The 493,702-nt window shown below is 30.9% G+C and overlaps 15 protein-coding genes and 3 long non-coding RNA genes across 28 annotated transcripts; 7 read left to right on the top strand and 11 right to left on the bottom strand.

The window, feature by feature from the left end:
- Positions 1-31,313: 31,313 nt before the first annotated feature.
- On the bottom strand, positions 31,314-35,626 carry LOC142240134 (uncharacterized). Its single transcript, XM_075311845.1, has 2 exons — positions 35,509-35,626; positions 31,314-32,008 (listed from the first exon to the last, which is right to left on the bottom strand). The coding sequence occupies exon 2, from the start codon at positions 31,671-31,673 to the stop codon at positions 31,314-31,316; it is 360 nt and encodes a 119-aa protein (XP_075167960.1). The 5' UTR covers positions 31,674-32,008; positions 35,509-35,626.
- Positions 35,422-127,104, top strand: tor (tyrosine protein kinase receptor torso). Of its 2 annotated transcripts, none has more exons than XM_075311121.1 (17): positions 35,422-35,537; positions 36,443-36,690; positions 43,649-44,026; positions 53,012-53,249; positions 57,432-57,511; positions 81,136-81,304; positions 89,942-90,108; positions 90,236-90,371; positions 94,845-94,984; positions 95,790-96,063; positions 96,262-96,433; positions 100,073-101,225; positions 105,987-106,081; positions 111,096-111,215; positions 119,567-119,704; positions 120,593-120,808; positions 126,499-127,104. In XM_075311121.1, exons 2-17 carry the CDS (start codon positions 36,472-36,474, stop codon positions 126,548-126,550), a joined length of 3,747 nt encoding a protein of 1,248 aa, XP_075167236.1. In that variant the 5' UTR covers positions 35,422-35,537; positions 36,443-36,471; the 3' UTR covers positions 126,551-127,104. The 2 variants fall into 2 exon arrangements, with proteins under 2 accessions (XP_075167236.1, XP_075167235.1); XM_075311120.1 differs by having other exon boundaries at positions 35,425-35,537; positions 36,002-36,690.
- LOC142239338 (uncharacterized) lies at positions 62,699-63,984 on the bottom strand. Its single transcript, XM_075311122.1, has 2 exons — positions 63,830-63,984; positions 62,699-63,741 (listed from the first exon to the last, which is right to left on the bottom strand). Exons 1-2 carry the CDS (start codon positions 63,842-63,844, stop codon positions 62,797-62,799), a joined length of 960 nt encoding a protein of 319 aa, XP_075167237.1. The 5' UTR covers positions 63,845-63,984; the 3' UTR covers positions 62,699-62,796.
- On the bottom strand, positions 116,076-116,441 carry LOC142239339 (uncharacterized). The gene is made up of 2 exons (XR_012722997.1): positions 116,333-116,441; positions 116,076-116,270 (listed from the first exon to the last, which is right to left on the bottom strand). It is a non-coding gene; the product is annotated as an uncharacterized LOC142239339 (long non-coding RNA).
- A 10,481-nt stretch (positions 127,105-137,585) lies between the features above and the next one.
- Positions 137,586-145,007, bottom strand: Coq9 (ubiquinone biosynthesis protein COQ9, mitochondrial). Its single transcript, XM_075311119.1, has 4 exons — positions 144,852-145,007; positions 138,447-139,195; positions 138,167-138,376; positions 137,586-137,900 (listed from the first exon to the last, which is right to left on the bottom strand). Exons 1-4 carry the CDS (start codon positions 144,910-144,912, stop codon positions 137,862-137,864), a joined length of 1,059 nt encoding a protein of 352 aa, XP_075167234.1. The 5' UTR covers positions 144,913-145,007; the 3' UTR covers positions 137,586-137,861.
- On the bottom strand, positions 142,489-144,685 carry LOC142239334 (glomulin). The gene is made up of 2 exons (XM_075311118.1): positions 144,580-144,685; positions 142,489-144,517 (listed from the first exon to the last, which is right to left on the bottom strand). The coding sequence occupies exon 2, from the start codon at positions 144,470-144,472 to the stop codon at positions 142,532-142,534; it is 1,941 nt and encodes a 646-aa protein (XP_075167233.1). The 5' UTR covers positions 144,473-144,517; positions 144,580-144,685; the 3' UTR covers positions 142,489-142,531.
- Positions 145,008-145,973: 966 nt separating the features above from the next.
- Positions 145,974-146,463, top strand: LOC142241868 (uncharacterized). Its single transcript, XR_012723849.1, has 2 exons — positions 145,974-146,208; positions 146,266-146,463. It is a non-coding gene; the product is annotated as an uncharacterized LOC142241868 (long non-coding RNA).
- Positions 146,464-147,829: 1,366 nt separating this feature from the next.
- On the top strand, positions 147,830-329,447 carry LRR (capping protein regulator and myosin 1 linker 1 leucine rich repeat protein). Of its 9 annotated transcripts, none has more exons than XM_075313190.1 (24): positions 147,830-147,982; positions 148,271-149,240; positions 213,460-213,557; positions 231,060-231,110; positions 231,346-231,474; positions 231,607-231,690; positions 267,004-267,230; positions 267,290-267,451; positions 270,964-271,061; positions 275,881-276,068; positions 276,131-276,208; positions 276,608-276,789; positions 281,416-281,567; positions 281,641-281,892; positions 281,954-282,695; positions 297,630-297,792; positions 306,594-306,665; positions 307,337-307,357; positions 312,820-313,810; positions 313,883-313,942; positions 316,295-316,351; positions 320,106-320,557; positions 327,193-327,390; positions 328,818-329,447. In XM_075313190.1, exons 2-23 carry the CDS (start codon positions 149,204-149,206, stop codon positions 327,280-327,282), a joined length of 4,386 nt encoding a protein of 1,461 aa, XP_075169305.1. In that variant the 5' UTR covers positions 147,830-147,982; positions 148,271-149,203; the 3' UTR covers positions 327,283-327,390; positions 328,818-329,447. The 9 variants fall into 9 exon arrangements, with proteins under 9 accessions (XP_075169305.1, XP_075169306.1, XP_075169309.1 ...); XM_075313191.1 differs by having other exon boundaries at positions 147,856-147,881; XM_075313192.1 differs by lacking the exons at positions 147,830-147,982; positions 148,271-149,240 and adding an exon at positions 174,754-175,077 and having other exon boundaries at positions 312,820-313,186; positions 313,250-313,810.
- Positions 329,448-333,010: 3,563 nt separating this feature from the next.
- On the bottom strand, positions 333,011-333,496 carry LOC142241731 (uncharacterized). Its single transcript, XR_012723783.1, has 2 exons — positions 333,268-333,496; positions 333,011-333,205 (listed from the first exon to the last, which is right to left on the bottom strand). It is a non-coding gene; the product is annotated as an uncharacterized LOC142241731 (long non-coding RNA).
- A 4,383-nt stretch (positions 333,497-337,879) lies between these two features.
- Positions 337,880-338,862, top strand: U2A (small nuclear ribonucleoprotein polypeptide A'-like U2A). Its single transcript, XM_075309980.1, has one exon. It carries the CDS (start codon positions 337,968-337,970, stop codon positions 338,751-338,753), a length of 786 nt encoding a protein of 261 aa, XP_075166095.1. The 5' UTR covers positions 337,880-337,967; the 3' UTR covers positions 338,754-338,862.
- A 7-nt stretch (positions 338,863-338,869) lies between these two features.
- Positions 338,870-341,303, bottom strand: LOC142238366 (GEL complex subunit OPTI). Its single transcript, XM_075309981.1, has 3 exons — positions 341,068-341,303; positions 340,210-340,313; positions 338,870-339,414 (listed from the first exon to the last, which is right to left on the bottom strand). Exons 1-3 carry the CDS (start codon positions 341,179-341,181, stop codon positions 339,219-339,221), a joined length of 414 nt encoding a protein of 137 aa, XP_075166096.1. The 5' UTR covers positions 341,182-341,303; the 3' UTR covers positions 338,870-339,218.
- Positions 341,304-342,285: 982 nt separating this feature from the next.
- Hyccin (PI4KA lipid kinase complex subunit hyccin) lies at positions 342,286-348,075 on the top strand. The gene is made up of 2 exons (XM_075308728.1): positions 342,286-343,186; positions 343,951-348,075. The coding sequence occupies exons 1-2, from the start codon at positions 342,510-342,512 to the stop codon at positions 345,056-345,058; spliced, it is 1,785 nt and encodes a 594-aa protein (XP_075164843.1). The 5' UTR covers positions 342,286-342,509; the 3' UTR covers positions 345,059-348,075.
- LOC142237419 (tRNA N(3)-cytidine methyltransferase METTL6) lies at positions 347,911-349,066 on the bottom strand. The gene is made up of 2 exons (XM_075308729.1): positions 348,894-349,066; positions 347,911-348,830 (listed from the first exon to the last, which is right to left on the bottom strand). The coding sequence occupies exons 1-2, from the start codon at positions 349,029-349,031 to the stop codon at positions 348,111-348,113; spliced, it is 858 nt and encodes a 285-aa protein (XP_075164844.1). The 5' UTR covers positions 349,032-349,066; the 3' UTR covers positions 347,911-348,110.
- Positions 349,067-350,715: 1,649 nt separating this feature from the next.
- LOC142238718 (focadhesin) lies at positions 350,716-372,180 on the top strand. Of its 2 annotated transcripts, none has more exons than XM_075310428.1 (7): positions 350,716-350,756; positions 351,417-351,706; positions 366,002-366,220; positions 366,307-367,330; positions 367,396-367,610; positions 370,035-371,769; positions 371,830-372,180. In XM_075310428.1, the coding sequence occupies exons 2-7, from the start codon at positions 351,432-351,434 to the stop codon at positions 371,977-371,979; spliced, it is 3,618 nt and encodes a 1,205-aa protein (XP_075166543.1). In that variant the 5' UTR covers positions 350,716-350,756; positions 351,417-351,431; the 3' UTR covers positions 371,980-372,180. The 2 variants fall into 2 exon arrangements, with proteins under 2 accessions (XP_075166543.1, XP_075166544.1); XM_075310429.1 differs by lacking the exon at positions 350,716-350,756 and adding an exon at positions 350,908-351,052.
- A 3,856-nt stretch (positions 372,181-376,036) lies between these two features.
- On the bottom strand, positions 376,037-376,766 carry LOC142241046 (uncharacterized). The gene has a single exon (XM_075312791.1). The coding sequence runs from the start codon at positions 376,655-376,657 to the stop codon at positions 376,238-376,240; it is 420 nt and encodes a 139-aa protein (XP_075168906.1). The 5' UTR covers positions 376,658-376,766; the 3' UTR covers positions 376,037-376,237.
- Positions 376,767-417,785: 41,019 nt separating this feature from the next.
- On the top strand, positions 417,786-418,153 carry LOC142239067 (uncharacterized). The gene has a single exon (XM_075310833.1). It carries the CDS (start codon positions 417,843-417,845, stop codon positions 418,077-418,079), a length of 237 nt encoding a protein of 78 aa, XP_075166948.1. The 5' UTR covers positions 417,786-417,842; the 3' UTR covers positions 418,080-418,153.
- Positions 418,154-422,455: 4,302 nt separating this feature from the next.
- Positions 422,456-422,967, bottom strand: LOC142238469 (uncharacterized). Its single transcript, XM_075310120.1, has one exon. The coding sequence runs from the start codon at positions 422,883-422,885 to the stop codon at positions 422,559-422,561; it is 327 nt and encodes a 108-aa protein (XP_075166235.1). The 5' UTR covers positions 422,886-422,967; the 3' UTR covers positions 422,456-422,558.
- Positions 422,968-439,890: 16,923 nt separating this feature from the next.
- LOC142240506 (uncharacterized) lies at positions 439,891-440,520 on the bottom strand. The gene has a single exon (XM_075312202.1). It carries the CDS (start codon positions 440,369-440,371, stop codon positions 439,961-439,963), a length of 411 nt encoding a protein of 136 aa, XP_075168317.1. The 5' UTR covers positions 440,372-440,520; the 3' UTR covers positions 439,891-439,960.
- Between the last annotated feature and the right edge of the window lie 53,182 nt (positions 440,521-493,702).

Here is a 493,702-nt window from a genome sequence, read left to right as displayed (position 1 = left end):
CATAGAAATAGAAAAGTCCATCAAATTGACCAATTGGACAAGACTTTATGAACAAATTTAAATTAGAAACACGAGTTTTTAGCCATTCTTGGTTCAGACATGCTATATGTAATGCACTGAAAAAAAAAAATATTGTGTGAGCCCAAAGATTTCATGTCCTTAAAATACGAATGGTAATTTTGCTTAGCATAGCAGACTCATTTCTCTGATATAAAGATTTTTTCCTTGTCCAAAAGTCGATAAACTTTTCAATGAAGTCGTTTTGTCCTTATAGCTAAGTGATCTTTTAATTAACTGAGATTTTGGATATTTGGATTACATATGAAAAACTTTCCAATGTGGGCGAAATTAAATCGTTTTTATGGGAAAGTGTAGTTTTTATACCCTGTGTCACAGTGCATATGTTTGCAACACCCAGGAGGAGACGAGCCAGACAGATGGTGTCTTTAGCAATAATGCTCAGGGAGTGTCCCTGAGTCGATTTAGCCAAGTCCGTCTGTCCGTCCGTCCATCTGTCTGCGAACATAAAGGGTGGTTAAAATTTCAAGGGCCGATGTTGATTTTGAATAAAACACCAACTATTTATTATTGTCATTTTATTTTATTATGATATATTGGTATTACTCAATTATGTATGGAACAAAATATCGGCCAAATGGGCGCCGCGACCTCGGTGGAACACCTTCATCCGATGGTCCAAATTTTCGATGACGCTGAGGCATAATGGAGGTTCTATGCCGTTAATGTGCCGAATTATCGCATCCTTTAGCTCTTGAATTGTTGCTGGCTTATCGACGTACACCTTTTCTTTCAAATAACCCCAAAGAAAAAGTCCAACGGTGTCAAATCACATGATCTTGGCGGCCAATTGGCATCGCCATTACGTGAGATAACACGGCCATTGAATTTGTTGTGCAAAAGAGCCATTGTTTCGTTAGCTGTGTGGCAAGTGGCACCGTCCTGCTGAAACCACATATCGTCCACATCCATATCTTCCAATTCGGGCCATAAAAAGTTCGTTATCATCTCACGATAGCGAACACCATTCACAGTAACTGCCTGACCGGCCTCATTTTGGAAAAAATACGGCCCGATGATACCGCCAGCCCATAAACCGCACCAAACAGTCACTCTTTGTGGGTGCATTGGTTTTTCGACAATCACTCTTGGATTCTCATTCGCCCAAATGCGGCAATTCTGTTTATTGACGAATCCACTGAGGTAAAAATGTGCCTCATCACTGAAGATGATTTTCTTCGAAAATTGATCATCCACTGTTGCCATTTTTTGGAACCATTTAACACGTTGTTGGATTGTGTATCTCTCCATGGTTCAAATTGAGTAAGTCTGAAATAGAGAAATGTCAAATAAAATTCGGAAAAAAACTTGGCGTTTAGGTGTGGTTCACATTCAACATCGGCCCTTACAATTTAACCACCCTTTATTTTTTGATCAAAGTCCAGGTCGCAGTTTTAGTCCAATCGACTTCAAATTAGGCACAAGTTTCTGTTTTGGGTCAGAATAGAACCCTATTGATTTTGGGAGAAATCGGTTCAGATTTAGATATAGCTCCCATATATATATTTCGCCCGATATGGACTTATATGGAGCCACCGTGGTGCAATGGTTAGCATGCCCGCCTTGCATACACAAGGTCGTGGGTTCGATTCCTGCTACGACCGAACACCAAAAAGTTTTTCAGCGGTGGATTATTCCATCTCAGTAATGCTGGTGACATTTCTGAGGGTTTCAAAGCTTCTCTAAGTGGTTTCACTGCAATGTGGAACGCCGTTCGGACTCGGCTATAAAAAGGAGCTCCCGTGTCATTGAGCTTAACATGGAATCGGGCTGCACTCAGTGATAAGAGAGTAGTTCACCACTGTGGTATCTCAATGGACTGAATAGTCTAAGTGAGCGTGATACATCGGGCTGCCACATAACCTAACCTAACCTATATGGCCCCAGAAGCCAGAGTTTTAGCCCAATTTTGGTTGAAATTTTGCACTAGGCGTACAATTAGTAGTATAGTCAAGTGTGTTAAATTTTATTGAAATCGGTTCATATTTAGATATAGCTCCCATATATAGCTCCCATATATATGTTTTTCTGATTTCGACAAAAATAGTCATAATACCAACATTTTCCTTGTAAATTCGCCACTGCTAAGTCGACAACTTGTAAAAATGACTCTAATTTTCCAAAACTTCTAATAAATATATACCGAGTGATAAATCATAAATACAATTTTGCGAAGTTTCCTTAAAATTGCTTCCGATTTAAATGTTTCCCATATTTATACCCTTCACCACTACTGTGGTACAGGGTATAATAAGTTTGTGCATTTGTATGTAACGCCAAGAAGGAAAAGTCTGAGACCCATCGTTTAGTATACCGATCGTCTTAGAATTAAATTCTGAGTCGATTTAGCGATTTCCGTCTGTCTGTCTGTCCGTCTGTCTGTCTGTTGATGTATTTTTGTGTGCAAAGTACAGCTCGCAGTTTTAGTCCGATTGTCCTAAAATTTGGTATAGGGTCCTGTTTCGGCTCAAAGACGATCCCTATTGATTTTGGAAAAAATCGGTTCAGATTTAGATATAGCTGCCATATATATTTTTCACCGATCTGGTCATAATTGGCGTGTATATCAACCGATCTTCCTCAAATTCCGTACATCCGAATATTTTATCGGTCTCGAAAAACTTGCAAAATATCAGCCAAATCGGTTCAGATTTAGATATAGCTTCCATATATAGCTTTCGCCCGATTTACACTCATTTGCCCACAGAGGCCAATTTTTAACTCCGATTTAGTTGAAATTTTGCACAGGAAGTAGAATTAGCATTGTAGCTATGGGTGTCAAATTTGGTTGAAATCGGTTCAGATTTAGATATAGCTCCCATATATAGCTTTCGCCCGATTTACACTCAAATGACCACAGAGGCCAATTTTTTGCTCCGATTTAGTTGAAATTTTGCACAGGGAGTATAATTAGCATTGTAGCTATGCGTGCCAAATTTGGTTGAAATCGGTTCAGATTTAGATATAGCTTTCGCCCGATTTACACTCATATGACCACAGAGGCCAATTTTTAACTCTGATTTAGTTGAAATTTTGCACAGGGAGTAGAATTAGCATTGTAGCTATGCGTGCCAAATTTGGTTGAAATCGGTTCAGATTTAGATATATCTCCCATTTATAGCTTTCGCCCGATTTACACTCATATGACCACAGAGGCCAATTTTTAACTCCGATTTAGTTGAAATTTTGCACAGGGAGTAGAATTAGCTATGCATGCCAAATTTGGTTGACATCGGTTCAGATTTGGACATATCTCCCATATATAGCTTTCGCCCGATTTACATTCATATGACCACAGAGGCCAATTTTTTGCTCCGATTTAGTTGAAATTTTGCACAGGGAGTAGAATTAGCATTGTAGCTATGCGTGCCAAATTTTGTTGAAATCGGTTCAGAGTTAGATATATCTCCCATATATAGCTTTCGCCAGATTTACACTCATATGACCACAGAGGCCAATTTTTAACTCCGATTTAGTTGAAATTTTGCACAGGGAGTAGAATTAGCATTGTAACTATGCGTGCCAAATTTGGTTGAAATCGGTTCAGATTTAGATATAGCTCCCATATATATGTTTTTCTGATTTCGACAAAAATGGTCAAAATACCAACATTTTCCTTGTAAAATCGCCACTGCTTAGTCGAAAAGTTGTAAAAATGACTCTAATTTTCCTAAACTTCTAATACATATATATCGAGCGATAAATCATAAATAAACTTTTGCGAAGTTTCCTTAAAATTGCTTCAGAATTAAATGTTTCCCATATTTATACCCTTCACCACTACTGTGGTACAGGGTATAATAAGTTTGTGCATTTGTATGTAACGCCAAGAAGGAGTAATCATAGACCAACCTTTTAGTATACGGATCGGCTTAGAATTAAATTCTGAGTCGATTTAGCGATGTCCGTCTGTCTGTCTGTCCGTCTGTCTGTCCGTCTGTCTGTCCGTCTGTCTGTCTGTCTGTCTGTCTGTCTGTTGATGTATTTTTGTGTGCAAAGTACAGCTCGCAGTTTTAGTCCGATTGTCCTAAAATTTGGTACAGGGTCCTGTTTCGGCTCAAAGACGATCCCTATTGATTTTGGAAAAAATCGGTTCAGATTTAGATATAGCTGCCATATATATTTTTCACCGATCTGGTCATAATTGGCGTGTATATCAACCGATCTTCCTCAAATTCCGTACATCCGAATATTTTATGAGTCTCGAAAAACTTGCAAAATATCAGCAAAATCGGTTCAGATTTAGATATAGCTCCCATATATAGCTTTCGCCCGATTTACACTCATATGACCACAGAGGCCAATTTTTAACTCCGATTTAGTTGAAATTTTGCACAGGGAGTAGAATTAGCATTGTAGCCATGTGTGCCAAATTTGGTTGAAATCGGTTCAGATTTAGATATATCTCCCATATATAGCTTTCGCCCGATTTACACTCATATGACCACAGAGGCCAATTTTTAACTCCGATTTAGTTGAAATTTTGCACAGGGAGTAGAATTAGCATTGTAGCTATGCGTGCCAAATTTGGTTGAAATCGGTTCAGATTTATATATATCTCCCATATATAGTTTTCGCCCGATTTACACTCATATGTCCACAGAGCCAATTTTTAACTCCGATTTAGTTGAAATTTTGCACAGGGAGGAGAATAAGCATTGTTGCTATGCGTGCCAAATTTGGTTGAAATCGGTTCAGATTTAGATATAGCTCCCATATATATGTTTTTCTGATTTCGACAAAAATGGTCAAAATACCAACATTTTCCTTGTAAAATCGCCACTGCTTAGTCGAAAGGTTGTAAAAATGACTCTAATTTTCCTAAACTTCTAATACATATATATCGAGCGATAAATCATAAATAAACTTTTGCGAAGTTTCCTTAAAATTGCTTCAGATTTAAACGTTTCCCATATTTTTTTACTAACATTGTGTTCCACCCTAGTGCATTAGCCGACTTAAAGTTTGAGTCTATAGATTTTGTAGAATTCTATCAAATTCTTCCAGATCGAGTGATATTTAAATTTATGTATTTGGGACAAACCTTTATATATAGCCCCCAACACATTTGACGGATGGGATATGGTATCGAAAATTTAGATCTACAAAGTGGTGCAGGGTATAATATAGTCGGCCCCGCCCGACTTTAGACTTTCCTTACTGGTTTTTTTACTAAAATTGTGTTCCACCATAGTGCATTAGCCAAATTAAATTTTGAGTCTATACACGCAAAAAAATAATTCTTTCCTCCCAAACGAAATTTTAGACAAACAAAGTTCGTTTCTCATTTGCTTTTCGCTGTAAGGAAGTGTATTTGGAAGAAAAGTATATACTTTTTGTGAAAAACGTTTATTCTTTTCCAGGATGTAAAAACAATTTCATAAAGACTAGCTCAAAAAAAAAAAAAACATTATTTTCTTGCTAATTGCATTGTCCCTCACATCTTTCTCACATCAACGAGGATTTTTAGTTCTTAACACCTTTTCCTGTAATACCAACAATGTAGAAGAAATTATACGATTTTATAAATTTTTAAAATTTTTTTTACCTTTCGCCTGGACGGAGAATCGAACAGCGGACCATGCACATTGTAAGCCAACACACTAACCACTGAGCTATGTACCTGTTATGGTCATCAATAGATAAATATCCATATAAGTTATATTTATATAGCATAGCTTGCGGCGCCCACGAACCGAATAAACAAAGTTTATTTAACAGAAACAAACATTTAGTTTGGCGCCGTGGAGCAGTGGTAGCTACGTCCGACTCTCATGCCAAGGGTCGTGGGTTCGATCCCTGCTTCGGCCAAAGTTTTTTTTTTTTTTGCTTTTGTTTTTTTACATATATTCCAGATATATTCGGAAGATTCCGAAAAAATGTTCAACATTACATTGTAGTATATTAAATTTTGAACTGTAAAATGTGTCTTATTAAAGACCTAAAGTCATAAAAGAACAGTGTTTGATATAAACGAAATGGACTGTGTTGTTATTTCAAAAATAACTTTTTTTATTGAAAAAATAAAAATTTTGTAACAAACGAATTTTTTTGGTGATAAAAGTTTAAAATTTTCGAAGCAATTCAAAAAACTCTAACAAAAGAAAAACGTTTTCGGTACACGTTTTCCAAACGTTTTTTTTCTTTGCGTGTAGATTTTGTAAAAGATTTTTGAGTCTATAGATTTTGTGTCTATAGATTTTTTTTTCTGTCCAGATCGAGTGATATTTAAATGTATGTATTTGGGACAAACCTTTATATATAGCCCCCAACACGTTTGACGAATGTGATATGGTATCGAAAATTTTGATCTACTAAGTGGTGTAGGGTATAATATAGTCGGCCCCGCCCGACTTTAGACCTTCCTTACTTGTTTTGTACTAACATTGTGTTCCACCCCAGTGCATTAGGCGACTTAAATGTTAAGTCTATAGATTTTGTAGAAGTCTATCAAATTCAGTCCAGATCGAGTCAGATTTAAATGTATGTATTTGGGACAAACCTTTATATATAGCACCCAACACATTTGACGCATTTGATATGGTATCGAAAATTTAGATCTACAAAGTGGTGCAGGGCCCCGCCCGACTTTAGACTTTCCTTACTTGTTTCATATGGTATTTTCAACTGTTCGCGAATAAATTCAAGAAAACTTACTTGGATTCAAAGATTTTAAGATTCCCTTAAGGATTTTGCTTTCGATTCCGATCCAAAGATCTATTAAATAACGACTTTTTTAGGAAGTTCTCAAAAAAAAGTTTACTTGGATCCAAAGATTTTGACCTTCCTAAGGATTTTGGTATTGATTCCGAGCCAAAGATGTGGCTTCTTTGAAATAAAGAATTTTTTTAGCGACCTATCTGGCTTTAAGTCTAGGATCAATAAAATTAAAATTAAGATACAGATCTTATTTATTAAATGTTCATTCTATTTTCGCGGTTTTTTAATAAAGTTACTCACATACAAACAAATGCCAGTTTAAAAATCCAAATTATAACGGATACTTCAAAGTAAAAAATATTTTATTAATTCCAAAAAAAAACTTTAAATCAAAGACGCTAAATCCTCAAAATAAGTCTTAGCCTATATTTGAAGCTTTTTTTATCTTAAATCTAAAGTTTCAATATTTCAGTTAATTTAAGGACAATTTCTTTAAATCAAAAATGTGTTTCTTTACTTTAAGGAAAATTAGCCTTAGTTCATAGACATGCGACTTTAACGAAGGGACGCAAATTTACAAAATTTGTATCCTAAATTTAGTGAAAAAAATTGTTGAAGCAAAGATTATAAACTTTATTTTAATTAAAATTTCATTATTTTAAAGGAATTTGTCCTTAATATTTTGTAAATTTCGCTTCCTAAAATTTAGGTTGCGTAATCTTTAATATCACTTAAATATTTTTTTCAGTGTAGCTTTAAACCAATCGAAATTTCAAATTGCTTTTTGTACGATGTAATAACAAATATATTCAAATACAAGGTTAGTTATAGCCTCGTTATCTCATGTGTCAGCAGCATTACTGAGAAAATAATTTACCACTGAAAAACTGTTTTGTGTTCGTTCGAAAATCGAATTGACTCCCAAAACTCTTTGTAATCGGGTAAGCTTTTTCAGTTTATAGTTTGGTTTCATCCAATGTTTATTAGTTCACCTGACATCTATAATCGTTTTACAAAATTGTTCCAATTGTAGGAAGTCCATTAACTCAGCAGTCCTTATGGCATTGCCGATTTTTCGAAAATGTTCATCATACATTGGCTCAAATCTATCCTCTTAAGGCATTTGTTTGTATATGTGCCCTAGATACTGCTATTGCCACATGCAATTCAAAGTCATTTTAAGTTCATGATGATATTCAGTATTGGCATTCAATTCACCGGCGAAAAGGATTTTGTCAGCATCTCATTATAGTTGGATGTGCACAAGGAATGATACATTCCGATAAAAGCATAAGCAAATATCAAAAATGAAACATATCGTAGATGGTATTTTTGATGCAGTGTGCTAACTTTAACAAAGGTAAATATGACATAATTTGAAGATGCTTTTGAATTCATAAAAGCTCTTTAAATGCACCCAGAGAAGGAATATGATCACCTCAAACATGTTTTAAGAGCAAAATGTTATTTTTGGGTGGTGATCATGTAACATGGTTTTCGCAAACATGTTATTTTCTCGGAAATTATGTATCTGATTTCGGCAAGCAGGTTATATTTGACGAGAAAATAACATTTTAGTGACAAACATGTTACATGGTCACCATACAAAAATAACATTTTGCTCATGTTTGAGGTGATCATATTCCTTCTCTGCGTGTGCTTAGCATAAAATGTTATGCTATAGCATAGAAAGTTATCGGAGAAGCTTTGGAACACCCAAATATGTCGCTCGCATTTCAAACGAGAATAAACCCCGCTAATGTGTTACAGGGTATAATAAGTTTGTACGTTTGCACACTGAAAAAACAAGCATGTCTGGACCCAAAGATTTCGTCTTTCCACGAATGAGTTAAATATTGATTCCGAGCCAAAGAAACGGGGAATGGAAGTAAGGACACAATTCTCTTTTAAATTTGAGTTTTGCGTACTTGATTCTAGAAAACAAATTTTAATTTATTCGTTTTTTTCAGATTTTTTCCTCATGTGCAATCAAAGTTATTTACAAACGTGTTAGTGACAACTTCAATTTCCAAATTCAGACTCGATTTCAAGTAGAAATAATGATATGTTTGAAGTAGGAAAGCGTTTAGAAGTGTTGATTAGTCCCATTAGCCCCATATAAACCGATCCCCAGATTTGCCCTCCGGAGCCTCTTGGAGGAGCAAAATTCATCCGATCCATTTGGTACGTGGTGTTAGTATATGGTCCCTAACAGCCATGCAAAAATTTGTCCATATCGGTTCATAATTATATACAGCCCCCATATAAATCGATCCCTTGGAGGAGAAAAATTCATCCGATTCGGTTAAAATTTGGTACATTACGCTAGTATATGACCGCTAACAACCATGCCAAAATTGGTCCATATCGGTCTATAGTTCTATATAGCCGATCCCCAATCACGCAAAAATTGGTCCATATAGCCAAAAATAATCTAACAAAATTTTATTACTATAGAAAATTTATTATTACTATAGAAAATTTATTACTATAGAAAATTTTGTTAAAATTTTAATTCTATAGGAAATTTTGTCAAGATTTTATTTCTATAGAAAGTTTTATTTCTATAGAAAATTTTGTCAAATATTTTTTCTATAGAAAATTTTTCAAAATTTTAATTCTATAGAATTTTTTTCAAAATTTTATTTCTATAGAAAATTTTGTCAAAATTTTATTTCTATATAAAATTTTGTCAAAATTTTATTTCTACAGAAAATTTTATTTCTATTTTATTTCTATAGAAAATTTTGTCAAAATTTTATTTCTACAGAAAATTTTATTTCTATTTTATTTCTATAGAAAATTTTGTCAAAATTTTAATTCTATAGAAAATTTTGTCAAAATTTTAATTCTATAGAAAATTTTGTCAAAATTTTAATTCTATAGAAAATTTTGTCAAGATTTTATTTCTATAGAAAGTTTTATTTCTATATAAAATTTTGTCAAAATTCTATTTCTATAGAAAATTTTGTCAAAATTTTAATTCTATAGAAAAGTTTGTCAAGATTTTATTTCTATATAAAATTTTATTTCTAAAGAAAATTTTGTAAAAATTTGTTTTCTATAGAAAATTTTTCAAAATTTTAATTCTATAGAAATTTTTGTCAAAATTTTATTTCTATAGAAATTTTTTCAAAATTTTATTTCTATTTTATTTCTATATAAAATTTTGTCAAAATTTTATTTGTATAGAAAATTTAATTTCTATTTTATTTCTATATAAAGTTTTGTTAAAATTTTATTTCTTTAAAAAATTTTGATAAAATTTTATTTCTACAGAAAATTTTGTCAAAATTTTATTTCTATAGAAAATTGTATTTCTATTTTATCTCTATAGAACATTTTGTCAAAATTTTATTTCTATAGAAGGTTTTATTTCTATAGAAAATTTTGTCAACATTTTTTTTCTATAGAAAATTTTTCAAAATTTTAATTCTATAGAATTTTTTTCAAAATTTTATTTCTATAGAAAATTTTGTCAAAATTTTATTTCTATATAAAATTTTGTCAAAATTTTATTTCTACAGAAAATTTTATTTCTATAGAAAATTTTGTCAAAATTTTAATTCTATAGAAAATTTTGTCAAAATTTTAATTCTATAGAGAATTTTGTCAAAATTTTAATTCTATAGAAAATTTTGTCAAGATTTTATTTCTATAGAAAGTTTTATTTCTATATAAAATTTTGTCAAAATTTTAATTCTATAGAAAATTTTGTCAAGATTTTATTTCTATGGAAAATTTTATTTCTAAAGAACATTTTGTGAAAATTTGTTTTCTATGGAAAATTTTTCAAAATTTTAATTCTATAGAAATTTTTGTCAAAATTTTATTTCTATTTTATTTCTATATAAAATTTTGTCAAAATTTTATTTCTATAGAAAATTATATTTCTTTAAAAAATTTTGATAAAATTTTATTTCTACAGAAAATTTTGTCAAAATTTTATTTCTATACAAAATTGTATTTCTATTTTATCTCTATAGAAAATTTTGTCAAAATTTTATTTCTATAGAAAATTTTGTCAAAATTTTATTTCTATAGAAAATTTTGTCAAAATTTTATTTCTATAGAAAATTTTGTCAAAATTTTATTTCTATAGAAAATTTTGTCAAAATTTTATTTCTATAGAAAATTTTGTCAAAATTTTATTTCTATAGAAAATTTTGTCAAAATGTTATTTCTATAGAAAATTGTATTTCTATTTTATCTCTATAGAAAATTTTGTCAAAATTTTATTTCTATAGAAAATTTTGTCAAAATTTTATCTCTATTGAAAATTTTGTCAATTATTTCTACAGAAAATTTTATTTCTATTTTATTTCTATAGAAAATTTTGTCAAAATTTTATTTCTACAGAAAATTTTATTTCTATTTTATTTCTATAGAAAATTTTGTCAAAATTTTATTTCTAAAGAAAATTTTGTCAAAATTTTATTTCTATAGAAAATTTTGTCAAAATTTTATTTCTATAGAAAATTTTGTCAAAATTTTATTTTGTCAAAATTTTATTTCTATATAAAATTTTGTATTTCTATTTTATCTCTATTTCTATTTTATCTCTATAGAAAATTTTGTCAAAATTTTATTTCTATAGAAAATTTTGTCAAAATTCTATTTTTTCAAAATTTTATTTCTATAGAAAATTTTATTTCTATAGAAAATTTTGTCAAAATTTTATTTCGATAGAAAATTTTGTCAAAATTTTATTTCGATAGAAAATTTTGTTAAAATTTTATTTCGATAGAAAATTTTGTTAAAATTTTATTTCGATAGAAAATTTTGTTAAAATTTTATTTCTATAGAAAATTTTGTCAAAATTTTATTTCGATAGAAAATTTTGTCAAAATTTTATGTCGATAGAAAATTTTGTCAAAATTTTATTTCTATAGAAAATTTTGTCAAAATTTTATTTCGATAGAAAATTTTGTCAAAATTTTATTTCGATAGAAAATTTTGTTAAAATTTTATTTCGATAGAAAATTTTGTTAAAATTTTATTTCGTTTTGTTGGTTTTGTTCTTTAAGCATTGTTGTTGTTTTTGTTATTTCAGCTTAAAACCATGCATTGACTAATCTACAAGTGTAGCTTAACCAACAGAGGAAAAGAATGTTTGTCAAATTTATTTGGGCAAAGCCCTATAGACTGCAAGATGGTTGGATGGACGCACGTTTCGGAATTACCACATTCCTCATCAGCATCCTCTACTTGCAGCTAAATTATCAACCAATTATCAGAATGATGAGGAATGTGCTAATTCCGAAACGTGCGTCCATCCAACGATCGTGCAGTGAATTATATACGTATTTAATCGGCTTTGTTTTGTTTAATATATACCCCGTATGGACAGACTAACATACAATTTAGAAGACGGTGTTAAGAAGTTTTAAGATACCTTGCCACCGGCAAGTGTTACCGCAACCCAAGTAATTCAATTGTGGATGACAGTCTGTAGTAGAAGTTTCTACGCAATCCATGGTGGAGGGTACATACGGCCGTATTTTTTTGGTTTTAATTGATACTACCATTTCTGTGATTGAAGACATTTCAATTAAAAAATTAATTGGATCAATTAATTTCGTAATTGAATTAGATTTTTTTTTGTGTGTAAACTGACTTACGGCCATTTTCATGTACCTCCCTTAGGCTTTAACTGTCAGTTAGCAGAATGTAAATTCCAAATATCTTCTTCCCGGTTAACTTTAACTGAAAAATCTTCGGCAGTTAAGTTCCTTACTGGCATATGGAATATATAGGCAAGATGACAGCTATTTCAATAGTACGGTTTGAAAGTTCGTTAGTTAACGAAACACTAATGGAGCTTCATGAAAATGGGGGTTAGTCTTACGAATTTGATTAAAAAGTTTATTGACCTAATGTTTATAGTTCGATTAAAAATTTAATTGTATCAATTATTTTTTTTTTTTGAGCCGCCTACTTTGTCTGATATCAACTCAGATTAAGCGTTTGTCTCATCCTATTTGTACTTAAATGACCCCAGGCGAAAAATTTCCACTAATGGTCTTTTACGGGTAAAATAAAAATTCTATAGAAATGTTCCAAATTTTGTCCAAATCCAAATCTTTTATATGTATGTAGTTCCCAACAAATTCGAAGGACTTCAAATGGTACAACAAATTTTGGTCTTACATTTGGTTAAGAGTATAATATAGTCGGCCCCAGCCGTCTTTAGAATTTACTTACTTGTTTTAATTTTACCGTTATTTTTTAAATTATTAATTTCGAAGATATTGCAAACCAATTTCTAACTAAGACTTATTCCACTTTTCTGATATTCAACTTTGAAGTAATTATTGTAACTTCCTAACTAATCCATCAAATACATAACAACCTGTTGGTTGAAATGTATTGGCCATTTCTACTGTTGATATTGGCCTTGAAACAAATCAAATAAAGTGTTTACCAATGCTATATGGTGGTAAATCGATGTGGTATTCTAGGAATGTTGCATCTTGTTGAGCTTATGCTAGTGATATTGAGGATTGATGGTCCGAGTAAGTCATCCATGTGGAAAATAGGGCTTTTTATTTTGCGTATTAAATATAGTAGATTTCATTTAAATCATGCACAGTTGTGTGTAAACCAGTAGCAGTACTATTTTTTGATCATATAATTCAGTTTTATTTAATTTAACTTATATTAGTTTAGTATATTTAAATTTATTATAGGTTTTCTTTTTTTTAGAGAAAGAGAAATATGTAGTGACGAGGTAATAAAGTGTATATTTAGAATACGTAAACAAACTTTATAACCATGGACCCGGACAGGTTCGGGGTCATTGAGCTATATGGTACTCGTATTAAAGCTCGAGTACATTACGAATTCAAGGAAGAGAGTTTTATGGTCCCTAGTCATTGAGCTTAACATGGAATCGGGCAGCACTCAGTGATAAGAGAGAAGTTCACCACTGTGGTATCACAATGGACTGAATAGCCCAGCAAAAAAAGGATCGCCAAAAAAGTAATGAAAATGTTCTTTTTGGATCCGGAAGTGGTGCAAAATTGACGCAGAAGCGATGCATTTAACATGGGCTTGTCATAGGACGGGAGCCCTCCATTTCAACAGCCGTTGCACTGAATTTGCATCACTTCTTTAGGTGTGATCCGAATTCAATGTTTTGGATGTAAATTAAAAAATTCTGTGATATTTTGTCAAATAAATATTTTTTTATAATTTTTAATGGATTCTCACGCTTGTCGGAAATGTTTGACCTCAAATATTTTCAAAAATTCAAAATTTTTCCAGATTGGATTTAGCATTTTTGTCGACAAAATTTAAATGATTTGTACCATTTTATGAATTCTTACTCTGTTTTTAACCTATTTGAAACAAAAAAAAGTTAAAATTACCCATTAAAAGTATGAAAAAACCAAGTTATAAAAAATTGAATTAAAAGAACTTCCTGGGGAGTTAAAATAAAGAACATCATTGGGAGTGCATCTTCCCGAAGTGCTTTTAAAGTTGTGCCTTTGGAAGAACTTCCAAATTTTTTTGCTGGGAGTCTAAATGAGCCTGAAACATCGGACTGCCACCTAACCTAACCTAATATACCCCCCATCCTATGGTGGAGGGTATAAAAATCGCGCCGATATCTCGAAAACTAGTCGTTTTTGGGCAAATATTTCAATAACTTAATATTTTCTTTTCCTGAGTGGACAACGACCGGTGAACCGTCTCCGAAGCGTGGAAAGACTCAAAAGTCCGCTGGCAAAGCAATGGCCTCTGTTTTTTGGGATGCGCATGGAATAATTTTTATCGATTATCTTGAGAAGGGAAAAACCATCAACAGTGACTATTATATGGCGTTATTGGAGCGTTTGAAGGTCGAAATCGCGGCAAAACGGCCCCATATGAAGAAGAAAAAAGTGTTGTTCCACCAAGACAACGCACCGTGCCACAAGTCATTGAGAACGATGTCAAAAATTCATGAATTGGGCTTCGAATTGCTTCCCCACCCACCGTATTCTCCAGATCTGGCCTCGAGCGACTTTTTCTTGTTCTCAGACCTCAAAAGGATGCTCGCAGGGAAAAAATTTGGCTGCAATGAAGAGGTGAAACCGAAGGAGTACTACCAAAATGGTATCAAAAAATTGGAAGGTCGTTATAATCGTTGTATCGCTCTTGAAGGGAACTATGTTGAATAATAAAAACGAATTTTGACAAAAAAATTTGTTTTTCTTTGTTAGACCGGGGACGTATCAGCCAACCTGCTAATACCCTGTTCCACAGTGTGGCGCAGAGTATAAAAGTAGAAAGGAAAACACCGATTTTCAAGTGTCGATATCTCGAGAACTAGGGTTTCCCGACAATTTTTTTATTTTTACATTTTCTCTTTGAAATGTAATGTAAAAAGTAGAAAAATAAAGTAGATTTGTTCCACGAAAAGTTTACTTCGACTTTTGTGAAAAAAACGTTGATTAGTCGAAAACGCCGATTTTCCACCTTTTTGTTTCTTACTGCTATTATTTTTATGACGATTGTTTCCATGCTTAATAAGAGATAAGCATTACCTACACAATCAAATAAACGAACTGTAAATGGGGTGTCTGTGTTTGTTCCCAGAATGTCTTGGATTTGATGCCAGTTGATCAGGACCCATGTTATTGCCACAATTCCTAGATTTCATTGGTTGTAATAGGTCTCCTCGAGTACTAGTAAAGATTACATAGTGAAAAAAATAATAACAAACAGCATTAAAGCACTTTGCTCAAATTATGACATAAGTACATGAAAATTTGTATTTTTGATATTATTTTAAATTTTACAATATATTTTGAAAATTTATAATCGATATATAAATCCAGTCAGTAAAATGAAAATATACTGTCAGCATTTCTCTCATCGCTACCATAGACTCTTAAGTGAAACTATAAACTGTAATAGAAACTGTACCGAGAAAAATTAAAAGTATTTCGCCATCACTACACAGAAAAAAATTTCAAGATTATAATTGAGTTTTCAAAAATATTCAATTAAAAATTGAATTGGTTCAACAAATTTTGTAATTGAAACAAAAATCAATCAAAAAAAAATTTAATAGTATCAATTAGTTTTTTAATTGGATTAATTAATTTTTTAATTGAGACTATCATTTCTGTGATTGAAGACATTCCAATTAAAAATTAATTGGATCAATTAATTTTAGATTTTTTGGAAATGCCAAAAATAAACAGATTCTTATAAATTTATAAATTTACACTGAAAATGTACACTTGCTAAGAGGTGACTTTTTATGTATTTTGATCTGTTGAATTCGAAATGAAGGTTAAAAATTTTTTATGGAACAGTTTTTAATATATCCCGTTATTTTTAGTTTTTTGCCCTTTTTTTACTAAACAAATCATATCTCGAGCAAGAAATGTCCGATTATATCGTTGTTGGTACTTGAATGCAAGGTATTGAGATGACGAAACTTGTATAATTGGATCTGTGAGAAGTTAAGTGGTTCAAAATATATCGATGAAAATAGAGCAAATTTTTACAATGTCCACCAGAGCTCCTGTGGATTGGGACGCTTACAAGAAGAATCTGAGAGGATACAAGCGAGAACTGAGAAAGGCTCAGCATAACTCTTGGAATGATTACTGTAGCAGCATTGAGAATACGTCCGAGGCTTCCAGACTACGGAAGGTGCTAGCATCCACGAACTCCGCTCCAGGTTTCATTAAAACATCGGAGGGCAATTGGACAACGTCCAGTGAGGATACGCTGGAGGTACTATTGGACACACATTTTCCCGGAAATCAGACGGTTGAACCATGTACTGGCGGTGCCACAGTGGCTCAGCGGTCGTTTCCTATCGAGGAAATTGTATCGGAATCTAGAATAAAATGGGCGTTAAATAGCTTTGGATCATTCAAATCCCCCGGACCTGATGGAATTACTCCGGCGGAGTTACAAGCGGTAGCTGACAGAATTATCCCCTGGTTGTCGGCGATATATATATAGGATGTATCAACTTAGATATTCCAGGAAAGTGGAGGGAATCAAAAGTCGTTTTCATACCTAAAGCGGGAAAAGCCTCTCACTCGCGAAGGATTTCCGAGCAATCAGCTTATCATCATTCCTACTTAAGACTCTGGAGAGGATGATAGATATTTAGAACTAGCGTCGATTCAAGTTTGCTCTCGAAACGACAACATGCATACTCGAAGGGCAGGTCTACTGAGACCGCATTACATGAACTAGTCAGTTTTATTGAAAGCTCACTATCTGTCAAAGAATACACAATCGTGGCGTTTCTAGACATCGAAGGGGCGTTCAATAACGTCCATCCGAGCTCGATATTAAGTGGACTGACAACTCTGAATGTTGATCCAGGTATACTTAGGCTGTTAGACGAACTTCTAAGGAAGAGACGCATTTCAGCCACACAAACATACAAAGGTATGTGAACAGAAGCACTCCACAAGGAGGTGTTCTATCACCTCTTCTTTGGAAGAGGTGATAGAACTTTGTTGCTATAAACGACCTTCTGGCAGATGATGTGGCGCTAGCAGTCAGGGGAAAATTCCCATCAACAGTTAGAGATATTATACAGAGAGCCCTCCGGATGACTGAGAAATGGGCGCAAGATAATGGTCTTGGGGTAAATCCTGCAAAGACAGAACTAGTCATGTACTGCAAGGATCGCAAAACTCCCACGGTTAGGCCCATTTCCTTAGGGGGTATTGAAATTCCCTTTAGTGAGTGTGCAAAATACCTTGGCGTTATTTTTGACACGAAGCTGAACTTTAAGCTTAACATTGAAGAAAGGGCGAGGAAAGCAACGGCAGCTTTATACTCGTGCAAAAAGGCAATAGGGAAAAAGTGGGGACTAAAACCAAAGATTGTGCATTGGCTATACACGGCAGTGGTTAGACCTATAATGCTATATGGTGTTGTAGTCTGGTGGTCGGGACTTCACCAGCCGACAAGTTTAGACAAAGTTCAGCGTATGGCGTGCTTGTGTATCTCAGGTGCATTCAGCAAGACAGGAACAAATTCCCTTAATGTCATACTGCATCTATTGCCTTTAAACATTTTGGCCAAACAGTCAGCTGCAACAACGGCTGTGCGGTTGCGCGAGCTATCGCTGTGGTCGGAAAAAAGTTACGGTCACAGTTCGGTCCTCAAAATAATGCCAGATGTGCCTAACGTAGTGGATTACACTTTGGCGAGACCACTTTTCGACAAAAAGTTTGAGACTCTAATTCCCAACAGTGAGGCGTTGTGTACACGGACCCCGGGGAATAAAAGCTATATAGATTTCTACACTGATGGCTCCAAATTGGATGGCCAAGTGAGTTTTGGAGTATATTCTAAAGATCTGGAACTTCGAATAGCGAAAAGATTACCTGATCACTGTAGTGTTTTTCAGGCTGAAATATTAGCAATAAGAGAAGTGGTGAATTGGCTGAGAAGTAATGCTCCACGCAATATTGGCATTAATATATACTCAGACAGTCAACCTGCAATAAAATCCTTGGACCCTGTGTTCCTCAACTCGAAAACGGCCATCGACTGCCGCAAATCTCTCAATGAGATGGCTGAGCAGCACAATATTCACCTAATATGGGTGCCTGGCCACAGGGACATACCGGGGAACTGCGAAGCAGATGAGCTAGCAAGGCTAGGAACTACCTTACATATTCCAGGGGAACTAGAATCTGTTGGTGTGCCTCTGGTTATCTGCAAGCTCATACTGCGTGAGAAGGCTGTTATGATGGCAAATGTTCGATGGGAGTATTGCAAGGGTTGTAACGACACCAAGAAAATATGGCCCCATTTAAACTTAAACCGCACACTAGATATGCTAGTGTTCTCGAGACGCCAGATATCACACCTGATATCTGCTATAACGGGTCGCTGCCTGATAGGCGATTTTGCACAAACTATTGGTGCAAAGTTAATGACTATTGTATGAGGTGTCATGATGCGGAGGAAAAGGAATCAATAAAACACCTCTTGTGTGAGTGTCCTGCATTTTGTGTAAGGCGTAAGCAAATTTTAGGGGCATATAGCTTCAGATTACTGGCGGACCTGGAAAACGTTAACTTAAGCAGTCTGCTAATGTTTTTGGAACAATCTGGTTGGTTCAACAGAAGAAAATAATAGAGAAGGTTCAGCGGTTAAAACTAGAAGTGCCCATATGTAATAGATACTTTTAGTTAATGTGGTATCACAATGGACTGAATAGTCTAAGTTAGCCTGAATCTTAATCGGGCTGCCACTCTAACCTAACCTTTACAATGACTCTTTGCCGCCAGAAAAGTTTAAACCATAAAAAGGAAAATATTTCTCATCACGTTCGTAAAGATGATACTTTAACGTACGAAATAAGACCAACTAGAAGAAACTCGACCATAAAAATGACAAAGTTATAAGCAATTGAGTGAATAGATCGGATGTCAAATCATACAAATATGAGCCACAAAAATGCGTTATTGTGTGGCCGAGTGAGGACGCATATTTAACGAGATAAGGCCAAAATAAATTTTTTCATATAGAAATTTCAAATTTTCGAGGATTTTCATCGGAATTTGGATTTTTCACCGGTGGTCACGATTTAACCACCTTTTCGCTCTAGAGCGCATATTTAAGGAGAACAGGTTGGCTGATAAGTCCCAGGTCTAGCAAAGAAAAACACATTTTTTTGTCAAAATTCGTTTTTATTATTCAACATAGTTCCCTTCAAGAGCGATACAACGATTATAACGACCTTCCAATTTTTTGATACCATTTTGGTAGTACTCCTTCGGTTTTGCCTCAAAATAGGCCTCAGTTTCGGCGATCACCTCTTCATTGCAGCCAAATTTTTTCCCTGCGAACATCCTTTTGAGGTCTGAGAACAAGAAAAAGTCGCTGGGGGCCAGATCTGGAGAATACGGTGGGTGGGGTAGCAATTCGAAGCCCAATTCATGAATTTTTGCCATCGTTCTCAATGAATTGTGGCACGGTGCGTTGTCTTGGTGGAATAACACTTTTTTTCTTCTTCATATGGGGCCGTTTTGCCGCGATTTCGACCTTCAAACGCTCTAATAACGCCATATAATAGTCACTATTGATGGTTTTTCCCTTCTCAAGATAATCGATAAAAATTATTCCATGCGCATCCCAAAAAAAAGAGGCCATTACTTTGCCAGCGGACTTTTGAGTCTTTCCACGCTTCGGTTCACCGGTCGCTGTCCACTCAGCCGACTGTCGATTGAACTCAGGAGTGTGGTGATGGAGCCATGTTTCATCCATTGTCACATATTGACGGAAAAACTCGGGTTTATTACGAGTTAACAGCTGCAAACACCGCTCAGAATCATCAATAGGTTGTTGTTTTTGGTCAAATGTGAGCTCGCGCGGCACCCATTTTGCACAGAGCATATCCAAATATTGATGAATGATATGACCAACACGTTCCTTTGATATATTTAAGGCCTCTGCTATCTCGATCAACTTCATTTTACGGTGATTCAAAATCGTTTTGTGGATTTTTTCGATGTTTTCGTCGGTAACCACCTCTTTCGGGCGTCCACTGCGTTCACAGTTTTCCGTGCTCATTTCACCACGCTTGAATTTTGCATACCAATCAATTATTGTTGATTTCCCTGGGGCAGAGTCCGGAAACTCATTATCAAACCAAGTTTTTGCTTCCACCGTATTTTTCCCCTTTAGAAGACAGTATTTTATCAAAACACGAAATTCCTTTTTTTCCATTGTTTTCACAATAACAAAAGTTGCTTCACAAAAGACGCTCTATCTCACAAAATAATTGACTTACGTCAAATTTTGACACGAATAATTTGAAGGTTGGTACCATATAAAAATAATATGCATTTAATACTAGCGACGACAGCCAACCTGTTATGGCCAAAATAAAATTTTCACATAAAAATGTTCGTTTTTTGAGGATTTTCATCGAAATTTTGATTTTTTGGGGGCGGTCACGAATTAATCCTGTTTTTCGGTCTATGCACATGCACATAGTAAAGTGACTCTAAAGGCCCTTTAATTTGATAACTTAACGTGGTACAATTTCTATTGACGGAGCTTTTCCGATGAAATTTAAATATCATATACATACGACCGTTTTCGTGGTGATTCTAAGTAGTGTCGTGGTGGAAATTTTAAAAATGTTGACAGGGTGTTTTTGCACATTTGATTAGAAATTACACCCAGAGAGGAATATGATCACCCCAAACTTGTTTCAAGAGCAAAATTTTATTTTTCGGCGTTGAACATGAACATGTTTGTAGCAATCATGTTTATTTCTCGTAAATTATGTATCAGATTTCGGCAACCATGTGTATGTTCGTCGAGGAAACAACATTTTTGCGATAAAAATGTTCCATGCTCACTGTCCAAAAATAACATTTTGCTCTTAAAACCTGTTTGAGATGATCATATTCCTTCTCGGGGTGTAGGAAATACAATTTTATATACGCGCAGGAAGAAATATGATCACCCCAAACATGTTTCGAGAGTAAAATGTTATTTTTGGACGGTGAACATGGAAAATTTCTGTTGCAAAATTGTTGTTCTTTCAGCAAACATATACATGGATGCCAAAATCAGATACATAATTATTAAGAAAATAACATGGTTGCGACAAACAAGTTTCATGTTCACCGTTCAAAAATAGCATTTTGTTATTGAAACATGTTTGGGGTGATCATATTCCTTCTCGGGGTGTATAAATCTCGAATTTATATAGACAAAGGCCATTGCATTTCCTTAAAATTTAGGCAACATAATTTTTTTCATGCATACAATAAAATATTTCCAATAAAAATAATAAAAAAACGAAACTAATGAAAAAGTTAATTATTGCATCAGTGTAATTAATATATATATAAAAATAATTCCTAAATCGTTTTCTCGATAAGAGCACTAATCATAAAAACAAGCCATCCCATATTCCCTTATTTTTCATCTTCCTCCTCAAACTTCAAATTAAAGTATTTCTAAATACTACATAAATTACATAACAACATGTCGATTGAAACGTGTGGAGCAGTTTCGCCTATATAGCAAATGGTTACATTGACATAGAAACAATTTTGCCATTGTATTTTGTAAACATACATGATTTCTAGGAATCTTGCATCCTGTTAAGCTTATGTCAGTAATATTGAGGTTTAATGGTCTGGCCAATGTATTTTTCTGAGAAATATTCGCAGATTGTTCATGAACTATTTTGCGTACAAAATCCATCATTAATTAATTGCGTTGGATTATGTTTTAGTGCACAGTTGCGGTTACACTAGGGCTGTCATCCGGGATTTTTTATTTTGAATTCCGGGATTTTTCGGGATCCCGAAAAACTAATTCCAATTAGTTAAATTTGTGGCATTCTAGCATTCCCAGCAAAAAAAGAGCTTCCAAAAAAAGTAGTTTGGATCCCCAATCTGTGATCCGGAAGTAGTGCAAACTTGGATCGTCTCCAATTAATTTTACATGGGCTTGTCATAGGACGGAAGTACTCCCTTTTTGGATCCTTTGCATTGCTTTAGAAGTTGTGCTCTGGAAGTTAATTTGAATGAAGAAATTTATAAAGCGAAAAAAAACTTTTTTTTTTCAGCCAATTTCACTTTTTTTCATCCATATGTTTTATTACACTATTATTTTCCTATTATCTAATTTTTACAATTTGAAAAACTTTTTCGCTCCGACCAGGGATTGAACCTGGGTTTACTGGCACCATAACATAACGCCTTAGCACACTCAGCCACAAACGCCATTGAACATAAAGCGTCGAAAGGTCAATTCAAATGTTTGTGATATGATCGTAATACGACACCATGGAATAACATTCTAATTGCTTCTCGAGATGTTCTTTATTAGTATGAACGAAGAAATAAGAAACGCAGGTTCAAATCTCACCAGCGGCAATTTTTTATCAAATATTTTTCTAAAAAAATATTTTTTTTTTGTTATGCATCGTTTTTATTTTTTATTTTCGGCATATATTTTCGTATAAATATATTTTTCCATTAAAAATCAACAAAAAAATTAAAAATTCTCGTAATTTGCAAAACGTTCTCAAAAGAACTTCTATGGAAGCGAAAAAGTCAAATGGCACAGGTTCAAATCCCAGCGGGGATGAAATTTATTTTTTATTTTTATTATTTTTTTACTTTTTTATTTATTTTCGTTTTTTTTTAATTTTTTTATTAGTTTTCTATTATTTTGTAAAATTGAATTGTCCAAAATTTGCACATAAAATAGCCTGATTGCGTTCTTTCTAATACTTGTCCATAAGGACTGCGTCGGAAGTAGAAAAAAATCATTGGGGGATCCCAAGATGCGCTTTAGAAGAAATGTTTGTGGACTTGTCCAAAAGGACTGCATCGGAAGTTGGAAAAACTCGATGGGGGATTTTGGGATGGGCTTTAAAAGAAATGTTTGTGGAATAACTTCCAATTTTTTTTGCTGGGTTGTTTATTAATAAATTGAAGTCTTCATTCAGTGCAAACGGTGCTTAGATAGTAAATAAACATTTATGGTACACCTTGAGTAAGAATTTATTATACATAAGGTATGCTATAACAAGTATATATGGCCGTAAGTTCGGCCAGGCCGAATCTTATGTACCATCCACCATGGATTTCCTAGAAACTTCTACGAAAGACTTATCCACAATCGAATTACTTGGGTTCTGGTATCTTAAATCGTTTTCTAAATTGAGAGTTAGTCCATACGTGGTATATATTAGACAAAAAAGGTATAAGTCCCCGGTCTAACAAAGAAAAACACATTTTTTTTGTCAAAATTCGTTTTTATTATTCAACATATTTAGTTCCCTTCAAGAGCGATACAACGATTATAACGACCTTCCTATTTTTTGATACCATTTTGGTAGTACTCCTTCGGTTTTGCCTCAAAATAGGCCTCAGTTTCGGCGATCACTTCTTCATTGCAGCCAAATTTTTTCCCTGCGAGCATCCTTTTGAGGTCTGAGAACAAGAAAAATTCGCTGGGGGCCAGATCTGGAGAATACGGTGGGTGGGGAAGCAATTCGAAGCCCAATTCATGAATTTTTGCCATCGTTGTCAATGACTTATGGCACGGTGCGTTGTCTTGGTGGAACAACACTTTTTTCTTCTTCCTATGGGGCCGTTTTGCCGCGATTTCGACCTTCAAACGCTCCAATAACGCCATATAATAGTCACTGTTGATGGTTTTTCCCTTCTCAAGATAATCGATAAAAATTATTCCATGCGCATCCCAAAAAACAGAGGCCATTACTTTGCCAGCGGACTTTTGAGTCTTTCCACGCTTCGGAGACGGTTCACCGGTCGCTGTCCACTCAGCCGACTGTCGATTGGACTCAGGAGTGTAGTGATGGAGCCATGTTTCATCCATTGTCACATATCGACGGAAAAACTCGGGTGTATTACGAGTTACCAGCTGCAACCACCACTCAGAATCATCAACACGTTGTTGTTTTTGGTCAAATGTGAGCTCGCGCGGCACCCATTTTGCACAGAGCATATCCAAATATTGATGAATGATATGACCAACACGTTCCTTTGATATCTTTAAGGCCTCTGCTGTCTCGATCAATTTCATTTTACGGTCATTCAAAATCATTTTGTGCAATTTTGTTGATGTTTTCTTCGGTAACCACCTCTTTGGGGCGTCCACTGCGTTCACCGTCCTCCGTGCTCATTTCACCACGCTTGAATTTTGCATACCAATCAATTATTGTTGATTTCCCTGGGGCAGAGTCCGGAAACTCATTACCAAGCCAAGTTTTTGCTTCCACCGTATTTTTTCCCTTCAGAAAACAGTATTTTATCAAAACACGAAATTCCTTTTTTTTCATTTTTTTTCACAATAACAAAAGTTACTTCACAAAAGACGCTCTATCTCACAAACTAAATGACTTCAAATTTTGACACGAATCATTTGAAGGTTGGTACGATATAAAAATAATATGCATTTAATACTAGTGACGCCATCTATGTGTCAGACCGGGGACTTATCAGCCAACCATTTAGGTAAGTCTACAAATAATTACGAATCGATATGGACTTTTGCACGGTACTTAGGGAGCCAGAATTGAAATATGGGGGTCGCTTATATGGGAGCTATATACAATTATGAACTTGATATGGACCAATTTTTGTGTGATTGGGGATCGATTTATCTGAGGGCTATATATAACTATAGACCGATATGGACCTAGTTAGGCATGGTTGTTAACGGCCATATACAAGCACAATGTACAAAATTTCAAATGACTGGGATGAAATTTGCTCCTCCAAGAGGCTCCAAAACCAAATCTCGGGATCGGTTTATATGGGGGCTATATATAATTATGGACTGATATGAACCAATTCCTGCATGGTTGTTGGATACCATATACAAACATCACGTACCAAATTTCAACCGAATCAGATGAATTTTGCTCTTCCAAGGGGCTCCGGAGGTCAAATCTGGGGATCGGTTTATATGGGGGCTATATATAATTATGGACCGATGTCGACCAATTTTCGCATGGGTGTTTGAGGCCGTATATTAACACCACGTACCAAATATCAACTGAATAGGAAGAATTTTGGTCTTCCAAGAGGCTCCGGAGGTCAAATCTGGTGATCGGTTTATATGGGAGCTATATATAATTATGGACCGATGTGGACCAATTATTGCATGGTCATTAGAGACCATATACTAACACCATGTACCATATACTAACATCACGTACCATATTTCAACCGAATCGGATGAATTTTGCTCTTCCAAGGGGCTCCGGAGGTCAAATCTGGGGATCGGTTTATATGGGGGCTATATATAATTATGGACCGATGTGGACCAATTATTGCATGGTCATTAGAGACCATATACTAACACCATGTACCAAATTTCAGCAGGATCGGATGAAATTTGCTTCTCTTTGAGGCTCCGAAAGCCAAATCTGGGGATCGGCTTATATGGGGGCTATATATAATTATGAACCGATGTGGACCAATTTTTGCATGGTTATTAATTGGTTCAGCTGGATCGGATGAAATTTGCTTCTCTTAGAGGCTCCGCAAGCTAAATTTGGGGGTCCTATTTTCAATACCATCCGACCTACATCAATAACAACTACTTGTGCCAAGTTTCAAGTCGATAGCTGGTTTCGTTCGGAAGTTAGCGTGATTTAAACAAACGGACGGACATGCTCAGATCGACTCAGAATTTCACCACGACCTAGAATATATATACTTTATGAGGTCTTAGAGCAATATTTCGATGTGTTACAAACGGAATGACAAAGTTATTATACCCCCATCCTATGGTGGAGGGTATAAAAAGCATAATTTGATCAAAAATTGAAGTAAACGATAAGGTCCTCCTTTGAACAATGAGTGAAACAATGAATGAAATGGATTTCGTGTCACATAAAATAAAAACCAATGATAAAAGGTCTGTCGACAATATGAGAAAATCGTGTTTATCTGATAAAAATTTGGATGCTTTCATAATTTTAAGAAGTTACTTAAAACGATGAAATACAGAAGGATTAAATTTACAAAATTATGCCTAAACTAATCAAAATCCTATATGTATTTTGAAATCCTGAATCTCGGGATTTATAAAACTCGATCCCGAATGACAGCCCTAGGTTACACTAATAGTGGTAGATGGGATTCGCCCTAAGTACTAATGTTGGATTATTGACATAACATATACAGACTCGAAAACGTGCACTTTATTTTTTTTTTATAAAAACTATTTATTGACTACAATAATATGAATGTAGAAAAAAATATGAATTACAAATAAAAGTAATGAAATTCAATAGTATTATGTTGCGAGAAAAATTTTAGTTCGATGGCAACTCTACAATATAATTGAGCACAAAGAATGAAAACGCAAGAGGACGAAAATTTCTCTTCTGCGAAGAAAACAAATTTTAACCGTATAGATGTCGCACAATGCCTGCAGCTTTGGTATTACCGACGTTGCAGTTGAAGCGCTGTTTTGATAGGCCGAAGCTAATGTACCCTTCACCATGGATTGCGTAGAAACTTCTACTGAAGCCGATGGCTTATCTTACAATTTCCTAACACCGTAATATATACCACATAGTCCATACGTGGTATATATTAAACTAAAAATGGTCGATTAAATACGTATATAATTAAGTTTAAAGTTTCTATAGAAATAAAATTTTGACAACATTTTCTGTAGAAGTAAAATTTTGACAAAATTTGCTATAGAAATAAAATTTGGAAAAAAAACTTCTATAGAAATAAAATTTTGACAAAATTATCTATAGAAATAACATTTTGACAATATTTTCTATAAAAATAAAATTTTGGTAGATTATTTTTGGCTCGAGTGGCAACCAAGATTATGAACCGATATGGACAAATTTTTGTGTGATTGGGGATCAGCTATATATAACTATAGACCTATATGGACCAATTTTGGCATGGTTATTAGCGGCCTTATACTAACACCACGTTGCAAATTTCAACCGGATCGGATGAATTTTGCTCCTTCAAGAAGCTCCGGAAATCAAATCTGGGGAACGATTTATATGGGGGCTCTATATATAGTTATGGACCGATATGGACCAATTCTTGCGTGTTTGTTATAGACCACATTCTAACACCATGTTCCAAATTTCAACCGGATCGGATGAATTTTGCTCCTCCAAGAGGCTCCGGAGGACAAATCTGGGGATCGATTTATATGTTCCGGATTTATATGGGGGCTATATATAATTATGGGTCGATGTGGACCAATTTTTGCATAGTCATTAGAGAACATATACCAACACCATGTACCAAATTTCAGCCGGATCAGATGAAATTTGCTTCGCTTAGAGCAATCGCAAGCCAAATTTGGGGGTCCGTTTATATGGGGCTATACGTAAAAGTGGGCCGATATGGACCAATTTTTGCATGGTTGTTAGAAACCATATACTAACACCATGTACCAAATTTTAGCCGGATCAGATGAAATTTGCTTCTCTTAGAGCAATCGCAAGCCAAATTTGGGGGTCCGTTTATATGGGGGCTATCCGTAAAAGTGGACCGATATGGACCAATTTTTGCACAGTTGTTAGAGACCATATACTAACACCATGTACCAAATTTCAGCCGGATCAGATGAAATTTGCTTCTCTTAGAGCAATCGCAAGCCAAATTTCGGGGTCCGTTTATATGGGGGCTATACGTAAAAGTGGACCGATATGGACCAATTTTTGCATGGTTGTTAGAGACCATATACCAACACCATGTACCAAATTTCAACCGGATCGGATGAAATTTGCTTCTCTTAGAGCAATCGCAAGCCAAATTTGGGGGTCCGCTTATATGGGGGCTATACGTAAAAGTGGACCGATATGGCCCATTTGCAATAACATCCGACCTACATCAATAACAACTACTTGTGCCAAGTTTCAAGTCGATAGCTTGTTTCGTTCGGAAGTTAGCGTGATTTCAACAGACGGACGGACGGACGGACGGACATGCTCAGATCGACTCAGAATTTCACCACGATCCAGAATATATATACTTTATGGGGTCTTAGAGCAATATTTCGATGTGTTACAAACGGAATGACAAAGTTAATATACCCCCCATGCTATGGTGGAGGGTATAAAAAGAACATTTTTACTACACAGTAGGTTGTAAATCCTATTTTCCTTACGTTTCGTAAAACAGAGAGTTGAACTAGGTGACGCCGACGCAAAAAACTGCATGATATTAGATAATTTTTCCTCATGACTGCCACCTACTGACGCAGTCTCGCTTCAATGTTTCGTTCTCTTGTATTTCCTCCTCTCTGTCATTAACTTGGGTAGTTTTACCATTATGCCGTTTTTGTAGCATATTAGCCACTTTTCTCACGCTATGCCATTTTCTGCATACATCCTTCATAGCGTTATATTTTTTGTGAATTTTTTTATCTGCAAATAACAATAGTTTTTTTTCTGTGCTTTAATAAGATTATAAACCACGCCTAATGGTATGATAAATTCAAGCTGAAACGAAATTAAATTGTTAATAACCATTTATTTATAATTTTTTCCATGTCAATTGATTCTGAGTCAATTGAATTTAAACAAATATATGTATATAAACACATGCGTTCTATTCTTCTAAAAAAAAATGAATTGAATTTTTTTATCCAAGAATTTTTTCTTCGTTGGCTATTCTTCTTCATGTTTCATTTCGTTCTATATTATTTTTCACATTTCATATTTATGTTATTTTCATTTTATATGCATAATAATAAATCAGGTAAAAAAAAGGAGTCGTAGCAGATATATGTGGTAATTTGTATTTGCCATCTAAGTAGAGCACAGATATGTAAGGGCACATATTTTAAAAACCAAAAGCTATGAAATGATGTCTACATCTACACAATGGTAGTTCTTTGAACAATATATAAATCATTGAATTTGAAGTGTAAAATTGTATGCAAAAAAATCATAATAATTTTGTATAAATTAGCTATATACACGCAAAGAAAAAAAAAACATTTGGAAAACGTGTACCGAAAACGTTTTTCTTTTGTTAGAGTTTTTTGAATTACTTCGAAAATTTTAAACTTTTATCACCAAAAAAAATCGTTTTTTACAAAATTTTTATTTTTTCAATAAAAAAAGTTATTTTTGAAACAATAACACAGTCCATTTCTTTTATATCAAACACTGTTCTTTTCTGACTTTAGGTCTTTAATAAGACACATTTTACAATTCAAAATTTAATATAGTACAATGTAATGTTGAACATTTTTTCGGAATCTTCCGAACATATCTGGAATATATGTAAAAAAAAAAAACAAAAACAAAACAAAAACTTTAGTCGAAGCAGGGATCGAACCCACGACCCTTGGCATGCAAGTCGGACGTAGCAACCACTGCACCACGGTGCCAAACTAAATGTTTGTTTCTGTGAAATAAACTTTGTTTATTCGGTTCGTGGGCGCCGCAAGCTATGCTATATAAATATAACTTATATGGATAATTATCTATTGATGACCATAACAGGTACATAGCTCAGTGGTTAGTGTGTTGGCTTACAAAGTGCATGGTCCGCGGTTCGATTCTCCGTCCAGGCGAAAGGTAAAAAAATTTTAAAAATTTATAAAATCGTATAATTTCTTCTACATTGTTGGTATTACAGGAAAAGGTGTTAAGAACTAAAAACACTCGTTGATGTGAGAAAGATGTGAGGGAAAATGCAATTAGCAAGAAAACAATGTTTGTTTTTTAGTTTGTTTTTATGAAATTGTTTTTACATCCTGGAAAAGAATAAACGTTTATCACAAAAAGTATATACTTTTCTTCCAAATAAACTTCCTTACAGCGAAAAGCAAATGAGAAACGAACTTTGTTTGTCTAAAATTTCGTTTGGGAGGAAAGAATTATTTTTTTGCGTGTACATATAATTTATTTTATATGAAACCTAATGCAATTTATTTTAATTTTAATTTAATTTAGAGAAAATTATTCTAATTCAATATATAAATTAAATTAATCTTATGAATATTTTCACGAAAAAAAAGTGTAATTTATAATTACTCAGGTATAAAAAAATATATATTTATTTCTAGTATAAAATATAAAATAACGTGATTTGAAGATTTTAATATGTATGTTAATGACAAAATATATTTAGAGAATTAAATGTTCTTAAATGCAAAAATTTAGGTGTAGTAAAAATTAATCAATTATTTTGGCGTGACCTTTTAATACTATAATTAAACGCAGAGAAGAAATATGATAACCTCTAACATGTTTCTAGAGCATAATGTTATTTTAGGTTAGGCGCATATTTCACATATAATGATGATTGCTATTGATCGATAATGGAATAGAGTGTGGAATTTCCGAACATCTATGAAACTTAGAAAGATTCATACGTGTTATTTGGGCCACTGTATCTGCATAACCTTCCAACCACCGGTATACATCGTATATAATTTTTTGTTCATACATTTACATTATTCTTCATGCATATGCGATCAGTTCGAAAACAAAGAAATAAACTAAAAAGAAGGGTAGCTGCGATCGTCTAAGTCGAAATATAGATACCCATCCGTACACATAATTCCAATTGCAAAACTAAACAAAAAAGGATCTTAATTAATTAAATAAAATAAAATTTTTAATATATATTTTTTGTACCACTAAGGCGTTAGGATCCGGTCTGCGTGTCTACACGCAAACAACAATTTTTCAGATTCTTCAATCACAAATTTAATTGATTCAATTAATTTTTTAATTGAAATGTCTTCAATCACGAAAATGAAAGTATCAATCACAGTTGTAATTGAGCATCAAAAAATATTTGATTAAAAAATTAATTGATTTCATTAGGAAATTTTAATGAGTTTTTTAATTGATTCAATTAAATTTTTAATTAATGTTGATTGAAAAATTCAATTAATATTTTATTTAAAACCGAAACGGTTTGTAATCGCTATACTATATTTCAATCACTTTCTGTAACTAAAGGGTGGTTAAAATTTCAAGGGCCGATGTTGATTTTGAATAAAACACAAACTATTTAGGAAATTATTGTAATTTTATTTTATTATGATATATTGGTATCACTCAATTATGTATGGAATCAAATATCGGCCAAATGGGCGCCGCGACCTCGGTGGCACACCTTCATTCGATGGTCCAAATTTTCGATGACGCTGAGGCATAATGGAGGTTCTATGCCGTTAATGTGCCGAATTATCTCATCCTTTAGCTCTTGAATTGTTGCTGGCTTATCGACGTACACCTTTTCTTTCAAATAACCCCAAAGAAAAAAGTCCAACGGTGTCAAATCACATGATCTTGGCGGCCAATTGACATCGCCATTACGTGAGATAACACGGCCATTGAATTTGTTGTGCAAAAGAGCCATTGTTTCGTTAGCTGTGTGGCGTCCTGCTGAAACCACATATCGTCCACATCCACATCTTCCAATTCGGGCCATAAAAAGTTCGTTATCATCTCACGATAGCGAATACCATTCACAGTAACTGCCTGACCGGCCTCATTTTGGAAAAAAATACGGCCCGATGATGCCGCCAGCCCATAAACCGCACCAAACAGTCACTCTTTGTGGGTGCATTGGTTTTTCGACAATCACTCTTGGATTCTCATTCGCCAAAATGCGGCAATTCTGTTTATTGACGAATCCACTGAGGTGAAAATGTGCTTCATCACTGAAGATGATTTTCTTCGAAAATTGATCATCCACTGTTGCCATTTCTTGGAACCATTCTCATTCTGCCCATTCACGACGTCCATGGTTCAAATTGAGTAAGTCTGAAATAGAGAAATGTCAAATAAAATTCGGAAAAAACTTGGCGTTTAGGTGTGGTTCACATTCAACATTGGCCCTTACAATTTAACCACCCTTTATTTTTAATCCTTTTTAGTATGATTCAAAAATTTATAATTTAAAAAAAAAATTAATTAAGAATTTAAAAAAAAAATATCCATAGTTTTTTAACTGTCTTACTCTTCCGAGTTTGATTAAAAAGTTAATGTATCAATTAATTTTTGAATTGAAAATTTAAAAAATTTCAATCATTGACTTAATTGACTTAATGTTTCGAGTTTGATTAAAATATTAATAGTATCAATTATTTTTTTAATTGAAAAAGTTTTCAACTTCAATCAACTTTTTAATTGGGAATATTTTGGTGATATTTTTCTGTGATACTAGGTTAGGTTAGATGGCAGCCCGATGTATCAGGCTCACTTAACATAGACTATTCAGTCCATTGTGATACCACATTGGTGAACTTCTCTCTTATCATGTTAAGCTCAATGACAAGGGACCTCCTTTTTATAGCCGAGTACGAACGGCGTTCCACTTTGAAGTGAAACCACTTAGAGAAGCTTTGAAAGCCTCAGAAATGTCAGGTGGGATAATCCACCGCTGACAAACTTTTCAGTGTTCGGTCGAAGCAGGACTCGCACCCACGACCTTGTGTATGCAAGGCGGGCATGCTAACCATTGCACCACTAGAAATGCTGCCTCTACAACCCACTCGGTATCACTTCTTATGTGGAATAAGCTCAAAAACCCACAAAGTGAACAATGTGACAATGGTATTACTGCCAATCTGTGCCAATATCTACATTAATTCTGCGAATGAGGGTCAGGGTTGGCCTGTCACAAACTGTGACTTTTGCGACATACATTTCCGACGGTATAATACGTATGTCGCAAAAGTCGTAAACCTACTGTAGAAAACCAAATTTTGAATAGAAGAAATCCTGAACATTTTTTAATTTAGTTTGACAGCATTCGCTGTGAGTTTCTGCAGAAATTTGTGAAAGTTTTCCCATGGTCAAGCCTATTTTCTTAGGTGGTATCGAAATTCCCGTTGGTGAGTGTGCAAAATACCTTGGGGTTATATTGGACAGGAGACTGAACTTGAAAGCTAAGAAAGGACGAGAAAATCCACGGTTACCTTGTACTCGTGCAAAAGGCAATAGGGAAAATGTGCACGCAAAAAAATAATTCTTTCCTCCCAAACGAAATTTTAGACAAACAAAGTTCGTTTCTCATTTGCTTTCCGCTGTAAGGAAGTGTATTTGAAAGAAAAGTATATACTTTTTGTGATAAACGTTTATTCTTTTCCAGGATGTAAAAACAATTTCATAAAGACAAACTAAAAAAAAAAACATTGCTTTCTTGCTAATTTCATTTTCCCTCACATCTTTTTCACGTCCACGAGGTTTTTTAGTTCTTAACACCTTTTCCTGTAATACCAACAATGTAGAAGAAATTATACGATTTTATAAAGTTTTACAATTTTTTACCTTTCGCCTGGACGGAGAATCAAACCGCGGACCATGCACTTTGCAAGCCAACACACTAACCACTGAGCTATGTACCTGTTATGGTCATCAATAGATAAATATCCATATAAGTTATATTTATATAGCATAGCTTGCGGCGCCCACGAACCGAATAAACAAAGTTTATTTAACAGAAACAAACATTTAGTTTGGCACCGTGGAGCAGTGGTTGCTACGTCCGACTTGCATGTCAAGGGTCGTGGGTTCGATCCCTGCTTCGACCAAAGTTTTTTTTGTTTTACATATATTCTAGATATGTTCGGAAGATTCCGAAAAAAATGTTCAACATTACATTGTAGTATATTAAATTTTGAACTGTAAAATGTGTCTTATTAAAGGCCTAAAGTCAGAAAAGAACAGTGTTTGATATAAACGAAATGGACTGTGTTGTTGTTTCAAAAATAACTTTTTTTATTGAAAAAATAAAAATTTTGTAACAAACGAATTTTTTTGGTGATAAAAGTTTACAATTTTAGCTGATAGCCTTTGTAGCTAATGCTATTTCTTTTTTTCTTTATACTTGCCTTATATTTATATAAGCTAAGATAAATTTAATAAATAAATAAATAAGTTTACAATTTTCGAAGCAATACAAAAAACTCTAACAAAAGAAAAACGTTTTCGGTACAGGTTTTCCAAACGTTTTTTTTCTTTGCGTGTGGGGACTAAAACCGAAAATTGTGAACATTCCTAAGAATTTAAACTTCTTCGCACATACCATCGTCTTGGATATCATCGCATTCGCTGCCTAGCTGACGCGACTAAAGTATTTTCAGTTTGCGACTTTTGTTACTTTTTCTACATTTACGACGCGTATGTGACGTTTACGACGTTTACAACTTTGCGACAGTCGCAAACCTAAAAAAGTTTGATATAGACCATCTCTGATGAGGGTTTGAATACAATAAAATCCAGTATCACAAAATAGTTCATTATTTCTTTAAATTTTACTACAAATGCCCTCAACTTGAACTTCGTATGGCACGAAAGACATTCTTGCAATTTTGAACTCCAAAATTTCCCTTCAAAGTACAAAATTTTCTTTAACAAGTGAAAAAAATAATTATGTCTAATAAATTGTCTTGAATTTGTCGAAAAATATTTACTTATTTTTGTTAATTTTACTGATATCGGCATGATGTCAGCGTTTGTAATACTGTTTAGTTAAAATTTGCTAAAAATAATCTAAATTTTTTACATAAACTGTTTTTTCAGTGGATACTTTTAAAAGACTATTCACGCTATAAAACAAATTTGAATTTAGTCATATTTTTGCTTTTTTCTTCTTGCGCTTTCAAAGTGGTTTAAAAACCATTTACTACAACTTAAATGTCCAAACTCCAAGTAGAAATTATACTATATTTCAAGTAATAAACATATTCAAAATAAAGTATTGAACAATATCGCCTATTTTTGTACGCTTTGTAGCTTTGTTAGATACAAACTCTAAAGAGGATTTCATCAGTTTTGAAGATTTTTCTGAAGATTATTAAGACCAAGTTGGCTTTAGTTCAACAAAATTTTGTTTTCATGAAAAAATATCCATTTTCAAGTCGATTGATTCACTTAACTATAGGGACAACATGACTTCATTGAAAAGTTTATCGACTTTTGGTCAAGAAAATGCCTCTTCTGTGCTAAGCAAAATTTACATTCGTTCTTTAAGGACAAGAAATTTTTGGTCTCTCTGCAATAGGTTTTCAGTGCATTGTTTAATGTGTTACAAATTGAACAGCAAGTTTTGTATACCAACTTTTCTATGGTGAATTTTATTAAAAAAAGAGTGTTTTAATTCGTTATTCTTGTATTGACACTTTGTGCGTTTCGCGATCGAAAAAATTTTGGCCTCAATAGAAAATCGGACGCCAAAGTGATAACAACAAAGATCCAATTCGAATCATAGCTTTTGTACGGCGGAACAAATTGAATTTTAAATTAAAAGAATATTTTACCATTAACAGCAACAAACATTCAGGAGAAGGTTAACAATAAATAATTGTGTGTGCGACATATTGATAAAGAGCACAAAATTATGATTAAAAATTATGACTATATACATATAGATTAAGATTTAAAATGAATTGAAATTAAAGTGAATACCAGTGGCAAACATAAAACACAGGGAATGTCACTCTCACCAAAGATATAACTGTAGAGTTTCTACACTCTATCCCTATGTGCTCTCATTGACCATCTTATACTTGGTTGTGTGTTATTGGTTTTATAATGACGATGATGATGACAATTAGTATGATAATCTTTAGAGACATAGAGAGTTTATTCTCAGTAAATGTAATTTATTAAAGGTTCGAGTCTGTGTGGGAGAATAACGTGGAAATGTGTGGGGGTGTGTATGTTGATATGTCCAGCTAATTCAAAATGAAAAGAACAAAAACAAAAACTTTATAAAATACGCTTACTTTTTTGTTTTTTTTTTACATTCAGTAACGATATGCAGAAAAAGTAAATACATATATTGATGTATACTTCAAGACAAACAAAAAAGAATGTGCCCTCTCCATAAATACCAGAGAGAGAGAGAGAGTGTGAGGAAATTACAGAAAACTAATTAGATGTTAATTAGGCATAAAATAAAATGGCATCGAGGGCCACAGAATAAGAAATGAGACTACAAAAACAAAATAAAAAAAATGTGTGCAAAAGTGAAGTGATAAAAAAAGAATAAAACAAATTCCAAAAGAGAAAATAATGTCGTCGTACACAAAATAAAATTTAAAAAAGAAGAGAAGTCAACGAAAATTAAAATTATTAAAAATATTTTTAATAAATATGTATATTTAATTGAAATAAATAAGTGTAACAAATGTGTATGCCAAAATATTTACCTTAAACCATTATTAACGTACCCCCCTTCGGTCGGTCTAGCTTAATCTAGAGTGATTGCTTACGCTACCATGTTGCTGTTATACTATACCAAGACTATAGTTTTCCTCTTTGGTCTAACATCATTAAATTTCTCTAAAGATTTGGTAGAACAATTGCATAAATATGATTATCAATATTTACCCCAAGAGGTATGCATTGCTCGTTGTTTGGGCCGTAGTTCAACACCAACGTGCACCACTAAAACACCGATGTCAGTGATAAACGATGGACAGGCGACCAACAAGACGGTAAGTGATATCAGTATTACGAGTACTTATAAGATCTTTTATTGGATTTTAAAAATTAGTGATCCATTTATAAAGGGCGATGTTAGTTTTAGACCACAAAACGTAAACATTTTCAAGGATTACGGTAGGGCAATGCCAATGCAAAAGGATAATCAAGGAGTTCGAGGAATAGGGAAGAGTAGGCATCATATGGGTGCCTCAATATGCCGGAATAAGGGAAAAAAATAAACTACTTCATACCTTAAACCCCCTACCGAATTAGTAACCATAAGCATTTGTGGGGTATTATTGAAATAGGTTTGGGAAATAAACCGTATTTCCTTATTTATTTCCTTATTTATCTCAATCTGATCAGATATGTTTATTATTAAGAGCTATATCTGATGTTACACCTACAGAGTTAATAGTAGGCCATTAATATTGAGTTCATTATTAAAGAGGAAATCGCTCAATTAGTGTCACTAATGTGAAATCGTGCAATATATTTTTGTAAGAAATATTTGCAAGTGTGAATAAGATATTGAAGATAGCATTGTGCCAACTTTGAGTCTAAAATTAAACCGATTTTAATGATATTTAGCAGGTTTAGTTAATACCACAGAAGGATACCTTGTGCTAAATTTGAGTAAGATCGGTTTAAAAATAAGGGTTTGATGTTCACAATTGAGAAAATCGGGCGATACATGGGATCTATATCTAAATCTGAACCGATTTCGATTAAAATTTACACAATTGATGGGTGGTGAATTAGATTACGTTTTGCCAAATTGGACGTCAATTGGTTAGTAATCTGACCCCATTTATCAAAATCTGGCGATACATATTTATGGGAGCTATATCTGAATTTGATTCGATTTTTTCCAAATTCAATGGCGTTCGTCCCTGTGCCAAATAAACGTCATATACCAATATACCGGAATCCTGCGAAAAAAACAAATACATGGACAGACGGACGGACGGACACCAATGGCTAGATCGACTAAGGAGGTGATTCTGAATCGATCGGTATATATTTCAATATTTCTAGTAGGCACATTTGTTGGCAGTTCAAAATTATTATACCACTATTTGGTTTAGGGTATAAACATATATATGATCACCTCGAACATGTTGCAAGAACATAATGTTATTTTTGTATGGGGAACCATCTTTATCTTTTTCCTTATTCTCTCTTTGACATTTCGGTACATATACGAGGGCAGTTCGGAAACTTCTTAGCCTAGCACAAAAAGCGCGGTATAAACAGAAAAAAGTTAAGTGTTTTGGAAACTTGCATCTCTATTATAAACACATGTTAAATTTTGTTTCGATCTGGCAACTCCTTCATATAGAAACAGGTATTCAAAAAAACACGCATCCGCAATTTTTTTACAATGCAAACATTAGAAATGTGTGCTGTCAAGCTTGTTTGGATCGTTTTAAGTGAAATAAAATGGATTTTAAGTGTCGTTTCATAACTGTTGATGAGACATGGATCCACCACTATACTCCAGAGAACAATCCAAACAATGGACTGAAGCTGGAGGAAGTGCCCCAAAGAAGGCAAAAACAATTCAATCGGCTGGTAAGTTTATGGCAACGGTTTTTTGGGACGTCAAAGGTATTTTATTGATTGACTCTCTGCAAAAGGGTAAAACAATAAATTCAGAGTACTATTGCAACCTTTTGGATCAATTAAATGTACAAATTCGAGAAAAACGTCCTGGCTTACAACAAAAAAAGTAATTTTTCATCAAGACAACGCACCAGCGCACAAGAGTGTTTTAACAATGGCTAAAATCAACGAATTAAAGTACGAGTTGCTTGACCACTCACCTTATTCTCCTGATTTAGCTCCCAGTGACTTTTACTTGTTCCCTAATCTAAAAAATTTAGTGACTTTTACTTGTTCCCTAATTTTACCAAAAAACTACAAGAAATCTTATTTTGCAAAATTGTATTTCTATGGAAAATTTTGTAAAATTTTATTTCTATAGAATTTATTCCTATAGAAAATTCTCTCAAAAATTTATTTCTATAGAAAATTTTGTCAAAATTCTAATTCTATAGAATTTTCTCCAGATATTATTTCTAAAAAAAATTTATTTCTATAGAAATGCAATTTTAAGAAAACTGATAATTTCCTAATAATTTTATTTTTAGAGAAAATTTTGTCAAAATTTGGTTTCTTTAGAAAATATTGTCAAAATTTTATTTCTATAGCACATTTTGTCTAAATTTTATTTCTATAGAAAATTTTGTCAAAATTTTATTTCTATAGAAAATTTTGTCAAAATTTTATTTCTATTAAAAATTTTGTCAAAATTTTATTTCTATAGAAAATTTAGTCAAAATTTTATTTCTATGGAAAATTTTTTAAAATTTTATTTCTATAGAATTTATTCCTATAGAAAGTTCTCTCAAAATTTTATTTCTATAGAAATGCAATTTTAAGAAAATTGATAATTTCCTAATAATTTTATGTTTAGAGAAAATTTTGTAAAAATTTGGTTTCTTTAGAAAATATTGTCAAAATTTTATTTCTATAGAAAATTTTGTCTAAATTTTATTTCTATAGGAAATTTTGTCAAAATTTTATTTCTATAGAAAATTTTGTCAAAATTTTTTTTCTATAGAAAATTTTGTCAAAATTTTATTTCTATAGAAAATTCTGTCAAACCTTTATTTCTATAGAATATTTCATCACAATTTTCTGTGGAAAATTTTGTCAAAATTTTATTTCTATAGAAAATTTTGTCAAACTTTTATTTCTATAGAAAATTTTGTCAAACTTTTATTTCTATTGAAAATTTTGTCAAAATTTTATTTCTATAGAAAATTTTGTCAAAATTTTATTTCTATAGAAAATTTTGTCAAACTTTTATTTCTATTGAAAATTTTATCAAAATTTTATTTCTATAGAAAATTTTTTCAAAATTTTATTTCTATAGAAAATTTTTTTCAAAATTGTATTTCAATAGAACATTTTGTCAAAATGTTGTTTTTATAGAAAATGTTCTCAAAATTTTATTTCTATAGAAAATTTTGTCAAACTTTTATTTCTATTGAAAATTTTGTCAAAATTTTATTTCTATAGAAAATTTTGTCAAAATTTTATTTCTATAGAAAATTTTGTCAAAATTTTATTTCTATTGAAAATTTTGTCAAAATTTTATTTCTATAGAAAATTTTGTCAAAATTTTATTTCTATAGAAATTTTTTTCAATATTTATTTTTTCTGTAGAAAATTTTGTCAAAATTTTATTTCTGTAGAAAATTTTGTCAAAATTGTATTTCAATAGAACATTTTGTCAAAATGTTGTTTTTATAGAAAATGTTCTCAAGATTTTATTTCTATAGAAAATTTTGTCAAAATTTTATAAATATAAATATATAAATAAAATTTTCTTAAAATTTGATTTCTATAGAAAATTTTGTAATCATTTTATTTCTGTAGAAAATTTTCGAAAGATTTTATTTCTATTGAAAAATTTGTCAAAATTTTATTTCTATAAAAAATCTGCGAAAACATAAAGAATTCTACCAATCTACAAAACAAAAAAAATCTAAAAATTTTTGTAGAATTCTACAAATTGTGGCAACCGTGCCTGTAACACAAACTGGTCAACACTTTTTCCTAGAAACGGAATTGTCCTTAAATAGATTTTTACGTGGGCTTCCAACTTTATGTACATGCATTTAAGTTATTCAGAATCTAAGAAATGTTGATAGAACACAGAGCAGAGATTGATGCCTTGAAAATATCACTATGCTTACATCACTTGTTTTACCCATTTGTAATTTCGATTCTATTTTGAAAACCTTTAGGAATTCATTCAGTTGCAATAGTAGTTAAATATATACAGCAATGAAGGTGTATGCAACATGTACAGATATGTCCTCGTTATATTTATAAACATATTTCATCACAAATTTTAAGCACCCTGCTTATGTGTAAACATTTTTCCAAGAATTATGGCAAATAAAAGGGTACTGATGCATTAAAGCTAATTGCATATTTACCCTTGGAATGACACATTTTGTGAAAAATTGAATTTGAAATTAAAAATATAATTAAACTGATATCAATTTGAGATAAATTCAGGGAAAAAAAACTTGTCTGAATCCAAAGATTTTATATTTGCACTAATGACTTTATGTAACTCAGGCGCATTCAGTAAGACAGGGACAGATTTCATGCATTATTCTCCTGTTGCTGAGGCTTTAGACATATTGGCCAAACAGTCAGCTGCAACAACAGCTGTAGGGTTGCGTAGGCGTGAGATCACTGTGGTCGAAAAAAGGCACGGTCACATTTCGGTCCTCAAAATAATGCCAGATGTGCCAAACGTAGTGGATTACACTCTCGAGAAGCCCTTTTTCAACAAGAAGTATGAAACTCTAATTCCCAGCAGTGAGACGTGGTGCACACACAGACCCCGGGGAATAAATGTTATGTAGATGTTTAGGACTATATTATAAAGACCTGGAACTTAAAATAGCAGCATAGGCGCATATAACTTGAGATTACTGGCGGACCTGGAAATGTTAACTTAAAAAGTCTGCTAATATTTTTGGAGCAATCAGTTTGGTTCAACAGAAAAATGCAATCGGGTGGGTTGAGCAGTAAAAAAAAGTGTCTATATGTAATAGGTATTTTTGTAAATAATTTGGTAACACAATGGACTGAGTAGTCTAAATAAGCCTGAAATAAATAGCACCGCCACTTCAATCTAATCTATCCTAATGATTTTTGTATTGACTCCAAGCCAAAGAAGCGAAATTTGCACTAAAGATGTTTTAGTCCCTTTTAAATTTGAATTTGTAATTTATTCGGTTTTCTGTTTTCGTCATTTTAGGAATATTCATTTTGAAGATTTGTTCTTATTTTTTTCGGACAAATCGACCTCAGTTCAATAAAACGTCCCTTTATGTAAAGATACTCATATAGTCAAAATCCAATATTTAACTCTAAATACAAAATGCCTTCATTAAAAAGATTATCGACGTAGACATTGCGTCTTCTATGCTAACCAAAACTCGCATTCGTACGGTACTCGAGACAATATTTTTTAGTGTAAATAAAATGAATAAAAATCCTTGGAACAAAAGTCATTGGAATAAGCATTCACATATCGTTGTGGTACAAATGTAATAACTAATTTTCAATACTCCACATCCCAACCACTGTTGCCACAGTTGGTATAATTCTACCAAATATGGTAGATATTTTACTGCTTGGTAGATTGGTAGAATTTTTGAAGTTTTGGTAGAATTTTCAAAATATATACCTGCAGCTAAGTGGTACTTCAAAATTTTCGATAGAAATAAAATTTTGACAAATTTTTTTATGGAAATAAAATTTTGACAAAATTTTTTATGGAAATAAAATATTAACAAAATTTTCTACAGAAATAAAATTTTGACAAAATTTTCTATAGAAATAAAATTTTGATAAAATTTTGTATAGAAATAAAATTTTGACAAAATTTTATATAGAAATAAAATTTTGACAGAATTTTCTATAGAAATAAAATGTTGACAAAATTTTCTGTAGAAAAAAATATTTTGACAAAATTTTCTATAGAAATAAAATTTTGACAGAATTTTCTATAGAAATAAAATGTTGACAAAATTTTCTGTAGAAATAAAATTTTGACAAAATTTTCTATAGAAATAAAATTTTGACAAATTTTCTATAGAAATAAATTTTTGACAAATTTTCTATAGAAATAAAATTTTGACAAAATTTTCTATAGAAATAAAATTTTGACAAAATTTTCTATAGAAATAAAATTTTGACAAATATTTCTATAGAAATAAAATGTTGACAAAATTTTCTATAGAAATAAAATTTAAAATTTTCTATAAAAATAAAATGTTGACAAACTTTTCTACAGAAAAAAATTTTGACAAAATTTTCTATATAAATAAAATGTTGACAGAATTTTCTATAGAAATAAAATTTTGACAACACTTTCTATAGAAATAAAATATTGACAAATTTTTCTATAGAAATAAAATTGTGACAAAATTTTCTATAGAAATAAAATTTTGACAAAATTTTCTATAGAAATAAAATTTTGACAAAATTTTCTATAGTAATAAAATTTTGACAAAATTTTCTATAGAAATAAAATTTTGACAAAATTTTCTATAGAAATAAAATTTTGACAAACTTTTCTATAAAAATAAAATTTTGACAAAATTTTCTATAGAAATAAAATTTTGACAAAATTTTCTATAGAAATAAAATTTTGACAAAAATTTCTATAGAAATAAAATTTTGACAAATTTTGACAAAATTTTCTATAGAAATAAAATTTTGAGAAAAATTTCTATAGAAATAAAATTTTGACAAAATTTTCTATAGAAATAAAATTTTGACAAAATTTTCTATAGAAATAAAATTTTGACAAATATTTCTATAGAAATAAAATTTTGACAAAATTTTTTTGGAAATAAAATTTTGAAAAATTTTTTTATGGAAATGAAATATTGACAAAATTTTCTGCAGAAATAAAATATTTACAAAATTTTCTATAGAAATAAAATTTTGATAAAATTTTGTATAGAAATAAAATTTTGACAAAATTTTCTATAGAAATAAAATTTTGAAAAAATTTTCTATAGCAATAAAATTTTGAGAAAATTTTCTATAGAAATAAAATTTTGAAAAAATTTTCTATAGAAATAAAATTTTGACAAAATTTTCTATAGAAATAACATTTTCTATAGAAATGACAACATATTCTAAAGAAATAAAGTTTTGACAAAATTTTCTATAAAAATAAAATTTTGGAAAATGTTCTATAGTTTTATGAAAAACTTCAAAATAAGAATTTTTAAATTTGGTAGATTTTTGGTAAAATTTTCTTCCACTTGTGATAGATTATTTTTGGCATTGGGTCACTGTACCGCAATTTTTTATACCCCTCCCCCCACATGTTTGCTAATAGATTTTTTTTATCTTTTTCAGCGCCTGGAATTCTGCGTAGATTATTGCTCCAAACCAAATGCATTTCAAGAATGTAATCAAACTGGTGGTGCGACCACAGTAAAACGTGTCCACGAGAACTACAGTCTCACTTTAATCTGTCGTGATGAAAGTAGCTTGAATTTTAGAATAAATTTGCATATATCACCTTCATACCACAAATACAATAGAACGTATCCAACGGATATGACGACAACGCCCAGAAGTTCACTGGTCTCAGTGGCGACTACATCAAATAAAACTCCATCAACAAACGAAACAATTTCTGACTATGCTAGTGATGACGATGAAAAGGATACTGTACTGTTTGTGATTAAAGTACACTTGTCCAATGAAACGGAAAAGTTCATGGTATATTTGGTGAGTACTCAAAAAATCGGGGTTGTGTGGAGATTTTTGCACATTTTATATTTATAAAAATTTTGAAGAAGCTAATTCAGTAATTCATTCCAAATTCAGGCCTTGTTTTAGACAATATAGTCGAGGGCACATTGGCTGACTTGAGCAATTTATGAATTGCAGCATTATTTCGGGAAGTACCACAATAAAGCCATGACAAACGGGCACGATAACCATTTTACCCTGCAGGATCTCTTTTATAAGCAAAATGGAAAAAGTCTTCACCAAATTCAAAAAGTACATTTAGGCTTAAAAAAAGTATTTTTATCGAAGTTGATTTAGTACAATTTGAAGAATGTTATTTATATTCCCTGATTCCGGCCTCAGTTAGAGCCCAGCGCTTTTCTGAACCGTGTCCAACATCTGTGGGCTTTCTTAGTCCTCTCTTTGATGTGGCTCTTTCAATTCAGTTTTCCGCTAAGGTTACTCCTAAGTACTATGTATGTTACTTATCACACGCTGATGGTTGGAATTTAACATTTCAGTTTTTACTAAAAATTAATAGGTATCTTTTTTTACTAAAAATCATATTAGAGGAGAAAATTGGTATAAACTTTATACCTTTTTCGTTGAGTTTTTCATTTCTTTCATCCTAGGCACATTTCAAACTGAAATCAAAAATTATTCGAAAAGCATTAATGAAATGGTTTGTGTATTTCCTGTCTGATGGTCATAGCCCACAAACAAATTTGGCATGTATACAAACATCCGGTCAAAAGATTGATTTACACATACGATGACAAAAATACGAAGTATATATTTCGGAATTAATTAATATTTATCCTATGTATTAAAAAACAAAAACAAAATCAATGGAGCAACATTAAAATGTAGGCGATGCATGTATGCGAGTGATGGACGTTGAAGGACGTACGTACAAAGGCAAAAAAAACAAAGAAGCTCGTCACGAGTACGGTCATTGCGACATTGGAGAAATTCTCACACACATACTGTGATTTCCGGGAAATGGTGAAATATGGTGAAAAACTAACTTTTTTATACAATTACCAATATCAATTAAACAAATCTATGGATATTTAATTTTTATTTCAAGGACAATTTAATTTTCTATATCAACAGCGATTTTCAGCTATGAGCTTTTTTATTAGAAGTATTTTATATAGGTTGATTAAATAATTAAATTATTCATACTTAATTTGACATGTGTCGTCCACTACAAATATATTTACAAAAATATTTACTAACATTAGTAAAATCGTGATGGGGATCCGAAGTAACAGGTTGGCTGATAAGTCCCCGGTCTAACAAAGAAAAACACATTTTTTTGTCAAAATTCGTTTTTATTATTCAACATAGTTCCCTGCAAGAGCGATACAACGATTATAACGACCTTCCAATTTTTTGATGCCATTTTGGCCTCAGTTTCGGCGATCACCTCTTCATTGCAGCCAAATTTTTTCCTTTTGAGGTCTGAGAACAAGAAAAAGTCGCTGGGGGCCAGATCTGGAGAATACGGTGGGTGGGGAAGCAATTCGAAGCCCAATTCATGAATTTTTGCCAATGACTTGTTCTCAATGACTTGTGGCACGGTGCGTTGTCTTGGTGGAACAACACTTTTTATACCCTTCACCACTACTGTGGTACAGGGTATAATAAGTTTGTGCATTTGTATGTAACGCCAAGAAGGAGTAATCATAGACAACCTTTTAGTATACGGATCGGCTTAGAATTAAATTCTGAGTCGATTTAGCGATGTCCGTCTGTCTGTCTGTCCGTCTGTCTGTCTGTCTGTTGATGTATTTTTGTGTGCAAAGTACAGCTCGCAGTTTTAGTCCGATTGTCCTAAAATTTGGTATAGGCTCCTGTTTCGGCTCAGAGACGATCCCTATTGATTTTGGAAAAAATCGGTTCAGATTTAGATATAGCTGCCATATATATTTTTCACCGATCTGGTCATAATTGGCGTGTATATCAACTGATCTTCCTCAAATTCCGTACATTCGAATATTTTAACAGTCTCGAAAAACTTGCAAAATATCAGCCAAATCGGTTCAGATTTAGATATAGCTCCCATATATAGCTTTCGCCCGATTTACACTCATTTGCCCACAGAGGCCAATTTTTTGCTCCGATTTAGTTGAAATATTGCACAGAGAGTAGAATTAGCATTATAGCTATGCGTGTCAAATTTGGTTGAAATCGGTTCAGATTTAGATATAGCTCCCATATATAGCTTTCGCCCGATTTACACTCAAATGACCACAGAGGCCAACTTTTTGCTCCGAATTAGTTGAAATTTTGCACAGGAAGTAGAATTAGCATTGTAGCTATGTGTGCCAAATTTGGTTGAAATCGGTTCAGATTTAGATATAGCTCCCATATATAGCTTTCGCCCGATTTACACTCATACGACCACAGAGGCCAATTTTTTGCTACGATTTAATTGAAATTTTGCACAGGGAGTAGAATTAGCATTGTAGCTATGCGTGCCAAATTTGGTTGAAATCGGTTCAGATTTAGATATATCCCCCATATAGCTTTCGCCCGATTTACACTCATATGACCACAGAGGCCAATTTTTAACTCCGATTTAGTTGAAATTTTGCACAGGGAGTAGAATTAGCATTGTAGCTATGCGTGCCAAATTTGGTTGACATCGGTTCAGATTTAGATATAGCTCCCATATATATATGTTATTCTGATTTCGACAAAAATGGTCAAAATACCAACATTTTCCTTGTTAAATCGGCACTGCTTAGTCGAAAAGTTGTAAAAATGACTCTAATTTTCCTAAATTTCTAATACATATATATCGAGCGATAAATCATAAATAAACTTTTGCGAAGTTTCCTTAAAATTGCTTCAGATTTAAATGTTTCCCATATTTTTTTTTACTAAAATTGTGTTCCACCCTAGTGCATTAGCCAACTTAAATTTTGAGTCTATAGATTTTGTAAAAGTCTATCAAATTCTGTCCAAATCGAGTGATATTTAAATGTATGTATTTGGGACAAACCTTTATATATAGCACCCATCACATTTGACGGATGTAATATGGTATCGAAAATTTAGATCTACAAAGTGGTGCAGGGTATAATATAGTCGGCCCCGCCCGACTTTAGACTTTCCTTAGGTTAGGTTAAAGTGGCAGCCCGATTAAGATTCAGGCTCACTTAGACTATTCAGTCCATTGTGTGAGACTTTCCTTACTTGTTTCTTCTTCATATGGGGCCGCGATTTCGACCTTCAAACGCTCCAATAACGCCATATAATAGTCACTGTTGACGATTTTTCCCTTCTTAAGATAATCGATACTTTTCCAGCGGACTTTTGAGTCTTTTCCAGCGGACTTTTGAGTCTTTCCACGCTTTGGAGACGGTTCACCGGTCGCTGTACACTCAGCCGACTGTCGATTGGACTCAGGAGTGTAGTGATGGAGCCATGTTTCATCCATTGTCACATATCGACGGAAAACCTCGGGTGTATTACGAGTTAACAGCTGCAAACACCGCTCAAAATCATCAACACGTTGTTGTTTTTTGGTCAAATGTGAGCTCGCGCGGCACCCATTTTGCACAGAGCTTCCGCATATCCAAATATTGATGAATGATATGACCAACACGTTCCTTTGATATCTTTAAGGCCTCTGCTATCTCGATCAACTTCATTTTACGGTCATTCAAAATCATTTTGTGGATTTTTTGATGTTTTCGTCGGTAACCACCTCTTTCGGGCGTCCACTGCGTTCACCGTCCTCCGTGCTCTTTTCACCACGCTTGAATTTTGCATACCAATCAATTATTGTTGATTTCCCTGGGGCAGAGTCCGGAAACTCATTACCAAGCCAAGTTTTTGCTTCCACCGTATTTTTTCCCTTCAGAAAACAGTATTTTATCAAAACACGAAATTCCTTTTTTTCCATTTTTTTCACAATAACAAAAGTTGCTTCACAAAAGACGCTCTATCTCATAAACTAATTGACTTAAAGACGTCAAATTTTGACACGAATCATTTGAAGGTTGGTACTATATAAAAATAATATGCATTTAATACTAGCGACGCTATCTATGTGCCAAACCGGGGACTTATCAGCCAACCTGTTATCTGAGCTTCATGGTACAAATGAAAACATCGGGTTAGGTTAGGTTGAAGTGACAGCCCGATTTATTTCAGTATCTCTTAGACTATTCAGTCCACTTCTAGTTTTTTTTGTTTATCCGTTGAGCCTAACCGATTATTTTTTTCTGTCGAACCAACATAATTGTGACAAAAACATTATCAGACAGGTCCGCCATTAATCTATATTTATATGCACAGATGTTTTTGAAGATTTTGCAAAATATTCTTCTCCAGCTACGAGGTGCTTCATAAATTTTCTATAGAAATAAAATTTTGACAAAATTGTCTATAGAAATAAAATTTTGACAAAATTTACTATAGCAATAAATTTTTGACAAAATTTTCTATAGAAATAAAATTTTTACAAAATTTTCTATAGAAATAAAATTTTTACAAAATTTTCTATAGAAATAAAATTTTGACAAAATTTTCTATAGAAATAAAATTTTGACAAATATAGAAATAAAATTTTGACAAAATTTTCTATAGAAATAACATTTTGACAAAATGTTCTATAGAAATAACATTTTGACAAAATGTCCTATAGAAATAAAATTTTGACAAAATTTTTTATAGAAATAAAATTTTGACAAAATGTTCTATAGAAATAAAATTTTGACAAAATTTTCTATAGAAATAAAATTTTGACAACATTTTCTATACACGCTCACAAAAAATCGCTTCTGTAACATATACTCCCAAACATATTTTGCTTCAAGCATATATATTTTTGGGTATTGCCCAAACATTTATATTTTTGATCACTTCCAATATATAATATGTTTGAAAGCATATTGGTCTAAACAATATACATATGTTTGGGTAGTCTAAGTTCCAAACATTTTGTATTTTTGCATCCAAATTCAATAATGTTGTCTTCCAAAAAACAATATGTTATTATGTGAACATATAATATGTTTGGAAGCATTTTGCACCCAAAAATATTATATGCTTAAAAAAATTCTCCCAAACAATATTGTGCTCAAAATTTTATTTATTTATTTATATATTTACAATCATAATGAATTATGAAAATAAACAGGTAATATAGGTGCTAACAACATAGGTTTTCGACCTGAATGCTCAAAATTTTGTTTCTGCCCAATTGTATATTCCCCCACATCTTTCTCACTTCCACGAGATTTTTTAGTTCTTAGCACCTTTTTCTGTAATACAAACATTGTAGAAGAAATTATTCAATTGTATGATTTTTTTAAATTTAAATTTTACCTTTTGTCGGACGGGGATTCGAACAGCGGACCACACAGTTTGTAAGGATCAAAGAAGTAGCTGATCAATTGCCCAAGGTAAAATAAAATGTTAATTTTGTAATAACAAGCAACAACCACCAACTTAATTCAATATCGCTCCCTGTTAAATAGCGCTCCAAGCTACTCAACACATATATGTTTATAGGCTATTTCTAAATTAATATATGTTTGCATCCAAGCATATTATATTTACAAACATTTTATGTCCCAAACATAATATGTTCTAACATATTAACATATATGTCCCAAACATGTTATGCTAGTTTATGAACATTATATGCTTGCACTCAAAAATATTGTGTTTAAAAATTTGTGTTCCAAACATATAATGTTTATAGCCAAACATATGAAAAACAGTCTTTTTCATCCGTGTAGAAATAAAATTTTGACAAAATTTTCTAAAGAAATAACATTTTGACCAAATGTTCTATAGAAATAAAATTTTGATAAAATTTTCTTTATAAAAATATAATTTTGACAAATTTTTCTATAGAAATAAAATTTTGAAAAATTTTCCTCTGGAAATAAAATTTTGTCAAATTTTTCTGTGGAAATAAAATGTTGAAAAAATTTTCCCTGGAAATAAAATTTTGACAAAATCTTCTATAAAAATAAAATTTTGACAAAATTTTCTATAGAAATTAAATTTTGACAAAATTTTCTATAGAAATAAAATGTTGACAAAATTTTCTGTGGTAATAAAATTTTGACAAATTTTTTTATAGAAATAAAATTTTGACAAAGTTTTTTCTCTGGAAATAAAATTTTGACAAATTTTTCTGTGAAAATAAAATTTTGACAAATGTTTCTAAAGAAACAAAATTTTGACAAAATATTCTATAGAAATAAAATTTTGACAAAATTTTCTATAGAAATAAAATGTTGACAAAATTTTCTATAGAAATAAAATGTTGATAAAATTTTCTATAGAAATAAAATGTTGACAAATTTTTCTATAGAAATAAAATATTGACAAATTTTTTTCTCTGGAAATAAAATTTTGACAAAATTTTCTGTGGAAATAAAATTTTGACAAATGTTTCTATAGAAACAAAATTTTGACAAAATATTCTATAGAAATAAAATTTTGACAAAATTTTCTAAAGAAACAAAATTTTGAAAAAATTTTCTATAGAAATGAAAATTTGAAAAAAATTTCTATAGAAATGAAATTTTGACAAAATTTTCTATAGAAATAAAATTTTGACAAAATTTTCTATAGAAATAAAATTATGACAAAATTTTCTATAAAAATAAAATTTTGACAAAATTTTTATAGAAATAAAATGTTGACAAAATTTTCTATAGAAATAAAATGTTGAAAAAATTTTCTATAGAAATAAAATGTTGATAAAATTTTCTATAGAAATAAAATGTTGACAAATTTTTCTATAGAAATAAAATATTGACAATTTTTTTCTCTGGAAATAAAATTTTGACAAATTTTTCTGTGGAAATAAAATTTTGACAAATGTTTCTATAGAAACAAAATTTTGACAAAATATTCTATAGAAATAAAATTTTGACAAAATTTTCTATAGAAATAAAATATTGGCAAAATTTTCTATAGAAACAAAATTTTGAAAAAATTTCTGTAGAAATAAAATTTTTAAAAAATTTCTATAGAAAAAAAAATTTATTCTGATTATTAATTTTGTTCGGCTTGAGGTCATAGAAACAATCGATTATTGATTTGTTTTAATATTTATTTCCAATATTTCGGTTAGTGCCACTAACCATCTTCTGGGATTTTGTATGTGAGTTCGTGTGATGCTGTTCGTTCTGCAAGTCACCGTACACTTTTGATAAATTTTTCTAGAAATAAAGTTTTGAAAAAATTTTCAAAAAAAAAAATTCTAAGAAGTAAAATTTTGACAAAATTTTCTATTGAAATAAAATTTTGCCAAAATTTTCTATAGAAATAAAATTTTGACAAAATTTTCTATAGAAACAAAATTTTGAAAAATTTTTCTATAGAAATAACATTTTGACAACATTTTCTATAGAAATAAAATATTGACAAAATTTTCTATAGAAATAAAATTTTGAAAAAATTTTCTATAGAAATAAAATTTGAAAAAATTTCTAGAGAAACAAAATTTTGAAAAAAATTTTCTATAGAAATAAAATTTAAAAAAAAATTATATAGAAATTTTAGAAAATTTAGATTATTTGTAGAAAATTTTAACTAAACATTATTACAAACGCTGACATCACGCCGAAATAAGTAAATGTTTTTCGACAAATTCAAGAACATCTATTAGACATAATTAATTTTTTTCACTTGTTAAAGAAAATTTTGTAGTTTGAAGGAAAAATTGGAGTTCAAAATTGCAAGAATGTCTTTAGTGCCATACGAAGTTCAAGATGGACGCATTTGTAGTAAAATTTAAAAATTTAAAGAAATAATGAACATTTTGTGAGAAGTTCGAATGTAGTACATCTTTATGATTCATTTGTGTATAATTTTTTTCCCGTTTTTTAGTTCATTTAACTAACCTACGCAAAAAATTATTAGAGTAAAGGAAACTTTCTCCAAACATAATAATTCAATGAACTAAAATAAAGTTAAATTGGCTTTGGTGAAATAGGGCGTTTTTGAGTGTAGAAATATTTTTTTTTAATTTTATTTATTTATATTTCATTCCTATAGAAATAAAATTTTGACAAAATGTTCTATAGGAATAAAATTTTGCAATAATTTTCTATAGAAATAAAATTGTGACAAAATTTTCTATAGAAATAAAATATAGACAAAATTTTCTATAAAAATAAAATTTTCTATACAAATAAAATGTTGCCAAAAGTTAGAAATAAAATTTTGACAACATTTTCTATTGAAATAAAATTTTAACAAAATTTTCTATAAAAATAAAATGTAGACAAAATTTTCTATAGGAATAAAATTTTGCAAAATAAGATCTTGTGTTTGGTAGTTTTTTGGTAAAATTTTCCACTAATTTTGGTAGATTATTTTGGCAACCATGGGTGGTGACCAAACTTAAGGCCGTATATACTTTTTTCTATGTAGGATTTAAAATTTTTATTTGTCGCATGAGTTATTTCCTTTGTTGTTGACATTGATAGAGTCAATCAACCGATTGTAATTTTCAATCAAGTCACTAAACTAAAAATTAATTCATTAAATGTCTACTTGGTGTTCATAGAGCTTGCATCCAAAATGTTATTCGCATTAATTATTTTTACATGCCAAATTCCTCCTCTCCATATTCTTTTTATTAATTAGGTTGGATTACATTGTCCTCGATGATAGAGTAATGACATTTTACTTTGGTATAAAAAATTATTTATGCTTTGGATGGTATGCTAATAAATATTATCTCTATGTGTGGTCACGGCCTGGTCCTTTTTTTATGACTATTTCAAAGGGACAAACATTGAAAGAGTTGCTAGGGGTGTGAAGATCATTGTAGAAAATCAATATTAAAATTAGTTAAACTTTGGCATTGAAAGCGACATTAGAAAATTATTTATCATTTGATGACACTTACATTTCAATTTAAAGAAATAATTTTAAATATAATATATGTATATACCTACATAAATTCCATTCCCGTTATTTATTCTCTTACAGTCGGATGATAGCTTTTTCACCATTACGGAGCTTTCACCCAATTCCACTTACAATATTTCTGCCATGGCTGTACATTCATCAAATAAATATTCTGTAATTGCCCTAGAGGAACAATTCCAGACGCTTAGACGTTCTTATATACCAGGAAATATAACAGATATTAAAGTCTCGGATTTTCTTGAGGACAAAGAAAACAAAATGCACTTGTCAGCAGTACTAACATGGAAACCACCACCAGGTAATAACTATGTATTTTTTCCTGATAAATCGTTAGCATATTTTTATAATAAATTACATTTATTATTATGTACATTGTAATATGTTAAGTTAGGTTGGTTTGAAAAGAAAAGGAAAGTCAGTTCTTCCTCGAGGAGGCGAAGACTCCTCAAATATTCGTCCTAGAGCGGAAAGGATATTAATTCGTGACCACCCCAAAAAAGATCAAAACTTCGATGAAAATTCTCGATATATGAAAATTTTTTATACGAGAACTTTTTTTGGCCAGATCTCCTTAAAAAATGCGGAAAGGAAGGTTAATTCGTGACAACCCCCAAAAAGATTAAAAACCCAAAAATTCGAAATTTATATATGAAAAACTTGTTTTGGCCATATTCAAGGAGAGAATATGCGTCCTAGAGCGAAATGGGCATTAATGTTTCGTGACCACCCCAAAAAATTAAAAATTCCTGAAAAAAATTAAATTTTTATATGAAAAACTTATTTTAGTCATATTCGTCCTAGAGCGAAAAGGACCATAATTCGTGACCACCCCCAAAAAATTAAAAATTCTAGAAAATTTGAATTTTTTATATGAAAAACTTGTTTTTGTCATATCTCCTTGAATATGTGTCCTAGAGCGAAAAGGACCTTAATTAGTAACCACCTCCAAAAACTTAAAATCCTCGAAAAATTCAGACTTTTATATGAAAAACTTGTTTTTGTCATATCTCCTTGAATATGCGTCCTAGAGCGAAAAGGACCATAATTCGTGACCACTAAATAATCAAAATTTTTATATGAAAAAATTATTTTGCCCATATCTCCTTGAATAGGTGTCCTAGAGCGAAAAGAACCTTAATTAGTAACCACCTTCAAAAAAACAAAAATCCTCGAAAAATTGAACTTTTTATATAGAAAACTTTTTTTGGTCATATCTCCTTGAATACGCGTCCTAGAGCGAAAAGGACCATAATTCATGTGCACCCCGGAAAAATCAAAATTTCTATAGAAATCCTCGAAAAAAAATTAAATTTTTATATGAAAAACTTATTTTGGCCATATCTCCTTAAATATGCATTCTAGAACAAAAAGGGCCTTAATTCGTAACCACCCTCAAAATATTAAAAATCCTCGAAAAAGTTAAAATTTTTTTATGAAAATCTTATTTTGGCCATATATCCTTGAATATGCGTCCTAGAGTGAAGAAGACCTTAATTCGTTAAAACCCCCAAAAAAATCAAAAACTCTCAAAAAATCAAAATTTTTTTAAAAATCCTCGAAAAATTTAAATTTTTATACGAAAAAATTATTTCGGTCATATCTCCTTGAATATGCGTCCTAAAGCGAAAAGGGCCTTAATTCGTGACCACCACTAAATAATCAAAATTTTTTATATGAAACAATTGTTTTTTCCATATCTCCTTGAATATGCGTCCTAGAGCGAAAAAGACCATACGTGCATGTGCACCCCGGAAAATCAAAATTTCGATTGAAATCCTCGAAAAATTGAATTTTTTATATGAAAAACTTATTTTGGTCATATCTCCTTGAATATGCGCCATAGAGCGAAAAGGACCATAGTTCGTGACCACTAAATAATCAAAATTTTTATATGAAAAAAATATTTTGTCCATATCTCCTTGAATAGGTGTCCTAGAGCGAAAAGGACCTTAATTAGTAACCACCTTGAAAAAAACATATCTCCTTGAATATGTGTCCTAGAGCGAAAAGGACCATAATTCATGTGCACCCCGAAAAAATCAAAATTTCGATAGAAATCCTCGAAAAATTTAAATTTTTATAAAAAAAAATTATTTTGGTCATATCTCCTTGAATATGCGTCCTAGAATCAAAAGGACCTTAATTCGTTACAATCCCCAAAAAATCAAAATTTTTATATGAAACAATTGTTTTGTCCATATCTCCTTGAATATGCGTCATAGAGTGAAAAGGACCTTAATTCGTTACAATCCCCAAAAAATCAAAATTTTTATATGAAAAATTTTTTTTTGTCCATATCTCCTTGAAGAAGCGTCCTAGAGCGAAAAGGACTATAATTCATGTGCACCCCGGAAAATCAAAATTTCGATAGAAATCGTCGAAAAATTGAAATTTTTATATGAAAAAAATATCTTGGACGTATCTCGTTAAATATGCGTTCTAGAGCGAAAAGGACCTTAATTCGTGACCATCCCTAGATAATCAAAATTTCGATGAAAAATCCTGATTTTTTTTTTTATATGTAAAACGTGTTTTGCCCATATCTCCTTGAATATGCGTCCTTGAGCGAAAAGGACCATAATTCATGTGCACCCCGGAAAAATCAAAAATTCGATAGAAATCCTCGAAAAAAAATTAAATTTTTATATGAAAAACTAATTTTGGCCATATCTCCTTAAATATGCATTCTAGAACAAAAAGGGCCTTAATTCGTAACCACCCTCAAATCCTCGAAAAATTTAAAATTTTTTTATGAAAATCTTTTTTTGGTCATATATCCTTGAATATGCGTCCTAGAGTGAAGAGGATCTTAATTCGTTACAACCCCCAAAAAATCAAAAACACTCAAAAATCAAAAATTTTTTAAAAATCCTCGAAAAATTTAAATTTTTATACAAAAAAATTATTTTGGTCATATCTGCTTGAATATGCGTCCTAAAAGGAAAAGCCCTTAATTCGTAATCACCTCCAAAAATTAAAAAATCCTCGCAAAATTTAAATGTTTATATGAACAACTTATTGTGGTCATATCTCCTTGAATATGCGTCCTAGAGAGAAAAGGGCCTTAATTCGTGACCAACCCAAAATAATCAAAATTTCGATGAAAATCTTCAAAAAATCGATATGCGTCCTAGAGCAAAAAGCGTCACCTTCAAAAAATCAATAATCTCCAAAAAAAATTTTATTTTATTTATGAAAAACTTGTTTTGGTCATATCTTCTTAAATATGCGTCCTATAGGACCTAAAAGAACCATAATTCGTGAGTACCCCTAAAAAAATTAAAAATTCTCAAAAAGATGAAATTTTTATATGAAAAAAATATCCTGGAATATGCGTCCTAGAGCGAAAAGAACCTTAATTAGTAACCACACCAAAAAAATCCTCGAAAAATTTAAATTTTTATATGAAAAACATATTTTGGTCATATCTCCTTGAATATGCGTCCTAAAAGGAAAAGCCCTTAATTCGTGACTACCTCCAAAAATTAAAAATCCTCGCAAAATTTAAATGTTTATATGAAAAACTTATTGTGGTCATATCTCCTTGAATATGCGTCCTAGAGAGAAAAGGGCCTTAATTCGTGACTAACACAAAATAATCAAAATTTCGATGAAAATCTTCAAAAAATTGATATGCGTCCTAGAGCAAAAAGCGTCACCTTCCAAAAATCAAAAATCTCCAAAAAAATAAATTTTATATATGAAAAACTTGTTTTGGTCATATCTTCTTAAATATGCGTCCTAGAGGACCTAAACAAACCATAATTCGTGAGCAACCCCAAAAAATAAAAAATGCAAAAAAAATGAAATTTTTATACGAAAAACTTATTCGTAACCACACCAAAAAAAATCCTCGAAAAATTGAAATTTTTATGGACGTATCTCCTTAAATAGGCGTCCTAGAGCGAAAAGGACCTTAATTCATGACCGCCCTCAAAAAATCAAAATTTCGATGAAAATCCTCAAAAATCCATATGCCTCCTAGAGCGAAAAGTGTCACATTCAAAAAATCAAAAATCTCTAAAAATTTTTTTATATGAAACATTTGTTTGGAGATATGGTCAATATCTTCATAAATATGCGTCTTCATAAATATATTTTGGCCATATCTCCTTAAATATGCATTCTAGAGCAAAAAGGACCTTAATTCTTACCTAAAAAATAAAAATTTCGATTTCCTCAAAAAACTAATTTTTATATGAGAAACTTTCAGGAAGGTGGACTTTATTATCATATTTTTCAGTATATATCTGGTGTGGGGAGAAGACTCAATTTGTGTATTATATGCTAATTTCTAAGAAAGAAAGCACATGAGGATTTTGAACAAAAAAGCCTTATGATGCACTTCCTTGATGAAGGATCTATGAGATTCAATCTAACCGAAATATTTACTGTCTTGTACCTTCTATAGTTGAGCATAAAAAAATCTCGTTATCACACTTTTTTATTTTACCAATAATTTTTCCGTTTTGTTTTTCAGATATGACATGTCATTATGACATTATTTGCTTTTCACCCGAAAGTGAGGAATATGATTTGCAACCTTTGGAAATACGCAATGTAAGTAGCATATGCATATGTCATCTATACACGCATATACGTGCACGATCATTTTTTTTTTTAGATTTCACAGAAATAAAATGTTCTTCATTTTATTATTTTATGAACTCTAATTTTGTTTGTTTTAAATATGAACAACAAGTTGCCCCTGGAAGCAGGCAAAATTGCATTTGCATTTAAAATATATATTTGGTCTATGCATACATGGTTACCAAAAACACTCCCTGAAGGACACTTCTCTGTTATCGATGATTGCATCCCGGGGCACGTTTGACAGAGTACATCGAAAGAAATAAACACACAGAAGGAATATGAACACAACAAACGTGTTATATGTTTCCAGCAGAGACAATATACTTTAGAAGATAGGAAATTGGCTTGCGTAATACCAAATGTTGCATTGACGACGCTAGGTCCATACATGTTTGTAATTTCTTTTATTTGCATTTTTTTAATAAACAACTTATTTTTTTTAAATTTAACAATGTTAAATATTAAGCAATAAATTAAAAATTATAATTATATGGTTAAATTGTAAGGGCCGATGTTGAATGTGAACCACACCTAAACGCCAATTTTTTTCCGAATTTTATTTGACATTTCTCTATTTCAGACTTACTCATTTTGAACCATGGAGAGATACACAATCCAACAACGTGTTAAATGGTTCCAAAAAATGGCAACAGTGGATGATAAATTTTCGAAGAAAATCATCTTCAGTGATGAGGCACATTTTCACCTCAGTGGATTCGTCAATAAACAGAATTGCCGCATTTGGGCGAATGAGAATCCAACAGTCATTGTCGAAAAACCAATGCACCCACAAAGAGTGACTGTTTGGTGCGGTTTATGGGCTGGCGGCATCATCGGGCCGTATTTTTTCCAAAATGAGGCCGGTCAGGCAGTTACTGTGAATGGTGTTCGCTATCGTGAGATGATAACGAACTTTTTATGGCCCGAATTGGAAGATATGGATGTGGACGATATGTGGTTTCAGCAGGACAAAATTCAATGGCCGTGTTATCTCACGTAATGGCGATGTCAATTGGCCGCCAAGATCATGTGATTTGACACCGTTGGACTTTTTTCTTTGGGGTTATTTGAAAGAAAAGGTGTACGTCGATAAGCCAGCAACAATTCAAGAGCTAAAGGATGAGATAATTCGGCACATTAACGGCATAGAACCTCCATTATGCCTCAGCGTCATCGAAAATTTGGACCATCGGATGAAGGTATGCCACCGAGGTCGCGGCGCCCATTTGGCCGATATTTTGTTCCATACATAATTGAGTAGTACCAATATATCATAATAAAATAAAATTACAATAATTTCCTAAATAGTTTGTGTTTTATTCAAAATCAACATCGGCCCTTGAAATTTTAACCACCCTTTATTTTCCCGTTTGTTCCAAGATATTTCCAACTCTTAATTTCTTTTTATTTTCATTTTAATGTGTCGAACCAAACGCAGTAGACAATTTCCCATCTTCCTAAGTATATTGTCTTTGGTTTCCAGTCCAAGAATAACATTTTGCTCTTGACACTTGTTTGAAGTGATTATATTTCCACTCTGTGTGATACTACACTCAAAACTAGTATATACAGCCGAAAGTTCGGACGGGCCCACACCCATGAATCAAATGTTATAGTTTCTCCCGTCGTAATCTAAAATACCTCGTGTAAGCGTCCAAGAAAACGATAAAAATCTAAATTATATAGATTTTTACACACATGGCTCGAATGAGTACCAGAAGTAAAATCTGGAAAATTTACTTTTAGTTTGCAGCAATTTGGATTTGTCTAACGCCTCAAGAAGAAATCGGAAGGTCGCTCTACATGGAGGCTTGGTCAAAAAACTGGACCGATAAAAACTGAATTCGACACAGGTCTTTGCAAATCGGATAAAAGTTGGAGTTTCTACAAGCCTAAGAAGTCAAATCGATAGATCGTTTAATATGGAGGCTATAACAAACCATACGCACTGATGCGCACCACATTCGGTACAAGTAGTTGTGGTTCCTCTAGATTTCAATTTTCAGGGAAATCGGATAAAAACTACGATTTCTAGAAGCCCAAAAAGTCAACTCGGGTGAAGGTCTATATATACCATAGACCGAGACACGCTGTGGTCCTAAAAAACCTCTATAATTTCCAATTTCAAGCAAAGTGGATAAAAACTGCGGTATGTCGAAGCCCATGAAGTCAAATCGGGAGATTGGGGGCTATATCAAAACCTGCACCGATACACACTATGTTCAGCACATCTATTGACAAACCTTAAATACTTCTAGATATCAATTTTCATGAAAATATAATTAAAATTGCGGCTTCTAGAAGCCCAAGATGTCAAATCGGGATATCGGTTGTTGTAACAGTTTTTAATGTAGTTTCATCCATTTTGTTCTATGCTTGTGTAGTTCAGCTGGTAGCCAGATCAAGGAACTCTGCGACAAGGATGGGGTGTGTCCAGAGTGATCTGGTACTGAGACGGGTAGGCTTAGCTGGGCAAGCAAAAATGTGACGAGTGTCATGTGGCCCTTGATTACAGATGGGACACACGTCAGCTACGCTGTTATCAATCACCGATAAGTATGAATTGAGGCGGCTGCACTTGCCTGATTTTAGTTGGGCCAAAACTACCCTGGTCTGCCGCGGTGCTATGGGCGGCGGTCGGAGTCCGAGAACAGGATTAACCTTGTAGCTTCTCACCGCTTCAGCTACAGTATCCTCATGAATTCTGTTCAGACCTGTCCGGTATGCTGCCTGATCTAGAGGCTCTCTTTTGTAACGCTGGATCTCAGGCTGTAGAAGGTGAAGATCAACCCTTACATTCCTGGGTGGAGGTTGTCTATCCACAAGATGGTGATTCGGATGACAACTTCTATGGCAACCCAAGAGGTACTGCTTTGACAACATGTAATTGTGTCGACGCACTGGGATGATCTTGATCTCCGCATAAAGGTGATCCAGGGATGTACTGCGGAGACATACTGTTGCGGTTCTAAGGGCAGTGTTCTGTATGTTATTCCACTATGTATCGCTCGTTTGAGGTGTCCACACTGGCGCTGTATAGTTTACCACTGACCGGCAAATTGACTTATATGTAGTTAGGTTAGGTTAGGTGGCTGCCCGATGTATCAGGTTCACTTAGACTATTCAGTCCATTGTGATACCACATTGGCGAACTTCTCTCTTATCACTGAGTGCTGCCCGATTCCATGTTAAGCTCAATGACAAGGGACCTCCTTTTTATAGCCGAGTCCGAACGGCGTTCCACATTGCAGTGAAACCACTTAGAGAAGCTTTGAAACCCTCAGAAATGTCACCAGCATTACTGAGGTGGGATAATCCACCGCTGAAAAACTTTTTGGTGTTCGGTCGAAGCAGGAATCGAACCCACGACCTTGTGTATGCAAGGCGGGCACGCTAACCATTGCACCACGGTGGCTTATATGTAGTTAACAAGGTTTCTTTGTCCGCACCCCAAATGCGGCCGGCAAGCGACTGGAGGACCTTGTTTCTACCGCGGAGCTTATCACAAATTGCAGTGGCATGGGCGGACGACTTAAAAAGGCTGTTGAATGTGACTTCGAGAATCTTGGGGTAATTTGTTGTCGGAATTGTTTCGCCATCGACTCTGACATTCAACTGCCTGCGTACGTGTTGGGATATCGGTATATATGGGGGGGATGAACCAAAATATGGACCGATATACACCATATTCGGTCTATAAGGGCGCTATACCAAAATATGGACCGATACTCGTCATATTCGGTCTATAAGGGGGCTATACCAAAATATGGACCGATACACACCATAGTCGGTCTATAAGGGGGCTATACCAAAATATGGACCGATACACGCCATATTCGGCACACCATATTCGTTCTATAAGGGGGCTATATCAAAATATGGACCGATACTCGTCATATTCGGTCTATAAGGGGGCTATACCAAAATATGGACCGATACACACCATAGTCGGTCTATAAGGGGGCTATACCAAAATATGGACCGATACACGCCATATTCGGCACACCTACTTTCAATTTTCCGAAAAATCGGATAAAATTTGCAGCTTCTGGAAGCCCAAGAAGTCAAATCTTGGACGGAACAGTCTATATGGGGGCTATAACAAAACTTATACCATATTCGGAACACTTATCACTAGCGATCTTAAAATACTTCTAGATGTCCAATTTCAGACAAATCGTATAAAAATTACGATTTGTAAAAGGCCAAGACCACAAATCGGGAGGTTGGTTTATGTGGGGCTATTTCAACACCTGGACATATATGTCAACCTCAAACTTAACAGTGACGTGGAAGGCCAGTATGGGAGCTACTGGGTACACTGGGTGCGCGAGCACACCTCCCACCCATCCAGGCACGGACAATTCGATATATTTAGATTCCGGACGGACTAAATGGAATGACCGACTTAGCGTCTACAATACTTGACGGAATTGTCGAATTGTCCGAACCTGGACGGTTGGGAGGTGTGCTCCCGCGACATTATTGAAGGCTGTAGCATGATTACAAAAGGCAGACGGACATAGTTATATCGACTTAGAATTACACCCAGGTCAAGAATATAGACATTGTATAGTTGGAAATCGATATTTCGATGTGTTACAAACGGAACGACAAACTTATTGTACCACCATCACCATTCTATGGTGGTGGGTATAAAAAGATTACTTGGATCCATGGATATATACCGTCCAGAGCCAATGATGTGAATTCTTCAAATTAAAGACATTTTGTATGAAGATATATAGCTATAAATTCGTTCCTCTTTTTGCCATTCCCTTCTCTTTTTATCCATTTCTCTTCTCTTTTTGGCATAAGTTAAAAAGTCCTCAAATTTAAAAAATAAAAAAAATTACCAAAGATGCAAAATCCTCAAAATAAATCTTAGCCTGTATTTTAAGCTTTTTTTTTATTGTTAACCCAAAGATTTAATACCTCAATTAATTAAAAGATTATTTCTTAAAAATTAAAAATTTCCATTGCTTTAAGGAAGGAAGGTTTGTCTTATTTCAAAGACAAATTCATATGGACCATTGTCCACGTTAGAGTCCCTAAAACTGTTAGTTTTTAATCTAATCTTACAATTATCAAAGATTTTCTACAATACTCGTAGATTAAAATCCATGGTTGACCGCATGAACAAACTCGACTCGGTTTTTTAAGGTTTTACAAATTTTTATTTTTACACCTATTATCAATTTCGATTGTCATTTCTATCACATCACAGCAGATATGTCATGGGAATTAAGACTTTAGTAGCCGTGTTTCTTATACCCACCACCACCATAGCCGCCACCACCACCGCCTCCATAGCCGCCACCACCTCCACCACCGCTTCCGTAGCCACCGCCGCCACCTGAGCCGAATCCACTGCCACCGCCACCGCCACTACCAAAACCTTTACCGGCACCACCACCACCACCACTAAGGCCATGACCACCAGATCCCAAAGAATTAGAACCAGATCCGCCAAAACCGGAGCTACTGCTGGAAAAACTGCTGTGGCTATCGGAACCAGAACCAAATCCAGCACCAGTACCGCGACCACCACCACCACCAAGACCGCTACCGTGACCGCCGCCAAGACCACTGCCAAGACCGCTACCTTGACCGCCGCCAAGACCACTGCCAAGACCACTGCCGTGACCACCAAGTCCACCACTATGACCACCGCTACCGCCTGATCCAAAGCCTCCAGAACCTCCACCAAAGCCTGAACCTGAACCTCCACCAAAACCACTGCCGCCTCCGTGGCCACCACCTAAACCGCTGCCGGAACCTCCATGACCACCACTTAAGCCACTTCCAGAACCTCCGAAGCCACCATGGCCACCACCTAAGCCGCTGCCGGAACCTCCATGGCCGCCACTTAAGCCACCTCCAGAACCTCCAAAGCCACCGTGGCCACCGCCCAAACCTGAGCCGGAACCGGATCCAAAACCACTTCCGCCGCCAGTACCTTTACCAAAGCCTCCACTAAGACCAGATCCAAAATCGCCACTGCCTCCATGGCCTCCTAAGCTGGGGCCACCACCTAGTCCAGAGCCAAATCCTCCACCATGACCACCGCCACCGCCGCCACCTCCTCCTCCGCCACCACCACCGCCACCTCCATATCCACCTCCGTCATGTTTACTACCCCCATAGGGTAAACCATTGACAGCACAATTTATGACTGTCAAGGCGACAATAGTCACCTACAATAGAAAGAGGAATTACCATCCATAAATCCTGTGTTACATGGAAATATTCGATTCCATTTGTCACCAAGTAATTAGGACTCACCAGCATTTTATTCATATTTTCCAAGTAACGAGTGTGTTAAGCGTTTACAACTCGTTTCCCTTTTACACTTAAGCACTCACTTTCTAGTACTGCTCATGCAATGTAATGATGCTCCGGCTTTTATATGCTCGTCAAGAACTTTTGATCTCGGTTTATACATGTGGCACACACGTTCAATAGAAATCCCCCCAATTGCCCTTTTACATTTTGCTTTTGTCGAAGACGTCTGACTATGAAATGCTGACCGAGACATTTCTGAATGTTTCTGATAGTAAAATAAATCGCTGATTAAATTTCATTGTTGTATGCCATCATTTCTATTAGCTACAAAGAATCTATTTCACAAATGACTGAGAGAGTCTATGGGTTGTACGTTAATTAAATCGTTCCTCATGTGGAAAATTTGTAGTATTCCAGGATGTGGGTAATACCCCAAGGATATATGCATGTGTGCTAAGGAAAACTGATGAAAGTAAAAATGAAATATTTCTAAATTTCTTATGCACTTATGTGTGGTGAACATATTGCGAGCGCAAAATAAAGATACGGGATTTTTTCAAAGTTTTGAGAATATATTAAAAAAAAAAAAAAAATAATAATAATAATAGACTGACTGATCAATGGAAGTATTATCCATCACTAACCACTATTTTTTGTTTTTGGCAACATACGAATATTGCGACGAAAAAACGACTCGTGTATTAACTCAATACTACCCCAATCTACCCCATTTTTGGCTTCCTCAAAAGGACGAAAATGCTAATCATCCAAGATGGAGCAAGGTTTGGGCTCTACAGCTGCCCAAATTTAAATCACATATGAGAAAAAAAGTCAGACGTTGTTCAGTTGCTCAGACTGGACATCTTCGTCCTTGTCCAGTGTGAGCAAGAAAGTCTGATCCAACATCGTCTCCATAAACTGTATAAATTTCAAAAGTAATGAAGCTTAAAATTTCACCGCCCCAATACTATACTATATATGGTATGACGCAGTGTTATTGGTACACCGAAAAAAGTGAACTGTTTTATAGGAAGAATGAACTTCCTCGTGCGAAAATTCAACTAAATTATATTCCGCATTTTGTGATTTCCATAAAGCGTCGTCAAAACCAAGAAATTTTAATGTAATGTCATTTTAACCTTGCAGTAGTTCATTCTTACTATTTTTTTTGGGAATCGGACGAAAATTTTCTTTTGCTTTAGTTCATATCGAACTTATGTGTACGATCATTGAACTTTATATCCACGTTTAGTTCATAAAATATTTGAGATATACTGAAAAAAGTACGATTTCATTAATCTGTGGAAAATTTCGAAGAGAACAATAAAATTTAACAACAAAGAAATAATTTTTTTGCAAACAAAAAATAAGTTAAATTTAGCTTTAGTGTAACTACTGATTTTTTTCTGTGTAGCACCGCAGGTAAACGTCTCCAACGCCATCTATTGAACATTATTAGGGTTTAGTTAAAATTTCTTCAAATAAAGGGTGATTCTTTTGAGGTTAGGATTTTCATGCATTAGTATTTGACAGATCACGTGGGATTTCAGACATGGTGTCAAAGAGAAAGATGCTCAGTATGCTTTGACATTTCATCATGAATAGACTTACTAACGAGCAACGCTTGCAAATCGTTGAATTTTATTACCAAAATCAGTGTTCGGTTCGAAATGTGTTTCGCGCTTTACGTCCGATTTACATAATCGACCAAGTGAGCAAACAATTAATGCGATTGTGACCAAGTTTCGCACTCAGTTTACTTTATTGGACATTAAACCAACCACACGAATGCGTACAGTGCGTACAGAAGAGAATATTGCGTCTGTTTCTGAGAGTGTTGCTGAAGACCGTGAAATGTCGATTCGTCGCCGTTCGCAGCAATTGGGTTTGTGTTATTCGACCACATGGAAGATTTTACGCAAAGATCTTGGTGTAAAACCGTATAAAATACAGCTCGTGCAAGAACTGAAGCCGAACGATCTGCCACAACGTCGAATTTTCAGTGAATGGGCCCTAGAAAAGTTGGCAGAAAATCCGCTTTTTTATCGACAAATTTTGTTCAGCGATGAGGCTCATTTCTGGTTGAATGGCTACGTAAATAAGCAAAATTGCCGCATTTGGAGTGAAGAGCAACCAGAAGCCGTTCAAGAACTGCCCATGCATCCCGAAAAATGCACTGTTTGGTGTGGTTTGTACGCTGGTGGAATCATTGGACCGTATTTTTTCAAAGATGCTGTTGGACGCAACGTTACGGTGAATGGCGATCGCTATCGTTCGATGCTAACAAACTTTTTGTTGCCAAAAATGGAAGAACTGAACTTGGTTGACATGTGGTTTCAACAAGATGGCGCTACATGCCACACAGCTCGCGATTCTATGGCCATTTTGAGGGAAAACTTCGGAGAACAATTCATCTCAAGAAATGGACCGGTAAGTTGGCCACCAAGATCATGCGATTTGACGCCTTTAGACTATTTTTTGTGGGGCTACGTCAAGTCTAAAGTCTACAGAAATAAGCCAGCAACTATTCCAGCTTTGGAAGACAACATTTCCGAAGAAATTCGGGCTATTCCGGCCGAAATGCTCGAAAAAGTTGCCCAAAATTGGACTTTCCGAATGGACCACCTAAGACGCAGCCGCCGTCAACATTTAAATGAAATTATCTTCAAAAAGTAAATGTCATGGACCAATCTAACGTTTCAAATAAAGAACCGATGAGATTTTGCAAATTTTATGCGTTTTTTTTTTTAAAAAAGTTATCAAGCTCTTAACAAATCAAGCTCTTAACAAAAGAGAAGAAATTTAGTAGAAAATTGCATTTTTGGATTTCTCCTTAAAATATTCACTCATTATGTCTAAAAATTAATTTTATTTATCATGCCAATTTTTATACCCACCACCATAAAGGGTGATACGGTCAAAATTTGGTCAATATAAACTTGACGTATTTCTTTCAATTTTGCATTTAAAAACCCTGAACACCCCTCATTTTGAAGGTGTGTGTGTGTAGAATGTTGCTCCTATTTTGATTTTGGAATTCACTCTTCAGTTGTCAAAATGCCGTCCAAGCAAGGAGAGCAGCGTATCAAAAATTTGCTCGCGCATCGCGAAAATCCGAGCTACTCGCACGCAAAGCTGGCAAAATCGCTAAAAGTTGTCAAATCAACCGTTATAAATGTAATTAAAGTGTTTGGGGAACGTTTGTCGACAGCCAGGAAGTCTGGATCGGGGGGAAATCGAAAACCGCAAGCCGCTGAGACGACAAAGAGAGTTGCGGGTAGTTTCAAGCGAAACCCTAACCTCTCTCTCCGAGATGCCGCAAATAAGCTGGGTGTATCGTCTACAACCGTGCATCGAGCCAAAACACGAGCCGGACTATCGACTTACAAGAAGGTAGTGACTCCAAATCGCGATGATAAACAAAATACGACGGCCAAAGCGCGATCCCGGAGGCTGTACACGACGATGCTGACGAAGTTTGACGGCGTGGTAATGGACGACGAAACCTACGTTAAAGCCGACTACAAGCAGCTTCCGGGACAGGAGTTTTATACGGCAAAAGGAAGGGGAAAGGTAGCAGATATTTTCAAGCACATAAAACTGTCAAAGTTCGCAAAGAAATATCTGGTTTGGCAAGCCATCTGTACCTCTGGCTTGAAAAGCTGCATTTTCATAGCTTCCGGGACTGTCAACCAAGAAATTTACGTGAAAGAGTGTTTGAATAAACGTCTGCTGCCTTTCCTGAAGAAACACGGTTGTTCCGTACTGTTTTGGCCGGATTTGGCATCTTGCCATTACGGTAAAAAGGCCATGGAGTGGTACGCCGCCAACAACGTGCAGGTGGTTGAGAAATACTGGGCTATTATCAAGCGGAACCTAAAGAAGACCAAAAAAACTGTTAAGGACGAGCAGCAGTTCAAGGCAAACTGGCTTTCTGCGGCGAAGAAGGTGGACAAGGTGGTTGTACAAAATCTGATGGCAGGTGTCAAGCGTGAGGCCCGGCAATTCGGATTTGGAAAAGCGAAAGCCTAACTGAATATTTTTCCTGAATTTTATACTAATTGAACTTGAAAAAGAAATTTAATTTGATTTTTCAAATAAACGATTTCACCGATTTACACGCGTTTTCCCTTGACCAAATTTTGACCGTATCACCCTTTAGAATGGTGATGGGGGTATAATAAGTTTGTCATTCCGTTTGTAACACATCATCATCCTGAAATTTGGCACAGATTCGTTTTTTGTTTGCAGGCAGGTCAAGTTCGAAGATAAGCTATATCGGTCCAAGTTTTGATATTGTCCCCATATAAACCGACCTACCGATTGGGGGTCTTGAGCTTATAAAAACCGTAGTTTTTATCCAATTTGCATGAAAATGAAAATCTAGAGGTATTTTAAGACCATCAAAATGTCTGCTGAAAATGGTACCTATCGGTCCATGTTTTGGTATAGCCCCCATATAGACCGATCTCCCGATTTTACTTCTTGGGCATCTAGAAACTGTATTTTCCATCCGATTAGCCTGAAATTGAAAATCTAGAGGTATTTTATGACCAGAAAGAGGTGTGTCGAAAATGGTCCGTATCGGTCCATGTTTTGGTATAGCCCCATATAGACCGATTTACCGATTTTACTTCTTGGGCGTCTAGAAAATGTATTAACAATCCGATTTGCCTGGAATTGGAAATCTGGAGGTATTTTGGGACCCTAAAAAGATGTGTCGAAAATGGTCCTATCGGTCCATGTTTTGGTATAGCCACATGTAGACCGATCTCCAGATTTTACTTCTTGAGCGTTTAGAAACTGTATTTACTATCCGATTTGCCTGAAATTTGATATCTACACTCAGAAAAGTGAATGTCGTAACTACAAGTAAATTCCATAATATTGAGTAGTTCAAAATTTTATTCAAAGATAGTTAAATTTAACTATTGATGAACAAAATTCACTCAGTGGAAGTAAATTGAACTTACGGCCATTACCAGCAGAATGGTTAAGAACTCCCAATGAGTTCGTAAATAGACTGAAGAAAATATAATAATAGGGAATAAGTATTTTCTCGAACGTACGAAGAAGTTTCGCAGCGTTACTGAACTTTTACTGTGCAATATTACGATGTCTAGTTGGACACAAAATTTCCATTTTTACTATAAATAAACTAACGATGAATGTCAATTCAAACTACCGTTAAGTTAATCTATTTCTAGGCAATAGTTCGGCTCCGAAACATGTGCTCGTGTGGTGTTTCTAAAAATAGACACCGTTGACTGTATGTGTTAATGAATACATGCAGCAAAGCAAGAAAAGAATAAACAAAGTCACATTTGGTTGTTGATGAGTATAGGAGATAAGTAGACCAGTATATAGTGTGTTTAGTTAGAAAACTGATGGTACGCGGTTCGACCCTCCGTCCGGACAAAAGGTAACATTTTATAAAATGATAAAAATAAAATCTAATAAATGATTCTAAAGGATTTGTACTACAGAAGAGTAAGTGGTTTGTACTAAATACAATATGACATTTAAAAATGGGGATCCTCCCCCTTGAGGTCTCCTTGCTCCAAGTCACCAGGTGGTCTAGGAAATCCAGAATATTAATTTTTTTCGTTTTTAAAAAATGTATTATTTAGTTAATTTTTTACTTCTGAACAGTTAAATTTGAACTTGACAAAAGTTAAAACAAATTATTAACCTATAGGAAAATGTTGAACTTACTGTGGGTACATGCTTCTTTAGCGATATACGAAGTTCAATATTAATCCTGGTTAGTTAAAAATAACTCGCTAATGGGTTCATTCTTCTCTGAGTGTAGAGGTATTTGAGCACCATTAAGAGGTGTGTCGAAAATTGTGAGTATTGGTCGATGTTTTGGTATAGCCTCCATATAGACCTACCTCCCGAATTTATTTCTTGGGCTGCTAGAATCTGTAGTTTTTATCCACTTTGCCTGAAATTGGAAACCTAGAAGTATTTTAGGATCACAAATATGTCAGCCGAATGTGGCGGGGTATCGAGCCCCTATATAGACCGATCTCCCGATTTACCTCATTGGGCTTCTAGAAACCGTAGTTTTGATCCAATTTGCCCGAAAATGTAAATATACTGGTATATTAGGCCCTAAAAAATCTGTATCGCATTTTTTTTTTACCGGTGCATTTAGTAAGACATCGATATAGACCGATTTCACTTCTTGAGGGTATAGCAGGCGCACTGATCATAAAAATTGCATGAAATTTAAAGTAAATGTTCCAGATTTTACTCCTCGTAATCATTTAAATAATGGCGGCAAAAATCTACAAATATTCGTTGGAAAGGTCTCGGGCTCCGAGAGGTTTATAACAAAGAAAATTCAAGAAAAGTTTCAACGGAAAAGCGGGAATATCTTTTTTATATACAGCGCCATCTCTGATACAACTCCAACGCACGAACCGATTTCCACGATTTTGCATTCGTTGGAAATATCTCGGGCTCTGTGAGGTTTATAGCAAGGAAAATTCAAGAAAGGTTTCAACTTCAACGGAAAAGCGGGAAATCTTTTTTTACATACAGCGCACATTACAAAACTTTGCTTTTGTTATAAAATAATTTTATTTTGTCACATAAAAAATGTTCAGAGTACGTATAGGGTAATAATTTGGTGAAAATAGGTAACGTAGCACTAACGGAGCTTCATGAAAATGGGGGTAAGACTCATTTTAAGGATCTTCCATCTTTATTTTAAAGAGTTTTTGAAAAGAAACATTTTTACATTGAAGTACCTGTTATTATTTGGATTTTTAGACTGATATTTATTTCCACATGAATATCTTTGTTAACGTCTATATTTTAAAGAAGCGACCTCTTTGGCTCGAATCAATACCAAAATTAAAATTTTATTAACTTCATTACTATGATTTGTTGGCCTATTTTGCAAGATTAATTTTAACATATTTTTATGGAGGCTATTTGAACTTTTGCGCAGGCGAATACATCCCCATTCGTATTTGTTTTCCTATTACAGTTTTACAATTAAAACAGTAGCCTCATTAACTAACGTTTATTTTTGCTGACAATTGTAGATTTGAAATTCTAGTCCTCATCAGGTAATTCTAATTATTTTGATTATTATTTTTTTTAATGGACTTAATGTACCAGACAATCACAATGTTAAAAGGCCAAACAAATGCAGCCACTTTCATTTTTCTATTTACCTAGCATGTGATGCCAACATCAATAGTGAAATTTCCTAATCTCTTCATTTGCTACGTTGTTCATTTTTGTTCGACATTCATTAAATAGACAAAATTCCATAGAATGGGATGTTTATTTACTATTTGAATTTACATCCCTTCTACAAACAAATGCAGAAAGGTCAAATGTTCTAAATGTGTAGATTATTTCTTCTTTGGCGCATATGCATTTTAGAAAACGTGTGTGCTAAATAATTATATTAAATCAACTTAATTAATTTCATATATTTTTAATTAATTTACTTTAAATTAACCTGATTAAATTTAAATAATTATAATTTAAATAATTATAAAATATTGATTTCCGACTATATAAAGTATAATTATGTCTATAGAAAGTTATGTCAAAATTTTATTTCTATATAAAATTTTGTCAAAACTTTATTACTATAGAACATTTTGTCAAAATTTTATTTTTAAGAAAATTTTGTCAAATTTTACTTCCATAGACAATTTTGTCAAAATTCAATTTCTATTGACAATTTTGTCAAAATTTTATTTCTATAGACAATTTTATTCCTATAGAAAATTTTGTCAAATTTTATTTCCATAGACAATTTTGTCAAAATTTTATATCTATAGAAAATTTTGTCAAAATTTTATTTCTGTAGAAAATTTTGTCAAAATTTTATATTCGGTAGAAAATTTAATCAAAATTTTATTTCTACAGAAAATGTTGTTTAAGTTTTATTTCTATAGAAAAATTTGTCAAAATTTTATTTCTTTAGAAAATTTTGTCAAAATTTTATTTCTACAGAAAATTTTGTCAAAATTTTATTTCTATAGAAAATTTTGTCAAAATTTTATTTCTATAGAAAATTTTGCCAAAATTTTATTTCTATTGAAAATTTTGCCAAAATTTTATTTCTATACAAAATTTTGTCAAAATTTTATTTCTATAGAAAATTTTGTCAAAATTTTATTTCTATAGAAAATTTTGTCAAAATTTTATTTCTATAGAAAATTTTGTCAAAATTTTATTTCTATAGAAAAATTTGTTTAAAATTTTTTTTCTATAGACAATTTTGTCAAAATTTTATTTCTATAGAAGATTTTGTCAAATTTTATTTCCATAGACAATTTTGTCAAGATTTTATATCTATAGAAAATTTTGTCAAAATTTTATTTCTATAAAAAATTTTGTCAAAATTTTATTTCTATAGGAAGTAATGTCAAAATTCTATTGCTATAGAAAGTTTTGTTAAAATTTTATTTTTATAGAAAATTTTGTCAAAAATTTTATTTCTATAGAAAATTTTGTCCAAATTTTATTTCTATAGACAATTTTGTTAAAATTTTATTTCTATAGACAATTTTGTCAAAATTTTATTTATATAGAAAACTTTGTCAAAATTTTATTTCTATAGAAAAATTTGTTTAAAATTTTATTTCTATAGAAAATTTTGTCAAAATTTTATTTCTATAGAAAATTTTGTCAAAATTCTTTGCAATAGAAAATTTCCTTAAAATTCTATTGCTATAGAAAATTTCGTTAAAATTTTATTTCTATAGATAATTTTGATAAAATGTTATGGCTATAGAAAATGTTGTCAAAATTTTATTTCTATAGAAAATTTTGTCCAAATTTTATTTCTATAGAAAATTTTGTCAAAATTTAATTTCTATAGGAAATTTTGTTAAAATTCTATTTCTATAGAAAATTTGCCAAAATTTTATTTCTATAGACAATTTTGTTAAAATTTTATTTCTATAGACAATTTTGTCAAAATTTTATTTCTATAGAAGATTTTGTCAAATTTTATTTCCATAGACAATTTTGTCAAAATTTTATATCTATAGAAAATTTTGTCAAAATTTTATTTCTATAAAAAATTTTGTCAAAATTTTATTTCTATAGGAAGTAATGTCAAAATTCTATTGCTATAGAAAATTTTGTTAAAATTTTATTTTTATAGAAAATTTTGTCAAAATTTTATTTCTATAGAAAATTTTGTCAAAATTCTTTGCTATAGAAAATTTCCTTAAAATTCTATTGCTATAGAAAATTTCGTTAAAATTTTATTTCTATAGATAATTTTGATAAAATGTTATTGCTATAGAAAATTTTGTCAAAATTTAATTTCTATAGGAAATTTTGTTAAAATTCTATTTCTATAGAAAATTTGCCAAAATTTTATTTCTATAGACAATTTTGTTAAAATTTTATTTCTATAGACAATTTTGTCAAAATTTTATTTCTATAGAATTTTTTATCAAATTTTATTTCCATAGACAATTTTGTCAAAATTTTATATCTATAGAAAATTTTGTCAAAATTTTATTTCTATAAAAAATTTTGTCAAAATTTTATTTCTATAGGAAGTAATGTCAAAATTCTATTGCTATAGAAAATTTTGTTAAAATTTTATTTTTATAGAAAATTTTGTCAAAAATTTTATTTCTATAGAAAATTTTGTTAAAATTCTATTTCTATAGAAAATTTTGTCAAAATTTTATTTCTATAGAAAATTTTGTCAAAATTTTATTTCTATAGAAAAATTTGTCAAAATTTTATTTCTATAGAAAATTTTGTCAAAATTTTATTTCTATAGAAAACTGTGTCAAAATTTTATTTCTATAGACAATTTTTTCAAAATTTTATTTCTATAGAAGATTTTGTCAAATTTTATTTCCATAGACAATTTTGTCAAAATTTTATATCTATAGAAAATTTTGTCAAAATTTTATTTCTATAAAAAATTTTGTCAAAATTTTATTTCTATAGGAAGTAATGTCAAAATTCTATTGCTATAGAAAATTTTGTCAAAAATTTTATTTCTATAGAAAATTTTGTTAAAATTCTATTTCTATAGAAAATTTTGTCCAAATTTTATTTCTATAGACAATTTTGTTAAAATTTTATTTCTATAGACAATTTTGTCAAAATTTTATTTCTATAGAAAACTTTGTCAAAATTTTATTTCTATAGAAAAATTTGTTTAAAATTTTATTTCTATAGAAAATTTTGTCAAAATTTTATTTCTGTAGAAAATTTTGTCAAAATTTTATTTCTATAGAAAATTTTGTCAAAATTCTATTGCAATAGAAAATTTCCTTAAAATTCTATTGCTATAGAAAATTTCGTTAAAATTTTATTTATATAGATAATTTTGATAAAATGTTATTGCTATAGAAAATTTTGTCAAAATTTTATTTCTATAGAAAATTTTGTCCAAATTTTATTTCTATAGAAAATTTTGTCAAAATTTTATTTCTATAGGAAATTTTGTTAAAATTCTATTTCTATAGAAAAATTTGCCAAATTTTTATTTCTATAGACAATTTTGTTAAAATTTTATTTCTATAGACAATTTTGTCAAAATTTTATTTCTATAGAAGATTTTGTCAAATTTTATTTCCATAGACAATTTGTCAAAATTTTATATCTATAGAAAATTTTTTCAAAATTTTATTTCTATAAAAAATTTTGTCAAAATTTTATTTCTATAGGAAGTTATGTCAAAATTCTATTGCTATAGAAAATTTTGTTAAAATTTTATTTTTATAGAAAATTTTGTCAAAAATTTTATTTCTATAGAAAATTTTGTTAAAATTCTATTTCTATAGAAAATTTTTTCCAAACTTTATTTCTATAGACAATTTTGTCAAAATTTTATTTCTATAGAAAACTTTGTCAAAATTGTATTTCTATAGAAAAATTTGTTTAAAATTTTATTTCTATAGAAAATTTTGCCAAAATTTTATTTCTATAGAAAATTGTGGCAAAATTTTATTTCTATAGAAAATTTTGTTAAAATTTAATTTTTATAGAAACTTTTGTTAAAATTTTATTTTGTCAAAATTCTATTTCTATAGAAAATTTTATTTCTATAGAAACTTTTGCCAAAATTTTATTTCTATAGAAAATTTCGTCAAAATTTTATTTCTGTAGGAAATTTTGTCAAAATTTTATTTCGATCGAAAACTATGTAAAAATTTTATTTCTATGGAATTTACCAAACAATTAGTTAAAAAATTACCATCAAATGTACAAAAGAAGAAATAAACCTTTTGAAAACATTGTTGTTTAATTTATATCACAATTTAATCTCGTTCATTTCTTTGCTTTTAATGTATTTGAATTTAATATAATTTAATTTTGTTTTGCATTTTGAACTACTGTATCTCTTTGGAAGCATGCTGCACGATTGGATTAAATTATTAAATATTAATTAAAACTAATTGGTACAGTTCTAATTGAAACGTGCCAACATATTTTAAGATTGTCGTTTTGTAATAATCTGCTATTAAAGTTAAACAGTACACCCTCAATCAATGCAAAAACTATTCTTTGTAAGCTAAACATACATTTACAGTTGCAATTTATTATTGGGTGCTCAAATTAGTAATGTGAAAACCCTAAAACGGGAGGTCCTACCCCATGTGCTGTATAGCCCTGACATTGCTCCTTCTGATTATGACTTATAACTGATCAGCATTTTCTTTTTTATGAGTAAGCCAAAAATTGGGATAATTCGCGGATTGAGTCAAAATATGAGTGGGGTTTTCACCATGGTATCCATATGTTGCGATGGACAATACTTCAGTCTGTTACAATTTTTTGTTCGGAATAAATTCTCATATATTTGAAAAAAATCCCGCATATTTAATTTGCGCTCCCAATAATAAAACCTTTGGGCTAAATGTTTCTTTCTATTCTCATAGGTTAACCTATGTACAGAGTATATGAAATAAATAACTTAATTAGACAATGAATTCCCAGTAATACAGACGTCAATCAAACAAAGTCTCTATGTAGTAACTCATAAATACTATTTGTGATTGCCTACTGGAATTCTTCAATACACCGATAGATACTGTAAATCAATCACTTTTCAATAATTGGATGGAATTACATTTTTGTTCTGAGCATATTGCCACTGGAAAATACAAGCGGATGTACTAACTTTCCAAACTTTAATCGGATTTCCATGAAAAATAGTAGTAGCTATTTTATTTATAAGGAAATGTCGTAAACATCCAATAAACGTTAAAATAAATAAATAACTTAATAGAAAAAGAAATGGAAAATAGTACTTTCAAAGTACGTCAGCAAAATGTAAATTAATCAGTTAAATAGAATATCATTTCAAACAATTTTGAAAAATGTCGACTGTTCCATATGTGATATTGATTTAAAGCAATCAATTTATTTGAATCTCATTCTTTTGGAAAAAAATAAAGCTTTCTAGGGAACGTACCGTAAACCATTCTGAAAGGTAGACAGGTCTCAAAATATGACAATTTTTGTGAGGCTCTTGCTACACTCATAAAAAGTGAACCCTCCAGGTCACTAAATTCAATTTGATTGTATTTTAGTTAATGGAGATTATTACAGTAATCCCTCGATTTACGTCGTGATTGGTTCCGGAATTTGACGACGTTAATCGAAACGACGTAAACCGAATTAAAAACTGCTCATACTTACTCCTAAGTCCATTTATGTATGTATGTGCATGTACATAATAAAACAAACTTCTAAAATAAAGGTAATTCGGTAATTCATTCATTCATTTCATTCAGAGCTCTCCACCAAAACTAATTTCAAATATCATCAACTTACACTCATATTCTTTTGTGAATGCTAATTCTCGTCTTACATTGGGCTACATGGCAAAAGTGAACATTTAGAGTTTTCCATTCCAGAGGTTTATATTGCAGATCATACCTATTTACCTTTTTCAATTCACATGAAAGTCACAGAGACCTCTAATTTTATTTTTTACGTGAGGCAATAAAAAGAATTGCAGTTGATTGAGCCGATGTGTGAGTGCTCGCATTCTAGCAGTGAAGAATAATCCGTCTTCGACGTTTGTTTTTCCTGATTTCTTAGAAGACAACTGGCAAACAAATGGTTGTGTACCACTCAGAATAGACCGTTCTGCGTTGTTCTAGTGGTACGATTGCGATGTGTCCAGTTTTTCGTTTGCTTGGAAGTGCTTTGTTCGCGAGCAACCTCCATACAATATGCTGTTGTTTACATTCGGGCTCATACACGAAAATCCATGGTTCATCACTTCTCACGATGTCATAGACGTTTCTCGAAGCGATCGTATTTTTGGAGCATTTCTCTACCAATCGAAACGAATATTTTTGAGCGATTGACAAATTACGGGGGATCCAACGTGAATAAATGTTTTTGACGGTCAAATGTACATGCAATTTTGAATGTATGCTGCTCCCAGTAATGTCTAAGATTGTCCCAAACTCACGATAGGTCTTGCATCATATCAGGCGCACAGCATCAACGGTTTCCGGAACAATTTCGGTAAAAATTTCAGAAAAAAATGTTACGATGTCATCATCGTTGATAGTTACTTTACTTATGGAAGGCGTTCCTGATAAAGTGGGCAAAAAAAATCGACGACGTAAATCGAATGGCGACGTAAATCGAAGTTTAATGGAACAAAAAATTTGACGACGTAAATCGAAACAACGTAAACCGAGACGACGTAAATCGAGGGATTACTGTATTCTTCGTTCTTCTTCGTCCAAATTAATTACTTTACTATTACAATTTTAATACGAACTTGTTGCACATTAAGATTAACGATTTGATTGATTATGAACCCCGCAAAGAAAAGCGTCGCCAAAAAAGTAGTGAAATGTTCTCGTGAATCTAGAATTGGTGCAGAAGCGATGAATTTAACATGGGCTTGTCATAGGACGGATGTCCACCATTTCAACAGCCGATGCACTGAATTTGCATTACTTTTTAACGTGTGATCCGAAATTAGTGTTTTCGAAAAAAATGTGATATTTTGCCACATAAATAGTTTTAAAGATATGATTTAGGATTTCTAATGCATTTTTTTTTTCAAAAATACGCAATTTTGCATTTTTTCGACAAAATTTAAATAATTTGTCCCATTTTATTAATTCTTACTCTTTTTTTAACCTATTTGAAACCAAAAAAGTTAAAATTACCCATTAAAAAATATGGGTAAAAAAGCGAGTTATAAAAGAATTTCCTGTGCAGTTAAAATAAGGAACATCATTGGGAAGACATTTTTGGTAGTATTTTTAAAGTAGCGTCTTTAGAAGAACTTCCAAATCTTCTATAGACATAAAATTTGACAAAATGTTCTATATAACTAAACTGTTGACAAAATTTTTTATAGACATAAAATTTGAAAAAAAAACTTTCTATATAACTGAACTGTTGACAAAATTTTTTATAGAAATAAAATGTTAACAAAATATTGTATAGAAATAAAATTTTGACAACATTTTCTATGAAAATTTGGACAAAATTTTCCAAAGAAATAAAATTTTGACAACATTTTCTGCAAAAATAAAATTTTGACAAAATTTTCTATGGAAATAAAATTTTGACAAAATTTTCTATGGAAATAAAATTTGGACAAAATTTTCTAAAGAAATAAAATTTTGACAAAATTTTCTGTAAAAATAAAATTTTCACAAAATTTTCTATGGAAATAAAATTTTGACAAAATTTTCTATGGAAATAAAAATTTGACAACATTTTCTGTAAAAATACAATTTTAACAAAATTTTCTATAGAAATACAATTTTGATAAAATTTTCTATGGAAATAAAATGTTGACAAAATTTTCTAAAGAAATACAATTTTGACAATATTTTCTATAAATATAAAAATTTGATAAAATTTTCTAAAGAAATACAATTTTGACAACATTTTCTGTAAAACTAAAATTTTGACAAAATTTTCTATCGAAATAAAAGCTACTCTTGTAGTTTAGTCAATGTATGGTTTTAAGCTGAAATAAAAAAACAACAACAATGCGAAATAAAATTTGGACAAAATTTTCTATGGAAATAAAATTTTGACATTTTCTGTAAAAATAAAATTTTGACAAAATTTTCTAAAGAAATAAAATTTTGACAAAAATTTCAGTAAAATAAAATTTTGACAAAATTTTCTATGGAAATAAAATTTTGACAAAATTTTTTGAAAAAATACAATTTTAACAAAATTTTCTATAGAAATACAATCTTGATAAAATTTTCTATGGAAATAAAATTTTGACAAAATTTTCTAAAGAAATAAAATTTTGACAAAATTTTCTACGGAAATAAAAATTTGACAAAATTTTCTATAGAAATAAAATTTGGACAAAATTTTCTGTAAAAATAAAATTTTGACAAAATTTTCTATGGAAATAAAATTTTGACAAAATTTTCTATGGAAATAAAAATTTGACAACATTTTGTATAGAAATACAATTTTGACAACATTTTCTATAAATATAAAAATTTGATAAAATTTTGTAAAGAAATACAATTTTGACAACATTTTCTGTAAAAATAAAATTTTGACAAAATTTTCTATAGAAATAAAATTTGGACAAAATTTTCTAAAGAAATAAAATTTTGACATTTTCTGTAAAAATAAAATTTTTCTATGGAAATAAAAATTTGACAACATTTTCTATAGAAATACAATTTTGACAACATTTTCTATAAATATAAAAATTTGACAACATTTGCTATAGAAATACAATTTTGAAAAAATTTTCTATAGAAATAAAATTTTAACAAAATTTTCTATGGAAATAAAATTTTGACAACAGTTTTTGTAAAAATAAAATTTTGACAACAGTTTTTGTAAATAAAATTTTTACAAAATTTTCTATGGAAATAAAATTTTGACAAAATTTTCTATAGAAATAAAATTTGGACAAAATTTTCTAAAGAAATAAAATGTTGACAGCATTTTTTGTAAAAATAAAATTTTGACAAAATTTTCTATACAAATAAAATTTTGACAAAATTTTCGATATAAATAAAAATTTTACAACATTTTCTGTAAAAATACAATTTTGACAAAATTTTCTATAGAATTAAAATTTTGGCAAAATTTTTTATAGAAATAAAATTTTAACAAAATTTTCTATAGAAATAAAATTTTCTAAAAAAATTAAATTTTGATAAAATTTTCTATAGAAATAAAATTTTGACAAAGATTTCTATAGAAATAAAATTTTGATAAATTTTTCTATAGAAATAAAATTTTGACAACATTTTCTATAGAAATAAAATTTTGACAAAATTTTCTATATAAATAAATTTTGACAAAATTTCTTATAGAAATAAAATGTTGACAACATTTTCTATAGAAATAAAATGTTGACAACATTTTCGATAGAAATAAGATGTTGACAAAATTTTGTATAGAAATAAAATTGTGTTTAAAAAAACGACTTGATATACATATTTTTTACACCGGAACATATGATGAATATACTTTTTTATCCGTGTAGAAATGGCAAAGTCAGAAATCTTTATGCAAATATTTTATAAATTGATAAAAAGAGTAAGTTTGTATCAATATCCTGTGTAGGTTTGTTCTTGTTTCCGTTTCGATTTCTCCTTTATAGTCGACATTCGTAAAGAATGAAAATGAAGTGCATATAATTTATGAACATCAAGACGACTATTGCTTAGTGATGCCAGAAGGCTCCAAATGTATTTGAACAAAATTCATTTCAAATGGAATAGACCAAAGAAACAATTAAATTAACTTTAAACTACATTTTTACCTAACCTAAATAGATTGAAGAAGATTGAAGATTTGCAAATAAAATCTCCTTACTATCTCTATATTTCATATTTCATTTTCTCAAATATTAAAATGCCTTCACTTTGCAACAAACTATGGAATTTCACTCCAACCTTGAAGTTAAGGAAAAGAATATTTCACGTCATTTGCATTTCTGGATAGTTCACAGTCCTTTGTTGTTTGTATGAAATGTAATATTAAAATACTCAGAAATGTTACAAGCAATAATAATAGAATGAAAAATATCACCAAAATATTTCCAATTAAATTTGATTGAAGCTTAAACACGTTGTTCGAGTCGAAAATTAATTAATGCAATTAATTCACCGATGAAAAATAGTCTTGGTTTGCAATTGAACTCGATCACACTATGACAGGGTGCTAACTATTATGCTACAATGGCACCTTTGTTGTCGATGAAAGCATTATCGCCATTAAAACAGAAAGCATAAGAAAATCTATTGAATTCTTTAAATTTTATTCAAGCTAATTTAAATATAAATAATTTAATTTGAAACTAATTTCCTTTACAGCCTCGCCAACTATACAAATATCAATTGGAAAATTTAACATTCTCATCGGTCTACAAGGTGGGCATACGTGCTCGTAACTCGAAAAATATGAAAGAAAGTGATCTCTTTTGGAAAACATTTCGGGCGCCATCTTGCGTCGAATGGCATAATTATAATTTCAGCATATGTGGTAAGTTTGAATATATTATATTGAAATGTACTACAATCATGAAATACTCCAATGTGTACCTACTACATTCTCATTGGACACGAAATCTCTACAAATCTCAAGTGTTTAGACAAAATATGAAGATTTAGATCAATTGCGGATTTAACAGCTGTTTCTCGTGGAGAATTTCGGCCAAAATCCTCGTTAGGAGGATTTTGTGCCTAGCATGAACGTAGCATAAGACAAATAATACAATTTCAATTGACACTTGTTATTATTAAAGGAAGATTGAATTTACGATGAAATTCTTTGAAAATAAAATATATAGAAACATTAATCGTATTATGGCATGATTTCTTCTTACGAGTACTTGTTTTCATCTTTCTCTATGACCGTGAATTTAATAGACAAGAAGTAGTTATCCACATCCAAACAAATTTGTTAGTACACTGTAAACAGTGTTGACCTAATATGAATGATTATGCAATCTAAATTTTTGTGATTTTGGATTTAAGCTACCAGCAGGGTATTTAGGAGAGTTAAGCACCCAATGATTCATTTAGATGAGTTGAGCTCCCAGCAGGATATTTAGAGGAGTTACGCTTCCAGTAGTGTATTAAGCGGCGTCAAGTTCACAGTAGGCTAATGAGAGGAGTTAAGCTTTCGTGGGTGACATAGAGGAGTTGAGCTCCCAGGAGGCAATTGAGAGGAGTTAAGTTCCCAATAGTGTATGTAGTGGAATTAAACTCCCAATAGAAACAATAAGAAAGGGTAACTACCGAGGTCTGGGTTGGTAGACTATTTGAGTTGGTGTATGACAGCTGTAGTATCAGGTCCTCGTCCTATTCCCTATCCTATTCAATCCATAAATAGATGATTTAAGCTCCAGCAGGGTAGAAGAGTTAAAATTTTATAAGAGTTAAGTTTCCAGTAGTATATTAAGCGGTTAGTTATGCTCACAGTAGGCTAATGAGAGGAGTTAAGAGTCCCGCGGGTGATAATGAGGAGTTAAGCTACCAGTAAAGTATTTAGTGGAGTTAAAATCCGATGAAGGGAGTTAAGTTTCCTGTGGGTGGTATAGAGGAGTTAAACTCCCAGGAGTGTATTAAGCTGAGCTAAGCATAGAGGAGGGTGACATAGAGGAATTCAGCACCCGATACTGTATTTAGCGGAGTGAAGCTCCCAGTAGGCTATTGAGAGGAGTTAAGTTCCCAATAGTGTTGTTAGACTATTTGAGTTAGTGTGTGGCAGCTGTACTATCAGGTCCTCGTCCTATTCCCTGTCCCATCCAATCCATAAATAGAGGATTTAAGCTCCCATCAGTGTATTTAGAAGAGTTAAGCTCCCAGTGACTCATTTAGATGAGTTGAGCTCCCAGCAGGATATTCTCAGGAGTTAAGCTCCCGGTAGTGTATTAAGCGCAGTTAAGTATACAGTAGGCTAATGAGAGGAGTAAAGCTTCCCATGGGTGATATAGAGTAGTTAGCTCCCAGTAGGCTATTGAGAGGAGGTAAGCACTCAGGTCCTCGTCCTATTCTCTATCCCATCCAATCCATGAATAGAGAATTAAGCTCCCAGAGAAGGTAAGCACTCAGGTCCTCGTCCTATTATCTATCCCATCCAATCCAAAAATAGAGGATTTAAGCTCCCAGGTATTAAGCTCCCAGTGATTCATTTAGAAGAGTTAAGCTCCCAGCAGGATATTTAGAGTAGTTGAGCTCACAGTAGTATAATGAGAGCAGTTAACCTTCCGTGGGAGTTAAACTCACAATAATGTATTTAGCGGAGTTAAACTTCAAGATGTTATTGAGGAGAGTTGAGCTTCCCGTGGGTTATATAGAGGAGTTAAACTCCCAGTAGTATTTTAAGCGAAGCTAAGCACTCCGTGGCTGACATAGAGGAGTTGAGCTCCCAGTAATTTATTTAGCGGAGTTAAGCTCCCAATAGGCTATTGAGAGGAGTTAAGTTCCCAATAGTGTATGTAGTTGAGCTAAACTCCCATAGAAACAATAAGAAAGTGTAACAACCGCGGTCTGGGTTGTTAGACTATTTGAGTTGGTGTGTGGCGACTGTAGTATCAGGTCCTCGTCCTATTCCCTGTCCTATCCAATCCATAAATAGAGGACTTAAGCTCCCAGCAGGGTATTTAGAAGAGTTAAGCTCCCAGTGATTCATTTAGATGAGTTGAGCTCCCAGCAGGATATTTAGAGGAGTTAAGCTTCCAGTAGTGTATTAAGCTGAGTCAAGCTCACAGTAATGAGAGGAGTTAAGCTTCCCGTGGGTGACATAGAGGAGTTGAGCTCCCAGTAGGCTATTGAGAAGAGTTAAGTTCCCAATAGTGTATGTATGTTAGTGGAGCTAAACTCCCATAGAAACAATAAGAAAGTGTAACTACCGCGGTCTGGGTTGTTAGACTATTTGAGTTGGTGTGTGGCGACTGTAGTATCAGGTCCTCGTCCTATTCCCTGTCCTATCCAATCCATAAATAGAGGACTTAAGCTCCCAGCAGGGTATTTAGAAGAGTTAAGTTCCCAGTGATTTATTTAGATGAGTTGAGCTTCCAGCAGAATATTTAGAGAAGTTAAGCTCCCAGTGGTGTATTAAGCGGAGTTAAGCTCACAGTAGGCTAATGAGAGGAGTTAAGCTCACAGTGGGCTAATGAGTGGAGTTAAGCTTTCCGTGGGTGATATTAAGCTCCCAGTAATGTATTTAGCGGGGTTAAACTCCCAGAGACTATTGAAGGGGGTTAAGCTTCCTGTGGCTGATATAGAGTAGTAGGAATTGGGCATTTAGCGGAGTTAAACGCCCTTTAGGCTATTGAGAGGAATTAAGTTCCCAATAATGTGATGTGGAGTTAAGCTTCCATACACTCAAAAAAAGTGAACTCTATATTTCACTAAAGCCAATTTAACTATATTTTAGTTCATACAATTATTATGTTTGGAGAAGGTTCCCTTTAACAGGTTGGCTGATAAGTCCCCGGTCTGACACATAGATGGCGTCGCTAGTATTAAATGCATATTATTTTTATATAGTACCAACCTTCAAATGATTCGTGTCAAAATTTGACGTCTGTAAGTCGATTAGTTTGTGAGATAGAGCGTCTTTTGTGAAGCAACTTTTGTTATTGTGAAAAAAATGGAAAAAAAGGAATTTCGTGTTTTGATAAAATACTGTTTTCTAAAGGGAAAAAATACGGTGGAAGCAAACACTTGGGTTGATAATGAGTTTCCGGACCCTGCCCCAGGGAAATCAACAATAATTGATTGGTATGCTAAATTCAAGCGTGGTGAAATGAGCACGGAGGACTGTGAACGCAGTGGACGCCCGAAAGAGGTTCTTACCGACGAAAACATCAAAAAAATCCACAAAATGATTTTGAATGACCGTAAAATGAAGTTAATCGAGATAGAAGAGGCCTTAAAGATATCAAAGGAACGTGTTGGTCATATCATTCATCAATATTTGGATATGCGGAAGCTCTGTGCAAAATGGATGCCGCGCGAGCTCACATTTGACCAGAAACAACAACGTGTTGATGATTTTGAGCGGTGTTTGCAGCTGTTAACTTGTAATACACCCGAGTTTTTCCGTCGATATGTGACAATGGATGAAACATGGCTCCATCACTACACTCCTGAGTCCAATCGACTGAGTCGGCTGAGTGGACAGCGACCGGTGAACCGTCTCCGAAGTGTGGAAAGACTCAAAAGTCCGCTGGCAAAGTAATGGCCTCTGTTTTTTGGGATGCGCATGGAATAATTTTTATCGATTATCTTGAGAAGGGAAAAACCATCAACAGTGACTATTATATGGCGTTATTGGAGCGTTTGAAGGTCGAAATCGCGGCAACACGGCCCCATATGAAGAAAAAAAAGTGTTGTTCCACCAAGACAACGCACCGTGCCACAAGTCATTGAGAGTGATGGCAAAAATTCATGAATTGGGCTTCGAATTGCTTCCCCACCCACCGTATTCTCCAGATCTGGCCCCCAACGACTTTTTCTTGTTCTCAGACCTCAAAAGGATGCTCGCAGGGAAAAAATTTGGCTGCAATGAAGAGGTGATCGCCGAAACTGAGGCCTATTTTGAGGCAAAACCGAAGGAGTACTACCAAAATGGTATCAAAAAATTGGAAGGTCGTTGTAATTAGAGGTGTGCACGTGACACGAAATTGTCGTGACTCACGAACATTTTCGTGATTCGTGCGTGAGTCGTGAGTCACGCTCATGGCAACGGCGTGAGTGTGCGTGAGCGTGATTAACATACCAAAATGTCGTGCGTGAGCGTGAGTCACGAAAATATTATCTTCGTGAGTGTCCGTGAGTAAAGATTTACGCTCACGAAAATAATCCCGCTCACCAACATAAAACGCTTAAGACTTAAATTCATTTACAATTTTAGTGACACCTGGGATGTTAAGAGTGTAATAACGCTCTCGATTTTAATAATGCTCATGTTTTCAGACACGTCGCTAAGGTAAATTACTCAAAAAATTGTTCGTGAGTCACGACATTTTTCGTGAGTCACGACATTTTTCGTGAGTCACGACATTTTCGTGCGTGAGTGTGCGTGAGTACACATTTTCTTTTCGTGAGTGTGCGTGAGCGTGAGTCCCACCAAACACTATCGTGCGTGAGTGTGCGTGAGTAAGATTTTTCCGTCGTGAGTGTGCGTGAGCGTTAGTAAAATACTAGAGGTGTGCACGTGAGTAGTATTTTACTCACGCTCACGCACACTCACGACGGAAAAATCTTACTCACGCACACTCACGCACGATAGTGTTTGGTGGGACTCACGCTCACGCACACTCACGAAAAGAAAATGTGTACTCACGCACACTCACGCACGAAAATGTCGTGACTCACGAAAAATGTCGTGACTCACGAAAAATGTCGTGACTCACGAACAATTTTTTGAGTAATTTACCTTAGCGACGTGTCTGAAAACATGAGCATTATTAAAATCGAGAGCGTTATTACACTCTTAACATCCCAGGTGTCACTAAAATTGTAAATGAATTTAAGTCTTAAGCGTTTTATGTTGGTGAGCGGGATTATTTTCGTGAGCGTAAATCTTTACTCACGGACACTCACGAAGATAATATTTTCGTGACTCACGCTCACGCACGACATTTTGGTATGTTAATCACGCTCACGCACACTCACGCCGTTGCCATGAGCGTGACTCACGACTCACGCACGAATCACGAAAATGTTCGTGAGTCACGACAATTTCGTGTCACGTGCACACCTCTATAAAATACTACTCACGTGCACACCTCTAGTTGTAATCGTTGTATCGCTCTTGAAGGGAACTATGTTGAATAATAAAAACGAATTTTGACAAACAAAATGTATGTAAATTTAAATTTTATGTAAATTATACACAAATTAAGCATGAAGATTTACTAAATTCGTATAAAGACGTTCTTGCAATTTTGAACTCCATTTTTTCCTTCAAACTACAAAATTTTCTTTAACAAGTGAAAAAAATTATTTATGTCTAATAAATTTTCTTGAATTTCTCGAAAAATATTTTCTTATTTTTGTGATATCGGCGTGATGCCAGCGCTTGTAATACTGTTTAAAATTTTCTAAAATTAATCAATAGTTTTCTTCTTGGTGGGTTCGCCGTTTTTTCAGTGTAGTAGCGATAGGAAAGTGCAGTTAACATACTACGGTCTGGATTGGTAGACCATTAGACTATTTGTCATGAATTCGGCATAATTTGCTCTTTAAGAAAATACTATATAACAAAATAAAACTTCGATTGTCTAAAATTTCGTTTAGGAAGAAAATATTTTTTCTTCCAAAATAGCTTCTACAAAATGTCTTTAATGAAGACGCATCTTTAGCTCCGAATCAATGCCAAACTCCTCAATAGAAGGTCAAAGTCTTTGGATACAAGAACATATTTTTTTTCACGTATTCACAAATCTTGTTTTCGTTTAATACTGGATACCAAAGCCGTGACGGACTAAACCAAAATAGAGACTAATTTTGGCTCGTGCTTAAAACAATCACAGAAAACATGTGAAATCTTACATTTTTAATGTAGGAGGTACTAAAATAGTAATAAATATTTACTGATGTGCTTATTTATGGCACTTTAGAACTTTTAAATTCATGTTATCATAGACCAAGGAAGGTATAGACAACGAAAGTGAATTCACAGCGCTGTAGTTTGTCTGCACACCGTAGATGGCTATTTTTCGTCTGCAAATGAGTGATTTTTTAATTTGGCTTTATTTGTGTTTTCTTTCCTTTGTTTTTTTGAGGAAACACCAAATACTGAAAAAGCATATAAAATTCTATCCATCCACACCTTTTTCGTAATACAAATAGGCTGATCTGTACGGTAATTCTCGTTTTCCAAAAAGAAATTGAGTCACTTGACTGCGCAATTGAGTGGAATGACTGTGCACTGCAAATAAACAAAACCATGGTGAATTATCAAGGTATGTCTCTATTTTAATTGGTCTATGATGTTATTCGATAATCTAATCACAATAAATTGCTATTGTGAATCGAGAAAAAGTTACTTTATCAAAATGCAATCTGGCAACATCGATGCGATTTGCACTGATGAGATGTACTGGATAGAAAATCAATGCAACGATGTTCTTGATAGCTCAAACATCGAGTTCTCGAAGAAAACAGGCCTAATATAACACCATACCATACCGATTGACATTTTTCTATGACTGTATCAGAAAATCTTGTAGTTAAAAAACAATCCACTACAATATTCTGTAATGATAAAAGAAAGTGAATTAAATTTTATTTTACCAGAGTCATTGGGGGTTTACTTTAACTATGCTGTGCTTTTATTTCATTACGTTCTTTGACAGACTTCTATACACACCACAGTTAAAAAAAATTGTGATGGGAAATAAAGCACAGTGGGGGATAATTTTTTATGAGGGTACTCTATTTTTTAATTTCCTTGTATTGCGTTGCAATTCCGATCTAAACCACCACACAATATTGTTAATCTTGAAAACTAGAAATGTATGACCACCAATGTGTCTGTCTACTTTAATTACATCGGGGCCATTAAATAGATCCAGCAAAAACTCTCATTACCAAATAACCTTGAAGAACCTTGTTTATTTTTGCAAGGACATGTCCTATGAGGAAAGTACTTCTCTAAAGCATTACAAAGAGCTAAATTGTGGACGCGACATGAGCAAAAAATTTGATTCGGAGAAATAACAGGTTGGCTGATAAGTCCCCGGTCTAACAAAGAGAAACACATTTTTGTTGTTGTCAAAATTCGTTTTTATTATTCAACATAGTTCCCTTCAAGAACGATACAACGATTATAACGACTTCCGATTTTTTGATACCATTTTGATAGTACTCCTTCGGTTTTACCTCAAAATAGGCCTCAGTTTCGGCGATCACCTCTTCATTGTAGCCAAATTTTTCCCTGCGAGCATCCTTTTGAGGTCTGAGAACAAGAAAAAGGCGCTGGGGCCAGATCTGGAGAATACGGTGGGTGGGGAAGCAATTCGAAGCCAAATTCATGAATTTTTGCCATCGTTCTCAATGACTTGTGGCACGGTGCGTTGTCTTGGTGGAACAACACTTTTTTCTTCTTTATATGGGGCCGTTTTGCCGCGATTTCGACCTTCAAACGCTCCAATAACGCCATATAATAGTCACTGTTGATGGTTTTTCCCTTCTCAAGATAATCGATAAAAATTATTCAATGCGCATGCCAAAAACAGAGGCCATTACTTTGCGGACTTTTGAGTCTTTCCACGCTTCGGAGACGGTTCACCGGTCGCTGTCCACTCAGCCGACTGTCGATTGGACTCAGGAGTGTAGTGATGGAGCCATGTTTCATCCATTGTCACATATCGACGAAAAAACTCGGGGTGTATTACGAGTTAACAGCTGCAAACACCGCTCAGAATCATCAACACGTTGTTGTTTTTGGTCAAATGTGAGCTCGCTCGGTACCCATTTTGCACAGAGCTTCCGCATATCCAAATATTGATGAATGATATGACCAATACGTTCCTTTGATATCTTTATGGCCTCTGCTACCTCGATCAAATTTATTTTACGGTCATTCAAAATCATTTTGTGGATTTTTTGATGTTTTCATCGGTAACCACCTCTTTCGGGCGTCCACTGCGTTCACCGTCCTCTGTGCTCATTTCACCACGCTTGAATTTTGCATACCAATAAATTATTGTTGATTTCCCCTGGGGCAGAGTCCGGAAACTCATTATCAAGCCAAGTTTTTGCTTCCACCGTATTTTTTCCCTTCAGAAAACAGTATTTTATCAAAACACGAAATTCCTTTTTTACCATTTTTTTCACAATAACAAAAGTTGCTTCACAAAAGACGCTCTATCTCATAAACTAATTGACTTACAGACGTCACATTTTGACACGAATCATTTGAAGGTTGGTACTATATAAAAATAATATGCATTTAATACTAGCGACTCCATCTATGTGTCAGACCGGGGACTTATCAGCCAACCTGTTATCACGATTTTTTAAAATGCTACCAGTATTATTATAACGATTTATGTTGCAATACATAAATGGTTTGTTTACCCTGCGTATATTGTTTACAGAATTATTCTATAATTCAATTTAGTAATAAATTTTTAATGTTTTCTTTTTTGATTTTCAGCACCAGAAGCTCCACAAAATTTAAAGGTTGATCAAATCATTCTGGAGCGGAATTTATATGCGCTCAATGTCAGTTGGGATGCACCCACATATCTTCCCGATAATTATACATTATTTACAACGGATCTCTCACCATCGGGTAAAAGGAAATATTTCAATATTTCAAAGGTAAGATTTTTAATTTTTCAAAATGAATTAAAATTTATCGTATTAATTTTGACTAAAAAATTGACAAGAGTAATAATGAAAGAGTATTTGTAAAAATTCTACCTACTGTTCTTTCTTTTTACCGTAGGATATACACAATTTTTACATAGACCGCATTGTAATTTACGGAGTATGGTTTGAAGTGGGCTTGATAGCAACATCAATGGGTGGAAGTACAACGACTCGGGTAACTGAAGTAACAAAAACAGTTGTCGACATTCCAGGTGAGTGAGCTGAGAAAATAATTCCTGTCACAAAAATTTCCAGTTAAATAATTTCTAGTTATTAAAATAACTGAAAAGACAATCTTTGATAGATAGGGGTGTAAAAAGTGAAACCTAAGAATATATTAACAAAGTTCGTGTACCAATTGTGACAACTATCACAATGGCAGTTGTCACAATTGGTATAATTTCTACCTAAAATGGTTGTTATTACAAAATATTCCAATCCTCCAATGAAGAGGTAATCTTCTATAATACCTATTTTTGACGAATTACAAATCAGAGAAATGGAGATGATATAGATTATTATGTGCGTGAAGATAAATTGTAAATAACAATTTAAGCGTTAGTTACTGAGTTGCAATATCCTAATTCACTGTGATTCTAAATTTAAGCTGTGTTTTGTTTTAATTTTTATTTTAATTTTATATTCAAATTGTCCATTCAAAATTTATGTTTAAATCTGTGATACAATATTAGTATTTAAATGTAAATTTTGAGAAAATAATTTTGTAAGTTGAAATGTTTAGTAATTGTTTAATTAAAAAAGTGTAATCGATCATTTTTTTTTATTTTGCAAATAGACGAAATCCCACACAACAAGTATTGACGAAACGTTAGGATAAAAATGTACATCAATGAATCTAGATCCAATTAGCTAAATAAAACATAAAAGAAACAGAAACTATTGACCAAGCAAACAATTAAACATAACTAAAGCAGAAACCAGACAGATTTAGCCGCGCACCTAATGGGTTAATCGAGTTATCGACCATAAAATGGCTTTTGACCAGTAATCAATTAACTATGTCGAAAAATGTGGTACCGTTAAAAAGGCAAAAAAGCGCACTTTCAGTAGTAGAAGAGGTCACATAGAACAAACACATAACAGGTTGGCTGATAAGTCCCCGGTCTAACCAAGAAAAATACATATTTTTGTCAAAATTCGTTTTTATTATTCAACATAGTTCCCTTCAAGAGCGATACAACGATTATAACGACTTTCCAATTTTTTGATACCATTTTGGTAGTACTCCTTCGGTTTTGCCTCAAAATAGGCCTCAGTTTCGGTGATCACCTCTTCATTGCAGCCAAATTTTTTCCCTGCGAGCATCCTTTTGAGGTCTGAGAACAGGAAAAAGTCGCTGGGGCCAGATCTGGAGAATACGGAGGGTGGGGAAGCAATTCGAAGCCCAATTCATGAATTTTTGCCATCGTTATCAATGACTTGTGGCACGGTGCGTTGTCTTGGTGGAACAACACTTTTTTAAACCCACCACCATAGAATGGTGACGGGGTATAATAAGTTTGTCATTCCGTTTGTAACACATCGAAATATTGATTTCCGACTATATATGTATATATATTCTTGATCAGGGAGAAATTCTAAGACGATATAACGATGTCCGTCTGTCCGTCTGTCTGTCTGGCTGTCTGTCTGGCTGTCTGTCTGTTGTAATCACGCTACAGTCTTCAATAATGAAGCAATCGTGCTGAAATTTTGCACAAACTCGTCTTTTGTCTGCAGGCAGGTCAAGTTCGAAGATGGGCTATATCGGTCCAGGTTTTGATATAGTCCCCATATAAACCGACCTCCCGATTTGGGGTCTTGGGCTTATAGAAATCGTAGTTTTTATCCAATTTGCCTGAAATTTGAAATCTAGAGGTATTTTATGACCATAAAGAGGTGTGCCAAAAATGGTGAGTATCGGTCCATGTTTTGGTATACCCCCCATATAGACCGATCTCCCGATTTTACTTCGTGGGCTTATAGAAACCGCAGTTTTTATTCAATTTACCTGAAATTGGAAATCTAGAGGTATTGTAGGACCACAAATACGTGTGCCAAAAATTGTGAGTATCGGTCCATGTTTTGGTATGGTCCTCATATAAAACGACCTCCCGATTTGGGGTCTTGGGCTTATAGAAACCGTAGTTTTTATCCAATTTGTCTGAAATTGGAAATCTAGAGGTGTTTTGGAACCATAAAGAGGTGTGCCGAAAATGGTGAGTATCGGTCCATATTTTGGTATAGCCCACATATAGACCGATTTCCCGATTTTACTTCTTGGGCTTCTAGAATCCGAAGTTTTTATCCTATTTGCCTCAAATTGGAAATCTAGAGGTATTTTCGGGTCATAAAGAGGTGTGCCGAAAACGGTGAGTATCGGTCCATATTTTAGTATAGCCCCCATAAGAACGATCTCCCGATTTAACTCCTTGGGTTTCTAGAAACCGTAGTTTTTATCTGATTTGCCTGAAATTGTAAATATTCTAGTATTTTAGGCTCACAAAAACGTGTATCGGATTAATCCATTTGGTAATGCCTCCATATAGACCGACTTCACTTCTTAAGGGTGTAGAAGGCGCACTGATCTTGAAAATTGCTTGAAAGTCAATGTTAAATTTCCAGATTTTACTTCTACAGATTTAAGATTTCAAATCAATAACGTCTTGATTTATAATTTTCTTGCACACTTATAAGAGATGTTAATGATTCCTCTAAAACTCAAACAAAAATGGTTCTTATAAATCCAGAATCTGATATAGTCCTCATAGGTGAAATCTTTAAATTTATCTTCGGGAAGTGTCCCCAAGTCCTCAAGCCCTCCTGAAATTTCAAAGGAAACCCTAATATTTGGTTCATGGTGGTGGGTATTTAAGATTCGGCCCGGCCGAACTTACTGCTGTATATACTTGTTCTTCTTCATATGGGGCCGTTTTGCCGCGATTTCGACCTTCAAACGCTCCAATAATAGTCACAGTTGATGGTTTTTCCCTTCTTAAAATAATCGATAAAAATGCGCATCCCAAAAAACTGAGGCCATTACTTTGCCAGCGGACTTTTGAGTCTTTCCCCGCTTCGGAGACGGTTCACCGGTCGCTGTCCACTCAGCCGTCTGTCGATTGGACAGTCTCGGGTTATTACAAGTAAACAGCTGCAAACACCGCTCAGAATCACCAACACGTTGTTGTTTTTGGTCAAATGTGAGCTCGCACGGCACCCATTGTGCACAGAGCTTCCGCATATCCAAATATTGATGAATGATATGACCAACACGTTCCTTTGATATCTTTAAGGCCTCTGCTATCTCGATTAACTTCATTTTGCGGTCATTCAAAATTATTTTGTGGATTTTTTTGATGTTTTCGTCGGTAACCACCTCTTTCGGGCGTCCACTGCGTTCACCGTCCTCCGTGCTCATTTCACCACGCTTGAATTTTGCATACCAATCAATTATTGTTGATTTCCCTGGGGCAGAGTCCGGAAACTCATTATCAAGCCAAGTTTTTGCTTCCACCGTATTTTTTCCCTTCAGAAAACAGTATTTTATCAAAACACAAAAATCCTTTTTTTTCATTTTCATTAATACTAGCGACGCCATCTATGTATCAGACCGGGGACTTATCAGCCAACCTGTTATGGTAGAATAATCTTGATGAATTTGGGATCAATTTCATCACAGCTAACCGAGTTGGATTTAATTGACATACAGCTGTTGTAAACTTCAACTTGTGTTACAGTTTTAAAACCAAATTCAGACTCAAAATTATTGTTTGTATTCGACATTATCTCTTGATCAGCGTGAGTCATCAAGGGACTAACAAATTGTGCATTCAGAGTATCCAGATTTATGTTAACATAGATTGCACAGTGACCCCATTTTATAAGAATCAAAGTTTCATTTGTGCGGCTTTATTTGCACAATATTATAATTGGTACTGTATTTTTGATCCTTATGTACCGAAAGTGCGCTCCTTGCGGTAATTTTGTGGGCATTAAAAAAATATTGTCGAATCAAAGACATTTTTACTTGAAACATAGCATAATTTCTAATTGAAGCCGAGTATGAATTTGAAAATTTAAGTTCTCGTTAAGACATTTTTAAAGGACTTTGATAGCACATGAAGAAAAAAACTGAAAAATAGAATAAATTAAAATTTGCTTCCCAGTATCATGTGCTTAAAACAAAAATTTTAAAGAGAATTGTGTCTTAAAAGTATCCTTACTTCAATTCTCCGCTTTTTTGGCAGGGAATCAATACCAACATCATTAGTGCAAAGACAAAATCTTTGAAACCGGACATACTTTTTTCAATTTAATTGAAATGATGAAGGGACAAAAAATTTTCCCTAACTTTAACATCGATTAAAATCGTTACTTATGATCCAAAATCCTAATATGACATCCTAACTGCCAATTTAATCTCAAATCAATTTTATTGAGTTTCCTCATTAATATTCAAGTAAATATTACAAAACTACAGTTGATTTCACTATGAGTGATGCGGGCTTATAACAACAACAAAAAATGTATATGCATGTATTTTTGTTAGTTTTTTCATCCACTTGTTATTGCAAATCCTTTTGCATATTGCAAAATACGAAACAGTGCTCTATTCTATTATAGTTGACCATGATATTTTTTGAATGTCATTTTTTGTTTTGGGTTTTTCGCTTTTTTTATTTTAGAAAAAAATCCCTTTGTAAAAGTGATTGCTGCCATTCTAGCACCAATATTTTGCGTTGTCATTTTATCCATGACGATTTTCATGATATACCATCGAAGAGCCAAATTGAAACGTTATCAGGAACGTTGCAAATATTTTGAGGTAAGTTCGTTTAAAATTAACAATATATTTCCAGCATATATGTGCGTCGCAAACTAGTGGATTATATACCAGATTTGCTCTTAGGTGTTACACCCAAAGAAATTTGTTAGTACACACAAAAAAAAATTTTTCTGATTCAATCACCAAATTAATTGATCCAATTAATTTTTTAATTGAAATGTCTTCAATCACTAAAATGATAGTATCAATCACAGTTTTAATTGGGCATAGAAAAAATTCTTGATTAAAAAATTAATTGATTTTTCAGAAAAATTCAATTAATTTTTTAATTGATTCAATTAAAAATTTAATTGATGTTGATTAATTAAAAAAGGTAACTATTTTTAATTACTTTCTGAATTGGCTTAGAGTTTTTATTTGGATTAACAAATGATTGTTTGAAATACATTTTTAATTAAAAATTAAAAAAAAAGTTAATTGTATCAATTAATTTTTTAATTAAAAATTTTAAAATTTCCAATCATTGACTTAATTAACTTAATGTTTCTATCATGATTAAAAAGTTAATTGTATCAATTAATTTATTAATTGAAAAAATTTCAACTTCAATTAACTTTTTAATTGGAAATATTTTGTTGATATTTTTTTCTGTGTAGACACAACAGAAAAAATCTACTAAACCAGCAGAAAGTGAAATAATAATGTTGTCTGCTATTTTTAATCTCAATACCATACTTTTATTTTTAAACATCTTTTTTCTGATAAATTCAATTTTTTCAATTATATTTTAAAATTTACAAAAAATAATTTTTCCTCATTTTCCCATATATCTTCATTCAATCAGGAATTGGAAAAGAAAGCTCCCACCGATCCCAAGGAAAATTTTGTTTTTATGCACAGTTTAAGTGTCAGTGAAAAGAAACTCTCACAAGCTGGAGATACCTTTAGCTATCCAATGGAGTATGACCAACGTGATAATGATGATATGGAAATTAATAGGAATCAATTAACATTATATGAGGTCTTGGGTGAAGGAGCATTTGGTTTGGTGAAACGTGGCATATATCAGGACAATAAATTGGGCAAATCCTATGAAGTGGCTGTTAAAATGCTTAAAGGTAAGTGGAGGATGTTTTGCTCTTTGTATGTTGTATGTCAATGGATTTTTAGGTCTTTTCTATTTCCGGGAAGATTTTATCTTTATCATAAGCTAACGGTAGCTTTCATCTATTTTTAAATAATTTGATTTTATATTATAAAAAAAAAATGGTTTAATATTTTTCTTTCTCTTTTTTATTGTTCTTGTTTTCTTACAGATAATCCCAATGGCGATGAAATTCGTTCTTTCCGACGTGAAATAGAAGTTATGAAGTCGGTGGAAAAACATCCCAATATTGTGGGCATTATAGGTCATTGTACGCGCTCAAGTGATACTATGATGTTATTAACCGAATATTGTAGTTTGGGAAATTTATTGGATTTTTTAAGGTAAGCTATGAAAATTGTACGAATGAGTACAGAAAAATGGTTTTTGTCATATATTCCACTTGATTTAAAAATTAAATCAAATTAAAACAAAAAATTAAGAAACTTAAATGATCAAATGATCAAATGAAAACCAATGAAATAAAATTAAATTAAGTTAATCTAATTTAAAAACAAGTTCTCTAATAATTAATTTTTACACTATTTCAGGTTTTAAATAAAAAAGTTATATATAAAAAATAATAAACAACAAGTATATACGGCCGTAAGTTCGGCCAGGCCGAATCTTAAATACCCTCCACCATGGATTGCGTAGAAACTTCTACGAAAGACTGTCATCCACAAATTTCAACTCACTCGGATGAAATTTGCTCCTCCAAGAGGCTCCAAAACCAAATCTCGGGATCGGTTTATACGGGGGCTATAAATGATTATGGAATGATATAAACAACTTTTGGCATGGTTGTTAAATATCATATACTACCACCACATACCAAATTTCAACCAGATCGGATGAATTTTGCTTCTCCAAAAGGCACCGGAGGTCAAATCTGGCGATCGGTTTATATGGGAGCTATATATAATTATGGACTGATAGGAACCAATTCCTGCATGGTTGTTGGATACCATATACTAACATCACGTACCAAATTTCAACCGAATGGGAAGAATTTTGCTCTTCCAAGGTGCTCCGGAGGTCAAATCTGGGGATCGGTTTATATGGGGCCTATATATAATTATGGACCGATATCGACCAATTTTTGCATGGGTGTTTGAGGCCATATATTAACATCACGTACCAAATTTCAACTGAATCAGATGAATTTTGGTCTTCCAAGAGGCTCCGGAGGTCAAATCTGGTGATCGGTTTATATGGGGGCTATATATAATTATGGACCGATATGGACCAATTTTTGCATGGTTGTTAGAGACCATATACTAACACCATGTACCGAATTTCAGCCGGATCGGATGAAATTTGCTTCTCTTAGAGGCTCCGCAAGCCAAATCGGGGGATCGGTTTATATGGGGGCTATATATAATTATGGACCGATGTGAACCAATTTTTGTATGGTTGTTATAGATCATATACTAACACCATGTACCAAAATTCAGCCGGATCGGATGAAATTTGCTTCTCTTAGAGGCCTCGCAAGCCAAATTTGGGGGTCCGTTTATATGGGGCCTATACGTAAAAGTGGACCGATATGACCCATTTGCAATACCATCAATAACACCTACATTAATAACAACTACTTGTGCCAAGTTTTAAGTCGATAGCTTGTTTCGTTCGGAAGTTAGCGTGATTTCAACAGACGGACGGACGGACATGCTCAGATCGACTCAGAATTTCACCACGACCCAGAATATATATACTTTATGGGGTCTTAGAGCAATATTTCGATGTGTTACAAACGGAATGACAAAGTTAATATACCCCCATCCTATGGTGGAGGGTATAATAAAGAAAAAATCTTAGGCGCCAGATCATTCCCATTTTAACCACGCTGTAGTTCATTCTTACTATTTTTGAGAAGTGTACGAAAAACTTCTTCTGTTTTAGTAAGAATTGAACTAGGTTAGGTTAGATTAGGTGGCAGCCCGATGTATCAGGCTCACTTAGACTATTCAGTCCATTGTGATACCACATTGGTGAACTTCTCTCTTATCACTGAGTGCTGCCCGATTCCATGTTAAGCTCAATGACAAGGTATCTCCTTTTCCGAGTCCGAACGGCGTTCCACATTGCAGTGAAACCACTTAGAGAAGCTTTGAAACCCTTAGAAATGTCACCAGCATTACTGAGGTGGGATAATCACCCGCTGAAAAACTTTTTGGTGTTCGGTCGTAGCAGAGGCTCCGAAAGCCAAATTTGGGGATCGGTTTATATGTTAGGTTAGGTGGCAGCCCGATGTATCAGGCTCACTTAGACTATTCTGTCCATTGTGATACCACATTGGTAAACTTCTCTCTTATCACTGAGTGCTGCCCGATTCCATTTTAAGCTCAATGACAAGGGACCTCCTTTTTATAGCCGAGTCCGAACGGCGTTCCACATTGCAGTGAAACCACTTAGAAAAGCTTTGAAACCCTCAGAAATGTCACCAGCACCGCTGAAAAACTTTTTGTGTTCGGTCGGAGCAGGAATGGAACCCACGACCTTGTGTATGCAAGGCGGGCATGCTAACAATTACACCACTGTGGCAATTGAACTAATTTGTATGCCATTTAGTTTAGAAAAAATCGTTGGGCTGGGGAAAATTTCTTACTAAATTTATATATAACTATGAACCGATATGGACCAATTTTTGCGTGATTAGTACCAAATTTTAGCAGAATCATGGTTTTTGGACGCCATATACAAACACAACATACCGAATTTCAACCGAATCGGATGAAATTTAATCCTCCAAGAGGCTGCCAAAAACAAATCTGGGTATCGGTTTATAATAAGGGCTATATACAATTATGGGCCGATATGGGCCAATTATTGCATGGTTGTTTGTGGCCGTATACTACTACAACTTACAAAATTTCAACCGAATCGAATGAAATTTGCTCCTTCAAGTTATGGTAAAATAAATTAAACTAAATTAAACTAACTTCAATTGCATTTAAATATAACTTGTAATAAATTAAATTAAATGTAATAGAAGAATATAACATAATTGTTTAGTTAAATTATATTTCATATTTAATAAAATATTAAAAAAAATAATAGTTAATAAAAAAAAAAATAAAAATAATGATATTAAACTAAATTAATTGTATTTAAAATTAAAATTAAAAAAAAATACAACAAGTTCTCCAATAATTATTTTTTACACTATTTTAGATTTTAAATAAAAAAAATTTATATAAAAAAATAATAAACAAAAATATTTGAATTTTATACAAATTATTTCTACATTAAAACGCACTTGTACCATCATCATACGATGGTCTTTCGTTTTCGAAAAAAAAATCTTTTTTTTATTTTTGCGTATACACCCTCAAAAACAATCGCCTCTGTAACATATACTCCCAAACATATTCTGTTTCAAGCATTATCATTATCAGAATTTATTCAAACAAGAAATGGTGTGTACTGTAAACATATTATATTTCACCCTAAGCATATATTTTTAAGGTCCCAATAGTTAATTCATTTAGTTATAAATCGGTTCAAAAAATTTTTAATGCTCTTCAATATTATATTATTTTTTCTTGGGCGGAAAATCTCGACATACTCATAGCTCAACTGAATTTGTTTTGATGCCACATTATATGCTTACACTTAAAAATAATGTGGGCTAACAATTTGAGTTCCAAACATATAAGTTTTACACCGAAACGAAGACGAAAAACAGTCTTCCATTGTTACTTACAGCATAATCTCTCGGTCTCTATTTCTAAACACATATATGTTTATAGGCAATTTCTAAATTAATATATGTTTGCATTCACACATTAACATATATGTTGCAAACATGTTATGCTAGTATATGAACATTATATGCTTGCACTTCAAAATAATGTGCTAAAAATTTGAATTCCAAACATATAGTTTTTGCAACGAAACATATGAAAAACAGTCTTTTTCTTCCGTGCACATGTTCATTTAATTGATTGTCTGTTGTTTTTTTACTTCCGTTTCCACAGAGACGAATGGCGATTCTTGCATGAAATACAAAGGCGACGAAATTCAATTTCCTCAAAAATATTTGAAGTCGAACTACCTCGCATTGTAGGAAAAAGTGCCCAAGATGACTTTGAATGTAAAATTCTACTCATGGAAGATGAATTGCCATTGTCCCCACCGCCGCCTCCTCCTCCTCCTCCTCCTACTATTGGTTCTGATGGCGCTGATACCCCAGTGAGAACCATAAATGAAGACAACAATGAAAAACATTTAAGCAAAACCATGGAAACGTTTAAGAATATCGTGAACAACAGCAACAACAGCAATGACCACAAGGCCCTTCTCAAAGAGCTAATATTCGAAGGCAACACCATCAGTCAGAGTGCCATTGAAAAGTTCAAAAGAAAATATAATGAACTAAATCAATCAGTCCTCCATGAAAATAAAATCAATGACAATGGAGTATCCTCTAATCCTCTGAATCAGAGTATAGAAAATATTGGTAGCAATATTGGAGACAATATTCCTGTTGCTAACACTACCATTCCAACATCTCTTTCTTTACCTTCGTCGATAAAGAAACCCATGGATATGTCCCACAAGCCAAAGGTAGTGTCATTTTCTCCATTACCTCTAGAATCACCAGCCACCGAAAACAAATCCTATGGCTATCAAGGATGTTGTACGAATTCTTGCAAATGCAATGTTGATGTTATTACAAATATTAATGCCCTGGATGCCAACAAGGAGCAAGAGGAATTAACTCGTCTATTATCGAAACGACAGGAACCCTTAATAGTTGGGGAACCAAGCCAAAATCATACCATAATCTCTATTAAAAATTGTGATTGTAGCCATCATAGACAGTCAAGACAAAGCGTACATCATATATCGCCGATGGACAGAGAAATCTCGACAGATGAAAAAATCCAGCATAAAAGCGTTGTAGAAAATGCTGCTTATTTCAAAATATTTAATAGCAAAACAGATGAAAACTCAGCTAGAACAAAATCACCATTATCATTCTCATCACTACCGGTGCCATCATCTTCACCAGCATCATCATCATCAGTTTCGATATCGACATTTAACGAGAACGCATTACTAATGCCAAGAGTTCCTTTAACCGCAGGTGATTTACTCGATATTGCTCGACAAGTTGCCATAGGCATGGTAGGTATCCTGAACAACAGACTTCCTATATAGAGTGAATACATTTAGGGGACATGAAAATAGGCCTTCTTGATTAACAGGCCTTATTACATTAAAAAAGAAATAAATTTGATGTCAAAGAAATATAGAAAATTTTATGTAAATGCAGTGAAACCCCTTTAGTTAAGAGTAAAATTTTCGTGAAACTTTTTCTATATTATCACATTAAAATTTAAATCTCATAAGTGGACACCTCCAAAGTGGGGCAAAATTTAAGCGACTATGGGTATCCTCATCACAGAATTTCCACTTTATTCCTTAATTTTTACCATAAAATTACTATTAATAAATATAGTAACATACACATAAAAAAAACTATCACCAAAATATTTTCAATTAAAAATTTGATTTAACTTTAACCCTCTAATCCTCTTAACCGTAATCAATAAAAAAAAAATAACTGAAACAATTAAGAAAATGACTGAAAATGTTTATATTTTTAATTAAATTATTAATTATCCCAATTAAAATATCAACTAAATAAAAAAATACAACTATAATATAAATATAAATAATTATATTTTCACAAAAATCCAAAGGAAAATCTTTAAATTAAACCAATTAAAAAATTAATTGAAAGTGCTGATTAAGCACTGCTGAAGAAATCAATTAACTATTTTATCAACTGTATTTTTATTTCTATACACACAAAACATTTTTTTCAGTTTCAATCACTAAATTAATTGATCCAATTAATTTTTTCATTGAAATGTCTTCAATCATGAATTTTTAATCGCTGTAGTATATTTCAATGAGTTTCTATAACTATTTGTAATAATTTTTAGTTTGATTTAAATATTCATAGTTTCAATTTCTTTTAATTAAGATTTTAAAAAAATATCCAGAATTAAGTTAAGAATGAGTTTTTTAATTGATTCAATTCAATTTTTAATTAATTGATTGAAAAATTCAATTAATTTTTTTATTTAAAACCGAAACGGTTTGTAATCGCTATACTATATTTCAATCACTTTCTGTTTTTAATTTTTAATCCTTTTTAGTATGATTCAAAAAATTTATAATTTCAAAAAAAAATTAATTAAGAATTTAAAAAAAAAATATCCATAATTTTTTAACTGTCTTACTCTTCCGAGTTTGATTAAAAAGTTAATTGTATCAATTAATTTTTTAATTGAAAATTTAAAAATGCCAATCATTGACTTAATTGACTAATGGTTAATAGTATCAATTAATTTTTTAATTGAAAAAGTTTTCAACTTCAATCAACTTTTTAATTGTGAATATTTTGATGATATTTTTTTCTGTGTACGGAAAAAAACTATCATAAAACTATATAAACTATATATTTCCAATTAAAAAATTGTATGAAGTTGAAAACGTAATTAATTAAAAAAATTATAAATCAACTTTTTAATCAAAAATAAAGTCAAAACAAAATATTGAAAATTTTACAATAAATGTTTATAACAAAATACACAGAAAAAAATTTCACAAAATGTTTTCCAATTAAAGTCGTAATTGAGTTTTAAACAATATGCAATTAAAAATGTAATTGATTCAACAAATTTTTTAATTGAAACAAAAATTAATCACAAACATTAATAGTATCAATTATTTTTATACCCTCCACCATAGGATGGGGGTATATTAACTTTGTCATTCCGTTTGTAACACATCGAAATATTGCTCTAAGACCCCATAAAGTATATATATTCTGGGTCGTGGTGAAATTCTGAGTCGATCTAAGCATGTCCGTCCGTCCGTCCGTCTGTCCGTCTGTCCGTCTGTCCGGCTGTCCGTCCGTCTGTGGAAATCACGCTAACTTCCGAACGAAACTAGCTATCGACTTGAAACTTGGCACAAGTAGTTGTTATTGATGTAGGTCGGATGGTATTGAAAATGGGCCATATCGGCCCACGTTTACGTATAGCCCCCATATAAACCGATCCCCAAATTTGGCTTGCGGAGCCTTCCGGAGCAGCAAAATTCATCCGATCCGGTTGAAATTTGGTACGTGGTCTAAGTATACGGTCTCTAACAACCATGCAAAAATTGGTCCATATCGGTCCATAATTATATATAGCCCCCATATAAACCGATCCCCAGATTTGACCTCCGGAGCCTCTTGGAGGGGCAAAATTCATCCGATCCGGTTGAAATTTGGTACCTGATGTTAGTATACGGTCTCTAACAACCATGCAAAAATTGGTCCATATCGGTCCATAAATATATATAGCTCCCATATAAACCGATCCCCAGATTTGACCTCCGGAGCCTCTTGGAGGAGCAAACTTCATCCTACCCGATTGAAATTTGGTACGTGGTGTTAGTATATGGTCTCTAACAACCATGCAAAAACTGGTCCATATCGGTCCATAATTATATATAGCTCCCATATAAACCGATCCCCAGATTTGGCCTCCGGAGCCTCTTGGAGGGGCAAAATTCATCCGATCCGTTTGAAATTGGGTACCTGATGTTAGTATACGGTCTCTAACAAGCATGCAAAAATTGGTCCATATCGGTCTATAATTATATATAGCTCCCATATAAACCGATCCCCAGATTTGACCTCCGGAGCCTCTTGGAGGAGCAAAAGTCATCCGATGCGGTTGAAATTTGGTACATTTCGTTAGTATATGGCCTCTAACAGCCATGTAAAAATTGTCAAATTTTATTACTATAGAAAGTTTTGTCAAAATTTCATTTCTATAGAAAGTTTTGTAAAAAGTTTATTTCTATAGCAATGTTTGCCAACATTTTATTTCCATAGAAAATTTTGTCAAAATTTTATTTCTATAGAAAATTTTGTAAAAAATTTATTTCTGTAGAAAATTTTGTCAACATTTTATTTCTATAGAACATTTTGTCAACATTTTATTTCTATAGAAAATTTTGTCAACATTTTATTTCTATAGAAAATTTTGTCAAAATTTTATTGCTATAGAAAATTTTGTCAACATTTTACTTCCATAGAAAATTTTGTCAACATTTTATTTCTATAGAAAATTTTGTCAAGTTTTTATTTCTATAGAAAATTTTGTCAAAATTTTATTTCTATAGAAAATTTTGTCAAACTGAATTATATACGTATTTAATCGGCTTTTTTTTGTTTAATATATACCCCTTATGGACTAACTTACAATTTAGAAGACAGTGTTAAAAAGTTTTACGATACCTTGCCATCGGCAAGTGTTATCGCAACCCAAGTAATTCGATTGTGGATGACAGCCTTTAGTAGAAGTTCCTACGCAATCCATGGTGGAGGGTACATAAGTTTCGGCCTGGCCGAACTTACGGCCGTATATACTTGTTTTAATTGACTTTCAATTAGTTTTTTAATTAATACTATCGTTTCTGTGATTGAAGACATTTCAATTAAAAAATTAATTGGACCAATTAATTTCGTGATTGTATCAGAAAATTTTTTTTTGTGTGTACACAAAAAAAAAACATCACCAAAATATTTCCAATTAAAAAGGTTGATTGAAGTTGAAAATTTTTGCAATTAATAAATTAATTGATACAATTAATTTTTTAATCAAGATAGTCAATGATTGAAAATTTCCAAATTTTCAATTAAAAAATTAATTGATAAAATTAATTTTTTTTTTAATTTTTAATTAAAAAAATATTTTAAAAAATAAATTGTTAATCAAACTAAAAACACTAAATCAATTCAGAAATTAATTGAAAATAGTTTAATTTTTTAATTAAAAAATTAATTGAGTTTTGCTATCAATATCAATTCAATTTTTAATTGAATCATTTTAAAAATTAATTGAAATTTGATAATGAAATCAATTAATTTTTTAATCAAGTATTTTTTTATGCCCAATAAAAACTATGATTGATAGTATCATTTTCGTTATTGAAGACATTTCAATTAAAAAATTAATTGGATCAATTAATTTCGTGATTGAATCAGAAAAATTTTTGTGTTTAACATTAATTGAGTTTTTCGGACCAAAATCAATTAAATTTTTAATTGTATCAATTAAAAAATTAATTGAAAGTGCCCAATTTTTTTAATCAAGCATATTTTTTATTTCTAATTAATTGTGAGATCGATACTATTTTCGTGGAGAAGTTTTAATAAAAAAATTAATTGGATCTATTAATTTCGTGACTGAATCAAAAAAAATGATTTTTCTGTGTTGTTTTATCAATCGATACTATCATTTTCGTAAAGTTGAAAATGTAATTATATAAAACATTAATTGATACAATTAACTTTTTAATAAAACTAAAAATGAAGGCAATTAAAAAAATGAATAACAATTTTTACAATGAATTTTTATAACTGATCAATTAAAAAATTACTTGAGTTTTTCGACCATAATCAATTAAATTTTTAATTGTACCAACTAAAAAATTAATTGAATGTGCTGAATAAATCAATTAATTTTTTAATTAAGTATACTTTTTATTTCCAATTAATTCTGTGATCGATACTATCACTTTCGCGAAGAAGTTTCAATTAATTAATTAATTGGATCAATTAATTTCGTGATTGAATCAGAAAAAAAGTTTTTTTTGTTGTGTTAAAATGTTAAATTAAATAATTTTAATTTACTATTTAATTAAATTTATTTTGACTTAATACAAAAAAAAAATCAATTTACTTGATTATTCCGCTGGCCTATTTGATTTTTCCCCTAAACTAAATCACACCCACTGCCAAATCAAACTTTCATAAGAGAAATTTGATTGATTTCCGAGAAATTTAATCTCCATTGAATTCTTTCGTTTTATTTTCAGGATTTTCTAGCAAAAAACAAAGTCGTACACCGTGATCTAGCCGCCCGCAATGTTTTAGTTGCTCCAGATAGAACAGTGAAAATTGCTGACTTTGGGTAAATATCAAATTAATTGCACTTCTAAAGTTTCTTTCGCTGTGCACATGTTCAAGGATTTTATAAGCACTTGAGCTTTAATTTCTTTAAATGTATCTCAGCTACACTGACCAATATTAGAATAGGAAATTTTTAAATTCTAATATATACATGCGATTCATACCAATTGTTAATTTTTTTGTTACAAATTTTTTAAAATGGTCCGGCCAAGAGAAGCGTGACATAGTTCCCATATATAAAGTCGTGAAAAATGAAATTTTCAGACATTTTGGATATTTCTGGACACAATGAAACGTTTTGTTATTATTAATTAATTTTCTAGTTAATATCAAAATATTACATACTATTAATGAAGATTTTCAATGTCTTAATGAAAAACTTTCGTTAAGTCAAAGAAAAAAAAAATCGTTGGGTCGCAATTAATGAAATTTTTATTGTGTAAAGTGAAAACGTGGTGTATGAGTCTGCTGTTCCACTTCTTCAGTACGCGACGGAATACCGTGACGGCTAGCGACATGTCGCCAAATTGAAATCTATTCTAATTCCATGGCGGAAAATGGTATAGTGTTACTATCGCTTAACAACTTTTTTAACTCACTACTAGGCATTGTTGTTGCCTAGCCACGTAGACATTCTTTTATCTTCAAAAAACTCAACAAATAACAACATATATTACATGTTTTTATTCAAGTCCATCATGTTGAAATATGGAAGAAACATCTATATTGACACAAAAATAATTTGTCAAAATTTTATTTCTATAGAAAATTATTGTTAACATTTTATTTATATAGGAAATTTTGTCATAATTTTATTTTTATAGAAAATTTTGTCAAAATTTTATTTCTATTGCAAATTTTGTCAACATTTTATTTCCATAGAAAATTATTGTTAACATTTTATTTATATAGGAAATTTTATTACTATAGACTATTTTGTCAAAATTTTATTTCTATAGAACATTTTTTCCACATTTTACTTTTATAGAAAATTTTATTTCTATATAAAATTTTGTAAAAAAAAAAATATTTCAAATGAAAATTTTTTCCACATTTTACTTATTTTTTTTTTATTTTTTCCACATTTTTCTTATATAGAAAATTTTTTCAAAATTTTATTTCTATAGAAAATTTTTTCAAAATTTTATTTCTATAAAAAATTTTGTCAAAATTTTATTTCTATAGAAAATTTTGATCAAAATTTTATTTCCATAGAAAATTATTGTTAACATTTTATTTATATAGGAAATTTTGTCAAAATTTTATTTATATAGAAACTTTTATCAAAATTTACTTATATAGAAAATTTTATATAGAAATTTTTTTATATAGAAATTTTTATTTATATAGGAAATTTTATCAAAATTTTATTTCTATAGAAATTTATGTCAAAATTTTATTTCTATAAAAAAGTTGGTCAACATTTTATTTTAAATGATAATTTTGTCAAAATTTTATTTATATAGAAAAAGTTTTGTCAAAATTTTATTTCTATAGAAAATTTTGTAAAAATTTTATTTCAAATGAAAATTTTATTTCTACAGAAAATTTTGTCAAAATTTTATTACTATAGAAAATTTTGTCAACATTTTATTACTATAGAAATTTTTGTCAAAATTTTATTTCTATAGAAAATTTTTTTCCACATTTTACTTCTGTAGAAAATTTTGCCAAAATTTTATTTCTATAAAAAATGTTGTTAAAATTTTATTTCTATAAAAAATGTTGACAAAATTTTATTTCTATAGAAAATATTGTCACAATTTTATTTCTATTGAAAATTTTGTCAACATTTTATTTCTATAGAAAATTTTGTAAAAATTTTATTTCAAATGAGAATTTTATTTCTATAGAAAATTTTGTCAAAATTTTATTTCTATAGAAAATTTTGTCAAAATTTTATTTCTATAGAAAATTTTGTCAAAATTTTATTTCTATAGAAAATTTTGTCAAAATTTTATTTCTATACAATATTTTGTAAAAATTTTATTTCAAATGAAAATTTTATTTCTATAGAAAATTTTGTCAAAATTTTATTACTATAGAAAAGTTTGTCAAAATTTTATTTCTATAGAAAATTTTGTCAAAATTTTATTTCTATAGAAAATTTTGTCAACATTTTATTTCTATAGAAAATTTTGTCAAAATTTTATTTCTATAGAAAATTTTGTCAAAATTTTATTTCTATTGCAAATTTCGTCAAAATTTTATTTCCATAGAAAATTATTGTTAACATTTTATTCATATAGGAAATTTTCTCAAAATTTTATTTACATAGAAACTTTTGTCAAAATTTACTTCTATAGAAAATTTTATCAAAATATTATTTCTATAGAAATTTATGTCAAAATTTTATTTCTATAGAAATTTATGTCAAAATTTTATTTCAAATGATAATTTTGTCAAAATTTTATTTATATAGAAAATGTTGTCAAAATTTGATTTCTATTGAAGTTTTTGTCAAAATTTTATTTCTATAGAAAATTTTGTAAAAATTTTATTTCAAATGAAAATTTTATTTCTACAAAAAATGTTGTCAAAATTTTATTACTATAGAAAATTTTGTCAAAATTTTATTCCTATAGAAAAATTTGTCAAAATTTTATTTCTATAGAAAATTTTGTCAAAATTTTATTTTTATAGAAAATTTTGTCAAAATTTTATTTCTATAGAACATTTTTTCCACATTTTACATCTATAGAAAATTTTGTCAAAAATTTATTTCTATATAAAAATTTTGTCAAAATTTTATTTCTATAGAAAATTTTGTCAAAATTTTATTTCTATAGAAAATTTTGTCATAATTTTATTTCTATAGAAAATTTTGTCAAAATTTACTTATATAGAAAATTTTATCAAAATTTTATTTCTATAGAAATTTATGTCAAAATTTTATTTCTATAAAAAATTTGGTAAAAATTTTATTTCTATAAAAAATTTGGTAAAAATTTTATTTTTATAAAAAATTTGGTCACAATTTTATTTCAAATGATAATTTTGTCAAAATTTTATTTATATAGAAAATGTCAAAATTTGATTTTTATTGAAATTTTTGTCAAAATTTTGTTTATATAGAAAATTTTGTAAAAATTTTATATCAAATAAAAATTTTATATCTACATAAAATTTTATCAAAATTTTATTTCTACATAAAATTTTGTCAAAATTTTATTACTATAGAAAATTTTGTCAAAATTTTATTTCTATAGAAAATTTTGTCAAAATTTTATTTTTATAGAAAATTTTGTCAAAATTTTATTTCTATAAAAAATTATTGTTAACATTTTATTTATATAGGAAATTTTGTCAAAATTTTATTTATATAGAAACTTTTGTCAAAATTTACTTATATAGAAAATTTTATCAAAATTTTATTTCTATAAAAAATTTGTTCAAAATTTTATTTCAAATGATAATTTTGTCAAAATTTTATATATATATATAGAAAATGTTGTCCAAATTTTATTTCGATTGCAAATTTATCAACATTTTATTTCTATTGCAAATTTCGTCAAAATTTTATTTCAATAAAAAAAACGGTCAAGATTTTATTTCTATGGAAAATCTTGTCAAAATGTACTTATATAGAAAATTTTATCAAAACTTTATTTCTATAGGAAATTATATCAAAATTGTATTTCTATAGAACATTTTGTCAGATTTTTATTTCTATACAAAATTTTGTCAAAATTTTATTTCTCTTTATTATTCTATTATTCGTATAGAAAATTATTGTTAACATTTTATTTATATAGGAAATTATCTCAAAATTTTATTTCTATAGAAACTTTTTTCAAAATTTACTTATATAGAAAATTTTATTTCTATAGAACATTTTGTCAGTTTTTTATTTCTATACAAAATTTTGTCAAAATTTTATTTCTTGTATGCATTTTTTTGTTTGTATGAATTTATTTCGGCATAAGCCGGCTATCATAAACCTTTTTTCGGAGGGTTATTCTGAATTTATTCTGATAATTGGTTGATAGTTTTGCTGCAAGTAGAGGATGCTGATGGGGAATGTGGTAATTCCGAAACGTTGGATGGACGCACGTTTCGGAATTACCACATTGCAGCCTGTAGGGATTTGTCCAAATAAATTTGACAAACATTATTTTCTTCTGTTGGTTAAGCTGTATAATATAATGTATAATAGACCTTTATTGGCTTCCTTTGTATTGATGACTGAATAAATAAATAAATAAGCTACTCCTGTAGTTTAGTCAACACAATGGTTTTAAAGCTGACATCAAAACAACAAATATCTATAGAAAATTTAGTCAAAATTTTATTTCTATAATCGATTAACCAATGTCGGTCTAAGACCACGGTTGCCACTCGAGCCAAAAAATAATCGACCAAATTTTGGAGAAAATTTTACCAAAAAAACTACTAAACAAAAAATTTTATTTTGTTATTATTTCCATAGAAAAAAAATTAAAATAGAAAATTTTGTCTAAATTTTATTTATATTAAAAATTATGTCAAAATTTTATTTATATAGAAAATGTTGTTAAAATTTTATTTTTATTGAAAATTTTGTCAACATTTTATTTATATAGAAAATTTTGTCAAAATTTGATTTCAAATGAAAATTTTGTCAAAATTTTATTTCTATAAAAATTTGCTAAGTACCTCTTAGTTGTAGAGAATATTTTGCAAAATCTACCAAAACATCAACAATTCACCAATCTACCAAAAAGTAAAAAATCTAAAATTTTTCTACCAATTGTGGCAACCGTGTCTATGACACCTTAAATAAAAGGTCGCCTATTCAACAGACAGACACGGATGAACATGGCTAGATCGACTCAGATTTTCACTCAGACCAAGATTTCTATGACTTGTATCCAATCATATATTTGTAAAATATAAAATTTTTCTTGAATATCAATATAACACATTTTATTGGAAATCCCTTCAGCTTTTAATTGAACTGATTTTGACGAACGTATAAGACTGACTTTTAAATTTCCTAATTTATAAGTATTTTTTTTTTTATCTATTCCCTTTAGACTCAGCCGAGACATTTACCAGGAAAATATTTACAAAAAGACAGGTAATGGAAAGTTACCCATTAAATGGCTGGCATTGGAATCATTAACCCATCAAGTCTATACCACCCAAAGTGATGTGTAAGTACCATGACCACATATATAAAATATAAGAATAAGCTCTTGTCTCTTGAAAATACCCAACGGATTATGAAATACCATTATCACAGTAAACACTTTCGATTATAAAAAATTCTTGGAATCAATAAATCCATGCGTAGAAAATTTTTATTAGTATTTTATTTATATTTATTTGATATAGGATTCGAAGAGTATCATTTTCGTAGAATGAAAACAGAAAATCATTTTCTATCATCCCAGCGAATACACTGCAAAAGTATTGAATGATAATGCAAACTAAATGTTGCTATATGCAATTTACATAATATTAAGGAAATTTTCTTTAAAATAAAATAAATTTTATTTAAAAGAAAATTCATAATCTTTGCTTTAAGAATTGTTTTCTTTAATTTTAGGACATGAATCTATGAAATTTACTTCCTTCCTTTAAAGTCGTATGTCTATGAAATAAGGAAAATTTCCCTTAAATTAAAGAAAGAACTGTCTAAAATATCTTTATCCTTAAATTAACTGAGATATTGAATCTTTAGTTTAAAGATAACAAGTATATACGGTCGTAAGTTCATCCAGGTCGAATCTTATGTACCCTCCAGACTGTCATCCACAATCGAATTACTTGCGTTGTGGTAATACTTACCGTTGCAAGGTGTCTTAAAACTTTTCAACATCTTGTTCTAAATTGTAAGTTAATCCATACGAGGTATGTATTAGACAAAAAAGGGCGATTAAATATGTATATAAGTCAGTTCTTGATTAGACTATATATATATATAGTCTATAAATAATTACGAACCGATATGAACTGTTGCGTGGTAATTAGAGAGCCAGAAGTGAAATATGGGGATCGCTTAATATGGGGGCTTTATACAATTGTGAATCGATATTGACCAATTTTTGTGTGATTGGGTCGATATGAACCATGTTTGGTCCTCCAAGAGGCTCCACAAGCAAAATCTGGAGATCGGTTTATATGGGAACTATATACAATTATGAACTGATATGGACCACTTTTTGTTTGATTGGGGGTCGGTTTATCTGGGGGCTATATATAACTATAGACCGATTTGAAAGAATTTTGGCATGGTTGTTAGCGGCCATATCCTTGCACAACGTACCAAATTTCAACCGAATCGGATGAAATTTACTCCTCCAAGAGACTCCGGAGGTCAAATCTGGGGATCGGTTTATATGGGGGCTACATATAATTATATTTATCTGGGGGGGGCTATATATAACTATAGACCAATTTGAAACAATTTTGGTATGGTTGTTAGCGGCCATATCCTTGCACAACGTACCAAATTTCAACCGAATCGGATGAAATTTACTCCTCCAAGAGGCTCCGGAGGTCTAATCTGGGGATCGATTTATATGGGAGCTATATATAATTATGGAACGATATGGACTAATTTTTGCATATAACATTTCAACTGAATCGGATGATATTTGCTCCTGCCAGAGGCTCCGGAGGTAAAATTTGAGGATCCGTTTATATGGATCGATATGAAGCAATTTTTGCATGCTTGTTAGAGACCATATACCTACTTATACCAAGTAACAAATTTCAACCGGATCGTATGAAATTTGCTCCTCCCAGAGGCTCCGGTGGTCAAATCTGGGGATCGGTTTATATGGGGGCTATATATAATTATGGACCGATTTTGACCAATTTTTGCACGGATATTAGAGGCCATATATAAATACCACGTATCAAATTTCAACCGTATCGGATGAAATTTGCTCCTCCCAGAGGCTCTGGTGGTCACATCTGGGGATCGGTTTATATGGAGGCTATATATAATTATGGACCGAATTGGACCAATTTTTGCACGGATGTTAGAGGCCATATATAAATACCACGTACCGAATTTAAACCGGATCGGATGAAATTTGCTCCTCCAAGAGGCTCCGGTGGTCAAATCTGGGAATCGGTTTATATGGGGCTATATATAACATACTTATGGACCGATTTGGACCAATTTTTACATGGGTGTTACAGGCCATATATAAACACCACGTACCGAATTTAAACCGGATCGGATGAAATTTGCTCCTCCAAGAGGCTCCGGTGGTCAAATCTGGGGATCGGTTTATATGGGGGCTATATATAATTATGGACCGATTTGGACCAATTTTTACATGGGTGTTACAGGCCATATATAAACACCACGTACCGAATTTCAACCGGATCGGATGAAATTTGCCTCTCGAAGAGGTTCCGCAAGCAAAATCTGGGGATCGGTTTATATGGGGGCTATATATAATTATGTACCGATTTGGACCAATTTTTGCGTGAATAGTAGAGACCATATACTAACACAACGTACCAAATATTAACCTGATCGGATGAAATTTGCATCTCCTAGAGCCTCCGCAAAAATAACTACTTGTGCCAAGTTTCAAGTCGATAGCTTGTTTCGTTCGTTAGTTAGCGTGATTTCCACAGACGGATGGACCTGATAGATGGACGGACATCGCTAGATCGACTCAGAATTTCACCACGACCCAGAATATATATACTTTATGGGGTCTTAGTCCAATATTTCGATGTGTTTCAAACGGAATGACAAAGTTAATATACCCCCATTTTATGGTGGGTGGACGGTATAAAAGAAGATTATAAATTTTCTTTCATTTAAAATTTTATTATTTAAAAAAAATACGTCCTTAATATTGTGTAAATTGCGTGTCCTACAACTAAGGTTACATAATCATTCATATTAGGTCAATGTTTTTTTTTTTGCAGTGTATGAGCCAAACTTTTCCTATGATGTTAAAACAATATGGTATAATTTCGATACTATTTTAAACTTTTTACTCCCTAGTTGCTCTCAGCATTTCGCCCATGTTAAAGCTCCAAATTCTCATTTGATTATGGAAAATTCTATTTACGCAAATAACCTTCAGTGTTCGGATACAGTTGACATAACTTTTCATTTAAATACAATTGAATATTTGCATTGTTGATATTTATATTTGATATTATGAAACTAAATAATAAAATTTATTTGTTTTCAATCACCATATTACGAGTATAATGCTATACGCAATGAGATTTGTAGTAGATCAGTAGATGTTAAACCTTTTGAAATCGTTAGAAGTTTATTGCCTACACCCAAAGAAATATATTCAATTCTACCGTACCCAAAATCGCCTCCTGAGCACGATTACCAAATTAGGAGATTTTCCCCAAACATGGGATTTTTTCAAGGTTTTTGAGATATTCTTATTTTGGAGATCTGGAAATTTGGCAGCGTATAAAATGTAGGATTAAGGACATTCAATAAAATAGTACAGCACCATGTGAATATAGCACTTTTTTTGGAGAAAAAGAATCACCACACAGAAAAAAAGTGTCTTGTAAATTTAAGGACCATTTTAACTTCCACATAGTTCAACAAATTTACTGTAATATAGTTCATTTTTCGTAACCACAACGAAAATTAACTTAGCTAAAGGAAAACTTATAAAAATTCAGTAAATGTTTTTTAGTTCACTAACTACGAAATGGGAAGGATTTTTCCTTAAATGAATTTCCAACACAGTAGTTAATGCATCGTTGATTCTATTATAAAAATACATGGGCAATATAAAAATCTTACTACGAAATGTGGACAATTTACTAAGAAAAAATTTTGTTTGGAAAAAAAATTATGTAGTAAAAATTAACTTAACGACATTACCGATTCGTATGATGGCTACCTACAGATTATTTCCCTTTTTATTATAAGTTGGAGTGTTTTTCCTCACATTGAAAATTTTAGATAAAGTAGAATAAAAAGTAGTTAATATAATCCTTGACGGGTGTATATCATTTTTTATAGATTCCTCATAAATTTGGTATATATTTTACGTTAACTTATAGATAGAATTCCAACTTCTGGAAAATGAAGTGAGAAGATATTATTGAAATCATTGCATCATGTGAGGGAGTTTTTAGAGACATTTTGTGTATATCTCGTATGGTTGTTTGTGTTTGTTATTGCGTCATTTATGCTGTTGTTGGTTGTTTTGATTCTAGAGACAATGGAATGTTCCTTTGTGTGTTGTTGGTATCTTTTGTGGTGCGAGTTGTTTTCTAGCAATAGCGAGATCAGAAATAGATCGTGTGTGTGTGGAGTTGTTTTTCTTTACGGCAGGTATGTATCCTTTATGACTATTTGTGTCTTTGAGTTTTATTGCTGCATTCAGTTCTGTTGATGTATTTATGAAGTGCACACGTGGATTTAATTTTGCAAAATTGTACATGCGGTATTGGTGTTTATTAATGAAAATGCATTTATTTCGAAATATTTTAGAAACTGAGAAGTGAATGATGTGATGTTAACATAGAGAAATCAAAAACGTTTTTTATTGATAAAAAAAAAAAAAACCAAAATATACAGCATGAGTGGTAGTAGGATGATCTATATTTATTCTACATCTGGATCACAGGTTGGAGATGCAACCAGTTTTTTGAATCTATATTTTTTTTTGTTACAGCAATTCCTACACCCAGAAAAAAGTTACCCCTTCTTTAAGTTAAAATGAACTCATTGTGAAGAAAGTTGAACTTCGTATAGCGCCAAAGACATTTTTATTTGTTTGAACGATGTGATTTTCGTGGAAATTAGGAATAATGCATTCCATATATTAGTTAACATTTTCCTATATTTATATACCACTATACTACAGAATGAAAAAATTTAACTAATTTGAATTCATATATGGAATGATTTTATTGAAATGTTTTCATTCATTTCGACAAATCTTACACATTTGTGGTAAAACTTTTACTTCATAATTAGAACTGCTTACCTTCGTTTTTAAATACAATTTTATTTATTTCTATAAGCAATTTTATCTTCAATAAAAGACATGTTTTATTAATATATTGAATATATTTATTAAGAATCAACAGCATCGAATCTCTTTGAAATATTAGTTTATTATTCCACTATTTCCAATTCCGTGTGATATTATCAACTGTAAAACTCACTTTTTCTTCTTCTTGTACTTTTCACTTTTAATAAGTTGCTGCCTAACGATTTTGTCCTCCTTTTACAATTTCAATACCTACAAATATAAAAAATCATAAAACATTTTTGTTGCAAAAGGTTAGCGTCACTGAATATTACCTGATAATTGAAGATTCCAAAATGAAGACAAATGAAAGGGTTGTTATTCTGCTGGTGTTTTCTTTCTTTATACACTATCACGAACATTGATAGATTTATTTAAAAAAACGAAAATTTTTCTCACTAATTTAAAATAACAAATATTTTATATATTTTATTTGTTATTTATTATATTATTTTACCATATTATTTTTTAACAATCTCTCCGTATACCAAAACAACGCGATTCCAACTAAAAAAACAACCGACGCGCAAATCGATTACAGGTAGACAATAGAAATTTAGGAAAATTTCCTATATTCTAACAAGTGTGTTTCCTTAAGTTTTGAAAGGATTGCATACTTCTTAGTACGAATGAACTAAAATATTTTTCTATGCCAAGTGTTGTTCGTATGTATGAAAAACTTTCTATTATAAAGGAAGTCGCAATTATCATTTTATAAGAAATTTTACTAATTTTGAGGAAACTTGGTTTTAGTTCGGTTTTTGTTTATTTTTACGAATGCTTTGTTATCGGTGAATAAAATTTTCTTTTTCAGTAGTAAATTCTTATACCCAGCGAAGAAAATAGTATGAGTAAAATTCCATGCCTTATTCTAGTTAATGAACTATTCCTAACTGCTTACAGTTTAGGATTTTTTTACTGAAACGAGTAAATTTTATTATTTTTCACAAAAATTTACCTTAATGGAAATAAAATGGATAAACTATATTGATGAAATTTTTTTCCTTTAGTTTCGAAGGCACTTTTTTCTGGGTGTACAGGTGAGTGAGTACTAAGTTCGAGTTTAGCCGCTAAAATTAAAAATAAATCACTAAGAAAAGTATGAAATTATACGTCTTCGATACAAATTTAAATATAACTTGATGGAGAATAGCCCAGACCAATTTTTTTTTATAAAGATTATTTTTTATAATGGATTATTAAAGAAAACTTATCATGAAAATTGCGATTTTAGCCGCTAAACTCGAACTTAATATCCACTTTAAATACTAAATGCTATACTGACAAGTGGAAATTATGTCTAATTTTCTAATATTTTTTTATTTCAAATATATGCAGAGAATAATTTCAAAAACGTCCCATTAGTCTATGGATATGATTCCAATAATGTACCTACTGGATGGATTTTTCAATGTGGTAAGTTTTTCTATAAACGGTATTTTGTCCGTTTTTAATAAAACCAAAATTTCAATTTATTACAAATAATTATTTTCAATGTCAGGTAGACAGGTATTGCAATGGTAATTTTTTGAATATTCTTACTGTTTAATGCTAATTTAATGATATCCTTATTGGCTCTAGGAAATACTCTTGTAAGTTAAAAATCAATATGAACGATAGAATTTGATATTTTTCTTATATTTTGTATAACTTTGCAATTTCAGATGCTTATAACACAAAACCGCCCAACAAAAGTTAGCCAAAATCGATGAAATTGGACAACAATTCAATGAATATAGCAACTTGTGCCACATATATCTTTCATACGGATAGAAAACATGGAAATTTAAATTAATTAGTTTAGTCCTAATAACATAGAATATTACTCTTATGAAGAAGCATGAACTACCGACAAGTAACTGCATCCAACGTACGAATAAAAATATTTCCTTTATTGTATATCATAAGCCAAAGTTTTGTGTAATATAATAATAATTTTTTGAAATAAAATACTGGTGGTTATAGAAAATTGACTTGTTTTGTACGAAAATTTTCTTAGTTGTATACAGGCTTGTTGTACCTTCGATTTCTCAATTTCTCTACTTTTTTGAAAATTGTACTGACAAACAGTTTATTTCAAACCAATTTCTTAATACAGGTTGCCCAAAAAATTGTTCATTTTTCCGGATAGCAGGAATATTTTGAATAAATTTAAGTATATTCTTCCCACAGCATAGAAATAATGAACTAAAATAGGATGCAATACATGAACTAATTTATAAGAAAATCATGAAGTTATCTAGAGGAAAAAAATCTTTGGCGCCAAATCATGGTCATTCTTACTATGGGTTAGTTCATTTTTCATAAGAAATAGTAAACTTTTTTTTCGGTGCATTAGATAAATGTTGCCTTTATCGCATTTTGGAGATTTCTCTAAAAAAATATGTTATTAAAAATTTGTATTATTTTCCAACATTAACAAATTTTTTTATGAGTTTATTATGTGCTAAATTCTAACCACTTAATATCCCAGCAAAAAAAGAGCTTCCAAAGTCTGGATCCCCAAGATCGCTGGTTTAAGACTCACTAACGGCAATTTTTATACCCACCACCATAGAATGGTGACGGGGGTATAATAAGTTTGTCATTCCGTTTGTAACACATCGAAATATCGATTTCCGACTATATAAAGTATACATATATTCTTGATCAGGGAGAAATTCTAAGACGATATAAGCATGTCCGTCTGTCTGTTGTAATCACGCTACAGCCTTCGATAATGGCGTCCTGAAATTTGGCACAGATTCGTCTTTTGTTTGCAAGCAGGTCAAGTTCGAAGATTGGCTATATCGGTCCAAGTTTTGATATAGTCCCCATATAAACCGACCTCCCGATTTGGGGTCTTGGCCTTATAAAAACTGTAGTTTTTATCCAATTTGCCTGAAATTGGAAATCTATAGGTATTTTAGGACCATCAAAGAGTGTACCGAAAATGGTGCCTATTGGTCCATGTTTTGGTATAGCCCCCATATGGACCGATTTTCCGATTTTGCCTCTTGGGCGTCTAGAAAGTGTATTTTCTATCCGACTTGCCTCCCGATTTTACTTATTGGGCTTCTAGAATCCGTAGTTTTAATCCAATTTACCTGAAATTTGAAATCTACAGGTAGTCTAGAACCTTAAAGACGTATGCCGTCTGGTTCATGTTTTGATATAGCCACCATATAGACCGATCTCCCGATTTTATTTCTTGGTCTTCTAGAATCTGTAATTTTTTCCCAATTTGCCTCAAATCGGAAATCTAGAGGTATTCTAGGACCTTAAGGAGGTGTGCCGAAAATGGTGAGTATCGGTCCATGTTTTGATATAGACCCCATATAGACCGATCTCCCGATTTTACTTCTTGGGCTTCTAGAATCCGTAGTTTTTATCCAATTTGCCTTAAAATTGAAATCTAGAGGTATTCTAGGACCATATCGAAAATGGTGATTAACAACTTCCATTTTTTTGCTGGGATATCATTGAAAGTAAATATCCATTACTCATTTACAAACGTTCATATTTTTTAGATGGTCTTATGGCATATTGCTTTATGAAATTATAACTTTGGGAGCCACACCATATCCCTCAATACCAACGAATCGTTTACTACATTTACTCAAAACTGGCTATCGCATGGAGAAACCAAAAAATTGTGGTCCGGAGTTGTAAGTATTCATACGATAATCATAATTAAAATTTTTCCAAATATAGATTGGTATGTAAACATAATCATAGTGATAGTGATGTTGCAGAAGATACAAAAATTGTAAGGCATTGATGCCTAGCCACGTGGATACAATGTTTACTATTAAAAATTAAAATTATTAAATTAAAAAAATAAAAAGTTATTATTAAATTATGCTATATTTACATCCAATATGCTCCAAAACACGAAAAGAGGAAAGTTTATTGTATTTGTTTGTCACGGACAAATGTATCGCCTATCGCTAAGGTTATGTTTACAAACTTAAGTCACCAGTTCATATATATGTTACACTTGCACAAAATATTATTAGTAATACTTACATAAAATTTAATTTAAATTTAAGTTAAATAACTAAGTTTAAGTTTAACTTTAGATTAGATTAAATTTAAATACATTATCTTTTTTAGTAAATAAATTTAATTTAAATTACATTAAATGAAGGTATATTAAATTATTTTAGAATGACAAAAAAACATTTTAAATTAAATGAAATAAAAATTATTAAACAAATAGTGGAGAAATGTGGGGAGAATATGAAATAAAAGAGTTTTATTTCAAAACTAAGTTAGGCCTAAATAGCTAAAATTAAATAATAATATTTTTTTTATTATTTTTAGCGAAAAATGTTGCAACGTTTGTAATTGTTTGTTTGACATTTAATTTTAATTAAGCAAGTCCCAAGACTAACTTAATCTAATCAATTTAATTTTTTTTTTATTTAATTTTAATATTCTTTATAAACATAGCCTAAGCAAATTCATGGTCACCCTCAAACAAAAGAGATTTTGCTCATAGCCATGTTAAAACAATATTGATATTCTCTAATGTGAATATGTTTAACTTTCAGTTATGATTTAATGAGCTCCTGCTGGTATAGTACACCAAGTGAAAGACCAACTTTCAATGAAATCATAAAAAAGTTAAATGAAATGCAGCTTCAGCTACAGACAAGTGCACAATCATCAATGCATTCACCGCAGGAAACTCAAAACTCAAACGATCAAAAGGATAACAATTGTGGGAGAGATGAGATAGAAAATGATTTGTGTAAACAGGAAGAAAGGTAGGTAAAAATCTCGTTACTATAATGTTATTTAAATCTATATTTTTAAACCAACGTAGATGCAATGTCACTTTTTATACCCATCATCACAAGATGTGGGTGTTATAGGATTGTTTTATATAGGAGAGAGGAAACAGAAAATGTAGTTACCATGCAAGAAAGTTTCCGTTAAGAAACTATTGAGATTGCAATAAATCCACGGTTGCCAAAGGAATTTTATTTCTATAGAAAATATTGTAAAAATTTTATTACTATAGAAAATTTTGTCAAAATTTTATTTATATAGAAAATTTAGTCAAAATTTTATGTCTATAGAAAATTTTGTCTAAATTCTATTACTATAGAAAATTTTATCAAAATTTTATTTATATAGAAAATTTTGTCAAAAATTTTTTTTCTAAAGAAAATTTTGTCAAAATTTTATTTCTATAGAAAATTGTGTCAACATTTTATTTCGATAGAAAATTTTGTCAAAATTTTCTTTAGAAGTAAAATTTTGGTAAAATGTTCTATAGAAATAAAAATTTTGTCAAAACTTTAATTCTATAGAAAATTTTGTCAAAATTTTATATCTATAGAAAATTTTGTCAAAATTTTACATCTATAGAAAATTTTGTCAAAATTCTATTACTATAGAAAATGTTGTCAAAATTCTATTACTATAGAAAATTTTATTTATATAGAAAATTTTGTCAAAATTTTTTTTTCTATAGAAAATTTTGTCAATTTTTTTTTTTATAGAAAATTTTATCAAAATTTTAATTCTATAGAAAATTTTGTGAAAATTTTATTTTTATAGAAAATGTCAAAATTTTATTTCTATAGAAAATTTTGTCAAAATTTTATTTCTACAGAAAAATTTGTCAAAATTTTATTTCTATAGAAAAATTTTCAAAATTTTGTTTCTATAGAAAAATTTGTCAACATGTTATTTCTATAGAAAATTTTGTCAACATTTTATTTCTATAAAAAAATTGTCAAAATGTTATTTCTATAGAAAATTTTGTCAAAATTTTATTTCCATAGAACATATTGTCAAAATTCTATTTCATTAGAAAATTTTGTCAAAATTCTATTTCATTAGAAAATTTTGTCAAAATTCTATTTCATTAGAAAATTTTGTCAAAATTCTATTTCTATAGAAAATTTTGTCAAAATTTTATTTCTATAAAAAATTTAGTCAACATGTTATTTCTATAGAAAATTTTGTCAAAATTTTATTTCTATAGAAAATTTTGTCAAAATTTTATTTCTATAGAAAATATTGTCAAAATTCTATTTCATTAGAAAATTTTGTCGAAATTCTATTTCTATAGAAAATTTTGTCAAAATTCTATTTCTGTAGAAAATTTTGTCAAAATTTTATTTCTCTAGAAAATTTTGTCAACATGTTATTTCTATAGAAAATTTTGTCAAAATTTTATTTCAATAGAAAATTTTGTCAACATTTTATTTCTATAGAAAATTTTGTCAAATGTTATTTCTATAAAAAATTTATTTCTATAGAAAATTTTGTCAAAATTTTATTTCTATAGAAAATTTTGTCAAAATTTTATTTCTATAGAAAATATTGTCAAAATTCTATTTCTATAGAAAATTTTGTCAACATGTTATTTCTGTAGAAAATTTTGTCAAAATTCTATTTCTATAGAAAATTTAGTCAACATGTTATTTTTATAGAAAATTTTGTAAAAATTCTATTTCTATAGAAAATTTTGTCAAAATTTTATTTCTATAGAAAATTGTGGCAACATTTTATTTCGATAGAAAATTTTGTCAAAATTTTCTTTAGAAGTAAAATTTTGGTAAAATGTTCTATAGAAATAAAAATTTTGTCAAAACTTTAATTCTATAGAAAATTTTGTCAAAATTTTATATCTATAGAAAATTTTGTCAAAATTCTATTACTATAGAAAATTTTGTCAAAATTCTATTACTATAGAAAATTTTATTTATATAGAAAATTTTGTCAAAATTTTTTTTCTATAGAAAATTTTGTCAATTTTTTTTTTTATAGAAAATTGTATCAAAATTTTAATTCTATAGAAAATTTTGTGAAAATTTTATTTCTATAGAAAATGTTGTCAAAATTTTATTTCTATAGAAAATTTTGTCAAAATTTTATTTCTACAGAAAATTTTTTATTTCTATAGAAAAATTTGTCAAAATTTTATTTCTATAGAAAAATTTTCAAAATTTTGTTTCTATAGAAAAATTTGTCAACATGTTATTTCTATAGAAAATTTTGTCAACATTTTATTTCTATAAAAAAATTGTCAAAATGTTATTTCTATAGAAAATTTTGTCAAAATTTTATTTCTATAGAACATATTGTCAAAATTCTATTTCATTAGAAAATTTTGTCAAAATTCTATTTCATTAGAAAATTTTGTCAAAATTCTATTTCTATAGAAAATTTTGTCAAAATTTTATTTCATTTGTTTTGTTTTGTTATTGTTGGTTTTGTTCTTTAAGCAACAAAATTTTATTTCTATAAAAAATTTAGTCAACATGTTATTTCTATAGAAAATTTTGTCAAAATTTTATTTCTATAGAAAATTTTGTCAAAATTTTATTTCTATAGAAAATATTGTCAAAATTCTATTTCATTAGAAAATTTTGTCGAAATTCTATTTATATAGAAAATTTTGTCAAAATTTTATTTCTCTAGAAAATTTTGTCAAAATTCTGTTCCTATAGTAAATTTTGTCAAAATTTTATTTCTATAGAAAATTTTGTCAAAATTTTATTTCTATAGAAAATATTGTCAAAATTCTATTTCTATAGAAAATTTTGTCAACATGTTATTTCTGTAGAAAATTTTGTCAAAATTCTATTTCTATAGAAAATTTAGTCAACATGTTATTTCTATAGAAAATTTTGTCAAAATTTTATTTCAATAGAAAATTTTGTCAAAATTTTATTTCTATAGAAAATTTTGTCAAATGTTATTTCTATAAAAAATTTATTTCTATAGAAAATTTTGTCAAAATTTTATTTCTATAGAAAATTTTGTCAAAATTCTGTTCCTATAGTAAATTTTGTCAAAATTTTATTTCTATAGAAAATTTTGTCAAAATTTTATTTCTATAGAAAATATTGTCAAAATTCTATTTCTATAGAAAATTTTGTCAACATGTTATTTCTGTAGAAAATTTTGTCAAAATTCTATTTCTATAGAAAATTTAGTCAACATGTTATTTTTATAGAAAATTTTGTCAAAATTCTATTTCTATAGAAAATTTTGTCAAAATTCTGTTTCTATAGTAAATTTTGTCAAAATTTTATTTCTATAGAAAATTTTGTCAAAATTTTATTTCCATAAAAAATTGTCTAAATTCTATTTCTATAGAAAATTTTGTCAACATGTTATTTCTATAGAAAATTTTGTCAACATGTTATTTCTATAGAAAATTTTGTCAAAATTCTATTTCTATAGAAAATGTAGTCAACATGTTATTTTTATAGAAAATTTTGTCAAAATTCTATTTCTATAGAAAATTTTGTCAACATGTTATTTTGACAAAATTTTATTTCTATAGAATATTTTGTCAAAATTTTAATTCTATATGAAATTTTGTCAAAATTGTATTTCTATATAAAATTTTGTCAAAATTCTATTTCATTAGAAAATTTTGTCAAAATTCTATTTCTATAGAAAATTTTGTCAAAATTCTATTTCTGTAGAAAATTTTGTCACAATTTTATTTCTATAGAAAATTTTGTCAACATGTTATTTCTATAGAAAATTTTGTCAAAATTTTATTTCTATAGAAAATTTTGTCAAAATTGTATTTCTATAGAAAATTTTGTCAACATGTTATTTCTATAAAAAATTTATTTCTATAGAAAATTTTGTCAAAATTTTATTTCTATAGAAAATTTTGTCAAAATTTTATTTCTATAGAAAATTTTGTCAAAATTCTGTTTCTATAGTAAATTTTGTCAAAATTTTATTTCTATAGAAAATATTGTCAAAATTCTATTTCTATAGAAAATTTTGTCAACATTTTATTTCCATAAAAAAATTGTCTAAATTCTATTTCTATAAAAAATTTTGTCAAAATTCTATTTCTATAGAAAATTTTGTCAACATGTTATTTCTATAGAAAATTTTGTCAAAATTCTATTTCTATAGAAAATTTAGTCAACATGTTATTTTTATAGAAAATTTTGTCAAAATTCTATTTCTATAGAAAATTTTGTCAACATGTTATTTTGATAAAATTTTATTTCTATAGAATATTTTGTCAAAATTTTAATTCTATATGAAATTTTGTCAAAATTCTATTTCTATATAAAATTTTGTCAAAATTTTATTTCTGTAGAAAATTGTGTCAACATTTCATTTCTATAGAAAATTTTGTCAAAATTTTATTTCTATAGAAAAATTTGTCAAAAATTTATTTCTATAGAATATTTTGTTAAAATGTTATTTCTATATAAAATTTTGTCAAAATTGTATTTCTATAGAAAATTTTGTCAAAATTGTATTTCTTTAGAAAATTTTGTCAAAATTTTATTTCTATAGAAAATTTTTTCAAAATCATATTTCTATAGAAAATTTTGTCAATTTTTTTTTCTATTGAAAATTTTGTCAAAATTTTATTTCTATAGAAAATTTTGTCAAAATTTTAATTCTATAGAAAGTTTTATAAAAATTTTATTTCTATAAAAAATTATATAATAAAAAAACATTTAATATATAAAAGAAAATTTATTTATTTATTACGTGCTAATATAATTGCCATTTTTTTCGTAATGCCCACATAGAGAAAATAAATATTCTTCATATAGAAAATTTATCGCATGTGATAAATTGTATATAAGAAACCTTTACAACTTATTTCATGTGATCACATTTTTATGTAGATGCAATGACAATAGGTACACTGAATAAAATATTTACGTGATATTAAATATTACGCAACCTAAATTTTAGGATGCGCACTTTACAAACTATTAAGAACAATTTTTTTTTGAAATAATGAAATTTAAATTAAAATAAAGTTTATATTCTTTGCTTCCAAAAATTTTGTTATTAAATTTAGAATATCCTTACGTTTGAATAAAGGCATTTGCATTTTCCTTACAGTAAAGATACACATTTTTGATTTAAGCAAATCATCCTTTTATAAAATCGTCGATTTAAAATAAAATGCTTAAAATATAGGCTAAGACTTTTTTTGAGGATCTTTGGTTATTTTTTTTTAATTAACGGACACTTCAATGTAGTTTATAAATCTTTGGATTTATAAACTGGCATTTGTTTGTACGTGAATAGCTTTATTAATTTACCGTGAAAAAAGAATGAAACTTTGATAAATGAGATGCTGAATCCTAGATTTAAGTCCAGATAGGTCCTAGATTTAAGTCCAGATAGGTCGCTAAAAAAATGTCTTTATTTAAAAAAAGCCGCATCTTTGGCTCGGAATCAATAATAAAATCCTTAAGGGAAGGTCAAAAGCAAACTTTATTTAGTTTAGATGGAACTACAAATTTTCATTTGTATCTTTATACAAGATTTTAAATTGAATTTATTAAAGTATAATTTAAAAATCTAAAGCGAACTTTGTTTACTATCAATTTATATATCGTTTCTTTCCCAGTTTCCTAATTTAAAAGATACTAAAGTCTTGCTTAGAAATTCTGTTTAGAAATTCCAATAATATTTCTGTTTTAAATTACAGTCCCATGCAACAAATATGCTGTGATGATTCATCGTACCTAAAACCTTTGTAAATAAAGATGAAAGGAAATTCCTAAACTGTTTGGAGCATAAGGAATCCCCCTCATTTTAAGGACAACAACGTGTGCGGGCAACAACAAGATGTTCAAAGAAGAAGTTATGACAAGGATGGGTAGTGGTGTGATAGTAAATACTTCAACTATGAAAACAAAAATATATATCTTCAATGGCAGACGTCGTTATTGTTATGTCTTTCCATTTGCCGTTTTCTCGTTTACGACAAAACCATAGTGGACAATATATCTATAGATCAACTATACACAACAAATATATATAGCAATAAGGAAATTTTTCATATCGATGTATTGTAAGTGTATGTATGTCCTGTTTTTGTATGTCCTTGTACTTAGCAATTATAATGTCCTTTAAAGGAAGCACATTATGAGTTTTACATGAGTGTATGTGTGTGTGTCCCTGTATGTTTTTAAATGGAGCAAATAGCCTTAAGTCTTGAAAAGATTTTATGAAAATGTTAAATGTGATTTCTATACATTATTTTATATTTTAATAATGTAAATAAAACTCTACACATATAAATACACATATATATATTACCTATTTTATTTTAATATTTTTTATATTTAATTTTAATGTTAAGCGGTTTATTCTATGTAAAGACTCTACTAAAAAGAATGTCCTAAATAAACAAATGTCATAAACCACAAAAATAGAATTTCATACGACCAGGACGTTTTAACAAATGATATTTTTTTCAATGACTTGATCCACATGCCAGTTTAATAATGTATGTATGTGGAATAGCGTGGCCAGACGCCTATCTATACTCTATAATGGATTTCAATCGCTGCTGAAGAAAATCTTTAAAAATTCTCCACAGAAAACAATATTACAAAACAAGTATATACAGCACTAAGTTCGGCCGGGCCGAATCTTAAATACCCACCACCATGAACCAAATATTAGGGTTTCCTTTGAAATTTCAGGAGGGCTTGAGGACTTGAGGACACTTCCCGAAGATAAATTTAAAGATTTCACCTATGAGGACTATATCAGACTCTGGATTTATAAAAACCGTTTTTGTTTGAGTTTTAGAGGAATCATTACCATCTCTTGTAAGTGTGCAAGAAAATTATAAAATAACGTCTTGATTTGAAATCTTAAATCTGTAGAAGTAAAATCTGGAAATTTTACATTGAGTTTCAAGCAATTTTCATGATCAGTGCGCCTTCTACACCCTCACGAAGTGAAGTCGGTCTATATGGAGGCATTACCAAATGGACCGATAAAAACTTAATACGATACACGTTTTTGTGAGCCTAAAATACCAGAATATTTACAATTTCAGGCAAATCAGATAAAAAGTACGATTTCTAGAAACCCAAGGAGTTAAATCGGGAGATCGTTCATTTGGGGGCTATACTAAAATATGGACCGATACTCACCGTTTTCGGCACACCTCTTTATGACCCGAAAATACCTCTAGATTTCCAATTTCAGGCAAATAGGATAAAAACTTCGGATACTAGAAGCCCAAGAAGTAAAATCGGGAAATCGGTCTATATGGGGGCTATACCAAAATATGGACCGATACTCACCATTTTCGGCACACCTCTTTATGGTCCTCAAATACCTCTAGATTTCCAATTTCAGACAAATTGGATGAAATCTACGGTTTTTATAAGCCCAAGACCCCAAATCGGGAGGTCGTTTTATATGGGGACCATACCAAAACATGGACCGATACTCACAATTTTTGGCACACGTATTTGTGGTCCTACAATACCTCTAGATTTCCAATTTCAGGTAAATTGAATAAAAACTGCGGTTTCTATAAGCCCAAGAAGTAAAATCGGGAGATCGGTCTATATGGGAGCTATACCAAAACATTGACCGATACTCATCATTTTTGGCACACCTCTTTATGGTCATAAAATACCTCTAGATTTCAAATTTCAGGCAAATTGGATAAAAACTACGATTTCTATAAGCCCAAGACTCCAAATCGGGAGGTCGGTTTATATGGGGACTATATCAAAACCTGGACCGATATAGCCCATCTTCGAACTTGACCTGCCTGCAGACAAAGGACGAGTTTGTGCAAAATTTTAGCACGATTGCTTCATTATTGAAGACTGTAGCGTGATTACAACAGACAGACAGACAGACAGACAGACAGACGGACATCGTTATATCGTCTTAGAATTTCTCCCTGATCAAGAATGACAAACTTATTATACCCCCGTCACCATTCTATGGTGGTGGGTATAAAAAATCAAATCAAAAAATTTGACTGAAGTTTAAAACTTAATTAACTAAAAAAATTTTATTTAATTTTAGTTTATTTTTAAAATTTTGTAAGAAATTTTCCCCTGCCCAACGATTTTTTCTTTATTCCAAGTATGTCTTAAAAATTTTATGAACTAAATGACAGTAAAATTTCAAAGACAAACAAATTAGTTCAATACTAACTAAAACAGAAGAAGTTTTTCGTACACTTCTCAAAAATAGTAAGAATGAACAACAGCGTGGTTAAAATGGGAATGATCTGGCGCCTAAGATTTTTTCTTTATTTTTAGTTCGATTTTGGTTTTCGAGAAAAATGCGTTTCGTTAATGGTAATTAAAAATCCAAAAATGTCAAAATTTGAAATACAATTTAGTTCAATTTTCGCACTAAATAGTTCATTTTCCCATAATGTAGTTTACTTTTTTTTTGTGATATAAAAATAAATTAAACAAGTATATACGGCCGTAAGTTCGGACAGGCCGAAGCTTATGTACCCTCCACCATGGATATCGTAGAAACTTCTACTGAAGACTGTCATCCACAATCGAATTACTTGAGTTGCGGTAACACTTGCCTATGGCAAGGTATCTTAAAACGGCCTAACACCATAATATATACATAGTCCATACGTGGTATATATTAAACTAAAAGAGGCCGATTAAATACGTATATAATTAAGTTTAAAGTTTCTATAGAAATAAAATTTTGACAACATTTTCTATAGAAATAAAATTTGGAAAAAATTTTCTATAGAAATAAAATGTTGACAAAATTTTCTATAGAAATAACATTTGACAATGTTTTCTATAAAAAATAAAATTTTGGTTGGTTATTTTTGGCTCGAGTGGCAACCATGATGAACCGATATGGACCAATTTTTGTGTGATTGTAGATCGGCTATATATAACTATAGACCAATATGGACTAAAATTGGCATGGTTATTGGCGGCCTTATACTAACACCACGTTGCAAATTTCAACCGGATCGGATGAATTTTGTTCCTCCAAGAGGCTCCGGAGATCAAATCTGGGGAACGGTTTATATGGGGGCTATATATAATTATGGACCGATATGTACCAATTTTGGCATGGTTGTTAGGGACAATATGCTAACACCACGTACCAAATTTCAACCGGATCGGATGAATTTTGCTCCTCTAAGAGGCTCCGGAGGTCAAATCTGGGGATCGGCTTATGTGGGGGCTATATATAATTATGGACCGATATGTACCAATTTTAGCATGGTTGTTAGGGACAATATGCTAACACCACGTACCAAATTTCAATCGGATCGGATGATTTTTGCTCCTCTAAGAGGCTCCAGAGGTCAAATCTGGGGAACGGTTTATATGGGGGCTATATATAAGTATGGTCCGATGTGGACCAATTTTTGCATGGTCATTAGAGAACATATACCAACACCATGTACCAAACTTCAGCCGGATCGGATGAAATTTGCTTCTCTTAGAGGCTCCGCAAGCCAAATGGGGGGATCGGTTTATATTGGGGCTATATATAATTATGGACCGATGTGGACCAATGTTTGCATGGTTGTTAGAGACCATATACCAACACCATGTACCAATTTTCAGCCGGATCGGATGAAATTTGCTTCTCTTAGAGCAATGCCAAGCCAAATTTGGGGGTCCGTTTATGTGGGTGCTATACGTAACAGTAGACCGATATGGACCAATTTTTGCATGGTTGTTAGATACCATATACTAACACCATGTACTAAATTTCAGCCGGATCGGATGAAATTTGCTTCTCTTAGAGACCTCGCAAGCCAAATTTGGGGGTCCGTTTATATGGGGGCTATACGTAAAAGTGGACCGATATGGCCCATTTGCAATACCATCCGACCTACATCAATAACAACTACTTGTGCAAAGTTTCAAGTCGATAGCTTGTTTCGTTCGGAAGTTAGCGTGATTTCAACAGACGGACGGACGGACGGACATGCTCAGATCGACTCAGAATTTCACCACGACCCAGAATATATATACTTTATGGGGTCTTAGAGCAATATTTCGATGTTAATATACCCCCATTCTATGGTGGAGGGTATAAAAATTCAAACAAACCATTGAAACAAATATATACGACCTTAAGTTCGGATCTTAAATACCCACCAGCATGATTGAAACATAATACAGTCAAACTTTTCTACAGTGAACGTCTATACAATGAAGCTCTCTCTATAATGAACAAATTTCAAAAACTCTGGTTTTTCCTTCCCATTTTTTGTATTTTGAAATAATTTCAGTATAATGAATTTTCTACATAATGAAGTAATTTTCTGATACCGTCCAGATTCATTATGGAGAACTTCGACTCTAGTTTCTTTTGAAAACTCTTCGTCGTAGCGGGTTACTTGAAAATATACAGATTTTTGAGGGGGATTTGTGATAGATACTCTCCCAAGCAAACACATATATCCAAAACATGGACCGATCCGCCACACCTATTTACGAACTAAAATACCTCTAGATTCCCACATTCGCCAGAATTCCCAGAAGTCAAATCGGGAGATCGTGCTGTATGGGGGCATGGACCGGTTCACACTATATTCTTCACACCTATTTAATGACCATAAGCGTAGGAAGGCCTCTGGGGAGGGGGCTTAGACCCCCCAGAAAAAATTTAGCCCCCCCCAGAATTTGAAAACCTATTTACGATTTTACATTTTTATAAAAATTAAACAAGTATATACAACCGCACAAAGTTCCGCTAAAGACTTTCATGCACAATCGAATTACTTGGGTTGTGGTAGCAGTTGCCGATGGCAATGTTTGAAGTCTGGTATTTATGAAATAGAGCTGTGATTGAACTTATGGTTTAGTTGAATAACTAACAGCCTGTTTCTGTATGTCGAACGAGTTCAATCGATCGACTGAAATGCATGTTTTTTGGTTATAAATTCAGCTGTTTGTTTCCATTTTAGTCGATCCACAGAGCTCATTCGACATACATAAACAGGCTGTAAAGCTCCTTTATTATATTGTTTAGTCTGGTTTAGTCATCTTAATTAAAAAATAGTAATTGGTATTAAAACTATGCTTTCATAAATTAATATCTTAATAATGCTGCAAAAAAGCGTCGCCAAAAAAGAAGTGACAATTTTCTTTTTGGGTCCGGAAGTGGTGCAAAATTGGCGGAATGTAATAGGAACTCGTCATAGAACGAATGTCCACCGTTTCAACAGCCGTTGCAATAAATTTGCATCACTTCTTACGGTGTGATCCATATCGTTGTGTGATATTTTCCAAAATAAATAATTTTTATTTATTCGTTTTTTATTTGATTTTTGGTCGAACTTTTGTTAGAATTATATAAATATTTATAAAGACCTCGAGCTTCAAGAAACATTAATTTATAATAATTTTTATATTTTTTTTATGATTTTTAATGCATTCTAACGCTTGTTTGAATATTTTCAAAAATTATCGATTTTTCTATAATGGATTAGCATTTTTGTGGCAAAATTTGAATAATTTTTACCATTTTATTTATTCTTACTCTTTTTTTAAACTATTTGAAAAAAGAAAACAAAAATTACGCATTAAAATATGAAAAAACTGAAGTAAAAAACTTCCTGTGTAGTTAATATAATTAACTTCTTTGTGAGGACATTTTTGGAAGTGCTTTTAAAGTTGTGCCTTTAAAACAAATCCCAATTTTTTTGCTGGGAAAAGTGTGGAACTACTTTTAGTTGCTTTATTATGTATTATTTTGATGTCTATTTTTGTATTCTTTTTTATGAAATAAAACAATAATTGAACCTATAAGTTCAGTCTATAAATTTTTAACTAGGGGGGCTATAGCCCCCCCTAGGAAAATTGTCTAGCTACGCTAATGTTAATGACCCAATTTTAAATTTTGAATTACAGACAAATCGGATAAACATTCAAATGTCCAGAACCCTAAGAAGTCAAATCGGAAGGTCGGGCTATATGGGGGCTATACCAACATATGGACCGATTCACACCATATGCGGAATACTAATGTGTGGATCTAAAATACCTTTTGATTTCAAATTTCAGGCAAATCAGATAAAAATTGCTGTGTCTAAAAGTCCAAGGAGTCAAATCGGAAAATCGGATTAAAAGGGAACTATACCGAAAAATTGAGCAATACACACAATATTCGGCACACTTGTCTATGGACCTAAAATACCTCTAGATCTTAAATTTCAGGCAAATCAGGCAAAATAAAAATTGGGATATCCAAAAAAAAATTGTGGTCCCAGATGTCAAATTTGGAGATCGGGCTTTACGGGGCATGGACCGGTTCACAGCATATTCGCCACATCTATTTACTGACCCAAAATACCTATAAATTTTGAATTACAAGCAAATCGGATAAAAATTGGTATGTCCAGAACCCCTAGAAGTCAAATAGGAAGATCGGGCTATATAGGGGCTATACCGAAACATGGACCGGCTCACACCATAATCGCCACGCCTATTTACTGACCCAAAATACCTCTAATTTCGTATTTCGGGCAAATCGGATAATAATTGGGATGTCCAGAACCCCAACAAAGCATCGGGAAATCAGGCTATATGGGCGCTATATCGAAATAGGTATCTTCGGCACACTTGAATATGGACCTAAAATACCTCTTGATTTCAAATTTCTGGCAAATCGGATAAAAATTGCGGTGTCTTAGAAGTCCAAGAAGTCAAATCGGAAGATCGGGCTATATGGGGGCTATACCGAAACATGGACCGATTCACACCATATGCGAAATACTAATGTGTGGGCCTAAAATATACCTTAATTTCAAATTTCAGGCTGATCGAATAAAAATCGCCCTGTCCAAAAGTCCAAGATGTTAAATCGGGCTATGTGGGTTCTATACCAAAACTTGGACATATTCACACACACACTTGTATATGGTGCTATAATAAAGGGTGATTTGTTAAGAGCTTGATAACTTTTTAAAAAAAAAAAAACGCATAAAATTTGCAAAATCTCATCGGTTCTTTATTTGAAACGTTAGATTGGTCCATGACATTTACTTTTTGAAGATAATTTCATTTAAATGTTGACCGCGGCTGCGTCTTAGGTGGTCCATTCGGAAAGTCCAATTTTGGGCAACTTTTTCGAGCATTTCGGCCGGAATAGCCCGAATTTCTTCGGGAATGTTGTCTTCCAAAGCTGGAATAGTTGCTGGCTTATTTCTGTAGACTTTAGACTTGACGTAGCCCCACAAAAAATAGTCTAAAGGCGTCAAATCGCATGATCTTGGTGGCCAACTTACCGGTCCATTTCTTGAGATGAATTGTTCTCCGAAGTTTTCCCTCAAAATGGCCATAGAATCGCGAGCTGTGTGGCATGTAGCGCCATCTTGTTGAAACCACATGTCAACCAAGTTCAGTTCTTCCATTTTTGGCAACAAAAAGTTTGTTAGCATCGAACGATAGCGATCGCCATTCACCGTAACGTTGCGTCCAACAGCATCTTTGAAAAAATACGGTCCAATGATTCCACCAGCGTACAAACCACACCAAACAGTGCATTTTTCGGGATGCATGGGCAGTTCTTGAACGGCTTCTGGTTGCTCTTCACTCCAAATGCGGCAATTTTGCTTATTTACGTAGCCATTCAACCAGAAATGAGCCTCATCGCTGAACAAAATTTGTCGATAAAAAAGCGGATTTTCTGCCACTGATTTTGGTAATAAAATTCAATGATTTGCAAGCGTTGCTCGTTAGTAAGTCTATTCATGATGAAATGTCAAAGCATACTGAGCATCTTTCTCTTTGACACCATGTCTGAAATCCCACGTGATCTGTCAAATACTAATGAATGAAAATCCTAACCTCAAAAGAATCACCCTTTACCTCTAGACTTACAATTTCAGGCAAATCGGATAAAAATGACTGTGTCTATATGCTCAAGACCCAAAATCGGGTGGTCTGTTTATAAGAGGGCTATATCATAAACATGGACCGATATAGCCCATCTTCGAATTTGACCTGCTTGCAAACAAAGAAAGCATCTGCGCTAAATTTCAGCACGATTGGGTCCTTATTGAAGGCTGTAGCGTGAATACGACAGACAGTCGGACATAGTTATCAAGAATATCTACGTTATATAGTCAGAAAACAATTAAGTTTAGGTTAGGTGGCAGCCCGATATATCAGGCTCACTTAGTCCATTGTGATACCACATTGGTGAACTTCTCTCTCATCACTGAGTGCTGTCCGATTCCATGTTAAGCTCAATGACAAGGGACCTCCTTTTATAGCCGAGTCCGAACGACGTTCCACATTGCAGTGAAATCACTTAGAGAAGCTTTGAAAAAATTTCACCAGCATTACTGAGGTGGGATAATCCACCGCTGAAAAACTATTTGGTGTTCGGTCGAAGCAGGAATCGAACCCACGACCTTGTGTATGCAAGGCGGGCGATATTTCCACTCGAGCCAAAAATAATCTACCAAAAACTTCAAAAAAAAAATTGTCGAAATTTTACTTGTATAGAAAATGTTGTCAAAATTTTATTTTTATGGAAAATTTTCTCAAAATTTCATTACTATAGACAATGCTCTCAAAATTTTATTACTATAGACAATTTTCTCAAAATTTTATTACTATAGAAAATTTTCTCAAAATTTTATATCTATAGGAAATTTTCTCAAAATTTTATTTAGCAAATTTTCTCAAAATTTTATTTCTATAGAAAATTTTGTCAACGTTTTTTTCTATAGAATTTTGTCAAAATTTTATTTCTATAGAAAATTTTGTGGAAATTTTATTTCTATAAAAAATTTTGTGGAAATTTTATTTCTATAGAAAATTTTGTGGAAATTTTATTTCTATAGAAAATTTTGTCAAAATTTTATTTCTATAGAAAATTTTGTCAAAATTTTATTTCTGTAGAAAATTTTGTCAAAAACAGTAAAAAATCTACCATTTTTGGTAGAAGTCTACCAACTTTATATATATTTCAGCGGGTCGGATTTCCCTATGGATGTATGAAGGATGTGGGGTTAAGATATAAGAATAACCAGCGAATCCTTAGTCTAAGCAAGTTTGTCTATGCTTATAAAATGGGAAAGTGACGCAAGCACCAGGAAGAGTCTGATCTCGGTTCTATGCAGTTGTGGTCAACGATTACGAATTATATTATAATCTCCTGTAATTAAGATCCTGGTAGCATGGTAGGAAGGATTTCCCTTATCATACGAAATAGGGCAGCTCTCAGTTACAAAATAGAATCACAATGGACTGAATAGTTTAAATGAGCCTGAAATAAAGGGCCGCCACTACCCTAACCTAACTATATTACTAAAGGGTGTTGAATGTGAACCACACCTAAACGCCAAGTTTTTTTCCGAATTTTATTTGACATTTCTCTATTTCAGACTTCAATTTGAACGATGGACGTCGTGAATGGGCAGAATGGTTCCAAGAAATGGCAACAGTGGATGATCAATTTTCGAAGAAAATCATCTTCAGTGATGAGGCACATTTTCACCTCAGTGGATTCGTCAATAAACAGAATTGCCGCATTTGGGCAAATGAGAATCCAAGAGTGATTGTCGAAAAAACAATGCGCCCACAAAGAGTGACTGTTTGGTGCGGTTTATGGGCTGGCGGCATCATCGGGCCGTATTTTTCCAAAATGAGGCCGGTCTGGCAGTTACTGTGAATGGTGTTCGCTATCGTGAGATGATAACGAACTTTTTATGGCCCGAATTGGAAGATATGGATGTGGACGATATGTGGTTTCAGCAGGACGGTGCCACATGCCACACAGCTAACGAAACAATTGCTCTTTTGCGCAACAAATTCAATGGCCGTGTTATCTCACGTAATGGCGATGTCAATTGGCCGCCAAGATCATGTGATTTGACACCGTTGGATATTTGTCTTTGGGTTCTTTGAAAGAAAAGGTGTACGTCGATAAGTCAGCAACAATTCAAGAGCTAAAGGATGAGATAATTCGGCACATTAACGGCATAGAACCTCCATTATGCCTCAGCGTCATCGAAAATTTGGACCATCGGATGAAGGTGGCGCCCATTTGGCCGATATTTTGTTCCATACATAATTGAGTAATACCAATATATCATAATAAAATAAAATTACAATAATTTCCTAAATAGTTTGTGTTTTATTCAAAATCAACATCGGCCCTTGAAATTTTAACCACCCTTTCCATGCTAAGCTCAATGACAAGGGACCTCCTTTTTATAGCCGAGTCCGAACGGCGTTCCACATTGCAGTGAAACCACTTAGAGAAGCTTTGAAACCCTCAGAAATGTCACCAGCATTACTGAGGTGGGATAATCCACCGCTGCAAAACTAGACTATAACTATATTACTAGCAAAAAGAAATAAATTGAGAAATTTCGTGGGAAAACATCTTCGACAAAGAGAAACACACAACAAAGTCCATCCAAGAGTGGTTACATCATAACGCCAGTATTTCAATATAATTTTCCTACTACTAGTTCTTTGTTACTTCACAAAGGCCTCAGCTTCATCTTCAGGATGTTAATCATGGCGTTCGGAGAATAATATGACTATAAAATTACTGCGATGACACAACAAGGGTAAAAAGTAACCCGTGCTCTGTTTGAAAAAGCTAGATTTTTTCCATTGCAATTGTTTGGGTTTCTTTGCCAACCTACAGGATGCTGTAGCAAATGCGGACACAATTCGGAAGCTTTACAAAGACAATTCGATGTATTGGTGGACTTTGGATTGAAATGATGATGCCACGTTTCATCGCCATTTCACATATCGATTACAAAAACCCTAAATATATATTTAATTTTTTATTTACATATTCAAAAATAACAATATTAAAGAACATTATTTCACAGAAAGATATTTTTACTTATTTGTTAAATGAAAACAAGGCAAAAATACTAAAAATAAAAGTTCGGATTTGTTTTTTTAGTGGGAGCGGTAGAAGAAAATGATAGGAGTACACCGTTAGCAAGTGTAAGGAACTAGAATAGGTAAAAAAATACATATTGTAATTTCAGTGGGAAAGAGTAAGTGTCTGCGACCATTTGTACGTTTAAAAATATGCCACCTATGGTTTGTCATAATTTAAACCCAATATATTTCGTGCCTGAAAAAAAAACAAAAACATACAATTATTATATTATCACACATTTATGTAAAAACAGACATATCCTACGAAAATTCCATTAGAGACAAAAGGATAATTCTTTCATATCAATAATCACATTTTTTTCAATTTGTCCCTGAATTAATATGTCTTAAAATCTAATTCCCCTAACTATTGAGACGAAAAAAGTATTTGAGAGACTTAATTTCCCTTAGCCCTTTTAGAATTTTCGTGGTAATATCATCGTATTATTTTTAAAAACTCACTGTAATAAAAGTGGATGTAAATGACTTTCTGACTTCTGTCGTAATTCCTTCCATTTTCATAAAGGTACTTTGCAAATGTACGGCATCGTCCATCCGATTTAGTAGAAACTCCCATGTTTTACTGTGGTCAGGCGAATTATCTTGTAACATATATAATTCGGTCATTTTTACTATACCAGCCAAACCTACACGCCTAGTATACCAACCAATCTGAAAAATGAATGAAAAGGACTATGAAATTGATTTGAAAAAGAAATGGCATCTTTAAAAAAATACTCACGTCTACTGATCGGTCGCCAGAATAGTAGCATATATCATCCACTAATGTTAAAAGCTGAGCCAAACTCGTAGGAGCATGTTGTGGCATAGACATTAAGGCTACCGCTTGAGGCCATTGACCTTTGTAAGGGATTGTCATTTCGGTTCGCAGACGAACAAATCGCACTAGAAATTCCAAAGGATTTGAGATTTCCTTCGTGCCATTCTCAGTTTCTTTTTGTAGGAGTTTCAATAGCTCATCGTTGCATTTACCATTAAAGTAGGAAACCAAATCAAAACCCCCATGGGGAAACATACCATGGACCACACTGGGGTAGCCAGCATCTTCGGCACCTTGTAAAATAGCATTGCGTGTCCAACCTAATGTGGGCACATGCTGCAATGAAGCCTCTAAAATTTTCACTCGCACAGCTTCAGCTTTGGCATTTCTTTCATTTGTTTCTTTTTGACTTTTGGTCTTTTCTTGCTCTTCGAATTCCGCCTCACGTTTTTCTTCTCTTGCTCTGAATTCCTCTAAAGATTCTGTTGTGGATTTAGTACAAAAATTTCGCTGACTTATTGAGTGGTGATTTGTTGGGGTAACTTTGAAAGATCTTTGAAAACTAGAGTAGTTTGTACTTCCATTAATAAAAGCCTCAGAATTCCAATTTTGTTGATTTCGATCAAGATGATCCCCGTTATAAGGGTATTTCACAGCTATCAATGGTGTGGTTGTATTGCTGCGATAAGCAATCTGGCATAAATTTGCACCTGAAAATGGGAGAGAAGGTTGAAAATGAATTTTTTTACGATGGATGTTTTGAATTTTTGTTTAAAACTTAAGTCATTTATGAAGCTCTACTCTGTTCTTGACAATTGCATCATTTTATTAATATGAAATTGAACAATTTCGACATCTGCAATACCTTAAAAAATTTTGTCAACATTTTTTTTATAGAAAATTTTCTCAAAAAAAATTAAATTGTGAGAAAATTTTCTATAGAAAATGTTGTCAAAATTTTATTTCTATAGAAAATTTTGTCATATTTCATTTCTATTGAAATTTTTGTAAAATTTTTATTTCTATAGAAAATTTTGTACATTTTTTTCTATAGAAAATTTTGTCAACATTTTATTTCTATAGAAAATTTTGTCAAAATTTTATTTCTATAGAAAAATTTTATTTCTATAGAAAATTTTGTCAAAAATTTATTTCTATATAAATTTTTGTGAAAATTTTATTTCTATAGAAATTTTTTGTGAAAATTTTATTTCTATAGAATTTTTTTGTGAAAATTTTATTTCTATAGAAATTTTTTGTGAAAATGTTGTTTCTATGGAAAATTTTGTCAACATTTTATTTCTATAGAAAATTTTGTCAAAATTTTATTTCTATAGAAAATGTTGTCAAAATTTTATTTCTATAGAAAATTTTGTCATATTTCATTTCTATTGAAATTTTTGTAAAATTTTTATTTCTATAGAAAATTTTGTACATTTTTTTCTATAGAAAATTTTCTCAAAATTTTATTTCTATAGAAAATTTTATCAAAATTTTATTTCTATAGAAAATTTTTTCAAAATTTTATTTCTATAGAAAATTTTGTCAAAATTTTATTTCTATAGAAAATTTTGTCAAAATTTTATTTCTATAGAAAATTTTGTCAAAATTTTATTTCTATAGAAAATTTTGTCAAAATTTTATTTCTATAGAAAATTTTGTCAAAATTTTATTTCTATAGAAAATTTTGTCAAAATTTTATTTATAAAGAAAATTTTGTCAAAATTTTATTTCTATAGAAAATTTTGTCAAAATTTTATTTCTATAGAAAATTCTGTCAAAATTTTATTTCTATTGGAAATTTTGTCAACATTTTATTTCTATAGAAAATTTTGTTCAAAATTTTATTTCTATTGAAAATTTCGTTAAAATTTTAGTTCTATAGAAAAATTTTAATTTTGACAAAATTTTCTATTGAAATATATTCTATAGAAAATTTTATTTCTATAGAAAATTTTGTCAAAATTTTATTTCTATAGAAATTTTTTGTGAAAATGTTGTTTCTATGGAAAATTTTGTCAAAACTTTATTTCTATAGAAAATTTGGCAAAATTTTATTTCTATAGAAAATTTTGTCAAAATATTATTTCTATAGAAAATTTTGTCAAAATTTTATTTCTATAGAAAATTTTGTCAAAATATTATTTCTATAGAAAATTTTGTCAAAATTTTATTTCAGCTTAAAACCATACATTGATTAAACTACAAGAGTAGCTTAACCAACAGAGGAAAAGAATGTTTGTCAAATTTATTTGGGCAAAGCCCTATAGACTGCAAGATGGTTGGATGGACGCACGTTTCGGAATTACCACATTCCTCATCAGCATCCTCTACTTGCAGCAAAACTATCAACCAATTATCAGAATAAATTCAGGCAGTTTATGAAACCCAACAAAAACCACACTTGAACCCTCCGAAAAAAGGTTTTACATTGATAGCCGGCTTATGCCGAAATAAATTCGAAACAAACATATCTCTTTTCCTATGCCACTGTCAAATCATCGATTTGAATTCACATGGCTGGGTTTATTTTGAGCGTGCCTCCTCTTCTTTTTCCATCTGTTTTGTTTTGTTATTGTTGGTTTTGTTCTTTAAGCATTGTTGTTGTTTTTTATTTCAGCTTAAAACCATACATTGATTAAACTACAAGAGTAGCTTAACCAAGTAGAGGATGCTGATGAGGAATGTGGTAATTCCGAAACGTGCGTCCATCCAACCATCTTGCAGTCTATAGGGCTTTGCCCAAATAAATTTGACAAACATTCTTTTCCTCTGTTGGTTAAGCTACTCTTGTAGTTTAATCAATGTATGGTTTTAAGCTGAAATAAAAACAACAACAATGCTTAAAGAAAAAAACCAACAATAACAAAACAAAACAGATGGAAAAAGAAGAGGAGGCACGCTCAAAATAAACCCAGCCATGTGAATTCAAATCGATGATTTGACAGTGGCATAGGAAAAGAGATATGTTTGTTTCGAATTTATTTCGGCATAAGCCGGCTATCAATGTAAAACCTTTTTTCGGAGGGTTCAAGTGTGGTTTTTGTTGGGTTTCATAAACTGCCTGAATTTATTCTGATAATTGGTTGATAGTTTTGCTGCAAGTAGAGGATGCTGATGAGGAATGTGGTAATTCCGAAACGTGCGTCCATCCAACCATCTTGCAGTCTATAGGGCTTTGCCCAAATAAATTTGACAAACATTCTTTTCCTCTGTTGGTTAAGCTACTCTTGTAGTTTAATCAATGTATGGTTTTAAGCTGAAATAAAAAACAACAACAATGCTTAAAGAACAAAACCAACAATAACAAAACAAAAAAAATTTTATTTCTATAGAAAATTTTCTCAAAATTTTATTTCTATAGAAAATTTTGGCAAAATTTTATTTCTATAGAAAATTTTGTCAAAATATTATTTCTATAGAAAATTTGTTGGTAAAGAATATTTTCAAAATCTACCAAAACATCAAGAATTCAACCAATCTACCAAATAGTTTTACCATTTTTGGTAGAATTCTACCAACTGTGTCAACCCTGTTTGTGTGGCGTTGACGAGCCTTGTTGATACGTCCAACAAGGCCCGTTATGACCATAATATTGGTGTGCCCACGGTTTCAAAGCCGCTTGCAAAGATAATTAATGAGCCAACATCGGCGGTTATAGTTTCCCATACTATAACTTAAGATAGAAAATTACTGCGGATAGCGGCAAATTGGGACATTTTTGTCGTGTGTGAAAATTTTTGGAGATATATCATCCAGAAAAATATGACCAAAAAGTTGATTGAACTTGAAAACGTAAGCAATTAACTTTTTAATCAAATTAAAAAATAAAGTCCGTTAAGACAATCAAGGATTAAGCCCCTTTTCGGCTGTCATTAAGACAAATGTCGTGTAAATATCGGTAATGCGAAATAAGTAGAACTTAGTGTCAGCTGTAGTTTAAAAACTGATATAGAGTACTGAAAAAAGAAACATTAAATAATAGATAACCAAACACACTCTATTTTTTTGTATAAAAAATTAACATTTATTGTTTTGATCAACATTTAGATTGTTGGAGATTCTATTTTTGTGGAATCATCACTTTTCGGTGTATTATCAAAGCATTCAGAGACACGACCCAAAAGGCTTCGTATAAAATCAAATGTACAAAGGCTTTGATTTAACAAGTCGATTTTCTTATTTCGATCTAATTGCAAATCCAGACCAAGACCATTGCCAGATCCATTGCCATCATTTCCTATGGCAATATCTAACATTTTCAATTGTTCCATATCCAATGCATCACGTCCTTCTTGCACCTTCTTCATTTCTGCCTTGTAGTGTGCCTCGGAAAGATCTAAAGCATTGCGCAATGGTGTCATATATTGATTCTCAATATCTTGTACAAATGACCAAAATCCAGTTAGATTTTCTTTATCTTTAAGAGCAAAATATCGTAGAGCATTTAAGGAGGATATAATCTTATCGGAATTATCGATGAGATCGGTCTCCACACCTTGGGGTAGTTTACAAATAGTTTGTAAAACAATAGAGCGAAAATCTTGTCCAGAAAAGGTCTTGGGCAATTCGCTGGTGGTTGTTTTTAAGGCTTCAGCCACTAGATCTTTGTACATGGTTGCCAAGTAACCGCATATGCCATGATGATTAACTGTTGCTATGAGATTTTTCAATATCAAATATTTGCCTTCATCATCAAATGCCAATACATACTGCCGGAGTACTTTGAGGCCATGTTGACGCAAATGGGTTTGTGATGAAAATACCACCAATTGACACAGGGTTTTGCAAAACGATTTGTGAATATCCAAATCTAGATCGGAACTAGGTATTTGGCGATGACCCAAGTTTGTAAGTAATTTTTCCACCAATCCTAAGGCCTTGCCATGTAAGGCTGGATGATTTTGGATTAAAAGCTCTTGGGCCAAATATATGCCCATTTCACAAACATACATTGGATTATAGACCTGAGGTATTTGCTTAGCACAAATACCTTCCACTATAACCAGATAGTAGTATATGGCTAAACAATCCAATGGTATTTTATCATCGATTAAGAACACATTGGCGCAGTTGTTCTCATGAATACCAGTATCATCATCGAGCTTACGCTTCCATCTGGCCCTTGTCTCCACAAACGAGAGCAGGAAGAAAGGGTCTACTAAACACTTCGTAATACCCTCTGCCAAAGATCGAGCACATTGCATGCTATAGGTATTGGTTTTCTTTTCATCTGGCCTAAGATCATCATAGCTCAAATCTAAAAGAGCAAACGGTTTGCCTAGTACATCCACAAGGAAACAGCACATTATGTTCCTTCTATTTGCCGCTTTACATGAACGAAATATCTCTTTGTCTGTTTTTGAACAAATGTCTTCTATCAATGGATCATAGAAAAGACCCAATGTGATGTAATGCATTAATATGCTCTGAATTTCTTCATCTTGTTCCAGCAAAAGTTTTTGTTTCTCATCGTAGCCAGCATAGAGATATGGAGGTTCTGGTATCATAGCCATACGTGTCCATATTGAGTCCAGGGCCCATTCCAAGGACATAGACTTTCGATCTCCTATGCGTAGCAGAACAACTTGCATGGCTCTCAAGGCTGAGGTAAATACGCTTTCACATTCATTATCTTCCATTAGTTCCAGCATTTCCATTAACATTTCCTCTGGTGGCCCATGAGTAGCCATGGTCTTGAGTAATTCCTCAGCACAAAAAAACAGAGGAGCATCATTTTTGTAGTGTTCATCAGTCAAGTATTCCTTGCATACGTCATTGTATAAATCGATAGAAATTTCTCGCAACAAGGCCACATTTCGAGGTGCCTCACTGGCGCTTGTAAATAGTAAAGCAACCCCTTCGAATTGGCGTTCTTTAATCAGCTGTTTTACCAAAGCCTTTAAATTTTCACCATTGTCTACCGGCTTCCCATCATCGTCTATAATTTCCGGCAGTAATTTTGGTTTCTTCTTGTCATCTTCCATTGTGTGGTAAATTTTCGTATGGAACTATATCAATATTTACCAAAACTGAAGAAAATGATTATGAGAAATCCAATAAAACAATGCTTTTAGAAAATAATTTCGTTTACCTCTGAACTACCACAATGTGTCAAATGAATATCCATAATATCCATCAACAATCGAAAAAGAGAATTCTCTATTGATTTTCTCTTAAAGAACCACAAATGTCAAATTACTCTTTTAATAATGCAACAAAACTATTGCACAACAACAACACCCACAAATTTTACAAAAACTTTCGTAACAAGAATCAAATCCACCGACCATCACTGTACTCAATTATGGTGAAATTCAATAGTAGTTTTTAAACTTGTATAGTGTCCTTCTTTCAAATACTCACTTTTATTGTTTAACAACTTCTGTAGCTTAATCACTCTATTTAAAGCGCAAAAATTTGCCATATTTTCACATAAAAATACCACACACTACCTAAAACGTCTATGCACTTTGGTAAATAAGAACTAACGAGCGAGTCTTAATTTTTATAAACTAAGAGAGCAACAGTTTAGTTTAAAGAGAACAATTTGAGAAACAGTGTTGCATTTTTTATATGACATCTTGACGGCTAGTTACCCTAAAGAAAATGCGTGTTTATTGATGATTATTGGGACGTTTAGACAAAGTATTTTCTGTATAGAATTTTTGTGGTGTCGCATGCAGTGGGTACTGTGTTCGATTTTCGAGTTGAAAATAACTTTATGTTCGCGATTACTTTTCCTTAAATAATCAAAATTGTAAATGAAAACAAACATAACCTTCTAAAATCTTGCAGAAATCTCAAACAAGAAATCGTGCATCAATTGACTTTGCACTTCTGAGAATCACCCAACGTGGAAAACAGTCGTATACGATATCCAAAGCTGGTCGCAAAATGACGTCACCATTGAGAAGTTTTCGCATGAGTTTACTTACTAGGTGCCTTTTTAGATACATTTAAAACGGCGCCAACAAGAGCACCTTAAAACTATGAGAAAAAGTGATAGAAGATAGCATATAAAAAGATAGTCGTTAAAGAGTCATTGCAGTCAAGTAAAATACGATTGTTTAGATGTATATTAATTTAACAAAAATTTATAAATTATTCAAGATATAACATTTATACGAATAAACACAATAACATAATGGCTTAAAAAGGAATTGTATCTAGTATTGTTATTTTTATGCGCTTTACAGATTATCAGTTATTCCGGACGGAATGTCGGTGTTTGTAAAGAATCTTACAGTGTGTCGGATCGATACGACTTGTCAGCGATGACTAAATAATCGGTAAATGTGTTATCGATCCCATGGTTTGGTTAGGTTAGGTTAAAGTGGCAGCAAGATTAAATTTCAGGCTCACTTAGACTATTCAGTCCATTGTGATACCACATTTAACTAAAAGTACCTATTACATATGGGCACTTCTAGTCTTAACCACTGAACCTTCTCTATTATTTACTTTTGTGGAACCAACCAGATTCCCTGCCAGCATTTCAAAGTTCCATTTCAACCTCATCGTTACCACAGACTCGTAAATGTCACTTCAACCATCATGAAAAGGTACATCAAAAAGTACATGCAAGTAATTTGCCATCCCTACTGTTAAAAAAGCCATTTTTTTGTGAAACGCCAAGCGCAACCAGCTTGTTATATTTTAATTAAATAAAAACGAAAATAAAGTTCTGAAAACATAGATTATACGCTTAAAATTGTGAAAGGTATATTGGTGAACAATTTGGTGATTTTCCAAATGGAATAAAGTGATTGTTTTTCAGATATTTTACAGACACGCTGCCTCCATGGAATAAAAACACTGGTTGATAGACGCAGCAACATGTAACTCGCTACTTGTAACTCAACATCATCATTAATGCCAAAAATTATGTTAAATGTAATGTGATAGTGGTATAAATGTTATATTTTTAAGAATTTGTAAATGTTTAATCAAATTAATAAATATCTAAACAAACGTGTTTTACTCGACCACAATGATTCTTTTACAACTATCTTAAAATGCACTTTTTCTGATTGTTTGGAGGGTCCCTTATTGGCGTCGTTCTAAATTGATCTATAAAGGCACCTAATAATTGCACTCATGCGAAACATTTTTGTAGTAACTTGGCGTGGTACAACTTCTCAATAGTGACGGCGCTTTTCCGACGAGTTTTTGATGTCGTATATGATTGTTTTCGACGTAGTGGGGATTCTCAAAAGAGTCCCCAAATTCAAAAAATGTTGGCAGGGTTGCTCCAAAAACATTAACGATCCCATAAACATGCAGCAGTATCGATTATACCTTCGGGCTTAACTTATAAGTGTGTAAATATAACCATAGCGATAGGCGGTAGGCGAACACTTATTTACGTGTATTTTTTATGGGAAGCCCAAAATCCGCGACGGAATACCGTGACGGCTAGCGGCGTGTCGCTAAATTAAAACTTATTCTAACTCTTTGGCGAAAACTGGTATAGTGTTGCCATCGCTTATCAATTTTTTTAACTCACCACTAGGAATTGCTGTTGCCTGGACACGTGTAGATTATTTTTTCTTGAAATAACTCAACAAATAACAAGCCATTGTATGTTTTTATTCAACTTCATTGTTTAATATTGTCAAAGCGTGCTGTATTGACAACAAAAACGCTAGGAAACGTGAAAAAGGGAATTATTCGCCGTCAAGCTTATTGTATTTGCCGTTGCGGCAAAAATGTTTCGCCTACCGCCTATCGCTATGGTTATATTTACACACTAATGTGCACAATATATGGGATATGTTCGACACGAGCACTGTCGTCCGGAATAACTGATAGTATGTAAAGCGCATTAATCGATGCAGTATGATAGGACAAGTATCTCAACAATTATCACTTTAATCCTGTTTGAATGTCAACAATGTTCACCAAATCACCTGCCAATTCCAAGCGAAATAACTATGTTAACATCAGTGATCTTTTGGTTTTCCTCAAATAATTTATAAGAAGCTATTTACTTTTGGTGTTTCATGAAATATAAAAATGGCTCTTCTAACAATAACAATGGCAAAAATACATTTCCATCACTTTGTCGACTGTTATACAAAAAAGAGTCGATGGCAGCGATGGAGATGAAATCGAACTGCCATATTACTTTCCAGCTGTGAAGCATTAACTTAGTACCGGACGTAAACGAACATTGCTATTATTTTCCCTTACAATCTTTCATCTAAACATCCCTAGTACAATCGATTTTCGATAAAATATGAAATCGATGCATGACTTCGATATGTTTATATTCGATGACCGTGATTATATTCTCAATAGCTCTCTTAAAGTAATCATTTAAAATTTGATATTTGGTCGGTTCGCACGTTTGTATCGGAGAGTGACAACAACAAATAAAAAACATAAACAAATGTAAATTTAAATAATAAATTTGCAATTATCTTCATTTGGATATTTAAAGCAAAATAAATTAATAAATAGTACTTTTAGATGCTGAATAGAAACTCAAGCGGGTAGTTAAAATAAATGCAATTGCAAAAAGTGCAGTGAATTTGGGAGTTGCTTTTTTCTACTTTGCGAAAATATAAAAACAACAAAATTGTGTGAAAATCCGTGAATTTTGTGAAGATTATAAGTGAATACTTTGGTTGTATTTAATAAATGATGCTTTAAAATATAAATCAAGAAATCGTAGTGTTTTATTGGTGAAAATAGCCTTACTTTTTTATTTCAATTGGAGAAAATAATTATCTTCTTACTTTTTTGCTTTACCTCCTTTTTTGTATATTCTTAACTCTCAGTTTTCTAGCGCGGAAGAGAGTGAGAGCATGAACTGTGCAGTGCTTTTAATTGTTTAGTAGGGGGTGGATTTATGTTTACGGGGAAATTACTTCAAAGGGGAACGGAGAGAAAAACGGAGTCGACATAAGTGAAACAAAGCAGCTAAGAAAAAAAAACAAAAAATAGTGAATTGAAATATGAAATTTTCAAGTATATAAGCGTGTTGTGTCTTCGGCAGAAATATTTCCCAAAAAGAAAAATGAGAATGCCATAGAACTTTGCCAGCCCCAGTGAAATGGTCCACAAACAAAAATTGGGGCATTACGACTACGATTCATGAAATCTAAAGGAAGTCGGGTGAAGTGAAAACCGAAAAACCAACCTTCGAAACGCGGATACAAGCAAAAAAATACACAAAAATATCTCGTTTGCTGCAGCCAAATCGGGCGGCGGCTGCATTTGGACAATTTGAACAGTTCGTGTGTGCAAGTGGGCTTTTGTCTTATTGGACTTCGAAAAACGTGAAGAATAATTCACCCATACACAGGTTCCAATCCAACAATCTTTGATTCATCTTTAACGGGTCACAACACAACCAACAAATCCTGTTTTGTAACCTTAAAATTTTTTGTTAAGAAAATAAAGCCGAAACACACAGCCAAATATAAACGGGCCAAATAAAACTTAGCATCATCACCACTCCAACACCAAATGGACATTATAGGTGGACAACGAAGACTAATACGACGACGAAGACGACATCAGCTACAACGAAATTTAAACTAAAGTAAAACAGTATCAACCAACACAAACAAACGGAGCATACGAACATCATCAATACAACAATCATCCTACCTACCATCAATAGTCTTTAAAGAGGAGCAAGAAAGCTCTGCCAGCAGCCAACAACTTTCGCCTTGAAAAGAAATTTATTTGCAAAAAACGGCTCCAACATGTCGACACGTTCTCAGCTAACGAAGGATTTAAATGGTGAGTTCAGATTTTGGAATCATTGAAACGTTTCCATTTTACATGTAAGAGGACAAACCCTTTGTGGAAATTCCTTAGTTTTATAAAGCAATAAAGTAGCAAATCTTGGAAAATATTTCAGACATTCCTAATATGCGTGTATGCTGCCCAGAAATCAGAACGTTTTTTTTATGGCTCCATTCATTGTAAAAATATTAGTTTGGGGAGAGATGTTTACATGACTAGGGTTGCCATGGTTATTGAGTATTTGCAAAGAGGCATTATGTTCGATTTTCGCAACCACTCTCAATTAAAAGTGTAAAAATATACATGAAGACAGTATATTTTTAGGAAATTTATTTATTAAAAAAAGAAACTGGGAAAACATTCTAGTTTTCGGATCGAAACCGACCATAGTTATTTACTGATTTATTAAAGATATATTAAATTATAAGGATGAGCTGAATAAAAACTAGCTAGCAACATATTATGAATAAGAAATAACGAACGTAGGTCTCACCAGCGGTTAATTAAAACAACATATTTTTGTGTTGTTTATATTTTTTTTTCAAATATTCGTTTCTATTTTGTAATTTTCGGCAAATATTTTCGTAGGAATATAATTGTTCCATTTTAACTCAACAGAACATTGAAAATTCTTGTAATTTGCAAAATCTTCCCAAAAGAATTTTCATGGAAGCGAAAAAGTTAACTCCCCGCGGGGTAAAATTTTTAACGTTATTTTCATTGTTTTGTTTTTAGTGTTTTAGTGATTGTCAATTTTTTCTTGCGACATATAATTGCCCAAAATTTTAATGACTGTTCCAAAATACTTTAATCGGAAGTGGGAACAATTTGTGAAGGATCCCGGGATGTCCTAAAAAGAAATGCTTTGTGGAACAACATACATTTTTTTGCTGGGTACCTTTATATTGGTTATTTTTTGTTTTACGCAAAAGTCTATTTCACCATAAAAAGCCGTTTTCTGCATTGAAATATTCGAGTTTTAAATTAATTATTTTAAACCCGGTCATATTACCCAATCATATTGTGTTAATGTAGATTTTGTCAAAATTTATCAGGATTATGTTTGCTTTCATTAATATATTTAACTTCATACTTTATAAAAGATTCTGAAAGTAAAGTGATTTTCTATGAAAACACAAAATTTTACATCTACACACAAACAATTTTTTCTGATTCAATCACGAAATTTATTCATCCAATTTTTTTTGTTTGAAATAAATATTTCATTTAAAAACAAACAAAAAATCCTGAATTTTGTCAAAATTTTATTTTTATAGAAAATTTTGCTAAAATTTTGTTTCAAGAGAAAAATTCGCTTCCCTTCGCCAAAGTGGTGGTATGCGTTTGAAGTAAGGCCACTTTTCTTCAAATAAAAAAAAAAAAAGAATTTGCTATTTTTAAATTTTTTAAAGAAATAATATTTAAATAAACTGAAAATAGGCTAAGGCTCATTTTGAAAGTATGGCATCTTTGGGTTATTTATTTTATTGAGAAAACATATTTTACATCAAAGACTGTCATCTACACTCAAAAAAGTGAACCTCTATTTCACTAAAGCAAATTTAACTTTATTTTAGTTCATGGAATTATTATGTTTGGAGAAAGTTTAATTAAATTAACTAACGAGAAATATATGCACTGAAGCACAAAGATTTACTAAATTCGTATTTCTCACAAAATAGTTCATTATTTAAATTTGTAAGTTTTACTACAAATACGCCCACCTTGAATTTCGTATGACACTAAAGAAATTCTTCCCAAAATTTTTCCTTCAAACTACAAAATTTACTTTGACAAGGAAAAAAAAAGAATTATGTCTAATAAATTTTACATCTACACACAAACATTTTTTTCTGATTTAATCACGAAATTTATTGATCCAATTATTTTTTTGTTTGAAATAAATATTGAATTAAAAAACAAAAAAAATCCTTAATTTTTAACAACTCGGTAGACTTGGTAGAGTAAAAATTAAAAGTTAATTGTATCAATTAATTTAAAAATATTCAATCATTGACTTAAATAACTTAATGTTTCTATCTTGAGTAAGAAGTTAATTGTATCATTTAATTTATTAAATGATTTTTTTCAACTTTTTAATTGGGAATATTTTGGTGATATTTTTTTCTGTTTAGCGAAGTTGTTTTTTTAGCTAGGTACAATTTTAGCAATCTATGTATTTTTGAGCATTTATTTTGGCGTTTCTTGAACTTCGTGCAGAATTTTAAAACACATTTTATCAATTATAAATTAGTTTATTTAATATAGCTAATTATTTATAAAAAATAATTTAAATAACATATGTTTTTAGTCGAAGAAAAGTTTCATAATAATTCATATAACTTCCATTGAAATATATCACATTTTTTTATAAATATATTATATAAATATTTCATTTTACATTCCTTCGGAACATGTAATTCTGAGCCATTCCGACCAAATAATTACATATGAACAGTCTCATTTATAATTATAAGCAATTTAATATATAATTTAAATGTGATGCAAAAATTATGTACAAGAAAATTTACAACAAGTAATTATGATAATATATTTAGATATGGTTTCAATCAAAGATTATAGATTTGAGGAAGATGGGAGATTGGCTTGCGTCATACCAAAATTTGCATTTACCAGATTAGTTTAATACATGTTTGTAATCTTTTAGTCGTTTTTAGTTTTTATTTTTTAAATGAAAAATGTAATTTTCTTAATGAAACAATGTTAAATTTTAAGCAACAAAAAAATACATTTTCCCCTTTATGGAAATTTATTTCGTGCTCTTAATTTCTTTTTATTTGCATTTTAATGCGCGTTTGGTTCGAGTATTAAACTAATGTGGTAAATGTTTTGATGTGCTCAGTAGCCAATCTCCCATCTTCCTCTTCTATAATCTTTGGTTTCAATTACCCGCTTTATTTGTGTAAACATTTGTTTTTTAACTTGGCAACCCTAAAGTGGACCTTTGATTTGAGTAATAGATATATGTCGTTCGCCTTGAATTTGCTGTATGTATGCTGCTGAGCTAACTCTCTTTGTTTGTTGTGTGCTCTGTTTCCTGCTTCTTCTTGTGTAAAATCTTTCGTCGTCTCCTCACCACATCCACCCACCTTTTAAGGTCTGGCTAAACGTCAGGTTTGCTGGATAGTCCTTATCATTCTTTGTTGTTGTCAACGTTGTCGTTTAATCCTTGTGTATCCCCATTTACTCACTCAATCGCCTTTTGACATTGCGTTTCGCATAATTGTCCTCTCCGGCATAATGGCGTTGTTGTTATTTTTACTCGACCTCTCTCATAAAATGCATTTTATTCTGTTTATGTTGTGACTGTTGTTAATATCCTACATTATCTACCACTATGCGAGAGGCAAATATTCTCTGCTAAAAATGACATCAGAATGAAACTATGCTGTTATTGTTGTTGTTATTACCTTTAGTAGGAAAAAAAAGAATTATTTTTTTTTGGCATTGTTACAACATTTTGGCCTTGTGTTTGTCCAATAATATCTGATGTCCTGCTTAATGCAAAAAACTTGCTATTCGACTATCCAAATCCCACCCACTTTTAAATCAACACACCCAGCCTATCCCTTAGGACCAGGGCTATGGAATTTGTCACTGTGTTGCCACTGCAATTAATCGTGAAGTTTAATTAGTGTGACAAATACTAAGCATGTGTAACAAAAAACATTTAACATGGTTAAGGTCATTGAACTTGGAAGTGGTAAATTTGGAGTTTTTTGACAACTTGTTATGTGAATTGTCTGTTAAAAACTTTTCTCTATTCCACATTGAATCTTTGTTATAGAATATATATTTTTAGAATAAAGTTAATATAAATGTTAATTCTTCTAATGATCGTTTATGTTTATTTATTTATTGTCCCTTTATCTATATTTTTTATAGGTGGTTGGAATTTTCCTTTTTTCACATAACAAAAAATACCCCATTACTTTGTAAGATTGTAATGTGAAGTTAATTTTTAAATTCTTATGACATAATAATCAAAAATATTGAATCGATTAGTGGCACTTTTTTTTTAAATATATGCTGGTCCTTCATTTCAATTTCTCCATCGACTAGACATCTCAATCTCCTCCATTGACAGCCATTTGTTACTAAATACCGGCATACTTTTCCACTTATAAAAAAAATTGTAATAAAAAATTGTGTGCAGTCATTACGGTGGAACCTGACGTTTTCATTCTTTCATATCCAAATAAAATCAGCTGCATTTGTTTTGTCGGCAGCATTAGCACTTAATAAGAGATAACAGAAAGCATATGCACAAGAAGCTAGTGCGTCTTTATAAGATATAACAGGAACCATAAGCAGAAGAAGCTATTGTGTCCATAAATTAGAAAGTAATGTATGACAGGAGGGTGAAGACTGCCATTGATGGTGATGGCTAAGTCCCAACAGATATAGATTTATTTGTGATTTCGTTTCGTTTTTTGGAAATTTATAAAGCTAAATAATGGATATGTCATAAATTTAATGATAACTTAAAATACTACGTATGCGTAACATTGTGGAAAAACTAAAACATATAGCACAAGTTGAGAATCAATGTAATCTGATTGGATTACGGACTTAGAGGGAATTTTTATTATTATTGTATAATCCTAGTTCCATATATCATAGCCTATAGATATTTAAAAATAAATATTTCATTTAATATTTTTATTAAATTATTATAAATAAAGGGTGATTCTTTTGAGGTTAGGATTTTCATGCATTAGTATTTGACAGATCACGTGGGATTTCAGACATGGTGTCAAAGAGAAAGATGCTCAGTATGCTTTGACATTTCATCATGAATAGACTTACTAACGAGCCACAACGTCGAATTTTCAGTGAATGGGCCCTAGAAAAGTTGGCAGAAAATCCGCTTTTTTATCGACAAATTTTGTTCAGCGATGAGGCTCATTTCTGGTTGAATGGCTACGTAAATAAGCAAAATTGCCGCATTTGGAGTGAAGAGCAACCAGAAGCCGTTCAAGAACTGCCCATGCATCCCGAAAAATGCACTGTTTGGTGTGGTTTGTACGCTGGTGGAATCATTGGACCGTATTTTTTCAAAGATGCTGTTGGACGCAACGTTACGGTGAATGGCGATCGCTATCGTTCGATGCTAACAAACTTTTTGTTGCCAAAAATGGAAGAACTGAACTTGGTTGACATGTGGTTTCAACAAGATGGCGCTACATGCCACACAGCTCGCGATTCTATGGCCATTTTGAGGGAAAACTTCGGAGAACAATTCATCTCAAGAAATGGACCGGTAAGTTGGCCACCAAGATCATGCGATTTGACGCCTTTAGACTATTTTTTGTGGGGCTACGTCAAGTCTAAAGTCTACAGAAATAAGCCAGCAACTATTCCAGCTTTGGAAGACAACATTTCCGAAGAAATTCGGGCTATTCCGGCCGAAATGCTCGAAAAAGTTGCCCAAAATTGGACTTTCCGAATGGACCACCTAAGACGCAGCCGCGGTCAACATTTAAATGAAATTATCTTCAAAAAGTAAATGTCATGGACCAATCTAACGTTTCAAATAAAGAACCGATGAGATTTTGCAAATTTTATGCGTTTTTTTTTAAAAAAAAGTTATCAAGCTCTTAACAAATCACCCTTTATAATAAAGCTTTCAATGCACAAGATTTAGCGATTCAACGATTAACATTCTCAAAATAGTATATGCCCATATGCCGACATTCGGAATCGCAAAATTTTCGTTTGGCCATAATTTCTTAACCCTAACACTTTTAAACTTAAACCTTGGTAATATAGTTATCTTTAATGTAAAGTTCAAATAAAAATTGTACTGGAGGCTGAGGGTATCTCTATTTTTTCGTTAGAAAAAAAAAACAAATTCTTGTGATTGGCGATTTCACACATTCCTCTGGGACAAAATTTTTGGAAAACAAGATTCCCCCTTATTATGAAATATTTTCTTTAACTGCAAATATAACCGAATTTATGACGACCATTGCAAAAATATTCCACAATCTTTAACATTTTCTTTTAAAGAGCATTTTTAAGAGTCAAAAGAAAACTTCGTTTGTCTAAAATTTCGATCCTCAGAAAAGTAAACTCTTTCTTTCTGTGTATGTTTTCCACTTATCTTATTATGGAAAAAAGTTAAATGTGCTAATGGAGATAGTAAATATTATTTCTACTTTAATTAGAAATAATAAGTTTTCTTGAGAGTTCTATCTATTAAGTTTGGAAAATGTATTATACAAAAATACCTTCCTCTCAAACAAAATTTTAAACCGTTTGGAAGTTTCTTTTCGCGGTAAAATAATTTGGATGAGTGTTGATGTAATTATTTTTTTTTTTTTAATTTTCTGGCTTTTTCTATAGTAACAAATGTTGACACAATTTTCTATAGAAATAAAATCTTAACAAATTTTTCTATAGAAATAAAAATTTGACAAAATTTTTCTAAAGAAATAAAATATTCTATATAGACAAAATATTAGCAAATTTTTATATAAAAATATCGCTATAGTAATCAGCACATAGAAATAAAATTTTAACAAAATAAAATTTAGAAATTTTGATAAAAATTTCTTTAGCAAATAAACGTTGCCAATTTTTTTGTAGAAATAAAATTTTGACAAAATTTTCTATAGAATAAAATTTTGACAAAATTTTCTATAGAATAAAATTTTGACAAAATTTTCTATAGAATAAAATTTTGACAAAATTTTCTATAGAATAAAATTTTGACAAAATTTTCTATAGAAATAAAATCTTGACAAAATTTTCTATAGAAATAAAATTTTGACAAAATTTTCTATAGAAATAAAATTTGACAAACTTTTCTAAAGAAATAAAATTTTGACAAAATTTTCTATAGAAATAAAATTTTGATAAAATTTTCTATAGAAATAAAATTTTGACAACATAAATAAAATGTTGACAAAATTTTATATGGAAATAAACTTTTGACAAATTCTTCATAGAAATAAAATTTTGCCAAAATTTTCTATAGAAATACAATTTTAACAAAATACAATTTTGATAAAATTTTTTTTGACAAAATTTTCCATAGAAATTAAATTTTTGACAAAATTTTCTATAGAAATAAAATTTTGACAAAATGTTCTATAGAAATAACACTTTGACAAAATTTTTTATAGAAATAAAATTTTGACAAAAATTTCTATAGAAATAAAATTTTTACAAACATTTCTATAGAAATAAAATTTTGACAACATTTTCTATAGAAATAAAATTTTGACAAAATTTTGTATAGAAATAAAATGTTGACAAAATTTTTTATAGAAATAAACTTTTGACAAATTCTCTATAGAAATAAAATTTTGACAAAATTTTCTACAGAAATACAATTTTAACAAAATAAAATTTTGATAAAAATTTCGTTAGCAATAAAATTTTGACAAAATTTTCTATAGAAATTAATTTTTTGACAAAATTTTTTATATAAATTAAATTTTTGACAAAATTTTCTATAGAAATTTAATTGTTGACAAAATTTTCTATAGAAATAAAATTTCTTTAGAAACAGAATTTGATATTCTTTTAAAATTTTTCCTATAAAAATAAAATTTTGACTAATTTTCTATATAGCCAATAACTTTAAATTTTTTAAATTTTTGTTTTAAGCCATACTATCAAATTCTTTACTTTCTAATGTTGCTCCAAACTAAAAGTGTTTAAAACTTCGACACATTAACAAATCAAGGGACATTCACACACTCAAATAAATTGCCGCTATTAGGACTGATCAAAAAATAATAAAAAGAAAATCTAAAATAAAAAATAAAACATTTCTTTTGAAGAAATATTTTTTTGGCATAAGAGCCACAAAAATTTGATCAAACACTGCAAAATAAGGTTTTTTATTTGGTAAATTTTTTCTTCAAATTTTGGTATATTACTTTTGGCTCGAGTGGCAACCGTGTTTTATAGGCCAGTGTGTACACTGAAAAGAAAGCATACTCGGTTCCAAAGGTTTTGTGTTTACTTTAAAAAATTTGGTATTGATTCCGAGCCAAAGAAGCGGAGAATACAAGTAAGGATACTTTTAAGACACAATTCTCTTTTAAATTTAGGTTTTGTGTACTTGCTTCTAGGAAGCAAATTTTAATTTTTCGCTTTCTCAGCTTTTTTTCTTTATATGCTATCAAAGTCCTTTAAAAACGAGTTAACGGCAACTTTATTTTCCAAATTAGGACTCGACTTCCAGTAGAAATTATGCTATGTTTGAAGTAAAAAACTTCTTTAAAATAAAGTTTTGAAAAACATGTCCTATATTTGAACGATTTTTTGCTTTGTAGTCAAGATGCAAAAAGACAACAAATTTAAAGACAATTTCATTAAATTTAAAGAATTTTTCTGAATTATTAAAGTCAAGTTGACCTAAGCCTATAAATTTTTTCTTTCATGTTAAGATACCCATTTTTAAGTCAAATCACTTAAATATAAGGACAATACGACTTCATTGAAAAGTTTATCGACTTTTGGACAAGGAAAATAACTTTATTTTAGAGAAATGCGTCTTCTATGCTAAGCAACATTTGTAATCGTATTTTAAAGACATGAAATCTTTGACCTCACGACAATATTTTTTTCAGTGTAATGCGTACGCAAGCATATTTAAAGAAACTTCGTTCAAGAAAACTAACAACTTTTGTTGCAGTCATCTGATTCTCCGTTTCTTACAAATAATGCAATTTTTTAATATATTTCAAATAATTTCGTACAATTTCGTGGCGTCATATTAGAGGCGTTCGCACAATCGTTCTTAAGAAAAACTAACTCTCCACTTAAAAATTAAAAATGCAAAACTCCACACTGCAAAACTCTTCATTCTTATATACCTTCATTAAAATATACCTTTAGAACACTATTATGGTAATATATATAGTTTAGTGCGATAATTTATGACAATTTTCTACTTTTAATTTTAGAACAACTCATAAGACTATAGTCACTATAGCAAGCTTCGAAAATTTTTCCAAATAAAATTTTATTTGAATTTAAAGAAATTTTCAATTAAAAATTCAATTGATTTTTTTCTTAATTAAAACAATAATAAAATAATTTTTAATTGGCGTTTTTGAATGAAGAATTTTCATTTAAGAATCAATGAATTTTGCGATTGCAAATAAAAAATATTTTTTGTGTATCAAAATTCTATTTGACAATACTGGCACTATTTGCACTAATGCCATGTTCTTGTTAAAACGCCAGTGCAACGATAGATAGCTGGATAGAATAATATTGCAAATATTTTATGTCTCTTGATAAATTCGTTAAAAATAATAATTCTAGTTTTTATAGAAATATCGTTTTTATTAAATATTTGTTTTTTAATTTCTCATAAAAATTAGGTCGATATTTTCGTTATATAGAAAATGTTTAACAATTTTTTACTTCACGTATTACCACTGTGGTATCACAATCGACTGAATAGTCTACACACAGAAAAAAATGTCACGCAAATTTTTCCAATTAAAATCTTAATTGAGTTTTAAAAAATATTCAATTAAAAATTTAATTGATTCAACAAATTTTTTAATTGAAACAAAAATCAATCACACAAATTAATAGTATCAATTAATTTTTTAATTGGATCAATTCATTTTTTAATTGACTGTCAATTAATTTTTTAATTGATACTACCATTTCTGTGATTGAAGAAATTTCAATTAAAAAATTAATTGGATCAATTAATTTCGTGATTGAATCAAAAAAAAAATTTGTGTGCACACAAAGAAAATTTTATTAAAATTGAGCCAACGAAAATTGTTCATTGATACAACGAAACATTTCCAATAAGGCAATGAAAATGTTCATTAATACCACGAAATATTTCCATGAAAAAATTCGTTATAATAACGAAAAATTTCGTTTTATCAATGAATTTGTTTCATTGGCTCAATTTTAATGACACATTTCATTAATATACGAAAAATTTTCTACCAGTGTAGGTGAGCTCGAAACAATCGTCTGCCACTATAGCTAATCTATTCTGACATATTAACCAAATCAATCATACTATCACATCTTAGACATCTTCTTCGTGCTGCAAGCGTGGTCACATCATATCAAGCGTAAGATACAATTATGGCCACATCAACGAACCTTAAGTGTTCCTTCCTTTTTGTCCACTATTTCCTTCCCTTGCCAATGGCCCTAGCATGTCAAGAATCATTTGTTTGTTAGCTGATGTAAGGGAAAATAAATCCGTATATGAAAATTCGTTTCAGCGCCACCTATATGTGAAAAAATGAGTTATATACGAATAAAAATTTTTTTTTTGCGATATAATCCTCCGTAGAAATTGGCATAAATTGGCCAAACGGGAAGAGATAGAAAAGCCAAATTTTAACCAAAGATAAACTGAAACGATAGCTTTCGATTGGAATGAAAACCTTTTGCCAGAAATCTTCCGAATCGGAGTAATGTTGCATATACGAAACAGAGAGAAAAGTGACCACTGTGGCCAAATGGAAAAAGATGGGGTTCCAGATTTATATGTGAAATATAGATATTTTAGTGCTCTATCCGATGGTAAAAACGGATATTGCGAAATGTGTTTGGGAGTCTCAATATATGGCTTGGAAAAAAGTGGACGCACTGCTCCTGGAGAGAAAAGTGACCACTGTGGCCAAATGGAAAAAGATGGGGTTCCAGATTTATATGTGAAAGATAGATATTTTAGTGCTCTATCCGATGGTAAAAATGGATATTGCGAAATGTGTTTGGGAGTCTCAATATATGGCTTGGAAAAAAGTGGACGCACTTCACCTCAAGAGAAAAGTGACCACTGTGGCCAAATGGAAAAAGATGGGGTTCCAGATTTATATGTGAAAGATAGATATTTTAGTGCTATATCCGATGGTAAAAACGGATACAGCTAAATGTGTTTGGGAGTCTCAATATATGGCTTGGAAAAAAGTGGACGCACTGCTCCTGGAGAGAAAAGTGACCACTGTGGCCAAATGGAAAAAGATGGGGTTCCAGATTTATATGTGAAAGATAGATCTTTCAGTGCTCTATCCGATGGTAAAAACGGATATTGCGAAATGTGTTTGGGAGTCTCAATATATGGCTTGGAAAAAAGTGGACGCACTGCTCCTGGAGAGAAAAGTGACCACTGTGGCCAAATGGAAAAAGATGGGGTTCCAGATTTATATGTGAAAGATAGATATTTTAGTGCTCTATCCGATGGTAAAAACGGATACAGCTAAATGTGTTTGGGAGTCTCAATATATGGCTTGGAAAAAAGTGGACGCACTGCTCCTGGAGAGAAAAGTGACCACTGTGGCCAAATGGAAAAAGATGGGGTTCCAGATTTATATGTGAAAGATAGATCTTTCAGTGCTCTATCCGATGGTAAAAACGGATATTGCGAAATGTGTTTGGGAGTCTCAATATATGGCTTGGAAAAAAGTGGACGCACTGCTCCTGGAGAGAAAAGTGACCACTGTGGCCAAATGGAAAAAGATGGGGTTCCAGATTTATATGTGAAAGATAGATATTTTAGTGCTCTATCCGATGGTAAAAACGGATATTGCGAAATGTGTTTGGGAGTCTCAATATATGGCTTGGAAAAAAGTGGACGCACTGCTCCTGGAGAGAAAAGTGACCACTGTGGCCAAATGGAAAAAGATGGGGTTCCAGATTTATATGTGAAAGATAGATATTTTAGTGCTCTATCCGATGGTAAAAACGGATATTGCGAAATGTGTTTGGGAGTCTCAATATATGGCTTGGAAAAAAGTGGACGCACTGCTCCTGGAGAGAAAAGTGACCACTGTGGCCAAATGGAAAAAGATGGGGTTCCAGATTTATATGTGAAAGATAGATATTTTAGTGCTCTATCCGATGGTAAAAACGGATACAGCTAAATGTGTTTGGGAGTCTCAATATATGGCTTGGAAAAAAGTGGACGCACTGCTCCTGGAGAGAAAAGTGACCACTGTGGCCAAATGGAAAAAGATGGGGTTCCAGATTTATATGTGAAAGATAGATCTTTCAGTGCTCTATCCGATGGTAAAAACGGATATTGCGAAATGTGTTTGGGAGTCTCAATATATGGCTTGGAAAAAAGTGGACGCACTGCTCCTGGAGAGAAAAGTGACCACTGTGGCCAAATGGAAAAAGATGGGGTTCCAGATTTATATGTGAAAGATAGATATTTTAGTGCTCTATCCGATGGTAAAAACGGATATTGCGAAATGTGTTTGGGAGTCTCAATATATGGCTTGGAAAAAAGTGGACGCACTGCTCCTGGAGAGAAAAGTGACCACTGTGGCCAAATGGAAAAAGATGGGGTTCCAGATTTATATGTGAAAGATAGATATTTTAGTGCTCTATCCGATGGTAAAAACGGATACAGCTAAATGTGTTTGGGAGTCTCAATATATGGCTTGGAAAAAAGTGGACGCACTGCTCCTGGAGAGAAAAGTGACCACTGTGGCCAAATGGAAAAAGATGGGGTTCCAGATTTATATGTGAAAGATAGATATTTTAGTGCTCTATCCGATGGTAAAAACGGATATTGCGAAATGTGTTTGGGAGTCTCAATATATGGCTTGGAAAAAAGTGGACGTACTTCACCTCAAGAGAAAAGTGACCACTGTGGCCAAATGGAAAAAGATGGGGTTCCAGATTTATATGTGAAAGATAGATCTTTTAGTGCTCTATCCGGTGGTAAAAACGGATACAGCTAAATGTGTTTGGGAGTCTCAATATATGGCTTGGAAAAAAGTGGACGCACTGCTCCTGGAGAGAAAAGTGACCACTGTGGCCAAATGGAAAAAGATGGGGTTCCAGATTTACATGTGAAAGATAGATATTTTAGTGCTCTATCCGATGGTAAAAACGGATATTGCGAAATGTGTTTGGGAGTCTCAATATATGGCTTGGAAAAAAGTGGACGCACTTCACCTCAAGAGAAAAGTGACCACTGTGGCCAAATGGAAAAAGATGGGGTTCCAGATTTATATGTGAAAGATAGATCTTTCAGTGCTCTATCCGATGGTAAAAACGGATATTGCGAAATGTGTTTGGGAGTCTCAATATATGGCTTGGAAAAAGTGGACGCACTTCACCTCAAGAGAAAAGTGACCACTGTGGCCAAATGGAAAAAGATGGGGTTCCAGATTTATATGTGAAAGATAGATATTTTAGTGCTCTATCCGATGGTAAAAACGGATACAGCTAAATGTGTTTGGGAGTCACAATATATGGCTTTGAATAACGGTTTATATGGGGGCTATATATAATTATGATATGATACTGAACTGATATGATGGTTGGAGACCACATGATGATGGTTGGAGACCACACACTAATTTCACGTACTAAATTTTAACCGTATCTGAAATTTGGTGTTTCACAAGACTGCGGAAATCAAATCTGGGGATCGGTTTATATAAGGGCTATACCTAAATGTGGTCAGATATGGCCCATTTGCAATACCATCCGGCCTACATGAATAACAACTACTTACGCCAAGTTCCAAGTCGATAACTTGTTTTGTTCAGAAGTTAGTGTGATTTCACCATACGGAGATAGGTAGATCGACCGCACATTTCACGACGACCTAGAATATATAGACTTTATAGGGTCTGAAACCAATATTTCGATTTGTTAAAACCGGAATAACGAAGTAATGGCGAAAGGTATAAAAACACAAATTATTTGAATTACTTGATTTCTTCGGAACTGGTTAATTAATATTCTATTTGAATTAAAAATTTTACTAATTTTGGTCGAAATATTCTAGACCTCGCTGTACGTGGCAGATACGTTAAGTTTTAAGTTTTTAATTGAGGAAATTATTTGTTTTTTGTTCCAATTTTAATTTATTTATAATTAATTGTCGGTTAGATGAATTAATATTCTTATAATCTTACAAAAGTTTAAATTTTTCATAAATTTGCGAATTTAATTATAGTTTGATTTTTCTATAGATTTGCGTCAAAATTTTATTAAAAAATATGTAGTACGCTGAAAAAAATATTTGCGATTTTAATTATAGTTTGACTTTTCTTTAGATTTACGTCAAAGTTTTATTAAAAAATGTGTAGTACACTGAAAAATATATTTACGTGATATTAAAGGTTACGCAACCTAAATTTTAGGATACGAAATTTACAAAATATTAAGGACAAATTTCTTTAAAATAATGAAATTTTAATTAAAAGTTTATAATATTTGCTTCAAAAATTTTTTCATTAAATTAACTGAAATATTGAAACTTTAGGTTTAAGGTAAAAACGCTTCAAATATAGGCTAAGACTTATTTTGAGGATTTAACGTCTTTGGTTTAAAGTTTTTGGATTTACAATTTGGATTTTTTAACTGGCATTTGTTTGTACATGAGTACTATTATTAATAAACCACGAAAAGAAAATGAAAAATTTGATAAATGAAATTTCTTTATTTTAAAGAAACCGCATCTTTGGCTCGAAATCAATAACAAAATACTTAAGGGAAGGTCAAAATCTTTGGATCCAAGTAATCTTTTTTTTGAGTGTATGTATTTTTATTTCCGAGAAGAATTTTGTTTATTGAATTAAAGTGTTAAAAAACATTCACTCATTTTGTTTACAATATTTTTGAATTTTATTAAAAAGTTAATTTTTTAAATGATTGCGTTTTCAATTTAAAATATTTTAGTGATATTTCTGTGAATGGAACCCCATCTTTTCTATTTTTCTCTATGAGCAGTGCCCCCATTTTTTTCCAACCCATATATTGAGGCTCTCAAACACATTTCACAATATCCTTTTTTACCATCGGATAGAGCACTAAAAGATCTATCTTTCACATATAAATCTGGAACCCCATCTTTTTCCATTTGGCCACAGTGGTCACTTTTCTCTCCAGGAGCAGTGTGTCCACTTTTTTCCAAGCCATATATTGAGACTCCCAAACACATTTCGCAATATCCGTTTTTACCATCGGATAGAGCACTAAAAGATCTATCTTTCACATATAAATCTGGAACCCCATCTTTTTCCATTTGGCCACAGTGGTCACTTTTCTCTCCAGGAGCAGTGCGTCCACTTTTTTCCAAGCCATATATTGAGACTCCCAAACACATTTAGCTGTATCCGTTTTTACCACCGGATAGAGCACTAAAAGATCTATCTTTCACATATAAATCTGGAACCCCATCTTTTTCCATTTGGCCACAGTGGTCACTTTTCTCTCCAGGAGCAGTGCGTCCACTTTTTTCCAAGCCATATATTGAGACTCCCAAACACATTTAGCTGTATCCGTTTTTACCATCGGATAGAGCACTAAAAGGTCTATCTTTCACATATAAATCTGGAACCCCATCTTTTTCCATTTGGCCACAGTGGTCACTTTTCTCTTGAGGTGAAGTGCGTCCACTTTTTTCCAAGCCATATATTGAGACTCCCAAACACATTTCGCAATATCCGTTTTTACCATCGGATAGAGCACTGAAAGATCTATCTTTCACATATAAATCTGGAACCCCATCTTTTTCCATTTGGCCACAGTGGTCACTTTTCTCTCCAGGAGCAGTGCGTCCACTTTTTTCCAAGCCATATATTGAGACTCCCAAACACATTTAGCTGTATCCGTTTTTACCACCGGATAGAGCACTAAAAGATCTATCTTTCACATATAAATCTGGAACCCCATCTTTTTCCATTTGGCCACAGTGGTCACTTTTCTCTCCAGGAGCAGTGCGTCCACTTTTTTCCAAGCCATATATTGAGACTCCCAAACACATTTAGCTGTATCCGTTTTTACCATCGGATAGAGCACTGAAAGATCTATCTTTCACATATAAATCTGGAACCCCATCTTTTTCCATTTGGCCACAGTGGTCACTTTTCTCTCCAGGAGCAGTGCGTCCACTTTTTTCCAAGCCATATATTGAGACTCCCAAACACATTTCGCAATATCCGTTTTTACCATCGGATAGAGCACTAAAATATCTATCTTTCACATATAAATCTGGAACCCCATCTTTTTCCATTTGGCCACAGTGGTCACTTTTCTCTCCAGGAGCAGTGCGTCCACTTTTTTCCAAGCCATATATTGAGACTCCCAAACACATTTCGCAATATCCGTTTTTACCATCGGATAGAGCACTAAAATATCTATATTTCACATATAAATCTGGAACCCCATCTTTTTCCATTTGGCCACAGTGGTCACTTTTCTCTCTGTTTCGTATATGCAACATTACTCCGATTCGGAAGATTTCTGGCAAAAGGTTTTCATTCCAATCGAAAGCTATCGTTTCAGTTTATCTTTGGTTAAAATTTGGCTTTTCTATCTCTTCCCGTTTGGCCAATTTATGCCAATTTCTACGGAGGATTATATCGCAAAAAAAAAATTTATTCGTATATAACTCATTTTTTCACATATAGGTGGCGCTGAAACGAATTTTCATATACGGATTTATTTTCCCTTACATTGTTAGCTGTTATTAATGTTGTCGTTGTTGGAGCGAATTGTCTGCCCCCACCAAAAACAAAAAGTAGGCGTTCCAAAACAAAAGCAAATGTAAACATTTACAGAAGTGAATAACATCTGGGTGTTACATTAAACATCACTAGGAACACTGCCACTGCTATCGTCATCATGTTGGTGGTGTTGTTTGTGGTGCTATAGCCATCACATTGATGCTCATTGAAAGCGGAAAAATGTTATCAGAGCGCCAACCAAGAACCTTCTTTGGCGTTGCAACTCATCTAGAATGTGATGTCAAGATTTTCTAACCGACATCTATTGCTGCATAGGAAGACAAAAGGGTAAAGTCTACAGCATAATAACAACAAACATACCTTTCTTCCTCCTTATCATCACTTTTCTTTCTTTTACGATTTCCTCTTAATGAAGGTGCCACAGCGATTCCCCTACAGTGGCTTTGGAAACGTAGGTGTCCGTTTATGGAAACACTAAGAAAAAAAATCAGAAAAAAAGAGATGTGGCATTGCAGGGTAACTCTTTTAGGGTTACATTGCATCACAGATTACTCTGATAATGACTCTGACTGGATAATGATAATGACTATGGCGATGACGATGACGATGTTGAGATGAGGCCATGACTGCCGTCACCGTTTCATCGTTGCATCGTCGTTGAACTCAATTTAAATAATAATTTCCGCTCCAAAGGATAATTAAATGATGACGAAGACAGCAGAACAACGATTGTAATGGTGGAAGGAAAATAACATTGCGTGTCGTTAACACCTTCGTCTCTATTCCTAAGTGAATTGAACAACAAAAGGCGACTAAATTCTTAGAAATTTTTCAGTACAACATTTAAATGCTGTACTGAAAAATGTCTTCCACAAAAAATGAAATTTTTGAGTTAATTGCCTTTGAATTAATAAAAAAAATCCATCTATTTCTAACAAAAAAATGTACAGTGAAACCTCTCAAACTTGGACATACTGAAAACCGGACGCCTCCCAAATGTGGACAGTTGTCTTAGGTTAGGGTAGGTTAGGTGGCAACCCGATGTATCAGGCTCACTTAGACTATTCAGTCCATTATGATACCACATTGGTGAACTTCTCTCTTATCACTGAGTGCTGCCCGATTCCATGTTAGGCTCAATGACAAGGGACCTCCTTTTTATAGCCGAGTCCGAACGGCGTTCCACATTGCAGTGAAACCACTTAGAGAAGCTTTGAAACCCCCAGAAATGTCACCAGCATTACTGAGGTGGGATAATCCACCGCCGAACATTTTTTGGTGTTCGGTCGAAGCAGGAATCGAACCCACGACCTTGTGTATGCAAGGCGGGCATGCTAACCATTGCACCACGGTGGCTCCCGACAGTTGTCTTGGGACTTTTGCTATATGTACTAACGCATTAAAATTAACCTCTCATAACTGGACACCTCCCAAATGTGGACAAAATTTAGGCGATCGTTGCTGTCCACCATTCTGAAACCTCTGAAAGGTGGACTGTATATCAATAAACCTCTCAAACTTGGACACATTGAAAAGCTAATTAATACCTCGCAAAAGTGTATAATTTTCGAGAAACATTTGCTATATTTTCACACAAAAATTAACCTTTACAGGGATCCAAAGATGTTGACCTTCCTTTAAGGATTTTGGTTCTGATTCCGAGCCAAAGACGCCGCTTCCTTAAAATAAATATATGTTTTTTATGGAGCTATCTGGATTTAAATCTAGGCTCTATAAAAGTTATAGATATAATTTATAGAAATTTCATTCTCATTTGCGATGTATTAACAAAGCTATAAAAAGGCGGTCCCTTAACGGGCAGCACTCAGTGATAAGAGAGAGAAGTTCACCAATGTATATCACAATGGACTGAATAGTCTAAGTGAGCCTGATACATCGGGCTGCCACCTAACCTAATCTACACAATGGACTGAATAGTCTAAGTGAGCCTGAATCTTAATCGGGCTGCCACTTTAACCTAACCTAATCTAATCTAAAGATAATTTAGTAAAAAAATTTAAAATCATAATAAATTATGAATTTAATATTTTTACAAAATTTTTCCTGGTTACTCAAACCACTGTGCATTGAGTGTAGTGCAGGTATTTCCCTCCTTTTCGAAATTTTTGTCCAATTAAAAAGCAAACACGAAATGAGTGCCATCAACTGAGTGTTCCTGTGGTTCAACTGCTATAATATCGTCTAAAAGGTATTCCCCGCCATTATCGATTCCCCTATACTCATTCTTATCATCAACAATTTTTTGTGGGAAGATGTATCTGTTGGCTCCAAGTTTATGTGTGAGCACACACCAGAGGTTCCATTGAAAAGAAATGCAAACATACATATAAATATTTTTTTATTATTTAGTATTATTATTTTATGGAATGTTTTATTTAATTAGAAAAACCATAAAAAATGCCCTAGGTGGTAAAAGCAGTTAATAAAGTGTTTGGCTCAACCACCTCATCTATTTTTTTTTTATTTTATTACTTACTACTATTGGCTTTACAGCTGGGTCGGACCAATACGTCGTTACCATTAATTTTTTAAGCAAAACGCTCTTCGCTTTACTGTTATCAAGAAACGTAAAATGTTTTGTTTTTTTTTTTCATTTTCTCCCATATTTTGTTCATTTCAGCTGATAAAGCTAAATAGAAAAATTGAGAAGGAAAAATAAACATTGAAATGAATATTGACAATTGGAGTATAAAAAATGGGTTTATAGCAACTTGTTGGGCACCTTTCCCTACTTAAAGAAATGGAAATGAAAGCGAAAATATAAACAAAAATGTTGTTAGAAAAATTTTGTCGAAATCTTGCTTCTGCAGAAAATTTCGTCAAAATATAATTTTTATCGAAAAGTTATTTTTGAAGTTTTGTTTTCACAAAAAAAAAAAACATAGAATTTTATGTTATTTTCGTTGAAAAATTCGTCGAAATTTTAATTTCTTTTTTTTTGGAAATTTTCACAAAGTGGCACAGGGTATAAAAACATTTGCAAAACACTGTAAATAAAATATAGCCTTGTTCAGTACTAACTGAATAAATGATGACCATTTCACACAAAAAATCTCTAAATTTTTTTTCATGTACATTTGATGAGATTCAACTTTTCTTATGTATTTTGATCTGCTGAATTCGATTTTTATACCCACCACCATAAAATGGTGATGGGGGTATAATAAGTTTGTCATTCCGTTTGTAACACATCGAAATATCGATTTCCGACTATATAAAGTATATATATTCTTGATCAGGGAGAAATTCTAAGACGATATAACGATGTCCGTCTGTCTGTCTGTCTGTTGTAATCACGCTACAGTCTTCAATAATGAAGCAATCGTGCTGAAATTTTGCACAAACTCGTCTTTTGTCTGCAGGCAGGTCATGTTCGAAGATGGGCTATATCGGTCCAGGTTTTGATATAGTCCCCATATAAACCGACCTCCCGATTTGGGGTCTTGGGCTTATAGAAATCGTAGTTTTTATCCAATATGCCTGAAATTTGACATCTAGAAGTATTTTATGACCATAAGGAGGTGTGCCAAAAATGGTGAGTATCGGTCCATATTTTGGTATAGCCCCCCATATAGACCGATCTTCCGATTTTACTTCTTGGGCTTATAGAAACCGCAGTTTTTATCCAATTTACCTGAAATTGGAAATCGAGAGGTACTTTAGAACCGTAAAGATGTGTGCCAAAAATTGTGAGCATCGGTCCATGTTTTGGTATGGTCCCCATATAAACCGACCTCCCGATTTGGGGTCTTGGGCTTATAGAAATCGTAGTTTTTATCCAATTTGCCTGAAATTTGAAATCTAGAGGTGTTTTATGACCATAAAGAGGTGTGCCAAAAATGGTGAGTATCGGTCCATGTTTTGGTATAGCCCCGATATAGGCCGATCTCCCGATTTTACTTCTTGGGCTTAAGAAACCGCAGTTTTTATTCAATTTACCTGAAATTGTAAATATTCTGGTATTTTAGGCTCACAAAAACGTGTATCGGATTAAATTTTTATCGGTCCATTTGGTAATGCCTCCATATAGACCGACTTCACTTCTTGAGGGCGCACTGATCATGAAAATTGCTTGAAACTCAATGTAAAATTTCCAGATTTTACTTCTCGGGTGAAAATCTGCAGATTTAAGATTTAAAATCAAGACGTTATTTTATAATTTTCTTGCACACTTACAAGAGATGTTAATGATTCCTCTAAAACTCAAACAAAAATGGTTCTTATAAATCCAAAATCTGATATAGTCCTCATAGGTGAAATCTTTAAATGTATCTTCGGGAAGTGCCCTCAAGTCCTCAAGCCCTCCTGAAATTTCAAAGGAAACCCTAATATTTGGTTCATGGTGGTGGGTATTTAAGATTCGGCCCGGCCGAACTTACTGCTGTATATACTTGTATTTTAATTTTTTTGTTTTATGGAACAGTTTTTAGTTATTTTTAGTTGTTCGCTCTTTTTTCACTAAACTAATTTTATCTCGAGTTAGAAATATCCGATTATATCGTTGTTGATACTTAAATGAAAGGTATTGAAATGACGAATAATCGTGTGTAATTGGATTTGTGTTACTTTTCGGCCGTTTTTCTTCTAGTTGGTCTTATTACATATGATAGAGAATCATCTATACAACCATGAAGAGAAAAAAATTTTGTTTTCTATGGTTTGTACCTTTCCGGTGTAAAAGGGTTAGGTTAGGTTAGGTTATGGAGGATGACACGAATCCGAACTAGCGGATTTGTGTCCACTTAGACCATAGTTGGTTCATTGTGGTTCCTCAAACTTCTTTCCATCTTTCTCCTTGTGTCTGCCCTCTTCCGGCCGGAATGAGTCCATTTTATATTAATGTATCCTTCGGATGCGCCTAGGTCCTCCACCCGAAGCCTTGATGAAGACGAGAATATTCCTCAGGCTGCATTCTCGCAAGTCGGTCATAGTCTGAAAGAAATAAGTGCCCAGTATCTTGTTTCTTCTGAAAGGTATTGAAATGACGAATAATCGTGTGTAATTGGATCTGTGTTATTTTTCTGTCGTTTTTCTTCTAGTTGGTGTTATTAGAGAATCATCTACACAACCACGAAGAAAAAAAAAATTATTTTCCATTGTTTGTACCTTTCCGGTGTAAAAGGGTTAGGTTAGGTTATGGAGGATGACACGAATCCGAACTAGCGGATTTGTGTCCACTTAGACCATAGTTGGTCCATTGCGGTTCCTCAAACTTCTTTCCATCTTTCTCCTTGTGTCTGCCCTCTTCCGGCCGGAATGAGTCCATTTTATAATAATGTATCCTTCGGACGCGCCTAGGTCCTCCACTCCGAAGCCTTGATGAAGACGAGAATATTCCTCAGGCTGCATTCTCGCAAGTCGGTCATTATCTGAAAGAAATAAGAGCCCAGTATCTTGTTTCTTCTGCAAGATAGTACTGGGTACTGGCACAGGAAGTGAAAAGAATCTTCCGTAGCCTCGGGGTCCAGACACCACCTACAAATATCATCATTCGCTAGACCGATCCTTACCATGTGTTTTCCCAAAGTGTTGTGTCCCGTTATGATGCCTATCATAGATTTCACATCCTCTCTCTGCAATGACATCAAGACTTCAGAGTTCCTACTATTATTCTCGTCCCATATCAGTTTGGTTTGTTCACAGCCAATAGAAGAAGCCCATCGTCTCTTCCATAAATCTTCATATTTGCTATTGATCCTGTAAATAAACAAAGAGAGCGCAGGAAAAACGTCCGAAATGATGTTATCCGTACCACCTGCGCCTTCCTTAGCCAGTATGCCATAATTTCCAGATACCCAGCACAGAGTTACATTATGCTGTTCAGTGAGAACCGTAAGCTCTCTACGACAGCGGCTGACCACCTTCGACCTTATGTTCGTATTGCTCAGGGCCTCTATAGCTGCCTGACTATCGATGAAAATGCTGTTATCACATCTAAATAACGACCCCATAGATAGAAGTTTCGCAGCTTTTACAATAGCAAATATCTCGGCCTGAAAAATGCTGCATTGTTCGTCCAACTTAAAGGACTCCTTAAGTTACAACTCCTTGCAGTATATTCCGCTGCCTGTACCCTCGGCCATTTTTGAGCCGTCAAATTTCCAAAGTGTATCCTATTTTCGTCCCAGTCCACTACGCTCGGGATAATTGATTCCACAGCGGCTGACCACCTTCGACCTTATGTTCGTATTGCTCGGGGCCTTTATAGCTGCCTGACTATCGATGCAAATGCTGTTATCGCATCTAAATAACGGCATCATCGATAGAAGTTCCGCAGCCTTTGCAATAGCAAATATCTCGGCCTGAAAAATGCTGCATTGTTCGTCCAACTTAAAGGACTCCTTAAGTTCCAACTCCTTGCAGTATATTCCGCTGCCTGTACCGTCAGTATAGATGTTGAGATTTCCAAAGTGTATCCTATTTTCGTCCCAGTCCTCTACGTTCGGGATAATTGATTCCAGGTGGCTCTCAAACATATGCCGTGACGCCATAACAGGTTGGCTGATAAGTCCCCGGTCTGACACATAGATGGCGTCGCTAGTATTAAATGCATATTATTTTTATATAATACCAACCTTCAAATGATTCGTGTCAAAATTTGACGTCTGTAAGTCAATTAGTTTGTGAGATAGAGCGTCTTTTGTGAAGCAACTTTTGTTATTGTGAAAAAAATGGAAAAAAGGGAATTTCGTGTTTTGATAAAATACTGTTTTCTGAAGGGAAAAAATACGGTGAAAGCAAAAACTTGGCTTGATTATGAGTTTCCGGACTCTGCCCCAGGGAAATCAACAATAATTGATTGGTATGCAAAATTCAAGCGTGGTGAAATTAGCACGGAGGACGGTGAACGCAATGGACGCCCAAAAGAGGTGGTTACCGACGAAAACATCAAAAAAATCCATAAAATGATTTTGAATGACCGTAAAATGAAGTTGATCGAGATAGCAGAGGACTTAAAAATATCAAAGGAACGTGTTGGTCATATCATTCATCAATATTTGGATATGCGGAAGCTCTGTGCAAAATGGGTGCCGCGCGAGCTCACATTTGACTAAAAACAACAACGTGTTGATGATTCTGAGCGGTGTTTGCAGCTGTTAACTCGTAATAGACACGAGTTTTTCCATCGATATGTGACAATGGATGAAACATGGCTCCATCACTACACTTCTGAGCCCAATCGACAGTCGACTGAGTGGACAGCGACCGGTGAACCGTCTCCGAAGCGTGGAAAGACTCAAAAGTCCGCTGGCAAAGTAATGGCCTCTGTTTTTTGGGATGCGCATGGAATAGTTTTTATCGATTATCTTGAGAAGGGAAAAACCATCAACAATGACTATTATATAGCGTTATTGGAGCTTTTGAAGGTCGAAATCGCGGCAAAACGGCCCCATATGAAGAAGAAAAAAGTGTTGTTCCACCAAGACAACGCACCGTGCCACAAGTCATTGAGAACGATGGCAAAAATTCATGAATTGGGCTTCGAATTGCTTCCCAACCCACCGTATTCTCCAGATCTGGCCCCAGCGTCTTTTTCTTGTTCTCAGACCTCAAAAGGATGCTCGCTGGGAAAAAATTTGGCTGCAATGAAGAGGTGATCGCCGAAACTAAGGACTATTTTGAGGCAAAACCGAAGGAGTACTACCAAAATGGTATAACAAAATTGGAAGGTCTTTATAATCGTTTTATCGCTCTTGAAGGGAACTATGTTGAATAATAAAAACGAATTTTGACAAAAAAAATGGGTTTTTCTTTGTTAGACCGGGGGCTTATCAGCCAACCTGTTATAGTCCGTTCCCATATGTCGTCCGGCATACACTATCAGTTCAGTGTGTCTGTAGCCCGTGCTCTCCAATGAGTCCAGGCCCTTCAGTCTGATCAGTATGATCTCCGCGGTCCTCCTAATATGCAGGTCAAGTGGACATATCCCCATCAATACCTACAGTGCGGCTGTGGACGTTGTCCTCATCGCCCCGGTCATGTAGATAAGGGCCGTTCTATTTATCCTGTGTAAAAGGGTCACTGTAAAACATGATTTTTTTTTGAAAAATTGCCCCTTTTGCATCGATAGTTTTTGAACCACTTAACTTATCACAGATCACGATTATTCGTCATCTCAATGCCCTTCATTTCAGTACCAACAATAATCGGACATTTCCAGATATAAATTGTTTAGTGAAAAAGAGCGAAAAACTAAAAATAACGGGGTATGTCAAAAACTGTTCCATAAAAAATTTTTTAGCATTTTTCTTTCAAATTCAACAGATCAAAATACATAAAAGTCGCCTCTCATCAAATGTACTTTTTCAGTGTAAACTAGTGTTATTATTTTATTTGCAGTAAAAAAATAAGGAAATTTAAACCATACTCAAGTACCACCGTGGTGCAATGGTTAGAATGCCCACCTTGCATACACAGGGTCGTGGTTTCAAACCCAGTTTCGACCAAACACCAAAAAGTTTTCCGGCAGTGGATTATACCACCTCAGTAATGCTGGTGACATTTCTGAGGGGTTCGAAGCTTCTCTAAGAGGTTTCACTGCAATGTGGAACTCCGTTCGGACTCGGCTATAAAAAGGAGGTCCCTTGTCATTGAGCTTAGCATAGAATCGGGCAGCACTGTAGTATCACAATGGACTGAATAGTCTTGGTGAGCCTGAAATACCGGGCTGCCACTATACCTAACCTAACCTAACCGAACCAAAATCGAGTACTGAAATTCATTAAATCGACTAATTTTTTTTTTTTTGAATAAATTAAATAGCGATTGATATCATCATCTCCTTGATTGGAGCAGTTTCAATTACATATTAAATGTATCAATTAAGTGTACATTTCCGTCATGCTACCCTCATTTTATGACGTAGGGTGTCATATACGCACACAACAAAAATATTCATTGGAATACTATCAACACCACCATTGAACAAACTCTGAGTATTGAGACTACGATCACCCCAATTAGTCACTCATTGCAGCGTATCTTGCAAACACTTGTGGCTTCAAGACAAGCCAGCCGATTTCTCTCTATATTGTGCGTGTATCTTAATATCGAAGAAAGATTAATGAGAAAAACATTCTCAATCTGTCCATTTACCATCACAATCGTGCGAGCTTGATCCGTGAGTGTCGGTGTGTGGGTGCATGCAAACGAATTGACACAGAAAAATATTAAAATCAAAACAAAATTTAAAAAATAAATAAAATTAACACATTTTTCATATAAAGAGGGAATAAATATAGGAACTTCCCCAAAAATGTATACCAAAGAGTTGATGAATCACATCAGTGATTATTTGAAACGCATTATTGAATTACAAGTGTTGGACACAACCAAAACCAAAGATCGAGGTAATTCATTCATAAATCTTGAAATATTCAATGGACGTTTTTGTAGTTGTGACTTCTCCAATAACATTATCATTCATACTCTCTTTATCATGGTCATTGAGGCTATGACGGTTATGGTGTTTTTATCTACTGACATATGTATGTTACTTTTTGCTTATTCGTATTGTTGAAAATTCGAAATGTTGTTCCATTTATCTTTTTAAGTCGCCAACTTGAGAAATGGACGGAAATTCTCGTCAAAACGAAAATGTTGACAAACAGTTCTATTTTGTAGTTAGGAAATTTGTTTTAAGACCAAACTTAACTTACATAATGAGTTGTTGGGGATTTCTATATATTCCGAGTTTTGTGACCCTAAACACTTTATGATTACACTCAAACAAAAAAAATAGTTTAGTTGGATCCAAAGATTTTGACCTTCCCTTAACGATTTTGGTATTGATTCCGAGCGATACATGCGGATTCTTTAAAATAAGCTATCTAGCTTTAAATCTGTTAAAAAAAAATATTTTTTGTGTTCAATCATGAAATTAGTTGATGCAATTAATTTTTTATTAAAAGTTCTTTAATCACAAATATTATAGTATCAATCACTTACGTCAACCAAAAGCTATTTGATCCAAATAAAAAATTAATTGATTGACTATAAACATTTAATTAAACTGTTAATTAATTTAAAAAACTGTTTAATCAATTAAAATTTTAATTGAATATTCTAAAATTCAATTAAAATTTTATTTGAAACAAGTAAGGAAAGTCTAAAGTCGGGCGGGGCCGACTATATTATACCCTGCACCACTTTGTAGATCTAAATTTTCGATACCATATCACATCCGTCAAATGTGTTGGGTGCTATATATAAGGGTTTGTCCCAAATACATACATTTAAATATCACTCGATTTGGACAGAATTTGATAGATTTTACAAAATCTATAGACTCAAAATTTAAGTTGGCTAATGCACTATGGGAAACATTTAAATCTGAATCAATTTTAAGGAAACTTCGCAAAAGTTTATTTACGATTTATCGCTCGATATATATGTATTAGAAGTTTAGGAAAATTAGAGTAATTTTTACAACTTTTCGAGTAAGCAGTGGCGATTTAACAAGGAAAATTTTGGTATTTTGACCATTTTTGTCGAAATCAGAGCTATATCTAAATCTGAACCGATTTCAATTAAATTTGGCACACATGACCATATTACTAATTGTACTCCTAGTGCAAAATTTCAACCAAATTGGGCCAAAACTCTGGCTTCTGGGGCAATATAAGTCCATATCGGGCGAAAACTATATATGGAAGCTGTATCTAAATCTGAACCGATTTCAATCAAATTTGGCACACATGACTATACTAACAATTGTACTCCTTGTGCAAAATTTCAAGTTAATCAGGATAAAACTCTGGCTTCTGTGTTCATATAAGTGCATATCGGGCGAAAGATATATATGGGAGCTATATCTAAATCTGAATCGATTTTAACCAAATTTGGCACGCATAGCTACAATGCTAAATCTACTCCCTGTGCAAAATTTCAACCAAATTGGGCCAAAACTCTGGCTTTTAGGGCCATCTTAGTCCATATCGGGCGAAAGATATATATGGGAGCTATATCTAAATCTGAACCGATTTCAATCAAATTTTGCACACTTGACTATACGACTAAGTGTTTGCACAAAATTTCAAGCAAATCGGTATAAAACTCTGGCTGCTGGGTCCATATTAGTGCATATCGGGCGAAAGATATATATGGGAGCTATATCTAAATCTGAACCGATTTCTTCCAAAATCAATAGGGTTATATTCTGACCCAAATTAGGAACATGTGCCAAATTTGAAGGCGATTGGACTTAAATAGACTTTGATCACAAAAATGTGTTCACAGACAGACGGACGGACGGACAGACGGACATGGTTATATCGACTCAGGAACCCACCCTGAGCATTATTGCCAAAGACACCATGTGTCTATCTCGTCTCCTTCTGGGTGTTACAAACATATGCACTAACTTATAATACCCTGTTCCACAGTGTGGCGCAGGATATAAAAATGTGGTCATATTTTATTGTATAAATTTGGTAAAATTAAAATTATAATACATTTTTAATCGACTTCCCATTCTTTTTTGCCTGCACTCAAAAAATAGTGAAACCACCAGGAAAGAAAATTTTGGTTACTTTAAGAAAATTGTAACTAAATTGTATTACAAACACCGATTTCACAATAATAAATATCATTATTATATTTGTTCACTTCTAAAAGAAAATTTCGTAGTTTGAAGTAGAGGTGTGCTGATAAGTCCCCGGTCTAACAAAGAAAAACCCATTTTTTTTGTCAAAATTCGTTTTTATTATTCAACATAGTTCCCTTCAAGAGCGATACAACGATTTTTTGATACCATTTTGGTAGTACTCCTTCGGTTTTGCCTCAAAATAGGCCTCAGTTTCGGCGATCACCTCTTCATTGCAGCCAAATTTTTTCCCTGCGAGCATCCTTTTGAGGTCTGAGAACAAGAAAAATTCGCTGGGGCCAGATCTGGAGAATACGGTGGGTGGGGAAGCAATTCGAAGCCCAATTCATGAATTTTTGCCATCGTTCTCAATGACTTGTGGCACGGTGCGTTGTCTTGGTGGAACAACACTTTTTTCTTCTTCATATGGCGCCGTTTTGCTGCGATTTCGACCTTCAAACGCTCCAATAACGCCATATAATAGTCATTGTTGATGGATGGATAGAGGCCATTACTTTGCCAGCGGACTTTTGAGTCTTTCCACGCTTCGGAGACGGTTCACCGGTCGCTGTCCACTCAGCCGACTGTCGATTGGACTCAGGAGTGTAGTGATGGAGCCATATTTCATCCATTGTCACATGTCGACGGAAAAACTTGGGTGTATTACGAGTTAACAGCTGCAAACACCGCTCAGAATCATCAACACGTTGTTGTGTTTGGTCAAATGTGAGCTCGCGCGGCACCCATTTTGCACAGAGCTTCCGCATATCCAAATATTGATGAATGATATGACCAACACGTTCCTTTGATATCTTTAAGGCCTCTCCTATCTCGATCAACTTCATTTTATGGTCATTCAAAATCATTTTGTGCATTTTTTTGATGTTTTCGTCGGTAACCACCTCTTTCGGGCGTCCACTGCGTTCACCGTCCTCCGTGCTCATTTCACCACGCTTGAATTTTGCATACCAATCAATTATTGTTGATTTCTCTGGGGTAGAGTCCGGAAACTCATTATCAAGCCAAGTTTTTTCCCTTTAGAAAACAAAACACGAAATTCCTTTTTTTCAATTTTTTCACAATAACAAAAGTTGCTTCACAAAAGACGCTCTGTCTCACAAACTAATCGACTTACAGACGTCAAATTTGGACACGAATCATATGAAGGTTCCCCCAGAGAAGGAATATGATCACCTCAAACATGTTTTAAGAGCAAAATGTTATTTTTGTATGGTTACCATGTAACATGGTTTTCGCAGCCATGTTATTTTCTCGGAAATCATGTATCTGATTTCGGCAAGCAGGTTATATTTGACGTGAAAGTAACATTTTAGTGACAAACATGTTACATGGTCACCATACAAAAATAACATTTTGCTCTTGAAACATGTTTGAGGTGATCATATTCCTTCTCTGCGTGTTGGTACTATATAAAAATAATATGCATTTAATACTAGCGACGCCATCTATGTGTCAGACCGGGGACTTATCAGCCAACCTGTTAGTAAATCGCACATTTTCTGGGGCATCGAGATGTGGTTACTTAAAAATTTGACTGTTGTTGAAATATAGCAAACCAAATGATACTTTTTGCATATCAAATGAAATGAAATTTTCAATTGAAACTGCGTAGATCGTATTCGCCACTGACAACGAATTTTAGTTTTGTTTCAGGGGGAACTATTCGAATTCCAGTATACTCCCTCATGTTCCGATAATCGCAATCGGAAATTGCAAGCAAACTCCTGTGCACTTCAACCCATTTGGTTCAAACTCGCTATGGAAGAGAAAATGAGTGCAAAGTTGTAGATTTAAAGCACATGGAGTACTTTTCTTCAGCACATGTTTTTTTAAATATTTGCTTCCATTTTCAACATACTCTATGATATTTACACACTTTAAAATATTCCATTTTTATCGAAAAAAATATATATATTTATTTACATGTTCGCAATCAGCCACACCTTTGTGAGTAGGATCTTGGCGGCCATACTAATAGGGGTAAATATTTCACAACACTACAAACGTATTTGGTGCGTTCAAATGTAAGGAATTTGCCTTCATTTATCAGTCCAGTAGATAGCACTGGTTGGTGGTACTTAATCGATTAAATAGATAGTCAATGTATTGCAGTAGTTGTGAAATATTTTCAAGAAATTCTATAGAAATATGTTACAGAGTATTTTTGCCCATTTTGTATATATGTTCATATACATTTGTTATTTTTTTTTATTTTGTTAAAACTTTGCAAAAAAAAATTTACAAAATTTTTACAAGCATTGAATATTATTCTTAAAGATAAGAAACATTTTTGTAGTATAGACAATTCTATTCGAAAAACTGAATAATACTAATTTTAATTTAATAATAATTTACAGCTAAAAAAACTTCCTAAAAACGTTTTTCTTTTAAAGAATCTGCAATTTTGGGAAAGTCAAAATCTATGGATTCAAGTAAACCTTATTTTGGTCAATTGACTGTAACCACCATCACATTTCATCAGCATACACAGAAAAAAATAATTCTAATTAAAAAGTTGATTAAAGTTAAAATTTTTTTTTTCAATTAATAAATTAATTGGTACATTAAACTTTTTAATCAACATATGTTAGAAACATTAAGTTAATTAAGTCGATGATTGATTATTTTTAAAATGTAAATTAAAAAATTAAATGATATTATTAACTTTTTAATCAAACTCGGAAGACTAAGGCTATGGTCACACTAGGCAAACATTTGACCAAAATGGTAATTATTGGACTAAAATGGCAAATATTTGACCAAAATGGTTTTCAAACATTTTTCCAGAACCATTTTCCAAATATCTGGATACGGTTTTTGGAAAATAATCCTACAACGATGTTAGATGTTAGATATGTGGCGACGGATTTTTGTCAAATATTTGCCCAGTGTGACCATAGCATAAGTCAGTTAAAACAAGTAAAGTCGGGCGGGGCCGACTAGATTATACCCTTCACCACTATGTATACCAAAATGTTTGATACCATCTTAACACCTTAAAATTTGTTGGGAGCTATATAAAGGTTTATATTCTCATATACAAATATTTAAATATGAAGCGATTTGAACAATTTTTTTTTTAAACTTTTACAAAATCTCTAGACTCAAAATTTAAATTGGTTAACGACCGTGACGGACCACAGTGTTAGTAAAAAAATATTGCAAATATTTAAATTTCATAAAATTTCTCAAGCCTGCATTTATGATTTATCGTTTGATACATACGAATTAGAGTATAGGTAAATTTGAATCACTTTTGCGAGTTTTCGTCGTAGCAATGACGATTTTACAAGGAAATGTCACCAGCATTACTGAGGTGGGATAATCCACCCCTGAAAAACTTTTTTGTGTTCGGTCGTAGCAGGAATCGAACCCACGACCTTGTGTATGCAAGGAGGGCATGCTAACCATTGCACCACGGTGGCTCCCATGTAGTAGTAAAAAATGTTAATTCCTTCCTTGTGCAGAATTTTAAGTAAATCGGAGACCTATGTTGACCTACTGTGGTCATATGACTGTAAATCGGACGACAGATATAATTGGGAGCTATATCTAAATCTGAACCGATTTCAACCAAATTCAATATGCATTTTTATAATTTTAGTTCTACTCCCTGTGCAAAATTTTACGTAACTCGGGGTAAAACTTTGGCCTCTTGGGTCATAGGAGTTTAAATCGGGCGAAAGCTATATATGGGAGCTATGTATATCTAAATCTGAACCGATTTCTACCAAATACGCTCCTCATATTAATGATGTTAATTCTACTCCCTGTGCAATTTCACGTAAATCGGAACAAAATATTGGCCTCTGCAAAATTTACGGAACAAAAAATGGGGCCTCTGCAAAATTTACCAGACTCACAAAACATTCGATTATACGAAATTAGCAGGAGATCGGTTGATAAATGCGTCATTTATTACCACATCGGTTATAAATATATATGGCACTATTTCAGCAGGATTGTAAGGGAGAGAGGCAGTACCAACTGCTTACAAAACAACCGAATCAGCGCTGATTTCTGTGGGCGATGTGCCGATTTAGAGCAGCTTCTACATAGCGCTGATATAATTGCTCATTTTAATAGACTGCCTACTTTATTGTACACCAGAAAGCGCAACTAAACTCTTACTGCTGAAGTATTTTTTGCTGGGTTCTAAATCTGAACAGATTTTTCCAAAATCAATAGGGATCGTCTTTGAGCCGAAAAAAGACCATGTGCCAAATTTGAGGACGATAGGACATAAGCTGCGAGCTGTACTTTCCAGACAAAAATACATAAACAGACAGATAGACGGATGGACATAGCTAATTCGAAATTTATATCGCAATTTTTAAGAAAGTACAAAAAAGGTATTTTTTGAGCGAAAAAGAACTTTTCACTAAATTTTAACAAAAATTCCGTTAGAAGATTATTGTCAAGAGCATCTTTAGACTGAATTTTAAAGAAAATAAAATTTTGTTTGTCAACTCCTCAGTTTTAAATATTTGTTTAGTTTTATATCAATTCATGCTATTTCATAAATTTTCTGTAGATAAATAAAAATAATTTTTTGACAAAATTTTCTACTGAAATAAAATTTTGACAAAACTTTCTATAGATATAAAATGTTGATAAAGTTTTATATAGAAATAAAATTTTGACAAAATTTTCAACAGAAATAAAAGTTTGACAAAATATTCTATAGAAATAAAATGTTGACAAAATTTTCAGCAGAATTAAAATTTTCAAAAAATTTTCTATAAAAATAAAATTTTGACAAAATTTTCAATAAAATGTAAATATTGACAACATTTTCATCAGAAATAAAATTTTGACAAAATTTTCTATAGAAATAAAATTTTGACAAAATTTTCTATAGAAAAAACATTTTGACAAAATTTTCGGTAGATATAAAATGTTAACAAAAAATAAAATAAAATTTTGACAAAATTTTCCAAAAGAAAAAAATTGACAAAATTTTCGCAGAAATAAAATTTTGACAACATTTTTACAAAATAATATTTTTTTGTAGTTTTTGGTAAGATTTTCAACAAATGTTGGTAGATTATTTTTGTCTCATGTTTCGACGGTGACTGTAATGGTTCCGATTATTTTAGTACACGATCGAAAACTTCTTATCTAGGAAGTATTCTTGTGGAAGCGTAATGTAGAATCACAAGCTTTTTTCGACTAAAACAGTAATGAAATTCAATAAAATTGTGTTTTTGACTATGACTTTTCCAAAAATCGAGTTTTGCAATCAACATCAATTAAGTTTTTAATTGAATCAATTAAGTTTTTAATTGAATCAATTAAAAACTTAATTGAAATTTGGTAATGAAATCAATTAATTTTTTAATCAAGAATTTTTTCTATGCCCAATTAAAACTGTGATTGATACTATCATTTTCGTGATTGAAGACATTTCAATTAAAAAATTAATTGGATCAATTAATTTCGTGATTGAATCAGAAAAAAATTTTTTGTGTGTGTGATTGATACATTTTATATAAAAAAATTAACTGAATCATCTAATTTCGTAATTGAATCAGAAAAAGAATGTTCGTGTCTAGGCTCTTTTAGGGATCTATAGTACAAACTAATAATCGATTTTTCGACATTTCGATTATTGACTTTTAATAAAAATCAATTTTCGATTATTTTTACCAATGAAAATTCGAATATTCGATTTTTCATAATCGATTTTCATGGAAATAATGATTCTAAAAAATATTCGATTTTATGAAATCTATTTGTCTTTTTGTGAGAATTATTAACAATATTTGGTAAGAAAAGCAAAAAATGTGTGTTCCAGTCAAACATGTTAATTTTTAAATTTGTTTAAAAATTAAAATGTTCAATATAAAATTTTTAACATGTGCCAATCATTAATTTTTATTTCCCCAAATAATTACACTATAAATTCAAGGAAATTGAAAACACAAAGATTCATTTCCACCAATTTGATATTTTATTTAATAAAATCAGAATTTTTATTTTTCTAGTTCAAAATTTAAACTAAATTTTTGGTGGTCAAAATTAAAAATTAGTTGAAAATCTAAAATCGATTTTGCGATTATTTTTAGCTTAATAATCGATTTCGACTTTTTTAGATTTTCATGCCAAAATTCGAATAATCGATTAATCGATTTTCGACTTATAGATCCCTAGGCTCTTTATGAATTTCTATCAATTGCAAAAAATATATATAAAATAGGTAAAATGAATAAATATGGTTTCCAACATCAAAGAAGAATTCCATGCATCCATTGAAACTTAATCGAGAAAAAATAATAAAATTTGTCTTCTCAAGTACTTGGATTCTTCAATGTATAATTCTCGGTCCATATTATGGAGGGCAATGATGATGATGATGATGACGATGCCGTTGTTATTATTTTCTTTTATGATTCTATTTGAGGGTATTATTACATACGGAGAATGGATGGAAAAATAGGTGGATACTGTGTTCGTTCTCCATTCATTCAAGCAGCTCCGGGACAGACCATTTAGTCAATATTCAACAAAAGGGGGAGAAACAGTTAAGAGGCCATAAACACTAAACCCTATTGCCGCCGCCACATTGCCAGAAAGAAACCAATCGAACAAAGCACACGAACAGACCACAATATAAGTAAAAGTGAGTATTGTGTGTGTGTATGTGGTGAGTGTGCCAAATACTTTTACATTCTACTCGGTCACTTGGTTTATCTAACACTAGAACTGGGTTAAATTCAAATCAATTCAAATAGAAAATAACATCAAATATCAAAAAATTAGAAAAAAAAGAAATAAACGGTCTACAAAAAAAAAAAAACAAAAAACAACAAAACACTGGAGAGGAGGTACCCTATGAAAACTAAAGAATACTGATAGAGGAATTCCACACTACATAAACACTGGTATTTATATTTCCAATTTTTGGGGGAGGGGAAGAAACAACAAATGATGATTCCCATGCATGATGATGATGACAATGATCAACGAGGTGAAAAATATCTCTTCGTTGTGAAGTTCTATAACAATAAAAGAGATCTAGATTTCAAACATTTGTTTGTTTATAATTGGAAACATAATGACACTTGGTCATAAAAATTTTACTTTACTGATTGATTGATTGATTGATTTTATTTCCAAAAGTTTCATAAAAATTAACAATTGACGTTGAAATATCTTTCATTTAAACAATGTATTGATGAAGCCAATTTTGTGTTAAGGATCTCTTTTATAATCCATTTCCATATTGTTTGCATTTTTCTTTTCTAAATATTTTTAATGCTTAATAAAATTTAAATATGTGAGAAAAAGAAGAAAGAAGGGAAAAACGATTGCGAACAAAATTGTACTAAAAGCAAAAGTCCTCAATCAAAATACTTGGGTTGATATAGCGAGGTGTTTTAAAACTTCTTAGAATTGTATTTTTATGCCACTGCTATTATCGATATTATTACGGATTTCACATAGAACGAAACTCCGAAACCTTTTAAAGTACTTAACAGGTTGGCTGATAAGTCCCCGGTCTAACAAAGAAAAAACACGGTTTTTTGTCAAAATTCGTTTTTATTATTCAACATAGTTCCCTTCAAGAGCGATACAACGATTAATGGGTGATACGGTCAAAATTTGGTCAATATAAACTTGAATTATTTCTTTCAATTTTGCATTTAAAAAACCTGAACACCCCTCAATTTGAAGGTGTGTGTGTGTGTAGAATGTTGCTCCTATTTTGATTTTGGAATTCACTCTCAGTTGTCAAAATGCCGTCCAAGCAAAAAGAGCAGCGTATCAAAATTTTGCTCGCGCATCGCGAAAATCCGAGCTACTCACACGCAAAGCTGGCAAAATCGCTAAAAGTTGCCAAATCAATCGTTACAAATGTAATTAAAGTGTTTGGGGAACGTTTGTCGACAGCCAGGAAGTCTGGATCGGGGGGAAATCGAAAACCGGAAGCCGCTAAGACGACAAAGAGAGTTGCCGGTAGTTTTAAGCGAAACCCTAACCTCTCTCCGAGATGCCGCAAATAAGCTGGGTGTATCGTCTACAACCGTGCATCGAGCCAAAAAACGAGCCGGACTATCGGTCTTCAAGAAGGTAGTGACTCCAAATCGCGATGATAAACAAAATACGACAGCCAAAGCGCGATCCCGGAGGCTGTACACGACGTTGCTGACGAAGTTTGACTGCGTGGTAATGGACGACGAATCCTACGTCAAAGCCGACTACAAGCAGGTTCCGGGACAGGAGTTTTATACGGCAAAAGGAAGGGGAAAGGTAGCAGATATTTTCAAGCACATAAAACTGTCAAAGTTCTCAAAGAAATATCTGGTTTGGCAAGCCATCTGTACCTGTGGCTTGAAAAGCAGCATTTTCATAGCTTCCGGGACTGTCAACCAAGAAATTTACGTGAAAGAGTGTTTGAATAAACGTCTGCTGCCTTTCCTGAAGAAACACGGTTGTTCCGTACTGTTTTGGCCGGATTTGGCATCTTGCCATTACGGTAAAAAGGTCATGGAGTGGTACGCCGCCAACAACGTGCAGGTGGTTCCCAAGGACAAGAACCCTCCCAACACGCCAGAGCTCCGCCCAATTGAGAAATACTGGGCTATTGTCAAGCGGAACCTAAAGAAGACCAAAAAAACTGCTAAGGACGAGCAGCAGTTCAAGGCAAACTGGCTTCCTGCGGCGAAGAAGGTGGACAAGGTGGCTGTACAAAATCTGATGGCAGGTGTCAAGCGTGAGGCCCGGCAATTCGGATTTGGAAAAGCGAAAGCCTAACTGAATATTTTTCCTGAATTTTATACTAATTGAACTTGAAAAAGAAATTTAATTTGATTTTTTAAATAAACGATTTCACCGATTTACACGCGTTTTCCCTTGACCAAATTTTGACCGTATCACCCTTTATAACGACCTTCCAATTTTTTGATACCATTTTGGTAGTACTCCTTCGGTTTTGCCTCAAAATAGGCCTCAGTTTCGGCGATCACCTCTTCATTGCAGCCAAATTTTTTCCCTGCGAGCATCCTTTTAAGGTCTGAGAACAAAAAAAAGTCGCTGGGGGCCAGATCTGGGGAATACGGTGGGTGGGGAAACAATTCATGAATTTTTGCCATCGTTCTCAATGACTTGTGGCACGGTGCGTTGTCTTGGTGGAACAATACTTTTTTCTTCTTCATATGGGATCGTTTTGCCGCGATTTCGACCTTCAAACGCTCCAATAACGCCATATAATAGTCACTGTTGATGGTTTTTCCCTTCTCAAGATAATCGATACAAATTATTCCATGCGCATCCCAAAAAACAGAGGCCATTACTTTGCCAGCGGGCTTTTGAGTGTTTCCACGCTTCGGAGAGGGGTTCACCGGTCGCTGTCCACTCAGCCGACTGTCGGTTGGACTCGGGAGTGTAGTGATGGAGCCATGTTTCATCCACTATCACATATAGACGGAAAAACTCGGGTGTATTACGAGTTAACAGCTGCAAACACCGCTCAGAATCATCAACGCGTTGTTGTTTTTGGTCAAATGTGAGCTCGCGCGGCACCCATTTTGCACAGAGCTTCCGCATATCCAAATATTGATGAATGATATGACCAACACGTTCCTTTGATATCTTTAAGGCCTCGATCAACTTCATTTTACAGTTATTCAAAATCATTTTGTGGATTTTTCTGATGTTTTCGTCGGTAACCACCTCTTTCGGTCGTCCACTGCGTTCACAGTCCTCCGTGCTCATTTCACCACTTTTGAATTTTGCATACCAATCAATTATTGTTGATTTCCCTGGGGCAGAGTCCGGAAACTCATTATCAAGCCAAGTTTTTGCTTCCATCGTATTTTTTCCCTTCAGAAAACAGTATTTTATCAAAACACGAAATTCCGTTTTTTTCATTTTTTTTACAATAACAAAATTTGCTTCACAAAAGACGCTCTATCTCACAAACTAATTGACATACAGACGTCACATTTTGACACGAATCATTTGAAGGTTGGTAATATATAAAAAATAATATGCATTTAATACTGGCGACGCCATCTATGTGTCAGACCGGGAACTTATCAGCCAACCTGTTATGCTGACCATATCTAATAATGTGTTCATATAGTCATATGGGAGCCACCGTGGTGCAATGATTAGCATGCCCGCCTTGCATACACAAGGTCGTGGGTTCGATTCCTGCTACAAGCGAACACCAAAAAGTTTTTCTGCGGTGGATTATCCCACCTCAGTAATGCTGGTGACATTTCTGAGGGTTTCAAAGCTTCTCTAAGTGGTTTCACTCGAATGTGGAACGCCGTTCGGACTCGGCTATAAAAAGGAGGTCCCTTGTCATTGACCTTAACATCGGGCAGCACTCAGTGATAAGAGAGAAGTTCACCACTGTGGTATCACAATGGACTGAATAGTCTAAGTGAGCCTGATACATCGGGCTGTCACATAATCTAAACCTTTATATGGTCCATTTTTAAATTTTGTTCTTGACGCAGAGATGAAAAATCATATTTTTAAATATAAAACTATAATAAGTTTTTTTTTTACATTCATTTATAAATTGGTTATTTAAACTGATATGTAGGTATCTGTTCGCTATGTTAATATGTATCCAAAAAGAAAATTCGATTAAAGAGATCTGTATCATAATTTCCATGAACCTAGATGTAAAAATGGGTTGCTTCCTCACCAATCGCTTTATTTAAAAAAAGGCCACGTTGAATCTTTGTATTCATGTAAAACTTTTTTAAGTGAATTGAAATATAATAGCACCATGAATTTCTAAAGTACTTTTCAATTTCAACTAATACAGAGATTATTAATATCTAGCACTTAAAACATTTGTACAGTAACACCCCTAATTTATTCTCTATTCATATCTATTGCCGCCTTCACTTAAATGCTTTACAATTGGCATATTTATATTTACACTTCAACAATCTGTTGTTAATTGCAAAATCTTTCCAAAACAATTATATTCATCAGGCAATTCTCATTAAATACACCTTTAAAAGTACGGAACTGTAAACAACTATCATTAAACAAAAAACAACAACGCGTTACAAATACTTTTATGACCCAAATTTGCCAACATTTTTTCTTTTAAATTTGGCAAGTGAGAAAAATGTTCAAACAAAACAAAAACGTAAAGATGTTGAGTAAACATTGTAAGTAAAGTTGTTACTAAAAAGGTGGGCTGGTTATATTTAGGCTCGTATTCCATATTCTTGAGTACAACAGAAAAACATACTGACTAGTTTGACTACATGGTAGTCCAATGTTTTACGCGTTTATTTTCTCCGTTTTAATGGTATAGAATAGTTGATGAAAGAGAAAACGCAATGACAAGAACGTCGACATGCAACTAGGCATAAGAGAATTACTGCAAATTTATAAACTTCATAAGTGCATTGGCGAATGTTCAGTAAAAGTGGTAACTAATTGTGCATACAGACACAATGAAAAAAATTTTCTATAGAAATTTTATGAAAAATTTCCTATAGAATTTTTATGAAATAAAATTATTGATGAAATAAGTTATATAAATTTTAGGAAAAAAATGTTCTTATAGAAATGTTATGAAAACTTCTTATTGTATTTTGAAAAATTTCCTAAAGAAATTTTATGAAAAATCTATAGAAATTTTATTAAAAAATCCCTATAGAAATTTTATGAAAAATGTACTATATAAATTTTATGAAAAGTTTCTTATACCCAGCAAAAAAATTTGGAAGTTCTTCTAAAGACACAACTTTAAAAACGCTTCCGAAAATGTCCTCCCAAAGATGTTCTTTATTTTAACTGCACAGGAAGTTCATTTGAGTCAATTTTTTATAACTCGCTATTTTCACATTTTTAATGGGAAATTTAAAGTTTTATTGTTTCAAATGGGTTAAAAACAGATTAAAAATTAATAAAATAGTGCAGATTATTTAAATTTTGCCGAAAAAAATGTTAAATCCTTTAATAATAATGCAATAATAATGCATTAAAAATCATAAAAAAATTTAAAAATTATTTATTCGTCAAAATATCACAAAATTTCTTAATTCACATCCAAATCACTGGATTCGCACCACACCTTAAGAAGTGATGCAAATTCAGTGCAACGGCTGTTGAAATGGTGGATTTTCGTCCTATGACCAACCCATGTTAAAATCATCGCTTCTGCGTCAATTTTTCACCACTTCCGGATCCAAGAAGAACATTTTCACTACTTTTATGGCGACGCTTTTTTTGCTGGGTAGTAATGTGATGAAAAATTTCTTATTGTAATTTTACGAAAAAAAAAATACTATTGAAATTTTATGAAAAATTTCCTATAGAAATTTGATAAAAATTTCTTATACAAATTTTATGGAAAATTTCATATAGAAATTTGATGGAAAATTTCCTATAGAAATTTGATGGAAAATTTTCTATAGAAATTTTATGAAAAATTTCCTATAGAAATTTTATGAAAAATTTCCTTTAGAAATTTTATGCAGAATTTTCTATAGCAATTTTATTAGAAATTTGATAAAAATTTCTTATAGAAATTTTGTGAAAAATTTCATATAGAAATTTGATGGAAAATTTTCTATAGAAATTTTATGAAAAATTTCTTATAGAAATTTTATGAAAAATATCCTTTAGAAATTTAATGAAAAAATTTCTTGGAAATTTTCTGAAAATTTTCCTATAGAATTTTATGTACAATTTGCCATAGAAATTTTATGAAAAATTTCCTATAGAAATTTTATGAAAAATTTTCTATAGAAATTTTATGAAAAATTTTCTATAGAAATTTTATGAAAAATTTTCTATAGTAATTTTATGAAAAATTTTCTATAGAAATTTTATGAAAAATTATCTATAGAATATTGATTAAAAATTTCTATAGAAAATTTATGAAAAAATTTCTAAAGATTTTTATGAAAAATTTCCTTTAGAAAATTTCATATAGAAATTTGATGGACAATTTCCTAAAGAAATTTGATGGAAAATTTTCTATAGAAATTTTATGAAAAATTTCCTATAGAAACTTTATGAAAAATTTCCTTTAGAAATTTTATGAAGTAATTTTCTATAGCAATTTTATTAGAAATTTGATTAGAAATTTGATTTTATTAGAAAAATTTCCTATAGAAATTTTATGAAAAATTTTCTATAGACATTTTATGAAAATTTTCCCATATAAATTTTATGAAAATTTTTGTATAGAAATTCTTTTGTATAAAAATGTATAAAAATTTTTCTATAGAAATCTTATGAAAAAATTCCTATAAAAATTGTATGAAAATTGACTATAGAAATGTTATGTAAAATTTCCTTTTTTTACAAAAAAAAAAAAACCTATAGAAATTTTATGTAAAATTTCCTTTAAAAAAAAACAAATCCTATAGAAATTTTATAAAAAATTTCCTATAGAAATTTTATGAAAAATTTCCTATAGAAATTTTATAAAAAAATATTCATATAGATATTTTATAAAAAAATTCCTATAGAAATTTTATAAAAAAAATCCTATAGAAATTTGGGAAAAATCAAGAAAAAAAATATGAAAACTTTCTCATAGAAATTGTATGAAAAATTTCCTTTAGAAATTTTATGAAAAAATTTCTTGGAAATTTTCTGAAAATTTTCCTATAGAATTTTATGTACAATTTCCTATAGAAATTTTTTTGTAAAATTTGCCATAGAAATTTTATGAAAAATTTCCTATAGAAATTTTATGAAAAATTTCCTATAGAAATTTTATGAAAAATTTCCTATAGAAATTTTATGAAAAATTTCCTATAGAAATTTTATGAAAAATTATCTATAGAATATTGATGAAAAATTTCTATAGAAAATTTATGAAAAAATTTCTAAACAATTTTATGAAAAATTTCCTTTAGAAAGTTTATGAAAAATTTCCTTTAGAAATTTCTATGAAAAATTTCCTTTAGAAATTTTATGAAAAATTTCCTTTAGAAATTTTATGAAAAAATTTCTTGGAAATTTTCCTATAGAATTTTATGTACAATTTCCTATAGAAATTTTATGTAAAATTTGCCATAGAAATTTTATGAAAATTTTTCTATAGAAATTTTATGAAAAATTATCTATAGAATATTGATGAAAAGTTTCTATAGAAAATTTATGAAAAAAATTCTAAAGAATTTTATGAAAAATTTCCTTCAGAAATTTTATGAAAAATTTCCTTTAGAAATTTTATGAAAAATTTCCTTTAGAAATTTTTATGAAAAATTTCCTTTAGAAATTTTTATGAATAATTTCCTTTAGAAATTTTATGAAAAATTTCCTTTTGAAATTTTATGAAAAAATTTCTTGGGAATTTTCTTAAAATTTTCCTATAGAATTTTATGTACAATTTCCTATAGAAGTTTTATGTAAAATTTGCCATAGAAATTTTATGAAAAATTTTCTATAGACATTTTATGCAAATTTTCCCATATTTTTTGTATTGAAATTACAAATTCTGTATGAAAATGTATAAAAATTTTTCTATAGAAATCTTATGAAAAAATTCGTATAGAAATTGTATGAAAATTGACTATAGAAATGTTATGAAAAATTTCCTATAAAATTTTATAAAATATTTCCTACAGATATTTTACAAAAAAAAAATACTATAGAAATTTTATAAAAAATTTCCTATAGAAATTTTATAAAAAAAATTTCCTATAGGTATTTTACAAAAAAAATCTTATAGAAATTTTATAAAAAAAATCCTATAGAAATTTTGGAAAAAAAATCATGAAAAAAAATTATGAAAACTTTCTCATAGAAATTTCATGAAAAAGTTCCCATAGAAATTTTAGGAAAAATTTTATAAAATTTTTTCTATAGAAATTTTATGAAAAATTTTCCTATAGAATTTTTACGAAAAAATAACTATAGAAATGTTATGAAAAATTTCCTATTGAAATTCTATGAAAAATTGTCTATGGAAATTTTATGAAAAAATCCTATATAATTTCTGAAATTTGTTGAAATTTCTCCATATTTTCATTTCTAATTTCTTTAAAAATATTTTTTCAATCTTACTAATTTCCATTTCTTATTATTTTTCTTTTCAGGTAAAAAATGATTTGGTGTAGCCAATGTTTCTCCAATGCTTTATTAACAGATAAGAACTTTCTTTTCTTAGAGATACACATTTTGTTTTTTCCTAGTGTATAACATTTGCAGATATCAAAGTATAAACCCATATATGAGTTGTTTTTTTTTATTGGCAATAGTTTTTCTTACTATCTGTTTGCTATGTATGCCACAATTTATGGTGTCTATTAAATCGAGCACTGCCTGGTTGTTACTTTACTTTTTTGCCTAAGCTCTCTGTTGCTGGCATGAAAAACAAGTTGTTCAACAATTTTCCTTTTCGGTGACAACTTCATTCCAAAAAACAATAAGGCAGCAAAAAATGTGTGTGGTGAAATTGTGTCACAAATCTAAGTCAACGACAAAATCATAAGCGCCACAGTCTAAATACAAAAGAGCTTATTTGTACCGCCAACCACTTGAACCACAGAATCAAAATTAGCAGAAATGAATGTACCTATTGTAGGAGCAATATAAGCTAGAAGACCACAGTTTACCAAACAAGTGGTTTATTAATGAACGTGCTATTCACACCATTATCATCACCGCCATTACCTACCTATTGGTTATATTTTAATTGGTTGTGTTAAAATTTATTTCCACAGTGAGAAGTTAATTAAACTATTTTGGGTTATTGGTTAGGTCTAGTTGCACACTGTCACTTTAGGCCCACAAGAAGTCGAAATATATTAACTCTGTAGGCTATTGTGGTCATATTTCCTTTGCGATTATGCCAAAAAATAAATATTTTTGCTATGGGAGAATTTCATAATTTGATGAATTGTAAGATATAAAAAATGAAGAATTAAAAGAATGTTTAAAATTTAAGCTAGACGGTCTTTCAAGATTTATCATAATCTTCTTTACTAGTTATTTTTTGTTGAATGGTTTCAAATTATTCAAAAAATTCCCATATTTCAATTCAGTACTGAATTCCGAAAAATTGTCTTGCTGCGCATACTAGTCACTATAATTTTTTCCCAACAATGAACCACGCTCAATTCTTGTATACATTAAGAAAAACCACGCAAGCAATAATCATAATAAAATAATTGATAAATAATTTTATGAATAAACAACCATGTTCTATGTTTAGAGTAATTTGAGGTCAAATTATGCGAATGAATGGATAATGCATTGTTAGCATTTAGTTTTTCCCCGTTTTGTATTTCGCATTCAATTCCATGAATAGAACAGTTAGACACAAAAGTATGTATACACAAAATATTTTTTTTTTTTTTTTTTGAGAAAAAGTTTTATTGAAATTTTTGTCAATTTTATTTCTATAGAAATTTTTTGTCAAAATTTTAAATTTGCAAATTTTGTCACAATTTTATTTCTATAGAAAATTTTGTCAAAATTTTATTTCTATAGAAAATTTTGTCAAAATTTTATTTCTATAGAAAATTTTGTCAAAATTTTATTTCTATAGAAAATTTTGTCAAAATTTTATTTCTATAGAAAATTTTGTCAAAATTTTATTTCTTTCGAAAAATTTGTCAAAATTTTATTTCTATGGAAAATTTTGGCGAAATTTTATTTCCCTTGAAAATTTTGTCAAAATTTTATTTCTATAGAAAATTTTGTCGAAATTTTATTTCTTTCGAAAATTTTGTCAAAATTTTATTTCTATAGAAAATTTTGTCGAAATTTTATTTCTTTCGAAAATTTTGTCGAAATTTTATTTCTTTCGAAAATTTTGTCAAAATTTTATTTCTTTTGAAAGTTTCGTCAAAATTTTATTGCTATAAAAAATTTTGTCAAAATTTTATTTCTATAGAAAATTTTTTTAAAGTTTATTTCTAAAGAAAATTTTGTCAAAATTTTATTTCTTTCGAAAATTTTGTCACAATTTTATTTCTATAGAAATTTTTATCAAAATTTAATTTCTGTTGAAATTTTTGTCAAAACTTTATTTCTTTAGAAAATTTTGTCAAAATTTTATTTCTATAAAACATTTAATTATATAGAAAATTTTGTCAAAATTTTATTTCAAGAGAATATTTGTCAAAATATTAATTCTATAGAAAATTTCGTCAAAATATTATTTCTATAGAAAATTTAGTCAAAATTTTATTTCTATAGAAAATTTTGTCAAAATTTCGTCACAATTTTATTTCTATAGAAAATTTTGTCAAAATTTTAGTTCTAAAGAAAATGTTGTCAAAGTTTTATTTCTATAGAAAATGTTGTCAACATTTTATTGCTATAGAAAATTTTGTCAAAATTTTATTTCTAAAGAAAATGTCAAAGTTTTATTTCTATAGAAAATTTTGTCAACATTTCATTTCTACAGAAAATTTCATAAAAGTTTATTTTGTATAGAAAATTTTGTTGAAATTTCTATAGAAAATTTTGTCAAAATTTTATTTATATAAAAAATTTTGTTAGAAAATTTTGTCAAAATTTTATTTCTATAAAAAATTTTGTCAAAATTTTATTACTATAGAAAATTTTGTCAAAATTTCATTTCTATAGAAAATTTTGTCAAAATTTTATTTCTATAGAAAATGGTGTCAAAATTTTATTTCTATAGAAAATTTTGTCAAAATTTTATTCTATAGAAAATTTTGTCAAAATTTTATACTTATATAATTTATATCTATATAATCTATATAATTTACTCAAAATTATATGGTTTTATTGGGTTTGTTCTAAATTGATGGGATTATAATATCTGTGATGTATTATGGCCATATTTCCATTATTAGGTTTGATCAAATAATGCATACCATAGTTTCATCTAGATTTTCAAAACATTTGTTTTCATTTATATTTTTAGTTGTTTAGAAAAACGTAACTGGGGAAATAATTGTTAAATCTAAACATAGCGCCAATTTATGTACCCGTATATTAGAAATTATTGTCATTTTCGTTAAGTAAGTTGTTCATACTTAAGTCTTTAAATGTTTTTATTGAATTCTAACAGAATAAAAATAAAACACATCAGCTGACTACAATTCTCTCTCTCACCGTCTTTTATACTGGTTACATAGTTTTCATTGTTTGCTCATACATCACACAAACTTTGTTGTAAAAACCAAGATATAACATTAAATGAGCAACAAGAAATTATAACGTAGAACAACGCCAACAACAACAACAATCAACGCAAGCTTTTGCGTGATTCACAAGGCTGATGTGGTGGCTATTGATATTGGACGCTTCAAATGAAATTGAATAAATAAACAGACAAAATTACTTCGCCCTCCTTCGAAACAAAATGTGGGTGGGGGCTGAGAAGAACAAAGGAGAGGACTTTCAATAAATGCTTTAGCATTATATGGCGCATTCTCATGCGAACGAGTCAGATACGATATGAATGAAAATAAAATAAAATATGTGAAATATGAGTTGGGCAGTTAAATTCTATATTACAAGGAAACTTAAGTGATGAATCAAAGCCAATTGGGGAGGTAGAGTGCTACTAGACAGACAGACGAGCATATGAAGGATTGAATATCGAAACTGTATAGTTGATGTGACATTCCCGTGTTTCTATTCAAAATGGATTAATTCCTATGGATAACCAAATTCCTTGGGAGGCTAAGTAACGGGAATAAAAAACGTTGTGAATAGAAAAAAAAAAACAATACACAACGACCTGCTTAACCATAATTCAGTATTTCATTATTACTGTAAAGCTTTTCTAAAAAGTGGCACAAAAAGTGACATTTGCAATAAAAGGTGGAACACAAAAAAAGTGAAATTCTTCGTCATGAAGGAAAAATACGAATAAGGAACTTTATTTATATTCGTTTTTTTATAAATCCAACAATTATTTTATTTCCACTTTATCGAAAATCGCTCCTTGAAATTAGGGTGTATACTTGGAGTTAACTTGTTTACACACCATAGACAATTTTCTTTGCATACTTTATGGCGGCACATTTCTCCACTTGAAAAGGCTGTTATATGAGTAGGAAAAATTACTCACACACAGAAAACAAAATTCACGAAAATTTCTCCAATTAAAATCTTAATAGAGTTTTAAAAAATATTCAATTAAAAATTTAATTGATTCAACAATTTGTTTAATTGAAATAAAAATCAATCACACAAATTAGTAGTATCAATTAATTTTTTAATTGGATCAATTAATTATTTAATTGACTGTCAATTACTTTTTTAATTGATACTATTATTTCTGTGATTGAAGACATTTCAATTAAAAAAATTAATTGGATCAATTAAATCAGTATAAAAGAAATTAATTGATAAGTGGCATAACAAGACATGGCAAAAACATAAAAAGGCGGCAAGTTTGATTATTGCTTGATCCTAACATTGATTATGAAAAAAAGCTGACAGAGCTGTCATCCGATAGATGTTGCTCTTTATTTTGGTTGAGGTTTATGAACTTGCTCTCTCTCTATCTCTTTTTCTCTCTTATATCCTACCCACATTCGAGCACAATGAACTTTTCCTTTAAATTCCAAAACAAACTCAAGCAAAAACCACAACTTTTAATACCATTTTCAAAATGGCTAAACATAGAAAAGGAAACATAATTGAATTGTCACAACTTCCAATGGAAATGATGATGATGATGACGATGATGTTGTTGTAATCCTTTACTATAAAAAGCAACAAATTGTAGAAGATTAACATGATTGTATTGTAAGTTTACATGGTTAGTACCATAGGAAACTTACTAGTCATTGATTATGGTGGTTTTTCAATTCCTTTTGGCATCCTTATCAAAGGAAACCAACAGAATAAACATAGGAAAGTGCAGGGGGGGGGGAAGGAAAAGAAACTTTTTTTGTATCGGATCTTACTATCAAATGGAATAACTCTGTGACACACGGCTGCCTGCAAATAATATGTGCTCGAATATGACCCAATTTTATGCACAGACATTTGCTTAGTGCAAACATCACCAATGACAGAACATCCAGCAGCCCCCACCTACTACCCTGAGTTCACACGCACACAAAGCTTGACACACCGGTACAAAAGAAATGACAAACCCGACAATCCTGAGAAATCCCATATCCGGGCATTACAATGCAATATCCGAACGACAAAGTACTTGCAAAACGCCAGAGTAGAATGAACTCTAACATTGTCTGTCCCATAGAATGACGATAGTTTTCCCATGTACCCTCCCGATTGGCAGAAAGTGGGGAAGGTAGGAAGAATATGAGCCCAAATGGGATGTAAGGGACATAGTATGCTTGTTACGCGAGTGTATGGAACACTTGTCATGTTTGAAAATTTGTTAAACTTGTAGATATACATACGACATACTGACAAAGTAAATCATAGTTGTAAAACAATTGTTGCAAATAAATGTATTCTACATTTGTTTTATGTTTTATCTAAATATGTATATGAGCATATGGAGTTTTTTTTTTTTTTGAAAAAGTCATTGGAATCTTAAAATGATATGTGTGCCAATGACACCAGTGACTTTAGCAAGTTCTGCTACTATATTCCCGAAGGATTTAAAATCTATACAAATAGATAAAATCGTAATCATATTCGTATACTCAGCATGACTGAGTACATGTTCAGGTCCAACATACAACACATTCAGAACCATCATATTCGCCCAGTGGACATGGAGATATTAGAGGGAATGTTATACTATTGAAGTAACAATTGTAACTATTGTAGCTTTTGATCGAATGGATATATTGGTTTTAAAATTAAAAGCATCCACTAATTTGGCATATTAAAATCCTTCTCCAGGTATTCAATGTGAAGACCAAGCCTTCTGGATCCAATCACCCCGGAAAATCTTTGTTTTCTTCGATGCATGTCTTTTAGACCGTTTTTATTGTTTCGGCTGTTACGTGGTCCAGGGGATCCATAATTTGTCAACTGTCTGGAAACGACAGAAAAATAGCAGAGAAAACAAGTATATACAGCAGTAAATTCGGCCGGGCCGAATCTTAAATACCCACCACCATGAATCAAATATAATAGTTTACTTTGAAAACTCATCGTCGTAGCGGGTTACTTGATAATATATACACACAAAAAAATTTTTTTCTGATTCAACCATGAAATTAATTGATCCAATTAATTTTTTAATTGAAATGTCTTCAATCATAGAAATGATAGTATCAATTAAAAAATTAATTGACAGTCAATTAAAAAATTAATTGATACTATTAATTTGTATGATTGATTTTTATTTCAATTAAACAATTTGTTGATTCAATTAAATTTTTAATTGAATATTTTTTAAAACTCAATTAAGATTTTAATTGGAAAAATTTTCGTCAAATTTTTTTCTGTGTAGCATTTTAGGGGGTATGATGTCAAATCTTCTCCCAAGCAAATCAGTTCAACCAGTACGCTTCCCGAAGAAAAAAAATAAAGATTCTACCTATGAAGACCAGCTCAGATTCTGGATTTATGAGAACCAGTTTTGTTTGAGTTTTAGAGAAATCATAAACATATCGTGTATATGATGAAATAACGCCTTGATTTGAAGTCCTAAAACTAAATTCGGGAGTTAGGTCTATATGGGGCCTATACCAAAACATCACCACCTCTTTATGTTCCTCAAATACCTCTAGAATTCCACTTTCAGACGAATTGGTGAAAACTACGGATTCTAGAAGCCCAAGAACTAAAGTCGGGAGATCGGTCTATATGGGGGCTATACCAAAATATGGACCAATAGGCACCATTTGCGACAAACCTATTTGTGATCTTAAAATACCTGTAGAAATATATAAAAATATGGTCTATGAGGGTTATACCAAAAAATGTTCCGATACACCTCAATTTCGGCACACATATTTGGGGTCCCAACATACCTCTAGATTTCCAATTTCAGGCAAATCGGGTAATAAATACAGTTGATAGAAGCCAAAGTGCCAAATTTCAGGACGATAGCGCAATTATTGAAGGCTGTAGGGTGATTACAACAACAGACGGACATGCTTATATCGTCTTCGAATTTCTCCCTGATCAAGAATATATATACTTTATATAGTCGGAAGTCGATATTTCGATGTGTTACACACGGAATGACAAACTTATTACACCCCCATCACCATTCTATGGTGGTGGGTATAAAAATCATAACCTCTAAATGGATTAGACCCTTTTAGAGGTTAATATTCTGAAAAAAACGTGGTGCGTCGACAGCATTCTCATGCCAAAAAATTTGTGGCAGGCCGGATCGCAATGGACACGGAGAGAAGGAATAAGATAACATTTTGCTCTAGCAGATAAACACGGAGAGAAGGAATAAGATAACATTTTGCTCTAGCAGATAATCATACTACTTCCTTGGATGCAGGTAATAAAAACTAGCGTAACAATTAAAGTTCACTACTATAAAAGCATGGATGATGAAACCTACTTTGAGCACCTGCCGCTCATATACTTCTCGAGCTCATTCGAGTAATCGGGGTGAAAATCTACGTAATTTCAAATCATATGAAACACGTTATTCTATCAGTTTTAAAATCTATGTTTAAAATTCCTCTAAATCTCAAACAAAAATGATTTTTATTAATCCAGAAAAATCCAGTCTTCATATGAGCATCTACACCCTCAAAAAAATCGCTTCTGTAACATATACCCCAAACACATTTTGCTTGAAACATATATTTTTTCCGGATTGGTCCAAACAAAATATTGTTTGTATTGTTCAAACATATTATGTTTCACCTTAGGGCATACACTTGTAGAAAAAAATTTTAATGACATTTTCTTTGTGTGGATATATTTTTAAGACGCCAATTGGTTACTTCCATTATTTTACTCTTTCTAAACACATATATGTTTATAGGCTATTTCTTAATTAATATATGTTTGCATCTAAGCATATTATATTTACATATATTTTATGTCACAAACATAATATGTTATAACATATTAACATATATGTTCCAAACATGTTATGCTAGTTTATGAACATTATGTGCTTGCACTTAAAAATATTGTGTTAAAAAATTTGAGTTCCAAACATATAATTTTTACACCCAAACATATGAAAAACAGTCTTCTTCGTCCGTGTATAAATTTGATTCGGGAAGCGTACCTATTGAATTTATGTGAGTAAGAATCTATGGTGAGTATTTATGATTCGGCTCGGCCGTATATACTTGTTCAATCTTCTTCCTTACATATAGTATGTCATAGGATTTATCTTCCTCATTTTATAGATATGAGTATTTATCCATCAATACATTGACTAATGTCAAACAAAAAACTTTTGTTTTGATAGTATGACAAAATAATAGCCAATTGCACATTTACATGATATTTGTGACTTGTATGTGGGTATTAAATCACTATATGTGTGCGTATATGAGAGAACCAGAGTTTGGTTGAATCTCACATAGACAATAGAATATAGCATAGACAATAGAATAACATATACACAGATGATCCACTTGTCTCTCTAAAAAAATATGTCATTTCCAAGCATTAATTTTCGTGCATTTGCTTTTGTGTTGTTCGTAAAGAGCAATGCTGCTCAAAATTAAATTTCGTATTTTCGCGGTTTTCACAATTCAATTCACAATTTTTTGTTCAAATATGAACTTTTAATATATTAATTTATTTATAAATCCTCTGGTGCATCATAGACGTTCTAATTTTGTGTAATATTTGCAAACTACAAAAAGGAAAACGAAAGAGAATGTAAGTGTGCTCTTATTTTCTTCTTTTATTCTTAATCTTCGGAACTATAAAATATCGTTTGACACATATGAACCATCTATATAATATAGGGTCTATGGAATTTCAATGCTCCTGTAACTAACACACACTCATGCATTGATATTCCTTCATTTAAGGTGGGTTAAAATGTAAACAAAAGACAACTAACACACATATAAAACGTAACTCCCCACAATGGCAAGTGAGAGACTGAGGAGGATTGGGTTAATACCCCACATCGCTCTCACATACGAGTACAATAGTAAAAAATGTACGCCAGAAAAAATAGCAAACATACCACAAAATTTACAACTGTGACTCACATATATTTGTCGAATTGTAGATGTTTCGAGGAATTACAGAGTATAAAATCCTTAAAGCAAAAAAAAAAGTGTGACATAAATACAAGGATTATTTTCAATGCAATGGGAATAATAGTAGGAAGAATGTTAATATGACGTTTTATGCTTTCTGCTGATCTAATCTCTCTTGAGGCGTTTTGGCACTAGCTCACTCACTCACCCATTTATTCATTCGTTCATTCACTTGGGTATTACTGTCCAAAGCTTTTGTTTAAAGAGTTTCATTATATATTTTTTAAAATTGCATATGAAAATATTTATTATACCCTCCACCATAGGATGGGGGGTATATTAACTTTGTCATTCCGTTTGTAACACATCGAAATATTGATCTAAGACCCCATAAAGTATATATATTCTGGGTCGTGGTGAAATATACATATACACCGATCCCGAGATTTGGTTTTGGAGCCTCTTGGAGGAGCAAATTTCATCCGAGTGAGTTGAAATTTGTGGATGACAGTCTTTCGTAGAAGTTTCTACGCAATCCACGGTGGAGGGTACATAAGATTCGGCCTGGCCGAACTTACGGCCGTATATACTTGTTTTTTGTTTCATTAAACTAAAAAAAGGCGTTTTCTATGGTTTCGTAAGCTTTACTATGTGATAGTAGTAGAGAGATACGCGTTAAATCTCGGTAACAATTTGTTGGACATTTTGGGTGACTCGCATTTGTGTGGAAGCTATATCAAAATCTGAACCGATTTTTACTAACGTGTAATTCTGAGTAAAATTCTGAGTAAAAAGTTTCCGTATGCCCATTAGTGTCCCATACAAAAATTGAAGACAATTCAAACTTTAATGTAAAACACTGATTATCTAAACGAAATCAGGAAATCTTAAATTTTATATACGGAGAGAACAAATATAATAACATGGGTGCAACATGTTGCCCATCCTAAGATAACACTATGCTGTAGAAACATTTTTGAGGTGATCATATTCCTTCTATATAAACTATTTCAGATACAACAGGGTGACATATGATTGAAACAATTGCGTTTTTCAGTTAATGACTCACAATTTATACACAACACAAGACTGATTTTTCCCAAGGGCATCAAATGATTTTTAAAGGAAATATTTTGAAAGATATCGTTCTGGAGGTAAAGTTTGCACAAATTTATATAAATACCAATATCTTCTATTTGGCTTTCGATCCTTGGTCCAAACGAACTTTTTCTTTTTTCATTTCAAACCACACATTACCGATAAAAATAATCTACGCTGTTGCAGTTTTGACCTACTACTCTACTTGTCAGTCATTCCTCATGACATGTATTTGGAACCCTTGCGGTTGCTTGCCAATGATTATATCTGCTATTATCCCCTACCTTACCTACCGACTGATTGAAAGACTGACAGATTGGTTAAATAAATATTTATGCGTAAATACGTTTGAGTTTAAAAACGATTTACTTTGCGTACATTCATTGTTTGCAAACAAATTTACAGCGTATAATTTTTTTTTTTTTAATTTACAACAATCATTTTTAGTAGAAGGGTCCTACATACTACGATCGTGACTGATGCCTTTTGTTAATAATTTAGTATAAATAAAATTGTAATATCAAGCAGCGGGATGGCACATTCCCCAAAGCACATCAACCGCTATTATACTTACTGTGCATAAATAAAGACTTATAGACAAAGCAGGCGGGGTGTAAGGCATGTGTGCTTGCATGCATGGTTTGCATTATGTCATTATTAATTAATTATAGCTAAATAAATTATTTTAACAACAACACCATACCACAATTTCAACTATATATCCGTTGGGTTTATATGTTGTAGCACTTGCTCCATAAAAAAACCCCTATCGTTTGTGTTGATGGGGATGGCGGCGAACTCTCCCCCAATTTCCAGTGAACTCTTTAGACAAACATCAGCAATGATGGTGATGATGATTTGGTTTATATGGATTGCGATGAGTGGACTGTGTGCCCAGACCAGTCCGTCATTCACTACTTATTGGGTCTGTAAATGGCGTTGAAAATGATATGTGCGTGTTTGAACTGCCAAAGCTTTCACTTCAAATACTGTGGGCAAGATTTCCATAATTTAAGGATTTGAGATTTAAAAAATAAATAAATTTTTTTTATAGGAAGTTTCGTTGAAATTTTATTTCTATGGAAAATTTCCTCGAAATTTCATTGCCATGAACATTTTTTCGAACATTTATTTCTATTGAAAATTTCATCGAAAATTTATTTCTATAAAAAATTTCCTGGACATTTTTTTTCTATGGAAAATTTTATCAAAATTTTACATGTATAGAAAATTTTGTCGAAATTTTATTTCTATAGAAAATTTCCTGGACATTTTTTTTCTATGGAAAATTTTATATCTATAGAAAATTTTGTCAACATTTTATTTCTGTTGAAAATTTCATCGAAATTTTATTTCTATAGAAAATTTCGTTGAAATTTTATTTCTATAGAAAATTTCATCAAAATTTTATATCTATGGAAAATTTCATCGAAATTTTATTTTTGTAGAAAATTTCCTCAAAATTTTATTTCTATAGAAAATTTCCTCGAAATTTTGTTTCTATGGAAAATTTAATCGAAAGTCTATTCCTATGGAAATTTTTATCAATATTTTATTTATATCGAAAATTTTTTCGAAATTTTATTTCTATATACTTTTTTCTGTGTATAGAAAATTTCCTCGAAAAATTTTATTTCTATAGAAAATTTCATTGATATTTTTTCTATGGAAGTTTTTATCAAAATTTTATATCTGTAGAAAATTTTGTCAAAATTTTATTTCTATAGCAAATTTCGTTGAAATTTCATTTCTATAGAAAATTTCGTTGAAATTTTATTTCTATGGAAAATTTTATCAAAATTTTATTTATACAGAAAATTTCTTCGAAATTTTATTTTTATAGAAAATGTAATCGAAAGTCTTTCTATGGAAATTTTTATCATATAAATTTCCTCAAAATTTTATTTCTATAGAAAATTTCCTCAAAATGTTATTTCTATAGAAAATTTCCTCAAAATTTTATTTCTATAGAAAATTTCCTCAAAATTTTATTTCCATAGAAAATTCTCTCGATATGTTATTTCTATAGAAAATTTAATCGAAAGTCTATTCCTATGGTAATTTTTATCAAAATTTTATTTATATCGAAAATTTCCTCGAAATTTTATTTCTATATACTTTTTTCTGCGTATAGAAAATTTCCTCGAAATTTTATTTCTATAGAAAATTTGCTCAAAATTTTATTTGTATAGAAATTTTTATCGATATTTTTTCTATGGAAGATTTTATCAAAATTTTATATCTGTACAAAATTTTGTCAAAAATTTGTTTCTATAGAAAATTTCATCAACATTTTATTTTTATAGAAAATTTCTTCAAAATTTTATTTCTATAGAAAATTTCCTCGAAATTTTATTTTTATAGAAAATTTACTCGAAATTTAATCAAAATTTTATTTCTATAGAAAATTTCCTCAAAATTCTATTTCTATATAAAATTTTTTAAAAATTTTATTTTTATAGAAAATTTTATTAGTTTTTTATCAAAATTTTATTTTTATCGAAAATTTCTACGATATTTTGTTTCTAATGAAAATTTCTTCGAATTTTTATTTTCATAGAAAATTTAATCGAAATTCTATTTCTATGAAAATTTTTATCAAACTTTTATTTCTATAGAAAATTTCCTCAAAATTTAATTTCTTCAGAAAATGTTCTCGAAATTTTATTTCTTTAAAAAAATGCATCGAAATATTATATCTATAGAAAGTTTCATCGAAAATCTATTTCTATGGAAAATTTCGTCAAAATTTAATTTTCATAGATAATTTGCTCGAAATATTATTTCTATAGCAAATTTATCGAAATTTTATTTCTATGGAAATATTCATCAAAATTTTATTTCTATAGAAAATTTCCTCAAAATTTTATTTCTATATAAAAATTTCTCGAATTTTTATTTCTGTAGAAAATTTCTTCAAAATTTTATTTTTATAGAAAATTTCATGAAAATTTTATCGAAAGTTTTTTATCAAAATTTTATTTTTATTTATACTTATACTTTTTTCTGTGTATAGAAAATTTCCTCGACATTTTATTTCTATAGAAAATTTACTCAAAATTTTATTTCTATAGAAAATTTCCTCGATATTTTTTCTATGGAAGATTTTATCAAAATTTTATATCTGTAGAAAATTTTGTCAAAATTTTATTTCTGTAGAAATTTTCCTCAAAATTTTATTTCTATAGAAAATTTCCTCAAAATTTTATTTCTATAGAAAATTTCCTCAAAATTTTATTTCTATAGAAAATTTCCTCGAAATTTTATTTTTATAGAAAATGTAATCGAAAGTCTATTCCTATGGAAATTTTTATCAATATTTTATTTTTATCGAAAATTTCCTCGAAATTTTATTTCTATATGCTTTTTTCTGTGCATAGAAAATTTGCTCGAAATTATATTTCTATAGAAAATTTCCTCAGAATTTTATTTCCATAGAAAATTTCCTCAAAATTTTATTTCTATAGAAAAATTCCTCAAAATTTTATTTCTATAGAAAATTTCCTCGAAATTTTATTTTTATAGAAAATTTAATCGAAAGTCTATTTCTATGGAAATTTTTATCAAAATTTTATTTCTATAGAAAATTTCCTCAAAATTTTATTTCCATAGAAAATTTCATCAAAATTTTATTTCTATAGAAAATTTCCTCAACATTTTATTTCTATAGAAAAATTTCTCGAATTTTTATTTTTATAGAAAATTTCTTCGAAATTTTATTTTTATAGAAATTTTCATCAAATTTTTATTTTTATAGAAAATTTTATCGAAAGTCTATTTCTATGGATTTTTTTTATCAAAATTTTATTTTTATCGAAAATTTCCTCGATATTTTATTTCTAATGAAAATTTCTTTGAAATTTTATTTTCATAGAAAATTTAATCGAAATTCTATTTTTATGAAAATTTTTATCAAAATTTTATTTCTATAGAAAATTTCCTCAAAATTTAATTTCTTTACAAAATTTTCTCGAAATTTTATTTCTATAGAAAATTTCCTCGAAATTTTATTTTTATAGAAAATTTACTCGAAATTTAATCAAAATTTTATTTCTATAGAAAATTTCCTCAAAATTCTATTTCTATATAAAATTTCTTAGAAATTTTATTTTTATAGAAAATTTTATTAGTTTTTTATCAAAATTTTATTTTTATCGAAAATTTCTTCGATATTTTGTTTCTAATGAAAATTTCTTCGAATTTTTATTTTCATAGAAAATTTAATCGAAATTCTATTTCTATGAAAATTTTTATCAAAATTTTATTTCTATAGAAAATTTCCTCAAAATTTAATTTCTTTACAAAATTTTCTCGAAATTTTATTTCTATAAAAAATTTCATCGAAATTTTATTTCTATAGAAAATTTCATCAAAAGTCTATTTCTATGGAAAATTTCGTCAACATTTAATTTTCAAAGATAATTTGCTCGAAATTTTATTTCTATAGAAAATTTATCGAAATTTTATTTCTATAGAAAATTTCATCGGAAGTCTATTTCTGTGGAAAATTTCGTCAAAATTTAATTTTCATAGATAATTTGCTCGAAATTTTATTTCTATAGAAAATTTATCGAAATTTTATTTCTATGGAAATATTCATCAAAATTTTATTTCTATTTCCTCAAAATTTTATTTCTATATAAAATTTTCTCGAATTTTTATTTCTGTAGAAAATTTCTTCAAAATTTTATTTTTATAGAAAATTTCATGAAAATTTTATCGAAAGTTTTTATCAAAATTTTATTTTTATCGAAAATTTCCTCGATATTTTATTTCTAATTAAAATTTCTTCAAAATTTTGTTTTCATAGAAAATTTAATCGAAATTCTTTTTCTATCAAAATTTTTATCAAAATTTTATTTCTATACAAAATTTTCTCGAAATTTTATTTCTATAAAAAATTTCATCGAAATTTTATTTCTATGGAAAATTTCATCGAAAGTCTATTTCTATGAAAAATTTCATCAAAATTTAATTTTCATAGATAATTTGCTCGAAATTTTATTTCTATAGAAAATTTATCGAAATTTTATTTCTATGGAAAAATTCATCGAAATTTAATTTCTATAGAAAATTTCGTCGACATTTTATTTTTATAGAAAATTTGACCAATTTTTTTTTTTAAGTTTTATAGAAATTTTATTTCTATACAAAATTTCGTTGATTTTTTTTTTTTTTTTTTTGCAATTTTCTATTTGATTTTTTTTTAATAATCAAAACTGCTCCACTGTACCATTTTGCGGTGGTGATGGCATGGTGTCAGCTGCTGGTTTGCCATACATACCAACAACACTTAACATAATAATTTAGATGTGAGGTTAATATGAATTTAATTTTCTATATGTTTAGTTAGCTCAGTATCTAGGTTTGCAGTTGTCTGTTTGTTGTTTTCGTTTTTGTGTTGAATATTTTGCATTTGTTTATTCACTTGTTTTGTTGCTGTCGTAATATTGTTGTAAATGAATTGGATTCGTCAGTGATTGTGTGATTTTGGTTTCCGGTAATATCATATGGACTAATAAATATTTTGTTACTACTACCGGTGTTAATAATTAGTGTAAATAAAACTTTAATGAAATTGTATACCATCGAATAGTTTTGCTATTGGAGAGATTGTAGGGAGAATAATAAAAAGGGAAAATTCATTAGGAGTTTGCATTATGTTTTGTACTATTGAAGACTTTTTACAATTGACAAAGTTTTTTGAACTTGGAATTTGAATCTTATATGTTTGAGACTAGTTTTATTAATGCATATAAAAATAAAGAAATATTGGAGAAATGTTATCCTACTTCACTTTCAGTCTAAGAACATTTTGCTTTAAATTCGCGTTACGTTTAAATGTTCACCCCGTTTTTTTTATACTTTTGTTAATTCATATGAGAATTAGCATTTCTAAGCATCTAATGCCAACAGAAAAAAATGTATGGCCTTCATATTGAAAAGGTATTTTGTTTGCATCTCACGTACCTCAAATATTCGTGAGGAAAAATTTCATTTAGATGACATTTTGTGGTAGAAGGATTGAAATTGGGTTTACGTATTTGTATTGAATTCGTGAATATTTGAATAAAAATTTTGAACACCCTCTCTTCCTAGATCTGGCCTTTTGGGCTTTTGGCTTCCATTCAATTTTGTTATGTACGATGATGTTGTAAGGGTAGGGGATATTGATTATTTGACACAGAGGTGTCAATGTACTCCTTGACTTGTTGTATCGTATCGTCGTCTCCTACAATGTCTGGCTATGTGAAATATTTTGGAAAATCATTGAAATCAATTTGAATGTAGGACATTGTATTTGAGCATTATACAATACAAATAATGTGTTTTTGTATTTTTTTTTTACTTAACTCTGAAGCAAATTTTCCCCCGTATTACTCGAAGACGACAACAATCGCTCATATCGATGACATAAGGAATGTCATTTGCTCGATACACAACTGTGACAATAGCAACGTTAGCAGTTTATAGCGAAATTCCTCTTTTCTTCAAATATGAATGTATTATGAATATGAAATTCTATTCATATTGTTTGGATGTACTAAAGTTGTTTTTCTTTTTTTCCCTTCAATTTCATATTCCTTAGAATTCATTTGATTTTATTAGTGTTTGATTTAAGCGGAAAGCTACACGTAGAGAATACATGATATTAGAATTTTTTTATTCGTACGAGATTTTTTAAATTAATAATTTTAATTTTTTTATTCGTACGAGATTTTTCAAAATTCATCAATTTTAAATTAATAGGAAAATATTTATTTTATTATGGAAGGGCAACTTTTTAACTTAATCAACGTCAAGTGAAGTTTCGAAGGAATAAGAATGCAACAATGACAAAATCTATAGAATTGCAATATACACGTCAAATGGACAAGACTTATCTCTGATATAGATATACACGGACGAAAAAGACTGTTTTTCATATGTTTGGGTGTAAAAATTATATGTTTGGAACTCACATTTTTTAACACAATATTTTTAAGTGCAAGCATATAATGTTCATAAACTAGCATAACATGTTTGGGATATATATGTTAATATGTTAGAACATATTATGTTTGGTACATAAAATGTTTGTAAATATAATATGTTTAAATGCAAACATATATTAATTTGGAAATAGCCTATAAACATATAGAGAGACCTAGAGGGTATGCCGCAAGTAAAATAAAGGAAGTAACCAATTGGCGCCTTAACAATATATCCACACAAAGAAAATTTCATAAAAATTTTTTACTACCAGTGTTTGGCCTAAGGTAAAACATAATATGTTTGAACAATATGAACAATATTTTGTTTGCACCAATCCCGAAAATATATATGCTTGCAAAATGTGTTTGGGGTATATGTTACAGAAGCGATTTTTTTTGACGGTGTACATATATAACACTGATGTTATCTGGCCTCGGATAATTTCGAAGTACTTGATAGTAGAGGTGTGCACGTGACACGAAATTTTCGTGACTCACGCGTGAGCCGTGAGTCATGCTGGCGGCAACGGCGTGAGTGTGCGTGAGCGTGATTAACCAACCAAATGTTGTGCGTGAGCGTGAGTCACGAAAATAATATCTTCGTGAGTGTGCGTGAGATATTCGGAAAAACACGCTCACGAAAATAATCCCGCTGACGAACATAAAATGCTTACGATTTGAATTCATTTATAATTTTAGTGACATCCTAGGTGGTAAGATTTTTATAACGCAAACGATTTTAACCATACTCATGTTTTCAGTCAGGTTCTAAAGGTAAATCACTCATAAAATTATTCGTGAGTCACGAGGTTTTTCGTGAGTCACGACATTTTTTGTGTGTCACGATATTTTTCGTGAGTCACGACATTTAAAAGATTTCCGTGCGTGAGTAAAAATTTTCTTTTCGTGAGCGTGCGTGAGCGTGAGTCCTACCAAAAAATATCTTGCGTGAATAAGATTTCTCCGTCGTGAGCAAAATATTACTCACGTGCACAACTCTACTTGATAGTCCATATTGCCTCTACGTAGAGACGATTCATCGATGACGCGCACCACACATTTTTCAGGTGTACACGATAGTGCGCAGAAAGATCGGAATTAGATTAGGACATGTATGCGAAAGAGATGAGCAAAATTCGATGAAAAAATTACGGTTGACGAACAGCACTGGAACGCCATCATAAAGTAGTGCTAAGTCAGAAGAAGGTGAAATGAAATTACCGTACTAAGAAGCTATGGTCTGAATATATACATGACAGATGGAACCCCTACATGGGATGCACCTAGAATTAATGTGACAACGGGGACGAGGTGGAACAAAACTCCAAGACCGATAAGGATAGGATTGTTAAACCGATATTATAGATATATATCTTGTTAGATGTCAGATGTTACAATGGTTAGCATGCCCGCCTTGTAATCAATGTGTCATAGGATTAGGTTAGGTATAGTGGCAGCCCGATATTTCAGGCTCAGTTACTGAGCTGAACTTATCTCTGCCCGATTCTGAACTTCTCTCTGCCCGATAGCAAGTGACCTTATTTTTATCGCCGTGCCCGAACGGCGTTCCACATTGCGGTGAAACCACCGCACCGTGAGAAGCTTTAAAACGCTCAGAAATGTCACCACCATTGTTGAGAGGAGATAATCTACCGCTGAAAAAATTTGTTTGGACGAAACTGAGATTGAACCCGTGACCGGTTGTATGCCAGGCTGCTTTCCCGCCCATGGAACCGCGACACACTGGTTTTTTGGAAATAATTCTGCCACTTTTGAACGAACAAAGACATCAAAGTGTTTTTTTTTTGTGTGAAAGCTGAGGTGTTTTCCTCTAAGTTTGCAAGGAGCCACCGTGGTGCAATGGTTAGCATGCCCGCCTTGCATACACAAGGTCGTGGGTTCGATTCCTGCTTCGACCGAACACCAAAATGTTTTTCAGCGGTGAATTATCCCACCTCAGTAATGCTGGTGACATTTCTGAGGGTTTCAAAGCTTCTCTAAGTGGTTTCACTGCAATGTGGAACGCCGTTCGGACTCGGCTATAAAAAGCAGGTCCCTTGTCATTGAGCTTAACATAGAATAGGGCAGCACTCAGTGATAAGAGAGAAGTTCACCAATGTGGTATCACAATGGACTGAATAGTCTAAGTGAGCCTGAAACATCGGGCTGCCACCTAACCTAACCTAACCTTGTGGGTCCACGGGCTGACTTGTAGGCGTTGTCAAATCTGCAATTATGAGCAGATTTTGATGTTTTTTCTTTGCTGGATAATACTAATACTAATACTAATACTAATACTAATACTAATACTAATACTAATACTAATACTAATACTAATACTAATACTAATACTAATACTAATACTAATACTAATACTAATACTAATACTAATACTAATACTAATACTAATACTAATACTAATACTAATACTAATACTAATACTAATACTAATACTAATACTAATACTAATACTAATACTAATACTAATACTAATACTAATACTAATACTAATACTAATACTAATACTAATACTAATACTAATACTAATACTAATACTAATACTAATACTAATACTAATACTAATACTAATACTAATACTAATACTAATACTAATACTAATACTAATACTAATACTAATACTAATACTAATACTAATACTAATACTAATACTAATACTAATACTAATACTAATACTAATACTAATACTAATACTAATACTAATACTAATACTAATACTAATACTAATACTAATACTAATACTAATACTAATACTAATACTAATACTAATACTAATACTAATACTAATACTAATACTAATACTAATACTAATACTAATACTAATACTAATACTAATACTAATACTAATACTAATACTAATACTAATACTAATACTAATACTAATACTAATACTAATACTAATACTAATACTAATACTAATACTAATACTAATACTAATACTAATACTAATACTAATACTAATACTAATACTAATACTAATACTAATACTAATACTAATACTAATACTAATACTAATACTAATACTAATACTAATACTAATACTAATACTAATACTAATACTAATACTAATACTAATACTAATACTAATACTAATACTAATACTAATACTAATTAATATTAATATTAATATTAATATTAATATTAATATTAATATTAATACTAATACTAATAATATGCTTAAATAAATAAAATTAATAATCAAAAAAAAATTAATTGAAATTTTATTTCTATATAAAATTTCGTCGAAATTTTATTTCTATAATACCAATATCTTTGTTACTACACAGAAAAAAATTTCACGAATTTTTTCCCAATTAATGTCTTAAATGAGTTTAACAAAAATTAATTAAACATTTAATTGATTCAACAAATTGAAATTGAAACAAAAATCAATCACAAAAATTAATAGTATCAATTAATTTTTTAATTGGATCAATTAATTTTTTAATTGTGTTTGAAGACATTTCAATTAAAAATTAATTGGATCAATTAATTTTGCGATTGAAGACAAAAAATATTTTTTTGTGTGTATAGAATACCTTTTTGCCCCATGTATTCTATTTGCAAATATATCCAGTGTTCCAATTTATTGTTATTGCATTATCCATTGCCAACATCATCAGTAGCGAGCAGCGGCAGCATTCTCGAGAAAGAAATCCAAGTATCCACATCATCTGCCATTTTCGTCGTCGCCGTCATACACCTCTTCTCAAGCATGGTTTCCTTGCCATCTGGCAATAATGAAAATGAGGCTATTGTTGCTGGCGGCAAACACTGTATCGGATGTTATTCATTTAAATATGTTTATGGAAGAATATTTTTTAAACTACTATATATTTTCGAGAGGTTCTTCGCTTTTCATATCTAATTGAGATTTTATGTCACAATGTGTACAGCAAACACACCATTTGTTGATACATCTCGTCTTAGTCAAAAATTGTTTTTTATATTAAGGATGTTTTTTTTTTTTCATTTGTGCTATTATTATACATCTTTCATTGTTGATTCTCATTTTTTTATCTTTTTCAGAGAGCGTCAAATCCATATTGGGTCGTCATACAAAAATATTGGTAAAATACATGGTCAAATTGGAGACAAAAAATGATAAAACAGAAAATCGTGTTTTGGTAAGTTTATGAAATGAAATTTATACATGAGAAATTTGATGTATTGGTTGGTCCAAGATGTCTAATTAGAAATTCAAACTAGCACTTTAAATTCCAATTAAAAATAGTAATTCGATTTTAAATTTCCAAATTTAAATTTAATTTTACTAGTAATTTATTAAAAGCACACCGAGATGATACAATTTGAAAACAATCTAAGTTTAGTATTTTTATTCATTAATAAAAATTGGTTGATTCTATTTAAAATGTACTCGTTGTCGCCATTGTCACCTCAATTAAATCAATCCTAAATTGTTTTTTTTTTTTATTTATCTCTCCATTTGTGATGACCCTTTTTTCGTCTTCTCTCAAATGCGTTAGCTTTACCCATTGGAAATAAACTTTTTGCACTTAATTAAAATAAGAACATTAAATAGATGATGAGTAACTTTTGGCATTGTTAATTAAATTTTGTTAACTTTTAATGGCAACCCATGAATCACAGACATGCACAATGCTAAACGTCATCGACAACATCATAAGACTGGATGTAATGTTGGGCTAACAACGCTACATACATATGTCTAAACATACGTAAATATATTTGAATTTTGAACAATAAGATATTTATGAATATACGACAATTTAATCTTATTTGCAATGAATAAACAATGAAATAAAGTCTCACTCAAGGGGAGAAAAGAAATTTCATTCAAGCCCGTTTATTCATCTGCTCTCTGCCTAGTCAAATATTATTCCCGATTACATGAGAACATAGTCGTAGCATTTCATGGAAAACTCTTTCATATACAATAGACGACATTAAGATATAGAGGGCAATTGTGTAGTAGACATTTAGCTATGGGAAATATCATTTCAGACAATAGCAAAGAAAGTTTCCTTCCGAATGTATTCCTTAAAAGATGATGTTTAGACAAGAGGCCTGTTTCATAGAATCTGCCTCCTATTATTTCTCTTCATTTTATTTCCTTATCAAAACTTCAGTTTGAGAACAATATAAAACTGCAAAACGTTTCTCAGGATATAGTTTTAAGTTTGTTTCAATAGCTGTAGAAATCATTGAGAACTAGATGACAACAGACAAAGTTGTATCCTGTAACCGGAAGGAATGGTGTCTATCATTATGAAACTATGCTGTTATTATAAGTGATAACTTTAACTCTTAATAGGATTTGTGATTGTCATTTTAAGTTAGATAAATCTAAAATGAAAGGATTTTATTCGATTTTTTTAATATACACATAAAACTTAAAGTTAAGAGAATATCCAGAATTTTATCCAGTGGACTATGTCATTCAGTTAAAAACCACAATATATCGCCATCGAAAACATATCCAAACACAAAAATGTGGAATCATAATCAAACGATTGTAGCCACAGGCACAGAAAAAATATTTCCGCAGTCATTTAGAGCATCTAATGGTCATATTTCAATCTTCGCGAAATTAGTTTTCTGGTCGCGAAAAATTTATGGGGACAATAATCAATTAAATGGTCCTCAAATTTGGCAAACATGGTGTATTAATTAAATTGATAAAATTCGAAACCATGTTCGAGAAAATCATATACCTGATTTTTGTGATTTTGTTGCACATCCATTGCATTCAAAAATAAAGTTAATCGTGATGGAAGCACGGTTGCCACAGTTGGTAGAATTCTACAAAAAATAGTAGATGTTTGCTGTTTGTTTTGACAAAATTCTCTATAGAAATAAAATTTTGACAAAATTTTCTATAGAAATAAAATGTTGAAAAAATTTTCTATAGAAATAAAATTTTAACAAAATTTTCTATAGAAATAAAATGTTGACAAAATTTTCTATAGAAATAAAATGTTGACAAAATTTTCTATAGAAATAACATTTTGACAAAATTTTCTATAGATATAAAATTTTGAAAAAATTTTCTATAGAAATACAATTTTGACAAAATTTTCTATAGAAATACAATTTTGACAAAATTTTCTATAGAAATAAAATGTTGACAAAATTATCTATAGAAATAAAATTTTGACAAAATTTTCTATAGAAATAAAATTTTGACAAAATTTTCTATAGAAATAAAATTTTGAAAAAATTTTCTATGGAAATAAAATTTTGTCACATTCCTCATAAGCATCCTCTACTTGCAGCAAAACTATCAACCAATTATCAGAATAAATTCAGGCAGTTAAACCCAACAATGAACCACACTTGAACCTTCCGAAAAAAGGTTTTGCATGATAGCCAAGCCGAAATAAATTCGTACAAACATATCTCTTTTCCTTTCCTAAAGAAATAAAATTTTGTCAAAATTTTCTATAGAAATAAAATTTTGACAAAATTTTTTTAAATAAATAAAATTTTGACAAAATTTTCTATAGAAAAAAAATTTTGACAAAATTTTCTATAGGAATAAAATTTTGACAAAATTTTCTATAGAAATAAAATTTTGACAAAATTCTTTATAGAAATAATATTTTGACAAAATTTTCTATAGATAGAAAATTTTGACAACATTTTGTATAGAAATAAAATGTTGACAAAATTTTCTATAGAAATAAAATTTTGACAAAATTTTCTATAGATATAAAATTTTGACAAAATTTTCTATAGAAATAAAATTTTAACAAAATTTTCTATAGAAATAAAATTTTGACAAAATTTTCTGTAGAAATGAAATTTTGCCAAATTTTCTATAGAAATAAAATTTTGACAAAATTTTCTATAGAAATAAAATTTTGCCAAATTTTCCATAGAAATAAAATTTTGACAAAATTTTCTATGGAAATAAAATGTTTTGTTTTGTTCTTTAAGCATTGTTGTTGTTTTTTGATTTTAGCTTAAAACCATTCATTGACTAAACTACAAGTGTAGCTTCACCAACAGAGGAAAATAATGTTTGACAAATTTATTTGAGCAAAGCCCTATAGACTGCAAGATGGTTGGATGGACGCACATTTCGGAATTACCACATTCCTCATAAGCATCCTCTACTTGCAGCACAAGTATCAACCAATTATCAGAATAAATTCAGCCAGTTAAACCCATGAACCACTCTTGAACCTTCCGAAAAAAGGTTTTGCATGATAGCCGGCTTATGCCGAAATAAATTCGTTCAAACATATCTCTTTTCCTTTCCTAAAGAAATAATATTTGGACAAAATTTTCTATAGATATAAAATTTTGACAAAATTTTCTATAGAAATAAAATTTTGACAAAATTTTCTATAGAAATAAAATGTTGACAAAATTTTCTATAGAAATAAAATGTTGACAAAGAAATAACATGTTGAAAACATTTTCTATATACGTACAATTTTTAAAAAAAATTCTGTAGAAATAAAATTTTGACAAAATTTTCTATAGAAATAAAATTTTGACAAACTTTTCTATAGAAATAAAATTTTGACAAAATTTTCTATAGAAATAAAATTTTGACAAAATTTTCTATAGAAATAAAATTTTGACAAAATTTTCTATGGAAATAAAATTTTGACAAAATTTTCTATAGAAATAAAATTTTGACAATTTTTTTTTTTTTAAAGAAATAATATTTTGACAAATTTTTGTTAAAGAAATAATATTTTGACAAAATTTTCTATAGACATAAAATGTTGACAACATTTTCTATAGAAATAAAATTTTGACAAAATTTTCTATAGATATAAAATTTTGACGAATTTTTCTATAGAAATAAAATTTTGACAAAATTTTCTAAAGAAATAAAATTTTGACAAAATTTTCTAAGGAAATAAAATGTTGACAAAATTTTCTATAGAAATAAAATTTTGACAAAATTTTCTATAGAAATAAAATTTTGACAAACTTTTCTATAGAAATAAAATTTTGACAAAATTTTCTATAGAAATAAAATTTTGACAAAATTTTCTATAGAAATAATATTTTGACAAATTTTTGTTAAGGAAATAATCTTTTGACAAAATTTTCTATAGAAATAACATTTTGACAAAATTTTCTATAGAAATAAAATTTTGAAAAAATTTTCTAAAGAAGTAAATTTGAGAAAAATTTCAATAGAAAAAAAATTTGAGAAAATTTTATATAGAAATAAACTTACGACAAAATTTTCTATAGAAAGAAATTTTGACAAAATTTTCTATAGAAATAACATTTTGACAAAATTTTCTATAGAAATAACATTTTGACAAAATTTTCTATAGAAATAAAATTTTGACAAAATTTTCTATTGAAATAAAATTTTGACAAAATTTTTTATAGAAATAAAATTTTGGCAAAATTTTCTATAGAAATAAAATTTTGAAAAAATTTTCTAAATACAATTTTGACAAAATTTTCTATAGAAATAAAATTTTGACGAAATTTTCTATAGACATAAAATTTTGACAAAATTTTCTAAAGTAATACAATTTTGACAAAATTTTATATAGAAATAATAAAATTTGATTATTTCTATATAATTTTATATTAAATTTTATTTGAATTCCGTGGATGGAATTCAAGCCTGAGTGCTTTATATTTGGCTGGAAAACCACAAGTAGCTATAGCTAGACTCCTTCAGCATTTAATTGCAAATAAATGGTTTGTTTCTCGTACCAGTTGCCTTGATACTGGAAGCGTTGCAACACAGAAGAGAAATGATCCGAAAAGTAAAGGCCCGATTTTATCGAAATCCAATACGCTGTAGTATAAAACTTGCTCGTGAGCTGAACATATCTCTAGAGCGAATGCAAGACATATTGAAAAATGAGGTTGGCCTAAAGTTGGCCAAAAGAGAGCCACACCCAGAGAAGGAATATGATCACCTCAAACATGTTTTAAGAGCAAAATGTTATTTTTGGGTGGTGACCATGTAATCATGGTTTTCGCAACCATGTTATTTTCTCGGAAATCATGTATCTGATTTCGGCAAGCAGAAAATAACATTTTTGTGACAAACATGTTACATGGTCACCATACAAAAATAACATTTTGCTCTTGAAACATGTTTGAGGTGATCATATTCCTTCTCTGCGTGCAGCGTGGTGCAATGGTTAGCATAGCCGCCTCGATACACAGTGTCGAGGGTTCAACCTATTTTTTAGGAGGTTCATTGTCAAGGAGTGTATCTTAAAATCGGGCAACACTTATTTATATGATAGAAGATCAGTATCATAATGGACTGAATAGTCTAGGTGAGTCTAAAAATATCAGGCTGGCACTACGTATACCTCAACCCTGCACAAAAATTAGACTAGAAACAGCTAAGAAGTTCCCTAGCTTTCGCGAGATTGACCAGTTTTTAAATTTTATTTTATTTTCCAATGAGAAGCCATCGGTTTTATTTGCCAAAGATGTCAGCTGAATATATACACCATCGATTGGCCACCAGAGTGGGCCTATGGTTGCTCGTATTCATCAACCCAGGGGGTCAAAATAAATGCCGAATATTATCGGGAATTGCCCGAAAGACAGTATTGAAGCACTGGACGGACAAACATTTCGGCCACAGACTACGGACATTCCAACCGGACTCATTACCATCGTACTCAGCACGCGTCGACCTAGAATGACCTAAAAAGGAGGATCCTCGATTCATTTTCAACCGCACAAAATCTCGATCCGTTGGACTCTTATTTCGTAGGCAATATAGGGTCAATTGCAATTCATGACATTAATTGACCCAATTAGGTTTTTAATTGAAATTGCTCCAATCACAAAAGTATCAATCACAGAATTAATGGGGAATAAAAAAAATACTTGATTAAAAAATTAATTGATTAATTTAATTAATTCGGCACTTATTGGTTTAATTAAAATTTTAATCGATTTTGTTTGGAAAAACTCAATTAATTTTTTAATTGAAACTAAGTATTTTCCTGTGTTAAAATTCCGGACCAAGGCAAACTATTACCATTGAAAACTCTGCCTTTCTTTTAACATTTAAAACATGAGAAAATGACAAAGCATTTTTGGATTTTTAAAAGCCTTTAAAAGAATATTCATATGCTGGCTTGGAAATTATTTGTTATGAAGAAAATGCTGATTGAAATAGTTGATGTAAAGATTCTCTATTCCCAATGCAATTAGTTGTCAGTGAAGAATAATAAAATCAAATAGAGATTGGTTAAACTTCGTCCATTATTTCACATTCGCACATTATGAATTTCATGTTTAATTGAATAAAAACATTGGAATAAATGGTAAACCAACATTAAAACAAAAACACCATCATCTACTGTTCTTCTGCATCAAGTGTTATCAAAGAGAAATGTACTCATCATCCTCATCGTTCAGTATGAAGCTTATCAAACGTTTTTGTCTGGTGTTGTTGATTGCAAACTCATGCAAGACAATCCACCACTGGTGAAGAATGAATCACTTCCATGATTGAGCATTAAATTGCATTTTGCACGCCACTAGTTAGTTAGATATCCGAACAATAGGGAGTGGGCTTTTTGTTGAAGCACCATTGTCTTCTTCCGAAATGCAGTGTTAAAAACCTAATAGAGCGTATAGTATTTCTTAGCGTTTTCCCAGATGAAAGTTCTGCAATGACTAAATGTGAATGAAAAGCGAAATTAGGCATTTCTGTTAGGGATTACAGAACTCTGTTAAGAGTTTTACAATAATATATGTTATTAACAGAATTAAAATGGTTAAGATAATTTTAAAACTACTACGAATCGCAAATATAGTAAAAATTCCGAAATCTACTTTTCGCGATTTTTAAGTGCAAATTAGTAAATCACTTGTTGTACTTACTTTACAGAACTCTGTTAGCGGTTTTATGGTAATCTGTTAACAACACATTTGGAGAGTTTACAAAATTGAACCACCACATTTACATAAAATAATTCAATTTTATTGTTTTACTGATGGCAATCCACTATGCATTGTTGAAAAAGCGATGAGCTGTTGTATAAATATTTGCTTTAAAATGCTATCTATGGTTTGATTGAAAGCGATAACATGAAAACATTTCATAATCTTAATTAAATAAAAAATATGCCAGTTACACATCAGTGATTTCAATACATTTTTTTGGCCATAGTCATACATATTTGATGTACAACAGCATAAAAATATGTGCCACTATGGAATTACAATATTAAGAAAATAAATACAGTAAAACCTCTCAAACATGGGCACTCTGAAAACCAGAAACTTCCCAAATGTTGGCAAAATGTAGGAAGATTTCACTGTAAAAAATGCCATGCCATGAAAAATCCTTAAATTTTTGATTATCGTATTTTTGACCAAATTCGATTTTTGCTACATTTTCTCTCCACTGTGTCACAAAATTAAAGTAACCGCCCCACAAAATGTTGCACTCATTATGCTAATTTGTTTGGTAATTACCAAATCAAGTATTAAATTCTCTAATCTCCAAAAACAAACATACAAACAAACAAGCTGCCAATGATAATTATGTGTGGAAACGACAAATAGCAAACAACAAATACTTGGAGAGGTTCATTTTCCTTCTATTGTGAAAGGGATATAACCAAAGGATTTACCCATGCAATGAAGAAGAAGGTACCTTAACTGTCTATCTACCGGTATTACACAGCTACAATACAAAGGACTTAAAAAATAAGTCAGGTGTTAAATGACAACTCGGCTGTTACCATTCCAGTGGCTATTTTCATAAGTGATATCCGTATTAGAGAAGAGCGAGTGAGAAAAATTTAATTTACGTGAACGGTTGAAAATTTATACTCACGCTCATTCATGTAAGGTAAACTTTCCCTTAGGAATGAATGAACCATACTGAAGTTCTCCAATGAATTCTTTACTTTCACGACAGGGTTGATAAAGTTGACACTTTTGCACTTATTTTGGTAGAGGAAGTAGCGTGGTACACCCATGACAGAATTCGATTCAGAACCAGGGTTGTGGATTTTAGCCAGTCTAGCGTGGAGTATCAGTTGTTCAACCATCACGAATTCGGTACTTCTACTACATTCTCCTATCAAACAACATCATTCGCACACTTTCACGACAGGATTGATAAAATTTGGCACTTTTGTACTTATTTTGGTACTTTTTGAGTGGAGGAAGTGGCGTGGTACACCCATGACAAAATTCGATTCAAAATCAAGGCTGTGAATTTGAGCCAGTCTAGCGTGGAGTATCAGTTGTTCAAGCATCAAAAATTCGGTTCTACTATTTATTGACTGAAAGGAGAATAGAGGGAATCATAAATTCGCTACGTGCAGTATTATTTGAGGAAAATCCCATACCACATTTTAGGATAAACCCATGCCCATGTCATCTTTATAAAGAAATGTTTACGCCGGTCGGCATGGCAACCATTTTATAAAGTTCGTTCTCTTTCATAACATGCAATTTTAAGCTTGTATGTGTATTGTTTTAGATAAAGTACATTTTGGTGTAGAAAATAACTTTCTCTGAGCTTATTTAGTACCATTTAAACTATGCTATTTATCATCCCTGATTCACGAACAATTTCACACTCAGAAATTGCACTGAGGCCTCGGTTGTTACTCGAGCCAAAAATAATTTACCAAAATTTTGATTAAATTTTACCAAAAAAAAACTTCCAAACAAGAAATCTTATTTTGCAAATATTTTTTTAAAGAAAATTTTATCAAAATGTTATTTCTATAGAAAACGTTGTCCAAAATTTATTTCTATAGAAAATTTTCTCAACATTTTATTTTTATAGAAAATTTTGTAAAAATTTTATTTCTAAAGAACCTTTTGTAAAAAATTCATTTCTATAAACAAAATTTGTAAAATTTTTATTTCTATAGAAAAGTTTGTCAAAATTTTATTTCTATAGAAAATTTTGTCAAAATATTATTTCTTTAAAAATTTTTGTCAAAATTTTATTGCTATAGAAAATTTTGTCAATATTTTATTTCTATAAAAAATTTTGTCAAAATTTTATTTCTATAGAAAATTTTGTCAAAATTTTATTTCTATAGAAATTTTTTTCAAAATTTTGTTTCTATAGAAAATTTTTTCAAAATTTAATTTCTATAGAAAACTTTTTAAAAATGTTGTTTCTATAGAATATTTTTTAAAAATGTTGTTTCTATAGAATATTTTTTAAAAATTTTGTTTTTTATAGAATATTTTCTCAAATTTTACTTCTATTGCAAATTTTGATCAAACTTTACTTCTATAGAAAATTTTGTAAAAATTTTGTTTCTATAGAAAATTTTCTCAAATTTTTGTTTCTATAGAAAATTTTCTCAAAATTTTATTTCTATAGAAATTTTTCTCAAAATTTTATTTCTATAGAAAATTTTCTCAAAATTTTATTTCTATAGAAAATTTTCTCAAAATTTTATATCTATAGAAAATTTTCTCAAAATTTTATTTCTGTCGAAAATTTAGTCAAAATTTTATTTTTATGTCAAAATTTTATTTCTACAGAAAATTTCGTCAAAATTTTATTTCTATAGAAAATTTTGTCAAAATTTTATTTCTATAGAAAATTTTGTCAAAATTTTATTTCTATAGAAAATTTTCTCAAAATTTTGTTTCTATAGAAAATTTTCGCAAAATTTTGTTTCTATAGAAAATTTTCTCAAAAGTTTATTTCTATAGATAATTTTCTCAAAATTTAATTTCTATAGAAAATTTTGTCAAAATTTTCTTTTCCTCTGTTGGTTAAGCTACACTTGTAGTTTAGTCAATGTATGGTTTTAAGCTGCAATAAAAACAACAACAAAATTTTATTTCTATAGAAAATTTTGTCAAAATTTTATTTCTATAGAAAATTTTGTCAAAATTTTGTTTCTATAGAAAATTTTTTTTCAAAATTTAATTTCTATACTTTAAAAACTTTTTAAAAATTTTGTTTCTATAGAAATTTTGTCAAAATTTTATTTCTATATAAAATTTTGATCAAAGTTTACTTCTATAGAAAATTTTGATCAAATTTTACTTCTATAGAAAATTTTGTAAAAATTTTGTTTTAATAGAAAATTTTGTCAAAATTTTATTTCTATAGAAAATTTTCTCAAAATTGTATTTCTATAGAAAATTTTCTCAAAATTGTATTTCTATAGAAATTTTCTCAAAATTTTATTTCTATACAAAATTTTCTCAAAATTTTATTTCTATAGAAAATTTTCTTAAAATTTTATTTCTATAGAAATTTTTGTCAAAATTTTATTTCTATAGAAAATTTTCTCAAAATTTTGTTTCAATAGAAATTTTTCTCAAAATTTTATTTCTATAGAAAATTTTCTCAAAATTTTGTTTCTATAAAAAATTTTCTCAAAATTTTGTTTCAATAGAAAATTTTCTCAAAATTTTATTTCTATATGAAATTTTTCTCAACATTTTATTTCTATAGAAAATTTAGTCAAAATTTTTTTCTAGAGAAGTTTTCCCAAAATTGTATTTCTATAGAAAATTTTGGCAACATTTTATTATATATATAGAAAATTTTGTCAAATTTTATTTCTATAGAAAATTTCGTCAAAATTTTATTTCTATAGAAAATTTTGTCAAAATTTTATTTCTATAGAAAATTTTGTCAAAATTTTATTTCTGTAGAAAATTTTGTCAAAATTTTATTTCTATAGAAAATTTTGTCAAAATTTTATTTCTATAGAAAATTTTGTCAAAATTGTATTTCTATAGAAAATTTTTTCAAAATTTAGTTTCTATAGACAATTTTTTCAAAATTTAATTTCTATAGAAAACTTTTTAAAAATTTTGTTTCTATAGAAATTTTGTCAAAATTTTATTTCTATAGAAATTTTGTCAAAATTTTATTTCTATAGAAAATTTTTTCAAAATTTTGTTTCTATAGAAAATTTTTTCAAAATTTAATTTCTATAGAAAACTTTTTAAAAATTTTGTTTCTATAGAAATTTTCTCAAAATTTTATTTCTATATAAAATTTTGATCAAATTTTACTTCTATAGAAAATTTTGTAAAAAGTTTGTTTTAATAGAAAATTTTCTCAAAATTTTATTTCTATAGAAATTTTTCTGAAAATTTTATTTCTATAGAAAATTTTCTCAAAATTTTATTTTTATAGAAAATTTTATTTCTATGGAAAATTTTGTCAAAATTTTATTTCTATAGAAAATTTTGTCAAAATTTTATTTCTATAGAAAATTTTGTCAAAATTTTGTTTCTATAGCAAATTTTCTCAAAATTTTGTTTCTATAGAAAATTTTCTCAAAATTTTATTTCTATAGAAAATTTTCTCAAAATTTTATTTCTATAGAAAATTTTCTAAAAATTTAATTTCTATAGAAAATTTTTTCAAAATTTTGTTTCTATAGAAAATTTTTTCAAAATTTAATTTCTATAGAAAACTTTTTAAAAATTTTGTTTCTATAGAAATTTTATCAAAATTTTATTTCTATATAAAATTTTGATCAAATTTTACTTCTATAGAAAATTTTGTAAAAATTTTGTTTTAATAGAAAATTTTCTCAAAATATTATTTCTATAGAAATTTTTCTGAAAATTTTATTTCTATAGAAAATTTTCTCAAAATTTTATTTTTATAGAAAATTTTATTTCTATAGAAAATTTTGTCAAAATTTTATTGCTATAGAAAATTTTGTCAAAATTTTATTTCTATAGAAATTTTTGTGAAAATTTTATTTCTATAAAAAATTTTCTCAAAATTTTGTTTCTATAGCAAATTTTTCTCAAAAATTTGTTTCTATAGAAAATTTTCTCAAAATTTTATTTCTATAGAAAATTTTCTCAAAATTTTATTTCTATAGAAAATTTTCTCAAAATTTTATTTCTATAGAAAATTTTCTCAAAATGTTATTTCTATAGAAAATTTTCTCAACATTTTGTTTCTATAGAATATTTTCTCAAAATTTTATTTCTATATAAAATTTGTTTTCTATATAAAATTTATTTTGCAAAATCTGCCAAAACGTATACCCAACAGTAAAAACGAGCAGTGTTGGCGTTTTTCCCCAAATCACGAATCTTTTCTCCCCCAATAAACCCAAAAATTGAACCGAAATTCCCCAATAAAAATCACCGTTACATTTTGACCAATTCTTAAAATTAATGTTTGATGAAAGTTAAAAATCTTTTGAATCTATTCAGAATATGGTGTCTTAGACGACTTTTTTGCTTTTCCCTATATCCCCAACACAAATATTTTATCTCCATTCGCGGAAAAATCCCGATGCTTATGAATGGTATTAACTCTCGCCTACGAACTCTCACTGAAAAATTCTCTCTCATTAATACATACTCTCTCACGAAAAATATCACTCTCAGAACGAATAAAATTCTCAATTTCGGAATTTCTGAATAAAAATGGTTATTTTAATGCTGAGCCCGATCATTTTGTTTTAATACAAAAATACTCAAAAAATAATTTAAATTTTTTTCGCTCTATTATGTGATTGATTTCTGATATGATTCGTGTGTACTGTACGTTATTTTTTTTTTTTTTGGAGCAATGAAAGTTTAGCATCACGCTCCCATCTCTAAGCTATATTTTTAAACTGTATCAAAAAAATTCGAGTATTTTTGCATGCCATCCACCCATGAATGGGAGAGAAAGCTACACGAAGAAACATACAAAACTATCACATTACCAACAACAATTGGCTTAATTAAATTTTATTTAACTTCTAGTTTTACATCAACAAATGACTTCGTGGGGTGTAGACACCTTAAAGACAAGAAGACATTTAGCCTTTCTCTCAGGAGGATGAGCGGAGCATAATAGTGGAGTGTCCTTTGAATTGTGCCCCCAGAAAATATTCAGCAAGCATAGAACAGAAACAATAGTCATTGTAAGGATGCATTTAACAGCGAATAAAATTATACAATAAAAAAATGGGGAGGTGCAACATGATTCCTTCCGGAAATACAAATGTGAATATAATGAAGTCGAAGGACTTCAACAGGCATACATTTATAATGGAATGGAATGGACCATTCAACTTTAATACAATTTAAAACTAACGAAATAAGAGAAACAGGCGTAATTTAATATCAAAAGACTATTAATAGATAATTTGCATTTCAGTGAAATATGGGCAAAATTTAATTTTCATAGAAAATTTCTTCAAAACTTAATTGCTTAAATATCAATTCAAATTCCAAACTACGCAGAAATGAAATATATTTGTCTTCAATCACGAAATTACTTGATCCAATTAATTTACCAAATCTCGGGATCGGTTTATATGGGGGCTATATATGATTATGGACTGATATGGACCACTTTTGGCATGGCTGTTAAATATCATCTACTACCACTCCAAATTTCAACCAGATCGGATGAATTTTGCTTCTTCAAAAAGCACCGGAGGTCAAATCTGGGGATCGGTTTATATGGGAGCTATATATAATTATGGAATGATATGAACCAATTCCTGCATGGTTGTTGGATACCGTAACATATACCATATAACATATACCAAATTGCAACCGAATCGGATGAATTTTGCTCTTTCTAGGGGCTCCGGAGGTCAAATCTGGGGATCGGTTTATATGGGGCTATATATAATTATGGACCACTTTCGACCAATTTTTGCATGGGTGTTTGAGGCCATATATTAACACACCGTACCAAATTTCAACTGAATCAGATGAATTTTGGTCATCCAAGAGGCTCCGAAGGTCAAATCTGGTGATCGGTTTATATGGGGGCTATATATAATTATGGACCGATGTGGACCATATTTTGCATGGTCATTAGAGACCATATACTAACACCATGTACCAAATTTCAGCCGGATAGGATGAAATTTGCTTCTCTTAGAGGCTCCGCAAGCCAAATCGGGGGATCGGTTTATATGGGGGCTATATGTAATTATGAACCGATGTGGACCAATTTTTGCATGGTTGTTAGATACCATATACTAACACCATGTACCAAATTTCAGCTGGATCGGATGAAAATTGCTTCTCTTAGAGTCCCCGCAAGCCAAATTTGGGGGTCCGTTTATATGGGGGCTATACGTAAAAGTGGACCGATATGGCCCATTTGCAATACCTTCCGACCTACATCAATAACAACTACTTGTGCCAAGTTTCAAGTCGATAGCTTGTTTCGTTCGGAAGTTAGCGTGATTTCAACAGACGGACGGACGGAAATGCTCAGATCGACTCAGAATTTCACCACGACCCAAAATATATATATATATATACTTTATGGGGTCTTAGAGCAATATTTCGATGTGTTACAAACGGAATGACATAGTTAATATACCCCCCCCCCCTATGGTGGAGGGTATAAAAATAATTAAAATACGGAAAATTTTCTCACATTTGGCAAAACTAAAATCAACTAAAATAGAGTTAAATCGCCAACACTGAAAGAATTTTCTTCGTAAAAGGAATGAAAAATTTCGTTAAAAGTACGAAACTTGCCATTGTTTTACAACCAAAGAAACTTTTCTTTAAAAGAACGAAATGTTACTTACTTTTAACGAAATTTGTTCTTCATAGTTGTATGTAAAACTTTCGTACTTTTTATAAAAAAAATTGTCTTACTTTTTATGAAACAGTTTCGTACTTTTTATGATACAGTTTCGTACTTTTTATGAAACAGTTTCGTACTTTTTGTGAAAAATTTTCGATCTTTTAGAAAAACATGCATTAAAATATTGAATATACTCAAGCACATTATCAAGGATAGGTTAGGTTAGGTTATGTGGCAGCCCGATGTATCAGGCTCACTTAGACTATTCAGTCCATTGTGATACCACAGTGGTGAACTTCTCTCTTATCACTGAGTGCTGCCCGATTCCATGTTAAGCTCAATGACAAGGGACCTCCTTTTTATAGCCGAGTCCGAACGGCGTTCCACAATCCAGTGAAACTTAGAGAAGCTTTGAAACCCTCAGAAATGTCACCAGCATTACTGAGGTGGGATAATCCACCGCTGAAAAACTTTTTGGTGTTCGGTCGTAGAAGGAATCGAACCCACGACCTTGTGTATGCAAGGCGGGCATGCTAACCATGCACCACGGTGGCTCCCAAAGACAACAGGTTGGCTGATAAGTCCCCGGTCTAACAAGGAAAAACACATTTTTTTGTCAAAATTCGTTTTTATTATTCAACATAGTTCCCTTCAAGAGCGATACAACGATTATAACGACCTTCCAATTTTTTGATACCATTTTGGTAGTACTCCTTCGGTTTTGCCTCAAAATAGGCCTCAGTTTCGGCGATCACCTCTTCATTGCAGCCAAATTTTTCCCCTGCGAGCATCCTTTTGAGGTCTGAGAACAAGAAAAAGTCGCCGGGGGCCAGATCTGGAGAATACGGTGGGTGGGGAAGCAATTCGAAACCCAATTCATGAATTTTTGCCATCGTTCTCAATGACTTGTGCACGGTGCGTTGTCTTGGTAGAGCAACACTTTTTTCTTCTTCATATGGGGCCGTTTTGCCGCGATTTCGACCTTCAAACGCTCCAATAACGCCATATAATAGTCACTGTTGGTGGTTTTTCCCTTCTCAAGATAATCGATAAAAAATATTCCATGCGCATCCCAAAAAACAGAGGCCATTACTTTGCCAGCGGACTTTTGAGTCTTTCCACGCTTCCGAGACGGTTCACCGGTCGCTGTCCACTCAGCCGACTGTTGATTGGACTCAGGAGTATAGTGATGGAGCCATGTTTCATCCATTGTCACATATCGAAGGAAAAACTCGGGTGTATTACGAGTTAACAGATGCAAACACCGCTCAGAATCACCAAGACGTTGTTTTTGGTAAAATGTGAGCTCGCGCGGCACCCATTTTGCACAGAGCTTTTGTATATCCAAATAGTGATGAATGATATGCCCAACACGTTCCTTTGATATCTTTAAGGCCTCTGCTATCTCGATCAACTTCATTTTTCGGTAATTCAAAATCATTTTGTGGGTTTTTTTGACGTTTTCTTCGGTAACCACCTCTTTCGGGCGTCAACTGCGTTCACCGTCCTCCGTGCTCATTTCACCACGCTTGAAGTTTGCATACCAATCAATTATTGTTGATTTCCCTGGGGCAGAGTCCGGAAGCTCATTATCAAGCCAAGTATTTGCTTCCACCGTATTATTTCCCTTCAGAAAACAGTATTTTATCAAAACACGAAATTCCTTTTTTTCCATTTTTTCACAATAACAAAAGTTGCTTCACAAAAGACGCTCTATCTCACAAACTAATTGACTTAGAGACGTCAAATTTTGACACGAATCATTTGAAGTTTGGTACTATATAAAAATAATATGCATTTCATACTAGCGACACCATCTATGTGTCAGATCGGGGACTTATCAGTCAACCTGTTATTATGTCGCGAACGGACATTTTACAACTTCAATGAAACTTCTTCGTTATTTCAAAGAAAATATTTCGTACTTTTTATGGAGAAATTTTAACGTAGAATAAATCGCAAAATATTCATAAAATCGTAAAAGTTTCTTCATAAAAATCATAAAATTTGAAAAAAGTTTCATTAATAGCATGAACTTTTTACGAAAAAAATTAATGTAGAATATTTCATAGATGTTTCGTATATTCGTAAAATTTACGAAAATAAATGAAAATTTCGTTATTTTAATGAAGAATTCTCGAAGAATAGTTAATGAAGAATATTTCGTGAAATTAACGAAGAGAAATTGGGAGCCACCGTGGTGCAATGGTTAGCATGCCCGCCTTTCATACACAAGGTCGTGGGTTCGATTCCTGCTTCGACCGAACACCAAAAAGTTTTTCAGCGGTGGATTATCCCACCTCAGTAATGTTGGTGACATTTCTGAGGGTTTCAAAACTTCTCTAAGTGGTTTCACTGCAATGTGGAACGCCGTTCGGACTCGGCTATAAAAAGGAGGTCCCTTGTCATTGAGCTTAACATGGAATCGGGCAGCACTCAGTGATAAGAGAGAAGTTCACCAATGTGGTATCACAATGGACTGAATAGTCTAAGTGAGCCTGATACATCGGGCTGCCACCTAACCTAACCTAACGAAGAGAATTCATTCGGTGTATAGTAAATTTTGCTGTCGACTTTTTTCTGAAATTAAAGCCTTACATAATATAATTTAATTAGAATAGTACCATTACTTCCAATTGAAATCAATTTACATATATTTTGTAACATTCACTTTCTAAGGCTTTTTAGCTTACATTACAAAAACCGTTTGTTAACAATTAGAACTCACCTAATTTTAACGCAATTATATATGTAGGATGCCAAGTGACATCCTTAAACTCAATTAAATCTCAATAAAACAGCATTAACATAATATTCTTCTTTATGATAAAGAGGAGGGGGGCGTTTACAAAAAACGGACAAGATGTTCTAGGACAAAGGTATAAAAGAATTAGGTTACTTTGAAGCTTGTAAATGAATTTAGGAACATTTATCATCACACTGGTTTTGGATGGGAGTGATGGTGCTAATAATGACATTACCATAAATATCATAAGCTTAGACTTGGAGCAGTGCCCACTCCGCCTCCTTCAATTCATCCAAGAATTTATTGTAGACATTAAAGCCCTTGTGACCAACCAGACAGTCTGTCAACCAGCCAGCCATTCAGCCTACTAACAATCTCTTTTTTCTTCTTTTCTTTTGTTAATTTCAGGTTTTTACACCAGTGCGCATCTATTTGCTCATTGCAAAAGTTCCCACAAAGGTAATAAAGTGGCTTTAATAGCTTTGCTGTTTGTCTGTGCTTTCTTTATTCATTAGGGGGGCATATGCACAGCTAGGCTTTGCTAAATAAATACATAAATACATTATAATAAATTTAAATGGAATATCATTAACACATTTATTTTTTTTTTCTTCTTCTGTATTTTATTGCAAACTTCTGTTCTTTCCTTCAAACTTCTTATACGTCCTCTCTTCGGGCCAAACGCATCCTTTAGATTGAGTGCCATTTCCATTATTTGGATATACAAGCGGTGGAGAGTAAGAGACCTTCACACTTTTCCATCATAACGAATGATCGCCCATATAATTTTGCCACAACCGGTGATGCGGGTAATTTTAGTACGGTAAGTGTTTTTATTTTCGCTTGACAATTAAATTTTAATAGTTTGTAATTTTGATAGTTTTATAAAAAAATAATTTATTTATTTAATTTTATGAAACATGTGTTTTTTTCGAATTTGTTTTTTTGTTTTCAGAGTGCTGATGTGATTTTAACAGATTTGGCATCGGCCATCAAACAAATTTTTCCCACAGTTCCTTTGAAATATATTATAAGGAAGGTAAGTACTTAAAACCCAGATACATGAATTGTAATAATGTAAACATTTTAATTTTATATACACTGAAAAAATATTGAAAGATTATGCAACGAAAATTTTAGGACACGCAACATTTAAGGATAAATTTCTTAAAATTAATGAATTCAGAAACTTTTTTTTATTAAAATTAAGACGCAAATTTTAGAAATTCTGCGTCCCTCCACAAAAGTCATAAGTCCTTGATGTAAGGAAAAAATTCCTTAAAGTAAAGAAAAAATTTTTAATTTAAAGAAATCGTCTATAAGCTAACTGATATATTGAATCTTTAGATTTAAGATAAAAAATACTTCAAATGTAGACCAAAACTTATTTTGAGGGTTTTACAACTTTGGTTCAAAGTTATTTGGATTTATTTTTGGAAGAATTTTACGTTCAATCTTCTATGATGACAAAATTTTATTTCTATAGAAAATTTTGTCAAAATTTTATTTCTATAGAAAATTTTGTCAAAATTTTATTTCTACAGAAAATTTTGTCAAAATTTTATTTCATTCGTTTTGTTTTGTTATTGTTGGGTTTTTTCTTTAATCATTGTTGTTGTCTTTTTGATTTCAGCTTAAAACCATGCATTGACGTAAACTACACTCTTAGAAATATATGTTTTTCATATGTTCCGATATAAACAAAATGTGTTTCGGGCACAATTTTAAAACACAATATATTTAAGTGCAAACATGCAATGTTCCTAAACTAACACTAAATGTTTGGGACATCTATGTTAATATGTTAGAATATATTATGTTTGGGGCATGAATGTTTCATAAAAATCATATGTGTGAATGCAAACATGTATAAATTTACAAATTTCCACTAAACATACATATGTTGTGATATTTTATTCAAAGCGACAGAGAGAGTATAGAGAAAGAAATAGAGATGGAAACCGGGAGAGTTGACAAAAGATATCAACATAACACAGCGAAAGAATCAAAAGAGAACAATTTCTGTGAAACCGCTTGTATGTTGTTTCAGAAAACTGTTTTACGATAAGGCAAAAAAATTGATATGCTTAAGTTTAAATATTATTTAATTTGAATAAAGAGAATGGACATTCGGAACCAAGAAAATAGACATTTGAAAAAAAGCCTGTGTTTTCGCCTTGAGAGCAGCATTTTCTGTATGTGTGGACATGTGTTTTGTTTATCATTTTGGCATTATGGGCACAATTTTTTTCTTGGTTCGTTAAAAGAAATGAGGGGTCTTCATAAAAATAACGAAAGGGCACTATACTCTTTTTAGAGTTGGGACAGTAAAATGAAATAAGGAGGAAATAGTGAAAAATTACACAGTAAAATGTATAAAAACAAAGTTTAGTTCCTCTTTATTAATAAGTAGTCCAAGAGGAGTTGACGGACACCTTCAAATATAAAAGCGGGCATTAAGTTCGAGTTTTGCAGCTAAAACAATTTAAAAATTTTATTTTCTTTAAAATGAATTATTAAAAAAAAATAAAAGGCATTTTAGACCGATGGTGTTAAATGCTAGAAAAAACTGCTCACGCCTAAATAAATTTATATTTATATTATAAAATAATTTATGTATGTTTATACTCGACTCCACGTTCTTCTTTTGTAAGTTTTTGAATTCCTTCCAAATTTTAAAGTTTTGTACCAAAAACAGTTTTTTGTTACAAAATTGTTATTTTTGCAATAAAAAATAATATTTTATCCAAAAATCAGTCAAATTCGTTTATATCAAGCACTGTTAATGACTATAAATCTTTAATAACCCACATTTCGAAGTTTTATTATAAAAATTTAATATAGTATAAATATAAATGTGTAAATTAAAAAAAAACAACAACAAAAAAAGTGTTCGGTCGGAGCAGGGATTGAACCCACGACCCTTTGCATGCAAGGCAGACATGCTAGCCACTGCTCCACGTGGCAAACAAATGTATGTTCCTGTTAAATAATGTTATGTTTGCATGGGCTCGTGGGCGCTGCAAACTATGCTATATAAATGTAACTTATAACGATAATTATCTGCTGGTGACCATAACAGCTACGTAGCCCAGTGGATAGTGTGTTGGCTTACAAACTGTATGGTACTCGGTTCGATTCTCCGTGCAGGCGAAAGGTAAAATTAAAAAAAAATAAAAAAGTGAATAATTTCTTCAACATTATTTGTATTACAGAAAAAGGTGCCAAGAATTAAAATATTTCGTGGAAGTGAAAATAACGAGTATGTTAGGGAATGAGCACAATCGTCTTTGGGAAAAATTCTTCCAAGCATATAATATTTTTGGGCTCAAAATGTTTCCAAACATATAATATGTTCACATAAAACAAACATATTAATGTTTCGGCAGTATCCAATAATATATGTGCTTCCTGCAAACTATGTTTGGAACATATGTTAAAGAGGCGATTTTTTTTTTTGAGGGTGTAAAAGTGTAGCTTAGCCAACAGAGGAAAAGAATGTTTGTCTCTGTTGGCTTAGCTACACTTGTAGTTTACGTCAATGCATGATTTTAAGCTGAAATCACAAAGACAACAAAATTTTATTTCCATAGAAAATTTTTTCAAAATTGTATTTCTATTGAAAATGTCAAAATGTTATTTCTATAGAATATTTTGTCAAAATTTTATTTTTATAGAAAATGTCAAAATTTTATTTCTATAGAAAATTTTGTCAAAATTTTATTTCTATAGAAAATTCTGTCAAAATTTTATTTCTATAGAAATTTTTTTAAGAATTTTATTTCTATAGAAAATTTTTTCAAAATTTTATTTCTATAGAAAATTTTGTCAAAATTTTACTTCTATAGAAAGTTTTATTTCTATAGAAAATTTTGTCAAAGTTTTATTTCTATAGAAAATTTTTTCAAAATTTTATTTCTATTGAAAATTTTGTCAAAATTTTAATTCTATAGAAAATTTTGTCAAAATGTTATTTCTATAGAAAATGTTGGTAAAATTTTATTTCTATAGAAAATTTTGTCAAAATTTTATTTCCATAGAAATTTTTGTCAAATTTTTATTTCTAAGGACAATTTTGTCCAAATTTTTTATTTCTGTAGAAAATTTTGTCAAAATTTTATTTCTGTGGAAAATTTTGTCAAAATTTTTTTTCTATAGAAAATTCTGTCAAAATTTTATTTCTATAGAAAATTTTGTCAAAATTTTATTTCTATAGAAAATTTTGTCCAAATTTTATTTCTATAGAAAATTTTGTCAAAATTTTATTTCTATAGAAAATTTTGTCAAAATTTTATTTTTATGGAAAATTTTGTCAAACTTTTATTTCTATAGAAAATTTTGTCAAAATTTTATTTCTATACAAAATTTGTCAAAATTTTATTTCTATAGAAAATTTTGTCAAAATTTTATTTCTATAGAAAATTTTGTCAAAATTGTATTTCTATAGAAAATTTTGTCAAAATTTTATTTGTATAGAAAATTTTGTCAAAATTTTATTCCTATAGAAAATTTTGTCAAAATTTTATTTTTATAGAATTTTTTGACAAAATTTTATTTCTATAGAAAATTTTGTCAAAATTTTATTTCTATAGAAAATTTTGTCAAAATTTTATTTCTATAGAAAATTTTGTCAAAATTTTATTTCTATAGAAAATTTTGTCAAAATTGTATTTCTATAGAAAATTTTGTCAAAATTTTATTTCTATCGAAAATTTTATTCCTATAGAAAATTTTGTCAAAATTTTACTTCTATAGAAAATTTTGTCAATTTTTTATTTCTATAGACAATTTTGTCAAAATTTTATTTCTATAGGAAATTTTGTCAAAATTTTATTTCTATAGACAATTTTGTCAAAATGTTATGTCTATAGAAAATGTTGTCAAAATTTTATTTCTATAGAAAATTTTGTCAAAATTTTACTTCTATAGGAAATGTTGTCAAAATTTTATTCTATAGAAAATTTTTTCAACATTTTATTTCTATATAAAATTTTGTCAAAATGTTATTTTTATAGAAAATTTTGTCAAAATTTTATTTTTAAGAAATTAGCATGTCAGACCCAAAATGAGTCATCTCTGCCGGTTATATGTATACTGAGAGCTTTGGAAATTCGAATTAGTCAGCGACGAAACATCTATAACCAGGTTTGTATAGTGATATCTGACATTTTCTTTTCAGTTGCTTAATTATATCAATTTCTTCCTCCAATAAGCTCGTTTTGCATTGTAGTTATAAATATGTAATTCAAAATAGGTCGAAACCAGAAATATTTTTAAAACTATAGAAAGGTAAATTATAATTTAGAATACATTACTATAATATTTCAAATTTTACATTTAATTTCGGAAATTTAATTCAATTTTAAAATTTCAACTACATGAGTTTTGAGCAAACTCTGAAGTCTGCCCAAAACTGCTCAATATCTTTCCATACGAATCATTCATCTTTAAGAAATCTTGAGGTAGAGTCATGTAGGCTTATTCCCTATCTTTTCTCTTAACAAATTTCGAATAAATGAAGTTCTTTTTACATTACTTTGACTCTAGTGACCTGTATGTAATGGTTTTATCAGCATTTGCTTTTAGGACTTTACCTAAAGCGATAACACAGACATTATAGGCAATGAAAAACACTCCACTGACATATAAGTGACTTCTACTACACATATCCGGTTCGAGGAAGAACATTTGTTATTCATGGGTTTTTCTTTTCTGGATAAACAAGAAAAAACTATCACTGGGGTGTTGTGAAAAGGAGAAAAAATTCATTATGCATAGGAATAATAGTCAGTGTCTAACATTTCTTGCCAAATATGGCCATAAGAGTATGGAACACGGTACCAGGAATCCTTAAGTTTTCCGGTGTGTGTGCTTGGGTTTTGGACCACACCCTTACCCATATAATGTTGCATTTTCAATATATTCCATGTGGAAAATTTCTTCCAAGGATGTAAAGAGCTCAGACATTGTCATAATCATTGTATACATGTGTGTTGCTTTGCTCGAGGTAGTTTATTCGCACACGTGTTTATATGAGGTATTCCCAGTTAAATTGGAGTAATACAAAAAATTATTAAAGATATTCTCCCATATGCAAAAAAAAAAGTTTACCGTAAACCTTCTTTTCTCATATTTATTCTTTTGACAAAATGTCAATACGTTTTTTTATATGGGTAATAGTAAATAAATATAAATGTTGCATACTTTTAATGGTATTCATAAATTTAACATACTTTTAGGACTGTTCAATATAAAATGGACAAATGTCGATGCATACTTGTAGGAGGCATATGTTAATACATTACCTCTAAGATCACATCTTTACGCTTTCGTTTTTTTTTTATTCTTTTTAACTGGAAAGGACCGATAAGTCGTATACTTATGCCTGGAACATTGAGAGTAAATATTGATAAACCTAATTAGATATGACCAGAACCAAAAAATTGTAAGATCGAATCATCAAACTTTTCACTAAAAAATTAGATTTGAGTTGATCTCAATATTGGCCCCTATGTTAAAAGTTAAACTAAACTTTAAACCTACTTTTCCCATATGAATTCTTTCGAGAAACTATCAATAAATAAATGTTAGATGCATTTAAAGGCATTCAAAAATTTGGCATACTTTTTTTGATAAACAGTCAATAATTTTTTGTATATGGATAATAGTAGGTTAGGTTAGATTAGGTGGCAGCCCGATGTATCAGGCTCACTTATGGCGATTTCGATTGGGAAAAAAGGTGCAACATTCTCGAAATTGATTGCAACATATCAAGGACACTGTCATAGATTTTGGATCCTTTATACCTCACAATATTATAAATTAACAATAACTTTAGAATTACACTATCATTTGGGCAAAATGTCAATTAGGGAAAAAGTAGTGTAACACCAAGGCAACATATTTTTTGCGAATCGAAAACGCCCTTAGACTATTCAGTCCATTATGATACCACATTGGTGAACTTCTCTCTTATCACTGAGTGCTGCCCGATTCCATGTTAAGCTCAATGACAAGGGACCTCCTTTTTATAGCCGAGTCTGAACGGCGTTCCACATTGCAGTGAAACCACTTAGAGAAGCTTTGAAACCCTCAGAAATGTCACCAGCATTACTGAGGTGGGATAATCCACCGCTGAAAAACTTTTTGGTGTTCGGTCGAAGCAGGAATCGAACCCACGAGTCTGAACGGCGTTCCACATTGCAGTGAAACCACTTAGAGAAGCTTTGAAACCCTCAGAAATGTCACCAGCATTACTGAGGTGGGATAATCCACCGCTGAAAAACTTTTTGGTGGTCGGTCGAAGCAGGAATCGAACCCACGACCTTGTGTGTGCAAGGCGGGCATGCTAACCATTGCACCACGGTGGCTCCCATGGATAATAGTAACTAAATATTGCATACTTTTTACTTCAATATAAAATTGACAAATTTCGATGCATACCTCTAGGAGCATATATTTACACATTTATTTACGCACATAGATTATCCGAAAAATTTTTGTACATAATAAATGTTACATACTTTTAAGGATATTTATAAATTTGTCATGCCTTTAGGAGGGTTCAAAATACAATAGGCATATGTTAATGCATACCTCTAGGAGCACATCTTTACGCTTTCATGTTTTTCATTCTTTTTTACCGGAAAGGTCCGATAAGGCGTATACTAATGTCTGGAACATTGAGAACACCCAAGTAAACATTGATAAATCTAATTAGATATGACCAGAACCAAAAAATGGTATGATCGAATCATATCTATTCACTATAAAATTAGATTTGAGTTGATCTCAATATTGGCCCCTATTTAAAAAAGTTAAACTAAACTTTAAACCTACTTTTCCCATATAAATTCTTTCGAGAAACTATTAATAGATTGTTTTGTATTAAGATGGGCAATAGTAAATAAAGGGTGGTTAAATTGTAGGGACCGATGTTGAATGTGAACCACACCTAACCGCGAAGTTTTTTTCCGAATTTTATTTGACATTTCTCTATTTCAATTACTCAATTTGAACCATGGAGAGATACATAATCCAACAACGTGTTAAATGGTTCCAAGAAATGGCAACAATGGATGATCAATTTTCGAAGAAAATCATCTTCAGTGATGAGGCACATTTTCACCTCTATGGATTCGTCAATAAACAGAATTGCCGCATTTGGGCAAATGAGAATCCAAGAGTGATTGTCGAAAAACCAATGCATCCACAAAGAGTGACTGTTTGGTGCGGTTTATGGGCTGGCGGCATCATCGGGCCATATTTTTCCAAAATGAGGTCGGTCGGGCAGTTACTGTGAATGGTATTCGCTATCGCGAGATGATAACAAACTTTTTATGGCCCGAATTGGAAGATATGGATGTGGACGATATGTGGTTTCAGCAGGACGGTGCCACTTGCCACACAGCTAACGAAACAATGGCTCTTTTGCGCAACAAATTCAATGGCCGTGTTATCTCACGTAATGGCGATGCCAATTGGCCGCCAAGATCATGTGATTTGACACCGTTGGACTTTGTTCTTTGTGGTTATTTGAAAGAAAAGGTGTACGTCGATAAGCCAGCAACAATTCAAGAGCTAAAGGGTGAGATAATTCGGCACATTAACGGCATAGAACATCCATTATGCCTCAGCGTCATCGAAAAATTTGGACCATCGGATGAAGGTGTGCCACCGAGGTCGCGGCGCCCATTTGGCCGATATTTTGTACCATACATAATTGAGTAATACCAGTATATCATAATAAAATAAAATTACAATAATTTCCTAAATAGTTTGTGTTTTGTTCAAAATCAACATCGGCCCTTGAAATTTTAACCACCCTTTAAATTTTGCATACTTTTAAGGTTATTCATAAAATTTGCATATTTTAGGACTGTTCCAAAGTGGACAATTTTCGTATGACATTTACTATATTATCACATTAAATGTAGCCTCTCATAAGTGGCCAAATTTTGGCGACCGTGAGGTGCTGACCGTACTGATAGTTTACTCATGTCTCGAATTCTTAAAGTACACAAATGTGGTGAACATAGAAAGATAGTATCATGCGGATATAGATGTAAGGATATCTAAATGAGGCGGATCCGTTACCTCCTTTAAACTTAATCTAACCTTGCAAATAAGCAGAATTAGTTTACTCACATGTAGTAGATATTTTTGATCTCCTAAAAGTATGCAATATTTTCTTTTAATAATGCTTTTTATACCATGCGCCACAATGTGGAACAGGGTATTATAAGTTAGTGCATATGTTTGCAACACCCAGAAGGAGACGTGATAGACACATAGTTTCTTTGGCAAAAATGCTCAGGGTGGGCTCCTGAGTCGATATAGCCATGTCCGTCTGTCCGTGAACACATTTTTGTAATCAAAGTCTAGGTCGCAGTTTTAGTCCAATCGACTTCAAATTTGGCACAAGTATGTGTTTTGGCTAAGAATGGAACCCTATTGATTTTAGAAGAAATCGGTTCAGTTTTAGATATAGCTCCCATATATATCTTTCGCCCGATATGGACTTATATGGCCCCAGAAGCCAGAGTTTTACCCCAATTTGGTTGAAATCTTGCACTAGGAGTACAATTAGTAGTGTAGTCAAGTTTGCCAAATTTTATTGAAACCGGTTCAGATTTAGATATAGCTCCCATATATATCGTTCGCGCGATTTACACTCATATGACCACAGTGGCCAATCTTTTACACCGATTTAATTGAAATTTTGCACAGGGAGTAGAAGTAGCATTGTAGCTATGCGTGCCAAATTTGGTTGAAATCGGTTCAGATTTAGATATAGCTCCCGCATAGAGCTTTCGCCAGATCTAGACGCATATGACCACAGAGGCCAATTTTTTACTCCGAAATTTTGCACAGGGAGTAGAAGTAGCATTGTAGCTATGCGTGCCAAATTTGGTTGAAATCGGTTCAGATTTAGATATATCTCCCATATATAGCGTTCGCCCGATTTACACTCATATGACCACAGAGGCCAATCTTTTACTCCGATTTAATTGAAATTTTGCACAGGGAGTAGAAGTAGCATTGTAGCTATGCGTGCCAAATTTGGTTGAAATCGGTTCAGATTTAGATATATCTCCCATATGTAGCTTTCGCCCGATTTACACTCATATGACCACAGAGGTCAATTCTTAACTCCGATTTAGTTGAAATTTTACACAGGGAGTAGGATTAGCATTGTAACTATGCGTGCCAAATTTTGTTGAAATCGGTTCAGATTTAGATATAGCTCCCATATATATGTTTTTCTGATTTCGACAAAAATGGTCAAAATACCAACATTTTCCTTGTAAAATCGCCACTGCTTAGTCGAAAAGTTGTAAAAATGACTCTAATTTTCGTAAACTTCTAATACATATATATCGAGCGATAAATCATAAATAAACTTTTGCGAAGTTTCCTTAAAATTGCTTCAGATTTAAACGTTTCCCATATTTTTTTACTAACATTGTGTTCCACCCTAGTGCATTTGCCGACCTAAATTTTGAGTCTATAGCTTTTGTAGAAGTCTATCAAATTCTGTCCAGATCGAGTGATATTTAAATGTATGTATTTGGGACAAACCTTTATATATAGCCCCCAACACATTTGACGGATGTGATATGGTATCGAAAATTTAGGCCTACAAAGTGGTTCAGGTTGTAATGTAGTCGGCCCAGCCCAACTTTAGACTTTCCTTACTTGTTAGTATTATGCGTTTTCCCCATTCCTTTTTCACTACGACATATCCCATATGCAAGGATGTATATGTAAAAGTAGAAATTTTTATGCATATTTTATGAGACATCTCTTTTTCTGAATGCAAAATGCCGAGAAATGCCTTTAACAATCACAGCTCCCCCTGAGTGCGTGTAAGAGTCCTGTCGACTATGACTTTATGTTATTAAAATATTTAATTTGAAAAAAGGTAATGTTGGTTTCTCTTATACATATTAATGTATATATGTATGTATATCCCAATACTCCTACTTCTACAAAGAGGAAACTGACAAAATATATGTAAATTTTCCTTAGAACTCATATGGATTTTTATGTACGAATTTAATTGCTTAAAAAGTAAACTAATTTTAAAGTAAATCCTTTTAGATGCCATTGGGAATCATTTTATCACGCATAATAAAAGATTGTAATCAAACCAATTTGATAATTCAAATGAACATCAGATACTAATGCCATGTAAATTGAATACAAATTGAGTATGTCAAATGCTCAAGAAATAAATCTGGGAGAAGAATGAAACGACATCATTTTCATGATTGTAAAACATTTCAAACAAAAATAATTGATTCAATTAATTTCTTCATTGAAAGAAATATATTTTTCTGTATAGTCTATAAGCTGGATTGAAAAAAGCGGTCAAAGACCGAGGGACCATCGTCATCTTTGAAAACAAACCCCATTTTTTTTCAAAGAACCAATCTTTAGATAACTTGAAAAATTCGAATAATTTCTTAAATTTAATTAATTTAATTTTTTTGAATTTAATTAATAAGAGAATAACTCTATTACTGCTAATATTTGACTTTGAACTAATAGCATCGAATGTCACAAATTAATTATTTAAAACCTAATTTGTCAATGCCTGCAATGAAACATTTTCCAAATAACAGGTTGGCTGATAAGTCCCCGGTCTAACAAAGAAAAATACATTTTTTTGTCAAAATTCGTTTTTATTATTCAACATAGTTCCCTTCAAGAGCGATACAACGATTATAACGACCTTCCAATTTTTTGATACCATTTTGGTAGTACTCCTTCGGTTTTGCCTCAAAATAGGCCTCAGTTTCAGTGATCACCTCTTCATTGCAGCCAAATTTTTTCCCTGCGAGCATCCTTTTGAGGTCTGAGAACAAGAAAAAGTGTCTGGGGGCCAGATCTGGAGAATACGGTGGGTGGGGAAGCAATTCGAAGCCCAATTCATGAATTTTTGCCGTCGTTCTCAATGACTTGTGGCACAGTGCGATGTCTTGGTGGAACAACACTTTTTTCTTCTTCATATGGGGCCGTTTTGCCGCGATTTCGACCTTCAAACGCTCCAATAACGCCATATAATAGTCACTGTTGATGGTTTTTCCCTTCTCAAGATAATCGATAAAAATTATTCCGTGCGCATCCCAAAAAACAGAGGCCATTACTTTGCCAGCGGACTTTTGAGTCTTTCCACGTTGCGGAGACGGTTCACCGGTCGATGTCCACTCAGCCGACTGTCGATTGGACTCAGGAGTGTAGTGATGGAGCCATGTTTCATCCATTGTCACATATCGACGGAAAAACTCGGATGTATTACGAGTTAACAGCTGCAAACACCGCTCAGAATCATCAACGCGTTGTTGTTGTTTTTGGTCAAATGTGAGCTCGCGCGGCACCCATTTTGCACAGAGCTTCCGCATATCCAACACGTTCCTTTGATATCTTTAAGACCTCTGCTATCTCGATCAACTTCATTTTACGGTCATTCAAAATCATTTTGTGGATTTTTTTGATGTTTTCGTCGGTAACCACCTATTTCGGGCGTCCACTGTGTTCACCGTGCTCCGTGCTCATTTCACCACGTTTGAATTTTGCATACCAATCAATTATTGTTGATTTCCCTGGGGCAGAGTCCGGAAACTCAGTATCAAGCCAAGTTTTTGCTTCCACCGTATTTTTTCCCTTCAGAAAACAGTATTTTATCAAAACACCAAATTCCTTTTTTTCCATTTTTTCACAATAACAAGACGCTCTATCTCACAAACTAATTGACTTACAGATGTCAAATTTTGACACGAATCATTTGAAGGTTGGTACTATATAAAAATAATATGCATTTAATACTAGCAACGCCATCTATTTGTCAGACCGGGGACTTATCAGCCAACCTTTTATATCGATCGCACTAATCGCGCAAATTGCTTGAAACTGAAAGCAAAATTTCTTGATTTTACTTCTCGTAATCATTTGAATAATGGGGATAAAAATCTACAAATTTTAGTTTTCAAATCAAGGCGTTATTTCATCATTTTCTTGCACACTTACACGAAATGTTTTTGATTCTTCTAAAACTCAAAGAAAAATGCTCCTTATGAATGCAGAATCTGATTTAGTCTTTATAGGTAGAATCTTTAAATTCATCTACGGAAAACGTTGGTTGAACTGATCTGGTTGGGAGATTATCTGTCATCAAGCCCCCCTAAAATTCTATTAATTATTAAGTAACCCGCTACGACGAAGAGTTTTCAAAGGAGACTATTATATTATTTGATTCATGGTGTTGGGTATTTAAGATTTGGCCGAACTTATAGCTGTATATACTTGTTTTAAATTAAAGAGAATAACTCTGCTTCAAAAATATTTGACTTTGAACTATTTCCCTGTAATATAAATAATATCACTACAACTTATCAGTCTACTTAAACTTTAGTAATTTCCCTTTTCATAATTTTCCTTTAATTAAAGCAATTGTTTCTGGTTGAAAATTTTAATATGGCACTCAATTAACCTCTTACGTCTATTTGCCTTACGTTACTCTTTGTTAAATTAATATCTACCACTCATCAACTCTTTCATGTATTAACCATTGATCTATGTTATACGCATGCCACTGGGGTTTACAAGTGGCCCAAAGACTTTAACTCTCCTTCCCTTTTATATATCAATGGTGGAACATTATGCCAGCGTGCTATCATTATTAGCATAATGCATGTATATGAACATAATACCACTGGGCAAAATTATAGCAAAACCTGAAATTTGTTTCTTGTATCTTTCGATACAAAACTTTATTAGAAACTCAAATAGAACAAAACGAGTTAAGCGTACGAAAAAAATGTAAAATTTACATAGAAAATTTTGTCAAAATTTTATTTCTATAGAAAATTTTGTCAAAATTCTATTTCTATAGAAAATTTTCTCAAAATTTTATTTCTATAGAAAATTTTGTCAAAATTCTATTTCTATAGGAAATTTTTTCAAAATTTTATTTCTATAGAAAACTTATTTTATTTCTATAGAAAATTTAGAAGGGTTAAAAGTGGTAGCATACGCAGATGATATGCTCTAGCAGTCAGGGGAAAATTCCCATTCACAATCAGAGTTATTATACAGAGAGCCCTCCGGATGACAGAAATGGGCGAAAGAGAATGGTCTTGGAGTAAATCCTGCAAAGACAGAATTAGTCATGTACTGCAAAGAACGCAAAACTCCCACGGTTAAGCCCATATCCTTAGGGGGTATTGAAATTCCCTTTGGTGAGTGTGCAAAATACCTTGGCGTTATTTTGGACAGGAAGCTGAACTTTAGCTTTGTATTCGTGCAAAAAGGCACTAGGAAAAAAGCGGGGACTAAAACCAAAAATTGTGTATTGCCTATACATAGCAGTGGTTTTAGACCTATAATGCTATACACATAAAGAAAATTTCATTAAAAGTCAGCCAACGAAAAATTTTCATTGATATAACGAAACATTTTCATTAATACAATGAAAATATATAGAAATTTTTCTCAAAATTTTATTTCTATAGAAAATTTATTTTATTTCTGTAGAAAATTTAGAAAGGATAAAATTGGTGGCATACACAGACGATATGGCTCTAGCAGTCAGGGGAAAATTCCCATTCACAATCAGAGATATTATACAGAGAGCCCTCCGGATGACTGAGAAATGGGCGAAAGAGAATGGTCTTGGAGTAAATCCTGCAAAGATAGAATTAGTCATGTACTGCAAAGAACGCAAAACTCCCACGGTTAAGCCCATATCCTTAGGGGGTATTGAAATTCCCTTTGGTGAGTGTGCAAAATACCTTGGCGTTATTTTGGACAGGAAGCTGAACTTATTTTGGACAGGACAGGCTGAACGTGTTTGGACAGGATAGGCTGAACGTGCAAAAAGGCAATAGGAAAAAAGTGGGGACTAAAACCAAAAATTGTGCATTGGCTATACACGACAGTGGTTTTAGACCTATAATGCTATACACACAAAGAAAAGTCAGCCAACGAAAAATTTTCATTGATATAACGAAACATTTTCATTAATACAATGCAAATATTCGTTAATAAAGGGTGATACGGTCAAAATTTGGTCAAGGGAAAACGCGTGTAAATCGGTGAAATCGTTTATTTAAAAAATCAAATTAAATTTCTTTTTCAAGTTCAATTAGTATAAAATTCAGGAAAAATATTCAGTTAGGCTTTCGCTTTTCCAAATCCGAATTGCCGGGCCTCACGCTTGATACCTGCCATTAGATTTTGTACAGCCACCTTCTTCGCCGCAGAAAGCCAGCTTGCCTTAAACTGCTGCTCGTCCTTTAGGTTCCGCTTGACAATAGCCCAGTATTTCTCAATTGGGCGGAGCTCTGGTGTGTTGGGAGGGTTCTTGTCCTTGGGAACCACCTGCATGTTGTTGGCGGCGTACCACTCCATGGCCTTTTTACCGTAATGGCAAGATGCCAAATCCGGCCAAAACAGTACGGAACAACCGTGTTTCTTCAGGAAAGGCAGCAGACGTTTATTCAAACACTCTTTCACGTAAATTTCTTGGTTGACAGTCCCGGAAGGTATGAAAATGCTGCTTTTCAAGCCACAGGTACAGATGGCTTGCCAAACCAGATATTTCTTTGCGAACTTTGACAGTTTTATGTGCTTGAAAATATCTGCTACCTTTCCCCTTGCTTTTGCCGTATAAAACTCCTGTCCCGGAAGCTGCTTGAAGTCGGCTTTGACGTAGGTTTCGTCGTCCATTACGACGCAGTCAAACTTCGTCAGCATCGTCGTGTACAGCCTCCGGGATCGCGCTTTGGCCGTCGTATTTTGTTTATCATCGCGATTTGGAGTCACTACCTTCTTGTAAGTCGATAGTCCGGCTCGTTTTTGATACGCTTTTTGATACGAGCAAAATTTTGATACGCTGCTCTTCTTGCTTGGACGGCATTTTGACAACTGAAGAGTGAATTCCAAAATCAAAATAGGAGCAACATTCTACACACACACACCTTCAAAATGAGGGGTGTTCAGGTTTTTTTAAATGCAAAATTGAGAGAAATACGTCAAGTTTATATTGAACAAATTTTGACCGTATCACCCTTTAGTACGAAACGTTACGTTAATTTGCAGAAAATTCGTTATATTAACAAAAAATTTCGTTGTATTAACGAATTTATTTCATTAATATTTTTGTTAATATAACGAAACTTTATCTATTATTGTATGGTGTTGTAGTCTGGTGACCGGCACTTCAGCAACCGACAGGTTTAAATAAATTTAAGCGTATGGCGTGCTTGTGTATCTCAGGCGCATTCAGTAAGATAGGAACAGGGAGCCACCGTGGTGTAATGGTTAGCATGCCCGTCTTGCATACACAAGGTCGTGGGTTCCATTCCTGCTTCGACCGAACACCAAAAAGTTTTTCAGCCTCAGTAATCCTGGTGACATTTCTGAGGGTTTCAAAGCTTCTCTAAGTGGTTTCACTGCAACGCCTTTCGGACTCGGCTATAAAAAGGAGGTCCCTTGTCATTGAGCTTAACATGGAATCGGGCAGCACTCAGTGATAAGAGACAAGTTCGCCAATGTGGTATCACACTGGACTGAATAGTCTAAGTGAGCCTGATACATAGGGCTGCCACCTAATCTAACCTAAGACAGGAACAGATACCCTTAATGTCATGCTGCATCTATTGCCTTTAGACATTTTGGCCAAACAGTCAGCTGCAACAACGGCTGTGCGGTTGTTGCAGCTATCGCTGTGGTCGGAAAAAATGTACGGTCACAGTTCGGTCCTCAAAATAATGGATTACACTCTGGCGAAACCACTTTTCGACAAAAAGTTTGAAACTCTAATTCCCAACAGCGAGGCGTGGTGTACACAGACCCCGGGGGAATAAACGATATATAGATTTCTACACTGATGGCCCCAAATTGGATGGACAAGTGAGTTTCGGAGTATATTCTAAAGATCTGGAACTTCGAATAGCGAAAAGATTACCTGATCACTGTAGTGTTTTTCAGGCTGAAATATTAGCAATAAGAGAAGTGGTGAATTGGCTGAGAAGTAATGCTCCAAGCAATATTGGCATTAATATATACTCAGACAGTCATCCTGCAATAAAATCCTTGGACTCTGTGTTTCTCAACTCGAAAACGGCCATCGACTGCTGCAAATCTCTCAATGAGATGGCTGAGCAGCACAATATTCACCTAATATGGGTGTCTGGCCATAGGAACATACCGAGGAACTGCAAAGCAGATGAGTTAGCAAGGCTAGGAACTACCTTACATATGTTATTCCAGGGGAACTAAAGGGTGATTTGTTAAGAGCTTGATAACTTTTTTTTTTAAAAAAACGCATAAAATTTGCAAAATCTCATCGGTTCTTTATTTGAAACGTTAGATTGGTCCATGACATTTACTTTTTGAAGATAATTTCATTTAAATGTTGACCGCGGCTGCGTCTTAGGTGGTCCATTCGGAAAGTCCAATTTTGGGCAACTTTTTCGAGCATTTCGGCCGGAATAGCCCGAATTTCTTCGGAAATGTTGTCTTCCAAAGCTGGAATAGTTGCTGGCTTATTTCTGTAGACTTTAGACTTGACGTAGCCCCACAAAAAATAGTCTAAAGGCGTCAAATCGCATGATCTTGGTGGCCAACTTACCGGTCCATTTCTTGAGATGAATTGTTCTCCGAAGTTTTCCCTCAAAATGGCCATAGAATCGCGAGCTATGTGGCATGTAGCGCCATCTTGTTGAAACCACATGTCAACCAAGTTCAGTTCTTCCATTTTTGGCAACAAAAAGTTTGTTAGCATCGAACGATAGCGATCGCCATTCACCGTAACGTTGCGTCCAACAGCATCTTTGAAAAAATACGGTCCAATGATTCCACCAGCGTACAAACCACACCAAACAGTGCATTTTTCGGGATGCATGGGCAGTTCTTGAACGGCTTCTGGTTGCTCTTCACTCCAAATGCGGCAATTTTGCTTATTTACGTAGCCATTCAACCAGAAATGAGCCTCATCGCTGAACAAAATTTGTCGATAAAAAAGCGGATTTTCTGCCAACTTTTCTAGGGCCCATTCACTGAAAATTCGACGTTGTGGCAGATCGTAAGTCTATTCATGATGAAATGTCAAAGCATACTGAGCATCTTTCTCTTTGACACCATGTCTGAAATCCCACGTGATCTGTCAAATACTAATGCATGAAAATCCTAACCTCAAAAGAATCACCCTTTAGAATCTGTTGGTATGCCTCTGGCTACCTGCAAGCTCTTACTGTTTGAGAAGGCTGTTATGATGGCCAATGTTCGATGGGAGAATTGCAAGGGTTGTAACGACACCAAGCAAATAAGGCCCCATTTAAACTTAAACCGCACACTAGATATGCTAGTGTTCTCAAGACGTCAGATATCACTCATGATATCTGCTATAACGGGTCGCTGTCTGATAGGCGAATTTGCAAAAACTATTGGTGCGAAGTATAATGACTATTGTCTGAGCTGTCATGATGCGGAGGAAAAGGAATCAATTAAACATCTCTTGTGTGAGTGTCCTGCATTTTATGTAAGACGTAAGCGAATTTTAGGGGCATATAGCTTTAGATTACTGGCGGACCTGGAAAACGTTAACTTAAGCAGCCTGTTAATGTTTTCGGAACAATCTGGTTGGTTCAACAGAAGAAAATAATCGAGAAGGTTTAGATGTTAAAACTAGAAGTGCCCATATGTAATAGGTACTTTTAGTTAAATGTGGTATCACAATGGTCTGAGTAGTCTAAGTGAGCTTGAAACTTAATCGGGCTGCCACTTTAAGCTAACCTAAAGTTGTTTGTTTTCTTTAAAAAAAATCTTTAAATGAGCTTGTGTGTGCAATACACAATTTTCTATAAATAGATCTATAAATTATTTAAATTCTTTTTTAATATGGATAGCATTCGCAGAAAAGTCTGACCAAATTGATTGCCTTTAAGATTAATTTTTGTGTGCTATTTTTATAAGCACCAATGTTTAGGAGAGCTTAATTCTTCTCTAAGTCATTGGTCGTGGCCTGTGCATCATATGGATAGCATTCCAAGACAAGTCTGTTTTATTGACATAAAGACCCATATTAAAATTGTATAGAGTAAACTAACCCATGAAGCGAGATGCAAGAGGAAATCATACTGGAAAGATTTCAACATTTAATGCTCTACATACTTCAACTGCTACCATTATCGAGCTGCTGTTCTTTTCGGCTTTTGCATATTGGCCATGGGGGATTTCGCTGGCTACTCTTGGGTACCCATTTCTTGATGTTCTTGTTTGTCTTTAACCCAATTACAATTAAGTTAAGCAAAAAAACCTAATTGAAGAGTTTAATACTTACATCGAATGAAATGCAAAACACAATAAGGGCCCCCAATATGCCATCATCATCATCGAAAGTCCAATAGAGTGACCGACATCATTGAGTGATTATTTTCAGTGGTGGTTCCATGTAATTCTTTTAGGGGATAATCTCTTGTACATTGAATGACCATACTTGTCATCGACCAATGACCGATCTATGGGGGATATTTCAATATAGAATAATTGAATGTTGTCGTGATATTTGTTCTATGTCCATGGTCATTTACTAAAGTAATTCAAATGAAGAGTACGGCAAAGATTTAACATAGGATTAGTGTTGTAATAAGGTTTTTCGAAAGCGAAACGCAATTAAATAAGTGACGAATTGCAGGTGGTGTTTTGCCATTCGCCTAAACCTCAGCTATTTGTGCGATAAGTGTTAAGTGCATTGAATTGTTGACATAACAGGTTGGCTGATAAGTCCCCGGTCTCACAAAGAAAAACACATTTTTATACCCTTCACCACTACTGTGGTACAGGGTATAATAAGTTTGTGCATTTGTATGTAACGCCAAGAAATAGGGGTCATAGACCCATCTTTTAGTATACCGATCGGCTTAGAATTAAATTCTGAGTCGATTTAGCGATGTCCGTCTGTCTGTCTGTGGACTGAATAGTCTAAGTGAGTCTGAATCTTAATCGGGCAGCCACTTTAACCTAACCTAAGTCCGATCGTCCTCAAATTTGGCATAGGGCCGTTTCTTGGGACAGAGACAATCGCTATTGGTTTTGGAAAAAATCGGTTCAGATTTAGATATAGCTGCCATATATATTTATCCCCGATTTGGTCATAGTTAGCGTGTTTCACAACCGATTTTCTTGAAATACCGTACATCCAAATATTTTATGAATCTCGAAAATATCAGCCAAATCGGTTCAGATTTAGATATAGCTCCCATATATATCTTTCGTCCGATTTAGACTCATATGACCACAGAGGCCAAAATTTACTACCGATCTTCATGAAATTTTGCACAGAGGGTAGAATTGACATTCTACCAATGTTTGGAAAATTTGATTGAAATCGGTTCAAATTTAGATATAGCTCCCATATATATCTTTCGTCCGATTTGAACTTATATAGCCACAAAAGCTAGAGTTTTGCCGTGATTTGTTTCAAATTTTGTACAAGGGGTACGTTTAATAGTATCGTTAAGTGTGTCAAATTTTGTTAAAATCGGTTCAGATTTAGATATAGCTCACATATATCTTTCGCCCGATTTGGACTTATATGGTCTCAAAAGCCAGAGTTTTACCCTGACTTACATCAAATTTTGCACAAGCGGTACTTTTAACGATACTATTGTATGTGCCAAATATGGTCAAAATCGATTCAGATTTAGATATAGCTCCCATATATATCTTTCGTCCTATTTGAACTTATATGGCCTCAAAATCCAGGGTTTTGCCGTGATTTGCTTCAAATTTCGCACAAAGAGTACACTAAAAAAAAAGTGAACTCTCTATTTCACTAAAGCCAATTTAACTTCTGTTTAGTTCATGGAATTATTATGTTTGGAGAAAGTTTCCTCTACTCTAATAATTTTTTGTGTACGTTAGTTAAATTAACTAAAACCGAGGAAAAAAATACACAAATGAAGGATAAAGATTAACTAAATTCGTGTCTTCCACAAAATAGTTCAATATTTCTTTAAATTTGTAAATTTTACTACAAATGCGTTCATCATGAACTTCGTATGTCACTAAAGACATTCTTGCAATTTTGAACTCCAATTTTTTCCTTCAAACTACAAAATTTTCTTTAACAAGTGAAAAAACTTAATTATGTCTAATACATTTTCTTGAATTTGTCGAAAAATATTTACTTATTTTTATGAAATCGGCGTGATGCCAGCGTTTGTTATACTATTTAGTTAAAATTTTCTAAAAATATTCAAAATTTTCTAAAATTAACCGAAATTTTTCTTCCTGGTGTGTTCACTGTTTTTTCAGTGTACGTTTAGTACTATCGTATTTACGTGAAATTCCGCATAGATAGCAGAATTATTATTCTAACTATACATGTCAAATTTAGTCAAAATCGGTTCAGATTATATATAGTTCCCATATATACGTACACCAGAGTTGGGGAAATGTGGAAGACTGTTACACATTTTAGACCCATTTTCAATGGAAGTTTCCTACAATTAACTGGATAGCGTTAGCCGATTTAAATTTTAATTCTAGAGATTTTGTAGAAGTAAAAAAATTGTCTCTTTTATATAGCTTCCAGCAAATGTGAAGTAGTTGAGATGGTAAAACAAATTTTGGCCTACATAGGGGAGAAGGGTATAATATAGTCGGCCCCCCCGACTTTAGACTTTACTTACTTGTTTTTGTCAAAATTAGTTTTTATTACTCAACATAGTTCCCTTCAAGAGCGATACAACGATTATACACTCAAAAAAAAATTAACTCACTATTTCACTAAAGCCAATTTAACTATATTTTAGTTCATGAAATTAGTATATTTGGAGACAGTTTCATTTACTCTAATAATTTTTTTACGTACGTTAGTTAAATGAACTAAAAGACGGGAAAAAATTATACACAAATAAAGTAAAAAGTTTTACATGCAAAAAAATAATTCTTTCCTCCCAAACGAAATTTTAGACAAACAAAGTTCGTTTCTCATTTGCTTTTCGTTGAAAGGAAGTGCATTTGGAAGAAAAGTATATACTTTTTGTGATAAACGTTTATTCTTTTCCAGGATGTAAAAACAATTTCATAAAGACTAACTCAAAAAAACTTTTTCTGGCTAATTGCATTTTCCCTCACATCTTTCTCACTTCCACGAAGTTTTTTAGTTCTTAGCACCTTTTTCTGTAATACCAACAATGTAGAAGAAATTATACGATTTTATAAATTTTTAAAATTTTTTTACCTTTCGCCTGGACGGAGAATCGAACCGCGGACCATGCACTTTGTAAGCCAACACACTAACCACTGAGCTATGTACCTGTTATGGTCATCAATAGATAAATATCCATATAAGTTATATTTATATAGCATAGCTTGCGGCGCCCACGAACCGAATAAACAAAGTTTATTTAACAGAAACAAACATTTAGTTTGGCACCGTGGAGCAGTGGTTGCTACGTCCGACTTGCATGCCAAGGGTCGTGGGTTCGATCCCCGCTTCGACCAAAGTTTTTTTTTTTGTTTTTTTTTTTTTTTACATATATTCCAGATATGTTCGGAAGATTCCGAAAAAATGTTCAACATTACATTGTAGTATATTAAATTTTGAACTGTAAACTGTGTCTTATTAAAGACCTAAAGTCGGAAAAGAACAGTGTTTGATATAAACGAAATGGACTGTGTTGTTGTTTCAAAAATAACTTTTTTTATTGAAAAAATAAAAATTTTGTAACAAACGAATTTTTTTGGTGATAAAAGTGTAAAATTTTCGAAGCAATTCAAAAAACTCTAACAAAAGAAAAACGTTTTCGGTACACGTTTTCCAAACGTTTTTTTTCTTTGCGTGTACTAAATTCGTACTTCTCACAAAATAGTTCATTATTTCTTTAAATTTGTAACTTTTACTACAACAGCGTCCATCATGAACTTCGTATGTCACTAAAGACATTCTTGCAATTTTGAACTCCAATTTTTTCCTTCAAACTACAAAATTTTCTTTAAAAAGTGAAAAAAATTATTTATATCTAATAAATTTTCTTGAATTTGTCGAAAAATATTTACTTATTTCTGTGATATCGGCGTGATGCCAGCGCTTGTAATACTGTTTAGTTAAAAATTTCTAAAACTATTCAAAATTTTCTAAAATTAATCAAAAGTTTTCTTCCTGGTGGGTTCACTGTTTTTTCAGTGTAACCACCTTCCAATTTTTTGATACCATTTTGGTAGTACTCCTTCAATTTTGCCTCAAAATAGGCCTCAGTTTCGGCGATCACCCTTCAATGCAGCCAAATTTTTTCCCTGCGAGCATCCTTTTGAGGTCTGAGAACAAGAAAAAGTCGCTGGAGGCCAGATCTGGAGAATACGGTGGGTGGGGAAGCAATTCGAAGCCCAATTCATGAATTTTTGCCATCGTTCTCAACGACTTGTGGCACGGTGCGTTGTCTTGGTGGAACAACACTTTTTTCTTCTTCATATGGGGCCGTTTTGCCGCGATTTCGACCTTCAAACGCTCCAATAACGCCATATAATAGTCCCTGTTGATGGTTTTTCCCTTCTCAAGATAATCGATAAAAATTATTCCATGCGCATCCCAAAAAAAACAGAGGCCATTACTTTGCCAGCGGACTTTTGAGTCTTTCCACGCTTCGGAGACGGTTCACCGGTCGCTGTCCACTCAGCCGACTGTCGATTGAACTCAGGAGTGTACTGATGGAGCCATGTTTCATCCATTGTCACATATCGACGGAAAAACTCGTGTGTATTACGAGTTAACAGCTGCAAACACCGCTCAGAATCTTCAACAAGTTGTTGTTTTTGGTCAAATGTGAGCTCGCGCGGCACCCATTTTGCGCAGAGCTTCCGCATATCCAAATATTGATGAATGATGTGACCAACATGTTCCTTTGATCTATTTAAGGCCTCTGCTATCTCGATCAACTTAATTTTACGGTCATTCAAAATCATTTTGTGAATTTTTTGATGTTTTCGTCGGTAACCACCTCTTTCGGGCGTTCACCGTCCTCCGTGCTCATTTCACCACGCTTGAATTTTCCACACCAATCAATTATTGTTGATTTCACTGGGGCAGAGTCCGGAAACTCATTATCAAGCGAAGTTTTTGCTTCCACCGTATTTTTTCCCCTTCAGAAAACAGTATTTTATCAAAACACGAAATTCCTCTTTTTTCCATTTTTTTCACAATAACAAAAGTTGCTTCACAAAAGACGCTCCATCTCACAAACTAATTCATTTTGAAAAACTTTTCCATGAAATAGAATTTTGACAAAATTTTCTATAGATATAAAATTTTGAGAAAAACTCTATATACCCAGCAAAAACTCAAAATTAATAACCACTTATTAATTGGCATCGTTCCGGATTAAATTTACATACGCATGTCCTAGGAGGAAAGTACTTCTCCCCAGGCATACCTTCGGCCATGAAAAAAGTAGTGCGTTTAAAGCATATAATCACCTAATATGTAATCGCTTATTCGTAGATATACCAAGGCATGCGAAATAGATACTTATTGTCTTAGAGAAACAAATCTCGAAAATATTGATTTCTCTCGTCGATTACAACACACAGAAAAAAGTGTCTTCGAAACTGAAGGAAAAAATGTTCATCAATTTAGTTTAGCCATTTTATTTCCACTCAGTTAATATTTTGTGTGAAATAATAAAATTTACTTGTTTCAGTAAAAAAAATCCTAAACTGAAAGCAGTTAGGAATAGTTCATTAACTAGAATAAGGCATGGAATTTTACTAACACTGTTTTCTTCGCTGGGTATAAGAATTTACTACTGAACAAGAAAATGTTATTCACTGATAACAAAGCATTAGTAAAAATAAACAAAAACCGAACTAAAACCAAGTTTCCTCAAATTTAGTAAGATTTCTTATAAAATGATAATTCTGGATTCCTTTATTATAGAAAGCTTATCATACATACTAATAACACTTGGCATAGAAAAATATTTTAGTTCATTCGTACTAAGAAGTATTCAATCCTTTCAAAACTTAAGGAAACACACTTATTAGAATATAGGAAAATTTCCTACATTTCTTTTATCTACCTGTAATCGATACCTGTCTTTGATGTAATCGATATGTTTGCGCGTGGGTTGTTTTTTTAGTTGGAATCGCGTTGTTACGGTATACGGAGAGATTGTTAAAAAATAATATAGTAAAATAATATTATAAAAACAAATAAAATATATAAAATATTTGTTATTTTAAATTAGTGAGAAAAATGTTCGTTTTTTGAAAATTGGTTTATAAAAAAGAAAACACCAGCAGAATAACAACCCCTTCATTCGACTTCATTTTCGAATCTTCAAATATCAGGTAATATTCAGTGACGCTAACCTTTTGTGAAAAAATTGGTTTTGGATTTTTTTCTTTATATTTGTAGGTATTGAAATTGTAAAAGGTGGACAAAATTGCTAGGCAGCAAATTACTCAAAGTGAAAGGTACTACAAGAAGAAAAAATGTGTTTTAATATTTCAAGGCCAGTCGATGCTGTTGATTCTCAATAAATAAATTTAATATATTAATAAAACATGCCTTTTATTGAAGAAAAAATTGCTTATATAAATACATAAAATTGTATTTAAAAACGAAGGTAAGCAGATCTAAATTTGAAGTAAAAGGTTTACCACAAATATGTAAGATTTGTCCAAATGAATGAAAAAAGTTCAATAAAATCATTCCATATATGATTTCAATTCAGTTAATTTTTTTCATTCTGTAGTATAGTGGTACATAAATAATATACGGAATGCATTCTACCTAATTTCTACGAAAATCACATCATTCAAACAAATAAAAATGTCTTTGGCGCTATACGAAGTTCAACTTTCTTCACAATTAGTTCATTTTAACTTAAAGAAGGGGTCACTTTTTTCTGGGTGAATGGATCAAAATATGGCGAATAATGCTGTAATATGATCACTTCTTGAATAGATACTAATATTGCAGAAATAAACAAAAAATATAAAAAATTATCTAAATAAGATTACACGCAAATTAATTTCACACTTAAAATAGAAATAAATGTAGGTTGTTTATGGGAGTTGGATTCGTGAATTACGTTATAATATACCTAATAGCCCATTCACATTAGGTTCCAAAACTACTAAAAATGGATTTTAAATCCCTTTTTTATAAGGCAAATTACAGTTGAAATCAGGGATCCGGAGCGGAGCGTGGAGCGGAGCGGAGCAAGCCCTTTTTTTGCCGGAGCGGGAGCGGTATTTTTAAAATCCGGAGCGGAGCGGGAGCGGAGCGGTTTCCAAATGAAAAACCGCTCCGCTCCGAATAAAATATTACTTGAATGAAATGTGTAACTTTGAAATTCCACTGTGTAGGTAATTTCAAATTTAGCTAGTACTTAGCGTAGTGTGAGTAAACGTTTAAAATGTGCGATATGTATTTTTGTACGTACGTACATTGGGGAAAACACAACGTGTTTTTTAGTAATTGTTTTCAAAAACGGCAAATGTCAAAATATATATCTAGTATGTGTTGTAAAAGTAACAACAGTACTTTCGATCAATTTCATCCCGTATTACTACAAAGATGTTTGTAATGAACGTCAAATAAATGCAATTAAACGATCTTATTTATATTTAATTTTTAGTTTTCTACACTGAAAAAAATATTGTCGTGAAGTCAAAGATTCCATGTCCTTAGAATAAGAATGCAAATTTTGCTTAACATGGAAGACGCATTTCTCTAAAATAAAGTTTTTTTTCTTGTCCAAAAGGCAATAAACTTTTGAATGAAGTTGTAATGTCCTTATAATTAAGTGATTTTACTTAAAAATTTGTATCATAACATGAAAGATACAATTTTTGAGGTAAGGTCAACGTGACTTTAATAATTAAGAAAAATTCTTTAAAATTAATAAAATTGTCTTTAAATTTGTTTCCTTTTTGCATCTTGCCTACAAAGCAAAAAATCGTTAAAAAATAAGACATGTTTTTCAACACTTTATTTTAAAGACGCTTTTTACGTGAAACAGCATAATTTCTACTGGAAGTCGAGTCTTAATATGGAAAAAAATAACTCGTTAACTCCTTTTTAAAGGATTTTGATAACAACTGACGAAAAAAAATCTAAAAAAATTAAAAATTAACATTTGCTTCCTAGAAGCAAGTACATAACCCCCAAATTTAAAAGAGAATTACGTCTTTAAAGTATCCTTACTTGTATTCTCCGCTTCTTTGGCACGGAATTAATACCCAAACTGTTAAAGTAAAGACAACATCTTTGGAACCGGGCATGCTTTTTTTCATTCACATTTGCTTTACTATTGTACTATACCTAGCATTCTCTTATTTCTGATATTAGTTCTCGAAATTTTAATTAAAATTATGGATAGTTTCAATTATGGTTGAAAAATGTGCGCATATACATTTATTATACAATAAAGGGGAAAAAAGCGAAATTAGGTAACACTAGATCTGAGTAAGAATATTCGTAGGTATACCACGGACTGATGTCGATGGAGGTTGTTGCAAACATAAACATACACACACACATTACAAATAAAGGGTGATTCTTTTGAGGTTAGGATTTTCATGCATTAGTATTTGACAGATCACGTGGGATTTCAGACATGGTGTCAAAGAGAAAGATGCTCAGTATGCTTTGACATTTCATCATGAATAGACTTACTGACGAGCCACAACGTCGAATTTTCAGTGAATGGGCCCTAGAAAAGTTGGCAGAAAATCCGCTTTTTTATCGACAAATTTTGTTCAGCGATGAGGCTCATTTCTGGTTGAATGGCTACGTAAATAAGCAAAATTGCCGCATTTGGAGTGAAGAGCAACCAGAAGCCGTTCAAGAACTGCCCATGCATCCCGAAAAATGCACTGTTTGGTGTGGTTTGTACGCTGGTGGAATCATTGGACCGTATTTTTTCAAAGATGCTGTTGGACGCAACGTTACGGTGAATGGCGATCGCTATCGTTCGATGCTAACAAACTTTTTGTTGCCAAAAATGGAAGAACTGAACTTGGTTGACATGTGGTTTCAACAAGATGGCGCTACATGCCACACAGCTCGCGATTCTATGGCCATTTTGAGGGAAAACTTCGGAGAACAATTCATCTCAAGAAATGGACCGGTAAGTTGGCCACCAAGATCATGCGATTTGACGCCTTTAGACTATTTTTTGTGGGGCTACGTCAAGTCTAAAGTCTACAGAAATAAGCCAGCAACTATTCCAGCTTTGGAAGACAACATTTCCGAAGAAATTCGGGCTATTCCGGCCGAAATGCTCGAAAAAGTTGCCCAAAATTGGACTTTCCGAATGGACCACCTAAGACGCAGCCGCGGTCAACATTTAAATGAAATTATCTTCAAAAAGTAAATGTCATGGACCAATCTAACGTTTCAAATAAAGAACCGATGAGATTTTGCAAATGTTATGCGTTTTTTTTTTAAAAAAAAAAGTTATCAAGCTCTTAACAAATCACCCTTTATAACAAAACCTCTTCTCTACGTCTGTTGCAAAACAAAAAAAAAAACTTTCGGAGAGTAGTTACTTATACTCTGTGTATAGACTTTCAATTCCAATCAGCGTTGCCGTTTTGGTCCGATCGGACCAAAATTGGTCCAAAAGATTTCTAATTTTTAAATTTAGTCCGATGGTCAGACCAAACAGAATTTGGTCCATTTTCATAAATTTGGTTTCTATCACATATTAAATAGTAGATGGTGCACCGCAAAGAATATTGTCGGGAGGCCAAATATTTCACATGCTTAAAATACGAATACGAATTTTGTTTAGAATAGAAGACGTATTTTTCTGAAAGAAAGTTTTTCCTTGTCTAAAAGTCTCTAAACTTTTCAATGAAGTCTGTTTGTCCTTATAGCTAAGTGATTCGACATAAAAATGTGTATCCTAACATGAATGCAAATTTCGTTTTAATGAAGTCAAAATGGATTTAATATTTCTGAAAAAATCTTCAAAATTAATAAAATATTTCAACACATTGTTTTAAAGTCATTATACCCTAAACCACATAGTGGTTAGGGTATAATAAGTTTGATCTATCAAAAAATGTGCCTACAAGAAATATTGATTTTAGACCCCATAAAATATATACCGATCGACTCAGAATCACCTCCTGAGTCGATCTAGCGCTTGGCGTCCGTCCGTCCATCCGTCCGTCTGTCCATGTATTTGTTGTTCACAGGATTTCGGTCGCAATTATTAACAGATTTTGATGAAATTTGGTACAGGGAGTTTTTTTGGGCACAAGGACGAACGTTATTGAATTTGGAAGATATCGGATCAAATTTAGATATAGCTCCCATATATATGTATTGCCCGATTTCGACAAATGGGGTCACGTTGCACTTTTTTTACTAACCGATCGTAGTCAAATTTAGCACAAAATAATCTTCTGTATCACCCTTTAAGTCTGAAAATTTCATCGAAATCGGTTCAGATTTAGATATAGGTCCCATATATATGTATCGCCCGATTTTGTCAAATTAGGTCATAAAACCCTTATTTATCAACCGATCTTACTCAAAGTTGGCGAAATGTAATCTTCTATAGCACTAACTATATGTGCAAAAAATCATCGAAATCGGTTCAGATTTAGCTATAGCTCCCATATATGTACCGCCCGATTTTTCTAAATAAAATAAAACTCAATTGAACAAATAATACAATGTTTGTACTATAATTTTCTCGAAGAGGAGCGGAGCGGAGCGATTTTTTTTTCTCGGAGCGGAGCGAGGAGCGGAGCGGTTTTTTTTTTCTCCGGAGCGGGAGCGGAGCGGAGCGAAAAAAATGGACCGCTCCGGATCCCTGGTTGAAATATAGTTTAAGTGCATTTTGGAAGTGTAATGTGAATGAGGTATAATAAAGCATTTATTTAAAACATAATATGGTAATGACATTAATTTAAAACACAATAATTATAAAATATTTGTAAAAAAACTTAACGGAAAAATCTTCAGAATTACATTTACATTACATATACTTTTTGAGTTTCTTAAGTAAATGCTGAATTATGTGAATAATTATACCTAATGGTACCATCATTTATTCTATTTTATTAAGTCATTAACAGCCAACTGCATAAAATTTTGAGAAACAATTCGAAAATTACCAAAAAGTATTTATTATTGTCATTACAAGTTAGTCATTATAACTCACTACAATGTAATGCAACGTGTAATGATAGCTTTACTCCTGGTAATGCCAATTGTAATGAGGTGTGGTTACCAAGTTTTTGCTGGGTAGAAGTAAAAATTATTTTGAATGAAATTTTCTATCATTATTTTGAATGAAATTTTCTATCGTATCATTACAGCCAGAGACCAAAGTACATTATAAGTAACTTCTGCCTTTTTTATAGAATTAACAACTTTCCCCTGTTCGTGCAAGCTAAAATCATTAAAACATGTTAAACTTCGATACATTTACAATTCAAGTGATATTTATTTATACACCCATTTATTTGGAACAAAAAAAATGTTTGTCATACGTACCAACCACCAAAATTAATGAGGTTTTTTAATTTAGTAGATTTTTCTTGAAATTTTGGTTTGGTTGTTGGCTCGAGTGGTAACCGTAGTTGCATCGCATCCATGGACGAAAAACTGTAACAATACCAGAAATGATCCGACAAATGTAGGATAGATTTGTTCCAAATACACGCCGCAGCAGTGAATTTTATTTGTCTCATGCAAATATTTCTCCAGCGTTGAACATGCTACACCGCTCTGTATACAAACAGCACCTAATCAGAATCCAGAACATTGTCAGCAACCTTCACACAAATCATATGTGGTTAAATATAATTAAAGATCACAGAATTATTGCTAAATTTAGTAAAACCACAAAAACAATCTTATTTAAATTAGAGAAATATTTTTTCCAGTACTAGAATTATTAGAATAGCATTACATTGTTTAGTCTTAGATTTAACGGTCTTAGTAAACTATTCATAATTTACCCGTTAAAGGTTTTTGCGATAATTATTTAAATTATACATTGTGTCCTTTGTTGATGAACTAAACTTAATAATATATCGGTGTTTTAAAGGCTTTTAATAATTTTTAATAAATTAAAAAAAATATAAAAAATGCTTTGTTAAAATATTGTAAATTCTATATGGTAAAAATTTAAAATTCTTCAGCATGAATAAAGTGAGTATTAGTGCATATCTTAAGGCTTCCAACTTTAAATGTGATCTAATTTAAGTTCCCTGATTACAATTCAATGTAATAATTATATTCCATATGATGGTATTGATGGTATAAATTTATCAATAGAATTGAATGATATTTCCACTTATTACTTTATAAATACACCTCAATCTTTGTTCAACCATTTTAGTATTGATTCAGTAGTACAATATTCTATACGGTCATATAGTGTTGCCTTGTTACCGATGGGAATAATAATGACTCATTTATTTAATATTCTCGATGAAATATATGGAAGGATTTTTTATACAAACTCTATTTCTAGTCAGGTAAAATTTCACGGGATATTGTAGAAAGATCATAGATTTTAACGTTTAACTATTGTGGTAGTATTTTTTTTATTTACTAAGTTCTGCAACTCATATAAAAGCAAATAAATTTTAAAAATAATTGTTTTGCCAACATTTTCCAAAACTTAAACGTATATGATCATCTCAAACATGTTTCTCGCAACCATGTAATTTCCTCAGAAATTATGTATCTGTTTCGTCAAAATTTTATTTCTATGAAAAATTTTGTCACATTTTTTGTTTCCGTAGAAAATTTTCTCAAAATTTTTTCTATAGAAAATGTTCTTAACATTTTATTTCTATAGAACATTTTCTCAAAATTTTATTTCTATAGAAAATTTTGCCAAAATTTTGTTTCTATAAAAAATTTTGTCAAAAATTTATTTCTATAAAAAATTTTGTCAAAAATTTATTTCTAGAGAAAATTTTATCAAAATTTTACTTCTATAGAAAATTTTATCAAAATTTTATTTCTATAGACAATTTTCTCAAAATTTTATTTCTATAGACAATTTTGTCAACATTTTATTTCTACAGACAATTTTCTCAAAATTTTATTTCTATAGACAATTTTGTCAAAATTTTATTTCTATAGAAAATTTTGTCAAAATTTTATTTTTATAGAAAATTTTCTTAAAATTTTATTTCTATAGAACATTTTCTCAAAATTTTATTTCTATAGAAAATTTCCTCAAAATTTTATTTCTATAGAGAATTTTCTCAAAATTTTAGTTTTATACACAATTTTGTCAAACTTTTATTTTTATAGAAATTTTTCTATAGCAATAAAATTTAGTCAAAATTTTATTTCTATAGAAAGTTTTGTCAAAATTTTATTTCTATAGAAAATTTTGTCAAAAATTTATTTCTATAGAAAATTTTATCAAAATTTTATTTCTATAGAACATTTCCTCAAAATTTTATTTCTATAGACAATTTTCTCAAAATTTTATTTCTATAGACGATTTTGTCAAAATTTTATTTCTATAGAAAATTTATTTTATTTCTATAGAAAATTTAGAAAGGATAAAAGTGGTGGCATACGCAGATGATATGGCTCTATCAGTCAGGGGAAAATTCCCATTTACAATCAGAGATATTATATTGGTAAATTTGGTCAAAATTTTATTTTTATAGAAAATTTTCCATAGAAATAAAATTTAGTCAAAATTTTATTTCTACACAAAATTTTCTCAAAATTTTATTTCTATAGAAAATTTTCTCAAAATGTTATTTCTATAGAAAATTTTCTCGAAAGTTTATTTCTTTAAAAATTTTTGTCAAAATTTTATTTCTATAGAAAATTTTACCAAAATTTTGTTTCTACCGAAAATTTTATTTCTTTAAAAATGTTTGTCAAAATTTTATTTCTATACAAAATTTTGTCAAAATTTTATTTTTATAGAAAATTTTGTCAAAATTGTATTTCTATAGAAAATTTTGTCAAAAATTTATTTCTATAGAAAATATTATCAAAATTTTATTTCTATAGACAATATTGTTCAAATTTTATTTCTATAGAAAAGTTTGTCAAAAGTTTATTTCTATAGAAAATTTTCTCGATATTTTATTTCTTTAGAATTTTTTGTCAAAATTTTATTTCTATAGACAATTTTCTCAAAATTTTATTTCTATAGACAATTTTCTATATAGATATAAAATTTAGTTAAAATTTAATTTCTATAGAAAATGTTCTCAAAATTATTTTCTATAGAAAATTTTCTTAACATTTTATTTCTATAGAACATTTTCTTAAAATTTTATTTCTATAGACAATTTTCTCAAAATTTTATCTTTATTGACAATTTTCTCAAAAGTTTATTTTTATAGAAAATTTTCTAAGAAATACGATTTCTATAGAAAATTTTTTTAAAATTTTATTTCTGTAGAACATTTTCTCAAAATGTTATTTCTATAGAAAATTTCCTCAAAATTTTATTTCTATAGACAATTTTCTCAAAATTTTATCTTTATTGACAATTTTCTCAAAAGTTTATTTTTATAGAAAATTTTCTAAGAAATAAAATTTCTATAGAAAATTTTTTTAAAATTTTATTTCTATAGAACATTTTCTCAAAATGTTATTTCTATAGAAAATTTCCTCAAAATTTTATTTCTATAGACAATTTTCTCAAAATTTTATTTCTATAGAAAATTTCCTCAAAATTTTAGTTCTATAGACAATTTTGTCAAAATTTTATTTCTATAGAAAATTTTCTCAAAATTTTAGTTTTATAGACAATTTTGTCAAAATTTTATTTTTTTAGAAAATTTTCTATATAGATATAAAATTTAGTTAAAATTTTATTTCTATAGAAAATGTCAAAATTTTTTTCTATAGAAAATTTTCTTAACATTTTATTTCTATAGAACATTTTCTCAAAATTTTAATTTTATAGAAAATTTCCTCAAAATTTTATTTCTATAGACAATTTTCTCAAAATTTTATCTTTATAGACAATTTTCTCAAAATTTTATTTTTATAGAAAATTTTCTAAGAAATAAAATTTCTATAGAAAATTTTCTTAAAATTTTATTTCTATAGAACATGTTCTCAAAATGTTATTTCTATAGAAAATTTCCTCAAAATTTTATTTCTATAGACAATTTTCTCAAAATTTTATCTTTATTGACAATTTTCTCAAAAGTTTAATTTTATAGAAAATTTTCTAAGAAATAAAATTTCTATAGAAAATTTTTTTAAAATTTTATTACTATAAAACATTTTCTCAAAATGTTATTTCTATAGAAAATTTCCTCAAAATTTTATTTCTATAGACAATTTTCTCAAAATTTTATTTCTATAGAAAATTTCCTCAAAATTTTATTTCTATAGAAAATTTCCTCAAAATTTTATTTCTATAGACAATTTTCTCAAACTTTTAGTTTTATAGACAATTTGGTCAAAATTTTATTTTTATAGAAAATTTTCTATAGAAATAAAATTTAGTCAAAATTTTATTTCTACACAAAATTTTGTCAAAATTTTATTTCTATAGAAAATTTTCTCAAAATTTTATTTCTATAGAAAATTTTCTCGAAAGTTTATTTCTTTAAAAATTTTTGTCAAAATTTTATTTCTATAGAAAATTTTACCAAAATTTTGTTTCTATCGAAAATTTTATTTCTTTAGAAATTTTTGTCAAAATTTTATTTCTATACAAAATTTTGTCAAAATTTTATTTTTATAGAAAATTTTGTCAAAATTATATTTCTATAGAAAATTTTGTCAAAAATATATTTCTATAGAAAATTTTATCAAAATTTTATTTCTATAGAAAATTTTGTCAACATTTTATTTCTTTAGAAAATTTTGTTAAATTTTTATTTCTATAGAAAATTTTTTCAACAGTTTATTTCTACAGAAAATTTTGTCAAAATTTTATTTCTATAGAAAATTTTGTCAAAATTGTATTTCTATAGAAAAAATGTGAAGTACAACTGCTTAACGATACTTAAAATTACGATTTCTACCCTTTATATAACATTGTTTAATTTTACACCCAAAGAAAAAATACTTTCCCCCGGAACGAAATTTAAGACAAACGAAAATCCCTTTTGTTTTAAATTTTTTCTTCAAGATCAAACAAATCTTAATTTATGAGAAGTGTTGCAACGATTATCTTTAATTTTTTTTGTATTTGCATTGGAAGTATATATTTTAGCATCAAAAGAAAATTTCGTTCCCCAGAAAAGAAATCTCTTCTTTCTATGTACCATTTCACTGTCCGTTAAAAGAAGTGTTTGAAGAAATTTCTCTTTAATATACCTAACATGTTTTTAAAACATTTTTAATCTTTTTTCTCTTACCTCACATTAAAAATAACCATAACCTATCCTAATGTGAAAATCACATGCGTTTAGTTGTTCTATGGGAATGAAAGGAGAAATTTCAATTTTTTTGTTTTTAGCTGTTTAAGCTATTTTCCTTTTCTGTGTAACTAAAGATTTTTTTTTGATACTTCCTAGTTTCGTAGAATCGTATATAAATCATCATAATATGTTACCTTCCATATTTTAGTGATCCAATAAAATGCTTTCAACAACCAAATGGAATTTAATAACCTTCTTTTCATGTATTTTTGTTTTATACCGCGGCGGTTGTTTGTACACCGCCACACCACTAAAGTCAAACGAAAACTTAAAACTTTCATAGGTCAGTAACTTCTCAAGTTGCCTGAGTGAGTATAGTAGCCACGGCCACTTGATGTGCTTGGCCAAACAACACATAAACGAAGCGAAGTAATCAAAAACTTTTTAACAATGCTTGGCTTCTTCTAATTTCATTCTTTGCCAAACATAAACAGAAACCACAATTGCTTAGAGTCGAAGTAGAAAAAAAGGAAATAAAAACCAAAATTTTTGGAACGAAATTTTTATGGATTGATTCTGTAATTTATGGTGTACAATGCACGCATGGAAGGAATGGTTTCGTGTGGTGAATATGGTAGTGAAAGAAGTTGAAATTTGCCAAAATGGTCTAAATTAGTAGTTCAATTCTAAAAAAACAGAAATTGGAACTACATAGCTACTCATTTAGCCGAAATTTCCATGGTATTACATGTACTGGCATATACTTTTATTGACATCGAATTTACCTTGGACTTGGAAATCCTTGTACTTGGTATCTCTCAATCCGAAATACCACCAAAACTTTATCAATGAAATAGTTTATTAATTAACTTTCTAATCAAGTTATAAAAAACGCCAGAAAATTATGAGAAAACCAGCGATGTTTAATATTCGATTTATTTATAATTTGAATTATTTCTTTTTCTAATTTTTAAAAATGATTTTCCTCTAATTACAGATTGATATACAACCACCGGAAAGGGAAACAATATTCTCTGAAGAATTTCGACCCTCAGATCCGCGTAATATTGGCCCTTGCGGAGGATTCAGTACACAATATGCCTGCATGTGTGATTTCCATGGAGTACCCTATAGAGAAGAAGTTGCCTGGGATATTGATACGATCTATTTGTCACATGATACGAGAATTTTAAATTTACGTGATTTTGATCATTTAGAACCAAAGTAAGTTAATGGCAATTAATTTTCTTTCAAAAATATTGAAATTTTCTCTTCTTTTACAGAGACTTAATGGCCATTGTATCGGCTTTGGAATATAATACATTTTTTCGTGGCCTAAAGGCATCACATATGCGTTTATCCAATGAAACTTTGGAACGTATACTACATGTGCTCAAGCGTTCGATGTGGCTCGAAGAGTTACATTTGGAAGCCCTAGGTTTAAGGTAATTAAATTATGAAATAACAAAAATGTTAATTAATGTATATTTGAAATCACAAGTCCTGATAGAGGAGATGATCGTGGATTCATCTTTCCATGGTGTCTAAAGACAGTTGTTATAAAATTGAGTCATAATATTGTGCAGGAATACAAACATATGGCCTGGCCCGTTTAAGTAGAAAAAATCGTGAACGGCGTGCACGTTTCAGAACGATCCGTTAATGAATGTGAATCAATGCACATGTGGTGTCAAACGGAGAGCAGGCGGTGTAAAATGACACCATGCGTTGTCGAAACAACAACCAGCGTTCATTAACCCTATAATACCCAATCCCGCTTTTAGACGGGCTTCATTATATGAGAAAGCTTTTAGTAAAATACACTTTAAGACATTAAAAATGGGTAAAATAAAAAGAAAACTTATTTGAAACTGTTCAAGAGGCTATTGAATTTTACCATATAAAATTTTCTTGCTTAACAGGTTGGCTGATAAGTCCCTGGTCTAACAAAGAAAAACACTTTTGTTTTTGTCAAAATTCGTTTTTATTATTCAACATAGTTCCCTTCAAGAGCGATACAACGATTACAACAACCTTCCAATTTTTTGAGACCATTTTGGTAGTACTCCTTCGGTTTTGCCTCAAAATAAGCCTCAGTTTCGGCGATCACCTCTTCATTGCAGCCAAATTTTTTTCCCTGCGAGCATCCTTTTGAGGTCTGAGAACAAGAAAAATGGACAATACGGTGGGTGGGGAAGCAATTCGAAGCCCAATAACCCTGTAGGTTCAGAATCAGCTATAGCTCCTAATATCAGAAATTTCTGTTCAGATTGTGATAAAACTTCCATAACCATGTACCCCTTAATGTTCTTAAATATGGAAATGCGGTTTATCTCCCAAACCTATACCATTGATATCCCACAAACAATATTTACTAATTCAGTAGGGGTGGTTTAGGGTATCATATAGTCGGCCCCGCCCGACTTTCTACTTTACTCACTTGTTTTTTAAATTAAATTGTTAATTTTTAATAATTAATGGCTTAATAAAAACTTCATTTTCTTAAGCAACTTTGTGTTGTTATTTTGATTAAAAAAATGATTTATCAATAAATTGCTTTATTATAAATTTAAAAAAATCAATCCTGTTTAAACAAACTTAGTCTTCCGAGTTTGTTTAAAAAGTTCATTGTATCAATAATTTTTTTAATTAAAAAAGTTTTCAGCTCCAATTAATTGTACCCTGCGCCACACTGTGGAATAGGGTATTATAAGTTAGTGCATATGTTTGTAACACCCAGAAGGAGACGAGATAGACACATGGTGTCTTTGGCAATAATGCTCAGGGTGGGTCCCTGAGTCGATATAACCATGTCCGTCTGTCCGTCCGTCCGCCTGTCTGTGAACACATTTTTGTGATCAAAGTCTAGGTCGCAATTTAAGTCCAATCGCCTTCAAATTTGGCACATGTGTCAGAATAGAACCCTATTGATTTTGGAAGAAATCGGTTCAGATTTAGATATAGCTCCCATATATATCTTTCGCCCGATATGCACTAATATGGACCCAGCAGCCAGAGTTTTATACCGTTTTGCTTGAAATTTTGTACAAACATAACACTTAGTCATATAGTCAAGTGTGCAAAATTTGATTGAAATCGGTTCAGATTTAGATATAGCTCCCATATATATCTTTCGCCCGATATGGACTTATATGGCCCCAGAAGCCAGATTTTTTGCCGAATTTGGTTGAAATTTTGCACTAGGAGTACAATTAGTAGTATAGTCAAGTGTGCAAAATTTGATTGAAATCGGTTCAGATTAAGATATGTCTCCCATATATATCTTTCGCACGATATGGACTAATATGGTCATAAAAGCCAGAGTTTTGGCCCAATTTGGTTGAAATTTTGCACAGCAAGTAGATTTAGCATTGTAGCCATGCGTGCCAAATTTGGTTGAAATCGATTCAGATTTAGATATAGCTCCCATATATATCTTTCGCCCGATATGCACTTATATGGTCCCAGAAGCCAGAGTTTTTATCCCGATTAGCTTGAAATTTTGCACAAGGAGTACAATTGGTAGTATAGTCATTTGTGCCAAATTTGATTGAAATCGATTCAGATTTAGATATAGCTCCCATATATATCTTTCGCCCGATATGCACTAATATGGACCCAGCAGCCAGAGTTTTATCCCGATTAGCTTGAAATTTTGCACAAGGAGTACAATTAGTAGTATAGTCATTTGTGCCAAATTTGATTGAAATCGGTTCAGATTTAGATATAGCTCCCATATATATGTTTTTCTGATTTCGACAAAAATGGTCAAAATACCAACATTTTCCTTGTTAAATCGCCACTGCTTAGTCGAAAAGTTGTAAAAATGACTCTAATTTTCCTAAACTTCTAATACATAAATATCGAGCGATAAATCATAAATAAACTTTTGCGAAGTTTACTTAAATTACTTCAGATTTAAATGTTTCCCATATTTTTTTACTAAAATTGTATTCCACCCTAGTGCATTAGCCAACTTAAATTTTGAGTCTATAGATTTTGTAAAAGTCTATCAAATTCTGTCCAAATCGAGTGATATTTAAATGTATGTATTTGGGACAAACCTTTTATGTAGCACCCAACACATTTGACGGATGTGATATGGTATCGAAAATTTAGATCTACAAAGTGGTGGAGGGTATAATATAGTCGGCCCCGCCCGACTTTAGACTTTCCTTACTGGTTTTTCTATGAACAGTTTCTTAAGTGCACCCGCTGTATGCACCTAATACATCCCAACAAAAACGAATGTTTAGGTTAGGTTAGGTTATGTGGCAGCCCGATGTATCAGGCTCACTTAGACTATTCAGTCCATTGTGATACCACAGTGGTAAACTTCTCTCTTATCACTGTATGCTGCCCGATTCCATGTTAAGCACAATGACAAGGGACCTCCTTTTTATAGCCGAGTCCGAACGGCGTTCCTCATTCCAATGAAACCACTTAGAGAAGCTTTGAAACCCTCAGAAATGTCACCAACATTAATGAGGTGGGATAATCCACCGCTGAAAAACTTTTTGGTGTTCGGTCGTAGCAGGAATCGAACCCACGACCTTGTGTACGCAAGGCGGGCATGCTAACCATTGCACTACGGTGGCTCTCAAAAACGAATGGTTGTGTAGCGGGTTCCAGTAAATCGAACCGGGGTTCTCCTTAACCTTAGTTCTGTTCGGCCGTCCCCATTACAAAAAGTTAGGTAAAAAAATCTAATTGTATGCCAATATAGTGCGATTAGCTTAGGGTATCATTAAGTCCGATTTTAATTATTTTATTGCAATTGAATTGCATTTCTTATAAATCTTTAGGTTAATCAAGATTTTATACAGGAGATCGGAAGTGGTTCACATGCATGAATTAAGATATAGGGGCTGCCAAAAACATTTTAAATATAAATTAATTTCTATTATAATTACAAATTTAAAACAAATATATACTAATATATATTTTTATTTTACAGATCCGATTTTCTTCATAAATTGGCTGTATCTGTGATTACCAATAATAATCCTGCAATACGTACCATCGATTTGAGTCATAATCTAATTGAGGACAAAGGTAAATTTCCAATAACCTAATAGACTAAACAAAAATATGGCTTAATTATAAATGTACTAACCCCCTTTAAACCATCTTTTATATGTATTTGTCTTAATGTATTTATTACCTTATCGACCCTATTGTGTATTAATTTTCCTCCAATTTTTTTGTTTCAACCGCAATATCCATTTAATCCGATTTTGAAAAAATTACACCTCTTCCAACTGCCCAATGTTTGTTATTCTGTTCTTGGATTATTTTTGTGTTTTGTATTCGTTTCGTATTATCTCTAATTGTAGGTGCAAGCTCATTATGCGCCCTAATTGGGAAAATTGTTCAAGGTTTGATTAACAATTGTTGTTGTGTTTTATGCAAAACAAAAATAAAAAGAAAACTATCGAGAATCATTTCAAACAAATTTCAATCTCAAACTGAATGTTCAATGTTTTTCTTTATAAAAACAAAATAATTTTCTTTTATGCTTTACATAAATTTATTGCTTCATCATCTCATGCATATGATTTTGTTTCACAAACATTCTATATACTCTAATTGTTTATGAGTTTTTGTATTTGCAATGAACTCTTTTTCAAAATCACTTCTATGTTTCTAAGTATGACTGACCGATATTAGGGTTGGCGAAAGAAAATCATCATTCTAGAGGTCAAGCGAGTAGGTTAAGTATGATGGTTGCCTGTTGTTATAAATACACCTATTGTGATACCATTTTATATTGAAAAAGAACTTCTCCAGGTCCTTAATTTAAAAAATCAAATTTCTATATACACTTTATGCTTTTTTTCAGGCGAAAAAAAGTGATTCAAAAGAAAGTTCAAAATTTTTATTTTGAAGATATTTTTCATTAAACTTAGGGTAAATTGTCATTAATGTAAAGAAAGCTTTCCTTGGCTTAAATAATTACCCGATATTTATAAAAGTTTACGTAAACTTTAAACCTACTATTACCATACATACATCTTGCGACAAGCTGTCAGTAAATTATTATGAATATAGGTATTAATCTTTAGAATGTTTTGCAAATATATCTCAAAGAAATAAATTCTATGCAAATTGCAAATTATTGAAGATAAAGCATAATATTCTTTATAATTTAAAAAGATAGATCAAAAAAAGGTCTTATATATCTCAAAAAAATCATGAAAATTCGATACATGGAATTTTTATTATAATTTTTAGTATCTAATGAAGTCGATCCAATACACGGTTCGGATCACACATACACGGTTGCCACAGTTGGTAGAATTCTACCAAAAAAAGGTAGATTTTCTACTGTTAGGTAGATTGGTAGAATTCTTGATGTTTTGGTAGATTTTGCAAAATATTCCTCTCCAACTTAGAGGTACTTCACAACTTTTCTATAGAAATACAATTTTGACAAAATTTTATATAGAAGTAAAATGTTGAAAACTTTTTCTATAGAAATACAATTTTGAGAGCATTTTCTATAGAAATAAAATTTTGAGAAAATTTCCTTTAGAAATAAAATTTTGAGGAAATTTTCTATAGAAATAAAATATTGAGAAAATTTTCTATAGAAATGAAATTTTGACAAAATTTTCTATAGAAATAAAATGTTGACAAAATATCCTATAAAAATAAAATGTTGACAAAATTTTTATAGAAACAACATTTTGACAAAATTTCTTATAGATATAAAATTTTGAGAAAATTTTCGATAGAAAAAAATTGACAAATTTACTATAGAAATAAAAGTTTGAAAACAAAAAATGTACAGAAATAAAATACTAAAAAAATTTTTATAGAAATACGTTTGGAAAAAAAATTGTATGGAAATAAAATTTTGACAAAATTGTCTATAAAAAATTTCTATAAAAATAAAATTTTGACATAATTTCTTATAGAAATAAATTTTTGACAAAATTTTATTTCTATATATAGAAATAAAATTTTAACAAAATTTTCTGCAGAAAAAAACTTTGACAAAATTTTCTGTAGAAAAAAATATTTGAGAAAATTTTCTTTAGAAATAAAATTTAAAAAAGAAAATCCTATAAAAATAAAATTTTGACAAAATTCTCTATAGAAGTTAAATTGTAAAAAAATAAAATTTTAACCAAATTTCCTAAGAAATAAAATTTAACAAAATTTCCTATAGTAATACAATTTTGACGTTTGGAAAAAATTTGTATGGAAATAAAATTTTGACAAAATTTCCTATAGAAATAAAATTTTGACAAAATTTTCTGCAAAAAAAATTGACAAAATTTTGTCAGAAAAAAATATTTGAAAAAATTTTCTATAGAAATAAAATTTAAAAAAGAAAATCCTATAAAAATAAAATTTTGACAAAATTCTCTATAGAAGTTAAATTGTAAAAAAATAAAATTTTAACCAAATTTCCTAAGAAATAAAATTTAACAAAATTTCCCATAGTAATACAATTTTGACGTTTGGAAAAAATTTGTATGGAAATAAAATTTTGACAAAATTTCCTATAAAAATAAAATTTTGACAAAATTTTCTATAGAAGTTAAATTTTGAAAAAATAAAGAAATAAAATGTTAACCAAATTTCCTAAGAAATAAAATTTAACAAAATTTCCTATAGCAATACAATTTCGACAAAATTTTCTATTAAAATAAAAATTTAACAAAATTTTCTATAGATAAAATTTCCTTTTTACAAAATTTCCTACAGAAATAAAATTTTTACAAAATTTCCAAATTTTGGTAGATTTTTGGCTCGAGTGGCAACCGTGATTCAATGCCAAATTCTTTAAATGAAGTTCATTTTTATTAATTTCAAGGCTGAGGAAGTTTTCATTACTATTGATTAATTTGTTAATGAAGTTCAACAGTATTTTCATTTATGCTTGTTTCGCAATTTTTATCGGTTAAGAAAATTTTTATAAAAAAATTTTTAATAGTCATTATCTCATATAAAACGCTTACTTGTTGCCAGGATATGTTTACTCTTTTATTTTTCAAAAGCAAATACACTCATCCATCAATAACCATGCATAATTTTCTTAAGTTTGTCCATAATATCCATTTTTTCCTTTAGCATCTTATTCATATCATGACACCTTAAAATCAAAAAAAAAAAAAAAAAACTTTATAGAACTAAAAAAGTATACCATCATGATACGTCTTCTCAAGGAACTGGCCCTATTACGAAAACACGACCAAGTTCAAGTGGTGCAATGGTTAGCATGCCCGCCTTGCATACACAAGGTCGTGGGTTCGATTCCTGCTTCGACCGAACACCAAAAAGTTTTTCAGCGGTGGATTATCCCACCTCAGTAATGCTGGTGACATTTCTGAGGGTTTCAAATTTTCTCTAAGTGGTTTCACTGCAATGTGGAACGCCGTTCGGACTCGGCTATAAAAAGGAGGTCCGTTGTCATTGAGCTTAACATGGAATCGGGCAGCACTCATTGATAAGGGAGAAGTTCACCAATGTGGTATCACAATGGACTGAATAGGCTAAGTGAGCCTGATATATCTGGCTGCCACCTAACCTAACCTATAAAAATAAAATTTTGACAAAATTCTCTATAGAAATTAAATTTTGAAAAAAAAAATAACATAGAAATAAAATTTTAATAAAATTTCTTAAGAAATAAAATTTAACAAAATTTCCTATAGTAATACAATTTTGACAAAATTTTCTATAGAAATAAAATTTTGATAAAGTTTCCTGTAGAAATAAAATTTCTACAAAATTTCCTATAGAAACAAAATTTTTAAAAATAATATTTTTTATTTGGTAGTTTTTTTGGTACGATTTTCTCCAAATTTTGGTAGATTTTTGGCTCGAGTGGCAACCGTGATTCAATACCAAATTCTTTAAATGAAGTTCATTTTTTGTTTAAATTCAATGCCGAGGAAGTTTTCATTACTATTTATTGATTAATTTGTTAATGAAGTTCAACAGTATTTTCATTTATGCCAAATAATGTCAATACAAACTATTTTTTAGAATGACAAATCTGACGCTAAAGATTGAGGGCACCAAAGATACTTGTTTCGCAATTTTTATCGATTAAGAAAATTTTTATAAAAAAATGTTTAATAGTCATTATCTCATATAAATCGCTTACTTGTTGCCAGGATATGTTACTCTTTTATTTTTCAAAAGCAAATACACTCGTCCATCAATAACCATGCATAATTTTCTTAAGTTTGTCCATAATATCCATTTTTTCCTTTAGCATCTTATTCATATCATGACACCTTAAAATCGAAAAAAAAAAACTTTTATAGAACTAAAAAGTATACCATCATGATACGTCTTCTCAAGAAACTGGACCTATTACGAAAACATGACCAAATTCATGTAATTGTCTGTCGATTAGGATTTTATTAAAAATTGGTAATAAATGGCAACACTATTTTTGGTCATTTGACACAGTTTTCTCCATCAAATTACAATTGTAAAATTTTAATATTCCAAAACATAATTAATTCAATGATTTTTTTAACAAAAAGTATAAAGAAATTATCTCATAATTAAATCTGTTGGCCTTTCAAAAGATGCGGGTAGGACAATTCATTCTCCCGGTTTCAATCGAAAGTGTTTGTGTTAATCAAAAATTGTAAATTAAAATCTTAATTGATTCAATTAATTTCTATAGCATTTCAAATTAAAAATTTATATGGAAAACAATTTCACCGTAATGTTTTATTAATTTAAATTTTTTTAAGCTTTTTTTTGTCTTTAAGGTGTCAACATAATAACTTAGCTATGCTTGTTATTTTCATCACATCTCATTGTTCCTATCACTCTTATCATATTTCACGTAAATTCGATCATATAAACTAAATTTAGGTATTATTTTCTGCTTCATTTACAGGTGCAATACATTTGGCAGGACCCATTGCTAAGGTCTCCAAGGGTTTATGCAAATTGGCATTAGCACATTGTGGCCTTACATCGAAGGGTGTTAATCAAATGTCACATTCACTGTCGCTCAATCAAAGCATTTCAAATTCGTTAACACATTTAGATTTAAGTGGTAACAATCTTAAAGATGATATAACTGTAAGGGATATAAAATTATCTTTTTAATATTCAAAATTTAATAATTATTATTATTTTTACAGAATTTACACAATTTTTTAGCACAACCAAATGTTTTAGAATATTTAGATCTCTCTTCGACTGATATTACATTAGAGAATGTAAGTATATTCACTTAATTGAATTCTCAATTAAATGCTTGATTATTTTAATAATAAAATTTTGGTTAAGTTTTTTTTTCCAAAAATATATTATAATTGAATATATTATAATATATTATAATTGGATATAAGTATATTCAATTAATTAAATTCTTAGTTAAATGCTTGGATTTCTTTAACCGTAATAAAAAATTCATATAATTTTTTTAAAAATAAAATTTTTAAGAATTTAAGATTTTTTTTCACAAAAAAAGTTTGAAATAGTGTCGATTACAGAAATGATCCAATTAAACATTTAATTGATTCAATTAAAGTGTACGATTATGATAAGACAAAAAACCAATAAATCAAACTTTTAATTGAATTTATTTTAAATCTTTTATTTTCTTTACTTTCCAGTTATTTGGTGCCCTTTTACGTGGTTGTGCAACGCATTTAGCTCATCTCAATGTCTCCCATAATTCGTTTAGCACAAAGAAAGGCAAGGAGATACCCCCTTCGTTTAAGCAATTCTTCACCAGTTCTTTAAGTTTAAAACATTTGAATATTGCCGGTTGTAAATTGCCTATGGAAGCATTGAAGTAAGTAAAATTATCTTGAAATCGTAATGAATTTTGAGGCAAAAAATACTTTGTGGACCGATACGATAAATTTAATTTAATTCAATTATATAAATTAAGGTTGACTTGCAGTCAATTAAATTGATAACATGGGTTTCGGCTGGGATAATCAAAATATATTGTTCAACTTTACCAGCAAATAAAAAATTTGCTTTTCCAAGTTTTATACCCTCCACCATAGGATGGGGGGTATATCAACTTTGTCATTCCGTTTGTAACACATCGAAATATTGCTCTAAGACCCCATAAAGTATATATATTCTGGGTCGTGGTGAAATTCTGAGTCGATCTGAGCATGTCCGTCCGTCTGTTGAAATCACGCTAACTTCCGAACGAGACAAGCTATCGACTTGAAACTTGGCACAAGTACACGCTCACAAAAAATCGCTTCTGTAACATATACTCCCAAACATATTTTGCTTCAAGCATATATATTTTTGGGTATTGCCCAAACATTTATATGTTTGATCTCTTCCAATATATAACATGCTTGAAAGCATATTGGTCTAAACAATATATGTTTGGGTAGTCTAAGTTCCAAACATTTTGTATTTTTGCATCCAAATTCAATAATGTTGTCTTCCAAAACACAATATGTTATTATGTGAACATATAATATGTTTGGAAGCATTTTGCACCCAAAAATATTATATGCTTAAAAAAAATTCTCCCAAACAATATTGTGCTCAAAATTTTATTTATTTATATATTTACAATCATAATGAATTATGAAAATAAACAGGTAATATAGGTGCTAACAACATAGGTTTTCGACCTGAATGCTCAAAATTTTGTTTCTGCCTAATTGTATATTCCCCCACATCTTTCTCACTTCCACGAGATTTTTTAGTCCTTAGCACCTTTTTCTGTAATACAAACATTGTAGAAGAAATTATTCAATTTTATGATTTTTTTTATTTTAATTTTACCTTTTGCCGGACGGGGATTCGAACAGCGGATCACACAGTTTGTAAGGATCAAAGAAGTAGCTGATCAATTGCCCAAGGAAAAATAAAATGTTAATTTTGTAATAACAAGCAACAACCACCAACTTAATTCAATATCGCTCCCTGTTAAATAGCGCTCCAAGCTACTAAACACATATATGTTTATAGGCTATTTCTAAAAAAATATATATTTGCATCCAACCATATTATATTTACAAACATTTTATGTCCCAAACATAATATGTTCTAACATATTAACATATATGTCCCAAACATGTTATGCTAGTTTATGAACAGTATATGCTTGCACTCACAAATATTGTGTTTAAAAATTTGTGTTCCAAACATATAATGTTTATAGCCAAACATATGAAAAACAGTATTTTTCAACCGAGTAGTTGTTATTGATGTAGGTCGGATGGTATAGCAAATGGGCCATATCGGTCCACTTTTAGGTATAGCGCCCATATAGACGGACCCCCAAATTTGGCTTGCCGATCCTCTAAGAGAAGCAAATTTCATCCGATTGGTCCACATCGGTCCATAATTATATATAGCCCCCATATAAACCGATCACCAGATTTGGCTTGCGGAGCCTCTAAGAGAAGCAAATTTCCTCCGATCAGGCTGAAATTTGGTACATGGTGTTAGTATATGGTCTCTAACTACCATGCAAAAATTGGTCCACATCGGTCCATAATTATATAGAGCCCCCATATAAACCGATCACCAGATTTGACCTCCGGAGCCTCTTGGAAGACCAAAATTCATCTGATTCAGTTGAAATTTGGTACGTGGTGCTAATATATAGCCTCAAACACCCATGCAAATTTGGTCGAAATCGGACCATAATTATATATAGGCCCTATATAAACCGATCCCCAGATTTGACCTCCGGAGCCCCTTGGAAGAGCAAAATTCATCCGATTCGGTTGAAATTTGGTACGTGATGTTAGTATATGGTATCCAACAACCATGTAGGAATTGGTTCATATCAGCCCATTATTATATATAGCCCCCATATAAACCGATCCCCAGATTTGACCTCCGGTGCCTTTTGGAAAAGCAAAATTCATCCTATTTAGTTGAAATTTGGTACGTGGTGGTAGTATATGATATTTAACAACCATGCCAAAAGTGGTCCATATCAGTCCATAATCATATATAGCGCCCATATAAACCGATCCCGAGATTTGGTTTTGGAGCCTTATGGAGGAGCAAATTTCATCCGAGTCAGTTGAAATTTGGTACATTGTGCTAGTATATACCTAACTAGGTCCATATCGGTCTATAGTTATATATAGCCCTCAGATAATTCGATCCCCAATCACACAAAGATTGGTCCCTATCAAGTTCATAATTGTATATAGCCCCCATATAAGCGACCCCCATATTTCAATTCTATCGATTTGTAATTATTTGTAGACTTACCTATACATAACTTTTTTGTCTAATATATACCACGTATGGACTAACTCACAATTTAGAAAACGATGTTAAGAAGTTTTAAGATACCACAACCCAAGTAATTCGATTGTGGATGACAGTCTTTCGTAGAAGTTTCTACGCAATCCATGGTGGAGGGTACATAAGATTCGGCCCGACCGAACTTACGGCCGTATATACTTGTTTAAATTTGAATAAGTCGAATTTTTACTTAGCAAAGATCATCTTTCCCCTTTTTACAAATTTATAAAAGTTGACCTTAAAAAATGTTTGGAGAAGCTTTTGCGATAATTGAAAAGTCGGCTTGCGACAGTGCATATTTTCATAAGTTGTTAGCATATAAAGATTTTCATCTCGATCCCTTTTTAAAATTTTTAATTTTCGATCCTGTTGTTAAAAGTCGATTAACCGAATTTGAAGAAGATTCGATTTTGTACTTTTTATTAATGATTTCGTGCAATGGAAATCGATGGATGCATAGAATAATTGCGTGAATAACAGGTTGGCTGATAAGTCCCCGGTCTAACAAAGAAAAACACATTTTTTTGTCAAAATTCATTTTAATTTTTTAACATAGTTCCCTTCAAGAGCGATACAACGATTATAACGACCTTCCAATTTTTTGATACCATTTTGGTAGTACTCCTTCGGTTTTGCCTCAGTTTCGGCGATCACCTCTTCATTGCAGCCAAATTTTTTCCCTGCGAGCATCCTTTTGAGGTTTGAGAACAAGAAAAAGTCGCTGGGGGCCAGATCTGGAGAATATGGTGGGTGGGGAAGCAATACGAAGCCCAATTAATGAATTTTTTACATCGCTCTCAATGACTTGTGGCACGGTGCGTTGTCTTGGTGGAACAACACTTTTCTTCTTCATATGGGGCCGTTTTGCCGCGATTTCGACCTTCCAACGATCCATATAATAGTCACTGTTGATGGTTTTTCCCTTCTCAAGATAATCGTTAAAAACTATACCACGCGCATCCCAAAAAACAGAGGCCTTTACTTTGCCGGCGGACTTTTGAGTCTTTCCACGCTTCGGAGACGGTTCACCGGTCGCTGTCCACTCAGCCGACTGTCGATAGGACTCAGAAGTGTAGTGACGGAGCCATGTTTCATCCATTGTCACATATCGACGGAAAAACTGGCGTGTATTACGAGTTAACAGCTGCAAACACCGTTCAGAATCATCAACACGTTGTTGTTTTTGGTCAAATGTGAGCTCGCGCGGCACCCATTTTGCACAGATTTTCCGCATATCCAAATATTGATGAATGGTAGGACCAACACGTTCCTTTGATATCTTTAAGGCCTCTGCTATCTCGATCAACTTCATTTTACGGTCATTCAAAATCATTTTGTGGATTTTTTTGATGTTTTCGTCGGTAACCACCTGTTTCGGGCGTCCACTGCGTTCACCGTCCTCCGTGCTCATTTCACCACGCTTGAATTTTGCATACCAATCAATTATTGTTGATTTCTCTGAGTCCGGAAACTCATTATCAAGCCAAGTTTTTGCTTCCACCGTATTTTTTCCCCTTCAGAAAACAGTATTTTAGCAAAACACGAAATTCCTTTTTTTCCTTTTTTTCACAATAACAAAAGTTGCTTCACAAAAGACGCTCTAGCTCACAAACTAATTTACTTACAGACGTCAAATTTTGACACGAATCATTTGAAGATTGGTACTATATAAAAATAATATGCATTTAATACTAGAGACGCCATCTATGTGTCAGACCGGGGACTTATCAGCCAACCTGTTATGACAAAATAGTTGGACATAATCTCGTGCAGCTTGCAACTACTTTTTTAACATATGGTGGTCACATCGAGCAAAAGTGGATGGATTCCAATGGATAGCACCAAGCTTTTTGTCATTGGAACCAATAGAAAATATTTCCACACCAAAAAAGTTTGGTTGTATAGACTGGTAATAATTCTAACCATCAGGAAAATTCCCAAAGAATTTGTCGGTGTTAAAATTTGTTTAATTATGCCTCAAAATGCCATACTATATTTGCCGCATTCTTGATAGGATTCGTCCAAAGAAAATTGTTTAGAACAATATTCCAGAGGCTTAAATCCATTACGAACAGTTAGTTACAATTTTAAATTAATTTTTCAACTAATTAAATATTTTTATTGCCATTAATGTTCATTATTTTTTTTAACAAATAAATTTTCTATATTACAGAAATTTACTACTAGGTTTGGCGTGCAACGAGTCAACAGCTGGGCTGTATTTAGATTTAAGTGGAAATACCTTAGGTGCCCAGGGTGCACATGTTTTAGAATCATGCATACATGGTGTTCGTGTTTTGCAAAGTTTAAATATAAGTGACAATAGTAAGTAAATCTAGAGTTGAATTGAAGAAGATCTTATCTTTAATTTTTTCGTAATTTTTCTTTCTCCACACAGATTTGGATGTCGAATTAGCTCCAGTTTTAACATCTATTTCTAAAAATCCTTCAATACGCACATTGAATATGTGCCGTAGTTTAACAGGCATGAAATTAAAACATATTCCTACTGTTATGGAAGCTTTAGTCAATCTAATACAAAAGGATGATTTCCCTCTGGCAGAATTGACATTGTCTGAGAATAAATTGAAAAATGATATACACGATTTCATCAATGCCCTGGGTAGTAATCAAAGTTTACAAAAATTGGGTAAGACGACATTTTCTACCTGATTATCACCTAATTGATTTTGTTAAAATTTTCCCTACAGATATTTCGGGAAATTATATGGGTGATGTTGGTGCTCGTTTGCTGGCCAAAGCATTACAAATCAATAATAAATTGCGAGCAATTTATTTGGATAAGAATAATATAACCCTACAGGGTTATGCTGATATTGTTTACGCCTTGGAAAATAATTACAGTATGCGTTGTATACCCTTTCCTGTATTCGATATAGCACCACATTTGAAAAATCATCCCGAGAAGACGGATACAATTATGCGTAAAATGCAAGAACTCTTACATCGCAATGGAAATGGCCTGAAACGCACAAATGGTCAAGGTTTCCGTTTGCAACATGGTTTCTTACTGTCATCCACTCATCAATTAGTTGACAAATTAGTGGCCGAAACCCAAGATACTATATCCATTGCCAAGAGTAGTAATGATTCAACATCATCGTCGGCCGTTCAACGTCTCATTGAGGATGCCGAGAATTGTAAGCAATTAATGCCAAAACTTCAAGAGGCTGTACGTTGTGAAACACATCCCGTAGAAGTTAAACTTACTCGTGTCGCCAGCGATTTAAGTTATACCATACAAAACTATTTGGAGGAGACTCTGGAGACTATGATACGAACGGGGGTAGAACAATGTCCCAAAACTTTGGGTAATCAAGTTGTTATACAAGATCTACGTAAAATGCTCAGTGAACGGTTAGTAATACCCGAAGGATTTCTTCAAGCTTGTCTTTTAAATAATGCCGGCAGTGAGATAATGAACAAAGTTAGGTAAGTATTGAAGAATAATGTTAAAAATGGAAAATTTGAATAATTATTATAATTATTTACTTTTGTTTTGCTTTTTTATAACCATTTTATATTGGCCTAAAGGCTTGTTATTTTTACAATAAATATAAATAAATAAAAAATAATGAATGATATGATTTAAAGAGAAATTAAAAAATGGAAACTAGCAAACATGCCAATGTATCTACTAAAATGTATAAAGCGATAGGAAATGGGTATCATTCTTTTGACGAGCAAAGTTATTTCTCGCTCGTACCCATTTGTTTCTTTAAGAAGATAGTCCAGTGAAGAGAGTATAGCGATATAAATGGAAACATTTTCCTTAAAGCCATACCATAGAAGATATAACCAAAAACAAGAGGTGGACTTCTAGATGTTTTCAAAATTTGACTTTTCACAATTATCAAAAAATTCACCGAATTATCTACCATTCGATGCGACTCTGCAGCACTTTTCTTCAAATGAAAACAAAAAATTAATGCTTTCCGCAAATCACGATGAAAAAATATGATGTTGTCTGTTCAATGACTTGATGTATATTTTTCACAGATGTCATAACAAAGACACGAAAAAACAAAGGCTCGTACACAAATGTTCCCTATCGAGATATTTGTATCTTGACGCTCACTTCATACCGGTATAGCTGGTATTAGCAGCACCAAGGAATTTTCAACAGTATCAAAAAGTCAATCAGGTCTACTGATTGAAGAGGAAACCGTTGAAACTTGTTTGTTTTAGTTCTCAATATAGAGCACATGCAATATAAGATGTTCGTCCGTCTCTCTATCCACTCACGTAGTTTGCAGTAATCAATCACACTGGCATGGCATTTTGACATTGGAGATAGAGGTGTGCACGTGACATGAAATTGTCGTGTCGATATTTTTCGTGATTTACGACATTTTCGTGCGTGAATACAAATTTTCTTTTCATGAGTGTGTGTGAGTCCTACCAAACAATATCGTGCGTGAGTGTGCGTGAGTAAGATTTTTCCGTCGTGAGTGTGCGTGAGTAAAATATTACTCACGTGCACACCTCTAATTGGAGATGTTGTTGTTGTAACAGTTTATTGTGATTTCATCCATTTTTATGTTACACGTTTTGGTACTTCATCTTGTATCTTGATCAAGGAACTCAGCGACTAAGGTGGGATATGACCAGAGACAAACCTTGCAGTTTACTGTATTGATAGCTATAGAGATACTCATTTATAACTTGTTGAGGCAGAATTCGGAGTGGGTTTTATATCGATATAACTCAGGCCAGATTATATTGGAGGTTCTACTTCTAGTCGTCCATTTCTATATTCCCTGTCCATATGCAGTTTGTAATATCTCTTGCTACCTACATTGGGTTGGAGAGCTTTTATGTAATCGGTAATAGTTCCCCAGTCCATGACTTGAGGGCTGACGTATATAATCACGGGTCGTGAACACGGTTGCCACAATTGGTAGAATTCTACCAAAAAAGGTAGACTTTTTATTGTCTGGAAGATTGGGAAAATTGATGAAGTTTTGGTGATATTGCAAAATTTACATTTAATTATTATTCGAGCTTTATGGACCAAAAAGATTAAGGAACTTCATCAATATAATCATACAGTCTCCAACTAAAAGGTAGTCTTAGAAATAAAATTTTGACAAATTTTCTATAGAAATTAAATTTTGACAAAATTTTCTAAAGAAATAAAACTTTGACAAAGTTTCCTATAGAAATAAAATTTTGGCAAAATTTTCCATAAAAAAAGCTTCGACAAAATTTTCTATAGATATAAAATTATGGCAAAGTTTCCTATAGAAATATAATTTTGACAAAATTTTCTATAGAAATAAAATTTTGACAACATTTCTATAGAAATAAAATTTTGACAAAATATTCCGTAGAAAAAAATTTTGACAATATTTTCTAGAGAAATAATATTTTGACAAAATTTTCTATAGATAAAAAATTTTGACAAAATTTTCTATAGAAATAAAATTTTAGCAAAATTTTCCACAGAAATAAAACTTTGACAAAATTTTCTACATAAATAAAATTTTGACAAAATTTTCTATAGAAATAAAATTTTGAAAACATTTCTATAGAAATAAAATTTTGACAAAATATTCCATAGAAAACAATTTTGACAATATTTTGTAGAGAAATAATATTTTGACAAAATTTTCTACATAAATAAAATTTTGACATAATTTTCTATAGACATAAAATTTTGAAAAAATTTTCTATAGAAATAAAATTTTGACAAAATTTTCTATAGAAATAAAATTTTTGCAAAATTTTCTATAGAAATAAATTTTTGACAGAATTTTCTATAGAAATAAAATTTTGACAGAATTTTCTATAGAAATAACATGTTGACAAAATTTTCTATAAAAATAAAATTTTGACAAAATTTTCTATAGAAATAGAATTTTTGCAAAATTTTCTCATAAAGAAAATTTTGACAAAATTTTCTTTAGAAATAAAATTTTGACAAAATTTTCTATAGCCCTTGTGTATGTGATAACACTGGAAGCGATACCAGCGTGATGAGGTCCCGTGGGACCTACAATAAAAAAAGGATGGTAGAGAGGTTATCCCTACGATATTTGTCGATCATTTACTGTAGGTGGACTCTTCTATAATGCACAAATTGCATATATAAACATTTGGTTGTAAATATAGAGTTTTATTTAATTTTTAATAGGATACAGATAATGTTAAAATTTTTGATTAGTATACTAGTGGCCCTGATGTTTGACGCAGGCGTGGTACCTATAAGTATCCTTATACGTACCAAGCAACAATATATTGTTTTTGTAGTTGAATGTTCTTAACAAACTGGATTTTTGAAGGAAAAACAATACGATTTTTTTAGTGGCGTTCGTTTTGCTCGCAGTATTATGTGCACAGTGGTTGTTTCAAACTTGGTCCAAATTGAGGCACATCTTGCCAAATTCCAGGAGCCGACAGGTCTGGAAAATGTATAGAAATATAAAAACTTATTTCGACCACGATTTCCATGAAGTTCAAATAACTTTTTTTGCACTTTTACTCTCACTATATTGGATATATCAACGGAAGACATACAATTATATACTACCAAGCAACGAAACCAATGGAAACTTCGAAAATGACAAATTCTTCCAAATAACGGTATTTTCTGAAAGGATGTTAGTGTTATTAATTGTTCCAAATACGAAAATCGCAATATCTTTACACTGCACCGAAAGAATTTTCTTCGTAAAAAGAACGAAAAATTTCGTTAAAAGTACGAAATTTGTCATTGTTTTACAACCAAAGAAACTTTTCATTAAAAGTACGAAATATTTCGTACTTTTTACGAAGAAAAGTTCTTCCAAAATTTTCGTAGTTTGTAAGAAAAAAATTCGTACTTTTTATGAAGAATCTTCGTACTTTTTATGAAGAATCTTCGTACTTTTTATGAAAAATCTTCGTACTTTTTATGAAACAATTTCGTTCTTTTTATGAAAATGTTTCGTACTTTTTATGAAAAATATTCGTAGTTTTTGTGAAAAATTTTCGTACTTTTTATGAAAAAATTTCGTACTTTTTTCTGAAAAATGTTCGAACTTTTAGAAAAAAAATTTATAGTCGAAAGTGCATTTGGTTGTAGTTGCAAGTGTGAAAAATGACATCACTACTTTACATCTTAAGTTTTTGAATAATTTTTAGTTTTATTGCTTCACTTTTATTCATAGCGCGCTATCACCCAAATGAGAAGTAGCATAGACTTGCATAAAAAAATAGAATAAAGGAATACACTCAAGCACATTATAAAAGACAATTTAATGCCGCGAACGGAAATTTTACAACTTCAATGAAACTTCTTCGTTATTTCAAAGAAAATGTTTCGTACTTTTTATGAAGAAATTTTAACGCAGAATGTTTCGTAAAATATTCGTAAAAACTTCTTCACAAAATTCATGAAATGTGAAAAAAGTTTCGTTAAAAGTACGAACTTTTTACGAAGAAAAGTTAATGTAGAATGTTTCGTAGAAGTTTCGTATATTCGTAAAATGTTCTTCGTAAAATTTACGAAAATGAATGAAAATTTCGTTATTTTAATGAAGAATTCAGGAAGAATAGTTAATGAAGAATTCTTCGTAAAATTAACGAAGAGAATTCTTTCGGTGTGCTTTTTAAACTGTGCTAAAACCACTAATGTAATTAGTAATAGGTCCCATTGGACCTCATCACGCAGAATCGCACTAAACTTTTTCAAATACCTATAAAAACCGATTTAATGATTCAATCACATAAAAATTTAAAGTTTTCAACTTAAAACACTTCAGTACAAGAAGTCATAAACCATCAAGCTGAAATTCATATAAAAGATAAAGTTATGTATGAATAAAAATCAAAAAGGTCCACCGGGACCTCATCACGCACAGAAGGGATAGAAATAAAACTTTTGATAAAATTTTCTATAGAAATAAAACTTTTGACAAAATTTTCTATACAAATAAAATTTTGACAAAATTTTCTATAAAAATAAAATTTTGACAAAATTTTCTACATAAATAAAATTTTGACAAAATTTTCTATAGCAATAAAATTTTGACAAAATTTTCTATAAAGAAATAAAATTTTGACAAAATTTTCTATAAACATAAAATTTTGACAAAATTTTCTATAAACATAAAATTTTGACAAAATTTTCTACATAAATAAAATTGTGACAAAATTTTCTATTGAAATAAAATTTTGACAAAATTTTCTATAGAAATAATATTTTGACAAAATTTTCTATAGAAATAAAATGTTGACAAAATTTTGGCAAAATTTTCTATAAACATTCCAAAAAGAAAATAGGGGTTCCCTTAAACAAAAGTTCTCAGGATATGTTAATGATTGTAACATCTTTGGAACTATCGCATACACGCAAAAAAATAATTCTTTCCTCCCAAACGAAATTTTAGACAAACAAAGTTCGTTTCTCATTTGCTTTTCGCTGTAAGGAAGTGTATTTGGAAGAAAAGTATATACTTTTTGTGATAAACGTTTATTCTTTTCCAGGATGTAAAAACAATTTCATAAAGACTAACTCAAAAAAAAATTTTTTTCTGGCTAATTGCATTTTCCCTCACACCTTTCTCACTTCCACGAAGATTTTTAGTTCTTAGCACCTTTTTCTGTAATACAAACAATGTAGAAGAAATTATACGATTTTATAAATTTTTAAAATTTTTTTACCTTTCGCCTGGACGGAGAATCGAACCGCGGACCATGCACTTTGTAAGCCAACACACTAACCACTGAGCTATGTACCTGTTATGGTCATCAATAGATAAATATCCATATAAGTTATATTTATATAGCATAGCATAGCTTGCGGCGCCCACGAACCGAATAAACAAAGTTTATTTAACAGAAACAAATATTTAGTTTGGCACCGTGGAGCAGTGGTTGCTACGTCTGACTCTCATGCCAAGGGTCGTGAGTTCGATCCCTGCTTCGACCAAAGTTTTTGTTTTTGTTTTTGTTTTTTTTTTTTTACATACATTCTACATATGTTCGGAAGATTCCGAAAAAAAATGTTCAACATTACATTGTACTATATTAAATTTTGAACTGTAAAATGTGTTTTATTAAAGACCAAAAGTCAGAAAAGAACAGTGTTTGATATAAACGAAATGGACTCTGTTGTTGTTTCAAAAATAACTTTTTTTATTGAAAAAATAAAAATTTTGTAACAAACGAATTTTTTTGGTGATAAAAGTTTAAAATTTTCGAAGCAATTCAAAAAACTCTAACAAAAGAAAAACGTTTTCGGTACACGTTTTCCAAACGTTTTTTTTCTTTGCGTGTATCAACGGCATCAGCTTCAGTTTGTTTTCTTTCGCTGTTGCCTTAACTTGGTTGGTTTGTGATCTATGCCGAATGGCTTTGACATGATTGTGTAGTTCTCACAACTCTGTGCAATTAAAAATGACCATGATAGTTTTTATTTTACACGATAATAGAACTTTGCAAGAGATAATTTTGCTAAGATCTAGATGACACATCCCCTCTAGATAATTTTAGTTGAAAACGCATATATTATCTGGTTCACCTTCTCATGGTGTAAGTCATAGTAGTGATCCTCCATAATACAATTGTGGGCTAACTCGATAAATGTTTAGCAAAAGTAAATAAAGTCATAGTTGTGATACTCCATAATACGATTGTAGGCTAACTCGATAAATGGTAAATCTATTGTCTTTTGTGGATAGTCAGAAGTCACACGGACCAAAAACGTATACGGTAGTTGCGAAACGATATTGTTTAAATTTTTGGCGAAATGATCTCGAAGGGCGAGTGCAATTTGGAACGGTGCATGGAAAAATGCACTCTTAGTTGTTTGGGACAATGACATCAGATTTGGCCCTGATGTCATTAGCATTCTTGTCAACCCAAATTTTGAAAAAGACGAAATGTATAGCCCCCCAAGTTAAAATTAAAATTTGAAAATTCACCTCACTCTTTGCATATAATACATGGTAGTTATATCTAAATTTGTACATATTTTTCGTGCAAAATAAACACTCTTGGACCGGTTTATACCTAATTCACAATTTCTATAAATCCAATAAAAATTGAAATCTTACGAATAACAAAGACAGATTTTTATGCATATCAACCCACGTTATTACAACCACATTATGGTTTAGCTATGATCTGATTCTCTCGTAAGCTTGTAAGTCGAATTAGTATACAATGTAATTAAGGTGTTATCAATTACACGGTCTTTATCAAGAGCAACGATTAAACATTTGTTGTGTCTATTTTTTTGCAATGTGTTTGCGGTTATATCTAATTAATTCAAATTGTTTTATATGTACATGGAAAAGTCTATAAATCAATGAATCATGCCATTTTATAAAGTGGATCCAAGTCAATTGAATACCCTACAATACTAATCAATGACAGCATTATGGGAGATGGCAAAAAAAAAAAAACAAAATTTGATGTTCGTATAATATAAATTTTTAAATTAATACATTGGTGATAACTTTAGAGGTCCGTTTCAGGACCCGCCAACTTTTCTTCTATATATTATCTATAGCCAACCAAGTGTAGGGTACTCAAATTAAAACATACGTATATGTAATAGGCACATTTTCAATGTAAAAAAAATACTTTTCAATGAGAGTTACAGTGTATGAGAGAGAGCTTATTGACAAATCATATAAAAACTTGCTCAATACTGTCTTTTCAATATTTTTTTAAACGTAGATTTCGTATCTTTTGTTTGCGTTTCCTCTTCATAGTCAATGTTTTGGCCAATAGCATATGTACGTTCATATAGCAGGTGTGTTTGTCTGTTTGTGTGCGTGTGTGCGTAGGTATTATAGCCAAAAGCATATGTCTATACATTTAGTAAAAGTCTGCCACCAATTCGTACTGACAATTGATAAGATTAATCAAAATAATAGAAAACGCAAAAACAATACAAGATATGAAATTCATTGCATCGGAAGCTATTGAGGCAGAGCGAGAGAACTCGTTAAAGAGATATCTTAATAACAGTGCGTTCAATGAGAATGTCAATATATGGGTGTTGAAAATAATCTACCAATATTTGGAGAAAATTTTACCAGAAAAACCTACAAAAATTATTTTGCAAAATTTTATTTCTATAGAAAATTTTGTCAAAATGTTATTTCTATAGAAAATTTTGTCACAATTTTATATATATAGAAAATTTTGTCAAAATTTTATTTCTAAAGAAAATTTTGTCACAATTTTATTTCTATAGAAAATTTTGTCAAAATTTTATTTCTTTAGAAAATTTTGTCAACATTTTATATCTATAGAAAATTTTGTCAAAATTTTATTTCTATAGAAAATTTTGTCAAAATTTTATTTCTATAGAAAATGTTGTCAAAATTTTATTTCTATAGAAAATTTTGTCAAAATTTTATTTCTATAGAAAATTTTGTCAAAATTTTATTTCTATAGAAAATTTTGTCAAAATTTGATTTCTATACAAAATTTTGTCAAAATTTTATATCTATAGAAAATGTTATCAAAATTTTATTTCTATAGAAAATTTTGTCAACATTTTATTTCTATAAAAAATTTTTTCCAAATTTTATTTCTATAAAAAATTTTGTCAAAATTTTATTTCTATAGAAAATTTTGTCAAAATTTTATTTCTATAGAAAATTTTGTCAAAACTTCATTTCTATAGAAAATTTTGTCAAAATTTTATTTCTATGAAAAAAAAAATTGTCAAAATTTTATTTCTATAGAAATTTTTGTGAAAATTTTATTTCTGTAGAAAATGTTGTCAAAATTTTATTTGTATAGAAAATGTTGTCAAAATCTAATTTCTATAGAAAATGTTATCAAAATTTTATTTTGATAGAAAATTTTGTCAAAATTTTATTTCGATAGAAAATTTTGTCAAAATTTTATTTCTATAGAAAATTTTGTCAAAATTTTATTTCTATAGAAAATTTTGTCAAAATTTTATTTCTATAGAAAATTTTGTCAAAATTTTATTTCTATAGAAAATTTTGTCAAAATTGTATTTCTATTTATGAAGTACCTCTTAGTTGGGGAGGAATATTTTGCAAAATTTTATTTCTATAGAAAATATTGTCAAAATTTTATAGAAAATTTTGTCAAAATTTTATTTCTATAGAAAATTTTGTAAAAATTTTATTTCTATAGAAATTTTTGTGAAAATTTTATATCTATATAAAATTTTGTGAAAATTTTATTTGTATAGAAAATTTTGTGAAAATTTTTTTTGGGTAGAAAATTTTGTCAAAATTCTATTTCTAAAGAAAATTTTGTCAAATTTTAATTTCTATAGAAAATTTTGTCAAAATTTTATTTCTATAGAAAATTTTGTCAAAATTTTATTTCTATAGAAAATTTTGTCAAATTTTAATTTCTATAGAAAATTTTGTCAAAATTTTATTTCTATAGAAAATTTTGTCAAAATTTTAGTTCTATAGAAAATTTTGTCACAATTTTATTTCTATAGAAAATGCTGTCAAAATTTTATTTCTATAGAAAATTTTGTCAAAATTTTATTTCTATAAAAAATTTTGTCAAAATTTTATTTCTATAGAAAATTTTGTCAAAATTTTATTTCTATAGAAAATTTTGTCAAAATTTTATTTCTATAGAAAATTTTCTCAAAATTTTATTTCGATAGAAATTTTTGAGAAAATTTTATTTCTATAGAAATTTTTGAGAAAATTTTATTTCTGTAGAAAATGTTGTCAAAATTTTATTTGTATAGAAAATGTTGTCAAAATCTTATTTCTATAGAAAATGTTATCAAAATTTTATTTCGATAGAAAATTTTGTCAAAATTTTATTTCTATAGAAAATTTTGTCAAAATTTTATTTCTATAGAAAATTTTGTCAAAATTTTATTTCTATAGAATATTTTGTCAAAATTTTATTTCTATAGAAAATTTTGTCAAAAGTTTATTTCTATAGAAAAAATTTTATTTCTATAGAATATCTTGTCAAAATTTTATTTCTATAGAAAATTTTATCAAAAGTTTATTTCTATAGAAAATTTTGTCAAAATTTTATTTTTATAGAAAATTTTGTCAAAATTTTATTTCTATAGAATATTTTGTCAAAATTTTATTTCTCTGTAATATTTTTTCAAAATTTTATTTTATTTATATAGGAAATTTTGTCAAAAATATATTTCTATAGAAAATTTCGTCAAAATTTTATTTCTATAGAAATTTGTGAAAATGTTATTTCTATGGAAATTCTGTTTCTATGGAAAAATTTGTCAATATTTTATTTCTATAGAAACTTTTGTCAAAATTTTATTTCTACAGAAAATATCGTCAAAATTTTATTTCTATAGAAAATTTTGTCAAAATTTATTTCTACTTATGAAGTACCTCTTAGTTGGAGGGGAATATTTTGCAAAATCTACAAAATCATCAAGAATTCTACCAACAGTAAAAAATCTACCATTTTTGGTAGGATTCTACCAACTTTGGCAACCTGTTCGAACCCGATTTCTTAAAAATCCACACAAAAATCTCCAAATTTATGGAAATTTCCCACCCCAACTCGAAAATTTCGTCTCCATCCACAAAAAATATCCCCAATACTGGCGACGCGGTTTTCCATAATTAATTTGATAAATATAATTTTTCTTCTGTTGACTAAGTTTTTGCTGCTGTTTAGCTAACATAAGGTTTTAAGCTGAAACTGAAGATTGAAAAGAAAAAAACAAACTCATAGAAAAAAGTATGCCAAAATTTCAGCAAACAGCAACCGCTTTTCAGCAAACTTTTTGCTTTTCTAGCAGACTTTTCTGCTGTACTAACAAATTTCTTTGGGTGTAACTCACTTGAATTTTAGAATTTTTTTTTTTTAAATTTTGGTCAATGTTTCACATACTCACTTGATTTTTAGATTTTTTTTTTAAATTTGCTCCACGTTTTACATACTTTTTCTACCGACTGTATTACCTTATTTAGCACTTGGAATTAAATGAAAACAAACTGGGAAATCTACAAAAAGTACGCTCATACAAAATAAGTCTTGAAAAAACAAACGACCGAGTGGCTGCCGTTTTTTGTGTTTGCTACGGCTGCCGGGTATGGATCTCAATATTTGAGAATCGAAAAAACGCACAAAACAAGTGGCTGACGGTACTCCGTGTGATTTCTGTTTTGTATTCTACGACATCGATTGTCGTATGGTGTTGACTAATAAAATAAAAATATTTTAATGGCAATCATCTATAAAAAAATTAAAACTTCTAAATATTTATAAAAGCGGAGTAGTGGAAATAAAATGGGTCGTCTCGGTGATGCATTGTGCTGCTGTTTCCGCGTTCCCAGTTCATCCTATGAAATTGCACCCGAGTGTGATGATGATTTTATTATTTTGAAAAATAAAAAAACCCTTTCCAACAGTGATCTAACCGAGCATCTTATTGAAATTAATCCGCATAAAAATTCGGCTAAAATTGAAATTGTGAAAAGTGAAAACCGTTATTCCCAAGAATTAAAACTAGTGTCTTCTTCGCCTACATTGCCAGCGCCCCAGCCTTCATACAGTGATGATAAAGATACCGGTGCCTTGGTTGAAAAGTAAGCGGATAAAGCTATTAATCTGAATTTTAATTCGAAAATAAAACCTTTTTAGATAAAATTAATTTTAGTTTTTGGTTTATACAGATATGACGTGGGTGCGAAAATTAGACTAAATAGATTTCTGGTTTGTCTCCCTACTGTGATTATTTTAAATTAATTGCAATGAAACATGACCAAATAAATCTAATATAAGAAATACGACTTATGTTGTCACAGACTTAAACCGTTTTGTATGCAAGCATACATTAACGTTTTGTATGCAAACATACATATTCACCAAAATTACCTTTCTCTCTAGTATAGACCAAACCAAAAAGTCTATCGGATTGGCATCTGTTGAATTATACATCCACTGTGTAGACGAAATGAATGCGGATTTTTGATGATTCTTCTTGTTTTTATTGTGTGCTTTATAGAATGGTGCCGAGTCGCAAACACAAAGACTTCATTTCCTTAAAATACGTATGCCTTTTTTCGTAACATGGAAGGCTCATATACAAAGATTTTTTACTTGATCAAAAGTTGATAAACTTTCCATTACCAATATAATTTATAGTATTACTTTTGAGCATTTTTACGAATAGCTTTCATTTGTAGTAAATTCAGAGGCAAATGCTTTTGTAGGCTTTTGAATCATATAACAAGCTCTCTATAAAACAAATACCATGTAGATGTCATTTGTAGTGTAAGCACGGTTGCCACTCGAGCCAAATTTTACTACAAAACTATCAAACATTTTTTTTTATTTCTATAGAAACTTTTCTCAAAAAATTATTTGTATAGAAAATATTCTCAAAATTTTATTTCTATAGAAACTTTTCTCAAAAATTTATTTCTATAAAAAATTTTCTTAAAATTTTATTTCTATAGAAACTTTTCTCAAAAATTTATTTCTATAGACAATTTTCTTAAAATTTTATTTCTATAGAAAATTTTGTCAAAATTTTATTTCTATAGAAAATTTTGTCAAAATTTTATTTCTATAGAAAATTTTGTCAAAATTTTATTTCTATAGAAAATTTTGTCAAAATTTTATTTCTATAGAAAATTTTGCCAAAATTTTATTTCTATAGAAAATTTTGTCAAAATTTTATTTCTATAGAAAATTTTGTCAAAATTTTATTTCTATAGAAAATGTTGTCAAAATTTTATTTCTATAGAAAATTTTGTCAAAATTTTATTTCTATAGAAATTTTGTCAAAATTTTATTTCTATAGAAAATTTTGTCAAAATTTTATTTCTATAGAAAATTTTGTCAAAATTTTATTTCTATAGAAAATTTTGTCAAAATTTTATTTCTATAGAAACTTTTCTCAAAAATTTATTTCTATAGAAAATTTTGTCAAAATTTTATTTCTATAGAAAATTTTGTCAAAATTTTATTTCTATAGAATATGTTGTCAAAATTTTATTTCTATAGAAAATTTTGTCAAAATATTATTTCTGTTTTAAATATTATGTTAGTTGGAGAAGAATATTTTGCAAAATCTACCAAATCATCAAGAATTCTACTAATCTCAAATAGTTAAAAAGCATGTAGGATTCCACCAATTTTGGCAACCGGAATACCTCATTTGCACCCGTGATTGAAGATTCGCTGTTTTTAACCTGATTTATAATACCGAACAGATTTCTTAAAAATACCCACAAAGATCTCCAAATTTATGGAAATTTCCCACCAAATCCCCAAGTCCCCAACTCAAAAATTTCGTCTCCACTGACGAAAAATATCCCATACAATACAAAACTACCAAACAAAATTTTTTATTTCTATAGAAACTTTTCTCAAAAATGTATATCTATAGAAAATATTCTCAAAATTTTATTTCTATAGAAAATTCTCTTAAAATTTTATTTCTATAGAAAATTTTGTCAAAATTTTATATCTATAGAAAATTTTGTCAAAATTTTATTTCTATAGAACATTTTGCCAAAATTTTATTTGTATAGAACATTTGAACATAAAGCCTATTTTTCGGAAGGTTCAAGTGTGGTTAACTTTTGGGTTTAGTGAACTGTCTGAATTTATTCTGATAATTGGTTGATAGTTTTGCTGCAAATAGAGGATGCTGATAAGGAATGTGGTAATTCCGAAACGTGCGTCCATCCAACCATCTTGCAGTCTATAGGACTTTGCCCAAATAAATTTGACAAACATTCTTTTCCTCTGTTGGTTAAGCTACACTTGTAGTTTAGTCAATACATGGTTTTAAGCTGAAATCAAAAAACAACAACAATGATTATAGAAATTTTTCTTAAAATTTTATTTCTATAGAAAATTTTCTCAAAACTTTTTTCGTATGGAAAATTTTCTCAATTTTTTTTTTCTATGGAAAATTTTGTCAAAATTTTATTTTTATAAACATTTTTCTTAAAATTTTATTTCTATAGAAAATTTTCTCAAAATTTTATTTCTGTAAAAAATTTTTGTCAAAATTTTTACACTTTAAAACATCTGGAAAATGTTTAATATTTATGTGATAGACATTTCCAATAGCTTATTTTTCTATTTTACCAAATCCTCCTAGCGTCCCCCGATCCAGAGAAAATTTTAGCAGAGCAAAGTAAAAATAACGTAATTTTTTCAATTTAAAAAAAGATTTTTTAATAGTGAATTTATTTTTCTGTGTACCGATCTCTTTTGATGGTCACTCGATTCTATTCTATTCAACCACAAAACCAAGAAATGGATATAGCTAAAATATTTGGTTAAAAATATTCGAACTTCCCATTTTAGAATGAATATTATTGTATAAAATCAGTATACAATTTAATATTCAAGCGTAAAGGAAATTTAAATTATTCGGAAGATTGTAGATTGCAGAAATATACACACTGTAATACCCATTAAATTTTAAACATAAAGAGAAATCTGAATTTTAAAAAGCCTCAAAAATAAAGAAACAAACCTAAGTCAGAAAATTAAAGAAAGAATTTCTTCAATTTTTAAGCATTAACCCTCATTTTCATAAAGCTCCGTTAGTGCTAGGCAGAGATGGTCTGTATTAAGCTATTTTAGGTTTGCGACTGTCGCAAAGTTGTAAACGTCACATACGCGTCGTAAATGTAAGAAAAGTAGCAAACGTCGCAAACTCAAATTACTTCAGTCCCTTCAGCTAGGCAGCGAATGATATCCAAGATGATGATATGTGCGAAGAAATTTAAATTCTCAAGAAGTTATTAACGAGCTAAAAAAAAAACATGAGAATAGAGTTATTTCAATTGGAGATTCCAAGCCGAAATTACAATGAACTACTTGATGGCGCAGTAAACGTGACGGCCGGTATTCGCTCATCCTTTCTTTCCAAAATTTCTGCAGAAACTAGAAAGAAAGAAGACTTGCAAAAGTGAATTTTTGTTTAGAGAGAATTTTATAAAATCACGTTTTGGCTTATTAGAGCAAATTTCCATACAAATTAAAATTCTTAAATATTGTAGCTAGTCATTCGCTGATGCCACTAAGGCTTAGGTGGACATTATGGACCACGCAAAACCAAGAATAGTTTGGAGTTGCGAATGAGAGATGTAAAACTAGTGGAGTTTTGAACAAAGCATTTTTTTGCATCCCTTTTATCGGGAGAGAAGATATTGACAATTTATTTTCGTTTAACTGGCAGTTAAATCTTAGCGGAGCTACATGGAAATGGCCGTAAATGGGTATAGTGAAGAAATGTTTATATAGTAATTTTCAAACCATTTGAAACAATTCTCGAATATCATAAAAATCGCCCTTTAAAATTTTTATAGTTTAAGTTAACAGTTGTAGATTTTTTTTTATAAAAGAATATAATTATTGTGATATTTTATTAATTGATTTCACGTTTATCATTTTTTTTAGTGAAATTGAACAATCATTGGCCGCCTCCATATCCGATCGTGCAACAGATGAGGTCTTGGAAGCCTTAACCCGATATCGCCGTGGTTTAGGCATTGCTGATTCACCCTCGGTTATGCTGGATGAACCACAGACACCCGATATAGTGCGTAGTCGATCTAGTCATGTAAGTTTAAATGTTTCATCTACATATCTCATCATTTACTCACCATGCATGTACATTCATCTGAATGCAAGTGCTAAAAAGAAAAAATCGCCCCTTATAATACATTTCTCAAAGGTCACAAGTTGTTAATTGTATTACTCATTAGATAGAGTGCATTAAGAAATTCTACATTGGGAAATCTTAGCAAAAAACAAGTTTATACCGCAGTAAGTTCGGCCGGGCCGAATCTTAAATACCCACCACCATGAATCAAATATAATAGTTTACTTTGAAAACTCATCGTCGTAGCGGTTTTCTTGATAATATATAGCATTTTAGGGGGTTTGATGACAAATCTTCTCCCAAGCAAATCAGTTCAACCAGTACGCTTCCCGAAACAAAAAAATTAAAGACTCTACCTATGAAGACCAGCTCAGATTCTGCATTTATGAGAACCAATTTTGTTTGAGTTTTAGAGAAATCATAAACATATCGTGTATATGATGAAATAACGCCTTGATTTGAAGTCCTAGAAATAAATTCGGAAGTTAGGTCTATATGGGGCCTATACCAAAACATGGACCAATACTCACCACCTCTTCCTCAAATACCTCTAGAATTCCACTTTCAGACGAATTGGTGAAAACTACGAATTCTAGAAGCCCAAGAAGTGAAATTGAGAAATCAGTCTATATAGTTAGGGGCTATAGCAAAACATGGACCGATACGGTTTATATGGGGACTATATCAAAACTTGGACCGATATAGCCCATCTTCGAACTTGACCTGCCTGCAACCAAAAAACGAATCTGTGCCAAATTTCAGGACGATAGCACAATTATTGAAGGCTCTAGCGTGATTACAACAGACAGACGGACAGACGGACATGCTTATATCGTCTTAGAATTTCTCCCTTATCAAGAATATATATACTTTATATAGTCGGAAGTCGATATTTCGATGTGTTACACACGGAATGACAAACTTATTATACTCCCATCACCATTCTATGGTGGTGGCTATAAAAATTAAATAAAAAATATATTTTTTATCCAAATATACTTGGATAAAATCTGGCGTGAAAATATTTTTGTCGTAATTTTCCGAAAACAAAAATTTGTTTGGTATTCACTATATAAAAATTTAGCCAACGAAACTTTTTCCATATAAAGAATTATAATCATTGGGACAATGCAGTTGTTCGTTAAGAGAACAAAACATTTCGTCTTTTAATAGAGAAATCGTTGTAATAGCAAATACACACGTTATATTGACGAATTTCTTTCGTTAGCTCTTTTCCTCGATGAGACATTTTGTTTTAAAATGCATTAAAAGGGTGCATATATACAATAAATAGTACCATTCCATAATAACTATTGATGCCGTCCCAATTCTACATAAAAAACGTCGGTTGTGTCTATGAACAAAAATGTCGCCTTGTTTCTCTCGCTACCACCCCTTACTAAAAAGAATTTGATGTAAATATTTGCAAAACATTGCAAATTATTACTCTTGCATGATTAACATCACTCGCATGTTTTAATTAAGATATTTTTTATTGGTTTTATTACCCGCTTTTGTATGAAGGCATATTTATTTAAACAAATATGAATCGTTGCTCTTTTTTTCTATTCTTTGTCTTTGTTTTGCATTTTACGTAAACTTGTTAAACTTTTTGTTCTATTGTTTTTGTTCTTATCAGTAAACATAATATTAGTATTGTTTATCAAAAACAAAAATGAGCACTTGTGTTAGATATTCGTTTTTTTTTTTCTTGTTTTAGTATATTAGCAAATTGTTTATGGTCATCTGTAAAAATACATATATGACCAAGGGAGAAGGGAAAAAACGCAGGTAGATAGAGAAGATGGTTGAGTTGGGAGAAACTGAGATACTTTTAAAGGGTTATAATTGCACTAACCCAATTTTTGTAAATTAAATATTAATAAATATAAATTATAACTATATTAATAATAATAAACTATGTTATTCAAATAGATGTCATAAGTATAAATACTATTTTTAAACTTTTGGCCCTGTAGTTGAATGAGTGATTTAAATACTGTCCCCCGGGGAGTATGAATAATATCATTTTAGCTCACTAGGTTGTATAATTAATAATAATTATCTTTACAATTTTAATAGGATGATTAAAAACTTTGCAATATCAATTCAAAATTCTTGAATTTATTGGAAATTAGAATAAATAGGGTTCTAATATTATTTTCTCTATCACCTAAATTATGGCGATGGAGAATATAATATTTATATAACGATTTCGTGCGTGGTATTATACCTACCTAGTAAAAAACCTCGCCAAAAAGTAGTGAAAATTTCCTTTTTGGATGCGGAAGTGGTGCAAAATTTGCACAGAATCGATGAATTTAACATGAGCTTGTCATAGGACGGATGTCCACCATTTCAAGGAACGTTGCACTAAATTTGCATCACTTCTTAAGGTGTGATCCGAATTCAGTTTTTTTTTTTTGGATGTGAATTAAAAAATTTTGTGATATTTTGCCAAATAAATTATTTTTATAATTTTTTTACGATTATTAATGCATTCTAACGTTTTTCTAAAACGTTTTAACTCAAATATTTTCAAAAATTCGCAATTTTTTTAGAATGGATTTAGCATTTTGTTCGACAAAATCTGAATAATTTGTACCATATTAATAATTCTTACTTAGTCAACCATATCCTTCGTGCTGAAAACAAATTCGAAAAGATTTGAATTCTTTCAAACAAATCGGAGTACTTGCTTTTTCGTTTATAGGAACAAATACGGCGGATATGCATATGTAAAACGGTTCGTCGTAAAAATGTCGGGGAGAGGGTGTACCCTTTCCTCCAAATTTTTTAAATAATGTTCTATATTCAAGTAGTTGGACATTCTTCTACATTTCTTGTGAATTTTAAGTGTGGTTTGTCAAGGAAAGATATCCTTCTCCTCAACATATCTGAAAATTAAGCACTATATTATAATAACATACAAAGAATTACTGTTTTCCATCCAATAAATCGGAAAAAGCAAAAGTAGTAAAAAATTTTACGACATTAACATTTGCTTAAATGTTGGAAAATGATGTTGGCTGTCAATTTCATGTAAATTTAAGCTCATTACTAAAAAGAAGTCTGGCAGAAGCATGTGCAAAAATCATAAAATTATGTACCGAGTTCCCATTTACGGACAACTCTCTAATTTCAGTTTAAGAAAAAAAAAACGGACAAAAGGGAACCCTCTCCCCACCTTCGCTCCACTCCGACCTGATATCGGACTATCACGTACCCCATATTAATTTCACAACTACTCAATGGTCCCTATATATTCTATCGAAGTAAATCGACAAAGTTTATTTCAATTTTCTCCTTCCCCAACCAGATATCGAAAAATCATATACTAATTTAAAAATCATATATAAATTTAATCACCTCCTCCCACGTTCCCTGTAAATTTCAAATAGATCGGAGATGTTTAAATTTTGCTCTATTGTTTTAAAGGGCCGTCACTTTCCCCATACTGTATTAATCGCAATACAATAGAAAAGAAAGTTCATACATTAGCGAGAACTCGGTTGACGCAATGGCAAACAGATAATTTGTTGTCATTACGAAAATTCAAGGACAAACTTTTAGCTACAAGAAGAAATAAAGGGAGAGTTCCCCAAATAGAGTTTATCCTGAAACAAATAAGTAAAGTAATTAAAAAGGCTAACAAAATATGCATGAATAATTATTTCCAGTTGAACTTGGAAAATATAGACCAAAATCCGAGAAAATATGGAAATTTTTAAATGAGTGCCTTGGAAAGAGTAAGAATAGACAGTTGCAACTACGAAATGAGTTTGGTCAAGTTACTACTGACAAAAAGGAAATATGTATATCATTAAACAGGTACTTCTTGAGTGTACCTAAAGAATTAAAGGAACTTATTCCCCAGTACAACGATGATTACTGTAATAAACTTGGTACACTTATTCAGTGTAACCATACGTTTTCTTTTAGCAATATAAGTGATATGGAAGTTATGGAAGTAATAGAAAGTCTACCATCTAATAAGAGTCCTGGCCATGACGGCATAACAACTAAGATCATGTTAAAAGGCAAAGATTTATTAAGTTCTCGATTAATGAAAATATTCAATGACATTGTTGGTACATGTACATATCCTGATATTCTAAAAATAGCAAAAGTATTAGGTATACCAAAATGTAAAGATTCCTGTATGACGAACCAGTTTCGACCTATATCAGTGCTGCCTTTGATTGATAAAGTATTTGAAAAGATTATGTACAAACAGCTAATAGAATATTTGGATGAGACGAATCAATTATATAATCTGCAATTTGGTTTCAAGAAGTCCATTGGTGATGCCGTTGCATATGTTGTAAATTTAATTTGTAATGGATTGGATAATAACTATGGTGGTGTAGGTGCGATATTCTTTGACTTGTCAAAAGCCTTTGATTTGGTTAAACATGATATCCTCTTGGACAAACTTTCATACTATGGATTACACAGAAGAGCAATTGTATTGTTGAAGAATTTTTTACGTAACAGGAAACAGTATGTGGAATTAGACGGCATTTAAAGTGAAATCGGAAATGTTGAGCATGGAGTACCTCAAGGTAGTGTTCTTGGGCCTCTGCTATTTACTATATATTTGAATGACATCGCCAATCTTAAGTTAAATGGGAAATTAATTATGTATACTGATGACATTTCGCTATTTTATCCTTACAATCACACTGTTATACTAAAATCACAAATGGAAGAAGATTCCGAAAAAATCCAAGAATTCTTTAGGTTGAACAAACTTGTCCTTAGTCAGAATAAAACTAAGGTAATTCGTTTTCGACCTCATTGCACCCTGAGTGATCAACCCTTTTACATCAATGTGGGAGACGTACAGATCTCTGAATGTAATTCCTTGAAATATCTGGGAATGCATTTTACATACAATTTAACATGGAATCTCCATATACAACATATAAAGGCGAAGGTGGCTTCTGCGATTGGTATTTTGCACAAATATAGACATAAATTTGATGAAAAAACAAAGATGCTTCTCTATAATGCACTAATTCACAGTCATTTCAATTACTTGCTTATGATATACGGTTATAAACAAAATTCCTCGTTAAAATCACTTCAAAGAGTTCAAAACAAAGCACTGAAAATCGTAAATAATCTACCTCGTGAGTTTTCTACTATAATATTATATGAGGAAGTTTGTAAAGGAATCCTACCTATTTATGGATTATATAAAATGCAACTAATTACATTCATGTTTAAATCAGTTAACAATTTTGTAAAGGGTGATTTGTTAAGAGCTTGATAACTTTTTTTTAAAAAAAAACGCATAAAATTTGCAAAATCTCATCGGTTCTTTATTTGAAACGTTAGATTGGTCCATGACATTTACTTTTTGAAGATAATTTCATTTAAATGTTGACCGCGGCTGCGTCTTAGGTGGTCCATTCGGAAAGTCCAATTTTGGGCAACTTTTTCGAGCATTTCGGCCGGAATAGCCCGAATTTCTTCGGAAATGTTGTCTTCCAAAGCTGGAATAGTTGCTGGCTTATTTCTGTAGACTTTAGACTTGACGTAGCCCCACAAAAAATAGTCTAAAGGCGTCAAATCGCATGATCTTGGTGGCCAACTTACCGGTCCATTTCTTGAGATGAATTGTTCTCCGAAGTTTTCCCTCAAAATGGCCATAGAATCGCGAGCTGTGTGGCATGTAGCGCCATCTTGTTGAAACCACATGTCAACCAAGTTCAGTTCTTCCATTTTTGGCAACAAAAAGTTTGTTAGCATCGAACGATAGCGATCGCCATTCACCGTAACGTTGCGTCCAACAGCATCTTTGAAAAAATACGGTCCAATGATTCCACCAGCGTACAAACCACACCAAACAGTGCATTTTTCGGGATGCATGGGCAGTTCTTGAACGGCTTCTGGTTGTTCTTCACTCCAAATGCGGCAATTTTGCTTATTTACGTAGCCATTCAACCAGAAATGAGCCTCATCGCTGAACAAAATTTGTCGATAAAAAAGCGCGAAACACATTTCGAACCGAACACTGATTTTGGTAATAAAATTCAATGATTTGCAAGCGTTGCTCGTTAGTAAGTCTATTCATGATGAAATGTCAAAGCATACTGAGCATCTTTCTCTTTGACACCATGTCTGAAATCCCACGTGATCTGTCAAATACTAATGCATGAAAATCCTAACCTCAAAAGAATCACCCTTTACCAAGGTCTTTTGAATTTATTGTAAACCAATCATTATTTAATACACGTCATAGATCAAATTTAAGAGTAAAACGATGTCGCCTTGAAATAACAAAACAGGGAATAGAGCACAATGGCTGTGCTGAATTCAATCACCTACCAGAAGATTTAAAGAATTTATCGATTATATCACAATTCAAGCGCAATGCAAAATACTACTGCTTAACAACACCAGAATGCTTCTTTTGTAATTAATATTTTTGAATTAATATACTAAAATCCTAATTATCTGTAATTCGATCTCATTTTTTATAAAACTTTAGTATAACATTGTTTATTTGCCAACTCGCTCCTAACAATGCCCAAAGGGCGCTGGGGCTCAATATTATATTGTTATATCTTCATAAAAAAAAAAAATATCAGCAAACACCGTAGTGAATAGCACCCTTAACCTTCCCTGAAAATTTTTGAAACTTTGCTTCAAGTGTGGGGCAAAGAAGGTTGCCTCTTCGTTGATAACCTTGCCCCACTGCCTTTGTAAATTTCAAGAAAACTTAAGAATGTTTGTTTTTTTGTTTGCAGTTTTAGAGGAGGACCTCCTCCCCGACCAAATATCGAAAAGTGATGTAGCGTATCTTTTGTAAACGTCCCAGAAAATGTCAAGCAAATTATAAGCCTAAAGGGGCGGCCTCTCTTCCGTCCAAATATCACAAAATCAGGTATCAACTACACGCAGAGAAGGAATATGATCACCTCAAACATGTTTCAAGAGCAAAATGTTATGTTTGTAGGGTGACCATGTAACATGTTTGTCACTAAAATGTTATTTTCTCGTCAAATATAACCAGCTTGCAGAAATCAGATACATGATTTCCGAGAAAATAATATGGTTGCGAAAACCATGTTACATGGTCACCACCCAAAAATAACATTTTGCTCTTAAAACATGTTTGAGGTGATCATATTTCTTCTCTGGGTGTATTAATATCGTAACCTCTCCCCAGTCCTCTGTAAATTTCAAGTAACTCGGTAAAGTTTAATTGTTTCTCTGTATGTACTTAAGAGAAGCGGATGTGCTCTTTTATTTTTATTAAAAAATCTGGAACCTGATATAAATTTCATAACCTCACCCATTTTTTCCGTAAAATTTCAGTCGGGGGAGTTTAGTTTTGTTTTCACTGCACTTAAAAAAAAGTCATACTTTAAAAGGGGTGTACTTTAAAAGAGGTGGTCCCCCTCCCCGACCAAATATCGAAAAATAATGTAGCGGATTTTTGTCTAGATGCCAACCCCAACATTCAATGAAAATTTCAAGCAAATCGCATAATTTTGTTCCAAGTTTCAAAAAGAAGGGCAAGGGGGGGGGGGGTCCCCCTCCGCGACCAGGTGCCAAAAAATGAGTAAATCGGTTCAGCCGTTTCGGAGCCAACTCGGAACATACAAACAAACAAACAAATAAACAAACATAGGTTGAATTGTATATATGTTATATAGATAGATAGATATTATATTAAAAGAACTTCCTGTGTACTTAAAATAAAGAACATCTTTGGGAGGACATTTTTGGAAGTGCTTTTAAAGTTATTCCTTTAGAAGAACTTCCAATTTTTTTTTTTCGCTGGGTACATATAAATCAAAAGTTAAATTAATTTAAATTCTATCATACGGGTAGTATGAATAATTTCTTCTTGAACCTTCACAGAAAAATATCACCAATACATTTTCAGTTGAAAAGTAATTGAAACTGAAAATGTTCAATTAAAACATTTATTGATACAACTTTTTAATAAAACTAGAAACATTAAGTCAATAAAGACAGTGATTGAAAAGTTTAAAATAAAAAAATTAATTGATGGAATTAACTTTTTAATCAAACTAGAAAAACTAAGTCAGTTAAAAATGTCATGGATTTTTTTTTAATTTTTAATAAAAAAAACAAACAATTTTTTAATCAAACTAAAACCAATAAGTCCGTTAAGAAAGCGATTAAATATAGTTACGATTTTAATTAAACAATTTATTGAGTTTTGCAATCAGCCTCAATTAAAATTTTAATTGAATCAATTAAAAAAATAATTTAAATTGGTTATGAAATTAATTAATTTTTAATCGAGTTTTTTTACGCCCAATTAAAACAGTGATTGTTGATACTATCATTTTCGTGATTGAATCGGAAAAAATGTTTTCTGTGTTTGATTTGTATGTTTTATAATAAACCGTTGTTAATAGGAAATTTTACATCGTATAAATTTAATTTAAAATAAATAATTCTTAATTTAAATTATTTTTTTAGTTTTCATATTTCTTACCTTTTTGGGCAGTTTTTTGTAAATATAGCTTTTCCTTAATTATTTGTTTCTCATTTTAAACTATGATCATTGAACAACAAATAAATAAAAATGAGGGATTATTTTATTAAAGCTTGCGATAGTGTCAATTTATACTCTGATGCCTGGGAAGTGCAAGTAATTTTTTAATAGACTATTAGATCGAAATATTAGTAACAATAATTTTATGCTTTTTAAATTGTAAAATATTTTTATCAATATTTAATATATTTATATTTTTTTGTTTAATTTTCAGGATTCCGATGGAATGGTTTTAAGACCAGGACGTGGTTCCATTTTACCCAAACTAGGAATGGAATCTCCAACTGTAAGTTTCAAAGCACAACCACCAAAGTGGTTCCAATAAACAATACAAAAATTCAAACAACCGCTCAAACATGAACACATACCACCACCACCCCATAAACATGATATAAGAAAAAAAAATAATCATCCTACATTATATGAAACATTAAACATTTTAGAAAAATACATTTTATCAATTAGTGACGTCCAAAGACGGAAAATATCAAAAACCCAAAAAAAATATTTTATATCCCTCAGAAATATTTAGCAATTACAACAAATACACACCTAGAGAATCAAACCATCATTTGGCCAATGTAAATTGTGTTATACCCAAATTTCAAAAGCAAAAAAAATGAAAAGAAACAACCAAAAATACTTCAATACCGAATGCACTTTAGAGTCATGTGTCTGAGTGTTGTTATTGTTTTTATACATACATACATTTTTTTAATTTTTGTTTTTATTTTTTTTTATGAATTCATTTTATAATACATTACATTTATGCATTTATTTATAATATGTGTCTTTCCCCTTCTCTTTTCACAACAAAATAAATTTACAAAAAAAAAAAAAAATATCATAATCATCCGCCACATATATTTTTCAAAAATAAAATCGATTTTTCTAAATCACAAAAAAAATACATCAAAAAATCATACGAAAATCAAAAATGTTTAAAAAAAACCACAGAAATTGGAATATCTCAACCTTGTAAGTAGATTGTCTTGGTGAACACAAATAAATTAATTATAATTTGCCATATTTAAAAGAAATCTGATACAAACCTTATATAACTCTATAAACCTTTTTTTATTAATTTTATATTAACGCTTAATTTTAAGTCACTGATGCATTTCTAGGAAAGATCTAAAAATTAGTACTATTTAGTAATTTAACTGATTTAGGTGATTTGTAAATTTCCAAAAACAATTAAGATGTAATTTGAAAACTAAAACTGTATAAATTACCGATTTCAATAGTTTGTTCTAAAACTACGCAGAGCAATACAAAATTTGCAATTTTCCTAAATATTTATAAATCGTATAGAAGGACTACTTTTAATATTTAAAAAAATCGTAAGTTTACTTTTTGTATAATAACACTCCTGGTATATTTAATAAAATTGCTCATAAGCCCAATTGCTTCATCGCCAAATTATAGACAATGATTTTATTTGGGAACACGGGCTTAGACTTAGTATCTTCTGGACTGTTTGTTGATTTGGTTATTAAAATTGACATCTTGTGGATATGCAAATACGAACTAGAGCTCTACCGAAACATCGGCTTCGGCATTCTGCCAAAAATTGATAATCGGCCACGAATCGGTCTTCGGCGTCAAGAGGCCGATTAAATGAAGGCGAAGCTTTTTGAATAATTTATTTGATATTGAACTAAAAAACACCAAACTTCACTGAAAAAAATATTGTCGTGAGGTCAAAGATTTCATGTCTTTAAAATAAGAATGCAAATTTTGCTTAGAATAGAAGACGCATTTCTCTAATATAAAGTTTTTTTCCTTGTCCAAAAGTCGATAAACTTTTCAATGAAGTCGTGTTGTCCTTATAATTAAGTGATTTCACTTAAAAATGGGTATCATAACATGAAAGAAAAAATGTTTGGGCAAAGGTCAAGTTGACTTTAATAACTCAGAAAAATTCTTTAAATTTAATGAAATTGTCTTTAAATTTGTTGTCTTTTTGCATCTTGACTATAAAGCAAAAAATCGTTCAAATATAGGACATGTTTTTCAAAACTTTATTTTAAAGAAGTTTTTACTTGAAACATAGCATAATTTCTACTGGAAGTCGAGTCTTAAATTGGAAAATAAAGTTGTCGTTAGCTCGTTTTTAAAGGTCTTTGATAGCATATGAAGTAAAAATGATGAGAAAGCGAAAAATTAATATTTGCTTCCTAGAAGCAAGTACACAAAACCCAAATTTAAAAGAGAATTGTGTCTTAAAAGTATCCTTACTTTTAGTCTCCGCTTCTTTGGCTCGGAATCAATACCAAATTTTTTAAGGAAAGACAAAATCTTTGGAACCGGGCATGCTTTTTTTCAGTGTTCTTTAATTACAAATTTGAGGAAAATAATCGACTTCAGCCGATTATTGTTTTTTTTTTTGCCAAACATTGGCTTCGGCCAAAAAAAACCGCCCCGGTCGAACTCTATGTCAGTCTATGAGATATGGGAAGTATGTATAGAATATATACAGTACAGTATCCAAAATAATTAAATTATACTTAAATTTCTTCATTGTCACACAACATTGTACTTTTTGGAGGAGACCAATCTTTGATTGATTTCTATTTTTCTGAATTGTTTGAATTTTTTGCGAGTTCTAAATTTTCCATTATTTGACAACCATACAACCCTGTGCTATATTTAATAAAATTCATTATACGCCACATTGTATAACAGTATTTGTACACTTCACAAGCCTGCATAGTATATATACGAAGTACAGTATCCGAAATAATGAACTGATACTCTGAAAATCCTGAGATTCTCCAGCGTCACAAAACATAAGTACTTTTTGTCAAATCACCAAATTTGACTTCGATCCTTCTAAATTCTTTGCGTATACTTAATTTTCCAATATTTAATAATCATACAAACCTATGGCATATTTATACGTCGCATTGTATAACAGTTTTTATACACTTTACAATAGTTGTGGTATTTTTCTGAATTGTTAACATTTTTTGGGAGTTCTAAATTTTCCATTAATTGACAACCATACAACCCTGTGCTATATTTCATAAAATTCATCATACGCCATATTGTATAACAGTATTTGTACACTTCAAAAGAAAGGAAGTCTGCATAGAATATATACGAGGTACAGTATCCGAAATAATGAGCTGATACTCTGAAAATCCTGAGTTTCTCCAACGTCACAAAACATAAGTACCTATTGTCAAATCACCCAATTTGACTTCGATTCTTCTAAATTCTGTGCGTATACTTAATTTTTCAATATTTGATAATCATACAAACCTATGGTATATTTAATAAAATTTATAATACGCCGCATTGTATAATAGTTTTTATACACATTACAATAGTTGTGGTATTTTTCTGAATTGTTAACATTTTTTGGGAGTTCTAAATTTTCCATTAATTGACAACCATACAATCCTGTGCTATATTTAATAAAATTCATCATACGCCACATTGTATAACAGTATTTGTACACTTCACAAGAAAGGAAGCCTGCATAGAATGTATACGATGTACAGTATCCGAAATAATAAACTGATACTCTGAAATTCCTGAGTTTCTCCAAAGTCACAAAACATAAGTACTTTTTGTCAAATCACCCAATTTGACTTCGATCCTTCTAAATTCTTTGCGTATACTTAATTTTCTAATATTTGATAATCATAAAACCCTATGGTATATTTAATAAAATGTATCATACGCCGTATTGTATAACAGTTTTTATACACTTTACATTAGTTGTGGTATTTTTCTGAATTGTTTGAATTTTTTGCGAGTTCGAAATTTTCCATTAATTGACAACCATACAACCCTGTGCTATATTTCATAAAATTCATCATACGCCATATTGTATAACAGTATTTGTACACTTCACAAGAAAGGAAGTCTGCATAGAATATATACGAAGTACAGTATCCGAAATAATGAACTGGTACTCTGAAAATCCGGAGTTTCTCCAACGTCGCTAGACATACATAAGTACCTATTGTCAAATCACCCAATTTGACTTCGATTCTTCTAAATTCTGTGCGTATACTTAATTTTTCAATATTTGATAATCATACAACCCTATGGTATATTTAATAAAATTTATAATACGCCGCATTGTATAACAGTTTTTATACACTTTACAATAGTTTTCTGAATTGTTTGAATTTTTTGCGAGTTCTAAATTTTCCATTAATTGACAACCATACAACCCTGTGCTATATTTCATAAAATTCATCATACGCCACAGTATTTGTACACTTCACAAGAAAGGAAGTCTGCATAGAATATATACGAGGTACAGTATCCGAAATAATGAGCTGATACTCTGAAAATCCTGAGTTTCTCCAACGTCACAAAACATAAGTACCTATTGTCAAATCACCCAATTTGACTTCGATTCTTCTAAATTCTTTGCGTATACTTAATTTTCCAATATTTGATAATCATACAATCGTATGGTATATTTAATAAAATGTATCGTACACCGCATTGTATAAAAGTTTTTGAAAGATAGATAAGTCTACATAAAATATAAAGGATATTACAGTATTTGAAATAATGAACTGATACTCCGAATATCCTGAGTTTCGCCGATGTCACAATACATTGTCCGTACTTCCCCGTACCAATCTCCCGATTTGACTTTTAGAGTCCTGAATTTTTTGCGTATACTTAATTTTACAATGTTTGATCATCATACACCACATTGTAGGAGAGTTTTTGTACAATTCGCAATAGTTGTGGAAGATAGATAAGTCTACATATAATGTATACGAAATTACAATATCCGAAATAATGAACTGATAATCCGCGAATCCTGAGTTTTTTCAATGTCGCAAGATATCAGTACAAACCCCTAAAAATTTCCCGATTTTTTTTGAAATTTTTGCGTATACTTAATTTTACAATGTTTGATAATCATACAACCCTGTGGAATATTTAATGAAATTCATCATACGTCACATTGTATGACACATTTAATACCCATAATACCTCATACACATTACACTTCCAAAATCTACTAGATTTCAAAATCCACTAGATTTCAAGTGTCATTTGACTTATAAAAAGGACTTTCAAATCCATTTTTAGTAGACTTTGAGCCTAATGGTGTATGAGTCTTTCTGCCTTGCCTTGCCTTGCCAAAACGACTTTTTATTGCATTATTAGGATATATAGGCCTTCTTGAGCCTCCTGAAAGCTTATTTTCTTTACAATCCGCTTAGAATTCGGAATCTGCTTGAAAGTATTCGACCTTAGCATTCACTCTCTTCACTGAAAAAAAAAATATTATAATAATATGAGGGATAATGCAACTTTATTTTCAGAACACGCAATTTACACAACATTAAGGGAACTTTTTTTAGAATAATTAAAAGAAATTTTAAAATCTTTGCTTTACAATTTTTTTTATTAAATTTTGGAAATAAGTCCCTCCGTTAAATTTGTATATCTTTAAAGAGATATTGGATATTCGGATTAAAAAAAAAAGCTTCAAATAAAACTTACTTTGTCTTTCGTTTAAAGTTTTTTGTGTGTTTGAATTAAGAAAACATCTTTTATTTTGTTATAATTTGGATTTTTAAATTGACATTTATTTTTTGCGTGAATAGCCTTGTTAATATATCGCAAGAAGAAAATGAAATTTCCATAGAAGATATCTTTATTTTAATTTTATTTTTTAGAGCCTACATTTCCTAAAAACTGTCTTTATTTTAAAAGAGTCGCATTTTTGGCTCGGAATCAATACCAAAGTCCTTAAGGAAATGTCAAGATATTTAAATCCAAGTTATGGATAGAATATATATGTATATGGACAGATATATGGATAGAAAAGTACGACCTAAATGTCAGATTGTAGTTCCGTATTTGATATCGCAGAGGATCGAATTTATTTCAAATTAATTTTACCATTTTTATGTTCTATATAATCGATGTAGTATTTTCCCCGAACATATTTATTTAATAATAAAAATAGCTTGACCTGAATTTCCATTTAAAATAATAAATAAAATCCAAATGCATCACTGACTTAAGAGTTCCTTATGAAATGACATTCTCCTTTTTTTCTACTAAGCATTTTATTACAATTTTAAATTTATTTTCTTTTTTAAAATAATTTAATGCATTTTAGATTAAAAAAAAAATATATATATACTCTTGTAGATATCATTAGTGAAATAATCGAATGGTATAGTTTTTTTTTAATTTTTCTTTGATTTTAATAAAAATTATTCTAATGTCACATATAGTTCTACCGCCCTATCTTCCAATTCCCAATGTTATGTTCATATACCTCATGAATATCATAATCATTTCATAGTTTTTCACTGACATCAATATGCATGAAATTCCATTAATATAATAATCAAAAAAAAAAGAATAAAATAATCCCTTAAATTTTCGAATTTCGAATTTTTCCCCAAACACTAATTCAAATTTCCATTTCTGTTATTAAGGCCACACCCCATATGCCCACAAAAAGACGTTCAGTTGCAAGGAAAGTCCGACCGCAATCAGTAGTGGAAAATCTTAGCTTAGGCCATATACCCGATTTATTGGAATCACCATCATCACATCGTTCGACATCGCAAATGTCACGACGTGACTCATCGATAAACGGAGATGGCACCATAACCAGTGATAGCCGTGGAGCCCTCGATGATGGAGGTGGCGATGAGTGTTGTGATTCCATAACAGAATTGCCCAGTGCCTCGTTTCAATTGCAACATCTAGTCAAAGGTCGCCCGAAGAGGGCTAAAACTCGTGCACCCACCCGGCCATTAATTACTGCTATGGAGAATGGCATCAGTACCAAGGAAATTGGTGAGGGTCTAGATCAATTCTTTCGACCTGGTTCGGTAACCCCAACCACACTTACACCCTTAGTATCACCCACCTCAGAGGAATGCAGCTCTCTATCGTTTATCGATAGTCCCACCATGAGTCGCAACGGTAATGATCACATGACCTCCGAAGAGACAACACCCATTCTGGAAGAACGTCGTCCCATTAAATTGGAACGCAATTCACCTTTGCTCAAGGGTGCGGCATGGGCCACACGATCACGTTCCACAGATAATTTGGAAAAATATTCCCCGTTAGTGGGTCGCAAATCACCCTTGGTTAAAATGCGTACAGAAGGTGGTGGGGGTGGTGATAGTTTACCACCCGATTCTTCTCTACCCACCACACAAGCGGAACGTTTGCTTAAGACATGTTCGGGACGTGAGGAGAAAATGCGTTCACCCAGTTCCGATTCCATTAAATCCCATACAGACTCTACTGTTGTTGTGAAGACTGGAAATGGTATATTACGTACACCCATAGTACTACAAAAACCCCGACCATGGTCTGTTGTGGGTAATGAACCAAAAGTGGGTCAAGGATCAAATTCTGTACATTCGGGTAGTGATTCGTGTAAAACGACACCAGAAAAATTGGAAGAAGGTATGTGACATGTTAAATATAAATAATAGAAGCAATCGATTGTGTTATTTTTTTACATCTTTACATTTTCAGAAGTGGAAGTTGTTCCATTTGGCAATAGTACAGGTGGCTCAATTGTTGGTATAACACCAGGTATGGAAATGTCTTAATGTCTTAATACTCAATGAGAATAATTGATTTACTAATTCGCCAATCGCATAATATTCTTCTAAATGCTTAAATGTTATACCTAAAATTTTACTAATATGACCAAAATACTCGCACTTAACCGGAATCTATGTCAAAGAAATAATTCCATACATCCCATTGGAGTCCGAACGTGGTGTCACTCTCCTTCGTGATTTGTCATGAGATCAAGAAGTCCAATTTTCGATTTTTTCCAATTTTGGATAATTGGATAATGAATTGATTTTCAAAAAACTTAAAAGTCGATTAGTCAATTTTCAAAAGTACAAAATGTCGATTTCACATTTTTTGTTTTGACAAAAACTCATTTAATTCAAAAAAATTAGTTTTTATCCTAAAACACCCCTTTTTAGATTTTTTTTTAATTGAGCTAAATATAAAATCGGGAGAATCACATTGGATTAACAGGTTGGCTGATAAGTCCCCAGTCTGACACATAGATGGCGTCGCTAGTATTAAATGCATATTATTTTTATATAGTACGAACCTTCAAATGATTCGTGTCAAAATTTGACGTCTGTAAGTCAATTAGTTTGTGAGATAGAGCGTCTTTTGTGAAGCAACTTTTGTTATTGTGAAAAAAATGGAAAAAAGAAATTTCGTGTTTTGATAAAATACTGATTTCTGAAGGGGAAAAATACGGTGGAAGCAAAAACTTGGCTTGATAATGAGTTTCCGGACTCTGCCCCAAGGAAATCAACAATAATTGCTTGGTATGCAAAATTCAAGCGTGGTGAAATGAGCACGGAGGACAGTGAACGCAGTGGACGCCCGAAAGAGGTGGTTACCGACGAAAACATCAAAAAAAATCCACAAAATGATTTTGAATGACCGTAAAAATTTAAAGGACTTCTCGATTTCTGATTCGACATATCGTAAAAGATTACTCGATCATCTTGGATCACCTGCATGAAGCTTATCCAAACTCGAGTTAGTAGTGCTGCTTTGTTGTGCTTGTTTGAGTAAATAATATTTTCTTATTTTGTCTTTTTTCAATCATAATGGGAACTAAAAATGTTTTGTCATATTTCATTTTTTTTATATTTTTTTTTTTATCATATTATTAATTATAATTGTCATATTTCATTTTTTGTCATATTATTAATTAATCTATTTTATAACTTATATATGTAATTATACTTTTTATATACTCGCATATATTTTCACATTGTCATAACTTCAATTATACTTTAGTCACGGTTAGTAGTCCATTGTAATTTACATAAATTGGCCGCTATGTGGCTTCAAATTACATAATGAAAATAAAATAAAAAAAAAAATAAAAAAGGAAGTTGATCGAGATAGCAGAGGCTTTAAAGATATCAAAGGAACGTGGTGGTCATAACATTAATCAATATTTGGATATGCGGAAGCTCTGTGCAAAATGGGTGCCGCGCGAGCTCACATTTGACCAAAAACAACAACGTGTTGATGATTCTGAGCGGTGTTTGCAGCTGCTAACCCGTAAAACACCCGAGTTTTTCCGTCGATATGTGACAATGGATGAAACATGGCTCCATCACTACACTCCTGAGTCCAATCGACAGTCGGCTCAGGGGACAGCGACCGGTGAACCGTCTCCGAAGCGTGGAAAGACTCAAAAGTCCGCTGGCAAAGTAATGGCCTCTGTTTTTTGGGATGCGCATGGAATAATTTTTATCGATTATCTTGAGAAGGGAAAAACCATCAACAGTGACTATTATATGGCGATATTGAAGCGTTTGAATGTCGAAATGGCGGCAAAACGGCCCCATATGAAGAAGAAAAAAAGTGTTGTTCCACCAAGACACAAGCATTGAGAACGATGGCAAAAATTCATGAATTGGGCTTCGAATTGCTTCCCCACCCACCGTATTCTTCAGATCTGGCCCCCAGCGACTTTTTCTTGTTCTCAGACCTCAAAAAGATGTTCGCAGGGAAAAAATTTGGCTGCAATGAAGAGGTGATCGCCGAAACTGAGGCCTATTTTGAGGCAAACCCGAAGGAGTACTACCAAAATGGTATCAATAAATTGGAAGGTCGTTATAATCGTTGTATCGCTATTGAAGGGAACTATGTCGAATAATAAAAAACGAATTTTGACAAAAAAATGTGTTTTTCTTTGTTCGACCGGGGATTTATCAGCCAACCTGTTAGTTAGTTATTATTTGGAAGTGCTATTGTCCCACTGAAACATGTTTTTTTTGCACTGCTTTCAAAAAGTTTGTTATTCGCTTTCTAGTCGTGCAACGCTTGTAAACAATTTTTACGAATTTAAAGAAATATTTGCGAATATTATTCAAATTTTCATATTTTTAGGTGCAGCATTGGAAAAGAAATCAGTGCGGGAACTTGCGGCTGGTTTAAATCGTTTAGGTATGTTAACAAGTATATTTCCGTATATATACTATATATGTGTATGTATTTATGTTGTAATGACCCTTATAGATATATGTAAATATAATTTATTCGAATTTGTTTTAAGATTTTTTAATTAGTAAAAACACTATTCGTCACATATTTATTATGCACTATAGCTTATTTTTTTCCTTTATACATTCATTTTTATTTAAATGTATATCTCATAATATAATTATTTGATTACACAGTGATACACAAAAATTCCAAACAAAAAATCATTTATGCCAGCCCAAAGTACTCGATGAAAGGAGAAAAGTAATATCTGGATTTTGCAAGATTGCTTGCCGTTCGTTTTTGATGAGTCTCTAATGTTTTTTCGCCAAATTCGATTTTGAGCACTTTTGTGCAATTTTCGCATGGCCATAGCCCGAAAACTAATGTGAAATCGTTTGCAGTTTTCAACAAAGATGCAGTTCTTGACTCGGCCAACGAAAATGCTGGATATATTTAGTCGGAAAAGTTTCATCTTTATAAAATTATGAACAACTTTCTAGTTCATACTAATTTTATAGACTACAATTCTTCCCTTGATTGTTTGGTAAAATTTTCAATGGTTCAAGAGCTGTAGTCGAAAAGTGGAAAAATGCGGTTTTGAGCATGAAGATGAAACTTTTCCGACTAAATATACTGCCTGGTCATGAAACACAAAATCGACTCGGGACGAATCGTTCGTCTAGATTGAAACTAATATAACTTTAGATATATTTGCTAGAAAATCCTAAAATTTATGATTTACTATCGAACAGGGGAACAATTGGGATTCTACACTAATAGAAAATATTGCGTTCCACAATCGTGAACGGACGGTGTCAAAATGATACGGAAACGTTGACAAAAAATCAAAACGGAATGTTCACGATTTCATGAACGGCATTCGTTTTTCTTTGGCCAAGAAAATTCTTAAAATAATCGTTAGACATTGCTATGACAACTCCGCCGGTGGTGCAATGTGCTAAGGCGACTGTACGTATGGTGCAGACGACACAGGTTCGAGCCACCGTAGCGGAAATCTTTTTTTTTAATTTTGTTTATAAATTCGTAACCATTACGTTTTCAGATCGTGAACGCTGGTTGTTGTGTTGACAACGCATGGTGTCATTTTAAAGTTGTCAGACTGACCCCATATGTTCTCAGTTTGACAACACATGTGTGTTGATTAACTTTCATGAACAGATCGTTTTGAAATGACCACGCCGTTCTTGATTTTTTCTATGGGTGTACAAACTCTGGCTCTCGAGATATCAATATGGGATTTTTGACGAATTCCACAAACAGGCAGATATTCAGCCGAGTCAAGAGCTACAACTTTGTTGAAGACTGCAAAAAATTCACAGAATTTTTCAAGCTATGGCCATGCGAAAATTGCAAAAAGAAGTGCTCAAAATCGAATTTGACGAGAAAACTTTAGAAGCTCATAAAAAACGAACGTCAACCAATCTAGCAAAACCGAAAAATTAATTTTCTCCTTTCATCGAATACTTTCGGCTGAGATAAGTGATTTTTTGTTTGGAGTCAAAAAGTTGAATTTTGCGTCACAGTGTTACGATTTCCAGTTTTGTTTTGAACCCCTATTAGTCGAAATTCCAGTACAATTTTTCGTGTTTTTGTGCTTGAAATAATAAAAATAAATCCCCACATAAATTTAGGAGGTAATAAATAAGAACAACAAATGTCTATCCATAATGAATGCATAATTCGATCAAAATAATATTTAACATATTTTTATACCCTCCACCAAGGATAACACATCGAAATAATGCTCTAAGACCCCATAAAGTATATATATATATATATATATATATATATATATATATATATATATATATATATATATATATATATATATATATATATATATACAGAAATGTAATTAAAGTGTTTGGGGAACGTTTGTCGACAGCCAGGAAGTCTGGATCGGGGGGAAATCGAAAACCGGAAGCCCTAACCCTAACCTCTCTCTCCGAGATGCCGCAAATAAGCTGGGTGTATCGTCTACAACCGTGCATCGAGCCAAAAAAACGAGCCGGACTATCGACTTACAAGAAGGTTGTGACTCCAAATCGCTATGATAAACAAAATACGACGGCCAAAGCGCGATCCCGGAGGCTGTACACGACGATGCTGACGAAGTTTGACTGCGTGGTAATGGACGACGAAACCTACGTCAAAGCCGACTACAAGCAGCTTCCGGGATTGGAGTTTTATACGGCAAAAGGAAGGGGAAAGGTAGCAGATATTTTCAAGCACATAAAACTGTCAAAGTTCGCAAAGAAATATCTGGTTTGGCAAGCCATCTGTACCTGTGGCTTGAAAAGCAGCATTTTCATAGCTTCCGGGACTGTCAACCAAGAAACTTACGTGAAAGAGTGTTTGAATAAACGTCTGCTGCCTTTCCTGAAGAAACACGGTTGTTCCGTACTGTTTTGGCCGGATTTGGCATCTTGCCATTACGGTAAAAAGCCATGGAGTGGTACATGCAGGTGGTCATCCGATCCGGCTGAAATTTGGTACGTGGTGTTAGTATATGGTCTCTAACAACTATGCAAAAATTGGTCCACATCGGTCTATAATTATATATAGCCCCCATATAAACCGATCCCCAGATTTGACCTTCGAAGCCTCATGGATGAGCAAAATTCATCCAATTCGGTTGAAATTTTGTTAGTATATGGTCTCTAACAACCATGCAGGAACTGGCCCATATCGGTCCATAATTATATGTAGCCCCTATATAAACCGATCCCCAGATTTGACCTCCGGAGCCCCTTGGAATAGCAAAATTCATCCGATCCAGTAGAAATTTGGTACGTGGTGTTAGTCTGGTATCTAACATCCATGCAAAAATTGGTCAATAGCGGTCCCAATTATATATAACCCCATTTAAACCGATCCCCAGATTTGAACTCTGGAGCTCTTGGAGGAGCAAAATTCATCCGATCCGGTTGAAATTAGGTATGTGGTGAAATTTGGTACTTTGCGCTAGTATATGACCGCTAACAACCATGTCAAAATTGGTCCATATCGGTCTATATTTATATATACCCGATCCCCAAAAATAATCTCCCAAAATGTTATTACTATACAAAATCGTTTTCAAGATTTTATTTCTATAGAAAATTTTGTCAAAATTTTATTACTATACAAAATTTTGTCAAGATTTTATTTCTATAGAAAATTTTGTCAAAATTTTATTTCTATAGAAAATTTTGTGAAACTGAATTATATACGTATATAATCGGCCTTTTTTTGTTTAATATATATACCCCGTATGGACTAACTTACAATTGAGAAGACGGTGCTAAGAAGTTTTAAGATATCTTGACATCAGCAAGTGTTACCGCAACCCAAGTAATTCGATTATGGATGACAGTTTTTAGTACAAGTTTCTATGCAATCCATGGTGGAGGGTACATAAGGTTCGGCCTGGCCGAACTTACTGCTGTGTATACTTGTTTTATTTATTTCCCCTAGTAAATTATTATTTTTTTTTTATTTTAGTTAATTTGAATACATTTTTGATTTATTTATATTTTATTTTTAAAAACAAATTTATTATTTAAAAAAATATTCATTATTGTTTCATATTTATTTTTGATTTTATTACCCCTTTTTTTGTTTTTGTTTGTTTTATATTCCACCATATTCTTGTGTTCTAAACCTCCAACGCAAAACAACACAACCACAAAATGCTAATTTTTGCACCCAAAAGATTTACCCCTAAAACCTCAAGTGTTGCCACGTTCGTTACTAACATCCTCATCATCATCATCGTCGTCGTCGGCAGTAACCAAAATCAACAGCATCAATCGTAATTCAACATCTTCGACAACTTCCTCAACGTCGATAACATCAGCAACATCGTCTACTAATGAGAGTCATACAAAAATTATAACCACAAATTCCATAAACAATGAAATGAAAGAAGTGCTGATGACTAAGAGTCTAACACATGATAACGGAACAAATGAGATTCTAAATATACGAAACAATCGAATAACAACATCAACCTCATCCTCATCGCAGTCCGGAAAAAGTAATGATTTTATTAATAATGAAAAACAGAAGGAAAATGATGACACAGTAGGGGTGGCCCCGAAGCCCGCTTTAGCAGGAGGTTTCAAACGTGTTATTGCTGGCAAAGAAATATCATCAGTTTTTGAGGTTTGACGATAAATTCACGCATACTATATAAGAGAATCGAAACACTTGGGTTCTAGCAAATATTAACCATCATGTGGAACACAAGAAGCTTTTGTGTGCTAACAGCCTTGTGCTTTTAAAATGCTTTCCCTTTCTGTAATCATCCTTTATAACTTCCTTGGTCTCTCACACCCCAGTGCAGTTTGTGAAATCCTGTCCAAAATTCGGCGAAAATCATCTTGTGCCTTGTGATATTCATTTTTTCGACTTCGGTTCATTATTAAAATTTCATCAGTAGGTCACTTTTCTTTAATTTTCATAGTATTGATATGGGTTATGGGTTGTGCTCTATGTAAAATCATCCTACAAATCATGAATTTAATTCATCTAATTATTTTATTTGTTGAAATTGTCATACTAGTGAAATCATAAAAATCAATAAGCAAGATCAAATTAAGGTTTTAATTATCCAATTGATTCCATTAATATCCTAATTGCATTAACATCAATTCTTGTGTTTTATTCGGGACATTCAATTAATTTTTTAATTGAAATGTCTTCAATCACGAAAATGATAGAATCAATCACAGTTTTAATTGGACATTAAAAAAACTTGATTAAAAAATTAATTGATTTCATAAGCAAATATCAATAACCTTTTTTAAATGATTCAGTTAAAAATTTAATTGATGTTGATTGCAAAACCCATTGAGTGATCGGAGTGGTTGGGCCATTCCTCTCGAATATTAAAGAGAACTGACCCAAATGTAAGGAAATCCCTCCTTAAAGATAGAAACGTTTTGCCCCTCTTTTTATACCCTCCACCATAGGATGGGGGGTATATTAACTTTGTCATTCCGTTTATAACACATCGAAATATTGCTCTAAGATCCCATAAAGTATATATATATTCGGGTCGTGGTGAAATTCTAAGTCGATCTAAGCATGTCCATCCGACCGTCTGTTGAAATCACGCTAACTTCCGAACGAAACAAGCTATCGACTTGAAACTTGTCACAATTAGTTTTTATTGATGTAGGTCGCAAATGGGCCATATCGGTTTACTTTTGCGTATAGCCCCCATATAAACTGACCCCCAGATTTAGCTTGCGGAGCCTCTGAGAGAAGCATATTTCATCCGATCTGGCTGAAATTTGGTACATGGTCTCTAACAAACATGCAAAAATTGGTCCATAATTATATTAGCCCCCATATATACTGATCCCCAGATTTGACCTCCGGAGTCTCTTGGAGCAGCAAAATTCATCCGATCCGGTTGAAACTTAGTACATCGTGTTAAAATATGATCTCTAACAACTATGCAAAAATTTATCCACATCGGTCCATAAGTATATATAGCCCCCATATAAACCGATCCCCAAATTTGGCTTGCGAAGCCTCTAAGAGAAGCATATTTCATCCGATCTGGCTGAAATTTGGTACATGGTGTAAGTATATGGTCTCCAACAACTAAGCAAAAATTGATCTGTCCATAATTATATATAGCCCCCCATATAAACCGATCCCCAGATCCGGAGCCTCTTGAAGGAGCAAAATTCATACGATTCGATTGAAACTTAGTACGTCATCTTAGTATATGGTCTCTAACAACTATGCAAAAATTGGTCCATATCGGTTCATAACTATATATAGCCCCCATATAAACCGATCCCCAGATTTGACATCCGGAGCCTCTTGAAGAGGCAAGATTGATCCGATCCGGTTGAAAGTTGATACATTGCGCTAGTATATGGCCGATAACAACCATGCGAAAATTGGTCCGTATCGATCTATAGTTATATATAGACCCCAGATAAACCGATCCCCAATCACAAAAAAAAAATCACGTTGCCACTCGAGCCAAAAATAATCTACCAAAATTTTATTACCATAGAAATTTTTTTTCAAATTTTTCTTTCTATAGAACATTTTGTCAACATTTTATTTCTGTAGGAAATTTTGTCAAAATATAATTTCTGTAGAACAGTTTGTAAAAAATTTATTTCTATAGAAAATTTTGTCAGAATTTTATTTCTGTAGAAAATTTTGTCAAAATGTTATTTCTATAGAATGTTTATGAAGCACCCCTTAGCTGGAGAGGAACATTTTGCAAAATCTTCCAAAACACCAAACAGTAAAAAATCTGCCATTTTTGGTAGACTCGTGTTCATAATTGTATATAGCCCCCCATAGAAAGCGACGCCCATATTTCAATTCTGGCTCTATAATTCCCGCACAAAAGTTCATATCGGTTCGTAATTATTTCTTCACTATATATACCGGTCAAGAACCTTTCTTTTGCCTAATATATATCCCGCATGGACTAACTTACAATTTGGAAGATGATGTTAAGAAGTTTTAAGATGCCTTGCCATCGGCCGCAACCCAAGTATTTCAATTTTTGGATAACCGTCTTTAGTAGAAGTTTCTACGCAATCCATGGTGGAGGGTACATATGTTAAGATTCGACCTGGCCGAACTTACGGTCTTTTTTTACACAGTCTTTTTTCGATGTTTTTTCAATCCCCATATATTAAAGATAAAAAAATTATATTTTTAAATAATTTTCTTTAGTGATTATCATTAGTACCTGTCGATCGCGAAGAATTTCGATAGAGAAAATCGGAGCAGGAAAGCCTTGTGAAAATCACTTGTCTCAATTTACGAATGAAAATGATTGTAAGATTAATCTCAAGTCAAAATTTTCACTAGGACTTGTTGGAGGACTTCAAAGACACAATAGTTTCTGATGTAAGGCAAAAAGGCTTAAAATAAATTAAATGCTCCGAATGAATAAATAAATAAAATATTTGCCTGAAGCAAATATATGGTAAAACAAAATCACTAATCGCAGTACTATTTAATGTCATTATACCCTAAACCACATAGTGGTCAGGGTATAATAAGTTTGATCGGCCAAAAAATGTGCCTACCAGAAATATTGATTTTATATCCCATAAAATATATACCGATCGACTCAGAATCACCTCCTGAGTCGATCTAGCGCTGGGTGTCCGTCCGTCCGTCTGTCCATGTATTTGTTGTTCACAGGATTCCGGTCGCAATTATTAACCAATTTGGATGAAATTTGGTACAAGGTGTTTTTTGGGCACAAGGACGAACGCTATTGAATTTGGAAGAAATCGGATCAAATTTAGATATAGCTCCCATATATATGTATCGGCCGATTTCGACAAATGGAGTCACGTTGCGCTTTTTTACAAACCGATCGTCATTAAATTTTGCACATAGTAAACTTTTTCATCACCCTTTAAGTCTGCAAAATTTCATCGAAATCGGTTCAGATTTAGATATAGCTCCCATATATATGTATCGCCCGATTTTCCCAAATTTGGCCATAAAAACCTTATTTATTAAGCGATCTTACTCAAACCTGGCTTACTCTAATCTTTTATGGTACTGACAATATGTGCCAAAAATAATCGAAATCGGTTGAGATTTAGATATAGCTCCCATATATATGTATCGCCCGATTTTGCCAAATTTGTCCGTAAAACCCTTATTTATCAACCGATAATACTCAAAGTTGGCTAAATATAATATTCTCTATCGCTAACTATATGTGCGCAATTTCATCGAAATCGGTTCAGATTTAGATATAGCTCCCATATATATGTATCGCCCGATTTTGCCTAATTTGGCCGTAAAACCCTTATTTATCAACCGATCGTAACCAAGGTTGGCTAAATGTAATCTTCTATAGCACTAACTGTATGTGCGCAATTTCATCGAAATCGGTTCAGATTTAGATATAGCTCCCAAATATATGTATCGCCCGATTTTGCCAAATTTGGCCGTAAAACCCTTATTTACCAACCGATCGTAACCAAGGTTGGATAAATGTAATCTTCTATAGCACTAACTGTATGTGCAAAATTTCATCGAAATCGGTTCAAATTTATATATAGCTCCCATATATATGTATCGCCCGATTTTGAAAAAGTTGCCCCTAATAACCTTATTTTTGACCATAGGGGTCTCATTTATTAACTGATCGTACTCAAATTTTACACAAGGTAACCTTCTGTGGTATCAATCATACCTGCAAAATATTATACAAATTGGTTCAGATTTAGATATAGGTCCCATATATATGCATCGCTCGATTTTGTCATATTTGGCCATCATACTCTTATTTATTAACCTATGTTATTCAAATTTCAAATTTTGATGTATTAGCTGATCGTATTTAGACTTACATGTAGCTCTTCCATTATGTAACTGTTGCCCGATTTTTACAAATTTGGATTTATTACCCACAACTAGTTGACCGATTTCCTCTTTTTTAATAATGGACTCAATATTAGTGGCATACTAACTCTTTTGGTGCAAAATAAACTATAGCCCCTAATATTAGACATTTCTGCTCAGATTGTGACAAGGCACCCATAAACATGTACCCTCCTTTATGTTCTCCAAAACCTATAACAATGATACTCCAAAACCTATACCAATGATACCCCACAAATGCTTATGTTTACTAATTCAGTAGGGGTGGTTTAGGGTATGATATAGTCTGCCCCGCCCGACTTTCTACTTTACTCACTTTTTATACCCTTCACCACTACTGTGGTATGTAACGCCAAGAAATATTGGTCATAGACCCATCTTTTAGTGTACCGATCGGCTAAGAATTAAATTCTGAGTCGATTTAGCGATGTCCGTCTGTCTGTCCGTCCGTCTGTCTGTATATGTAATTTTGTGCACAAAGTACAGCTCGTAATTTAAGTCCGATCGTCCTCAAATTTGGCATAGGGCAGTTTCTTGGGACAGAGACAATCGCTATTCGTTTTGGAAAAATCGGTTCAGATTTAGATATAGCTGCCATATATATTTATCCCCGATTTGGTCATAGTTAGCGTGTTTATCAACCGATTTTCTTGAAATACCGTACATGCAAATATTTTATGAGTCTCGAAAATCTTGCAAAATATCAGCCAAATCGGTTCAGATTTAGATATAGCTCCCATATATATCTTTCGTCCGATTTAGACTCATATGACCACAGAGGCCAAAGTTTACTACCGATCTTCGTGAAATTTTGCACAGAGGGTAGAATTGTCATTCTACCAATGCTTGGTAAATTTGATTGAAATCGGTTCAAATTTAGATATAGCTCCCATATATATCTTTCGTCCGATTTGAACTTATATGGCCACAAAAGCCAGAGTTTTGCCGTGAATTGCTTCAAATTTTGCACAAGGGGTACGTTTAATAGTATCGTTAAGTGTGTCAAATTTTGTTAAAATCGGTTCAGATTTAGATATAGCTCACATATATATCTTTCGCCCGATTTGGACTTATATGGTCCCAAAAGCCAGAGTTTTGCCCTGACTTACTTCAAATTTTGCACAAGCGATACTTTTAACGATACTATTGTATGTGATAAATATGGTCAAAATCGATTCAGATTTAGATATAGCTCCCTTATATATCTTTCGTCCGATTTGAACTTATATGGCCTCAAAATCCAGGGTTTTGCCGTGATTTGCTTCAAATTTCGCACAATGAGTACGTTTAGTAGTATTGGTAATTGTGCCAAATTTGGTTAAAATCGGTTCAGATTTAGATATGGCTCCCATATATATCTTCCGTCCGATTTGCACTCATATGACCAGGGGGGCCAAAGTTATACTCCCATTTACGTGAAATTTCGCTTAGATAGCAGAACTATTATTCTAACTATATGTTACATGTCAAATTTAGTCAAAATCGGTTCAGATTATATATAGCTCCCATATATACGTACACCAGAGTTGCGGAAAAAATGTAGACTGTTATACATTTTAGACCCATTTTCAATGGAAGTTTCGTCCAATTAACTGGATAGCGTTAGCCGATTTAAATTTTAATTCTAGAGATTTTGTAGAAGTAAAAAAATTGTCTCCTTTATATAGCTTCCAGCAAATGTGAAGTAGTTGAGATGGTAACACAAATTTTGGCCTACATAGGGGTGAAGGGTATAATATGGTCGGCCCCGCCCGAATTTAGACTTTACTTACTTGTTTTATTCAAACAAATGTATTAAAAAAGTGTATTGGGAAAAATTTTCCCCATGAAAGATCTCAGTACCGGCCTTTAGGCATACGTGTTGACTACTATTTCAATTATATTTAAAGCAAATACTTTGAAATCTGTTTTAATTAAAATATATATCTTTTACTCATATATATTGGATGTTTACATGGTGACCTTCTGATATCCATCCTGCACATTGGCTTAATTCCATCCCTCCATTATCCATTATTTCTTTTCGTATTATTAAAAATTTGTTAATTTTACATTATATTCATATAATGCTTAGTAAGATAAATGTATGTAATTAAAAACAAATTGTCTTCCTTTGTTTATTTTTTTAGTGTATTAGTCCTTGTTTTATACATTTTATTATATTGTTAAATATTTGTTTTGTGATAATTTTTTTTTGTGTGTTTTTATGTATTTTTTCGTTTATAATATCTTAACAACTAATGTCACACAGCAAACATAATGCATGTCCATCACTATGTCATATTAAATGTTGGTAAACAAAATGCTTTTTGTTAATGTTTTTTAAGAAAATTTCAAATAATTTATAAATATGTTTTTTTGCATTCTTCTTTTTCTCGCCCATTATTATCGTTTCTCGATTCCAGGAGACATTAGTTGAAGGCCTACAACGATCCTCTATACGGCGAACTTTTAGGGATAATCAATATACCAAAGAGGATGTCGTTGATTTATAGAGCAAACAAAAACGAAAAACTCCCATAGTTCACATTTTAGAATTTAAGAAACTAAAAAAAAAACAAACCAAGAGTAAAGAAAACAAGAGTAATTATGAAAAACTAAACACCCAGAAAAAAGTGACCCCTTCTTTAAGTTAAAATGAACTTACTGTGAAGAAAGTTGAACTTCGTATAGCGCCAAAGACATTTTTATTTTTTTGAACGATGTGATTTTCGTAGAAATTAGGTATAATGCATTCCATATATTAGTTAACATTTTCCTATATTTATTTACCACTATGCTACAGAATGAAAAAATTTAACTGATTTGAATTCATTATGGAATGAGTTTATTGAAATTTTTTCATTCATTTGGACAAATCTTACATATTTGTGGTAAAACTTTTACTTCATAATTAGAACTGCTTACCTTCGTTTTTAAATACAATTTTATTTATTTATATAAGCAATTTTATCTTCAATAAAAGACATGTTTTATTAATATATTGAATATATTTATTAAGAATCAACAGCATCGATTGGCCTTGAAATATTAGTTTATTATTCCACTATTTCCAATTTCCATGTAATGTCATCAACTGCAAAACGCATTTTTTCTTCTTCTTGTACCTTTCACTTTTAATAAGTTGCTGCCTAACGATTTTGTCCTCCTTTTACAATTTCAATACCTACAAATAAAACCATTTTTGTTACAAAAGGTTAGCGCTGAATATTACCTGATAATTGAAGATTCCAAAATAAAGACAAATGAAAGGGTTTTTATTCTGCTGGTGTTTTCTTTCTTTATACACCATCACGAACATTGATAGATTTATTTTCAAAAAAAAACGAACATTTTTCTCACTAATTTAAAATAATAAATCTTTTATATATTTTTTTTTTGTTACTTATTATATTATTTTACCATATTATTTTTTAACAATCTCTCCGTATACCATAACAACGCGATTCCAACTAAAAAACAACCCACGCGCAAACATATCGATTACACCCACGCGCAAACACATCGATTACGATGACAGGTATCGATTACAGGTAAACAATAGCAATATAGGAAAATTTCCTATATTCTAACAAGTGTGTTTCCTTAAGTTTTGAAAGGATTGCATACTTCTTAGTACGAATGAACTAAAATATTTTTCTATGCCAAGTGTTGTTCGTATGTATGAAAAACTTTCTATTATAAAGGAAGTCGCAATTATCATTTTATAAGAAATTTTACTAATTTTGAGGAAACTTGGTTTTAGTTCGGATTTTGTTTATTTTTACGAATGCTTTGTTATCGGTGAATAAAATTTTCTTGTTCAGTAGTAAATTCTTATACCCAGCGAAGAAAACAGTATTAGTAAAATTCCATGCCTTATTCTAGTTAATGAACTATTCCTAACTGCTTACAGTTTAGGATTTTTTTACTGAAACGAGTAAATTTTATTATTTCTCACAAAAATTTACCTTAATGGAAATAAAATGGATAAACTATATTGATGAAGAATTTTTCCTTTAGTTTCGAAGGCACTTTTTTCTGGGTGAACCAGCGAAAGCATTTCACAAAAAGAAACGAAATTGTCTTCTATTTATAAAATTTGAAAGAAAAAAAAAAATGATAAGTATTATCCTAATTTGAGTTTTATTTTCCCTTAACAATGTTTGTGAATCAAAATTTTTGTGCAATTTTCTATTATTGTTTTTTCTTTTTTTTTACAAAATATTAACTTAATAATTGGTTTATTAAGTAAATGTGTGAATGAAGTATTCTATTGTAATATATATTTTAAATATTTTTTTTTCTTTTTAATTTATTTAGAATATAATCTTATTATAATGATTAAAATGAAAACACAAAATCAATTCCCATATGCATATGCCTAAATATTTAAGTAACGAATGATTAAATGAAGAAGAAGAGAGAAAAATAAAAGAAGTGTATTTTTATACTATAATTTTGTCTGAAATCTAATTCGAAAGTCATACCCAAACACATATACACACACACACACCACTTTTTTATATTGAAAATATATCTATGTAAATTATTTAAGTCTATATATTCATTATTATTTTTTTGGTTTAAAAACTAAATAATTATTACAAATACTACAATTATAATAAACAAAAGAAAAAAAAACAAAGAAATATACTTTCATACAGAAACGATATTGAAATTTTAACGTTTTCTTTTTTTTAACAAACAACGTTTATTTTTCTATAAAATTTCTTCATTAAGTGCCAATAATTTTATTTTTTACCATCGATCGATCCTCTTTAAATTTAAGAACGAGATTCATAATTTCACTTTTTAAGCCTCAATTCTTAATTTTATATGGAAGATCATTTCACCCAAAAAAAGTGACCCCACCGTGGAAGAAAATGTAGGTTTATTGTAGAAAATTTTAACTAAAATAGTTTTCTAATTGCAACATGTTACAAATAAGTAAATACTTTTTGTCAAATTGAAGAAAAATTTTTTTAAAAATAATTAATTTTTTTCTGTTGTTTAAGAAAATTTCATATGTTGGGATTTAAAAATTGTTAAAATATCTTTAGCGCTGTACGAAGTTCGAGACAGGTACAATTTAAGTAAAATTTACTCATTTGAGAGACTTATGAACTCGATTTAAGCAAACTTCTGCCATTTTAGGAAAATATGAACTATTTTATTTTTTAGTAAAATTGTGCACTATATTTGTATACAACTTTTTTTCTTATTTTTAGTTCACGTCATTAAAGTTAGCAAAAATATTCATATAAGGAACATTTACTCATATTGTGCAAAATTTAACTAAAATCAACTAATCTTCATGAACTAAAATAAAGTTCAGTTGGCATTAAAGGCCCTTTTTCTGGGTGTTATTTGAAAAAAAGATTGCTAGCATGTTTGCCAGCAACATTTAACCATTTTTTTAGTAGACATGAAGGCGAAAATATCAAAACTGCAAAAGTTGTCTGAAGACAGAGCAACTGTTTCCTGTTACAACATGTCTTTTGTCGCATTATTTATATATTTATTCTAGAATATTGATTTCCAAATAGTTTATAGATCCAACAGTAAGTACTGGCTGTTATGTTTGTATGTTAAACTCTATGGGTGCATGGGATAACACCAAATAAAAATTTGCTAAATTTGAGTGGATCCAAATATATGAAAGCCTCAAAATTTTATAAATAAGGATAATATGACTAACGGGGTAGATACATAAAAATCATTCGATATCCAAATTTGATTTTTCTATAGCGGAAATATTGGGCTACCCTAAACCTAACTTAATATAGGGCAATATGGCCATGTTTTTTTTCCAATCCAAGGGTGATATATAATAGAGGTGTGCACGTGAGTAATAGTTTACTCACGCTCACGCACACTCACGACTGAAAAATCATACTCACGCACACTCACGCACGATATTTTTTGGTACGACTCACGCTCACGCACACTCACGAAAAGAAAATTTGTACTCACGCACGAAAACGTCGTGAATCACGAAAAATACCGTGACTCACGAAAAATATCGTGATTCACGAAAAATATCGTGACTCACGAATAATTTTATGATTAATTTACCTTACCGAAGTGTCGGAAAACATGAGCATTATTAAAATCGAGAGTGTTATTAAACTCTTAACATCCCAGGTGTCACTAAAATTGTAATTTAATTTAACTCTTAAGCGTTTTATGTTGGTGAGCAGGAATATTTTCGTGAGTGTAATTCGTTACTCACGCACACTCACGAAGATATTATTTTCGTGACTCACGCTCACGCACGACATTTTGGTTTGTTAATCACGCTCACGCACACTCACGCTGTTTTCATGAGCGTGACTCACGACTCACGCACGAATCACGAAAATGTTCGTGAGTCACGATAATTTCGTGTCACGTGCACACCTCTAATATATAAGGGATCTATCTAAATTTAATTTTTCAACAGCGTCTACTTCAGAACTGATATGTCCGTTATGCTTCACCAAGAATTACACTGTGATAAATTTTAAGAATAGTGGTCAATAATATAGGGTAATATGGTCTTGTTTTCCCAAATCGACGATTCATATATATAATTGATATAATTCAATCCAAGTTTGATTGAATTATATCACTCGCGTTTATCATTGAACATAAATCTGCCTCCGTCTACCAAGAATAAAAACCAGAACAAATTGACTAAGGGTTGATTCTGAGGCTATCACTATTTTAAATGTTGAGGTTAGGACTTATGGGAGGAACTCTTGCAAAGCCATAATGCCTTTTTATACCCTCCACCATAGGATGGGGGTATATTAACTTTGTCATTCCGTTTGTAACACATCGAAATATTGCTCTAAGACCCCATAAAGTATATATATTCTGGGTCGTGGTGAAATTCTGAGTCGATCTGAGCATGTCCGTCCGTCCGTCCGTCTGTTGAAATCACTCTAACTTCCGAACGAAACAAGCTATCGACTTGAAACTTGGCACAAGTAGTTGTTACTGATGTAGGTCAGATGGTATTGCAAATGGGCCATATCGGTCAATTTTTACGTATAGCCCCCATATAAAAGGACCCCCAAATTTGGCTTGCAGACCCTCTAAGAGAAGCAAATTTCATCCGATCCGGCTGAAATTTGGTACATAGTGTTAGTATATAGTCTCTAACAACCATGCAAAAATTGGTCCGCATCGGTCCATAATTATATATAGCCCCCATATAAACCGATTCCCAGATTTGGCCACCGGAGCCACTTGGAAGAGCAAAATTCATCCGATTCAGTTGAAATTTGGTACGTGATGTTAGTATATCGTATCCAATAACCATGCAGGAATTGGTTCATATCAGTCCATAATTATATATAACCCCCATATAAACCGATCCCCCGATTGGGCTTTCGGAGCCACTAAGAGAAGCAAATTTCATCCGATCCGGCTGAAATTTGGTACATGGTGTTAGTATATGGTCTCTAACAACTATGCAAAAGTTGGTCCACATCGGTCCATAATTATATATAGCCCCATATAAACCGACCCCGGATTTGGCTTGCTCTAGGAAGAGCAAAATTCATCCGATTCGGTTGAAATTTGGTACGTGATGTTAGTATATGGTATCCAACAACCATGCAGGAATTGGTTCATATCAGTCCATAATTATATATAGCTCCCATATAAACCGATCCCCAGATTTGACCTCCGGAGCCCCTTGGAAGAGCAAAATTCATCCGATTCGGTTGAAATTTGGTACGTGATGTTAGTATATGGTATCCAACAACCATGCAGGAATTGGTTCATATCAGTCCATAATTGTATATAGCCCTCATATAAACCGATCCCCAGATTTGACCTCCGGTGCCTTTTGGAGAAGCAAAATTCATTCGATCTGGTTGGTGCACCCAGAAAAAAGTGACCCCTTCTTTAAGTTAAAATGAACTCATTGTGAAAAAAGTTGAACTTCGTATAGCGCCAAAGACATTTTTATTTGTTTGAACGATGTGATTTTCGTAGAAATTAGGTATAATGGATTCCATATATTAGTTAACGTTTTCCTATATTTATGTACCACTATCCTACAGAATGAAAAAAATTTAACTGAATTGAATTCATATATGGAATGATTTTATTGAACTTTTTTCATTCATTTGGACAAATCTTACATATTTGTGGTAAAACTTTTACTTCATAATTAGAACTGCTTACCTTCGTTTTTAAATACAATTTTATTTATTTATATAAGCAATTTTATCTTCAATAAAAGACATGTTTTATTAATATATTGAATACATTTATTAAGAATCAACGGCATCGACTGTTATTGAAATATTAGTTTATTATTCCACTATTTCCAATTTCCATGTGAAATTATCAACTGTAAACCGCACTTTTTCTTCTTTTGTACTTTTCACTTTTAATAAGTTGCTGCCTAACGATTTTGTCCTCCTTTTACAATTTCAATACCTACAAATATAAAAAATCATAAACCATTTTTGTGACAAAAGGTTAGCGTCACTGAATATTACCTGATAATTGAAGATTCCAATATGAAGACACATGAAAGGGTTGTTATTCTGCTGGTGTTTTCTTTCTTTATATACCATCACAAACATTGATAGATTTATTTTCAAAAAAAGAAAATTTTTCTCACTAATTTAAAATAATAAATATTTTATATGTTTTATTTGTTATTTATTATATTATTTTACCACAACAACGCGATTCCAACTAAAAAAACAACCCACGCGCAAACATATCGATTACACCCACGCGCAAACACAAACGATGACAGGTATCGATTACAGGTAGACAATAAAAATATAGGAAAATTTCCTATATTCTAACAAGTGTGTTTCCTTAAGTTGTGAAAGGATTGCATACTTCTTAGTACGAATGAACTAAAATATTTTTCTATGCCAAGTGTTGTTCGTATGTATGAAAAACTTTCTATTATAAAGGAAGTCGCAATTATCATTTTATAAGAAATTTTACTAATTTTGAGGAAACTTGGTTTTAGTTCGGTTTTTGTTTATTTTTACGAATGCTTTGTTATCGGTGAATAAAATTTTCTTGTTCAGTAGTAAATTCTTATACCCAGCGAAGAAAATAGTATGAGTAAAATTCCATGCCTTGTTCTAGTTAATGAACTATTCCTAACTGCTTACAGTTTAGGATTTTTTTATTGAAACGAGTAAATTTTATTATTTCTCACAAAAATTTACCTTAATGGAAATAAAATGGATAAACTATATTGATGAAAAATTTTTCCTTTAGTTTCGAAGGCACTTTTTTCTGGGTGTGGTAGTACATGATATTTAACAACCATGCCAAAAGTGGTCCATATCAGTCCATATATAGCCCCCATATAAACCGATCCCGAGATTTGTTTTTGGAGCCTCTTAGTGGAGCAAATTTCATCCGAGTCAGTTTAAATTTGGTACATTGTTGTAGTATATGGCCGTTAACAACCATGCCTAACTAGGTCTATGTGCGTCTATAGTTATATATAGCCCTCAGATAAATCGATCCCCAATCACACAAAAACTGGTCCATATCCATAATTGTATATAGCCCCCCATATAAGCGACCCCCATATTTCAATTCTGGCTCCCTACGTACCGTGCAAAAGTCCATATCGATTCGTAATTATTTGTAGACTTACCTACACATACTTTTTTGTCGAATATATACCACGTATGGACTAACTCACAATTTAGAAAACGATTTAAGATACCACAACCCAAGTAATTCGGTTGTGGATGACAGTCTTTCGTAGAAGTTTCTACGCAATCCATGGTGGAGGGCACATAAGATTCGGCCTGGCCGAACTTACGGCCGTTTATACTTGTTTGAAATGATTTTATTTTATAGATCAATAAAAAAAACAATATTTGGGGAATTAGCGTAGCCTCGACCTTGGCAACACACCTCCTCCAAATTGTTTGATGACACTGAGCTATAATTGAAGGTTTATTTCACATATTGTCTCATCTTATCCAACTTTTATTTTAAATAACCCCGAAGAAAGAAGTCAAATTGTGTCAATACATCACATAATCTTGGAAGCCACCGCGGTGCAATGTTTTGCATGCCCGCTTTGCAAGGTCGTAGGTTCGATTCCTGCTTCTACCGAACACCAAAAAGTTTTTAAGTGGTGGATTAACCCACCTCAGTAATGCTGGTGACATTTCTGAGTGTTTCAAAACTTCTCTAAGTGGTTTCACTGAAATGTGGGACGCCGTTCGGACTCGGCTATAAAAAGCAGGCACTCAGTGATAAGAGAGAGGTTCACCACTGTGGTATCACAATGGACTGAATAGTCTGGTTTTTCAGCGGTGGTTTATCCCCTCTCAATAATTCTGATGACATTTGGGGGTGTTTCAAAGCACCTATAAATGGATTCACCCCAATGTGAATCGCCGTTTAAACGACTAAACAGGCAGCACTCAGTGGTAAAAAAAGTTCACTTTTAGTATCACAATGGACTGAATAGTCTAAGCGAGTATAAAATAACGGGCTGCCACCTAACCTAACCTATGAAGTGTATATAGGTTTATTATCTATGGGAAATTAAAGTGCACAATAAACAGTAATTTTTGATAATTCAATGATTTGTGGCAAATTGGAGTCACATATTGGCAGGATCTATATCGTCAATTCCTTCATATAAGTTACACTGGTTTGTCGATCTCATTTTATGAGATTAGCTTGCATCTTGCATAGCAGCTATTGATTTTCTTTGCAAAGTCTGTGTAGGTTAGAATGAAGCATGTTTCCCTGATGGCTAGGTTAATGCATGTCATAATCTATTTGGAATCTTTTGGTATCTTCGGTTTTGTCGTTGGGTTGCAGGTTCATCCTTAAACCCGCATTACGGAATTCTTCCTATGTTGCGGTGCCTTACATTATGTTGCACTTAATTTTTACCATCTTACCATTGATATGAGAAAATAATCGGTCTGCTACTTGTAATTTTATTCGTTTTAAATGTGTTAAAGTTTTGAGTTTCTCTAAAGCTGAGTGCGAATTTAATGAAATTGATTGAAATCTAATATCACATTCTAGGATATACACGATTTTCCACCTCCATAAATAAAGAAAAACTTTTTTATTTATTTTTTACATCTGATACATTTAGCATATATAGTATTGAAATTAGAATTTAATTTTCTTTGATATTCTTTAGAATACAAGACAACTCTAGTAAAACATTTACAATAAACATTTTGAAAGTAGTTGATTTTTCGTAGCACAATGAAGATACAATAGCATTTTATGAAAAGAACAATGCATTTACTGGATATTTGAACGAAACAAATAAAATATGTATTTCGTTTTAATCCAAAAATTAAACAGCAACAATTACTATAGAAATATATAGAAAGAATAATTGAAAGTCGTGAATTTTTAAAAGAAAGTTAAACTGCAAAAAATAATACAATTAATACACAAGAACTGCCCCACCAGTTGTGAAAATAAAATAAATATAAACTCTAAAAAACATAGAACTTTTCCGACTGTCTATCGAAATCTTTCAATTAATAAAAAAAATATTTATTGAAAAAAAAACATAGTTGGAAGAATACTTCATAAATGTCCAAAGGGATACTAAAATGCATACAAAACCACACTCACACTGTCATAGAAATGATGTAATGACTTTTTTTTTGAAATAAAAATGAAAATAAATTACATTTAAAATGAAGAAAAAAAGAATTTTGGTTTTTAATTACCAATTGTAAGTATATTCAATAAAAGGGGGTTTGTTTGGGGTACAACTCTCAAGGGAACCATATTTTTTTTGCCAGAAACTATCCTTGCCAACATTTTTTGAATTTGGGGCGCTTCTGAGAATCCCCACAACGTCGAAAACAGTCGTATACGATATCCAAAACTCCTCAGAAAAGCGCCGTCACTATTGAGAAGTTGTACCACGCCAAGTTACTAACAAAAAGTATCGCATGAGTGCAATTATTAGGTGCCCTTCTGGATACATTTAGAAGGACGCCAATAAGAGCCCCTTCAAACAATCAGACAAAGTGCAATTTAAGATAGTTGTAAAAGAATCATTGTGGTCAAGTAAAACACTATTGTTTAGAGGTTTATTAATTTTATTAAACATTTATAAATTCTCATAAATATAACATTTATACGACTATCACATCACATTTAACATATTTTTATGCATTAATAAAAGATTGATGTTGAGTTACAAGTTGCAAGTTACATGTTGTAGCGTCTATCAGCCAGTGCTTTTATTCCCAATGGAGGCAGCGTGTCTGGAAAAATATTTGAAAAACTATCACTTTATTCCATTTGGAAACTCAAAAATTGTTCACCAATATACCTTTCACAATTTTAAGCGAAATAACTATGTTTTCAGCACTTCATTATAATTTTTATTTATTGTAAGAAGCTAGTTGTGCTTGGTATTTCACAAAATATAAAATGGTTCTTGTAACAATAGTGATAGCAAAATACTTTCATGCGAATACTGATGGCAAAATACTATCACAGTTGGCGATTGTTGCAGTGTCACTTACGAGTCTGTGGTAGCGATGAGGATGAAATGGAACTTTGTAATACTGGCAGGGATAGATGCTAGGATGAATTCTGGACACGGATCTCCCTACTGCAGACAATTTGCTTTGAACTCAAGGCATATTAAAGAGGTAAAGTCATGCAATCAGGTGACTAATATCGACATTCATCTTGTCAAAGGCTTTGTTTACGTTTAGTAGGTTTGTTTACATTCTTTGTGTACATAACTAATTAATATGCCTTGCTTTGAACTTCATTTGTGCAAATTTATACCACAGTCCCTGTACCCAGCAAGCTAGATTTAGAGCCTAAGGTGAATGGGCTGCAATGTGTTGAATTCTACTATTGAGAGCAACGTCTGTTTTTTTGTTAAATTTAATTTTCTCAAATTGAATTCGATGACAATTGTTTGAAAAACGTTGGAAAGCGTGTTGAATATATGCATTTCCCTAATGCTTATGTTTATTGGGATAATTTATGCAGTTTACACTACTTCGTTTTTTATCGTACGTCTAAAGGGCCCATTAAGCAAAGTATATGCTTTACTTGAATATGGCAACATTGGTTGACTGATACAATTATGACAGCTATATGTCATCAGTGTTTGCTGGTAGTTAAAAAGAAGAAGAAACGTACGCTGTTTTTATAAATTATTATTAAAAAATTTTACAAATATATTGCAAATATGGTGAAACTTACACCAGAGTTGATAAACCAATCAATGCAATTTATAAATCCTTGTCGGGAGAGAGAACTGGATCTGCGAGGTTACAAAATACCACAAATTGAAAATTTGGGAGCCACGCTTGACCAATTCGATACTATCGACTTATCCGACAATGATCTCAGGAAATTAGATGGACTTCCATATTTGGCGCGGCTCAAATGTCTATTGCTGAACAATAATCGTATTTTGAGAATAGGTGAGGATTTACATGAATGTGTTCCTAACCTAAACTCGGTGATATTGAGTGGTAACAATCTCCAGGAATTGGGTGATTTGGAGCCGCTATCACAACTACCGCATTTAGAAACAATATGTCTGCTTATGAATCCCGTGTCAACCAAACCCTACTATAGAGAATATATGACATACAAATTTCCCCATTTGAGGCTTTTAGACTTCAGGAAAATCAAGCAAAAAGATCGTAAGGCGGCCATGGAGTTTTTCCGGTCGAGGCAAGGCAAAGAGCTGTTGAAGGAAGTGGCAAAGAAAACAAAACAAAATGCAGCGGCTGCTGCCCAAGCAGAGGGCAACCCTGGCAAGGGAGGCGGATCAGGCAGGTTTGCAAATCCGGAAGATATTCGACGAATTAGAGAAGCAATAAAACGTGCCAGCTCTCTGCAGGAAGTGGAAAGATTATCACAGATTTTACAAAGTGGCCATATTCCTGAAAATTTTGTTCTGGAACAAAATGGCACAACTCATAATGGGAATAGTGCTGGCGGAGGTCAAGCCATGGAACATTAGTGATACTAAACATTTCGCCCATGTAATTTAACAACATAATACGTTTCGTTCATAAGTTTTATTTGTGAATTTGCAAGAATATAAACAATGATGAAGAAGAAACTCCAAACACGTGATTTTCTGGGTAAATCATATTCTAACACTTTATTTTCATTTTCTTTTTTCATAGAAAAAAAATGATATTACAAAACAAAATATTTTAAACGGCAAAAAACAGTTTTATAAAGACATACTTTTCTTATCCTCCCAGTACAACATAAATTTCCGAAGCTAATATATGTAACTTATGGACAATAGTGGTAATAAATTAATTCGGGTTTCTTCGATTCGTTTTCTACTTTTGGGTAGGAATTGTTGACTTAAAAATGGTTAAATGATTTTATCTAAACAATTTGATTTATCTAATCTATTTTGCGTCGACTAACGATTGCTTTTGAGTTTGAACTTTATTTAGTTCTATATTTTTCATAGTCCTTTGGCTTCCATTATAGATTCGTAATGTAGACCCGTATAGAAAATAATCCACGTGACTAAAAATCCAGCAAACGATGTCATAAAACCTTCTTTAATTAGCTCCCAAGCACCACCATAAGCTTCCTCATCAATAGATTGGAAATTAATAGCATAAACATAAACCAAGCCACAGCTTATACCAGCAAATCTGAAATACAAATGGGGGGCATAATTAACATATATATGAGACAATTTACAAAGTGTGGACTACAGTAATATCGTTAACAATAATAGCATTATTGTATCTTTACTAATTTAGCATATTATTCTTCTAGTGTTCCCTTAAAATATTGAGCAGGAAAAGATCCTTTTATTTATCTAATGTGATCCCTTATTTTTACTGCTTTATTGTATCCGTCAAAATTCAAAGCATTAACATTCAGCACCAATGTTAGGCTAGGCTAGGTTAGGCCCGATGTATCAGGCTCACTTAGACCATTCAGTCCATTGTGATACCATAGTGCTGAACTTCTCTCTTATCACTGAGTGCTACCCGATTCCATGTTAAGCTCAATGACAAGGGACCTCCTTTTTATGGCCGAGTCCGAACGGCTTTCCACATTGCAGTGGAACCACTTAGAGAAGCTTTGAAACACTCAGAAATGTCACCAGCATTACTGAGTGAGATAATCAGCCGCTGAAAAACTTTTTGGTGTAAGGTCGAAGTAGGTATCGAACCCACGACCTTGTGTATACAAGGCGGGCATGCTAACCACTGCACCACGGTGGCTCTCTGCACCAATCTTCCTTTTATCAAGATTACTTCAATGCAATGTCTTGATTTAAAAGACAGTTATTATTTGTATCAAAAATTGCCATTGCTATATAATTTTTATAAAAAAATTGCGTGAACACCTAGAAATGGTATTACATTGGTCCAATTAATAATTGTAAATCGAATGCTATTATGTTCACCGCGACTACATATATGATTTGTACTTACAATACTAATCCCAAGAACCCTTTCAGTGGCACAATGCCCCATATGATGCCCAATATGATTCCAAAAACTTGACGGGACCAATAGATAACATCCAAAAATTCATCCTGGAAAAAAATAGAGGTGATTTTTACATATTACATCAGTATGGAATAATTCATAAAAATTAGGAATTTTATTAGGCTATGCCCATTTAACTCTTGGCACATATCAATACAGCTTTGCAAAGATGAGTCGACTACCGAATCGAAACAACAACTAGAATAATGCTATCTACAAAGTTTTGATATATTTATGGAAATTGCTACATCAAGAAATTCATTATCGATTTCCATACTAAATGAACCCAATTTAATTTATGCGAAAAGTTTTTAGCCAAGCACTTGGACTTTAAAAATGGACTATCCCTCATATTCTGGTTTCAGAATTGGCAAAACACGACTACATATATGATTTAACAGATCATTATGCCCCGAAACACAATTATATATAGATTAAAACTATAATTTAAAGAATTTTTCCTGAAAAAAAATGAGTTGTTTCGAGATATTGACAACAGATCCCACATAGATGCTCTCATAGGTTCATCGATATTGATATATGGAATTTAGAGATCAACATTAAATCCACAATTTCAAGCTATTATTTTCCTCCTAGTTTTTAATTCATTACAATCTTGTCACTGCTGTACATTGCCCACATTTCCATTAATTAAAACCATTTAAATAAAGCAGGGCACAATAAGGACCAAAAGTCATGGGCAGACTATTTTTTTTTTAAATTTTGTACTACTGGAGTTCAGCCTATATGAATTAATTGGGAATGGGGGGAGGAGGATGAATATATAATTAAGATTCTCACCTTATCTGGCCACTCAGATTTCCCAGTCAATGCGCGATTGCAGATTTCTTTAAGAGATGAAGATTTGACACTGCCACTGGCATTATGTTGTATCGTGTTTGTTCGGGTAGTCATTTTAATTCAATAATTTAACTTATAGACAACTTAAAAACGAAATAAAAGTTAATTAAACGCTCCAAAAGTACCGAGAAAAATGCACGAATCGAAAACTCGACGTGTAGAACAGGGATGATATTACTTTTCCAAATGTCAAAGTAGCGTAGAGGTTGTTCAGACACACATGATTTGTTGTACAAAATTTATTAATGGGTTGCTACGATTAAAAGAAATGTTGTACGTTAATAGTTCAAAAAATTATAATGGAAGTCGTTTGTTTACTTAAAATAGCCACCAAAAGTGAGTCGAAGAGAAATCAAATTTGACATGTGAGAAACAGAAAACTTGCAAGTTTTTGCTGGTTAGTTTTTTGTTTTGAGTTACAAGTAGCAATTTACATGTTGCCGCGTCTATCAGCCAGTGTTTTTATTCTCGATGGAGTAAGCGTGTCTGGAGAAATATCTGAAAAACTAGAACTTTATTCCATTTGGAAAGTCAAAAATGTTTCAACAATATACCTTTCACAATTTTAAGCAAAATAACTATGTTTTCAGCACTTCATTATCGTTTTTATCTAAACAAATTATAATAAGCTAGTTGCGCTTGGTGTTTCACAAAATATAAAATGGCTCTTGTAACATAACAATAGTGATGGCAAAATACGTTCATATACATTTCATACGTTTTGATACGCTGCCCCATCACAGTTGGCGATTGTTGTAGTGACACGAGTCTGTGGTAGCAATGAAGATGAAATGGAACTTTGAAATGCTGGCAGGGTAGATGTTGTAATGACTCCTTTACATATTGGAGAAAGGCATTTATTCCATATACTTTAGGATGGAAGATTATATTTGGATTATATTTGGAACTGTTCCCATTTCCAACTGAAGCTTCCCAAATAAGCCTTTTATACTTTTTCCATGGCAGAATAATTTTTGATAATTAGTGTAATAGTATTGTTGGGCCCATAATTTTTGTGTTTGGCTAAGTATTTCAAACATATTTGAAGCGTATGTTTTAATTTAACGGCATTTGCTGTCACATCCATGCACAGGGATATTTAAAGTAACACATGTTGACATTTGTTTAATTAAGATAATAAATACAATATGTGTCACCCTGTTATAAAAAAGACATTGACTTTGACAACATTACGTCGATTTGCAATTTGTGATAAAAAAAAACTTAAAAAAGTTAAAACTTCTGTGTTATTCTATAGTTCCAATACATATTGGAATATTGTGAATATTTTAAACGAGTTGCCTCTAAAAACGGTGTGGAGCAACTCGCCACTTGCCCTGAAACACAAAGTTCATCGTTTGCTGCTGCGAGGGTAGTGAGTAATGGCAGAATCAATAGTCCAAGATTGGCTGTCCGATTTTCAACGTATACAGGGTCAACCTGAAGAGATCAAAGAGTTCGCCGCCGAGCATGACACAGAATCTGAAATCGCTGAAGTTATATTCACAATACTAAATGATCGACAACGTCACGAATCATTGGTGCATGAAATTTGCCAGCAACTGTTGGCCTTCTATCGCAGCACGGAAAAGACTTTACAAAAGTTTCCCCTGCAATTCATACCTGTTCTAATCTATACGTACCTGCGTGCCGTAGCTGGTGGTGATAAGAAAAGCGTACGGAGCCTGGAAACCCTACTTATTTGCATTTACAATGGTGAAGTTTCAACAGAGGATGGCAGTCCGAGAATAGTACAATTCCGTATGCCTATATTGGCTCAAGCATCAGTATATCACGAAGAGAAAAATCTCCCTTTGACAGATCTAAGACGGTGGGAGGAGAATTGCAATCGTGAGATTAAATGGGGTCCCCACCAGAGAATCGAAGCCATAACGGCTCAGAATCGTTTGCGAATCATGACAGCATTATTATTCTGCTACAATCAACAAGTTAGTCTAACACAAAAATCGGCGCTAATACATTTGTGCCGTGTTGCCTCACAACTGGTGACAGAGGGGTTCACGAACAAATTAACACATACTCATAGGATCTCGTACGGGTGAGAGATATAGTCTAATAAAGTTTAAGTTTGTTTCAACACTCATCTTAGTGTTTGTGTAGTACATTGATTCGCTAAACATTAATTGACCTTTGCTAGGCTAATTAACACAAAAAAAAATCGAAACACTTGTTATACATGAAGTGCACTTGATAAGTAAGCCTTTCATGTGATTATGAGAAAAAATAATATAACCTTTTAAAATCCTTAATTTTATCAAATGCCTTAAGTTACAATGGTCTATAAAAATTCATTTTGAAGTCATTGAAATTTCCACATATCGCTTGGGGTTTATTTTTCGGTGGGTTTAGAAGACAGTACAAATTACGTACATTGGGAATGGAAATTCGAATATTCGCCATATCGTCAAAAAAATTACTCTCTGTAATCTTCAAATTTTATAATCAAACAAAAATTCTTTAAAGATTAACCAGATTTTTCCAAAATATTTGGAATTGCCTTTTTTACTTCTGTGGTCAACATACGACACTTCCGGAAACTAAGAGATTTAGGCAATATTTTTCATATTTCCGAAAATTGCTTTTATATTTTCGGAAAATGCAATTTTCCGAAACATTTCCTTTCTTCGGAAATTAGCTCCATATGTATTTTAATTCGAAAGTTTCTTTGTTGTTTAATTTTCTGTTTTCTTGTCCGCATGTAATCTTTACTTCTTAACGATAAGTTTGTAAAAAAAGCATATAAAAAAGCAATTTCATTGTAATGGCAAAACATCTAACCAACTAAATGTTATTTTATTTAAGCTCTGATCCATCTCTAATGCCCAAATCTATGATTCCACGCATTCCGTTATCCTCAGCATTCCTAGTGGAGTTAGTGCATGCTATTTACTATGCCATGTTCAATGGTTTCGGCACAGTAGCCATTCAGACATTAGAAGACATCCATAATAGGGCCTGTTTTGAAATGTATACGGAACTGATTTTGATAACGAGTGCTATACGCAATTCACTACACGCCAATCCCTCGGGACAGCCCAGTGATGGCCCAATGGGCCTTAGTGTTGCATTGACACCATCCACAACTACCGTAACCACCGCTGTTTCAAAATCCATGATTACTAATGCATCATTCCGTACGAAAAAGCTACCCGATGATATACCAATACAGGTGCAAGATCTTACAATGCCACAGGCACCTACCCATCAATTGGCCAGTGTTACTGAAGAAACTGCCGAACAAACGCAAAATGCTAAAGAGTCTAGCCAACAGGGCTCTCGAAATTCTATTATTCGTCCCAGTATGGAGGGTATTAAGGCCCAGGCACATAAAGCCTTAATAGCCGGCTTCAAAAAGTCCAAAGACAAGGACAAGGATAAAGATAAGGACAAAGATAAAGATAAGGATATATCCAAGTCTGCTCATCAAACCAATGGTAGTGCAAGCACGAATATTGCTGACAATATCAAACCACCGCAACGAAAGCTAGATAAACATATGCAGCGCAATTCTCTACTTCAACTACAAATGGAGGGTTCAACCACATTGGACTTTGAGAAGAGCCCGGGACCTGTGGTCAAGAGTAAAAATTATGATACCATAGACACTATGGAAATGCTACCTATGCAAACTTTAATGGCAAATGAAAGCGGCAGTAATAGTTTTAGCATTGACAGTGATTTGAATGGTGGTACTATTGTAAATGCCATGTCTGGTGGCATGGTTGGTGGCGGTGTAGGAGGCGGCTTAGGTAATAGCAATAATAATAGTACAACCACCACAACCTCAATGACCAGCAGTGACCTGTTAACGACAAAAAGTTTCGATTCCAGCATTGAATTGCCGGCAATGGGTAATGCTGCAACGACCATTGTTGGGGGTGTCAAAAGCAACGATACCCACATGGATTAGTGACTTTCTAAGGCTTCCAGTGGCCAGCCCAGGCCACTACTTATTATATTGCAATTAAAAAACAAACCTAAGCGATAAACCCATGAATAAGGCAAATCGTTATATGATGTAAAATTGGCGAGCAAGAAATGCGACAAGATGCAACATCATACACTACTATAATACAATGGTTGAAAGTTACAGTACATTACATTAATAGGTGGAGGTGTGTTTATTTTTTATTGATTTGTATAGAAGAAATCACCTGCAGAGAACAACACACAAATCAATATATAGTGTTTTTTTTGTTAATTTGTGCCAATGAATCATGATTTTATTTGCATTTGTTTTAATAATTATTAATAACTTATTCATTAATTGTTATTACGAATTTGATTCGAAGAAAAAAGAGTTTTCATGCATATACATGAAAATGTCTCAAAATTTTAAAATTTTTTTGTGTGTACAACTATTTACTCTTAACGATTTCAATATTATATATTTCTTTGCATATATATTGTATACTCCTCCCTCCCCCAATTTATTACGATAATTGTTATTTAGGTGTAAAGAAATAACTTAAGAAAATTCCCAACTTCTTTTTTAAATAACAAAATGCAATTCTTGAGTATTATCAAATATACAAAAAAATGCAATGTAATCACGGAAAAAGCTAAAGCAAATTTTTGTCAAAAGAACGTACTATTTTATGCGTGTGAAAATTTGTATTGAATTAGTCGAGAGAGACATATAGATATGTATTTTTATATTAATACATATATAAATCTATAGCCAGTCCAATATATCTCAAGATATTGATGTATACAAACATACATATATTTCTTGTACCTCTATATATGTGGGTTTTACTTCCCTTCTTCCTTCCGTCTTCAACTTCTACATTGTAATTTTAAGTAGAAATTGTCAACAAACAAAACAAATGGAGAAAAAGTTTATTAATTATTGTGTATTATTGTTTTTATTTTGTTCTAATTCATTTTTATTAAACATATTTATGTAATTTTTAACTTATAAAAACAAAACAATTTGTTACTATTATTATAATTATTAATTAAAATATATATATATACACAAACTTAAAGAAAAACTAATAATACAGAGTATTCACTTTAATATGGCATTAATATAAGGCAAAATCCGTAAACCTCCCAGATAATCATTCACAAAAAAAAATCACACACACACACACACGAAATAGATAAATGTTATACACTAATACAATATATATACGGCAAGGAGAAAACAATAAAATTAAATAAAAATTGTGGGGTATCTTGCAATTCATACCAAAGACTTATTAACAAATATCACTGATTGAAAATTAGGTTTCTAAATGTTCAGTTTTTGTTTGGTAAGATTTGCAAAGATTGTGCCCTCAAATATAAAGGAAAACCAAATCACAAATCCATCTAGATGTTGCTAAATTCAAGGTTTTTGTGAACACTAAGCAGTATAGTTTTGAAACAAATAATTGTAGTCATAGATTTTATCTTTATGGTGCATCTTTCTATGTTGCATAATTTCAAACAAAGGACAATGTGGAACTTTTCTCATACCAATGAATGTAACGTTCATACCAATGAATGTAACCCTATCATATTTCCATTAATTAATTTTGTATAAGTTCGAACGCCGTGCGACTCGTTGTTGGGAATTCAAGTCTAAAAGCTTCAGGTCATCTGAACTCAACGTCGTTTTTACATGTTTTCAGAAAGCGATTGAAGCCATGTATATCAAAGCATTTGTAACCCAATGTCTTCTAAAAGTTATAGTCAAAATATAGTTCATTTAAGAGATGTACAATTTTAGAGAAATTTTCGAAATGAAATCTTCGAATCTAACTATGATTGAGACTCCCAAGATATTTGAATATTGAATTGGTAAAAAGATAAAACGAATTATTTCAAAATCTTTTCCATGCTTTAAAATGACAAAAAATCGAATCAAAAAAGAATTTTGATAACATTTTTATTTTATACCGAAATTTAATTAAGCTACGTATTTTAATGCCAACGAGTCATCGGTCGATGAAGTAATTTTATAATATTGCATTCCAACCAGCCAACAGTTTTGAAACATGTGTTATTTTGAGTAATCCTTTATTAAAAGTTTCGGAATTGATTGATCGAATTTTGTGAAAATAAAAAATATATTTTTCCCATACCTAAGGATTATAAGTAAATCTATTCTACTTGAAAACTAGCAGTGATTACTTTTCAAGTATTGTTTGGCGATCGAATGTAAATAAAATTTAAAAATTAATCCACTTACAAAATCTCAGTGGGAAAAGTTGTCGTCCATCAATGCTAAACACCAATTACAACAAATTTGACTACCCTTTATAGTCTACAGTTTCTGATTTTTCAGTTTCTCTAATTTGGAAGAAATACCCACATGTAAACCGACTCATACGATGGATTGAAATCAGGATCAAAGTCCTAACTTTCGACATCTTCAAGTTTTTCATCGTCACCTTCAGTAATGATGGCTATAATAATTTCAATCATTTCTTCTTTATAAATTGGCTGTCCTTCCTAATTTCATGCAATTTTGAGAATCTTCTATAGTGCTTGGTGATTCATTATCTGCATTTGTTAAATAGTATTTGGAAATACAAAAATTTTGTGTTGTTAAATGTAGGATTTGAGTTTGTTAAATAGTATTTGGAAATACAAAAATTTTGTGTTGTTAAATGTAGGAAGTTAATGTAGTTAAAATAATTTCAAAAATTTATCAATTAAAATATAATTTCATAAAAAAATTGAATAAGTAATACATTTGTGCATATATATATAAAACCCAAAACACCCACATACACACACATAAAATGCAATCTAATAATGCCGACAATGTGAAAATCATATATGTATTTATTGAAATGTTAATTACTACTGAATTATACCAAATCATGTTACATATTATCAATTAAAAAAATAATAATAATAAAACAAAGAAATTAAAAGCGATTATAAACTAAACTGAAATAAAGAAAGAAATCTATATATTCAAATGTAAAATGTTTGAATTTTTTCTAAATTTTAAGGATATTTTATTATTGCAAACATTTTCTAAATTTACCCTGCAAGAAAATTCGCGGTACATCAATACCCTCTTTTACATTGAGCGTACGTCGATGCACATACGTATTGGTTATGACCTCAAAACCATTTTCTTGAAATAGCTTAGCTAATTCATTTTCGGCAAAATAATAACTCCGTGTACCATCCTGACGCATATAGAAATTTTCGGAAATTTTATGACCTGATTTGAATCTTAGCTGAGCCATATCATAACGGCCATAATCTCGAAAGAGTACAATACCTCCAGGTTTTAATAATGTATGCAAATTTCTAATAACAATTTCGAATTTTGTTGGAGCTATTGCAGACAGAACAAATATCATTGAAATAATATCAATAGTCTGGGCGGGTATATGCTGGTCTATTGTGTCCGTTGTTATATCACATTGAAAGGCTTTTATGTGATCTTCATTATATTTGGGATGAGAGCGTACAAAATCTATTGCTCGGGGTGAAAAATCACATGCATAAAAGTAATTGTTACTTTGACCTAAAGATTCTAGTTCCTCCATTAAGGGATACACGAAATTGCCTACCCCACAACCAACTTCCAGAAGTTTTCGACTTTCCTTCGAATCCGTGGAGACTGGATGATCCTGTATGAGTTCTTGAAATTCCCTCGTTGTCCATCGCCGATCTTTGAAAAATCTGGTTTCGTTGCGTTTATAGAAGAGATCCCAATGTTTTTGTGCCTGGAGAAATGTTTTAATTCTTGAGCCATTGAGAGAACCTTATATGCACACTGATTATATTACCTGATTTTCTAGTTGTTGCGCCTTGAATTCTGGTATTATGCGTTTATTCTGCTCCTCCAATTTTTTCTTTTCATCGTCAGTCAGAGATTTTTCAGCGCAAGTAAAAATATCTTCAATTAAATCCGACGTTTCAATCATTATTTGTAAACAATCACGTTGCTGTATGAGGATTATACTGAAGCCTAAAATGGTTCGCACAACGTACGCAAGTTGTTACTGTAGCACAGAGAATAAAAACACAAGAGAACGAAACTGCGTCACTGGTGGCAGTCATGAGGAAAAATTCTCTAATATCATGCAGTTTTTGCAGCGTCACCCAGTTCAATTCTCTGCCGGCTTTACAAAACGTAAGACATATAGGATTTAGAACCTACTTTGTAATAACAAATGTTCTTTTATATAAATCTTTTCATTCCATTAAATTTTTTGGCAGACAATTTGAAATTAGCAGTCAGCAGTCACTGACTAAAAGAAACAGAGTACTCGTTTAAGGTGGGTATTAAGTTCGAGTTTAGCCGCTAAAATTGTCATTTTTTCACGATTAATTTTTTTAATAATCCATTTTAAGGAATGCAAACTTTGTGAAAATTTGCTTTGGGATATTCCCCATCAAGTTATAATGAAATCTGCAACAAATATGTATATATGTATAATTTTAGCGGCTAAACTCGAACTTAATACTCACCTTTATCCAGGGCATCTCCAAAAAATATGCAACACTGTCATTAGCTGTTCAAAAACAATCACAGAATACAAGTAAATTCATGCATTTTTAATGTATGATATGCCCAAATAGTAATAAAATTTAGTGCTGTTTATGACACTATAACACTTTGAATTTCCTCTTATTCGATAAATTAGTCACAACAAAATGCTATTGTGAATCTAAAAAGCGTCACTTTATCAAAATGCAATCTGGCAAAACCAACGCGACTTGCACTGATGTGATGTTCTGGATAGAACACCAGTGCAACGATGTTCTGGATAGCCCATGCAAATGCTGCATCCAGTGCAGTGCTGCCGCTACTACTTCAATCGAAGTATTTTGCTTCATTTTCACAAAATTTACTTCGTCACTCCTTCTTCCAAAAATCTGCTTCACTTTTTGTTCTGCTTCAAATTTTAAAATTTTTCCCCATATTACCTAATTGTTTTTCCTATTCCTTTAATTACGATGAACATAGCGGTTTTAATCATTGAATTATTAACCGATGTGGACCAATTTTTGCATAGTTGTTAGAGACCATATACTTATACCATGTACTAAATTTCAGCCGGATCGGATGAAATTTGGTTCCCTTAGAGGCTCCGCAAGCCAAATCGGGGGATCAGTTTATATGGGGGCTATATGTAATTATGGACCGATATGGACCAATGGTTGTTAGAGATCGTATGCTGAAACCATGTACCAAATTTCAGTTGGATCGGATGAAATTTGCTTCTCTTAGAGTCCCCGCAAGCCAAATTTGTGGGTCCGTTTATATGGGGGCTATACGTAAAAGTGGACCGATATGGCCCATTTGTAATACCATCCGACCTACATCAATAACAACTACTTGTGCCAAGTTTCAAGTCGATAGCTTCTTTCGTTCGGATGTTAGCGTGATTTCAACAGACGGACTACTTCAATTTTATTCAATCTACTCCACTTTTTTCCAAAATCTACTTCACTCAATTTTTTACTAGCGGCAGCACTTGATTCAAGTGCTAAAACAGCCCTAGAGGCCAATATCCTCAGATGACTTGCACCGAATATGTTTCTAAAGAGGTGGCAACATTAAAACTAATAACTGCAGCCAACTTCATATGTAAACAAATCACCAAACCGGCATCAGCTGTTATTTATATTGTTTACTAAATAAAGTAAGTATTTATCAAAGACTATTAATAAATAAAATAAACAATAAAATTAATAGTCTTTGGTATTTACCTAGAATAATTATACATTTAGAATAATATGATTTGGAATTAGTTAGAAAATGCACAATACCTAATACTCTTCAATGATTTACGGCTAACAGTTTTAATATGGTTAACAAAAAATTTGCTTAAAAATTCTCAACTTGTTGCATGTTTTGCGACCAAAACAAACATGAAAATTTCCACACTTGCGACTTGCGCTCTGGAAAGTTTGTTGGTAATAGAAACGAATAAAGTTGGTAAGTGGTATTATGTCCAGTTAAAGAGATTTACCAAATCATTGTTGATAACACGCTCAAATGAGTAAAACCTTTGTCAAAGTGGTCGCGTTAACAACATCAGGACGAAGCTACAAGAGCGGAGGGCAATAGAAAAGGACTAAATATTAAAAAGAAAGTGTTGGTGGCCACTTGCTATTTGCATATATTTACTAGTGAATTTGCAAACATTAATATTTCAACTTTTTTAATATTGGCTACGGGTTTTCAAAGAGTTTATTTTTATAATTTGGTGCAGCATTTTATGTTCCAATAAGTGAAGAGGATAAAACAATACTTCCGTTTATTGATTATTTTTTGCCATACTGCTTTTTGTGCATTCTAGGGCAGTTACCTTGTCATGGAGGAATTTAAATCTATCAACCCTACCACTTCGGTTGTAAAAATTTCAGCATGTCTTGAAAAAATCTTTAAGAAAATTGTCGAAAGTCGTGAGAAAAAGATAGCTGATCATAACATTAAGGAAATCGAATTTCTAAAATCACAATGCAAAGCAGAAAACAATACCCAGCTTGGTTTAATGAGCTGTCAGACTTTTGTACGTTTGGTAGAAGATGGAGTTTTAGAATCGAGTACGGTTTTGCCAATGTTGCTTTCAATACTACCAAATTCCAGGTAAGTGCAATCACAAGATATAGATTTAAAGCTTTTTTGTATTTTTTTTAGCTTTTAATTAATTGTTTCAGTTAATTATTTAATTCATTAAAATGTTAATTTGTGTAATTGATATTTTATTAAAAATGTAAACATTTTCAACTTTGAATTTTGAATTTAGATAATTTCAATCAAATTAAATTTAAGAAATATTTAATTAAAATTTCAATTTATATAATTAATATTTTAATTAAAAATGAAGTTTTTCTTAACTGATTTTTTTATACCCTCCACCATAGGATGGGGGTATATTAACTTTGTCATTCCGTTTGTAACACATCGAAATATTGCTGTAAGACCCCATAAAGTATAAATATATTCTGGGTCCTTGTGAAATTCTGAGTCGATCTGAGCATGTCCGTCAGTCCGTCCGTCTGTTGAAATCACGCTAACTTCTGAATGAAACTAGCTATCGACTTGAAACTTGGCACAAGTAGTTGTTATTGATGTAGGTCGGATGGTATTGCAAATAGGCCATATCGGTCCTCTTTTACGTATAGCCCCCATATAAACGGACCCCCAAATTTGGTTTGCGATTCCTCTAAGAGAAGCACATTTCATCCGATCCGGAAATTTGACACATGTTGTTAGTATATCGTCTCTAACAACCATGCAAAAATTGGTCCACATCGGTCATAATTACATATAGCCCCCATATAAACCGATCCCCCGATTTGGCTTGCGGAGCCTCTAAGAGAAGCAAATTTCATCCGATCCGGCTGAAATTTGGTACATGGTGTTAGTATATGGTCTCTAATGACCATGCAAAAATTGGTCTACATCGATCCATAATTATATGCAGCCCCCATATAAACCGATCACCAGATTTGACCTCCGGAGCCTCTTGGAGGAGCAAAATTCATGCTTGGAGGAGCAAAATTCATCCGCTCCGGTTCAAATTTGGTACGTGGTGGTAATATATGGCCTCAAACACCCATGCAAAAATTGGTCGAAATCGGTCCATAATTATATATATGCCCCATATAAACCGATCCCCAGATTTGAACTCCGGAGCCCCTTGGAAGAGCAAAATTCTCCCGATTGGGTTGAAATTTGGTACGTGATGTTAGTATATGGTATCCAACAACTATGCAGGAATTGGCTCATATCAGTCCATAATTATATATAGCCCCCATATAGACCGATCCCCAGATTTGACCTCCCGTGCTTTTTGGAGAAGCAAAATTCATCCGATTTTGTTGAAATTTGGTACGTGGTTGTAGTATATGATATTTAACAACGATGCCAAAAGTGGTCCATATCAGTCCATAATCATATATAGCCCCCATATAACCGATCCCGAGATTTGGTTTTGGAGCCTTTTGGAGGAGCAAATTTCATCCGAGTCAGTTGAAATTTAGTACATTGTACTAGTATATGGCCGTTAACAACCATGCCTAATTAGATCCATATCGGTCTATAGTTATATATAGCCCTCAGATAAATCGATCCCCAATCACACAAAAATTGGTCCATATCAAGTTCATAATTGTAGATAGCCCCCATATAAGCGACCCCCATATTTCAATTCTGGCTCTCTATGTACCAGAAGTTTTAAGATACCACAACCCAAGTAATTCGATTGTGGATGACAGTCTTTCGTAGAAGTCTCTACGCAATCCATGGTGGAGTGTACATAAGATTCGGCCTGGCCGAACTTTCGATTAAAAAGTTAAATGTGTCGGTTGATTTTTTAATTGATTGCGTTTTCATGATCAATCAATTTTTCAATTGGTATATTTTGGTGATATTTTTTCTATGCAGAAAATGTGAATGTAATTAGCTGAATTTTCTTTATTATGAGTGAACTAAATTTTGTTATTGCTAGTTTAAATTAAAAAGGCGATTTGATATTGCCAAAGGAAAAATTAAATAATTTTAAACATTGAAGGACACTACAAACAAAACTTTTTCCTGGAGATTCAGTTCAAATTCTAAAGGACATTACTGATTTCATCGACTTCATTTTGTATATGAGGAATGTGGAAATTCGAAAACGATTTCAATTGTTAATTTGACAAACTCATTAATGCTCTGTTGATTACTTCCACAGAAAACTTTACGCCGTGTATCTGAAAAGCAAAACACAATTTCCCTGGAAAGGGTTAACCTGTCAGTTATGAGCATGAAATACAAAAAGCTAATCTAACAACCTATTGCTGATTATATATCAATAAATTTAAATGGTATTTAACATTCAACTAAATGCATTCCACTAAGTCCCGCATATATAGAATGATTTTTGGATATTTGTGTGTAATAAATTTCTAACACCATTAATAACCGAAAAACGCACCTACCACAAATTGTCTATTTCGATTTGAAAGCAACTCAACAAAATGCAAATCAGCAAAAAATGGTAGATTCAAGGATAAACATCAGCATAAATTACTTCACATTTCCTATAACGCCTTCCTGCAACTTAGCCTACCACACTTGGTTTCTTCGGTTATTTGGATTGATACGTACATACATTTGCCACCTGGTTTCCCTCTCGTCTATAAGATTAACAGTCCTCTGGTCTATTGTGGTTGTACAACTTTGGGAGTTCCTTTTGTAATTTGTTCTTACATTCTCTCTGTCTGTTGTGGTAGTATGATTTCTCTTATTCGCAGTTTATTTTCTTTACGAAATCGCGTTTCTAGCATGCCTACCAATACAACACGAGATTCTTCCTACTTCGGTCATGTTTTATGGTTAGAGTTTCCGTTTCTAACTACTTGGCATACCTTGACCAACAATGGTCGTTGGCTTTTGCAAAGTTAATTGTTTATGTGGTTTCTTGGCTGGGTGAGACTTTGTACTGGTGAGTGTCCTTCTCCAATTCTATGGAACAAAAAGACTTCACATAAGCACCTATACACATAAGTAGGTCGTTAAATACAATTGTTGAAATTATATTTTCAATATATCTAAAAAAATTACTCGAATGTAGGAATATGCTCACCACTATGAATGTACGCTTGTTTATTTGGTTTTGCTACAATAACGTATTAACTCAAAAATTCGATTTGTTTAAGTGTTTCATTTTTTATTTGGTGTTATTAACCATAGACAGCCATCCTTCGTCAAAATGACGACGCTTAATTTTATTTTCGACGTAAAGTATATTTTTGTCGATTGCAAAATGACAAATTTAAGTTAAACTAATTCAATCATATTTTGTTTATTATTAATTAAAAATGAACTGAATAACATTTGGTTACCATTTTTGTATATGATGCAATTGCTAAGGCTTGAAAGAGGCCATAGTCAGAATGACGAAGGTTGACGTTAGTGTACAAGAAATAACGATGGCTTCCCAGGGTTAAGGTATGACAAAATTTTCTATAGAAATAAAATTTTCACATAATTTTCTATATAAATAAATTTTTGACAAAATTTTCTATAGAAATCAAAATTTTGACAAAATTTTCTATAGAAATCAAAATTTTGACAAAATTTTCTATATAAATAAAATTTTGACAAAAATTTCTATAGAAATAAAATTTTGACAAAATTTTCCATAGAGATAAAATGTTGAAATAAATTTCTAAAGAACTAAAATTTTGACAAAATTTTCTATAGAAATAAAATTTTGACAAAATTTTCTATAGAAATAATATTTTGATAAAATTTTCTATAGAAATAATATTTTAATTATATTTGCTTAGTTCGGCTTGAGGTCATGTGAATAAAAACAGATGTTGTTGTTTTTTGAGTTGTATTTTTATATTTAAAATTTTCCAATATTTCGAGACATCTCCGATGCTCGTCTTCAGGGAAATTACTTTAAACAAAAAGAAAAAACATTTAACACATTAACAAAAAAAATATATCATTACATGAAAAACACAGCTAATTACATTTAAATTTAAAGTGAACTTCTTTACAAGGGCGTATATTTACAACTAAAAGCTAATCTGTCTTTCTATATTTTTGTACAATATTTCTATAAATATGTGCACAATGGTCCGTATCAGTCTTAAAATTCATTCGTCTTTCTGCAGGTACATTTATAATATGTAGCATCTCCAGAGTAAATCTCCTTTTATAATTGGTTTCTTGCGTCAAAATATCTACGTCCTTAAAGTTTGGTTTGTGTCCTGTTAAAGTGCAATGTGCTGCAAGTGCCGTCTTTTGCTCCAAGGGCTTATCAGTGGCTTTCTGATCAGATTTATGCCCTGAGAGTCTAAATTAAAAACTAGACTCTCAGGGCATAAATCTGATCAGAAAGCCACTGATAAGCCCTTGGAGCAAAAGACGGCACTTGCAGCACATTGCACTTTAACAGGACACAAACCAAACTTTAAGGACGTAGATATTTTGACGCAAGAAACCAATTATAAAAGGAGATTTACTCTGGAGATGCTACATATTATAAATGTACCTGCAGAAAGACGAATGAATTTTAAGACTGATACGGACCATTGTGCACATATTTATAGAAATATTGTACAAAAATATAGAAAGACAGATTAGCTTTTAGTTGTAAATATACTCCCTTGTAAAGAAGTTCACTGTTCTTTAAATTTAAATGTAATTAGCTGTGTTTTTCATGTAATGATATATTTTTTTTGTTAATGTGTTAAATGTTTTTTCTTTTTGTTTAAAGTAATTTCCCTGAAGACGAGCATCGGAGATGTCTCGAAATATTGGAAAATTTTAAATATAAAAATACAACTCAAAAAACAACAACATCTGTTTTTATTCACATGACCTCAAGCCGAACTAAGCAAATATAATTAAAAGTTTAAAGATCAACTAAGAAAATTTTCTATAGAAATTTTAACAAAATATTTTATAGAAAAGAAATGTTGACAAAATTTTCTATAGAAGTAAATAAAATGTTGACAAAATTTTCTATAGAAATAATATTTTGATAAAATTTTCTATAGAAATAAAATTTTGACAAAATTTTCTATAGAAATAAAATGTTGAGAAAATTTTCTATAGAAATAGAAATAAAATGTTGAGAAAATTTTCTATAGAAATAAAATGTTGAGAAAATTTTCTATAGAAATAAAATTTTGAGAAAATTTTCTATAGAAATAAAATTTTCACAAAATTTTCTATGGAAATAAAATTTTTACAAAATTTTCTATAGAAAATAAATTTTGACAAAATTTTCTATAGAAGTAAATAAAATGTTGCCAAATTTTCTATAGAAATAAAATTTTGACAAAATTTTCTATAGAAATAAAATTTTGAGAAAATTTTCTATAGAAATACTATTCACAAAATTTTCTATAGAAATAAAAATATGACAAAATTTTCTATAGACATAAAATTTGATAAAATTTTCTATGGATATAAAATTTTGACAAAATTTTTTAAAGCAATAAAATTGTGACAAATTTTTCTATAGAAATAAAATTTTGACAAAATTTTCTACAGTAATAAAATTTTGACAAAATTTTCCATAGAGATAAAATGTTGAAATAATTTTCTAAAGAAATAAAATGTTGACAGAATTTTCTAGAGAAATAAAATTTTGACAAAATTTTCTAAGGAAATAACATTTTGACAAAATTTTCTATAGAAATAAAATTTTGACAAAATTTTCTATAGAAATAAAATTTTGACAAAAATTTCTAAGAAATAAAATGTTGAAAACATTTTCTATACAAATAAAATTTTGACAAAATTTTCTAAGAAACAAAATATTGACAAAAATTTTCTATACTCGTAGAAATAAAATTTCGACAGAATTTGCTATAGAAATAAAATTTCGACAGAATTTTCTACAGAAATAAAATTTTGACAAAATTTTCTAAAGAAATAAAATTTTGACAAAATGTTCTATAGAAATAAAATTTTGACAACATTTTCTATAACCTTTTGACAAAATTTTCTATAAAAATAAAATTTTGACAAAATTTTCGATAGAAATAACATATTCACACAATTTTCTATAGAAATAAAATTTTGACAAAATTTTCTATAGAAATAAAATTTTAACAAAATTTTCTATAGAAATAAAATATTGACAAAAATTTTCTATACTCGTAGAAATAAAATTTCGACAGAATTTTCTATAGAAATAAAATTTTAATAAAATTTTCTATAGAAATAAAATTTTAATAAAATTTTCTATAGAAATAAAATTTTGACAAAATTTTCTATAGAAATAAAATTTTGACAAAATTTTCTATAGAAATAAAATTTTGACAAAATTTTCGATAGAAATAAAATATTGATAAAATTTTCTATAGAAATAAAATTTGGCAAAATTTTCTATAGAAATAAAATGTTGACAAAATGTTCTATAAAAATAAAATTTTGACAACATTTTCTATGGAAATAAAATTTTTACAAAATTTTCTATAAAAATAAAATTTTGACAAAATTTTCATAGAAGTAAATAAAATGTTGACAACATTTTCTGTAGAAATAAAATTTTGACAAAATTTTCTATAGAAATAAAATTTTGAGAAAATTTTCTATAGAAATAAAATTTTGACAAAATTTTCTATAGAAATAAAATTTTGAGAAAATTTAATATAGAAATAAAAATTTGAGAAAATTTAATATAGACAATTTTCTATAGAAATAAAATTTGACAAAATTTTCTATGGATATAAAATTTTGACAAAATTTTCTATAGAAAAGAAATTTTGACAACATTTTCTATAAAAATAAAATTTTGACAAAATTTTCTATAAAAATAAAATTTTGACAACATTTTCTATAGAAATAAAGTTTTGACAAAATTTTCTATAAAAATAAAAATTTGGCAAAATTTTCTATAGAAATAAAATGTTCACAAAATTTTCTGTAGAAATAAAATTGTGACAAAATTTTCTATAGAAGTAAAATTTTGACAAAATTTTCTATAGAAAAGAAATTTTGACAAAATTTTCTATAGAAAAGAAATTTTGACAAAATTTTCTATAGAAGTAAAATTCAAAAATTTAATAAAGTTTTGCGTTCAAAATCGATTAACGGCTCATTCCAATCAATACAAAAATTAATTGAAATTAATTTTTGAATTGATCAAGTATTTGTGTGATTAATAGGATCAAATTTACTTAGAGATGTAGTGTATAATAAAATCAATACTACCCCAATATTGGATTATCCATGATGGTTTTAATATGTTATTATATCCACATAAATTATCCATAGCTGGAACTAAGTTGCCAACATTAGTATATGCCCAAAAAAAACAAATGATATTTATATTTACTGTACGTCATGGTCTTAATAAACACTTGATTTGAAACCCGGAAGGGTTATGATGGAAATTACCATGCACCCTAATCGAGATTATAGCACTAGTTTTGTGTTTTGAGGGAGTTTATTATACGTTTGGGCAATTGTAAATTCTTTGCAATTTAACAAAAATTATGGGATTTCATAAATGTAATTTCTACTTTGTTTATCGACGGGTCTTAGTTGAAGGTAATAAGGAAACCAAATGGAACTCGCAATTGTTAAATGTGGAAAATGATTGTGGATTTGTTTCAAGCTTTCATTTATATGTACATAAATCATTTGAATTGAGTTTGTGTAATGACGTATCCTGCCTTACCTCTGCCGCCTCTTTTTGCCACAATGAAATATATACAAATCTTCCATATCAATCAGAAATATTTTACATATTTTTTCCATTTCGTTCATTCACTTGGTGGTGCCTGGCATTGAACTTGACTTTTTTTGTTGCTTTAGAGAATTTCAAGGATATCCTGTGGTCGCCTTTGCCTTGTGCAATAGTATGAAGTGCTCAAAAAAAATTAATTTACAATAGTCCTTGACTATAAACTCAAATAGATGGGACTTCCACCGGGTACAAGCATACACCACCACACAAAATGCAAGTTAAAGCAACTGCAACAGCAGCAGCAGCAGAAGAAGAAAAATAGCCAATATGTGTTGCTCATTGTTGGTTGTGATATCGTAAAACCTATCGTAACTAGCAAAAGAAATCAAAAGCTAATTGCATAATAATGAATGTCCTCCAGAAGCCGGTTGGTTGACTACTGATTCTATAAGTGGCCGGTTACATGGTGCTCCAACTATAATACAGAGTAAACGCATATTAAATGCACATGTACTTCTATTCCATTGAAAGAAAATAGTATGGCAGCAAAGTGGTACTTTATAATGATTGCTTTCTTCCCGAAACACTTAAAATGCAATCATTTTTTCTAACATATACTGCGTTTTTCCTAACAGAGAGAGAGAGAGGGGGGATGTTATATGAGGTGTAACATGCAATTGCCATATGATGAGCATAATACACCACAATCATATTACCATTTGTCAAGATTATATGCTTGCATTAGGCCGGAAGGGTCATTTAAATGTTTTTTTAATACCATTTTTTTTACTCTTCAACGTATTGCTTAACCATAGGATGGAAGGTTTGCAATTCCATTTGTATCGCATTGAAATATATGTAAATTTCAAAATCAATCCAGAAATATATTTTTATACCTACAACCATAGAATGGTGATAGGGGTATAAGTTTACCCAACTTAACACATCGAAAAATCGATTTCCGATTATATAAAGTATATATATTCTTGATCAGGGAGAAATTTTCTGCCTGTCTATTTTATGTCACGCTGCAGCCTTCAATTATACAGTAGAATGCTACGAGTATGTGTTTTTGGTAGAAAATTTTTTTTATTTATTTAGTTTTTTTTTCACATTTATAATTAATTAATTTTTTTATTATAAGATTTAATCAAATAGTTATTCTGTTTAATATTTATTGTTTTTGCTTTGTTTTGCCAATGCATTGTTTTCCATATTTATACATACTTCATAATCTTGTTTTAACAGCTTTTTATTTTATTTGTAACGTTTCTAGGGTCTTATAGAGTTTGTTACATATATGCTGAAATAAATAAATAAAATTATAGTGCCTAAAATTTGGTACAGATTTTTTTTTGTCAAAATTTTATTTCTTAAGAAAATTTTGTCAAAATTTTATTTCTATAGAACATTTTGTCAAAATTTTATTTCTATAGAAAATTTTGTCATAATTTTATTTCCGTAGAAAATGTTGTCAAAATTTTATTTCTATAGAAAATTTGGCCAAATTTGTGTTTCTTAGAAAATTTTGTCATAATTTTATTTCCGTAGAAAATTTTGTCAAAATTTTATTTCTATAGAAAATTTTGTCAAAATTTTATTTCTATAGAAAATTTGGCCAAATTTGTGTTTCTTAGAAAATTTTGTCTACATTTTATTTCTATAGAAAATTTTGTCTACATTTTATTTCTTTACAACATTTTGTCTACATTTTATTTCTATAGAAAATTTTGTCAAAATTTTATTTCTATAGAAAATTTTGTCAAAATTTTATTTCTATAGAAAATGTGGTCAAAATTTTATTTCTATAGAAAATTTTGTCAAAATTTTATTTGTATAGAAAATTTGGCCAAAATTGTATTTCTATAGAAAATTTTGTCAAAATTTTATTTCTATAGAAAATTTTGTCAAAATTTTATTCTATAGAAATTTTTTTCAAAATTTTATTCTATAGAAAATTTTTTCAAAATTTTATTTCTATAGAAAATTTTGTCAAAATTTAATGTCTATAGAAAATTTTGTCAAAATTTTATTTCTATAGAAAATTTTGCCAACATTTTATTTCTATAGAAAAATTTGTCAAAATTTGATTTCTATAGAAAAATTTGTCAACATTTTTTTTTATTGAAAATTTTGTCAAAATTTTATTTCTATAGAAAATTTTGTCAAAATTTTATTCTATAGAAAATTTTTTCAAAATTTTATTTCTATAGAAAATTTTGTCAAAATTTAATGTCTATAGAAAATTTTGTCAAAATTTTATTTCTATAGAAAATTTTGCCAACATTTTATTTCTATAGAAAAATTTGTCAAAATTTGATTTCTATAGAAAAATTTGTCAACATTTTTTTTTTATTGAAAATTTTGTCAAAATTTTATTTTTATAGAAAATTTTATCAAAATTTTATTTCTATAGAAAATTTTGTCAAAATTTTATTTCTATAGAAAATTTTGTTAAAATTTTATTTCTATACAAAATTTTGTCAAAATTTTATTTCTATAGAAAATTTTGTCATAATTTTATTTCCGTAGAAAATTTTGTCAAAATTTTATTTCTATAGAAAATTTTGTCAAAATTTTATTTGTATAAAAAATTTGGCCAAATTTTATTTCTTAGAACATTTCTATAAATTTTGTCTACATTTTATTTCTTTAGAACATTTTGTCTACATTTTATTTCTATAGAAAATTTTGTCAAAATTTTATTTCTATAGAAAATTTTGTCAAAATTTTATTTCTATAGAAAATGTGGTCAAAATTTTATTTCTATAGAAAATTTTGTCAAAATTTTATTTCTATAGAAAATTTGGCCAAAATTGTATTTCTATAGAAAATTTTGTCAAAATTTTATTTCTATAGAAAATTTTGTCAAAATTTTATTCTATAGAAAATTTTTTCAAAATTTTATTTCTATAGAAAATTTTGTCAAAATTTAATGTCTATAGAAAATTTTGTCAAAATTTTATTTCTATAGAAAATTTTGCCAACATTTTATTTCTATAGAAAAATTTGTCAAAATTTGATTTCTATAGAAAAATTTGTCAACATTTTTTTTATTGAAAATTGTGTCAAAATTTTATTTTTATAGAAAATTTTATCAAAATTTTATTTCTATAGAAAATTTTGTCAAAATTTTATTTCTATAGAAAATTTTGTTAAAATTTTATTTCTATAGAAAATTTTGTTAACATTTTATTTCTATACAAAATTTTGTCAAAATTTTATTTCTATAGAAAATTTTGTCAAAATTTTATTTCTGTAGAAATTTTTGTCAAAATTTTATTTCTATAGAAAATTTTGTCAACATTTTATTTGTATAGAAAATTTTCCCAAAATTTTATTTCTATAGAAAATTTTGTCAAAATTTTATTTCTATAGAAAATTTTGTCAAAATTTTATTTCTATAAAAATTTTTGCCAAAATTTTATTTCTATAGAAAATTTTGTCAACATTTTATTTGTATAGAAAATTTTGCCAAAATTTTATTTCTATAGAAAATTTTGTCAAAATTTTATTTCTATAGAAAATTTTGTCAACATTTTATTTCTTTGCAAAATTTTGTCAAAATTTTATTTCTATTGAATATTTTGTCTAAATTTTATTTCTATAGAAAATTTTGTCAATATTTTTCTTCTATAGAAAATTTTGTCTAAATTTTATTTCTATACAAAATTTTGTCAACATTTTATTTCTATAGAAAATTTTGTTAGAATTTTATTTCTATAGAAAATTTCGTCAAAATTTGATTTCTATAGAAAAATTTGTCAACATTTTTTTTCTATAGAAAAATTTTGTCAAAATTTTATTTCTATAGAAAATTTTCTCGAAATTTTATATCTATAGAAAATTTAGGCAAAATTTTATTTCTATAAAAAATGTTTTTACAATTTTATTTCTATAATAAATGTTCTCAAAATTTTGATTTCTATAGAAAATGTTATCATAATTTTATTATATTATATAGAAAATTTTTATTATATAGAAAATTTTTGTCAAAATTTTATTTCTATGAAAAATTTTGTCACAATTTTTGTTTCCGTAGAAAATTTTCTCAAAATTTTTTTTCTATAGAAAATTTTCTTAACATTTTATTTCTATAGAACATTTTTTCATAATTTTATTTCTATAGAAAATTTCCTCAAAATTTTATTTCTATAGACAATTTTCTCAAAATTTTATACACAATTTTGTCAAAATTTTATTTTTATAGAAAATTTTGTCAAAATTTTATATCTATAGAAAATTTTGTCAAAATTTTATTTCTATAGAAAATTTTGTCAAAATTTTATTTCTATAGAAAATTTTCTCGAAATTTTATTTCTATAGAAATTTTGCCAAAATTTTATTTCTATAGAATATTTTGTCAAAATTTAATTTCTATAGAAAATTTTGTCAAAATTTTATTTCTATAGAAAATTTGGCCAAATTTGTGTTTCTATAGAAAATTTTGTTAAAATTTTATTTCTATAGAATATTTTGTCTAAATTTTATTGCTATAGAAAATTTCGTCAAAATTTTATTTCTATAGAAAATTTTGTCAAAATTTTATTTCTGTAGAAAATTTTTTAAAAATTTTATTTTTATAGAAAATTTTGTCAAAATTGTGTTTCTTTAGAAATCTAACAAAACATCAAGAATTCTACCAATCTACCAGCAGTAAAAAATCTACCAATTTTATTTCTATAGAAATTTTATTTCTATAGAAAATTTTATTTCTATAGCAAATTTTATTTCTATAGAAAATTTTCTCGAAATTTTATTTCTATAGAAATTTTGCCAAAATTTTATTTCTATAGAATATTTTGTCAAAATTTAATTTCTATAGAAAATTTTGTCAAAATTTTATTTCTATAGAAAATTTGGCCAAATTTGTGTTTCTATAGAAAATTTTGTTAAAATTTTATTTCTATAGAATATTTTGTCTAAATTTTATTGCTATAGAAAATTTCGTCAAAATTTTATTTCTATAGAAAATTTTGTCAAAATTTTATTTCTGTAGAAAATTTTTTAAAAATTTTATTTTTATAGAAAATTTTGTCAAAATTGTGTTTCTTTAGAAATCTAACAAAACATCAAGAATTCTACCAATCTACCAGCAGTAAAAAATCTACCAATTTTGGTAGAATTCTGCCAATTGTGGTCATATTCGAAGATGGGTCATAACGGTTTATATCGCAATGGACTGAATAGTGAGCCGGAAAATTAATCGGGCTTCCACTTTAACCTACATCGGTTCAGGCTTTGATATGGCCCCCGACGCACCGATTTGGAGTCTCGGTCTTCTAGAAACTGTAGTTTTTATTCAATTTGCCTGAAATTGCAAATCTAGAGGTATTTTAGGTAAAAAATGTGCGGAATATATAGACCGATCTCTCAATTTGTCTTCTTGAGTGTCTTGTCCAATTTACTTGAAATTCGAAATCTAGAGGTATAGGTCCATGCTGTGGTCTAGACACCACAATATTTATCCGATTTGCCTGAAATTAGAAATCTAGAGGCAATATCGGTACACAAACAAGTGCGCGGAATACGATGTGTATCGGTCCATGTTTTAGTATGGCCCACATATAGGCCGATCTTCCGATTTGTCTTTTTGAGCGTCTTGGCATCCCAGTTTTTATCCGATTTGCAGGAAACTCAAAATTTTGAGGTATTCTAGGACCACAAATAAGTGTGCGGAAAATGGTGTGTATCGGTCAATGTTTTAGTATAGCGCCCATATAAACCGACTGCCCAATGGTGTGTATCGGTCATTGTTTTAGCCTCGGGCTTCTAGAAATCGTAGTTTTTATACGATTTGCCTGCAATTGGATATTTCAGGACTACAAATAAGTGTTTCGAATATCGTGTGTATCGGTCAATGTTTTGGTATAGCCCCCATATGGACCGATATCCCGATTTGTGGTCTCAAGCTTCTAGAAACCGTAGTTTGTATCAAATATACCTGAAATTAGAAATCTAGAGGCATCTTCGGTCCAAAAACATGTTTGAGGAGTATGGTCCATTTTTTGCTATAGACCGGTATCCCGTTTTATCTTCTTGAGCGTCTTGGCATGCATGGCATGGCAATATTTTAACCTATATAATGAGTCCTAGAGCCGCAATTTTCGGTGGAATAATTTCTATGCGGAATAATTTGGTATATCATGACCACATGGTAGTAGAAAATACGTGGCAATAAACATCATGAGAGTTAATTAATTAGGATTTCAGGTCGAGGACATTACACTCGAACATAAACAATCATGTTATTGTAAATTCATTATATGATAGCCGAAAAAAAAAGAAAATAAAAAATCACATACCACACCAGAGTTGAAGGACGAATGGCTGGTCAGTTTGTCTTTTATTTGACATACAGATGTTTTGCATGTTTGCCTACAGATTTCAAATTTATTTTCACGTGAAATAAACAATTGACTTAGATTTTTATATGAGAGGTGTAGAAAAGTCAACGAAAAAGGAATTCGTGACGTGAAGCTACTTGAACAATAGTTCTGATTTCTTTGTACAAAACAAAAAATCTTTTTATATGATGGATGGAAATAAAGTGAATTGAGTTCAAAAGTTTTTTTTTGGTTGGAAGGAAATAGAAAGTAATTATGTGAAGGGTACAACATCATCATACACAATACAAATGTGAGACTATAAGTGTAGTATTTCTAATACAACTTTTATTAATTAAAGTCACACATTTTTTATGGTTGTTACTAAATTTTTGTTGTAATTTTCAGCCCCATACAGTATACCACTATTACCGAGGGTATTGTCAGTCTTCTGCTGCTGAATTTGAAACGAAAAGCGGCCACCTTAAATGAAAATGAGAAATTCCAATCGCAATTTGGCCTTAAAACACAACAACATCCTATGATTACATTGCTTCAGAGCTCGGGCGTTAACATGAACGATGTAGCGAATAAAATTAATGGCATCTGCAACCATCATGACAAACAGTGAGTAATTGTTTATTTGTATGATATGATGAGGGGAGAAGAACAAAACCCTAATTTGTTAAATGTTAACCCATTTCTTGTTTCAGAATCAAGGACTTGAGTATTGAATATTTACGTCCAGTTTATTTGTACATTCTATGTAACCCTCAAACTTTGGCAGATTCAAAAACAATATGGACTGGTCTATTGGCTTTAAGCAAAAACAATCCCGATGCCAAGGCTTTAATGCAAGAAATTTTGGCCTGGAGTAAAATTACCACACCTCAAAATTGCCTTTTTACTTCGACCCTACTAATTGAGGCCATTGAATATTTTCTAAATCAAAAAGATTTCAAACAATCAATTGAATTGTCAGTCTTTCAATTATTGGTCGTTAACAATTTGGTCAAATTTGGCATAGATCCAAGGCCAAGCTTGCATTGTACTCTTAGGGTCTTACATTCGACTCGTGAGCAATCACAGAATCATTATAATGTTATGTTGGTTTTATTGGCCCAGAGTTTACATTTACTTGCTCCTTGCTATTTACCAGATCTTCTACGTATCATTGCCTTTATTGTGGTCCAGGAAAACTGTGGGCATCAATACATTCTGAACATGTGTCTAGATGGTATCATCCTGTGGATGTCTCAGACTGCATTTATACCTCCAGATGGACTGGCTGTGGCCCATCAAATTGTGCGTAAAATTTTAGAAGTTTCCAAAGGAATTGAGAATACAATAGCAGTTGTTACGAATAAATTTGAAGCAGTTACCATACGTTATTTGCATCCGGATATTGCCATGGCATTTGATCTGGCCAACTTGGTGGAATCATTCGATGACTCGGAGGATAAGGAAGTTTGTACGTTTGTTGATACACTAAATGTTAAATCCAATACGACATTTTGTCAACGTTTACATTTATTTCTACGAGCATTGTTTCTTTCACGTGAACCATCAGTGGATTCATGGTTTAAGATCTATGAAGTTATATTGGAAATTATTAAGGTTAATTCCGATATAGCCTATGATTTTATAATGACCTATATCTTCAAATTGTCTGGTGAGCATAATCCAGAGCTACAAATGGAACTGTTGCGTGGACTACCAAATTTTGCCCTATCCAAGGTATGTACGATTTGTTTTTCGCAAAAGAGTTTTTTGTTAATAATAGAATTCTCCTTTCATTTCAGGATAATATACCCATCATTTTGAATACCATACGTAATTTGTGTAGTTATAATCCTACCTTTAGTATGGATTTATATTTGAAACTTTGGCATGTTGAACCGCGTACTTATCCATTTTTGGTTAAATTATTATCCCTCCCTGCCAAGGATGTAAAATCAAGCAAATGGGAATTTGAGATAGCTAAAACGTATACCATACGTGAAATATGTTATGAAAAGTAAGTACTTTTAATTTTTGTATTCTTTGAAAGGGTGGAAATGATCTGGTCAGTAAATAATGTGTTTGGATAATTTTTTATAAATTTTAATCAATGGGATTCGGAGAGTATAGGGTTATGAGTTACGCGGTGGAGGGGAACGTGTGTATACTGCTGGCAGAGCGGGAGATAGTGATAAAAACGTCGAAAATACCATTTCTACCTATCGAATTTTTAAAATTCCTAAAATTTGAATAACCCACTTTAGATTTTTATGAAAATGGAAAAATACAAAATAGTCTTTAAAAAAATTGAATTGGATTAAAAAAGTGATTGAAGGTAAATTCGATGTAAATGTTTCTACGGTATCTTTATTTCTGTGGTATATATACTATATGCCATTTATTGAAAAATTCGCATTCTTGCAATATATTCCAATATTTTTACACCCAAAGAAATTTTTCTGATAAATGCAAATTACTCACTGTTTGCTGCAAATTTTTAACCTCGCTTACACTAAGACGTATTTTTGTTTCTTCTTAACACAGTAAAAACTATATAGTAAGAATATGTCTTGTATTTGCCCAAAATTTAGAATATTTATGAAATTAAGGTATAACAGCTGATCGCATTTAAAAATATTAGAGGGCAAGGATACTAAAAAAACTATTTTTGGTTCTTAAACATCCTTTCGATCAATTTTAAAACTTAAAAAAATTGGTTGTTCGCTATAAGTTGAAGTATAAAAATACAACAGCAGACACATATTGCAGATTTTTTTTCATTGATGTATAATTCATCAAATTTTAAATTGATAAATTGATTTAACTTTTTATTAGATAAGTTTTTGAGGTACATCTTTTATTCGCTTAAACCTATTGGTCCACATCTAAAGATCAGCTAACTCATCAAAAGTCGAAAAGTGGCGTACGCCAAAAATTGAATTTCTAGTAATCGGCAAAGTTGAAAAATTGACTTTTCCAAACCTTAAAAAGTTTAAAACTTGAAAAGTCGAACGTTCCAATTTTGAAAAAGGCGGAAACGAAGTCGAAGCTGTGAGCACGGTTGCCTCTTGTGCCAAAAATAATCCACCAAAATGTTAAGAAAATTTTACCAAAAATCTGCCAAATTTAAAAAATCTTATTTTAAAGTTTTTGATCAATTTTTTGTGGTTAGTATGAAATTAAAATTTTTTTTTTCGAAAGAAATGTTTTATTATTTTATTTTATCTCTCCTATTAGCCACAATTTTTTTGGTGTATAAAAATATTTAAAATTTTATTTTAAAGCTTTTGATCTAAAGAAATGTTTTATTATTTTATTTTATAAGTTTACGTTTTATATATTTTGATCTTTTTTGCGTGTATTCAAATTTATGGAAAATTTTATTTCTATAGACAATTTTGTCAAAATTTTATATCTATGGAAAATTTTGTCAAAATTTTATTTCTATAGAAAATTTTGTCAAAATTTTATTTCTATAGAAAATTTTGTCAAAATTTTATTTCCGTAGAAAATTTTTTCATAATTTTATTTTCATAGAAAATTTTGTCAATTTTGTTTTATTTCCATAGAAAATTTTGTCAAAATTTTATTTCTATGAAAATGTTATCAAAATTTTATTTCTATAGAAAATTTTGTCAACATTTTTATTGTCATTTTATTTGTCAAAAATTTTATTTCTATAGAAAATTTTGTCAAAATTTTATTTCTATAGAAAATTTTGTCAAAATTTTATTTCTATAGAAAATTTTGTCAAAATTTTATTTCCGTATAAAATTTTGTCAACATTTTATTTCTATCGAAAATTTTGTCAAAATTTTATTTCTATAGAAAATTTTGTCAAGTTTTATTTCTATAGAAAATTTTGTCAAAATTTTATTTCCGTAGAAAATTTTGTCAAAACTTTATTTCCGTAGAAAATTTTGTCAAAATTTTATGTCCATAGAAAATTTTGTCAAAATTTTATTTCCATAGAAAATTTTGTCAAAACTTTATTTCTATAGAAATTTTTGTCAAAATTTTATTTCTATAGAAAATTTTGTAAACATTTTATTTCTATAGAAATTTTTGTCAAAATTTTGTCAAAATTTTATTTCCGTAGAAAATTTTGTCAAAATTTTATTTCTATAGAAAATTTTGTCAACATTTTATTTCTTAGAAAATTTTGTCAAAATTTTATTTCTATAGAAAATTTTGTATTTACATCGCGATTTACTATTGAGAATTATTGTTTCTGTAAGTGGGATTTGAAAGCCAATAAGTCCATTAGGAGAAAGCCGGGCCAAAAGATCTATGAAATCCAACATTTAAACCCAAAACCATACGCAAAACCCATGTCTTATTAACACTCACTAACACACATTGCACGTTTTAAATTGTTTCACCCACCCTCAATATTCCAATACATAGAGCCATTAATATAACGAATGTTTTACTTTTATAGACCCACTCAGCATGGTTCTGATTTTGTGTCACATCTTTCCGATGTTCTCAATAATTGCACAGATGATGCTGGAGATTTGCCAACATCATTGGCTCTTGATGCCATTGTAGCTTTATGTGACAGTCACACTGTTAACATAGCATCCACATGGCGAGTCTTGAGTAGTAAATTTCGACATGAGAAACGTCCACGTGCCCTTAAATCTCTGTATAGATTTTTTGCCCATGTCCCGTTGTTGCAGACACCTACATTGGAATTCGAGCAATTAGTGGATGAAGCTCTAGATCAACTATGGTTGACTATAAGTCGTTCCGATTCCGATGCAGAGATGATACGTGAGGCATTAGCAGCATTAAAACATTATGAAATTGGCACATTGCTAACCTTGAAACATATACCACCGCAATTGAGGCAAGGTTTGGATGTTGCACGAGAATATAAAGGACCCAATGGCCGTGAGATAGTGGATTTGGAGCAAGAGATGGTACCCGGAGAAGTTTGGGTGCAATTGCTGCAGAAAATCCGACCAGAATGCGGAGCTGCTGCTGCGGATTTAATAGCCCATCATATTTATGCTGAAATTAATGAATTTCGTGGAGGTCTGTATCGTTTGCCCGAAGGTAAACCTGAACCACGTAAACTTCAGGGTTTATATCCCCAGAGTCCACTGCGTGCTATAGTTAATTATCTGGTCAATCAGTCGAGATTTGGAGATCATGTCAATGAACCCATTGCAGTTACCAATGCTTTGAGAGCTATATCAAAGAAATTTCCCAAACCCATACCACCTGTGGATTGGTGCTTCCTGCATTCATTCTTTCATTTATCATTTGAGACAAGGAAATATTGTATACTGATAGCCAAAAATCAATTGTTGCATTCGGGTACAGCAAAACGACTTATGGAAAACTTCTTAATGGAATTCGAACCGAATTGCTTTGAAGAAGACCTCCTTTTATTATTCTCTCTACTGCCGGAAATTTCCAATGGTGTTAGTTTGACCATACTAAAGGGTTTTGCCGAAAAGGTTGCTGTCTACTGTTTCAAAGAATCCCAATTGGCTGGCTTTAATGAAGGATGTCTGTTTGAGAAATTTCTGGATAGCGTAAAGTACATCTTTATGGGAAAATGTGAGATACCTGAAGTTCTGGATATATTTACCTTAATTGTGGAGCGTTATATGGATTCCATGGATGTCGATTCGAAATTATTTGAACGTTATACTGAGGCTGTGGCCGTTCTACCCAATAATGCCATAGATGGTTTGACATTGCCCTCCAATTGGTGGGAAACACCCATAGGAAAATTAAAAAAAGCCACTATAATACGCTCCTATTTGGTTTTGTACAACAATAATCTGAGTAATCCCCTGAAATGGTTAAATCCCATCATCGACGCCTATGCTACACGCAAAGAAGATCAAATGTTTTTCTTTAGGCATTTAACATCCGTCCTCTATGCCTTCAATAGTGATGAACAGTCATGCAATTGGATTATGGAAATGTTTATACAAATTCAGGCTCTACTGGCTGAATCCTCCAATAAGGATAAATTGGAAAAAGTCTTATATTTATTGGATATATTCATATTATCTGTTGATGTTTTATCCGGCTGTGCCGTGTTATTGGGTAATTTGGAAGTGGTGGCAACACAACGTAATGAAAGATTCCAAATATTCCCTGAAAGTATGCAATTTTTGTGTGATCATGTCTTCTGGAAGGATCAAGAAGCAAAGGTGAGTTTGTTTTATATTCATATGAAGCTATATTTTTTTCTAATTTATGTCTTCTTTTAGATCTACGAGTTCCTTTATAATCTCTATAAGAATAATTCCATACCTGATATCTATGCTTCCATTTTTAAAGATGCCATCATATGTTCCCGTAATAAGCCATACTTTGATGCCAAAGGAATATGGACAAAATATGTGGGAATGCGTAAATGAGATTTGCATCAATGTTGATGTGGTTTCCATTCTCTGTTTATCGAAGCTAGACTATTTATAATTGAATTGCACATACACACATATTTATGTATACATATGGAAACTGCCATTTTTATATGCTTTGTATGTTATTTTTGTAATAATGATAAATATTTATCCGTAAATAAATGATTTAAGGTTAATTATAAATGTTACGACAAATATGCATCTCTATTGTTGCTATCGGTGAAAACGTTTAAATTTCGACGTAATTTTACATAAGCATTTTATTTTGGCTGAAGTTTATATAGTTAAAATGTTTGGGGGAAATTCAACGATTTTTAAATGGAATATATGAAATAGTATGACTGTTTATGGTTGTAGAGATTATAGGGAGCGATCGGTTAATTGAAGCCAAAATCAACTTGAATTTTGAACCAACACCAAAAAGTTTTTCAGCGGAGGGGATAAGCCCTCATATAGTTGCAGCCCTGAAAATTTCAATGATGCTCCTAGCGGTTTCATCGCAATGTGAAATGTGTTTCGCTTTATTAATATATCGCAAGAAGAGAATGAAAGTTCCAAAGACGTATTGCGAAAATGAGAAACTGCCATTGCGATATTAGCTTCCGATGTAACATAGGTATAAGTTTCCATATCTATTCGATCGGGCAAAACTCAACTTGCGATACAAATATTGTGGCGTGCGTGTATAAATTATCTTGTGTAAGTGACCTTATATTCAGCATATAATGGATACCAACCCCATATAGAGCCACGTTATATCGAGATATAGAATCCCGTCGCTTCAAACTATAAACATATCGCGTCACACTATTAAAAATAGTACTTAGTTTACATCTGCTCGTCGAGTCACAGTTCGCAAATAGTTCACACCCATAGAGTATACGTGGTATTACGTACGTCTTAGCTAGTAGAGTCCTTATTCGAATTGGTGGGACCGACTGCGTAGCCCAACAACATCTTTGGATACAAGTAAGTATAGGGATATAGGTCTCCAGAGTCTGTGGGTAGAATGGTCTACGGTGTCAAGAGTAGGGATTCTAAAGTCGATTTTCTAAAACTTTTTGTCTGCTGGCAGGTTAATTTGGGAGATGGGATATATTGGTCCAAGGTTTGATATAGCCTCCCATAAGTTGAGTCCTGTTACCAGTGTTGCCAGTATTTTTCCGGCTCTTCTCCCCAAATTATGATGTTTTTGTCCCTAAAAATCCCCAATTTAAATTTAAATTCTTCACAAAAATCCCCAATACATTTTAGACAAGTTTTTTTGAAAGAAATATAACAAAAATAAAGAAAAAGGCTCTACTGTAGAAAATCAGTAATAATTTAAAAATTAAAATTTTTCTCAAATCCTGCAAGCTGCAATAACATCAAGATTTCCAACCACAACACCAAGAGACTGGTGATCGTCTTCCAAATACTGGATATAGGAAAATGACAGTTCTTCTAAATATTCAAGTAGTAAAATTGGGTGGTAGACACGTTGCCAAAGTTGGTAGAATTCTACCAGAAGTGGTAGATTTTTTATTGTTTGGTAGATTGGTAGAAATTTTGATGTTTTGTTAGATTTTGCAAAGAGGTACTTCATATATTTTCTATAGAAATAAATTTCTGACAAAATTTTCAATATAGGAATAAAATTATGACAAAATTGCCTATAGAAAACAAAAATTTACAAAATTTTCTATAGAAATAAAATTTTGACAAAATTTTCTTTAGAAATAAAATGTTGACACAATTTTCTATAGGAATAATATTTTGACAAAATTTCTACAGAAATAAAATGTTGACAAAAATTTCTCCAGAAATAAAATGTTGACAAAATTTTCTATAGAAATAAAGAAATAAAATTTTGACAAAATTTTCTATAGAAATAAAATTTTACTATAGCAATAAAATTTTGACAAAATTTTCTATAGAAATAAAATTTTACTATAGCAATAAAATTTTGACAAAATTTTCTATAGAAATAAAATTTTGACAAAATGTTATCTAGGAATAAATTTTGACAAAAATTTTCATAGGAATAAAATTTTGACAAAATGTTATCTTGGAATAAATGTTGGCAACATTTTTTATAGAAATTTTTTATCAAATTTTTTATCAAAATTTGACAAAGTTTTCTATAGGAATACAATTTTGACAAAATTTTTATAGAAATAAAATTTTGACAAAATTTTCTATAGGAATAAATTTTTGACAAAATGTTAGCTAGGAATAAATTTTGACAAAATTTTTTATAGGAATAAAATTTTGACAAAATTTTCTATAGAAATACAATTTTGGCAAAATTTTGGAAAAAAAAGATTAAACCGATTTCTCAAAAAAAAACCCCACAAAAGTCCCCAAATTTATGGAAATTCCCCACCAAATCCCCAATTCTCCAACTCAGAAATTTCGTCCCCATTCACACACAAAAAAAATGTTTTCTGATTCAATCACGAACTTAATTGATCCAATTAATTTTTAATTGAAATGTCTTCAATCACAGAAATGATAGTATCAATTAAAAAATTAATTGAAGGTCAATTAAAAAGTTAATTGATCCAATTAAAAAATTAATTGATACTATTATTTTTGTGATTGATTTTTCTTTCAATTAAAAAAATTGTTGAATCAATTAAATTTTTAATTGAATATTTTTTTAAAACTCAATTAAAATTTTAGTTGGAAATTTTTTCGTGAAATTTTTTTGTGTGCACGAAAAAATATCCCCAATTTGGGGAAAAATCCCCAATACTGGCAACACTGCCTGTTACATCTATAGACCTGAATTTTTATTCGATTTACCAGCAATCTCTTTGTGAAAAATTATATTTGTGAAAATTTATATAGGTCCAAAATTTGGTATTCCCCGATTTGATTTCAAGAGCATGTGGAAGACTTAATTCTTATCCTATTTGTATGACATTTTAAATGTAGAGGAATTTCAGATGGACAGAAAGAATTCACTGCGCATCACTCTGGTTGACATTTCCCTTGCGGCACAAAAACATCCCACTTTTGTGTTGAGTCATTTTCTATAGAAATAAAATTTTGAAAAATTTTCTACAGAAATAAATTTTTGAAAAAAAAAGATTAAACCGAATTCTCAAAAAAACCTCCCCACAAAAATCCCCAAATTTATGGAAATTCCTCAAGACTCCAACTCAAAAATTTCGTCCCCATTCACGAAAAAATATCCCCAATTTGGGGGAAAATCCCCAATACTGGCAACACTGCCTGTGACATCTATAGACCTAATTTTTTATTCGATTTACCAGCAATCTCTTTGTGAATAATTATTATATTTGTGATAATTTATATAGGTCCAAAATTTGGTATTCCCCGATTTGATTTCAAGAGCATGTGGAAGACTTAATTCTTATCCTATTTGTATGACATTTTAAATGTAGAGGAATTTCAGATGGACAGAAAGAATTCACTGCGCATCACTCTGGTTGACATTTCCCTTGCGGCACAAAAACATCCCACTTTTGTGTTGAGTCATTTTCTATAGAAATAAAATTTTGAAAAAATTTTCTACAGAAATAAATTTTTGAAAAAAAAAGATTAAACCGAATTCTCAAAAAACCCTCCCCACAAAAATCCCCAAATTTATGGAAATTCCTCAAGACTCCAACTCAAAAATTTCGTCCCCATTCACGAAAAAATATCCCCAATTTGGGGGAAAATCCCCAATACTGGCAACACTGCCTGTGACATCTATAGACCTAATTTTTTATTCGATTTACCAGCAATCTCTTTGTGAAAAATTATTATATTTGTGAAAATTTATATAGGTCCAAATTTTCGTATTCCCCGATTTGATATCAAGAGCATGTGGAAGACTAAACTCTTATCCTATTTGTCTGACATTTTAAATGTAGAGGAATTTCAGATGCACAGAAAGAATTCATTGTGCATCACTCTGGTTGACATTTCCCTTGCGGCACATCCCACTCTTGTGTTGAGTGAAGCTGAACACAATATCATCTGCATGCAAGGCAAATTTTCCAAAAATTTGACTTTATTTTTTTTCATCGCAATTTTCAAATAGAAGAAGTTTTCATAATATTTTTGATTTTATATTTAATCACATCATAAAATTTAGTAAATTTCTTAACGCTATAATCGTAATCACTTCGATAGCTTAAAGTATCTTAAATACAATAGATATCACGTCAAATTATTAAAATACTATATTATTATGTACATCAAACTTAAACTAAGATCTATGTGCCATTGGAGTTTCTTTCGAAATTCTTCGATATCTTCAAACATAGCCATAATGATTGAATTTTTGTAATCGTCGACGATTGAATCTTTTTCTCATTGCGTTAAATTTATGATTATTCGGCGATGGTTCAACAGTATATCTTGTATTGGCAAAATCTGCGTAATTGGCCATTGATGTGGAATGTCTTCTTCCATAGCGATGTGATTGTGGTGTTGGGAAATTTGTTTTTCTTCCAAAAAATCTAATTTCATCATCGCCATCTTCTTCGTCTACTGAATTGGAGCGTAAGAGTCGTGGTCTACGAATCGAATCCTTAACAAAGCTTCTGGACCATACAATGGGATCAAGACTGGCATCATAATTGCTTTGATGCATACCCCATGAATATGGATATGCAATGGTTATGGCGGTTATTGCCAATAATATGGTCACTAATTTTATTCCATTTAGATACATGTCTTCGTTTGAATATGTGCGTGGTTTTTTTATTTTTTCCAAATTTTATTTTTTGTTTGCAGGACACATTTGTTGCGTACGGTGTTTGAAAACGAACTGATGCACTTTGAACTCGAAGAAAGGCCTCTTATAGTCGTTGAAGAGCTGGGTAGGTGAGGGATCAAAAGGTGTAAAACACACACTCTCACATCCACATGTACAGTATTGAGTACGCATGCGCAACTGTCCAGTGTCGTATTCTTAAGGAATGAATTCTTGATTATCAGGCCTTAACACGGTTTCCAAAGTTGGTAGAAATCTACCAAAAATTAATTTTTTTACTGTTTGCTAGAAAGGTAGAATTCTTGTCTTTTTGTAGATTTTGCTAAATAAAAAAAATTTCTACAGAATTAACATTTTCTATAGAAATAAAATTTTGTCAAAATTTTCTATAGAAATAAAATTTTGACAAAATTTTCTGTCGAAATAAAATTTTAACAAAATTTTCTATAGGATTAAAATTTTGACAAAATTTTCTATTGAAATAAAATTCGGACAAAATTTTCCATAGGAAATACAATTTTGGCAATATTTTTATAGAAATACAATTTTGACAACATTTTTATAGAAATAAAATTTTTACAATATTTTCCAAAAAATAAAATTGTGAAAAAATTTTCTATAGAAATAAAATTTTGACAAAATTTTCTATAGAAATAAAATTTTGACAAAATTTTCTATTGAAATAAAATTTTGACAAAATTTTCTATAGAAATAAAATTTTGACAACATAGAAATAATATTTTGAAAAAATTTTTATAGAAATGAAATGTTGACAAAATTTTTATAGAAATAAAATTGTTAAAATAAAATTTTGACAGAATTTTCCATAAAAAAATGTTGACGAAATTTTCTGTATAAATAAAATTTTGACAAAATTTTCTACAGAAATAAAATTTTGACAAAATTTTCTATAGAAATAAAATTTTGACAAAATTTTCTATAGAAATAAAATTTTGACAATATTTTCCAAAAAATAAAATTGTAAAAAAATTTTCTATAGAAATAAAATTTTGACAAAAATTTCTATATAAATAAAATTTTGACAAAATTTTTTTAGAAATAAAATGTTGACAACATTTTTATAGAAATAAAATTTTGACAATATTTTCCAAAAAATAAAATTGTAAAAAAAGTTTTCTATAGAAATTAAATTTTGACAAAAATTTCTATAGAAATAAAATTTTGACAATATTTTTTTTAGAAATAAAATTTGGACAACAGTTTTATAGAAATAAAATGAATAAAAATGACAATATTTTCTAAAAAATAAAATTTGAAAAAAATTTTCTATAGAAGTAAAATTTTGATAAAATTTTCTATTCAAATAAAATTTTGACAAAATTTTCTAAAGAAATAAAATTTTGACAAAATTTTCTATAGATATAAAATTTTGACAAAATTTTCTATAGAAATAAAATTTTAACAAAATTTTCTATAGAAATAAAAATTTGACAATATTTTCCAAAAAATAAAATTGTAAAAAAATATTCTATAGAAATAAAATTTTGACAACATAGAAATAAAATTTTGAAAAAATTTTTATAGAAATGAAATGTTGACAAAATTTTTATAGAAATGAAATGTTGACAAAATTTTTATAGAAATAAAATTGTTAAAATAAAATTTTGACAAAATTTTCCATAAAAAAATTTGACGAAATTTTCTATAGAAATAAAATTTTGACAAAATTTTCTATAGAAATAAAATTTCGACAAAATTTTCTATAGAAATAAAATTTTGCCAAAATTTTCTATAGAAATAAAATTTTGACAATATTTTCCAAAAAATAAAATTGTAAAAAAAATTTCTATAGAAATAAAATTTTGACAAAAATTTCTATATAAATAAAATTTTGACAAATTTTTTTTAGAAATAAAATGTTGACAACATTTTTATAGAAATAAAATTTTGACAAATTTTTTTTAGAAATAAAATGTTGACAACATTTTTATAGAAATAAAATTTTGACAATATTTTCCAAAAAATAAAATTGTAAAAAAAGTTTTCTATAGAAATTAAATTTTGACAAAAATTTCTATAGAAATAAAATTTTGACAAAATTTTTTTAGAAATAAAATTTGGACAACAGTTTTATAGAAATAAAATGAATAAAAATGACAATATTTACTAAAAAATAAAATTTGAAAAAAATTTTCTATAGAAGTAAAATTTTGACAAAATTTTCTATTGAAATAAAATTTTGACAAAATTTTCTATAGAAATAAAATTTTGGCAAAATTTTTATAGAAATAAAATGTTGACAAAATTTTTATAGAAATAAAATTGTTAAAATAAAATTTTGACAAAATTTTCTATAGAAATAAAATTTTGACAAAATTTTCTACAGAAATAAAATTTTGACAAAATTTTCTATAGAAATAAAATTTTGACAAACATTTCGATGGAAATAAAATTTTGACAAAATTTTTTTAGAAATAAAATTTTGACAACATTTTTATAAAAATAAAATTTTGACAATATTTTCCAAAAAATAAAATTGTAAAAAAATTTTCTGTAGAAATAAAATGTTGACAAAATTTTCTATTGTAATAAAATTTTGACAAAATTTTCTACCGAAATAATGTTTTGACAAAATTTTCTATAGAAATAAAATTTTGACAAGATAGAAATAAAATTTTGACAAAATTTTTATAGAAATAAAATGTTGACAAAAATTTTATAGAAATAAAATTGTTAAAATAATATTTTGACAAAATTTTCTGTAGAAATAAAATTTTGACAAAATTTTCTATAGAAATAAAATTTTGACAACATTTTCTAAAGAAATAAAATTTTGACAAAATTTTCTATAGATATAAAATTTTGACAAAATATTCTATAGAAATAAAATTTTAACAAAATTTTCTATAGAAATAAAATTTTGACAAAAATTTCTATAGAAATAAAATTTTGACAAAATTTTTTTAGAAATAAAATTTTGACAAAATTTTCTATAGAAATAAAATTTTGACAAAAATTTCTATAGAAATAAAATATTGACAATATTTTTTATAGAAATAAAATTTTAACAAAATATTTTCGCAAAATTTGGTCTAAATAAAAGTTTACAAAATATGATTTTTATTGTTTGGTACATAGGTGTTTTCTCCAAATTTTGGTAGATTATTTCTGGCTCGAGTGGTCCTAAGCTATATTTCTCAATATTTAAGACGATTTATAAATTTTCTGCCAATTGATTCTGTCCATTAGCTTTATGCTATTCCACACTTTTCTAGACTCTACCAACCCTGTTTAAATTTAGCTTGGAGACCACTTTATGGTCTTTTTGGCTATAGAACAGAAGTGGAATCTTATATTTCTTGGTTGTTTACTGAGAATTACACTGAAAGAATTCTATGCGTAAAAAGAACGAAATTTGTCATAGAAAGAAACTATACATTAAAAGAACGAAATGTTGCGTTTTTTAACAAAATCTTTTCTTATTAATTTTAGGAAAAACTTTCGTAATTTTAATGGACACTTTGCGTACTTTATTTGAAACTAGTTCATACTTTTCATAATATGTGTGGGATGAATTCACGCTCACGAACATTCACGAAAAAAACGTGTTTTATATGGTCTAAAACACGTTTTTTCGTGAATTCGTAATTCCTGAAAAATGCGTCTTAGAGAACCTTAATTTGTGATCACCCCCAAACAATTTAAATTTCGATAAAAATCCAAATTTTTATATGAAAAACTAATTTTGGCCATATCTCCTTAAATATGCGTCGTAGAGCCAAAAGGACCTTAATTCGTCACCACACCCACAAAAATCAAAATTTCGCTGAAAATCCTCAATAAATCAAAATTTTTATATGAAATACTAATTTTGGCCATATCTCCTTAAATATGCGTGTTAGAGCCGAAAAGACCTTAATTCGTGACCACCTCCAATAAAATTAAAATTTCGATGAAAATCATCAAAAATACAAATTTTTATATGAAAAACTTATTTTGACCATCTCTTTGCTCAAGGACGCATATTTAAGGAGATATATGCGTCCTTGAGCAAAGAGAAGGTTAATTCGTAACCACCTCAAAAAAAAAAACATAAAAAAATCCAAAATTTTTATATGAAAAACTATTTTTGGTCATAACTCCTTAAATATGTGTCCCAGAGCCAAAATTACCTTAATTCTTGATCACCCAAAAAAAAAAAAAAATTATATGAAAAACTTTTTTTGCCATAGCCTCGAGCAAAAAGGTGGCCAATTCTTGATCAACTTCAAAAAATTAAAATTTCGATTAAAATCCTCCAAAACGAATAACCTATTTTGGCCATATTTCCTTAAATATGCGTCCTGGAGCAAAAAGGACCTTAATTCGTGACCCTAATACTCTAAAAATCCAGCTCACTCGCGACATGTTTTGATTTAGTCCCACACATTCACGTATATTGCTTTCAATTTATTTATTTTATTTTATTCATTTGTTATTATTTATTTTATTTTATTATTTATTTTATTTTATTCATTTGATACACCGGTCCAGGTACTAACAAGAAGGCCACTTAGGATCTCCTTGGCGCCACTGGAAATCTCACTTTTAATTCTATAACCATTGCTTTTGTTTTTGTCTTTTAAAGTCGTCAACATTCTATGATATTATTGTCTGTTTGTTTCTTGATCTGTAATGCATGTAAGCATGAGTTTTACTCTCTTAATATAAATAAATAAATATTGGTATTTTCTTTTGTGGGATTTGTTTATCATAATATTGTTACTTTTTCGTAAATGTTTGCTCTCAAATTATGAGCGTCTTGGAGTTTATGGTTAGAGTTGCCGAGGAAATGTTTTAGAAAAATTTGTCTTTTCAATTAATTGCTTTTTTGTATAATTACCTAAATCAATTTTTAGGCTTTCAAAATTGATTCTTATTAAATTGGAATGGAATATCTAAATTAAATTATAATCGTATAAATTATAATGGTATAATCATTTCACGAGACATTTTCAGAACTTTAGACATTTGACTGCCATTATGCCGTAGATTTCGCTCATTTCGAGTCTTCACTCACCGAGCCAATTCAGGAGTTGTTGCAATTTTTGGGATCACCGCAAGGTGTTTGGCAATATTAGTTAGCCAATAATAATCGGTTGTAATTTTTGAGTCTTTAGAAAGCTCTATAGCTTCAAATCTAGGCTCTATCAAATAAAAATTAGGATACAGATCTTATTTACCGCCCATCTTGAACTTCGTATGACACTAAAGACATTCTTTCAATTTTGAACCTCAATTTTTTCCTTCATATTAATAAATAAATTTTCTTGAATTTTTAAAATTTTTTTCTTATTTTTGTGAAGTCTGCGTTTTTAATACTGTTTAGTTAAACATTTTGTAAAAATAATCAAACATTTCTAAAATTAACCAAATTTTTTCTTCATGATGGGTTCACTGTTTTTTCAGTGGGTCTACATTTTGAAAAAAAAAAAAAATAAAATAATGAAACAAGTAAGGAAAGTCTAAAGTCGGGCGGGGCCGACTATATTATACCCTGCACCACTTGGTAGATCTAAATTTTCGATACCATAACACCTCCGTCTAATGTGTTGGGCGCTATATAAAAAGGTTTGTCCCAAATACATACATTTAAATATCACTCGATCTGGACAGAATTTAATAGACTTCTACAAAATCTATAGACTCAAAATTTAAGTCGGCTAATGCACTAGGGTGGAACACAATGTTAGTAAAAACAAAAAATATGGGAAACATTTAAATCTGAAGCAATTTTAAGGAAACTTCGCAAAAGTTTATTTATGATTTATCGCTCGATATATATGTATTAGAAGTTTAGGAAAATTAGAAAATTAGTGGCGATTTTACAAGGAAAATGTTGGTATTTTGACCATTTTTGTCGAAATCGGAAAACATATATATGGGAGCTATATCTAAATCTGAACCGATTTCAACCAAATTTGGCACGCATAGCTACAATGCTAATTCTACTCCCTGTGCAAAATTTCAACTAAATCGGAGTTAAAAATTGGCCTCTGTGGTCATATGAGTGTAAATCGGCCGAAAGCTATATATGGGAGATATATCTAAATCTGAACCGATTTCAACAAAATTTGGCACGCATAGCTACAATGCTAATTCTACTCCCTGTGCAAAATTTCAACTAAATCGGAGCAAAAAATTGGCCTCTGTGGTCATATGAGTGTAAATCGGCCGAAAGCTATATATGGGAGATATATCTAAATCTGAACCGATTTCAACCAAATTTGGCACGCATAGCTACAATGCTAATTCTACTCCCTGTGCAAAATTTCAACTAAATCGGAGCAAACATTGGCCTCTGTGGTCATATGAGTGTAAATCGGCCGAAAGCTATATATTGGAGCTATATCTGAATCTGAACCGATTTCAACCAAATTTGGCACGCATAGCTACAATGCTAATCTTACTCCCTGTGCAAAATTTCAACTAAATCGGAGCAAAAAATTAGCCTCTGTGGTCATATGAGTGTAAATCGGCCGAAAGCTATATATTGGAGCTATATCTAAATCTGAACCGATTTCAACCAAATTTGGCACGCATAGCTACAATGCTAATTCTACTCCCTGTGCACAATTTCAACCAAATTGGGGTTGGCACACTTGACTATAGTACTAATTGTTCTTCTTGTGCAAAATTTTAGGCAAATTATGGTAAAACTCTGGCTCCTGGGGCCATATAAGTCCATATCGGGCGAAATATATATGGGAGCTATATCTATATCTGAACCGATTTCTTCCAAAATCAATAAGATTCTATTCTGAGCCAATACACATACTTGTGCCAAATTTGAAGTCGATTGGACTAAAACTGCGACCTAGACTTTGATTACAAAAATGTGTTCACAGACAGACGGACATCGCTATATCGACTCAAGAGCCCACCCTGAGCATTTTTGCCAAAGACACCATGTGTCTATCTTGTCTCCTTCTGGGTGTTGCAAACATATGCACTAACTTATAATACCCTGTTCCACAGTGTGGCGCAGAGTATAAAAATATGATTCCTGAAGGATTCCAAAATATTTAATCAGAATAAAAATAAAAATTATTAAAAAAAGGGGTATCTCAGCAGGATTCGGACCCGGACCTCAAGATATGATTTTGATTTCTGCTATTAATAAAGGGATCACTTTTGGTCTACACAGGTAAATTAATATTTTTAAACCCCCGGTAATACTGCAAGTAATAAATTTTTGATTACCGATAATACTGGAGGAATCACTAGTGGTTACCTAGTTTTTGCTGGGTAGTTTTAATTTTTCATGGACTAAAATAAAGCAAAATCCGCTTTAGAAATTTTCGTTTTGAGTAGTTATAAAATTCGGCGTTAAGTAAATATGTAACCATTTTTTTCTCGGTGCATAATACGTAAATACCTGCTTCTTTTGCAAGTTTCATTGAAATTTCTGGCAATTCTCATTCATGTGTTGATCCAGGTGAGTTTGAAAATTTCTCAATAACCCTTCCTGTAATACAACCTTGCGATAAAGTGTAAACTATGTCGATTTATGTACCTGTAAAAAATGTGGGCTATCAAAAACAAATCCTTTGTTAGAACTAGGATAACCATGGAATTTTATCACGTCTCCTATTAGCCAATGGTTTCGAAACAAAGGAAAGGGTTACATAGTTAACCTTAACACAATGGTGCTTACTCATCTGTCCATATATCAGGGATAATAAATCTTTGCAATGCATTATACAACAATGGAACATGATGGCTAATACTACCTCTGTCATATAGGCTAAAAGGAAAATTCTATGCTTAACCCAATTACTTTTTGTCGTAAATCACATCTGTAACATTCGTTTAGAAAGGTTCATCAAACACCCGTTGCTGAGGATTCTATCATCGGTCAATTCATAGAGTTTTGATTTTCCTATGGATTTTGAGTGCAGTGTCATTCATAAACTTAAACCCAAAAAACATTCTTATTTCTATAAGGTATCTATGGGGCTAGGTAGGAAATTTTCTTGAAATAGGAGCACAGTGACCTCGCAACAGCAAAAAGATTTTAAAATAACTGATTCTGTTTTTTTTTGGGATAGACAAATGGACGGACAACTATCACCCAAAAAAACAATGGACAGGATATGTCCATTGTTATCTTTTGTTTTCAGCTTGAGTAAGAGGTACAATAAACTAATGTACTATACGTGCAATACGCGTGGTATCTTTTGTGTTAGTGGGTTTTTATTTGTTCTTTGATGTGAAGTAAAATGATATCTTTTTGGGTTGTTTTTCTGTTAAATCTTTAGAGTGAGAATATTTCTTATCGTGCTTGTTTGGGAACCTTCGATTTTCATTTTTGGAACTAAAAATAATATTCTCCACCACTCAGTAGAACAATACCAATAATGTAATCCAAATTCAATTAATATTAAAAAAATATTTTATTGGATTTTTGAAGACTTCATTTCCTCTTGTCATAAAATATAATACTTCGCCCTTAAAACTAAAGAATCCTGCTTTGGCGTTAAAGTATTTTGTTTAAAGTTGAAAAATGTAATTTATCACAATTTTATAGAAAAATTTGCCAACATTTTAGTTCTATAAAAAATTTTGCCAAAATTTTGTTAAAATTTTATTTCTATAGAAAAATTTCACAAAATATTATTTCTATAGAAAACTTTGTCAAAATTTTATTTCTATAGAAAATTTTGTCAAAATCTTGATTTCTATAGAAAATTTTGTCAAAATTCTATAGAAATCTAAATTTTGACAAAATTTTCTATAGACATAAAATTTTGACAAAATTTTCTATAGAAATAAAATTTTGACAAAGTTTTCTTTACAAATAAAATTTTGACATAATTTTCTATAGAAATAAATTTTTGACAACATTTTCTATAGAAATAAATTTTTGACAACATTTTTTATAGCAATTAATTTTTGACAAAATTTTCTATAGAAATAAAATTTTGACAAAATTTTCTATAGAAATAAAATTTTGACAAAATTTTCGATAGAAATAAAATTTTGACAAGATTTCCTATAGAAATAAAATTTTGACAAAATTTTCTATGGTAATAAAATTTTGACAAAATTTTTTATAAACTTAACCACGACCTTGATCGTGTGTTTCGATGAGCAACAGCTAATGGTCTGCTACTAAATCCACAAAAGTCTAAATGTTTGATTATACACAAGAATAGAAGGTTCTCTTTGTCCAATGCTGACATTAGGTTGAATGGTCAAAAAATCGATGTAGTCACTAGTGCTAAGAATCTTGGAGTAGTATTTAATAACACATTGAGTTGGTCAAGACATGTAAACACAGCCGTTGGACAAACATATGCAAAACTACGTGCTTTATGGGTTACTCATTCCTACACACCAGGGTTTAATTTACGGATCTGAACTCTTCGCGAATTGTGACTCCGTGAGCAAAAATAGATTTAATGTGGCATTCAATAGTATAGTTCGTTATGTGTATGGGTTACGCAGGACCGATCATGTTTCGCATGTTACAAACTCCCTCTTTGGCTTTAGTTTTAATACCCTGCTTAATGTCAAGTCGTTAGTATTTCTACATAAATTGATTTACAAACGGAAACCCAGCTATCTATATGATAAAATTCGGTTTACCAGATCTGATAGAAATAGGAATATAATAGCCTTTATAAGGACAAGTCTTGTATCCGAATGGCAGTTCTTTATTGGCACAATACGTCTCTGGAACACTCTACCACCCGATATACAATGCATCAGCAACGCATCATCTTTTAAGAACAGTATTCAAAATTTATTTCAAAACTAGAATATTTATCATTAAAAATTTGCTTGTAGATATAATATAGTATCACAATTTCAATTTCAATCATCAATAATACAATGCAATTGAATATTAAAAGTAATTTCCATATATATATATATATATATATATATATATATATATATATATATATATATATATATATATATATATATATATATATATATATATATATATATATATATATATATATATATTTTCTATTAGTATTAATACAGTTTTTATTTATTTTAATTTTAATTTATTTTCTTTTTATCTTTAAATTTAATTATTGTACTTATTATTAATCGGAGATGTTTTAACATTTATAATCCTGCACTGTAATTATAAGATTTTAATCTTGTTGTGTACACTGAAAAAAAAAATTGTCGTGAGGTCAAAGATTTCATGTCTTTAAAATACGAATGCAAATTTTGCTTAGCATAGAAGACGTATTTCTCTAAAATAAAATTATTTTCCTTGTCCAAAAGTCGATAAACTTTTCAATGAAGTCGTATTGTCCTTATAATTAAGTGATTTGACTTAAAAATGGGTATCTTAACATGAAAGAAAAAATTTAAGGCTAAGGTCAACTTGACTTTAATAATTCAGAAAAATTCTTTAAATTTAATGAAATTGTCTTTAAATTTGTTGTCTTTTTGCATCTTTACTACAAAGCAAAAAATCGTTCAAATATAGGACATGTTTTTCAAAACTTTATTTTAAAGAAGTTTTTTACTTCAAACAAAGCATAATTTATACTGGAAGTCGAGTCCTAATTTGGAAAATAACGTTGCCGTTAACTCATTTTTAAAGGACTTTGATGGCATATGAAGAAAAAAAGCTGAGAAAGCGACAAATTAAAATTTGCTTCCTAGAAGCAAGTACACAAAACCTAAATTTAAAAGAGAATTGTGTCTTAAAAGTATCCTTACTTGTATTCTCCGCTTCTTTGGCTCGGAATCAATACCAAATTTTTTAAAGTAAAGACAAAATCTTTGGAACCGAGTATGCTTTTTTTTCAGTGTAGGTACTCAAAATGAAATGAAATGAAATAAAATTTTGACAACATTTTCTATAGAAATACAATTTTTCTATAGAAGTAAAATTTTGACAACATTTTCTATAGAAATAAAATTTTGAAAATTTTTTTTATACAAATAAAATTTTGGCAAAAGTTTCTATACAAATACAATTTTTCTATAGAAATAAAATTGAGACAAAATTTTCTATAGAAATAAAAATTTGAAAAATTTTTTTATACAAATAAAATTTTGATAAAATTCTACAAAATTTTCTATAGAGATAAAATTTTGATAAGAATTTCTATAGAAATAACATTTTGACAAATGTTCTATAGAAATAAAATTTTGACAAAATTTTCTTAATAAATAAAATTTTGAAAAATTGTATATAGAAATAATTTTTTGACAAAATTTTCTATAGAAATAAATTTTTGACAAAATTTTCTATAGAAATAAAATTTTGACAAAATTGTTTATAAAAACTTAAATTTTGACAAAATTTTCTATAGAATAGCAATTTTTCTATAGAAATGCAATTTTTCTATAGAAATGCAATTTTGAAAAATTTTTGTATACAAATAAAATTTTGATAAAATTTCCACAAAATGTTCTATAGAGATAAAAGTTTGATAAGAATTTCTATAGAAATAAAATTTTGAAAATCTTCTTTAAAAATAAAATTTTAAGAAAATTTTCTTTAAAAATAAAATTTCGAGAAAATTTTTTATAGAAATAAAATTCTGACAATATTTGATATAGAAATAAAATCTACAAAATTTTCTAAAAGGTAAAATTTTGACAAAAGTTTTCATAAAAATAAAATTTTGACAAAATTTTCTATAGAAATTTTGTGAAAATTTTCTATAGAAATAAAATTTTGTGAAAATTTTCTATAGAAATAAATGTTGACAAAATTTTTTATAGATATAAAAGTTTGTCAAAATATTCTATAGAAATTTAATTTGTAAAGAAAATTTGTCAAATTTTTTTTATTGAAAATTTTGTCAAAATTTTATTTCTATAGAAAATTTTGTCAAAATTTTATTTCTATAGAAATTTTTGTCAAAATTTTGTGAAAATTTTGATTTCTATAGACAATTTTGCCAAAATGGTATTTTGATACAAAATTTTGTTAAAATTTAATTTCCATAGAAAATTTTATAAACATTTGATTTCTATAGAAAATTTTGCCAACATTTTATTTCTATAGAAAATTTTGTCAAAATTTCATTTCTATAGAAAATTTTGTCAAAATTTCATTTCTATAGAAAATTTTGTCAAAATTTCATTTCTATAGAATATTTGAAAAGCAACTCGAAAAACTTGTCCAAAGTGAGTCTTTGGAACCTGGTTGGTTATTTCCATATTTTATTTGGGCCAACTTTTGTTAACGTTTTTGAATATCTTTCGCAGTTATTAATATATTAGGCTTATCTAATTCGGGACAAAAATACAAATTTAGTGGAAAGAAATTTAAATGCATCGAATACGCAGTGAAAGTTATCAAACGTATTGCAACAACTAATACGCTAGTTATCTAAGGTGTGTTTCCAATTAAAAAATAAATATTGAAATAAAGGTGGACATTAGTATGCTGTCTAAATTAGAAGACCCTAAACGAAAACGATTAAGTTTGGTCCAAAAAAAAACCTAGACCTTATTTTTCCAAAGTCTGGAGGAAATAATAAATTAGACCTTATTTTTCCAGGGATTACTGCACTAGACTCAACTCTAGGTTACCTAAAGATATTTTCTTGTTTTTTGAAATATTTAAACTTTTTATTTACGAGTTCATTCACCCAAATCATTTTTTTTTCCAAGGGCTTTCTTCCCTTTACAGCCTAGTACTTCGAGTGGCTCTACAGTGTATTTTTGATTGATGATAGTTTTATGGCTTTTTTATGAGTGTTGTTTTTTTCATTGTCGGTTACCCGAGGGTCATAAAATGCATCACCTATTATTGAAAACAATTTTTGAATTGAGCGTAGTCTATATGAATTTTTTGTTGCTAGGAATGCAGAAGTACCACGATAACAAAGGTTTGTTGAAATGCATTTTGGGAAAAGTTTATTTAGGGTAGCTATGCAAATATGAAACATCTAAATAGTTAAATAAATTTCTGTGGCGCCTCGTGATAGAAATATTAACTATTAAGGAAATTATAGGAATACTTACGAAATGCTTAAGTTTTTTCTTGTTTACGGTTCAAAGAATTTTGGTAGACATTTCGTGTTAGTAAAATTTGGCGACGAATTCGACGTTATAGTTATAGAAAGTTATAGTCTCATTTTTTGAAATCTTCATTTAATCTAATCGACATGTACCATGGCCTAATTGTATATATACGAGGGTAATCCGATAAGTACTTAGCCCCATCGCTTGGTGATGATCCGAAAGTTGTCAAATTTATATACGCGTGCTTTGAAGGTTAACCAGACATCATATACACTCAAAAAAAGTTTACTTGGATCCAAAGATTGTGACCTTCCGTTAAGGATTTTGGTATTGATTCCGAACCAAAGATGCGGCTTCATTAAAATAAATAAATTTTTTAGTGACCTATCTGGCTTTAAATCTAGAATCAATAAAATTAAAATTAGGATACAAATCTCATTTGTCAAATTTTGATTCTCTTTTCGCGGTTTATTAATGAAGGTACTCACGTACAAACAAATGCATGCATAAAAATCCAAATTATAACGGATACTTCAAAGTAAAAAAATGTTTTCTTAATACCAAAAAAACTTTAAACCAAATACGTTAAATCCTCAAAATAAGTCTTAGCCTATATTTGAAGCGTTTTTATTTTAAATCTAAAGTTTCAATATTTCAGTTAATTTAAGGACAATTTCTTTAAATCAAAAATATGTTTCTTTACTTTAAGAAAAATTAGCCTTACATCAAAGACATGGGATTTTAACGGAGGGACGCAAATTTACAAAAATTGTGTCCTAAATTTAATGAAAAATAATTTTGAACCAAAGATTATAAACCTTATTTTAATTAAAATTTCATAATTTTAAAGAAATTTTTCCTTAATATTTTGTAAATTTCGCATCCTAAAATTTAGGTTGTGTAATCTTTAATATCACGTAAATATTTTTTTTTCAGTTTAGATTCAATTGTACACATAAGAAAAATTTCATTAAACTTGGACCAATAAAGTTTTTACATTGACATAACGAAAATATTTCATTAAGTCAATGAAAATGTCATGTTGCTAAGCGACGTGTCGGCAAGCTAAAATCTGTTCAAGTTCATTGTCGGCAAATGGGATATTGTTGCCATTGATTCTAAAATTCTAAAGCAAATCGCTACACACAAAAAAATTCCGTAGTTAAACTAACTCTAGCTTTAACTTATATTTAAAGCAAAAAATATTTGTTTTTAATTAAATTTTATTATTTTTTTCAAAATGACTTTTTTTTAAGTATGTCTCAAACATTTTATGAACTAAACCATCAATGATCATACACTTAAGTTCAATATGAACTAAAACAAAATAAAAATTTCGTATGATTCCCAAAAACATTACGAATGAACTACTGTATGTGTAATATGGTCATGATTTGGTGCAACAACCGATCATTCAAAGTTAAAAAGCGTTTAAAAATACACTTAAAAAAGTTTACTTAGATCCAATGACATTCACCTTTCTTTAATGATTTTGGTATTGATTCTGAGCCAAAGATAACGCATCTTTAAAGTAAAGACATTTTTTATGGAGCTATCTGGCTTTAAATCTAAGCGCTACACAGAAAAAACGTAAACTATGTTGTAGGAAAAACTACACTAAAAAAAAGTGAACCCTCTATTTCACTAAAGCAAATTTAACTTTATTGACTCTAATAAGTTTACTCTAATATTTTTTTTCGAACTTGAATGAACTAAAAACCGGGAAAAAGTATACATTAATAAAGTATAAAAATTTACTAAATTCGTTCTTCTCACAAAATAGTTCATTATTTCTTTAAATTTTGTAAATTTTACTACAAAGGCGCCCATCTTAAACTTCGTATGGCACTAAAGACATACTTGAATTTTGAACTACAATTTTTTCCTTCAAAATACAAAATTTTCTTTAACAAATGAAAAACATGAATAGTTTCTAATAAATTTTCATGAATTTGTCGTAAAATATTTACTTATTTTTGTGATATCGGCCAGCGTTTGTAATAGTTAATTTAGTTAATTTTTAATTTTAATAATTTTTAATTTTAATTTAATTTTAGTTAATTTTTTTGTTTTAATAATCAGAATTTTCTAAAATTAACCTAACTTTTACTTCCTTGTGGTTTCACTGTTTATACCCTGCGTCACACTGTGGAACAGGGTATTATAAGTTAGTGCATATGTTTGTAACACCCAGAAGGAGACGAGATAGACACATGGTGTCTTTGGCAATAATGCTCAGGGTGGGCCCCTGAGTCGATATAACCATGTCCGTCCGTCCGTCTGTCTGTGAACACATTTTTGTGATCAAAGTCTAGGTCGCAATTTAAGTCCAATCGCCTTCAAATTTGGCATATGTTCCTAATTTGGGTTAGAATAGAACCTTATTGATTTTGGAAGAAATCGGTTCAGATTTAGATATAGCTCCCATATATATCTTTCGCCCGATATGGACTAATATGGTCCTAAAAGCCGGATTTTTGGCCCAATTTGGTTGAAATTTTGCACAGGGAGTAGATTTAGCATTGTAGCTATGCGTGCCAAATTTGGTTGAAATCGATTCAGATTTAGATATAGCTCCCATATATATCTTTCGCCCGATATGCACTTATATGGACCCAGAAGCCAGAGTTTTATCCCGATTACCTTGAAATTTTGCACAAGGAGTACAATTGGTAGTATAGTCATGTGTGCCAAATTTGATTGAAATCGGTTCAGATTTAGATATAGCTTCCATATATATTTTTCGCCCGACATGGACTTATATGGCTCCAGAAGCCAGAGTTTTGGCCCAATTTGGTTGAAATTTTGCACTAGGAGTACAATTAGTAATATAGTCATGTGTGCCAAATTTAATTGAAATCGGTTCAGATTTAGATATAGCTCCCATATATATGTTTTTCTGATTTCGGCAAAAATGGTCAAAATACCAAAATTTTCCTTGTAAAATCGCCACTGCTGAGTCGAAAAGTTGTAAAAATGACTCTAATTTTCCTAAACTTCTAATACATATATATCGAGCGATAAATCATAAATAAACTTTTGCGAAGTTTCCTTAAAATTGCTTCAGATTTAAATGTTTCCCATATTTTTTTACTAAAATTGTGTTCCACCCTAGTGCATTAGCCAACTTAAATTTTGAGTCTATAGATTTTTTAGAAGTCTATCAAATTCTGTCCAGATCGAGTGATATTTAAATGTATGTATTTGGGACAAACCTTTATATATAGCCCCCTAACACATTTGACGGATGTGATATGGTATCGAAAATTTAGATCTACAAAGTGGTGCAGGGTATAATATAGTCGACTTTAGACTTTCCTTACTTGTTTTTTACTAACATTGTGTTCCACCCTAGTGCATTAGCCGACATAAATTTTGAGTCTATAGATTTTGTAAAAGTCTATCAAATTCTGTCCAAATCGAGTGATATTTAAATGTATGTATTTGAGACAAACCTTTATATATAGCACCCAACACATTTGACGGATGTGATATGGTATCGAAAATTTAGATCTACAAAGTGGTGCAGGATAATATAGTCGGCCCCGCCCGACTTTAGACTTTCCTTACTTGTTTAGTTCAAAGTTAATTTAAAGATTATTTCTTTATTGTAAAAATGACTTTCCCACATTTAAACAAAAATTTTAATTTTTTCAAGCAAATATTATGAGCTTTCTTTTAATTAAAATTTATTTATTTCAAAGAAGTTTGTTCTACGTTTTATTTCAATTGTATATCCCAATATTTACGTTAATAATTTTTAATATTAGTTCCCTATTTCTTTTTGGTCAATGTAGGAGGTGTCTTTCAACACTTTATTTTAGAGACGTTTATACTTAGAAACATAGCATAATTTCTACTTGAAGTCGAGTCTAAATGTGGAAATTTAAGTAGCCATTAACCCGTCTATAAAGGACTCTTATATCAAAATACTGAATCAGATGCTAAATACTCGATAATTTCATTAGATTTATCATAGAACAAAATATTTCATTTGTTTCATTGGGCCTAATATTTTCTCTCTCTATCACTCGCTCAAAACAACCAAACTAAATCTCTTTATGTGTTATTTTTGATAAAAGTATTTTCGAATTGATTTTAAAATTTTTAATTGTAGAATCTTTGAGATAAGTTAGCTTAATGGTTTGTGGTACGTTTTTATGCATTTACCTAGAATTCGATCCAAAACTAAAGAATGCATGATAGCAATCACAAGAAACCAACTACTGACTGACCTAAATTTAAACGATGAATGGAAGAAGATTTGAAGGAATTATTGTTTGTCATAAGATGCTTATGTTCTTTGAATAGGCTCAATATACGTAGAATAATTCACTCGAATGTGTTATGAACACATTTACATTATGATCATTCAGAATTTAGATCAATGTGTCAATCATTATTCAAAAATGACATCAATCATACTGATGAAGATTTTCTCTCTAAAAATACCACAATAATAACAACAGCATCTATAACACTGACTGACATTGTCAGATGTTTATGTAAAACTGGTTGATTTTGCTCTGCACTTGACATTTAAAGTAATGTGTACGCATGCTCACATGTATATTAAGGTGGGTGAATTAAAGCAATTCAATGCAGGTTAAATGAATTAGGTTAGGTTAGGTGGCAGCCCGGTGTAGCAGGCTCACTTAGACTATTCAGTCCATTGTGATACCACATTGGTGAACTTCTCTCTCATCACTGAGTGCTGCACGATTCCATGCTAAGCTCAATGACAAGGACCTCCTTTTGTTGAAAACGAGCGTCTTTGAAGCTTTGAGGCTATGTAGCCTATTATTAATACTATGGAGACTATACAAAAAAAACAGTTTTATGGGAAACTTACACTCAAAAAAAAAGTGAACCGTATATGCTTAGTTTAGTTCATGGAGTTAGTGTGTTTTGAGAAATATTCATTGACTCCAATTTTTTCCTTCACCACACGAAATTTTCTTTAAGAATGGTTTATACTTTTCTGGCGGAAAAGGTACATTGTAAAATACCTATTTTTGGAAAATTTGGCATTTTCGCATCGATATTTTTTGAATCACTTAACTTATCACAAATCCACTTATAAACGATTATTCGTCATTTTAATACCTTTCATTCACTCAAAAAAAAAAAAAAAGTGAACTCTCTATTTCACTAAAGCCAATTTAACTTTATTTTAGTTCATGGAATTATTATGTTTGGAGAAAGTTTTCTTTACTCTAATAATTTTTTGTGTACGTTAGTTAAATTAACTAAACCCGAGGAAAAAATATACTCAACTGAAGCATAAAGATTAACTAAATTCGTGTCTTCCACAAAATAGTTCAGAATTTCTTTAAATTTGTAAATTTTACCAAAAATGCGTCCATCATGAACTTCGTATGTCACTAAGGACACTCTTGCAATTTTGAACTCCAAGTTTTTCCTTCAAACTTCAAAATTTTCTTTAACAAGTGAAAAAACTTAATTATGTCTAATAAATTTTCTTGGAAAATAGTTACTTATTTTTATGACATCGGTGTGATGCCAACGTTTGTAATACTGTTTAGTTAAAATTTTCTACAAATATACAAAATTTTCCAAAATTAACCGAAAGTTTTCTTTCTGGTGGGTTTTTCAGTGTTTAAGTACCAACAACGATATAATCGGATATTTCTAACTCTAGATATAATTTGTTCAGTGAAAAAGAGCGAAAAACAAAAAATAACGGGATATCTCAAAAACTGTTCCATAAAAGTTTTTTGGAAATTTGTTTTGAATTCAGCATATACATAAAATACATAAGAAAAGTTGCCTCTCATCCAGTGTACATGAAATTTTTTTTAACTACCCAGCAAAAATAGCGTCGCCAAAAAAGCAGTGAAAATGTTCTTTTTGGATCCGGAAGTAGTGCAAAATTGGCGCAGAAGCGATGAATTTAACATGGGCTTGTCATAGGACGGATGTCCATCATTTCAACAGCCGTTGCACTGAATATGTATCACTTCTTTTAGATGTGATCCGAATTCAGTGTTTTGGATGTGCATTAAAAAATTTTGTGGTATTTTGGAAAATAATTAGTTTTTATAATTTTTTATGATTTTTAATGCAATTTTAACGCTTGTCTGAAACCCTTGACCTCAAATATTTTCAAAATTTCGCAATTTTTCTAGAATAAATTTAGAAATTTTTTCGGCAAAATTTAAATAATTTATACCATTTTTGTAATCCTTACCCTGTTTTTGACATACGAGTATTTGCAACAAAAAAATGTTAAAATTTCCCTTTAAAAGTATGAAAAAAGCGAGTTATAACAAGTATATACGGCCGTAAGTTCGGCCAGGCCGAAGCTTATGTGCTCTCCACCATGGATTGCGTAGAAACTTCTTCTAAACGTACCAAGAGGCTCCAAAACTAAATCTCGGAATCGGTTTATATGGGGGCTATATATGCACACAAAAAAAATTTTTTCTGATTCAATCACCAAATTAATTGATACAATTAATTTTTTAATTGAACTGTCTTCAATCACGAAAATGATAGTATCAATCACAGTTTTAATTGGGCATAGAAAAACTTCTTGATTAAAAAATTAATTGATTTTTTTCAGCAAATTTCAATTAATTTTTTCATTGATTCAATTAAAAATTTAATTGATGTTGATTGCAAAACTCAATTAATTTATTAATTAAAAAGGTAACTATTTTTAATTACTTTCTGAATTGGCTTAGAGTTTTTATTTCGATTAACAAATGATTGTTTGAAATAAATTTTTAATTAAAAATTAAGAAATAATCAGCACTTTTTTAACTGAATTAGTCTTCCGAATTTGATTAAAAAGTTAATTGTATCAATTAATTTTTTAATTAAAAATTTTAAAATTTTCAATCATTGACTTAATTAACTTTCTTCTATCATGATTAAAAAGTTAATTGTATCAATTAATTTATTAATTGAAAAAATTTTCAACTTCAATTAACTTTTTAATTGGAAATATTTTGGTGATATTTTTTTCTGTGTGATTATGGACTGATATGGACCACTTTTGGCATGGTTGTTAAATATCATATACTACCACCACGTACCAAATTTCAACCAGATCGGGTGAAATTTGCTTCTCCCAAAGGCAAGGCCGTAGCCAGGATTTTAATTCGGGGGGGGTTCAACTTTAAAAAAAAAATATTCCTATAATCTCATGTGTAGAAAATTTTATTTATGCATAGGTATGTATACAATATTTTTATACCCACCACCATAGAATGGTGACGGGGGTATAATAAGTTTGTCATTCCGTTTGTAACACATCGAAATATCGATTTCCGACTATATAATGTATATATATTCTTGATCAGGGAGAAATTCTAAGACGATATAACGATGTCCGTCTGTCTGTTGTAATCACGCTACAGTCTTCAATAATGAAGCAATCGTACTGAAAATTTGCACAAACTCGTCTTTTGTCTGCAGGCAGGTCAAGTTCGAAGATGGGCTATATCGGTCCAGGTTTTGATATAGTCCCATATAAACCGACCTCCCGATTTGGGGTCTTGGGCTTATAGAAATCGTAGTTTTTATCCAATTTGCCTGAAATTTGAAACCTAGAGGTATTTTATGACCATAAAGAGGTGTGCCGAAAATGGTGAGTATCGGTCCATATTTTGGTATAGCCCCCATATAGACCCATTTCAAGATTTTACTTCTTGGGCTTCTAGAATCCGAAGTTTTTATCCTATTTGCCTGAAATTGGAAATCTAGAGGTATTTTCGGGTCATAAAGAGGTGTGCCGAAAACGGTAAGTATCGGTCCATATTTTAGTATAGCCCCCATAAGAACGATCTCCAGATTTAACTCCTTGGGTTTCTAGAAACCGTAGTTTTTATCTGATTTTCCTGAAATTGTAAATATTCTGGTATTTTAGGCTCACAAAAACGTGTATCGGATTAAGTTTTTATCGATCCATTTGGTAATGCCTCCATATATACCGACTTCACTTCTTGAGGGTGTAGAAGGCGCACTGATCATGAAAATTGCTTGAAACTCAATGTAAAATTTCCAGATTTTACTTCTACAGATTTAAGATTTCAAATCAAGAATTTATTTTATAATTTTCTTGAACACTTACAAGAGATGTTAATGATTCCTTTAAAACTCAAACAAAAATGGTTCTTATAAATCCAGAATCTGATATAGTCCTCATAGGTGAAATCTTTAAATTTATCTTCGGGAATATCCTCAAGTCCTCAAGCCCTCCTGAAATTTCAAAGGAAACCCTAATATTTGGTTCATGGTGGTGGGTATTTAAGATTCGGCCCGGCCGAACTTAGTGCTGTATATACTTGTTATAATATTAAATTGAGCCGACGGGCTTTTTGGGCAGCAAATAAATGACTTCTTCAGTCGGCACATTTATTCGGCGATGAACTGATATTAATGCCAATCCTTTGAGTCTACTCTCGCTAGTCGAATTTCTAAGATACGTCTTTAATCTCTTCATTGTTGAAAATGAACGTTCGGATGAGCACGTAGTAACTGCAGGGATGGAAAATGCAGTACTTTAGTACTTTTTTCAAACCCTTTTCACCCCGGTCAGTACCGTAGTACCCCCGCGAATGATTTAGTACCTTTTGTGTAGACATTTTTGAGTGGATATCAGATTTATGGTACAATAGCTTTGACAAAATATTTTAATATTTTGAGAAAGTCTTTATCAACCTTATTTGCTAATAGTCTTTTACAAATATGGCAAAACAGACATGTTCATGTGGGAAGAAAATCTCGATTTTGTAAAAGACATAGTCAAAAACAGGATTTTATTGAACTTCAAGAAAGTTTTAGTCGAAAAAAGAATGCGATTCTATATTATCGATTTTTTATTTCGGTAGAAATAGTTGTCAACATTTTATTTTTGCAAAATTTTATTTTTATAGAAAATTTTGTCAAAATTTTATTTCAATTGAAAATTTTGTAAAAATTTTATTTCTATAGGAAATTTTTGCAAAATTTTATTTCTATAGTAAATTTTGTCAAAATTTTATTTTCTTTAAAATTCAGTCTCTTGACAATAATCTTCCAGTGAAATTTTTGTTGAAATTTAGTAAAAAGTACCTTTCCGCTCAAAAAATACCTTTTTTGTACTTTCTTAAAAATTGTATTTTCCATCCCTGAGTAACTGGCAAAGTGACCAAAATTTTTAAAAGAATATGCACGTTTGGAAAAATCTCTTTAATGCTTCCATCGCTGAATTAGGCAGGTTCTTTTCACAGGTTTTGCGCCATTTCATTTACACATGTGTGTTTGGCTGTTTCGTTGTTGTTGCTATGGCCAAACAAAGCGAGTCATGTTCACAAAAAGAACAACAAACACACATAAAAAGCAGAAATACATTTTCCAAAAATGAAATTTGTGGTGCGAGAACAAAAATAATTTGTTTTTTTCGACCGTCGTTTGACAGGTTTTTCAACTAGTATTCTATGATTTGTGCAAGTTTTATAGGTAAGCGTTTTTCAAAATAAAACCTCCAGCTTTTCTTCAACATCTTCGATAAGATTTTTCTATGCAGCTAAAAATATATATTTATTTATATAAAAATATTCATTCATTTCGGGGGGGGTTTGATCCCCCTCATCCCCCCCCCTGAATACGGCCTTGCCCAAAGGCCCCGGAGGTCAAATCTAGGGATCGGTTTATATTGGGGTTATATATAATTATGGACTGATATGAACCAGTTCCTGCATGGTTGTTGGATACCATATACTAACATCACGTACCAAATTTCAACCGAATCGGATGAATTTTGCTCTTCCAAGGGGCTCCGGAGGTAAATCTGGGGATCGGTTTATATGGGGGCTATATATAATTATAGACCGATTTCGACCAATTTTTGCATGGGTGTTTGAGGCCATATATTAACACCACGTACCAAATATCAACCGAATCAGATGAATATTGGTCTTCCAAGAGGCTCCGGAGGTCAAATCTGGGGATCGGTTTATATGGGGGCTATATATAATTATGGACCGGTTTGGACCAATTTTTGCATGGTTGTTAAAGACCATATACTAACACCATGTACCAAATTTCAGCCAGATCGGATAAAATTTGCTTCTCTTAGAGGCTCCGCAAGCAAAATCGGGGGATCGGTTTATATGGGGGCTGTATATAATTATAGACCAATGTGGACTAATTTTTGCATGGTTGTTAGAGACTATATACTTACACCATGTACCAAATTTAAACCGGATCGGATGAAATTTGCTTCTCTTAGAGGGTCTGCAAGCCAAATTTGGGGGTCTGTTTATATGGGGGCTATACGTAAAAGTGGACCGATATGGCCCATTTGCTATACCATCCGACCTACATCAAAACAACTACATGTGCCAAGTCGATAGCTTGTTTTGTTCGGAAGTTAGCGTGATTTCAACAGACGGACGGACGGACATGCTCAGATCGACTCAGAATTTTACCACGACCCAGAATGTATATACTTTATGGGGTCTTAGAGCAATATTTCGATGTGTTACAAACGGAATGACAAAATTAATATACCCCCATCCTATGGTGGAGGGTATAAAAAATTGAATTAAAAGAACTTCCTGAGTAGTTAAAATAAAGAACATCTCTTTAAGGACATTTTTTGAAGTGCTTTTAAAGTTGTGCATTTAGAAGTACTTCCAAATTTTTTTTGCTGGGTAGTGTAGTTGATAAATTACTAAAGTGAAATAAAAAAAGAAACATTATTCAAAAATAAAGCTTGAATGTTTATGAAATCCGTATTTCTCTCAAAATAATTCAGAATTTCCTAAAAATTATAAATTTTACCTAAACTGTGTCTATCATAAACTTCATATGACGCTACAAACAGTTTGCCTTTTTCTAACTCCATTTTTTTTTTCCTTCAAAATACCAAATTTTCTTTCGGAAGTGAAATAAATTTTCGAATTTATCGACATACGACCTATAGCCGAAAATAAGAAAAATATTGCCTAAAAATATTTACTTATTTTTGTCATATCGGCGTTTGTAATACTTTTTAGACAAATTCTACAATTAACCTACAGTTTCAATCCTGGGAAGTTCACTTTTTTTGAGTGTACTATTTACGAAATTACACCTTCCCGTAAAAGGAAAACTTAACTAAAATTAGCGAAAAATCATTGGTCAGTCACGACCTTATTTATCGTACAGAAGTTTATTCTTTCTATGTTTGGAGATACGAAAGTACGAACATTCTCATTTGCACTGAAAAAAAAATCGTGGTAGTAATGATTACGCAACCTTAATTTTAGGATGCGCAATTTACACAATATTAAGGCAAACTTTGCTTAAAGTAACGAAACTCGTATGTTATTTTAAAAAAGTCTTCCATAAATTTTTTGAAATATTGAATTTTAAATTTAAGATAAAAACACTAAGATTTATTTTGAGGATTTTATGTCTTTGTTTTAAAGTTTTTTCGAAATTAAGAAAACATGTTTTACTTAGAAGAGAGAATATAAAAGAGAATGAAAATTCCATAAATAAGATCTGTATCCTAATTTTAATTTCATTGATCTTATTTATATTTAAATCCAGACATGTCGCTAAAAATGTCTTTATTTTAAAGATGCCGTATCATTGGCTCGGAATCAATACCAAAATCCTTAAACCTTTGGATCCAGCTAAACTTTTTTTGAGTTTGCATTGAAGTGTTTGTTAGGATAAGAAAAATTGTATAGGACTGTGGAAAATGTCGAAAAAAAAAATAAATAAGTTAAATAAGTTAAAGTTGTCATCAATTTTAAAACACACATTTTTTCTGTATATATTTAAATCTGGGAAACTTTCAAAAAATTGTCTTTATTTTAAAGAATTCGAATTCTCGGAATCAATACTAAAATCTTTAAGTGAACGTCCTAGTCTTCCAGGGATCCATGTAAACTTTTTTTTAGCTTCACATTTTTTCTTACAACCCATTCGTATAAACATTCTAGCTCTTAATGACATTCAAACGCATGCTTACTTATGTACTATTCATCTATTCAATGTTATGTACCTCTAGCGCTACCTAGAGTCACATTGTAACCGATACCGATTACTATTGAACGAACCAGTTATGAAGTAAATTATTTAAATGAAAACTCCAAAGAAATTCAATGCTCATAAAGTCAACACCAGTTAAACTGGAAATGCTCTGGGTTTTGGCCATATCATGTCATGTGTTCTTGTTGTTATTTATTTTGGAAATTTGTTGTGGTCTCTAGTCTAAAGGAGAAATGAAGATGAGTATTGTTCATATCTATGAAAAGAAAATAACATTGTGTAGAATCATTGAGTTGGGTCGAAAGAGAATGTACACTTCTTATGAAGAAAGATTTAGATTTAGATTAAATTTGAATTAAATTGAATTAATTTAAATAAATTGCAAAGAAATTCAATTTAAATGCACTTAGTTCAATTCTTTGAAATAATTTTAATTTTTGTTTTAAATTTAATTTAAATTAAGTTAATTTAATTTAATTCCAATTAAATTAAAATTAAATTAAATTAAAAATAAATCAAATTAAAATTAAATTTATACTTAAATTATATTTAAATTAAATTCATATTCGATTTAATTTAACTTAGTTCAATTAATTATACTGAATACAATTTAGTTTAATTTAATATAATTTAATTTAATTGGATGCAGTTAATACCAAATGATGCAAATAACTTATAAAACTACATTATATAAAATGAAATAATTAAACTTAATCAAATTAAATTTAAATCAAATTAAAATTGTATATTAAATTAAAGTTAAATTCATTGCATTAATATAATTGTACTAAATACAATTTAGTTTAATTTAACTTAAACAAAAAAAAATTCTGATGGAAATGTCTTCAATCACGGAAATGATAGTATCAATTAAAATATTAATTGAAGGTCAATTCAAAAATTAATTGAAAGTGAATTAAAAAATTAATTGATCCAATTAAAAAATTAATTGATATTATTAATTTTTATACCCTCCACCATAGGATGGGGGTATATTAACTTTGTCATTCCGTTTGTAACACATCGAAATATTGCTCCCCATAAGACCCCATAATGTATATATATTCTGGGTCGTGGTGAAATTCTGAGTCGATCTAAGCATGTCCGTCCGTCCGTCTGTTGAAATCACGCTAACTTCCGAACGAAACAAGCTATCGACTTGAAACTTGGCACATATCGGTCCACTTTTACGTATAGCCCCCATATAAACGGACCCCCAAATTTGGCTTGTGGAGCCTCAAACAGAAGCATATTTCATCCGATCCGGCGGAAATTTGGTACATGATATTGGTATATGGTCTCTAATAACCATGCAAAAATTGGTGCACATCGGTCCATAATTATATATAGCCCCCATATAAACCGTTCTCTAGATTTGACCTCCGGAGCCTCCTGGAGGAGCAAAATTCATCCGATCCGGTTCAAATTTGGAACGACGTGTTAGTATATGGCCGCTAACAACCATACCAAAATTGGTCCATATCGATCTATAGTTATATATAGCCGATCTCCAATCACACAAAAATTGGTCCATATCGGTTCATAATCATGGTTGCCACTCGAGCCAAAAATAATCTACCAAAATTTTATTTCTATAGAAAATTTGTTAAAATTTTATTCTGTTCATAATCATGGTTGCCACTTGAGCCAAAAATAATCTACCAAAATTTTATTTCTATAGAAAATTTTGTCAAAATTTTATTTCTATAGAAAATTTTGTCAAAATTTTATTTCTATAGAAAATTTTGATTAAAATTTTATTTGTATAGAAAATTTTGTCAAAATTTTATTCGGTTCATAATCATGGTAACCACTCGAGCCAAAAATAATCTACCAACATTTTATTTCTATAGAAAATTTTTTTAAAATTTTATTTCTATAGAAAATTTTGTCAAAATTTTATTTCTATAGAAAATTTTGTCAAAATTTTATTTCTATAAAAATTTTGTCAAAATTTTATTTCTATAAAAATTTTGTCAAAATTTTATTTCTATAAAAAAATTTTATTCAAATTTTATTTCTATAAAAAATTTTTATTAAAATTTTATTTCTATAAAAAAATTTTTGTTAAAATTTTATTTCTGTAGAAAAATTTGTCAAAATTTTATTTCTATAGAAAATGTTGTCAAAATTTTGTTTCTATAAAAATTTTTTTGAAAATTTTATTTCTATAGAAAATTTTATTTCTATAGTAAAATTTGTCAAAATTTTATTTCTATAGAAAATTTTGTTAAAATTTTATTTCTGTAGAAAATTTAGTCAAAATTTTATTTCTAAAGAAAATGTTGTCAAATTTTTGTTTCTATAAACATTTTTTTAAAATTTTATTTCTATAGAAAATTTTGTCAAAATATTATGTCTATACAAAATTTTTTTAAAATTTTATTTCTATAGAAAATTTTGTCAAACTGAATTATATACGCATTTGATCGATCTTTTTTGATTTAATATATACCACGTATGGACTTACATACAATTTAGAAGACGGTGTTAGGAGGTTTTAAGATACCTTGCTATCGGCAAGCGTTACCGCAACTTTAGTAATTCGATTGTGGATGGCAGTGTTTAGAAGAAGTTTCTACGCAATCCATGGTGGAGGGTACATAAGCTTCGGCCTGGCCGAACTTACGGCCGTATATACTTGTTTTAATTGAAATGTCTTCAATCATAGAAAGGATAATATCAATTAAAAAATTATTTGATACTATTAATTTTTGTGATTGATTTTTATTTCAATTAAAAAATTTGTTGAATCAATTAAATTTGTAATTGAATATTTTTTAAAACTTAATTAAAATTTTAATTGGAAAAATTTTCGTGAAATTTTTTTATGTGTAATATGATTTATGTAATATGATTTAAATTAAATTCAAATTATATTTAAATTAAATTAAATTCAAATTAAATTTGATTTAATTCATTGAACTAAGTAACATACAATTTCAAATAAATTCAATTAAATTAAAAATTTAATTTTAAAATTAAATTAAATATAAAATAAATTTAAATTATTTAAATTTAAACTAACTAAACTTTATCAAACTAAATGCAATTTAGTTTAATTTAATATAATTTAATTGACTGCAGTTAATGCCAAACAAATGCAAATAACCTATTTCCCATACCTGCTAAGTAGCGCCATAAAACTGCATTAAATAAAATGTAGACAAGAAATGCGTAATATTATGTAAGTAGAAGTGGATTCTTCCTAAAGAGGTAACTGTTCTGTAGATTTCTTGCACATTTCCAAACTTGACACTATTACATTTAAGAGATCACTGCATCGGGACAACTATAAGATGTACACAACTAGTTCAACAGGCTAGAATTTGGCAAATGGATCATTTGTGAGGAAAATTACCACAAAAGAATACCCCAAACAAAAATTTCTCTATAAAATCAACAACATCGTCAGGATGGGTTTGCAGTTGCTTTCCCACTTTTGGAATAAACTCATTCGGGAGTCAATAGATACGAAAAGCGGAAAATAAGACAAGTGATGAGATATCTCTGTTGCATTTGGTTGGCCATAGTATGGCTAGTGTGCTATGGTCAAATGCGGGTCAATGGATTACACATTCAGAAAGCTCCAGAAATTGTACAAAGGATAACGAGACAAGCCACACGTTATGGCAGTAGTGGGAGTGGTGTAGCTTCAAATTATCGACCATCTGTTTCCCAATCCCCCACATACAATGGTGTCCGTAATGGTGCCATAGAGCAGTCATCCGCAAGCTTGAGTCATTCTGGGGGTAGTGCTGGTGGAGCCCAACGTACAGGTGGTGTTGGAGCCTATAGTTTTGGTGGTATGGCAAGTGGCCGACCAACAAATGGAAATAGTTTTGCCATTAAGCCAAATCCCAATGGAAAGGTTGTTAATAAAGGTGGAGGTTCTATACGCCCCCAATCCCAATTGAATCAACCACTTGTCGGGGGAGTTGGTGGAAAACCTACCCAATTACAACAGGCTCTAATTCAGGCTGCCCAATATCAATTGCAACAGAAACAGGCATATCAGCAACAACAGCAATATCAGCCACAGCAGCAGCAGCAATACCAACCACAACATCAGCCATTGCAGCAATCTCCCCTTCGTAGACAAATTCCCCAGCAACAGGCATATCGCCAAAGACCAGCAGCCTCCAGTTACGAGTATACAAAGTTTAAATAAATTTTGCAATGAATTTTTTAAGGAGCACAATTTGGTTTTTAAATTCAATTAAATTTTTCGGAAACAAAATTAGAAATAAACGTAAAGTGATTTCCAACTTTGGCTTTAATAAACAAAAAATTAATAATTTTTAAATTTAAAATAAGTTTTGAATGTATAAAGTGTTTTTATGTTCAATTCCTTTTTTGTTTTTATGAAATTGTATATTTTTGTAAGTGACCCATGTGCATTAATGAAATTCGGTTAACCTATCTCTTCCATTAAGGGTCTATGAATTTTAAATGTATTCTAGTTAAATTTAACTAATTGGTTTTTTTGTGATTTTGCAAGTCGGCTCCGAACGTTCACTCGACTTTCGATCACGGTTGCCACAGTTGGTAGAATTCTACCGAAAATTGTAGATTATTTACAGTTTGGTAGATTGGTAGAATGTTTGATGTTTTGGTAGATTTTGCAATTTTTACAAAATTTTCTATAGAATTAAAATTTTTACAAAATTTTCTATAGAAATAAAATGTTGACAAAATTTTCTATAGAAATAAAATTTTGACAAAATTTTCTATAGAAATAAAATTTTGACAAAATTTTCTATAAAAATAAAATTTTGATAAAATTTTCTATAGAAATAAAATTTTGACAAAATTTTCTATAGAAATAAAATTTTGACAAAATTTTCTATAGAAATAAAATTTTGACAAAATTTTCTATAGAAATAAAATTTTGACAAAATTTTCTATGGAAATACAATTTTTATAAATTTTTATAGAAATAAAATTGTGACAAAATTTTCAATAGAAATAAAATTTTGTAAAATTTTCTATAGAAATAAAATTTTTACAAAATTTTCTATAGACATAAAATTTTGACAAAATTTTCTATTGAAATAAAATTGTAACAAAATTTTCTATATAAATAAAATTTTGCCAAATTTTCTATGGAAATACAAGTTTTATAAATTTTTATAGAAATTAAATTTTGACAAAATTTTCTATAGAAATACAATTTTGTAAAATTTTCTATAGGAATAAAATTTTGACAAAATTTTCTATTGAAATAAAATTTTAACAAAATTTTCTATAGAAATAAAATTTTGACAAAATTTTCTACAGGAATAAAATTTTGATAAAATTTTCTATAGAAATAAAATTTTGACAAAATTTTCTATAGAAGTAAAATTTTGACAAAATTTTCTATAGAAATAAAATTTTGACAAAATTTTCTATGGAAATACAATTTTTATAGGAATAAAATTTTGACAAAATTTTCTATAGAAATAAAATTTTGACAAAATTTTCTATGGAAATAAAATTTTGACAAAATTTTCTATAGAAATAAAATTTTGACAAAATTTTCTATAGAAATAAAATTTTGACAAAATTTTCTATGGAAATACAATTTTTATAAATTTTTATAGGAATAAAATTTTGACAAAATTTTCTATAGAAATAAAATTTTGACAAAATTTTCCATAGAACTAAAATTTTGACAAAATTTTCTATATAAATAAAATTGTGACAAAATTTTCTATATAAATAAAATGTTGACAAAATTTCCATGGAAATGAAATTTTGAAAAAATTTTCTATAGAAATAAAATTTTGACAAAATTTTCTATAGAAATAAAATTTTGACAAAATTTTCTATAGAAATAAAATTTTGACAAAATTTTCTATAGAAATAAAATTTTGACAAAATTTTCTATAGAAATAAAATGTTGCCGAAATTTTCTATAGAAATGAAATTTTGACAACTTTTTCGGTAGAAATAAAATTTTAACAAAATTTTTTAATGAAATAACATTTTGATAAAAATTTCTATAAAAATAAAATTTTGAAAAAAAAATTTTCTATAAAAATAAAATTTTGACAAAATTCTCTATAGAAATACAATGTTGACAAAATTTTCTATAGAAATAAAATTTTGACAAAATTTAATTAAATTTAGACAACTTTTTCTGTACAAATAAAATTTTTACAAAATTTTCTATAAAAATAAAATTTTGACAAAATTTTCTATAGAAATAAAATTTTGAAAAAAAAATCTATAGAAATAAAATTTTGCCGAAATTTTCTATAGAAATAAAATTTTGACAACTTTTTCTGTAGGAATAAAATTTTAACAAAATTTTCTATAGAAATAAAATTTTGACAAAAATTTCTATAGAAATACAATTTTGACAAAATTTTCTATTGAAATAAAATTTTAACAAAATTTCCTATAGATATAAAATTCTGACAAAAAAAAATTTTCTATAGAATTAAAATTTTGACAAAAATTTTCTATAGAAATAAAATTTTCCAAAGTAATACAATTTTGACAGAATTTTCTATAGAAATAAAATTTTGACAAAATTTTCTATAGAAATAAAATTTTGATAAAATTTTCTATGGAAATAAAATTTTGACAAAATTTTCTATAGAAATAAAATTTTGACAAAATTTTCTATAGAAATAAAATTTTGATAAAATTTTCTATAGAAATAAAATTTTGAGCGCATTTTCTAAAGAAATAAAATTTTGACAAAATTTTCTATAGAAATAAAATTTTGATAAAATTTTCTATAGAAATAAAATTTTGACAAAATTTTCTACGGGAATAAAATTTTGCCAAAATTTTCTATAGAAATAAAAAATTTACAAAATTTTCTATAGAAATACAATTTTGACAAAATTTTCCATAGAACTAAATTTTTGACAAAATTTTCTATATAAATAAAGTTTTGACAAAATTTTCTATATAAATAAAATTTTTACAAAATTTCCATAGAAATAAAATTTTGACAAAATTTTTTATGGAAATAAAATATTGACAAAAATTTCTCTAGAAATAAAATATTGACAAAAAAAATTCTCTAGAAATAAAATTTTCACAAAAATTTCTCTAGAAATAAAATTTTCACAAAATTTTCTATAGAAATAAAATTTTGACAAAATTTTCTATAGAAATAAAATTTTGACAAAATTTTCTATTGAAATAAAATTTTAACAAAATTTTCTATGTAAATAATATTTTGACAAAATTTTCTATGGAAATATAAATTTGACAAAACTTTCTATAGAAATAAAATTTTGACAAAATTTCCTATAGATATAAAATTCTGACAAAAAATTTTTTATAGACCTACCAAATTGGTAGATTAGTTTTGGTTCGAGTGGCAAACGTGCTTTCGAAGTAGATTAAAGAAGATAATTCGATTTTTGATAATGATCAAAAGCGACGAATAGATTTTTGATGTTGGTCAAAACCGTCTTATGTTGGCTATCATCGACTGATCAATTTGATGTTGATCAACAATTGTCTAACTAATTCGATAGATGTAATTAACCTTTTGTCCTATATCATTATTTTTGGTTGCCACTTTATCCAATATTTTAAATCAGACCAAACCGACGTGGTCCAGATATAAACGAAAATTGAATTGCGGTCATTTTTTCCATGCCCGAGAGATTCCTTTTTTTCGCAAGTCTTAATGGCCGTTGAACCTTAAAAATTAATTAAAAAATGATAACAAAATCATTTCACAAAGTCTTCAAATTTTATTCATCATCTTTAACATTCAATGATCTTTGGAATCTTGGATAAGTTGGATAATAATTTGGTGGAATGCCATAATCGGGGGATGGGTGTGGCATTACATAAGGAAATCCATTTGGCATCGGTTGAGGTATATAATCCTGTTGACGATGAGCAAATCCTTGTAATTGCAAACTGGATGGGGCTGTTTGTAAATTGTGAACTGAATATTGTGGTCCAGCCGTAGCACTGAAGCCCGATGGTCCTTGTTGATTCATGGGGTATGTGTCATAGGTTAAAAAGTTATTAGCATAGGGAGCATTACCCACTGGAGGTCTTAGAAAGTTATTTCCATTTTGAATGCCTGGATTTATTCCAGTTGGTTGGAATGAGGGGCTACCAAAGAAGAAAGCTCCATTTTCTGGCTGAATAGGTCCTGGTACATTCATAGTATATTGTGGTGCAGGTGGCGGAGGTGGATAAGGCATACCGGGATATGGATAAGATGCAGCATAGCTTCTCATAGGTGGAGGCATGAAGGGACTATTATTGGGAAATCCTCCTGGTCCATTGGAAAAAGGACCATTATTGGGAAATCCTCCTGGTCCTGGTGGTCCTCCTAGAAATTTTCCAGCAATTCGAACTGGCGGTGGTGATGGCTCACTTTCCGTTGATCGAAATGCCCCATTGTTGTCTTCTAGTTCAGCTTCATTGATCTCTTGGTTGACATTTTGTTGGGATCTAGTTGCGGCATTGTCTTTTTTTGTATGTTTATCACTTGTTTTCTTTTCAGAATCTCTAGGACTTCTAAGGACTCGCACACGTATATAATTATTAGGATATTCCTCATTTCCTTCACTTAACTGAGCACTGCAGATGATCGCGACCACAGCCAAAAGGGCTAGATTCATTTTCCGTATATTCCTCATTTCAATACGTTCGGTTGATTACTGACGTTCCGTAAACAGGTGTCTTTGTATTTTATTCCAATTTTAGTTTATATCTGAAGGGGGTCTATGTTGCTGGTGCAGTGAAATGTTGTTGTTAGTTTTCTATATCTGTGTTGTCCTCTATCTTTGGTCCACTTTCTTTTTTTTTACTTGATGCCTCATTTTATTTTTCAATGTCTGCCCACATTGTGGGCCATTGAGTCAGTTATGTACACAAAGATTTTATAATCTTTTTTTATGTAAGAAATGATTCGAAGAAGATATTTAACATCAATTGACACCTTTAAACTAATGTGGCATGTACATATAATGGTTTCGTTTGTTTTCCAGTGATACGCACGCTTTTTACAGCATACTTCTGATTGGTTTTGGTGTTTCATCCAAGCTTTAGGTATCATAGCTGATGATGATGCATCCAAATAAAAAAATATTTTATTATCATTTTCTAAATAGCTTTTGTCTGGTTTAGTGAGTGGCCCTTGTAAAGAAATTAATTTGGTTGACCATAAAAACAAAAGACTTAAGACACAAACCTGTATATTGTATTAGACCACTATCTACACAGTCTTACACAAGTTTACATACGGTTTAAGAAATTGTATTTTCTTTAATTATTAAAATATAATAAAATATGCATATATATGCTTTAGATTTTGTAAATTAATTTGAAAAACAAAGTATTTGTCCATTTTCAAGAAGATGTTTTTAGTCTGGATTATAAACAACAACAAGAAACATGTTTAGTTATAAGGTAAAAACCTCAAGGGTATGTAAACTTATGTGAGACTGTGTATTTTCTCCGGGTCTAAGGCTGGGAAAATGTCTTTGTATTTTATATGGAAATTTAAAACATGAAGTTAATTTTATTTGGCCCATATATTCGTTTATCTTTCTTTTTATGGGAGTTAATGAGTTTGAATGAAAATACAATACGATTGTGTGTGTGTAGGTACTAATACAATATATATTGTAAATATTAACATAATACATTGAGGTGAGTATTATGGTATGTTGAATAATGGTTACACTTCCGCCTGAAACTATGCTATATTTATAGTCGTTCACGCGTTATGGGTTCAAAACTATTTTTTTTCACTGATCAACTGATCAAAACATAAACGAAATTCATGTGTCCGTCTGTCCATTGTAATCATTCGACATCCTTCAATAATGGGAAACGTTTTAAAGAAAAGAAAAAATATTTTCTTTTGGAACGAAATTCCTCTTTGTCATAATGTACACTAAAAAAAAAAAGTGAACACTATATTTCACTAAAGCCGATTTAATTCTATTTATGTTAAGTTCATGGAATTATTACATTTTAAGAAAGTTTTCATGACTTTAATATTTTTTTTTGCGTCCTTTAGTTGAATTAACTAAAACAGAGAAAAAAACGTGTACACAAATGAAGCATAAAGATTAACTAAATTCGTGTCTCCAACAAAATAGTTCAAAATTTCTTAAAATTTGTAAATTTGATCAAAAATGTGTCCATCTTGTACTTCGTATGACACTAAAGATAGTTTCGCATTTCTGCACTCCACTTTTGTCCTTCAAACTACAAAATTTTCTTTAATAAGTGAAAACTTATAATTTTGTCGAATAAATTTTCATGAATTTGTCGAAAATTATTTACTTATTTTTGTGAAATCGGCGTGACATCTGCGTTTCTAATACAGATTAGTTAAAATTTTCTAAAATTACTTTTTCTAAAATTAACTAAAATTTTCTTTCCTGTTTTTTTAGTGTATTTTATTGAACAGAAAATATATTTATTGCAATGTATGGTTCGGTGGAGGGTATCCAAAATTGTTTCCTACACGAACAAAAACTACGAAAATTTTTCCAATTAAAGTCTTAATTGAGTTTTAAAAAATATTCAATTAACAATTTAATTGATTCAACAAATTTTTGAATTAAAACAAAATTTAATAGTATCAATTAATTTTTTAATTTTTACTATCATTTCTGCGATTGAAGACATTTAAATTAAAATATTAATTGGATCAATTAATTTCGTGATTGAATCAGAAATTTTTGTTTGTGTACGATAGAAATCCCACTTTTCCTATTAGTTAAGTTCTTATAGGAATTACCTTAAGTGATAAAAAAGAAAACAAAATAAATCTTAATTCCAATAACTGTCGGCTCATAACTATGACAGTTAAACCCGATTTTATAAGTGGCAATTATCTGATTGTAAAAAAAAACAATTACTTTTATACGACAGTAGTGCCTACAAATAGTAAAATTCATTCATAGGACGACACGCCCCGTATGTTGTAATAACATGGCCAAAGTTGAAAATAAACGTAATTTGCATATTAAATTATTATTGAGCCGGAAATAATGTAAAATTTAATGGGGAAAGGGTTATTCAACTTTTCTGATAGCAGCTTATCCATAAATATTCTGATAGCAACTTATCCATAACTATTTTTTCATAAATATTAGTAATGAAATACAGCTGTGAAGCATAAGATATTGGTGTAGAAAATCTATAATAGTTAAACAAAAAAGAACTAGAACTTTAAAAAGTTTATCCTTAAAACTTTTTTGTCAAAATTTTATTTCTATAGAAAATTTTGCCAAAATTTTGTTTCAATAGAAAATTTTGTCAATATTTTATTTCTATAGAAAATTTTGTCAAAATTTTATTTCTATAGAAAATTTTGTCAAAATTTTATTTCTATAGAAAATTTTGTCAAAATTTTATTTCTATAGAAAATTTTGTCAAAATTTTATTTCTATAGAAAATTTTGTTAAAATTTAGTTGCATAAAAAAATTTTGTAAACATTTTATTTCTATTGGAAAATTTTGCCAAAATTTTATTTCTCTAGAAAACGTTGTCAACATTTTGTTTCTATAGAAAATATTTTCAAAATTTTATTTCTATAGGAAATTTGTCAAAATTTTATTTCTATAGAAAATTTTGTCAAAATTTTATGTACGAGAATATAGAAAATTTTGTCAAAATTTTGTTGCATAAAAAATTTTGTAAACATTTTATTTCTATAGAAAATTTTGTCAAAATTTAATTTCTATAGAAAATTTTGTCAAAAGATTTCGTTCCATTGGACAATTTTGCCAAAATTTTATTTCCGTAGAAAATTTTGTCAAAATTTTATTTCTTAGAAAATTTTGTCAACATTTTATTTCTATAGAAAAGTTTGTGAAAATTTTATTTTTATTCCCGTGGAAAAATTGGAGGATCCAATCCTATCTAATAATATCAAATTGGATCTAATTGGATCTGTTCAGATATTAGTTCAGACATAATTAGATATGCACAGATATGCTATATATGATGCCAGATCTGGTTAGATATAATTGCAGATCTCATCATATATAGTATAATATCTAATTATATCTGACATATCTAATAATATATGCTTGGATAGGACCATATATAGCACTATATCTAATAAGATATGGTAGATATAACATCATATCTGACTATATATGGGTTTAAATATGGTCCAAAATATAATAAAAAAAATCATGAACAAGTTAAAAAGATATTTGAAATATACGTCTAAAAAACTATTCGAGATATATACACAAAGTTACAGATGGAAAAACTCCTTCACGTCAAATAGTTTTAACAATCTAAAGCAGTCAGTTTTGGAAATGGATATAATATGATCAGCGCCAGTTTTTAAATGTTTTATCGGATACTGCTGGTTGACGTCAAAAAGTGTAATAAAAATAATTTGTTGAAAATGCGCAAAGAAGCAATTAATAGACCCATTTAGTATTTGTCGTTCCCATGCGTTTGGAATATAATTAACCTTTCATCCAAAGCATTATTTAGTATCTAAAGTAGATTGCAAAATTAATTTTTATTTTGAAGTATACTCATATAAAAAGACTGCTGTTAATAGGAAACACTGACTGCTGTTTTTTCGGTAAACAAAAAAGTGCTGTTTTAGCAGTTTTTCTGCTAAAGTAGCAAACAATCTGTTGGTTTGGAATAACAGACGTACTGCCAAAAAGTTAGTAGTTTGCTTAAATAATAGAACTTCAAACATTAAAAAATATTTAGTAGATTTTGATTATGCTATAACATTTCTGAGCAAGTCGCCCTTTTTAATATATGTCCCACTCGGACATCACCAAACAGTCGTACCTTGAGGATGGGGCTTCTCAACAATACCTTCTTGGTTTTCTAAGCAATTTTGCTTATTGACGCAGGCACAGAAGTGGATGGAGCCTCATTAGTCAAGATGATTTTAATATATATATTGTAAATTTAATTTAATGCGTTTTACTGTTATTAATTGCGTAAATTGTACTTGTTAAGTTTCAAATAACAAAAGTTTCTTCTTTTTACGTCTATCATACGTTCTAATAAATGGGTTCTATACATTATATACAAATTATGGGCTTTTATGCGTTGAAAGATCTCGAAAGATATAATTGTATCAAATAATATACAATTATATCTAATTAGATCTGATTAGATGTGTCTCATTTTTGAGATCTGATCAGATCCAATTTCATAGAATTTAGATCTGACCAGATATAACATTTTTCGGATCTGCTCAGATCTGACCATGTCTTGGCTCAGATCTAATCATATCAAATCAGATCCCCCATTTTTACACGGGTTATTATATATTTTTATTATTATTTCTATAGAAAACGTTGTCAAACTTTTATTTCTATAGAAAATTTTTGTCAAAATTTTAATTCTATAGAAAATTTTGTCAACATTTTATTTCTATAGAAAATTTTGCCAAAATTTTATTTCTATAGAAATTTTTTGTCAAAATTCTAATTCTATAGAAAATTTGCCAAAATTTTATTTCTATAGAAAATTCTGTCAAAATTTTATTTCTATAGAAAATTTTTGTCAAAAGTTTATTTCCATAGAGCCACAGTGGTGTAATGTTTAGCATGGCCGCCTTGCATACATAAGGTCGTGGGTTCGATTCCTGCTTCGACCGAACACCAAAAAGTTTTTCGGCGGTGGATTATTCCACCTCAGTAATGCTGGTGACATGTCTCAGTGTTGTTTCAAAGCTTCTCTAAGTGGTTTCTCTGCAATATGGAACGCCGTTCGGACTCGGCTATAAAAAGGAGGTCCCTTGTGATTGAACTTAAAATGGAATCGGGCAGCACTCAGTGATAAGATAGAAGTTCACCACTGTGGTATCACAATGTACTGAATAGTCTAAGTGAGCCTGATACCTGGGGCTGTCACATAACCTAACCTATTTCTGTAGAAAATTAAAAATTTAAAATTTTATTTCTATAGAAAATTTGTCAAAATGTTATTTCTATAGAAAATTTTGCCAAAATTTTATTTCTTTAGAAAATTTTGTCAAAATGTTATTTCTATAGAAAATTTTGTCAAAATTTTATTTCTATAGAAAATTTTGTCAAAATTTTATTTCTATAGAAAATTTTACCAAAAATTTTATTTCTATAGAAAATTTTGTCAAAATTTTATTTCTATAGAAATTTTGTCAAAATTTTATTTCTATAGAAAATTTGTCAAAATTTTATTTGTAGAGAAAATTTTGTCCAAATTTTATTTCATTGTTTTTGTTGTTTTCGTTCAGTCGTTTTATAGGCTAATAAATAATGCCATTATATCATTACATGTACTACGGTACACTATGTGTACTTCGTACAGACAATCAGTCTAAATGCGCATCACAGATGATATATGCATTCAAATTTTATTTCTTTAGAGAATTTTGTCAAAATTTTATTTCTCTGGAAAATTTTGTTAAAGTTTTATTTCTATAGAAAATTTGTCAACATTTTATTTCTATAGAAAATTTTGTAAATATTTTATTTCTATAGAATTTTGTCAAAATTTTATTTATACTTAGGTGGGGAGATAAATTGTACAAAATCTACCAAAATATCAAGAATTCTACCATTCTACCAAAGAATAAAAAAAATCTACAAATTTTGGTAGAATTCTACCAAATGTGGTAACCATGTATATATCCTCATTTTAACCTTAGTTTTTAAGAAGAAGACCTTAAATAAAATTCAAAATCTTTGGATCGATGTAAAGTTTATTGAGTGTAGGGATAGTACACAATGGATTTGTCATTTCTCTCAATTTGGATCTTAACTTTCTTAACATTCTATTCTCAGTTTACTTAGTGTACTGTTTTTTCAAAATAAAATTCAAACACGAAAGTATATCAAGTGTAACAAATTAATATGGCCAATTACACTAGCCAACAGCCATTTTGTGAATTGTTTCTAGCTTATTTTTTCTTATTGATTATGACCTACTAAACACGAAAATGATTTTTAAAAAATTTTCTGTCGATTGGTTTTCGAGATACAATTTTTTTTTTAATTTTTGGAGGTACACTTCCAAGTTTGAGCATATCTTTCGTTTTCTTTAACCTTTTTGATCTTAATACTACTCAAATTAAAGAAAATTGAGCCGTCTACAACTCATTCTCAGAAAATTTTCAAATCGGGTAAGTAGTTTGGATGTTGGCGGCTTAAAAAGGTTAAAAAACGGCGTTTTTTTAGTAAAAATGTGGCAGAAAAAACCATATAAAGATTCATATAAAATATAAAAAAATTGCTAACAGCAATTTTGGGTTTTTTACGTATAGCTGAAATTTTTACAAAGAAAATAAGCCCTTACTTAACACAATCGAACAACAAATAGCGGACTTATAATTTTTTTGGTAAAAGACCGAAAAGACCAAATCAACGCATCAACGCTGTTTTCCACATGGCATAAAATGTACAGTTATATTTTTGTTTCTACTCATTTGGTTTTTTTGGGCGTTGATTTGGCCTTTTCGGTCTTTTACCAAAATTATAACTCCGCTATTTGTTGTTCGATTTTGTTAAGTAAGGGCTTATTTTCTTTGTAAAAATTTCAGCTATACGTAAAAAACTTTTGCTTTTAGCAATTTTTTTTATATTTTATATGAATCTTTATATGTTTTTTTCTGCCACATTTTTACTAAAAAAACGCCGTTTTTTAACTTTTTTAAGCCACCAACACCCAAACTACTTACCCGATTTGAAAATTTTCTGAGAATGAGTTGTAGACGGCTCAATTTTCTTTAATTTGAGTAGTATTAAGATCAAAAAGGTTAAAGAAAACGAAAGATATGCTCAAAATTGGAAGTGTACCTCCAAAAATTTAAAAAAAAAATTGTGTCTCGAAAACCAATCGACAGAAAATTTTTTAAAAATCATTTTCGTGTTTAGTAGCTCATAATCAATAAGAAAAAATATGCTAGAAACAATTCACAGAGAAAAGTTTGTTATTTGTTGCCTAGTGTTATTAGCAGTGTCTAGATATCGAGTATATCCCTTAATCATGTTAACAACTTAATGCCTTCATTGATTGTATTGTAATTGAATATAGGTGAATTACCTTCGAAACATTCAATTTGAAATTTGTTATGCGTGAATCCACTTGAAGGGTTTCATTGTCACAGGTGATCGCAACATTTCTTTAGTTTTTCATATAAAATGCGCTTATTGTTAAAATCGGAAATTTAGTATCAAAACATTATTTCAATATTAAACATAACAATTTAATTTATACTAAAAAATTATGAGGTTTTTAGTGGCAATTATTCTTTGGGTTGCCATGGCCATATTAGGAATTTCTGCCAATACAGAGGGAAATTTAGTCCAAGGATCGCAATGGCAATCTCTAGTTGATGTGGATATGCAGGGTCATTCAAATACTGGTGATCGTTTGACCCGGCAACGGGGTGTCTATTATCGTGGAGGACATGGTGGTTTTGGTGGTGGTCGTCGTCGGGATCGCTATCGTTATCGTGGCTAAATAAATTTTTGAAATTTGTTTAGAATTATATTTAAGTTTTCAAATAAATATTGTCATTTTCTTTACCAGTTAAATTATGTAGAAATGTGTGTGTTTCTTCTGTGAGTTATATGTACGGTTGCCACTCGTGCCAAAGAAAATCTACCAAAATTTGAAGAAAATGTTATCACTTAGACTATTCAGTCCATTGTGATACCACATTAACTAAAAGTACCTATTACATATGGGTACTTCTAGTTTTAACAGCGGAACCTTCTCGTTTATTTTTCTTCGCTGAACCAACCAGATTGTTCCAAAAACATTAGCAAAAACATTCAGACAGAGGTTTGTCCATTTCTGAATCCTTTAGCTGATCGTTTTTATATACCTTCATTTGGATATAATGAAAGCCATAACATACACGGCCCTGGGACTTTGCTAGATGTGGCAAAGACTGAGTGTTCAATATAAACAATGCATGCCGTCTTGGTCCGTCCACTTCATCCAAACGGCCAACCTTCCAATCAGCTGTTGGAAGATCTGGATTGCATCGTTTCAGTCTATTTAAAATAGATTCAGGGTCAGAAGGGTTTGCAGGTATCCACGCATGTGCTCTAGGTCTAGCCGGTATGTCTTTCTTCTCGACTAACTCTAGAGCAGCTCCTTCCCAAACTTCACCAATTAGTATCAGAGCAGCTTTGAAACATTCTATAGACCTCTGGTCCTCAAATGCGATTAGCTTAAATCGTCCTTGATCTGGACCGGGAAACTTTTCCAGTACCTGTGAGTAGACGACAGACAGAGCATTCTCAATTTCCCCCCATTTTTGCTTTGGAACCATATCGTCCAATGCTCCTTTATTAATGATAGCCATCACAAGGCTGTCTTTAGCAACTGAGGCAAACGATATTTGATCCCTTTTGGAGGATGGCAGCTCATCCGGTGATCGTTCCCTTTTTCCAGCCTCAAGAATTCCTTGAGCCCATTTTAAGGAATCGCTTTGTTTAGCCGACCGCTTCCTTGGGTCGACTGATCCTAACTTCTTTAGGATAAACAAAGAATTTCTGCGTTCCTTGAATCTCTTTCGAGAGGGATTACCTCCTTTTGATGTCGTTACCTTAGAAAAAGTACGACTTGTCAAAGTGTCGCCACCTGTCGACCCGTCTACAGGTCGACTAAAATAAATACTCTTGTAAATGTGTTGAATTTTATATGTTTTCACGATTTTAGCTTGTACCAACAAATGAAAATTGCTACTTCTACAATAAGAGAGAACTTACTCACAGTGGAAATAACACGAAAATTCAAATTTTTAAAGATAATAATTTTCTCAACATTTTATTCCTATAGAAAATTTTCTCAAAATTTTATTTCTATAGAAAAATGTTGTCAAAATTGTATTTTTGTAGAAAATTTTGTCAAAATTTTATTTTCATAGAAAATTTTCTCACAATTTTATTTCTATAGAAAATTATCTCACAATTTTAATTCTATAGAAAATTTTCTCAAAATTTTATTTCTATTAAAAATTTTATTCCTATAGAGAATTTTGTCAAAATTTTATTCCTATAGAGAATTTTGTCAAAATTTTATTTCTATAGAATATTTTGCCAACATTTTATTTCTATAGAAAATTTTGTCAAAATTTTAATTCTATAGAAAATTTTGTCAAAATTTTGTCAAAATTTTATTTCTATAAAAAATTTTGTCAAAATTTTATTTCTATAGAAAATTTTGTAAAAATTTTATTTCTATAGAAATTTTTGTCAAAATTTTATTTCTATAGAAAATTTTGTCAAAATTTTATTTCTATAGACACTTTTGTCAAAATTTTGTAAAAAATTTTATTTCTATAGAAAATTTTGTTAACATTTTATTTCTATAGAAAATTTTGTCAAAATTTTATTTCTATTGAAAATTTTGTCAAAACTTTATTTCTATAGATAATTTTGTCAATATTTTATTTCTATGAAAAATTTTGTGAAAATTTTATTTCTATAGAAAATTTTGTGAAAATTTTATTTCTATAGAAAATTTTCTCAACATTTTATTTCTATAGAAAATTTTGTCAAAATTTTATTTCTATAGAAAATTTTGTCAAAATTTTATTTCTATAGAAAATTTTCTCAACATTTTATTTCTATAGAAAATTTTGTCAAAATTTTATTTCTATAGAAAATTTTGTAAAAATTTTGCTTCTGTAGAAAATTTTGTCAAAATTTTATTTCTATAGAAAATTTTGTCAACATTTGATTTCTATAGAAAATTTTGTCAATATTTCATTACTATAAAAAATTTTGTCAAAATTTTATTTCTATAGAAAATTTTGTCAAAATTTTATTCATATTAAAAATTTTGTCAAAATTTTATTTGTCAGAATTTTATTTCTATAGAGAATTTTTTCAAAATTGTATTTGTATACAAAATTTTCTCAAAATTTCTATAGAAAATGTTTATAAATTTTTATTCGTATACAAATTTTTTTTTTAAATTTTATTTTATTTTTATAATTTTAAATTTTTTGTTAAAAAATTTATTTCAAAAAATTTTATTTTTATAGAACATTTTCCCACAATTTTATTTCTATAGAAAATTTCGTCAAAATGTTATTTCTATAGAAAATTTTGTCCAGATTTTATTTCTATAGAAACTTTTCAATAGAAAAATTTCTCAAAATTTGGTTTCTATAGAAAATTTTGTAAAAATACCATTTGTATTTGAAAATTGAAGTGCGTCTTAGTTGGAGAGAGAATTGTGGCAACCATGGTTAGAAGCAGGGTCTACTACTTATCTGACTTTTTAAAAAATGTTTTCAAACTTAGTTGGAATTTTCGAGGAAAGTGGTTCCTGAAAAAAATTTGTATGTATATTTATTTATTGCGATAAAAATGTGGTGTGGTTTTTTGAGGATTTTAACACGGAGGGAGTCTTCCTATTACTTAAATTTCCCAGGGATTAAGTTGATCCCGCGTCAAAAAAGCGCCAAAATTCTAATCTGTGGATGGGGGAAGGGAACTTTTCCTTCCTCACTTTTATAATATATAAAAGAAAGACCTTGAATTCTACGAATTACTTGAAATTTACATGAACCCAGAGGGTTCTCAGGTTTAGGTTGATCCCGAGACAAAAGGTTGGTAAATTTTTGATCTGTGGATGAGTAAAGCGAATTTTTTTAGAGGATACATCTTTGATTTAAAGTTTTTTATTCAATCAAAAACTATCTTTCACTTTGAAGTGCCTTTTTTAATTTTGATTTATAAATTATCATTCACAGGGTGGGTGATATGTATTTTATTTCTATAGAAAATTATTGTCAAAATTTTATTTTTATAGCAAATTTTGTCAAAATTTTATTTCTATAGAAAATTTTGTCAAAATTTTATTTCTATTGAAAACTTTCTCAAAATTTTCTTTAGGTTTAGATTGACTCCGAGATCTTTGGATGAGGGAAGTGAATTTTCCCTCCTTGAATTTTTTAATGTGACATCTCCGAATTACTTGAAATTTACAGGAACTCAGAGAGGGTACCTCATTTTTCGATATTTGGTCTGTAAGACAATTTATACCGTGGGCTTTCCTATTTGCAAAATCTTCTCCGGTCTGCTTGAAATTTGCAAAGAATGTAAAAAAAGGAGTGCTTACATTATTGTGGAAGGGGACAGAGAACTCTTCCCAGAGTTTTTAAGGTACAATTAAAAAACATGACTTCTTCGAATTACTTGAAATTTAACCCAGGAAGCGAACATACAATAAAAATTGGGTACCTCATTTTTCGGCATTTGGTGTTGACCTATTCCCTGGACATACAAAGTCACAATGTTTGATATATGGATGCAGTGGGGAGTCTTTTTGTTTCTTCTTTTCTTCTTTTAAATTTGAGTTTTGCGTACTTGATCCTATTGAAAAATAATTAAACGAATAAGTTTTTCCAGTGTTTTCTCCATGTGCTTTCAAAGTCCTTTAGAAATGTCTTAACGACAAATTAAATTTTCAAATTCAGACTCGATTTCGAGCAAAAATTATACTATGTTTCAAGTTTAAAACGTCGTTAAAATTTTGAAAAGCATCTCCTATTTTTAAACGCTTTTTTGCTTTGTAGTCAAGATGCAAAAAGTCAACAAATTTGAAGACGATTTCATTAATTTTGAAGAATTTTTCATAACTATTAAAGTCAAGTTGACCTTAATTAAACAATGCAAAGGTAATCAGCTTTAAGTCGAATCACTTAATTATAAGGACAAAACGACTTAATGAAAAAATTATCGAGTTCTGGACAAGGAAAAAACTTTATATCAGAGAAATGCTTCTTCTATGTTAAGCAAAATTAGCATTGGATTTTTAAGGATAGGCCTCACGGCAACATTTTTTTATATTTTCTAAAACAAGGAATCGAAAAATTATTTTATTTTTATAAAGTTTTATTTTTTAATTAACAAAACAACAAGTAACAACAATCCATTCCAAAATTTGGTATCAGTTCAAGCGTTGGCAATTTTAAATTTAACCGTAGAATCCTCCACGATATCCACCATAGCCACCGGGGAAACCACCATAACCTCCACGATATCCACCATAACCACCACGATAGCCCCCATAACCACCACCATAACCGCCACGATAGCCACCATAACCGCCACGGTAGCCACCATAACCGCCAGGGTAGCCAAAACCGAATTGGCGAGCTTCACGATCACCAGTATTCTCATGACCTTGGACATCGACATCTAATAATGATTGAGCGGCCTCATTGCTCTTTTCCACTTCAACAGGAATCGAATAGGCCACCGCAATGAGGGCAAATAAAACACAGCAAAGGAAGAAACGCATTTTGGCAAATGTTATGTTTTTTTTTTTGTACAACACTTTTCGAACTAAACTCAATAGATGATTTTTAAATTCTGATTTCTTAGTAACTGCCGCCAAGCACTTATATACTAAAACAATCGGCCGGGCAGTATCTACCATCGGCCCGGCATTAGCAATGAAACGTACTATGATGGTCCACAAACTACTTACGTTATAGCACTATCATTGGGCCAACATTTCAAATCGCAAATCCCCTTTGACGACATAATCGAGTGTGTAGAAGTCATAGCTACTCATCTTAAGTCGTTCGTTTCACACATACTTCGCTATACCCGTATATGTTTCATAGACGATTTTCGGTGAAATCTTTCTGCTGTTCTACGTAATCAACGAAAATTCACAAAAGAAATAAATCTACAACGTTACGTTGTACGGACGGACGGACACTTCGGCACAAGCATTGTAAACTGAGATTTGGTTTTTATTTTTTTGCAAGTTTTTTTTTTGTTTTGACTTGTTTTCTTATATTGTTGTTTTAATAGATGCTGAACACAGGGCTGCCAATTTTGCCGATTTATCGGCATTTTGACGATTTTTTACTCAAAAAATAGCATATGCCGATTTTCCGATTTTTGCACCAAAAATGACGATATTAGCTCGGTTCAAAAATTTGGACTAGCAGCAGTTCGTTTACACATTTAGAGCCACCAAAAGAGAGAATACATTTGACAATAGTCAGATAGAGAAATTGAAGGTTTTTCCTAGAGATTTCATACATGTAGGAGCTATAACTCACTTTACCACAATCTTATTTCTATAGATAATTTTGTCAAAATTTTATTTCTATAGAAAATTTTGTTAAAATTTTATTTCTACAGAAAAAGTTGTCAAAATTTTAGTTCTATAGAAAATGTCGGAAAATTTTTATTTCTATAGATTTTTTTTCAAAATTTTATTTGTATAGAAAATTTTGTCAAAATTTTATTTTTATAGAAAATTTTGTTAACATTTTATTTCTATAGAAAATTTTGTTAAAATTTTATTTCTATAGAAAATTTCGGCAAAATTTTATTTCTATAGAAAATTTTGTTAAAATTTTATTTCTACAGAAAAAGTTGTCAAAATTTCTATAGAAAATTTCGACAAAATTTTATTTCTATAGATTTTTTTTCAAAATTTTATTTCTATAGACAATTTTGTCAAAATTTTATTTTCATAGAAAATTTGGTCAACATTTTATTTCTATAGAAAATTTTGTCAAAATTTTATTTCTATAGAAAACTTTCTCAAGCCTTTATATCTGTAGAAAATTTTTTCAAAATTTTATTTTGTCAAAATTGTATTTCTATAGAAAAATTTGTCAACATTTTATTTCTATAGAAAATTTTGTAAACATTTTATTTCTATAGAGAATTTTGTCAAAATTTTATTTCTATAGAAAATTTTGTCAAAATTTTATTTTTATAGAAAATTTGGTCAAAATTTTATTTTTATAGAAAATTTTGTCAAAATTTTATTTTTATAGAAAATTTTGTCAAAATTTTATTTTTATAGAAAATTTTATCAAAAAAATTGTATTTCTATACAAATGTTTGTCAAAAGTTTATTCCTACAGAAAAAGTTGTCAAAATTTTATTTCTATAGAAAATTTTGTTAAAATTTTATTTCTATAGAAAATTTTGTTAAAATTTTATTTCTATAGAAAATTTTGTTAAAATTTTATTTCTATAGAAAATTTTGTCAAAATTGTATTTCTATAGAAAAATTTGTCAACATTTTATTTCTATAGAAAATTTTGTCAACATTTTATTCCTATAGAGAATTTTGTCAAAATTTTATTTCTATAGAAAATTTTGTCAAAATTTTATTTTTATAGAAAATTTTGTCAAAACTTTATTTTTATAGAAAATTTTGTCAAAATTTTATTTTTATAGAAAATTTTGTCAAAATTTTATTTCTATAGAAAATTTTGTCAAAATGTTATTTCTATTGAAAATTTTGTCAAAATTGTATTTCGTTAGAAAATTTTGTCAAAATTGTATTTCTACAAAAACATTTGTCAACATTTTATTTCTATAGAGAATTTTGTCAAAATTTTATTTCTATAGAAAACTTTCTCAAGCCTTTATATCTGTACAAAATTTTGTCAAAAACTTATTTCTATAAAAAATTTTGTCAAAATTGTATTTCTATCGAAATTTTTGTCAAAATTTTATTTCTATAGAAAATTTTGTTAAAATTTTATTTCAACAGAAAAAGTTGTAAAAATTTTATTTCTATAGAAAATTTCTGCAAAATGTTATTTCTATAGAAAATTTTTTCAAAATTTTATTTCTATAGAAAATTTTGTCTATAGAAAACTTTCTCAAGCCTTTATATCTGTGGAAAATTTTGTCAAAATTTTATTTCTATAGAAAATTTTGTCAAAATTGTATTTCTATAGAAATTTTTGTCAAAATTTTATTTCTTCAAAAACATTTGTCAACATTTCATTTCTATAGAGAATTTTGTCAACATTTTATTTCTATAGAAAACTTTCTCCAGCCTTTATATCTGTAGAAAATTTTGTCAAAATTTTATTTCTATAGAAACTTTTGTCAAAATTGTATTTCTATATAAATTTTTGTCAAAATTTTATTTCTATAGAAAATTTTGTTAAAATTTTATTCCTACAGAAAAAGTTGTCAAAATTTTATTTATAGAGAAAATTTCGGCAAAATTTTATTTCTATAGAAATTTTTTTCAAAATTTTATTTCTATAGAAATTTTTTTCAAAATTTTATTTCTATAGAAAATTTTGCCAAAATTTTATTTTTATAGAAAATTTTGTAAAAATTTTATTTGTACAGAAAAAGTTGTCAAAATTTAATTAAATTTTGTCAAAATAGAAAATTTTGTCAACATTGTATTTCTATAGAGAATTTTGTCAAAATTTTATTTTTATAGAAATTTTTTTAAAATATTTTATTTTTATAGAAATTTTTATCAAACTGTTATTTCAATAAAAAATTTTGTTAAAATTTTATTTCTACAGAAAAAGTTGTCAACATTTAATTTCTATAGAAAATTTCGGCAAAATTTTATTTCTATAGAATTTTTTCAAAATTTTATTTCTATAGAAAATTTTGTCAAAATTGTATTTCTATAGAAAAATTTGTCAACATTTCATTTCTATAGAAAATTTTGTCAATATTCTATTTCTATAGAAAATTTTGTCAAAATTTTATTTCTATAGACGATTTTGTCAAAATTTTATTTCTATAGAGAATTTTGTCAAAATTTTATTTCTAGAGTAAATTTTGTCCAAAATGCTATTTCTATAGAAAACTTTCTCAAGCCTTTAAATGTGAACAAAAATTTTTGCACATTTTTATTTCTATATAATATTCTTGCAAAAATGTATTTCTATAGAACATTTTTAGCATTTTTTTCTGTAATAATTCTTGCAAAAATGTATTTCTATGAACAGTTTTGCAAAATTGTATTTCTAAGAAAATTTTGCTAAATTTTATTTTTTATAAAATTTTTGCAAATTGTCAAATTTTGGAACATCGGGCAACACATATATAAATATTAAAGATCTTTATTTTTATTTTTAAATAAAAAAACTTACTGAAGTGAAACTATATATTAAAAAAGCAATATTTTGATATTATTTTTTGAATATCATAGCATTGCATAAAAATGTTCTTTTTTAATTTTATTTTTATACAAGACTGAATTCATTATGATTTTGTTGTTGAAATGCATAGTTGTGTTAATTTTCTGTTCTTTATATGGAATAAATATTTTTGTTTTTAACCAAAAAATTATTATTATTATTAACATTGCAGATTTTTTGACGATTTTTAAAATGTAAGTGACGCTTATGACTTTTTTTTCGGAAAAAAGTGACGATTATTCTTGAAATTTTATTGGCAGCCCTGGCTGAACGGTCAATAGCCGACAGAGCTAGGACAGATCAATAACAGCAACACCCTCATTTACCGATGGGTAGATATCTTAACCCTTTCATGACCAACTTTTGATCGAAGCTTATAAACAATGTATACTGTGTTTTTTTTCTCATGAATAAATTATTCGAAAGAGTTCTTATATTACTCATGTTGATGGAGGGGATTTCTAAGCATCATTAAATGTCTGTATAGAATTTATCATTTATGCTAATAAGGGTTTAAATGAAGCAAAAAACAACATTTTTTTTTGTGATAGAATAACAACTTGTGGGCATTTCCAAAAATAAATGTTGTGGTAAAGTTCAATGTTTAAATTAAATAAATATCGGTAATTTTTGTGATCGGGAGAAAAGATATGGAAATACAGGAAAAAAGGTAAAACCAAAAGTAGCATAATTTGAATTAACTACCACCAACGCATATTTTTTCTTACTTACAACCTGGTGTTGTTTTGTCACCACAGCTTTGCAAATATAACCTGCGGTTTAGACTTCTTTTGTTTTTCAAAAATTAATGCCGTTTTTTGGTTTATGATATTTCTAATGGATTAGTTGTTTACAAATATGAATGTACACTGGTCATTACCCATTTGGCTTAACCATTACCCATTTGAAACACGCACTGAAAAAAAAATATTGTCATGAGGTCAAAAATTTCATGTCTTTAAAATACGAATGCAAATTTTGCTTAGCATAGAGGACGCATTTCTCTAATATAAAGTTTTTTCCTTGTCCAAAAGTCGGTGAACTTTTCAATGAAGTCTATTTATCCTTATAATTAAGTGATTTCACTTAAAAATGGGTATCATAAAATGAAAGAAAAAATATTTGGGCTAGGGTCAAATTGACTTTAATAATTCAGAAAAATTTTTTGAATTTAATCAAATTGACTATAAATTTGTTGTCTTTTTGCATCTTGACTACACAGCAAAAAATCGTTAAAATATAGGATATGTTTTCAACACTTTATTTGAAAGACGTTTTTACTTGAAACATAGCTTAATTTCTACTTTAAGTCGAGCCCGAATTTGGAAAATATAAAGGGTGGTTAAAATTTCAAAGGCCGATGTTGATTTTGAATAAAACACAAACTATTTAGGATATTATTGTAATTTTATTTTATTATGATATATTGGTATTACTCAATTATGTATGGAACAAAATATCGGCCAAATGGGCGCCGCGACCTCAGTGGCACACCTTCATCCAAAATTTCGATGACGCTGAGGCATAATGGAGGTTCTATGCCGTTAATGTGCCGAATTATCTCATCCTTTAGCTCTTGAATTGTTGCTGGCGACGTATACCTTCTCTTTCAAATAACCCCAAAGAAAAAAGTCCAACGGTGTCCAATCACATTATCTTGGCGGCCAATTGACATCGCCATAACGTGAGATAACACGGCCATTGAATTTGTTGCGCAAAAGAGCCATTGTTTCGTTAGCTGTGTGGCAAGTGGCACCGTCCTGCTGAAACCACATAACGTCCACATCCATATCTTCCAATTCGGGCCATAAAAAGTTCGTTATCATCTCACTATAGCGAACACCATTCACAGTAACTGCCTGACCGGCCTCATTTTGGAAAAAATACGGCCCGATGATGCCGCCAGCCCATAAACCGCACCAAACAGTCACTCTTTGTGGGTGCATTGGTTTTTCGACAATCACTCTTGGATTCTCATTCGCCCAAATGCGGCAATTCTGTTTATTGACGAATCCACTGAGGTGAAAATGTGCCTCATCACTGAAGATGATTTTCTTCGAAAATTGATCATCCACTGTTGCCATTTCTTGGAACCATTTAACACGTTGTTGGATTGTGTATCTCTCCATGGTTCAAATTGAGTAAGTCTGAAATAGAGAAATGTCATATAAAATTCGGAAAAAAAACTTGGCGTTTAGGTGTGGTTCACATTCAACATCGGCCCTTACAATTTAACTTCGTTAACTCGTTTTTAAACGACTTTGATAGCATACGAAGAAAAAAAAAAACTGAAAAAGCGAAAAATTAAAATTTGCTTCCTAGAAGCAAGTACACGAAACCCAAATTTAAAGGAGAATTGTGTCTTAAAAGTATCCTTAGTTGTATTCTCCGCTTCTTTGGCTCGGAATCAATACCAAAATTTTTAAAGTAAAGACAAAATCTTTGGAACCGGCCATGCTTTTTTTCAAGACTCAATTCACTTTTAAATTTAAGTAAAGTACGCTAAACTGTATACTAGGACTCGAAACATAATTTATTCGTTTTTCCGTCTGTTTTCTTCATGTAGTATAAAAGTCCTTTATGAACATCCCTACGGGAACTGGATCAAATCCAAAATAGATACTGGACTAGTTCCTGGTGTATATATACCAGTCCCGGATACTTTAACATAAATTCATCATGGCACCGAAAATAAGCTTGCCCCGTTCAAAAGATTTCGCTTTTACTCTAATGATTTTGGTACACAGAAAAAAATACGTAGTTAAACAAATGCTGAATTTAACTTATTTTTATTTTAAAACAATTATTTGTTTGTAGTTAAATTTTATTATTATATTTTTTTTTTTGGAAATTTTCCACAGCTTAATGAAATCCAACTTTTTTAAGTATGTCTCTAACATAACATATTATAAACTAAACGTGGGTATAAAGTTCAATGACCGTATACATAAGTACATTATGAACTAAAGCAAAAGAACATTTACGTACGATTCCCAAAAATAGTAAGAATGAATGGTTAAATGGTCATGATTTGGTACCAATGATTTTCTTGTTTATTTTTAGTTTATTTTTATACCCTCCACAATAGGATGGGGGGTATATTAACTTTGTCATTCCGTTTGTAACACATCGAAATATTGCTCTAAGACCCCATAAAGTATATATATTCTGGGTCGTGGCGAAATTCTGAGTTGATCTGAGCATGTCCGTCCGTCCGTCTGTTGAAATCACGCTAACTTCCGAACGAAACAAGCTATCGACTTGAAACTTGGCACAAGTAGTTGTTATTGATGTAGGTCGGATGGTATTGCAAATGAGTCATATCGGTCCACTTTTACGTATAGCCCCCATATAAACGAACCCCCAAATTTGTCTTGAAAAGCCTATAAGAGAAGCATATTTCATCCGATTTGGCTAAAATTTGGTACATGGTGTTAGTATATGGTCCCTAACACCCATGCAAAAATTGGTCCATATCGGTCAATAATTATATATAGCCCCCATATAAACCGATCCCCCGATTTGGCTTGTTGAGCCTCAACGAGAAGCAAATTTCACCCGATCCGGCTGAAATTTGGCACATGGTGTTGGTATATGGTCCCTTACAACCGTGCACAAAGTGGTCCACATCGGTCCATAATTATATATAGCCCCCATATAAACCGATCCCCAGATTTGGCTAGCGGAGCCTCAAAGAGAAGCAAATTTCATCCGATACGGCTGAAATTTGGTACATAGTATTTGTATATGGTCTCTAACAACCATGCAAAAATTGGTCCATATCGGTCCATAATTATATACAACCCCATATGAACCCATCCCCAGATTTGAACTCCGGAGCCTTTTAGAGGAGCAAAATTCATCCGATCCGGTTGAAATTTGCAACGTGGTGTTAGTATATGGTCTCTAACAACCATGTAAAAGTTGGTCCATATTGGTCCATAATTATATATAGTCCCCATATAAACCGATTCCCAGATTTGGTTTGCGGATCCTCTAAGAGAAGCGAATTTCATTCGATCCGGCTGAAATTTGGTACATGGTATTAGTATATAGTCTCTAACAACCATTCAAAAATTTGTCTATATCAGTCCATAATTATATATAGCCCCCATATAAACCGATCCCCAGATTTGAACTCCGGAGCCTCTTGGAGGAGCAAAATTCATCCGATCCGGTTGAAATTTGCAACGTGGTGTTAGTATATGGCCGCTAATAACCATGCCAAAATTGGTCCATATCGGTCTATAGTTATATATAGCCGATCCCCAATCAAAAATTGGTCCATATCGGTCATAATCATGGTTGCCACTCGAGCGAAAAATAATCTAGAAAAATTTTATTCCTATAGAAAATTTTGTCAAATTTTATTTCTATAGAAAATTTTGGCAAAATTTTATTTCTATAGAAAATGTTGTCAAAAGTTTAATTCTATAGAGAATGTTGTCAAAATTTTAAATCTTTTGAAAATTTTGTCAAAATTTTATTTCTATAGAAAATGTTGTCAAAAGTTTAATTCTATAGAGAATGTTGTCAAAATTTTAAATCTTTTGAAAATTTTGTCAAAATTTGATTTCTATAGAAAATTTTGTCAAAATGTTATTTCTATAGAAAATTTTGTTAAAATCGTATTTTTGTCCAAGTTTTACTTCTATTTATAGAAAATGTTGTCAAAATTTTTTTTCTATAGAAAATTTTGTCAAACTTAATTATATACGTATTTAATCGGCCTTTTTAAGTTTAATATATACCACGTATGGACTACGTGGTATACATTACGGTATTAGGAAGTTTTAAGATACCATGCCATCGGCAAGCGTTACCGCAACCCAAGTAATTCGATTGTGGATGGCAGTGTTTAGAAGAAGTTTCTACGCAATCCATGGTGGAGGAGACATAGGCTTCGGCCTAGTTGAACTTACGGCCGTATATACTTGTGTTTTCTATGAGATAATGTAATTTCGTGAACTACAGTTAAAAATCACAAAAGGGCATTAAAGTTTCCTGGTTTTAACAATGTTTTGTGGAAAATACAAAAATGTAGGGTAAAATTTAGTTAAATTTTCGCACGAGTTAGTTCATTTTACTATTTTTTTCATTTTACTATTTTGGTGTATTGATTCCGGGCCAAAGAAGAGGAGAATTATAATGCTGGATACTAACATAGAAAAAGGTAGAAGTCTCAGTCTTCAGACACCATTTCCAAATATCATTATGTAATGGTCCAATCCTTACCATATGATTTCTAAGTGTTTTATGTCCTCCTCTCTCTTCCAAAGGGTTAATAAATTTCAAATAGCTTATTATTTTGTTTTCTCTTAATAGATTACAATCAAGTTCATGTTACTTTTTATTTCGTGTGCCTCAGTAAATAATTTTTATTCAATTGTTTTGAAGGCGATAGGTAATCAAATATTACAACATTGAGGTAATTCAATTTAAATTATTCTTTATACAAAAACTAACAAAAGTGACCAGTTGCAATTAAAAATTAAGTAGTTTTAATCCTCTTCAATAACATTTATCATTTCTATAAGTTGTTATTAAGTTAATATGTTATATGGATACCAATTTTGTTGTTGTTGAGTAAATATTTGAAAAATGATCATTTTATTTAAATATTATTATTGATAAAGGCTAGTTATTGAATTATTATCGATATTGGAACAGAATATTTAGAAAGACATCTTAAAGAGAAATTATTTTTTTTTTGTTTTTAATTTTTTTTTGTTGAATAATAAAAACGAATTTTGACAAAAAAATGTGTTTTTCTTTGTTAGACCGGGGACTTATCAGCCAACCTGTTATAAGGGTAGCAAATACGAAGTGTTACCAATACAACGACCTCTACACTAAACTAAGTATTTACGTGATATTAAGGATTACGAAACTTAAATTTTAGGATGCGAAATTTACAAAATATTAAAGACAAATTTCTTTAAAATAATGATAAATATTTACGTGATATTAAAGATTACGCACCTTAAATTTTAGGATGCGAAATTTACAAAATATTAAAGAAAAAAATTCTTTAAAATAATGACATTTTACTTAAAATAAAGTTTTTAACCTTTGCTTCAGAAACTTTTTTCATTAAATTTTGGAAAAAAATTTTTTAAATTTGCATCTCTCCGTTAAAGTTGTATGTCTTTGAAATAAGCTAATTTCCCTTAAAGTAAAGAAACACATTTTTGATTTAAAGAAATTGTCCTTAAATTAAAAGAAATATTGAAACTTTAGATTTAAGATAAAAACGCTTCAAATATATGCTAAGACTTATTTTGAGGATTTAGCGTCTTTGGTTTAAAGTTTTTTTTTTTGGAACTAAGAAAACATTTTGTAATTTGAAGTATCTGTTATAATTTGGATTTTTAAACTGGCATATGTTTGTACGTGAATATCATTATTAATAAACTGCGAAAAGAGAATGAAATTTTGATAAATGAGATCTGTATCATAATTTTAATATTATTGGTCCTAGAATTAAAGCCAGATAGGTCGCTAAAAAATTTCTTTATTTTAAAGAAGCGGCATCTTTGGCTTGGAATCAATACCAAAATCCTTAGGGGAAGGTCAACATCTTTGGATCCAAGTAAACTTTTTGTATACCCACCACCATAGAATGGGTGATGGGGGAATAATAAGCTTGTCGTTCCGTTTGTAACACATCGAAATATCGATTTCCGACTATATAAAGTATATATACGAAGATTCTTGATCAGGGAGAAATTCTAAGGAGAAATTCTAAGCATGTCCGTCTGTCTGTCTGTGGTAATAACGCCTTCAATAATGGCGCTATCGTCCTGAAATTTGGCACAGATTCGTGTTTTGTTTGCAGGCTGGTCAAGTTTGAAGATGGGTAATATCGGTCCAAGTTTTGATATAGTCCCCATATAAACCTACCTCCCGATTTAGGGTCTTGAGATTTTAAAAACTATAGTTTTTACCCAATTTGCCTGAAATTGAAAATCTAGAGGTGTTTTAGGACCATCAAAGTGTGTGCCGAAAATGCTGCCTATCAGTCCATGTTTTGGTATAGCCCCCATATAGACCAATTTCTAGATTTTGCTTCTTGGGCATCTAGAAACTGTATTTTTTATCCGATTAGCCTGAAATTGAAAATCTAGACGTATTTTAGGACCAAAAATTGGTGTGTCGAAAATGGGGTGTATCGCTCCATGTTTTGGTATAGCCCCCATATAGACCGATCTCCCGATTTTACTTCATGGACGTCTAGAAACTGTATTTACAACCCGATTTGCCTGAAATTGAAAATCCAAGGGTATTTTGAGACCATAAAGAGGTGTGTCAAAAATGATCCGTATCGGTCCATGTTTTCGTGCAGCCCCCATATAGACCGATCTCCAGATTTTATTTCTTGGGCTTCTAGAAACTGTATTTACTATCCGGTTTGTCTGAAATTTGAAATCTAGACGTATTTTATGACCAGAAATAGGTGTGCAGAAAATGGGATGTATCGGTCCATGTTTTGGTATAGCCCCCATATAGACCAATTTCCGGATTTTGCTTCTTGGGCGTCTAGAAACAGTATATTTTATCCGATCTGCCTGAAATTGAAAATCTGGAGGTATTTTAGGACCAGAAATAGGTGTGCAGAAAATGGGATGTATCGGTTCATGTTTTGGCATTGCCCCCATATAGACCGATCTCCCGATTTTACTTCATGGCCGTCTAGAAACTGTATTTACAACCCGATTTGCCTGAAATTGGAAATCCAAGGGTATTTTGAGACCATAAAGAGGTGTGTCCAAAATGGTCCGTATCGATCCATGTTTTCGTGCGACCCCCATATAGACCGATCTCCCGATTTTGCTTCTTGGGCATCTAGAAACTGTATTTTCTATCCGATTTGCTTGAAATTGAAAATCTAGAGGTATTTTAAGGCCACAAATAAGAGTGTCGAAAATGGGGAGTATCGGTTCAGGTTTTTATATAAACCGAACTCCCATATAAACCGAACCCCCGATTTGGGGTCTTGAGCTTCTAGAAACCGTAGTTTTTATTCAATTTGCCTAAAACTGGAATTGTAGATGTATTTTAGGACCACAAATAGGTGTGCCGAGAATGGGATGTATCGGTCCATGTTTCGGTGTAGCCCCCATATAGACCGATCTCCCAAATTTACTTCTTGGGCTTCTAGAATCCGTAGTTTTTATCCAATTTGCCAGAAATTAGAAAACTAGAGGTATTTTAGGACCATAAAGAGGTGTAGCGAAAATGGTCCGTATGGGTCCATGTTTTGGTATAGCCCCTTATAGACTGATGGCCCGATTTTACTTCTTGGGCTTCTAAAATTCGTAGTTTTTACGCAATTTGTCTGAAATTGGAATTCTAGAGGTATTTGAGGAACATAAAGGGGTGTGTCGAAAATTTTGAGTATTGGTCCATGTTTTCCCATCGCCCCCGTCTAGACCTACCTCCCGGTTTTATTTCTTAGGCTGCCAGAATCTGTAGTTTTTATCCACTTTGCCTGAAAATGTAAATATACTGATATTTTAGACCCTCAAAAATTTTGTATCTCATTTATTTCTACCGGTCCATTATGTAAGACATTGATCGATCGACCGATTTCACTTATTGAGGGTATAGCAGGAGCACTGATCATAAAAATTGCTTGAAACTAAAAGTAAAATTTCCAGATTTTACTCCTCGTTATCATGGCGGTAAAAATCTACAGATTTAAGATTTCACATCAAGGCTTATTTCATCATTTACACGATATGATTTCTCTAAAATTAAAAAGGAAATGGTTCTTATAAATCTGATCTAGTCTTTATAGGTAGAATCTTTAAATGTGTTCGGGAAGTGTACTGGTTGAATTGATATACTTGAGAGAATATCTGTCATAAAACCCCCCTGAAATCCTACATATATCATCAAGATACCCGCACCGACGAAAAGTTTTCAAAGGAAACTATTATATTTGATTCATGGTGGTGCGTATTTAAGATTCGGCCCTGCCGAACTTACTACTGTATATACTTGTTTTGAGTGTATTTGTTCGTATGAAATCCTTTATTGATTCACATGACCAAAATGTGTAGAAATAATCTAAATTTCCATTTCGTTTTGTTTTGACTAATGCTATGGGCAGGTCGAAAAAAAAAAAACTTGCAAGATGCATGAATGGACCAATGTTTTATAGGCGTATCCGAATGGCGTTTAATATTACGGTGAAACTGAAAAAAGTTTTCTTGGATCCAAAGACTTTGAATTTGGTGTTGATTCCTAGCCATAGATGTGGCTTCATTAAAGTATAGACATTTGTTTTAGGGAGGTGTCTAACTTTAAATCTAGGCTCTATAAAATTAAAATTACACTGAAAAAAAAACATATTGACCTAATATGAAAGATTATGCACCCCCATAAAAAATCGCTTCTGTAACATATACTCCCAAACATATTTTGCTTCAAGCATATACATTTTTGGGTATTGCCCAAACATTTATATGTTTGATCTCTTCCAATATATAATATGTTTGAAAGCATATTGGTCTAAACAATATATGTTTGGGTAGTCTAAGTTCCAAACATTTTGTATTTTTGCATCCAAATTCAATAATGTTGTCTTCCAAAAAACAATATGTTATTTTGTGAACATATAATATGTTTGGAAGCATTTTGCACCCAAAAATATTATATGCTTAAAAAAATTCTCCCAAACAATATTGTGCTCAAAATTTTATTTATTTATTTATATATTTACAATCATAATGAATTATGAAAATAAGCAGGTAATATAGGTGCTAACAACATAGGTTTTCGACCTGAATGCTCAAAATTTTGTTTCTGCCCAATTGTATATTCCCCGACATCTTTCTCACTTCCACGAGATTTTTTAGTTCTTAGCACCTTTTTCTGTAATACAAACATTGTAGAAGAAATTATTCAATTTTATGATTTTTTTTATTTTAATTTTACCTTTTGCCGGACGGGGATTCGAACAGCGGACCACACAGTTTGTAAGGATCAAAGAAGTAGCTGATCAATTGCCCAAGGAAAAATAAAATGTTAATTTTGTAATAACAAGCAACAACCACCAACTTAATGCAATATCGCTCCCTGTTAAATAGCGCTCCAAGCTACTAAACACATATATGTTATAGGCTATTTCTAAATTAATATATGTTTGCATCCAAGCATATTATATTTACGAACATTTTATGTCCCAAACATAATATGTTCTAACATATTAACATATATGTCCCAAACATGTTATGCTAGTTTATGAACATTATATGCTTGCACTCAAAAATATTGTGTTTAAAAATTTGTGTTCCAAACATATAATGTTTATAGCCAAACATATGAAAAACAGTCTTTTTCATCCGTGTGCAACTTACATATTTGGATATCCAATTTACACAACATTAAGAAGGAGCATGTTTGGCTCGGAATAAATACCAAAATCATTAAGTTAAAATCTTTGAATTCGAGTAATTTTTATACCCTGCGCCACACTGTGGAACAGAGTATTATAAGGTAGTGCATATGTTTGCAACACCCAAAAGGAGACGAGATAGACACATGGTGTCGTCTGTCCATGAACACATTTTTGTAATCAAAGTCTAGGTCGCAGTTTTAGTCCAATCGACTTAAAATTTGGCAAAAGTATGTGTTTTGGCTCAGAATAGAACCCTATTGATTGTGGAAGAAATCGGTTCAGATTTAGATATAGCTCCCATATATATATTTCGCCCGATATGGACTTATATGGCCCCAGAAGCTAGAGTTTTACCCTAATTTGCTTAAAATTTTGCCCAAGAAGAACAATTAGTACTATAGTCAAGTGTGTCAAATTTTATTGAAATCGGTTCAGATTTATATATAGCTCCCATATATATCTTTCGCCCGATATGGACTAATACGGTCCCAGAAGCCAGAGTTTTACCCCAATTTGGTTGAAATTTTGCACAGGGAGTAGAATTAGCATTGTAGCTATGTGTGCCAAATTTGGTTGAAATCGGTTCAGATTTAGATATAGCTCCAATATATAGCATTCGGCCGATTTACACTCATATGACCACAGAGGCCAATTTTGTGCTCCGATTTAGTTTAAATTTTGCACAGGGAGTAAAATTAGCATTGTAGCTATGCGTGCCAAATTTGGTTGACATCGGTTAAGATTTAGATATATCTCCCATATATAGCTTTCGCCCGATTTACACTGATATGACCACAGAGGCCAATTTTTAACTCCGATTTAGTTGAAATTTTGCACTAGGAGTACAATTAGTAGTGTAGCTATGCGTGCCAAATTTGGTTGAAATTGGTTCAGATTTAGATATAGCTCCAATATATAGCTTTCGCCCGATTTACACTCATATGACCACAGCGGCCAATTTTTTGCTCCGATTTAGTTGAAATTTTGTACAGGGAGTAGAATTAGCATTGTAGCTATGCGTGCCAACTTTGGTTGAAATCGGTTCAGATTTAGATATATCTCCCATATATAGCTTTCGCACGATTTACACTGAAAAAAATATTGTCGTGAGGTCAAAGATTTCATGTCTTTAAAATACACTGAAAAAACAGTGAACCCACCAGGAAGAAAATTTTGATTAATTTTAGAAAATTTTGAATAGTTTTAGAAATTTTTAACTAAACAGTATTACAAGCGCTGGCATCACGCCGATATCACAAAAATAGGTAAATATTTTTCGACAAATTCAAGAAAATTTATTAGACATATATAATTTTTTTCACTTTTTAAAGAAAATTTTGCAGTTTGAAGGAAAAAATTGGAGTTCAAAATTGCAAGAATGTCTTTAGTGACATACGAAGTTCATGATGGACGCGGTTGTAGTAAAATTTACAAATTTAAAGAAATAATGAACTATTTTGTGAGAAGTACGAATTTAGTAAAACTTTTTACTTCATTTGTATATAATTTTTTCCCGTCTTTTAGTTCATTTAACTAACGTACACAAAAAATTATTAGAGTAAATGAAACTTTCTCCAAATATAATAATTTCATGAACTAAAATATAGTTAAATTGGATTTAGTGAAATAGTGAGTTCACTTTTTTTTGAGTGTACGAATACAAATTTTGCTTAGCATAGAAGACGCATTTCTCTAAAATAAAGTTATTTTCCTTGTCCAAAAGTCGATAAACTTTTCAATGAAGTCGTATTGTCCTTATAATTAAGTGATTTGACTTAAAAATGGGTATCTTAACATGAAAGAAAAAATTTATAGGCTAAGGTCAACTTGACTTTAATAATTTAGAAAAATTCTTTAAATTTAATGAAATTGTCTTTAAATTTGTTGTCTTTTTGCATCTTGACTACAAAGCAAAAAATCGTTCAAATATAGGACATGTTTTTCAAAACTTTATTTTAAAGAAGTTTTTTACTTCAAACATAGCATAATTTCTACTGGAAGTCGAGTCTTAATTTGGAAAATAAAGTTGCCGTTAACTCGTTTTTAAAGGTCTTTGATAGCATATGAAGAAAAGCTGAGAAAGCGAAAAATTAAAATTTGCTTCCTAGAAGCAAGTACACAAAACCTAAATTTAAAAGAGAATTGTGTCTTAAAAGTATCCTTACTTGTATTCTCCGCTTCTTTGGCTCGGAATCAATACCAAATTTTTTAAAGTAAAGACAAAATCTTTGGAACCGAGTATGCTTTTTTTTCAGTGTACACTCATATGACCACAGAGGCCAATTTTTTGGCCTCGATTTAGTTGAAATTTTGCACAGGGAGTAGAATTAGCATTTCAGCTACGCGTGCCAAATTTGGTTGAAATCGGTTCAGATTTAGATATAGCTCCCATATATATGTTTTTCTGATTTCGACAAAAATGATCAAAATACCAAAATTTTTCTTGTAAAATCGCCACTGCTTAGTCGAAAAGTTGTAAAAATAACTTTAATTTTCCTAAACTTCTAATACATATATATCGAGCGATAAATCATAAATAAACTTTTGCGAAGTTTCCTTAAAATTGCTTCAGATTTTAATGTTTCTCATATTTTTTTTACTAACATTGTGTTCCACCCTAGTGCATTAGCCGACTTAAATTTTGAGTCTATAGATTTTGTAGAAGTCTATCAAATTCTGTCCAGATCGAGTGATATTTAAATGTATGTATTTGGGACAAACCTTTATATATAGCCCCCAATACATTTGACGGATGTGATATGGTATCGAACATTTAGATCTACAAAGTGGTGCAGGGTATAATATAGTCGGCCCCGCCCCACTTTAGACTTTCCTTACTTGTTTTGTAGAATATAGTTCTCATTTATCGAATTTTCATTCTCTTCTACTGATGTTATTGTCATTTTTTTCACCTAACACACTTACTTTTTGTTCAGTTTTGTTTTCAAATATCAATGGGATTTGTTTCACTTTATAACAATATCATAATTTTATTCAATAAATTAAACTAATAAGCAAAATATGGTAGGTTTATCTGCCAAAGCCGCCACCAAATGATGAAGTTGAAGCTGAGGCGGAAGCAGAAGCAGAGGCTCCACCAAAACCACCGCCATAGCCTCCTGGATAACCTCCATACCCTCCATAGCCACCAGGGTAGCCACCATATCCTCCATAGCCACCGGGGAATCCACCATAACCACCACCAAAGCCGCCAGGGAATCCACCGTATCCACCATAACCGCCATAACCACCATAACCACCAAAACCTCCATAACCACGGCCAAAACGATGATGACGAACTACACGGGCATTTTCGGCTACATCAACCCCACTGGTGTCAACATCAACATCTTCCAAAGTCACCCTGGTCTCCTTTTCCACCGGTAAAGCGGCACAAATAGCCAAACAAAGGCACAAAGTTAGAGCTATGAACGATTTCATTTTATAGTTTCTTCTAAGACAACACTTATTCACTGATCTTCTTGATTTGAAATTTGATTTTATTCTGTCATCTACTTGCAATGGATGGTAATTTTATATATGGCCTTGTGAGTAAATTTTCAATCGAATCAAAGAGTTTCTCAATACACTATTCAAATATTTCACCCCCGAAAGCCGATATTAATCTGCCAAAAAAATAGAAGACGTTGGCAGAGTCTCAAAGAGGAAAAGGCAGAAGCTGCAGTCTTCTTCTGTTTCATTATTCAAGATAATCCAAATTTTATTGCGGTCTTTTGTAGCACCTCCAGCAGAATTCTCTGCTCAAAATAATGGATCAATAGATGCTGGATATATTTTAGAAAGATGGGTTATCTGGGTGTGAGTGTTTTGGCATAGATGTATAGTGAAATTCCATTTTTGATCATATTAATTAGTTAATTTTAAGATGTTCGATCGATGCGACATCTTCTTTATGCTCTCGAAAATAAGTGACATACCCGTTTGACTAGTGGAGATTTAGGAGAGTTTATCATGAGAGTATTGAATGAAAACAAAAAAAAAAACATATTTGATTTGATTAGAACTTTTTGTTTTTGTTGTTTTTTTTATTGGTAGCAAAATTTCACACAATTTTTTTTATAGCCAAGATAAATTGATATTGTGAAAACACCCTACACAGTTACGAGTACGTTGACACATTTTCGCTAGCTTTGGTAATTCCACTGAAAAACAACAAAAACAAGTATATACGGCCGTAAGTTCGGCCAGGCCGAAGCTTATGTACCCTCCATCATGGATTGCGTAGAAACTTCTTCTAAACACTGCCATCCACAATCGAATTACTTAAGTTGCGGTAACGCTTGCCGATGGCAAGGCATCTTAAAACCTCCTAACACCATCTTCTAAATTGTATGACAAAATTTTCTATAGAAAGAAAATTTTGACAAAAATTTCTACAGAAATAAAATTTTAACAAAATTTTCTATAGAAATAAACTTTTGACAAAATTTCTATAGAAATAAAATCTTGGTAGATTATTTTTGGCTCGAGTGGCAACCATGATTATGAACCGAATAAAATTTGAACAAAATTTTCTATGGAAATAAAATTTTGACAATGATGAAAATTTTATTATGAACCGAATAATATTTTAACAAAATTTTCTCTAGAAATAAAATTTTGACAAAATTTTCTATAGAAATAAAATTTTGACAAATTTTTCTATAGAAAAAAATTTTGGTAGATTATTTGTGGCTCTAGTGGCAACCATGATTATGGACCGATATGGACCAATTTTTGTGTGATTGAACCAATTTTGATATGGTTGTTAGCGACCATATACTAACACCACGTTCCTAATTTGAACCGGATCGGATGAATTTTGCTCCTCCAAGAGGCTCCGGAGGTCAAATCTGGAGAACGTTTTATATGGGGGCTATATATAATTATGGACCGATATGGACCAATTCTGGCACGGTTGTTAAAGATCATATACTAACACCATGTTCCAAATTACAACCGGATTGGATGAAATTTGCTTCTCTTGGAGACTTCGCAAGCCAAATCTGGGGATCGTTTTATATGGGGGCTATATATAATTATGAACCGATGTGGACCAATTTTTGCATGGTTGTTAGAGACCATATACCAATATCATGTACCAAATTTCAGGCGGATCGGATGAAATTTGCTTCTCTTTGAGGCTCCCCAACCCAAATCTGGGGATCGGTTTATATGGGCGCTTTATATAATTATGGACCGATGTGGACCAATTTTTGCATGGTTGTTAGAAACCATATACCAATACCATGTACCAAATTTCAGCCGGATCGGATGCAATTTGCTTCTCTTTGAGGCTTTGCAAGCCAAATCTGGAGATCGGTTTATATGGGGGCTATATATAATTATGAACCGATGTGGACCAATTTTTGCATGGTTGTTAAACCATATACCAACATCATGTACCAAATTTCAGCCGGATCGGACGAAATTTGCTTCTCTTTTAGGCTCCGCAAGCCAAATCTGGGGATCGGTTTATATGGGGGCTATATATAATTATGGACCGATGTGGACCAATTTTTGCACGGTTGTTAGAGACCATATACCAACACCATGTACCAAATTTCAGCCGGATCGGATGAAATTTGCTTCTCTTTTAGGCTCCGCAAGCCAAATCTGGGGATCGGTTTATATAGGGGCTATATATAATTATGGACCGATGTGGACCAATTTTTGCACGGTTGTTAGAGACCATATACCAACACCATGTACCAAATTTCAGACGGATCGGATGAAAGTTGCTTCTCTTTTAGGCTCCGCAAGCCAAATCTGGGGATCGGTTTATATGGGGGCTAATATAATTATGGACCGATGTGGACCAGTTTTTGCATGGTTGGTAGAGACCATATACTAACAGCATGTACCAAATTTCAGCCGGATCGGATGAAATTTGCTTCTCTTAGAGCAATCGCAAGCCAAATTTGGGGGTCCGTTTATATGGGGGCTATACGTAAAAGTGGACCGATATGGACCAATTTTTGCATGGTTGTTAGAGACCATATACCAACACCATATACCAAATTTCAGCCGGATCGGATGAAATATGCTTCTGTTAGAGGCTCTACAAGCCAAATCTGAGGGCCCCTTTATATGGGGGCTATACGTAAAAGTGGACCGATATGGCCCATTTTCAATACCATCCGACCTACATCGATAACAACTACTTGTGCCAAGTTTCAAGTCGATAGCTTGTTTCGTTCGGAAGTTAGCGTGATTTCAACAGACGGACGGACGGACGGACGGACATGCTTAGATCGACTGAGAATTTCACCACGACCCAGAATATATATACTTTATGGGGTCTTAGAGCAATATTTCGATGTGTTACAAACGGAATGACAAAGTTAATATACCCCCATCCTATGATGGAGGGTATAAAAACATTGGCCCACTACACTAGCCAACAGTCGTTTTGTGAATTGGTTCTAGCATAATTTTTCTCATTGATTTTGACCTACTAAACACGAAAATGAGTTTTAAAAAATTTTCTGTCGATTGGTTTTCGAGATGCAAATTTTTGAACTTTGTTTTTTAATTTTTGGAGGTACACTTACAATTTTGAGCATACCTTTCGTCTTCTTTGACCTATTTGATCCTAGTGCTCAAATTAAAGAAAATTGAGCCGTCTACAACTCATTCTATTTGTTGTAAGATTTTGTTAAGTAAGGGCTTATTTTCTTTGTAAAAATTTCAGCTATACGCATAAAAACCAAAATTGCTGTCGTGTTATATATTTTTATGAATTTTTATATGGTTTCTTTTACCACATTTTTACTACAAAAAACGCCGTTTTTTAACTTTTTTAAGCCGCCAACATCCAAACTACTTACCCGATTTGAAAATTTTCTGTGAATGAGTTGTAGACGGCTCAATTTTCTTTAATTTGAGTAGCACTAGGATCAAATAGGCCAAAGAAGACGAAAGATATGCTCAAAACTGTAAGTGTACCTCCAAAAATTAAAAAAAGTTCAAAAATTTGTATCTCGAAAACCAATCGACAGAAAATGTTTTAAAACTCATTTTCGTGTTTAGTAGGTCAAAATCAATGGGGAAAAGTATGCTAGAAACAAATAACAGAGAAAATTTTGTTATTTGTGACCTAGTGCTATGAAAGATTATGGAACCTAAATTTTAGGACATCTAATTTGCAAACTATTGAAGAAAATTTTATTTAAACTAAATAAATTTTAATTAAAGCAATGTTCATAATCTTTCATTTAAAAATGTATGTCACTCAATTTAGGACACCAATATTTGAACATTTTGTCTCTCAGTTAAAGTTGTATGTCTTTGAGGTAAGGCAAATTTGCCTTTATGCATGAAATAATCTTTATATTAACTGAAATATTAAAACTTTATACACTGAAAAAAATATTGTCGTGAGGCCAAAGATTTCATGTCCTCAAAATACGAATGCAAATTTTGCTTAGCATAAAAGATGCATTTCTCTAATATAATTTTTTTTTCTTTGTCCAAAAGTCGATAAACTCTTCAATGAAGTCGTATTGTCCTTATGATTAAGTGATTTGACTTAAAAATGGGTATTATAATATGAAAGAAAAATTTTTTGGGGTAAGGTCAACTTGACTTTAAAAATTCAGAAAAATTCTTTAAAATGAATGAAATTGTCTTTAAATTTCTTGTCTTTTTGCATCTTGACTACAAAGCAACAACTCGTTCAAAAATAGGACATGTTTTTCAACACGTTATTTTAAAGACGTTTTTTACTTGAAACATAGCATAATTTCTAAATGAAAAAACGAAAAATTGAAATTTGCTTCATAGAAGCAAGATTTCCGGAGCCCCTTGGAGGAGCAAAATTCACGTGGTTTTAGTATATGGTACCTAACAACCATGCAAAACTTGGTCCATATCGGTCCATAATTTTATATAGCCTCCATATAAACCGATCCCCAGATTTGACCTCCAGAGACTTTTGGAGGAGAAAAATTCATCCGATTCGGTTGAAATTTGTTACATTGCGCTAGTATATGGCCGCTAACAGCCGCGCAAAAATTGTTCCATATCGGTCTATAGTTATATATAGCCGTTCACCAATCACACAAAACTTAGTCCATATCGCCAAAAATAATCTACCAAAATTTTATTTGTATAGACAATTTTGTCAAAATTTATTTTTATAGAAAATTTTGTAAAAATTTTATTACTATAGAAAATTTTCTCAAAATTTTATTTCTATAGAAAATTTTGTCAACATCTTATTTCTATAGAAAATTTTATCAAAAATTTATTTCTAAAGAAAATTTTGTTTAAATTTTATTTCTATAGAAAATTTTGTCAAAATTTATTTCTATAGAAAATTTTATCAAAATTTTATTTCTATAGAAAATTTTATCAAAATTTTATTTCTAGAGAACATTTTGTCAAAATTTTATTTCTATTGAAAATTTTGTCAAACTGAATTATATACGTACTTACAATTTAGAAGACGGTGTTAATAAGTTTTAGGATACCTTGCCATCGGCAAGTGTTACCGCAACCCAGGTAATTCGATTGTGGGTTACAGTCTTTAGTAGAAGTTTCTTCGCAATCCATGGTGGAGGGTACATAAGATTCGGCCTGGCCGAACTTACGGCCGTATATACTTGTTTTGTTTTGTTTTTTAATTTCTTCATCCAAATGAACTATGGCAAGCCCATGTAAAATTCATGGGAGATGATCCAAGTTTGCACAACTTCCGGATCACAAATTGGGGATCCAAACTAATTTTTTTGAAGTTTTTTTTTGCTATGTAGTTAAATGGACTAAAAGATGGGCAAAAATGAAGCATAAAGATTTACTCAATTTGTACTTCTCACAAAATAATTCATTATTTCTTAAAATTTTTAAATTTTACTGCAAATGCGTCATGGTGGTGATGTCAGCGTTTGTAATACTATTTAGTTAAAATTTTCTAAAAGAAATTTAAATTTTCTAAAATTAACCAAAAGTTTTCTTCCTATTGGGTTCACTGGTTTTTCAGTTCAGCTTTGTTCATATATTGCAAAGATTTTAATTTTGTAGAGGCTAAATATCCTCCCTCCTCCTTGCAGGGTATAATCTAGTCGACTTTTCCTTTACTTGTTCTCATCACGTATTGTACCTATTATACACTAAATTTTATTTTATTATCTTAATAAAATTAGACGTTATCTTATTGTAATATAAATGTGTTTATTATGATCTTTATGGTAAAACCTAAGGTGAACCACCAAATATTATTTTAGTTATTGCCACATATGGTTATTTATAATATAAACATGAAAGCACTGCGCATCAGAATTTCTCTCTCAAAAAAGGTTATTTATTATTTATGTCTAATATATGCCAAGTGTGTTCATTAAAATTCAAATAATTGGAAACATAAGAAAGTTCATGACACGTGACCATATGAAATCCAAAACCAAATTTTCACATCGAACTATGTGACCAGCTGTACCATTGAATATAATCCAACCACAACGGCAAAAGGTTTATTCATTGAAATTGACTTTATTCAACGAAATATGACATGCAAAGATTTTTGTTTTGCCACCATTTCAATTACACTAGGCTACAGTAATTCAAAATAATTCTTGTTGGATTATACTGAATTTGAATTAAACAAAATTGTTATTATCAATTGTCTGTGATATTTTTTAATGGTATTATTTTTATTTAAGATTATATAATGTATATATATTCTTGATCAGGGAGAAAGTCTAAGACTATATAACCATGCCCGTCTGTCTGTTGTAATCACGCTACAGTCTTCAATAATGAAGCAATCGTACTGAAAATTTGCACAAACTCGTCTTTTGTCTGCAGGCAGGTCAAGTTCGAAGATGGGTTATATCGGTCCAGGTTTTGATATAGTCCCCATATAAACCGACCTCCCGATTTGGGGTCTTGGGCTTATAGAAAACGTAGTTTTCATCCAATTTGCCTAAAATTGGAAATCTATAGGTATTTTAGAACCATAAAGAGGAGTGCCAAAAATGGTAGACCGATCTCCCGATTTTACTTCTTGGGCTTCTAGAATCCGAAGTTTGTATGCAATTTGCCTGAAATTGGAAATCTATAGGCATTTTAGAACCATAAAGAGGAGTGCCAAAAATGGTGAGTATCGGTTCATCTTTTGGTATGGCCCCCATATAGACCGATCTCCCGATTGTACTTCTTGGGCTTCTAGAATCCGCAGTTTTTATCCAATTTACCTGAAATTGGAAATCAAGAGGTATTTTCGGCCATAAAGAGGTGTGCCGAAAACTGTGAGTATTGGCCCATGTTTTGGTATAGCCCCCCTAGGAACGACCTCCCGATTTAACTCCTTGGGTTGCTAGAAACCGTACTTTTTATCCGATTTGCCTACACAGAAAAAAAATTTCACGAAAATTTTTCCAATTAAAATTTTAATTGAGTTTTAAAAAATATTCTATTAAAATTTTAATTGAATCAACAAATTTTTTAATTGAAACAAAAATCAATCACAAAAATTAATAGTATCAATTAATTTTTTAATTGGATCAATTAACATTTTAATTGACCTTCAATTAATCATTTCTGTGATTGAAGGCATTTTAATTAATCAATTAATTTCGTGATTGAATCAGAAAAAAAATTTTTTGTGTATAAAATTGTAAATATTCACAAATACGGGTATCGGATTTAGTTTTTATCGGTCCATTTCGTAAGGCCTCCATATTGACCGATTTCACTTCTTGGAGGTATAGAAGACGCACTGATTCTCGGGTAAAAATCTATAGATTTAATATTTCAAATCAAGACGTTATTTTATAATTTTTTGCACACTTACAAGAGATGTTAATGATTCGTCTAAAACTTAAACAAAAATAGTTCTTACAAATCCAGAATCTGATACAGTCTTCATAGGTAAAATCTTTGAATTTATCTTCGAGAGGTGTATTGTACTGCTTGATCTGTCATCAAAACCCCCTGAAATTTCAAAGGAAACTCTAATATTTGATTCATTGTGGTGGGTATTTAAGATTCGGCCCGGCCGAACTTACTGCTGTATATACTTGTTATTAAAAATTTTTTGTTATGATCAAATAAACCTGAAATTTTCATAATTTCGTTGACACGATTGTCTCAAATCTTTTTATACCCTCCACCATAGTATGGGGGTATATTAACTTTATCATTCCGTTTGTAACACATCGAAATATTGCTATAAGACCCCATAACGTATATATATTCTGGGTCGTGGTGAAATTCTGAGTCGATCTAAGCATGTCCGTCCGTCTGTTGAAATTATGCTAACTTCCGAACGACTTCAAACTTGGCACAAGTAATTGTTATTGATGTAGGTCGGATGGTATTGCAAATGGGCCATATCGGTCCACTTTTACGTATAGCCCCCCTATAAACGGCCCCTAGATTTGGCTTGTGGAGCCTCTAAGAGTAGAATATTTCATCCGATCTGGCTGAAATTTGGTACATGATGTAAGTATATGGTCTCTAGCAACCATGCAAAAATAGGTCCATGTCGGTCCATAATTATATATAGCCCCCATCATTAGCGTAGCTAGACAATTTTCCTAGGGGGGGCTATAGCCCCCCTAGCTTAAAATTTATAGACTGAACTTATAGGTTCAATTATTGTTTTATTTCATAAAAAAGAATACAAAAATAGACATCAAAATAATATATAATAAAGCAACTAAAAGTAGTTCCACGCTTTTCCCAGCAAAAAAATTGGGATTTGTTTTAAAGGCACAACTTTAAAAGCACTTCCAAAAATGTCCTCACTTTTTGTTTTCTTTTTTCAAATAGTTTAAAAAAAGAGTAAGAATAAATAAAATGGTAAAAATTATTCAAATTTTGCCACAAAAATGCTAAATCCATTATAGAAAAATCGATAATTTTTGAAAATATTCAAACAAGCGTTAGAATGCATTAAAAATCATAAAAAAAATATAAAAATTATTATAAATTAATGTTTCTTGAAGCTCGAGGTCTTTATAAATATTAATATAATTCTAACAAAAGGTCGACCAGAAATCAAATAAAACACGAATAAATAAAAATTATTTATTTGGGAATATATCACACAATTTTTTAATTCACATTCAAAACTCTTAATTCGGATCACACCGTAAGAAGTGATGTAAATTCATTGCAACGGCTGTTGAAACGGTGAACATTCGTTTATGACGAGTTCCTATTACATTCATCGCTTCTCCGCCAATTTTGCACCACTTCCGGACCCAAAAAGAACATTTTCACTTCTTTTTTGGCGACGCTTTTTTGCAGCATTATTAAGATATTAATTTATGAAAGAATAGTTTTAATACCAATTACTATTTTTTAATTAAGATGACTAAACCAGACTAAACAATATAATAAAGGAGCTTTACAGCCTGTTTCTGTATGTCGAATGAGCTCTGTCGATCGACTAAAATGGAAACAAACAGCTGAATTTATAACCATAGACCAATTAAATATAAGACATCTCAAATGAATTCACAGAGCTGTAGTTTGTCTGCACACCGTAGAGGGCTCTTTTTCGTCTGCAATTGAGTGATTTTTTAATTTGGCTTTATTTTTGTTTTCTTTCCTTTGTTCTCTTGATGAAACACAAAATATTGTAAAAGCTTATAAAATTTGATCCATTCACACCTTTTTTGTAATGCAAATTGGCTGCTTTGTACGGTAATTCTTGTTTTCCAAAAAGAAATTGAGTCACTTGACTGCGCAATTGAGTGGAATGACTGCGCTCTGCAAATAAACAAAACCATGGTGAATTCACTTGAGATGTCTATACCTTCCTTGGTCTATGATTTCAGTCGATCGATTAAACTCGTTCGACATACAGAAACAGGCTGTTAGTTATTCAACTAAACCATAAGTTCAATCACAGCTCTATTTCATAAATATCAGACTTCAAACATTGCCATCGGCAACTGCTACCACAACTCAAGTAATTCGATTGTGCATGAAAGTCTTTAGCGGAACTTTGTGCTGTTGTATATACTTGTTTAATTTTTATACAAATGTAAAATCGTAAATAGGTTTTCAAATTCTGGGGGGGGGCTAAATTTTTTCTGGGGGGGTCTAAGCCCCCTCCCCAGAGGCCTTCTTACGCTTATGGCCCCCATATAAACCGATCCCCAGGCCTCTTAGAGGAGCAAAATTCATCCGATCCGGTTGAAATTTGGTACGTGGTGTTAGTATATGGTCTCTAACAACCATGAAAAATGTGGTCCATATCTAACAACCATGCAAAAATTGGTCCATATCGGTCCACTTTTACGTATAGCCCCCATATAAACGGACCCCCAAATTTGGCTTGCAGATCCACTAAGAGAAGCAAATTTCATCCGAACCGGCTGAAATTTAGTACATGGTGTTAGTATATGGTCTCTAACAACCATGCAAAAATTGGTCCACATCGGTACATAATTATATATAGCCCCCATATAAACCGATCCCCAGATGTGACCTCCGGAGCCACTTAGAGGAGCAAAATTCATCCGATCCGGTTGAAATTTGGTACGTGGTGTTAGTATATAGTCTCTAACAACCATGCAAAAAGTGGTCCATACCGGTCCATAATTATATATAGCCCCTATATAAACCGAACCCCAGATTTGCCCTCCGGAGCCCTTTGTAGGAGTAAAATTCATCCGATCCGGTTGAAATTTGGAACGTGGTGCTAGTATGTGATCTCTAATAAACATGCAACAATTAGTCCATATCGGTCCACAAGTATATACAGCCCTCATATAAATCGATCCCCAGATTTGACCTCCGGAACCTCTTGGAGGAGCAAAATTCATCCGATTGGGTTGAAATTTGGTACGTGGTGTTAGTATATGGTATCTAACAACCATGCAAAAATTGGTCCCTACACCCTTACAAAAAATCGCTTCTGTAACATATACTCCCAAACATATTTTGCTTCAAGCATATACATTTTTGGGTATTGCCCAAACATTTATATGTTTGATCTCTTCCAATATATAATATGTTTGAAAGCATATTGGTCTAAACAATATATGTTTGGGTAGTCTAAGTTCCAAACATTTTGTATTTTTGCATCCAAATTCAATAATGTTGTCTTCCAAAAAACAATATGTTATTATGTGAACATATAATATGTTTGGAAGCATTTTGCACCCAAAAATATTATATGCTTAAAAAAAATTCTCCCAAACAATATTGTGCTCAAAATTTTATTTATTTATATATTTACAATCATAATGAATTATGGAAATAAACAGGTAATATAGGTGCTAACAACATAGGTTTTCGACCTGAATGGTCAAAATTTTGTTTCTGCCTAATTGTATATTCCCCCACATCTTTCTTACTTCCACGAGATTTTTTAGTTCTTAGCACCTTTTTCTGTAATACAAACATTGTAGAAGAAATTATTCAATTTTATGATTTTTTTTATTTTAATTTTACCTTTTGCCGGACGGGGATTCGAACAGCGGACCACATAGTTTGTAAGGATCAAAGAAGTAGCTGATCAATTGCCCAAGGGAAAATAAAATGTTAATTTTGTAATAACAAGCAACCACCACCAACTTAATTCAATATCGCTCCCTGTTAAATAGCGCTCCAAGCTACTAAACACATATATGTCTATAGGCTATTTCTAAATTAATATATGTTTGCATCCAAGCATATTATATTTACAAACATTTTATGTCCCAAACATAATATGTTCTAACATATTAACATATATGTCCCAAACATGTTATGCTAGTTTATGAACATTATATGCTTGCACTCAAAAATATTGTGTTTAAAAATGTGTGTTCCAAACATATAATGTTTATAGCCAAACATATGAAAAACAGTCTTTTTCATCCGTGTATCGGTCCATAATTAAATATAGCCCCATATAAACCCATCCCGAGATTTGGTTTTGTAGCCTCTTGGAGAAGCTAAATTCATCCGATCTGTTTGAAATTTGGTACGTGGTGTTAGTATATGGATGCCAAAATTGGTCCATATAGTTATATATAGCCGATCCCCAATCACACAAAAATTGGTCCATATCGGTTCATAATCATGGTTGCCACTCGAGCCAAAAATAATCTACCAAAATTTTATTTCTATAGAAGATTTTGTCAAAATTTTATTTCTATAGAAAGTTTTGTCAAAATTTTACGTCTATAGAAAATTTTGTCAAAATTTTATTTCTATAGAAAATTGTGTCCGAATTTTATTTCTATAGAAAATTTTGTCCAAATTTTATTTCTATAGCAAATTTTGTCAAAATTTTACTTCTATAGAAAATGTTGTCAAAATTTTATGTCTATAGAAACTTTTGTCAAAATTTTATTTCTATATAAAAGTTTGTCAAACTTAATTATATACGAATTTAATCGGCCTTTTTTAGTTTAATATATACCACGTATAGACTACCTTACAATTTAGACGACGGTGTTAGGAAGTTATAAGATATATTGCCATCGGCAAGTTTTACCGCAATCCAAGTAATTCGATTGTGGATGACAGTCTTCAGTAGAAGTTTCTACGCAATCAATGGTGGAGGGTATATAAGCTACGGCCTGGCCGAACTTACGGCCGTATATACTTGTTTTTATCTAATTTTAAGGAGAATATTTCGCCGTCAAAATAAAACTTCGTTTATCTAAAATCTCGTTTCTCTGAAAAGAAAAAGCTTCTTTCAGTGTACCCATTTAGAAACGCTCAAGGTTGTACTATTTTTTTGTTCTTAAAAAAAAAGATTGTGGATATTTAAACATCTTGGTATAATTTTTTTAATTTCTTAACTGACAAGATAATGTTTGTAAACTAGTGTTGTTTGTGCTATAAGTTAATTTAGCAAACAATAGCATGTTTTATTTTTTATGAACTTATTATCTGTGACCAGTGCTATTGACTTCAAGAACTTGTTATATTTATGCTGTATTAAGTTATTTAATTTTTTTTTAAATAGATCTTTAACAAGTTGGTGAATAACGCAAAAGTCAAAATAATTAAATTTTTTATTTTTATTTGTTATTATGAAATTTTAATGACAAATAGCTATTGTCGGTTTGTATTTGTATGGTCATGTGCAAAATAATAAAATTCTATAAAGCTTAAATATCTATAAAAAAATGTTTGGCGTTAAAAACACATCATTTTTATTGGCTTAAAATTTTACTTGTGTAGATAGATTATTGGCATGAGTGAAATAAAATTTATAAAATTTTAATTTAAATTGTCTTGTTTACTTCGAAAGGTAGACAATGACAACCAGTAAAAAACGAATGACTTAAGAAGCGAACTTTTCGTTATTTGTTTCTATGATAAAAAAAATCCACGAATTTGAGTAATAAGAAGCCGTTATTACTCGAAAATACTTTAATAGTGGTAACTCCATCAATTCGAGCATTTAATAACGCTATTGAATATTGAAACAAAAAATCGGATTAGAGTTAGATATATCTGTCATAAGTAGCAGTTAAAACTGGCAGCAGGAACAAACTGTTCTTAGTTTTCTTTTAATAGTGGCAGCGTTGCCACAATAAATTTTTATTTTGGACCAACATTTTTCCAAAATTGGACCAAAATTCGTACAAGCAGACCCTTTTGCAAAATTAAATTACTACATTTAATAGTTAAGTTTTTTCAAAATTTTATTTTAATTTTGTCAAATTTTTATTTTTATTTATTTCTATAGAAAATTTTATCAAAATTTTCTTTCTATAAAAAATGTTGTCATAATTTTATTTCTATAGAAAATATTGTTAAATTTTTACTTCTATAGAAAATTTTGTCAATTTTTTATTTCTATATACAATTTTCACCAAATTTTCTTCCTGTACAAAATTTTTGCATAATTTTGTATCTATACAAACTTTTTTTAAATTTATTTCTGTACAAAATTTTGGCAAACTTTTATTACTATAGAAAATTTTGTTAAAATTTTATTTCCATATATATTTTTGTCCATACTGCTGAAAATTTTTGTAATTTTTTCTATAGAAAATTTTTAAAAAAATTACCGATTTGACGAAAATGGACCAAAAGCAACCAAATTCCATTTGGTCCGATCATCGGACCAAATTTAAAAATTAATAATGGTTTGGAGCATTTTTGGTCCGATCGGACCAAAATGGCAACCCTGATTCCATCAAACAATTTTTTTGATTCAATCAGCAAATTAATTGATCCAAATAATTTTTTAATTGAAATGTCTTCAATTACAGAAATGATAGTATCTAGTAAAAAATTAATTGATACTATTAATTTTTGTTTCAATTAAAAATTTGTTGATTCAATTAAAATTTAAATTAAATATGTTACATTTTAAAACTCAATTAAAATTTTAATTGGAAAATTTTTCGTGCAATTTTTTTTTGTGTAGTAGCATTTAATAACGTTATTGAATGGTGAAATAATTGGATTAAAGATAGATATAGCTGTCATACATGTATCACAAGATTCGCATAAATATGACCATATTTTCTTTATAAACTTACATAACATACCGATTGTATTTGAATTTTGAACAATGCCTAATTTTATGTTGCCCCTCTAAAAATGTGAATTTTTGTTAGTATAAAATTTGGCTTGCCAATATAGATTATTGGCATGATCTACATAAAATATATTCAATTTTAATTTCATTTGGTCTTTATTTCAAAAGCAATACAATGAGATCCAATAAAAACAAAAGACTTAAGAAACAAACTTTGTGTTGTTTGTTTTCATGATAGCTACTCCCCGAATCCGAGTAATAAGAAGCAGTTAAATCTAGCAGCAGGCACAAACCTCATCAATTCGAGCGTAGTAGCGTTTTTTTTTTTTTTGAATATTAAAAACCCCGACATAAAGTTAGATATAGTTGTCATATACATGTATCACACGATTTGCATAAATATGGTCATATTTACTTTACATAATTATATAACTATTTATCGATTGTATTTGAATATTGGACAATATATAATGTTATAATACACCTCTAAAAATATGATAACGTTACTGAAATGCATAGCCGATCCTATTAAAATTTGGTTGAATTGACATCCGCCTGAACCGATCTTTAAATTTCATGACTATACAGATAAATGGTATTCAAAAATAAATGCATTCTTAGTGTATTCCTCCGCTTCTTTTACTCAATCAATCAATGCCAAAATTACTAGTGTAAAGACGAAAGGTTCGATACCGGGCAAGCATATTTTACAGTGTCCGTCTGTTTAAATAATCGTACCTTCATAACGAAACGAGATATCCACACTGAAAAAAAGCATGTCCGGTTCCAAAGATTTTGTCTTTACTTTAAAAATTCTGGTATTGATTCCGAGCCAAAGAAGCGGAGAATATATGTAAGGATACTTTTAAGACACAATTCTTTTTTAAATTTGGGGTTTTTGTACTTGCTTCTAGGAAGCAAATTTTCATTTTTCGCTTTTTCAGCTTTTTTTTCTTCATATGCTATCAAAGTCCTTTAAAAATGAGTTAAAGACAACTTTATTTTCTAAATTAAGACTCGACTTCCAGTAGAAATTATGCTATGTCTCAAGTAAAAACGTCTTTAAAATAAAGTTTTGGGAAACATGTCCTATATTTGAAAGATTTTTTTGCTTTGTAGTCAAGATACAAAAAGACAACAAATTTAAAGACAATTTCATTAAATTTAAAGAATTTTTCTGAATTATTAAAGTCAAGTTGACCTTAGCCCGAACATTTTTTCTTTCATGTTATGATAACCATTTTTAAGTCAAATCACTTAATTATAAGGACAATACGACTTCATTACAAAGTTTATCGACTTTTGGACAAGGAAAAAACCTTATATTGGAGAAATGCGTCTTCTATGCTAAGCAAAATTTGCATTCGTATTTTAAAGACATGAAATCTTTGACATCACGACAATATTTTTTTCAATGCACTTTAAACTGTATACAATTAGTTGTGTTATAGGTCGGGTGGTATTGAAAATGAGTAATATAGGTGTAGTTTGGCGTACTTGATACTAAAAAACAAATTTGTATTTATTCGATGTTTAGCTTTTTTCTGTATGTGATATGAAAACCCTTTAAAAAGGTGTTAAGGACAATTTTAATTTTCAAATTCAGACTCGACTTCAAGTAGAAATTATGCTATGTTTTAAGTAAAAGATGCCTTTTCAATAAAGTTTTGAAAAACATGTCCTAATTTTGAATAAAATTTGGCATTGTAGTCAAGATTCAAAAATTCAACAAATTTATAGAGAATATCATTAATTTTAAATAATTTTTTTGAGCGAAGTTGACATTAGTCAAACAAAATTTTCTTTCAAAAAAAGATACTAACTTTTAAGTCGAATGCCTTATTTATAAGGAAAAAACGACTTTATTAAAAAGTTTATCGAATTTTTGGCAAGCAAAAAAAAAACTCCACAGATAAATTCGTCTTCCATGCTAAGCTAAATTCGCATTCGTATTTTAAGCACATGCGACAATATTTTTTTCAGTGTACTCTTTGTGGAAAATTTCAAGCAATCAATGTTAAACTCCGGCCTCTGGGATCAGTTCAATCCATATCGAGTGAAAGGTATTATGTGAGTTATATATTTCAATCTGAACCGATTTTGAACAAATTTGGCATATATAGCTACACTAAAAAAGCATTTACTTGGATTCAAAGATTTTGACTTTCCCTTAGGGATTTTGGTATTAATTCCGGGCCAAAGATGTGGCTTCTTTAAAATAAAGACATTTTTTAGAGACCTATCTGGCTTTAAATCTAGGATTAATATAATTAAATTCGGGATACACATCTCATTTATTGAATTTTCATTCCTTTTTTCGCGGTATATTAATAAAGCTACTCACGTAGCGACAAATGTTAGTTTAAAAATATAATTTAGAGAAAATTTATGAAATACAGATCCAATATTTCAGTTAATTTAAGGACGATTTTTTTAAATCAAAAATGTATTTCTTTACTTTAAGGAAAATTTGCTATAGTTCAAAGACATACGGCACAAACGGTGGGATAAAAATTTCCAAAATTTGTGTCCTATATTTAATAATTTTTTTTTTGAAGCAAAGATTATAATTTTTATATACCCACCACCATAGGATGGGGATATATTAACTTTGTCATTCCGTTTGTAACACATCGAAATATTGCTCTAAGACCCCATAAAGTATATATATTCTGGGTCGTGGTGAAATTCTGAGTCGATCTGAGCATGTCCGTCCGTCCGTCTGTTGAAATCACGCTAACTTCCGAACGAAACAAGCTATCGACTTGAAACTTTGCACAAGTAGTTGTTATTGATGTAGGTCGGACGGTATTGCAAATGGGCCATATCGGTCCACTTTTACGTATAGCCCCCATATAAACGGACCCCCAAATTTGGCTTGCAGATCCACTAAGAGAAGCAAATTTCATCCGAACCGGCTGAAATTTAGTACATGGTGTTAGTATATGGTCTCTAACAACCATGCAAAAATTGGTCCACATCGGTACATAATTATATATAGACCCATATAAACCGATCCCCCGATTTGGCTTTCGGAGCTTCTAAGAGAAGCAAATTTCATCCGATCCGGCTGAAATTTGGTACATTGTGTTAGTATGTGGTCTTTAACAACCATGCAAAAATTGGTCCATTTCGGTCCATAATTATATATAGTCCCCATATAAACCGATCCCCAGATTTGGCTTGCGGAGCCTCTAAGAGAAGCAAATTTCATCCGATCCGGCTGAAATTTGGTACATGGTGTTAGTATATGGTATCCAACAACCATGCATGAATTGGTTCATATCAGTTCATAATTATATATAGCCCCCATATAAACCGATCCCCAGATTTGACCTCCGGTGCCTTGTGGAGAAGCAAAATTCATCCGATCTGGTTGAAATTTGGTACATGGTGTTAGTATATGGTCTCTAACAACCATGCACAAAGTGGTCCACATCGGTCCATAATTATATATAGCCCCCATATAAACCCATCCCCCGATTTGGCTTTCGGAGCCTCAAAGAGAAGCAAATTTCATCCGATCCGGCTGAAATTTGGTACATGGTGTTCGTATTTTGGTACATTGTGTTAGTATGTGGTCTCTAACACCCATGTAAAAATTGGTCTAAATCGGTCCATAATTATGTATAGCCCCCATATAAACCGATCCCCAGATTTGACCTCCGGAGCCCCTTGGAAGAGCAAAATTCATCTGATTCGGTTGAAATTTGGTACATGGTGTTAGTATATGGTATCCAACAACCATGCATGAATTGGTTCATATCAGTCCATAATTATATATAGCCCCCATATAAACCGATCCCCAGATTTGACCTCCGGTGCCTTGTGGAGAAGCAAAATTCATCCGATCTGGTTGAAATTTGGTACGTGGTGGTAGTATATGATATTTAACAACCATGCCAAAAGTGGTCCATATCAGTCCATAATCATATATAGCCCCCATATAAACCGATCCTGAGATTTGGTTTTGGAGCCTCTTGGAGGAGTAAATTTCCTCCGAGTCAGTTGAAATTTGGTACATTATGCTAGTATATGGCCGTTAACAACCATGCCTAACAAGGTCCATATCGGTATATAGTTATATATAGCCCTCAGATAAATCGATCCCCAATCACAAAAAATTGGTCCATATCAAGTTCATAATTCTATATAGCCCTCATATAAACGAGCCCCATATTTCAATTCTGGCTCCCTACGTACCCTGCAAAAGTCCATATCGATTCGTAATTATATGTAGACTTACATACCTTTTTGTCTAATACACTCAAAAAAAAAAAAAAAAAGTGAACTCTATTTCACTAAAGCCATTTTGACTTTATTTTAGTTCATTTAATTATTATGTTTGGAGAAAGTTTCCTTTACACTAATTATTTTTTGCGTACGTTAGTTAAATTAACTAAACCCGAGGAAAAAAATATGCACAAATGAAGCATAAAGATTAACTAAATTCGTGTCTTCTACAAAATAGCCCAATATTTCTTTAAATTTGTAAATTTTACTACAAATGCGTTTATCGTGAACTTCGTATGTCACTAAAGACATTCTTGCAATTTTGAACTCCAATTTTTTCCTTCAAACTACAAAATTTTCTTCAACAAGTGAAAAAACTTAATTATGTCTAATAAATGTTCTTGAATTTGTCGAAAAATAAATACTTATTTTTATGATATCGGCGTGATGCCAGCGTTTCTAATACTATTTAGTTAAAATTTTCTAAAAGTATTCAAAATTTTCTAAAATTAACCGAAAGTTTTCTTCCTGGAGGGTTCACTGTTTTTTCAGTGTATATACCACGTGTGGACTAACTCACAATTTAGAAAACGATTTAAGATACCACAACCCAAGTAATTCGATTGTGTATAACAGTCTTTCGTAGAAGTTTCTACGCAATCCATGGTGGAGGGTTCATAAGATTCGGCCTGGCCGAACTTACGGCCATTTATACTTGTTTTAATTAAAATTTCATTGTTTTAAAGAAATTTGTCGTTAATATTTTGTAAATTGCATATCCTAAAATTTAGGTTGCGTAATCTTTAATATCACGTAAATATTTTTTCAGTGTAGAATAAGAATATAACTATCACTGAAATATATCTGAACTGAGTTCAACCAAAGTTGGCCCACGTGACGACACTATCAATTTGTACTCTTTGTGCAAAATTTGAATCAAAACGAAAAACTCTGGCCTCTGGGTGTATTTGCGACGAATGATGTATATATATATATATTGATCTGAACCGATTTCTTCCAAAATCAATAGGGATTGATTATGAAATTTGAAGTCGATTGGACTAAAATGGCCACTTAGACTTTGATCACAAAAAATTTGTTTACATACAGACGGATATTGCTAAATCGACTCAGGGGGTGGTCCTGAGCAATATTGCCAAAAACTCCATGTGTCTACTTTGTCTTCTTCTGGGCGCTGCAAACATATGCATCATCACTATAGAACCCAGTTCCAGAGATTTGGCTCATAATAAATTAATAAATAATAATTATTCAATACATTTTTTGAACACATTTTCGATTAAATTTTGTAACAATTAAATCCATAGAAAATAATTATTGTCTATATCTAATTCCTATTTTAAACAACAATTTGAATAAAATCGAAATAACAAAAAAATAATTGTGAATGCTACTTTCACCATTAAGTCCTTGGTATTAGTCATCGAACTCTTTCATTTTGTCTGTTAATTGTGATGATATAATTCTAGACTTTATTCGATTCGCTTAAATAATAAGCTATGCACAAATGTTATGTCCATCTCTTTATTTATTAAAGCACTATATGATAATCCGAGTTAACTGTACAAAATGAGCGTTAAATCGGGTTTAAATTTGTTTTGGATTTTTTGTTTGTCTTGTGCTAAGACAGACTTTCATTTAAAATGCAGCATTTTTTGTTTGTTTTATTTATTTTCGTTTTTGTTTGATATTTTAATTTATGCCAGCCATAAATAACACATTTCTTTACTAATTTCGATTTATTAATTGGTTGCAATAAAAATTCAAAATAAAGACTTATGATGAAAGTAGGCTGTTATGGATGAGAGATGGGTCTTGAGATACCCTACAATGAACGAAAACCTTTGCCATCTTATAATAGAAGGAAAGAATCTTAATGGCTAGAGCTAAATAAAAAAAATATTGGTCAAATATGAAAGATTATGGACCCTTAATGTTAGGACATGCAATTTACAAAGTATTAAGAGCAAATTTCTTCAAAATAAAGAAATTTTATTAAAAAGATAATTCTTAATATTTGCTTTAATTTTTTCATTAAACTTAAGACACGAATCTTTGTATTTGCCATCCCCCCGTTAAAATCGTATGTCTTTGAGGGAAGGTTTGTTTTCCTTAAAGCAAAGAAAATTATATTTGATTCAAAGAAGTAATCTTTAAATTGACTAAGGTATTAACCCTCATATTAAAAAAAAATTAAATAAAATTTGAACCTATTTTTCCCAAACAAATTTCTTCTATAAACTGTTCATAAATTATTTTGATTTTTGATATAAATCTTTAAATTAAAAAAAAAGCTTCAAATATAGGGTAAAACCTACTGTGAGGATTTTGGATATTTCTTTAAAATTTTTTACTTGAAGTATCTGTTATAACTTGAATTTTTATACCCTGCGCCACACTGTGGAACAGGGTATTAAATATAAGTTAGTGCATATGTTTGCAACACCCAGAAGGAGACGAGATAGACACATGGTGTCTTTGGCAAAAATGCTCAGGGTGGGTTCCTGAGTCGATATAGCCATGTCCGTCTGTCCGTGAACACATTTTTGTAATCACAGTCTAGGTCGCAATTTTAGTCCAATCGACTTCAAATTTGGCACAAGTATGTGTTTTGGCTCAGAATAGAACCCTATTGATTTTGGAAGAAATCGGCTCAGATTTAGATATAGCTCCCATATATATTTCGCCCGATATGGACTTATATGGCCCCAGAAGCCAGAGTTTTACCCTAATTTCCTTAAAATTTTGCACAAGAAGAACAATTAGTACTAAAGTCAAGTGTGCCAAATTTTATTGAAATCGGTTCAGATTTAGATATAGCTCCCATATATATCTTCCGCCCGATATGGACTAATACGGTCCCAGATGCCAGAGTTTTACCCCAATTCGGTTGAAATTTTGCACTAGCAGTACAATTAGTAGTGTAGTCAAGTGTGCCAAATTTTATTGAAATCGATTCAGATTTAGATATAGCTCCCATATATATCTTCCGCCCGATATGGACTAATACGGTCCCAGAAGCCAGAGTTTTACCCCAATTCGGTTGAAATTTTGCACTAGCAATACAATTAGTAGTGTAGTCAAGTGTGCCAAATTTTATTGAAATCGGTTCAGATTTAGATATAGCTCCCATATATATCTTTCGCCCGATATGGACTAATACGGTCTCAGAAGCCAGAGTTTTACCCCAGTTCGGTTGAAATTTTGCACTAGCAGTACAATTAGTAGTGTAGTCAAGTGTGCCAAATTTTATTGAAATCGGTTCAGATTTAGATATAGCTCCCATATATATCTTTCCCCCGATATGAACTCCTATGGCCCCAGAAGCCAGCATTTTGCCCTAATTTTCTTTAAATTTTGCACAGGGAGTAGAATTAATATTGTTGCTATGCATGCCAAATTTGGTTAAAATCGGTTCAGATTTAGATATAGCTCCCATATATATCTTTCCCCCGATATGAACTCCTATGGCCCCAGAAGCCAGAATTTTGCCCTAATTTTCTTTAAATTTTGCACAGGGAGTAGAATTAATATTGTTGCTATGTATGCCAAATTTGGTTAAAATCGGTTCAGATTAAGATATAGCTCCCATATATATCTTTCGCCCGATATGCACTTATATGGCCCCAGAAACCAGAATTTTGCCCTAATTTGCTTTAAATTTTGCACAGGGAGTAGAATTAATATTGTAGCTATGTGTGCCAAATTTGGTTGAAATCGGTTCAGATTTAGATATAGCTCCCATATATATCTTTCCCCCGATTTTCACTCATATGACAACAGAGTTCAAAGTTGTAATCCGATTTAAGTGAAATTTTGCACCGAATTAATATTTTAGCTTCGCACGCATAAGCGTAGGAAGGCCTCTGGGGAGGGGGCTTAGACCCCCCAGAAAAATTTTAGCCCCCCCCAGAATTTGAAAACCTATTTACGATTTTACATTTTTCTAAAAATTAAACAAGTATATACACAGCAGAAAGTTCCGCTAAAGATTTTCATGCACAATCGAATTACTTTGGTTGTGGTAGCAGTTGCCGATGGCAATGTTTTTAATCTGGTATTTATAAAATAACGGCCTTATTTATAAAAAATCATTAACGCGCACTCTAAACCAGTGATAGCTATCACGCTCCTTTTATTCTATAAGCCTTATATAAAAATGGGTATTCATTAATCATTAATAACACTATTATAGTTATCATGCGTTTTTAGTGATCAGGTGGCAACACATGTCGTTACATCTTGTCATTTTCATCGTAGTGATGAAGATCGAATTATAACCGGTTGATCTTAATAAAAATAAAGTCTCAACATTTTAATGATTTTGTGGCGAAACATAATTTTCCAGGCTAAATTAATTTATACAGAATGCATTACTCACAATATACAATCATTTTATAATTAGTCAATATGTTCGTATCAATATTAGTATTAACCGAACCGGATTGTATTCGAATATAAAGTCTATTGTTATTAAAAACACATCACTAATCTAATGGAATTCATCTATTTAATTTCTCGAGCTAATTTTCGACGCATTTTTCATTAAAGTAACAAAAGGAAGTTTAAGATGACGTTAAATTTACATAATATTAGTAGGAATGCATTTTGTACGTCTATTTCTGCAGTTCTCTTATTTGGATTAGTATTTTGAAAAATGGTATAAAAATAGGGTTTTTATAAGAAAAAATCGCCCATTTTATACGCATTGGCATATAATGATATACAAAATAGCCTAAAACAGCGATACATTAATAGGTATTGCCCAAAAAAGCATTTTGCAGTTTTATCGAAGAGTTAAAGAAGGGTACATCCTACAATAAATTTTTACAATTTGCCAAAGACTTGTTAAAGGTTTGGTAAGCTATTAATCGTTTATGAATGCTATTTTTCACGAAATAATTTATCAAACGTTCATAAACGTCAATTAACTTTTTATGAATACGGCTGTAAATCTGTGGTTGAACTTTTGATTTAGTTGAATAACTAATGCTCCTTTATTATTTTGTTTAGTCTGGTTTAGTCAATTTAATTTAAAAAATAGTAATTGATACTATTTCATAAATTAATATCTTAATAATGCTGCAAAAAAGCGTAGCCAAAAAAAGAAGTGAAAATTTTCTTTTTGGGTCCGGAAGTGGTGCAAAATTGGCGGAGAAGCGATGAATGTAATATGAAATTGTCATAGAACGAATGTCCACCGTTTCAACAGCCGTTGCAATGAATTTGCATCACTTCTTAAGGTGTGATCCGAATTCAGTGTTTTGAATGTGAATTAAAAAATTTTGTTATATTTTCACAAATAATTAATTTTTATATTTCATGTTAGCCTGATACCGAAACAGGCAATTGACGTCCAAATGCATTATATCTAATTATACAATTATTTTTATATTTTTTATCATATTTAATGCATTCTAACGCTTGTTTGAAACGTTTTCCATCGAATATTTTCAAAAATTCTATAAAAATTTCTATAATGAATTTAGCATTTTTGTGGCAAAATTTTAATAATTTGTACCATTTTATTTATTCTTACTTTTGTTTAAAAGAAAACAAAAAATTACGCATTAAAATATGAAAAAAATGAAGTAAAAAAACTTCCTGTGTAGTTAAAATAATTAACTTCTTTGTAAGGACATTTTTGGAAGTGCTTTTAAAGTTGTGCCTTTAGAACAACTCCCAATTTTTTTGCTGGGAAAAGTGTGGACTACTTTTAGTTGCTTTATTATAAATGAATTGTCGAGTTATTTTGATGTCTATATTGTTATTCATTTGTATGAAATAAAACATTAATTGAACCTATAAGTTCAGTCTATAAATTTTCAGCTAGGGGGGCTATAGCCCCCCCTAGGAAAATTGTCTAGCTACGCTAATGTTTGCACGCCAAATTTGGTTGAAATCGGTTCAGATTTAGATATAACTCCCATATATATGTTTTTTTTTTGTGATTTCGGCAAAATTGGCCAAAATACCCACATTTTCCTTGTAAAAACTACACTGCTAAGACGAAAACTTGTAAAAATGACTCCAATTTTCCTATACGTCTAATACATATCTATCGACCGATAAATCATAAACATACATTTGCAAAGTTGCCTAAAAATTGCTTCAGATTTAAATGTTACCATAGAATGGTGACGGGGGTATAATAAGTTTGTCATTCCGTTGGTAACACATCGAAATATCGATTTTCGACTATATAAAGTATATATAAAGGGTGATTTGTTAAGAGCTTGATAACTTTTTTTTAAAAAAAAACGCATAAAATTTGCAAAATCTCATCGGTTCTTTATTTGAAACGTTAGATTGGTCCATGACATTTACTTTTTGAAGATAATTTCATTTAAATGTTGACCGCGGCTGCGTCTTAGGTGGTCCATTCGGAAAGTCCAATTTTGGGCAACTTTTTCGAGCATTTCGGCCGGAATAGCCCGAATTTCTTCGGAAATGTTGTCTTCCAAAGCTGGAATAGTTGCTGGCTTATTTCTGTAGACTTTAGACTTGACGTAGCCCCACAAAAAATAGTCTAAAGGCGTCAAATCGCATGATCTTGGTGGCCAACTTACCGGTCCATTTCTTGAGATGAATTGTTCTCCGAAGTTTTCCCTCAAAATGGCCATAGAATCGCGAGCTGTGTGGCATGTAGCGCCATCTTGTTGAAACCAAATGTCAACCAAGTTCAGTTCTTCCATTTTTGGCAACAAAAAGTTTGTTAGCATCGAACGATAGCGATCGCCATTCACCGTAACGTTGCGTCCAACAGCATCTTTGAAAAAATACGGTCCAATGATTCCACCAGCGTACAAACCACACCAAACAGTGCATTTTTCGGGATGCATGGGCAGTTCTTGAACGGCTTCTGGTTGCTCTTCACTCCAAATGCGGCAATTTTGCTTATTTACGTAGCCATTCAACCAGAAATGAGCCTCATCGCTGAACAAAATTTGTCGATAAAAAAGCGGATTTTCTGCCAACTTTTCTAGGGCCCATTCACTGAAAATTCGACGTTGTGGCAGATCGTAAGTCTATTCATGATGAAATGTCAAAGCATACTGAGCATCTTTCTCTTTGACACCATGTCTGAAATCCCACGTGATCTGTCAAATACTAATGCATGAAAATCCTAACCTCAAAAGAATCACCCTTTATATATATTCTTGATCAGGGAGAAATTCTAAGACGATATAACGATGTCCGTCTGTCCGTCTGCCTGTCTGTCTGTCAGTTGTAATCACGCTACAGTCTTCAATTATGAAGCAGTCGTGCTGAAATTTTGCACAAACTCGTCTTTTGTCTGCAGGCAGGACAAGTTCGAAGATGGGCTATATCGGTCCAGGTTTTGATATAGTCCCCATATAAATCGACCTCCCTATTTGGGATCTTGGGCTTATAGAAATCGTAGTTTTTATCCAAGTTGCCTGAAATTTTAAATCTAGAGGTATTTTATGACCATAAAGAGGTGTGCAAAAAATGGTGAGTATCGGTCCATGTTTTGGTATAGCCCCCATATAGACCGATCTCCCGATTTTACTTCTTGGGCTTATAGGAACCGCAGTTTTTATTCAATTTACCTGAAATTGCAAATCTAGAGGTATTGTAGGACCACAAATACGTGTGCCAAAAATTGTGAGTATCGGTCCATATTTTGGTATAGCCCCCGTATAGACCGATCTCCCGATTTTACTTCTTGGGCTTATAGAAACCGCAGTTTGTATTCAATTTACCTGAAATTGGAAATCTAGAGGTATTGTAGGACCACAAATACGTGTGCCAAAAATTGTGAGTATCGGTCCATGTTTTGGTATGGTCCCCACATAAAACGACCTCCTGATTTTACTTCTTGGGCTTCTAGAATCCGAAGTTTTTATCCTATATGCCTGAAATTGAAAATCTAGGTATTTTCGGGTCATAAAGAGGTGTGCCGAAAACGGTGAGTATCGGTCCATATTTTGGTATAGCGCCCATAAGAACGATCTCCCGATTTAACTCCTTGGGTTTCTAGAAACCGTAGTTTTTATCTGATTTGCCTGAAATGGTATTTTAGGCTCACAAAAACGTGTATCGGATTAAGTTTTTATCGGTCCATTTGGTAATGCCTCCATATATACCGACTTCACTTCTTGAGGGTGTAGAAGGCTCACTGATAATGAAAATTGCTTGAAACTCAATGTAAAATTTCCAGATTTTACTTCTATTTACAGATTTAAGATTTCAAATCAAGACGTTATTTTATAATTTTCTTGCACACTTATAAGAGATGTTAATGATTCCTCTAAAACTCAAACAAAAATGGTTCTTATAAATCCAGAATCTGATATAGTCCTCATAGGTGAAATCTTTAAATTTATCTTCGGGAAGTGTCCTCAAGTCCTGAAGCCCTCCTGAAATTTCAAAAGAAACCCTAATATTTGGTTCATGGTGGTGGGTATTTAAGATTTGGCCCGGCCGAACTTACTGCTGTATATACTTGTTAATTACATTTTGTTCCACCCCAGGGCATTAGCCGTCTTAAATTTTAAGTCTAACAAATTTTGTCCAGATCGAGTCAGATTTAAATACAGTCGACTCCGCTTTAGCGCAATGCGCTTTACTGAAAAACCTCGGATAACTGAAATCGATCGCATTCCCCAGTTGGTTTTTCTGTCCATTTCATTTAAATTACTCCGCTTTAGTGAAACTCCGCTTAACTGAAAAAATCGGATTACTGAAAAGTTTTTTGCGTTCAAATGAGTTTCGTCACATTAGTATGACTTCGCTTTACTGAAAATGCCACATTCTCGCTATTGAGAGAGAGTACATTTTCTTCTCCGTATTGAGAACGCTTTATTTCAAGTGAAGATGGCACTTTCAAAACAGTTTAAATCACTCTGTAAATAAAATCAACTGAAAGGTAAAATTGTAGATGGCACACACACGGAATCAAACACCTTGTTTTTATTATTTTATGTACATAGCATTGGTCATAAGTTCGGTTAACTGAAATTGAGTGGATTTTTTTCCAGTTATACGGAGTCCGCTTTACTGAAACTTTTTCAGTTATCCGAAGTTCGCATTACTGGAAGTTTTTTTCAGTTATCCGTAGTCCGCTTTAGCAAAAACTTCGGATAACTGAAATTAAATGGCTGCATTTTTAACGTTTCAGTAAAGCGGAGTCGACTGTATATGCATATATATGTGTATGGGAACATAAAGTTTATATTTATCACCCAATACATTTGACAGATTTGATATGGTATCGAAAATGTGGATCTACAATATAGTCGGCCATGCCCGACTTTAGACTTTCCTTACTTGTTAAATTTGTTATTTATTTGTACGAAAATAGCTTTAACGAATTTTCGTGATACTTTGTGTCATGAAAATTAGTCAAATGAGATCTGTATCTTAATTTCAATTTTATACGGTCCACACTGAAAAAATAAATATTAAACTAATATGAACGATTTTGCAGCCTACATTTTATGACACGACATTTAAAATATAGTAAGGATAAATTCCTTTAAAATAATGAAATTTTAATTAAGCGAAAGTTTGTACGTGAATAGCTTTATTAATATATGATGCCAAACAAATGCAAATTCGATAAATAAGACCTGCATCCTTATTTTGATTTCATTGATCCTAGATTTAAAGTTAGATAGGTCCTTAAAAATGTCCTTGTGGAATCACTACCAAAATCCTTAAATGAAGGACAAAATCTTTGGATCCGAAAATTTGTTATACGGCCTACACTAAAAAAAATATTTACCAAATATGAAAGATTTTGCAGCCTAAATTATACATATTAAGGACAAATTCCTTTAAAATAATAAAATTTTAATTAAACGAAAATTTGCTTCAAATATGTTTCTCATTAAATTTAGGACGCTAATCTGGCAAATTTGCATCCCTCCCTTAAAGTTGTATGTCCTTGAACTAACGAAATTTTTACTTAAAGAAGAGAAAAATATTTTTAAATTAAAGAAATCGCCTTCAAATGCACTGATATATTGAATTTTTAGCTTTAAGATAAATACGCTTCACATATGGGCTAAGAATTATTTTGAAGATTTTGCATCTTTGGTTTAAAGTTGTAGGGAATTAAGAAACCATTTTTTACTTTGAAGTATCTATTATAATTTGGATTTCTTAACTGGCATATGTTTGTAAGTGAATAGCTTTATTAATATGATGCCAAATAATTGAAAATTCGATAAATGATACCAGTATCCTTATTTTAATTTCATTTATTCTAGACTTAAAGTTAAATAGGTTCCTAAAAATGTCACAACCAAATTCCTTAAACGAAGGCCAAAATCTTTGGATCCAAGTAGATAACAAAATATCTCCCAAAAAATTCTATTTTTTATATAAATAGCATTTTTGGCTCGGTATAAATACCGCAATCCTTAGGGTTAGGTCAAGTACCACATCATATTGCCCCGTAAGTAGATGACTATAACAACATAAATTCCATTTAAATAAAAGTGATTTGGGATCTTAAGAGTCCCACTACACATGCTGTAGGGTATCTTAAGTGAACCATCATTTGGTTTAGAGACAAATAAAAAATGTGTCAAATAATCAACATAAAGGTGATTCCCCAAAACTTGGGAAAAAAATAATATTGCAAAAAAAAAAAAAACAAAAACGGACAAACAAAAAAAAAATCATCCAGTCATTTGGTCAATTCAAGAAAGTATTTAATTGATACCGGTCAAAAAACAAAACAAAAACCATCAAAACAGATTAGAAAACGCGTAATGTTTGATGTGTGTTTTTTTTTTGTGACGTTAACATTTTTGTTCTTGTTATTGACTATTTTTTCGGCACATGTACATTTTTTGACGAGCTTTTATTTTCGAGTGGTCATTGTCAGAGGCAATCTTTTAATACCACTCAGGTTAAGACAAACAAACAAAAAAATTGTAAATAAATGTTGGCATTATTGGCTCATCTTAGAAGCAGGTTGGTTGAGCACATGACCGGCCACCTCCACAAGTCAAGCTTTGTTAATGACTTTTAAATGGGAATTAAACATTGTGTTACTCAGATGGTGCTTTTCGTTTAGCTTTTTAATGTATCCAATAAAACAAATTATGGCAGTGATGATGATGATCAAAACCCAGCAAAGAAATTTGGAAGTGCTTCCCAGTTTATTAGTTTCAAGATACATTCAAAACTTCCAGATGAAATTATTTTTCACTTCATAAAAAGTTCTTTTGAGGTGATAGTGAAAATTTCGTGATTTTTATACCCTCCACCATAGGATGGGGGGTATATTAACTTTGTCATTCCGTTTGTAACACATCGAAATATTGATCTAAGACCCCATAAAGTATATATATTCTGGGTCGTGGTGAAATTCTGAGTCGATCTGAGCATGTCCGTCCGTCCGACCGTCCGTCTGTTGAAATCACGCTAACTTCCGAACGAAACAAGCTATCGACTTGAAACTTAGCACAAGTAGTTGTTATTGATGTAGGTCGGATGGTATTGCAAATGGGCCATATCGCTCCACTTTTACGTATAGCCCCCATATAAACGGACCCCCAAATTTGGCTTTCGAGGCCTCTAAGAAAAGCAAATTTTATCCGATCCGGCTGAAATTTGGTACATGGTGTTAGTATATGGTCTCTAACAACCACGCAAAAATTGGTCCATATCGGTTCATAATTATATATAGCCCCCATATAAACCGATCCCCCGATTTGGCTTGCAGAGCCTCTAAGAGAAGCAAATTTTATCCTATCCGGCTGAAATTTGGTATATGGTGTTAGTATATGGTCTCTAACAACCATGCAAAAATTGGTTCACATCGGTCCATAATTATATATAGCCCCCATATAAACCGATCCCCCGATTTGGCTTGCAGAGCCTATAAGAGAAACAAATTTCATCCGATCCGGCTGAAATTTGGTACATGATGTTAGTATATGGTCTCTAATGACCATGCAAAAATTGGTCCACATCGGTTCATAATTATATATAGCCCCCATATAAACCGATCAACAGATTTGACCTCCGGAGCCTCTAAGAGAAGCAAATTTTATCCGATCCGGCTGAAATTTGGTACATGGTGTTAGTATATGGTCTCTAAAAACCATGCAAAAATTGGTCCATATCGGACCATAATTTTATATAGCCCCCATATAAACCGATCACCAGATTTGACCTCCGGAGCCTCTTGGAAGACCAAAATTCATCTGATTCATTTGAAATTTGGTACGTGATGTTAATATATGTCCTCAAACACCCATGCAAAAATTGGTCGAAATCGGTCCATAATTATATGTAGGCCCCATATAAACAGATCCCCAGATTTGACCTCCGGAGCATCTTGGAAGAGCAAAATTCTTCCCATTCGGTTGAAATTTGGTACGTGATGTTAGTATATGATATTTAACAACCATGTCAAAAATTGGTCCATATCAGTCCATAATCATTTATAGCCCCCATATAAACCGATCCCGAGACTTGGTTTTGGAGCCTCTTGGAGGAGCAATTTTCATCCGAGTGAGTTGAAATTTGTGGATGACAGTCTTTCGTAGAAGTTTCTACGCCATCCATGGTGGAGGGTACATAAGATTCGGCCTGGCCGAACTTACGGCCGTATATACTTGTTTTTTCTGTGTTGTAAGCACATATAATGGAATTTTCTGTAGAAATTTGGGTAAAGTGGGCTGCTCTATTTCTCGGCTGACGTGAAATTTGCCTTATTATAATGTGGTTATATTGCCCGAAACGTCTTCCCGCATAAGGTGGGTATTAAGTTCGAGTTTAGCCGCTAAAATCGTATTTTTTTCACGATTACTTTTCTTTTATAATCCATTTTAAGGAATGCAAACTGTGTGAAAATTTGCTTTGGGCTATTCCCCATTAAGTTATAATGAAATATGCAACAAATATGTATGATTTTATGACATTTTTTACTCATTTAGTTTTCACTTTAGTGAAAATTAGCGGCTAAACTCGAACTTAATACCCACCTAAAGGTAAAAATTGAAAAAAAAATATAAATAAATAAAATAAAATAAATATAAATTTTGTCAATCTTTTATGAACTATGCAGTTCAGTACTGCATCATATCTGAATAATAAATGCAAAATCATTGCAGAAGATGTCCCCCACCCTATAACAAACCAAGCTTATTTTTTTCAACACTTCCGGATCACAAAAAAAAAAAAAAAAACATTTTCATTGCTTTTTTGGAGATACCTGTTTTGCTGGGAATTAGCGAAACAATTTATTTTAATTTTTTAAAATGCTTTATTCGATTGAACTTCAAAGAATAACTTCTAAAGTAATGCAAGGAATCCAAAAACACTGTACTTCCATCATATGATAAGCCCATTGGATATGATCTAAATTTGCACTATTTCAGGATCACAAGATGGAGATCCAAATTACTCTTTTGCTGGGCGATTAAGTGAATAGCTCCTTTGGGTTTCAAGCAAACCCTACATCAAAAATATATCACAAATATCTATTAAAATAATTTCAATTAAAAATTTAATTGATTCACAATTTTTTTTTTCTAATTATAACAAAAATCAATAATTTTTAAAACTTGTTCAAAAAAAAAAACTTCATCGAAAGTGGAAAAAATTTATAAAATATTTCGGGATGCACATAAGAAGAAATGTGTGCAAAGCAACTTTCAATTGTTTTGCTGGGTTGGTAGAGATATCACTATATTATGACGATTGGATTTTCGCGGGAAATTTAAATTAAATAATCTTCATCCATTCATGCAAGGGTATTTTAAAGCCACTATGGTGCAATGGTTAACATGTCGCATACACAGGGTCCTCGGTTCAAACCCAGTTTCGACCAAACACCAAACTATTTTTGGCGGTGGATTATCGCCTCTCACAGAGAAAACAAATTCTTGAAAATTTTTCTAATTAAAGTATTAATTGAGTTTTAAAAAATATTCAATTAATAATTTAATTGATTCAATAAATCACAAAAATCACTCACAAAATAAACAAGTAAGGAAAGTCTAAAGTCGGGCGGGGCTGACTATATTATACCCTGCACCACTTTGCGGATCTACATTTTCGAGACCATCTAAAATACTTCAAATTTATTGGCTGCTACATATAAAGGTTTATGTTCCCATATATATACATTTAAATCTGAACAGACAATATATTTAAGGCTTCTTAGTGGACAATATATTTAAGCCTTCTTAGAAAATCTATTGACTAACTAGTAAGGAAAGTCTAAAGTCGGGCGGGGCTGACTATATTTTACCCTGCACCACTTTGTAGATCTAACTTTTCGATACCATATCACATCCGTCAAATATGTTGGGGGCTATATATAAAAGTTTGTCCCAAATACATACATTTAAATATCACTCGATCTGGACAGAATTTGATAGACTTCAACAAAATCTATTTTTGCCGACGACACCATGTGTCTATCTCGACTCCTTCTGGGTGTTGCAAACATATGCACTAACTTATAATACCCTGTTCCACAGTGTGGCGCAGGGTATAAAAATTTAAGTCGGCCACACTGTGGAACAGGGTATTATAAGTTAGTGCATATGTTTGCAACACCCAGAAGGAGACGAGATAGACACATGGTGTCTTCGGCAAAAATGCTCAAGGTCGGCTCCTGAGTCGATATAGCCATGTCCGTCTGTCCGTGAACACATTTTTGTAATCAAACTCTAGGTCGCAGTTTTAGTCCAATCGACTTCAAATTTGGCACAAGTATGTGTTTTGGCTCAGTATAGAACCCTATTGTTTTTGGCAGAAATCGGTTCAGATTTAGATATAGCTCCCATATATATATTTCGCCCGATATGGACTTATATGGCCCCAGCAGCCAGAGTTTTACCCTAATTTGCTTAAAATTTTGCACAAGAAGAACAATTAGTACTATAGTCAAGTGTGCCAAATTTTATTGAAATCGGTTCAGATTTAGATATAGCTCCCATATATATCGTTCGCCCGATTTACACTCATATGACCACAGTGGCCAATCTTTTACTCCGATTTAATTGAAATTTTGCACAGGGAGTAGAATTAGCATTGTAGCTATGCGTGCCAAATTTACACTCATATGACCACAGGGGCCAATTTTTAACTCCGATTTAGTTGAAATTTTGCACAGGGAGTAGAATTAGCATTGTAGCTATGCGTGCCAAATTTGAGATTGGTTTTTCTGATTTCGACAAAAGTGGTCAAGATACCATCATTTTCCTTTTAAAATCGCCACTGCTTTGTCGAAAAGTTGTAAAAATGAGTCTGATTTTCCTAAACTTCTAATACATATATATGGAGCGATAGATCATAAATAAACTTTTGCGAAGTTTCCTTAAAATTGCTTCAGATTTAAATGTTTCCCATATTTTTTTACTAACATTGTGTTCCACCCTAGTGCATTAGCCGACTTAAATTTTGAGTCTATAGGTTTTGTAGAAGTCTATCAAATTCTGTCCAGATCCAACACACATTTGACGGATGTGATATGGTATCGAAAAGTGGTGCAGGGTATAATATAGTCGGCCCCGCCCGACTTTAGACTTTCCTTACTTGTTTTTAATTGACTTTTAATTAATTTTTTAATTCATACTATCATTTCTGTGGTTGAAGATATTTCAATTAAAAATTTAATTGGATCAATGATAGAATCAGAATTTTGTTGTGTGTCAGTAATGGTGTACTGAAAAAATATTTACGTGATATTAAAGATTACGCTACCTCATTTTTAGGATGCGCAATTTACACACTATTAAGGACAAATTTCTTTAAAATAATGAAATTTTAATTAAAAGCAAGTTAGTAGTCTTTGCTTCAAACATTTTTTCATTAAATTTAGGACACACATTTTGAAAATTTGCGTCCCTTCGTTATAGTTGTATGGCTTTAAACTAAGGCAAAATTTCCTTAAAGTAATGAAACAACTTTTTGATTTAAAGAAATCTTCCTTAAATTAACTGAAATATTGAATCTTTAGATTTTAGATAAAAATGCTTCAAATATACGCTAAGACTTATTTTAAGGATTTAGCATCTTTGGTTTATGAAATATATTTTTACTTCGAAATATCCGTCATAAGTTGGATTTTTAAACTAGCATTTGTTTGTATTTGAATAGCTTTATTAATATACCGGAAAAATAGAATGAAAATTCTATAAATGAGATTTGTATCCTAAATTTAATTTTATAGATAGCCACATAGGTCGCAAAAAAATTTCCTTATTTTAAAGAACCTGCATCTTTGGCTCGGAAGTCTACTATCAAATTAGCCAATTGTGATAACTACTTAGTGGAGACTCTCGTATTTCTCAATACGATTTCAATGAAAATCTTGAATCTTTTATTTGCTACCTCTTGACACCTCGTTGTAGAACATTAATTTGTAAACCCCAACTTGCTATGACGTTATTGCTAACCATCCATCATGATGCAGATACATTTGTCCGAAGAGAGGAATTAATAAAATTCTAATTTAATTATTACGAAAAAACTTGAAAAAAAATGAATCACTAGGTGATAGTTGTCGGTTCCATTCCAAAGTACCTACAATATTGATGAATTGCATTTTTGGTCTTAATTGTAGAGAAGAGGATTTTTACACTCAAAGAAAAAAATCTTGTAAATAACTTCACAGCTTTAACATAGCTTATGTTGTATAAATAAACTGGAAAAAATATTAATATACTAAGAAAAATAATGCAACCTAAATTTTAGGACATACATTGCAAGTCACAAGTTAAGAACGACAAAAAATAAAAACAAATTTTAATTAATAGAGTGTTCGTCATTTTTATACCCACCACCATAGAATGGTGACGGGGGTATAATAAGTTTGTCATTCCGTTTGTAAAACATCGAAATATGTGTATTTTCTATCCGATTTGCCTGAAATTGGAAATCTAGATGTATTCTTGGACCATAAAGAGGTGTGAAGAAAATGGGGTGTATCGGTCCATGTTTTGATATAGCCCTCATATAGCCCTCATATAAACCGATCTCCCGATTTTACTTCTTGGGCTTCTAGAATTCGTTGTTTTTATCCAATTTACCTGAAATTGGAAATCTAGAGGTATTCTAGGACCATAAAGGGGTGTGCCGAATATATTGAGTATCGGTACAGTTTTTGATATAGCCCCCTTATAAACCGGCCCTCCGATTTGGGATCGAGATCCGATTTGCCACAAATTGAATTTCTAGGTTTTATAGAAATTGTAGTTTTTATCCGATTTGCCATAAATTGAAAATATACGGAGGTGCCTAATTTTGAACCTAACGGTACATCTCGAAAAGTAGAGCTGATAGAGAAAAACGAAAATTAGATTTGAAATAAGCGACCTCAAATTAGTAAAAATTTTCTATAAATTTCAAATCAACACAAAAAAGTTCAATTTAGTACTTCAGAATTTTGTGATTGTCATTTTTCGTTTAGTGTAATGTAGGCATAATTAAATTACTTCATCCGCATGTAAATCATAGGTGAGAATAATACCAAGTGAAATTCTAGTTTTGTTTTACAACAAATGTAATTTTTCGAAGGGTTTTTACATTTTTGTTAAAACAAAAAATATCTCAAACATTTTTTTTTAGAATTCGCTAAGAGTATAAAAATGAATGGGTTTCCATATTCAACATTAGTTTTAGTTTTAGTTCATTCGTAAGACGTGACCTGAGCTTAATGTGTGATATTAAAATATGAAGTTTTCAATTACATTTATGGTTTTGGCCTTGGTGGCCTTATGTTATTGTTATCCTGAACCGGTTAAAACGCCTCAGACATTATCCGATGTAAACGAGGATTTATCGACAAAAGGAGATATGAGCGACCGTATGGAAATGACTCGTAAGATTCGTTCACCAGGTGGTGGTTATGGATGTTGTGGTGGTGGAGGTCAAGGAGGACATGGTGGACGTGGTATTGGAAGAGGCGGTGGTGGTGGTTTCGGAGGAGGATTTGGTGGAGGATTTGGAGGCGGTGGTGGCGGCGGAGGAGGTGGTGGTCGTGGCTTTGGTGGAGGCGGTGGTCGTGGTTTTGGCGGAGGCTTTGGTGGTGGCGGCCATCGTGGTTTCGGTGGAGGAGGTCTTAAGCACGGTGGCGGTGGATTCGGTGGAGGTCGTCGTTATGGTGGCGGATTTGGCGGTGGTCATCCTGGAGGATTTGGTGGTGGTCATCCCGGAGGATTTGGTGGTGGTCATCCTGGAGGATTTGGTGGTGGTCGTGGTAATGCCAATGCCCATGCCAGTGCTAGTGCAAGTGCCTCATCTTATGGTCATGGTTAAAACTTATGGAATAATAACTGAAGAGGGTCATTTAGTTTGAGTTACAAAATAAAAAGCGAGTGAATAAAATAAAATTTAATTATTTTTTTATAATGCAATTCACATACGATTTTATAATTAAATTATAGGCAAGTAAGTGGGGAATGGCAAAATTCAAGCAGATCTGTTATCACAACGTGGACTTAAATTAGAGTAAAATGTACACAGAAGAAAATAGAACGAACTTTTATCCAATTAAAATTTTAATTGGGTTTTAAAAAATATTGAATTACAATTTTAATTGATTTATACAATGTTTTAATTGAAACAAAAATCAATCATTAATTTTTTAATTTCTTAATTGACTTTGTTGATACATTTCTGTAACTGAAGACATTTCAATTAAAAATTAATTGGATCATTTAATTTCGTGATTGAAGACAAAAAATATTTTTTTGTGCGTACATATTTTGAATTTTGATCCTGTGGGATGACTTCTCAATACTCAATTGCAGGGAAATGTGATTAAAGGATCCCCTTCTACCCATTAAGAGAACAGAGGAAACAAGTATAAACGGCCGTAAGTTATGTACCCTCCACCATGGATTGCGTAGAAACTTCTACTGAAGCCGATGGCAAGGTATCTTACAACTTCCTAACACCGTAATATATACCACATAGTCCATACGTGGTATATATTAACCCTCCGTCATACACATGTTTCGAATTTTAATGTATTTATATGGAAAATATGCTATTTTGTTGATATTATTACATTATTACTGTCGTATTTTCCGTCCTGATTTTTTCACACATCGATAGGTAATAAAATTTTAGGAGGGTACCAGAAGTTTTAAGTCTCTAGCTATATTATAAATGTATTTTATTTACAATTAGAATCGAAAAAGGTCTGGCCAGACTCATGTGTCTGTCCGAGGGTTAAACCAAAAAAGCCGATTAAATACGTATATAATTAAGTTTCTATAAAAATAACATTTTGACAAAATAAAATTTCCACAACATTTTCTATTGAAGTAAAATGTTGACAAAATTTTCTACAGAAATAAAATTTGGAAAAAATTTTCTATAGAAATAAAATTTTGACAAAATTTTCTATAGAAATAAAATTTTGTCAAAATTTTCTATAGAAATAAAATTTTGACAAAATTTTCTATAGAAATAAAATTTGACAAAATTTTCTATAGAAATAACATTTTGACAATGTTTTCTATAAAAATAAAATTGTGGTAGATTATTTTTGGCTCGAGTGGCAACCATGATTATGAACCGATATGGACCAATTTTTGTGTAATTGGGAATCGGCTATATATAACTATAGACCGATATGGACCAATTTTGACATGGTTATTAGCGGCCTTATACTAACACCACGTTGCAAATTTCAACCGGATCGGATGAATTTTGCTCCTCCAAGAGGCTCCGGGGATCAAATCTGGGGAATGGTTTATATGGGGGCTATATATAATTATGGACCGATATGGACCAATTCTTGCGCGTTTGTTAGAGACCACATTCTAACACCATGTTCCAAATGATCGGATGAATTTTGCTCCTCTAAGAGGCTCCGGAGGACAAATCTGGGGATGGATTTATATGGGGGCTATATATAATTATGGACCGATATGGACCAATTCTTGCATGGTTGTTAGAGACCATATACTAACACCACGTACCAAATTTCAACCGGATCGGATGAATTTTGCTCCTCTAAGAGGATCCGGAGGTCAAATCTGGGGATCGGTTTATATGGGGGCTATATATAATTATGGACCGATGTGGATCAATTTTTGCATGGTTATTAAAGACCATATTCTAACACCATGTACCAAATTTCAGCCGGATCGGATGAAATTTACTTCTCTTAGAGCAATTGCAAGCCAAATTTGGGGGTCCGTTTATATGGGGGCTATACGTTAAAGTGGACCGATATGGCCCATTTGCAATACCATCTGACCTACATCAATAACAACTACTTGTGCCAAGTTTCAAGTCGATAGCTTGTTTCGTTCGGAAGGTAGCGTGATTTCAACAGACGGACGGACGGACGGAATTTCACCACGACCCAGAATATATATACTTTATGGGGTCTTAGAGCAATATTTTGATGTGTTACAAACGGAATGACAAAGTTAATATACCCCCATCCTATGGTGGAGGGTATAAAAATATTGGTCGGTTGGCAGTTCGTAACGCATATTGATCAATTTGTCAATGGTGAAGCGGTTACTGAAAATGTGAGTCTTTTTGGACTATTTTCCATCAATTCGGCATCGAATAGGTCCAGTAATTCATCATTGCTAAAGCCCTGCTTCTATCTACGTTTATGGCAACATTGTCAAAAATTTTTTTGTTTACTTAAATTATTTTTGTTTACTTAAATTTGATGTTCTTTATTTTAACTACACACACTGAAAAAAAAAGCATGCCCGGTTCCAAAGATTTTGGCTTTACTTTAAAAATTTTGGTATTGATTCCGAGCCAAAGAAGCAAAGAATACTAGTAAGGATACTTTTAAGACACAATTCTCTTTTAAATTTGGGTTTTGTGTACTTGCTTCTAGGAAGCAAATTTTAATTTTTCACTTTCTGAGCTATTTTTCTTCATATGCTATCAAAGTCCTTTTAAAACGAGCTAACGACAACTTTATTTTCTAGTTTAAGACTTGACTTCCAGTAGAAATTATGCTTTGTTTCAAGTAAAAAACGTCTTTAAAATAAGGTGTTGAAAAACATGTCCTATATTTGAACGAATTTTTGCTTTGTAGTCAAGATGCAAAAAGACACCAAATTTAAAGACAATTTCATTAAATTTAAAGAATTTTTCTTATTTATTAAAGTCAAGTTGACATTAGCCCAAACATTTTTTCTTTCATATTATGATACAAATTTTTAAGTGAAATCACTAAATTGTAAGGACAATACGACTTCATTGTTCAAAGTTTATCGACTTTTGGACAAGGAAAAAACTTTATATTAGAAAAATGCGTCTTCTATGCTAAGCAAAATTTGCATTCGTATTTTAAAGACATGAAACGTTTGACATATTTGATGTCGAACGTTTCAGACAACAAGCGCTAGAATCCATTAAAAATTATAAAAAATTATATAAAATATTTATTTGACAAAATATCACAGAATTCTTTAATTTACATCCAAAGCGTTGAATTCGGATCATTGAAATGGAAGACTTCCGTCCTATGACAAGCCCATGTTAAATGCATCGCTTCTGCGTCAATTTTGCACCACATCCGGATCCAAAAAGAACATTTGCATTTCTTTTTTGGCGACGCTTTTTTTTGCTGGGTTGTTAAGGAAGAAAACCATTGGAGCTCAAAATTGTCTTTCGTGACATCCGAAGTTCAAGTAGTAAAATTTACAAATAAAAAAAATTTGAACTATTTTAATGGGAGATACGAATTTTACTAAATCTTTGTGCTTCATTTGTGTATAATTTGTTCCCCTTTTTAGTTAATTTTACTAACCTATTTCAAAAATTATTAAAGCCAAGGAAACTATCTCAAAACATAATAATTTCGTGAACTAAAATAGAATTAATGTGGCTTTAGTGTCATATAGAGTGTGGTTTGGATCCCCAACTTGTGACCTAGAAGTAGTTGAAATTTTCATCATTTCTACATTTCATCATTTCAAAATACGATTTTTTTTGAAAATTTGGCTTTTTCGCATCGATATTTTTGGAACCACTTAACTTATCACAGATCCAAAACGATTATTCGTCATCTTAATACCTCTCATTTAAATACCAACAACGATATAATCGGAAATTTCTATCCCGAGATATAATTTGTTTAGTGAAAAAAGAGCGAAAAACTAAAAATAACGGGATATCTCAAAAACTGTTCCATAAATTTTTTTTTAACATTTTTTTCGAATTCAGCAGATCAAAAGTTGCCTCTCATCAAGTGTACATGAAAATTTGTTTTGTAAACTAGTGTAATAATTAATTAATATTAAGTTCAAAGCTTCCCAGCTAAAGGCACAACTTGAAAAGCACTTCCTAAAACATCCTCCCAAAGATATTCTTTATTTTAACTACACAGAAAGTTCTTTTAATTCATTTTTTTTTTTATAAATTGCATTTTTTATATGTTTTAATGGGCAATTTAAAGTTTTTATACCCTCCACCATAGGATGGTGGGTATATTAACTTTGTCATTCCGTTTGTAACACATCGAAATATTGCTCTAAGACCCCATAAAGTATATATATTCTGGGTCGTGGTGAAATTCTGAGTCGATCTCAGCATTTCCGTCCGTCCGTCCATCTGTTGAAATCACGATATCTTCCGAACGAAACAAGCTATCGATTTGAAACTTGGCACAAGTAGTTGTTATTGATGTAGGTCGTCGGATGGTATTGCAAATGGGACATATCGGACCACTTTTACGTATAGCCCCCATATAAATCGAAACTCAGATTTGGCTTGCGGAGCCTCTAAGAGAAGCAAATTTCATCCGATCCGGCTGAAATTTGGTACATGGTGCTAGTATACGGTCTTTAAAAAACATGGTCCAAATCGGTCCATAATTATATATAGCTTCCATATACACCCCAAAAAATCGCTTCTGTAACATATACCATCAAGCATATATATTTTCAGGATTGGTCCAAACAAAATATTGTTTGTATTGTTCAAACATATTATGTTTGACCATATTGCATACACTGGTAGTAAAAAATTTTAATGAAATTTTTTTTATGTGGATATATTTTTAAGGCGCCAATTGGTTACTTCCATTATTTGACTTGCAGCATACTCCCTAGGTCTCTCTTTCTAAACACATATATGTTTATAGGCTATTTCTAAATTAATTTATGTTTGCATCTAATCATATTATATTTACAAACAGTTTATGTCCCAAACATAATATGTTGTAACATATTAACATATATGTTCCAAAAATGTTATGCTAGTTTATGAACATTATATGCTTGCACTTAAAAATAGTGTGTTAAAATTTTGAGTTCCAAAGATATAATTTTCTGACAACCATGCAAAAATTGGTTCACATCGGTCCATAATTATATTATATATAGCATATAAACCGATCCCAGATTTGACCTCCGGAACCCTTGGAAGAACAAAATTTACCCGATCCGGTTGAAAGTTGGTACGTGGTGTTAGTATATGGTCTCTAACAACCATGCAAAAATTGGTCCATACCGGTCTTAATTATATATAACCCCCATTTAAACCGATCCCCAGATTTGACCTTCGGAGCTGTTGGAGGAGCAAAATTCATCCGACCCGGTTGAAATTTGGTACGTGGTGAAATTTGGTACATTGCGCTAGTATATGGGCGCTAATAACTATGCCAAAATTGGTCCATATCGGTCTATAGTTATTTATAGCCGATCCCCAAAAATAATCTACCAAAAATGTATTTCTATAGAAAATTTTGTCAAAATTTTATTTCTATAGAAAATTTTGTCAAAATTTTATTTCTATAGAAAATTTTGTCAAAATTTTATTTCTATAGAAAATATTGTCAAAATTTTATGTCTATAGAAAATGTTGTCAAAATTTTATTTCTATAGAAAATTTTGTCAAAATTTTATTTCTATTGAAAATTTTGTCAAAATTTTATTTCTATTGAAAATTTTGTCAAAATTTTATTTCTATAGAAAATTTTGTCAAAATTTTATTTCTATAGAAAATTTTGTAAAAATTTTGTTTCTATAGAAAATTTTGTCAAAATTTTATTTCTATAGAAAAGTTTGTCAAAATTTTATTTCTATAGAAAATTTTGTCAAAATTTTATTTCTATAGAATATTTTGTTAAAATTTTATTTCTATAGAAATATTTGTCAAAATTGTATTTCTATAGAAAATTTTATCAAAATTTTATTTCTATAGAAAATTTTGTCAAAATTTTATTTCTATAGAAAATTTTGTCAAAATTTTATTTCTATAGAAAATTTTGTCAAAATTTTATTTCTATAGAAAATTTTGTCAAAATTTTATTTCTATAGAAAATTTTGTCAAAATTTTATTTCAAAGAAAAGTTCGTCAAAATTTTATTTCTATAGAAAATGTTGTCAAAATTTTATTTCTATAGAATATTTTGTCAAAATTTTATTTCTATAGAAATATTTGTGAAAATTTTATTTCTATAGAAAATTTTATCAAAATTTTATTTCTATAGAAAATTTTGTCAACATTTTATTTCTATAGAAAATTTTGTCAAAATTTTATTTCTATAGAAAATTTTGTCAAAATTTTATTTCTATAGAAAATGTTGTCAAAATTTTATTTCTATAGAAAATTTTGTCAAAATTTTATTTCTATAGAAAATTTTGTCAAAATTTTATGCCTATAGAAAATTTTGTCAAAATTTTATTCCTATAGAAAATTTTGCCAAAATTTTATTACTATAGAAAATGTTGTCAAAATTTTATTTCTGTAGAAAATTTTGTCAAAATTTTATTTCTATAGAAAATGTTGTCAACATTTTTTTCCTATAGAAAATTTTGTCAAAATTTTATTTCTATAGAAATATTTGTCAAAATTTTATTTCTATAGAAAATGTTTTATTTCTATAGAAAATTTTGTCAAAATTTTATTTCTATAGAAAATGTTGTGAACATTTTTTTTCTATAGAAAATTTTGTCAAAATTTTATTTCTATAGAAAATTTTGTCAAAATTTTATTTCTATAGAAAATTTTGTCAATATTTTATTTCTATAGAAAATTTTGTCAACATTTTATTTCTGTAGAAAATTTTGTCAAAATTTTATTTCTATAGAAAATTTTGTCAAAATTTTATTTCTATAGAAAATTTTGTCAAAATTTTATTTCAAAGAAAAGTTCGTCAAAATTTTATTTCTATAGAAAATGTTGTCAAAATTTTATTTCTATAGAAAATTTTGTCAAAATTTTATTTCTATAGAAAATTTTGTCAAAATTTTATTCCTATAGAAAATTTTGTCAAAATTTTATTCCTATAGAAAATTTTGCCAAAATTTTATTACTATAGAAAATGTTGTCAAAATTGTATTACTTTAGAAAATGTTGTCAAAATGTTATTTCTATAGAAATTTTGTCGAAATTTTATTTCTGTAGAAAATTTTGTCAAAATTTTATTTCTATAGAAAATTTTGTAAAAATTTTGTTTCTATAGAAAATTTTGTCAAAATTTTATTTCTATAGAAAAGTTTGTCAAAATTTTATTTCTATAGAAAATTTTGTCAAAATTTTATTTCTATAGAATATTTTGTTAAAATTTTATTTCTATAGAAATATTTGTCAAAATTTTATTTCTATAGAAAATTTTATCAAAATTTTATTTCTATAGAAAATTTTGTCAACATTTTATTTCTATAGAAAATTTTGTCAAAATTTTATTTCTATAGAAAATTTTGTCAAAATTTTATTTCTATAGAAAATTTTGTCAAAATTTTATTTCAAAGAAAAGTTCGTCAAAATTTTATTTCTATAGAAAATGTTGTCAAAATTTTATTTCTATAGAATATTTTGTCAAAATTTTATTTCTATAGAAATATTTGTGAAAATTTTATTTCTATAGAAAATTTTATCAAAATTTTATTTCTATAGAAAATTTTGTCAACATTTTATTTCTATAGAAAATTTTGTCAAAATTTTATTTCTATAGAAAATTTTGTCAAAATTTTATTTCTATAGAAAAAGTTGTCAAAATTTTATTTCTATAGAAAATTTTGTCAAAATTTTATTTCTATAGAAAATTTTGTCAAAATTTTATGCCTATAGAAAATTTTGTCAAAATTTTATTCCTATAGAAAATTTTGCCAAAATTTTATTACTATAGAAAATGTTGTCAAAATTTTATTTCTGTAGAAAATTTTGTCAAAATTTTATTTCTATAGAAAATGTTGTCAACATTTTTTTTCTATAGAAAATTTTGTCAAAATTTTATTTCTATAGAAAATGTTGTGAACATTTTTTTTTCTATAGAAAATTTTGTCAAAATTTTATTTCTATAGAAAATTTTGTCAAAATTTTATTTCTATAGAAAATTTTATCAAAATTTTATTTCTATAGAAAATTTTGTCAAAATTTTATTTCTATAGAAAATTTTGTCAAAATTTTATTTCTATAGAAAATTTTGTCAAAATTTTATTTCTATAGAAAATTTTGTCAATATTTTATTTCTATAGAAAATTTTGTCAACATTTTATTTCTGTAGAAAATTTTGTCAAAATTTTATTTCTATAGAAAATTTTGTCAAAATTTTATTTCTATAGAAAATTTTGTCAAAATTTTATTTCAAAGAAAAGTTCGTCAAAATTTTATTTCTATAGAAAATGTTGTCAAAATTTTATTTCTATAGAATATTTTGTCAAAATTTTATTTCTATAGAAATATTTGTCAAAATTTTATTTCTATAGAAAATTTTATCAAAATTTTATTTCTATAGAAAATTTTGTCAAAATTGTATTACTTTAGAAAATGTTGTCAAAATGTTATTTCTATAGAAATTTTGTCGAAATTTTGTCAAAATTTTATTCCTATAGAAAATTTTGTCAAAATTTTATTCCTATAGAAAATTTTGCCAAAATTTTATTACTATAGAAAATGTTGTCAAAATTTTATTTCTATAGAAAATTTTGTCAAAATTTTATTTCTATAGAAAATGTTGTCAAAATTTTATTTCTAAAGAAAATTTTGTCAAAATGTTATTTCTATAGAAAATGTTGTCAAAATTTTATTTCTATAGAAAATTTAGTCAAAATTTTATTTCTATAGAAAATTTTGTCAACATTTTATTTCTATAGAAAATTTTATCAAAATTTTATTTCTGTAGAAAATTTTGTCAAAATTTTATTTCTATAGAAAATTTTGTCAAACTTTTATTTCTATAGAAAATGTTGTCAAAATTTTATTTCTATAGAAAATTTTGTTAAACTGAATTATTTACGTATTTAATCGGCCTTTTTTGTTTAATATATACCCCTTATGGACTAACTACAATTGAGAAGACGGTGCTAAGAAGTTTTAAGATACCTTGCCATCGGCAAGTGTTACCGCAACCCAAGTAATTCGATTGTGGATGACAGATAGTCTTTAGTACAAGTTTATATGCAATCCATGGTGGAGGGTACATAAGATTCGGCCTGGCCAAACTTATGGCTGTATATACTTGTTTTATTTAAAAAAGGTTAACAACAGAGTAAGAATTAATAAAATGGTAAAAATTATTTAATTTTTGTCGAAAAAAAATGCTAAATGTATTTTAGAAAAATAGAGAATTTTTGAAAATATTTGTGGTCAAACGTTTCAGACAAGCGCTAGAATGCATTCAAAATTATAAATAAATATAAAATCACATCCAAAACACTGAAGTCGGATAAAACCTGGACGTGGACAATCCTCCTATGACAAACCCATGTAAAATTCATTGCTTCTGCGCCAATTTTACACAACTTCCGGATCCAAGTTTCACTACTTTTTTGATAGCGCTTTTTCTTGCTGGGCCCATATAGACGTCTAGACATCCCAATTTCGATTCTATTTGCCTGAAATTTAAAATCCAGAGGTCCATAAATAGGTGAGCCGAATATGGATGGTGTAAATCGATCAAAGTTTCGATCCTCCATATAGACCGATCTGCCGATTTGATTCCAAATTTTAGTTCGACTAATTGGCTTTGGGGGTAGCAGACTGCTACTGGAAACAAGATGTTTCAGGAAGCTATGAAATTGGACACACTTTACTGCAAAAGCTGATAACATTTTCATTGTAAATATATTTAACTTAAATTTCGTTATGTACTCCCAATTGTTTCCTTTTTATTTTTAATAAGAATATTGGGTCATTATCCTAACTTAAACTTTGATTGTCGAAGTGTTATTTTTTAAAATTAAATTCTTAAAGAAAAAATCTACAAATTTCAATGACGGTAACGATCATTATTTTTATTCATAGTTAAAAAAAAAGTGAACAACAGGTTTGATTATAATTGGAGAAGATGAATAGCTACTATATTTTAGTTCATCACCAGGTTTTTAAACTCGATAAAATAATGCCCATATTTAAGATTATAGAAATATATATGAGATATTAGAAAACCTTTAATTATTCAACTATGAATCGTATTTTGAGAGTAAATAAATTCATCAACAAAAAAATGCCAAACTTTTTTTTGGGGAATATTTTGCATTTATGGAGAATTTTTTTTTTTTGCTCTAGGACCTTAGTAATTTATTATTGTTTTATTGACATCAAAGTATGTGTCATCAAAGTGTATAAAAGTAAAATATCTTATGAATATATTTTTAGTTTATATATAAAGTTACTTGTGGTAGATAATAACATATTTTCGGGAATAATAAAGTTGAAACTGAAAAAATGAAATATTTCATTGTCCTGTTAATAATGGCCATGGTAGCCACCATCTATACACATCCTCTTTCGAGTTCAGATCCTGAATCCCTAACAAGTCTAGACGATGCAGATTTAGCCATTAAATCGGATACGACTAACAATGGAGAAATTATTCGTAAAGTACGAGGTTATGGGGGTGGCTACCGCGGTGGTTGTTGTGGTGGTGGTGGATTCGGTTTTCCTAGACGAAGTTTTGGCGGTGGTTATGGAGGTGTACCCTATGGTGGTGGATATGGTGGTTCACCCTATGGAGGTGGATATGGTGGTTCACCCTATGGAGGTGGATATGGTAGTGCTATTGCCATGGCTAGTGCCAGTGCCTCTGCTGGTAATTATGGACGTTGAGAAAGGGCGTTAGATAAATGTGATGTTAAAATATTTTCTATTGATATTTAATAAACTATGTAATTAAATGACATTTTGTTTTGGTTTTTTTTTTCAAACTTGTTTCAGTAAAAACAAGTAAGGAACATCTAAAGTCCATATATATATATATATATATATATATATATATATATATATATATATATATATATATATATATATATATATATATATATATATATATATATATATATATATATATATATATATATATATATATATATATATATATATATATATATATATATATATATATATATATATATATATATATATATATATATATATATATATATATATATATATATATATATATATATATATATATATATATATATATATATATATATATATATATATATATATATATATATATATATATATATATATATATATATATATATATATATATATATATATATATATATATATATATGTATGTGAGACGCATACTTTGGCGACAGTAAAAATTTTACATTTTTATTACATACATGCGTAGACAAGAATATGTATCATACATGTATTTCCGATTTTGGTCCGATTTCCATGATTTTCTTTCATATATTCTACTTCTTATATGGAACGCATACTTTGAAACACATATTATGTTTTCCGTACATTTTGGCGACAATCCGTTACTTGCTTGTGTTGCCACATGTTCACATTTCGTTCCGTATTTTCACCCGTTTTCACAGGGTGTTTCATACATTTTTATTCCACTTTCTATACAGGACGGTTCATACGCTCCTTTTTTCGTATTGGATTGATGTGGAAGTAATGAATTTCGACGCCAGTTTTGGAAGTAATGAATTTCGACGTCAGTTTTTTTTTATTGAGACAAAACATCAAGTACTTGTCTCCATTAAGAAAATTTTGTCTAAAATTATTTCAAATATATATTTATACTCCACTTTTATTTATAGGGTGGTACTTTGTTCTGTTTTGGCTCTTTTTCTAAAGATTACCTATCAATTTTTAAATATTAAATTGAGCGTAATCAATGTTTTAGATCATTTCCATGCAAGCCATGCTAAAAATATACTCATTGTCATACATATTTTTGCAGGGTTACTTACGAGTTGTGGTGAAAAAATCGAAGATACACAAAAAAAATTTATGATTAAATCAGGAAAATAATTTATCTAATTGGTTTTTTAATTGAAATGTCTTTAATCAAGGAAATGATAGTATCAAATTTATTGTTTTAAATAAATTTTTATTTAAAAATTAAAAAAAAAATGTTCCATTACTTTCTTGCGAGTTTTTTTTAATTTAATTTTTAATTAAAAATTTAAAAATTTGCAAACATTGGCATAATTAACTTAATGTTTTCATCTTGATTGAAAAGTTAAGTGTTTCAATTAATTTATTAATTGAAAATTTCAACTTCTACTAATTTTCTATTGGACAAATTTTGATGATATTTTTTTCTGTATAGAGGTGAGTACTATGTTCGGTTTTTTCACCAAAACACTAAATTAAAAGTACAAATATATTTATGTAGACGATTATATTTTGATCGAGTCTTGCCAAATAAGGGATGGAAAAGATCCAAGCAATTGATTGCAAATAATTTTATATTTCTAAATTAGTTAATTAAAAAAAGTACCCGTGAAAACAAGCTGGTTTTCAGCTTGAAAACTGAACATAGTACTCAGCTCAATACCAAAAATAAGGCCAATACTAAGATCGTGTTTCTAAACCCAAATTACAGGTGTAAAAAATATTTTCTAATCAAAACAAAACATCGAAGAAATTGTCCAAACTATCAAGTCCAAAAATTTTTTCCCTACAACATAACATACACTAAGCGAAAAATAGTCGAGCTATTAACTATTTTTATCTTTAATAATGGACCGATGTAATTCGTTAATACAACGACTGTAAATGTTCTTTCCTTTACTCAATGAATACCAATTGTAAATATTGCGAATATTTTTATATTAACCTGCGAAACACCGCTTAGAACATTTTATTTATTATTTAAAATAATTAATTCTAAACTAAATTTTACTCAATGAATGCGTGCGTTTGTATCCAACTTTAACAGGAATACGTTAATTCTCGATAATACTAAACAGAAAAAAGGTAGAACAAAAATCATTGGCGCCAAATCACGACCTTTTTAACCATAAAAATTTCGAAAAAAATAATACAATTTAATTACAAATATTTTTGGGCAATAAAAATAAGTTAAATTTAGCGTTAGTTCTTTAGTGTATGTCCATACTAAACTTTTAATGTGCATTATTTTGAAGCCCACGTTTTTAATATAAATTAAATAAGAAGGAATCACCCTGTAATTGGTGAATCTAATTCTACTTCTTGGAGATATGTGCCTTTGAAACTATTCTATAAATAGAACACATTGTATGTATTTGTGTACAATACACATAATTATGTATGAATGGTAAACAATGGTAAACCATATTTGGTTGGCATTAACCATGTTGGTAGTGTGGCTCGGTGGCTAATTCATTCATTTTGTAAACTGATGGTACGTGGTTCGATCCTCCGTCCGGCCGAAATCTTAAATTTTTTGAATATTTCTAAATTCTACTTAATATTTCTAAATTGTTTGTTATTGTAGAAGATAAAGTGCAAAATAGGTCATTGGTCTTCCCCCCATGCGCGGTGAATTACTTTTGACTCACTTTTAGTGTGTCATACCAACGGCCAAGGATCACATATAATAATTAATTTCTATATACACTGAAAAAAATATTGTCGTGAGGTCAAAGATTTCATGTCTTTAGAATACTAATGCAAATTTTGCTTAGCACAGAAGTCGCATTTCTCTAATAAGTTTTTTTCCTTGTCCAAAAGTCGATAAACTTTTCAATAAAGTCGTATTGTCCTTATAATTAAGTGATTTCACTTAAAAAAATGTTTGGGCTAAGGTCAACTTGACTTTAATAATTCGAAAAAATTCTTTAAACTTAATAAAATTGTCTTTAAATTTGTGGCCTTTTTGTATCTTGTCTACAAAGCAAAAACTCGTTCAAATATAGGACATGTTTTTCAACACTTTATTTTAAAGACGTTTTTTACTTGAAACATTGCATAATTTCTACTGGAAGTCGAGTCTTAATTTGGAAAATAAAGTTGTCATCAACTCGTTTTTAAAGGTCTTTGGTAGTATATGAATAAAAAAGCGAAAAATTAAAATTTGCTTCCTAGAAGTAATGACACAAAAACCCAAATTTAAAAGAGAATTGTGTCTTAAAAGTATCCTTACTTGTATTCTCCGCTTCTTTGGCTCGGAATCAATACCAACATTTTTAAAGTAAAGACAAAATCTTTGGAACCTGGCATGCTTTTTTTCAGTGTAATGAGACATATTTCATATATAAGTTAAAGTTCTGTGGCTAACCAAGTTGAATTTAGAATTTGCAAATTTATAAGAAGCATTTTCCTTTGAATTCTAGAGAAATTATAAAATTCTAATCTAAGTGTTCAAGAATATTATCGATCTTAATTCTGCAGATTTTTTTATCGAATTACGCATTAAAAGTAAAATTTAGCAATTTTACTTCTAGTTTCAGGCAATTTGCGATATTTGCGCCTATTATGCCCGTAGAAGTCATATCGGAAGGTGTACACTGACACGATATTGACGTGACTCACGAAAATTTTCGTGAATCACGCATGAGTCACACTAATGGCAACGGCGTGAGTGTGATTAACAAACTAAATGTCGTGTGTGAGCGTGAGTCACGAATATAATTTCTTCGTGAGTGTGCGTGAAGAACGAATTTCAAAATACGCTCACGAAAAAAATCCCGCTCACGGCCATAAAACGCTCATGGTGTCAAACACCATGATTATTCGTGAGTCACGACATTTTCGTGCTTGAGTACAAAGTTTATTTTTGTGAGTGTACGTGAGTCCCACCAAACAACATCGTGCGTGAGTAAGATTTTTCCGTTGTGAGTGAGCGTGAGTAAAATATTACTTACGTGCACACCTCTAATATAGACCGATCTATACCAATGAACAGGTTTTTTTTTACACTGCGCCACACTGCGGAACAAGAGGGCTAAATTTGATTGAAATCGTTAAAGAGTTAGATATAGCTCCCGTAATAATGTTTTTCCGAATTGCATTTATAAAGGGTGATTTGTTAAGAGCTTGATAACTTTTTTTAAAAAAAAAAACGCATAAAATTTGCAAAATCTCATCGGTTCTTTATTTGAAACGTTAGATTGGTCCATGACATTTACTTTTTGAAGATAATTTCATTTAAATGTTGACCGCGGCTGCGTCTTAGGTGGTCCATTCGGAAAGTCCAATTTTGGGCAACTTTTTCGAGCATTTCGGCCGGAATAGCCCGAATTTCTTCGGAAATGTTGTCTTCCAAAGCTGGAATAGTTGCTGGCTTATTTCTGTAGACTTTAGACTTGACGTAGCCCCACAAAAAATAGTCTAAAGGCGTCAAATCGTTCTCCGAAGTTTTCCCTCAAAATGGCCATAGAATCGCGAGCTGTGTGGCATGTAGCGCCATCTTGTTGAAACCACATGTCAACCAAGTTCAGTTCTTCCATTTTTGGCAACAAAAAGTTTGTTAGCATCGAACGATAGCGATCGCCATTCACCGTAACGTTGCGTCCAACAGCATCTTTGAAAAAATACGGTCCAATGATTCCACCAGCGTACAAACCACACCAAACAGTGCATTTTTCGGGATGCATGGGCAGTTCTTGAACGGCTTCTGGTTGCTCTTCACTCCAAATGTGGCAATTTTGCTTATTTACGTAGCCATTCAACCAGAAATGAGCCTCATCGCTGAACAAAATTTGTCGATAAAAAAGCGGATTTTCTGCCAACTTTTCTAGAGCCCATTCACTGAAAATTCGACGTTGTGGCAGATCGTTCGGCTATTCATGATGAAATGTCAAAGCATACTGAGCATCTTTCTCTTTGACACCATGTCTGAAATCCCACGTGATCTGTCAAATACTAATGCATGAAAATCCTAACCTCAAAAGAATCACCCTTTATAGCCAAAATACCTCCATTTTCCTTGTAAATCGCCACTAAATGTAAATCAAATTTGAGTAAAAATCAAAATTGCCTATACCTCTAATACATAAATTGTAAATGATGTTTTACGAAATTGCATAAAAATATCTGTAGATTAAAAATTTTCCAATTTTTTACTAACATTGTGCTTCGCTCCAGGACATTAGTCGATTTGAATTCTAAGTCATGAGATCTTGCAGAAGTCCAAAAAATTTTGGGAATATAAACTTTAGATATAAAACACAACTAACTGGAAGGATTTGAGATGGTATCGAAAATATGGATCCACAAAGTGGTTCAATGCAAACTTTAGACTTTACTTTTTTGTTATGGATTAAAAAATACTTTTAGATTTCAAAATTTAGGCAAATGGGATAAAAGTTGCGGCTTTTATGTCATCAAATCGGGATATTTGGCTACATGGGGCAATATAAAAACATGTACCGATATAAACCAATACTTCCATATTTCAAATTTGCGGCAAATCGGAGATTGGGCTACTTGGCAAATCGGATGAAAATTTCGGCATCTATACTCTTAACAAGTCAAATCGAGAGTATCGGTCTATTTGGTGGATAGGTCTATATGGAACCATACACACCATATTTGACATATCTTTCTTCATTTAAAATTTCAGGCGAAACTTGGGGGTATATGACTTCAAGAAGTCAAGTCGGGAGATCTGTCTATATAGAGGATTTGTCAAAGCATGGAAAGATACCAAAATTATCTTTCTCGTTTCCGATATCTTAACAAACATATTCATACAGAGATACAGACATTGTGTATGTGGCAATATGGTTTAGGGCCGACCTCTGAGTCGATGGCTAGATCGTCTGACTGTGAACACATTTTTGTGATCAAAGTCTAGGTCGCATTTTAAGTCCAATCGACTTCAAATTTCGCACAAGTTTGATTTGAAAGAAACCGCCTCAATATAGCTTCGATATATCTTTCGCCCCAGAAGGTAAGTTTTTGCCGTGTGTCAAATTTGGTTGAAATCAGTTCAGATTTAGACATAG

This window comes from Haematobia irritans, chromosome 5 (genome assembly GCF_050003625.1).
Source record: "Haematobia irritans isolate KBUSLIRL chromosome 5, ASM5000362v1, whole genome shotgun sequence".
Lineage (NCBI taxonomy): Eukaryota > Metazoa > Arthropoda > Insecta > Diptera > Muscidae > Haematobia > Haematobia irritans.
Note: the sequence above shows the minus strand (reverse complement) of the source record. Positions and strands in the feature narration are given on the sequence as shown.

Coding starts and splice junctions, on each gene's coding strand:
- LOC142240134 (XM_075311845.1), bottom strand. CDS start 31,673: ATGGCCCGAATTGGAAGATGTGGATGTGGACGATATGTGGTTTCAGCA.
- tor (XM_075311121.1), top strand. CDS start 36,472: ATGTTGCTGTTATACTATACCAAGACTATAGTTTTCCTCTTTGGTCTA. Junction 96,064..96,261: donor GGCTGTTAAAATGCTTAAAG/GTAAGTGGAGGA, acceptor GTTTTCTTACAG/ATAATCCCAATGGCGATGAA. Junction 101,226..105,986: donor GACAAGTTGCCATAGGCATG/GTAGGTATCCTG, acceptor TTTTATTTTCAG/GATTTTCTAGCAAAAAACAA.
- LOC142239334 (XM_075311118.1), bottom strand. CDS start 144,472: ATGGAAGATGACAAGAAGAAACCAAAATTACTGCCGGAAATTATAGAC.
- Coq9 (XM_075311119.1), bottom strand. CDS start 144,912: ATGGCAAATTTTTGCGCTTTAAATAGAGTGATTAAGCTACAGAAGTTG. Junction 139,196..144,851: donor GAAGTTGTTAAACAATAAAA/GTGAGTATTTGA, acceptor TCCCATTTTCAG/GTGCAAATTTATGCCAGATT. Junction 137,901..138,166: donor TTACATCCACTTTTATTACA/GTGAGTTTTTAA, acceptor TTTTTTTTTCAG/GCACGAAATATATTGGGTTT.
- LRR (XM_075313186.1), top strand. CDS start 174,984: ATGTATACCAAAGAGTTGATGAATCACATCAGTGATTATTTGAAACGC. Junction 175,078..213,459: donor AACCAAAACCAAAGATCGAG/GTAATTCATTCA, acceptor TATCTTTTTCAG/AGAGCGTCAAATCCATATTG. Junction 267,452..270,963: donor TTGGAAGCCCTAGGTTTAAG/GTAATTAAATTA, acceptor TTTATTTTACAG/ATCCGATTTTCTTCATAAAT.
- U2A (XM_075309980.1), top strand. CDS start 337,968: ATGGTGAAACTTACACCAGAGTTGATAAACCAATCAATGCAATTTATA.
- LOC142238366 (XM_075309981.1), bottom strand. CDS start 341,181: ATGACTACCCGAACAAACACGATACAACATAATGCCAGTGGCAGTGTC. Junction 340,314..341,067: donor AATCTGAGTGGCCAGATAAG/GTGAGAATCTTA, acceptor ATTTTTTTCCAG/GATGAATTTTTGGATGTTAT. Junction 339,415..340,209: donor GGGTTCTTGGGATTAGTATT/GTAAGTACAAAT, acceptor TTTGTATTTCAG/ATTTGCTGGTATAAGCTGTG.
- Hyccin (XM_075308728.1), top strand. CDS start 342,510: ATGGCAGAATCAATAGTCCAAGATTGGCTGTCCGATTTTCAACGTATA. Junction 343,187..343,950: donor ACTCATAGGATCTCGTACGG/GTGAGAGATATA, acceptor ATTTTATTTAAG/CTCTGATCCATCTCTAATGC.
- LOC142237419 (XM_075308729.1), bottom strand. CDS start 349,031: ATGATTGAAACGTCGGATTTAATTGAAGATATTTTTACTTGCGCTGAA. Junction 348,831..348,893: donor CGCAACAACTAGAAAATCAG/GTAATATAATCA, acceptor ACATTTCTCCAG/GCACAAAAACATTGGGATCT.
- LOC142238718 (XM_075310428.1), top strand. CDS start 351,432: ATGGAGGAATTTAAATCTATCAACCCTACCACTTCGGTTGTAAAAATT. Junction 367,331..367,395: donor CAAATTTTGCCCTATCCAAG/GTATGTACGATT, acceptor CTTTCATTTCAG/GATAATATACCCATCATTTT. Junction 367,611..370,034: donor CGTGAAATATGTTATGAAAA/GTAAGTACTTTT, acceptor TTACTTTTATAG/ACCCACTCAGCATGGTTCTG.
- LOC142241046 (XM_075312791.1), bottom strand. CDS start 376,657: ATGTATCTAAATGGAATAAAATTAGTGACCATATTATTGGCAATAACC.
- LOC142239067 (XM_075310833.1), top strand. CDS start 417,843: ATGAGGTTTTTAGTGGCAATTATTCTTTGGGTTGCCATGGCCATATTA.
- LOC142238469 (XM_075310120.1), bottom strand. CDS start 422,885: ATGCGTTTCTTCCTTTGCTGTGTTTTATTTGCCCTCATTGCGGTGGCC.
- LOC142240506 (XM_075312202.1), bottom strand. CDS start 440,371: ATGAAATCGTTCATAGCTCTAACTTTGTGCCTTTGTTTGGCTATTTGT.